Source organism: Pan troglodytes, chromosome 19, assembly GCF_028858775.2.
Source record: "Pan troglodytes isolate AG18354 chromosome 19, NHGRI_mPanTro3-v2.0_pri, whole genome shotgun sequence".
In the NCBI taxonomy this organism is placed as follows: domain Eukaryota; kingdom Metazoa; phylum Chordata; class Mammalia; order Primates; family Hominidae; genus Pan; species Pan troglodytes.
The window spans coordinates 15,691,048-16,267,763 of record NC_072417.2 but is presented as its reverse complement, the minus strand read 5'-3'; the positions used below and the strand labels follow the sequence as shown (position 1 = coordinate 16,267,763).

At 45.0% G+C, this 576,716-nt stretch overlaps 13 protein-coding genes, 1 long non-coding RNA gene, 1 other non-coding gene and 1 pseudogene across 80 annotated transcripts; 11 read left to right on the top strand and 5 right to left on the bottom strand.

Moving 5' to 3' along the window:
- Positions 1-22,274: 22,274 nt before the first annotated feature.
- Positions 22,275-23,235, bottom strand: LOC107969023 (protein NipSnap homolog 1-like; annotated as a pseudogene).
- A 110,686-nt stretch (positions 23,236-133,921) lies between these two features.
- NLRP1 (NLR family pyrin domain containing 1) lies at positions 133,922-252,076 on the top strand. Of its 35 annotated transcripts, none has more exons than XR_008540480.2 (18): positions 168,879-169,721; positions 170,556-170,732; positions 171,340-171,543; positions 193,092-194,796; positions 199,571-199,741; positions 211,143-211,313; positions 213,589-213,759; positions 216,112-216,156; positions 216,243-216,332; positions 219,204-219,289; positions 219,788-219,880; positions 220,188-220,350; positions 222,500-222,723; positions 231,413-231,675; positions 232,178-232,309; positions 235,298-235,439; positions 251,372-251,507; positions 251,941-252,076. XR_008540480.2 is itself a non-coding variant. In XM_016931345.4 (18 exons), exons 1-18 carry the CDS (start codon positions 169,451-169,453, stop codon positions 238,439-238,441), a joined length of 4,461 nt encoding a protein of 1,486 aa, XP_016786834.1. In that variant the 5' UTR covers positions 168,879-169,450; the 3' UTR covers positions 238,442-239,117. The 35 variants fall into 35 exon arrangements, 24 of the variants coding, with proteins under 24 accessions (XP_054527075.1, XP_063654313.1, XP_016786837.1 ...); XR_008540481.2 differs by having other exon boundaries at positions 251,873-251,941; XR_010152780.1 differs by lacking the exons at positions 251,372-251,507; positions 251,941-252,076 and adding exons at positions 237,677-237,721; positions 238,122-238,939 and having other exon boundaries at positions 219,788-219,868; positions 231,413-231,707.
- On the bottom strand, positions 193,824-235,381 carry LOC104002770 (uncharacterized). Its single transcript, XR_010152787.1, has 9 exons — positions 235,100-235,381; positions 216,135-217,429; positions 215,375-215,626; positions 214,998-215,130; positions 212,986-213,040; positions 209,077-209,113; positions 206,164-206,207; positions 198,981-199,101; positions 193,824-193,908 (listed from the first exon to the last, which is right to left on the bottom strand). It is a non-coding gene; the product is annotated as an uncharacterized LOC104002770 (long non-coding RNA).
- LOC112206134 (U7 small nuclear RNA) lies at positions 238,918-238,979 on the top strand. Its single transcript, XR_002940337.1, has one exon. It is a non-coding gene; the product is annotated as a U7 small nuclear RNA (small nuclear RNA).
- On the top strand, positions 240,490-241,268 carry LOC129137705 (zinc finger CCHC domain-containing protein 9). Its single transcript, XM_063798257.1, has one exon. It carries the CDS (start codon positions 240,580-240,582, stop codon positions 241,165-241,167), a length of 588 nt encoding a protein of 195 aa, XP_063654327.1. The 5' UTR covers positions 240,490-240,579; the 3' UTR covers positions 241,168-241,268.
- LOC129137706 (uncharacterized) lies at positions 252,055-252,833 on the top strand. The gene has a single exon (XM_054671105.2). The coding sequence runs from the start codon at positions 252,288-252,290 to the stop codon at positions 252,645-252,647; it is 360 nt and encodes a 119-aa protein (XP_054527080.1). The 5' UTR covers positions 252,055-252,287; the 3' UTR covers positions 252,648-252,833.
- Positions 252,774-253,816, top strand: LOC455250 (uncharacterized). The gene is made up of 2 exons (XM_054671104.2): positions 252,774-253,213; positions 253,294-253,816. The coding sequence occupies exons 1-2, from the start codon at positions 252,921-252,923 to the stop codon at positions 253,445-253,447; spliced, it is 447 nt and encodes a 148-aa protein (XP_054527079.1). The 5' UTR covers positions 252,774-252,920; the 3' UTR covers positions 253,448-253,816.
- An 8,656-nt stretch (positions 253,817-262,472) lies between these two features.
- Positions 262,473-266,888, bottom strand: MIS12 (MIS12 kinetochore complex component). Of its 4 annotated transcripts, XM_009431689.5 has the most exons (4): positions 266,590-266,728; positions 266,243-266,273; positions 264,682-265,075; positions 262,473-264,448 (listed from the first exon to the last, which is right to left on the bottom strand). In XM_009431689.5, the coding sequence occupies exon 4, from the start codon at positions 264,406-264,408 to the stop codon at positions 263,791-263,793; it is 618 nt and encodes a 205-aa protein (XP_009429964.1). In that variant the 5' UTR covers positions 264,409-264,448; positions 264,682-265,075; positions 266,243-266,273; positions 266,590-266,728; the 3' UTR covers positions 262,473-263,790. The 4 variants fall into 4 exon arrangements, with proteins under 4 accessions (XP_009429964.1, XP_003952999.1, XP_001166929.1 ...); XM_003952950.5 differs by lacking the exon at positions 266,243-266,273 and having other exon boundaries at positions 266,590-266,883; XM_001166929.6 differs by lacking the exons at positions 264,682-265,075; positions 266,243-266,273 and having other exon boundaries at positions 266,590-266,888.
- DERL2 (derlin 2) lies at positions 266,457-278,989 on the top strand. Of its 7 annotated transcripts, none has more exons than XR_010152783.1 (8): positions 266,783-266,890; positions 268,063-268,128; positions 270,396-270,469; positions 271,892-271,985; positions 272,701-272,896; positions 273,139-273,229; positions 275,280-275,431; positions 278,490-278,989. XR_010152783.1 is itself a non-coding variant. In XM_009431690.4 (7 exons), the coding sequence occupies exons 1-7, from the start codon at positions 266,783-266,785 to the stop codon at positions 278,593-278,595; spliced, it is 735 nt and encodes a 244-aa protein (XP_009429965.1). In that variant the 5' UTR covers positions 266,457-266,782; the 3' UTR covers positions 278,596-278,989. The 7 variants fall into 7 exon arrangements, 4 of the variants coding, with proteins under 4 accessions (XP_009429965.1, XP_016786829.1, XP_511992.3 ...); XR_008540478.2 differs by lacking the exon at positions 266,783-266,890 and adding an exon at positions 267,050-267,207 and having other exon boundaries at positions 268,066-268,128; XR_010152784.1 differs by lacking the exon at positions 266,783-266,890 and adding an exon at positions 267,315-267,413.
- Positions 278,990-284,245: 5,256 nt separating this feature from the next.
- DHX33 (DEAH-box helicase 33) lies at positions 284,246-310,971 on the top strand. Of its 2 annotated transcripts, XM_523842.9 has the most exons (12): positions 284,267-284,723; positions 289,586-289,746; positions 290,726-290,953; positions 291,744-291,914; positions 296,677-296,862; positions 297,588-297,699; positions 298,866-299,025; positions 299,178-299,266; positions 301,909-302,036; positions 302,437-302,640; positions 303,959-304,045; positions 308,340-310,971. In XM_523842.9, exons 1-12 carry the CDS (start codon positions 284,435-284,437, stop codon positions 308,646-308,648), a joined length of 2,124 nt encoding a protein of 707 aa, XP_523842.4. In that variant the 5' UTR covers positions 284,267-284,434; the 3' UTR covers positions 308,649-310,971. The 2 variants fall into 2 exon arrangements, with proteins under 2 accessions (XP_003953004.3, XP_523842.4); XM_003952955.6 differs by lacking the exon at positions 289,586-289,746 and having other exon boundaries at positions 284,246-284,723.
- Positions 310,972-311,795: 824 nt separating this feature from the next.
- On the top strand, positions 311,796-320,123 carry C1QBP (complement C1q binding protein). The gene is made up of 6 exons (XM_511993.9): positions 311,796-314,075; positions 314,644-314,794; positions 317,934-318,027; positions 319,132-319,230; positions 319,483-319,605; positions 319,737-320,123. Exons 1-6 carry the CDS (start codon positions 313,844-313,846, stop codon positions 319,884-319,886), a joined length of 849 nt encoding a protein of 282 aa, XP_511993.3. The 5' UTR covers positions 311,796-313,843; the 3' UTR covers positions 319,887-320,123.
- On the bottom strand, positions 320,012-332,784 carry RPAIN (RPA interacting protein). 7 transcript variants are annotated; one of them, XM_001166282.7, is made up of 7 exons: positions 332,633-332,784; positions 331,457-331,627; positions 330,094-330,154; positions 326,839-326,950; positions 326,626-326,689; positions 324,703-324,843; positions 320,012-320,357 (listed from the first exon to the last, which is right to left on the bottom strand). In XM_001166282.7, exons 1-7 carry the CDS (start codon positions 332,711-332,713, stop codon positions 320,328-320,330), a joined length of 660 nt encoding a protein of 219 aa, XP_001166282.1. In that variant the 5' UTR covers positions 332,714-332,784; the 3' UTR covers positions 320,012-320,327. The 7 variants fall into 7 exon arrangements, 4 of the variants coding, with proteins under 4 accessions (XP_001166282.1, XP_001166250.1, XP_001166121.1 ...); XR_010152785.1 differs by lacking the exon at positions 326,839-326,950; XM_001166250.7 differs by lacking the exon at positions 324,703-324,843.
- Positions 332,785-333,247: 463 nt separating this feature from the next.
- Positions 333,248-365,961, top strand: NUP88 (nucleoporin 88). 3 transcript variants are annotated; one of them, XM_016930697.4, is made up of 18 exons: positions 333,248-333,570; positions 334,789-334,912; positions 336,259-336,428; positions 338,782-338,907; positions 342,122-342,208; positions 343,994-344,170; positions 347,659-347,845; positions 348,655-348,802; positions 352,387-352,485; positions 357,071-357,161; positions 360,396-360,497; positions 363,098-363,256; positions 364,152-364,277; positions 364,386-364,451; positions 364,592-364,672; positions 364,948-365,074; positions 365,232-365,350; positions 365,793-365,961. In XM_016930697.4, exons 3-18 carry the CDS (start codon positions 336,355-336,357, stop codon positions 365,854-365,856), a joined length of 1,833 nt encoding a protein of 610 aa, XP_016786186.2. In that variant the 5' UTR covers positions 333,248-333,570; positions 334,789-334,912; positions 336,259-336,354; the 3' UTR covers positions 365,857-365,961.
- Positions 365,962-366,247: 286 nt separating this feature from the next.
- RABEP1 (rabaptin, RAB GTPase binding effector protein 1) lies at positions 366,248-469,704 on the bottom strand. 6 transcript variants are annotated; one of them, XM_001165310.6, is made up of 18 exons: positions 469,441-469,704; positions 443,149-443,277; positions 419,918-420,121; positions 416,731-416,891; positions 413,942-414,061; positions 405,152-405,287; positions 401,460-401,638; positions 397,603-397,734; positions 390,408-390,875; positions 389,063-389,167; positions 386,867-386,983; positions 383,629-383,727; positions 378,596-378,736; positions 374,762-374,951; positions 373,834-373,889; positions 371,601-371,699; positions 370,562-370,678; positions 366,248-368,946 (listed from the first exon to the last, which is right to left on the bottom strand). In XM_001165310.6, exons 1-18 carry the CDS (start codon positions 469,472-469,474, stop codon positions 368,845-368,847), a joined length of 2,589 nt encoding a protein of 862 aa, XP_001165310.1. In that variant the 5' UTR covers positions 469,475-469,704; the 3' UTR covers positions 366,248-368,844. The 6 variants fall into 6 exon arrangements, with proteins under 6 accessions (XP_001165310.1, XP_016786826.1, XP_001165242.1 ...); XM_016931337.4 differs by lacking the exon at positions 469,441-469,704 and adding an exon at positions 454,465-454,634; XM_001165242.6 differs by lacking the exon at positions 371,601-371,699 and having other exon boundaries at positions 469,441-469,702.
- Positions 469,705-516,082: 46,378 nt separating this feature from the next.
- SCIMP (SLP adaptor and CSK interacting membrane protein) lies at positions 516,083-543,054 on the top strand. 9 transcript variants are annotated; one of them, XM_016931334.3, is made up of 5 exons: positions 516,083-516,415; positions 528,491-528,593; positions 530,613-530,676; positions 536,960-537,033; positions 537,120-541,558. In XM_016931334.3, the coding sequence occupies exons 1-5, from the start codon at positions 516,167-516,169 to the stop codon at positions 537,227-537,229; spliced, it is 600 nt and encodes a 199-aa protein (XP_016786823.1). In that variant the 5' UTR covers positions 516,083-516,166; the 3' UTR covers positions 537,230-541,558. The 9 variants fall into 9 exon arrangements, with proteins under 9 accessions (XP_016786823.1, XP_063654308.1, XP_054527068.1 ...); XM_054671093.2 differs by having other exon boundaries at positions 516,086-516,415; positions 528,491-528,614; XM_009431688.4 differs by having other exon boundaries at positions 516,110-516,415; positions 541,014-543,054.
- A 17,036-nt stretch (positions 543,055-560,090) lies between these two features.
- Positions 560,091-570,250, top strand: ZNF594 (zinc finger protein 594). Its single transcript, XM_016946790.4, is given in 3 exon segments — positions 560,091-560,197; positions 567,673-570,083; positions 570,086-570,250. Coding segments are annotated over 2 exon segments (2,424 nt in total). The 5' UTR covers positions 560,091-560,197; positions 567,673-567,692; the 3' UTR covers positions 570,119-570,250.
- The last annotated feature ends 6,466 nt before the right edge of the window (positions 570,251-576,716 follow it).

The window sequence follows — 576,716 nt, the reverse complement described above, 5'->3', positions numbered from 1 at the left end:
GCAGACATCGAGGAAAAGACAAAAACTCTGAGAATGAAATAAAATGATGGGGGCCGGGGGATATTTTTTGAAAGAAGGGTGAAGTTGGACCAGGCAATCTGTAAATCTCTGTGTCCAAGCCAGTCTTTCTAGGACTTAAAAGGAGGGGAAAGAGGAGAAGACAAAAGAAAGTGTTAGAGAAAAGAGGAAAGAGGAAGGCAAGGGCTGAAGAGAATTAAGGAGGAAGAGAGGGAGGAGATGTCAAGAGAAGGAAGAGGCAAGAAGAGAGAGGAGAGGCCGGGCGCGGTGGCTCACTCCTGTAATCCCAACACTTTGAGAGGCCGAGGCGGGCGGATCACCTGAGGTCAGGAGTTCAAGACCAGCCTGGCCAACATGGCGAAACCCCCGTCTCTACTAAAAATACAAAAATAAAAAAAAATTAGCTGGGCGTGGTGGCAGGCGCCTGTAATCCCAGCTACTCGGGAGGCTGAGACAGGAGAATCGCTCGAACCCAGGAGGCAGAGGTTGCAGTGAGCCAAGATTGCACCACTGCACTCCAACCTGGGTAACAGAGTGAGACTCCATCTCAAAAAAAAAAAAAAAAAGCAAGGAGAATGTCAGTCCCACAGAGAGAAAGGGAGTGAGAGAGTGCAAGGTAGGGAGGTAATGATGTCCAATAGATGCCTTCAGGATCCCAGGCACTGGGATCTGCAATAAGCATTTCTCAGCAGCCACAGGCACTGCCTCCAAGGAGTTTGAGTCCCAGGTCCCCACATCACAGGTGGAATGATGGGGTTTGTGGGCCCCTGCAGATGGATCTAGGGATCTGGCCGCTACGGAGGGGACCCCCGCCGGCTCTTCCAGGGACAGCAGAACGTGGTGGCTGGCTTCCTTTTCTGACTTCCTTCTGCAGCTTTTCCCCCACACAGTTCTGTCTAGCACTTATTATTTTTAAATGAAAATGTATCAAAATTAATTTTATTTTGAGAATTATCTGAGAATTTCACAGCCCCTCTTGGGAACATCGGTGGTATCCTAGGGGAGCTGCAAACAGAACTGGGAATCCTTCTGAGGCAGACATGTGCCATCTGCCAGCTCCAGAACTGCTGCCACTGCCAAGAGTCCATAGTGTGGGCCCCTGGGAGGGTAGGGGGCTCTGAGTGATGCAAGCTTCCACCCAGAGATAACACTCGAAATGTGACTGGCCCAGATTGGCACTCAGCCTATGGCTGTAGCAGCTTCATCTGCTGCTTCATCTGTGGCCAGGGTCATAGTTCAGGCAGAGCCCACTCTCTGAGGTCAAATCATAGTGTCACAAAAATTCTGGAAAAGTCTCTTCCTGGCCCAGCCTTCATTGCCTCCCCATCATCCCACATAGCTCAGGGCCCATCAAGACTGGTGGCCAAATCTGTCCCTGATCAGGTTCACACCACCAACCCCTGCTTGCTCCCCCGAACCTCCCAGACAACTCCTCCTCCTGGTCCGTGCCTCTCCCACTGCCACCACCTCCTAGAAATTCTGTAGTTTTACAAAATCAGATTTTCCCATGTGGAGAGACAACTACAGACACTGTCACCTACAGACGTTCAAAGAGGACTGTTGGCTGGGTGTGGTGGCTCACGACTGTAATCCCAGCACTTTGGGAGGCCAAGGCGGGTGGATTACCTGAGGTCAGGAGTTCGAGACCAGCCTGACCAACATGGTGAAACCCCGTCTCTACTAAAAATACAAAAATTAGCCAGGCGTGGTGGTGCATGCCTGTAATCCCAGCTACTCGGGAGGCTGAGGCAGGAGAATCGCTTGAACCTGGGAGGCGGAGGTTGCCGTGAGCCGAGATCGAGCCATTGCACTCCAGCCTGGGCAACAGAGGGAGATTCCACCTCAAAAAATACAAAAACACAAAAATACAAAAAAATTAGCCAGGCATAGTGGCACATGCCTGTAGTCCCAGCTACTTGGGAGGCTGAGGCAGGAGAATTGCTTGAACCAGGAGGCGGAGGTTGCAGTGGGCCGAGATCGTGCCATTGCACTCCAGCCTGGGCAACAAGAGTGAAACTCCATCTCAGGAAAAAAAAAAAAAAAAAAAAAAAAAAAGACTCTTGTCTTGGACTGCCCAGGGTGCTATGCATGAACAGTAGCTGAAAACAAGCAGGTTCAAGGGCAGAGCAGCTCACCATGTGCAGGCTGCATCCTTCCACCCCTGACAGGACACTAACAGTGGACAGCTATCAAGTGCCAAGTTAGTGCCAGGTGCTGTGCAGAGCCCTTTGTATTTACCACCTCATCTGATCCTTGCAACAACTCTGGGAGGTAGATGCTATTCTACCATCTCCCTTTTACAGCATAGGAAGCTGCAGCTCAAGAAGATGCATAAACTATCCAGGTGGCAAAATAAGCCATACCACTGCTGACACTGGAGGGGTGCAAGCAGGGAATGGCAGTCACTTTTCAGAGACCAAAGAAGGAATCCAAGCATCAAATGGGGAGTTTAATTTGATAGATTCTGAGGTCTCACTCAGCCCAACCTTCTGTGAATCTATGACCGAACATATCCCAGGCAAAGGGAGAAAAGACGTGCAGAGCTGATCATTAGTTCTCACAAGGAGGAGAGTCTTTGTACAGAAACTAACCTTTGTATGTGTTTGGTTTTGAAAAGAAAACCCTCTGTGTGTAACCTGGAAGACCTGGACTCAGATAAAGCTATGTATGGCTGATCTGCTCTGTGTGAAATATCCGAGAAAATAGAGAGGGTTGGAGGCACAGAGGCAGAGAGGAAGAAGAAGTCAATGGAGCCAGGAGCCCAACAAAGCGAAAATACCAGTGGAAGTTACTTACGTCCGGGAACAACCAAGAGGTATTCGTGAGCAACAATTTCTAATACCTATATTATGTTATTTACCATGCTACTCTCCAAGAAACTTCTTCCATTGCCCCAACCTTTAGTAAATCAGGCTTCACACACAGCCTTGACCCGCTGGTAGTCTGGGGAGTAAAGAAGTTGGGAAATGCCCAGTGAGGTAATGTGCTATGCAGAGAGGCAATGCAGAATAGATAAGGAACAGAACATTCAGAAAAGCCATAGGATTGGTCAAGAACTCAGCAGACAGGAGGCCAAGGTGGGAGAATCACTTGAAGCTGGGAGTTCAAGACCAGCCTGGGCAACATAGCGGTATCTGTCTCTACAGAGCAATTTTTTTTTAATTTAACTGGTCAAGATGGTGCATACATGTAGTCCCAGCTACTCGGGAGGCTGAGGCAGGTAGATTGTTTGAGCCCAGGAGTTTGAGACTGCCGTGACCTTTGATCACTGTGCTCTAGCCTTGGTAGCAGAGAGAGACCCTGTCACCCCACAAAAAAAAAAAAAAAAAAAAAAAGGAACTCAACAGTGGCAGGGCTTAGAAAGTGCATGGAAGAATCCTTGCAGTATTGAGAGAGATACCGAGTTTTCCATTGCACACGGGATGAATTTCTGGCCTCAAGATGCTAGACCACGCTGCAGATGACCTACCAATAGAAATCAATAATTTCTATTGATAATTAGTTCCCTAAATGAGTTCTTTTCATTTTCAGGAAATTCTTGACATAATGTTAGCATCTTCAGGTAGCCTCAAATGCGAAATGAAATTCTGGAAGTGAGCAGACCACAGCAGGGGAGATAATGGATCACATTTTCTAGATATCAGTTTCTATTAGTTGCAAGCAGAGGTTTATATTGCAAATGGGATTTGTCCATGAGGAGACAACATGCGGTGCAGTGAAATTGGGTTTTCTTTTTTTTTTTTTTTTTTTTTTTTGATATAGAGTCTCACTCTGTTGCCCAGGCTGGAGTGCAGTGGCATGATCTTGGCTCACTGCAACCTCTGCCTCCCAGGCTCAAGCAATTCTCCTGCCTCAGCCTCCCAAGTAGCTGGGATTACAGGCACCCACCACTGCCCCTGACTCATTTTTTGTTTTGTTTTGTTTTGTATTTTTAGTAGAGACAGAGTTTCCCCATGTTGGCCAGGCTGGTCTTGAACTCCTGACCTCAAGTGACCACCCACCTAGGTCTCCCAAAGTGCTGGGATTACAGGCGTGAGTCACCATGCCCAGCCCCCACTGCAGTTAAGCTGAAGCGTAGTATTGACAGAGGCTTACAGAAAATAATCAGGCACTATTAGAGCAAAGACATTCAATTCATGCCGTTAGGTCCACTTTCCTCTGCCAGCATGCGAGAGCAGAAGTGAAAACCTCCCCGGACTTTGCTGTCCTGCTCATTAGCACTATTCTACCTTAATGGCTTCCAACTCACAGGCCGTGGCACCATTGCAAAGGATCCTTGAATCCATATGTGTGCCAAGCTTTGTCTGCAACCTGCACAAATTGCATGCTTACAGATCAATGCACAACTGTGTTTCTAGTGGGTACAGATGCTTAAGAATTACTGAATTCAGCCAGGCATGGTGGCTCACACCTGTAATCCCAGCACTTTGGGAGGCCGAGGCAGGGGGATCACTTGAGGTCAGGAGTTCAAGACCAGCCTGGCCAACATGGTGAAACCCTGTCTCTACCAAAAATATAAAAAATCAGCCAGTTGTGGTGGTGCATGCCTGTAATCTCAGCTACTACTAGGGAGGCTGAGGCTGGAGAACCACTTGAACTCAGGAGGTGGAGGTTGCAGTGAGCCAAGATCAGGCCACTGCACTCCAGCCTGGGCGACAGAGCTACCGAATTCATGGTAGCTTTTTCGACATTGAGTATTTGCTCAGCCAATAAGTACTATGAACATTGCTGCTAACATGTGGAAATCCATAACATTTTTTAACATAACAAAGATTTTCTCATATTCTAAAAGATGACATCCAGCGCTCCATCCAGAGATCCCTTTATTGCCAAAGGGAAATTTGATTTGGAAGAAACAAGACGAATGGAGTCTGCACAATTAGATGTGGTAGGCCATGAATAAACAGAACAGGTATGTCTGAATGGAAAAAACTCAAAATGTTTTTCCTCTTCTCTCACAACACAACAATCAACCCAGAAAACTTCTGTGACCAAAGGAGTAGGGGATTTTCCCCACACACCAAGCAAGCCATTGCTTCTGTAGTGGACACCAGCTGGGTGTCCTCCAGTTCAATTCTGACACCATCTACCTGGAAGCACCATCAGATCCCACAGGTTTAGGGCTCAGTCCCCAAGACTACCCCCCAATTCTGATGCCAATTGCCAGCCCTGGGTTGTTTTACCTATGCTTCTGACCAACTGGGATCCCACAGCCTCCTCCTTGGGTTTGATTAATTTGCTACAGCAGCTCATAGAACTCCAGGAACACTGAATTCTGCATACTTGTTTATTGTACAAAGGATACAGATGAAGAGCTGCAACCATATGGGGGAAGGGGTGTGGAGCTTCCATGACCTCCCTGGCTGGTGAAAGGAGGACGGGGGAAGGTCAGAGAGAGAGATTCTGTTTCTGAGGCCTAAAATGCCCCACCATATAGCTAAAGACTGTAGTAAGGGCTATGGGAGTTATAAGCCAGGACCGGTAGGCAAAAACCAATCTATCTATCTATCTATCTATCTATCATCTACAGCTATAGATATAATATCATGGCATAGGCGGAACAGTGGATGGGAGGTTAGCTTGGGGCATCAGTTGGGTTTTGCACAGACGGTTGGGTCTGAGTGAGCAAGAGAAGTTAAGGGTGAGGACCGATGGCTGTGGGTGAGACTGTGCATTGGTGGACATGAATGGGTATCCATAAGTGTGAATGGGTGTGATTGGTGTGAATGTATGTGAGTGGGTGTGAATGGGCTTGCATGGGTATGGGGCAGAGAGCGCTGCTCCCTCAGTTTTCCATCCATTCCTCCACACCTCCCAGCCACTCCTTGAAGTTAGACAGGAACTATAAGACTAGTTTGAGGTAATCGGCTATGGGCAAAAATGACTTGCGTCCCTTCTGGGCTAAAGCATAGAAAAGCTGGTGTGTGGCCCTCTGGCTGTCTGTCCTGGTCCTGCAGTGACCAGCAACATTCTAGATGCAGAATATTATCACTTTAGGCCCCCGAGTGACTGTCAGTTTGACCCCCACTGCTAGCTGAGTTTGGACACATAGCCATGAATGAAAAGTAAACCTTAGCTGTATGAAACCCCTGAGGTTTCGGAGCTAACTTTTCTGCAGCATGACCTAACCCATTCCAGCTAATGCAATGGTGTCAGGAAGGATGACTGTCCAAGTCGTGAGGATACGCAGTGATACACGGGTATGGTCAGCCACTCATTAATTCATACAATTTATTCAACAGATATTTATGTAGGAGGTACTGAGGAATTCATTAGTGAACAAAACAATCAAGAAGCTGGCCCTGCGGAGCTTGGATTCTAGTAGCGGACAGACAGACCATAAATAAAATTAATTGGATAGGCCAGGCATGGTAGCTCACGCCTGTAATCCCAGCACTTTGGGAGGCCGAGGTGGGCAGATTACTTCAGGTCAGAAGTTCAAGACCCAGCCTGGCCAACATGGTGAAACCCCATCTCTTCTAAAAAATAGAAAATTAGCCAGGCATGGTGGCACCTGCCTGTAATCCCAGCTACTTGGGAGGCTGAGGCAGAAGAATTGCTTGAACCTGGGAGGCAGAGGTTGCAGTGAGCTGAGATTGCACCACTGCACCCCAGCCTGGGCAACAGAGTGGGACTTCGTCTCAAAAATAAATAAATAAATAAATAAATAAATAAATAAATAAATAAATAAATATTGGATAAATAGTATATTGGTGGATGATAAGTGTTATGGGAGAAAAAGGTGAAATATCTTCAATGTAACCCTGGCTAATAGCAGTTGTATACTTAGGCCCCAATAGAGGTGGGCAAAAAGGACCCAAAACCTAACTCTGAGCTAAAGTCGTGGCTTCTCCCCTGGCCTACCCAGGAGAACCTCTGTACCTGTGTGAAACCCTGAGAGGAAAAAAGAAGGAGCTTTCAGGGGTCCTCAGTGCATTTTGCAGTCTGGCCTCTGAAGATGAGTCAGTTCCGTTGAGTCATGAGGGGGCATCTGGGCCATATAAAATGTGGGCTGAGTAGAGGAAGGGCTGCTTTCTATCCAGAATGAATCTGCCATGGGTAACACGAATCTGCCTGGCACTTGGGACAGAGCAGTAAGCAATGAAATGAAAGTGTGCTGACTTTGGACCAGGTGCAGTGGCTCACGCCTATAATTCCAGCTACAGGAGGGAGGTGGGCACATCACAAAATCAGGAGTTTGAGACCAGCCTAGCCAACATGGCAAAACGCTGTCTCTACTAAAAACACAAAAATTAGCAAGGCATGGTGGCACGTGCCTGTAATCCCAGCTACTTGGGAGGCTGAGGCAGGAGAATTGCTTAAAACTGGGAGGCGGAGGTTGCAGTGAGTGGGGATCATGCCACTACACTCCAGCCTGGGCGACAAGAGCAAGACTCTGTCTCAAAAAAAAAAAAAAAGAAAGAAAGAAAGAAAAGAAAAAAAAAAGTGTGCTGACTTTGAACTGTGCCATTTTTTTCTTCCTAACTTTCTTCCCATTCCTAGACTTGGATGTCCATGTTTAGGGACTTAAATTCCTGGAGAGGGTATGATTCTGTTGTTTCTTCCCCTCTCTGCAGCCTGAGAGCACAGACTAGATGTCACCGTTTCCAGACTTTTATTTCATCTCTTCTAGGTAAAGATCTGCCAGTGTGGTAACTAATGGCAGCATCTTCCTCCCCTTTCCAGCTCACCTTCTAGAACCTTATGCAGTAAATAAAAAGAATATTACTCAGCCTGGCTTAGCAGGAAAGCAGAAGGATGGGAGTAGGGGGGGTTTCAGGATGACATTTGAAACCATGTGTCTCCTGCAGCACCAGACAGACTGTCTCAGACCCCTGGGAGGAAGATATAACACAGACAGTCACTTGACCGTGCAAAAATTAAGTACAGTTCATTAAAACACAATATTTAGGTGTAGTAATTCTTCAGAAGCAGCTTTGAATAATTGAAGACGCATTTAATTTACTGTATGGCTCTGGTGTGAATACTAAGAGTGAGACAATAGCAATTTTTAAAGTTGAGTAAATATGGATTAATAAATTTTCAACACAGAAGTTCCTTGTTACCAGACACATGGTTTAATTCTCTGTGCACAGGCCTTAGCTCATGCATGCTGACATTTGGCAAGTAAGTCTATTTTAAGCTCTGCCAGGCTCCCTGCCCTTATACTCACCACGTGCACCAGTTTCCAGCCTACCCACCAACCACAGACTTTGATCCCTACCTTTCTTTCATGATAGACCCTAAAAGCTCATAGAATCCATATTATTTCCAGATAATTTCTTAAATATCAACTTCATAGTAATAATATTAATGCAAAGAATGTATCAAACTTTTTAACGTAAAAGTTTACATTTTTCCCATATGCTGGGACAACTCCATAAAATAACTACTCTACCCTTCTTACTAGAGACACCTGGGTTGGTCCTAGGTCCAATCTCACTAATCAATAGCTTTGTGTCACACTAAATAAATGACCATGTACTGGCAATCTGGGAAATTCCAGTGTTTAAATAATGGCATCAGTGATAAGGAAAAATAGAAGCTAAAGAAATAACTCAGTGCACATGCATGAATAATAATTAGAATGAAAAAGCAATGGGACTATGTAAAACTTTTAGGAGGGCCCATGGAAAGAGTCCAGGACTTAGAATTTGGGGACCTGTGTTTGAAACTCAACTTTGTTACTTTGAGGGCAAAGGATATGAACAGACACTTCTCAAAAGAAGACATTTACGCAGCCAACAAACACATGGAAAAAAGCTCAACATCACTGATCATCAGAAAAATGCAAATCAAAACCATAATGAGATACCATCTCACGCCAGTCAGAATGGCGATTATTAAAGTCAGGAAACAATAGATGCTGGAGAGGCTATGGAGAAATAGGAATGCTTTTACACTGTTGGTGGGAATGTAAATTAGTTCAACTATTGTGGAAAGCAGTATGGCGATTCCTCAAGGATCTAGAATCAGAAATACCATTTGACCCAGCAATCCCATTATTGGATATATACCCAAAGGAATATAAATCATTCTGCTATAAAGACACATACACACATATGTGCATTGCAGCACTATTTACAATAGCAAAGACATGGAACCAACCCAAAAGCCCATCAATGATACACTGGATAAAGAAAATATGGTACATATACACCACGGAATACTATGCAGCCATAAAAAAGAATGAGATCACGTCCTTACAGGGACATGGATGAAGCTGGAAGCCATTATCCTCAGCAAACTAACACAGGAACAGGAAACCAAACACCATATGTTCTCACTCATAAGTGGGAGTTGAACATTGAGAACACATGGACACAGGGAGGGGAACATCACACACCACAGCCTGTTGGGGGGTGGGGAGTGAGGGGAGGGAACTTAGAGGACGGATCAATAGGTGTACCAGGGCACACGTATACCTATGTAACAAACCTGCACGTTCTGCACCTGTATCCCTTTTTTTTCTTTTAGGAAAAAAAAAAAAGAAATTCAAGTTTGTCACTTTGAGAGTAGACTTTTAATTACCAAGCACTTACTTGGCACTCTCACATGAATTAAGTTGGTTAATGTTTCTTTATCTTCTACCCTAGATGGGGCACTTCTGCTTTCATGCCTACATTTGATACTCAATATTCCAAAATGCTACACATTACCATATAATTATGTAGTGGCACATTCCAATATGACTATATAATAAATTATACAACATAATAGGAATAGACATCATAAATTATATATCATAATTTGTATGCTCCAACAGGATTTACAAAGCATTTGTCCATAAATTGTCTTACGTTTACATTGTGGATCTTCTCAACAACTCTTCAGTGGGTATCATCACCCACCTCTTTTTTTGTCAATGTGAAAGGAGAGTCTCAGAGAGCAGGTGCGGCTGCTCATTGGTGGCCGGAAGACCAGGTCTACTGACCCTGACTCCAGAGGCCATGTGACCATAATGTCATTCATTGGTCTGTAGCCTCAGCACCAAGACCTTGGTTAACCTCTTACATTCTTTTTATGTCTTCCTAATACAAGTAAACAAGAATAATTGTCAGTGTACAAATACAAATTTTGAGCATCACAGATAAAGTAAAGCAAACTTCCCTTGACCATCACTTTTTATTTCAAGTTCTTTCCCCAGATATATCACTGACCTCAGTTTGGTAACTATGCTTCCAGAATTGTATGTATGTATGTATGTATGTATGTATGTATGTATGTATATACAAATTTTTTAGTGTATAATACAATATTTGGAACACCCTATACTAAAGCAGTTATTTGTTACTTATCTGAAATTCGCATTTAACTAGGTGACCGTATTTTTATTTGCCTAATCTGGCAACCCTTTCCTAAAGTATAGAGCCAGGCACTGCCAGGCTGGGTAACCAAAAAATTTACCTCACTCTCAAAATAGGGAATCTTTACCATTTCTGCCCAGAGACGTCATAATTACTATATAATAGTAACTTCTATGTGATTCCCTTTCTCCCCTTTTGTGGTACAATATTTTGTGTATATCTATGTTTTTTCTTCTCTACCACAGTTCACTGGGTATTCGTGGGGAAGAGCAATTGACTTGAAATTGACAGGTCACTCGTTCATGAGGAGCAGCAGGCGACCTGAGGAAGAACCTGCTGCACATCACACAGACTGGACAGTCTGCTAGTTGCCTGACCAAAATCCATTTGCCTTTTTTCTTTCCTGGTAGAATATCTTTAGTATTTGGGGTAGCAATGTACCCAGCTAAAAAAAAATTTTTTTTGCTTCCAATGCAGATAGGGGTAGCCAATATCACATAAGCACAAGTCATTAAGTAGAACTCCCAGAAAGGCTAAGAAGGCAAAGAATCATGCGCTTTTGCTTTTCTCTGCTTTATTTCTTCTTCCTGAATGGAATGTAGATGTGATGGCCAGAGCTCCAAAAGCATCTTCAATCATAAGCAACCTTGAAAATGAAATCACTGCACTAAGGATGATGGGGCAGACAATAGATGGAACTTGGGTTCCTAGTGGTCATGGAGCTGCCATACTTGTTAAGGACTGGTGACCTCCAGCTCTCCTCTATGCGAAGGATCAATAATAAGCCTTCCTCTTATTTAAGCCATTGGTCTGAGTTTTCTGTCATGTTCAGCTACCGCTAGTCTAAATGGACATATCCATCCTACCCCTGCTAATTTCAAATGCCTCCTTTATCATATATTGAATTCCCATGTATGATCTTTTGCTGGTTTCCCTGTTCTGGTTCATTTATCTATTTTTTTTTCCTGCACCAATACCACACTGTTTGATTATTAATGCCATATATTTTGGTGTTTAAAGCAGGGGTCTCTGACCCCCAGTCTGCAAACCAGTACCTGTCCATGGCCTGTTAGAAACCAGTCCACACAGCTGGAGGTGAGCAGCAGACTAGTGCACATTGCCACCTGAGCTCCACCTCCTGTCAGATCAGCTGGGCATTACATTCTCACAGGCGCCCAAACCCTATTGTGAACTGCGTATGGGAAGGATCTAAGTTGTGAGCTCCTTATGAGAATCTCGCTAATGCCTGATGATCGGAGGTGGAACGCTTTCATCCGAAAACCATCTCCCCCACCCCCGTCCGTGGAAAAATTGTCTTCCACGAAACTGGTCCCTGGTGCCAAAAAGGTTGGGGATCGCTGGTCTAAAGGAGAAGATACTAGACATCACTGATGTCCTTTTTCAAATTTATCTTGGTTGTTCTTACGCATCTGTTCCTTCGTATAAATTCTGGAATTTGCCTATGAAGTTCCATGAGGAATTTTGGTGACATTTTTATTGGGGTTATAGATAATTTAGAGTAAATTGGCTTATTTACAGTTGAGTGTTCCTATCTATGTAGATGGTATAATCTCTCCATTTATTTAGGTTGTTTTTGACATCTTTTGTTAAACATAATTACCTTGATAAAGATCTTTTGTGTTTCTTTTAGTTTTTTTCTATTTTATATTTTGTGGTTGCGATTTCCATTATAATTTGGAATTTTTATTACCTTTTCTAATTTATTACTGATAACCTATAGGAAATCTATTGATTTTTTATATTGAGTTTGTATTCTATCATCTTCTGAACTCTCATTGATTTTTCCAATTTTCCAGTTGATTCTCTCCCATATTCTAGGTAAATAACCATATAGTTTTTTCTCTTTCTTTCTGGTATCTATGACTTTCACTTATTTTCTTTGTCTCATTTCATAGGCTAGAGGATTGTTTTAAACCTATCACCCAGAGAGCTTTGTAACATACCGGTGCCTGAGCCCCACCCCCAGGAATTCTGACTCAGGTGCACTGAGATGGGATGCAGGCATATTGGTATTATTTTAGGACTCCCACATGATCCCAATAGACAAGCTGCTTTGAGGACCCCTGGACCAGGAGCTCAACCCCAGCATTGAGTAGGAGAGGCAATAGGCAGTATCTGCATCCTGTTCCATATGTGCTAAGCACCTCAAAAACATTCAGTGTGACGTTTCCTAGGTCTCATGTAAATACCCATTACCAAATGCAGCACATTTTCTACTCTATCTAGTTCGAAGAGACTTTTTAAATAGGGAATGGAGTTTTCTTTTGTGCTTGTGTCTGACTTCTTGGCTGAAAGACACTTGATTTTAAGCTCTCTTTTATTTTTATAAAAGCATTTATGGTTATAGATTTTCCTCCGAATACCATTTTATCTATAACACAGAGTTTGCTCCCTAATTTTTTTTAATCAATATATAAAGAGATTTTAATTTTAATACATTTTGATTTCTTCTTTAACCCAAGAGTGGTTAGAAACACACATGTGATTTTCTAAACCTTTCAAGTAATAAGGTTTTTCAGTTATCTTTTTGTTATGAATATCTAATTCTATTGCATTTTGCGTATGAAAATAGCCTGTTTGAATTCACCATATGAAAGTGGCTTGTTTCTGCCTTTTAGAACGTACTGTCGTTTCCTTTGTGGCCCAACTTGAGCTGATTTTTAATCTAAAACATAATTACAAGTAATGTAGTTGAAAGCTATATTCTCTCTTAGGCACAAAACTACAAAATCAAACATTTTTATTCAAATTATCTTTTTTCTTAATTATTTTCATCTATTTAATGAGCCAATTTATGAGTGAAGAATAAGGCTTTGTCTATTTTTCCTTTCATTTCTGTTTTAACTTTATGTGTGGTTGCAGCTTTGGGCATTTCTCCTTGTATTTCTATCTGGTTTTGCTTTAATATTTCCATATCTATGCTGTTGGCATACAATGGTTCACAACTGTGATCATTACTTGATGGATTATTTCTTTTTACCTATAAACAGTGTTTCAGTTTGCCCTTTATAATGCTTTTCACCCTAAATTCCATTCTGCTTGGTGTTAATATTGCTATTCTAGATTTATTTGTTAATATTTGTTTATATTTTTCACCCCTTTGTTTTCTTTTTTTTTTTTTTTAAGACAAAAAAAAGAAAACTTTTTTCTTTGTTGCCCAGGCTGAAGTGCAATGGTGTGGTCTCTGCTCACTGCAACCTCAGCCTCCTGGGTTCAAGAGATTCTCATGCCTCAACCTCCCGAGTAGCTGGGATTATAGGCGCACACCACCGTACATGGCTAATTTTTTGTATTTTTAGTAGAGACAGGGTTTCACCATGTTGGCCAGGCTGGTCTCGAACTCCTGACCTCGTGATCCACTTGCCTCAGCCTCCCAAAGTGCTGAGATTACAGGCATGAGCCACCGTGCTCAGCCTCACCCCTTTATTTTCAACATTCCTCTGTCATTTTGTTTTAAGAGTTTCTTGTGCAAATCACATATATCCAGATATTGGGTTTTTTACTCAGCTTAGAGTCTCTGTCTTTTAATAAGTAAATTTAACACATTATTATTGTTACTTGGACTTACACCAGCCAAGTGATTTTGTGTTTTTCATACTTTCTCACTGTTCTTGTTTTTCCCTTTCTGGCTTTGTTTGATTTGCTCAAACTTGCTTTCATTTTTCTTCTAAGTTTGAAATTTACATATTGTATTCATTCGCCCAATGTTTAGTCTTAGCTTTTTAACACTTCTACTTAGACTTGTTTTTTTTTTTTTTTTTAATTTCTTCTTCTTTTTACAGCTCACTGGAGCCTCAAACTCCTGGGCTCAAGCAATCCTCCTACCTCAGCCTCCAGAATAGCTGAGACTACAGGAGTGTGCCACCATGCTAATTACTTTTTTAATTTTTTGTGGAGATAAGGGTCTCACTATGTTCGCCCAGGCCAATGTTATGTTTTGCTAACAGTATCCAAACTCAAGTCAGTATCTATAATCTTTGCCCAAACAAGACCAAAACCAACTCCCATTTATTTCCCTTTGCCTTCTTGTGTCACATTCATCACCACCACCTCCTTAGAATTTTTTTTCTCTTTTTTCTGAGACAGACTCTTGCTCTGTCAGCCAGGCTGGAGTGCAGTGGCATGATCTTGGCTCACTGCAACCTCCATGTTCCAGGCTCAAGCAATTCTCCTGCCTCAGCCTCCTGAGTAGCTGGGATTACAGGCGTGTGCCACCACTTCCGGCTAATTTTTGTATTTTTAGTAGAGACGGGGTTTCACCATGTTGGCTGGGCTTGTCTCAAACTCCTGACCTCAGGTGATCCACCCGCCTCAGCCTCCCAAAATGCTGGGATTACAGGTGTGAGCCACCGCGCCCAGCCCCACCTCCTTCGATTAAGCAATGTATTTAACTGGGTGTTGTCTGTGCTCATCGTTCCTTCTCACAGTTCAATGACTTTCGCTTGGATTCTTTCTGCAAGTTCTGGGAGATGATTGAGGAATCCTGATTTTTAAAAACCCAGAGGACTTGTGAGCATTGTGACAATTTCCCTGGGAAAAGACATAATTAATAAATTATACCTATTGTTACTTAAAGCATTGCAAGGTTCTGAAAATTCCATCAAGAAAAAAAAGCAAGAAGCCAAAAAGCAAAAAAGAAGAGGAAAATAAAAGCAAGAAGAGAAGGAAACATAGTATCTATAAAATTCTTATAAGGAATCTGTGCCTGGGCCCAGAGAGTATGCTTGTTGGCTGTTCAGTGACTCTGTTAGTGAATACACAGAACTGGCCCCTCCATGCTCAGGTGAGAAAAGGAACAACTGTGATAAGATCATCACTTCCATCGTGTGTCCCCCAGGGAGCATAAAAGGAGGATGAGATCTACTCCCCATTATGAACCCACGCTGAGTCTTGCCCAGCAAACTTGGCTATGAGCTGTCTTCATCTTGGGACCCTCTCGGATATTTGTTTGGGGACAAAAGAAATCTCACCATCGAAGGTGATAAACAATGTGGCGATAGCTGATTATTACTTAATATTAGAGAAAGGATCATTTTTCCTGCAAATGGTGCTGGAGCAATTGGATATCCATATGCAAAAATACCAAACTTCAATTCATACCTTGCACCATGTATGCAAATTTACTCAAAATGGAGCATAGACATAAATATGAAACCTGAAACTGTGAAACTTACAGAGGAATTAGGAGAAAATCTTTGAGTTAGGCAAAGATTTCTTAGCTACAACCCAAAAGTACAACCTATACAAGAAAAAATTGTTAAATTGGATTTAATGGCTGGGTGCGGTGGCTCACGCCTGTAATCCCAGGACTTTGGGAGGCTGAGGCGGGTGGATCACGAGGTCAGGAGATGGAGACCATCCTGGCTAACACGGTGAAACCCCGTCTCCACTAAAAATACAAAAAAAAAAAAAAATTCTCCGGGCGTGGTGGCGGGTGCCTGTAGTCCCAGCTACCCCGGAGGCTGAGGCAAGAGAATGGCGTGAGCCCGGGAGGCGGAGCTTGCAGTGAGTGGAGATTGCGCCACTGCACTCCAGCCTGGGCGACAGAGCGAGACTGCGTCTCAAAAAAAAAAAGAAAAAGAAAAAAAAAAATTGGATTTAATGAAACCTAAAAATGTCTACTCTTTGAAAGACACTGAAAAAGCATGTAAAGACAAGCCACAGACTGAAAGAAAATATATGTAAATCATGTGTCCAGTGAAGGATATTTATCAAGAATATGTAATGAACTCTCATTAAGAAGAAAAAAAAAAGAAACCTAAATAAAAGAAAAAGAAAAAGAAACTTCAATAAAAGGAAAATCAACAACTCAAATGATTGATTTCTATCTCTTGGTTTTCCAAAGCTTTCATCTATTTTTGTTGTTTAAGAATCAAAACAAGCTTATCTCAGAGACGGAAGTCACCCTCAGTTTTGACAGTCCTAAAACCTGGATGACATACACCGGTAAATCTTTCAGGGATACAGTTCCTTGTATATTTTTTAATATTTTTTCACCTTTACTCTTGAATAGAAGGATACTAGGTTCTTAAATACAGAATCTAAGTTCAAATGATTTATTCATTCTTAGCTTTGAAGAAACTGCTTCTCTGCCTTGCAACCTTTGTTGCTAATAAAAAGATAGACATCTTCTCAGTCTGATTCTCTTTTCTCTTTTTTTTTTTTTTTGAGACGGAGTCTCGCTCTGTCACCCAGGCTAGAGTGCAGTGGCACAATCTCGGCTCACTGCAACCTCCACCTCCTGGATTCAAGCAATTTTCCTGCCTCAGCCTCCCAAGTAGCTGGGATTACAGGCATGTACCACCATGCCCAGTTAATTTTTGTATTTTTAGTAGAGACGGGGTTTCACCATGTTGGCCAGGCTGGTCTCGAACTTCTGACCTCAAGTGATCTGCCTGCCTTGGCCTCCCAAAGTGCTGGGATTACAGGCATGAGCCACCGCGCCCGGCTGATTCTCTTTTCTTTATAGAGAATTGGTGGTGGTTTTTTACTCTTTGGAAGCCTTTAGGATTTTTCTTGATCCTTGGTATTGTGAAATTTCACTACAATGTGTCCAATGGTCTTGCTTTCATCCCATTTTGGTACTCAGTGGAGCTTTTCAGTCTGAGAACTCATATTTTTCTCCTATTCTGGGAATTTTTTACTTCTATCCTTATTTTGAATTTGTCCCCACTCTTCATTCTCTGTATTTGGGGTGCGGGGAGTGGATAGCTACTACCACTGGCTTCCCCAATAGCTATTCTCTCCTTTCTTCTTAGAAACAGGATACTGATTTTAGCAGGACACATTGCCATGAAGAATGTCTACTTCGAAGCTAACTGTGGCCATGTGTTTAAATTCTAGACAATGAGATCTAAGCAAAAGTGTTTTGCAGAATTCTGGGAAGCCTGCTTAAAGGGATTTGAGTTGACTGGGCAGGTATGGCTTTTCTCTTTTTCCCTGCCTGCAACGCAAATGCAGTGGCTGGAGCTCCCGCAGCCATTTTTAGCCATTAGGTGAGCTTCAAGAGCCCATGTGCTGGGCTGGCAAAGCAGGAAGACAGGAATCAGGGTCCTCGATGATACTTGTAGAGCCATACACCAGCTCTCCTTTCCTCTGTACTTTTCTTTGGTTGATAAGTAATCTGTATCTTGTTAAGCCACGATTTTTTGCATCCTATTATTCCTAAGTAATACTAATAATCCTTTAGAATCCTTCTGACGTTTTTATTATAGGAATGTTAGAAATTCTAAATTTATGCTACGTGCATCAGTCTTTTTTCCTATGTTTCTCTTGGTTGGTTCAGTGTTGCGTTCTAAAGTTCTCAGTTCAGTCTTCTAGGTTACTAATTTACCCTTCAGCTGAGGCCAATCTGCTCAACTTTCTATTTTGTCAGTTTCTATCGTGATTTTTTATTTCCAAGATATCAAGTTGATTTTTTTAATTATGATAAAACACACATAACACAAAATCACCACCTTAATTATTTTAAGAGTACAGTTCAGTAGCATTGAGTATGTTCACATGGTTGCAACCATCATCACCATCCATCTCCAGAACTTTTTCATCCTTTCAAACTGAAACTGTTTTCATTAAACACCAACTCTCCATTTTCCCCTCCTCCTGGGCTCTAGAAATCACCTTTCAACTTTCTGTCTATCAATTTGACCACTCTAGGTCACTTACATGAACAGAATCATAGAGTATGTGTCCTTTTGTGACTGACGTATTTCACATAGCATAATGTCTTCTTCAGGTTCCTCCATGTGATAGGATTTTCTTCCTTTTTAAGGCTGAACATTCTCTGGTAACATTCTCCTGGATGAAGATGGCATTTTGGTTTATCCACTCATCCATCAATGGACACTTGGGCTGCTTCTGCCTTTTTGCTATTGAGGATAATGCTGATATGAACGTGGGAGTAGCAGACTGATTCTTAGGGCAATCTCTTCTCATCTCCTTCTTTTTTTTTTTTTCCTTTTACTTTAAGTTCTGGGATACTTGGGCAGAACGTGCAGGTTTGTTACATAGGTATACATGTGCTATGGTGGTTTGCCGCACCTAACAACCCGTCACCTAGGTTTTAAGCCCTGCACGCATTAGGTATTTGACCTAATGCTCTCCCTCCCCTTGCCCCCCACCCACCAACAGGCCCTGGTGTGTGATATTTCCCTCCCTGTGTCCAATGTGTTCTCGTTGTTCAACTCCCACTTATGAGTGAGAACATGCAGTGTTTGGTTTTCTGTTCCTCTGTTAGTTTGCTGAGAATGATGGGTTCCAGCTTTATCCATGTCCCTGCAAAGAACATGAACTCATTCTTTTTATAACTACATAGTATTCCCTTCTCATCTCTTTCTAGGGATAATAACTAAATGTACTCAAGGCCCTGCTCCACTTGCGTTTTTAATTTTGTTCTCAGATATAAGTTCATGTGTTGACTTTGATGTCCCTTTCATGGTGCTGGCTTCCCTCAAGTGTTGTTGGCTTCTGGGTGTATGCTCATCGTTGTTTGTAAGCTCATCTTTGTTTGTAAAAGTCTCTGTGCACCAGGCTGGAGAAGTTACACTGATGTACACTAGCCTGAATATAGGAAGGGGTTGAATGTGCTACCCAGGCAGATACCTCAGCCTCTCTCTTGATTATGGCAGAGATGTGAGACATGTAGGAGAGAGGGGCATTAACTAACCTTCTGGGCACATGGGCTGTCTGGTTTTGCTGGGAGTTGTCAGCCACCCCAGATCCTAGTCTGCCTCTCTGACCCAAAAAACCACACTTATTGCTCCCTCTTTTTTTTTTTTTTTTTTTGAGACAGAGCCTTGCTCTGTCACCCAGGCTGGAGTGCAGTGGTGCGATCTCAGCTCACTGCAACCTCCACCTCCCAGGTTCAAGTGATTCACCTGCCTCAGCCTCCTGAGTAGCTGGGACTGCAGGCCCCTGCCACCATGCCTGGCTAACTTTTTTGGATTTCTACTAGAGACAGGGTTTCGCCGTGTTAGCCAGGATGGTCTCGATCTCCTGACCTCGTGATCTGCCCACCTCGGCCTCCCAAAGTGCTAGGATTACAGGCGTGAGCCACCGTGCCCGACCTTGCTACTTCTTAAAACAAGACATTTCGTTGTTTGATACCTGATAAAGGGGCGGCATCTCCCATCTGTGGCTCCATCAGGAGCATCAGGGTCCCATCTCATCCTGGCATCACAATCTCCAGGCCTGCCATGCCCTTGCCCCCTTGACCATCTTTTGCATCCTTCCTCTCCTACAGATGATTTTTGACTGCAGTTTCCTTGCTTCATCTAAGGAGCTTCTTATAATTACTGTCCATCAACTGCCTCTCTCCTTCCTTCCCAGCATGGTAATGAGAACTTGTTACAATAATTATTTCTGTCACTTCTCAGAAGTTAGGGCAGGAGGGGGAGGCTGCTGAATATACATTATCTGCTCTGTTGAACTGGTTGTCTAGTTGTTTTTAAAGTTTCTTATTCTCAAATCACCAGCGCAAATCCAACAGAGACTGTTATTTTGGGGAGGATCATAAAACACAGAACAGATAGTGCTGTGGCATTCACGCATCTGTCTCTGCGAAGCAAGCAGGAATTTTTTGGTTGCCAAATATTTTGACAAAAGCTTTGCAATTTCCTTCTTGTGCTCTCCCTAAGGAATAGTTAAGCCCAGAGATTCTGTGGATAGTGGTTGGCCTAAAAATGCAAATATTTCTTTGAGTAATGTGGGTTTATCCTGACCCCATCCATGTAATACCTGCGCAGCTAGAAGGAAAATTTTTCTTCTCTCATAATTACCGGTAGGCTTAGGAAACACGCCTTTCTGGGGGCGATTCCTAGATAATCTTACCTGGGTTAGAAGCTGAGACTTTAGAGGAGGAGGCAGAAGATAAATAATGTAGGGGAGGTAAACTTTTTCTCTATCTTTTTAGGTTTGGTGATTGGAGTTCTGTAAATTAAACTGACAAAAGACACATTCGCAAGAGAAGAGTTTATTTACGCAAGCCTGAGTGTTCAGTGATGAGTAACTCAAAGTCGTGATTAGAATTTGGGGCTTAAATACCTAAGCTAGTAGGGGAAAGGGAGGAGGGAGAAAAGGCTCCTGTAGGAAATACAGATGGGCTTCTTTAGGAAATACATTTTTTTCAGGATAACGGGACATTTTTTAAAGAGTGTGGTGATGTTTTTCCATACAAATAAAGGTGGTCTTTCCGTCTTCTTCAGGGACTTGAAACTCCCCCGGAGAAGGGATCTATGGTAGCTTCATTTACCAGAAGTTGCTGCTTTTAGTCAGATAAGGGAAGCTCTGAGGAGGCTTTTCTCTGCATCTGTTGAACCTCAAATGTCTTCAGTTTAAAATAATCTTTATTCCAACTCTGGGCTTCCGAGTGGGTCCACACAGTAAGCTCATATGAGCTTTAGATGGTGGGAAGAGGGCTGTTGACCCTGAAAAAGAGAGAGGAACAGTGAAATGGATGAAGATTCTGGGGAGCCTGGCGAGACCCCTCAAATCTTGAGCAAGTCCCCCACACCCATGAATCATCTGTTGGGAGCACCCTTAGTGAAACCACTGCAGACTGGGTTTTTTATCCAAGATGGCAGGAGGCTGCACCCTCTAATGCTGACAAGAACAGACTGAAGAATTAGGCCATGAGGAATTGTCCAGGATCATGAGGAAGACCCTGAGCTTTCACAGGCTGTAACTTGGGAGGGTTGAACCAAGCTTACCTAAATTTCCAGGAGGCACAGAAGCCCCGTTTGAGAAGGGTAACATGTAAATGTCAAGCAGAGTCCCTCAGGGGTGTGAGCTTTGAGCTGAGTGCCCAGTAGACAGGACTCCAAGTCCCTTCTTTTCTGTGTCCCAGTCTCCCTGGGAACCTACTCCACCAGGAGAAACAGCCCTGATTCCAAATACCTTTAAAATGTCCTGGAAATGTTTTTTTTTTTTTTTTTTTTTTTTTTTTTTTTAGCGTCTAAATGATATGCCCCAGACTTCTTCTATTCCAACTGTCTCTTTTTTTTTTTTTTTTTTTTTTTTTGTTGAGACCGAGTCTCGCTCTGTCACCTGAGCTGGAGTCCAGTGCCGTGATCTCGGCTCACCGCAAGATCTCGGCTCACCACAACCTCCGCCTCCCGGGTTCAAGCAATTCTCCTGGCTCAGCCTCCTGAGTAGCTGGGACTACAGGCACATGCCACCATGCCAGGCTAATTTTTGTATTTTTAGTAAAGCCAGTGTTTCACTATGTTGGCCAGGCTTGTCTTGAACTTCTGACCTCATGATCTGCCCACCTCAGCCTCCCAAAGTGCTGAGATTACAGGCATGAGCCACCGCGCCCAGCCTGTCACCTCTGTTCTATCTTCCAATTCTGTATTCCAAATTCCAAATTCTGCCGTTCAAACTCAAGTTCTGAATTCTAAGTTGTACCTTCTGGATTCTGTTACATGTCTATCTCCTGCCCCTAAATCCTTCCTGGGTCCCATCCTTTTTCCCTGTCTTTTTGGATGGAATGTCTGAACATCCTCCCGACCTTGCTTATTTGAGGGGTTTTTTTAGCAGTTCCAGGATTTTCCCCATCAGGAGGGACTTGGTTTAGACTAAACAGCAAGTGGGTGGCAGTGGCTCAGTGGAGATCAGGGAATTCCTGAGGACCTGGCTTGGCCTGACCTGACCTCCTTCCCTCCCATCCCACCTCTAACCACTGGACATACTTCCTTTTGTGCAATTAAGCTAAACCGAGGATTTCTGTGGTGATAGCTGGGGACTGAGAAATCTTAGGAAAAGATGTAAGCAGACCTAGAAGATGGTTATGTTTCATTCAGAGAAATTAGGAACTACTTCCAGCAGGGGGAAGGAGGGAGGAGGGGAAGGCAGGAAGGAGCTGAGCTGAGCTCTAAGTCCTCAGAATTTGTCATCCTTCAGTTCCCCATTGTCTGAGCTAAGCATGGACCCTCAGAGTCCTCCCAGAGCCAAGAGAAAACCATGACAGTAGGACTGGGGTGCTCCTCTGTCCGGGGTTGCCCTGAGGGAGAAAGGGAAGAAGGTAGAAGTGTTGGGAGCATGACTGGAGAGGTGAGGTCCTCTTGAAGACCTCAAGAGGATCCAAGACTCCCCGTGTTGCCCGAGGAGAACTGTATAATAGACATTGCATCCCAAGCCGCCTTCCCGCAGGCAGCACTTCGGGTCTCCTCCCAAGACTGTGGGTCTTTATAGGACCAGAGATGATGCACAAGGTGGAGCTCTCCTATTTGGGAGAAGCCACCATCGCCTCCTGGTTCTCCTGCTGGGACTTGCTGCTGGTACCTGCTGGCAGGACCCCAATTGTTCCCCTACTCCATCATGGTTCCTGGCTTAAGCTTGCATGTCCTCAGCTCATAAGATGTTGGGGTCCACGCTGGGCTATGGCTCATTCCAGAAGCTGAACTCAAGGAGCAATTGGTGTCTCCTGGACAACAGCATCCAGCTGCACTCCTTCCGGACCTCCAGGTACTCCTTGTCATGCAGTCCGTGAGGGCTGAGTAGCCACCTGAGAACCTCCACAGGTGCAGTGCCTGGTCCTGCTCCCTACAGCAGGTGTTCCAGTTGCCCATGAGGGAGCAGGGTAGTCCTCATCCTAGTGCAGTATGGACAGTGCTGCCACCATCAGTGCCTACTATAGGCATCCGGGCACTCAGGCTTCTCACTGTGAAACTGGATCTTGTAGAGGTTGCTGGTCTCCTTCTTGGACAGCAGGGCAGAGTGGGCATCCTTCCAGGGATCCACTTTGTGAACAAAGAGGGAGCAGAACCAGTAGCCTTCATTGTCCTTGGGATAGAAATGCAGCACAGCCGCAGCTGCAACATCCCCAGCACAGGCCTGGGCCTTCCAGTAGCCACTGTGACACTGCAGAGATGCTGCACAGCCATGAAGCCATGTTGGATCAGGGAAGGTTGCAGGAAGACCTCATGGTGTGTTTGAAGAGAATGTATATTCTGCTCTCACTGGGTGGAGTTGCACTAGGTTGGTGCAAAAGTAATTGTGGTTTTGGCCCATGAATTTTAAATCATTATAACTAGGTTCAAACATGTTTTTTTTACTTTTAATTTTTTATTTCAATAGGTTTTGAGGGGGGGAACCGGTGGTGTTTGGTTACATTAATAAGCTCTTTAGTGGTGATTTCTGAGATTTTGGTGCATCCATCACCCAAGCAGTGTACACTGTACCCAATGTGTAGTCTTTTATCCCTCACCACCCCCGACCCTTTCCCCTGAGTCCCCAAAGTCCAATGTATCATTCTTATGCCTTTGTGTCCTCATAGCTTAGCTCCCACATATAAGTGAGAACATACAATGTTTGGTTTTCCATTCCTGAATTACTTCACTTAAAATAATAGTCTCCAGTTCCATCCAGGTTGCTGTGAATGCCATTAATTCATTCCTTTTTATGGCTAAGTAGTATTCCATTGTATATATATACCACAGTTTCTTTATCCACTTGTTGACTGATGGGCATTTGGGTTGGTTCCACATTTTTGCAATTGCGAATTTTGCTGCTATAAACATGTGTGTACAAGTTTCTTTTTGGTATAATGACTTCTTTCCCTCTGGGTAGATACCCAGTAGTGGGATGGCTGGATCAAATGGTGGACCTACTTTTAGTTCTTTAAGGAATCTCCAAACAGTTTTTCATAGTGGTTGTACTAGTTTACATTCCCATCAACAGTGTAAAAGTGTTCCCTTTTCACTGCATCCATGCCAACATCCATTACTTTGATTTTTTTTATTATGGCCATTCTTGCAGGGGTAAGGTGATATCACATTGTGGTTTTGATTTGCATTTCCATTATAATTAGTGATGTTGAGCATTTTTCCATATGCTTGTTGGGGCCATTTGTTTATCTTCTTTTGAGAATTGTCTATTCATGTCCTTAGCCCACTTTTTGATGCAATTGTTTGTTTGTTTTTTTTTTCTTGCTGATTTGTTTGAGTTCATTGTAGATTCTGAATATTAGTCCTTTGCCTGATGTATAGATTGTGGAGATTTTCTCCCACTCTGTGGGTTGTCTGTTTACTCTGCTGATTATTCCTTTTGCTGTGAAGAAGCTTTTTAATTTAATTAAGCCCCATCTATTTATCTTTGTTTTTGTCACATTTGCTTTTGGGTTATTGGTCATGAAGTCTTTGCTTAAGCCAATGTCTAGAAGAGTTTTCCTGATATTATCTTCTAAAATCTTTATGGTTTCAGGTCTTAGATTTAAGCCCTTAATCCATCTCGAGTTGATTTTTGTATAAGATGAGAGATGAGGATCCAATTTCATTCTTCTACATGTGGCTTGCCAATTATCCCAGCACCATTTGTTGCATAAGGTGTCCTTTCCCCACTTTATGTTTTTGTTTGCTTTGTCAAAGATCATTTGGCTTTTTTTCTGGGTTCTGTATTCTGTTCCATTAGTCTATGTGCCTATTTTTATAATAGTACCATGCTGTTTTGGTGACTATGGCCTTATAGTATAGTTTGAAGTCGGGTAATGTGACGCCTCCAGATTTGTTCTTTTTGCTTAGTCTTGCTTTGGTTATGTGGGCTCTTTTTTGGTTCCATATGAATATTAGGATTGTTTTTTTCTAATTCTGTGAAGAATGATGATGGTATTTTGATGGGAACTGCATGGAATTTGTAGATTGCTTTTGGCAGTACGGTCATTTTCACAATGTTGATTCTACCCATCCATGAGCATGAGATGTGTTTCCATTTGTTTGTGTCATCTATGATTTCTTTCAGCAATGTTTTGTGGTTTGTCTTGTAGAAGTCTTTCATGTCCTTGGTTAAGTATATTCCTAAGTATTATTTTTTGTAACTATTGTGAGTTCTTGATTTGATTCTCGGCTTGGTCACAGTTGGAATATAGCAGAGTTACTGATTTGTGTACATTAATTTTGTAACCTGAAACTTTGCTGAATTCATTTACTAGTTCTAGGAGTTTTTTGATGAGTCTTTAGAGTTTTTCTAGGTATACGATCATATCATCAGCAAACAGCAACAGTTTGACTTCCTCTTTATCAGTTTGGATGTCTTTTATTTTTCTCTCCTCTCTGATTGCTGTGGCTAGGACTTCCATTACTATGTTGAATGGAAGTGGTAAAAGTGAACATCCTTGTCTTCTTCCAGTTCTCGGGGGAATGCTTTCAACTTTTCCTCATTTAGTATAATGTTCCTCATTTAGCCGTGAGTTTGTCATAGATGGCTCTTATTACCTTAAGGTATGTCTCTTCTGTGCTGATTTTGCCAAGGGTTTCAATCATAAAGTGGTGCTAGATTTTGTCAAATGTTTTTTCTGCATCTATTGAGATGATCATGTGATTTTTTTGTTTTTAATTCTGTTTATGTGGTGTATCACATTTATTGACTTGTGGGTGTTGTATCAGTCGGGGTTCTCTAGAGGAGCAGAAAAGTAGGATGGATGTATATATAAAGGGGAGTTTATTAAGGAGTATTGATTGGCTCACACAATCACAAGGTAAGGTCCCACAATAGGCCGTCTGCAAGGTGAGGAGCAAGGAAGCTAGTTCGAGTCCCAAAACCTCAAAAGTAGGGAAACGGACAGTGTAGCCTTCAGTCTGTGATTGAAGGTCCAAGAGTCCCAAAGCTGAAGAACTTGGAGTCTGATATTAGTGGGCAGGAAGCATCCGGCATGGGAGAAAGATGTAGGCCAGAAGACTCAGCCAGTCTAGTCCTTCCATATTCCTCTGTCTGTTTTTATCCTAGCTGCACTGGCATCTGATTAGATGATGCTCACCCAAATTGAGGGTAAGTCTGCCTCTCCCAGTCCACTGACTCAGATGTTAATCTCCTTTGGCAACACCCTCAAGGCACACCCAGGAACAATACTTTGCATCCTTCAATCCAATCAAGTTGACACTCAATATTAACCATCACAGATGTTAAACCATCCCTGCATCCCTGGTATGAAAGCCACATGAAACATATCTTTGTTAGTCAAAATAGGAACCATTACAAGCAACACATTTTTGTCAATGAGAAATAAGTTTGTTTATTCCTGTAGCATAAAAAATCCTTGCTTCAGGATTGAAACGAACTCATGGAAAGCATTTTCTGCATCCTGCTGGTTGTGGAAGCCTTTTCCCTGCAAAAAGTTGTCGAGATGCTTGAAAAAGTGGTAATCAATTGGCAAGAGGTCAGGTGAATATGGCAGGTGAGGCAAAACTCTGTAGCCCAATTTGTTCAACTTTTTGAAGTGTTGTTTGTTAGTGGTCGGATCCACTAACATCCACTTGTTAGTGGTCGGATGTTGTCATGGAGAAGAGTTGGGCCCTTTCTGCTGACAAATGTTGGCTGTAGGTATTGCAGTTTTCAGTGCATCTCACCAATTCGCTGAGCATTCTTCTCAGATGTAATGGTTTTGCTGGGATTCGGAAAGCTGTTGTGGATCAGACTGGCAGCAGACCACCAAACAGTGACCATGACTTTTTTGGTGCAAGTTTGGCTTTTGGAAGTGCTTTGGAGCTTCTTCTCAGTCCAACCACTGAGCTGGTTATTGCCGGTAGTCATGTAAAATCCACTTTTAATCACACATCACAATCCGATCGAGAAATGGTTCATTATTATTGCATAGAATAAGAGAAGATGACAGTTGAAAATGATTTTTTTTTAATTTTTGCTCAGTTCATGAGCTTATCGAGCTTTTTCACCTTTCCAATTTGCTTCAAATGCCAAACGACCATAGAATGGTCAACATTGAGTTCTTTGGCAACTTCTTGTGTAGTTGTAAGAGGATCAGCTTTGATGATTGCTCTCAATTGGTCATTGTCGACTTCCAATGGCAAGCCACTACACTCCTCATCTTCAAGGCTCTTGTCTCCTTTGCAAAACTTCTTGATCCACCACTGCACTGCACGTTTGTTAGCAGTTCCTGGGCCAAATGTATTATTGATGTTGCGAGTTGTCTGCCCTGCTTTACGACCCATTTTGAACTCAAATAAGAAAATCGCTTGAATTTGCTTTTTGTCTAACATCATTTCCATAGTCTAAAATAAACATAAAATAAACAGAATAAAGAGCAAGTAATAAGTCATTAGAAAAAAAAATGAGAAATGCCCATTAAAGTGATGTATAACATAACACATTTATTTAAGAATGTATTCCAATATCAAAGAGCAAATTCCAACAATGCAAAAACCACAATTACTTTTGCACTCACAAAAGTAATTCACTAAATGTGAATTTAGTGAAATTGGCTCATGGTGTTCAAAACTTCTATATCTTTATTGATTTTCTTAATTTTTCTATCAGTTATTGAGAAGTGAGAATTGAAACATCTAAGATTGTGGATTTGTCTTTTTTTTTCCATGAAATTACCTCAGTTTTTGCTTCAAGTATTTTAAGACTCTTATTACATTCATAAAATTTTAGGATTATTATGTTCTCTTGATGAATTGATCCTTTTCCCATTACAAAATCATCTTCTTTACCCCTCATAATTTTTTTGGCTCTGAAATTTAATATAGACACATAAGTTTTCATTTAATTAATGTTAGCATGCTATATGTTTTTCCACCCTTTTATTTTTAATCTACTTGTGTATTTTATTTTTAAGGTGTGTTTTTTGTGGACAGTGTGTAATTAGGCCATGTTTTTTATTCAGTCTGAAATGTTTTAAATTGGGGTGTTTAGACCATTTACATTTAATGTGATTATTACTATGGCCAAGTTTAAATCTGTCATCTTACTATTTGTTTTCCATTTGTCCCATTTTTTTATTTTTTGCTCTTTTTCTGCCTTCATTTGGAGTAAGCAAGTATGTTTTATGATTTTATCTCCTTTGTTGGTTTATAAACCATCACTTTTTGTTTTGTTAATCATTTCATTAGAGTTTATTTTATATATATATAAATAACAGTTTAAAATAAACTGTTATAGTCCACTTACAAGTGATATGATGCCATTTTAAGTATGGTATGGGAAACACAATAGCGTACTTCCATTTATCCCCACCCAACTTTTGTGTTCATGTTATTATACATTTTCCTTTTGTATATGTTACAAACCCTGCAGTACATTGTTATTATTTTTAATTACACAAACATTATCTTTAAGGTTTAAGTGATAAGAAAATGTCATATATTTACATATGTAGTTACTATTTCTAGTGCTCTTTATTCTTTCGTGTAGATACTGATTTTCACTTGATATCATTTTCCTTCTGTCCAGAAGACTTCTTCTAACATTTCTTAGCATATGGGTCTGTTGGCAATGAATTTTTTTAGCCTTTGATTTTGAAAGACATGTCTGTTAAGTATAGATTTCTAGTAGACAGTATTCATCTTTCAGTATTTTAATGATGTTTCTCTATTGTCCCCTTGTTTGCATTGTTTCTGGCAAGTCTACTGCCATCCTTAACTTTGTTCTCTGTATAGTAACATCTTTCTCTGTAGTTGCTTTTAAGATTCTCTCTTTATCATTGATTTTTAGCAATTCGATTATCATGTACCTTGGTGTGGTGTTCTTTATGTTTCTTGTTCTTGGGATTTATTGAGGTTCTTGGATGTGAGTTTATAGTCTTAATCAAATTTGGACATTTTGTGACCATTATTCCTTAAAATATTTTTCTGCCCCACCCACTACTCTGCCTGTCTTTTTTCTTCTGGTGACTCCAATTACATGTATATAAAGCCACCTGAAATTGTCCCATAGTTCACTAATGCTATATTCATTTCTTTCTATTTTTTCTTCTGTGTGTTCATTTTTATAGTTTCTATTACTATGTCTTCAAGTTCAATAATTTTTTATTCTACAATGTTTAATCTGCCATTAATCCCATCCAATGTATTTTTCACTTCAACCATTATAGTTTTAATCTCTAAAAGTTTGACTTTGGCCTTTTTAAGTATCTCCCATATCTCTACTTATTATCATATGGAATACAGTTAAAATAACAAGTTAAATGTCTTAATCTGCCCATTCTAATATTTGTTGCTGTTCTGGATTGATGTCAAATGATTAATTTTTCTCCTCATTGTGGATAACATATTTCTGATTCTTGGCATGCCTGAATAACTTCTTATTGGATGCCAGATTTTATAGATCTACCTTTTGGGGTGCTGGATATTTTTGTATTCCTATACATATTCTTAAACTATGTTTCTGGAATGCAGTTAAGTTACTTGGAAACAGAGAGCCTTTCTGCTTTTGCTTTTAAAATCCTTTCTGCTTTTGCTTTTAAAGTTTGTTAGGCAGGTTCCATGCTCATTATTTCCACTAGTGAGGCAAGACCTATCTTAGTTCCATACTCCATGCCTTAAGAACCATGAGGTTTCAAATCTTTCTGGTAGAAACAGCTAGAGTGTGTTCTCAGCCCTGTGTGAGCACTAGGCACTGTTACCTCTAACCTTTTTGAATGGACTTTCCCTGGCCCCAAGTAATTTTCTCACATGCAGGCCCTGATGAGTTCTGCACTGAGTTCTTGAGTGGGGCCCTCTGAAGTTCTCCAGAGTTCTCTCTGTGCAGCTGTCTCCTCTCCAGTATTCTATCTGCCCTGCTCTCCCAGACTCAGTCCATCTCCTCAGTTCAAGAAATCTCCTGGGCTTAGCCTTGGTGCTATGAATGGAATGTTTGTATTCCCCAAAATTCATATGTTGAAACCAATGTGATGATATTTGGGGATGGGTCCTTTGGGAGGTGTTTAGGTGTTGAGGGTAGAGCCCCCATGATGGGATTAGTGCCCACATAAGGAGAGATGTAAGAGGGCTTGCTTCCTCTCTGTGCTCTCTATCTACCATGTGAGGACACCATGAGAACTCAGCCACGTGTAAACCAGGAAGAGGGCCCTCATCAGAACCCAACCATGCTGGCACCCTGGTCTCAGCCTTACAGACTTCAAACCTATAAGAAATAAATTCCTATTGTTCAAGCCACCCAGTCTATAGTATTCTGTTATAGCAGATTGAACTAAGACATTGGATCCCCGCTCCTTGTGCTGCATCCTGGAAACCCAAGTTTCTATCCATATGGATGGAAATAAAAGTAGGGAAATGCCGCAATTTATAGATATTTCAAAACATCATGTCATACACCATAAATACACACAAAAATAAAGTAGAAAAAACATTGGGGTAAGACAAGAGGTAGAGATGGGGTAAGGGATAAGCTCCAGGATATCAGGATATGATGCTAGAGAGATGGTCCGAGCCAAATTCAAAGGCCTATAAGGAGCTTGGATTCAATTCCAGAGGCAATGGGGAGCCGCCAGAAGACTTTGAGCAGAATAGGCATCATCTGGTCTGGTCTGGTTGCATTGGCTAATAGTTATTGAGTGTCTATTATGAACCAAATCCATTTCCACATGCTTTATCCATATCACATCATATAATTCACACAAACCCTACCAGGAAGGTTCTGTTATCTTCATTTCACTTACAGGGAGGAGGAGACACAGAAAGGTTAAGGGACTTGCCATGGGTGACAGCACATCACAGATTCAGAGCCTGTGTCCTCTGCAACCACCACTCCAGCTACAGTATGGAGCTGGGCAGAGCAACACTAAAGGCAGGTAACCATCTGGGAGGAGGCACGAGGCCTGAACCAAGGCAGTGGTGTGGGGGTGGAGCAAGGGAACCATCAGAAGGAAAGACAGGATGCAGTCACCAAGTTGTTATTTATACGCTTGAGAGAGGAAAGGATTTGAAAAGAAAGGCTTTCAGAGGGTGCCGTTCACTGAAATGGGGACCATTAGGAAGGGCAGGCAGGAGAAGGTGATGATTTCATCTGGCTGTGCTGGGTTCACATTCCCAGGGTCATCTGGAAAGAGCTGTTCGGAAGGTGAACAGGTAAAGGTCTGCAGCTGAGGGGAAGGGCCCGGGTAGGATTAGCATGTCATCTACAACCAGGTGTTAGGAATTGCCATAGGATAGATTAGGCCTCTTAAGAAGTGGTGGATGAGATGATTGGCTCTGGCTAAGGATCCAGCTGGGGACAGGAGCCAGAATTAGAGCTTGAGACTCAGGACAAGTCATCCCTTCTTCCTGATGCCTAATCTCAGAAACTCCTAGGAAGAACCTACAATGTGCACCGTGTAACAGTCCACCATGCCCCAAGCCTGGGAATACACCACACCACAGAAGAAGCAACAAAGTAAGATGAAAAGTGTCAGGGCCAAGCGCAGTGGCTCACACCTGTAATCCCAGCACTTTGGGAAGACAAGGCAGGTGGATCACCTGAGGTCAGGAGTTCGAGACCAGCCTGGCCAACATGGTGAAACCCCATCTCTACTAAAAATACAAAAATTAGCCAGGCATGGTGGCATATGCCTGTAACCCCAGCTACTTGGGAGGCTGAGGCAGGAGAATTGCTTGAACCAGGGAGGCAGAGGTTGCAGTGAGCCAAGACCACACCATTGCATTCCAGCCTGGGCAACAAGAGCAAAACTCCATCTCAAAAAAAAAAAAAAAAAGAAAACAAAAGAAAAGAAGAAAAGAAAAAGAATAGGTAAAGAAAAGAAAAGAAAAGGAGTCAGACTTCAGAGTCAGACAGACCTGAGCATGAATCACAGCTCCATCATTTACCAGTTGTGTGACTGTGAACAGATAATTTAGCTTCTCTAAGTCTTCATTTCCTTAACAACAACAAAAATGATGCAGCTAATAATGCCTACCCTGAAGAGTGTATGTGAGAATGAAATGAGAAAAATGTATGGAAAGCACTACGTAGACACATAGTAGATATTCGGTAAGTGACCATGTAGCCATCTCTCCTGCAGTCCCAGCCGCTTACTTCTTCAGAGCACATTTGATGTCATTCTGGCCTTGGCAGAGCTCCCCTCTAGGGCTTCTCCAACTCCTTCATTTGTGCTGATGGGAAGCAGGAAGGCTACAAACCACTTGGCAAAGAAGTCATCCTTAGAGAATTTAGCATGTTTACTGGGAAATGTTTTAATCAGACAGTTGTGAGTTCCAAAACAGACTCCAACACTTGCTGGGTACGTGATCTTAAGCGAGTCATCCAACCTGTCTGAGCCTCAGTTTCCTGATCTGTAAATGGGGGTGATAACACCATCTCATAGGACTGGCCTAAGGATTGAATGAGATCCCAGATGCAAAACACCTGCCACACAGTCTGACATATTGCAGGTGCCCAATCAATGTTAGTTACTACAACTTTCAGCTTTCTTTTTTTTTTTCCTCTGTCTCTCTCTGTCGTCAGGCTGGAGTGCAGTGATGCGATCTCAGCTCACTGCAGTCTCTGCCTCCCAGGTTCAAACAATTCTCCTGCCTCAGCCTCCCGAGTAGCTGGGACTACAGGCACGTGCCACCATGCCCAGCTAATTTTTGTGTTTTTAGTAGAGACCAGGTTTCACCCTGTTGGCCAGGATGGTCTCGATCTCTTGACCTCATGATCCACCTGCCTCGGCCTCCCAAAGTGCTGGGATTACAGGCGTGAGCCACTGCACCTGGCTACTTTCAGCTTTCTTTCTATTCTTTCTTCACTGAGACAAAGTCAGGAGTTACCTCCCCCTCCTCCTAAATCTGGAAGTCCAAATCACTATAAATCTCCTTCTAATGGAATGATCATAGTCTGCCTCCTGTGACCTTTATTTCTGAGAAAATCTTGCCTTCCTTCTAGACAGGGAGCTGCCTGGGAAGCAGAGACCCACCTCTGCCCTCCCCACAGTGCCAGGTTCAACATGAGGTACGTAGTAAATGTGCACTGAATCAAAGGATGAATGAATGACTAAATGGATGACATTGCAGTTACATCAGAAGCCGTGAGTGAGAGAAAATTAATTTGCAGATGGAATTATTACATTGTGTACCCAATCTTGCAAAACAATGAGGCACTGCTTGTAGGAGTTTCAAACACTTTTTCAGAAATTTAATTGCTAGTTAATTTTCCTGCAAAACACAATAACCTCTACGCGCTAAAGGAAATAAGACACAGCTCTGAAAACCTCATTAGGCTGTGCCTGAAACCACAGCGGCTTTTTCCAAGTTAAGAACCTGAGAATGCAAGCTGCCATAATTGGCACTGTCTTTGTTCAGATGCAGGATGCCTTTACTCTGATTCCCCCACTCCTCATATCCCACTGAGAGGGCACGGCTCCCGCCTGCGACTGCAGAAGTGAGGGTGGCCTGAACTGAGCCATCCTCAATCTCTTTCTCACTGTGTTCTCTTATGATCAGAGCTTAGTCTGTAGAGCTCAGTCCATGACCAGAATCAAGGCTCTCTCTGTGACCAGGAGGAAGGCTCAGTCCGTGACCATGATCAGAGCTCAGCCTGTGACCAAAATGAGGGCTCAGTCTGTGACTATGACTACAGCATGGTCTGAGGGCAGGATCCAGGCTCAGCCTCCATGCATAGCCACAGCTACAGTCACACATGCACACAGCTTCAACTGAAATTAGAAGTGGGCCAAAAGGACAGACATAACGTAAACAGCAGAGGCTTCCGCTACACCACTCAACAAATTATTGAACTGAATTCAATAAATGTTAGATGAATCCTCAGAGTTCCAAGATGTGGTAGGACGTGGGTAGAAGGGGAAGAATGGGAAGGAGATGTCATCAGCCCTGGTGAATAAGGGCCCAGAACTCAGATGTGCCAGAGTTAAATCCTGCCCTGACCCATTTAAGCAACTCTTGGCCAGGAAGCTGGAAGTCTCACTTTCAGCTTCACAGTAACCCACATAGAACTCAGAGAGCTCCAGACAGCCTGCCTGGAGATGTGTGCCCTCCGGCCAGATGCTGTCAGCTCCAGTAGCTGTCACCTGCTAGGATATCACTGCTAAGTGGGTTAGCATTTGCCAGCCATTCTGCTGATTAATGGTGTGTAAAGTGGCTGTCTCATGGTGGCTGGGTCACCGTGACTCAAGCTTGGGAAACGCTGCAGTAACAGCAGAGAGCTCACCTCATGGGCAGAGGTGGGACTCTGAGAGGGTTAAATCTCAGCTGCTACTGTTTGGGGCATCCATGAACTCTTCGCAGCAGGATGTCCATTGCCCAGTCTCCCCTCTCTGCTTCCTCCAGTGTCCCCTATGAAGGACACCTTTGAAATGAGGGATGAGATGTAATGAAGCTAGATACAAAATTAATCAAATATGACACGAGAATTGATGTGGAATGCAATCCCATCAGCAGATGATTCACCTCCTTGGAGTGGAGTTGCTTGTTTACTGTTTGCAGCGTTTCTGAAGGACTCAGGCAAAGAGCAACACCAGGGATTATTTTTCAGAAGGAGGACTACAGACACAGAACACAGTCACCAAGGGCCAGGTGCGGTGGCTCACACCTGTAATCCCAGCACTTTGGGAGGCCGAGGTGGGTGGATCACATGAAGTTAGGAGTTCGAGACCAGCCTGGCCAACATTTTGTACTTTACCAAAAGTACAAAATTAGCCGGGCATGGTGGCAGGCGCCTGTAATCACAGCTGCTCCAGAGGCTGAGGCAGGAGAATCGCTTGAACCCAGGAGGCAGAGGTTGCAGTGAGCTGAGATCAAACCATTGGACTCCAGCCTGCGCAACAAGAGCGAAACTCTTTCAAAAAGGAAGGAAGGAAGGAAGGAAGGAAGGAAGGAAGGAAGGAAGAAAGAAAGAAGGAAAGAAGGAAGAGAAAGAAAGAGAAAACAGTCACTGAGGAGGGTGGGTCTAGTATTTAAATGCACTGAGATTCTTATATGTTGATTTTTCTTGTTTTGATCTAATTATAAGAAATGTCTAGGCCAGGTGCGGTGGCTCACACCTGTAATCCCAGCACTTTGGGGGGCCAAGGCGGGTGGGTCACCTGAGGTTGGAAGTTCAAGACCAGCCTGACCAACATGGAGAAACCCCGTCTCTACTAAAAATACAAAAAAATTAGTCGGGCATGGTGGCACATGCCCATAATCTCAGCTACTCAGGAGGCTGAGGCAGGAGAATCACTTGAATCCGGGAGGCGGTGGTTGTGGTGAGCCGAGATCACACCACTGCACTGCAGCCTGGGCAACTCCATCTCAAAAAAAAAAAAAAAAAGAAAGAAATGTCTAAAGATGACTTCAAAGAACTTGATTGCTATGTATTAGAGCAGAAGCCATTCATTTATTTGTTCATGCATTCAGCACTAAAACTAAGCACCTACTGTGTGCCTGAGCCTGTACTACGCACAGAAGCAAGCCAACCAAAATAGTAATAGTCTGGGTTGGGCACAGTGGCTCATGCCCGTAATCCCATCCCTTTGGGAGGCCGAGACAGGTGGATCACCTGAAGTCAGGAGTTCGAGACTAGCCTGAGCAACATGGTGAAACTCCTTCTCCACTAAAAATACAAAATTAGCCAGGCATAGTGGCATGCACCTGTAGTCCCAGCTACTCAGGAGGCCGAGGCAGGAGAATTGCTTGAACCCAGGAGACGGAGGTTGCAGTGAGCCAAGATTATGCCACTGCACTCCAGCCTGGGCGACAGAGTGAGACACCATCTCAAAAATAATAATAATAATAATAATAGGAAAAATAGTCATTGCAGTAACAGTAGCAGTTGTTGTTATTGTTGCAGTTGTTAGCTAATATTAATTGAAGATTTACCATGTGCTAGATTTTGGGCTAACCACTTTGTAACCACCGTCTTATTTAAGTCTCACATAAACTATGAAGTAGCTGCTATGAGTGTCCCCATTTTACAGATGAGGAAACTGAGTCACAAAGCAGTGAAACAACCTTCCCAGAGTCAAGTAAGTAGTAAGTGGTAAAGTTCGAGGCACAGGGCCATTCAGATCTTCTCGCCTCGTGATTTAAATTTTGAACAGAATGACTAAAAGTTTCAAACATGGTTTGGAATTTATCCCCCAGGCATGACTGAACAAGACTTCTTCTTGCACTGCCCTGGTCGTTTTTCATGCCAAGCCTGGATCTTCAGCCTTCCCCTCCATCCTTCAACACCCCCAACCTTGTGTCAGTACATCCTGCGTTGCTTAAGTTAGCCAGAGTGGGCTTCTGTTGCTTACACTCAAAGAAAATTAACTGGAACAAGTAGTGAACTCCCCACGATAGGAGTATAGGAGAGCAGAAGCTGCAAGAGCATGCAGTGGGCTACAAGGAAGGGATTCACATGTGAAATGGTATATCAGTTACATTCTCCAAGGTGGCTGCAAAGAGGCTTGTCCCACGTCCTCTTCTAACCTTGCCACTTCCCCATTGAGTGGTGAGATCAGTATCCTCTTCCCTTAAACCTAGAAATACTTTGTGGCTGTCTCAGCCAAAACAGCATGGCAGAAGTAACATTATGTAACCTCCAATGCTATATCGCAATTTTTTTTGTTTTGTTTTGTTTTGTTTTTTGAGACGGAGTTTCACTCTTGTTGCCCAGGCTGGAGTACAACTGCGCCATCTCGGCTCACTGCAACCTCCACCTCCTGGGCTCAAGTGATTCTCCTGCCTCAGCCTCCCAAGTAGCTGGGATTACAGGCGAGTGCCATCACGCCCGGCTAAATTTTGTATTTTTAGTAGAGACGGAGTTTCACAGCGTTGGCCAAGCTGGTCTCCAGCTCCTGACCTCAGGTGATCCGCCCACCTCGGCCTCCCAAAGTGCTGGGATTCCAGGTGTGACCCACCGCCCCTGGCTGGGATGCTTCCTCTTAAAACCCCATGGCCATGCTGTATACCATCCCAAACTAGCGCACACAGAGCGATCACATGGGGAAGCCAAGTAGAGGCACTCCTCCCATCTGGCTCTGTCTGATGGTCAGCTTCAGATGTTATATATCATATCAACCTCCAGATATAAGTGAAGACATCTCCAGATGACTCCAGCCCAAAGCTATCAAGTGACTCCCCCCGCCGCCAACACCTGCCTTCAAATCTTTCCAGCAGAGGCCCCAGACACTATGGGGCAGAGACACACCATCCCCACTGGGTCCTGTCCAAATTCCTAACCTACAGAATCCGTAAACGTAATAAAAATGGCTGCATGACACCCCTCAGTTTTGCAGCAATAGCGACTAGAACTGATGGATGAAGAGACCGGCCCAACCTAGAAACTGTTATCCCAGGAACTTCCCACAGGAACTACTCCCCACACCCACAAATATGCCAAGGCAGGGGTTCTCATTGCTGACGACTTCTCCACTCTGGGCAGCCTAAGGCTTCAGAGGCCAGAGTCTGGGTGACACATCAAGCCCAGGATCTGAAAAACTAAGCCCGTGTGCTCAGCAGACAACCCATTTGCTGGGACAAAGTTTCAGGTGTTAACTGGGAAAAAGCACCTTCTGGGGAAGTATCTCATTTAGAAACTAGAGGAACAAGAGGTGAATCATAAATCCCTCTGAAGGGTGCATCCTATTTGTTACTCAGGAAAGGATCATTTGTATCTAAGGAACATCAAACAAACCAACAGAGCCTCCCTTTTGGGCCAGGGAGAGACGGAGTAGGTGAAATAAACAGGGTATGCAAAAGTGATAGCATCAGGAAGTTATCTAGAGAGAAACAAAATGTCCTGAGCCAGCTGAGAATTTCATTAAAGTAAGTCTTCAGTAACGGTAATGCTCTGTTCTTGTCACCACTGCAATCTGGCCATCTCTCTCCTGAAAGTGGAATGGTGTTCGTGCTGAGGACAAGGACAATCCAGATACTCTCTGTCTCTGTCGTGTGTGTGTGTTTGTGTGTATGTGTGTCCATCCCCAGACCTCTGTCACTGTGCCCTTGTCTGTGAGTTGTGGCTAAAAGGACAGACTCCTGAGTCAGGATGCCTCGGTCTAAATCCTATGTGGCCTTGGGAAAGTTACTCGTCCCCTCTTGAACTCAGTTTTCCCATCGGTTAAAGAGAGAGAGAGAGAAGCAAGCCCTGGCAACATAGAGAGACCTCATCTCTACAAAAATAAAATTTTTAAAATAGCCAGGCATGGTGGCATGCATCAATAGTCCCAGCTACTTAGGAGGTGGAGGTGGGAGGATCACTTGAGCCCAGGAGATCAAGGCTGCAGTGAGCTGTGATTGCACCACTGCACTACAGCCTGAGCAACAGAGCAAGGTCCTGTCTCAAAAATTAAAAAGAGAGAGAGAGAATGATAATAGTATCTACTTCTTAGGGTTGTTGTGGGATTTAATTAACTATTAGCACAGACCATGACATTCAAGGAATTTCAGTTTTATTGTTTTATCATTATTACTGAGTGATTTTCTGGGCCTGTATGGGTATCTTGCTTGAGGGGCCCCATGTATCCGTGTGTAGATATATCTCTGTTTCTGTATGACTGCCTTTCCTTCCTTCTCCACACTGAACAATTCCTCTTCTCTGGATGAACAGAGAGTTAGAAACCACCAAAATGCCATGAAAGAACTAAGAAAAATATGAGCCCAATTGGTTTGTGGTAGGCCTGGTAAGAAATGCCAGTTTCTATAATTACCAACCTCAAAATTTCAGTGATTTAACACAGGGTGGTTTCTTGTTCCTATCACAACTTGAAACAAGATAAGACATTGTCCTGGGGTGGCTCCTCCAAGTAGGGATTCAGGGATTCAAGCTCCAGCTGTCTTAGAAAACCACCATTCAGGAAGCCTGGAGGGTTGAGTGGAATGTTTTTAGCTCAATCCTGGAAAAGACTTACATCAGTTCTGCCCGTATTCCTCTGGTTAGAACTCAATGTGTGATGAACAATAACATTGACTTTGCCACAGAGAAATGTCACTTTCTGTTGGTAAAGAAAGGTAGCACCTATTAGGACTCAGACCCATTGTATTTAACATGCTGTTACTCCTGGGGTGGGAAGTGTTACTAAAAACCCTACTCTCCACCCACTTCTTCCTCTCTATCCTGCCCTAGACCAGGACACTCTCCCCTCTTTCTAGAACTGCACAACATCTGCCCATTGTTCTCCCTGCCCCGTCTCCAGCCTTCTCTTTTCTAAAGCAGCTGATATCATTGGAATGTTGTGTCCTCTCCACATCTCATGTTGAAATGTGACCTCCAGTGTTGGAGGTGGGCATAGTGGGTGTTCGGATCATGGGGGCAGATCCCTCATGAATGGTTTTGTGCTGTTCTTGCAGTTGTGAGTGACTTCTCTCTCTATGAATTCACATTAGATCTGGTTGTTGAAAAGAGCCCAACACCTCCTCCCTCTCTCTTGCTCCCTCTCTCACCATGTAACACACTGGCTCCCCTTCGCCTTCCACCATGACTGTAAACTTCCTGAGGCCCTCACCAGGAGCATTTCCCAGCACTATGAGTGTACAACCTGCAGACCTGTGAGCCGAATAAACCTCTTCTCTTTATAATTTTCTTTAAGACGGAGTTTTGCTCTTGTCGCCCAGGCTGAAGTGCAATGGCATGATCTCAGCTCACAGCAACCTTTGCCTCCTGGGTTCAAGCGATTCTCCTGCCTCAGCCTCCCGAGTAGCTGGGATTACAGGTGCCCACCACCCCATCTGGCTAATTTTTTGTATTTTTAGTGGGATTTCACCATTTCTTTATAAATTACCCATTCTCAGGTATTCCTTTATAGCAATGCAAAGGGACTATAACAAAGCAGCCAAGTCAACTAAAATGGAGATGTGAGCCCTCCCTCTCATATACAATAGTTGGCTCTTAGAAGTAGAGTCAAACCCTTGAGCTTACAAGGCCTTCCCTGCCAACCCTCCTCCTGCTCATCTGTCTCCACTCTTCTCTTTGAACTCTGGGTTCCAATTCGACTTCAACAGTTCCTCAACTTCACTGTGCTATTCTCATCTCTGTGCCACATTTGGCGCCTCTGCCTGAAACACACCTTCCCTTCCCACCCACCTCTGGCTTCTCTAGCTGCATAATTCCTGCCCATTGTTCAAGCCTCACCTTGAAATTGGCTCCACAACCCCAAACTGGATTAGGTCTCCTCTTCTTCCCTCCCATAGCACTTTATCCTAAATTTCATCCCTCTTCATAGTTAAGCTACCTGGGATTCCCACTAAATTCCAAGCTCCAAGAGGACAAGCAATGTGTCTATAGCCCATTCACTGCTGTCTCCCCAGCAGCAATAACAGTGCCTAAGATATAGTGTCTCCCATGTATTTTTGGTACCCAAACCAGGACTTTGCACACAGAAGAGGAAAAAGGAGGAATTGACTCATATTGACAAGTAACATAAAAAAATTATTTCTCACCTTCATCCATCAGCTTCGACAGTACATGAAACCAGTCAGTATGTGAGTCAGAAATTAGGCAGAGGTGACGTTGGGATCCAGATTCAGTTGTGAGTTGTGTGGTGGGATCCGTTTCAGGCCCTGGGATTATCAAAGCCATCCCTGCGGAGCCATCCGCTCATTAAACAGACCCTAGGGAGAGTCAGGCATTTTCTTCAGAAATCCCACCCTCTGTGGTAGTTAATTAGTCTTAGCTTAAGGTAATTGGCTTTTCTCCTCAGGGCAATATTATCTGAGACCTAAACCAGCACCAGCTGCCCAGGAGCCAGCAGCCGCTCCAAGACTCCAGTGTCTTTCCAGAGGTAGGTGGGGAAGAAGCCAAAAGAGAGTGTTTCTTCAGATCACAGAGGGAAGAGAGATTGGGGTTTCACAGAACATTTTCCTGAACATGAAGGGAAAGAAAGTCAAACAAAGCAATAGCTTGGCAACAGATGGCGAGCAATATCAGTTGGGAAAATCTCTTTTGGGGTTGAAAGGAAAAACTGCAGAGATGCCTCTATCAAGGGTGTCACTGACTCCCACCTGCCTGGGACGTCTTTATTTTCTAGCCTAAAATGTTTCATCTGAGGGAAGATCAAATCCAAAGAGCTGTCTCGCACCTTTCATCTGAACCAGCATGAACATGTCTCAGAAGGCACAGAAATGAAAGCTCAATAGAGTCTTAGCTCAGTCACCATTCAGGACCAACCTTAGGAAGCAGGGTGCTGGGGATGGGGGTGCTGGTTTCCATCATAGACACTTCAGAGCTGCACCATGAGTTTTGACATGGGCAGAGGGTGGTCGGCCTCCTCATGGCAGGCCAGGATCGGGAGGACTATTGCCCAGACACAGATCCACATCACAAAAGTTACCAGAGGACAACCACAAACTGTCTCCACCTATGCAAGGTTTTCCCAAACCTCTGCCAAGTGTGGGTCACCTAAGCGATATGACATCATGTACCTCTTCGTAAGATGCATTGAGAATGGCAAAACATCACTTCTGTGGTATGCATGAGAAAATACCAGACAAACCCAAGTTAAGTGATGATCTACAAAATAACTGGCCAGTTCTCTTCAAACTTATCAAGATCATGAAAGATAAAGAGTTAAGAATTGTCACAATGTGGGGGAAATTAAATAGCTGGGACTACTGTATTAGTCCACTCTCACACTGTTACAAAGAAATACCTGAGACTGGGTGATTTATAAAGAAAAGAGGTTAATTGGCTCATGGTTCTGCAGGCTGTACAGGAAGCATGGCTGGGGGGTCTCAAGAAACTTACAATACAGTAGAAGGTGAAGGGGAAACAGGCACATCTTCACATGGCCAGAGGAGGAGGAACAGAGAGGAGGGGGAGGTGCTGCACAGTTTTAAACAACCAGATCTCATGAGAACTCTATCACAAGAACAGCATCAAAGGGGGAAATCCACCCCGTGATCCAATTACCTCCCCCTAGGCCCACCTCAAACACTGGGGATTGCAATTCGACATGAGATTTGAGTGTAGACATACCCATCAAACCATATCAACTAGTAAAGGCAATGTGGGATCTTGGATTAGATCTGGACAAGAAAAAGGACACTAGTGGGAAAACTGGCAAAATTCAAATAAGGTCTGTAGATTAGTCAAGAGTATCAAATCGATGTTAATTTTCTGGTTTCCATAATTGTCCTGTGGTTATGTAAGATGTTAGCACTGGTGGAAGCAGAGTGAAGGGAATATAGGAAGCCCTGTACCATTTTTGCCACTCTTCTGTATGTCTAACATTACTTCCAAAAAAAAAAAAAGTAAATAAATCTGAGCACAAACTTTTTGTAATGAAATAAATTTATTTTCAAAGGAAATTTGCAATCATTCTCCAACAAAGAAAAATCAGGAACATTAGCCAGTAAATAAAATTAACTGGTAAAAAATGAATACAGTGATTACCAGGAAATGAGGATTGGTCAAAGGATACAACATGTTAGTTAAATACGAGGAAGGAGTTCAAGCGGTCTATTGTACAACATAGTGACCATAAGTATGTATTGTATTCTTGAAAATTATGCTAAGACAGTAGATTTTAAGTGTTCTTACCATAAAAAAAATGGTAAGGATGTGAAGTAATGCGTACGTTAAATAACTCAATTTAGTCATTCCACCACATATACATTTCAAAACATCACATTGTACATGATAAATATATTTAGTTTTTATTTGTCCATTAAAAACAAATTAATTTTTTTAATGAATCCAATGAAAGCTAAGTACTACTGCCCACCGAAGGCTCTGAGCTCAAAGGAAAATTAGCAACTGCTAGAGAAGTGTTAAAATACATCAGCATCCAGCTGGGACTTTCTCCCTGATGGAATCAGAGGAGCAGTAGAGATTTGGAAAGTGAATCATTTTATCACTATGTGATTCATTGTTCATTAGTATCTTTTCTGTGTACCTTTTAAAAATCATCTCTGGTACCACCTAAAATCACATACCACTCTGGGAAAACACTGCTTTTTGAAACCTGATGGTGAGGTTTGAAGACTGTGGGGCTGTAGAACAAGAATCAGAACTTCTGCTGCAGTAAAGAGGCATCCTCAAAGTAATATCCCCATTGTGGGGAAACAGCAGTTGTCATATACAGATGGTGAGAGTGTAAATTGGTTCAACATTTTTGAACATACTCTTTGACCTGGTAATTTCTCCTTCCAGGTACTTGTCCTACAATATAATTATGAGTCATTACAATATTGTTGTACAAGTTGAGCATCCCAAATCCAAAATCATCATTTAATGCTTCAAAATTCAAAACTTTTTGAGTACCAACATGACACTCAAAGGTAAATGCTCATTGAAATATTTCAGATTTCAGATTTCTGGATTAGGGATGCTCAACTAGTAAGTACATAATGCAAATATTCCAAAATCCAAAAAAATCTGAACTCCAAAACATTTCTGGTCCTAAGCATCAGATAAGGGATATTCAACCTATAATAGGAAAAGACAGAAGCAACCTAACCATCCATCAATAAGGAACATACTATAAGATGGAATATTATACAGCCATTAAAATTGAGAGACATGTACATGTACCAATACAGAGCAATTTCCAATATACATTATGTGAAGAAAGCAAGGTGCACAATATTGTACATATGTTCCCATACAGTTTAGAAAAAAAGTAAACATATATATTGTATCAGTTAGCAATTGCTACATGACAAACATCCCCAAAACTCAATGACATACAACAATAAGCATTATTTTCAGGCTCAAAGGTGTGTAGTCAGTTGGGACAGTTTTCTTTTTCTTCTACACTCCCACAGATAGGCTGGAGCGGCTCCAATCCACAGCTCTCATTCTTCTGGGATCAGCCAGCTAGCTAGGGCTTGTTCCTCTCATGGTCATGGCAGAAGCACTAGAGGAGATTTCTACCAACTATATTTCAAATCTTTGTTCATGTCACACTGGTTCATATCCCATTAGCCAGAGTAAGTCATGGCCAAGTCCAATACCAATGGGGCCAGGGAGCATTTTCCTGGGAGGAAGAGAAGGAAAGTGGATATTTGCTGAATGGATATTTCTAAAAGTCCTAAAAATCATCTAAGTGAGATAGATAGATGGATGTATAAATACTTGAGATGTCACTCTTTGCACATATATATTGGACATATGGAAAGTCTCTAAGGAAGCGCACACAAGGAGTAATAATAGGTTGTATCTAGAGAGAAGCAGTGGGAGACAGGTAGGAAGGGCAGCTTATCTTTCATCATCTTTTTGCGAGATTTGATTTCTGGTATAATTTGCATATATCATGTTTTGCAAAAGAAAATCAAACACCACCTTTTCATCCACAAGGCATTTCCATATTGATTCTCTTCTTTGACACTCACACTGGAGTGAGGCATAAGGCAGGCAGAAGAGGGAGCTGACCCCACTTTGTGGATGAGAAGAAAACCAAGATCCAGCCAGGGAAGCCAACTTGCCATAGACCGGACAGCTAAAACAGGGCCAGGCCAGGGCTTGGACCCAGATCTGTCTTACACTGCAGACCCAAAGCGTCGCACAGCACCGTGCGTCTTGCTGCATGGGCCACTGACCAGGGCAGGGTCTCCCCTGTGGACCGCCATAGGGGTAAAACCCCTCAGGCCCAATGCACACCACAAGGGAGAGACTAAACGTGGACAGCCCTCAGAGATTGCTTTGCCCAACCAGGTCCTTTTTTTTTTTTTTTTTTTTTTTTTTTTTTGAGACAGGGTCTCACTCTGTTGCCCAGGCTGGAGTACAGTAGCATGATCTCAGCTCACTGCAACCTCTGCCTCCTGGATTGAAGCAATCCTCCTGCCTCAGCTTCCCTAGTAGCTGGAACCACAGGTGCCCACCACCAAGCCTTGCTAATTTTTGTATTTTTTAGTAGAGACAAGGTTTCACCATGTTGGCCAGGCTGGTCTCAAACTCCTGATCTCAGGCGATCTGCCCATCTCGGCCTCCCAAAGTGCTGGCATTACAGGCAACCAGATCATTTTACAGATGGGCAAAGAAAGGCCAGAATCACAAAGCATGGCCCTTCCTCTCCCTGAATGTCCATCTCCCCATTGGCTCAGATAAGACCTTAACATCCACCTGAGAGGGGTGATGGAAGGAAAGCATTTTGCAGCCCAGGGAGTGTGAAGCATGATTTCAGGAACTGGCTTGCCCCACATTCATTCCCCACAGGACAGCCAGGAGGCAGCACCTTCTCCCTTTCTCTGGCTCAGGAATATGTCAACTGACCAACGCTAGAGCAGCTGGGTTCTCAGAGAGCCAAAGCACTGCTTTCAAGAAAAGCCAAAGGGCTTTGAGCCACTCATGCCTCAGAGAGCAGGTTGCTCTGCAATCGTGCATGTTAGTTTTGTAGAGCAAATATGTCAGAGAATTGTTCTGCAGCGGATTTCATGCCTGAACTGGGATTGGGTTTATGTGAGCTCCTTTGCAGCTCAACACATAAATCGCTCCCTTACGAAAGCTCTGTCCCTGAGGGAAGGGCCTAGGTGGCTGCAGCACTAAAAACCTCCTCCTCCCTCTCCCGCCCCAGATGGGTTTTCCTTGTGAGTCTCCTTCCCCACGGTGTCCCAGGAGGACAGCATCCCCTCTCGTCTGAGTGCCCTCCTCTCCCTTTGTCATCATCAGGCCCCACACTTGCTCAGAAGGCAGCAAAGAAGCAGGTAGGAGGAAACAAACCAAGGCACCAGATGCTGGTAAAGTAAGTGGGGCCCGTGGAGTCCCACTTAAGCCATTTTCAACTTTGCATCAAATGGAAATTTCTGCAAGCCGCACTGAAAGCTCCTACAATGACTAATGTCGCCAAGCAAGCTCTAGGAACGAATAGATGCTAATTATTTTGTGGAAGCCGAGACAAGTAGAGAATTTAAACAGAGGGTCTGACTAAGCAGATGGTGGGAAGTCTGAAGGCCCAGAAAGGCAGGCCTGCCCTGAGCACCACCCCCCAATTGCTTAGCTCAGGGACCAGCTTGAAGTCCCTAGGTCGGCCAGGGTACCCCTCTGTCCAGCTCCCCATCTGGCCTCCCAGCACTGGGCCCCCACTGGCTTTGCAGCTGGCCAAAGCTGGGCTTCTGGAGCTTCCTTCATAATGCAGGAAGGCCGGGAGGCTGGCATGAAGGTGAGCAACACCCAGGAGTTCGTCAGGGAACCCCATCATTGACATCCCAGGGCTTTGGGAATAAGGTGTTTAATGCCACTTTTAAGCCTACCCCCTGCCCCCAGGAAGAAGAGGCACAGAAGAAGAGGTGTGTTTTCTTTTCCAAGATACACTGAAAAGGGCTTAAAACCAGAGAAGCAATGGGTTCAGCATCCCACCTTCCTCAGCCCAACCTGACCACAGGAATCCTGGCCGGGGCCTAGGTTCTCCCTCCCAGAAGTGACCCTCCCAGGCTAGGAGGTTGGAATCTGGCCATTTTCCACCCCAGCCCACTGAACAACTGAACATGGCTAGCTTGTTCCTCTGTGGCCTCAGCCCAGGCCATTGTCTTCCTGGAATGCTCACCCTTAACCCTCTAATCACCTCCTACTAGACCTTCAGGATTCCCGGGTCACCTCCTCCCGACCCTCTCCTTGAGCGCCTACCCTCCTGGCTGGGATCACCCAGTCCCCTGTGCTTGGCCTGCACTGCACTCGCTGCCCTGAAGTGTAAAGTGACTTTGAGTCCCTGGAGGACAGGGCCTGGCCTGGGGTCAGCATTCGGGAAACTACCTCCCTGGAGGTGAGCTGGCACCTGGAGAGCAAGGTCAGAGCCAGCCTCCCTCCAGATGGGAGCTAGCACGACCCCACACCCCACACAGATAGTGGCAGCTCATTAAGAAGACGCAGGACGTGGCAGGGAGCGGGGATGCTCTCAACTTCCCACTCCCTTTCATCTACTCAAGAGGCTTCGTCCCACAGCAGTTGCAGAAGCCACAGAGAAGAGTGCTGCAGGGGCAAAGGAATTGCAAAAATCCCCAAGAACATGGAACCCACCCATCCTGCCCCCTGCAGGAGAGTTGGGGAAGGACAGCCAAAGGCAGAGCCAGACCAGGGCCACGTCCCCTGATTTCTAGTGCCAGGCCCTCTTGCCCACTCACAGACAAACTGACAATATTAATGGCAGAGGCACTCACATTAGGGCTCACTGTGTGCTTTACACGGGTTAACTCATTTAATCCTCTCATGTATATGGGAGTATATATATGCAGAATGTCATGACTGTTACAAAGACAGGTTGAGGCCAGATGGACCACCCCCCTGCCATCCCATATCCATATTTGTAACCCAAATGATCCATATGAGGTCACAGCATCAATCCTCTCAATGCCTCAAGAGGCTAGAAACTATCACCATGAGTTCGTTATAAATAAGGAAACTGAGGCCCAGAAGGGTTAGCTCATTTATCCAGGGTCACACAGCTCATAAGTAGCAGAGCTGGGATTTGAACTGTGGCTGCAGAGCCCACATGACTAAACAGGCATTCTTCCATCCACACCCTGACATGGAACAATGCCAGTGTACTCAACTGATGCTTTGGGAGTCCTTACCCAACAGGACCTTCCTCGATCCAGAAGAGGATGCCCAAGAGTGGAGGTCAACTTTCTGGGGAAAGGACTAACTCCGATGTGTTTTCTGAATAGCACCCACTCGGTCATCTCTGTGGAGTATATATACTGACATATATCTCATATATATGTTAGATAGACAGACAGATAGATCAGCCATATCCATTATTTCTCATCACTAATCTATTGCCTGGTTCATTTCAAATGATTAAAGCATCCTGGGTTTTCCCTGCAAGTTGTGATACCTGGTGCAGAGAAAGCCCAGTGGACACTTCAAGGAAGAAGACCTGAATTCTGGTACTAACTCTGCTTATCTCATTAGCTGTGTGACCCTGGACAACATGGTGAACCTCTCTGAGCCAGTGCCTGATTACTCAGCAGTGTACGGAGATGTAATACCTTCCCTCCTATAGCACCATGCTAGGCACCAAAAACTGGGAGATGAGCAGAGCGTAGGCCCCATGCTGCTCCAAGGCTAGCAGCCAAGGGAGACAAGGACAAAAGCCATCACAGTGTCTGGCCAAAGTGAGGACACAAAGACAGGAGTGCTCAGACTGCATCAGAGGGGACAAGGAAAAGACATCATGAAGCTGGAGAACCCTGAGTGGAGACTTGGAAGACAAGTTGGAGGTCTCCAGAGTGGAAGGGCTTGCAGGCAGGTAGGGCAGCCTAAGCAAGGCAGGCATGAGGCAGATGTGCATGGAGAAGGGGGAGTGGTTCTTAGGGGAGCTCTGGATATGAGGGGGTGGGATGAAGGATGGCAAGTGAGACAAGGGCTGCAAAGCCACTTTGTAACATGAGAGCTGGAAAGGCCCTTGGAGGACATCCACCCACAGGCTGCAAACTCACATACCTCCAGGGCTTAGGCAAGTGATAGCAATAAGTGAACTGGGCCAGGTGTGAGACAGTAGGAAGGGGTGGAGTGCATTGCAATTAGAAGGTAGGACCTGCCTAAAGGTACCCAATTTTTGACCTTCGTGAAACATGTCTGCGAGATGAATTTGAGCTTATAAACTCCTGCTCCATTCTGATCTTTTCACTATGCAGAATGCCATGACTGTTACAAAGACAGGTTGAGGCAGCTGAACCATCCCCCTACTATCCCATATTCATATTTGTAACCCAAATGACACATATGAAGTCACAGCATCAAGCCCCAAGACTGTTTCCCCTAGTTCCCTCCCTCTGTCTTCCTCTCTCAGTCTCAATTTCCACTGGGATCCTGGTCTCCAGCACAACACCCTGTTCTTCCCACACTTTCTGCTGTTGCCACTGAGCCAAGTCTGCTGCCCACTTCTCCACTGCCGCAGGCGCAGATCCCCCGGGATGCTCCCCTGTTCTTGCTCCATTATCGCCACTGCAGAGTGGCTGCAGACACGCTCCCTCACCACTAACTTCATACACCTAGATGGGCTCCCCAAGGGTTGCTTGGGCCCTTGGGAGTTATAGCTCTATTTTTGACAATAGCAACTCTTCCCAGAGTAAACACAAGTTGCCATGGCGATTGGGTCAACAGGTAGCAAGGGAGGACTTTCAAGCAGCAGCCATTATGTTGTTTCTCAGAACAAGCCCTCCTCTGACTCCCAGGCCCCCTTTCTGAGCATTGTTGGCTCTGCTCCCTTTGTCCTGGGCCCCTTGCCATTTACATGGATAGAAGGAGCTGGGGCCCCAACCCAGGCTTGCTAAGCACATCCATAAATGCCTGTGTTCCCGTTGTCTTAGTCTGTTTTCTGTTGCTATTGCTATAACAGAATACCACACACTGGGTGATTTATTTTTCTAAAAAAGAAGTTCATTTAGCTCATGGTTCTGGAGGCTGGGAAGTCCAAGTACACGGCACCAGCATCTTGTAGGGACCTTCATGCTTTGTCATAACAAGGCTGAAGTTATCACATGGCAAGAGGGCAAAAGCGTGCCAGCTTAGGTCTCCATTCCTTTTCTTATAAAGCCTCCAGTCCCATCCCAGCGGCTTCACTCTGATGCCCTTATCCTAATTACCTCCCAAAGCTCCCACTCCTAATCAACATATGAATTTGGGGATTAAGTTTTCAACACATGAAATCTGGGGCACACATTCAAATCATAGCACCAGTCAAGGACAGTCTGCCGGCCCCTAGAGATCAATGGAGGTAAACATATCTGAGAGAGAGAGGTTGTCACCTCCACCCATCAGAGATACCCAAATCTCAGCTCCAGCCCAGATAAAACCTCTGCTATGTGTGTGCAATCCTAAACACACACACTCACAGTATGAAAAATTGAGGAAGGTGTTTAAAAATCACCCAAATCACCTCCTTTGAGAGGGAAAACACTATATACACTTCCCATGGTTTTTTTCTTACCCTTCTTTCTAAGATTATGTGGAGAAAGAGAAACAAACATATAGATTTAATGGTTGAAACATATGTACATGCAGTTGTATACCCTACTTTTTTGTTTGACATTATATCATAAGCATTTTCTTATTTCATTAGAATTCTTTACATCATTTTTTAATGATTCATAATAATTTACCAAATGGATATACTACACTCTACCACTGTCTTAATGGTGGGATATTAAGATTAGATCTAATTTAATGCAGCAACAAACATTATTGTCTCTATCTCTGATTATTTTCCTAGGCTGTATTTCTAGAAATGGAATTCCTAAGACAAAGAGTATAAATATTTTAAAGTTTTGATAATGCTTGCCAAATGCTCCCTAAAAAATTATTTTTCTATCATCTACATTTGAAAACTCCTGTCTTAGAACATCCTGTATACTATGCTGTTTAAAAAATTAAATATAGGTATATGTATACACATGTGAAATTGCAAGACTTCGATTTGCAATTAACATAAATTGAGAAGCACTGATTTTAAGTGCAATTTATATTAAAAGGATGTTCTTCACCTGGCCCTGGTCTTTAGGCCAACAGGCCTCACGTGTGAAGTGCTGGTCAGCCCTGGATGGCAGTCCCTGCCAGTAATGAGCTAGAAGAACCCGTAGCCTTTACACCCCCCTGTTCTCTCTGACTTCTCCACTGCGGGCCGAGTCACTGACTGGGAGGTGGATAAATGGCTCTGTTGGCTGCCCTTGTTCCCAGAACCCACTTCCTAGCAATACAAGGGGCCCATTTGTCATTCTGCCACAGAGCTCAGCTCTGCCAGACATCTCATTCTGCCTCCCCTGCCAAGGACATGGTTCAGAAGGGCCGACTCAGATCTCAGGCTTTATGGAGCACTGGACAGAGCACCTGAGTGAGTACCGGGAGGTCCAATGTCTAACTGGCTGTGTGACCTTGGGCCAGCTATTGAGTCTCTCTGGGCCTGAGGGTCTTCAGCTGGACTCTACCATCTCCAAGGCACCCCACCCCCATCTCTCTGGCTCCCAGATGAGAAAATGGCCACTTTGGTCCTACTGATGGCCAGAGCCTGGCCACCTCCCTAAAGTCATCAATGAACAGAGCTGAAATAATATTCCAGGTCATGTAGAGGTAGGCAGTACCATGTGGAGTTGGAGCAGAGACTGGAGACATTGGAAAGAATCAGGGAAGCTCCAAGACCATTCTCTATGTCCTGGCAGGATAAAGCCAAGTCTGGGGGAAAGTCAGCATGTGGAAAAGTGCAGCAAAAAAGGAAAGAGCTAGAAGACAGAGGCAGCTCCCAGCGCTGCCATGACCTGCTGGGCTCTGAGCGCCAGCCTGCTGTGGCTAACAGTGGCTCCCTACTGCCATGTGAAAGGCACATCTCCATCAGCTGTGGGTGACAACAAAGCCCAGCCTGCTGTCTTTTCCATGGAAACCTGTGTTGCCAGATGTTCAATTCCTGTGGAATATATCCTGAGAAAAAGTAGGGAAAAGGTTCAGAGGATGGGAGGGGAGGTCCACAGATTTAAGAAATAGGAACAGTTGGTTTCAGACTCCAGCAAGGAGAAAAGGGGCTTTTGCTTTCTGTCTTTTCCCCTGTGTCCCTGAGTTTAAATGAAAGCAGCTGATTGATCAGCCGCCTCTCTTTAAAAGGAAGCAAACAAGGTGCTTTCAAGTTGTATGTGGGTGTGTCTCCACCGTCTTGACGCCAAGTGAAAAATGCAATTCTATTTATTTCATTGCTTTTAAATCTGACTAGGGATTTTATTTTGTTCTAGTAAATTGCCACTTGCAAGAGCCTCGGGTGCCAATGCAGTTCCTGGAAATGAGGGATAAGATTGAGCACAGAAGACTCAAAAATAACCGGGCGCTCCTCAGAGGGATCTGTGTCTTGGCAAGGAGGAAAATCACCCCAATGCTGCCTGTGATTCCAGACCCAGGGCTAGTCAGTGGGACCCAAGACTGTGAACTCTGCTCACACTGCAGAAGATGCGGAGCAAGGGGCCTGGGTTTCTAGTCACCATGCTATCCAAGAGCTGCTCTGTAGACGTTTCAGGCCATTAGTACAAAAATAAATAAATAATGCAGGAGTCCCCAGTAGCTGGACGTTGGTGGAATGTTAAATACATTTGTGCTAGCCTCAGGAGTTTAGCTGTGCCCAAGCTGTGACCCTCACGCAGCTCCCAAGCAGAGAACATCGTGCCTCGCTGCCCAAAGAGGATGCACCCAGGACCTCTCAGCCAGGAAACCCCACCCCCTCTTCTGACACTGCCTCAGTCTCTTGCCTTGCCTTGCATCCCGATGAATATTTTACCATATGGGTTGGGCGATTGCTCTGAGGCTTTGTGAGTGCAGAGGGCAGGGGCAGCTGGAGAGGAGGAGAGGGAAGGGGTTCCTATTGGTGTAGACTCAGGGATGTTGACCTGCACAGCGGCTAAATCCGGCCTTTGTGCTAGTCCTCCAGGGCCCCCCCTCCTTCTTTTCTTGCAGCTATTCCTTTCCCCCATCCCACTTGGGGGTGTCCACCCCCTTCCCTTTTCCCCCAGGAGGTGATACCCCTCCCTGAAGGAATAATCTAATCTCAGCCCCCATCAGTCTCAGCTGGTGTCTTGCAAATTTTGCAGCCTCAGAGCTTGAAGGTTAGTGGCAATGAATTCTCCCTGGAGGAAGCAGAGAGGCCTCATTCACCTGAGTGCTTCTTCAGCTCACCATGTCCCCGGCTTTGATTGTACATCTCCGGGGATGTGCATCTCATGGCCCCTAAAGGCAGCCCTGCCCAGCAAAGCTGGTGAGAAAACGTATTCATTAAACCCCCAAATGTTTCCTGCTGCCTATCAGTGCCAGGCACTGTGCTGGGATCTGAGAGTATAGCAGTGAGTAAGGCAAGGGTTGTTTCTGGTACCATTAGAAGTAGACATTAAATAATTATATGAAAAAATTATGACTGTGGTAACTGCTACAGAGAATAGGATACTATGAGGATATATAAGAAGGAGGACTGGCCTCACTTAGAAGATCTGGAAAAGTCTCTCTAAGGAAATGATACTTAAGTTGAAAATTGAAGGGTTGGCAGAGATTGGCCAGGAGGAAGATAGAAGATTGTTGTGGGCAGAAGAAACTGCATGTGCAAAGGCCCTGAGGCTGGAGGCAGGGGGCATTGTGCATACAAGAAATTCCAAAGGATGACAGATGGAGTACAGTGAGCAAGGGACCAAGGAGTGCAAGATAAGCCTGTTGTAACCACCCAAGGGGTTCACCTTGCCCACTGCCTGGACAGATCCAATTCATCAAGACAGAGGAATTGCAATAGAGAAAGAGTAAATTCACGCAGAGCTGGCTGTGCAGGAGACCAGAGTTCTATTATTACTCAAATCAGTCTTCCGAGCATTCGGGGAGCAGAGTTTTTAAGGATAAGTTGGTGGGCAGGGAGAAGGAAGTGAGCCAGGAGGGTTGATTGGTCAGAGGTGAAATCATAGGGAGTTGGAGCTGTCTTCTTGTGCTCAGTCAGTTCCCGGGTGGGGCCACAAGATCAGATGAGCCAGTTTATTGATCTGGGTGGTACCAGCTGATCCATCAAGTGCAGGGTCTGCAAAGTGTCTCAAGCACTGATCTTAGGCGCAGTTTAGGGAGGGTCAGAATCTTGTAGCCTCCAGCTGCATGACTCCAAAACCATAATCTCTAATCTTTGCTTATGTTTCTAATCTTGGCACATTTCTAATGTGGCACTTGTTAGTCCTACAAAGGCAGTCTAGTCCCCAGACAAGAAGGAGATCTGTTTTGGGAAAGGCTGTTACTGTCTTTGTTTAAACTGTAAACTATAAAGTTTCTCCCAAAGTTAGTTCAGCCTACGCCCAGGAATGAACAAGGACAGCTTGGAGGTTAGAAGCAAAACAGAGTCAGTCAAGAGAGATTTCTTTCACTGTCTCAGTCATCATTTTGCATAGGCAGTTTCACTGTTACAAGTCAAGGGCCACATGAGCAGGACCGTGGAGGTCACGTTAAAGATTTCTGCCTTTCTCCTAAGGGTAATGAAGTGGAATTGAAAAGTGTTCAGCAGGGGAGTGAGGCAAAAAGTTCTCCCCTACACAAATAAAAACCCCACTTTCTGTAAGTTACAGCATTCAGCTCCATTTTACCTTTAGGGGTCACAGGATGATAACGACAACAATGGAAATTTGTCATAGTACGTGTTGGGTGCTGGCTACCACTGTGAGTGCTTTCTAGCGATAATCCTGTGAGATGGGTGCTGTTCTTGTCTCCATTTTACAGGACAGGTGCTGAGAGAGGGTGTAGCTTGCCCAAGATCTCACAACTAGCATGTAGTGGAACCAGGAAAGGAAACAAGGCAGTCAGTTTCCAGGGGCTGAGCTGGTAGCCACCAGGGTATTGACACAGGCAGCACCTGCTTTATTAAGATGGAGCTTCACACATTGGGAGACAGCAATCCTGCCTCTTCTTTGCCTGAAGGAAGAAAGGAAGGGGAAGGAGCATTAAATGAGCATCTGCTTTCCTTAAGTAATTTGCCCAAGGTTCTGCAGCTGTTCTGATTCCACAGCCTATGCCCTCTCCAATACATCAAATATTCTCAATTATTTTCTACTCAGTTCTCCCAACTAGTGGATTAGCTGTCCTTTCCAGCACTGTGTCATCAAGAAGTCTGACAAACACTGCCGTGTCTCATGGAAGTCGTCCCAGACAAAAGGGCTGTGGCAGGTGTGCACCAGAGAGCTCTTCATTCAGCCATCAAACAGGCTTATAGCCATCAAATGGGCCTCCATGTTCAACCCACCATGCTTATTCATCACATCGGGGATGCTTCTCCCTCTGGTCCTCAAGGAGATCATGCCCATTGTCAAATGTTTTACAAAAATCAAAATACAGCATGCAGAGTTATAGAAAGGGTCCCAAAGCAGAGATAGAAGAGATCAATTTGAGTCTACATTGCATAACTTAGCTGCGTGCTCCTGGGTAAATCCCATTTTCTCTCTGTTTCCTTTTCTGTAAAATGGGCATGTTCTACCTCCCTGCCTATTTCCCAAGGCTGTTATGAAAGAGGGGGGAAAATAATAGTAAAGGAAAATGCCTTGAAAACCAGGAAGTATTTTCTAGCTATGAGATTGTTTTAGAGTGTTTTCATGCTAGAATGGGCTAATAATTCTCTCAGGGAAATCCTTGGGTATGACTTTTTCTCAGGGAACCCACATTGGCTCCCTGGCTTCACTATTTTCTTTTTCCTTGCTCACAACTCAGCTGTTGAGCTGGAGGTTGTCATCTAACTCACTAGCTGTAGTCTTTCATCTACAATCTCCCTTTAGATTTCCATTCTAAATTATGGAATCTCACGGTGAGAAGAGACTCTACAGGTGAAATCATCTGGATTTCACCATGGGCCTCTATAATACACCTCCCTCACTGGCCACACAGAATTCCTGCTGCCCCATCGTGGTGGACGTGATTGTCCTGGTGAAGTTTGGCCTAGTGCCAGTGCAGCCTCATGGCCACACCTATGGAAAATGAAGAAAGCCCGTGCTTACAATTCCAACTAAGCTCAAAGAGGTCAGGAATTCACACTAAGGATGATAGAGCAGGACTGTCCATTGCCCCCTCAAGACAAGGGGACTCCAGGGCACTGGGTTCATGCTGAGCCTCAATATTCCAGAAGCCTGGGCAGGTGCATGGGGGCGGGGGTAGGCCAGAAGGGAGACATTGGGGCCCCCTTTGGACCAATATCAGAAAGGCATGAAAGAGACAGCTGGTCTATAGAGTGAGTTACTAAGTCCAGCAGTGTCTGGATGTCTGCAAGGACCAGAAACAGATATTGGCAAGGAGATTCTCAGAATCTCTCAAGGAGGACCCAAATGCTGAAATTCAGGCTGGGATGCTACATTCACCAGCTGGAATATCACCAGGTATCCAGGATCAGAAGCACTTCCTGGGCACACACAGTCATCTTAGAGATGTACCTCAGCCCAGTGTCTGTGTTCAGGCCACCTTGCCTCCTCTTTACTGAGCCAAGCTTCCCCGAAGTTCTCCAGGAGAAAGTCTCTCCCTTGCAGATCTCCAGACCCAGGCGTCCTTCACAGGGCTGCCTTCCCTGAGTGACAGGGGCCTGCCTCAGCTGCCACCACTTAAACAGCTCCAGCGGAAGCCTCTCATAAGACTTGACCAAATGTGCTTTAAGGTGGAGATTACAAAAACAACCCACAACATACCAGCCCGGCAAACAGACATCCTGGGAATAACCAAATTGGTGGCTCCCAGCAGCTCTGCCCTCTCATTGCAGCCTGGGTCCCTGAATCCTCCCAGAACGAGGGTGTATTCATCTGTTTTTATACTCCTATAAAGAACTGCCTGAGACCGGGTAATTGATAAAGGAAAGAGGTTTGATTGACTCACAGCTCATCATGTCTGGGGAGGCCTCAGGAAACTTACAATCATAGCTGGGGAGGCCTCAGGAAACTTACAATTATGGCAGAAGGTGAAGGGGAAGCAAGGTACTTTCTTCATAAGACAGCAGGGAGGAGAAATGCCGAGCAAAGGGGGAAGAGCCCCTTATAAAACCATCCGCTCTCTTGAGAATTCACTATCGTGAGAACGGCACAGGGGAAACCACTCCCATGATCCAATTACCTCCACCTGGTCTCTCCCTTGACACATGGGGATTATGGGAATTGTGGGGATTGTAGTTCAAGATGAGATTTGGGTGGGGACACAAAGCCTGATCATATCATAGGGTAAATGGTAAAACTAGCCTTCTTGTTGCAGCCATATAGCATAAAGTTTATGAGCCCTGTTGCTGGGTCAGACTGCCTGGGTCCACAGGCCAATTCCCCCAGTCACTGGTTGTATGAAAGTGGGAAAGTTAATATCTCTGTGCCTCTGTTTCCTCATCTATAATATGGAGAACATAACAGTACTAGGGTTATTGTGAAGATTAAATGGAGTTGATAAATGCAATGTGCTTAGGACAGCAGTTGGCCTAAGGTAGGCTCATGGAAGCGTTGGCTGTTCTTATTATACAAGAGTCTTGGGGAATGCCTTGGAGTGCAGTTTGGTTCTCCTGTTTTTATTGGGCCAAGCTTGACTATGTCTAGACCACACTTTGCTGGCGTTACATTCCAAGTGTGCCTACTTACAGGATCGCATGGGATGCAGCTACAGAAACTGTGCTTGGCACAGCCATGATTCCTGCTCCCGGGGAGGTCCCAGCCCAAAGAAAGACAAAACTGCCTCCTCTCATATTTATCTGAAGAACCAGAGTAAGCATGTATCATTATTTGTTTTACAGTTGAGTTGAGTCAGACAAGAGAATACACATATATTTATTCTGAAAAAGGAACAGACTTCCTTGAAGGGTCCACCAGAGCCAGTAAAAAAGACTGATGTGTTAGGTATTTGGAAGAAGAAAGGAAGCTGGAGATTAAGTGCAGCAAGAGGCATTTTAATGTTCCTAGTAACTGATTTATAAATTCCTTGTTAAGGCTCTGCTCGTTTGATTCTTTGCCGTGAATATAGCATCACCATTTTTCCATTTTACAGTCTTGGCGGGAAATGGCCTTTTTCGGAGCTGCCACTTAAAGCACTTAACTGTGCCCCGGGGCATCTTGGGAAAAGGCTGATGATAAGAGCCTGTCGTTGCCCCAGGGGAAGAGCTGTCCCCAGTGCAGTATGGGCTTAGACAGGCCCCTCCCTCTCTCGGTGGGCTCCAGCCCCTCCTCCTCCCCTGCTCTTCCCTTCCTCCCTTCCACCTCTTCAGAGCTTACCTGCACTCCTGGGAGTCTGGAAACTGCTCCTGCAAACCCCCAGCCCTTGGCTTCTTCCTTGAATAACCAGAATTTCATTCCCATCTTTGGGAAATACCATTTCAGGCTGCTTAAGTTATGATTTAAAGCAGGATAAACCCAAGCCAATGACAACTTTTGGAGGGTTTTTCATTGATCATTTCTTCTGTTGCTCTTTTGGCCTGAGTGATGACAAATGAATAGTTCTCCAGGATCCTTTTCTACAAGCAGCGCCTCCCTAAGCACGCTTCTTCTCAGAGTGGAGAGTGGAAGTTCAACTTCGAGGTCAGACAGACCTGGCTCCAACACTTACTCACAGATGGGAGCTTCTCCAAGACTCAGCGTCCTCACCAGTAAAATGGGGACATGATTAACACCTGCCTCAAAAAGCTCTCATGTTATTCAATAACTTCTTGCAAGGAAGGCGAGGCCGGCAAGCCAGCTGTTACCATCATGGCTCACCTGGCTGAGTCCAAACAGGGCGTGTTAGCCCGAGCCCTTGGCGGAGACCCAGGCATCAGATCTGTAGCTCAGCGTGGCTCATGGTGAGGGTAGCAAGGGCCCCTGGGGGAGCCACCCACCTCATGCTGGGCACTGAGTCAGTGACTGAACCCAGGCTGGGCACACAGAGGGCCTGCTTCTCCCACCTGAAGGCCAGCTGGTAAAGCAGAAGCACATGGATATTTGAGTCAAAAAGACCCAGGTTCTTATTAAAAACAAAAATAAATATAATAAAATCAAAATAAGAGAGTTGTCAGGGTGTGGTGGCCTGTAATCTCAGCATTTTTAGAGGCTGAGGCAAGACAATTGCTCGAGTCCAGGAGTTCAAGACTACCCTGGCCAACATAGCAAGACCCCATCTCTACTGTTGAGAAAATGAAAAATAAAAATAAAAGCCAGTCTCAACATTTCAGCATTACTTTTACCCCTCCCTTCCCCTCTCCTTTCCTCTCTTCTCCCTCCTCCCTTCCCCTCCTACCTCTCTCCCCCACTCTCACTCCCCTCAGTGCCCCAGCAAATAGAAGGGTCATAATATTATTGGGGTCATCAAATAAGATAATGGATATAAAGGGACTCTGTCAACTCTAAAGCACTTTACGAATATTCACTTTGATGGAAGAGTCCTCTGGGGATTTCTATGGTTGGGGGGAGCCTGGTTGGCACTAAACAAGAAGAGCAAAACTCTCTCTTCCTGCTCTCGAGATGACAGCATTGGGGCCTCATGATATTAGAAAACAAAACCCAGGCTGGGAGGTGAGAACCAAATCCCTGTCACCACAGCAATTGGGCTGGTCAGCTGAGGTCACCCTGTCCTTTCACATTGGAATAAGATTGGCCCAAGCACTGAATCCTAAGATGTCTCTGAGTTCTCAGGGGCTCAAAGTCTGGGGATTACTTTCAACTCTGCATTGTAGCTTCAAATTCCGGCTGGCGTTCATCTCAAAAGTAACAGCTAACATTTATTAAGCTGTTCAGAGTGCTTTGTGCGTATTAGGCCATCCACTCCTCACAACCCCCTGTGAGGTAGAAATTATTAACCCCATTTAACAGATGATGGGAATGGGGCACAGAGAGGTGAAGTAACTTGCCCGAGGTCACAGAGCTAGGACACTAACTATGGCAGCCAGGCACCAGCGCCCAAGCTCCTAACCTCCAGTGCCTCTATCTCATCACAATTTTTTTTTTTTTTTGAGACACAATTTCACTCGTGTGACTCAGGCTGGAGTGCAGTGGAGTGATCTCAGCTCACTGCAACCTCCACCTCCCAGGTTCAAGCGATTCTCCTGCCTCAGCCTCCAGAGTAGCTGGAATTACAGGCATGTGCCACCACACCCGGCTAACTTTGTATTTTTAGTAGAGACGGGGTTTCACCGTGTTGGCCAGGCTGGTCTTGAACTCCTAACCTCAGGTGATCCGCCCGCCTCAGCCTCCCAGGGTGCTGGGATTACAGGTGTGAGGCACCACGCCTGACTTCATCACATTTTAACTCCCATGCGCTACTCCACTCCAGCCTGGGCAACAGAGCGAGACTCGGTCTCAAAAAAAAAAAAAAAAAAAGAAGCAACTCAAGTGTCCATCTTTATCCAATGAATGGATAAAGAAAATGTGGTTAATACATATGATGGGGTATTATTGGATGTAATTAATTAATTACTTAATACTAATGGAATATTATTCACCCTCCATTCAGTGCACCTCCTCTCACTCTATTATGCCAAGCATTCAGTCCTAGCCCCGTCAGGATCCAGCGCTTGCCCTTTCAGGCCAAAGAGGCAAAAAAATGGCATGACTGTGGGCTCTGCAGGAGTCCTCCATCAACATAGAGCCTGGTCTTGAAATTTCATTCTTCCGCTTCTCCCTCCCTGACCTTGTAAGTGGAAGACCAGGATTTATGTTCCCACTGAGATAGACTTTGCCCACCCCATCAGAGGTTCCTACAGTGGGATTTGGTGTGAAATGACACATTTTTTCACCCTTTTTCACAAGATACCATGTCTGTCTACAAAACTGTCTCTGGACGGGGCAAAATGGATTAAATCAATGGGGTGTGAGCAAACCAGTAAATAGTGTGGGAGGAAAATATTAGAACATTTATATTTTTATATAAAAATAAGACATTAAACTATGTGTTAAATATTAACATAGTTTAGGAATGTACTAATATCCTGCAGATTGGTAATAGTACGATTTATAAATAAATGTGCCTGTTTTAAGACAGGGTGCTCAAAAATTATGAGCATTCTCTCATACAAAGATGGGGGAGCAACTAAAACGCTTGGTGACCGTGGAACCAGGTGACAGTCCGGTTAGGTGACCATCAAGCTGGCAAACAGGTAATCGCAGAGACAACTGACCAATCAGAAACCCGGTCTCTAGTGATCTGCCACAGAGCTCTACCTGCTGCCCTGAGCTGTTTGCAAAAGCTAATATTTTGGAGAATAGAAAAGTAAAATGGGTATTGCATTATTCTAAATTTTCTTTTTTCTTTTTGTATTTTTTTGAGACAGGGTCTTGCTCTGTCACCCAGGCTGGAATGCAATGGTGTAATCTCAGCTCCCTGAAACTGTCACCCCCTGAGCTCAAAAGATCCTCCCATCTCAGCTTTCTGAGTAGCCGGAACTACAGGCACCTACCACGATGCCCAGCTAGGTGTTTTATTTTTTGTAGTGACAGGGTCTCCTCGTGTTGCCCAGGCCGATCTCGAACTCCTGGGCTCAAGTGCTGGAATTACAGGCATGAGTCACCACCGTGCATGGCCTAGCCAAAGATTTCTTGTCACATAATAACACTATATAATTGTCTATATCTTCCAAAACCTCTAAGTTCTTTATTTTCTGCTGCACACAACTGAAACACCCTCTCCTTTTGAAAAAGAGTAAACAGAAAACATTCCAAAATACTAAGTGCTTATATTTAAATGGTAAGTATGTGAGAAATTTCTCTTCTTTTCTCTATTTTTCGTATTTTCCGTATGTGGATATATTTCAAAGAGCAAACGCAGGTATTTCTTTTGTTTTTCAGAATTTTTCCCGCCCTAAGCAAGTTGTGTTTTCATATACTCTGCCAAGAACCACACAGGAAACTGAGGCCCACAGGCCTTTATTTTTAAGGATATCAGCAAAAGAGGGCCCGGTGTGGTGGCTCATGCCTGTAATCCCAACACTTTGGGGGGCTGAGGTGGGAGGATTGCTTAAGCCCAGGAGTTCAAGACCAACCTGGGCAACATAGTGAGACTCCATCTCTACAAAAATCCAAACATTAGCCAGGCGTGGTGGCACATGCCTGTGATCCCAGCTACTCTGGAGGCTGAGGTAGGAAGATGTCTTGCACCCAGGAGGTAGAGGCTGCAGTGACTACACCACTGCACTCCAGCCTGGGTAACAGAGCAAGACCTTGTCTCAAAAAACAAGGAGGAGGAGAGGAAGAGGGAGAGGGAGAAGGAGAAGGGAATCTTGGCAGAAGTGGATAGCATGCCACTGGTTTGAGATGTTTCCTTCACATTCCAAAGAAAATGTCGGTGACAACATTTCACATTTGACTTGCACTCTGCTATCTGCACACACCTTCCCCCACGGTAAGCCCGGCTTGGGACTGAGCTTATCCGGCCCTGCCTGTCTGGGACATGGTGAGAGTGGTTAGGATTGTGGCTGTGCAGGCCACGCCATGAGGTTCAAATCCTGAGACCTGGCCAAGCCACCTAACTCCGTGCCTCCGTTTTGCCACCTGTAATGGGGTGTAATGATAATGGTGCTTGGCTCTCATGGTGTTCAAGGGTGCAATGAATTAATCCAGGCAAAGGTTTCAGACCACTTCCTGTACTTAGTACATCTACCGAGGGATCTGCTGTAATGTTTATTTCCCATGAATCCCACACAGCTCACTCCCCCTTGTCATTTGTTCAAAGGTGCCCTCCTCTGAGAAGCCTTCCCTGACCATCCCATCCAACCCCCAACCCCACTGTACCCTGCCACCCTCTGGCCCCTACCCTGCTTGATTTTTCTTCATTGCACTTATGAGGTGTTCCCTGCTAAAGTGTAAGCCCCATGAGGGCAGAGACTTGATCTTCCCCATATTCTGAATAATCCCCAGTGCTTAGAATAGCACCTGGCCTATAGCAGCCACTCAGTAAATATCTGCTTGAATGAATGAGTACATTTCGTCTCTGTCCTCACATGAAACCTAATTTATAGGGATGGAAACAGATGCAGAGAGGTAAAGCAAAGTGTCTGGGGCACACAGCCAAGAAGTGACCCAGTGCAGCCTTGAAGCCAGGTCTTCTGACTCCAGGAGGACTCACCTTTCCCAATTAGCCTTCTCTGAAGGCCACTTGAGTCTCTCTGCTGGACTCACTCACTCTTCCCTGTCTCAGAACACTCATCTCTGCACTCCTTGCTCTGGTGACACTGAACACCCTGCAGTGTCTCAATCCTGTGACACCTCACTCACCTCACTCACCTCCAGGCCTTACCCATGCCATCTCCTCACCTGGAGCCCTCTCCCTGCTCCTCTTCACGTGGATACCAACTTCTAGTCATCCTGTGAATCTCAGCCTCTCAGAAGGCCCGTTCTTCCAGGAAGTCTGCCTGATTGACTGCCAGTCAGCCACCCCCTCTCTGTGTTCCCACAGACCACGTGTCAATCCGTATTTAATCCTCTTTACCTGCACCGCACCCCCATGTTCTAAGCTCCATAAGGACAAAGAGAGACATTTAACTCACAAAACACCCCTGAACGATGGGTGTCATCACCCCCATTATGGGGGCTCAGCTTATCGGGCTCAGCCTGGGCTTTGGGTTCAAGCTAGCCTTACTCTAGAGCCAGAGGGGCCTCCTCACTCATGCCATGCAGAGGCCCAGTGCCCACTTCTCCTCTGCACTCTTCACCCTCCACTGGGCACCCAGCAGGGGGGTTCTGGTGTGGGTCCTTCAGAACCACCCATCCTCTTGTCTAAGGGTCTCTCTTGTGCAGACCCCATGACTTGGGCCACACCTCCTCTGACTGACCCCATGGGACCTCCCCCTCAGCCCCTCCTCTGACTGACCCTGTGGGACCTCCCCCCTGAGCCCCCAGGCTTCCAGTGTGTAACTCTACCCTTAGTGTAGAGTCTCTCTCAGGACCACCCAGTTGGGCTTCCTCCCCAGGGTCAGACCAGGCCCCCGAAATCCACACATCCTTTGCATCCCTGAACACTGCAAGTACGAGTCAGAGCATCAGCCCCTCACCCTGACATTCAGGTCCTTGCCCACCTTTTCCTTCTTCCTCTTCTTTTCTACTCAAGCCTCAGCAAAATGAGAACAGGTCACAGCTACTAAGCAATTTTTGGCACACCAGGCACTGCTCTGGCCTCCTTATGCATTTCAACCCATCGACTCTTCACAATACCCAGTGAGGGAGTTACAGCTTCTCTCCCCATTTTATAGATGGTCGCATAGCAAGGAAGGGGCAAGGCTGGGATTTGAACCCAGAGCCCAGAGGCTTATCTTCTCTCCTACATGACCTACCTGGTGAAGCCCAACTACACTGCACCCTCGCCCACCTCCCCTCATCTGACGATGCCGTTCCTTCCATCAGAATCTTCCCTCTTTGTCCTCCTTGGCTGGCTGGTTCCTCCTTGTCCTTCCAGGTTAAGTTCCTCCATGCTACTTGACAAAGCTCCCCGGTCCTGCTCAGTACCCTACACCCTTTGTACAGGTCTCTGGCATTTATTTCCCCTGTAGATTGCAAACTCCCTGAGGGCAGGGATGGTGCCCTCTGACATGGGCTCTGCGTCCCCAGCTCCTGAAGCCAGGCCTGGAAGGCAAGAGATGCTCAGTAAATGTTTAGTGAATGAGCCGCTGAGTGAATGAGCAAAGGGGCCCAACTCCCAATTTTCCAATTTGGAAAGCTTGCTGCTCTCCAGGACAAAGACTTCACATCACTCATGGATATAAATCGACAGTTTCAAAAGCTTAATCCTTCCACACTTACTGCAAACCCATACACACGTGAAAATAAATAAGTTTCTTTTCTAGGAGGAAAAAGAAAGCTTTTTCATGGCAACATAAAAACAACGGTTTATTTTTCATCTCCCAGAGTCTGTCTGGGTTTAGTTATGCTCTGGAGCCCGCGAAAGACTCCAAGCTAACACTTACTTGAAAAATCACTGTCTCCACGGCTGCCCAAGGCGCGTGGAAGGAGTAGAAATTTCTCTGTGTGTCCATCTGTGTGTGCCCAAGTGTTATCAATTAACCTCAGAATGGGGCCTGTGTGGGTGGGGTGGCTCTGTCATCCACAGTAAATGGCAAACAGATTTGGTGAAAGAGAGGACATGTAGGCAGGGGAGCTGGAAACGATGGAGAGGAAAAGAACACGCATACATTTTCAAGATGCTTAAACCTATTATTAGGACCCAAGGAGTTCCAATGCCCTTAAAGTGAGCAGTTGCAAGTCTATGCTGTCTTTTCCTGGGCCCGTCAATAACACTAAACTCAGATGGAGATTCTAAGTGCATTCATTCATGCATGCATGCATGCATTCTGAGATGGGCATTAATGCTGCCCCTGTAATACTTGCCCCCTCTGCCTGCTGGGCACACCAGGGTGAATATTCTAGCCCCCTGTGCATTCAGCTGGGGAGCTAGAATAACTAGACTAACTCTGGCCAATAACTAACTCCGGTCAGTGAATTTGAGTGGAAATGATGAACGTCACTTCTGGGTTGGGGCATTGAATTGCCAGTGTGAGACCCTTGGGAGATCCATCCATATTGGAGTTGGTGGCCACTCTGCTGGCCTGGACTCGGAGTGAAGAGATAAGGGGCAGCAGCACCAGCCACTAGGATGGATGTGGCATGAGTGAGAAAAAGTTGTGTCACTGTAAGACAACAAAAGATCTGGGTTTTGTTGTTGCTTGTTACTGCAGCATAATCTAGCCTACCCAGACTAATACCAAGTAATCAACTGGCCCCAAATCCAGAGGCCTTCAGCTTCAGTCCTGGGTCCTATGACATATTAGTAAAGCATTGTTGAGTAAGTCTCTGAGCTTGAGTCCCCCCAGCTGTAAAATGGGGATAACAGCAAAACCTTCCTCTCTGAGTATCTGCACCAAATGAAAAGTACTTCTGCTGTCCCTTTCCTGTACCTGGGTCCCTACCCCATCCTCTCCTTTCTACCCTGGAGTCTCCACAACAGGAGCAGTTCACAGTCCTGGCATGAGACAAACAAGAAAAAGAAACACTGGCTTCCTTCACCAAACACCAGCCCCAGAGCAGACACATGGCTACTGCATGTTTTCCACTGGAGGAACCGGTCACCCAGCCCAGCCCCAGAACTGACACCTACCGAACAGTTAGCCCTTTAGGAATGTGAATTTTTTTGAGTGTATAGGCCATGTATGTCTATGAAGCTTTGCAAAGAGAAAGAGGGGCAGCACGCTGTCTTCGTCAGCTCAAGCTGCCATAGCAAAATACCAAAGGCTAGGTGGCTTCAACAACAGACATTTATTTTGCACAATTGTAGAGGCTGGAAAATCCAAGATTAAGGTGCCAGCCAATTGCGTCCCAGTGAGGGCTCTCTTCCTGGCCTACAGACATTCCGTCCTCTCGTTGTATCCCCCCAAGGCAAGAGAGAGCCAGCTGTCTGGTGTCTCTTGTTATAAGAACATTAATCCTAAGACAGCAGATCTCATGACCTCATCTAACCCTAATTATCTCCCAAAGGTCCCATCTCCAAATACCATCACATTAGGGGCTAGATTGCTGACAAACGAACTGGGGGCAGGAGGACACAATTCAGCCCATGCTAAATGCATAGCATGACTCATGAAATCTCTGAAACGATTACCATCTGCCCAGCACTTTACAGTTTACAATGCACCTCCCATACATCAACACATTGGATATCCGGAATCAGCCTGTGAGGAAGGCCTTGTAGGTGAGGAGATAGAGACATACAAAATCTAAGCAGTGGGGCCCACATTTACTCAGCAGGAGGTCAAGAACCCAGGATTCAAGCCCAGATCTTTTGCCTCCCAAGCACACTCTCCCTTCTTTACACTAAACTGCAAAACCGAATACGGCCATTATTCAAATAACCAGGGGCTGGGAGTGGGCCATGAACGACCTAGCAGATGAGTGAGGTGGGCATGAGGGTTCAGTTCAAGGGCTCTGGACAGGCAGCCCTGAGTTCCAGTCCTGGCTCAGGCTGCTGCCTGTGTTCTGACCCTGGGCAAGTCATTTACCTCCAAGCTCAGTCCTCCACCTGTAACACGGAGGTCACCATTGTTCCTACCCTACAGGGTTGATATGGGGATTCAGTGAGATAAAGCATGAGCTAAGCACAGAGCCCAGCACAAAGAAAGTCCTTGTATTAGTCTGCTAGGGCTGCGTTGACAAAATACCACAGGCAGGGTGGCTGAAGCAACAGAAGTTTATTTTTCACAGTTCTGGAGGCTGGAAGTCCAAGGTGGAGGTGTCAGCAGGGTTGTTTCTTCTGAAGGTCTCTCCCCTTGGCTTACAGATGACTGCCCTCCACCCTCCTCTTCACCATGTCCTCACAGGTCTTTCCCCTATGTGAGCTCACGCCTGCTGTCTCTCCTCCTCTTTTTTTTTTTTTTTTTTGAGATAGAGTCTCGCTCTGTTGCCGAGACTGGAGGGCAGTGGTGCAATCTCGGCTCATGGCAACCTCCACCTCCCAGGTTCAAGTGATTCTCCTACCTCAGCCTCCCGAGTAGCTGGGATTACAGGCTTGCACCACCACACCCAGCTAATTTTTGTATTTTTAGTAGAGACAGGGTTTTGCCGTGTTGGCCAGGCTGGTCTCGAACTCCTGACCTCAGGTGATCTACTCACCTCAGCCTCTCAAAGTGCCAGAATAACAGGAATCTCCTCTTCTTATAAGGACACCAGTTGGATTGGATTAGGGACCACCCTCAAGGCCTCATTTTAACTTACTTAACTCTTAGAAAGCCCTATCTCCAAATGCAGTCACCTTCTGAGGTACTGGCAGTGAGGGCTTCAATGTATGAGTATTTGGGGGAGACGCAATTCATCTCATAAAGTATTCAGTGCCTATTCGCTCTTAGAGGGAGGACTAGAGCATAACTCTCTCTTTCTGTATCTCCCATCACACTGCCAATGGCATTGCAAATTTGTCTACCCGCTTTGGGTGGACTGCGCTGCTATGCAGTATCTACTCAAGGTGAACATGCACATACCTTATGACCGGGCAACTCCACCCCCACCAGAAATGCATCCATGTGTTCACCCAAAGACAGCCACCTGAATGAATGTTCATTGCAGCCCTATCCATAATAGCCCCAAACTGGAAGACACCCAGACACTTCGAAACTGTTAAATGGATAAATAATGTGTGGTGTCATCACACAGTGGAATACTCCACCCTGCCGTGAGAATGAAGAAACCACAGCAACCTGGGTGAACCTCACAGGTAGAAGGTTGAGCAAAAGAAGCTGCACGCTGGCCGGGCGTGGTGGCTCACACCTGTAACCCCAGTGCTTTGGGAGGCCAAGGAGGGTGGATCACCTGAGGTTGGGAGTTCAAGACTAGCCTGACCAACATGGAGAAACCCCGTCTCTACTAAAAATACAAAATTAGCCGGGTGTGGTGGTACATGCCTGTAATCCCAGCTACTCGGGAGGCTGAGGCAGGAGAATCGCTTGAACCCAGGAGGTGGAAGTTGCAGTGAGCCAAGATTGCAGAGCGCCATTGCACTCCAGCCTGAGCAACAACAGAGAAACTCTGTTAAAAAAAAAAAAAAAAAGAAGCTGCACACAGAAGAGCAAATGCTTCTGATTCCATCTATATAAAGTTAAACAGGCAAAACTAAGGAGTGCATGGTGTTGAAATCAAGACAGTGTTTACCCTTGTGGGGTGGGGAGTGGATAGGGGTACAAGAGGCCTTCTGTGGTGCTGGAAATGCCCCATCTCTTTTTTTTTTTTTTTTTCCGAGCTGGAGTCTTGCTGTGTTGCCCAGGCTGGAGTGCAATGGCACAATCTTGGCTCACTGCAAACTCCACCTCCCGGGTTCAAGCGATTCTCCTACCTCAGCCTCCCAAGTAGCTGGGATTACAGGCACGTGTCACCATGCCCGGCTAATTTTTGTATTTTTGGTAGAGATGGGGTTTCACCATGTTGCCCAGGCTGGTCTCGAACTCCTGATCTCAGATGATCTGCCTGCCTCGGCCTCCCAAAGTGCTGGGATTACAGACGTGAGCCACCGCGCCTGGCCGGTGCACCATCTCTTGATCTAGAACCTGGTTAAACTTGCGTAAACTCTGTGAAAATGCATGGCACTATACACCAAGGATTTGTGCAGAACTTTCTGCAAGTTATACTGGAATTAAAAGTGTTTCAGGGAGTGGGGGGTGGGAAGAGAGTAATACCTTCTTGGGGGGGAAAGGTCTTGCTCTGAGAGACTCCTCAGTCCACCCAGGTAAAATCCATGGCTCTCCCCACTTCTGCCTTCTGACAGCTCCACCCAGGCTTCTGCTCTGTCTAGCCCCAGTCCTCAGGCAGCCCAGCCCTGATCTTTGCTTGGTTTCCTGCAGCCGCCCACCCCCTGCCCTCCACGGCCCCAGAATGCAAATCTCCCACTTCCAAGAGCACAGCCCTTTCGCCTGTTTTCAATCAGTTCTCACCTGCCTGACCTGCTCGCCCTGGACAGAGTGGTTTGCTAGACCAGGTTTGTGAATGGGAGCACCTTCTCAGTCCCAAGCCAGGAGGCAGATGGTGTGTCTCTGCCCCTCCCTGACCTCCTTTCTAATTTGTCGGATTGACACCTGTTCCTTGACCCCACTCCTCAGGAAAAAAAACAAAGCATTTTCTGCTGACCCAGATTCTACACCTTTGACGGTGAATAAGAAGTTGGACTTTTGCCTCCAGAGAATGAAGCTTTGCAAAATGCTAGCTCAAATCAGGTTAGAAAAAGAAAACAGGTCAGCTCAGGGTCGGGGGCTTCTCTTTGTGGAAAGAGCGCTGGCCAGAGGGACAGGAGGGAGAGGGGCTGGTTCCTGGGCAACCTCAATAGGTAAGAACAGGAAAGACCCTTCAGCTCTTCTTGACCAGAGGTATCAAGGTGTTTTTCTATTTTGTTTTAAAAGCTTTATGGAGATATAATTTAACCACCATAAAATTCACCTTTCTTTTTTTTTTTTTTTTTTTTTTTTGCGATGGAGTTTCACTCTTGTTGCCCAGGCTGGAGTGCAATGGCGTGATCTAGGCTCACTGCAACCATCACTTCCTGGGTTCAAGCGATTCTCCTGCCTCAGCCTCCCGAGTAGCTGGGATTACAGGCATGCACCACCACACCTGGCTAATTTTTTCATATTTTTAATACAGACAGGGTTTCTCCAAGTTGGTCGGGCTGGTCTCGAACTCCTGACCTCAGGTGATCTGCCTGCCTCAGCCTCCCAAAGCACTGGGATTACAGGCATGAGCCACCGCGCCCAGCCTAAAATTCACCTTTCTAAGGGTTCAATTCAGTGATCATTGGTTTATTTACAGAGTTACACAGCCATCACACAACCTCATGTCGGAACCCCTCCATCACTCCCAACCATCACACAGTCTCATGTCAGAACCCCGCCATCACTCCCAACCGTCACACAATCTCATGTCAGAACCCCGCCATCACTTCCAACCATCACACAGTCTCATGTCGGAACCCTGCCATCACTCCCAACCATCACACAGTCTCATGTCGGAACCCCTCCATCACTCCCAACCATCACACAACCTCATGTCGGAACCCCTCCATCACTCCCAACCATCACACAGTCTCATGTCGGAACCCCGCCATCACTCCCAACCGTCACACAACCTCATGTCAGAACCCCTCCATCACTCCCAACCATCACACAGTCTCACGTCAGAACCCCTCCATCACTCCCAACCGTCACACAGTCTCATGTCAGAACCCCTCCCTCACTCCCAACCATCACACAGTCTCACGTCAGAACCCCTCCATCACTCCCAACCATCACACAGTCTCATGTCAGAACCCCTCCATCACTCCCAACCATCACACAGTCTCATGACAGTACCCCTCCATCACTCCCAACCATCACACAGTCTCACGTCAGTACCCCTCCATCACTCCCAACCATCACACAGTCTCATGTCGGAACCCCTCCATCACTCCCAACCATCACACAGTCTCATGTCAGAACCCCTCCATCACTCCCAACCATCACACAGTCTCACGTCAGTACCCCTCCATCACTCCCAACCATCACACAGTCTCATGTCAGAACCCCTCCATCACTCCCAACCATCACACAGTCTCATGACAGTACCCCTCCATCACTCCCAACCATCACACAGTCTCACGTCAGTACCCCTCCATCACTCCCAACCATCACACAGTCTCATGTTGGAACCCCTCCATCACTCCCAACCATCACACAGTCTCACGTCAGAACCCCTCCATCACTCCCAACCATCACACAGTCTCATGTCGGAACCCCTCCATCACTCCCAACCATCACACAGTCTCATGTCAGAACCCCTCCATCACTCCCAACCATCACACAGTCTCACGTCAGAACCCCGCCATCACTCCCAACCATCACACAGTCTCATGTCACAACCCCTCCATCACTCCCAACCGTCACACAGTCTCATGTCAGAACCCCGCCATCACTCCCAACCATCACACAACCTCATGTTGGAACCCTTCTATCACTCCCAACTGTCACAGAGTCTCATGTCAGAACCCCGCCATCACTCCCAACCATCACACAATCTCATGTCAGAACCCCGCCATCACTCCCAAAAGCAGCTCTGCCTACTCAATGGGCTGCTTTGGGAAAAACCACTGCACACGAACACTTTGCATGTGTTCAGTACTTTACAGTTGGCAAAGTGCTTTCCCATGGACTGTCTTAGTTAAGCCCCATTTCTAATATGATTACCCCCATTTTATAGATGAGGAAACCGAGGCTCTGAGAGGTTCAGTGACTTGCCCAAGGTAACAGAGCTAATAGGTAACAGAGCTTGGATTCAACTCAGGTCTGTCTGAAATCAAAGCCGTTGTTCTTAACTATTCTGCTTTTATTTCCACAGCCTGATAGCTACAGCATAAGTGCTCTCACACTGTCTCATTCAGAATGAGATTTAGAGAACAACGGAGGTTTGTAAGGCACTATTCTAAATGCTTTACAGAGAGTAACTCATGTAATCCCCATAACTAACAATGTGTGGGGTTCTATTCTTGCCCTATTTTCTCAAGCTCAGAGAGGTCCGATATCTTGTTCAAGGTCACTCAGCAGAGCCCATAATCAAACCAGGGAGTCTGGTTCCAGAACCCGAGATCTTATCCCTCCCACTGTCGGTTTTATAATGCAAACAGTTCCAGAGCAGAAACTTACTTTATCTTCGTTAAATTAAATAGAGTTGTGTTCCCTGTTCTCTATCTCCCACACCCCAGTTCTGAATTCATATTTCACCCCCTTCCTATGAGAACAACAAGCTCTTCCTTACAATCAGAACAAACTCTAATTACAAGGAAATATGGCCTGGATGGAGCCTCCCTCGCTCCAGGTGGCCTAAGTCCTAAGACCCTGGGTCCTGTCTTCAGTGCTGCTTTGCATCACCAGGGAACTGGGTAGAAATGCATCATCTTGGCTTCACTCCACGCCTGCTAGGTTGGAATCTGTAGTTTGACAAGATCCCCAGATGATCTATGTGCTCATTAAAGTTGGAGAAACACAGCCCCAAGAGTTTATGCCCACAACACCGTCTCCAGCCCTCTCCTCGTACCCTCACTACCACTTGGGCACACCTTCCTGGGGAGGCTCACCTGCTGAGCAACCACACCCCACCTGCAGGTGAGCACCTCCCAGGTCCTTCCTCGTGTGTCCCTTGTCCAGGCTTATCCCAGGCTTCCTCTCTTTTGCTTCTGGGAAAGTGCCATTTCCAGAGGCCTCAGCAGCCATGAGTCAAATTTTTTAATTTGCATTCAGATGCCCAATTCAAACAGGAAGACATAGACCAAAATTTCCCCTAGTCCTCACGCCTCCCTATTGCTGACTCCGTTTGCTTTCATCAGCAGCACTACCTGCCTGGCTCCTGAGGGCATTTGACATTGTAAGTCCTGGTTTAACATTCCCTTTTACATTCACCAAATAATTTACATTCCACAAAAAAAAAAAAAAAAAAAAAAAAAAAGATTCCCACAAGATGCTTTGGGGTAAAGATATTCCAAGGTTAAGTGCATTTTGGGAAATAGTATTGATAGTATTATTTCCTCTCTGGTAGATTACAAAGCATTTTAAAGGCCCTGAGAAGCCCTCAGTAAGAAAAAAAAAATCCTAATTTACCCAGCGTTCCCTAAATTTATTGGTTTACAAAATCCCTATTCTCAAGTAATCTCTATAAATATTCAATGAATATAGTGTTGCTAGGAACTCATCTTAGGAAAAACTGCTGTGCTGCTGTGGGTAGAGTCATATTATCACTATATAAGGCTAGTGGGCCCCAGGAAATCTGCACTTTATCACATTATCTACCTTTACCAGGTAATTTTGATGTAGAGGCACAGTGCATCAGAGCATGTATGACTCATGAAGTCACTGATGATTACCATTTGCCCAGTACTTTACCATTTACAAGACACATTCCCATATATCGTCACATTTAAAATGTTATCTTATTCAATTTGGGCTGCCATAATGAAATACCATGGCTTAAACTACAGACATTTAGTTCCACAGTTCTGAAGACTGGGAAGTCCAAGTTCAAGGTGCTGGCAGCTACACTGTCTGAGAAGGACCCACTTCCTAGCTTGCAGATGGCCATCTTTTCACTGTGTCCTCAAATGGCAGAGAAAGAGATAGTTCTGATGCTGCTTTCTCTTTCTAAAAGGGCACTAATCCCATCATGGGGGCTCCACCTTGATTACCTCATCTAAACCTAATTACCTCCCTAAGACTCCCACCACCAAATATCACATTAGAGTTAGGTTTTCAATATATGGATTTGGTGGGGACACAAGTCAGCCCATAATAGATGTGCAATTAACACCATAGAGAGTCTTTGTAGATGTATACCCTTCCTTGAACCAAAGGAACAGGCCAGGCATTACATGTTTCTCTGCTGTCTTTTCATCATGGCTAAGCCAAGGCTTCTTCCTCTTTGCTCCATCCTCAACCAATATGGCAGCAGACCCCATAGGGATGTAAGGCCCCCAACTGGCACCAAGCTGATAGGCTCCATGAGAGGGGTGCAAAGCCAGGCTTGAGAGTCTCGATGGCCTGTTCTTCTTGGAATAAGAACCCCTCAAGAGAAAAATGGAATATGCCCCATTATACTGATCACCAAAAATAGGTCAAGTCTCCCTACAGTTGAACATAGTGGCTAGGAGAAGTAACCTTGGGCTGATTGCGTAACTCTCCAAGGCTTCATTTTCTCATCTATATAAATAATAGAGAGCTATGGTGAGGGCTAAATAAACTGACTTGATTAACAGCACTTATCATAGATCTTGGCACATAATGAATGCTTAATAAATGTTAAATAAAGATTACATTTTCCCATCTTGGCTGTCTTAGTCCATTTGAACTGCTGTAACAAACTACCATGGACTGGGTGGCTTATAAAAACAGATATTTATTTCTCACAGTTTGGAGGCTAGAAAGTTCAAGATCAAGGTGTCAGCAAATTCGGTGTCTGGTGAGGGCCCATTTCTTGGTTCGTAGATGGCCATCTTTTATCTATGTCTTCACATGGTGGAAGGGGTTAACAAGCTTTCTTGGGTTTTCTTTACAAGAGCGCCAATCCCATTCATGAGGGTTCTGTCCTAATCACCTCCCAAAGTCACCACTTCCTAATACCATCACCTTCGGGGGTTATAATTTCAACATATTAATTTTGAGGGGATAAAAACATTCAAACCATTTGATTATGCCTCTGGACCCCCAAAATTCATGTCCTTCTTACATGCAAAATATATTCATTCCATCCCAATAACCCTAAAAGTTTTAACTCATACCAACATCAACTCAAAACCTAAAGTCCAAAGTCTCATTCGAATATCATCTAAATTAGATATGGGTGAAACTCAAGGTCCAATTCATCCTGAGGCAAATTCCCCTCCTTCTCTGAGTCTGTGAAATCAAAGTTAAATGCTTACAAAATACAGTGGTGGTTTGGGCACAAGACAGACATTCCCATTCCAAAAGGGAGAAATAGTGAAGAAGGAAAGAGTGACAGGTCCCAAGCAAGTCCAAAACCTTAGGCTTGAGAAAAATCTTCTTTGGCTCAATGCTCTGCCCTCCGGGCCCACTGGTGTGGAAGTCTCATCCCTAAAGGCTTGCAGGGTAGAAGTTGGGCACCCAAGGCTCCAGGGGGCCCTGCCCTCACAGCTTTGCTGGATAAAACCCCTGCCACAGCTCTCACAGGTTGGAGTTGTGTGCCTGTGGCTTTCCAGTGCTGGAATCACACACTGATGCCTCTACTGTTCTGGGGTCTCATGGTGACCTTTCCACCTTGGTACTACTAGGCACTGCCCTACCAGCGGCCCTCTATAGTTTTCTGCCTGGGTGGCACACCCATGACTTCAGGTGGCTCCATTCTTAGAAATCTAGGTGAAGGTAGGCTTGCCCCCACAGCTCATGCACTCTGAGCACCACGCAGACACAGCCAAAGTCTGCTGCCTGTGCTTTCTGGATGGGCAGCCAAGCAGCAAAACCCTGGAATGCAGTGGAGTGGAGCCTGTGATATGAGGGATGCTACACAAAGCCTGCAGGGGTCCAGCAGGCACCTGCAGCCCGTCCTATGAAGTTGTTCTGATGATCTCTGGAGCACCTTGCTATGGAAGGGGTTCATTCTTCCATTGTCTTGAACAATAGCCCCTGGCTTCTCTTCAGATGGCTGACAAAACTCCATGTAAGATGTGGCCATTGGGCCACACCCTTAAAGTTCTTTAGGAACAGACCTTTTCATTCTTTACAATATGGAAAGGCTGAGAAGTTTCCAAATCTTTAAGTTTGGCTTTCTTTCCGATTAAGAATTCCATCTTTAAGTCATTTCTCTCTTTTTTCATTTTACTATAAGAAGTCAAGAGAAGCCAAGCTGCTCTTTCAACACTTTACTTAGATATTTCCTCAGCCAAATATCCAATTTCATTACTCACAAGTTCTACCTTCCACAAACTACTAAGACACAAACACAATTCAACTAACTTCCTTGCCACTTTGTAAAAAGGATGACCTTTCCTCCATTGTTCAATAACATCTTCCTCATTTCCATCTGATGCCTCATCAGAATGGCCTTTACCATCTGCTATGGTTTGAAAGTGTTCCCCAAAGTTCGTGTGTTGAAAATTGTATCTTCAATGCAGTAGTGCTGGGAAGTGGAGGCTAATGGGAGGTGTTTGGGCTATGGGACCACTGCCCTCATGAATGGATTAGAGGACTTTTATTATCCTGGAAGTGAGTTCCTCATAAAAGGATTAATTTGGCCCTTTCTTCTCTCTCTCTCTGTCTCTCTCTCTCTCTGTCATCTTTCACCATGGGACGACAATGCAAGAAGGCCCTTGCCAGATGTCAGCACCTTGATATTGAACTTCCCAGCTTCCGGAACTGTGAGAAATTCTCTTTTCTTCATAAGTTACTCTGGCATTTTATTGTAGCCGCACAAAATGGGCTTAGACACCATCCATATTTCTACCAGCATTCTTGATTACTTAGGTATTCTCTAAGAAGACTGAGACTTTCCCTACAGCTCCCCTCTTTTCTTTCTAAGCTCTTACAAGAATCACTCTTAATAGTCTCTTCACAGCAATGTAGGCTTTCTCTAGCATGCACCTTAAAACTCTTCTAGCCTTTCCACATTACCCTGTTCCAAAGCTGCTTCCACAGTTTTAGGTATTTGATACAGCAGCACCCCCACTTCTCTGTACCAATTTCCTGTCTCAGTCTGTATGGGCTTCTATAATATGAACTAAAAACTCCATTAAAGCAAAGTCTGTGGGTATTTTGCTGACCCCAGTGTCCTAGAACCCAGCAAAGCCTTTCACATAGTAGACACTCAAATAAATACCTGTGAGTGAATGAACAAAGGTGTTCTCACAGCTCTCTGCCTTTGCCCACTCATACAATGGCTCACCCAGTACTGAAATGTACTGTTGAGCTCTCAGCCCCAGGAAGCCCGAGACTGTGTCTTCAATGTTCAGAAAATGTCTGAGGGACACAGCTCATGGCTAAAGAACAGAAAGGCCCTCATCATATTGACTGACTGAATGAACGAAGAGGGAATATAATTCTGCATACAGGCTTCAGAGTTAGATATGGGTGTTCTGGGAGTGACCTCGAGCAAGTTACTTAATCTCCCTATGCCCCAGTTTCTCATCTGCAAAATGGGAATGATAAGACAGCTTTTACCCGTAGAGTTATTTTACGGATTATATTAACTAGCAGTTGTGAAACCCTTAACACAATGCCTGGCACAAAGTCATCACGTAACTGGTGCCTAATAGTAACAGTTGTTGTTATTATTAGGCTCATTATACTCGTCAAGAACAGGTGCTCAGAACAGGCTAGCATCCCTTTAGGCAATGAAGAGCATCAACTTCTGTTGAAGCTCTTGTTGAAGCATGAAATTTCCTTCCTTCCCTTTATGCAAAAAGACAAAAGCATGTTCGATTTAGGCTCGAGCAAAGAGCTCTATATGAGACTACAGGAAGGTGAAAATGACTTCATTGTCATTCATCTTCCCTGGGCTTTTTCCTCTGAACTGGCAGCAGAGCTTTAAGCATTTGATATTGGCTTGTCCTGATTCATTACCCTGGCCATTTCCTGCACACCCTCCTCTGCCAGCTAAGTAAAGCACGGCTCCAGATGGTCCCCATCAGAACTTGAGGGCTCACCACACAAATGGAAAGCACTTGGGTTGCCTCTCTACTACTTCTTGCCTTGGAAAGCTATTTCCTTCCCTGATATGCTTTTTTGTCTGCCATCCCCAAAAACACTACCAGCCCTCCATTGTCATGTGGAAATGACCTCCAGGTAATGGCTTTTAAAACACCAAATTGCATCAAGTACAAGGGCTGCTGAGAGTCCCATCTTCAGCAAGGAATTTTCCCCTGTTTGGTTTGGCCATCCAGTGGAGCATTAGACAGCAGTTTAATCATTATTACCGGTGCTGCACTGCGACTCTCTGGAGAAGCACTAAACTGGAATGAAAAGGAACTGACATAATTAGTCTGACACAGTTCAATAGGGAACTATTACACCAAAGGTAATGAGCTCCAATGATATGTTAATGTTATTGTAAGAAATTATGCTGGTGCAACAAAGTGGCTTTGAGTTGGGGGCGGGGAGGAGGAGACAAGCTATTCCCAGGCAATACACCAATGCAAAACAAAAATTGAGAAGGCTTATAAAATGCCCTTTCCTTTGACCCTGAGGAGCTGTGGTCTCCTAGAGCTGAGAATCTGTTATCAAGACTACAGGATGCTGCAGAGGCCACATAGGCGACACTGCTAGTGTCCATATGCATAAGTAGCTGGGTATTTCTGCAACTAGGGAAATTTAAAACTCAAGAAAATTGCTCTGAGCACTAATAACAAATCCCTTACAGTTGTTCAACCCTGCACAGCTCACAAAGTGTTTTCATGTCCCTTATTAGAAGCAAAGGGGTACAGTCAAAGGGCAAGAACCTTGCCACTTAAGAAATTGTGACCCTAGTCAAGTAATTTAACATCTATGGGCCTCAATTTTCTCATCTCTATAGTGGAAACAATAGTACCTACCTTGCAAGTTGAAATCATGCCCATAAAGCTTCCATTCTACAGCATGTGTGCAATAAGACATAGTTGGATTATGCTTATTAATTGTCTTTATATCGGGGCGATACTGACAAGGACCAACTCTGTGGGACATCAACATTCACTAGAACCTCGTGATTAACTTTCAGCCTCAGAAGAAGGAACGTGGGCAACACTGTGATGGTCCCAAGCCAGCAAATGTCAACATTTCCAAAATACGATTGACCATTTCCCAAACCCAAATAATCAACTAACCCCCATCTTTCATGTTAGTGGGTGTCATGGCTAAAGTTGATATGACAGCTGAAGTGTGGACTTTTGTGTCATGTCATTTTTTTTTAATTTTATTATTATTATACTTTAAGTTTTAGGGTACACGTGCACAACGTGCAGGTTTGTTACATTTGTATACATGTGCCATGTTGGTGTGCTGCACCCATTAACTCGTCATTTAGCATTAGGTATATCTCCTAATGCTATCCCTCCCCCCTCCCCCCACCCCACAACAGGCCCCGGTGTGTGATGTTCCCCTTCCTGTGTCCATGTGTTCTCATTGTTCAATTCCCACCTATGAGTGAGAACATGCGGTGTTTGGTTTTTTGTCCTTGCGATAGTTTGCTGAGAATGATGGTTTCCGGTTTCATCCATGTCCCTACAAAGGACATGAACTCATCATTTTTTATGGCTGCATAGTATTCCATGGTGTATATGTGCCATATTTGCTTAATCCAGTCTATCGTTGTTGGACATTTAGGTTGGTTCCAAGTCTTTGCTATTGTGAATAGTGCCGCTATAAACATACGTGTGCATGTCTCATGTAATTTTTAATCTGAGTTTTCTGAACATAAGGAGAAAAAAAGAGGAAATGAATGCCTGGGTGTCAATGGAAAGTAGTTGCTCTCTTCATGACTGTTCCATTTCTCCTTTCTCCTTTGATTCCCTTGCAAACTTAAAACAGTGTTAGAATTCACACAGGTACACAATTTATAGCTCACATATCAATTTCACATCCACTGCCTCATCCTCCCAAAACAATCCCAGTGAGCAGTAGGACAGACATTTTCATTGTTCCCATTTTACAGATGAGAAAATCAGGGCTCACTAAGTTAAGTTCCCCCAGGATCACACAGCAGAGGAAGGTGAGGTGGGACGTGAGCTTGAGCTTTGATGTCAATGCAAGGAACAAGAAGGTTCTGTCATGGGGCTGCTCTCCTTTCCAATCCACTTCCACTTCTGCAAACCTCAACCCCCCAACACAAGGCACTCTTGAGTAACTATCGTAGCAGGGGCCCTTCTTTCCATCCTAGAAAGGGGCGTCCTTTGTCACTTGGGGGAGTGGGTAAATCAGAGGAATTGGCCGGATGGCCTCAGGCTGGAGAGTGGCCTCTAGTCTCTTATCCCCGGGGAAGGAAAAATCAGTGCCCAGCCCCATTATCTGGGGGAGTCCGCTCCACCCCGTCCCCTGCCAGTACTCTTCATCTTCTCAGACCAAACACACACTGAACCTGAGGGAGGTGTAGGCAGCTCCCTGGTGAGGAATTCGAGTAAGCACCAAAAAATTGTACAATAGAAGCCGGCCACATCTAGACCAGTGGCTCTCAAAGTGTGGTCCTCTAACTGGCACGGTCAGTGATACCAGGAGCCTCTTAGAAATGCCAGTTATCAGGTCCAATCCCGGACCTACGGAATTAGAAGCTCTGGGGTGGGGCCCAGCAGTCCATGTTTTTGCAAACCCTGCCAGTGATTCTGATGTGTGCTGATGTGTGAGGACCACTGCTCTGGCATCTCATCCTCACGTCACAGGGTGGAGAAACAGGAACTAGGTCTCACTAGGGACCCCCCCTTCCTTCCCACTCTCCAGCTCACAGCCCCACTGCCTCTTCCACCTGCAGCCCCCTGGCCCCTACCTGGGTACCCCCACCCTTCCCTGGAGACTTTTCACCTTTCTAAACAATACTGGAATCTCGCCTCTTGCCCTGCACTCTGCCCCCTCCATCTTCAGCCTGATATCATGGGACTTCCCCTGCTCTGTCCCAGAATGACTGGGACCTGTGGGCCGGGGTGGACCAGGCTTCAATTCCACGTCAGGCTCTCCCTACCAACCACAGCCATAACCAGTGTTTTCTCCTGATGACTTAAGGACAAACTCACCTTTCAACCAAAGAATCAAGTTTCCCTGGAGACATCATATTTTAGTTTATAAGAGAAGTGTGACTTCTTCCTGGTCATGTGACTGATCCTACACTTTGTGAAATAATGGCCTGCTCTTATCACATCAGAGCAGCATCTGCTGACTCCCTGTTCCTATTTTCACACCAAGGGGCCAGTACTTAACTGAACGTGTCTCTGAGTCACCCAGGATGACCCTGACTCCCCATTTCTCCCCTGGTAGAGGAGGGGCACAATGCATCCCATCAATGGGTCACTCTCAGGATAAGGAGCAGGCCCAGGAAGAGCCAGCAACAGGGATGCTAGCACCACTCGACCTCACTGCCTCAGGGGGTGGAGGCCAAGCTGCATTCCTGCCCCCATCAGCACCCACTGGGGCTGGACCTTGTTGGACTGCCCCTGTCACCAGGAAGAGCTTGGTAAGCAGAAACAAGGACCCTAGGAGGGTGCTGGGTTCTACTTCCCTGAGTTTTCCTTAGGTAATCCACAGCACAAGGAATGCCTGGATTCATGGCCCCTAATTTCTGCTCATCATTCCCACACCATGATAGCATAGCTCGAGCTCCAGTGCCTCTGGGAGTAGGAGGCCTCCAGCCAGGATACAGCCCCTCTGGCAGACACAGCTCATGGAATTCCTGCCCAGAACTTCTCCCTCGCACAGTTGCCAACTGTACACACTGCAGGGCCTCCCCCAACCCCAGGCAGCCACCCACAAGCCCCAGGTGGAGCTGGTCCCTCATCAGTGGAGGTGGGGAAGCCCTGGCCATGTGCCGATGCCACCTGTGTGGGCAGCAGCATCACTCGTGTGAGGAGCATTGAGGTCAGGCCCTCCTTCCCACCTGCGAGCTGCTTGTCTGGGCCCTGCTCAACAGTCAGGTAATCCCATGAGCTCTCAAGGGACCCAGCAGAGGTTTTGTTCCCAACAGGCTCCCCAGTGGCCACCAGCAGGGGCACCTCCCAGGAAGCCCAGAGCTTGGACACAGGCAGATTAAGCGGGGCCCCCAGATACCACCTTGTCAGATGGCAGCTCTGACATTTCCCCATAGGCCGCCCCACCATGAGGCTCCTGATACTATCTCTTTCAAGCAGCAAATAACACAACAGTTAGGAGCCAAGGTGTCAGACTCATTTGACCCATGATCAAATCCCAGTCCCACCATTCCTATTTGAGCCTCTGGGAGGCTACTTTAGCTCTCTGGATCTCCATTTCCTCATTTGTTTGATAGGAATAACAGTAATACCTACTTCAGGGTGAATAGCTCACAGTACCTACTCACTTCAAACATTGAAATAAGGTTTTTATTTTTATTTTACTGTTGGCAGCAGCCATAGGATGGGAGGGTACCCAAGTGGAAGTTACAAGAAGGGAACCTCACCCTTGAAACAGCCTGACCTGCATCCTGAGCTGTGTCCAGCAATGGAGAGGGGATAAGCTGAACAACCACACTCTCGAAAGCACACTAATGGCCAAGGGAGTTTTTTCATGGCAGAGTCTGAGGCCTAAGCCATGGCAGGGTTTGATTTCTGCACCAATGATTCTTCTGCAGCTACCAGAGCAGGGCCACCTCAGGTAGGGGGCACTGGGACCTTGTATTTTCATCAAAGGGCAAAAAGGCCTCCTTGTGCCCAGTGCATGACCAGGAGCCCTCATGCACAGAGACCCCCACGCTGAATTTCAGGCTGCATCTACACAGCCAAAGCTAGACCAGTCCACAGCAGCCCCTTGCCCTGGGCTTTGCACAGCCTTAGAGCAGCCCCTTACCCTGCCCTAACCTCTCCAGGCTCTTGCCTTTAACCTCATGCCCTGTTTGACTTAAGACTGTTTAGGGGCAAGTGATCAAGCTGGCTTAAGTAAAAGAAGGAGTTCAGAAAGAGCTAGCTCCAGGCATGGCCGTATCCAGGGTCTCAAATATGTATTATTCAACAAATATTTATCAGTACTTCTATGTTCCAGGCACTGTACTTGGCATACAAACCAAACACCTGCCCTCATGAAGACTAAGACTGCATAAGAATGTGCATTCTCACCTATGTCTTCCAGTGGGCACAGCCAGATGGCCCCTCATGGCCACAAGTGGCTGTAGCAGCAGCTCTTGAGATACTATCCTTCCAGGTTCAAATCCACCACAGAAGAGTGAGTCCCAACAAAAGTCCTTAAAACACTAATTAGACATCTAAGGGTCAAGCTCCCACTGCTGAAGCAATCACTGTGGCCAGGGAAATGGGATGCGGTGATTGGCTGGGGCCCTGGTCTCATGATTCATTCAGACCATTGAAATGAGGCTGGAGGACAATGTGGCCAAGGAAGGGAGTGAGTGCTGGGGAGCAACAGCAGATGTCTTCTCCATTCCCCCTGCCCAGGGTCTCCTTGCCTGAGGCTCATTCTCCTCTCCAAACGAGCTCCTCTGAGAAGCTGAGCAGGCTGCATTGTGCTCTCCTTTCCTCTCTGGTTTCCTCCCAAAAATAATAATAATAAAAATGTATACGGGTGTGCAAGCTACAGTTTACACATTAATTTCACATCCATTGTTTCACCCTCTCCAAATGATCCCTGTGAAATTGTAGGTGCTATAAACTGAAGGCTTGTGTCCCCCTAAAACTCATATGTTGGAGCCCTAACCCCCAATGGGATGGTATTTGGTGGTGGGGCCTTTGGAAAGTGATTAGGGTTAAATGAGGTGATGAAGATGGCACCCTCATGATGGGATTGGTGTCCTTTTAAGAAGAGAGAGCTTCCTCACTCTCGCCTTCACCCTGCATGCACACAAAGAAAAGGCCAGGTGAGGATGCAGAAGGCAGCCATCTGCAAGCCTAGAAGAGAGCCCTCACCAGAACCCAGCCATGATGGCACCTTGATCTCAGCCTTCCAGCCTCCAGAGATGTGAGAAAATAAGTGTTTATTGTTGAAGCCACACGATCTGTGATATTTTGTTGGGGCAGCCTGAGCTGACTAAGACAATAAGGTAGGCTCTAACCTCTTCCTGTCCCAAGCCCCTCCAGGACTGTCTAGAAAGGCAACAGGGTTTTGAGAAAAGGCTTCTGTGCTATGTAACCTGGAGTAGGATGACATAAAGGGAATTCCGGCTGATGGAAGGGAGGCAGGTGAGGGATACGCCCATGTCTCACTCTGCACCCTACTGCCTTGGACTCTGATGCAGGGACAGGAAGGACTCCCCATCCCCTCCCTTTTTTTTTTTTTTTTTTTTTTTTTTGAGATGGAGTCTCACTCTGTGGCCAAGGCTGGAGTACAGTGGTACAATCTCAGCTCATTGCAACCTCCACCTCCTGAGTTCAAGCGGTTCCCCTGCCTCAGCCTCCCAAGTAGCTGGGATTATAGGCGTGAGCCACCATGCCCAGCTAATTTTTGTGTTTTTAGTAGAGACCAGGTTTCACCATGTTGGCCAGGCTGGTCTCAAACTCCTGACCTCAGGTGATCTGCCTGCCTCGGCCTCCCACAGTGCTGGGATGACAGGTGTGAGCCACCGCGCCCAGCCGCCATCCTCTTCTCAGGCTCAGCACAGGAGTGAGGGTCAGGACTGGCCACTGACTTGGACATCAGGACACCTGATCCCTAGTCTCTGCTTTGTCCCTGACTTGCTGGGTGACCCTGCAGGTGTCTTCCCCTCCCTGAGCCTGTCTCCACTTCTGTAAAATGATGAGTTGGGATGTTGTACACACAAGGTCCCTTCCAGCTTGGAGTGCTGGTCTGTGCTCTGGAGCCTCTGAGGAACTGGGACAGCAGAGAGCCATGCAGAGCAGATGGGTGCCCAGGTACCTGACCCTGGCATGCTCCTCCTTCCCTTCACTCAGGGCTCAGGGGAAGGTGCAGCCCAACAGCACCAGCGAGCTCAGCATCCATTTGTCCCCCACAGGTTCACCCAGCCTGACCTGGGTCGAGCCGCTCGTAGAATTTCCGATGCTTAGTCATACTTTTTTGAGTAAATATCATGGTAAAAAGACATGACATTTCCGGGGCCAGTCTTCAGCATTAATAAAAGATTCCAAGAACAGGGTGACCTTTTCACAAAGGATTTGTAAATGCCAAAAACTATATAAAACCTCTCTTTCTGAGGCAGGCAGGATTGTCACAGCTCAGCATTTATTCCCCCACATGCGAGGCTGGCTCTGGTTTCTCCCAGTTCTACGTGCTGGCAGGTGAGAAGCTGTGAGCACTGTCTGAGGGAGGAGGAGGGAGGAGGAGCAGGAGGGAGGAGAGGAAGGAGAAAGAGCGGAGGTGAAGGAGAGGAAAGATGGAGAAGAGAGAAGAGGAAGAAGAGAAAGAGAAGAGGAGGGAGAAGGAAGGAGGAGGAGGAGAGGAGAAGGAGGAGGACAGAGGAAAAAAGGAAAGGAAGAGGAGAGGAAGAAGAGGGTGAAGGAGAAGGAAGAAAAAGGAAGAAGAGGGCAAGGAAAGGGGAGGAGTAGGAGGAAGAAGAGAAGAAAGAGGAGGAAGGGAGGAGGAGGAGTAAGAGGAGGAGGGGAAGGAAGACGAGGGAGAAGACCAGGAGGAAAAAAGAAGGAATAGCAAAGTGTAGGGCAGGGCCAGCCCTGGAAGCAGCATGGGTGGGTGAGGACCTCTCAGTTGCTTAGGAGGCCACTGAGAATGAAGCGTCTAAAGTGCCATCCTTCAACCTCCACCACAGGACTGTCTGTCACATCTGAGCTGGTCAAGCAAAAGGTGGCTCCTGACAGCAACCAACCAACGCAGTGAGAAATAAAAAACGTGTCTTCCCATGGAAGTCCCAGGCTATGCTCCTCCCGATGTGCATAGGATCCCAAATACTCACTCTGTTGCTAGCCTTCCCCCATCCATGGTCCACAGAACCTCAGGGGAAGGCAGGCAGCACAATGTCTGCAAAGAACACAGGCTTTGGGGTCACACTCACCTCGTTCTGGGCTGGACTCTTTCCAAGCTTCAGTTCCTCATCTAGAAAAAAGACCTCCCTCTTAGTAGTAGATGGATGGTGCCAAAACATTACCAGGTGCAAACTGAACACTAGGAGGAGCCGTCCCTACTAGGGTGCCCAGCTCCAGCCTTCCTTGTGGTCCTTCTCATTGGTACAAATCTCCAGTGCGTGGGCAGGCATGGAAGCCTGAGTACCTTCAGAAGCAGATTTTGCTTCTCAGGACAGAAAATTACATCAAACTCTCCCCACTCCCCTCTCTGGGGCAGGGACCTGGGAGGAGAAGGAGACTTCCCAGGCAGGGAACCCTCCATGTGGAGTATTGCCTCGGCAATGAGCAGCTCTAGACAACTGCTCCCCATACCACTTGCGGCCTCTGCTTGGCTGGAAGCTTGGCTGCCCCTTTGCTGGGTTCGTTGTGTAATGGTGCTTGACAGATCCTAATTTTCTTTTAAAAAGACATGCATTATAGCAGAGGACATAATAACACCCATCAGTGACATGAGGCAATTGTCCAGTTAGTGAGGATGGAGTGGGTTTCCCCGCCCGGCTCAAGTGCTTGACTGATGAAGAATTTTAGAAAGGGGTCTGCAAAGAGCTTTTCAATTTAATGATCATATTTTCAGGGCTATTGATGGGCCAGGCCCTGTGCTGAGCAATGGGGAAGTCCACAGAGAGAAGCCTGGTCCCTGCCCTTTATAAGCCCTGAAGTAATGAAAGATGAGTCCTTACCACAGCCCTGTGGATTAGGTCCCATGAAATGAAAGCCCAGAGAAGGTTAGAGATTTGCCCCAATTCACACAGCTCCATAAGGCAGAACGAGGACTAGAGTTCAGATCTTTGCCTGTTGGGCCACCACTCTTTAGCCCGTCCTGTGGGAAGTGAGCTCCAGACTGATTCCCAGTTGTCTTTCAGGTAGGATGGCACAGTGGTTAAGAAAGCTGATCTCTGGAATCAGACAAACTCAGTGTTTCCTGACAATTGTTATACCAAATCAAGCTCATTTCCTGTTCTGGCGGAAGGAATGTCACTTGATTCAGTGAGGCAGTTGGCAACATCTCCCACGTCATCTTTATGGACAAGGTGGAGACATGGGGACTAGGTGTTGCTAGAGTTGGGAAGATTCCTACAGTCGATTCCTTGCTCACCCAGCTAATTCAACTTCCATGGGGTGTGGCTAGAGAGAGGCAATTAAAGATGACTCTGGGCCAGACGCGGTGGCTCACGTCTGTAATCCCAGCACTTTGGGATGCTGAGGCGGGTGGATTACCTGAGGTCAGGAGTTCGAGACCAGCCTGGGCAACATGGTGAAACCCCATCTCTACTAAAAATACAAAAATTAGCTGGGCGTGGTGGCAGGCGCCTGTAATCCCAGCTACTTGGGAGGTTGAGGCAGGAGAATTGCTTGAACCCAGGAGGCAGAGGTTTCAGTGAGCCAACATTGCACCATTGCACTCCAGCCTGGACGACAAGAGAGAAATTCCATCTCAAAAAAAAAAAAAAAAAGATGATTCTGGATGAACCTGGAGAAAAGTCTCTGCCTGCGTGGGCTTTCTTTGCTCTTGGCTTCATCATCACTATCATTCATTCATTCGATATACATTCATCAAGCACTTGCTACTCCCAGCCTTACACCAGGCGGTGGGGGTATAATGGGGTGCAAAACAGACGGAGTTCCCGCCTTGAAGGAGTTTATAGTCTGGTGGGAAAGACAGATAACTCAGTAAGCAGTAATCACTGAGGGAGGCCAGTTACCCAGTGCCATGACTGGAGGTGGGTCTCATAAGAGCAAGAGATGAAAGCCTATCCTGGCGGTGGTGGGGTGGCAGGGAAGCCATAATCATATGTGAAAGGTGAGTTAGCCAGAGTAAGGGGGTGGGGTAAGAGCGGGTTCCTGCCAAAAAGAATAATGTGTGCAAAAGTCCAAGTTTCAGAGGAAGCAAGCGTGCTGCAAATGGACCAGTATGGCCAGAACATGGACCGGGGGATGGAAGTGGGGAGCCATGAGGCTGGAGGAGAGAACCGGGGCCAAGTCTGGAAGTGCCTGGAACTCAGGCTTCATCTTGAAATCCGGAACGATGCATTGAAGGATTCTGGACAGAGTTGCCATGGTCAGGTTTGTCATCTGAAGAGAGCTCTCCGGCTGCTGTTGGAAAGTGGGCTGGAGGCGAAAAGCCTGGAGGCAGGGAGTACAGGTCAGAGGCTCTGGGAGCAGCCAGGTGAGGGATTGGGCTGGACACGCATGGCACTGGGGGTGAAAGAAATGGACAACTTCGAAGATATCAAAGAGTAAAAAAGACAGACTTTGGTGACTGAGGGGGGCGCTGCTGGGGCTGGGGAGGGGTTCTGGCCGTCACAGTCCCCACATAGCACGAAAAAGGGAGAAGCTGTTGGGCCTGGCAAAGGTGCATAAGTCCAGAGGTCAGAAGCAAAATCATGTCCATTGGAGTGAGCCTGAGGAGGGAGCACCAGGAAGACACATCCAAAACAGAGCATTGGGGGGGGCCTGCGTGTGCTGAGGGAGGAAGCCAAAAAGGGTCAGAACACCAGGGAAGGGGATGTTAGCAGGGAAGGCCAAATTGGGGAGCAGGGAGCATTGCTCTGAGCCCCCTAGCCAAGATCCCGCTGCCCTTTTGTGTAGGGGTTAGGAAAATGCCAAGGGGCCAGTGCAGGGGACAGCTGAGGATGCCACTCACAGGAAAGGCTGGCAGCTAAAGTGACAGCCCACACTGACAGAGCCAGAGCGTGAAGCCTGCGCTGAGGCTGGACACCCAGGCGCGGAAGTCTTAGCTCGCAGCTGCTCCCACGGGGCGGTCCTGGTGTCTCCATCTGACTGCAAGGTCTGTGCGAGCCGCCAGCCGCATGTGGCTGCCAAGAAAGCAATTGCTTTCTCTGACTACATTAATAGGAGTTTAGTGTCCGGATCAATGTGGCTAAGAGTCCCGCTGCACTCAGCACTTGTCAAGTTAAATCTGAGCTCAAGACTGTAAGGAACCTGCGTGGTTCAGACACTTCCCTTGGGGGTTCCCCAGGCCCCGGTCTAAAAAGCCGATGCTCCTCCTTTTGGGTGACAGTGACCCCACTCCCACGTCTGCAGGGCCTACCTCACCTGGGAACGTTCCACCTCCAGCTGGAATTGCCTAGGAGGCTCTGAAACAGGCAGGAGTATAGGTCCAATTGTTGCCAGATCACCCTATATTTTAAGATAAAATTCAGAACATCGGATTTATATGTGAAATCTAATGATTTTAAAATACTGGTCCAAATGTCTTTTGTTGTTGTTTTTGTTTTGTTTTGTTTTTGAGCCAGAGGCTCACTCTGTTGCCCAGGCTGGAGTGCAGTGGCGTGATCTCGGCTCACTGCAAGCTCCGCCTCCCGGGTTCAAGTGATTCCCATGCCTCAGCCTCCCGAGTAGCTGGATCTACAGGTGTGCACCACCACTCCTGGCTAATTTTTGCATTTTTCATAGAGATGGGGTTTCACCATGTTGGTCAGGCAGGTCTCGAACTCCTGACCTCAGGTGATCCACCCACCTCGGCCTCCCAAAGTGCTGGGATTACAGGCATGAGCCACCTTGCCCGGCCTTGTTTTTGTTTTTGATAGAGAAAGGGGCTTGCTATGTTGACCAGGCTAGTCTGGAACCCCTGGCCTCAAGTCATCTTCCCACCTCAACCTCCCAAAGTGCTGGGACTACAGGCGGGAGCCACCATGGCTTACCCATCCAAATGTTTTTAAAAACCCAGTATAGGCCAAACACGTCTGTGAGCTGTATCAAGCCTATAGCCTCCAGTCTGTGACCTCTGAGCTAGCCAAGACCTCCATTTTGCAGGTAAGGAGAGCAAATCTCAGAGCACACAGCTCAGCACCAAGCTGAGCTTATCAGAAGTAGGCCCTTCCTTTGTTTTTCTCCACAGCCGCACCCTGTACCCCATCCTCAAGTCTTAGTCCCTCATACCTGAGCCCCTATCTTTGTGTCTAGGATCTTAGCACCTCTGAAACCTTGTTGAGCTCCATCCTCCAGAGACCTCTAGCATTGTTCTGATCCCAGCCTACTTCTGAGGCCCTTTCCAGCTCCCAGATCTGTCTCCACATTCTGCCTACGGTGTGAGTCTCTCAGTGTGCCTGAAGAGCCCAGGGACCCACCCACCCCATGCCTGAGCTCTCTTGATTTCTCATGTTAGTTCCTTATTGCTGCTATAACTTAGTGGTTTAAAATAACACAGACAGATTATAGTTCTGGAGGTCAGAAATCCAAAGCAGATCTTACGGGCTAAAATAAGTGTCAGCAGAGCTGCACTCCTTCTGATAGTTGTAGGGGAGAATTCGTTTCCCTGTTTCTTCAGCCTTATAGATACTGCCTGAATTCCTTGGCTCGAGGCCCCTGCCTCCGCCTTCAAAGCTCATCACTGGAGCCTCTGCCTCCATCATCGCATCTCCTCTCTGATCCTGAACCTTTGCCTCCCTCTTACAGGGACCTTTATAATTACATTAGGACCACCGGGATAAGCCAGGACCCTCTCATCCTGAGGTCCTTAACTTAATCATATCCAGAAAGTCTCTTTTGCCATCCTCACGGGTTCCGAGGGTGAGGATGTGGACGTCTTTGGGGGCCATTATTCTGTCTACCATACTCCTCGTCCTTCAATCTGAATGCTTGCCCTTCCCAAAATATCTATGACTCATCTGCTATGGTGGATGGGTCTACTCTCTAGATCCTGGTGAGCTGTGGTTCTAACAGGCAGAAAGACACGTGGACAGACATTTCAGCAGAGGAAGTATTTGTTAGTGTGGAGACAACACTGACCCTTGTTCCTGTCATCGTAACGAATAAGCAAACACATGTGCGTCCACGAGTAAGGAAAAAATAAATAAATAAATAGAATAAGTGAACACCACATTTCCCAACTAGGAAAAAATATACCAAAACTAACAGGATCACCCTATCTAGTTCTGCCCCCAACCCCACCTCAAACAAATGAAATATTGAGCCTTCCCAGTCATTGACTGACTTTGTAACAAAACAAACTTTGTCTCTGACTTTGGCAATGCTGATAACTAAGAGCCAGAAAGGAAAGACAGCATCCACATACATGCAAGTGTGAGTGTTTGTGCATGGGTGCATGTGTGTGAGTGCATGTCACATGGGAAGGGGACAGGAAACCCTGACCCACAGGTAGGTTCTCCAGCCCCTTCTCCTGCTCACAGTCCCGCTGCGTGTCACTGCCTACACCCCTTGCTCTGAGTCCATTCTCTGAAGTGTTGGGTCAGCATTTTTCCCCACCCCCCAAATCATTTACCAAATTAGATTAGCTGTGGACAGAACCCATTAAACAAATGCACCTCCCAGCCTTGATTTACTGGAAGAAAACAAGAGATGTTTTTCTTTCTGGGAAGGTATCATTCTTATGTGCGCTCACATGCAAAGACTCCACTCCTGCAGGCCTTTTGAGTCATCTCTCTCAGTTAGGTGGCGGGGAGCTGCTCCTTAGAACCAGAGCAGCAGAGCTGAGAAGAGACTGAGAATTCATTCAGCCCAGTGAGGGGCAAGGATTTGAACAGGCAGCACCACTTGTGAGAAGAATGGGCACAGACAGCCTGGCTCCTAACTCCAGGGAACCAAGAGCCAGGGGACACTTGGAAGTTGAGACTGTCGGAAAGTGACATCAACAGGTGACAGGTCCTTAGGTGCCTTCCCGCCCCACCCCACCCCCAACTAGTTGCTCAAAGTGGGACTATACTGGCCAGGGAGGAACAGCACTGCAGCCCAATTGTATGAACTGAGCTCACTGAGTCAGGCTGCACGCATGTGGCTGGGAGAACAAACTTGGGATTCAGACAAAACCGAGCTCAGCTCCTGCCTCCGTAAACACTCGCTAGTTCTAGAACTTCAGGCAAGTCACTTAGCTGCTCTGTTCCTCAGTGTACCCGTCCACAAATTGGACATAAAACCACCTGCTCATAGTTGTTAGAGAAATAGATGTTACATTATGTACAAAGTCATTAGCACGATGCTTGCACTGATCATTGCTATTGGTAGTGGTATTTGTCATATCAGGCTAAGAGGGCAGGGCCAGACTAGCAACCTGGAAAACTTGCCATGGAGTCCTCTGAGCCACGTAGAAAGTGACTCTACCCCTCCTGCCTGGGTGTGGGAAGGCCCTAGCATCTGAGCTGGGACTGAACCTGAACCTGAAGTGGGGTTCAAAAGGCTCTGCCTGTGGGGAGCTAAGCCAAGCTGCGCATTCAGCGTTATCACTCCCATGGCAGAATGAACATGATGGTCACCCAGGACAGGAGACCAAGAACACCCGCAGAGCCTCTCTCTCTCTCCGTCTCAGGGGCTAGAACACTGGAGTTCCGTCCCAGGCCTTCTGGTCAGGCCTGAGTGACACAGAGGACACTTGGACCAAGAGAAGCAGGGAAATCCCAGGAGCCCTTGGGTAAGCAACATTCTCCCCTCTGGGCCGCTGCTCCCTCGTCTGTAAAACATAGGAGTTGCACTCAGTGACCCTTGGGGCTCTTTCAGTCAGTTGCAAGCAATAGAATCTGCCATCTGGATTTTATCAGGAGAGGAGGTGTTTATCAGTGTGGAGACAACACTGACCCTTGTTTCTGTTGCCATTAAGAATAAGTGGGGGCCAGGCGTGGTGGCTCAAGTCTGTAATCCTAGCACTTTGGGAGGCCGAGGCGGGCGGATCAACTGAGGTCAGGAGTTCAACATGGCCAACATGGTGAAACCCCAGTTTCTACTAAAAATACAAAATTAGCCAGGTGTGGTAGCACGTGCCTGTAGTCCCAGCTACTTGGGAGGCTGAGGCAGGAGAATTGCTTGAACCTGGGAGGCGAAGGTTGCAGTGAGCCAAGACCACCCCATTGCACTCCAGCCTGGGCAACAGAGTGAGACTCTGTCTCAAAAAAATTAAAAAATTAAAAAATAAGTGGGGGCCAGGCACAGTGGCTCATGCCTATAATCCCAGCACTTTGGAAGGCTGAGGCAGACAGATAACCTTGAGGTCAGGAGTTCGAAACCAGCCTGCCCAACATGGCGAAACCCCATCTCTACTAAAAATGCAAAAATTAGCCGGGTGTGGTGGCGCATGCTTGTAATCCCAGCTACTCAGGAGGATGAGGCAGGAGAATGACTTGAACCTGGGAGGCAGAAGTTGCAGTGAGCCAAGATGGTACCACTACACTCAAGCCTGGGCAACAGAGCAAGACTCTGTCTCAAAAAAAAAAAAAAAGCCTAGGATCAGGCATGGCATCTCATACCTGTAATCCCAACACTTTAGGAGGCCAAGGCAAGAGGATCACTGAGCCCAGGAATTTGAGACCAGCTTGGGCAACATAGCAAGACCCCATCTCAAAACAATTTAAAAAATAAAGAATAAGTGAACACACCATGTCTCCCAACCAGGAAAAAAGAAACCAAGAATAAGAAGATCATCCTATCTAGTTCTGGCCCCCCAAAACAAATGAAATCTTGAGCCTTTCCCTTAGTTGGCTAACTTCATAACAAAACAATTTTTATCTCTGACTTGGGCAATGCTGATATCTAAAAATTTGTCACGACTTTTATGGGTGTGATAATATGTGAGAAAATTGCTATTTTCCGCCATGAATGGACTCAAAACAAACTCAGTGACCTTGGAAGGTTTGTCGTGCTTTTTTCCTTAAATTCCTGTTGCGTTTTATTTGATAAACCAGAGTCTTTATGAATTCTGACTCTCTTGAGCTTCTTTACAAGTAAGCTCTTTCTTTTTTTCTAAATGCTATTGTCTCTGAGCCTTACTTTCACATTAAGTAATACACAGAACTATTGAGCGGGACAGAGAAACAGAGTCAAGGTTAAGTTTCCATAAGGAACATCTAAAACTTTGTCAAAGAACCAGTCTGAAGTGGAGTCATGTGGCTGGCCCTGGCGTTCACTGAATGTCTGGCTCTCAGCAAGACAGCACAAACAGGAGGTTCCCAGGACGGGGAATACATCCCCCTGGAAACCAGACCCCTGCAGGCGTCAGGCAGGTGGGTGACTGCACCAAGACCCAGCACAGCCTTTGAATCCCTGTGGATGTGGATTGGAATCTTGTCTCTACCATTCATGTTACCTTAGGTAAGTCTCTTAGCCTTTCTGAGCCTCAGTTTCCTCCTCTGTACAATGGGAATAATTAGAATCCACTTCTTTGATCTACTCTTAGGTTTAAAGGGCCAGAAGCAAAAAAAGGCCCTCAACACACAGAACTTTGCTTCCTATCCTGAGCTTAGAGGAACCAATGTTGGGCTGGGGTCCAGGGATGGGCCACTACCCCTAAGAAGGGGCAGTTAGAAAGGATGAGGAGGGAAACAGGGCCTCATAGCGACTGAAAGAAGTAGAGCTGGGAATGGACCCAGCTGTTAGAAGTGGGAACCCCGGCCAGGCGCGGTGGCTCACGCCTGTGATCCCAGCACTTTGGGAGGCTGAGGCGGGTGGATCACCTGAGGTCAGGAGTTCAAGACCAGCCTGGCCAACATGGTGAAACCCTGTCTCTACTAAAAATACAAAAATTAGCTGGATGTGCTGACAGCCACCTGTAATCCCAGCTGCTCCGGAGGCTGAGGCAGGAGAATCGCTTGAACCCAGGAGGTGGAGGTTGCAGTGAGCCGAGATCGTGCCACTGCACTCCAGCCTGGGCGACAAGAGGGAAACACTGTCTCAAAAAAAAAAAAAAAGAAAAGAAAAGAAGAGAAAAGAAAAGGGAATCCCGGCAGTTGGAGGAAGGAGAGGAGAGGCTGGGGCTCTAGACGGAGGCCGAGGCCTGGTTAGCATAACTCAACCCTAGCATCAGGGGCTGACGGGCTGACAGCAGGACTTGATGCTGAGCCCAGAAGGGGAGGCTAGAACTCTTCAACATCTCCAACCTCAAGTGAGGCTTGATCCTGCACCTGGGCTCTGGCCAAGCCAACTTCCGGGCCTGATGGCCCCTGCTGTGAAAAGAGGAGGGTCTCACAGCGTTGCTGCCGAGGAAGAAAGGGCTGCCTAGGGGTGAGGGGTGAAGCCTCCCTGGGCTACATCCCTGACTCCCACTTCTGTCCATGATGAATGGGGATGTGGCTGTTTCCAAACTCAGCTACATTTATTATCTCTGAGCCCTGCTCCCTGAGCAGCTATTACGTAAAGCACGACCTGACTCTGCAAATGGACAACCTTGGCCACAGCCGGTGGAAGAAGTCAAGTTGCCTTTTAGTTCCAGTCTTCACATGCACTGCCACTCCCTCTCTTCATAGCCATACTCTAGTGTGTCCTCTTTGCACCCAATGGCCCGTCTTCCTGCCATTCAGCAGATGTGAGGGGCAAAAGAGGGCAGGTGTGGCAAGGCATCGCCAAGCACAAGCATGGGCCAGCGTGTATCCTCTTCCCTAATCCCTGGCTGGCCCCCTAGACCAGAGGCCTCCTTAAGGGAAAAATCACCAACATGGCCCCTGAATGGCTGCAAACTCTGAGCCAGCTCCACCCTCCCCAGCCCCAAACCCATGGCTTCAGAAGTCAGCCTTGCCTTCTGGGCCTCAAGAATATCAAAGCCACATAGCTCTTGTATGGAGGCTTGGCTTGACCTTATGGGCTTACAAAAAGCTTCCATGTTTCCAATCTTATTAAATCCTCACAGCAACCCTGATAAGTAGGCCAAGCAATAATTAACCACTGCATTGCTCAGCCAGGGAGCTAAAGCTCAGAGAGGGCAGGTGGCTTGTGCATTGCTCAGCCAGGGAGCTAAAGCTCAGAGAGGGCAGGTGACTTGCACAAGGTCACAAAGCTAGTAAGTACCAGAAGTGAAATAAACATCCAAGTCTCTGGCCTCAAGGATCACACTTTCTGTTCTCTGCTTCAGCCATGCCTTTCTAGGGGTAAGCTTCCCATCAGTCAGATGGGCAAGCTGAAAGTGTGGAGGGTCTTTCTCGGGAACTGGCACCTAGAGGGTTGCCCAAAGCCCAAGGTCAGGTCATGTGCAGATTTGTCGTCAGTGCTTTGGGCAACATGAACCACAGACCTAAAAACAGTAGCCAAAATCCTTCCCCATCACAAGAAGGAGACACAAAACATCAGGCAAAGGCTTCTTTCAGTTCTCCCTCCACTTAAGCGGCGAAAAGGACACCGTGCTCCCCACCAGGCCCTCAGGTAGAGTCCAGGTTCTGCCACGTAAGTCATGTGGCTTTGGGTAAAGCAGCTCAACTCCCTGAACTCAATGTCTTCATCTTTAAAGTGGGAATGATACCTCCATCCACAATCTCGACATAGCCCAGCTCCCTGCTTCAGACCTGGGGACTGTGGATTCTCACCGTTCCCTCTCAGGCTCCCCTGAGAAAGAGAAGGCCCACATGGCATCCCCTCCCTCCCTTCCTGATCCCCAACCTCCACCTCCCAGCCCCAGATCAAACCCAGTTTACCAGGAGCCAAAACAAGGAGCTCAGTGCAATGGAAAAATCAGCCCAAGCAATTGTCTGACCAAATTGACTTGTCAGTCACCCTGCCCAGACAGGGCCTGGGAGAATCACCTGATCTGCACACAGGAAAGAATGATTTGTAAGCGTTGAGGCCAGGAGGAAAAACACCCAGGAAAGCCCCGACACAGAGACAACAACTCAGTCTGGGTTTCCATAGCAATCCCAGGAGGAACAGGAGGAGCTCGTGCCAGGATCATTCAAGAGATGGCAGCCAGCAATCACCTTGCTCCGCCATCCACCGCTGAGCCATCTGCCGCACGTCACTGAAGCAACAGGTTCCCTCTGCAAAGCCACCAACCCACGTGCCCAATCATCCAGCCCCAGACAAATTTGAGATCTCCCCACCCTCTCTCCAGAGTCTGCTATGGTTTGGGAGAGGAACCCTAAAGCCATGTCCATACAATAATACATGGAAAATATGTGCAATCTTTTGTTGTTGTTGTTGTTGAGACGGAGTGTTGCTCTGTCGCCCAGGCTGGAGTGCAGTGGCACGATCTTGGCTCACTGCAAGCTCCACCTCCTGGGTTCACACCATTCTCCTGCCTCAGCCTCCCGAGTAGCTGGGACTACAGGTGCCCACCACCACGCCCGGCTAATTTTTTTGTATTTTTAGTAGAAACGGGGTTTCACCATGTTAGCCAGGATGGCCTCGATCTCCTGACCTCATGATCCGTCCGCCTTGGCCTCCCAAAGTGCTGGGATTACAGGCATGAGCCACCACGCCTGGTCAATATGTGTAATCTTAAGTAAAAACATTACATCTACATATTTGTCCTAAGAGTCTAAGAAGAAAGAGCTCAAGACAGCAGAGCTTGCCCCTCTAAAGACTAGCATGTTTTTATGGCCGATCCACACCTCAAAATCAGGACCGTGAAAAGTGAGTTACAAATAACTCAGTTTTCTTCCTCTGAGAAGTATTAACTACCTCTGAGATTTCAGCATTTAAAACAGTTCTTTTCCTTATGCACTTTGACTTGATCTGTCTGTAGCATTTCTTATTTGGCAATAGGTATTTCCTACACCACCTGCTCTGGAAATAATAAGAAATATACTCCAGGTGTGGCAAAGTCCCTCTGTTCTGTTCCAAGTGTGTTTTTGATTGCTCGTGGTACAGGCTGAGGGAGGGAAGTTTGCTAAAAATTTGGGAAATTCAGTAACTGTCGCTGCCTCCTGCACCCGCGGTTGGGGTCTTCTCTACCCCTTCTCCTCCACCCTTGCTTCTTTCCAGCTTCTATCCCTTCCTTTGGTGACCCATTGGGTCCTTCTGTTTTGTTAAGATGCTCCCGCTGGGTGCCAGCACAGGCTCTCCCCAACTCCTTCCTTGCTGAGTCACAAAGTAGAAGGTGTGTATGGGAGAAACTGGGTGTGGGGTATACGGGAACTCTCTGTAATATTCTTGCAACTTTCCTATACATCTAAAACTATTCTAAACTGAAACATTTATTTTAAAATAAAATAACCAACCAAAGAGGAGGGTGCGGACTCTGCTCCCAGGAGCGAGGAGAAAGCGTGACCTGGAATCTTCATTCAGAGTTTACATAAGGCCCAAAGACACCACATCAGAGCAAGTCATAATGTTTCCCACATGAGAAAAGGTTATTCCTCCTGTTAAGACAACATCGACCTTGTCCTTGAAGAGAAACGATTCCAGCACATTGTTGTGCTAAGAAACATTTGACTCTGCATTCCCACTGTGAAGGACACCCTCTCTGAGGGCATGGCACCAACTCTGACTGGCGTGTTTGTTTCAAATCTCTCTCTCTCTTTCTCTCTCTCTCTCTCACACACACACACACAAACACACACCCCTACTCATTATAATGGAGGGGGCAATGCATCTTGCCACATCATAAAAATTGAACTTGCATGGGGTTAATAATTATTTGAATAGTGTTACATCATAGTGTGTTATTATAATTGTTTGAATGTCTTGGATATAACAGAAGTGGAGGACCTATCACCTCGCTGAACCTGCACAACCTCTCCCTGAGGCAGGCATTGTGACCTCCATTTCACAGCTTGGGAAGCTCATTCAAAGAGGAAGGCCGTTTGCCCAAGCTGACTGTGAGGTTAGTCCATGGTGGAGCTGAGATCCAGCCCCAGGCCTCTCTGCCTCCAGGGCCAAGACGGTTCTCCCTTATTCCACAGCTACTCCAGGCACGGTTTTCTCTTTCGACCAAACAAGACCCAAATTTCAGCATAGACTCCTGAGACGTGCTGAGGATGGGGGAGATTCCCTGTGTCCATCATCCCAGAGCCAACGCTCTTCATTGAACAACTGTTAGAAGGAATCCCATGTGCTCAGATACATTTCACCTGAAATTCTAACACAAGACAGCGGGGGCATCTTGCAGATATTGCTGAATCGGGCAGGAGAAAGCTCCTACCTGAAGTAATGTAACCAAAAGCCTTGCCTGGTTGGTAGGAAACACATCCGGGTTCAAGGAAATGCACCTGCCTTTTCTGACCACCAAGTTCTGTGTGGCCCAAGCTTCTCATCATTTAAGCATGAGCTTAAATGTCACCTCTCAGAGAGGCCTGCCCTGAGTCCCTGATCTCATGCATGTCCTCCTGTGAATCTGAATAGCTTCTAGAGCTTTTTCATAATAACAGCTACCATCATTTGTGAATTTATACTTATTGGTGAGCTCATAAGATTTTTTTTTCTTTTGAGATGGAGTCTCGCTCTGTCGCCCAGGCTGGAGTGCAATGGCCTGGTCTCTGCTCACTGCAACCTGTGCTTCCCGAGTTCAAGCGATTCTCCTCCCTCAGCCTCCCGAGAAGCTGGGATTACAGGCATGCACCACCACACCCGGCTAATTTTTGTATTTTTAGTAGAGAGGAGGTTTCACCATGTTGGCCAGTCTAATCTCGAACTCCTGACCTCAGGTGATCCACCCACCTCAGCCTCCCAAAGTGCTGGGATTACAGGCATGAGCTACCATGCCCAGCAATATGCTCATAAGATTTAATGTCCTGTCCCCCCATTAGGAAAATGGACTCAGAACCTGTCTTGTTCATCCCTGTATTCGCAGGCATCATTCTTTGCCAAAGTAAGCGCTCAATAAATATTTCAAGAAAGGCAGTTTAGAAAGCTGCCTTTCTAACACACAGAGGGTGTTCCTAATGCTTTTAACACAATGGAAGAGCAACGTACTTGAGCATGAGAGAGTCTGGAGATGGACAAAGGACAGAGAATGGAACACTGCTGCCCAGTGAGGTGGAAGCTACCCTGCAGTGCTCTGGACACTGACGTGGAGGGGAGCTGTCACGGTGACGAGGACCTTCACCTCGGGGGGAACTCACCCTCCAGGATGCCAAATCTGATAAGTCCTTTAGAGGCCTCCAATCAGATTCTGACCACACGCCACCCCTTCCAGTAACCTTGCAGACTCCAGGGACAATCATCTGCTCCTAGGGTCACTCTGTTCATTTTCCATAGCTGCTGCAACAAGTTATCACAGATTAAGTGGCTTAAAACTACACAAACTTATTAGCTTATGGTTCTGTAGGTCAGAAATTTGACATAAGTCTCCCTGGGCTAAAATCAAGGACAGGACTATGGACAGGACTATGTTCCTTCTGGAGGCTGCAGGGGAGAATCCATGTCTTTGCCTCTTCTAGCTTCTAAAGGGTACCTGCATTCCCTGGCTCACGGCCCCTTCCACTACCTACAAAGCCAGCAGAGGCTGGTAGAGTCTTTCTCACAGCCCATCGCTCTAACCTTCTCTTCTACCTCCCCTTTCTGTTTTTAAGGGCCCTTGGGATTACATTGGTTTCACCAAGAACAATCCAGAATAATTTCTTCTTCTTAAGTCATCTGATTAGCAACCTTAATTCCACTTGCAACCATAATTCCCCTTTGCTGTGTAAGCTAACAGATTCAGAGGTTCTGGGGATTAGGTTGTGGACATCTTGGGAGGGACATTATTCTCCCTGCCATAGTCAAAAATTTTGATGGCCACCACTGTCTCTAAAACCCAATGGGCTCCTGTGTACTGTGCTAACATGATGGAGAGGCCGTTTCCCTACTCACTGGCCTGACTAGAGCCCTGGCTTTCTTGGAAGCTGCCAGGGTGGCTCCCTGTGCTTTTCTAGAAACCTCCCAGGGTCCTGAGCAACCCCCTGTGTTTACTGCAACGCTGTGGTCAGCCCAGTAGCACACATCCTTGTATTTGCTTTGACTCCTTTTCTGCTTCACTTTCCCTTTTTCTCAGACATGATTCCTGGGACTTGCACACATCTTCCCCTAAATAAACCATCAGCAAGGAAACTTTTGTCTCAGGTTCTGTTCTCTAGGAAATGCAGACAACCACTGTCAAGTGTGACCCTAGAAAGCTGGAGCTCAAGAAGGGACTGTGGAGTTGGGGTGACCACATGACTTGAGTAGTAGGCACCGGTGGCTGGGGTAAAAGGGCAGTGGTAACCTTTGGCACATAATGACATCAATGCATTCACCTGTGTTTACGAGGATGAGTTTGGTGAGGAAGGTGACGTAGTAGAAGATCCACTCAGTCCTACCTATCCAACCTGGGTCTCTGCTATGTGCCTCATGTCCTAGCCAGGGCAGACCCAGTGACATCTCATCCTATTCCTATGGAAAGTCCCAATGGCTGCTGCTGCCACTACCAACCAAGCTCCCACTCACAGCACCAGTGAATGAAGAGAGCTGGCCACATCAGCACAAGAGCCAGTCTGGACCTTGGAGGCTCCAGCTTCCCAGAGGCTGCCTAGAGTTGCCCCCTCATGGTGTTTGGGGATTAATACCCATGGTTTTGATCCACGGTGAGACAGAGATCCATGGTTGATCCATCAGTGAGAAAGAGATTATGGGAAAGGTACAGTAAACACCTACCTTGCCCTTCCTCCCTCCCCATATACTGTTCTGAAGAGCAGGAGTCTCATACAGCCTTTCTGGAAGCGTTTCACAAGCTCAACACATCCTCTTGTATGTGCTCTCTCTCCTTTCTCCTTCCCTTGCTTTTATGTTGCCTCATTCTTCATTCCCTGGAATTACACCATTCAACAAAGCATTGGATGTAAGTTTTTGCCTCTAGGATCTTGCTCTCTAGGGAAACTGAACTAAGTAAGATACACTTCTATTTCTCTTCCCAAGAAACAGAGAAAACAGTCAGAGCAGCACCTTCCCCTTGCCTATATGTGACCCAAAAGGAAATGATGGCTGATGGAATGGAAGTGGCAAAAAGGTGAGAGGAAAGGTCTGTGTCTTCTTGAAATCCAAAATTCATAGCAGAAGAGACGTGGCCTTACAAGATGTTAAAAAGGGAGACCACAGGCAATATAGCAAAAATAGAAGGGTAATTTCAAGACCAGAAACTCTAAAAGGGAATTTATCTTAGAATGATAAGAAGTAAAGAGCAAGGTAGAAGGTAAGGAACAGAAGGAGATGAGTTTAGAGGTTTAGAGCCAAATCTCATTTGCATTATTCAGTAAATAAATTGCTTCATCAGGTTACTATACTTTTCTAAGACTTCAGCCTCTAAAACAAGAATAAAAAAATGGTTCTGTATAGAAAACCATTGTTATGAGGGTTAAATAATAAAATACAATGTTTAATAAATATTAACAATTATTTTCCCTCAAAATACACAGAATTTCACAGTTTGCAAAGAGCTTCACATCACTGAATTCTCACAACAACCCTGTAAAGTGGACAAAACCATCACCACCTCCGTTTGGCTGATGGAGAAAATGGGGCTGAGAGCTTAGAGATTTTCCCAAGGTCCTGCAGCTAACAGCATGGGTGGGGCTTAAATCAATAGCTTAGGTCTTTTTGTTAAGTGGTCTTTCCAGACTATCATTTAGAAGTTGGGGGGTTGGAATCATTCTGAAGAAGCAAACATGGAAATGCATGTTAAGAAGAAAAGACAGAGAGTGAAACCAGTGTGTTTGACGTAGGAGGAGGCATATGCCCAAAGACAGAGGCAGCCCAGTTAAAATTTCCACATTATGGTTCTGCTGGGCTGAACCCAGAGAAAGCAGAAGTGTTACAGCTTTTGGTTGTGCAGGAACAGACCAATATGCTGAGACAGCACGGTTTGCAGCAGAGAAAGAGTTTAATGATCACAGGGCAGCCAAGCAAGGAGATGGGAAGAGACCCTCAATCCATCTCCCCAAAGAGTTCTGGGCTGGGGCTTTTAAGGGGATCATGGAGGGCAAGGGGCTGGGAATTGGGGTCATTGATTGGTTAGGGTAAGGGCGATGAAATCTTCAGGATGTGGAAACTGCATTCTCTGGGGAGTCAGCTCCTCGTGGGGTCCTTCAGGCCAGCTGACATTGATAGTTTCACTGGTATGCAGGGTCTGAAAGACTGTCTCAATGGGAAAACTTAATATTCTGTAATGTTCAAGTTGTTACCTATGGAGCAGTTAAGGGAAACTGTAATCTAGGGTCAATGTGATTCTAAGACAATAGGCACCAAACAACTATGAAGAAGTGGGTCAGAGAGCAGCTGATCTCGTGTTAATGCCAAATGTGCTGCAAGCTGTGTTTATTTTCATTTCTTTCTCTCTCTTCTTCCCTGATGAACTTTACAAAGTTTATAGGGACAGTTTCAGAAACACATGGGGAAACAGTAGACAACAAAAGCAATTAAAGTAATAGCTGCCTTTTATTGAGCCTTTCTCAATGTCAGACACCATTCAGAGTGCTCACATTGGAAAATCCCACTTTGTCCTCAGAACAATCTTATGAGATAAGTACTTCTGTCAGTTATGATGTTTTAGGTTGTAAGTAACAATTTTTTTTTTTTTTTGAGACAGAGTCTCGTTCTGTCACCCAGGCTGGAGTGCAGTGGTGCAATCTCAGCTCGCTGCAACCTCCGCCTCCCAGGTTCAAGCGATTCTCCTGCCTCAGCCTCCCAAGTAGCTGGGACAAGCACGTGCGACCAGTCCCAGCTACTTTTTGTATTTTTAGTAGAGACGAGGTTTTGCCATGTTGGCCAGGCTGGTCTCAAACTCCTGAGCTCAGGTGATCCACCTGCCTCGGCCACCCAAAGTGCTGGGATTACAGGTGTGAGCCACCACACCCGGCCACAACAATATTATTTTTAACTAAAAATGGTTTAAACACTAATGGAGTCTCCCAGCCAAGATGATACTGTAAGTTCATACTTCAAGCTCTTGCTCTGATCCCAACACGTAGCACTCATAGATAAAATATTAACAACAAGAGCTAAGAAGACATAGCCACCTTCAAAAGTAAGATAAGTATCTTTCTGGACTAGAAATGGTAGAAAAGAACAAAGAAAAAAGCTGACTGAATTGCAGGTCTGCTGGACTGGGGCCAAGATGCAGGAAGAGGTGGCTGGAGCTCTATCTTGTGGGGTGGCTGGAGCTCTATCTTGTGGGGTACAAGGAACTAAAAATGTAGGGATATTGATCCAGACTTACTGGGCCTGGGATAGGATTTCCCTGGTCAGGGAAGGAGTTTGAAACCAACTGCAATGTATCTGGCCCAGGGTTGTGGTTTATATGTAGCTCAGTGATGACGAAGGTAGGAGTGGGGATGTGCAGCCTTCCAGCCAGGACCTATAGGCAAACCAGCCAAGTTCTTGGATCTGCATCTTCCTCTGTCTCCTTAAAGAACCAGAGCCCCAACCACCAACATGAGACCAGTCCTTGGACAAAAGCCTCATGACTGGGTTGGAGATGACCACAAAAGTTGAATTGGGGGTTGAGGGAGTTGAGTGGATTCCCACAGTAATCATACATAATTATCCTACAAAGCTAAGTTCTGAAGCACATGAGGAAATCTAATGCTAAGAAAAATAGCCGACAAAACCATACTCAGAAGGTTGATGCAGCCGGGAAAGTAAAATAATAAAGCAATCAGAAAATATTTTTTATTATTTAGGATCCACAATGGATAAAGGAAGAAATAGCATGACTAATAACAATGAGAAATTGTGAAACAAAAGCAAGCAAAAATATAACAAGGTACGGTGGACATTTAAAAAAAGAAACAGATGTAAAATGCTGAACACAAAATAGGCATTTCATTTACAATACTTTTCAATAGAAGGAATCAATGCTAGAGAATAAAAGAAGGAATCAATGCTAGAGAATAAAGTCAAAGAGAGAATAAGTACATTGGATGATGGTGCTAATTTAATCACTAAGAACACAGCCTAAAGAAATAAAGAAAAATAGAAAAGAGCTATTAAACAAAAAAAAAAAAACTCTGGCTCAAATATGTGTTGAAATAATAGCTCCAGAAGATAATAGAGGGGGGCTATGAGGAAGGAATTTCCAAAGAGGTAAGGGCTGAGGATTTTCCAGAATTGAAGAAAAATGTGCATCCTCAAAGACGTATACTAAATAGAATAAATGTCTTAAAACTACACCTATTTATATACCACAGTGAATCTATAGAATATCAGGGTAAAGAAAAAGTTATTTTAAAAAACTATCAGATAAAGAAAAAGCAGACAGATTAGCTGCAAAACAAAACAATCTAATGACTGTAAGTTTCTCAGACTACAATAGAGGATAGAAGGCAATGAAGTCATATCTTCAAAAGGCTGAGCAAAAATAACTGGAAGCCGGCGGGGCTCAGCGGCTCATGCCCATAATCCCAGCACTTTAGGAGGCCGAGGCAGGTGGATTTCCTGAGCTCAGGAGTTCAAGACCAGCCTGGGCAACACAGTGAAACCCCATCTCTACCAAAAATACAAAACCGGCTGGGAGTGGTGGCACATGCCTGCAGTCCCGGCTACTTGGAGGCTGAGGCAGGAGAACTGCTGGAACCCAGGAGGTCGAGGATGCAGTGAACCATGTTTGTGACACTCCACTCCAGCCCAGGTAAAAGAACCAGACCCTATCTCTAAAAAAATAATAATTAATTAATTAATTAATTCAAGTAACTGGAAGCCTAGAATAATATCCTCAACTAAACTGTCATTCAAGACTGAAAGTGAAAATAAGACATTTTCAGACATAAAACTGTTTGCCATCCAGGGAAACTAACTGAAAGAATTGGCAAAGAATGTACTTTAGCAAAAAGAAAAGTGAATCCAGAGGAAAAGTGTCATGCAAGAAACAAAGGTAAACTCAGAAACTGGTAAAATGTTAATAAATTTAATAAATTACTAAGTAGTGCTTTTTTATTACTATATAATTACCAAACAATAATAATGTCTAGAACAAAAGTCTGGACAGCAATAATGAGAAAGATTCAAGGTTTTATTGTACATGAAAGATTCAAAGGTTCTATGGGTAAAGTATGCTAAAGTCTTACCTGAAGGAGAATATAAATAATGAATAACCTTTGACTTTATTTAAAAAACGTAATAGTTTTCTTATAAATAGAAATAAAAATAGAATTTCTTAAAAATAGAAATGCTAAAAATACACATCTCATTGCTAAAAGAAGACTAATATAATGTATAGTCTCTGAGTCAGCAGGAGAAATGGAAAAAATAAAACTTTATCAATCTAACAGCAGCTAAAAAATGAAGCAGAAAAAATAAAGAAAAACACAAAATGGGCTGGGCGCGGTGGCTCACGCCTGTAATCCCAGCACTTTGGGAGGCTGAGATGGGTGGATCATGAGGTCAGGGGTTCGAGACCAGCCTGACCAACATGGGGAAACCCCATCTCTACTAAAAATACAAAAATTAGCTGAGCGTGGTGGCGGGTGCCTGTAATCCCAACTACTCAGGAGGCTGAGGCAGGAGAATTGCTTGAACCTGGGAGGCGGAGGTTGCATTGAGCCGAGATCACGCCACTGCACTCCAGCCTGGGCGACAGAGTGAGATTCCATCTCCAAAAAAAAAAAAAAACGAAAAAGAAAATGGTAGGCCTAATACACTAATAAGAACCAAAAAATGTAAATAGACCAAAAAAATCTGGTAAAGAATAGATGATGCGATTGAATTTTTTAAAAAACTATATGTTACTTACATGTGACAGAGAAACTTTGAAATAAAGGGACAAAAAAGAACCCATCCTTAGTGAATATTTAAGCAATGCTAATGTAGCCAGAATTGGAGGCAAAAAGCTATAAGAGAAATAATGAGGCATTATTATTAAACATAATGATAAAAAGGAACACAGTCCACCAAAGAGACAGAACAATCATAAACTCCTGTGAGTCTAAATATCCTGTCTTAAATATATAAAGCAAAAACTGGTAGAGTTCCAAGGAAATATTGACAAATACCCAATCACAGACGAAGAGTTTAGTGTACCTCCCCAGAGACAAATAAATCAAGCAGTAAGGGTATTGATTATTCGAACCACATAATTAAAAGTCTTGATGTAATAGATAAATCTGGAATCTTGCTCCCAATAAGCATGGAATATTAATTCGTTTCAGACACGCAAAGCATGTTATAAACATCGACAATGCACTGGGTCACGAAGACAGTACCAACAAATTTGAAAGAATCCGTGTCACACAGACTATGTTCTCCAACCAATTCATTTGTATTACAATTCAACAATGAAAGTAGTTTAAAATGCATTTGGAAAAGAAAAATATGCTCCCAAATAACATGGGTTAAAAAAGAAATTCACAGTGAAAACTTACGAAATATTTAGCGCTAAATGACAATCACTATGCTTGATGCAAAATCTGCAGGACATGATTAAAGCTCTGCCTAGAGGAAAAATTTAGCCTTCAATGTGTTTATTAAAAATGAAGAAAGATTAAACATAAATGAGTTCCTTGTTCAACTGAAGAAGCTAGGAAAAGAAAATCAGGGTAGAATAAAAGAAATAATAAAAATGAGAGCAGAAATTAATGAAAGGGAGAAAATCTTACAGAGGATTAACCAAAAACAGACTCTTTAAAAGATCAACAATATAGACAAACCTCAAACAAGGAAAAAGGATACAATAAATACTTGAAACCACACAAGAAAAATATGAACTTCAAGTCAATGAGACATGAACAATTTTCTGTAACAACATAAATCCTAAAAACTAACTGGAAGATACATAAAAAACTTAAATAAACCAATAACGTTAAGAAAATATAATGGGGCCAGGCACAGCGGCTCACGCCTGTAATCCCAGCCGTTGGGGAGGCTGAGGCGGGCAGATCACTTGAGATTGGGAGTTTGAGACCAGTCTGGCAAACATGATGAAACCCCATCTCTACTAAAAATACAAAAATTAGCCAGGCATGGTGGCGCGTGCCTGTAATTCCAGCTACTCAGGAGGCTGAGGCAGGAGAATCGCTTGAACCCAGGAAGCGGAGGTTGCAGTGAGCCAAGATTGCACCACTGCACTCCAGCCTTGGCAACAGAGTGAGACTCTGTCTCAAAAAAAAAAAAAAGAAAGAAAGAAAGAAAGAAAAAGAAAAAAGAAAATATCTCCGTTTCCAAAGACACCAAGCCCAGACAGTTACAGAAGCAAGTTTTACCAAACCCTCAAAAACAAGTAATTCTTATTTTACAAAAGCTTATTCAGAGAATTGGGGGGTGAAGGGTGGATAACGCTTCTCATTTTATAAGGCTAGTATGTTCTTGCTACCAAACTGGACAAGGACAGTATAAAACAGTAAAATCAGACTTTTAAGTTTATTAACAGAGATACAAAAACCTTAAAGAAAATAGTGGCAAATCCTCTCCAGCAGTATACAAAATATAATTATGTCCAAAAAATATAATTATGTCCAAATACCTTCCAGAAATGCGAAGGTAGCTCAAAATTAGGAAATATTTTGACCTAATTCTAGATATTAACAGATTATAGAGAAAAATTATATGATCATTTCAAAAGATACACCAAAAGCACTCAATAACATTTACCACATTCATGATTTTTTAAAAGAGGGAAGAAAACTCGGCCGGGCGCAGTGGCTCACGCCTGTAATCCCAGCACTTTGGGAGGCCGAGGCAGGCGGATCACAAGGTCAGGAGATCGAGACCATCCTGGCTAACACGGTGAAACCCCGTCTCTACTAAAAATACAAAAATATTAGCCGGGCGTGGTGGCGGGCGCCTGTAGTCCCAGCTACTCAGAAGGCTGAGGCAAGAGAATGGCGTGAACCCGGGAGGCGGAGCTTGCAGTGAGCCAAGATCGCGCCACTGCACTCCAGCCTGGGCGACAGAGCGAGACTCCGTCTCAAAAAAAAAAAAGAGGGAAGGAAACTCTTAGCAAAATACAAATAGAATGTCATTTCCACACCAAATAAAGCATAGGTATCAAAAATGTCCAGTAAACATTATAGTTAATAATAAAAATTTAGGCTGCTTCCCAATTAAATCAGGAAAAAGACAAGGATGTCTGCTATTGACAGCACTATTAAAGATTGTACTGGAAGTCTAGCTAGTGTGCTAGAGAGTAAGGACTGGAAAGATTGCACAGGATCTGGATTTTATAAAAATTAATCAATTAATTAAAATTTAAACTGTAAAAAGAACTGGAAAGAAAGCTATTAAATACAAATTTGTCATTCTTTTCAAATGATAGGCTTATCTGCATTAAAAATGCTTAGTAGGGCCGGGCACGGTGGCTCACACCTGTAATCCCAGCACTTTGGGAAGCTGAGGCAGGCGGATCACAAGGTCAGGAGTTCGAGACCAGCCTGGCCAAGATGGTGAAACCCCATCTCTACTAAAAATATAAAAATTAGCCGGGCACAATGGCCGGCTCCTGTAATCCCAGCTACTCAGGAGGCTGAGGCAGGAGAATCGCTTGAACCCAGGAGGTGGAGGTTGTAGTGAGCTGAGATCGCGCCACTGCACTCCAGCCTGGGCGACAGTGCGAGGCTCCGTTTCAAAAAAATAATAATAATAAAACTTAATAGGCACTCAGGGACTGAGTGAGTGACTGACTAAATAAATAAATAAATAAATGAAATGCAGTTTGGCTCCATGGGGTCAAGGACAAACGCAGCAGAATATCACAGTTCCCTGGAGGCTCAGAGCTTTGGGAGGCCAGCTCACCTGTTCATTAGACCACATAGCTGTGCCTCAGAATTCATAAAAGCCTTCTGTCCTATTGATCCTGCCTTGATTTAAAATGTTGCTATTATTTCATCATGAGTATTTTGTATTAATTGGGGTTTTCAGATATCATTAAAATACTGCTTATCTTCATTACCGAGTTGTTTGGTGCCCCCTTAAATCTTGTGGGTGCCTCACTTGCACTTGCCTCGCCCCAGTCCCGGCCCTGCAGAGGCTGATGAAGTTTTATGCACTGACGCTGTCTGCCCAAAAAGTGGAGATTGAGCCTCAGGGCTGAGAGGCATCCGATCTATTAAGGGATGCCCTGCTTTCCTGACTCCTACACATTGCTGTCATTCAGTCAGACGAGACAAGCAAAGCTGACAGCCTTCCAGTCTGAGGCTGAGGGGGTGGGAGTTGTGCCCAGGAGCCGTTTTCACTCCCAATGCCAGGCCTGCTTTCTTTCCATAGCTGGGGAAGGCCCTGTTTACTGTTCAGCTGAGCAGCCTTCTGGTTTATTGTGCCCCAGCAGGACCCAGCCCTCTCTGAGGACCCTGCAGTCCAGAGAGCTACCATCCTACCACCCCCTGAAAAACAGCCACCTGCACACAGCCCCACAGGATCCCCAACTTGCCCACTGTCAGGTCTTAGTCCAGGGAACCTGCATTTATGCTCCCCGCCTTATGCCAAATAGGCAGGCCATAGATCTTAGAGGTTAAGAGCGGCCCTCGCTGAAATTCAAATCTTACTCATATGTGAGAGATTAAAAAAAAAAATTGATCCCCTGGAGGTAGAGAGTAGAATAATAGTTACCAGAAGCTCGGAAAAGGAGTGGGGATGGTGGATAAAGAGGGATTGGTAATGGGAAAACACTGCTGGATAGAAGGACAATATCTAGTGTTCAACACTACAGCAGCATCACTATAGTTAACAATAACTTACTGTATATTTCAAAACAGCTAGAGGAGTGGATTTGGAATGTTCCCAACACAAAGAAATAATAAATGTTTAAGGTGATGCAGAGCCCAAATACCCTGATTTGATCATTACAAATGGTATGCATGAATCAAAATATCACATGTACCCCATAAATATGTACAATTATTATGTACCCATTAAAATTTTTTTTAATTCCAGCTCTGCCACTTACTACCTGTGTGCCACTGGTAACATTATGGTGAACCTTTCCAAGCTTCCATTTCCCATCTATAAAAAGGTCATGGAAACACCTGCTCCCAGGGCTTGTGAAAGGATGGAATGGAGGTGATGCCATAAAGTGCTTGGCACAGTGCCTGATACATGCTTTGTCCTCTGCACACATCCATCAACAGACATGTCATTGACAGTATTAAAGAAAGTTTTAACAGGCTGGGCGCGGTGGCTCACGCCTATAATCCCAGCACTTTGGGAGGCCGAGATGGGTAGATCACCTGAGGTCAGGAGTTCAAGACCAGCCTGGCCAACATGGAGATACCCCATCTCTACAAAAATACAAAAATTAGCCGGTCATGGTGGCGCCCGACTGTAATCCCAGCTACTCAGGAGGCTGAAGTGGGAGAATAACTTGAACCCAGGAGGCGGAGGTTGTAGTGAGCCAAGATCATGCCATTGCACTCCAGCCTGGGCGACAGAGCAAGACTCCATCTCAGAAAAGATAAGAAAAGAAAAGAAAAGAAAAAAAGAGAAGAGAAGAGGGGAAGGGAAGGGAAAAAGGAAAGGGAAAGGGAAAGAAAAAAGAAAAGAAAAGAAAACTACAAGCCATAGGATGTGGGAGTGAACCATGAAGAGGGTGAGTGCTTTGCCATGAACTTGGGGGTCTCATGTCAGAGGCCACACTGGAAGAATGAGAGGACTTCAGTAGGGAGAAGAGCTGAGGTGACGTGCTAGGCTGCGGGGACACATCAGCATGTCAGGCCTTAGAGGACAGAGCAAAACAGGGGAGCACAGGACAGGTGGAGGGACACCTGTGAGTAGTTAGGAGGCCAGGAGCCGACGTGAGAAACTTAATGCTCTGTGCAAATGAGCTGGGCGTGTTGTGGGAGCCACTGCTGTTTCTGGAGCAGTATGGTGGGGTAACATCACCTGTCTGGATGGAGGAGCCTGGAGGCCACTATCTCCTCCTACTTCCCAGCCTGTCCTCTCTTCCTCTATAGGTTGTGAGTTCCTTGAAGGCAGGGACTGGTAAGATTCATCTCATGGTCCCAGTGCCTGGCAGGTGGCCTGGCTCAGTACTCAGTGAATGAATGGAGTCTGACTTGCAGAAGACCTGAAGCTCCTCTTTCTTCATCCTTCTCTCCCCACAAGGATGAATGGGAATCAAGGGTGAAGAAGAAGGATGTTCATTCTGTAAGGAGGAAGAGGCACGGCCTGGTTAGTTGGATTTCAGGACACTGATTGGACTGATGTTTGTAGGGGCAGAATTTTCAGTGGATGGAAAAGCTTCTCTTTCATGGTGGCCAGCTTGCTTCTGCTCTTTAACCCCTCTCTCCTACACTGTAACGTGACAGCTAATTTTATGGGTCAATTTGACTGGGCCATGCTAGGCCACGGTGTGCCCAGATATTTGATCAAACACTATTCTGGGTGTTTCTGTTAATGACATTAACATTTACATCTATACACTGAGTAATGCAGATTTCCCTCTCTACAGTGGGTGGGGCTCATCCAACCAGGTGGGCCTGAATAAAACAAAAGGGTGACCCTCCTCCAATTAAGAGAGGATTCCTCCTACCAGACTGCCTTCCAACTGGAGCTTTCTCTATCTTTGGACACAAACTCAAGCATCAGCTCCTCCTGGGCCTTGAGCTTTCCAGCCTTCAGACTGGAGCTACACCATTGGCTCTCCCGGTTCTCTCCTGGTTCTCAGGTCTTCGAACTTGAACTGGAGCCACTTCTTCAGCTCTCCCAGGTTTCCAGCTTGCCAACTCACCCTGAAGACCTTGGGACTTGTCAGCATCCATAATCACCAAAGCCAATTCCTTATCATAAATCTTGACTTTTGTCCTCTGGAGAACCCCAAGAATTACAAGTAGCCAGTCCCAGGGACACTGTCTAGGTCTGGAAGGGCAGGGGGAGGATAGCTAGGGACAATTATGCCCTAGGCCTTAGGGAAAATGCTTTTTCTCCCCCCCCAAGACGGAGTCTTACTCTGTCATCCAGGTCAGAGTGCAGTGGCGCAATCTCAGCTCACTGCAACCTCCACCTCCCAGGTTGAAGCAATTCTGTCTCAGCCTCCCAGGTAACTGGGATTAAAGGCACCTGCCACTGCACCCAGCTAATTTTTGTATTTTTAGTAGAGACGGGGTTTTGCCATGTTGGCCAGGCTGGTCTTGAACTCCCGACCTCAGGTGATCTGCCTGCCTCGGCCTCCTAAAGTCCTGGCATTACAGATGTGAGCCACTGCACCCAGCCTGAGAAAATGCTCTTTCTCTTCCTCCCTAGATCCATTCCCCCTCGTGTTGGCTTTTCCTTGCATTGCAACAATAAGATTTAAGATTTGGGTTTGAGCAGTAAGAGGTGAAACAGAAAAGTGTGAACCTCCTGGCCTTGGTCCTAAAGCTGTTTAGGCTTAAGAAGTGTAGAAGAAAGAAGCTGTTCACAGGGTGCAACCAGTCCACTTGAATTCCACATCAAGATTTGAGCATCAAAACCTCAGCTATTTTTGAAAAGATTCCTTTGCCTCTGTGGCAGATGGTATTTTCCTATATGATGCAGCAATATCTCTCATGTTACATGCCTCTCATGCAATGTGACTTCAACATTCCTCCCACTGAGAAGTGGGATCTTTGCTCCCTCTCCACGAAACTGGTCAGGCTTGGGATCGCCCCAACCAATAGAGCTCAGCAGAAGTGATGCTATGCACCTTCCAAGGCTAGGTCATAGAAAACACGGCACTTCCACCTGGGTCACACTGTTTTAGGGAGTCTTGCTCTGCAGAAGCCAATCATTATGCTATGAGGAAGCTCAAACTAGCCCACACAGAGAGAGCACACGGAGAGAAAGTGAGCACCCCAACCAACATCCAGCAGCAACCACAGACATATGAGCGAATGAGCCTTCAGATGGCCTTGGGAACTTTAAGGACAGAATGAAGCTCCTGGGTCCTCTGACTGTAATATCATCTCATAGCATGCCAATCTCACCATGACTCATTCACAGAGAAAAGGAGAGATGATGACAGGAGGAGAGAAGGAGTGAAGGAAGGAAATTGCAGGCAGTATTGCAGCCCGAAGCAGCTGTACATTTAAAAAAAATGTTCTTTGCCTTCTTAAAGGGTATTCACCCCCTAATTGCCTCCACCATTGTGTGAGGAATTAGCCCCTGCTGGCCCTAGTGAGAAGGTCAACTTGGTCAGACAGAAGCACCAGGGTTTGTAGGAAAGGCCTTTGTATTCTAATGGCCGTCCTCCAGTGCCAAAGCCAAGCAAGACAGGGAGTGCCGGCAGCCTGGCCCAGAGTGCTCCACTGAAGGTTTGTGCACTGAGAAAGCCCTAGACAACGAGCCCAGAGCCCAGCAGGGACAAAAAATTGTTATTGGAACCTGAGAGCAAGGGTCATCACAGGAGGACTGCAGCAGATGATTGAAACCCAAGTCATCCAGAGACACAGGTCATGAAGCAGGTGGCAGGTGCCAGAGTGTGTGGTCTGAGAGAAGCAGCTCTGCCCACATCTCCAGCAGCCCTGCTTTGACCAATTTATGCAGCCATGCTGGTGAAGAAGTACCTGCCATGCGGCAAGTGGCATGGGCATGCGTAACCCTTGTCATCGCTTGATGTGTGACACGAGGAGGAATGACCCAGCAATGGGAGGCGTTTCTAGTTACATCAATGAGGAAGAGAGTGAGACACACCTGAGATATGGTCATGTTGGTTGGCTGACCCTTCCTGCCTCCTTTTCAGCCCTTTCCAGGGCCCCTTCCTCAGGAACTATCTCACCCACCCTTGCCTGCCTGGCTCAGACACCGGTAAGGAGACCAGCTGGGCAAGGTCATGCTTAACTGAAGCCACTCAGCTCAGCCCCCAGCTCAGACACTGGAGCAGATATTGGTCCATCTGACTGAGCTCACAGCCAAACAAATGAAGACCTTGTCCTTGACTGCCCTGAATCAGACAACCTCCAGTTTGGCAAAGGTGGCAGGACCCACAGAAACCTTGGCAGGTGCTGGCAAACAACCCGAGAGCCAGCCCATCGGGAGGAGTCAGAGCGCCTGCTCACATCCAGCTGTTGAGGGGAGGCCAAGGTGCTCACAGCCAATTGGTGCTCATATCCAATTGATGGGGGGGATGGGTGACTGTACCTCCATGAACCCCACACCCACTTCTGCCTTTACCAGTGGTACTCAGCTGGCCCATCAAGGAAGCCTGCACTTGCTGATTCTGGATCTCTCCATGAAGGAAGTTCTTCCTGGATTTTCCTTCCCCTTCACCGCTTCAGCTCAGACACTTTGTCATGCCTATGGGGTGTCCCAAAAAAGACTAATTTAGGTACCCCTTAGTATGAGATATCATCCCACTTCTTCCTGCAGAAGCCCAGTGCCAGAAAGCCCATCTCCAGGTTCTGGATTGATGGTAAAGGCAAAGTATTGGCATAGGAGGCCCATCCCTAAGCCCTGGCTGACTGATGTATGCATACACCCATCTGAACACCCACCTACAGAGAGACAGCAGCTAGCACTGGAACCCACCAGGCCTAGAGACAGCTGCATGACCCAGTGAAGTCCACATCCAGTCTCACATCACGTCTTGGAGGCAGGAAAGGTGAAGTGCTATGTCAACTTAGCTCAGCTAGAGCTATGGTTCTCAGAACTCCCTTTCAGCTGCATGACCCAGTGAAGTCCACACCCATGACCCAGTGAAGTCCACACCCAGCCTCACATCATGTCCTGGAGGCAGGAAAGGTGAAGGGCTATGTCAACTTAGTTCAGCTAGAGCTACAGTTCTCAGAACTCCCTTTCTGTCATGCTTCTGGTTTCAGGGTGGCCCCGAGAGAAATTTGCACAGGATTTGGGAAGCAGAAATGAAGCACCAGCCATTACTCTCAGAAGGTCAGTGAAAAGCACCAGGCAATGTCACAGTTTACACACAATGTCTCTCAACTGCTAGCTCACCTTTCTGGTGGGGAGCTGGTATGGGAAACACCTGAGCTGTAGCTCCTCCAGTTCCTTCTGGGTCTTCTCCTTCAATTTTTCCAGGTCTTGGGCCAGGTATATGGTCAGCTCTGCAATAAAGGATGCCAGCTTCTCCTTCAAGTCACCTGTGTCAACAAGATCGGAGGCAGTGAGGAACAGACATAGGTTCTGATTGTCCTTATGGGATCCAGTCAATAATGTTCTGGTAACTGTTTAGCAACCAGCTCACCAGGTATAGTTTCAACAAGAACGTCAGTTGGTATTTTTGTTTATGTGAATAAGCAAGACAAAAGTGAAACAATGAAGATGTATGTTAGCACTTCACTTGTTCATCAATGTTGTAAGCTACTTCTTTGCTAAATTGAAAAATAGTTCTGAATGCCAAAAGACTATTTCCTATATTCACAATGTAACTGCTACAAATAGGTCAAATTTTTAAGTTTAATTTGCTTTATTAACATTTTCTTCATTGCCTTCTTAAGTCTATATAATCAGCAAAATCATAAATCAAGCTCTGATCTATAGTGTTTGCCAATCTCTATGGTGTAAATAACTCTCTCCGGGGCTACGTTAAAGCTGTCAACATGATATCATTGAACATTGTATGGCATTTCCAACATACAGATGTAATAGACATGAATAACCTCAAGGGCATAGGTAATAACAAGACATTGTGAAATGATTAGGAAGGAATGAGTCTTGACTATTACATTTGTTTTAATGTAATTTATTTAATTGGATCTTTATATAGTTTAATTTTTTTTTTTTTTTTTTTTTTTTTTTTTTTGAGACGGAGTCTCGCTCTGTCGCCCAGGCTGGAGTGCAGTGGCGCGATCTCGGCTAACTGCAACCTCCACCTTGAACCACAGGTTCAAGTGATTCTCATGCCTCAGCCTCCCAAGTACCAGGGATGACAGGTGGCTGCCACCACGCCTGGCTAATTTTTGCATTTTTAGTAGAGATAGGGTTCCACCATGTTGGCCAGGCTAGTCTCAAACTCCTGACCTCAAGTGATCCACCCACCTCAGCCTCCCAGAGTACTGGAAGCCACCACACCCAGCTTTTTAATTTTTTAATAATGGCTGTGCTTAACAGCTTGATCACAAAATTCCTAAAAATTTAATAATCAGCTCTTGCAAGTTGGTACCAGCCAGCTCTGGTTGAAGTGTCTTCATGGTTTCCAGCTTGTGTTTGCTCTCCCCAAGTTCACATCCAGCCTTCCTTTCTAGCAGCCAGCTTTGCTGAACTATAGCGACATCAGGCACAACATCAGACACAGAAGCAGCAACCTTACACAGAGGTACGAACCTGCTCCTACAATTATATCACTTGTAGTTCCTATAAAACATCCCTTATTCTGTGAAACTCAATATGTTTCTGCTTCTATGTTCAAACCCTGACTGATACAGAAATAAAGGGATTTCTTGAGTCCAGAAAGGATGCTGGCCACCCCTGTAGTAGGCTCCAGAGGTTTGTTTCCATTTCTCAATAATGCAAGCACACAGCCGTCTTCCAAGCTGCTCCTAAATTACACACATCAACATAAATGTGCACATGCTTCCTGTGGACACGGAACGGCAGCATGCAGAACCAGGGCTTGGACCACTATTCCCAGCCTGGTGTGACAGCCAGAGTGATAGAGTCAGGATTCATCTAAGAAGGGCACTGAGGGGCTGTCCCAGCAGCAGGGTTGAGAAGGTGTCAGGTGAGTAAACTTGCAGGAACCACTAGAGTATCTCAGCATGTATGGGACATAGCCACGAATCCTAGTAGCAACCAGTCAGAGTGGAAGGCCTGTCCTTTGTGAGCACTTGCTCACTCATTCATTCATTCACACATTGCCTATTCTATGCCAAGTCTTACACTGAACTCTGGAGCACAGTGATGAAAGCAGAGGCTTCCTACATAGAATGTTTATTTGCTTAAACAAAAATATCAACTGACATTCATGTTGAAACTATACCTGGTGAGCTGGTTGCTAAACAGTTACCAGAATATTAGTGACTGGATCCCATAAGGACAATCAGAACCTATGTCTGTTCCTCACTGCCTCCAATCTTGTTGACACAGGTGATTGAAGGAGAAGCTGGCATCCTTTATTGCAGAGATGACCACATACCTGGCCCAAGACCTGGAAAAATTGAAGGAGGAGACCCAGAAGGAACTGGAGGAGCTATAGCTCAGGTGTTTCCCATACCAGCTCCCCACCAGAAAGGTGAGCTAGCAGTTGAGAGACATTGTGCGTAAACTGTGACACTGCCTGGTGCCTTTCACTGACTTTCCGAGAGTAACAGCTGGTGCTTCGTTTCTGTTTCCCAAATCCTGTGCAAATTTCTCTTGGGGCCACCCTGAAACTGGAAGCATGACAGAAAGGGAGTTCTGAGAGCTGTAGCTCTAGCTGAGCTAAGTTGACATAGGCCTTCACCTTTCCTGCTTCCAAAAAATGATGTGAGACTAGGTGTGGACTTCACTGGGTCATGCAGCTGTCCCTAGGCCAGGTGGGTTCCAGTGCTGGCTACACATAATGTGGTACCTACAATAGACTCTCAAACAGAAAGGGGGCATGAGTAGAAAGACTGGTGAAATCTGAAGAAAGTCTCTAGTTTAGTTAGTAGTGTTGTACCAAAGTTAATTTCTTAGTTTTGACATAAGTACTATGGTTATATAACATGTTAACATCAGAGGAAGCTGGATGAAGAAAATACAGAAACTATCTTTGTGACTTTATGCAAATCCAGAATTATTTTTTAAAAAAATGTTATTTTAGAATGTTAAAAAGTGGGGAGAGAATCTCCAGTTCCCCATCAAGGCCAGGGCCAATCACATGGGAAACAGGCAAAATCTAAGCAAGGCATTCCTTCCAGGAATGAGGTGTGAGGACTGAGCTATTCACCAGAACTTGAGGAGAAACCAAGCCCAAAGCTTGAAGAAAGACTTAGAAACAAAGACTTGAGGCCAGGCGCGGTGGCTCACACCTGTAATCCCAGCACTTTGGGAGGCCGAGGCGGGCGGATCACCTGAGATCAGGAGTTCGAGACCAGCCTGACCAACATGATGAAACCCTGTCTCTACTAAAAGGCTGAGGCAGGAGAATCGCTTGAACCTGGGAGGCAGAGGTTGCCATGAGCCAAGATCACACCATTGCACTCAAGCCTGGGCAACAAGAGCAAACTCCATCTCAAAAAAAAAAAAAAGAAAAGAAAAAAGAAAGAAACAAAGACTTGGGTCCCCAGTTCTGAACTTGTCAGAGCAAGAAGATGAAGTTCCAAAGCCTCTTCTTTGCATCTTATAAATACAAAGAGATACCTGGTTAGGCAGAATTTAAACCTTTATAGGGAATTTATAAGCTGCCATTTAAATGTTGCAGCTAGTTTATTCCATAGATGAATTGTTCTAGAAAACCTCATCTGGTCCTTACGTAAAATGACAAATAGCCCCCTAGTGCCTCGCAAGGGAGGGCTGCAACTGGACATTTTCCTAGCCAACCTATTGGTTGCTCCTGCTGATACTCCTTGGAACGCAGAAGTGGTACTAGAAGGAGGAGATTGAGTCCTCCAGCAGCTTCTCAGCAAATATGCCAATGTTGCCCTCTGCCATTGTTAAGTTCAAACCTATTGGAATTGCTGGGGCACTGTGAGGATCCCGATTGAGAACTATCAGCAGGAAAAGATCCCTCTGGGAGGCTGAGACTCACCCTAAAGGGAGGGGAAATCTGGAGAAGGGACCCAAGCTAATCTCAAAGAGAGTTGGTCTTGAGGCCATGCATGCTGAGGCCGGCAGAACCCCCGTGGCTGCTCCATCACATGACGGGGCATGGCTGGGAATATACTCATCAACAAGGAAGCTATTGGTTTAGGAATCCCAGTGTGCAGCACCCTGTGCCAAGCGTAACACTGAGGAAAGAGAATCCCTGTCCTCCAGTGGCAGCTTGGGTCTGGAGCAGTGGCTCATGCTTGTAATCCCAGCACTGTGGGAGGCCGAGGCAGGTGGATCACCTGAGGTCAGGAGTTCAAGACCAGCCTGGCCAACACGGTGAAACCCCGTCTCTACTAAAAATACAAAAATTAGCCAGGCATGGTCGTGGGCGCCTGTGATCCCAGCTATTCAGGAGTCTGAGGCAGGAGAATCACTTGAACCTGGGAGGAAGAGGTTGCAGTGAGCCAAGATCGCACCACTGCACTCCAGCCTGGACAACAGAGCAAGACTCCATCTCAAAAAATAAATAAATAATAAATTTTTAAAAATAGCAACATGGTCAGTGCAAGGATGTGAGCCAGCAAGCACATCCTCACAGCCAGGGATAAGAGGGGACCACGTTGTGCTGGATCAGTTTTCAACAACCATCCCATGTGGTGGCAGCAGCGTTGATGGCAGCTGAAGCCAGCCTGCCTACTGGTGGACTAGACATATTTCCCAGTTTTACCAGCATGAGCATATGGAAACCGGACTGACCACTTAGGACTGAGTGCACACTAAGGGGTTTTTTAAAATAATCTAAAAGCCCCAAGAAATTTCCTGAGATTTTTTAAAATATGGCAAGTGAGGGGCTTAGCCTATTTTTATTCAAAAATACAAAAGGTAACCAAATTCACTCTTAATGAAGCTGGAGAGTCTAGTTGTAGAAACTCAGTTCACTTCAGAATTGTTCCCTGATTAGTCTCTCTTAAATCCAACTTATTTATGCCTCCCAGAAGGGCTGTGCTTAGAGTTCTGAACCCAGGATTTTAAAAGCAATTTTCGTTTCGTCAAAACAGAAACAAGGGCCATCAATTGATGAATGTGGCTTGGAGCTAAAAGTTGAGGCGCAGATACAAGAAGACAGAGAGAGAGAGCTCCAGCTATTTGCAAAATCCTCAGGCTGGGCTCTTGTTGCCAATGAGATGGGCCTCCTGGACCCTGAGAAGCCCAGTTCTGCTCTCACTGGATGAATAAAGCAGCAGACACTTGGTCTCCTGAACCTCTGCTGCCCAAAAGTCACAGATTCTGGAGGTCATTAATCTTAAAGAGCAGAAAGCAGATAGTCCCTTCTGTAAGATAAAAATCTCAAAAATATCCTGTTTCCCCAAGTGTCTGCGGGTGTGTTCAAGGTGAGCCTCTTGGACAACTCAGGATGTGTCTGACAACTCGAGCCCTGCCATCTGCCTGTGTCTCCGTCAGTCCGTCAGGACCACTGGGCTGCAGGGACATCAGCCACAGCTTGTCCTGCAAGACAGAGATGGGGGTGGGGCACAAAGGAAGAGAGAAGAACTTCGGAGTCAAAGAGACCAGAGTTAATTTCCAAGCACTCTCTCTCTCTCTCTCTCACACACACACACACACACACACACATGCACACACACAGAGTAGATAAAGACACATCACTCCTCTGAGGCCTAAATTTTCCTGTCCCTTAAGTGAGACAATAATAGTGTTATCTACCTTATGAGGATTAAGGATTCCATGAGATGATGCACACAGAATACCTCGCACAGAGCCTGGCCTTAAAAAGCACTCAAAAAACGTGAGCTGTTGGAATGTGCACTACACCTAGTTTCCAGATTCTGTCATCCCATTTGCTGTTTGATCCTCAGAACAACTCTATGAGGAAGCTGGAGCAGATATGTTTGCCCCCGGCTTTGGGTGAGGAAACTGATCAATCCTTTGCCCAAGATGACACAGAGTTAGTGATGGGGTCAGGTCTGAAACGTGGGCCTGGCTGCTTTAAGTTCTGTGACATTTCACCTCCTCAGAGCACCTTCCCCATTTCCCCAAGCCCTGAGCCCTCCCTGCTGCCGTCCTTCACCTGCTGAAAGGGATCAGGAGAGATGAAATCTCAAGGCCCTCATCATTTAATTCACTTTAAGTGATATTAAAGAAAGCTTCTTTGAGGGGTAAAGTGGCACCGCATTTTGCTACCATTCTCCTTGACAAGGGTTTCCATGGAGAAAGTGCCTGTGTCTCCAGAGGGGCCATCCCCCAGCTCCCTCACTGGGGAGCTGCTATATGCCACTAGAGCAGGAGAAATAAATCCCCTTCCAATCTGCTTTGCTACAGTCCAGAGACCAGCAAGAGCCTGCTTCTCCAGCCCCCGTGGAGGCCATATGGGCATGTACAAGGCAAGATTAAGTGTGTTTGTGGGAAGGGGGCAGAAAGACAGCTGCTCTCATGACCAAGAAGGTTCTACATGCTCTAGGGAAGCTGGTCCCATTAAGAGAAGTTGCTCTACCTGCACTAGCAGATGGAGAGTCCCTGCTGACTGGCTGCTGGAGGAAAATCACTGCCATCCATTTCTGTTCCCTAATGAGAGATGGAAGTCTGGGACCTACACACCTCGTCAGCACCGTGGAGAGTTGCCTGCTCTTGGGCCTATAGAAGACAGTGGGGCTCTCAGTCTGGTAGGAAGAAAGGAAGCAGAGAGAGAGAACAGAGAAAGGAAGAACAGACAGAGTGAAAGCCAGAGAGGGAGAGAGAGAGAGAGGAGTGAAGAACAGAGACAGACAGATAAGCAGAGATGGAGTACAGGAGTCATAGAGATAGACACAAAGAAAGACACACAAGCAGACATACAGAGACTCAAACTAAGAGAGAAAGAAACAGCAACATTGCATAGAGCAAGGACTTTGATAGAATTTAAACCCTAGATTCAAGCCCCAGCTCTTTAGCTCTCTTGAGTTATACAGCACAAATAAAAGCTAACATGTATCAAGCACTTATTATGAGCCAGGCTCTAAGTTAAGTACCTCCACACATCACAGCCTTTGATCCTCACAACAGCCCTACAGAGTGGGTACTAAAATCATCTTGATTTTTCAAATGAGGAAACAAATAATGTCAGCTGGGTTTCCACTGCCAAGGAAGCACTCTGCAACAGAACTGGGGTCTTCTCTCCTGAGAACCACGCGTGGTTTTTGGCTACTAACATTGAAAATGCCTTTTACATCCCCTAATGCAGCTGCCTCTTTACTAAGGCAGGTTCTCCCTAAAAACTGAGGTTCATCTTCCCATACTCTACTTAGTTAAAAGAAGCATGAAAACACCAAGACTGTCCTTACCTCAAGTCTTTCACACTTGCTGTTCCTCTTGCCTGGAACCCTATTCCCCAGATCTTCAGACATCACTACTTCATATCATTCAAATCTGCTGCAGTGTCACTCCCCAAGGAGGCCTTCCCTGAATTCCCAATACAAACATCACATACACACATGATCACTCCACCTCTCCTTACCAGGATTATTTTTTTGTGTATTGTTTTCTAGCTCTCCCACGAGAATATAAGTCCCAGCAGGCATAGGACTTTATCTTCTTCATAGTTGTATTTCTAACTCCTAAAAGAAGGCACTCAATTAATATTACTGAATGAAATTTGAATGAATGAACTCTTCTTCCTGGAACCGAGGAGTATTGGTCGGATGCTGCCCAGGAGCCAAGAGCTTTAAGCTAGAAACTAAGGGAGACATGCCTCTGACTCCATCCAGGATCCACACTGGAGGCCCCATGGGGAAACAGTCAATAAACTGAGTCTTATCTGGACTTTATGGTATTTCGTTAGAGAATGTGAACACTGGATCATGAGAAGTCACACAAGGGGCAGGTTGTCACAGCATCTCCATTAAGCAGCCATCTCTAATGGATGCTGTGGGATGCTGCCCAGATCCTCCTTTAGGACAAAGGCACTCATTCCTCCAGCTCCTGGAAATGTTGGTGGCTGATGACTCCCAGCTGAGTTGCTCTCCTGGAATTGCCCTCTACTGAAGAGCAGCCTCATCCACAATCCCTCCTCCTACTTCCCTGGGGCACAGCTGCATCCGATGATTGGTCAATGAAAGGTTCCAAAGGGCTGAATCTCCAGCCTCAATTCAGGACCATGCCAAAGGGCCGCCTCCACTCCAGGGCTCCCCAGGGGAGTAGCTGAAGCTCTTTTGCAGTTTTGTCATAGCTCAACTCCTTCCTCTGCCTAGTCATGCTTCCTTTACCAGATATTGATCATGGAGGCACTTCCCGATAAACTTTGTGCATTTGGAGATTCATCTCAGAGCTATGTGCCAGGGAACCTAACCCAAGGCACCATAAGTACTCATGCCTTCTATCCTTTATCTGGACAGCAACAATGAGGAGAAAGCTCTTCCTTACACTCGCCCGAAATATGCCTCCCTAATGGTGTCCTCTCATTCATAGTCATCAGTTCTTTCCCTCAGGGACACACAAAACAAGTCAAATCCCTTCACCCCCAATAGACTCTCAGATATTTAAAACTGGTCATCGTGTCTCCTGAGAGCCATCTGCTGCCCTCTCCAATCTAATCAACTTCACTTTCTTCAACCTTCTAATGTGGAACATCCACATTTTCCTGCTTGCTTTTACGAAATTCCCATTCCCCTATTGAAGTGCATCAATTACAAAAACAGAACACGTGCCCCATGTTTATGTAATACCCCTTTATGTAACCACCACAAGCACCGGTCGGGGCCACCTTGATGCTAGAGGCAAGGACCCCTTGGGTTTGGACACACTTGGAATTATTCTTCTATTTTGGTCACTTCTCCTGAAACTTGAGTTCTTTCCTTTGGAAAAGAGCACGTGTAGGCAGACCATTCCCCCAACTTGGGCACAATCACCGATCATTCTTTTCATCAGAGACTTTGCTCTTTTGTTCTAAACTACAATTTTTGACCAAAATGAATCTAGCTCTTCTGTCACCCCACAGGGGTAATAGCTAAGAATCTCGCTGGTAGCAGAGACAATCTTTCCTTTTTATAACTGGCTTCGGTCAAGTTGCAAATCGAATGAATACTGCTCGTTGGGGGGCTAAGAACACACTGTAAAACAGGCTGTTGTCTTTAAGAAGGAGAAAAAATCTCATATTAATGGGCAAGACACGTGTTACTATGACTACGGTTTTTAAAAGATTATGAGCAAGCCAAATGTCTTCTATTATTCATAAAGAAAAAATAATGTTTTGCCATCACCCAATGATGTGCCCTGCATCAAGATACACTGCCTTTTATCTGAATGTGTGGAAGAGAACAGCAGTTCGATGTATTTTGTCAGCGTCGTTAGCTTCTCTGGAGAGAATATTGGAACACTGTTGATGACGGAGCATCCATTACGCTGCAGACAACTTCTTCTGGAGCACTAATTTTCTCAGTATTGTGCAATCTAACTTGTGGATCTGCACTGCACATCAGCTCCGCAGTAATGCAATAATCAGCTGTAAGCATCCTGCTTCAGCTAAAACAACAGGCTTGGAGAGGCACGCATCTCTGAGTAGATTTACACACTTGAATCAGAAGGGCTTTTGACTAGCTCAGGCTCCAAACAGGAGTGTAGTGGGGAGATGGGAAAGGGGAAGCTTTCAGAGTGTGGAGAGCTGATTCGGAGGCACGTAGCCTGGAGAAGATGAGAGGGGCAACCTCGTGAGGAAGGAGGCAGGGCTCAGAGCCAGTTCGGGCTGACACTGTGGGGAAAACGTGGAGGGCAGCATCTAAACCCTCATGTCAGAGACCAGGGCTGCGGAGACCTTGGTACTGACTGAACAAACAGCCTCTTCAGCCTGTCATGTATCCAGTCCTATGCTAAGCCCTGAGGTTACAAAGGTGGTGAACACAGGGGCCAACCTTGCCCTTGGGGAGTTCACAGCTATGTGCCCAGTTTATAAAATCCTTTCTATAGAGTCTGGAAAGCTCTCTAGAAACACTGTGTGGGATGTGTCCAGGTGAGAGGTGCCTAACAGGGATTTAAGGCAGGGATGGCAAGCTGGTGGCCCCAGGCCAGAAGCAACCTGGCTTGACCGGCCTGCTTAAAGGTTTTAAAATCAGGAGACTTTATATAAAAACTCAGCCTTGTCTTGAAAAATCAGAAGATCTATCCACTTTGAGTCCACAGTCCAGGGAGGCAAGAATTATCTGGGGCCAGGTAACAACAGCTCCCATGGATGGACACAGGGTCTCCCACACCTACATCCAGCTCTGACTTCACTCCATAAGCATCTGAATCTGGAGCCTTCTGGAGTCTTTTTTACAGGGAAGAAACATTTAGGTTGGGCATTGAAGGGTGAGTAGGAGTTCTCCAGGTTGAGAAGTTAAGAGGTGAGGAAAAAAGAAAATGTGGCCAGACGAGAAAAGCTACACCTGCAAAGGCACATGGACGTGAAACAGCCCCTAGTGTTTGAGTCTAACCTCAGGGTGGCTTGAGAATGGGTGCATGGTGTCTGGTCTGGCTCCTCTGATAGGCTGAAGTAAGGTAGTTGGGGTGAGAGGAGTGGGTCAGTATAAGAATACACAGTTAGGGGTGGGGCGCTGTGGCTTATGCCTGTAATTCCAGCACTTTAGGAGGCTGAGGCAGGTGAATTACTTGAGGTCAGGAGTTTGAGACCTGCCTGGCCAACATGGTGAAACCCCGTTTCTACTAAAATACAAAAATTAGCCGGGCATGGTGGCACAGGCCTGTAATCCCAGCTACTCGGGAGGCTGAGGCAGAGAATCACTTGAACCTGGGAGGTAGAGGCTGCAGTGAGCTGAGATCGCACCACTGCACTCCAGCCTGGGCAACAGAGTGAGACCTTGTCTCAAAAAAAAAAAAAAAAAAAAAAAAAGAATACACTGTTAGGAAGAAGATTGTGTCTAAAGTAAACTCAAGAAAAGGAGCTGTAGAGGAGGGGGCAGGCCTCCCTGAGTCTGAAACTGGAGGGTAGACACAGGCCGAAGGAAGGCCTAGTACGCCAGCTACTACTGCTGCATAACAACCCCTGAAACTTTGTGTCAATCATTTTATTCTGCTCATGGACTCTACGAGTCAAAAATTCAGACAGGGCACAGCAGGGACAATCTGACGCTTCTCTCAATGTCTGGGGCTTCAGCTGGGAAGATGTGTCAGTTGAGGGTAACTCAATAGCTAGAGGCTAGGATCATCTGGAGGTGTCTTTATTCCCATGTCCAGTGGCTGAAGCTGGCTATCAACTGGAACTCGGCTGGGCTGCTGGCCAGAATACTCACAAGTGGCCTCTCCATATGGTATCTTCACGTGGCCTCATTTGGGCTTCCTCATAGCATGGTGGCTAGCTTCCAAGAGTGAGCATCTCAAGACAGCGGGACAGAACTGCATGGCATATTGATGATCGAGCCTTGGAAATGACATAGCATCACTTCAGCCATACTCTATCCGTCACAACAGTCACAGAGGTCTTCCCATCTTCAACGGGAAAGAACATAGATCCCACAGGGGAGGAATGTCAAGGATACACTGTAAGAAAATCATGAAAGGCTGGGCCTGGTAGCTCACTCCTGTAATCCCAGCACTTTGGGAGGCCAAGGCAGGAGGACTGCTTGAACACAGGAGTTCTAGACCAGCCTGGGCAACATGACCTGATCTCTACCAAAAAAAAAAAAATCAAGAAAATTAGCCTGATGTAGTGGTGCACTCCTATAGTTGCAGCTACTTTGGAAGCTGAGGTGGGAAAATTGCTTGAGGCTGGGAGTTTGAGGCTGCAGGGAACTGAGATTGCACCACTGCACTCCAGCCTGAGCAACAGAATGATACCCTGTCAAAAAAGAAGAAAGGAAAGAAGAAAGAAAGAAAGAAAGAAAGAAGAAGAAAGAAAGAGAAAGAGAGAGAGAAAGAAAGAAAATGAAAGAAGGAAAGAAGGAGAGACTGGATTCATTCAACTTTTTTCCCCAAGAAAACTGGATATATAAGCCTAGGATTAGGGAAGATGTCTGAGTTAGAAGCAGAAATCTGGAAGTCCTCAACAAGTACATGTTGTTTTAGGACACCAGGAAGGATGAGATCATCAAGAGTGTGAGCATAGGCAGGGAAATAAAGAGGAGGGACAGGGACTGATCCCTGGGGCACCCCAACATTTCAAAGTCTGGGAGATGAAGAGGAGCCAACAAAGGAGATTAAGATGGATCCGTTGGTGAGATAAGAGGATATATAGATGAGCGTGTATCCTGAATACAAAGAGGGAAAAGTGTCTCAAGGAGGGAAGAATAATCAACCCATGATCCTTGCGGCCGCTGGAGCCTTTGCATTTGCTAGTGATAGGGTCTGAGCTATGTTTTAGGAAAAAAAAAAATCTGGAAGTAGTATGTAGGACAATTTGGAGACAAAGCAAAGATGGAAGCAAATCGATGATGGCCAAATATAAACCCTATATCTCGGTCCTTAGGGAGTTGAAGGAAGACTGCACAGGGTTGCCCCCAAAGCCTTCCTAAGACAGTTGAATCCAGAGTCAGGAATGAGAGGAAGTGATGAGCACAGCCTTGGAGAGCAGCCGGGGAGCCTCCGTTGCAGGTGAAACAGCTTGGCAAAGGCTTGCAGGCTGCAATGATGTGGGGCCACTGAGCCAAGGGGCAAGTCTGACCCCGTGTGAGTACCCAAGGGCTTCTTCGCTGTTCCTTGGCCCTGGATTAACCTATAAACCCACTGAAGGTTTATTGAAGGCAAGAATTATCAGAAAAGAAACAGTAAGGATTGAGTAAGCCACTCACCACTGCTGAAGAAATAACTACCTTCATATACAAAGTGCACGTCATTGTTACAACCCTAGGAGGATCCTTGAGAAATAAAACTCTGAAAACTAATATATAAAAACAGTTTTTTGGCCAGGCGTGGTGGCTCACACCTGTAATCCCAGCACTTTGGGAGGCCGAGGTGGGCGGATCACGAGGTCAGGAGATCGAGACCATCCTGGCTAACATGGTGAAACCCCATATCTACTAAAAATACAAAAAATTAACCAGGCGTGGTGGCAGGTGCCTGTAGTCCCACCTACTCGGGAAGCTGAGGCAGGAGAATGGCGTGAACCCAGGAGGTGGGGCTTGCAGTGAGCAGAGATTGCGCCCCTGCACTCCAGCCTGGGCGACAGAGCGAGACTCCGTCTAAAAAAAAAAAAAAAGAACAGTTTTTTAAAAGGACCATGGCAACTTCCTTAAGGCCTCTGTTTGGCCCTAACTCATTCTTGATAAGCATTCTTTCTTCTGCCCTGTACATTTGTCAAAAAGCCTTCCGTGCTGAGTTCCCTGAAGGAAGGGTTAAATAAGCCTCACTTCCTTGGCTTCTGCCACCTGGTTTTTGTACCACGTACATGGCAAGGACCCTATTCCTCCTTTGATGCCTCCTCTTTCTTCTTGTAATTGATTTGGTTCTTACATTGTTTGCTCTGTGAGCTGTGAGGAAGATATAGTCTCCTGGACAATCAAGCCTGGGATTTCACTGCTGCAGGTCCCCCTGGAAATGCAGTTTTATGTCATTGTTAAAGTAAGAGTAGTGTGACATCTGTGTGTCCAGGGATGTCACACTGGCTGCTGGTGATGTTGGCTGATGTTTCAACCCTTGTCTGGGTATTTGGCATCATAGACATCATCAAAGTGATTTGGATATTGAAGATTTGACATTTCCATACTGAGTAGCAAGACCTGGTTTAATAATATTCTTTGTGGCTTATTAATATATATGTTCAGTATATTAAGCATATGCATATATATATAAATGCATATATATAACTAATAAAAATATTACTATTTCTCTGGGAAGGTTTTCTCTCTTGGTGTGCACCACAGAATGGTCGTAGGTTCTGGAGGGAGTGAGATCAAAGGTTCAAGCCTTAGCTCTGCCATTTACTAGCCTCAATTTGCTCAACTGCAAAATGAGAACAATATGACTTCTTTGTAGGATTAATGAGAATGTATGCAAGGCATCTGCACATATCAGAGGTCTAATAATTGAAAGTTGTTATTATTGTAATCATTACTTCTTCCCCCAAAACTTACTCCCTCATCTTCCTCCCTCTCCTTAACATGTTCATTTATACTTTTCTTCCTTAGAAATGGAGCAGTATCTTCTTTTAACTGCGAATGGCATCCCCCATCATTTGTGTTTAAAGGAGTTTCTCAAGGCAGCTGGTATGTAGGTGGGGAATTTCCCAGAAACTGTGAGGTCCCGGGACAGGGAAGCCACATTCACAACTCAGTCTTGCATTAATCAGAATCCAACCAGGAAAGAGAAACCACCAGATTGTTCAAGGCAAAGGGACTTGAATGCAAGGAACTGGTTACATGATTGATGAAAAAGCTCAGAAGCCCAGTAGGACAGTGAGGCAACCAGATGTTAGCAACAGCAGGAAGCCACTACCATCTCCAGGCCACAGGACAGAGAAAGAAGCCCAGGAGGGGCCCAGGGTTACCCTGAAGAAGCTGCAACTATAAAGGAGGTATAGCAGCTACTGGAGACTCCACCCAAAGCAGACAAAGAGGGAGAAATATCCTGGTTTCTCCCTTCTTCCCACTACCTCCCTCTTCCATCAGAGCCTCCCACTGGCTGCTATTGACAAAAGGCTGGGAATGCTGCCTGCAGAAGTCAGCCCCCTTCCATACACAGCAGGGCACAGAAAGCTAGGGGATAGATCTGAGAGCAAACAGACCCGGAACCCATACAGACTTCTAAATCTTTCATTAATTTCTTGGTTAGCCACAGTCATCAGGTGTCTATACCAGCCCTGGGATGAGACAGGAGAATGAATCCCTGCCTCAAAGAGCAAATGAAAAACCAGACATAGCATGCCCTGCAGAACTTCTCCCCAGGGAAAATGCCCTCATTCAACACCTCTGTTTTTAGTACTCAAACTTCACAGAACATCAAGTATCTCTCAGTACAATATTTGTGGTTGATATTTGCATAAGAAAAAATATTTGTCCCAAAAATTCAATACCAAATTTGTAACAAAACACTCTACAGGACAGCTAACTATACCAGCCTCCTATATTGTCTTCCCACCTCGCCGTTCTCCTCCTCCCTAATCAATCTTTTCAAAACTCAGATTTGATCATTTACTTCCTCCCTAAAATGATTTGATTGTTTTGAGGAAAAATAGTAAAGTTACCCAACACAGCCCTGGACAGATGGCCATTACCATACCTCCCATCTCCCCCTGGGCTGCACTCCCCTGGAAAGCATTCCAGTCACACCAGCTGCCTCTCATTCTGTGAACTTATTGTTTCTCTCGCTCTCTCTCTTTGCTCTCACCAAGTCCACTCCTCTTCTCCTAGATCTCAGCTGAGAAGTCTTCCTTGCCTCCCTGACTAGGTTCCATCTCCCATTACAGGTTTTCATGGCACTGTGTACCTCTCCTTTACAGCAATTTTCTCCATTGCAATTTGGTATTTGCCTGTGTTAATGTCTACCTCCTAGATAGTAAGCTCCCTCAGGGAAGGAACTGTTTCTGTTTTTCTTGTCATTGCACTTTCAGCACCAAGTATGGTGGCTGCATCACGATAGGCGTTTAGTAAACATCTGTTGTATGAATGAATAGATGGGTAGATGGACAGATAGGAGGGCAGATGGATAAATAGGTAGGTGAGTAGATGAATAGATAGATGAGTGGCAGGTGTGTAGATGCATCAGTAGGTGGGTGCATGGATATACAGAGGTGGAAGATAGATGGGTAAAGGGCAGATACATGGGTATGTGGGTGTATGGACAGGTGGATGTGTGGAAGTATGGATAATACAAGGGTGGATAGGTGGGTGAAGAGTGGATATTTGGGTAGGTGAGTGGATGGATAGGTAGGCGAGTAAATAGGTAAGCAGAGAGTGATGAATAGATGGGTAGGTGGGTGGATGGATGGATGGATATGTGAGTGGATGAATGGGTAGGTGGGTGGATGAAGGGGTAGGTGGATAGATGGAATAGGAAGGTGAGTGGAGGATGGATAGATGGGTAAGTGGGTAGATGGACAGATATATGAGTAGACGGATGGATATGTGGGTGGATGGATGGGTAGGTGGGAGGATGGATAGATATGTGAGTAGATGGATGGATATGTGGGTAGATGTATAGGTGGGTGGATGGATGGACAGATAAGTAAGTAGAGAGTGATGGATAGATGGGTGGATGGATGGATATGTGGGTGGATGGATGGGTAGGTGGGTAGATGGGATAGGTAGGTGAGTGGAGGATGTATAGATGGGTAAGTGGGCAGATGGACAGATATGTGAATAGATGGATGACTATGTGGATAGATGGATGGGTGGGTGGGTGGATGGATAGATACGTAAGTAGAGAGTGATGGATAGATGGGTAGGTGGGTGGATGGATAGATACGTGAATAGATGAATGGATATGTGAGTGGATGGATGGGTGCGTGGGTGGATGGTTGGGTAGGTGGGTGGATGGTTGAGTGGAGAGAAGAAAGTGGATGAAGGTGACATGATAGCTCCCACATGTGAGTGTTAGAAGGATGTCTCACTCACTGGACAAGCTCTGGGGAGGAGGTTTCTTTAGAATCTGTTCTCTGTCAGTGCTTGGTGCCCAGGAAATGGATGCTTTCTCTCATTTTTGCCCCACCTAACCTTTTCCCACCACCTGAAGGAGACACTTGTTCTTGTGGAGACTGAGGATGCTGACACTGGTTTAGCAGGAGTGTGGTCTCTGCTCAAGCTATTGAGGGGAGTCTGTAGTCACCTCCTCCAACAGTAAGCCATTTTGATCAGAGATATGGGTTCCAACCCAGGGGAGTCCCTTTTTCCTCTTGCTTCTTGCTTTACATACGCACAAAGAGACTAAGTTGGTTTCTTCTTCCTCCATAGATCCAAGAAGTGAATTTGGGGAATGTGACGGTCAGTTTCATGTGCCAATTTGGCTAGGGCACAGCCCCCAGTTATTCCATCAACACTAATCTAGATGTTGCTATGAGGGTATTTTGTAGATATAATTAACGTTTATAATCAGTTGACTTTAAGTAAAGTACAGTATCCTGGATACTCTGGGAGGAACTGATTCAATCAGGCAAAAGCCGTAAGAGCAGAACTGATGCTTCCCTGAAGAAGAAGAAATTCTACCTGTGGACAGAAGCTTCTGTTCTGCCTGAGAGTTCCAGCTACCCTTCCTGATGGCCAGCCTAGCCCCCATCCCCCAAAATGCATAAACCAATTCCATAGAAGCACACATATACACATACATATACATATGACATATGTATCTACATATACATATACACATGCACATCTGTATGCCTGTGAATCCTGATGTTTTCTGTCTCTCTGTTGGAATCTGACTGATACAGGGGAGGAAGAGGAGAGGCAGCCGCTGGGTCCTAGAATAGATGCTAGAAGCAGAACCAGTTGTGTGGTAGCTTCCTCAGATGAGGTTGTGGGAAACCTTGACATAGAAGCAGTGAACACCCTCTTCTTTTATGATATGAGAATACCCATAATGTGGGTGACTAGCCCCATCCCATCAGTCCCCACATATGGCCTGAGGTGTTGTGCAGATGCCAGGGATCACTCTCAGAGGCTCAGGACTCCTTAGCATGACTTGTTCTACAGAGTCAAAAAACACCAATGGCCTTTGCACCATGGCAGGGCTGGACCTTCCCTCTAGAACACTCCGAGCCTTCCTGACCCTTAGTTTCTCCTCTCCCAGCCAGCGGGGGACTGAAGTTCAAACTCACTTGTAATTTTGGGTCACCAGTCTTCATGACAGTCAACTCTTCCCCCAGACTGTGCCCTTTCTGGCAGAAACCTTATCTTCTCTATTCTCAGCAGAGCAAGACCAGAGCTGAGCACCAAGCATGGTCTGGAAACCCCGGCTGGCGTAGCAAGTTCAGCCCTGGTTTTGCAGAAGATGTCCTGTGGTTATTGCCTTGGGGCTGCTCGCAATCAGTGGATGAGACAGATGATAAACACAGGAGGACTATGCCATGTGGTCAGGGAGATGCCAGGGGAAGCTCCAGGGTCGAGGGAGCCCAGGAAAAGGGGAAATGCTGACTTCCTAGAATAGTTAGAGGCAGCTCCTCAGGCTTAAGCTGGGTCTTGAAGGATGAGTAAGACTGTATCTAGGGATTTTTTGTATTGTTTTGAGAACTTATTCTGGACCTCACATTTGTCTAAGTTCTTTACAAGAACTATCTCATTTGCTCTTCACGACCACCCTAATAGGGAGCTTCTGTTATATCTTGTCCACCAGTGAAGAAACTGAGATGCAGAGGGAGAAGTTAAATAATTTGCCCTGAATCACATAGCGGCTGAATAATGGTACCAGGATTAGAACCGAGGTAGCCCGGTTTTGTTTGTCATTTGTCGTTTGTGTGTATGTTTTGAGACAGGGTCTTGCTCTGTCACCCAGGCTGGATGCAGTTGTATGATCATGGCTCACTGCAGCCTCCACCTTCCAGACTCAGATGATTCTCCCACCTCAGCCTCCTGAGTAGCTGGAGGTACAGGTGCACACCACCACACCCAGCTAATTTTTGTATTTTTTGTAGAGACAGTGTTTTACTACATTGCCCAGTCTGGTCTCAAACTCCTGGCCTCAAATGATCTGCCCACCTCAACCCCCCAAGTGTTGGGGTTATAGGTGTGAGCCACCGTGCCCTGCCTGGTCCAGTTTTAAGATCTTGTTCTTCACCAGCACACTACACCACCTAGACAGGAGAAGTGGTACCCCATGTAAAGAGGACACGATTGCGTCAGCACCATGTGAACCCATAGTGAAGCCAGACTCAAAGTCTGCCCTTTCCCAAAACTAGATTTTGAAAATATGACTGATGCACTTGCTTCTACTAAAGCCAGGAACATGAAATTATAATAAATTCTGGTCTGGGTAAAAATAAAATATTTAAACTTAAAATAACGTTGTGAGTGGTGATACGTCTACTTTTCTGTTTTGCAATACTTAAATTAACCCTTTAAAAATACATAAAAACACATTTGTTAGGATGCACCTTTTCCCCTTGCCTCAGGCTCCAAATAACACTCTGCACAGCACTGTCAGAGCCTGTCTTTACATGAAATTCTGATATTACGTTAGTTGTGGGTTTTTGGCACTCACTTTGATTTTTTTAAATATTGATTTAAAATTTTGGTTATAAGTTTTTGACACCTGTAGTAACGGCCTCCTTTGTTTGCCCCAGACCTGAGGCAAAGAGCTATGACAGCCCCCTGCACTAGCTGGAGCCAGGGGTGGACGTGAGAAAATCACATGAAAGGGCCCTGATGAGGAGACTGTGGGCCAGGGCACAGGAGACTTTCTAGGCCATGATGAGGAGCTTAGATTTATCCTGTGGGCAATGGGGAGCCACTGAAGTATTTTAATGAAGAAAGGGGCAGGGTCAGACTTGTGTCTTAGAAAGATCACCGTACCCTGCCTGCTGGACCATCAAGAAGGCTGATGCACGGGTCGGATGAGAAAGGACAAGGCCTAATCTAGGGCAGGGGCCGTGCAGATGAAGTTCGGGGTCATGGGGTGGGTGGCATCGTCAGAGCCCCCAGGCTGAGCAGCAGGAAGTTGAGTCTGGGAAGACTCTGGAAACCACCCTGAAAATGTTCGGTTCTGTGTCCCCACTTAAATTTCACCTTGAATTGTAATAATACCCACGTGTCAAGGGCAGGACCAGGTGGAGATAATTGAGTCACGGGGGTTGGTTTTCCCCATACCGTCACATGTCTCGCGATAGTGAGTGAGTTTCCACGAGATCTGATGGTTTTATAAGGGGCTTCCCCGTTACTCAGCACTTCTCTCTCCTGCCGCCATTTGAAGGACGTGTCTGCTTCCACTCCTGCCGTGATTGTCAGCTTCCTGAGGTCTCCTCAGCCATGCTGAACTGTGAGTCAATTAAACCTCCTTCCTTTATAAATTACCCAGTATCGGGCAGTTCTTTATAGCAGTATGAGAACAGACTAATAAGTACCTGGAGTCTGGGAGCGTGCGCTGCGGCTGCCATCATGGCGAGCGTCATCGGGGAGAGGGGCCAGGAAGGCAGGTGACTTCACCCACACAGAAAAAAAAAAAAAAAATGCTGCTTCTGCAGCCCTTCTTCCCTGTTACCTAGAGTGGGTTTCAGCGAGAAGACTCTGACAGACAACACCTGAAATCAAACGTGTAGTCTTCTAAATTGTGTGGGACCCTCAAAGGAGGGCTGGTCACGAACCAGAGGGCATAAGAGACAAGTAAACAATAGACTCTTCATTTTTGATTTCCCGTCCCTGGCGTCCAGCGACACACTTTTAATTCCCAAGGACTTCCAGGGACCCAAAGTCCTCCCCTGGCTTGCTTTTGTGAAGCCCATGATCTTGCATGGAAACCTAAAAAAAAAAAACTTAAAAACAAATGTTCATAGCATCTTTATTTATTATAGGCAAAAACTGGAGACAACCCAAATGTCCATCAACAGGTGAATGGATAAACAAATTGTGGTATATTTATACAATGGAACATGACTCAGCAACAAAATAGTGCAAACACCACATGCACAGTGTATGCACACCATGAATGAATCTCAAAAGCATTATGCTGAGGGAAAGAACTAGATGCAAAAGATATATACTGTATGACCTCATTTATGAATTCAAGGACAGACAAAACTAATCTATGGTGATAGATTTCAGAGCATGGTTACCCCGGGGATGATGGGAGAGGGTGAGACAAAATACTGGCTGAAAGGAGTACGAGGGAGTATCCTGAAGTGATGGAAATATTCCATATATTAATTTGACTGGTAGTCACGCTGGTATATACATATTAAAAATTCATCAACCTGTACACTTAAGATTTGTGCATTTTACTATATATAAATTATGCTTCAATTTAAAAATATATAAAAACAAATAATTTGTAGAAGAGGAAGTGATTGACGTGCGTATGTGTGTATAAATCTATGTAATGATGATAAAATGCAAGTTTCGGCTGTAACCTATTGCCATAGATCAACACTGTCCAATAGAATTTTCTTTAGTGATGTAAACTTCTGTATCTGCACTGTCCAATATAGTAGAAACTAGCCACATGCAGCTATTGAATACTTGAAATAGCATGTGAGTGGCTAATGCAACTGAGGAACTAAATTTGTTGCTTCATTTTAATTAATTTAAATTTACATTTAAATAGGCACAAGTGGCTAATGGCTACCATTTGGGACATTACAGCATAGATTTAGTAAGATGCCAAACCAAGATGTTTAAATTTTCCACTTTGAGCCAAGCGTGAGGACCTTCAGCAGGACCACTCAGGAAGTCTGATATGTTCAGGGACAGGGTGAATGCTTTGGAGACAGGAGTTTTTTTTAGAAGTTCTGTTCCCTATCATCCTGTTTCTTCTGCAACCAATGTCCCATTTACCTTACTTTGTCTCTTGATTAATTCAGATTCTCCTCAAATGTTCGGGGATCCTTGGCCATTCATTCATGTTTATAAATGAACTGTTCTGACCAGGAGCTCTCTATCCAAGGGCGGGACTGGCCACTGGTGGCTTCATGCCACATGAATGATCAGAAAGACAAAATCACACAAAACCTTCCCCCCTCAAATGCCAGAAGGCAGAGGACGTTACTCTCAGACCCCAACTCACACTCACTGCCCAAATTCTTCCCGGACATTTATGGAATTTCTTAAGAAATAATCATTCTGTTTTGTCCTAGGGGTAAATTCTGGACTGTCATCTAGTCTGCATTTTGGGAAAGAGAGTGAAGGTTGTGACGGTCAACTGTTTTTGTACACATCTTCGATTATTCCTCCTGTTTTCAGCCTCACTCTCTCGTTCTAGGCCATCCTAAAGTACCTGTCATCTCTACATCTGCGGCCTTCTCTGGGCTCCACTAAGCATGTCCCCTTTGCATGTATTCCAAGCTGGGAGTTTCTCCACTCTGCTTTCCAACCAGCAGAGTTCATATACTTCCTCCCTTCTGGAAATCTGTTAAAATGCCTCATTCACTGCCCCTCCCCATTGTCTACCTTGTTAGAGGACTATACTATTGTATCCTTTACTGTCATTTAGTGGAAGGAGGGAATATAATGTGCTCAGTGCAGCATCTTGAATAGGAAGTCCTTCAGGAATATCTTTAAACTCTCATGGACATAGACAGGTCTCCAATCTCTGCTACCTCTTGAAGAAAATTCCCAAGGTCTCCTCATTATCATATGACCTTGAATTGCATTCCTCCTCTGGGGTGGGGTGAGGGGAATAGGATCTGTAAGACCAGGGTGGAGCAGAAGGGATGAGCAGCACAGCTCAGTATTAGAAAGGATGGGAACTTCCACTTCCACCCAAGATGAACTAGTAAAAGGATGCCTAAGGACCCACGCCCCAAAACCACTTTAGGGAATAGGCAGTGGTAAGGGGGCCTGAACTCACCCTTGGTTAGATCCCTGAGCAACCTTCCCAAAGGGCTTAGGGAGGGAATCATGTCCTGAGCTCCCAGGAAGCTAGGCACCATGACAGTGAGGTGAAGAATTACAACCGCAAGTAGTGGGAGCCGTCCCATGCCCCTGGTAGGCTGAGCACCTCCAGGTTAACTGCTAAGGGAGGGAGCAGACTGGCAAAGGCCCAGGAGCTGGCACTTGCCCGTGCTGAGTGGGAATCTATTTCAGAAGGCGGAACACTGCTTGAAGAACACAACAGCATCTAATGGTGGCTATGTTTGAAAGTAAAGAGCTTGTCATTTTTGACACAGAGAAAAAGGTGGCTGTGCAGCTGGAATATGATTAATTTCCCTTCAAGGTATGTCTGTACTGATCAAAAGACAACCAGACAGAGAATTGAAGAAAACAACAAAAAGAGTTTGAGGATGGTCCACTTAGAGGAAAGGCCTCTGTTGTCCTTTAATATGCACACTCACTGACCTCCTCTTTCAATATTACAGAGTTGCACATGTGTAGAATTAATCATTTATTGTTTGAATATACAGGTTGAACTCCAGTGCATTCCACAGTCCTTGGGTGGACCTGGAGATGAAGTAGTCCATCATCAAGCAAGGAGGTTGTCAGGTTTTAAAAGCCTTGTACTACGCAGGGGTCATATTCAGAATAGTTAACTAGTGTAGGCATAGGCACTGACCAGTCAGAATCAACATTGAACTTAATAACCCATCCAGTCAAACCAATACTGACAGTCAGCCTGCATACATGCACACACAGCCTCTGCAAAGTGGAATGAGCTCTGCTGAGCTGCACTACCTGGCTGCTTGGCCGAGCCTGGAACCTTCAGCCTGTGTTGTACCTTCAGCTCGTGTTGTTTGCTACTTTACTCTGGATATCTGTATTGGAGGAGCCTCTGGGAAAATTCCCTTTGGAGCCTGGGCTCCCCTTACATCTGCCACTTTCTCCCTTAGTCACATAACTATCCTCAAATTAGCAAGATGCCTGTATGCCTTAAATTAAGAGCAGACTGGTGCAGCATCAGGATGCATCAGTCTAAATTTAGACCCAGTGTTCTGTGGAAATGAAAGAGCATGTTTGGGTTTTAATAATAGAATTTTAAAAGACTGGTAGATCACTTGTGCGTGGGTCACCCAGCTCCTGAACACCTGGGTATTCTCAGTAACAGCTATAACTATACAGTCTGATACATCAGGAGTTGCATTAAGAAACTCGTAACAGAAAATGGCAATAATTTTTTTCTCTCTTATATACAAGAAGCCCTGGGATAAACAGAAGAAAATATTCTGTAGTAAATAGAAGCCAGGATCTTCCATCTTTATGTTCTATCACCCTTAGAACACGGCTTTCATCCTCAAGGTCACTTCCTGATGACTTTTGGGGCTCCAGTCATTATGTCTGAGTTCTAGGCAGAAAGCTAACAGGAGAGAAAAGGCCGGGCGCGGTGGCTCACACCTATAATCCCAACACTTTGGGAGGCCGAGGTGGGCGGATCACAAGGTCAGGAGGTTGAGACCATCCTGGCTAACATGGTGAAACCCCATCTCTACTAAAAATACAAAAAATTAGACGGGCATGGCGGCGGGTGCCTGTAGTCCCAGCTACTTGGGAGGCTGAGGCAGGAGAATCGCTTCAACCCGGGAGGCAGAGCTTGCAGTGAGCAGAGATCATGCTACTGCAATCCAGCCTGGGTGACAGAGTGAGACTCTGTCTCAAAAAATAGAATAAAATAATTAAAATCAAAATTAAAAAAAAAAAAACAGGAGAGAAAAGAAGGGGCAGAAGTCACATACCATTGCCTGCCCTTTGTTAAAGCACTTTCTCAGAAGCTCTACCCAACCACTTCTGCTCCCAACCTGTTGGTCACCTCTAGCTGAAGAGAGGCTGGAACACTTGGTCCTTTAGTTAGACCCATTGCCACACGAAATAGAACTGGGGCTCTGTTATGAAGAACAAAGAAGAGAATGGATATTAGGGAGGCAACTAGCATTCCTGGCTTCAGCCTGTATAAGAAAGTCCCATGAGTCTCTGTCTCTCTCTCTCTGGGGCCATATGAAGAGATAGGAGATGCTCCCCAAAACCTGCCACTGCTGTTGCACCAGCTGAGGCCTCCTGCAAGAATCAGGAGCAACCCTCCCCTGAGCAGACAAAGTTGACCCAGTTGCTCAGGGGCTCACAGGCAGCCAGACTAGAGCCTACCCTGCAGGGGCAGTGGGAAGCTGTAAGCCTTTCAGCCCGGACCTTCCCTTCTCCTCCTCACTGGGTTGCCGGATGTGGCACGAAAGTTTGGGAACCTGAACTGTCCATGAAGGGGTCACCCATACAAGAAAAGAAACTACTGTTCTCAGCACCACTTTCAAAAAAGGAAAATTAGCCTAGAGTCACACTGAGAAGACCTTAGAGAGACCACGTCAACCCAAGGGTGGGCGTGGAGGGTCAGTACTAGAAGTCCAGAAAAACAGAGAGCAGGGCTGGGAGTGGTGGTCACCACTTTCCATCCCAGCTTCTTCTCTCTGGATTTCACAAGTCCAGGGAATGAGGGTGATCCAACTGTATGGGTGGCAGCACTGGAAACTCCCCTGGGGAAGCTGGAGAGACGGTGAGGAAGGGGTGGCTTCTGACCTCAAAGAAATTACATCCCAAGGAACTCACGTTGAAACCCAAATCAGAACATAAGGAACGAGGTTCAGATGCTGACCCTGGGGGAGATGGACTGAGGAGGGAGGTGTCCTTCCAGTATGGGGACTCAGAGAAGCCTGAGGGGGGCTAAGCTATTTTTCAAGCATAAGGATGATTGGTTATGGATGATTGGGCAGCATCCTTTGAAAAGTCAGTGTGACATGAGCAAAACTAGGAGAGGGGACCTTGACAGCTGGGGGCTTTGACTCTGTCCCTCCCTCTTCCTCCTGCTTTTCCTTGAGCCCGTGAATTTCCTTACTGCTTCCTAAGGTGGATGGAAGGAAGCACTTCCGTCTGAGGCTAGCACTTCAGGCCCGACTGATTGCTTCAGCAAGCAAGGACCCACTAGTGCTCCTCTACCCCAGCCCACACCCACTGCCTAGATTCTGTCCGCACAGCACTGGCGCTCAGTGCAATCTTTTGGACAAATTAATGTGTGAACAAATACAATTGCAAGGGGGCCACCAGAGCAGCTGAACCTGCTCTTTGAGGGATGTTCTCCATGCAGAGAAACACCAGTCTACAAAATGGACTTGTTTCAGGTCCACCCAGGACTATGTCTCAAAGGGAAAAGTGACCCGTAAAATATGTTTGTGCAGTAAAACGAATGATCGTAGTGTCAATTATTTAGAAACAAGCCCCTAATGTGAACAATCAGAAGTGAGGAAAAATCGATACACTTCTTCTCATTGTGTAGAAATGGAAAACAAGCTTCATTTTACTCCAGCCCCAGGGAGAAAAGAGCAAATTAATGATTCCTGTCAAGGGCTCCTGTGCTACGTCTCTACCCAGGGCCTGGCTCAGGAAGGTGCCAGATAAATGGGTTAGGAGGGTTCTGATCTCAGGCCCAAAATGCCCAAGTGAATCCAGGGTGCACGCATGTGCACACAACACACATAACACACAGAGGTGTACATATGTGTTCTCAAGTGCCTTATGCATGCGCACCCATGTACACACATGCCTGCACATAGTCATACACATACATAGACACATCTGTCTACACACGCACGAGCAAAGATGACATGTTCACTCACACAGGTGCATGTATGAATATTCACACACGTGTGTGAGTACCTGAACACGGATGGCTATACCACTCACTCACATAGATACTTACCTGTGGGTCTCAGGCATATCATGCTTGCTGAGTTCAATTACAGTGCTGTATGTGTTGTGGCCAACTAATAAAGGAATAGCTGAAGCTTGCAGCCGTCCCAGGAATCTGCTGGCTTCTTCACCCCTATTTCGCCACCAAAAGGGCTCCCCTTACCCAAGACATGTAGACTTTTATGGAGAGATATACACTTAGAAAGTCATGTTGGGCCGGCACAGTGGCTCACGCCTGTAATCCCAGCCCTTTGGAAGGCCAAGGCAGGCTGATCACCTGAGGTCAGGAGTTCGAGACCAGCCTGACCAGTGTGGTGAAACCCCCGTCTCTACTAAAAATACAAAAGTTAGCCAGGCTTAGTGGCACGTGCCTGTGATCCCAGCTACTCCAGAGGCTGAGGCAGGAGAATCACTTGAACCCGGGAGGCGGAAGCTGTAGTGAGCTGAGATCGCGCCACTGCACTCCAGCCTGGGCGACAGAGTGAGACTCTGTCTCAAAACAAAAGGACATGTTGTGCATACACATAAAGCACACATTTAGGAATACTCGTATTGGTTTCCTGTTGCTATTTATAACCAACTACCACAAACTTCGTGACTCAAATTTGTCATCTTAGAGTTCTGGAGGTCAGAACTCCAAAATGAGACTACGAGGCTAAAATCACAGTGTCAGCAAGCCTGCGTTCCTTCTGAAAGCTCTAGGGGAGAATTCGTGTCCTTGCCTTTTCCAGTTTCTGAAGGCTGTGTGCATTCTTTGGCTCATGGCCCCTTCCTCTGTCTTCAAGGCCAGCAGCATTTTGATCAGCAGTTCAAAGGTCTCTCTGATCCTCTCTCTTCTATTTATAATGACCCTTGTGATTACATTGGGCCCACCCAGATCATCCAGGATAATCTCCCTTTCTGAAGGTCAGGTGATTAGCAACCTTAATTCCATCTGCAACCTTAATTCCTCTTTGTCATTTCCAGGGACTGGGATGGGGACATATTTGGAGGTCCATTATTCTGCCTACCACACTCACACACATTCAGAGTAAAGAGAACGGCAGCGTTTGCAGGATGAGAGGCAGAAAAGCTTGCTGGTAAGAGTATGGGTTTTAGGGTCAGATCCACCACTGAGGTTTTTTTGTTGTTGTTTGTTTGTTTTTTGTTTTTTGTTTTGAGATGGAGTCTCCCCCTGTCGCTTAGGCTGGAGTGCAATGGTGCCATCTCAGCTCACTGCAACCTCCCCTTCCCAGGTTCAAGCGATTCTCCTGCCTCAGCCTCCTGAGTAGCTGGGATCAGAGGCGCCACCACACCCAGCTAATTTTTGTATTTTTAGTAGAGACAGCATTTCACCATGTTGGCCAGGCTGGTCTCAAACTCCTGACCTCAGGCGATCTGCCCGCCTCAGCCTCCCGCAGTGCTGGGATTGCAGGCGTGAGCCACCGAGCCCAGCCTCCACCACTGAGTTCTAACTCTGGCTCTGCCTCACATAGTTGTGTGACCTTGGGCCTGTTTCAGAACCTTTCTACACCTCAGTTTCAGCATCTGTGAAATGGAAATCATCACATCTACATTCTGGGATTATTATAAGGGTTAAATGAGATAATGCATGCAAAGTGACTGGTAGAGTACCCATCAGTCAGCTTTGGCTGCAAAACAAACAACAAAAATCTTACAGAGGAAACCCCTAAATTTTATCTCCCAAGGCTATATCGTAGTGGCCACACTTCCGGTTTGGTAAGACATTGTTTTGTTTTCCCACCATGCAATTTCTGGCCTCTTTATAGTTCCTTAAAATTCTGCTTGCAAGCCGGCCACTTCCTCCTTGAGCTTAATGCAATTAACAGTAGTCAGCACATACTTTCAACATCCTGCCCCAGATTTTTTTCATCCAATGTGACAAATGCTTCAGGCACATTCTTTACCTTCCAGACTATTCCAAGTGACAGCTTTGCCAAACGTTTTGCCATTACATAACATGAGTGCCATTTTACTAGCCTCCTACAACACTTCCCTCACCACCTGCCACCCGGTCTCAAAACCAGTGCCACGTATTTCAGGTTTTTGTTATGAAAGCATTCCACTTCAGATACCAATTACTGTATCGGTCAGCTATTGCTGCATGACAACCACAAAAGCTCAGTGTCATACAACAACAAGCACTTACTTTCTCACTCATTTGCCTGTGGATTGGAGATTCAGGGGGAAGGAATGAGTGATGAACAATAATTTCGTCTACCACACATAGCGAGGATATAGTGATTTTTCAATAAATGTCGGTCATTGTTAGCTATTCTGCCAACTCCTCATACAGTGACATTCCGTAGTAAATATGCAGAATTGGCTTCTAATCCCAACTCCACCATTACCTCACCGTGAGGCTTAACGGAAGTCACTTAACCTCTCTAGGGCTTGGTTTCCTCATGTAAAAAGTGAGGACGCTGAGTGCAGTGGCTCACACCTGTAATTCCAGCATTTTGGGAGGCCGAGGGCGCTGGATTTCTTGAGCCCAGGAGTTCAAGACTAGCCTGGGAAACATAGTGAGACCTTGTCTCTATGAAAAATACAAAAATTAGCCAGGCGTGGTGGTGTGCACCTGTAGTCCCAGCTACTAGGGAGGCTGAGGCAGGAGGATTGCTTGAGCCCGGTTGCAGTAAGCTGAGATTGTGCCACTGCACTCCAGCCTTGGCGACAGAGCCAGACCCTGTCTCAAAAAATAAATAAATAAAACAGTGAGGACAGTGGAACTAGAATGTCAGATGTCTGCTGTAACTTTCACTTTTCCCCCTCCAAAGTCTGTGGTAGACTCACAAATAGATCAAGCCACCTTTTCCTCTGAGCCTGAACTTGAATTCTGAATTAATCTCCAGAAGGTACACCTTGTGGCCACCACTAAAATGATCTGAAGTTGGTTCATTAGATGAAATGATTGTTGTATCCTGAACTAGAATTGCCTCACTTAGAGCAAGATGTAACATTGGCTATCATCCAGCTCACCCTCCTTCTGAAGATGCAGGAATTTAGGTCCAGAGAAAGAAACAGCATGGCTGAGAGCACACAGCTAGTTAATGGAAGGCCATGCCCAGAATCTGGGCTGGTATTCCTTTCACACCACACAGCTGGAAAGAGAGGGCGCTGGTCCTCAAATGCAGGTCTTCCAGTTCCAGGGATGTCCTCTCCCTCTGCTCTCTCATAGACACAGAACTGGGGGAAATGATTCCACTGGGTGGAGGGAGAGGGGGCTCTTCTCATTGCTTGGTAGGAGTAGAAAGCCCTATGAAAGGCGCAGCCCTCTGTCAGCCCTCTCTACAAAACTCACCGTCTTCATTCACACTGCTTCACTTGACATCTTTTCTGTATAGTTTTTGAAACGATTATGTCAACATAGGAAAGGAAAGAGGTTAACACACTACAAAAAGGCCAGAGAGAAGAGCAGATGAGAGCTCATACTGGATGGAGATCACCTGGGTTTGCATCTTGACTCCAACACTTACCAGCTCTGTGATGTTGGGCAAGTCACAAGTCACTTATCTCTCCATGCCTCAGTTTCCTCACCTGTAAAGTGGAAATACTAATAGTAATTACCTCAGAATGGTTATGAGGAAGCTGTTTAATACATATATGTTAAATGTATGTAAAATATACATATAGGACTTAGAAGAGTCTCTGACACTTAGTAGAATTATATAAACATCAATTGTTACCTATTCCAGTTTTCTTACCTTAGAGTTGTAGAAAATGCAGCAATTTGGAAAGCTCTGCTCTCTGCAGCCTTGCTCTCACCTGGCAGCATTCTGTCACCAACCAAATGAACCTGAAAGCCCCTCAGCCACCTCCAAGAGATCACGACTTCACATACGTCATATGGACATAGGTGGTGAGAGACGCCCCTAAGGAAAAGTTCTTTTTCCATTTGATGAGAAACTAGAACTCAATTTTCAAGAAAGTCCGCATGCTTTTAGAGCTGCTTTTAGCAGAAAGGAGCCACTGAGTTGAAAGTTTCAGGGCCTTTTCTATTGGTGTGTGTGACTCATTTAGAGCAGTGGTGATAAATGAGAGAAGGTCATGGGAGCTGGGGCAAGGCGGCAGGATTTGGTGGGGAGAATCAGAACTCCATTGTTCGCAATGGATTGCTGGAGGAAATGCTGTTTGCTTGGGAGTCATTTGCAATTAACTCCACCTAGGATGAAAAATGGTGTGGGTATGAAAATGTTATACTACCCGTGTAATAATAAATCGTTAGCAGATGCTGTGGGCATGAAGATTGTTGTTAGTGACTTTGGGGAGAAAAAGGTTTGTGGGAAATGTTTGATTCGAAGGGAGGACATGGTTCTTGCTGCAGCCCTGCCTGTTTGGTTGGCCACAGCACTGGGAGTTTATAGAATGGCTTGAAAAGGAGAAAGGTGTCATGTGCAGAGGGACCTGATCTGGCTCGTCCAAGCTGATGAGAGCTCTCCGTCCAGATGTGGAGGCCTGGAGCTCACCGTGCCCCTCCCGTAGGGAGACTGTATCTGGGCTTCTCGCTCTACTTTAGGTCCTGAGTCCTTGGAGGTCTGGGGCATTGCTGCTCTTGTGCATACCTGAGGGCCTCTGGCTGGAAGTGTCACACTCCAGGAAGAGCCACAATTTGGTTCAGCACAGCCATCACTTTTGGGGTGCTCTCTCTGTGCCAAATTCTCAACTCAACTCTCACCAGAGTGTTCCAAAAATTCAATCGTAAGAAGCAACAAAAATGTCTGACCCTCCCTCTCCCAAGAGTCTTCTAGGTAATCAAAGCTTGCAGCACATCCCACAAATATCTGCCTTTGCAGCCTTGTCTTGCACCCAGCATGGGCCCGGATAGTGCAAGGCTGAAGCACTCAGTGTTGGACAGCAAAGTGCTGGGTGGTGCAGTGGTTAAGCGTGGGCTTTGAGGTTAGCCCTGACCAGATTTGCCTGCAGCTTTGCCTCTTCTTAGTAGTAGTGTGGTTTTTGGCAAGTGAGCTCACCTCACTGATCCTCAGTTTTCTCACCTCTCAAATGGGCAAACAAGTAATATGTATCCTCAAGTACTTTTTTTTTTTTTTTCTTGAAACGGTCTCGTTCTTTCACCCAGACTGTAGTGCAGTGGCATGATCATACTTCACTGCAGCCTCAAACTCCTAGGCTTAAGCAATATTCCAACCTCAGCCTTCTGAGTAGCCAGGACCACAGACACATGCCACCATACCTGGCTAATTTTCTCTACCTTTTATAGAAACAGGGGGTCTCCCCATGTTTCCCAGGCTGGTCTCTAACTCCTGGCCTCAAGTGATCTTCCCGTGTTGGCCTCCCAAAGTGCTAGGATTTCAGGGCTGAGCCACAGTGCCCAGCCCCCACGTAATTTTTGAGGATTAAATAAGATATAGAAAACACTTAGTCCAGGCCAGGTGCGGTGGCTCACGCCTGTAATCCCAACACTTCGGGAGGCTGAGGCAGGCAGATCACCTGAAGTCAGGAGTTCGAGACCAGCCTGACCAACATGGTGAAACCCCATCTTCACTAAAAATACAAAATTAGCCGGGCATGGTGGCGCATGCCTGTAATCCCAGCTACTGAGGAGGCTGAGGCAGGAGAATCACTTGAACCCAGGAGGCGGAGGTTGCGGTGAGCTGAGATCGCACCATTACACTCCAGTCTGGGCAACAAGAGCAAAACTCCGTCTCAAAAAAAAAAGAAAAGAAAACACTTAGTCCAATCCTGGAGAGTAGTAATAAGTCCTCACATGTTTTCAATGGTGACGTGTCAAACCCCTCACCGTGAGGGTTTCCATATCCAGGCTCTCCCCCTCCTGCCACCCTTCCCTTTGGTGCACTGCTTCCTCCCTGAGGCAGCCTAGCCAGCACTTCAGAGCATGAACTTTGGGCTCCACGGCCCCATCTTTAAGCCCTGGCTTCTCTACTCACTAAGTCTGCAAACACAAAGACGTGTCTTAGTTCTCCAGGACGTGGTTGTCTCGTGTGTAGAATGGGGATAATAGTGGCATATGCCACATCTGTGCTGTTAGGAGGGCTAAGTGAGACAGCAGCGGTAAACCACCGGGCACATGGGATGTGCCCCTCAGTGCTGAGTCTCAGAACTCTGCTAGATGCTGTGGGCAGGAGGACTAGAGCAGGAATGAGGTCCATGCCCCAGGAGCTTGCAGTCCAGAACTCCATGCTGGCAAAGAGGCGTCTTGGTCCAGGCTCACTCTGCTCAACATTGGGGTGAGCTGGGGCCACAGATCTCTGCACTTCAGCACTCCTTTACCCCATTCCCCTCCCCCTCCTTCACTGCCATCGTCAGCCAAATCCTGTTTCCTTCACACCTGAGATCCACAGACAATTGGGCTTAAATCCGCACTTTCTCACTGTGTGACCTTGACCTTGGGCATGTTGCTTAACGTCTCTGAGCCCATTTTCTCACCTGCAGCTGTAGGGACCAAATAAGATGGAGCAGGCAGCATGCCTAGTCCAAAGCCTGGCACTGTTTCCAGGTTGAACTGTTCCCTCCATCCTTACTTTCGGTCCTAAGTGCAAACTTCTCTCTCTGCCATCTCCTCTCCAGATATATATTGTGCCCAAACACTTCTTCCAACACAGTGTGCCCTGTGGCTCCTGTTGTATTGGAATCAGAGTCTTCTGCATTCCACATCTTCTCTAGAACCACTCTTTCCATTTGCATCTTAGGGTAGAAACAGTGGCTCTCTCCCAATGTTAGCTCTCCTCACTTCGGTAGATTATTGTGTTTATGGCTCCAACTTTGTTCACTCTTTCTTTTTTTTTTTTTTTTTTTTTTTTTTTGAGACAGGGTCTCACTCTGTCACGCATACTGGAATACACAGGTACAATCACAGCTCACTGCAGCCTCGACCTCCCAGGCTCAGGTGATCCTCCCACCTCAGCCTCCTTGGTAGCTAGGACTACAGGTGCCTGCCACCACACCCAGCTAGTTTTTGTATTTTTTTTTTTTTTTAGAGATGGGATTTTGCTGTATTGCCCAGTCTGGTCTCAAACTCCTGGCCTCAAGTGATCTGCCCACCTCGGCCCCCCAAGTGCTGGGATTACAGGTGTGAGCCACCATGCCCAGCCCTTTCTCCATCCCCTTATCTTCCCCTTACCTGATTCAGTACTTGCTGTGTGACTTGCTTCAGCCAATGGGACAATAGCAATGTGTGGCAAGAAGATATTTGGAAAGTGTTTGTGCCCTGGGGCTTGTTCTCTCTTGTGGCTCTTGGAACCCTCAGACAATCAGAGGAAGACAGGCTCCAGTCATCCCAGCCATCTCAGCAAAGATGTCATAAACCCCACAACCTGAGCTGACCAAAAATGCAGGAGAGATTTAGGCCCAACAGAAGAACCATCCTGCTAAACACAGCCCAAATTGTTCACCTACAAAATCTGAATGTAATAAACAAATGATAGTTTAAGCAACTAAAATTTAGGTGGTTTGTTACACAACAAAAGCTAACTGAGGCCGGGCACAGTGGCTCATGCCTTAATCCTAGCACTTTGGGAGGCCAAGGTGGGTGGATCACCTGGGGTTAGAAGTTCAAGACCAGCCTGGCCAACATGGTGAAACCCTGTCTCTACTAAAATTAGAAAAATCAGCCAGACGTAGTGGCAGGAACCTATAATCCTAGCTATTTGGGAGGCTGAGGCAGGAGAATCGCTTGAACCCAAGAGGCGGGGGTTGCAGTAAGCCAAGATCATGCCACTGCACTCCAGCCTGGGTAACAGAGCAAGACTCCATCTCAAAAAACAAAAAGAAGCGAAAAAAAGCTAACTGATACACCCATGCCTACCGTGCAGCACTCAGGTGTTTTGGATGGCCTCTAATTAGTCTAATCCAATCTGGATAATCCCAGTCTCCTTGCCACGGGCTCTGGGATGAATAGAATTGAGCCAGTCAGCACACGAAATCCACCAGCCACCAACTTGTTCAGGAAAGGGCATGGGATCCAATTCAAGCCAATGAAACCACAGAGAGGTTTGCTGGAAGATTCTGAGAATAAAGCTTCCTTTATTATGAAAAATCTTTCAGACAATTTCTCTTCCTCTGGATTTTATGTGTGGATGTGGAGCCAGAAACTGCTACCTCTTTTTTGCCTCCAAAAAGGAAGCAGTCTGAAGACAAAGACTAAGCAAAAAGAGAGTACAGATGAGGGAATTGCAGAAAAAAGGACACTGGAGCCTTTGGATTAAGCTAATCTAAGACCATTGTACACATGGGCTTCACATTATATGAGCCAATAAATTTCCTTATTATTTAAACCAGTGTGAGTAAGGTTTTCTCCTATTAGCAGCCAAAGTCATCCCAATTGCTGTATCTCCTATCATAAAATGAAGAATGTCTCTTAAATGAATACACTTCCCACAATAACTTTACTCTGCAAGTGCTTCCCCCAACCTACCTGGTGACAAATCGAGGGCCCTAGTCAAGGAATGAGCACCTCACTCCCTCTGAGATAATGGATCTCTTCCCTGGGAATTTTTAAAATGTGTGTCCCAGAAGATCAGTCTCTTTGGTGATTAAAGCTATAAGAAGTAAACCTCAGAACTGCATTGTGTCCTGCCACGTGAAGAAAGTGATTCATTATGGAAACGGCAAATGAAACAAACATGTCCAAGAAGCAAGATATGGACAGAGAAAAGGACAGAGACACACACACAGAGAAAGACCTGTTGGCATTAAAATCCCTGGTTCCAATAGTTCTTGAGACCCAGTTGCTTCCCTGACTGTCCCATAGCTTGACTAATCTACCCTTCCTAGGATACTCGAAGCCAACAAATTATCCTTCTCTTGCTTAAGTGTTTTTGAGGTTGGACCATTCTGTAACTTTCAGTCTGAAGTGATCTTTAAAATGTGCTCTACACTCTATCCCTTGATATCATCCTTGATGAACTCAGCATCCAAGATGGTATCACTCTTGACATCCTGGTCTTACAGTTCTCCAGCCTCCTTAACTCCAGCAACATTCTCCTCTATATCACTGCCCCCAGGCCAGGGACCCTGCCATAACTCTGAACTCTTCCACCTCCAATGTCTCAGACAGAGCTGTGATGTCATACTCAATGCACAGATCTAGAGTCAGAAGCTCTTAAAGCTCTTGAAGGATGATTGAAGCTTAGAAATCAAACCTGCCTATTTTCGGCCAGGCATGGTGGCTCACGCCTATAATCCCAGCACTTCGGGAGGCCAAGGCGGGTGGATCACCTGAGGTCAGGAATTTGAGACCAACCTGGCCAACATAGTGAAACCCCATCTCTACTAAAAATACAAAAATTAGCCAGGCATGGTGGCGTGCACCTGTAGTCCCAGCTACTCTGGAGGCTGAGGCGGGAGAATCACTTGAACCTGGGAGGAGGAGGTTGCAGTGAGCTGAGATCGCACAACTGTACTCCAGCGTGGGCGATAGAGTGAGACTCATCTCCCTACAAATTCTGGACCAAGTGCTGCTCTTAGTGACACCCTGAGATCCCTTGAACCCATGCCCTACAGTCTTGTCCTCTATAGACAAAGACCTTGTCCTTTGACCTGTCTCTAATTCTCAGACCACTGAGCTTTGAGGGAAATTATGTGCCAGAGCTTCTCAGTCATTCAGTCCACAAACATTGATTGAACACCAATGATATGGAGTTCACTGGTTGATTAGAGATCAAACCCAGCCCCTGCTTTTGCCAAGCTCTCAGTTTTATGGGGGATCCATACTATATATCACACATATTATACTGTGTGAATGCTATAAACAAATAGCATTCACACAGTGTATTAAGTCCTATGTTTTAAACGAGAGTATTATAATAGCCCAGTGGGGAAGTAGCCACTAGAGAAAGTGCCCTAAAGTTGGTTAACTTCTGAGTTCAATTTTGAAGAACTAGTAAGAATTTGGGCTGGACACAGTGGCTCACGCCTATAATTCCAGCACTTCTGGGAGGCCAAGGCAGGCAGATCACCGGAGGTAAGGAGTTCAAGACCAGCCTGGCCAGTATGGTGAAACCCCGTCTCTACTAAAAAATACAAAAATTAGCCAGGTGTGGTGGCGGGTGCCAGTAATCCCAGTCAGGAGGCTGAGGCAGGAGAATCACTTGAACCCAGGAGGTGGAGGTTGCAGTGAGCTGAGATCGTGCCACTGCACTGCAGCCTGGGCAACAGAGGGTCTCAAAAAAAATATTTGGAGGCATAGGATACTGCAAGCAGAAAGTAAATGCAAAGTGACTAGAGTATTCATTCATAATTCAACAAATATTTATTGTGAACCTACTAAGTGGCAGGCATTATTACAAACACAGAGGATTCAGTGACTCAAACTCTGCCTAGTCCTGCTTTTTCCCAGACAAAACCCTAAGCTTCCCCTCACCAATGGGTATGAAAGACCGTGGCATATGTGGAGGACTATTTAATACCCTGGTCACCTGTGAATCTTCTCCCTCACACCAGCCACCAACTGCCATTGATTCATAGACCTTTATATTGGTAACACCTCCACTGTATCCATATTCAGTGGCATCTTGTTAATTTCAGTCAAGTCTGCCAAACTATCCACATTTTTTAAAATACCGAATAGCCATTCAGTGTGTTTATTATCACTTCCAGGTTTGCATTACCTGCAAAGTCAGTAAAGCATCTTCCTTAGCATCTTGATCATAAGATCAAGTATTATTCTGTGATGATAATACTCACAGAAGTATTAGACACATTGTGCTTGAAATTAAATTATCATCGCATGCCAGACACGTGGTGCTGACTAAGAAGGGTTGTCTCCTCACTGACATCAAATGATCCCCTCATTCGACAACCCAAATTTTGACTATGTGCTTGACACTGTTCTAGTGACAGATAGGTAGACATAACTAACTATGCTCTTGAAGTATTTTGTATCTAGACAGACTTAACAAAGAAGGCAGCTAGTAACCCTGACAAGAGAAGGCAGGAAATATTTCCGGGAAAAAAAAAAAAAAAAGAGGTGGGGACATTTAGGCTAGCTCTTGGCAGATGCATAGGAGTTTGCAGGGTGGCTAAGAAGAGAGGAACATCCGAGAGAAAACAGTGTGTGCAAACGTGATGTTTCAGGAATCTGAGTGCCTGGGTGAGGCTGCAGCTTGGGGGATATGGGGATTGGAAATGTGGGCAGGTACCAGACGCTAAGAAGCCCCATGTCTAATTAATTCTTTAAATCCATGTCATCCTCCATCAAGTCCACAAAGACATCTTGAGAAGCCACTCGGTTTTGTTGTGGAGCTGAGTGTGCCTGAAGTTCCAAGTAGCACCACTTCTTGATAAATAATTCAAAGCCCTGTCTTCATGAATCCACATACATCTTCTCATTCAAGGAGTCTGATTTATAGACACTTAGCTTTTGAACACAAAAGGCACTGATTCTATTTTGTTGGGTTTTTGTTTTTGTTTTTGTTTTTTTTTAAGCAGAAGTGTTCAGGATTTACTACACTGATAGGCATGTATGGAAAATGAGCACAAGAGGAGCTGGGGGCTGTTTGTATAAATATATGGGAATGCTAATGCAGTCCAGCTGCAGATGAACCATCCTGCTGCCTGCCTCCCAGTCTCTCCATCCCAATGGGCAGAGAGGGACAAGACGCTCTCTGTCCACCCCAGTGATTCCCTATTACAGCTCAGCCCCTCTGCGTCACAGATGGGAAAATCATCTAAAGCCATGCAGAATGCATGGAACCACTCGGAGCTCTGCACCTCGAGCTAATGAAGTTTCCGCTTCCTTGAAGCCTCTTTAGTTTCTTCCAGTCCAAAGCACTTGTGGACCTCTACAGGGAGGTAGTGTGGCTGACCGGAGAGCAGGTCCTGACATGAGGGAGGTTCTGCCATGCACCAGCTGCATGATCTTAAGCAAACTACTTAATCTCTCTATGCCTCAGTTTTCTCACCTCTGAAATGGGGGTAACAATGAGTAGATGTTGTAAGGATTAAATAATGTTGGGAGTGCTCCCTAAACACGCTCATCTGTAGTTCAAAATTGTGCTGAAGGGACTTTATGTCTTTTGCCATATTTTTTTTGCGGGGTTGGAGGGTTCATTTTTTGGTTTTTGTTTTTGTTTTGAGACGGAGTCTTGCTCTGTCACCCAGGCTGGAGTGCAGTGGCGCGATCTCGGCTCACTGCAACCTCTACCTCTGGGTTCAAGCAATTCTCCTGTCCCAGCCTCCTGAGTAGCTGGGATTACAGGCACACGCCACCATGCCTGACTAATTTTTTTGTATTTTTAGTAGAGACGGGGTTTCACCATGCTGGCCAGGCTGGTCTCGAACTCCTGACCTCGTGAGCCGCCCACCTCAGCCTCCCAAAGTGCTGGGATTACAGGCTTGAGCCACTGCACACAGCCTTTTGTTTTCTTTTATATCATGTCTGCACATCTGTGGTGTAAAGTAAGAACTTTACTTCCATCTGTATAAATATCTTCATCTTGTGTGAAGTTATTTGGATATTTCTTTAACCCAACAGCTGTAAAGTGAGTAAATCCAGTGTTCTTGAAGGTTGAGGAAACAGGTTTTCTTTTTATGCTGTTGAATGGTAAAATATGTAATCAAATTTAAAATACAAATACCCTAAAATCTTATGATCTTGCTCCAGAACTCTATCTTACAGAAATACTAGTAAGACCATGTGAGGCACAAAGTGTAACATTGGTTGTAATGGTAAAAAAAACAAAGTGGAAATAATTTAAATGTGCATTCATATCTGAATGAATAAATTATAGTATATCCCTACAAATAAAATTCTACACAACCAGTTAAAAGGTGCCATATGTACAGACTTGGAAAGAAGTCTATAACATATTGTAAAGTGAAAAAGGAAGTTGCCACACAATCTGTAGAGTGTTAATACTCATTTTGGATTTTAAAAGCCATGTTTAATAAAAATCAGTAATAATTTATTAAATGCTTATCTTTGCCAATTATTTAAATATTTTACCCTTACAGCAACCCCTTGAGATAAGTACTATTATCCCATTTTGTAGATGAAGAAACTGAGGCACTGAGAAGTTAAGTAATTTTCCCAGGGTTGTGGAGTTAGCAAGTAGTGGAGCCCAGAATCGAACCGGCCCATCTGGCCGCTGAGCCCACCCCTTCAGCTCCATGTGTCAGAAGCAAAGAAAAAGGTCTCAAACTGGAATGGGGAGGACAGTCCTTCTCCACCTCCTTTATCCACTTTTATGTTGTTTGGATTTGTTGCAATGAGCATGTAATTGAAAAATAAAAATTTTATAAAAGCACCCAACCATGTGGAATCCTTGCCTGGGATAGGAGCCAAGAGTGGGTGGAGGGACCACAGACACTTTTCCCAGCCAGACTAAGCTCAAACCTGACGTCCACAGATCCCCAATATACACCTTACCCGTCGGCAAGGAGAGGTGTGTGGGGAAAGGCACCAGTTTGGGCCTAAGACAATCTGAATGCAATCCCACCTTCACCACCTTCCAGCTGGGTGGGCTTTCACAAATGTCTTAACCTCTCTGAGCCCCCACTTCTCAGCTGCAAAAGACTAATGCCACCATTACAGGCTTGCTATGAGGATTAGAGAGAATGACTTATGCACAGCAGGTGATCAGGAAGAGGAGCTTGTTGTGGCTACTGGGTCCCATCTCTGCAGCCATGGCTCCTGGGAACTTAGTATCATGTGAATAAAGACAAAGTCCGCTGGCTGACATCATCTGGGAAAATTTTCTTGTCACACAGCGTTCATAACCAACTCTCAAGTCCAAACTCAATTCAGAGAAAGAGGATTTCACAATTATAAATTCAAAAGCCCAATAACTTCCCAAGTCTCCCCCTAGCTTCAAGGCTCCTCCCATTCCAACGAACAAAAGGGATGGAAAAAGAGATTTCTGTTCCCACTTTACCCAGTGATCTACTCTCAGCCTCTGGTGTTCCAAATCTGGTCGGGCGTTTGGAAGAAACAGTTTGCCTCGAGTCTGCCTGTCAGTGGGTCTGGGAACCACCTGGACAATTGGATGCAAGGCTGCAATACAGAAAGAACAAAGCCTTTAGACTTGGGTCCTGCCTTTAGAAACCTCAATTTGAGGGTGCTCAGCCCACGGGAGACAGAGAAGGGCTAGAAGGTGTTGTGACCCCTTTAAAGTTTATATTTCAACTTTAAAATGACTTTAATATTCTAATATTCTCCCTCCCAATATTATGCAGCATTACCTGCATTGATTGGATTATCCAGATAATGACTGGAGTCTCTACTACCCCTACTCCCAGCCCCTAACTGGGTACTGACCTCAGAGTGAAAGCACTCCCCCTTCTGAAAGCCCTTGTGAAGCCTGTGTGATGCTGTGTAATCTCCCAGGCAGCTTCGTTTATCACTATTCTACGTTCCTACAGATTCTTAGTTTAATGACACCCTTTCTGAAGCAGCAGCGATGGTGCCAAATGGCACTTGCATTTCCAGGAAAGCAGCCAAACTCATTAAGTTAATAAAGGAATTTAGCTGTATAGAGATGCCTCCTTCACATGCATTCCCGAAAAACCCTCACTCTCACAACTCAGCAGCAGCAGCCGTTAAATCTCTGCCTCCACCTGCAAAGCACTGGCCCCACTGAGTCAAACCGCATCGGCCCTGCGGTCAGCTGCAGAAGACAGGGCACATCTCAGAGCCTGGCCAGCTGACTTCTCTGCCACTTCTGCTCCCAAAGCAGCTCCCCAAGGTCCCTCTCTCCGTGCCAGAGTGAGCCCCATTAGGGCCCACAGATCCTGGTCAGGGATGGGACAGGCTCCCTCTGTCTGCCTGGTTGTTATAGCTGGACTGTCTGGAGTCACAGCATAGCCTGGGCTGGTAGGAAGCAGTTGTCACATGAACCATCACAAGTGCCACCTGTGTGGTCTTCTTGCCTCGGTCTTACCCTCTCTGATCACACTTCCCCGTTGCAGCCAGGGGAATCTTTCTAAACTATAAATCTCACTGTATCACTCCTCCAGCATATTGTTTCAACAGCTCCACATGACTCGCAGGAGGCCAGTCCAAACTCCTAGTAGCATCAGGCCTCCCAGGGTACCTCCACCACCACTTGCCTCTCCAGCCTCTGCTCACATCATCACCCATCCAGCTCCCAAAACACACCCAGCTCTCCCTCACTCCAGGCCTTTGGGTACCACTCTCCAGATGCTGTGATGCCTTCACCAGCCCCTCTGCTTCCTCTTCCTGCATAACTACAGTTTTTCCTTCAAGACTCCATGCAGAAATCTCTTCCTCCTGGAAGCTTTACCTGGCATCCCAAGTTTGCTTAACTCAGGTGCTCCTCTTTTAAACCCCACAGCAACTGGTGTGCCCACACACCTGAGCCCATACCACACTGAATTGTGGTCATCTCCTTTATTCTCAGTCTCCACAGTTGTGGAGCACACAAAGAGCGGGCACTGTCTTTTTCACCTCTGCATTCCCACGTACCTGGCACACACAGGCACTAAATAAATGAAGCCACAGGCTCCTGTCTTGTGGAATGGGCCTCAGTGTCCTGCATGTTGAATTCCTGTCTCCTGCCATCCTATCTCCTCAATGACCTTTATAGAAATGTCCACCCTTGGCCGGGCACGGTGGCTCACACCTGTAATCCTAGCACTTTGGGAGGTCGAGGCAGGCAGATCACAAGGTCAGGAGTTTGAGACCAGCCTGGCCAACATGGTGAAACCCCGTCTCTACTAAAAATACAAAAATTAGCTGGGCATGGTGGCACACACCTGTAATCCCAGCTACTCGGGAGGCTGAGGCAGGAGAATCACTTGAACCTGGGAGGCGGAGGTTGCAGTGAGCCAAGGTCACGCCACTGCACTCCAGCCTGGGTGACAAAGTGAGACTCCACCTCAAAAAAAAAAGACAAAAAAGGAAAAGAAATGTCCACCCTTTTTCTAGTGCCCAGATCTCTCTTCCTTGCCCTCTCTTAGCTTTTTCTCTTCTCTATCATACATACTTGTCAAACTGAAGCTTTAAGTATTTTCATTTCTCCACTCTTGGGAAAGGTTTCACCTGGTCCCATCTGCTGCCTTGGAGTGACCCATCCATCTCTCCAGCCCTGGTTCCCTCACCTCAGTTCCTACACCTTTAACTCCACCAAGGGTTGGGGAGTCCCTTTACCCTCCTGCCATCCTGCAAAGGGATGTGAGAGCCACCAGGGGGTCAGCCTCTGGTCCACTCAGCCCCGGTTCTGGCTCCAGCCAGGTCCCCTAAGACACATTATCACTGCTCCATAGTGGGGGGTGGCTGCATGACAGACTCATTTCCCTTAATCATCCTACACTGATCAATTGTTGAGTTCAGCCAAGCCTCTCAGGAAGGGTTTATATTTCCTATTGGCACCAGCTCTTGGCATAATGAATTGCTGGAGTTTACTAGCATCTGAATGTGTTTCAAACACTCTTCTTCCAAGTGTCAAGGCACAGAAGGTAATTAGCATCCTGGAAGTAGTGGCCACATGTGGGTTGTGGTCTTGCACCAAGCCTCCTACCCCACTCCGCCAGGATTCAGAATCCTCCTCCATAAGAACCAACAGAAGCATTGATTCAGCCAAGGATCCAGATCACCGAAATCTCTGAAAGGGAATCATAAGGCAAATAGCTGCAGGAGGCAACACTGGTGCTTATAAGGGCCACCAATGGCTGGCTTGCAGGAACACTGTGGCCAAGACAAGAGACCCCTATGGGTAGAACCCAGGGCAGAGGCTGGTCTAGGAACCCCAGGACTGAACCTTCAGCTGACTGATGAAAGAAGACTGTGATGATCAGGATCTAGTCGGGAAAACCGAAACCACTCTAGTATTTCCATCACAGGGAATTTGATAGGAAGGACGGGCCACAGTGAGGATAAAAAAGATGAAGCCATGCAGAGATGGTAAAGCCACCCAAATATGAGCAACGGCAGGGGCTAGTTTCCCCTCCAACAGCTGCAGGACACAGGGGGGTGACAATATTACCAAAACCCAGAAGCCAGGGCCACCCAGCCCGAGCTAGAACCATAGCAGAGATTGCCAGGAAAAGCTGAGACCGTGGTGTGAGGGGCCGTCCAGCTGGGACCTGAAACAGCTGTCCAGATGCAGCCATGGCCAGAAAATGCCCTCCCCCACCCAGAGCAGAGAGAAAAGGAGAAATGGCCTGACCTCTCCCTTCCTCTCATGCTCCAATCTCCTGCCAAACCTAGACAAACACCCATGGCAAGGGAACCTGGGAAACACAGCTTGCAGGAGAAAGATGGGGGATGGATCTAAAAGCCAGGGGCAATGACCAACCGAGGGACCACTGGAAAAACAGACACCCGTAGTTCATGTGCCCCTCTCTGTTCTCCTTAGCGTTTTATAGCGTTCGGTTGTGTCCTTTCTCAGCTTCCATCCTTCTAGACTGAAGAGTTTGTCCCCACGAGGCAGTCTTCTGTGTCCATCCTATGGGCTCAATTAATTTTACAATTCTCCAAATACTTACTATGCATCAAATATGTGCCAGGCGCTCTGCTGGGCAATGGGAGGAAGGGGATGCTGATAGAAATAAGCTATCACTCTTGCTCTCAAAGTACTCGTGGTCCAGGGGACAGGGGTAACAGATAGTGCACAGCTCGCTATAACAAGAAGTAAATAATTTATGTGTGGCCAGTGAAGGAACTGTGCCTGGGGACATGGGAGAAGGCTTCCTGCAAGAGATGACATCTAAACTGGAATAGAGGAGGAGGAGTTTATCAAGTCGGAGAAAGCCTCCCAGATAGAGGGAGCAGTCTCCCAAAGGCACCCAGTGGGTGGCAGAACGCGATGGTTCTGGAGACGCCGAGAAGGCAAGGCTGACACGGAGACCATGTCGGGAGAAAGATACAGACAAGGCCTGAAGCTTGTACCAGGGCTAAAGGACCTGGAGCACCACACAGCAGTGGGGAGTCATAGAAGGGGTTTATTGAAGGGTGTGATACGATGAGGTACGAGTTTCAGAAAGGTCTCTCTGACTACCTACATGAAGGATGTGTTGGAAGGGGTGTGATCAGAGGCAGGGAGAAAGTTTGAGAGGCAATTACAGGGTAATGCATGGTAGAAATGAGGATGAGCAGAGAGGATGGAGAGGAGGACCAGGGACAGGAAATGAGCTGTCTTAGGGACAGAGCACTGTGAGGGAGGATGAGGGTTGCAGGCCCCTGATACGTGGCCTGGCATTGAGCTTTGCAGTCTCTGTGCATTTCCAAGGTGGTGCTGAGGTCAAAGCTGAGCCCAGAGCCCTGAGGATGTGCAAAGAGAGAGGCTGAGCCCAGAGCCCTGAGGATGTGCCTGGTGGTGCCAGGCCTTGGGGACTGTTTTTGCTGCAGTTGTACATTGGGCACTGACATCAGAGTTCCCTGAATCATACCAGAGCAAGGTTTGAGTCATTTTCCCAAATGGCTCCCTGTATCCACTTCTTGGTTCATCTATTTTAATGGCTCTGAAATTTTATCTCTTTACCCACTGGTTTCTGAGCTGGGGAGCAGAAACTTCTGTTCCCCAGAGCCTGTTTGAGAGACTGAAATCTTGGTCTTAGATTGACTCCCCTAGTTTCTCCTTTTTTTCCCCCAGTTCTTCCCTCCCTCCTCCCTATCTTAGCCTTGTATTATATGATAGTCTGAGATACTAAGAAGCAACATAGAAGAATCAAGAACTGGGTTTTTTTTAGCCAATCCAGATGTGAGTAAACAAATACAAAGAAGAAATAAATGTAAACAGCAATCCTTCGTCTTCTACTCCTCAGAAAATATCAACTGAGACATTTCAGGGGGGTGAGTTTAGAGCCAGGTCCACATGTGCCATATCCTTGCACAGTCCTGCACGATGAGAAATTATGCGCCTTTTATTGAGAGCTGACTTTGTGCCTGGAATTGTGCAGGACACTGAGCACCCAGAGATGGGCAAGGCACACTCCCTGCCCCATGAATTCATGCCCTAAGCCCCTGCAGTCTGGCCCCAGCTCACCCCTCCAGCAACCTCTTGTGCCACTTCCTACCACACATCCTTCAACCGTAGTGACATGGAAGGGACTGGGATTCAGAACTAAAAACTCCATAGACACAGATGAAGAATGAGGCATTTAACCCAAGTGGTTCTGTGCAGAGAGAACCACTCTTTTGGACCTAGCTCAGCAGGCTGTTTGGGGGCCACCACGGACACAGTAAGACTGTCAAGGAAGTACATAATTCAGTGAATACATACTAGGAACAGGTTTTGTGTAGTGTTGCGGCAAAGCCCTGGGAGGAAGGCAAGAAAGCAAAAGACCAATCCGTCGAAGGAAGTCAGGGACTGGTAAGAACCCTGGACAGCTCCATGAAGGCCAGCTCTTGTCCTAACCTTCATTCATTCCTTTGTTCAACACGTAGTGAACTTCTACTTACATATAACTAATCCACTGCATTAGGTGCCGGTTGTATGGTGGTGTGCAAAATGGACATAATCCCTGCCCTCAAAAAAGTTATAGTGTAAGAAATAGGCAAGAACACATCAAGAATCAGTGGCCTCTCCCCTGCAGCCGGAGAGCTCCCTAGTTTGGGGGAAACTGCAGATGGGCCTTGGTCTGATTGTTCCAGGCCACAACTCCTTGAAAAGGGGGACTTGGGGCCGGGCGCGGTGGCTCACGCCTGTAATCCCAGCACTTTGGGAGGCCAAGGCGGGTGGATCCTGGGGTCAAGATATCGAGACCATCCTAGCCAACATGGTGAAACCCTGTTTCTACTAAAAGTACAAAAATTAGCTGGGCGTGGTGGCAGGCACCTGTAGTCCCAGCTCCTCAGGAGGCTGAGGCAGGAGAATCCCTTGAACCCAGGAGGCAGAGGTTGCAGTGAGCAGAGATCACGCCACTGCACTCCAGCCTGGCAACAGAGCGAGACTCCTTCTCCAAAAAAAAAAAAAAATCTGCCCAAGATCCATTGGGCAGCAGAGCCTTGTCCTCCAGTCTAAGGAAAAATGATCATAGGCTGGGCATAGTGGCTCACACCTGTAATCCGAACACTTTGGGAAACTAAGGTGGGAGGATTTCTTGAGCCTAGGAGTTCAAGACCAGCCTGGGCAACATAATGGGATCCTGTCTCTACAAAAAAGTTAAAAAAAAAAAAAAAAAAAAAAAAGACAGGTGCGGTGGCTCGAATCTGTAGTCCCAGCTACTTGGGGGGCTGAGGTGGGAGGATCTCTTGAGTCTGGGAGGTCAAGGCTGCAGTAAGCCGTTATCACACCACTGCCACTCCAGCCTGGGTGACCGAGTAAGACCATGGCTCAAAAAAAAAAGTGATCACGGTGGGAGCCTAGGAGATCCTTAAGAGTCAGGAGAGGCATCCCATTAGTGGATCTGCTAATTGCACCTCAGTCAGCACTGGATTCACGGAAAGGTTCCTCCTCTTGCTCCCAGAAGCAACCTTCCAGATTGCTTTTAATGCATTCTCTCATGATTAGAAGAAGCCCTGTTTAATCAGCTGTTTAATTATCGCCACCTACTGGCCTAAATTAAATTTTGTCAAGAAAAGAGAGCCTGGAGTAATGGAGTTTAACGACCAGTTGACATCATGGATTTGCAGTTTTCTAGGGAGGCTTAGCAGGGCTGTCACAAGGGGCCTCATTAATTCTCGGCAGTAAGCCCCAGACAGTTGCAAATTTAGCTTATTCTTAAAGGCTTCTGGAAGGGAATTCCACGCTAACCTCCCCTATCTCATTCCTACAACTTAGCATCCCTCACTGGGCAGAAGTCCTACCCCAGGGCTAATCCTAGTTCCTCCTGCTGCACTTAAAGCCCCCTTGCTTTGATTGTCATCCACGGAGCTGGATGTTCTCAGCGGCCATCATCTGACCTCTGTATTTTCTAGCTCAGAAGCCTCCATAGGGAGGGGTAGGCAACAATCCACTTGAGGTACAGATACGTTCTGAGAGGCTCGGGCTTCCCCCAAGCCTTGCTTCCGCCAAGGCAAGCGCGGAGCAAGCCGAAAGCAGCCTCGGGAGTGAGAGGAGGACAAGCCTATTGGAGAGGGATCTGCTGGCTGGTCACTCGGCGAGCACACCACTCAGCACATCAGTGCCATTGCGATGCATGGGAAGGAGGAGGCTTTGGAGTCTTATAGATCTGGTTCGCATCTGCAAAATAGGGACAATAATTTTAATCTTAAAAAAATAGTTGGGAAAATGAAATGAGCTAACTCTACAAAGTGCCTGGTATGAAACAGGTCCCATTCAACAGACGTGTCATCTGCTTGTCTCCCAACTCCCAGGACTGTCATTAAGAAAACTCCATTCAGGCCAGGTGCAGTGGCTCATGCCTATAAACCCAGCACTTTGGGAGGCCGAGGTGGGCGGATCATCTGAGGTCAGGAGTTCAAGACCAGCCTGGCCAACATGGTGAAACGCTGTCTCTACTAAAAATTTAAAAAATAAAAAATCAGCTGGATGTGGTGGTGCATGCCTGTAATCCCAGCTACTTGGGAGGCTGAGGCACAAGAATCGCTTGAACCGGGGAGGTGGAGGTTGCAGTGAGCCGAGATCGTGCCGCTGCACTCCAGCCTGGGGGACAGGGTGAGAGGAAAAAAAAAAAAAAAGAAGGAAAGGAAAGGAGAGGAGGGGAAGGGAGGGGAGGAAAGAAAGAAAACTGGGTTCAACCATTTTGTGTACTCACAGCACATATTGTTCTGGAGCGACTCAGTGAACAAATTTACATACATATAAAGATACGTGATAAAATGTTATTACCTTAGTATGTACAGCAAGCAAAATTAAAACAAGAGTAGGGAGAAAATAAGATGAAACCAGGAGTTAACATTGTAGACATATCATGTGCTTTAAGATTGAACTTGGCATGTACATTTTTAAGAGATGGGCCAAACCTCTGACTTGAAAACCTCCCAGAAGACAAATAAAAGATGCATGAGTCTAGTTGTTGATGCCGTGGTTGAAAGACAAAAATAATGAACTCTCAAGAGAAGCATATTTCTTTCTTTTTTTTTTTTTTTTTTTTTGAGACGGAGTCTCACTCTGTCGCCCAGGCTGGAGTGTAGTGGCGCAATCTCGGCTCACTGTAACCTCCGCCTCCCGGGTTCACGCCATTCTCCTGCCTCAACCTCCCGAGTAGCTGGGACTACAGGCACCTGCCACCATGCCTGGGTAATTTCTTTTTGTATTTTTAGTAGAGATGGGGTTTCATCATGTTAGCCAGGATGGTCTCGATCTCCTGACCTCGTGATCCGCCCACCTTGGCTTCCCAAAGTGCTGGGATTACAGGCATGAAGCACATTTCTGAACCCAAATTTTTATATGTGTGATCTCTTCAACCCAGAAATTCCTTTTCTGGGACTCTGTCCCTTGGAGGTACTCACATGTGTGTGATAAGATACACTTGTGTACGAAGTTGGTTATCACCATGTGGCTGGTAACAGGGAAATGCAAATGAAAGCCAGCTAGATTTCCATCAAATTTGACTAATCAAATAAATTATAGTAGATCCAAACTATGAAAAACTCAACAATTACAAAAAGAGAAGAAAGAACGACTTAGATCCGTATGTACTAACATGGAGGGATCTGCAAAATATTTTAAGAGGAAAAAAATTCACTCCTAAAAAACTTAGATCCTATATATTTGGCACATAGAAAAGTAACTGTGTTCATGTAAAACTGTGTTTTTTTCTTCGTGGAACACTGAAACATTCATGTAACATTGGTTATTCCTGGGAAGTAGATCTGATGGTGCAGAAAGTCAAAAGAACATTTTTATTTTTCCCCCTACATATTTCTGTATTATATTTTTATAATCCTAATAAATCTAAACAAGATGAAAATGTCATTTTAAAAGTTACGTGTAATTGGATAGTAGTATTGCATCAATGTTTTAAGCTTCCTGAATTTTATCATTGTACAGTGGCATATAAGAAAACATCCTGATTCTTAGTAGATACTGCCAAAGTTCTTAGAAGTAAATGTTATGGGCCAGTTGTGATGGCTCATGCCTGTAATGCCAGCACTTCGGGATGCCAAGGGGGGGGGGTGGCAGATCACCTGAGGTCAGGAGTTCGAGACCAGCCTGGCCAACATGGCAAAACCCCATCTCTACAAAAATACAAAAATTAGCCAGGCATGGTGGCAGGCACCTGTAATCCCGGCTACTAGGGAGGCTGAGGCAGGAGAAACACTTGAACCCAGGAGGCAGAGGTTGTAGTGAGCTGACAATCGTGCCACTGCACTCCAGCCTGGGCAACAGAGCAAGACTCCATCTCAGGGAAAAAAAAAAAAAAAAAAAAAAAGAAGTAAATGTTATCATATCTGCAACTTACTCCCAATAATCAGCAAACACAATTAAAAGATAAAACAATAGTAAATGTTAATAATTGGTGAATGTGGGTTAAGGTTATATGGGAGTTCACTGTACAACTCTTGACATTTTCCTGTAAGTTTGAAATGTTTTCAAAGTAAAAAGGGTCTCTGAAAAGTTATGCATGACTTCCTCCGTTTAGCATAGAGACCTGGGTGTGCCTTGCCTGGTTTCTAAGAGGACCTTATTGATGGGTGTTTTAGGCCTATAAAGCAGGAACAAGTCATTGTTCTTTACTGAGATTTAAATGCAGTTAAGAAGATCAAATGAGAATACTCAGAGGGAGAGATGCGTTCTGTTGTAACTGATGTAAATTGACTGTGACCTTTGGCTATCGTGTGTTCTTGGAAGATGGTGATGCGGGTATGTGTATTCTTGTCCAAGTTCACAGGACATTAAAGCAGACCATGGTAGGGGCAACACCAAGTCCTAATATTTCCTTCACTTCACACTGGAGGAAAGACTAGAAGGAGGAAGAGGAGTAACAGGGAGAGGAGGAGGGCTGGATGAACTAGACTACGTTTTTTAACAAAAGATTTCACCTGTTGACGTTCAAAGCACTGTTTTATCTAAGCCTGAAACACACCAACTTGGGGGAAATGAATTGTCAAACTATTGAGATGATCTTGTTGGGTCCATAACACTGTTGGATACAGTGAGTTCCTTCTCAAAGGTTCCGCTTGTTCAATTCTCTCATTCTTTGTCCTCTATTTTCAAAGCCTAACTGTTCTGCCTCCTTGCCCCTAGTTACAGTAAACAACCTTCCAGCCGTTCCCAATCTGTAACTCACATCCATTCCCAATCTGTAACCCACATCCATTCGCAATCTGAAACAACCCACATCTGTACCTTATTTGGCCAAAACTGCTCTTCCCGCTGCTGTAGCCCCCACCCCTGCTCCATTTGAAGTAGCCAATCAGGATCAGCTTAGACTGTGCAGTCCAACTCCAGCCAATGGGGACCGGACACCGTATCAGGGACTGACTGTGTTAGGGATAAAAACCCCTTCCCTCCTTTGTTCAGTGTGCTCTTGCAGTGGCCAGAAGGGCAAGCAACACCCTTCTCCAGAAGTAAATTTGCCTTGCTGAAAAAATCCTTTATTTGAGTGCTCATTTTCTCTGTGACTCCAAGCTTTTATTTCCAACAATACCAAGCACACACCTGAAGGGACTAGATATTTCCATGTCGATCATCCTGGAAGGAGGATAATCCTGGGGCCTGTGCTAGGAGTGATGTGAATGTAGGACAGCTTGTTCTCTTTCTAAGTATTAGAGCCAGAGGGTCCTGGCCTCCAAAGGGCAGAGGAGGCTGGAGAATCTTGAGGCTGGGCAATGACCTGCCTGTGTGTAATGGAAAGCACCAGAGCTGCAGAGGGCTCCAGCTGGAAAAGGGATAGCAGGGATGATCCTGGACCAGAGAGGGCTCTGAGGACAGTGTGAGCCACAGCTACAGAGAGTGACGCCCTGACGTATTTACCATCCTTCATCCCTGAACCTTGGGGAAGTTCTTGCTCAAAATCATATCCTCATGTCACAGTCTCAGCTGTGCCGTGAATTGGGAAAATCTTGTCCCACATTTCAGGAATGGGCCAGAAAAGAGCCGTGCCCTAAAATGGTGGTGACAGAGAGGACACCTGGGCCCAGCAACTTCAGGAGGATAGAAATGGGGTCTGAGACCAAAGGGACGACAGCAAGGTAGTCAAGACCAGTCGATCAGAGGGGAACCGAGAACTGACTTCAGAACCCCATGAGGCAATGCCTGGGACACGCTTAGAAATAGGTGGGAGGAGAGGAATTTCAAGGAGGCTGATTTCAAGTTATCCAGATCTTCATTCAAGTCATAGTAATTTGAACCTAAAGAGAAAGCCTCACTGTACTCTGCTGGAGTATTGGCCATACAGATATTCCTCATGAGTTAAGTTTTAATTGAAAATAGCATGACTTAAATAAAAGTGAGTTTTAATGTGTTCCTAAAATGCCTCAAGGAAAGGAAACAAAGGCCCAAAGCACCAGAAACAGGGATAACTTTAAAAATTCAGGCTCAGAGAGCGCCAGTGGGTCCTCTCCACCAAACCCATGAGGCTGCTTCAATTCTCAGAAAGTACTTGAGTGCCATCTAGTGGCCAGAGTGAGTAGCTGTTTGGAAGGATAAAAAGGAAAGCATTAAAGGAAAGCGTTCAGAAGACATTCAATGTCCGTGGTATTGATTGTGCTGACATTGTGGGCCAGGCACTGATTTAGGCATAGCGGATACAACAGCGAACAAAACAAGCCAAGTCCTGTCTCCAGGGACCTAACATCCTATTGGCAGGAGGGGGTGACAGAAGGTAAACAAATAAACAAGTCTGTAACATCAGGCAGTAATAAGTGTCATGCGGAAAAATGAAGCACGGAATGGAGGAATTCTACTTTACAGAAGGTTGGATAGCACACCTCTGAATATCTGGGGAAACCATTCCAAGACAATGGAAAGACTAGTGCAAAGGCCCTGGAGTGAGAGTATTCTTGGTGTATTCAAGGAACAGGGAAAAGACTAAGAGGATCCAGTGAGGGAGGGGGATAGGGTAGGATATAATGCCGGAGAGATATCAGGGGCTAGATCATGCAGCCCCCGGGAACCATTGGGAGGACCCTGGGAGATTTGGGGAGTTGTTGTTGTTGTTTGGTTTGGTTTGGTTTGGTTTGGTTTGAGACTGTGTTTCACTCTTGTCACCCAGGCTGGAGTGCAATGGTGCAATCTCGGCTCACTGCAATCTCTGCCTCCCAGGTTCAAGCAATTCTCCTGCCTCAGCCTCCTGAAGGAATACGGCGTGCGCCACCACACCCGGATAATTTTTTTTGTATTATAATTATTAGAGATGGGATTTCACCATGTTAGCCAGGCTGGTCTTGAACTCCTGGCCTCAGGTGATTTGCCCGCCTCAGCCTCCCAAAGTGCTGAGATTACAGGCATGAGCCACTGTACCTGGCCGGATTTGGGAAGTTTTTTAATATTATGTCATAGGGACAGGGTCTTGCCATGTTTCCCAGACTGGTCTTGAACTCCTGGCCTCAAGCGATCCTCCCACCTCAGCCTCCCAAAGTGCTGGGATTACAGGCACGAGTCACCACACCTTTGGTTGGACTTTGGTTTTTACTCAGAGTGAGATGGAGTATGGGAAAGTTTTGAGCTGAGAAGTGACCTGACCTAATTTATGCTTTAAGTGGATAATTCTGGCTTCTAGACTGAGAGTAGACAGTAAAGGGGCAGCATCAGCATGGGTGGAGAACATGTGGAAGGCTAGCACAGTGATCCCAGTAAGAGACGACTGAAGGCTGGACCAGCGGCCCCAGTGGGCGTGGTGGGAAGGGTCAGGTTTCTGATCTATTTAACAGGTTGAGTGGATCTCCAGCGGCCAGTGATTTAATGAATTATGCCTATGAAGTGAAACCTCCAAGAAAACCCCACAGTCTTGTTTGTTTGGGGTTTGGAGAGCTTCCAGGTTAGTGAAGCAGGGAGGGGCAGGGAGAGTAGGGTGCCCGGGAGGGCAAGGAAGCGCTGTGCCCCTCCCCCACCCACACCTGGACCTCGGCATCTCTTCCGTTGGGCTATTCCTGAGTCGTATCCTCCATCATGAACCGATAATAATAAATAAAGTGCTTTTCTCAGTCCTGTGAGTCATTTCAGCAAATTATTGAACCTGCCGGGGACTGTGGGAACCCTTGAATTTGTCACCAAGTCAGACAGAGATGCCAGTGGTCTGGGCGCCCCATTTGCAACTGGCATCTGATATGAGGCCAGCTCTTCACTGAAACCCTAAACCTGTGGGGTTTGATGCCGACTCCAGGCAGTCAGTGTCAGAATTGCACTGTAGGACACCAGTTGGTGTCTAGAGAGTTGGTGCCAGAACTGGCTGGTGTGAGGAGGAAAAAAAGCCCACACAGCCCTCCTCCAGGCCATTCCTCCCGCTACATGGAGTCTCACGGTCCTTCATGGAGTGCTCAGAGCCTCCCGATCATCCCACTTTTAGCACAGCACTTTTCCACTTCTGATCAATCTGATATTAGAATGTCCTACAATGTGCTTATTAGCCATTTTTTAAAACTAACATTTATAAAATTTATTTAGGCCAGGCACGGAGGCTCACACCTATAATCCCAACATTTCGGGAGGCCGAAGTGGGCAGATCACCTCGGATCAGCCTGGCTAACATGGTGAAACCCCATCTCTACTAAAAATACAAAAAAATTAGCCAGGCGTGGTGGTGAGTGACTGTAATCCCAACTGCCCAGGAAGCTGGGCTGAGGCAGGAGAATCGCTGGAACCCAGGAGGTGGAGGGAGCTTGCAGTGAGCCGAGATCTTGCCACTGCACTCCAGCCTGGGCAAGAGAGAGAGACTCTAAGACCTTTTGCTGAATTGAAGCCTCTTGGTAAACCTATGATGTCCCATTTAATAGATGGGCAAACTGAGGCTCAAAGAAATAAATCAGGCACATAAGGAGTCCTTGTCCAAGCAAGCCGTGGGTTGAAGCCTGGGCTCTGCCAGTCCAAGTGAAACCAAAGCATCTCCAGAAATTCCCGGTGGTGTGTTACATCAGCAAATGAGTAGGTAATGTCATTCCTCAACCTGAAGTCATTGGCATCTTGCAGATTCCACGAAAGAGGAAGTCTGCACCTGGCTCCCCGAGGCCTGCTTGCAGGAATGAGGAAGGGGCTGTTCTGCTTTCAGGTGGAAATGTTCACCAGCTAAGTGCTGGGCTGCCCAGAAGGCAAACAGCCCCCTGGGCCTGGGACACATGCTTTAGTGCCCCTGGTAGCATGGCAGGACATGCAGTGCAACTCAAGAAGCTCCCAAAACCATGAGAGGCTGGGAAAAATGCTCCCTGGCCCAGTTCTGATGTTTCCCAATAAGGAGCTGCCCGGGCAGACACAGGGGGCCCCACCCATCCTGAGAGGCTGGGCCTGGGCTGCAGACACAACTGCTTGGAGAGTCTGCATCCTGGCTCTGCAGACAGGCTCTAGATGATGGTCTGGCGGAGTGCCCATGTGGAGGTGCACACACCGTGTTCAGTATGGGCCTGTACCTGCTGCAGCATCAGCTGGTCTGGGCCTGTGCTCTTGGTCCGCCTATAGATGCCATGTGGCCCATCTGAATCTGTGACTCTCAGTCTGGCCTACCCAGGCCTGGTTTGATCCTACCCCCTGGCCACGCCCCTTGTGGGTTTCCTCTGGGTGACGTTTCCTTCCTGCTCTTGTTGACTAGGCGCTGTTCTTGCTGGCTGGTGCCCCAGGGCCTGGAGAGGTCTGAAGAAACCTGGGAGCCAGCAGCCCTGGGCTCCGCTCTGGGTTCTGAAAGCCCATTCCATGCTCTGCGGCTCCTCCCACCCCACCTCTTCTCAGCCTTGCAGCTCAAGGGTTGATCTCAGGAGTCCAGGACCCAGGAGAGGGAAGAATCTGAGGAACACAGAACAGTGAGCGTTGCCCACACCCCATCTCCCGTCACCACATCTCCCCTCACCCTCACCCTCCCTGCCTGGCCCTGGACCCCATCCCAGGACCTCCCTATCAGCTGACTTCTTCCAGTGTCTCGCAGGCCCCTCTGGGCTCCTCCCTCCCCTGGCTTTTCCTACCACTCCCCCTCTATCGGCGTCTATCTGTAGGTGCCCTGGGATTTATAAAACTGGGTTCTGAATGCTGAATAAGAGACGGTAAGAGCCAAGGCAAAGGACAGCACTGTTCTCTGCCTGCCTGATACCCTCACCACCTGGGAACATCCCCCAGACACCCCCTTAACTCCGGGACAGAGATGGCTGGCGGAGCCTGGGGCCGCCTGGCCTGTTACTTGGAGTTCCTGAAGAAGGAGGAGCTGAAGGAGTTCCAGCTTCTGCTCGCCAATAAAGCGCACTCCAGGAGCTCTTCGGGTGAGACACCCGCTCAGCCAGAGAAGACGAGTGGCATGGAGGTGGCCTCGTACCTGGTGGCTCAGTATGGGGAGCAGCGGGCCTGGGACCTAGCCCTCCATACCTGGGAGCAGATGGGGCTGAGGTCACTGTGCACCCAAGCCCAGGAAGGGGCAGGTGAGTGGACAGAGGACCCCACTGCCCGCGGGACATCCCCTGGCCCTCACGCCTGCCCTGCCCTCTTGGGACCCCACCACTGAGCCCTCCCTGCCAGGCCTTCCTCTGAGCAGTGACACGGAACTGCCCTCTCAAAGGGGGATCCAGGCCCCAGACTACGCTGGAGCCAGGAGGCTTGCTGGGGGGCCCCTGCTGCACCTCAGAGCCCCACACCCTCTTCTATTCAAGTGCATTCCCGGTACTCGCCTGGCATTGTAGTTATGAGCACGGACTTGGGAGTCAGGCACTATCACCAGTCCTGGCACTATCACCCTGGGCCAATCACTTCACTGCTCTCTGCCTATTTCTCTGTCTGCAAAATGGGAGAGTGAGAGCCCGCCTCCCTGGGCTGTGTGAGGGTTAAAAGAGATCATCCAGGTTAAACATTTAGCACAGAGTCTGATATACAGTAAGTGCTCAATAAATAAGATCTCCCATTGCTGTTGTTGCTGCTGCTGCTGCTGCTGTTATTATTACTATTAGCCACCCTGGGTTGCAGATGCCGTTGGCCCAATAAAGCACAGCTGAGGCTCAGTAGGAGTAGTGATTTACACAGGGAGATAGGACCAAGACAGATATGCAAATTTCCTGATCCTAGATCAGGATTTTTTGCCTAGCAGTATCTATAAGAACATCATTCTTCAGACAAGCCTCTAGAGGAAGTTGTAGAGGGCTGCAGCGGGTTCACTGGTGTATCCTGACCTCTCTTGGTTGAGAGAGGAGACCAGCTCAGTTCCCTGGCACCTGCCCCTGCCCCTCTGATGTGTCTCCAACCTCTTTGTCTCTTTCCTGTAGGCCACTCTCCCTCATTCCCCTACAGCCCAAGTGAACCCCACCTGGGGTCTCCCAGCCAACCCACCTCCACCGCAGTGCTAATGCCCTGGATCCATGAATTGCCGGCGGGGTGCACCCAGGGCTCAGAGAGAAGGGTTTTGAGACAGCTGCCTGACACATCTGGACGCCGCTGGAGAGGTGAGGTGTGCTGAGTCAGGCTGACAGCCCTGGGTGGAGCTGTGAATCAGCTGGTGGGCCCCACCCAGAGGATCATGTCTGTGCATGGGGACCTGACATGGGGGACAGCAGAGGAAGGATAGGGGAGCCAGGATGGGCTGTGAGAGGTAGGCCTGAAATTGATCTTTCAGGGACCTTCCGGTGCTGAGATTGCATCCCTCCCCGTGTGGCAGATGGGGAAGCTGAGACCCATGTGGGTCAGGCAATGAGTCTTCCCCAACTGGGTGCCCAACTCGTGACATGGTCCTTGCCCGAGAACTCAGCTCATAATATTGATGGGCTCTGAAGATCCTTAGGGTCAGGGTGGTCCAGAAGTTCCAAGGAGGACTCTGTTTTCCAGACAGACCCCAAGAAGAGGCTAGGCTTAGTCCTCAGCCCAGGCCAGCTCCCTCACATGACTTCTCTCTTCACTACTAAGAGAATAAAATTGTCCCTCTACTTCAACATGGTTTTCAAAATAATATTATTAAGACCCATCTCTCAGGACTGTTGTGAGAGTTTAAAATATATGCACCTAAAAGAAAATAAATGTTCAGTAAATGGTTATTTTTCTTTTCATTCCCCCCAGAAATCTCTGCCTCACTCCTCTACCAAGCTCTTCCAAGCTCCCCAGACCATGAGTCTCCAAGCCAGGAGTCACCCAATGCCCCCACATCCACAGCAGTGCTGGGGAGCTGGGGATCCCCACCTCAGCCCAGCCTAGCACCCAGAGAGCAGGAGGCTCCTGGGACCCAATGGCCTCTGGATGAAACGTCAGGAATTTACTACACAGGTGAGACCCTACTGAGCTCCTGGCGGGGTGGTGAGGTGGGAGAGGCAAATGTATGGACAAAGAGTCCCCTGGGGACCAGGTTGGCAGGCTAAGCAGAGGTTCTGGAAAACATCTGAAATTTCCCTCAGGAAATCCCACCCTTGGAGCCTCTCCACTGGTCCAAGGCACTGTTCCCGGGAGGCACCTGGACATTAAAATACAGATGTGTTACCCAGCACATCTGGGGGACAACAGGGCAAGGAGAGGGGAGCCTGGATGGGGTTACACATCACCTGGTTTACTGGACAGGGCACTGGCCTGGGGTCAGGAGAGCTGGGTTCAATTTCCACTGAGCTCCTCACCCCACAAGTGGCCTACAGCTAGTCCCATGCCCATCAGTGCTCACTGGACACTCTCTGGGTTAGACCATGTCCAGGGCTTTACGTGTACATTGGACTTAAATTCTACAACCACTCCGTGAGATAAATATTGCTATTATCATACCCTGGAGATGAGAAAACCAAGGATTAAAAAGATAGTCTCACAGTTAGTACTAGCAAAGATGGAATTCAGCCTTCACTCTCTCTCACGCAGCAATCCACACTTTTAACTCTTACACAGGGAGTGCCCTCATCTGGGCAATGAGGACAGTCATACTAAAGCCACAGGTACAGAGGCTCCTGATGCCACAGGTTCCTTAACCACTGAACCATGCTGCCTCTCAATGCCGGAGGATGCCTCCTTTGAAATCTGAGAGGTTTTAAGTTAAAAGGATTTCTTCTGCACCCAGCAAGGAGTGAACTTGTAGATTTTGTGGTCGTATATGGCCTAGGCTCAAAGTATATCAGTTTACTTAATTACTCACACCACTTGCCATTCAAAAAAAGAAGCCATGTAACAAACCTGCACATATACCGCGCGAGTCTAAAATAAAAAATAAATAAACTCATATTTTAAAAATCTTGATAGGGTATATAAGGAAAGATCAACATTCGAGTTAAACTAAGGAAAACAGAAAGTCAAGAAAGGAAGATTCTAATACTTTAAGTTGTTTCTTTCTATATTTGAGAATCACAAAGATAACTTTTTCTCAGAATTATTTTGTGAATTAAAAAATCCAAACAATAAAGACAATTAAAACTGAAAAACAGAAAAGAAGGAAGATAGGAAGAATATAAAGACATATCAGAGCCATCTATAGAAGCATAAAAATGCAGTAACTTTAAAAGTGAAAAAAACAAGTATGAAAACCACAAAGACTAACTCATTGCTATAAATAAAGTTTCCATCAATTGTGGGCATTCTAGCCACACTGGCAAAAGGGGAAATATAATGGGTTACACAATACCTGTTACTCAATAGAAAAGACCAATGCAAGGGAAATAACATTTTTCCCTGATTTTAATTCTAAGGGAATTCTTCAAATAGGGAACTTAAAAAAAAAAACAACAACAAACTTTTATTTTAGTTTCAGAAACACATGTGCAGGTTTGTTATATAGGTAAGTTATGTGTCACAAGTGTTTGGTGTACAGATTATCTTGTCACCCAGGTAATAAGCATGGTACCTGTTAGGTTGGGTTTTTTGTTTGTTTTTGTTTTTGTTTTTTGTTTGTTGTTTTTTGTTTTGTTTTGTTTTGAGACAGAGTCTTGCTCGGTCACCCAGGCTGGAGTGCAGTGGCGTGATCTCCACTCACTGCAAGCTCTGCCTCCCAGGTTCACGCCATTCTCCTGCCTCAGCCTCCCGAGTCGCTGGGACTACAGGTGCCCGCCACGAAGCCCTGCTAATTTTTTGTATTTTTAGTAGAGATGGGGTTTCACTATGTTAGTCAGGCTGGTCTCGAACTCCTGATCCGAGGTGATCCACCCACCTCAGCCACCCAAAGTGCTAGGATTACAGGTGTGAGCCACCGCGCCCGGCCCGGTAGTTTTTTAATCCTTACCCTTCTCCCACTCTTCACTCTCAAAAGGTCCCAGTGTCTATTGTTCCTTTTATGTGTCCATGTGTACGCAATGTTTACCTCTAACTTATGAATGAGAACATGCGGTATTTCATTGTCTGTTCCTGTGTTAGTTCACTTATAATGCTCTCCAACTCCATCCAAGTTGCTGCAAAGGCATGACCTCATTCATTTTTATGGCTGTGTAGTATTCCATGTGTAAATGTCCCACATTTTCTTTAGCAGTATGGTTGATTCCATACTGGTGCTATTGTGACTAGTGCTGCAATAAACATACATGTACATGCATCTTTATGGTAGAATGATCTACATTCCTTTGGGTATATACCCAATAATGGGATTGCTAGATTGAATGATAGTTCAGAGTTCTTTGGCAAATCGCGAAATTGCTTTCCACAGTGGCTGAACTAATTTACATTCTTACCAGCAGTGTATAAGTGTTCCTGTTTCTCTGCAATCTCACCAATATCTGTTATTTTTTGACTTTTAAATTATAGCCATTCTGACTGGTGTAGAATAGTACCTCATTATGGGTTTGATTTACATTTTTCTTTCTTTTTTTTTTTTTTTTTTTTCCAGAGAAGGTCTCTTTTTTTATTCTATTCTGGCCTTCAACTGATGGAATGAGAGCCACCCACATCAGGGAGGGTGATCTTATTTTTTTTTTTTTAATACTTTAAGTTCTAGGGTACATGTGCACAACATGCAGGTTTGTTACATGTGTATGCATGTGCCATGCTGGTGTGCTGCACCCATTAACTCATCATTTACATTAGGTATATCTCCTAATGCTATCTCTCCCCCCTCCCCCAACCCCACGACAGGCCCCGGTGTGTGATGTTCCCCTTCCTGTGTCCAAGTGTTCTCATTGTTCATTTCCCACCTATGAGTGAGAACATGCGGTGTTTGGTTGTTTGTCCCTGCGATAGTTTGCTGAGAATGATGGTTTCCAGCTTCATCCATTTCCCTACAAAGGACATGAACTCATCCTTTTTTATGGCTGCATAGTATTCCATGGTGTATATGTGCCACTTTTTCTTAATCCAGTCTATCATTGATGGACATTTGGGTTGGTTCCAAGTCTTTGCTATTGTAAATAGTGCCACAATAAACATACGTGTGCATGTGTCTTTATAGCAGCATGATTTATAATCCTTTGGGTATATACCCAGTAATGGGATGGCTGGGTCAAATGGTATTTCTAGTTCTAGATCCTTGAGGAATTGCCACACTGTCTTCCACAATGGTTGAACCAGTTTACAGTCCCACCAACAGTGTAAAAGTGTTCCTATTTCTCCACATCCTCTCCAGCACCTGTTGTTTCCTGACTTTTTAATATTCACCATTCTAACTTGTATGAGATGGTATCCCATTGTGGTTTTGATTTGCATTTCTCTAATGGCCAGTGATGATGAGCATTTTTTCATATGTCTGTTGGCTGCATAAATGTCTTCTTTTGAAAAGTGTCTGTTCATATCCTTCACCCACTTTTTAATGGAGTTGTTTGTTTTTTTCTTGTAAATTTGTTGAGTTCTTTGTAGATTCTGGATATTAGCCCTTTGTTAGATGAGTAGATTGCAAAAATTTTGTCCCATTCTGTAGGTTGCCTGTTCACTCTGATGGTAGTTTCTTTTGCTGTGCAGAAGCTCTTTAGTTTAATTAGATCTCATATGTCAATTTTGGCTTTTGTTGCCATTGCTTTGAATGTTTTAGACATGAAGTCCTTGCCCATGCCTATGTCCTGAATGGTATTGCCTAGGTTTTCTTCTAGGGTTTTTATGGTTTTAGGTCTGACATTTAAGTCTTTAATCCATCTTGAATTAATTTTTGTATAAGGTGTAAGGAAGGGATCCAGTTTCAGCTTTCTACATATGGCTAACCAGTTTTCCCAGCACCATTTATTAAATAGGGAATCCTTTACCCATTTCTTGTTTTTGTCAGGTTTGTCAAAGATCAGATGGTTGTAGATGTGTGGTATTATTTCTGAGGGCTCTGTTCTGTTCCATTGGTCTATATCTCTGTTTTGGTACCAGTACCATGCTGTTTTGGTTACTGTAGCCTTGTAGTATAGTTTGAAGTCAGATAGCGTGATGCCTCCAGCTTTGTTCTTTTGGCTTAGGATTGTCTTGGCAGTGTGGGCTCTTTTTTGGTTCCATATGAACTTTTAAGTAGTTTTTTCCAATTCTGTGAAGAAAGTCATTGGTAGCTTGATGGGGATGGCATTAAATCTATAAATTACCTTGGGCAGTATGGCCATTTTCATGATATTGATTCTTCCTATCCATGAGCATGGAATGTTCTTCCATTTGTTTGTGTCCTCTTTTATTTCATTGAGCAGTGGTTTGTAGTTCTCCTTGAAGAGGTCCTTCACATCCTTTGTAAGTTGGATTGCTAGGTATTTTATTCTCTTTGAAGCAATTGTGAATGCGAGTTCACTCAAGATTTGGCTCTCTGTTTGTCTGTTATTGGTGTGTAAGAATGCTTGTGACTTTTGCACATTGATTTTGTATCCTGAGACTTCGCTGAAGTTGCTTATCAGCTTAAGGAGATTTTGGGCTGAGACGATGGGGTTTTCTAAATATTCAATCATGTCATCTGCAAACAGGGACAATTTGACTTCCTCTTTTCCTAATTGAATATGCTTTATTTCTTTCTCCTGCCTGATTGCCCTGGCCAGAACTTCCAACACTATGTTGAATAGGAGTGGTGAGAGAGGGCATCCCCATCTTGTGCCAGTTTTCAAAGGGAATGCTTCCAGTTTTTGCCCATTCAGTATGATATTGGCTGTCAGTTTGCCATAAATAGCTCTTATTATTTTGAGATACATCCCATCAATACCTAATTTATTGAGGGTTTTTAGCATGTAGGGCTGTTGAATTTTGTCAAAGGCCTTTTCTGCATCTATTGAGATAATCATGTGGTTTTTGCCTTTGGTTATGTTTATATGCTGGATTGCATTTATTGATTTGCGTATGTTGAACCAGCCTTAGCATCCCAGGGATGAAGCCCACTTGATCATGCTGGATAAGCTTTTTGATGTGCTGCTGGATTCGGTTTGCCAGTATTTTATTGAGGATTTTTGCATCAATGTTCATCAGGGATATTGGTCTAAAATTCCTTTTTTTTTTTTTTGTTGTGTCTCTGCCAGGCTTTGGTATCAGGATGATGCTTGCCTCGTAAAATGAGTTAGGGAGGATTCCTTCTTTTCCTATTGATTGGAATACTTTCAGAAGGAATGGTACCAGCTCCTCCTTGTACGTCTGGTAGAATTTGGCTGTGAATCCGTCTGGATTGGTAGGCTATTAATTATTGCCTCAATTTCAGAGCCTGTTATTGGTCTATTCAGGGATTCAACTTCTTCCTGGTTTAGTCTTGGAAGGGTGTATGTGTCCAGGAATGTATCCATTTCTTCTAGATTTTCTAGTTTATTTGTGTAGAGGTGTTTATAGTATTCTCTGATGGTAGTTTGTATTTCTGTAGGATCGGTGGTGATATCCCCTTTATCATTTCTTATTGCATCTATTTGATTCTTCTCTCTTTTCTTCTTTATTCATCTTGCTAGCAGTCTATCAATTTTGTTGATCTTTTCAAAAAACCAGCTCCTGGATTCATTGATTTTTTGAAAGGTTTTTTGTGTCTCTGTCTCCTTCAGTTCTGCTCTGATCTTAGTTATTTCTTGCCTTCTGCTAGCTTTTGAATGTGTTTGCTCTTGCTTCTCTAGTTCTTTCTATTGTGATGTTAGGGTGTCAATTTTAGATCTTTCCTGCTCTCTCTTGTGGGCATTTAGTGCTATAAATTTCCCTCTACACACAGCTTTAAATGTGTCCCAGAGATTCTGGTATGTTGTGTCTTTGTTCTCATTGGTTTCAAAGAACATCTTTATTTCTGCCTTCATTTCGTTATGTACCCAGTAGTCATTCAGGAGCAGGTTGTTCAGTTTCCATGTAGTTGAGCGGTTTTGAGTGAGTTTCTTAATCCTGAGTTCTAGTTTGATTGCACTGAATGGTCTGAGAGACAGTTTGTTATAATTTCTGTCCTTTTACATTTGCTGAGGAGTGCTTTACTTCCAACTATGTGGTCAATTTTGGAATAAGCGCAATGTGTGCTGAGAAGAATATATATTCTGCTGATTTGGGGTGGAGAGTTCTGTAGATGTCTATTAGGTCCCTTGGTGCAGAGCTGAGTTCAATTCCTGGATATCCTTTTTAACTTTCTGTCTCGTTGATCTGTCTAATGTTGACAGGGGGGTGTTAAAGTCTCCCATTATTATTGTGTGGGAGTCTTAAGTCTCTTTGTAGGTCTCTAAGGTCTTGCTTTATGAATCTGGGTGATCCTGTATTGGGTGCATATATATTTAGGATAGTTAGCTCTTCTTGTTGAATTGATCCCTTTACCATTATGTAATGGCCTTCTTTGTCTCTTTTAGTCTTTGTTGGTTTAAAGTCTGTTTTATCTGAGACTAGGATTGCAACCCCTGCCTTTTTTTGTTTCCCATTTGCTTGGTAGATCTTCCTGCATCCCTTTACTTTGAGCCTATGTGTGTCTCTGCACGTGAGATGGGTTTCCTGAATACAGCACACTGATGGATCTTGACTCTTTATCCCATTTCCCTGTCTGTGTCTTTTAATTGGAGCATGTAGCCCATTTACATTTAAGGTTAATATTGTTATGTGTGAATTTGATCCTGTCATTATGATGTTAGCTGGTTATTTTGCTCATGAGTTGATGCAGTTTCTTCCTAGCATTGGTGGTCTTTACAGTTTGGCATGTTTTTGCAGTGGCTGATACCGGTTGTTCCTTTCCATGTTTAGTGCTTCCTTCAGGAGCTCTTTTAGGGCAGGCCTGGTGGTGACAAAATCTCTCAGCATTTGCTTGTCTGTAAAGGATTTTATTTCTCCTTCACTTATGAAGCTTAGTTTGGCTGGATATGAAATTCTGGGTTGAAAATTCTTTTCTTTAAGAAAGTTGAATATTGCCAGGCGTGGTGGCTCACGCCTGTAATCCCAGCATTTTGGGAGGCCGAGATGGGCAGACCATGAGGTCAGGAGATCGAGACCATCCTGGCTAACATGGTGAAACCCCATCTCTACTAGAAAATACAAAAAAAATTAGCCGGGCGTGGTGGCGGGCACCTATAGTCCCAGCTGCTCAGGAGGCTAAGGCAGGAGAATGGCATGAACCTGGGAGGCGGAGCTTGCAGTGAGCCGAGGTTATGCCACTGCACTCCAGCCTGGGTGACAGAGCGAGACTCCATCTCAAAAAAAAAAGAATGTTGAATATTGGCCCCCACTCTCTTCTGGCTTGTAGAGTTTCTGCCGAGAGATCCACTGTTAGTCTGATGGGCTTCCCTTTGTGGGTAACCCGACCTTTCTCTCTGGCTGCCCTTAACATTTTTTCCTTCATTTCAGCTTTGGTGAATCTGACAATTATGTGTCTTGGAGTTGCTCTTCTTAAGGAGTATCTTTGTGGTGTTCTCTGTAGCTCCTGAATTTGAATGTTGGACTGCCTTGCTAGGTTGGGGAAGTTCTCCTGGATAATATCCTGCAGAGTGTTTTCCAACTTGGTTCCATTCTCCCCGTCACTTTCAGATACACCAATCAGATGTAGATTTGGTCGTTTCACATAGTCCCATATTTCTTGGAGGCTTTGTTCGTTTCTTTTTACTCTTCTTTCTCTAAACTTCTCTTCTTCCTTCATTTCATTCATTTGGTCTTCAATCACTGATACCCTTTCTTCCAGTTGATCGAATTGGCTACTGAAGCTTGTGCATTCTTCACATAGTTCTCGTGCCATGGTTTTCAGCTCCATCAGGTCATTTAAGGACTTCTCTACACTGGTTATTTTAGTTAGCCATTTGTCTAATCTTTTTTCAAGGTTTTTAGCTTCTTTGTGATGGATTCAAACTTCCTCCTTTAGCTCGGAGAAGTTTGATCTTCTGAAGCCTTCTTCTCTCAACTCATCAAAGTCATTCTCCGTCCAGCTTTGTTCCATTGCTGGTGAGGAGCTATGTTCCTTTGGAGGGGGAGAGGCGCTCTGATTTTTAGAATTTTCAGCTTTTCTGGTCAGTTTTTTCCCCATCTTTGTGGTTTTATCTACCTTTGGTCTTTGACATAAAGATGGGGTTTTGGTGTGGATGTCCTTTCTGTTTGTTAGTTTTCCTTCTAACAGTCAGGACCCTCAGCTGCAGGTCTGTTGGAGTTTGCTGGAGGTCCACTCCAGACCTTGTTTGCCTGGGTATCAGCAGCAGAGGATGCAGAACAGCGAATATTGCTAAACAGCAAATGTTGCTGCCTGATCCTTCCTCTGGAAGCTTCGTCTCAGAGAGGTAGACGGCTGTGTGAGGTGTCAGTCTGCCCCTACTTGGGGGTGCTTCCCAGTTAGGCTACTCGGGGGTCAGGGACCCACCTGAGGAGGCAGTCTGTCTGTTCTCAGATCTCAAACTCCATGCTGGGAGAACCACTGCTCTCTTCAAAGCTGTCAAACAGGGACATTTAAGTCTGCAGAGGTTTCTGCTGCCTTTTGTTTGGCTATGCCCTGCCCCCAGAGGTGGAGTCTACAGAGGCAGGCAGGCCTCCTTGAGCTGCGGTGGGCTCCACCCAGTTCAAGCTTCCCAGCTGCTTTGTTTACCTACTCAAGCCTCAGCAATGGTGGGCACCCCTCCCCCCGCCTCACTGCCGCCTTGCTGTTCAATCTCAGACTGCTGGCTAGCAATAAGTGAGGCTCCATGGGTATGGGACCCTCTGAGCCAGGCACGGGATATAATCTCCTGGTGTGCCGTTTGCAAAGACCGTTGGAAAAGCACAGTATTAGGGTAGGAGTGACCCAATTTTCCAGGTGCCATCTGACACAGCTTCCCTTGGCTAGGAAAGGGAATTCCCTGACCCCTTGCACTTCCCAGGTGAGGCAATGCCTCGCCCTGCTTTGGCTTATGCTCGGTGGGCTGCACCCACTGTCCTGCACCCACTGTCTGACAAGCCCCAGTGAGATGAACCCGGTACCTCAGTTGGAAATACAGAAATCACCTGTCTTCTGCGTTGCTCACCCTGGGAGTTGTAGACCGGAGCTGTTCCTATTCGGCCATCTTGGAACCACCCCAATTTGCATTTTTCTAATAATAAGTGATGTTGAGCATTTTTTCATATGCTGTTGGCCATGTGTATGTCTTCTTTTGAAGAGTCTATTGGTGTCCTTTGTCCACTTTTTTTTTTTTTTGAGACAAAGTATCACACTGTCATCCAAGCTGGAATGCAGTGGTGAGATCTCTGCTCATTGCAACCTCCACCTCACGGGCTCAAGGGATTCTCCTGCCTCACCCTCCCAAGTAGCTGGGATTACAGGTGTGCACCACTACGCCCAGCTAATTTTTGTATTTTTTAGTAGAGATGGTCTGTTGGCCAGGCTGGTCTCAAATTCCTCACCTCAAGTGATCTGCCCACCTCAGTCCCCAAAGTGGTAGGATTACAGGCATGAGCCACCATGCCTGGCCATTTGTCCACTTTTTAATGGGATTGTTTTTGGCTTATTAATGTGTTTAAGTTCCTTATAGATTCTGGATATTCCAACTTTGTCAGATGGGTAGTTTGCAAATATTTTCTCCCATTCTGTGGGTTGTCTGTTTACTTTGTGGGTAGTTTCTTTTGCTGTGCAGAAGTTCTTTAGTTTAATTAGGTCCCATTTGTCAATTTTTGTTTTCATTGCAATTGTTTTTGGCATCTTCCTCATGAAATTTTTGCCAGGACCTATGTTCAGAATAGTATTTCCTAAGTTTTCTTCAAGGGTTTTTAAAGTTCTAGGTTTTACGTTTAAGACTTTCATCCATCTTCCATTGATCTTTGTATATAGTATCAGGAAGGGGTCCAGTTTCAGTCTTCTGCATATGGCTAGCCAGTTATCTCAGCATCACTTATTGAATAGGGAATGCTTTCCCCATTGCTTGTTTTTGTCAACATTATCAAAGATCAGATGGTTGTAGATATACAGCTTTATTTCTGGGCATTTTATTCTGTTCCATTGGTCTATGTGTCTGTTTTTGTACCCATAGCATGCCGTTTTGGTTACTGTTGCCTTGTAGTATAGTTTAAAAATAGGTAATGTGATGCCTCCAGATTTGTTATTTTTTACTTAGAATTGCTTTGGCTATTTGGGCTGTTTTTTGGTTCCATATTAATTTTAGAATTTCTTTCTCATTATGTGAAGAATGTCATTGGTTGTTTGCTAGGAATAGCATTGAATCTGTAAATTGCTTGGAGTAGTATGGCCATTTTAACAATATTGATTATTCCTATTCATGAGCATGGAATGTTTTCCATTTGTGTGTGTATCATCTCTGATTTCTTTCAGCAGTGTTTTGTAGTTCTTGCTATAGAGATCTTTCACAATCCTGGTTAGATGTATTCCTAGGTACTTTTTTGTGGCTATTGTGAATGGGATTGCATTCTTGATTTGGTGCTTATTGCACAGTGTTACATAATACTTACTACCCAATAGAAGAAATTGATTTTGTATCCTGAAACTTTGCTGAAGTTGTTTATTAGATCTAGCAGATTTGGGACAGAGACTAGGAGGTTTTCTAGGTATAAAATCATAACATCTGCAAACAGAGATACTTTGACTTCCTCTCCTCCTATTTGGATGTCTTTTACTTCTTTCTCTTACCTGATTGCTCTGGGTAGGACTTCTAGTACTATGTTGAATAGATGGTGAGAATGAGCATCCTTGTCTTGTTCTGGTTCTCAAGGAGAATACTTCCAGCTTTTGCCCATTCAGTGTGATGTTGGCTGTGGTTTTGTCATAAATGGCTCTTATTATTTTGAGGTATGCCCCTTCAATGTCTAGTTTGTTGAGAGTTTTAACATTGAAGGATGTTGAATTTTATCAAATGCTTTTTCTGCATCTATTGAGATGATCATGTGGGGGCTTTTTTACTTCTATTTACGTGATAGATCACATTTATTGATTTGCATATGTTGAATCAAACATGCATCCCAGAGATAAAACCTATCTGGTTGTGGTGAATTCGGTTTTTGACATGCTGCTGGATTCAGTTTGCTAGTATTTTGCTGAAGATTTTTGCACCTATGTTCATCACAGATATTGTCCTTAAGTTTTCTTCTTTTGTTGTGTCTCTGCCAGGTTTCAGTATCAGAATGATACCAAACTCATAGAATGATACCTAACTCATAGAATGAGTTAGAGAGGAGTCCCCTCCTCCTCAATTTTTTGGAATAGTTTCAGTAGAAATTGTACGAGCTCTTCTTTATGTGTCTGGTAGAATTCAGCTGTGAATCTCTCTGGTCCTGGCCTTTTTCTGGTTGTTAGAATTTTTATTACTGATTCAATTTTAGAACTCGTTATTGCTCTGTTCAGAGTTTTAATTTCTTCCTGGTTCAGTCCTAGGAATTTATTTCTTGTAGGTTTTTCTAGTTTCTGTATATAGAGGTGTTCATAATAGTCTCTGAGGGTTTTTTATATTTCCACGGGGTCAATGGTAATGTCCTCTTTGTCATTTCTGGTTGTGTTTATTTGGATCTTCTGTCTTTTTTTTTCTTTATTAGTCTAGCTAGTGGTCTATCGATCTTATTTATTCTTCCAAAGAATGAACTTTTGGTTTTGTTGATCTTTTGTATGGTTTTTTCCATCTCAATTTTATTCAGTTCAGCTCTGATTTTGGTTATTTCTTGTCTTCTGCTAGCTTTGGGATTGATCTTGCTCTTGTTTTTCTAATTCTTCTATTTGTGATGTTAGGTTGCTAATTTGAGATTTTTCTAACTTTTTGATATGGGCATTTACTGCTATAAACTTTCCACTGCTTTATCTGTGTCCCAGAGAATTGGCATATTGTATCTTTGTTCTAATTGGTTTCAAAGAATTTCTTTATTTCTGCCTTAATTTCATTGTTTACGCAAAAGCCACTCAGGAGCAGGTTGTTTAATTTCCATGAATTGTATGGTTCTGAGCTATCTTCTTAGTATTGATTTTTTTTAATTGTGCAGTGGTCCAAGAGTGTGGCTGGTATGATTTGGGTTTTTTAAAATTTGCTGAGAACTTTTTATGGCAGATTGTGTGGTTGATTTTACAGTATATGCCATGTGCAAATGAGAAGGATATATATTCTGTTGTTTGGGGTGGAGAGTTCTGTAGATGTCTCTTAGGCCCATTTGGTCAAGTGTCGAATTTAGGTCCCAAATATCTTTGTTAGTATTCTGCCTTGATGATCTGTTCAATACTGTCAGTGGGTAAAGTCTCCCATTATTACTATATGGTTATCTAAGTCTCTTCATCAGTCTCTAGGAACTCGTCTTATGAATCTGGGTGCTCCTGTATTGGGTGCATATATATTCCTGATAGTTAAGTCTTCTTGTTGAATTGAACCCTTTATTATTATGTGATGCCTTTCTTTGTCTTTTTTGATTGATGTTGATTTGAAGTCTGTTTTGTGTGAAATTAGAATGGCAATCCGTGCCTTTGTTTGTTTTCCATTTGCTTGGTAGATTTTTCCCCATCCCTTTACTTTGAGCCTATGAATGTCATTGCATGTGAGATGGATCTCTTGAAGACAGTATCCAGTTGGGCCATGCTTCTTTATTGAACTTGCCACTCTGTGCCTTTTAATGGGAGCATTTAGCCCATTTACATTCAGATTAATATCGATATGTGTGAGTTTAATCCTGTCATCATGTTGTTAGCTGATTATTTTGCAGACTTGATTTTGTAGTTGCTTGATAGTATCAGTGGACTGTGTACTTTAGTGTGTTTTATGGTGGCCAGTGATGGTCTTTTGTTTCCATATTTAGCACTCCCTTAAGAACCTCTTGTAAGGCAGGTCTGGTGGTAATAAATTCCCTTAGCATTTGCTTGTCTGAAAAGGATCTTATTTCTCCTTCGCTTATAAGGCTTAGTTTGGCTGTATATGAAATTCTTGGTTGGAGCACAGTCATAGTGGTGGTGGCCACAGGGGTGCTTGTGTCACTTTTTAATGAGGTTAAAGGTGGCTTTAGGTGGCTTAGAAGAGACAGAGACTGTATGTTTGGCAGAAAGTAAGGAAAGAGAACAAGAGTCTCTGCCTGGTAACCTAGATAATTCAACCAGATTTTGTCTAAGACTATTAAGGTGGTACCTCTATGACTGTGCAAGAACCACAGCATTACTGGGCTTAGGGTGCCCTCTAAAGCAGAAATGCCTTAGATCACAAAACTCAAGTCCTTTCAAATCTGGAAAGCCTTTCCAAAAAGGCTGCCTATAAATAAGCCTGGACAGTGAAGACTACAATAAATGCTCAACTCTTCAATGCCCAAACACTGAAGAACATCTACTAGCATTAACACCATCCAGGAAAACATGACCTCACCATAAGGCATCAGGGACCAATTCTGGAGAAAGAGAGATATGTGACCTTTCAGACAGAATTCAAAATAGCTGTGTTGAGGAAATTCAAAGAAACTCAAGATAACACAGAGAAGGAATTCAGAATTCTAGCAGATAAATGTAATAAAGAGATTGAAATAATTAAAAAGAATCAAACAGAAATTCTGGAGCTGAAAAAATTCAATTTGCATACTGAAGAATGCATCAGAGTCCTTTCATAGCAGAATGGATCCATCAGAAGAAAGAATTAGTGAGCTTGAAGACAGGCTATAATTGAAAATACACAGAAGGGACAAAAGAAAAAAGAATTAAAAAAACAATGAAACACACCTGCAGGATCTAGAAAATAGCCTCAAAATGGCAAATCTAAGAGTTATTGGCCTTAAGGAGGAGGTAGTGAAAGAAATAGGAGTAGAAGTTTTATTCAAAGGGATAAGAGAAAATTTCCCAAACCTAGAGAAAGATATCCAAGTACAAGAAAGTTTTAGAACACCGAGTAGATTTAACCCAAAGTAGACTACCTCAAGGCATTTAATAATCAAACTCCCAAAGGTCAAGGCTAAAGAAAGGATTTTAAAAGCAGCAAGAGAAAAGAAACAAGTAACATACTATGGAGTTCCAATACATCTGGCTGCAGACTTTTCATGGAAACCTTACAGGCCAGGAGAGAGTGGCATGACATATTTAAAGTTCTGAAGGAAAGAAAACTTTTACCCTAAATAGTATATCTGGTGAAAATATCTTTCAAACATGAAGGAGAAATAAAGATTTTTCCAAACAAAAGCTGAAGGATTTCATCAATACCAAACCCATCCTACAAGAAATGCTAAAAGGAGTACTTCAATCAGAAAGAGAAGAACATTAATGAGCAATCATCACCTGAAGGTAAGAAACTTACTCATAATAGTAAGTACACCGAAAAACACAGAATATTTTTACACTGTAACTGTGGTGTATAACCTCTCTTACCCTAAGTAAACAGACTAGATGATGAACCAAACAAAAATAATAACTACAACAACTTTTCAAGACACAGTCAGTAAAATAATATATAAATAGAAACAACAAAAAGTTTAAAAAGCTGGGAAATGAAGTTAAGTTTTTATTAGTTTTCTTTCTGCCTGTTTGTTTATTTGTTTATCCAAATAGTGTTGTTATCAGATTAAAATAATAGATTATAAGATGGTATTTGCAAGCCTCATGGTAACCTCAAACCAAAAAACATAAAATGGATACACAAAAAATAAAAATCAAGAAACCAAATTATATCACCAGAGAAAATCATCTTCACTAGAGGAAGACAGGAATAAAAGAAAGAAGAGAAGATCACAAAACAAGCAGAAAACAAATAATAAAATGGCAAGAGTAAGTCCTTACTTATCAATAATAAGTAATGTAAATGGATTAAACTATCCAATCAAAAGACATAGACTGGCTGAATGAATGAAAAAACAAGAACCAATGATCTGTTCCCTACAAGAAACACATTTCACCTATAAAGACACACGTAAACAGAAAATGAAGTGATGGAAAAATATATTCCATGCCAGTGGAAAACAAAAAAGAGCAGAAGTCACTATACTTGTATCAGACAAAATAGATTTCAAAACAAAAACTATACAAAGAGAGACAAAGAAGGTCACTATATAATGATAATGGAGTCAATTCAGCAAGAGGATATAACAATTTTAAATATATATGCACCCAACACAGGAACACCCAGATATGTAAAGGAAATATTATTAGAGCTAAAGAGAGAGATAGGCCTCAATACAATAATAGCTGGAGACTTTAACACCCCACTTTTAGCATTGGACGTATCTTCCAGACAGAAAATCAGCAAAGAAACATCAAACTTAATCTGCATTACAGACCAAATGGATCTAATAGATATTTACAGAACATTCCATCCAAGAGCTGCAGAATACACATTCTTTTCCTCAGCACATGGATCATTCTCAAGGATACACCATATATTAGCTCACAAAACAAGTCTTAAAACATTCAAAAAATTGAAATAATATCAAGCATCTTCTCTGACCACAATGCAATAAAATTAGAAATTAATAATAAGAGGAATTTAGAAAACTACATAAATACATGAAAATTAAACAATATGCTCCTGAGTGACCAGTGGGTCAATGAAGAAATTAAGAACAAAATAAAGAAAGAAAAATTTCTTGAAACAAATGACCATGGAAACACAATATACCAAAACCTATGGGATATATTAAGAGAGAAGTTTATAGCTATAAGTGCCTATATCAAAAAAGAGGAAAAACTTCAAATAAACAATCTGAGAGAAGTTTATAGCTATAAGTGCCTATATCAAAAGAGAGGAAAAACTTCAAATAAACAATCTAATGATGCATCTTAAAGAGAGAAAAGCAGGAACAAACCAAACCCACTATTAGTAGATGAAAAGAAATAACAAAGATCAGAGCAGAAATAAATGAAATTAAAAAGAAAAAATACAAAAGATCAATGAAACAAAAAGTTGATTTTTTGAAAAGTTAAACAAAATCGACAAACCTTTAGCCAAGCTAAGAAAAAAAGAGAGAAGATCTAAATAAATAAAATCAGAAATGAAAAAGGAAACATTTCAGCTGATACTGCAGAAATTCAAGGGATCATTAGTGGCTGCTATGAGCAATTATATGCCAATAAATTGGAAAATCTAGAAGAAATGGACAAATCTCTAGATACATACAGCCTACCAAGACTGAACTAGGAAGAAATCCAAAACCTAAACAGACCAATAACATGTAACAAGATGGAAGCCGTAATAAAAAGCCTTACAGTGAAGAAAAGCCAAGGACCGGATGGCTTCACTGCTGAAATTCTACCCAACATTTAAGAAGAACTAGTATCAGTCCTACTGAAACTACTCCGAAAAAATAGAGGAGGAAGGACTATTACCAGACTCATTCTCTGAGGCCAGTATTACCTTAATACCAAAACCAGACAAAAACACATCAAAAAATTGACTAAAAACTTAAATCTAAGATCTCAAACTATGAAGCTACTACAAGAAAACATTGGGGAAAATCTCCAGGACATTGGTCTGCAAAGATTTCTTGAGCAATAACACACAAGCATAGGCAACCAAAGCAAACATGGACAAACAAGATCATGTCAAGTTAAAAAGCTTCTGCACAGTGAGGGATACAATAAACAAAGTGAAGAGACAACCCACAGAATGGGAGAAAGTATTTGCAAACTACCCTTCAGACAAGGGATTAATAACCAGAATATATGAGGAGCTCAAATGACTCTATAGGAAAAAATCTAAAATTCGATCAAAAAATAGTTAAAAGATTTGAATAGACGTTTCTCAGAAGAAGATATACAAATGGCAAACAGGCATATGAAAAGGCATTCAACATCACTGATAGTCAGAGAAATGCAAATGAAAACTGCAATATCACCTCACCCCAGCTAAAATGGCTTTTATCCAAAAGACAGGCAAGAACAAATTCTTGTGAGGGTGTGGAGAAAAGGAAACTCTCATACACTGTTGGTGGAAATGTAAATTAGTACAACCACTATGGAGAACAGTTTGGAGTTTCCTCAAAAAAATTAAAAATTGGCTGGGCGCAGTGGCTCATGCCTGTAATCCCAGCACTTTGGGAGGCCGAGGTGGGCAGATCACAAGGTCAGGAGATTGAGACCATCCTGGCTAACACAGTGAAACCCCATCTCTACTAAAAACACAAAAAATTAGCCAGGTGCGGTGGGTGGCGGGCACCTGTAGTCCCAGCTACTCGGGAGGCTAAGGCAGCAGAATGGTGTGAACCCAGGAGGCGGAGCTTGCAGTGAGCCAAGATTGCGCCACTGCACTCCAGCCTGGGCAACAGAGCAAGACTCTGTCTAAAAAAAAAAAAAAAAATTGAGCAATCTCACTGCAGGGTATACATCCAAAAGAAAGGAAATCAGAATATCAAAGAGATACATGCACTTCTATGTTTGTGGCAGCACTGTTTATAATAGCCAAGATTGGAAGCAACCCAAGTGTCCATCAGCAGATGAACAGATATAGAAAACGTGGTGCATATACGTACTATTCAGCCATCAAAGAGAATGAGTCCCAGTCATTTGCAACAAACATGGATGAAACTGGAGATTACGTTATGTGAAATAAGCCAGGCACAGGAAGACAAACATCACATGTTCTCACTTATTTGTGGGATCTAAAACTCAAATCAATTGAACTCATGGACATAGAGAGCAGAAGGATGGTTACCAGAAGCTGAGAAAAGTAGTGGGGGGCAAGAGGGAAAGGTGGGGATAGTTAGTGGGTACAAAAAAATAGAAAGAATGAATAAGACCCACTGTTTGATAGCACAATAGGGTGACTATAGTCAATAATAAATTAATTGTATATTTTTTAATAACAAAGAATATAGTTGGATTGTTTGTAACTCAAAGGGTAAATGTTTGAGGAGCTGCATACCCCATTCTCCATGATGTGCTTATTTTACAGTGCTTACTTGTATCAAACCATCTCATGTATCCCCATAAATACATACACCTACTACATACCCACAAAATTTTTAAAAAATAATTTTAAAATTTTAAAAAAGAAAAGAAATTATTGGCTGGAATTTCTTTTCTTTAAGGATGCTGAATATAGGCCCCCAATCTCTTCTGCCTTGCAGGGCTTCTGCTGAAAAGTTCACTGTTAGCCTGATGAGGTTCCCTTTTTAGGTGACCTGCCCCTTCTGTCTCTAGCTGCCTTTATTGTTTTTTCTTTCATGTTGGCCTTGGAGAATCTGAGGACTTGGGGAATCTGAGAACTATGTGTTTTAGGGATGATTGTCTTGTATAGTATCTCACAAGGATTCTTTGCATTTCCTGAATTTAAATGTTGGCTTCTCTAGGGAGGTTGGGGAAACTTTTGTGGACAATATCTTCAAATACGTTTTCCAAGTTGCTGGCTTTCTCATGCTCTTTCAGGGATGCCAGTGAGTCATAGATTTGGTCTCTTTCCAAAATCCCATATTCCTCAGAGGTGTTGTTCATTTGTTTTCATTCTTTTTTATTTTTGTCTGACTGAGTTAATTTGGAGAACCAGTCTTCAGGCTCTGAGATTCTTTCCTCAGCTTGGTCTATCCTGTTGTTAATACTTGCTATTGTATTATGAAATTCTTGTAGTGAGATTTCCAGCTCTATCAGATCAGTTTGGTTCTTTCCTAAAATGACCATTTCGTCTTTCAGCTCCTGTATCATTTTATCGTATTCCTTAGATTGCTTGGACTGGATTTTGACTTTCTCCTGAATCTCAATGATCTTCATTCCTACTCATATTCTGAATTCTATGTCTGTCATTTCAGCCATTTCAGCCTGTTAAAATACCATTGCTGAGGCACTAGTGCACACGTCTGGAGATAGGAAGACACTGTGGCTTTTTGAGTTACCAGAGCTCTTGAGCTGGTTCTTTCTCGTGTGTGTGGGCTGATGTTCCTTTAATCTTTGAAGTTGTCTTCCTTTGGATGGGGTTTTTTTTGTTTTGTTTTTATCTTGTTTGAAGCCCTTGGGGGTTTGATTGTCGTATAAGGTGGGTTCAGTCAACTGGCTTCGATTCTGGAAGATTTCAGGTGGCCAAGGCTCAGCTCAGCACTCCTGAGCTGCCTGCTCTAACTCTAGAAGGCTGGTACTGGGTCCCCAGCCTTTTCCTCTGGCCCCCTGGGGTTCAGAACCTGCTGCATTAGAGGGGCCAAGGTGTTCCCAGTCCGCTGGCCTCAACAGTCCGGTGGGGGTGCAGGCCAAAGTGCTTCCTTGTGGCAGTGCCAGCAGGATCTGTGCTCACTCACACATGGCACCAGCCACAGTGGCATGGCAGGGTGCATGTGTGTTGGCTGGGGCAGGGCGCTGGTGGGAGCCTTTGCCTTAGTTTTCATGGCACTGAATACTGCAAAACATTTTGGTGTTGTATTTTGGGGCCGCCATCCAGTAGGCAGTGCTTAAGAGTGATCACCAGGAGATACACTCTTACTCTGCTGCGTGGTTCTTCATGTTTCGGTACAGTTGGCAGTAGTGTTCCGTGTGTGTTGGGGACAGGGGGGTGACCTTCTCACTTAGTCCACTCCTGGGCCTTAGACAAGACCCTTCTGATTACTGGCTCCACACCTGCATTTCTTTTGTTGGGTGTTCTGGTAAACGGGGTTCCTTCAGGCAGGGGCCGTGGTTGGCAGACAGGCCGTATCCTTGCTGGGTCCGCCCTGCAGAGAGAGGCATACCTCCTCCACCTCACTCCTCCACCAGCCTACACTCGGACATCTCACCTCTGTCAGTGATAAGAGAATGAGGGCTCTTCCCTGCTTGGGCATTGTCCAAACCAGCAAGTCCTGCTCAGCTAGGATCTGCAGAAGTGGGTGGGGTCACATAATCAGCTGTCTGGGTGCTTCCCAGAGGAACAGGGGACGGCACCCACCCACAGAGTAGCGGGACTGCTGGGCTGGAAGCTCTAGCAGGTGTGGCCCATCTGGCTACCACAGGCAGAGGTGGTTGGAGTCACCCACCCTGCCATCTGGGTGTTTCCCTGGGCAGTAACAGGAGGCTGCACCCCTCAGCCGGATTCAGACAGAATTAGGACCACTGCACTGGAAGCTCTAGCAGACATGGCCTGCATGGCTAGGAGAGGCGGTGGTGGGTGGAGTCACCTGCCCTGCCTTCAGAGTGTTTCTCGGGGAACCGGGAGTTTGCCTCTGCTGGCTGAGTTCAGACAGAAGCAGACCGCTAGCAGACATTGCCCGCCTGGCTACCAGTGGCAGGGATGGGCAGAGTCACCCCCTCTGCTGTCCAAGTGGGGAACCTGAACAAAATAATATCCCAAAGAACAGTTTCATGGCAAGTATAAAAACCACATGGCATGCTTTTTGATCTATCAAGAGCAAAGGTAGGAAAACTTGTTTGAGTAAAAGACAAGATAGTAGGCTGGGTGCGGTGGCCCATGCCTGTAATCCCAGCACTTTGGGAGGCCGAGGCGGGCAGATCACGTGAGGTCAGGAGTTTGAGACCAGCATGGCCAACATGGTGAAACCCCATCTCTACAAAAATACAAAAATTAGCTGGTGTGATGGCGGGTACTTATAATCCCAGCTACTCGGGGGGCTGAGGCAGGAGAATCGCTTGACCCTGGGAGGCGGAGGTTGCGGTGAGCCGAGATTGTGCCACTGCACTCCAGCCTGGGTGACAAGAGAGAAACTCTGCCTCAAAAAAATAAATAAAATAAAATGAAATTCACCTAAGGAGAGAAGGGAGAGGCACTGAACATATTGTGAAGAAAAGAACAGAAGGGGTTGTAACTGTTGTTCTATTTGGAATCTGACTAAGATAGGAGCCTGAGGTCCCTCCCTGGGAAACAATGGTGTATATGACCTCAGCTTCTCACAGGTCATGAGGTATCTTCCATCAGTCTCAGGTCGGGCTCGCCCGGAAGCCTGAGACCGGATTTGGTTGCAGGTGGCTTACTGGGGAGGTGATTTCTTGGACTCATCAACAAGAGAGAATGGTGAGGCGGGGAAACCCAGGAAAGGTAGATTATGGAACAGGTTACCTTGTGAGCAACTGAGGCTCCATGCTGCTGCCGTTGTCTGGGAGACGGTGAGAACATGCCTGAGTGTTATCTGTCCTGGGGGCAAGGGACCCCATCTGTCATCCACTAAGGGCACCTCCTGGACTGGAGAACTATCCTCCAGTATTTCTGGCCCACCCGGCTTACAGGCAGAGAAAGAGCCCTCAGACAGATGACCACAGCTGTTGCCGAGGGACACCATTGGCAGGTACTGCAATAGCAGGTGCTTGGGATGCTGTCAGCATCTGCTACACACTCCAGTGTCTCCTCCAGTCCTCCATGACCTACAACCCCCAGCTTACAGATGAGAAAACTGAGGCTCATAGGGGCTAATGGCCAGCATCATGAGCTTAGTGAGGACTGAGAGTTGTGTCTGTTTTGTTCACTCTTTATCCCCAACCCCTATAGCAGCACCTGGCACAGAGTAAGCCCTTGATAAATATTCAGTGAAGGAAAGTCATTCAGGGAGTGTGACTTAGTTGAGTCAAGACTTGAACTGGGATCTTCTACCCCAAAGCACATGTCCTTCCGCCGCATGGCAAGAACATACCAGTGTCTGCAGCCAGCGCAGTGTGTGGCTTGGAGTAGGTGCCTAAAACAGTTGTTTAATTAATTAATTAATTCTTCTATTCTCTACCTTTACGTTCCTTCTTTCCCTCCCTTACTTAGAAATCAGAGAAAGAGAGAGAGAGAAATCAGAGAAAGGCAGGCCCCCATGGGCAGCGGTGGTAGGAACGCCCCCACAGGCGCACGCCAGCCTACAGCCCCACCACCACCCATGGGAGCCTTCTGTGAGAGAGAGCCTCTGTTCCACATGGCCCTGGAAAAATGAGGATTTGAACCAAAAATTCACACAGCTGCTACTTCTACAAAGACCTCACCCCAGAAGCCAAGATCCCCTGGTCAAGAGAAGCTGGCCTGATTATGTGGAGGAGAATCGAGGACATTTAATTGAGATCAGAGACTTATTTGGCCCAGGCCTGGATACCCAAGAACCTCGCGTAGTCATACTGCAGGGGGCTGCTGGAATTGGGAAGTCAACACTGGCCAGGCAGGTGAAGGAAGCCTGGGGGAGAGGCCAGCTGTATGGGGACCGCTTCCAGCATGTCTTCTACTTCAGCTGCAGAGAGCTGGCCCAGTCCAAGGTGGTGAGTCTCGCTGAGCTCATCGGAAAAGATGGGACAGCCACTCCGGCTCCCATTAGACAGATCCTGTCTAGGCCAGAGCGGCTGCTCTTCATCCTCGATGGTGTAGATGAGCCAGGATGGGTCTTGCAGGAGCCGAGTTCTGAGCTCTGTCTGCACTGGAGCCAGCCACAGCCGGCGGATGCACTGCTGGGCAGTTTGCTGGGGAAAACCATACTTCCCGAGGCATCCTTCCTGATCACGGCTCGGACCACAGCTCTGCAGAACCTCATTCCTTCTTTGGAGCAGGCACGTTGGGTAGAGGTCCTGGGGTTCTCTGAGTCCAGCAGGAAGGAATATTTCTACAAATATTTCACAGATGAAAGGCAAGCAATTAGAGCCTTTAGGTTGGTCAAATCAAACAAAGAGCTCTGGGCCCTGTGTCTTGTGCCCTGGGTGTCCTGGCTGGCCTGCACTTGCCTGATGCAGCAGATGAAGCAGAAGGAAAAACTCACACTGACTTCCAAGACCACCACAACCCTCTGTCTACATTACCTTGCCCAGGCTCTCCAAGCTCAGCCATTGGGACCCCAGCTCAGAGACCTCTGCTCTCTGGCTGCTGAGGGCATCTGGCAAAAAAAGACCCTTTTCAGTCCAGATGACCTCAGGAAGCATGGGTTAGATGGGGCCATCATCTCCACCCTCTTGAAGATGGGTATTCTTCAAGAGCACCCCATCCCTCTGAGCTACAGCTTCATTCACCTCTGTTTCCAGGAGTTCTTTGCAGCAATGTCCTATGTCTTGGAGGATAAGAAGGGGAGAGGTAAACATTCTAATTGCATCATAGATTTGGAAAAGATGCTAGAAGCATATGGAATACATGGCCTGTTTGGGGCATCAACCACACGTTTCCTATTGGGCCTGTTAAGTGATGAGGGGGAGAGAGAGATGGAGAACATCTTTCACTGCCGGCTGTCTCAGGGGAGGAACCTGATGCAGTGGGTCCCGTCCCTGCAGCTGCTGCTGCAGCCACACTCTCTGGAGTCCCTCCACTGCTTGTACGAGACTCGGAACAAAACGTTCCTGACACAAGTGATGGCCCATTTCGAAGAAATGGGCATGTGTGTAGAAACAGACATGGAGCTCTTAGTGTGCACTTTCTGCATTAAATTCAGCCACCACGTGAAGAAGCTTCAACTGATTGAGGGCAGGCAGCACAGATCAACATGGAGCCCCACCATGGTAGTCCTGTGAGTATACCCAAACCACCCATGTCTGCAGCTCCTCTGTCAGTCCATAAGCCCGAGTGACCTGCGCACCGGAGGCATGCTCACTGAGCCTGGCCGGGGGCGGGGGTGGCTAAAGGATCAGGGTCTCCAGTGACTTCTAACTGCCCAATCTGACCACCATGCTCTGTCTACCTAAGCTCCTCTGCAGTGCCCGGCTGTGGGGCAGGCCCTGCTTGCTTCTGGAGAGGCCACTGGGCCCTGCCGTGTCTGCCACCTCTCCTCCTACCCTTAGAATGACCGTCCATCTTCTCTCCTGGACGTGCTCCCACCTTCCTGCTGACCTTAGCTACCCCCACACTCCCCAAGGATCAGGCAGCCCCCCTACCCCTGCTCCTCTCTCTGGGCATTCATTCTCTCAGAGAAATTGCTCCTCCAGCTGCTTCAGGAACCCTTTCAATGACAACGACATTGGCCCTGAGATCTTCCCCATCAGCTCTCAAAAACAGTTTCCTATTTTTCCCTGCAAAACTGACTTCATAATTATTTGTGACCATGGTGCCACCATTGCCCCACGCACTCAACCTGAAACCCACTCTCTGGCTGTGCAAGAATAGCTTCCTCTAACCATTCTCCAGCCCGGCAGTACTGAGAACTTCCCCATCCCGGTTCCCCGACCTCTGTCGTGGTATCGATCACATGCTATTGGTATGTGTCTATGTCCTGCTTTAGATGATTCATTCCATAAGTATTTATTAAGCACTGATTCTATGCCAGGCCCTACAGATCACAGATTAAAAAGCACAATACGTGCCTTAAGGAGCTCAAAAAATAGGGGAGAAGACAAACATTCATTTAATGACAACAGAGTGTGATGTCTACAACAGTAGAGGTATGGACAAGGTACTGTGGTGGCCCAAGGAAGGGAGTGATCACACGAGTGGGTAATAAAGATTCTCAGAGGAAGAAATGTTTGATGTGGGCCTTCATATTTATATTTTTAAAACTTTTTCTCACAATAAAATTCATGTTCATTATAGGAAAAAAAAAAAGATATGTAGGCTGGGTGAAGTAGCTCACACCTGTAATTCCAGTACTTTGGGAGGCTGAAGCAGGAGGATCACTTGAGGCCAGGAGTTCGAGACCAGCCTGGCCAACATGGCAAAACCCCATCTCTACCAAAAAATACAAAAATTATCTGGGCATGGTGGCACACGCCTGTAATCCCAGCTATTAGGGAGACTGAGGCATGAGAATCACTTGAATCTGGGAGACGGAGTTTGCAATGAGCTGAGATCATGATACTGAACTCCAACCTGGGCAACAGAGCCAGACTCCGTCTCAAAAAACAAACAAAAAAAAGATAACGTAGATAAGCAAAAAGATGAAAAGTAGTATCAATAAGAATTCCATCATTCTGTAATAACCATCATTAAAAATTGGCTGGGTGTGGTGGCTCACACCTGTAATCCCAGCACTTTGGGAGGCGGAGGCAGGTGGATCACCTGAGGTCAGGAGTTCGAGACCAGCCTGGTCAACATGGTGAAACCCCATCTCTACTAAAAATACATAAATTAGCCGAGAATGGTGTCAGGCGCCTGTAATCCCAGCTACTCAGGAGGCTGAGGCAGGAGAATCACTTGACAGGTCAGGGGCAGAGGTTGCAGTGAGCTGAGATTGTGCCACTTCACTCCAGCCTGGGAAAAAGAGCAAAACTCAGTCTCAAAAAAAAAAAAAAAATTAATGGTCAATTGTAAGAACCCCAGTCTTTTTTCTGTGCACATGTCTATGGCGAAATCGAACCATATTGTACATTTTATTTTATAGTCAGTTTTATTTTCTTTATATATCAAGGCTATCTTCTTGTGAGTGGGTGTGGGGTATTTTTTTTTTTTTTTTGGTTTGTTGTTGTCTGAGACAGAGTCTCGCTCTGTCCCCTAGGCTGGAGTGCAGTGGTGCAATCACAGCTCACTGCAGCCTGGACCACCCGAGTTTAAGGGATCCTCTTACCTCAGCCCCCCTAGGAGCTGAGACTATAGGAGCATGCCAACATGCAGCGATAATTTTTGTATATTTTTTGTATAGAGATGAGATTTCACTGTGTTGACCAAGCTGGTCTCAAACTCCTGGGCTCAAGCAAGCTGCTCACCTTGACCTCCCAAAGTGCTGGGATCACAGATGTGAGCCACCATGCCCAGCCCTTCATATGTGTGTGTGTGTGTGTGTGTGTGTGTGTAGAGAGAGAGAGACAGAGACAGAGACAGAGTCTTGCTCTGTCACCAGGCTGGCATGCGGTGGCACGATCTCTGCTCACTGCAACCTCTGCCTCCCAGGTTCAAGCAATTCTCATGCCTCAGCCTCCAGAGTAGCTGGGATTACAGGCACGCACCACCACACCCAGCTAATTTTTTGTCTTTTTAGTAGAAACGGGGTTTCACCATGTTGGCCAGGTTGGTCTTGAACTCCTGACCTCAAATGATCCTTCTGCCTCGGCCTCCCAAAGTGCTGGGATCACAGGCGTGAGCCACCATGCCAGCCCTTTATATATTTTTAAGTAGTCTGATACAACACCATTTTGAATGACCACATGCTATTCCATAGGGAAAGTGCCATGGCTGATTTGACCATTCTCCTGTTCTTGGCCATTTTAAGCTGCTTCTAGTTGTTCATAGTTATAAATGTGAGGTAGGCTTTAAAGGACCTGGATACAGGTACTGCAAGTAGCAGTGGACAGGTGGGAAATCTTCAAAGAGTTCCAAGCAGCTAGAGGCAGAGACCAGATGGTGGCTGGCCGGGGGATGGGGGCTGGGATAGGCATAGGGAACCAAGAACACCAGGCCAGAGAAGAGAGTTTGGGATGGGCGGGAGCAAGTGGAGCCTTAAGAGAATGCCATGGGAAAGTCAGAGGCTTCAGCCACAAGTGGGAGGAGAAATTTTCAAGGAACTGAATCAGCTAGGCAAGGCAGAGAGAAGAATAAGGAGGCTACTATAAAAAAAACAAGAAAGTTCAGGAAGAAAGGGTGGAGGTTGGCCAAGGGCTGTGTGAAGGAAGAGGAGAACCAACCAGAGATATTAAAGAAATGAAGATGACAGGATGGGAGCTTCCAGGTGTTTGGCATGTGATTAAGCATTGTGCATTTTCAAGTATAAATTTTTAATTTTTTTTCAGTCACCTTGATTAAGGATGGCAAATGCCAACGGAAATAAAAAATTTAAAATGTATTTTTCAAGTTTCACAAAACTAAGTAAATGTAAAAGAAATTCAAGTAAGCTTTCATTTATGGCTTTTTTTCGTGTGTGTGTGTGTGTGTGTGTGTGTGTGTGTGTGTGTGTGATGGGATCTCACTGTGTCTCCCAGGAATAGTGCAGTGGCATGACCATACCTCACTGCAACCTTGGCCTCCCAGGTTCAAGCCATTCTCCTGCCTCAGCCTCCTGAGTAGCTGGGACTACAGGTGCACACCACCACATTGCCTAATTTTTTTTATTTTTTGTAGAATCAGGATCTTACTATGTTGCCCAGGCTGGTCTTAAACTCCTGGGCTCAATCGATCCTCCTGCCTCTACCTCCTCAAGTACTGGGATTACAGGCTAGAGCCACTGCACTCAGCTGGCTTTTTTTATATGTTTGTAGTACTTGTACTTTCACAGTTATTAAAACTTAAAACTGCTCTAGGACTTTTGGGATACTCTGTAGTAGCTTTTAATTCTCACATGCCCCTCTGCAGCAGGTGCTATTGCTGTCCTCTTTTTGCAGCGGAGGAGACGGAGTGAGGGATAGAGAAGCAGAGCCCACATGCAGGCAGCTCCTTGCCTCTGCTTCTTGCCCCCACGTGGCTCTGCAGACTTAGGGGGAAAAGATGAATTCAGGTTGGGGACTTGTTGGGACAAATTAGATCCAAGAATTACTGGGATGTCAAGGTGGGGATATCCAACCAGAAAATAGAAAACTCAGTCTGAAACTTGGAATAGAGATTTGAGTAGTTGAAGCCTTGGAGGTAGATGGGGTCACTAAAGTAGTGTGTGAACACAGATAAATGGGTGGAAATTCCATGAGTCGGAGTCTACTCTAACACCCTCAGACAAAGCCCATCATCTCCTCCCCTCAGGCTGCAAATATTCTCTCCTAGGGCACTCCCCACAGCCATCCCTCTCCTGCAGACCCTCTTGTTATCCTGGGAAGGGGATAGGGTCCCATGTGAGCCAACCTGGACAGCAGTGCATGTGATCATATACAGTCTTCCATCACAACATCATCCTCAGGCCATCTCTCCCAGGCTCTGCTCCTGCCTCCCGTCTTCTTTCCTGGGCACTGGGACTCCAGAATGTCTGTGCCAAAGGAACACAGGTGTGTTTGCATCAAAGGGAGGAAGGCTGTCAAATTTTTTTTTAATTAAAATTGTCAATTTTTTTAAAAAAATTTTTTTCTTATCTGCAGTGCTCAGCACAGAGGCCAGGCCCTATGCTGAGCAGTGCAGATTAAAAAAAAAAAAAAAAGACAAATGTCTGTCCCTGCCCTCAAGGAACTCCCGGACTGAGGCAGAAACAGACGCACGAGATGAACACTTCAGTGTGCTATGGTAAGGGCTGTAGAATGAGGAGCCACATGGAGGAGAGGGACCTAGCCCTGGGTGACAGGGGCAGACAGGCAGGGAGGGCTGGTCAGTACTGGAGATGGCACTACCCACTGTGGCCTGGTGCTCAGGGGGACAAAGCCCAACTGTGTTGTGCAGGGCTGGGCACCTCAAACCCCTGCCAGACACATCACATCTCTCCTGTCCTTCTCTCTCCCCCTCAGGTTCAGGTGGGTCCCAGTCACAGATGCCTATTGGCAGATTCTCTTCTCCGTCCTCAAGGTCACCAGAAACCTGAAGGAGCTGGACCTAAGTGGAAACTTGCTGAGCCACTCTGCAGTGAAGAGTCTTTGTAAGACCCTGAGACGCCCTCGCTGCCTCCTGGAGACCCTGCGGTGAGTCTGGCCTGGGTTCTGTTCTGAAGCAGGGATGGGGAAGAGATCCAAGGCAGAAGCTGAGTCTGGGCTGAGGGATTTGTCTTTGTATTTATCAAATATTCGTTGAGGTCTTCTCTGGCCGGGGTGACTTTAGTAAACAAACACAGATAGGATTTTTTGCTCATAAAAAAAAAAATTCCTTCATGAAGGGAGGTTTGAGGGAGGTCTGAAGAATACAGAGGATTTAACTAAGCGAAGCAGGAAGGAAAAAGTTCCAGGAAAAGAGAATAGCATGTACAAAGGCTCTGTGGAGAAGGCAGGAGGAGGCAGTCAAGAAACTGAAAGCAGGCCAGTGTGGCTGGAGGGCAGATAGCAAAGGGTTGAGATAAGGCTACAGATACCAACAGGAAGTAGACTATCCCAGGCTTGTGCGCCATGTTGGATTTGGGTCTTTTCCTGATGGTGTGGAATTTTAAGCAGAAGGTTGACAAGATCAGTACATTTTCAAACTAGAAACTGGCTGCAACATGAAAAATGGATTGGAAGAGTGCAAAAGTAGAGGCTGGGAAACCAATTAGTAAGAAAATTGCAGTAGTCCCTGCAAAGATGGTAATAGTTTGGACTAAGGAAAATTATAGTACTTTTAAATGTAAGAGACAGTCATAGCTTGGACTATGGTATTGGCAATGGATATGGAACAAAGTGGCTAGATGTAAGAGAGCTATAAAAGTAAAATCAACTGGGCTCAGTAATGGATTGAATTTAGGAAAAAAAGGAAGAGGAAGATATCAAGGATGATTTTAGGTTTCTGACCAAAGCAACTCATGGGATAGTGGCATCTTCATTAAGATGGGGAATACTAAAAGAAAAGTGATTGGGGGGTGGAATGTCATGAGTGTGATCTCGTGCTTGCTGGTTTCAAGATCCTTTCAAGGTATCCAACTGGACCTGCCAAATAGGTATCAAATAAAGCTCTGTCCAAAGATAAGATTGCCCCATAAAACAAATCTCAACAAATCTGCAAGGACTGAAATCATACAAAGTATATTCTCTGACCATGATAAAATGAAATTAGAAATCAACAATAGAAGGAAAGTTGAGGAGTTCATAAATACACTGAAATTTAAAAACACACTCCTAAATAACCAAGGGTCAAAGAAGAAATCACAAAGGAAATTAGAAAACACTTTGAGAGGGATGAAAACAAAATCACAACATGCCAAAATGTATTGGATGCAGCTAATGCAGTGCTTAAAGGGAAGTTTATAGTTATAAATACATCTATTTAAAACAAAAAAAAAAAGGAAAGATAGAGCCAGACATGATGGCCCATGCCTGTAATCCCAAATCTTTGGAAGGCCAAGGCAGGACGATTGCCTTAGGCCAGGAGTTTGAGACCAGCCTGGGCAACATAGAGAGACTCTGTCTCTACAAAAACATAAAATAAAAAATTAGTTGAGAATGATGATGTGTGCCTGTTGTCATAACTACTTAGGAGGCTGAGACAGGAGGCTCACTTGAGCCCAGGAGTTCAACACTGCAGTGAGCTGTGATTATGCCATTGCACTTCAAGCTGGGCAACAGAGACAGACCTTATCTCTAAAAAAATTACTCAAAATTTTTTTAATTAATGAAAAAAAGAAAAGATACCACTACACACTTATCAGAATGGCCAAAATCCAAAACACTGACAACACCAAATGCTGACGAGGATGTGGAAAAACAGGAACTCTCATTCATTGTTGGTGGGAATGCAAAATGAGACAGCCCCTTTGGAATACAGTCTAGCAGTTTTCTACAAAACAAAATATACTTTTACCATAGGATCCAGCAATCGCATTCCTTGATATTTACCAAAATGAGTTGAATACCTCTGTCCACACAAAAACCTGCACATGAATGTTTATGGCAGCTTTGTTCATCATTGCCAAAACTTGGAAGCAAGCTGCCCTTCAGAAAGTGAATGGACTCATAAATTGTGGTACAAACAGACAATGGACTATTATTCAATGCTAAAAAGAAATAAGCTATCAAGCTACACAAAGATATGGAGAAACTTTAAATGCATGTTACTAAAAGAAGCCAATCTAAAAAGGCTACGTGCTGTATGCTTCCAACTATATGACATTCTGGAAGAGGCAAAAACAAGGAGATAGTAAAAAGATTAGTGGTTTCCAGGGCTTCGGGGAAGGGAGGAATTAATAGAGCACAGAAGAGTTTTAGGGCAGTGAAACTATTCTATATACTATAATCGTTCATACATATTATTTTACAGCAATCAAAATCCATAGAATGTACACCACCAAGAGTGACCCCTAATGTAAACTATGGACTTTGGGTGATGATGTGTCCATGTCAGTTTATCAATTGTAACAAATGTCACCACAATATACTAGTGTGGTACAGCATGTCAGCAGTGGGAAAGATTGTATGAGGGATGTGGGGACAGGGAGTATATGGGAACTCGCTGTACTTTTTGCTCAATTTTACTGTGAACCTAAAACTACTCTAAAAAATAAAGTCTATTGAAGAAGAAGAAAAAGAAGAAGCAGAGAAATCTCAAATCAGTAACCTAAACTTACACCTTAAGAATTTGTTTTCCTTAGGTCTTTCATGTTAGTAAAGAATTTTTTTTAAAAAGCAAACAAAACCAAAAGCAAGCAGGGGGAAAGAAATAATAAAGACTAGAGTAGAGATAAATGAAACAGAGAATAGAAAACAATACAGAAAACCAATGAAACTAAAAGTTAGTTCTTTAAAAATACCAACAAAATTTGACACCTTTTAGCTAGACTAACTAAAATGTAAGAAGATTCAGATTACTAAAATCAGAAATAAAAATGGGGTATCACAATTGAACTTACAGAAATAAAAGGATTATAAGTGAATATTATGAAATATTGTAAGCCAACAAATTAGATAACCCAGATGAAATGGGCCAACTTCCAGAAAGACACGAATACCTAAACTGACTTAATAAGAAATATAAAATCTTAGTAGACTTATAACAAATACAGATATTGAATTAGTAAGTTAAAAACTTTCTATGAAACAAAGCCCAGGCCCAGATGGCTTTACTAGTGAATTCTACCAAATATTTAAAGAAGAATTAACACTTATATTTTCAAACTCTTCCAAAAATAGCAGAAAAGAGAACACGTGCCAATTTGTTCTATGAGACCAATATTACCCTGATACCAAAATTAGACTAAGATAACCAAAAGCATCACAAGAGAAAAAAAAAATCTGCAGGCCAACATCCTTTATGAATATATATGCAAAATTACATAACAAAATACTGGCAACATATAAAAAGGATTGTAGACCATGACCAAATGGGATTTATCCCAAGAATGCAAATTGGGTTTAACCTAGGATAATTGATCAATGTCATGCAAGATGTTAATAGAATAAAGAACACAAACCAGTGATTATCTCAAAGACACAAAAAAAGCATTTGACAAACCCTCAACACCTTTTCACATTGAAAACACTCAGCAAACTAGAAATAAAAGGGAACTTTATCAACCTGATAAAGTTGTTACCAGTAAAAAACCCACAGCTAACATTATACTTAATGGTGGATGACTGAGTGCTTTCCCCCTAAGATTAGGAATAAGACAAAGTTGTCTGTTCTTGCCATTTCTATTCAACACTGTACTCAAGGTTCCATCCAGAGCAATTAAGCAAGAAAATGAAATTAACAGCTTCCAGATTGAAAAGAAAGTAATTAAACTATTATTTGCAGGTGACATGACATTGTATGTAGAAAATCCTAAGGAATCTACAAATATTAAAATTAGGGCCAGGTGTGGTGGCTCATGCCCTGTAATCCCAGCACTTTGGGAGGCTGAGGTGGGTGGATCGCTTGAGTTCCAGAGTTCAAGACCAGCCTGGGCAACATGGCAAAACCCTGTCTCTACCAAAACTACAAAATATTAGCCGGGCGTGGTGGCACACGCCCACAGTCCCAGCTACTCAGGAGGCTGAGGTGGGAGAATCGCTTCAGCCTGGTAGGCAGAGGTAGCAGTGAGCTGAGATTGTGCCACTGCACTCCAACCTGGGTGACAAAGGGAGACCCTGTTGAAAAAGAAAAATAATAATAATAATGATTTCAGCAAGGTTTCAGGAGACAAGATCAATATACAAAAATTAGTTGTACTGCTATACACTAGCAATGAACAATCCAAAAATTAAATTAGGAAAACAATAAATTTAACAAAAGAAAACTTGTATACAGAGAACTACAAAAAATGGTTGAAAGAAATTATGTAAGACCTAAACAAATGAAAAGATGTCCCATGTTCATAGATTGGAATACTTGATATTATTAAAATGACAATACCCCCCAAACTGATCTATAGATTCAACACAATCCCTAGCAGAATCCCAGCTGCCATTTTTGCAGAAATGGACAAGCTGATTCTAAAATTCACGGGCAAAAATAAGATTGCATGTCAAGCCTGGGGAACACCCCCACCCCAGTATTTAATGGCCAAAGAAGAGCCAACCAATAAGCCTGAGAAGGAGGGGCCACATAGATGAAAGGGACACCAGGAGAGAGAGGTGTCATGGAACCCAACAGAGCAGAGGGCCTCAAGGAGGTCAGCAGGGACTACTGCTGCTGGGAGGTCAAGTAAGATAAGGACTGAAATTTGTCCATTGGATTAGTGATAGGAAAGTCATGAATAACCTCAGCAGAAGTAGCTTATGTGGCATGAAGAGGCTAGAATGCAGACTGGAGTGCATTGAAGAGGGAGAAGGAGGTAAAAAATGAGACCACAAATATACTTTCTTCAAAGACTTTGATAGTGAAAAGGAGGAAAGCACTAAAGCAGAGGGGATGGTGGGCTGAGTAAATGTGTGTGTCTGTCCATCTGCTTACTTGCATTTAAGAAGGAAAAGATCTCAGTTTGAGAATCAGTGAGGAGGAGTGATAAAAGACACAAGAAGGAGAAGGAGTCATTGATGGCTCTCTATCCTCAGAGGGAGGAGGGAGGAAAAAGACTGGCCTTGGAAGAGGGAGGAAATGTCTCCTTTACTGTAACAGGAGGGGAGATGAGGACAGGGAAGAGAGAGGTAGAAACATAGGTTTCACTCTGAGAAGCTGAGAGGTTCCCATCTGATGGCTTCATTTTTCTCTGAGAAATAGGAATTGAGTTGTCTGCTAGGAGTGAGTGTGAGGGTTGAGGTGTTGGATGTTCGGAAAAGGCAAGAGCTTCAAATGGCCATAGTAGAGTGTGAGATCTCTGCCAGTCAGGCATTGCTGTGGCCCATGTGAGGGTCGTGGTCATGATTCAAGATGGCAGCCACCTACTCTGTTGCACAGGTGGGAGTTTGGGTGGAGAGTGGAAAGATAGCAGAATTCAGGGTTAGCCAGAGGAATGTGATGGAAGGTCAGAGGGTAAGAAATTCAGGATACTGCCAATGAAGGATCATGGAATCTAACCTACATTCCAAGGAAATTGAAGAAAAGAGAGTGATAAGAGATTGAAAGAAAGGAGATTGTAAGAAAGGAAAGCAATCAAGAGATTATTCATTGAAAAGGAGTTACAGTGGGAGAAGTTGAGCAGGCAGAGTAAGGAGGCAAGCTCAGCCTCGTGCTGTGACTTTCTGTATCCTTATGAGGCTGCTCTACCCACTCCTAAGACCTATCCAAGGAGAACCACCAGAGTCCAGTAAAAATGTTTTTGAGCAGGACTAAGGAATCCTGGTTCTACCTCAAACTTCACACCCCAGTAGGAAGACACCAATCTTCAATGTACTCTTTTTACGTTGGCATAAAATTTCACTATCTCAAACCCAAACACCTCCATATCTGTTAATTCCTTGGGCCTTCCAAAAAACACCCTGCAAAAATGGCAGAGCAGGGACAACTATTTCCATTTTCCATATATAAAGAAATGGGCTGGGGAAGGACATTCCCTGGAGCCAGACACACACACGTTCAAATCTTGCCTCTAACGGTTACAGATTGAAAACTATGGGTAGGTTTCTTTAGCAAGTTTCAGTTTACTCATTAATAACATGGATTCACCATGTCTGTTGCACAAGGTGGCTGCAAAGTCAAAGGAGATCATGTATGCTATGTACTTAGGACATGTATGCTATGTACTTAGGGTCATGTATGCTATGTACTTAGGGTCATGTATGCTATGTACTTAGGGTCATGTATGCTATGTACTTAGGACATGTATGCTATGTACTTAGGGTCATGTATGCTATGTATTTAGGGTCATGTATGCTATGTACTTAGGATCATGTATGCTATGTACTGAGGGTCATGTATGCTATGTATTTAGGGTCATGTATGCTATGTATTTAGTGCCTAAGTTGTCCTAAGAGGCTCAGAGAAATTAATGACTTGCCAAATTCACATAGTTAGCAGTGGGAGAGCTGGACACAACTCAGTGAGGACATGACCCAGCACCAACACCTACCTCCTCTGTATCAGGTAAGCCGGGGCCTGATTAATTCTGGCTCACTGGGGGTAGCACCATAAAAAGAAAGAAAATCTGGATCAGGCAAATGTGAATATTTCCCACAATAAAAACATCTCCATATGGAAGAGCGCACAGCCTTACACACGCTTGGATGCCAGACTACCCAAGACCCGCAAGCAAAGTCCTAACTATTGTATTTCTCTTTTTTTATTTACCTACATCTCCTCATTTCCTCCCCCTCCTCGCCCCTGATAACCACCATTTATTCTTTCTTTGTATGTATTTTGCTTTTTTAATATTTCACCCACAAGTGAGACCATGTAGTGTTTTTCTTTCTATGTCTGGCTTATTTCACTTTTGGATTTATCTTGAAATGCATTGAATAAGCTGGTGTCAGGAATTCTGGGGTTTTGTCACTAATGGCCTGTAAAATTGAGCACATTACGCAGACAAAGGAGAAATTGGTGGGAGTGGGGTTGGAGAGCTCAAAAAAGGAATGCCGGAAAGAGCAAGGTCAGGGGAGAGACCAGACAGAGGGTGTGGAATCGAAGACACATGAGGGTGGACCCTTGGCCTCCTCTGGAACAGAAGAGAAAGGACTATGTGATGACACAGGCAGCTGAGGACAGAGAGGTGGAGGGACATTGAGGGTTTTGGTTACCACAGCAGCAGCATCCTTTAAGCACTAACCTTCTGCCAGGGGCTTCCCTAAGAACATGGCATACATGATCTCCTTGGATCTTTGCAGCCAGCTGGTACAATAGACATGGCAGATCCATGATACTGATGAGTGAACTGAAACTTGGTAAAGACATCTGCCATAGTCTTCAACTTGTAACTGACAGAGGCAAGATTTGAATCCATCTCTGTCTAGCCCCAAAGCCTGTGCCCTTCACCTGCCCACTGGGGTCACTGCTGCCCAGGGTCAGATGGCCTGAGCCTCCTCACAGAGGTCCAATACCAAGTGTCTTCACTGGGGCTTGGGAGTGGGTAGGATTGGAGGAGGGAGGTCCACACAGCACAGCTTGTAATGGTAAGTTGTTTAAAAATAAATAAAGCCCCAAGAGAGGCACATTTGTTTATACTGAGATGAGTCCTGGGGGCAGGAACATGCCTAGTGAAAATGAGCTTGTCAACAAGCAGGAAATCAGATAAGCCAGGTGGGTAGAACCGACCACCCAGGGAGAGAGTGGGCTGGCAGGAGACAGCCATCTGGGAAGTAGGCCCTCAGCTGTGAGATGCCAGCCACAGGCAGTGAGCACAGAGCCATATCTGCCAGCTGCGTCTGGACTTCCTTGGGCCACACTCTGCAGCTCAGGGTTGGAAGCAGAGAAGGAAGACAGTGATTGTCCAGGGAGATGTTACCGAGGGCCTGGTGCACTCTAAAATCCAAGTGCTCTACAATGCCACATACTGAGTCATGTGTGTGTGTGTCTGTGTGTATGTCTGTGTCTGTGTGTCTGTGTGTGTGTCTGTGTGTCTGTGTCTGTGTGTGTATGTGTGTCTGTGTGTGTCTGTGTCTGTGTGTGTGTGTCTGTATGTGTGTCTGTGTGTCAAAGTGTGTGTGTCTCTGTGTGTGTGTCTGTGTATCTGTGTGTGTGTGTATCCGTGTGTGTCTGTGTGTGTGGGTGTCTGTGTCTGTGTGTGTGTCTGTGTGTGTGTGTGTGTGTCTGTGTGTAAGAGAGACAGGGGGAATTGGGGTTTCGTTCTGTCACCTAAGCTGGAGTGCAGTGGTGTGATCATGACTCAATGCAGCCTCAAACTCCTGGATACGAGCCATCCTCCCACCTCGGCCTCCAAAAGTGTGGGGATTACAGGCAGGAGTCACCACACCTTGCCAGGATGTGTGTTTAATGCAGCTGACCTTAAATTCCTGGCTGGATAGGAAAGTCCAGAAGGAAGCCAGAGAAAAACAAAGGGGAAAAGTAGGTCTTATGAGAGCAAGGAAAGACAGAGATTTTTGGAGGGGATGGAGAGTGGTATTTGAGTCCAACCAGAAGGATAACCAGGCCCCACCTTCAGCCTCCTTCCTCCTCACGCACAGCCGCTCCCATAATCATATCAGATGGCCGCTCCCACAGTGTCTGCCAACCCTGCATCTGCAGCTCCAGACCCAAACCCAACACCCTCCTCTGAGGTGTCCCAGAGGCTCCTGAAATTCAGCATATTCTTACCTAGACTCTCCTCCCTAACTAAAAACAAACGGTTCCTCCTCTCAGAACCAACTGCATCATTTTCAGGACCCAATACAAAATGAAAATGCAGTGTCCTAGCTCAAAAGTCAGGATGAAAGTGCTGTTAAAGGTACTACGATACAGAGCTTTTTCTTTCTTCCATAGTTTCTCTCTCAACCTATCACAGTGTATTTTATTTGCTATTTAACAATGCATTCCCTTGGGCACTGGGACACTAGCAGTGTTTGTCCAGACCCTCAAAGGTGCTCGGAGGCCTCTCCACAGCTCAGCATGTGCACATGGTGCACCAGATGCAGGGTGCCTCTCCCACAAGTCACCAGATCCAGGCACCATGCCCCAGAGTGGGTAAAATGTCAAGCCAGACATGTCTCCTTCCCATGGGCTACCACCCCAGCCTAAAGCAGATGGGAGACCCTCCAGGGTATTGCCAGGATGCATTAGGTATCTAGATCAGTGGTGGGGGAGATTTGCCCCCACCAAATCACCAAATGTGCCATGATGCTGCCCCCCCAAATCGAGAAAGGCTGCCACCTGCCCTGCCCCAAGATGCCCCACCCCAACCTACCCATGCCTGATCCAGGCCCCCACCAGAGATAAAGGGTGGCAATAATCACTGGGCTGAGGTTGATTGGGGGCCCCACAACACTCAAATGCAGGATGACCAAGAACTATTTCCCCTAGAGGGAGGGAGGGAGGTGGCAGGAGATGGCATCACCTATGAGCTGAGGCTCCATGGTCCCATCAGACTTCACCTACAAAACACAAATTTAAAGACAAAATTATTAAGAAATTCAAGATGGCCACCACAGAGCATTAACCCCCCCAATCTAGAAGGGTCCTTCTCACACCCCTGCCAGTTCCGGGTCCTTCTGAGCACGGGGCCCTGTGCAACCACCCTGGTTGTACACCAATGAAACTGACACTCTTCTAACATCTACTTTCTCAGTAAGTGACAGCAGCTTCTACTCTGAATCCAACCTAGAGGCCTCCCTGGACTCCACTGAGTGCCACAGGGTCTGCTCCAAACATCTCCCGAAGTTGCTGCTCTGACAGTTGCTCATCCTCCCCCACAGACCCCTTGCCTCCTGCCTTTCCCCATCCAGCCACCTCCACTTCCTCAGGGACCTTGCATTTTTTTTTTTTTTATTTGAGATGGAGTCCTGCTCTGTCACCCAGGCTGGAGTGCAGTGGCATGATCTCAGCTCACTACAACTTCCCTCAGGGATCTTTCTAAAGCAATGCAGAGACCACATCACTGCTGTCCTCAGGAACTTTCATGGGCTCATCACTGCCACAGGGAAATAGGTCTAAACATCTTATAATGACATCCAAGACCTACTACTATCTTGCTATTTTCTAGCTTTACCCTCAGACTTTCTCTCTACCTGGGTAGCCTTTACGCTAACGTCACTATACTAACCGCGTGCTGTGATTTCACATCCGCCCTACCAGCCACGTGTGCCCCTGCCTCCGCCCTCACCTCAGTGAATCACTCATTTAAGTTTCACCGTTTCCTCCCTGCCTTGGCAATCACTCATTCCTCTGCCTTCAGCTGCACCTGACTTGCCCCTCTTTTGAGACTATTTCATTCATTTATTTACTACATACTTACTAAGCACCTACTGTATGCTAGACCCTGCTCTGGGCACTGGGATATGACTAGTAATGAAAATGGGGCTGGGCACGGTGGCTCACGCCTGTAATCCTAACACTTTGGGAGGCTGAGGTGGGTGGATCACCTGAGGTCAGGGGTTGAAGACCAGCCTGGCCAACATGGCGAAACCCCGTCTCTACTAAAAATACAAAAAGTAGCCGGGCATGGTGGCAGGCGCCTGTAATCCCAGCTACTCAGGAGGCTGAGGCAGGAGAATCACTTGAACCCAGGGCGCGGAGGTTGCAGTGAGCCGAGATCACGCCACTGCACTCCAGCCTGGGTGAAAGAGCGAGACTCCATCTCACAGAAAGAAGGAAGGGAGGGAGGGAAGGAGGGAGGGAGGAAGGAGAGAGAAAGGAGGGAGGGAGGGAGGAAGGAAGGAGAAAGAGCGAAGGAAGGAAGGAAGGAAGGAGAGGGAGGGAGGGAGGGAGGGAGGGAGGGAAATGGGCAAAATTCCTTCCTCAAGGAGCTTACATTCTAGTTGGGAGGGAGGACAAGAAGCCAAATAAGTAAGTAAAATATATTGTGAGTGACGTGAGCTATAGAGAAAAGTAAAGCAGAAAGAAGCAGGGAGTCTGGGGATGGGTGTGCAATTTTAAGCGGAGAGACGAGGCAAGATGTCACCAAAGCGACTTCCTTCTGAGCAAAGACCTGACGCAAGTGGAGGAGCACCCCATGAGGTGTCAGCACCAGAAGATTGTTCCAGGCAGAAGAAGCAGCAGAAGCAGCAGGTGCAGAGACCTTAGGTGGAACTGTGCCTGGGGTGTGGAAGGAAGAGAGAGAAGGGCAGTGACTATGGACCTAAAAGAGATTAGAGATGAGGACAGAGATGATGAGGATCCAAGTCCCCAGGGCCCTGTAGACCAGGAAAAGGACCGTGAATTGTATTCTGAGTAATGTGGGAAAACATTGGAGGGTTTTAATCAAAAAGAATCAAAAAACTAACTATTATGTGTTTCTATGTCTATCCCCAAGTACCATGTGCATTTCTGGGGCCTGGGAGGGTTTTCTAGACCTCTGCCTGGCCCACAGGCCTGGTGCATAGTAGGTGATTAATGGTTGCTTATGGGTGTTTGTTGAATCAACAGGTGAGTAATCTCAAGACCATGGGTGTGTGTCTTCCACAGGTTGGCTGGCTGTGGCCTCAGAGCTGAGGACTGCAAGGACCTTGCCTTTGGGCTGAGAGCCAACCAGGCCCTGACCGAGCTGGACCTGAGCTTCAATGTGCTCACGGATGCTGGAGCCAAACACCTTTGCCAGAGACTGAGACAGCCGAGCTGCAAGCTACAGCGACTGCAGTAATTGTTCTTGGTGGGCAGGGGGATGTGGAGGGAACTGCCTGCCACCATGAGGCAGGCAGAGGGTAAGAGCAGAGAGAAGGTGAGACCTGCTTTGTGGGAGTGGGAGGAGCCTACAGGATCTCAGCCAGGCAGTAGAGGCTCAGGAGGAAGCTCATCCACCCTTGAACAGAGGGAGGGGGCCTCCAGGCTCCAAATACAGCAAGAGAAGCCAAGTCGAGTCAAGGGACGTGAATGCAAGGTGGGGACAGGGGGCAGAATTTGTGGCCATTTTCACAGACTACCACAGAGGATGATGATAATCGTGCCCACTTCATAGAGCTATGAGGATTGCAGCAGTGTTTTTCTATTCTTCTCCTGTTCCCACGAGCTGTGATCTGCCTAGTAACAGGTCCTCTTACTTGGCATGGGGTTCTGCCATGGAGAGCTGAAATCACTGGTGTCCACTTAGTTCGATTTTCTATCTCATCCGACGGGACAGAGCCATCCCCCACCCCCACCACCATGTAGAAACAAGTGAGGCGCCCTGGCTCATGCCTGTCATCCCAGCACTTTGGGAGGTCGAGGCAGGCAGATCACTTGAGGTCAGGAGTTCCAGACCAGCCTAGCCAACATGGTGAAACCTTGTCTCTACTAAAACTACACAAAGTAGCCAGGCGTGATGGTGGGCACCTGTAATCCCAGCTACTCAGGGAAGCTGAGGCAGGAGAATTGCTTGAACACAGAAGGTAGGCATTGCAGTGAGCTGAAATCACCTCATTACACTCCAGCCTGGGCAACAGAGCGAGACTCCTTCTTAAAAAAGAAAAGAAAAGAAACAAGAGTGCATAGTTCCCTCTCCCTGGTCCTGCTGGGCCTCCTCCCTTGATGCACAAAGTTATACACACCCCTCTGTGCACCCGCTCAGGGGGCTGCCTTCAGGGTCTTCTTTTGTTTCTGCCCAAGCCCTGAAATATCCTTGTTTACACCTTGCGAGATCTTTGTTCACACATCACACGTCCCTTCCTTCTTCCCAAGGCCAAACCTCTCCCCTTCCCAAGGCTATTGCCTGCTTCCCCATTCAGTAATCCTGATCAAGAGTTGATGGGAAGGGGGCATGGGAAGGGGAGACAACGAGGATCCTCTCCTAGTATCAGGGGTCGGCGATCCCTGGTCGGCTAGGAAGTCGGTAACACTTGTCAGATTTAATCCTCGCTACATCTACAGAAGACAAGATTGGATCTCGGAGAGATTCATTATTTTCCCAAGGCCACATAGCCAGGAAGTAGCTGCACCAGGATTTGAAGCCAGGTCCGACCTCAAAGCCTGGTTTTCCATTTTCCCTGTTCCCTCTCTTAGCGAAGGCCCTGGAATGCTTTGTGACATTTACAAGCTTGGACTGCAGCTGGGTCTGAGCAGACCCAGCTGGGAGAGCCAATAGTTCTAGAAGCAGGGCTGAGACCCCAAGAGCAGAGGATCCCCAGACAGGAGATCCCCCAGAGAGAGCCTACATATATACAACATACAGCAGGTACATAGCCCTTTTCTGGCATAAATGGTAGCACAGCACAAACTCTGCCCTGCACTTTGCTTTATCAGTTAAAATATATCTTGGAGATGGTCCCACATCAGTACGTACAAAGTCACATCATTCTTTTTAATCACAGCATGGAATTTCACTACATGGACTTACCATCATGTTTTTATCCATCGCCTATTATGAGCAGCCAGATTGTCTCCAGTGTTTGCTGTAAACAGGGCAGCAGTTAACATCCCCCAATGCGTCCTGAGACCCAGCATATTATCTGTAGCTTAACTTCCGAAAAATGGAACTGCTGGGAAAAGGGTATGTTGCTAATTTTGCCCTCTAAAAAGGCCCTACTGGCCGGGCACGGTGGCTCACCCCTGTAATCCCAGTACTTTGGGAGGCCTGGGACACAGAGCGAGAACTCGTCTCAAAAGAAAAAAGAAAAAGAGAAAACAGATAGACCCAGGTGTACAAGTGGGACATTGAGTAAGTTACTCATCCATGTGGACAGAGTGAGGGGACTGGATCAGTGTGAATCACACAGGATTGAGAAAGGGTAGGTGCCGGCATCCTGAGGGGTTCCGTGGCTGCAAGAGGAAAGTGAAAATCTCTCAGGTTACCGCAAGCCAGGAAAGTTTGTGTCTTCTCTGCATGTCATCCCAGACCCTCAAAAGGCCACAGATGCTAGGAAGGAAGATCAGACCCTAGTTACCCTGAAGAGCGAGCCCTCAGGACAATGACCTGGGCTGGCTTGTATCTTTCCTGCAGGCTGGTCAGCTGTGGCCTCACGTCTGACTGCTGCCAGGACCTGGCCTCTGTGCTTAGTGCCAGCCCCAGCCTGAAGGAGCTAGACCTGCAGCAGAACAACCTGGACGACGTTGGCGTGCGACTGCTCTGTGAGGGGCTCAGGCATCCTGCCTGCAAACTCATACACCTGGGGTAAGGCCCTGTGGGTCCCTTCTGGGCAGAGGGAAGAGGGTTGGGGGGGTGTCGGACAGGGGATGGAAAAAGGACTGATAAATGCATAGCCAACCCAAGTTTCTTACCAGCTCTACCACTTACACTGTGTTACTTGGACAAGTCGCCGAATTCTCTGGGACTCTGTTTCCTCATCTGTGGAATGGGAGTATCATACCCACTTCATGGATTGTAATGAAATAAAATGTATATAAAAACAAGGACAGGCGGGGCGTGGTGGCTCACGCCTGTAATCCCAGCACTTTGGGAGGCCGAGGCGGGTGGATCACTTGAGGTCAGGAGTTAGAGACCAGCCTGGCCAACATGCTGAAACCCCATCTCTACTAAAAATATAAAAATTAGCTGGGCATGGTGGTGTGCACCGGTAATCCCAGCTACTTGGGGGGAGAATCACTTGAACCTGGGAGGCGGAGGTTGCAGTGAGCTTAGATCACAGCACTGCACTCCATCCTGGGCAACAGAGTGAGACTCAGTCTCAAAAATTAATTAATTAATTAAACAAATAAAATAAAAACAAGGACAGTGCTAGGAAGAGAGTCGGGCATGATCAAATGATAACTATTACTGAGGCTGCATGCTCTAGGGGACGCTCAGGTTCCCCTCACTCCAGGGCAGCGCTTCATTCATTCATTTACTCATTCATTCATTCACTGAGTGCCTCCCGTGTGTAAGCACCAGACCAGGCCTTGGGGTACAATAGTGACCAGACAGACATGGGCCCTGCCCTACTGAAGCTTCTACTCTAGTGGGGAAGAGATGGACATTGGTCACCTGTAAATGCACAAGTCTATATTTATGAGCTCTGTGGAGTGAAAGGAAAGTACAGGGTATTATGAGAATGTAATATTGAGGGAGGATGGGATTTGATCGAAGGGCCAGGGAAGACTTCCCTGAGACAGTGACGTCAGGCTGAGGTCTGAAGGAGGAATAGGTACCCAGGCCAAGTTGGGGAGAGTATTCCAGGCCTAGGGATGGTGTGGGGAAAGGCCTAGAACAAAGAGGCACTTGAGCCCCGGAGAACTGAAGGACCCTGAGTGGCTGGAGTGGAGTGAGCCCCCAGCCCTCATTTCCCATCCCGTAGGCCCCAGAGATCCTTGCCCTTCCCCGAGGAGCCACCCCCACACTATCTCTGGGCCACTTCTGCTCCCCTCCACCTCCCTGGGAGCAAGCCCATGAGTGGCTTCTGTCTTGACACTTACCCACGGCTCCTGCCAGGGGCCCTGCCACATCTCAGGGAGCAGACAGGGGCTCCAAACCCCCACATCCAGAGCCTTCTCAGAGGGGGTCCGGGAAGCCTGGGCCTCGGGCTTTCCTCAGCCAGGCCTCCCAAACCTAAAGAAGTGGTCAAGGCAGAATAACAGAAATAAATAGTCTACATTTGGGTTCTCCTGTAGCTGACACTGGCTATCTACAACCATGGGAACTCCATCCCAAGGGGGCAGCACCTTTGCACCCCAGCCTGCTGCTCCCCACTGAGTATTTTTGGCTATCACTACCTCCCTTATGCTGAAGAGCCTTTCCCCAGAGCTTGGCCATGGCAGGCAGATATGGCTTCAGGCCCCAGCTCAACACTTACCTGTCAAACCTGGGCTGCTTCCGAGGGGGTTTGCTCTCTAGAGTCCCAAGTAGGTTTCCACCTCCTTCCCTCCTGGAGCCAGGACTTAGTTGAGAAGAATAACCTTCTACTTCAAGGTCTGCGCTCCTCCCCAGGGGAAGAACAGCTCTAACAGCAGTAGGGGAATGAATGCAGAGCCCTTCGCAGAAGACAGGGTCTTTTCACCGCCTCCTTGTCTGGGCCTCAGAACAGGCAGGGCAGGATTGATTCATCCTACGTGGTAGATGGAGGACACAGAGACCCAGAGAAGACAATCAGCATCTCACATCTGGCAGAAACCCCAGACCACAAGGCCTGGGAGGATGGAACCAGGACTCTCTCTTCCCAGCAAAACTTCCGACCACTGGGAAGAAAATCCCAGGACCCAGGCCTGAGGTGGTCATTTTGAGGCCATGGGGAAATCCCTGGCAGCCGTCTGTAGAGACAGCCTCTGCCAGTGAGAGCCGCCTCACCCAAGGCCACATCTCCTTCCTGGGGAGGCCCACATCCGATGACTGGCCAATGTTGGGGTAGAAAGGCCCAGCCCCTCAACCCAACTCCTTTAAACAGCTCTAAAGGATCATCTCCCAGAGTTGGCTGAGGCCTCCATTGGAGACTGCCTCACAGCCCACGTCTCCCCGATTCCCTCCCTTCCCTTGCCCTGGCATTGACCCAAGAACACACCCTAATGAATCTCCTCACTGTACCCTCCTCCTCAGAGCCTGGCTTCCAGGAAACCCACCCTGCGGCCGCTGCCTCAGAAGGTGACAGGTCCCGGGATTCTGGGCCCTGGGGACCTGGGGACCACATGGGGGATCCCAGGAGGACCCGGCTCCCTTTGTGCTTTCAGGCTGGACCAGATGACTCTGAGTGATGAGATGAGGCAGGAGCTGAGGGCCCTGGAGCAGGAGAAGCCTCAGCTGCTCATCTTCAGCAGACGGTAAGGGGGGACCCAGAACTCCCTCTGGCTGACCCAGGCCCAGGGCTGAGCAGGAGACAGGGAAAGAGCCATGGGGTGAGAGACGAATACAGCCAGGGAGAAACCCAGACACCGCAGCAGCCAGAGTGAGGTGCGCTTGTCAGTGCAAGTAGAATCAAATCCCCCCTTGCTTCAACTCTTAACGTTAGACAAACAAGGAAAGGAAAACATGAAAAAGTAAGTGGGCTAAAAAATTAGCCAGGCGTGGTGGCAGGTGCCTGTGGTCCCAGCTACTCAAGAGGCTGAGGCATGAGAATAACTTGAACCCAGGAGGTGGAGGCTGCAGCGAGCCAAGATCGCGCTACTGCACTCCAGTCTGGGTGGCAGAGCAAGACTGCATCTCAAAAAAAAAAAAAAAAAAAAGCCAGGCATGGTGGCTCACGCCTGTAATCCCAGCACTTTGGGAAGCTGAGGCAGGTGGATCATGAGGTCAGGAGTTCAAGACCAGCCTGACCAACATGGTGAAACCCTGTCTCTACTAAAAATACAAAAATTAGCTGGGTGTGGTGACGCACGCCTGTAACCCCAGCTACTTGGGAGGCTGAGGCAGGAGAATCACTTGAACCCAGGAGATGGAGGTTGCAGTGAGCCAGGATCGCGCCATTGCACTCCAGCCTGGGTGACAGAGCAAGACAACATCTCAAAAATTAAAAAAAAGAAGAACAAGAAAAAGTCAGTGGGTGGGTGAGCCAGCGAATCCCCTGGACCCAGCACAGCATGATACCAAATGGCCTCTAGTCCAGGAATCCTTCCATGAAGAACAGAGAAGGTTTGGAACAATGAAAGCGATGATCACAAGAGGGAGATAAAGACAGAGAGAGAGAGCGCCTGTGCCCTGGGAAAAAGACCATCCTCGCCATCACCGTCACCCACCACCCTCACCACCACCACCACCACCACACACACCCCTGACTTGAGGGGCAAGCCCCGGGGGCCAGGAAAGTCCATCTTCCCTTCCCCGAGGAATCTGCTGCAGCTCCCGCATTCTCCCAGTTGGGTGCATTTCCACCTGACCATGAAGCTCATCTGTCCCCAGGTTCCTGGCTGCTGTGGCTCACCTGAAATGGAAGGAAAACAGCTCCTAGGCTTAAGAGGAGCCATTTATTCATTGAACAAACATTCCCTGCAGACCCACTATGTGTCAGGCACTGTTTTGGGATCTGAGGACACAGCAGTGAACAAGAAAGACACAACCCAACCTCCAGGAGCTTAGTCCAGCAGGGAGACAGGCACGGGTTATCCCATGAGTGTCTGCGCAAATGCACCTGGGGTCAGTGTGAGTGCACCTATGGGCCTATTTGACCTGGTCAAGAGGATCTGGGCTGAGGTCTGAAAGACAGGACAGGTTGGCTGGGCCCAAGAAGGGGTGGAGTCCAGGCAGAAGTAGAGGCTCTGAGAGAGAAAAGAGTTTAGCCCCCTGGAGGAATGGGAGGCCAGGCGTCAGGAGCAGCTACTCAAACTGTGATCCGTGGACCAGCAGCATGAGCATCACCCTCACTGGGAGCTTGATAGAACTGCACATTCTCAGGCCCCACTCCAGACCCACTGAATCAGAATCTCTGGGGTGGGGCCCAGGAATCTGTGTCTTTTTTTTTTTTTTTGAGACAGAGTCTCGCTCTGTCACCCAGGCTGGAGTGCAATGGCATGATCTCGGCTCACTGCAACCTCTGCCTCCCAGGTTCAAACCATTCTTATGCCTCAGCCTCCAGAGTAGCTGGGACTACAGGCGCATGCCACCACACCCGGCTAATTTTTGTATTTTTAGTAGAGACGGGGTTTTACCATGTTGGCCAGGCTGGTCTCGAACTCCTGACCTTGTGATCTGCCCACCTCAGCCTCCCAGAGTGCTGGGATTCCAGGCATGAGCCACCGCGCCCGGCCGAATCTGTGTCTTAACAAGCCTTCCAGATGATTGTTGAGCACACAGTTTGAGAACCGATGGACTAGAGGTCAGTGAGCCAGGAAAAAGTGGCCCAGGTGACATTGGAGGGTGACAGAGGCCCTGGCAAGCCCTTTTGGACTATGTTAAAAACTTTCCATTTTCCCCCAGAAGCAATGAAGAGACATTACAGGGTTGCAGCAGCCAAGTGATGGGTCAGGTTCCTATTTCAAGATTGGCTGCTGTGTAGAAAATGGGCGGCAGAGGGACCCGAGCAGAAGCAGGGAGACCTTTCAGAGGATGCTGCAGTGGTGCGGGCCACAGAGGCCAGGGCCTGGGACTCAGGTGGAGGTCATGGAGGTGGAGCGAAGACAATAGAAAGAAGAGCTATTTGAGAGGTGTTGTCAAGGTGATCAGCTCTTAGGGTGGGCGAGGAAGGAGTTGGGATGACACCCCAGCTCTAGCCTGGATGCATGGGTGGATGGAGGCTGCTCACAGAGACAGGGACCACAGAAGAACCACAGGATTGAGTTCAAATTCGGATGGAGTTTTTTTGTTTGTTTTGTTTTGTTTGAGACAGGGTCTGGCTCTGTCACCCAGACTGGAGTGCAGTGGCATAATCTCAGCTCACTGCAACCTCTGCCTCCTGGGTTCAAGTGATCCTCCCACTTCAGCCTTCCAAGTAGCTGGGATACAGGTGCATGCCACCATGCCCAGCTAATTTTTGTATTTTTGGCAGAGATGAGGTGGAGAGGTCTCACTATGTTACCCAAGCTGGTCTCGAACTCCTGAGCTCAAGCTATCCACCCATCCCGGCCTCCCAAAGTGCGAGGATTACAGACATGAGCCACTGCACCCGACCCGAGGAGGAGTTGAATTTTTAGTGGGAATGTCATGTGGACAGCCCTCGCTTCCTCCAAGATCTTAGGCAGAATGAACAATTCTTTGTCCAGGAAACCAAGTGTGATGACCCCTATTGAGGGCCTGGATACAGGAGAGATGAGCACATCCTCACTCAAGCGGCAGAGACTCGGATCAGGTAGTTTGAAGGGGCAAAGCTGGGAGCATCATGACAGGGGTTGGGGGAGGTCAGCTGTGGGAGGTCATTCCCTCCATCCCTCTGCCCCTGATGTGGGACGGGGCAGGTTTCCTACCCAAGAGGGTGCTACCCCCACGAGAGAGCTCCCACTCCTAGGAACTGGCTGGATTTCCGTTTCCCTCTCTCCGAGACCCACCGGCTGGTGCTTCCCCTCTCCAGAATGTCTATGGCATGTATCAAACCCTGAACCGGGGTCCGGCCTCTTCCATTCTTGGCTGCTAAGGCCTGGGAATCACATCTCCATCTTTGCCCTGCCATCTAAAAAAAAAAACAGAGTCTCACTCTAGTGCTCAGGCTGGAGTGCAGTGGCATGTTCATGGCTCACTGCAGCCTCAACCTTCTGAGCTCAAACAATCCTCCCACCTCCGCCTCCTGAGTAGAACTGGGACTGCAGACGCTCACCACCATGCCTGGCTGATATTTTTCTTTTTTCTGTAGAGAGGGCGGCTTCCCATGTTGCTCAGGCTAATCTCAAACTCCTGGACGTGAGCAAGATCTTCCCAATTGCTGAGATTGCAGGCAAGAGCCACAGTGCCTGGCCCCTTTCATCTTTTGAACCATGTTCTCTCTCAACCTGCCCACCTGGGCATGCTGGGGAGAGTGGCACTTCTATTCCAGTGGGGAAGGGGAGATGGGCGGAGGCTGGGCTGGAGGCACTGGAGTGGGGCTCCCCAGACAGCAGGCAGGCAGCCATGGAGCAGGAGCAGAAGCTGCAGACACACTCCCTGCCATGGTCCAGGCAGGCCAGCCTTGGGAAGGGCCCCTTACAGTGCAGCCATAGGGGCTAGGGGAGGCCAGGCGGGAGAATCTGGAGCTGACCGCTGCCTTGCTGTTTCAGAGGAAAGCTCCCCAGAGGTAGTACCGGTGGAACTCTTGTGCGTGCCTTCTCCTGCCTCTCAGGGGGATCTGCATATGAAGCCTTTGGGGACTGACGATGACTTCTGGGGCCCCACGGGGCCTGTGGCTACTGAGGTAGTTGACAAAGAAAAGAACTTGTACCGGTGAGTGAGGGGGCTCTGCTGGTCCCAGGCTGGCCTCCCGCACCCCACTGCCCATCCTGGGTCCCCACAGACAGTCAGCGCCACCCCCTACCCCCAACTCACACTCACCACTGGGTCCCCTCCTCTTGCCAAGACAACAGGCAGAGACAGGGCTGAGACACTGGGTGTCTGCTTTTCATATGGAAAAAGATGTTTTCTTATGAAACTTAAAATTTTCAAACATATACAAAAATAGTACAAGGAGCTTCCATGTACCCATCACCCAGCTTCAGCCACTGTTTTGCCAAATTCGTTTCAGCTGTTCACTTTCCCCCTCTTTGTTATTGTGACAGTATTTTAAATCCAAGACATCGGGTGATTTTACCCTTAAATATTTCATTACGCATCTCAAAAAACAAAAATAAAAACCTTTTCTTCCATAACATAACTACAATGCCAATATCACATCTGACAAAGCTGGCAGTAAGTCTTTCATTTCATCTACTCCCCAATCCATATTCAAATTGCTCAATTGTCTAAAACATGTTCTTATAGTTGGTGTTGTGGTTTGGTTGGGTTTGGTTTGGTTTGGTTTTGAGACAGAGTCTTGCTCTGTCACTCAGGCTGGAGTGCAATGGCACAATCTTGGCTTACCTCAACCTCCACCTCCCAGGTTCAAGCGATTCTCCAGCCTCAGCCTCTCTAGTAGCTGGGACTACAGTCACACGCCACCACGTGTGAAAAATGAAAATTGTATTTTTAGTAGAGATGGGGGTTTCACCATATTGGACAGGCTGGTCTCGAACTCCTGACCTCAGACGATCCACCCTCCTCAGCCTCCCAAAGTGCTGGGATTACAGGCGTGAGCCACCGCGCCTGGCCAGTTGGTGTGTTCTTATCAGGATCCAAACAAGGTCCACTCATTTTATTTTCTTTGTTATGTTTCTTAAATCTCACTTAACTCTCTTAATCTGTATGCTCCTGTTTTATTAACAGCCACTAATGAGCTAAGGACTGTACTAGTAGCTGGGGACCCTAAGATGAATATGGCAGCCCTGCCCTCCCAGGGCTTACAGTCGCACTAGTAGTAATTCTCTATAGTCATACTCATGATCTCTTATATAACATGTTACCACTCACCAAACACTGCCACAGACATCATCTCAACCAGGAGACAGCGTCACTCCCAGCTCACACCTACAGAAGCTGGGGCATCCCGGGACCCACTATTAACCCACCTGAGGAGCCTTGGGAAAATCACTTCTGATCTCTATAAAAGTGTTGTTTCCAGTTCTAAGGGTTTAGCATTAATATTAGCACATACGGCCAGGCATAGTGGCTCATGCCTATAATCCCAGCACTTTAAGAGACCGAGGCAGGAGGATCACTTGAGTCCAGGAGTTCAAGGCCAGCCTGGACAACATGGCAAAACCTTGTGTCTACAAAAATTACCAAAAAAATTAGCTGGGCGTGGTGACATGTACCTGTAGTCCTAGCTACTCAGGGAGCTGAGGTGGAAGAATCGCCTAAGCCAGGGGTTTCGAGGCTGCAGTGAACCAAGATCGGGCCACTGCGCTCCAGCCTGGGCAACAGAGTGAGACCATATTTCCATAGATTAGATAGATAGATAGATAGATAGATAGATAGATAGATAGATAGATAAGATAGATAGATAGATTAGATAGATAGGTAGATAGATAGATAGATGATAGATAGATGATAGATGATAGATAGACAAGACAGACAGATAATCTTAGCACATATATTGTTATTAATTATTGGTAAATAGGCCCCTTACATATACGAACACTTGTTATTTCATCATTACCATCATTGCCATCATCAACATAGTAGAAACAGTTCACTGCTCCCAGGCGTGTACTAAGCTGTGAGCATGCATTAAGTCACTTATTCTCGTAACTAGGAGATGGGAGCTATAATTACTCCTACTTACAGATGAGGAAACCAAAAACAGGAAGGTTAAATGACTTGCTCAGGGATCCACAGTCAAGAGCAGAAGAGCCAGGACTAAAATGCAAGTCCATCTGATTCCGAAGTCTGGGCTCGAAGCCACTGTACCGTATCCACAAGCCCCTGCATGGGGTCTGGCATCCAGCAGGTGCTCAGTGAGTTCGTGCAATAAGGGTCTGCCTCTCCCTCTTCTTCCCAGAGTTCACTTCCCTGTAGCTGGCTCCTACCGCTGGCCCAATACGGGTCTCTGCTTTGTGGTGAGAGAAGCAGTGACCGTTGAGATTGAATTCTGTGTGTGGGACCAGTTCCTGGGTGAGATCAACCCACAGCACAGCTGGATGGTGGCAGGGCCTCTGCTGGACATCAAGGCTGAGCCTGGAGCCGTGGAAGCTGTGCACCTCCCTCACTTTGTGGCTCTCCAAGGTAAACAACAGGGAAGGATAGGGAGGAAGGTGGTGATAATTATGGGCCTGAAAGGGAGTGTAGAATGATGATCTCCTGGGAGAGGGTGTTGTGGCTTCCTTAGAGGGGCCGGGGGGGTGGTTATGGAGATGGGGACTAAGATTTTCCTGCATTCCACTCTTCTCTGGACTTATCTTTTTGAAACACATCTCCCAGCCTCATAATTATATCTGCCTAAACTTACTTGAAAGTTTTTATTAAGTGTCATTTATATAGACTGTATCACTCAAGGTCCCAGCAGGAAAGAGATGATATGCTCAGTTGAGATTTTTGAAGAAGCTTTTCAAAGACAGGACCATTTACAGAGTAAGGCTAAGTGAACTAACGAAGAATGTTGGGGCAACAGGGACTAGCAACAATAGGAAGCCATCACTACTCCTACAGGCAGGGAGAAGAAACAGTGTCATCAGACGCCATCTGAGAGCTGGAGCCATGAAACAGGGGCTTCCCATAGAAGATAGTAATCATAAAGTATGATTTTATGTCACCTCCAAAGACTTCCCACAGAGTTCCAAGAAATATCAGCTAACAGTCAAAAATCTCACAAAGGGCAAACAAGGCACCAGAAGTAAGAGCCAGCAGAAATGACAGATACCAGAATCAGTCCCTTAAATCCTTCAGATGCTGAAATTATCAGAAAAAGAACATAAAATAAGTGTGTATAATATGACCAAAAAAAAAAGTAACCTTAAAACTATCAGCAAAAAGCAATGAACCATTAAAAATGACAAATCAAAGTTGGAAACTAAATTGACTAAAAAAAATGAAAAAACAAGGCCGGGCGCAGTGGCTCACGCCTGTGATCCCAGGACTTTGGGAGGCCGAGGAGGGCGGATCACGAGGTCAGGAGATCGCGACCATCCTGGCTAACAAGGTGAAACCCCGTCTCTACTAAAAATACAAAAATTAGCCGGGCGTGGTGGCAGGCGCCTGTAGTCCCAGCTACTCGGAAGGCTGAGGCAGGAGAATGGCGTGAACCCAGGAGGTGGAGCTTGCAGTGAGCCAAGATCGCACCACTGCACTCCAGCCTGGGCCACAGAGTGAGACTCTGTCTCAAAAAAAAAAAAAGAAGAAACAATCAAGTAACTTGTAGGATACCATGATAAGTCCTAATATATATCTAAATGGAATTCCAGAAAGATAAGATAGAGAGAAGGGAAAAAAATGGAATATTCAACAAGACAATTGCAAACAAATTTCTGGAAGTATTGAGACATATGAGACTTCTCAGAATGAGAATCCCCAAAACTGCAATGCAGGAAAGAGAGAGAGAAGGGAGAGAAAAAATCAAGATTAGTCTCATTAATGTGAAACTACAGAATAAGAAAGTATGAGGGAAAGCCTTGACATCAGCCAGAAAGAAAGGGTTATAGGTGTGAGCCACTGTGCCCAGCCAATGTCTATCAATTTAGTGAGCAAGTTAGAAGAATCTGATGTGTCCCCATGTCAAATCATGACTCCAATAGAAGCTTCATTTAATTGCTGATAAAATGATTTGATAAACAATTTATGTTATAGCTTACATCAGTTATAAGCACTTTTATGATTTGTACAGTTTAGCTAGATATTAAATGGGTTTTTAATATTTTTTCTTTTCTTAATTTCTTTATTTCCCAGGAATAGAGGTAAATGAGAATTTATTTTTAATTTCTCATTTGTTAGTTGATATGTTGTAGTATCATCCCAGTAGTTCAATGTATTTTTAGTATCACCTCAAAATAAAGGTATTAACTTTACAGTATGCATATATTAAGGTAATCAAGGCATATATATAAGAAAAATTATTTAGAAGCTAGTAGAAAGAGAAAAATCAAATGAGAAAAATAAAAAGCAAGGAACTGCTCAGTACCCAGAACCAGGAAAGTCTTGTTTGTTGAGGCCACAAAAGTTCAGTAAACAATTCAAGCTGCACACCAGGAGGAGAGCATGGGGCAGGGAAAGAGAGTCCCGGGGGCCTCAGGATCCCTGGGGCACCTGGTTGAACAGTCAGGGTCATATGGGCATTCCCTAGGGAAGGTCCCAGACTAAAACAGAATAGAGGGATGAGGTGCAAGACAGCTCTGGAATTGTAGAGGTCCATTTAGAAAGGAAGAGATTGAGGAGAGGAAACTGATGGCTGAAACAAGAAGCTGGGACAAGTTACTTGTTCCCACCGGGCAATCTATAGAGTAATGAACACAGCCACGACCACAACCAGCCTGCCTCTTCCACAAGTGAGACCATGGCCAGGGGTCCCCAGGTACTCTATCAAGAAGAGAGGGGCCTGGCTAATAGAGTCAGTGGGCTCAGCTCTGTCGTAGCTCTGCCCATGACCAGCAGCAAAAGAACTTGGCTTGCCCCAACCTGGGATGCTCAGGGCTGCACCACCACTCCCTGCTCTAACCAGGGTATTCCAGGAGAAACCTCATGCAGCTAAGGTCTGGAGCCAGAATGTACCACCAGGGCCCGAGGGGACAAAGTCTGCCTTCAGGTCCTGCTCCAGCGCCCCCTCATTCCCCACTCTCAGAGGTGGATGAGCTGGCCCTCCCCATTGTGAGGACTCCCAGGCCATGCCCTGCTCAGTCTCCTGCGTGCATCAAGTGGGCCTGGGAGACGGGATTTGTCCAAGGAATTGGGTGACCCTCCGAGTGCACAGGCATCTAGCTGAAGCCTGCCAGGCTGACAGCCAAATCAGAATAGGAATGAATTCACTGTGCTTGTGGCACTGTCCTTTGTGGCACTGGAACTTGGCCAATAAGAACTGTGAACAATAACTGAGCATCCTGTGCCTGGAACCATGCAAGGTAGTTCCGTATATATTAATATCATCTCTTTTTTCATAATGAACTGGGAAATTAGGCACTACAGTTTTCCCTTGGTGTACCAGTGAGGAAACTGAAGCCGAGAGAGGTGAAGACCCTCTTCCAGAGTTGGGATTCTATCCCAAGTCCTGTTTATCCCAGGCTAAGAGCTACACCCCTACCCCTCCCCAGTCCTGCCCAAGCCCATGTCCCACTAGCCTTCTCTAGACCAAATTCGGAGCCTCACCTTGTGGCCAGATAGGATTTACTCCCTTTGGACTCCGTACACAAGCTTGTACAACCTGCGGCCTGTGGGCCACATGCGGCCCAGGATGGCTTTCGATGAAGCCCAACGTGAATTCGTAAACTTTCTTAAAACATTATGAGACTTTCTTGCGAATTTTTTAAAGCTCACCAGCTATCATTAGTGTTAGTATATTTTACATGTGTGGCCCAAGACAATTCTTCTTCTTCCAATGTGACCCAGGGAAGCCAAAAGATTGGACACCCCTGCCACAGAACAAGAGGCAAAATGCACAGAGGCCGCTTTTAGCTAGCCATGACCAGCCAGGAAACCAATCCCTGGGGCCGGGCAGGGCCCCTTCCAGAAATGCTTGCTGCCTGCTGTCTGGGCTGCAGCTGTTCATTGCCCTGGAAACGATGACCTCACTGCCTGACACAGGGTCTGATTTAGGACTTGGGCACTGGTGCTTCATCACTGTCGTCGCTGAACGGGTGATGAGTCATTAACTTTCCATGGTGAGTTTTCTCCCACTATAGCTAGAGCTTGAGGCTTTCAGCCTCTCAGCTTCATCACCGTGGCAATGGGCATTCTCACCCTCCTGCAGGACCAGCTCTAGCAGTCATAGGGCCCAGCACAAAATGAAAGCGCGGAGCTCTTCATTCAAAAATGATTAAGAATGTCAAGACCACCAAACATGAAACCAAGCACCAAGCCCTGCTGAGCTCAGGACCCTGTGTGACTGCACAGGCCACACATCCATGAAGCTGGCCTTGTCCTTCGGGTCCTTCGTTCCCCCACCCACCCATCTCCTTCAGCACACACAGACCTCTGCTCTCCACACAACCCTCCCTCCAAGAGGAAGTGAGTTCCCTCATTTTTGTCACACTTGCTCCTCTCTGTGCTGCCTGTGGGAACAAGAACACTTCACACAGACACCTGAGTGGGGTCTCGCCCCATTCCCACTCCCTCCCCCTGCCCACCTACTCAGGAGTTCAACCAGATGAGATGGCTGGAAACCACAGTGATATCCCTCAGGCCTCAAAACTGTTGTCTTCCTGGAACCAACACTTACTGAATCGTATAACAATATAGAGTCCCAAAACTCAGATTAAGCAAAATGGATATTCAAAATACCTTAGTGGCTGGGTGCAGTGGCTCACACCTGTAATTTCAACACTTTGGGAGGCAGAAACGGGAGGATGACTTGAGCCCAGGAGTCTGAGACAAGCCTGGGCAACATAGTGAGACCCCATCTCTACAAAAAAATATTGAAGAATTAGCCAGGCATGGTGGTGCGCACCTGTAGTTCCAACTACTCAGGAGGCTGAGGTGAGAGGAGCACTTGAGCCTGGAAGGTCAAGGCTACAGTGAGTCATGATCGTGCACTGCACTCCAGCCTGGGTGACAGAGCAAGACTCTGTCTCAAAAAAAAAAAAAAAAAAATTTAGTAGCTTTTTCTTCCCAGACCCCAAGAGTTACCAAGAGGACTGGGCCAAGTTGTTTGAGGAAGAAACAGAAAGAACCACCACAGCCAGGTGGATAGATTGGTCAAGCTGCATTTTATCTGTAATACGAGCAAGTGGCCCTTATTATCCCCAGGGCTTTATAGACACAAACCCAGTCAATCTGCACAGTGACACCGGGAGGGGGATGCTGTTATCAGCCCCACTTTACAGATGATGCACAGAGAGGGCAAGTAATCTGCTCAGAGTCCCACAGTTGGCAAGAACCCTTGCTGGGAGTCAAAGCCAGGCAGTCCATATCATTTAGCTGCTCTGCTAGACAACCCTCTAGTGCCCTACCTTCATGTGATGTGGGTCCCACTGTCCCTGCTTGAGCAGGAGAGCCACTGTGCCCCTCAACAGCTCACCTGAGCCTGGAAGGTGCTGAGCACACACACTCAGCAGGAAGGGAACGGCCAGGCATCAGGCCACAGGCCCAAGGGCAGCATCTAAAGGAGGGAGAGTCCCCAGGCTCCCGGACAGCAGGAGCAGCAATGTCCCAAGGCAAACACCGGGCATGCGGCTGGGAAAGGAGGAAGGAGCTGACAGGCTTCCGTTGGCGGAGCACTTGTGATGCTTTGAGCCATTGTTCTATTTGCTGTCTGTATTCCCCATTGGGCCACAAGCTCTGGAATTGCAGTGCCCATGTCTTTCCTGTTCACAGCTACATCCACAGGGGCTGGCACATTGTCCGTACTCAATAAGCTTTTGTATAATAAGCAGATGCAAAGCCCTGGACCCCGGACCCACAGAAACATGCCTACCTCATGATAGCTTTTTCTAAATTTTTCTAGTGCAACCAGCCAAAGGCAGCGTAGGTCTTTCTGCCAGTGAGACTTCCTCCAGTCAACACTCAACCTTCTTCTCCTTCAGACTACAGTCTTCCCCATTGCTTCCCTTCTCTCTCCAATCTATCAGCACAAATATACTGTCAGGTTTGGATGAGGTGACTCTACCACAATCTACGGAAAGGGCAGTATGTGCAAGAAGGGGGGTGACCAGCTCATCTTAACACTGACAGTCCTGCACCCCCAGGAGCCCTCTCGGTCCTGGGCAAGCATGGACAGTTGGTCACCCTAGCAAGAAGGTAAGTTGGAGACACCCAGCACCTTCTGGAATTCAGCAGAAATTCAAGTGGCACCGAGCATCTGTTAGTGCTCCAGACTGTGGTCAGAATCCTGGGATCTGGTCCTAGGACCATGGCTGGTTGTGTGGCCTTGGAAAAAGCACTTTCCTCCCAGGATTTCAGCTCCCTCAACTGACATGTGAAGACATTCCAGTGCTTTGGAGGTCAGGATGAGACCATCCATTTAGTGCCAGTGATGGCAACGCAAACCAGCATCGCCTCTTGGAGAAGCAACTGGGGGGTGAAGGAGGTCATACCATCTCACAAGCTTTCCTCATCCCTTGGTACTGATTGATTTCAAGGCAATAACACAAGGGAAACAGAAGCTTTCTGCAGAATATGTGCATTGCAGGTGCTATTTATCATGGTGAAAAGTTGGAAGCAAACTCAACACTGAAATGAGAAACAGGCTGAATCACAGGGTGGTGCATCCACTAGCAGGGATCATATACGCGGTAATTAAATGGTCTGACATCCTTGCAGCAAGTTAAACTATCACAGGAAACAAGAGACAAAGTGTCATGGACTACAATAAAAATAGGAAAAGGTGTTGCTGCAGAGAAAGACTGTAATGCAGGCGTCCCATGCTAAGAATAGTTATACTGTGGCCAGGCGCGGTCTGGGAGGCCGAGGCAGAGGGATCACCTAAGGTCAGGAGTTCAAGACCAGCCTGGCCAACATGGTGAAACCCCGTCTCTACTAAAAAGCCAGGCGCAGTGGTGCATGCCTGTAGTCCCAGCTACTCGGGAGGCTGAGGCATGAGAATCACTTCAACCCAGGAGGCGGAGGCTGTGGTGAGCCAAGATCACACCACTGCACTTCAGCCTTGGTGACAGAGCTAGACTCTGTGTCAAAAAAAAAAAAAAAGAATAGTTGTATTGTTGATTGGTAAGATTCATAGGTGAATTCGTCCTCATTTTTTCAGATGATAGATACCACTGTGACTTTATTTTCATCCCAAAAACGCAGTTAAATGACAAAACTTAAGTAATGGTCTTCATGGACCCTTCTGGGATTGACATCTGACTAAGGGCTTTGTCCAGCTTGCTGGATGCCTTGTTGCCCAGAAACCACTTGCATTGCAGCAGTTACCAGGCAATGCAGGGATGGAGCTGGGACCTCTGATCCCTAGGCCAGTGTCTCTCCCATTACCAGTATTCATCCCTCAAGCTCTCTTGTAACTTCAATGTCCTTGCCTGGCGCTGGTCAGAGACTGCAATCAAAGGTACCAATTCTGGCTGATTTAAGCAGAAAAGGGATACATTGAAAGGTTATTGACTAACTCATAGACTTAGCAAAAGGTTATGCAACAAATCTAAGCGGGGGCGGGGGAAGATAGTGACCCAATGACTCAGAGAAACCAAGGGCAGAGCCAAGGTCACATCAGGAAAATATGGAGACAGGCCGCAGAAAATATGGAGACAGCTACTGTAGGACCCTCCTGCCCAGGAGCCACTGGGCTCTTTTTCTTTCTTTCTGGTTTTTTGTTTTTTGTTTTTGAGACAGGGTCTCACTCTGTCACCCAGGCTAGAATGCAGCAGCACAATCATAGCTCATTGCAACCTTGAACTTCTGGGTTCAAGTGATCCGCCCACCTCAGCCTCCTAAGTAGCTGGAATTATGAGTGTGCACCACCACACCTGCCTCTCACTGGACTCTTCACCCAACTGCTACTGCCAGAATTCTCTCTCTCTGCATCTGTTTCACCCCTCTAGACTTGAGGTCCCAGTTAGAGACAACCACTTAGTCAAGTCTTGGTCACACACCTGTGTCCTTGCTGTCAGGGAGTAGTAGCATCCTGAGTGGGGGGCTTGGCTTGCCTCCTGCCAAGACCCACACAGTGCTGGAGGAGGAGGCTCTTCCTAAAAAGAAGAGTTTGAATAGTGAGTGGCCAAACACCTTGGTCACTCTATGTTCCTACTGCCCCTTCCTCCTCCTTGTTCTCTACCTGCCTAGTCAAACCTTCCAGCATCACTCAATGGTCTCTCATAGAGAATCCACACCAGCACAGGCAACTAAAGGTTCTATATCTTTCCCAGCTCCAGGGCGAGGGGCTGGGTTTGCGTATAAGTTTGGCTCAAGGGTGATCCTTGAGCTCCACTTAGGAGTTCAGCACTGCTAAGTGCTCCCACCTGGTGGCACAATTTCCCACAGCCTCCAAAGGCCCCAGGCCTAGAAATGCCCTCTTCCCCATGCTGGGTGTCTTAGCCTGTTCAGGCTGCTATAACAAAATACCATAAACTAGGTAGCTTGTAAATAACAGAAATTTGTTTCTCACAGTTCTGGAGCCTCGTAAGTCCAAGATCAAGGCACCAGCAGATTTGGTGTGTTGGTGAGGCCCATTCCTCATACATGGAGCCTTCTAGCTGTGTCCTCACAGGGTGGAAGGGGCAAGCAAGCTCCCTTGAGTCTCTTTTGTAAGGGCACTAATCCCATTCATGAGAATTCCACCCCCATGACCTATTCACCTCCCATAAAAGCTTCACCTCTTAATACCATCACCTTGGGGGTTAGAATTTCAACATATGAATTGTAGGAGGACACAGACATTCAAGACCATAGCACTGGGCTCCCCCAAGAAGGTACCTGAGCCTAAGCCCTGGGATCCTACAGTGCCAGCAAATCCTGACTCAGTAACAACACTAAATCTAGGCCTCTTGGGCTGGACGCAGTGGCTCACGCCTGTAATCCCAGCACTTTGGGAGGCCGAGGCAGGCAGATCACCTGAGGTCAGGAGTTCAAGACCAACCTGGCCAACATAGTTAAACCCCATCTCTACTAAAAATACAAAAATTAGCTGGGCATGGTGGCAGGCGCCTGTAATCCCAGCTACTCGGGAGGCTGAGGCAGGAGAATCGCTTGAACCCAGGAGGCGGAGGTTGCAGTGAGCTGAGATTGTACCATTGCACTCCAGCCTGGGCGACAAGAGCGAAACTCTGTCTCAACAAAATAAATAAATAAAAATAAACCTGTGCCTCTTCAATCCATTCTTTTACAGGGGGCCATGTGGACACATCCCTGTTCCAAGTGGCCCACTTTAAAGAGGAGGGGATGCTCCTGGAGAAGCCAGCCAGGGTGGAGCTGCATCACATAGTTCTGGAAAACCCCAGCTTCTCCCCCTTGGGAGTCCTCCTGAAAATGATCCATAATGCCCTGCGCTTCATTCCCGTCACCTCCGTGGTGTTGCTTTACCACCGCCTCCATCCTGAGGAAGTCACCTTCCACCTCTACCTGATCCCAAGTGACTGCTCCATTCGGAAGGTGACACTAAGAGCCAGAAAGGCTGGGCCACGGTGGGTTGATGGTAAACACAAAATGCAGCCAGAGAGCCCCCTAGAGGGTCTTCAACTGGGACCAAGGGTGGGCCTCTTGTACAGGAGAACCTTGAAGTGGGCATACAATTCGTCCCTTCTCAGTCTTGGACTGGTGTCCTGCCTCTCCAAGGTATCCCCCTGCTAGGTTCATTGATCAATCACTGATCTTTGGACAGTTTCTTGCGGCCCCTGTCCAGGAATCAAAGGATTGGAGGCCTCCATGCCTAAAACTGTAGCCTTTCCTCATTCTAACTTCCCTAACAATAACCCTATTCCTATCCTGAAGACATCAAAGACCAAGTGCGGGCTGTCTCTGTAGCGGGGAGGGAGGCAGGGGTGATATAGCCCCACTCTGTCCACACAAACACACAGATGCACCATCCCCCCTATTCAAACCACATTCCACGGGGCAGAAGCCTCCCTTAATCATTGTTCCCTATGTTCTGTAGGCCATAGATGATCTAGAAATGAAATTCCAGTTTGTGCGAATCCACAAGCCACCCCCGCTGACCCCACTTTATATGGGCTGTCGTTACACTGTGTCTGGGTCTGGTTCAGGGATGCTGGAAATACTCCCCAAGGTGAGCAGCCCAGTGTCTGCCTCTTCACTGCGAACAGAAGTCCTACCTGGGAATGAATGCCTGTGGGGCAGGTCTCAGGGCTTTCTCAGGGACAGGATAAATCGAGGTTGAACAGAAAGTGAGTGGGATTTAGAGAAAGTGGGAATGCTTCCAGGACTGGGAGAAAGAAAGCTCGGAGGAGGGAGGATCACATGCAGGATGAGAAGGATGATGGGGTTTGACCTGGGGGCACCGGGAAGTGTTTGGGCTATAGGTCGTCAATGTCCTTCAGTCCAGAGCACCAGGAACAAACCTGTAGTTGAGCATACTGGGTTTATTAATCATTGCAGTGGCAGAACACATATTATGGGGAACCATGGGGTGTCTCAGTAAAGGGTGTTAGAATCTGCTATAGGATTTGGGCCTTGGTTGCATACATCTGAGGAAGATCTAAGGAAACGAAGATTTTCTTTAGATTGGGTGTTGGTTCAGGCCACACGGAGATTTGTGGAAGAACATTTCAGGCAGAAGGAATGTGTGCAGAGGCATAGAGGTGGGAGCAAGCTTGACGCCTCCAGATGACAAAAAAGAGGTCAGTATAGCAAAAGATGAGTCAGATTAGAGGCAGGGTCTTACCAGGCCTCATCTGCCCTGTGGCCCTGGTATGCACTTTGCACTTTGTTCTAAGTGCAATGGCAAGCTTTTGAGGATCATAAACATGCTAATACAAGACCTGATTTACAGCCAGGCGCAGTGGATCACGCCTGTAATCCCAGCACTTTGGGTACCGAGGCGGGCAGATCACTTGAGGTCAGGAGTTCGAGACCAGCTGGCCAACATGGTGAAACCCTGTCTCTACTAAAAATACAAAAATTAGCTGGGTGTGGTGGTGTATGCCTGTAATGCCAGCTACTCAGGGGGCTGAGGCAGGAGAATCACTTGAACCCGGGAGGCAGAGGTTGCAGTGAGCCGAGAGTGCACCACTACACTCCAGCCTAGGTGACAGAGCAAGACTCTGTCTCAAAAAAAAAAAAAAAAAAAGACCTGATTTACTTTCATAAAGATGCCTCTGGCTGCTGGGTGAGAACGAATGATAAGCAGGCAAGAGTGAAAGCAGAGAGACAAGTCAAAAGGCCATTATGGGCCAGGCGCGGTGGGTCATGCCTACAATCCCAGCACTTTGGGAGGCCAAGGTGGGTGGATCACCTGAGATCAGGAGTTTCAGACCATCCCGACCAACATAGTGAAAACCTGTCTCTACTAAAAATACAAAAAATTAGTGGGGCATGGTGAGAGGCACCTGTAATGCCAGCTACTCGGGAGGCTGAGGCAGGAGAATTGCTTGAACCCGGGAGGTAGAGGTTGCAGTGAGCCAAGATCACTCCCCTGCACTCCAGTGTGGGCTACAGAGCAAAACTCTGTCTAAAAAAAAAAAAAAGCCAGGTGTGGTGGCTCACTCCTGTAATCCCAGCACTATGGGAGTTCAAGGCAGGCAGATCACCTAAGATCAGGAGTTCCAGACCAGCCTGGCCAAGATTGCAAAACCCAGTCTCTACTAGAAATACAAAAATTAGCCGGGAGGACCAGGCGTGGTGGCTCAAACCTGTAATCCCAGCACTTTGGGAGGCTGAGGCGGGCGGATCACAAGGTCAGGAGATCGAGACCATCCTGGCTAACACAGTGAAACCCCATCTCTACCAAAAATACAAAAATTTAGCCAAGCGTGGTGGTGGGTGCCTGTAGTCCCAGCTACTTGGGAGGCTGAGGTAGAAGAATGGCGTGAACCTGGGAGGCGGAGGTTGCAGTGAGCCAAAATTGTGCCACTGCACTCCAGCCTGGGCGACAGAGCGAGACTCCGTCTCAAAAAAAAAAAAAAAAAATTAGCCGGGAGTGGTGGTGGGCACCTGTAAACCCTGATACTTGGGAGGCTGAGGCAGGAGAATTGCTTGAACCTGGGAGGTGGAGTTTGCAGTGAGCCAACATCGTGCCACTGCACTCCAACCTGGTCAACAGAGCAAGACCCTGTCTCAAAAAAAAAAAAAAAAATGCTGTTGTGGTTGGGTACAGTGACTTATGCCTGTAATTCCATCACTTTGGGAGGCCATAGTGGGAGAATCACTTGAGGCCAGTAGCTCAAGACCAACCTGGGCCATGTAGGGAGACCTCATCTCTATGAAAAATGAAAAATTAAGATGAGTATGGTGACGCACGCCTGTAGTCCCAGCTACTCAGGAGGCTGAGGCACTTGAGCCCAGGAGTTCAAGTCCAGTCTGGGCAACATGGAAAAACCCCATCTCTCTTAAAAAAAAAAAAAAGAAAGAAACAAACAAAAAAGAAAAAAAGAAAAAGAAAAAAATAAAAGACTGTTGCAATACTGCAAGCTACAGTTGAAGGTCACTTGACTAGGAAGGTAGCGAGGGAGATGGAGAAAAGTGTATGAATTCAGGGTTGATTTTGAAGGCAGAGCCTACAGGACCTGCTGGATTGCCTGTGTAGGGAAGGACTTAAGCATGATTCCGAGTTGGGAGGCTGCATGCTCAGTGGATGGTCCTATCCTTTACTGAGTTTGGGGAAACTGGAAAGGGAGCATGTTTGGAAGACAGTGGGGAATCAAGAGTTCTGTCTTAGCTGGGATTTAGGAAAGGGGATGGATATAAATTTTTGTCAATCGACGGTGGAGTTTAGGGTCCATTGGGAAGACAGGCTTTGGGCTGGAGAAATGAGGGTTTGGATTCAAGATGGGGGAGGTGAAGGAAGAAGGATCTGGCTTAGGATTATGAGCACTACGTTTAAGGACAAGCCCTGACTTACCCGTGAGGTACTCAGTTGTGTCCTCATCCTTCTGTGGAAAATTGGGAAAAGAGCAGTGTCTGAAGGTGATGGTTGATTTCAGTACAGGGATCATCGGAGTGTCCTTATGGAGCCAAGCAGGGCCAAGAAGGCGTCAGGTGGGGAAAGACCTTCCATGCAAGATGAACAGGGTGGCAACTCAACTCTTTGCCTCTTCAGGAACTGGAGCTCTGCTATCGAAGCCCTGGAGAAGACCAGCTGTTCTCGGAGTTCTACGTTGGCCACTTGGGATCAGGGATCAGGCTGCAAGTGAAAGACAAGAAAGATGAGACTCTGGTGTGGGAGGCCTTGGTGAAACCAGGTAAATCCAGGATAATTCCAGAGAGCTCAGAGGTGGGAGGAGAAAGAAAATCAATGAAGGAGCTGGGCACAGTGGCTCACGCCTGTAATCCCAGAACTTTGGGAGGCCGAGGCAGGCAGATCACAAGGTCAGGAGTTCAAGACCAGCCTGGCCAATATGGTGAAACCCCATCTCTACCAAAAGTACAAAAATTAGCCAGGCGTGGTAGTGCGTGCCTGTAGTCCCAGCTACTCAGGAGGCTGAGGCAGAAGAATCGCTTGAACCCAGGAGGCGGAGGTTGCAGTGAGCTGAGATCGCACCACTGCACTCCAGCCTGGACAAAAGAGCAAGACTGCAATCCAAAAAAAAAGAAAAAGAAAGTCAATGGAAGAAAGTCTGTGTATGTGTGTGGGGAGGGGGGGGTGCAGAGTGCACTATCACAGTTTATTGATGAGAAGAAATAGCCCACAGGAGGTAGGAGGTAGGTGGCTTTCTCAAGTTACATAGCAGTTGTTATGACTAGAATTTAAACTTGACTCAATCTGACCCTCTAAAATTTATGCTCTCTCCCATGCACAATGGTGTCTGTACAGTGCCCTTGAATTAACAGATGTCGTCATACACAAAGCTTTTAGCTAAGTTTCTCATGATAGTTTGGGTGTGAGGTGGAAGAATAAGACCTAGATAGTCATATGGTTGTATGGGTTAAACCGATTTGGCAATTTCAGATACTCTCCCCTGTATCGCTCAGTATTTTTGAGGTAGACAAGAGGAAATCAAATAATACATTTTCTGGGATAGAGAAAATTTATGGACTCTTAGTCTAGTACCAACAATCTAAGAACCCAAACCCTCCAAACAGTCCTTCTAGGACAACCATCCCTAGTCAGCTCTCAAAAAATGGTGAATCTACCTCTGAGCTGCAACAAGCTGGCTTTACAGTGTAGTGGAAAGAGGATGGGCTTTACTGAATCCTGGCTTGGGTGCAACAACAGATGGAGAACTAACCAGCCCCAGCTTCAGACCTGGATTCAAATCCCACTCTGGCACTTACTTGCTGAGTGACCTTGGGAAAATTACTTAATTCATTTGAGTCCGTTGTCTGTAAAAAGAGGATCATAATGACTAATTTGTAGGAATGCTGGAAAGATTAAACAAAGCGATGTCTATACATGCCTCATGCAGTAATCCTTAACAAATCATAGCAATATTATCTTTTTCCTCATGTTAAGCCAATCTCTGCCTCTTATCAGTCTTAATTCTGTCCCTTGGAACTCATAGAAAAAGTCTATCTCCTTCCCCTTAAATCTAAAAAGCCATTTAGATTCTCGAAGACTGTGGTCATAGCATTCCTGATGACTCTTGTTATGCAAGTTAGACATCTCAGCTCCTTCCATCATTCCTCTTCTATTTTGGTTTGTAAATTCTTTGCCATCCAGTCACCTCCCTCAGTAGATGCTCCAGTGTGGGAATGAGTCAGAATTGACCCCTGGACTGTCCAGTCAGCAGAGAGCATGTAAACACCCTCCTTTCTCCACCCACATGGACCTGGTGCTCCTGGTACCACAACCTGAACTCCCTCCCCTGTGCCCACCTCCCTGAACTGTGAGATCACACTGAACTTGGAGCCTGCTCAGACTCTCAGGCTTTGTACATGCGAGCTGCTGTGAACTTCCCCTTTCTCTCCTTTGCAAAGCAATTTTTAAGTCCCTTCATTTTTGTTGTTGTCTGTTTTTTCTGTTAAAATTAATTTGTTATTCCCATGTCCTAAGATTGCTTGATCTTGATTCTAGATTGTGACATCCAAATCCAGAACATACACCTTTGGTTGGTGCCGGTCTAGAAGGCTAAACAAGAACAAGGAAGTAGATTTCTGCTCAGAACAAGGAGGTGCTAAATAGTTCAAGCTATCTAGCAAGGGGTTTGGTTAGTTCACCAGGGATACAATTCAGGCCAACACGGGATTAAAACCAAGTCTGGGATGTTATAGGAGAAATTGCTATCGCTCATTTGGATGTCTTCTATTACTGTATGACCACAGCTTCTGGGCCTCAGTTTCCCCATATGCATAAGGAAGGGATTCACCTAAATAACCTCTAAGGACCCTTCCAGTTCTTACTCCAGATTCTACCAGAATTTGTCTGTGGCTTTTTTCTAAATCAAAGAATCTCAGAAGTGAGTGGGAGCTTGGAGGTGTATCGTGTGTGTTAATAACTTAGCACTGTTTCAGATGCATCTTCATCTCTGTTTTCCTCCAGGAGATCTCATGCCTGCAACTACTCTGGTCCCTCCAGCCCGCTTAGGTCAGTAACAGCTCTCAGAGACCACAGGAGGCGGTGGCAGTTCTGGGGTACTGTCTGGTTCTGGGGGGAAGGGAAGAGAGAAAGGAAGGGACTCATCATTGCAAACCTCACAAAGGGTCAGGCCCTGGAGAGCCGTGCATGGTCACTCCCCATACCCCCTTGTCCTATCCACAGAGACCCTAGAATTCCTTATCTGACAGCCTCCAATGCGCCCAGCAGGAACCCCACTCCTGATCCCCACTCTGGCAGAATGCCAAGCTAGATGCTGGCATGAGGGAGGACACAGGTGCATTTCTGGAGGCAGAAGGAAGCGAGGGATGCAGAGATGAGAGAGGAAAGCACTGAAGGTGGGGACTGGAGGTGGAGGCTGTGGTTGGAGCCCTTCTTTGTTTGTTGCCAGCCGTACCTTCACCTCTGGATGCCCCGCAGTTGCTGCACTTCGTGGACCAGTATCGAGAGCAGCTGATAGCCCGAGTGACATCGGTGGAGGTTGTCTTGGACAAACTGCATGGACAGGTGCTGAGCCAGGAGCAGTACGAGAGGGTGCTGGCTGAGAACACCAGGCCCAGCCAGATGCGGAAGCTGTTCAGCTTGAGCCAGTCCTGGGACCGGAAGTGCAAAGATCGACTCTACCAAGCCCTGAAGGAGACCCATCCTCACCTCATTATGGAACTCTGGGAGAAGGGCAGCAAAAAGGGACTCCTGCCACTCAGCAGCTGAAGTATGAACACCAGCCCTTGAGTCCTGGCTTTGGCTGACCCTTCTTTGGGTCTCAGTTTCTTTCTCTGCAAACAAGTTGCCATCTGGTTTGCCTTCCAGCACTAAAGTAATGGAACTTTGATGATGCCTTTGCTGGGCGTTATGTGTCCATGCCAGGGATGCCACAGGGGGCCCCAGTCCAGGTGGTCTAACAGCATCTCAGGGAATGTCCATCTGGAGCTGGCAAGACCCCTGCAGACCTCATAGAGCCTCATCTGGTGGCCACAGCAGCCAAGCCTAGAGCCCTCCAGATCCCATCGAGGCACAAAGAGGAATAGGAGGGACATGGAACCATTTGCCTCTGGCTGTGTCACAGGGTGAGCCCCAAAATTGGGGTTCAGCATGGGAGGCCACGTGGATTCTTGGCTTTGTACAGGAAGATCTACAAGAGCAAGCCAACAGAGTAAAGTGGAAGGAAGTTTATTCAGAAAATAAAGGAGTATCACAGCTCTTTTAGAATTTGTCTAGCAGGCTTTCCAGTTTTTACCAGAAAACCCCTATAAATTAAAAATTTTTTACTTATATTTTTAAATTTAAGAATTAAAAAATATATAAAAAAGAAAAAATGAAAATAAAGGAATAAAAAGTTGCCTACTCCATAGGCACAGCAGTCCCGACTGGCTGCTGGTTGGCTATTTTTATGGTTATTTCTTGATCGTGTGCTAAACAAGGAGTGGATTATTCATGAGTTTTCCAGAGAAAGGGGTGGGAATTCCTGGAACTGAAGGTTCTTCCCCCTTTCAGACTACTTAGGGAAACTTCCAGATGCTGCCATGGCGTTCGTAAACTGTCATGGCGCTGGTGGGAATGTCTTTTAGTATGCTAATGTATTAAAATTAGCATATAATGAGCAGCGAGGACAACCAGAGGTCCCTTTCATCACCATCTTGGTTTGACAGGTTTTGGCTTCTTTACCACATCCTGTTTTATACGAGGAGTCTTTGTGAAACCAGTCCTGCCAACCTCCTATCTTATCCCCACCTCAGACATTACATACTCGTCCTTAATCTTAAGAGATTGTAGAAGGACAGAGATCTATCTTCTGTCACTGCTTCATGCTGAACAGGGGCCACCATCCCTACCTGCTCTGGAGGCATAGAAATCTCTTCGTACCTGATCGAATGACTTATAGGGACTCCATCTTTTCTGCAGTGGCACAGGCTGGAACATTGGACTAATTATTGTTCTCTGAAACTGTTGTAGCCTGGAAGACATAAACTTGAACCGTCCGAACACCTGATGAATATAACAAATATTTTTAAAATCAAATAGCTCCTATTGATAATTCATAAAATACTTAAGCCCAGTTTTAAAGAAGAGATCAAAGCCAAGCATGGTGGCTCATGCATGTAATCTTAACACTTTGGGAGGCCAAGGCAGGAGGATCACTTGAGCTCAGGCTTTTGAGACTAACCCGGGCAACATAGTGAGAGCTTGTCTCTTTAAAAAAATAAGAAAGAAAAAAATAAGAGATCAGATGCCATTTGGAATCTAAGTGAACAGGCTGAAAAACTAGTCTTCTGTTGTCTGAAATACAAAGCCAAACAGATTTTTAATAAGAGATATTTTTATGAGAACAGAAGAAAAAAAGGTTAATGCTGGACACAGTCTATCCAGGTATTAGACTCAAAAGCATCTTTAGTTATAAAGCAGGAAAGTGGTGGCAATCTGACACGCCTGTATCACAAGGTATAAGCTTTAGCTTGCAGGGCCTCAGGAGAAAGGTAGTAGTAATTTTATTGTATGCAGATCTCTAAGCTGGGGGTGACACAGGAGGTCGGCAGGACTGGCTTCACAAGATGCAGGTCACAAAGACTCCACTGATAAAGCAAGATGCGGTAAAGAAGCTGGCCAAAGCCCACCAAAGCCAAGATGGCAATGAAAGGGACTCCTGGTTGTCCTCACTGCTCATTATATGCTAATTTTCACCCTCCTGTAGGACCAGCTCCAGCAGTTGTGGGACCCAGTGCAAAATGAAAACACAGGGCCCCTCGTTCAAAAATGATTAAGAATGTCAAGACGGTGACAACAGAACATTAAATCAAGCGCCAGGCCCTGCTGAGCTCAGGGCTCTGTGTGACCGCACAGGTCACACACCCATGAGCCTGGCCTTGTCTTTCGGGTCCTTCGTGCCCCACCCACCCGTGTCCTTTAGCACATGCAGACTTCCACTCTCCACCCAGCCCTTCCTCCAAGAGGACAGTCCACGGGAAGTAAGAAGATTTAAAAGACAAGGGGCAAAGAAAAATGCAATGGTGTGTTTCCATTGTAGAAAACCTGGTCGTGGAATTGCGGATTGCCCTGCCGCCCTTGAAAATCAAGATATGGGCACTAGAAGATGTTACAAGTGTGGGTCCACAGAGCACGAAATAACCAAGTGTAAGGCTAAAGTAGACCCGCCTCTTGGCGAATGTCCTTTTGCAAAATGTTTTGTCTGTGGAGAAATGGGGCACCTGTCTAGATCTTGTCCTGATAATCCCAAAGGACTCTATGCTGATGGTAGTGGTTGCCAACTTCATGGCTCTGTGGAACATTTAAAGAAAGATTGCCCTGAAAGTGAGAATTCAGATCGAATGGCCACAGTTGGTCTGTGGGCAAAGGGAATAAGTGCAGACTATGAAGACATTGTGGATGCACCAAAACCACAAAAACCCAAAACAAAAATATCTAAAGGTGTTAATTTTTGATAACAACTAGTACTGTCATTAGTTACCACCTCATTGTTACTTTCTAAACCAGGCCCACTTCACAAGTTACAGTTGGGCTCCCTTGTAGCCAGGACTATACTGTAGATATCAGTATGATCTGGGTGTGGTCAAAAACAATTTTCAACAGAGAGAGAGAAAGAAGAAAGAAAGAAGAAAGAGAGAGAAAGAAAAAGAAAGGAAGGAAGAGAAAGAGGAAGGAAGGAAGAAAAAGGAAGGAAGGAAGGAAAGAGAGAAAGGAAAGAGAAAGAAAGAAGAAAGAAAGAAAAAGAAAAGAAAGAGAAAGGGAGGGAGGGAGGGAAAGAAGGAAGGACCCACGCGAGGAGGGGCTCCGCCAACCCGCTAAGCCCCGCAACCCCCGCATGCCCCGCCCCCTTCTGCAGACCTCCCCCTCCCTCATCCCAGCAAGTCCTCACGTTAGTTGCCGGAAGCCTAGGAAATATATTCCTAAATCCGGAGTCGTCTCCATGGCAGCGAGCCCCGAAGTGGAGCCAGTCTTGGAGTAGGAGAAAGGCCAGACACAAACAAGTGTGTGGGGGTGGGGGAGACACACATGCATGTCCGCTTTGGATCCAGATTCTCTCTTTTTTTTTTTTTTAGACGGAGGCTCGCTCTGTCGCCCAGGCTGGAGTGCAGTGGCGCAATCTCAGCTCACTGCACTCACTGCAACCTCCGCCTCCCGGGTTCAAACGATTCTCCTGCCTCAGCCTCCCGAGTAGCTGCGATTACAGGCGCCCACCGCCACACCCGGATAAATTTTTGTATTTTTAGTAGAGACGGGGTTTCACCATGTTGGCCAGGCTGGTCTCGAACTCCTGGCGTCAAGTGATCTGCCCGCCTCAGCCTCCTAAAGTGCTGGGATTACAAGTGTGAGCCACCGTGCCCAGCCTGGATCCGGATTCTAATAGCAACAGCTAGAATTCTGAGGGACAGGCAGTGAGCTGGGAATCAAATTCTTGGCTCTACCACCCATTAGATGTGTGATCTTGAAACAGGTTTTCAGATGTGTAAGAAGGGAATAGCAAAGCTTGCGTCAAACGGTTGTTTGATTAGGTGAGCTCCTGAGTGGGAAGTTGTTCTGGGCGAGCTGGTACACAACACTAGGCAGGCAGTAAATCTTAGCTTCTTTGAGCCTGAGGCTGTTGTAGGTGCCAGTGATAACAGAGGCCAGAGTATCTATTCTCAAGCAATTTATATTCTAGTGGCAAGGAGATACGAAATATGCACCCATGTCTGTAATCCCAGCACTTTGAGAGGCGAAGGCCTGAAGATCTATTGAGACCAGGAGTTTGAGACCAGGAGTTCAAGACCAGCCTGGGCAACATAGCAAGACCCCGTCTCTTAAAAAAAAAATTTCATTTTTTTGGCCAGATGCAGTGGCTCATGCCTGTAATCCCAGCACTTTGGGATGTCAAGGCGGACGGATCACCTGAGGTTAAGAGTTTAAGAGTTCAAGACCAGCCTGGCCAACATGGTGAAACTCCGTCTCTGCAAAAATACAAAAATTAGCTGGGCATGATGGCAGGTGTCTGTAACCCCAGCTACTCGGGAGGCTGAGGCAGCAGAATTGCTTGTACGTGGGAGGCACAGGTTGCAGTGAGCCGAGATCACGCCATTGCCCTCCAGCCTGGGCAACAGAGCGAGCCTCTATCTCAAAAAAAAAAAAACCAGTTTTTTAAATTAGCCGGGCATCGTGGTACATGCCTGTATTCCCAGATACTCTGGAGGCTGAGGCAGGAGGGTCCCTTGAGCCTAGGCTCCAGTGAGCCATAATCATGCCACTGCATTCCAGCCCTGGAGACAGAACAAGATCCTGTCTCTAAATAAAAATAATTGGCTTGGTGCTTACCTATAATCCTAGCACTTTGGGAGGCTGAGGCCAATGAATTGCTTGAGTCCAGGAGTTTGAGACCAGCCTGGGCAACATAGTGAGACACTGTCTCTATTTAAAAAAAAAAAAAAGAAGAATAGAAGAAAGATCTTTTTGAATAGAGATAGATGGCAACTTCCTCAGAATGGACGTGACGGTTGAACAGCACGTGGAGATGATGGGAATGAGAAGTGCAGGGCAGCAGGGATCATTCTCAACAATGGTGGAAAATTGGAGTCTTCCAGGATCACTGTGTTCAGACTAATCCACCCTACATGAAGTTTTCTTTCTCTTTAAAGTGGGCCACTTGGAACAGGGACCCCTGTCAAAGAATGCATTCAAGAATCATGGATTTGGCTGGGCGAGGTGACTCACGCCTGTAATCTCAACACTTTGGGAGGCTGAGACGGATGAATCACCTCAAGTCAGGAGTTTGAGACCGGCCTGGCCAACATGGCAAAACCCCATCTCTACTAAAAATACAAACAAAATGAGCTGGGCGTGCTGGCTCATGCAGTGAGCCGAGATCACGCCATTGTACTCCAGTGTAGGCAACAAGAGTGAGACTCCATCTCAGAAAAACAGAAGAATCATGGAATGCTTCCACCAGGCACTCTGATGGATGGTGGGAGCCCTGGGCTGAGCTTAATGCCTTTCCTGAAGGAGTCACTCTCCCAAGGAGTAGGATTTGCCAGGTGCTAGAATCCGATAGAGGCCGTGAGCAATACTTGTCTCAATGGTGGGATAACTACAGATTTAAACTTTGAGCCATGCACACACTCTGGTCCAGGCCCCAGTCCTGGAGCAAGAAGGAAGCAGGGGAAGGAAGAAGGTCCTCTGGAACCTGTGATTACCTGTGTTGTGTCAGGTTGTATGATTGTGGGGACCCCATTGAGTGCTACTCACAGGTTAGCCCCAGGCAGGTAGGAATGAGAAGGAGGAGAATAGGAGAAGAAGAGGAAAGGCTAGACAGGAGCATGACTGTTGGAGAGAACTTGAAGGGAAGGCTAGCAGTAGTATGGACACTGTGCTATTGGTCAGGAGTCCTGCTGTGTTCTTGGTTTCCTAGCAACTGCTGTTAAGCAGGTAGTTGCTAGGCAATGCGGGGCCATCTAGGTGGTTAGGTAAGGACCTTTGTCTGCGTGGGCATGAATCAGACCATCACAGAGTATTGTTAATCCTGAAAATGGCCACTGGGTCCATTACTTAGATTTTTTTGGCCTTGTTGCACAGAAACTAATATAACCATGGTGCACAAGTTCTGGTCAAATGAGAAAGAAGTCACCCCATGATCTCATTATCCAAACAATACAAAAATTCTGTCTTTCCTCTTTCCATTCCAGTCTTTCTCTGCAGGAACACATTTTCATCTTGTTATCATCCTAGTACATGGGGTTTTAAACCTTGTTTTTTTGACTTTGATTTAGATCATCACAAGCATCCCTCAAGCTACTTAAGAGTTTTCAGGATAATCTTCCCCTGCATGACTCCTTGCAGTAGATATATCATTTACTTAACTATTCTCCTCTTGTTCTGACATTGAGTTTGCTTCCAATTTTTTGCCACAATAAGCAGTACTGCAATACACGTCTTTCTGCAGAGAGCTTTTCTTTATCCTTTAGATCACTGTCTTGAAGTCAATACTAAGGGATAGGATGATTGTATCAAAGGACATAAATCGTCTCATGACTTTCTATATTTTGCAATAGCTTCCCTCATGCTGGGTGCAGTGGCTCAAGCCTGTAATTCTCACACTTTAAGAAGCCAAGAAGGAGGATCACTTGAGGCCAGGAGTTCAAGGCCAGCCTAGGCAACATAGCAAGACTCTGTCTCTACAAAACAAATTTATTTTATTTTTTATTTTTCTTTTGAGACAGGGTCTCGTTCGGTCACCCAGGCTGGAGTGCAGTGGCGCAATCTCAGCTCACTGCAACCTCTGCCTCCTAGGTTCAAGTGATTCTCCTGCCTCAGCCATCTCAGTAGCTGGGATTACAGGTGCACACCACCATACCCAGCTAATTTTTTTTTTTTTCTGAGACCGAGTCTCGCTCTGTCCCCCAGGCTGGAGTGCAATGACACGATGTCAGCTCACCGCAACCTCCGCCTCCATGGTTCAAGCAATTCTCCTGCCTCAGCCTCCTGAGTAGCTAGGATTACAGGCGTGCGCCACCACGCCTGGCTAATTTTTGTATTTTTAGTAGAGATGGGGTTTCACCATGTTGGCCAGGCTGGTCTCGAACTCCTGACCTTGTGATCCGCCCACCTAAGCCTCCTGAAGTGCTGGGATTACAGGTGTGAGCCACTGCGCCTGGCCGCTGGCTAATTTTTTTCTTTTTTGAGACGGAGTCTCGCTTTGTTGCCCAGGTTGGGGTGCAGTGGCGCAATCTCGGCTCACTACAACCCCCGCCTCCCGAGTTCAAGCGATTCTCCTGCCTCAGCCTCCTGAGTTTCCAGTAACTGGGACTACAGGCACGTGCCACCATGCCTGGATAATTTTTTGTATCTTTAATAGAGACGGGGTTTCACTGTGTTAGCCAGGATGGACTCGATCTCCTGACCTCGTGATCTACCCGCCTCGGCCTCCCAGTGGGATTACAGGCATGAGCCACAACACCCAGCCAATTTTTGTAGTTTTAGTAGAGGCAGGGTTTTACCACGTTGCCCAGGCTCGTCTGGAACTCCTGGACTCAAGCAATCTGCCCACCTCGGCCTCCCAAAGTGTTGGAGTTACAGGCTTGAGCCACCATGCCCGGCTGAATTTCTTGATTCTTTAATGGCTGGTTTTTGTTTTCTTTTGATTTTAGAAGGCCTTAATTTGAAGACCTTTAATTTAATTTAATTTAATTAATTTATTTGAAGACAGTTTGAGGGAGAACAAAATGTCCTCACAGTTATTTTTTCATTATTTTAGTTGAATATATCTATAATATAGTTTATGATTACAACCATTTTTAAGTGTAAGCACATTCACCTCGACGTGCAACGATCACCACTGTCCATCTCCAGAATTTTTTCATCTTCCTTAATTGAAATTATGTACCCATTAAATAATAATTCCCCATTCCTGCCTCCTTTCAGCCCCTGGGAACCACTATTCTACTTTCTGTCTCTTTAAATTTGACCACTCTAGAAACCTTATATAAGTGGAATCATACAATCATTGTCCTTTTGTGCTTGCTTCTTTCACTTATCACAAAGTGTTCAAGGTTTATCCATGGTATTGCATGTGTCAGAATTTTTTTTTTTTTTTTTTTTTTTTTGAGATGGAGTTTCGCTCTTGTTGCCCAGGCTGGAGTGCAGTGGTGCAGTCTCAGCTTACTGCAACCTCCACCACCCGGGTTCAAGCCATTCTCCTGCCTCAGCCTCCCAAGTAGCTGGGATTACAGGTGTCAACCATCTTGCCCAGCTAATTTTTTTTTTTTTTTTTTTTTTTGTATTTTTAGTAGAGCCGGGGTTTCACCATGTTGGCCAGGCTGGTCTCAAACTCCTGACCTCAGGTGATCCTCCCGCCTCGGCTTCCCAAAGTGCTGGGATTACAGGCGGGAGCCACCGCACCCAGCCAGAATTTCCTTCCTTTTAATGTTGGAAAACATCCCATTGTATGTCTATGCCACATTTTGGTTATCTGTTCATCTGTTGATGGACACGTGTGTTGCTTCCACCTTTCGGCTATTGTGAGTAATGCTGCCATGAACATAGGTGTACAGATATCTCTTTGAAACCTTGTTTTCAACTCTTTTGGGTATATACCCAGCAGGGGAATTGCTGGATTATCCTCACAGTTCTTAACCATTTAGTGTGGGTCAGCTTCTGGGTGGATAGAGTAATGGAAGGAGAAGAATGATGTTGCTGAATTGGCTGTTTGATGATTTTTTTTTTTTTTTTTTTTGCTTTTTGAGACAGACTTTTGTTCTTGTTGCCCAGACTGGAGTGCAATGGTGCCATCTCGGCTCACTGCAACCTCCACCTCTTAAGTTCCAGCGATTCTCCTGCCTCAGCCTCTCGGGTAGCCGTGATTACAGGCGCCCACCCCCATGCCCAGCTAATTTTGTATTTTGAATAGAGACGGGGTTTCACCATGTTGGTCAGGCTGGTCTCGAACTCCTGACCTCAGGCGATCCACCCTCATCCGCCTCCCAAAGTGCTGGGATTACAGACATGAGCCACCACACCTGGCCCTTTTTGATGATTTTTGTTCTATAGGAGCGGCACAAAGAGAAGAGGACAGAACAAAAGTAACCAAATCTATTCTCTCTGAGGAAGACCATATGTAGAGAGCAGAGGTCTGTGTGTGTGAAAGAAAACAGGGAAGAGGATGAAAATGTCCAGAGTGGTGAGCTCTGCTAGGCCCTGGAATGAAGCTGAGATGCTGGAAGCGCTAAGTTCTCTCTAGTGGGAGAAAAACCACTGTGGAAAGCTAATCATTTGATGTAGAACCTCACCAATGACCAGGAAGAAGCAATCAGTGCCCAGCTAGGCTAAACTGGGCCTGCGATAGGGTGTGAGTAGGGCCAGCTTCCTGGAAGTGCAACCTGTGCAATGGCAGTAGGCCCCCATGCTTGGGGTTTAATGCGTGGCAGTCACTGCCTTGAAACTCTTAATAATTGTATCTTTGAATTTGTGCTTTGTAAGTGAAGTTTGATGGGACCTGGAGCATGCATAGGGGCAGGAAGGGAGGGTAGGGGGGCTTGGAGCCACAGCTCATGTGGAATCCCACCTGCCAGGTGCCACCTCACAGCCCCCAGACAGGTTCTTAGCTTCCCACTGTCTGCCCCGTGGAGCCCCAGGCTTTACTCAGCCTCCCCTTCTCTGCCTTGCTCAGCAACCACTGCTACCCCTAACCCCAGCAGGGGACTGAGTGGAGCACAGGGATGATGAGCATTGGATGTGAGCTCCCAGAAGCCTCTCAGGGTGGGGCAGGCAGCTGACCCTGCACTGGGCTAGAAGTGCCACAGCACCTTCAGCAGGTGACTAGGCTTATCCAGGCACATCCTAGTGTAGAGGTTGCAATACACTTGCAGGTTTCCCATCAACTGTGGGTCTGGGTAGAGGACCTGTGGAAAGGGGAGATTCCTGGCTTGACTTCCCTTCTCCCAGCCAGGGCATGCACAGAAATTAGAAGTTGGCAGGAGAGGAATTCGGCAGCCATGGTTTCCAGGATAACAAACAGCTGTAGCCCAGGCAGCAGAGATTCCCGGAAGGTCCTTCTCTCCCACCCACCCACTGACACATACACACCACCACCACCACCACCACCACCACCACCACCACCAAAGCCTGTTTCCTCAGCTGGGCATGAACACTTCGAGCTAAAAGTGGCCTTTGTGAATTTTGCCTCTTGCTCTGTGTACACATTCTAAAGGGAACAAGTCTGTTTTGCTGCAGGGTGAGGCCCAGAATGCGGCCTGGGAAAGGCTAACAGGGCACAGTCTTTGATGGTGAGCAAGCCTGGGGTGGGTAGCTGAGGGGATTGGGAGGTATACCTCTTACCCTTGGGTCAGAGAGATGTGGGTTAGAACCCCAGCAGTCAGTGTTTTATTCTATTCTATTCTATTCTAATTTTTTTGAGACAGAGTCTCAGTCCATCACCCAGGCTGGTGTGCAGTGGTGTGATCTCAGCTCACTGCAACCTCCGCCTCCTGGGTTCAAGCGATTCTCGTGCCTCAGCCTCCCAAGTAGCTGGGATTACAGGCATGTGCCACTATGCCTGGCTAATTTTTGTATTCTTAGTAGAGAGGGGGTTTTGCCATGTTGGCCAGACTGGTCTCGAACTCCTGACCTCAGGTGATCCACCTACCTCAGCCTCCCAAAGTGCTGGGATTACAGATGTGAGCCACCACACCCGGCCCCCAGCAGTCAGTATTAGTGGCAGATTTTAGATTCCTTCACCTCTCAGCCTCAGTTTCCTCATTGGAACATTGGAGAAAATACTGGTGCCTAATTTAGGGGGTCATGAAAATTAAGTGAGACCATCTCTGCAGAAGTGTTGAGCACAGTTCCCAGCACACAGTCGGTGGCCAGTGATTGGCTGCTGCTGCTGCTGCTGCTGCTGCTATCATCCATGTGTGTCCTAGGATTCCTCATAGAGGGGGTCACCAACATGATCAACTGGCCATTGTCCGGATCCAGGCTTTGGCCTGGCAGACTCAAATCTCTGATTCCTATTGACTCAGACAGTGTATCTTTCTTCCAGAGGCAAATACCCCTAAATGGATGAAGGAAACCTATCAAAGTATAGCACCTGAGAAAAGATCCCCCTAGAAGAGGCCTCTCTCACCTCTGAGAGGGGTATGTACTCTGGGCAGGTCCCAGAAGCAGGAGCTAAAGGTAGCCTTTGTCCATTCAGGGTTTTTTTTGGTTTATTCTGGCTCCAGGCCCTGGACTCATGAGGTTTTTCCTGGAACACTCTGGTGTCGAGCAGAGTGTGAAGTTGTAGCTTGGGATCTTCCAGTATCTGTCCTGTCAGGGATGTCTAGTGGTCCTGAAGTCCCTGGCCTGGGACGAAGTTAGCTCTTGTTGCTGGGCATAGGCATAGCTTGCACCAGGATGAGGCCATGGAGTCAGCCAAGCTCTCTCAATTCCTGACAGACAGAACCCCCAGGGGTCACCTGGGCTGGGACCAGCACTGTTTTGTGATATATTCATTTCTGTACAGGTAGACCAGGTAAAAAATAATAAGGTGTCCTAGAGACACCTGGGCCTCTGCTGTCTGAGCTCCGGATTTAGCCTCACATCTTCTCAATATGCAAAGGACCCTGCAGTTACTAAAGCATTTTTAACACCTGCACTCCTCACTGACACCCAGCTCCTCCCCAATAAGCCTTTGCATGGTTCTGCCCGAGACCCTCTTGGTTACTGAGACTTCCCCACTACCTACTCCCACTTAAACTGCATAGGTAGGTTTGGGTGACTTTCTCAATGCCACAGCCTTACGTAAAGCTCTTCCATCCCACTCTACACACCCTTCCATTCCACCTTGAAAACCCTCTCATTGCACCCTACACACCCTTTCATTCTAGCCTTACACCCTTCCAATCATCCATCACACAATTCCATTTCACCCTTCACACCCTTCTATTCCACCTTGAAAACCCTCCCATTGTACCCTACGCACCCTTTCATTCTAGCCTCACACCCTTCCAATCATCCATCACACAATTCCATTTCACCCTTCACACCCTTCCAGTCCATTATTCATTCACACCATTTCATTCCATTCTTCACGCCATTCCATTACAACCTTCATATTCTTCCACTCCACCTTACACACCTTATATTCCACCCTTGACACTCTTCCAGTCCACTACATGTCCTTCCGTTTCTCTCTTCACATCTTCCATTTCACCCTAAGCAACCTCCCATTTCACCCTTCACACCCTTCAATTCCACCCTTCACACCCCTCCATGACATCCTTCAAGCTCTTCCATGCCACCCTTAACATCCTCTCATTCCACTTTTCACTCTCTGGTCCTTCCATGTCCTTCCATTCTGCCTTCTGCAACCTTCCATTCCATTCTTCACATTCTTTCACTCCACCTAAACCATACTTCCATTCCACCCTCCACACCTTTCAATTTCACCCTTCATATACTTCCACCCGGCTTGGCGCAGTGGCTCATGCCAGTAATCCCAGCAGTTTGGGAGGCCGAGGCAGGTGGATCACTTGAGGTCAGGAAGTTCAAGACCAGCCTGGCCAATGTGGTGAAACCCTGTCTCTACTGCAAATACAAAAAATTAGCTGGGCATGATGGTGTGGGCCTGTAATCCCAGGTACTCAGAGGCTGAGGCAGGAGAATCGCTTGAACCTGGGAGGCAGAGGTTGCAGTGAGCCAAGACCGCTCCACTGCACTCCAGCCTGGACAACAGAGCAAGACCCCATCTCAAAAAAAAAAAAAAAGGAACTGCACCATTTTACATTCTCAACATCACGGATGAGGGTTCCATCTTCTCCTCATCCAGCCAACTGGAAGCCCTTTTAGCTGAGGTGGTTAAGCTGTGAGAACCAGAGTTTGCTGCTGCCGTTATTCACTGCATCATTCATTCAGCAAAAACCTGAGTACCTACCACTACCTAGTAGGCTCTGGCCATGCAAGAAGTCCCTGGCAACGCTGTAGGATAGAGAGGAACAGCACCCTGGTTACAGCGTTTCAGCACCCTGGCCTTGGTTCACCCCGGGCCTTTCACTTGCAGGAGGCAGGGAGTTCTCTGATGGCAGTTTGAGTTGGATTTGCTGCAACTAACAAAGCTGGCCAGTGGACCTCTCCAATCTACTGGGACTCAAATAAATCCAAGTGATTGTTCTCCCTCCATTCCAGGAAGGAACACCAGCCAGCCGTGGAACCTCAGGTGCAACAGAGACGCCAGGAGATGCTAGTGCCCAGCAGCCTGCGGCAGTACCAATGAAGCCAGAGAGGGCTTGGTGGATGACAAGGAGGCCTGAGTAGACCGCAGGTGGGTCTGAGAAATGGGCTTAGGTGAGGCAGGTCTTTGAAGGATTTGTTCTTAATCATATGCGAGATGCTCAAAAGGCTGGATTCCTGCTTTTGTGGGTGAAGAGCAAGAAGAGAAAACAGGTTGTACACATACAGATGCAGATGGAGAGACAGAGAAAAAAAAGGAAGAAGGCAGAGAAATGCACCAATTCTTGAGCTGTATTATCTCTGGACCTTGGGATTGTGGGAGGCTTTATTTTACTACTGATTTTGCCTACACTGTTTTCTCAATTTCTAGTTTTCTACAAAGATGATGTGTTAGCTTTTTCACGCATTAAGATTAAAATTTAAAACAGACCACACAATAAATATTTCTTTTAAAAGGAGAAATATGCCCTGGGGAAGCTCCCCACGCAGCTGAGAGCCTGGCTGGTTGCATTTCGGCTTCTTAGGTGCCAAGCCTACTAGTGCCCCGGGGTCCCAGCCAGCGGCTCGCGTTTCCTCCCCCTTGCGCCGCCAGTCTGGTTGCCATGGAGACAAACCTTGCTGCGCAGAGACTGCCGAGCCGCAGGCAGCGGCGCTGGAACCCGGCGAGCCAGCCTCTGCAACAGGCTGGGGGCGGAAGGAGGAGCCAGGCGAAGCGGCGCCTCCGCTGAGAGGCCCGGCGGACCCTGCAGAGGCCCCCTGCCCCTCTGGCTCCGCCCCCACCCGGGTCGCTAGAAATACAGCCGCAGCCCCGCCCACCGCCCACTGCGCTCTGACCCAGACCCGGCTGACCCACCTACCCGCGATCCTGCCCATGGCTGACGGACTCTTTCGGCGCAGACCCTGGGGTCTCGAGCAGATTCGCCCGGACCCCGAGTCCGAAGGCCTGTTTGACAAGCCTCCCCCGGAAGACCCTCCCGCTGCCCGCGGGCCCAGGTCGGCGTCGGCCGCGGGCAAGAAGGCTGGTCGGCGCGCGGGCGGGAGGGCGCAGGGGGGCCGCGCCGGGCAGCCCCCGAAGGCCGCATCGCGCCCCCCGCCCAAGAAGGAGGCGCCGCCACTGGACGAGGGCTGCTATCTCGACCATTTTCCGCACCTCTCCATCTTCATCTACGCAGCCATCGCCTTCTCCATCACCTCCTGCATCTTTACCTATATCCATTTACAGCTTGCCTGAGTGGCCAGCGCGGGACGGGGTGGGCGCAGGACCGAGCGGGGAGGGAAAGGGAAAACAGGGCTCGGCATTTTGTGTTTTAGAACAGCGCTGCACCCCCTTCATGTAGCTTTCGATGCTTGTTTCTTTCCGTCTTTGTTGTCACTATCTTTGTCTATCAGTACGAAAGTACAAAGTAGCTGCCGGCAATGAAATAAGGGTGCTGTTTGCACCTGCAGGTTAGGGGTGGAGGCGTTTAGAATTCTGGGGTGTGATTGAGCCCCGTTTATAATTAGAATGTCCCTGGACCCCTACCACTCTGTGACGTGGGGGCACGCGCAGGGATCCCATCATTTTGTGTTTGGGGAGCTCAGAGTGCGCCCAATCTTGGAATCTTTAAGGGATGAGCCAGACCCAGACCCGCGGCCTTCTAGAGAGGGTCCGGCAGGGAGGGTCGGCGCCCTGGCCCGGGGTGGGCCGGAGCCCTGTGATGCTGCATCGCCCCCAGGAGGAGCCAGCTGTGCCCCAGAGTTGGCGCGGCCGAGAGAGGACAAGAGCGCGCAACAGGCGAAGCTGGAGGGCGGGACTCGGTAAGTGGCGTTCGTCGGGGTGTCGTGCTGCGCCCCCAGGGGCTCTGGCTGACCACGAGTGTGCTTTTTTCCTGCCTTAGACTTTGTTGTCGCTGCCCGGAGGAGTCGAGACTGGTACCCGGAGGAGGTGTCTCACCAGGAGACCACGCCCTGGAAGTGTCCGGGACTCGCGGGACCTGTGGCTGCAGACCCCGCGGGCACGCAGGCCCGGAGCTGGCGCACTCCTCAGGATGAGACTCTGGGGGCCCTAGCCGGGGTCCACGGGAGGGCTGTCCTTGGGGACTCTAGGATGGCTTCGTTCTGGCCCGGCGCACTTTTGGAGCTGTGAGACCCAAGACAAAAGGGGCTGAGGGATTTCTCATTGACAAGAGTTCGTGCGGGAAAACCACCTGACCCCTAGGGATTTGTCATCTTAGACTCAAAAGGCTTAATACCAGAAACCACCTTGGCAAGATATTTACCCACCGGCCATCTCTGTTTACTCATGAATGTTAAATGTCAAAACGCAGCGCTCTAACCCTGCATATTATTTACTTGCAAATGTCTGTAATCTGTAATTGTAATGCCTCTGATGGAATAAATTATCTTTTTCAGTCTCCTCTATATTCAATTCTCCATTAATTTCCAACTCTTCTAACTTCTTCTGCCAAACTTCCTAGTCTGCTCCACAGCATCCCCACCGTCCCTCCAAAACAGACTTAATCCTGTGACCCAGCATTCCAAAATATAGCCTCTCCCTCCACTAAATAGCTACAAGGCCTTTCAATGGCATCTTTCTCCACATCAGGTCCTCACAACATGCCAGTATCCGAGTCTACCATCCCTTATGGCAGATCAGCCACTATCCCATTGTGGCATTGCCTACTGCCCCTCAGTATTTCGTTTCCACTTGCCTCCATTATGAAGACCGAGTACGGCCCCCCAGCTAAGCTCTGGAATTTTCCCCCTGGGTCTTTACAAACGCCCTGTTTTCCAATATCAGGGCCTTGCCATTTCTCAGTTCTGACTTCCCATAATCCCGTATCACTCTGTGCCTTGATATCTTGCCCCCGGACACTTGTTTCAGTGCCACAAGTATGACATCCACTGTTCCCCAATGTCAGCCTGTGCTTTACAATCACACTTTACTACAGCAATTCCCCCACAGCAATCGGTGGCACTATTTCCCAAAATTAGGTCTCCAGGCCGGGCTCGTTGGCTCACGCCTGTAATCCCAGCACTTTGGGAGACCGAGGCGGATGGATCACGAGGTCAGGAGATTGAGACCATCCTGGCTAACATGATGAAACCCCGTCTCTACTAAAAATACAAAAAAAAAAATTAGCCGGGCATGGTGGTGGGCGCCTGTAGTCCCAGCTACTCGGGAGGCTGAGGCAGGAGAATGGCATGAACCCGGGAGGCGGAGCTTGGAGTGAGCCGAGATCGCGCCACTGCACCCCAGCCTGGGCGACAAAGCGAGACTCTGTATCAAAAAAAAAAAAAAAAAAAAAAATGTCTCCAAAGGACCACAATATTTATCCCTCACTGGTTTCCACCTTTCAATCGTGGATATTCGATCTTCTGCTATTGCTTAGTATTGAGTACTCACGGGCTCCCAATATATAGCCTAGCGCTCTCCAAACATTTGATCTCATTGTTTCCCTTTCATACATGCCCTGTTCTCTCTCATACAGTCCCTTAGTGACTACTCGGTATGTGATCCCCCAGCTTCTTTTCCTCCGTCAATCTCCTGATAGTAGACTCCTCCTCCTGTTCCAAAAACCAAAGGTCCCTGTTCCTCAACATTCGGTCACTGTTCCACAATATCATGGCCCTTTTTGTGCCACAAAATCTGGGCCTCCATTTTCTCTTTTTTTTTTTTTTTCTTTTTTTTTTTCGTGCAGTGGCATGATCTCAGCTCACCTCAACCTCCGCCTCCCAGGTTCGAACAATTCTCGTGCCTCAGCCTCCCAACTAGCTGGGACTCCAGGTGCGTGCCACCATGCCCAGATTTTTTTTTTTTTTTAGACTGAGACTCACTCTGTGCCCCAGGCTGGAATGCAGTGGCCTGATCTTGGCTCACTGCAACCTTTGCCTACTGGGTTCAAACAACTCTCCTGCCTCAGCCTCCCGAGTAGCTGGGATTACAGGCGTGTGCCACCACACCCGGATAATTTTTTTGTACTTTTAGTAGAGACGGGGTTTCACCATGTTGGCCAGGCTGGTCTTGAACTCCTGACCTCAAGTGATCCACCCGCTTCAGCCTCCTAAAGAGCTGGGATTACGGGTGTCAGCCACTGTGCCTGGTCTGGGCCTCCATTTTCTACCCCAAATTCCAACACCTGGTTCCCATGACTATACTGTTATTAGATCTTATTGCCTCTACAATATTAATATTGGCTTCAATATTCTCCTAAATATCCAGCCCCATTTGATCCCCTTATTTCAGTATTTATTGCGTTGTTCCCCAAATACTTGATTATTGTCTCAATATTGTACTCCAGTCTTCCTTGACACTCACCCCATCACTGCTGTCTCCAATATTAAACTCACTCCAGCCCCCAAATTCATTTTCTTCCCATAGCCCCATATTCTCTCCTATCAGCCCATCTCTCTTCCCCATACTTCTCCCAATTTCACTCTCCTTCAAATTCCTGGTTCCGTAGAGCTCCAGTACCTGGCCTGTATTTTCTAATCAATAATAAATTTCCATTACTCTTACGTCATCTACACAATGAGATACCACTTAATCCTCACTAAGTATTAAGTGTACACTTAATCCTAAGTATTAAGTGTACACTTAATCCTAAGTATTAAGTGTACACTTAATCCTAAGTATTAAGTGTACACTTAATCTGTACACTTCAATGTGTACACACAATAAGCGTGTACTTTTAGTATCATCATGCGTCTAAGGTGGCCAATTTTCCTCTTATATAGTTTGAGTTATAGTTTAGGTATCCCAGGAATATGTGATGACATATCTCCCTACTGCCCACCTAATTTCGCAGTTACTGCTTACCTATATTGAGCTTGCAACTGTCCTCCAATTTCTGGGAGTCCAGTAAGACTTTCCTTTGTCCAAAACATCAAGCCTTTCCCTGTCTGCTTAGTATACACGGACAGCCTTTTAGGCCATAAAAACAAATGGGCCCCCAAGCCAGGTGCAGTGATGCACACCTGTAGTCCCAGCTACTTGAGAGACTGATGCAGGAGGATCCCTCGAGGCCAGACATTTGAAACCAGCTAGGCAACATGGCAGAGACCCCATCTCCAAATAAAACAAAAGGAAAAAACAAACAAACAAGGACCCATTTTTGGGGTCCTGGTGCCGTGCTGCTCAAGAATCAAATTCTACAGTCTTATTAGCCTGGCTGAGGTCACATGCCCATCTTTGGCTAAAAGGCAGAAGAGTTATCTTAATAGGCAATCCTGTGAAAATAGCATGCAATAGGAAAGGAATAGTTCCCAGAGGAAAACTGAAGAGCCATGGATGCTAGGCAGGTGAAAAGATCAGATATCCAGTAAACTGACTTTCGGTAAGTCACAAAGGATGAAGGTAAAGCCAACTGTTTCGGGTAATTTGGGTTGTCAGTGGTAGGTAAATAGATGGAGACAGTGAAGTAAGCAGTGGTTCTGAATATCATGGAACAGTAGTAAGTTTAAGTTGTTGAGAAACAGTTGAAATTTAGCTATTTGAAACAGTAGAAACTGATACTGGGAAAATTGATTAATTTTTTTTTTTTTTTTGAGACAGTCTCGCTCTGTTGCCCAGGCTGGAGTGCAAAGGTACAATCTTGGCTCACCACAACCTCCACCTCTGCCTCCCAGGTTCAAGCAATTCTCCTGCCTCAGCCTCCGGAGTAGCTGGGATTACAGGTATGCACCACCATGCCCAGCTAATATTGTATTTTTTTAGTAGAGATGGGGTTTCTCCATGTTGGTCAGGCTGGTCTCGAACTCCTGACCTCAGGTGATCCGCCTTCCTCGGCCTCCTAAAGTGCTGGGATTACAGGCATTAGCCACCGTGGCTGGCCAGATTAATTTTTTAACTATGTCATTGCTTGTTAGAGTCCAAGCACCGGAGATAATTATCAGCAAAACAGAGACAACCCTTGCCTTCACGGAGCTCACTTTGTTAATGATAGAATTTAAACATGTGGCGGCTTAGTGTTTTATTTAGTGTGAGTTCATTGAATTCTCACAACCCTGTGAGGTAGGTTCTATTATTCTTCCCATTTGGCAGATGAGGAAACAGGCATAGGTGAAATGATTTGCCCAAGGTCACAGCAATGGAGCAAGATTTTGAACCCAGGCATTGTTTCTGGAGTGTGTATTCTTATTTTTACCAGCTATATTAAGACATAATTCATATAACTCATAACTCACTCATTTAAAGGGTACAATTCAATGGCTTTTAGTATACTCAGAGTTGTGCAACCATTACAATTGATATTGGGACATTTTTTGTTTCTTTTGTTTGTTTTTTTTGAGACTGGGTCTGGCTCTGTCACTCAGGCTGGAGTGCAGTGACACAATCTTGGTTCACTGCCACCTTCACCTCCTGGGCTCACACGATTCTCCCACCTCAGCCTCCTAAGTAGCTGGAACTACAGGTGAACGCCACAATGCCCAGCTGATTTTTGTATTTTTTGTAGAGATGGTTTGTTTGTTTGTTTGTTTTTTGAGACAGAGTCTCGCTCTATTGCCCAGGCTGGAGTGCAGTGGCACCATAAACTGCAACCTCCGCCTCCTGGGTTCAAGCAATTCTCCTGCTTCAGCCTCCCCAGTAGCTGGGATGACAGGTGTACGCTGCCATGCCTGACTAATATCTTGTATTTTAGTAGAAACGGAGTTTCACCGTGTTGCCCAGGCTGGTCTCGAACTCCTGAGCTCAGGCAATCCGCCCACCTCGGTCTCCCAAAGTGCTGGGATTACAGGCGTGAGCCACCGCGCCTGGCCTCTAAGGGTTCTTTATATATTTTAGATACAAGTCCATTATTAAATGATTTACAATTTATTGTCCCATTCTGTGAGTTGTCTTTTCACATTTGTGATGGTGTCTTTGAAACACAAAAGTTTTAAATTTTGATGATATCCAGTTCATCTATTTTTCCTTTGTTGCTTATGTGTTTGGTGACGTAGCTAAGAAACTACTGACCCACAAAGATTATGAAGATTTAAACCTAATACATGTTTTCTTCTAAGAGTTTTATAGTTTTAGCTCTTAAATGTAGGTCTTTGATCCATTTTAAGTTCATATTTGTACATGGTGTGCAGTAGGATCCAACTTCATTCTTTTGTATGAGGGCGTCCAGTTATCCCAACACTGTCTGTTGAGAGACTCTTCTTCCCCCATTGAATTATCCCAGCACCCTTATCCAAATCATTTGACTGTAAATGTGAGGGTTAATTTCTGGTTTTTGTTGTTTTTTAAAAGTATCTGTGTGTGTGTGAGGGTTAATTTTTGGATTCTCTTTTTTTTTTTTTTTTTTTTTTGAAATGGAGTCTCACTCTGTCCCCCAGGCTGGAGTGCAGTGGCATGATCTCGGCCCACTGCAACCTCCACCTCCCAGCTTCAAGTGATTCTCCTGCCTCAGCTTCCCAAGTAGCTGCGATTAAAGGTTTGCGCCACCATGTCTGGCTAATTTTTGTTTGTTTTTTTTTTTTTTATTAGAGATGGGGTTTCACTATGTTGGCCAGGCTGGTCTTGAACTCCCGACCTCAAGTGATCCACCTGCCTTGAACTCTCAAAGTGCCAGGATTACAGGCGTGAGCTACCTCACCTGGCCTGGATTCTTACCTCTATTTATCTATATGTCTATCTTTATTCCATTAACACACAGTCCTGATAACTGTAGCTTTGCAGTAAATTTTGAAATTGGAAAGTATGAGTTCTCCAACTTTGTTATTCTTTGTCAAAATTGCTTTTGCTAGTCTAGGTCTTTTGAATTTCTATATACACTTCAGGATCAGCTTGCCAATTTCTACAAACAAGTCAATTAGAATTTTGATAGGGATCGTGTCTTTATTAGCATCATGAAAACGGACTAATACAATGAGTTTTCTACATTTTCTGTTAAATTTCTTCAAAGGATTTTATTTTTGGTGTCTTCAAAATGGAATTGATTTCTCAATTTCATTTCCTGTTTGCTCATTGCTAGTGCATAGAAAAATAATTGAGGCTTGGTACAGTGGCTCATGCCTGTAATCCCAGCACTTTGGGAGACTGAGGCAGGAGGATCACTTGAGCCTGTGAGTTTGAGACCAGCCTGGGCAACATAGCAAGACCTCATCTCTACTAATAATTTAAAAAATTAGTCGGGCATGATGGCAAGCTCTTTGTGGTCTCAGCTACTCTGGAGGCTGAAGTGGGAGGATCACTTGAGCCCGGGTGGTTGAGGCTGCAGTGAGCTGAGATCTTGCCACTGCACTCCAGCCAGGGCAACAGGGCGGGACCTTATCTCAAAAAAAGAAAAATAATAGCTTTTCTTACATTGATATTATATTCTGAATCCTTGCTGAAACTCATTTATTTGTTCTAATAATCATAACTATTAGTTCTAATAGTTTAAGATGACAACAGAATGGTCTTCTACAAGATCATATCATCTGCAGATACGATCTGTCTTTCCAATCTGGATTCCTTTTATTTCTCTTTCTTGGGAAACTTTCCTGGGTAGGATCTTCAGCAAATGCTGAATAGGATGCTGAGAGTGGACCTCCTTTGCTTTCTTTCCTGATATTCAGTATTTCACCATTAAGTGTGATGTGAGCTGTGAGTTTTTCATAGATGCCCTTTATCAGGTTAAGGAAATTCCCTTCTGTTCTTAGTTTGTTGAGTGTTTTTGGCATGGAGGGGTGTTGAATTTTTTCAAATGTTTTTATGTGTCCGTTGAGGTGATCATAGGGTTTTTGTTCTTTATTCTATTGAGGTGGTGTATTTCATTAATTCATTTTCAGCAGTTAAACCAACCTTACATTCCTGGGATAAATCCCACTTGGTCATCGTGTATAATCCTTTTTATATACTACTGGATTTGATTTACTTATATTTTGTTGAGGATTTTTTTTTTTTTTTGAGACAGGGTCTCACTCCGTTACCCAGGCTGGAGTGCAGTGTTCATAACCATGGCTCACTGCAGCCTCAACTTCCCTGGCTTGAGCTATCCTCCCACCTCAGCCTCCCAGGTCTCTGGGACTACAGGCATGTACCACCATGCCTGGCTGATTTTTTCTAGTGTTTGTAGAGATGGGGTCTCACTATGTTGCCTAGGCTGGTCTTGAACTCCTGTGCTCAAACAATCCTCCCACATCAAGTCTCCCAAAGTGCTGGGATTACAGGCGTGAGCCACCATGCCTGGCTTTTTTTGTTTGTTTGTTTGTTTTTACAGAGTCTCAGTCTGTTGTCCAGGTTAGAGTGCGGCGGCAGGACCTCGTCTCATATTGCAACCTCTGCCTCCCGGGTTCAAGTGATTCTCGTGCCTTAGCCTCCTGAGTAGCTGGGATTGCAGGTGCACGCCAGCACGCCTGGCTAATTTTTGTTTGTTTTTTGCTTTTTGAGACAGTCTCACTCTTATCACCCACGATGGAGTGCAGTGGTGCAATCTCGGCTCACTGTAACCTCCACCTCCCGGGTTCAAGCAATACTCGTTCCTCAGCCTCCCAAGTAGCTGGGATTACAGGAGCGCGCCACCACACCTGGTTAATGTTTGTATTTTAGTAGAGATAGGGTTTCATCATGTTGCCCAGGCTAGTCTTGAACCCCTGAGCTCAGGCGATCTGCCTGCCTCAGCCTCCCAAAGTGCTGGCATTACAGGCATGAGCCACTGCACCCAGCTATGTTAAGAATTTTTTTTTTTTTTTTGCATTTACATCCATTATGTAGTGGTGAATAGGCATGACAGTAGAGAATAAATAAAACCAGGGAAGGTTTGGTATTACAGAACAACGGGATCTCGTATTGGGGTGGGGGGGGGAAGTGAGAAATTGGGTGAGATTGATGCTGGATGGGAGATGGGACAATTTTATCCTTTATTCTCTTGTGGTTCTATTTATTCTGTTCTATTGATGCATTTTCACACGTTAAAACAACCTTGCATTCCAGGGAAGCAGAGAATGGGTAAACAACTGTATATAATTCTGATTTAGTCATAAATTTCTGAAGGGAGAATTTACTTATTAGAGGATGATAGGGTCAACTATATTATTTCTGCAGAGACACCACCATAACAAACAGCAACAGTAATGTCCAGCAATTATTAAGCATGTACTCAACACAAAATGGACCCGAGTTCAAACACTGGATTTCACCCTTCTATCCAGGTCATGACCATACTTAACTGTATTAAGATGAACCATATTACTGCATATAATAATGACAAGGCCTCAGCAGTAGTTTCCTTAATAGATAGCTTATATCCTCATGAACATCTCAATATTCTGATTTCACTAACATGCCTACTAATAGGTATATTGTTTCCTGTGACTGCTGTAACAAACTGATGACTTAAAACATATTCTCTCACAGTTCCGGAAGCCAGAAATGCAATCCACCTGTTGGCTCTAAGGCAGAATCTCTTCTTTGCCTCTTCCAGCTTGTGGGGGCTGCATTACTCCAAACTTTTTTTTTTTTTTTTTCTGAGATGGAGTCTTGCTCTGTCACCAGGCTGGAGTGCAGTAGCACGATCTCCGCTCACTGCAACCTCCGCCTCCCGGGTTCAAGCGATTCTCCTGCCTCAGCCTCCCGAGTAGCTAGGATTACATGCATGCACCACCACACCTGGCTAATTTTTTGTATTTTTGGTAGAGACAGGTTTTCACCATGCTGGCCAGGCTGGTCTTGAACTCCTGACCTCAAGTGATCTGCCCACCTAGGCCTCCCAAAGTGCTGGGATTACAGGTGTGAGCCACCATGCCCGGCCCCAACCTGCCTTTAGGTCATAATACCTCCTGCTTTTCTGTCTGAAATCTCCCTCTGCCTTTCTAAGGAGACTTTTCACTGGATTTAGGGTCCATCCAAATAATGCAGGATGATCTCCTTATCTCCATATCCTTAATTATACCTGTAAAGACCCCTTTTCTGAATAAGGCAACATTCACAGGTTCCAGGAATTAGGACATGGACCTATCTTCGGAGGGATCACTGTTCGACCCACTACAGTAGATTCTGAATAAGCTATAAATGTGAAAAAGATAGTGTTTTCAATTGAGTAAAAAGTCATACTGGAAAGAAATATACCATGGCATTATAGACAGCAGAAAATAAAAAACCAAACCCTTTAAAACACATATATTTAATGTACAGAATTGGAAAAAGGACTTCTTGATAATAAACATATTTCATGTAAACACAAGCTTTCAATATCTATGAATATTTCATTGCAAATACACCCTAAGTTACTTCTTCTCTACATAAAGGAGAAACTCCAAGTTCTGCTCTTTAGGAAGACATGGAGGGCAAGCAATACCTTAGGAACAACCATTGCTATTTCTCCCCTTTCCTTGGGTGACCTAACATTTTACAGGGACTAACGACATAAAGAAATATTAGATTCCATTGAGTTTAAACACAAATTTCCCACTGAGGGCATTAAATATTTGATGCTTATGAGTGTGAATAAATAATTAAATATTAGGTATAAGGCAGATTCCAAAACCAACTGAAGTATGAAAACAAATTGGCATAGATACCTAACAGTCAGTAAAATTAAATTTCACTACTGAGTATATGCTACATGCTTCCTTTTCTACTCCAGTGGGTTCTGCTTTTTTTGTCTAAGGTCTTCTGCTGGACTCTAAGACAGTCAATTGCTTAACATCACCAGGTTTTTTGTCAGGGGATTTATTTTGGAAATAAACCAACTTCTTTTTTATTAAAGGTCAAGGTTGTCTTTTTTGCTACATGCTTCTTTCCACTACATATTGACTCCCTCATGAAAGAAAATTCACAGGGCGAGAGCAAGTACTCTATGTTGGCTGTTCCGCAGTGTAATGACTGGTTAATAAAAGAGCCACTCAGCCTGGACAATATAGTGAGGCCTCGTTTCTGCAAAAAAATTAGCCAAGCATGGTGACATGCACCTGTGGTCCTAGCTACTTGGGAGGCTGAGGCAGGAGGATCACTTGAGCCCAGGACACAGAGGTTGCAGTGAGCCAAGATTGTGCCACTGAAATCTACTCTAACCTGGGTGACAGAAGGGGACCTTGTCTCAAAAACAATAATAATAACATTAAAGGAGCCACCCGTTTAATCCTTTTCTTGTCTGGTCTCATCCAAAGAGTAAGCCAAAATAATCAAGGTCACAAAGGACTTATGACCAAGGTATAACTCTGCAAATATCTTTAACTGGTCATGGCTTCTTTGTTTGATCCCTTCCCACTTACTAGAAGACTCTAAGGAACAGATGCTTCAGCCTAGTTCAAAGTAGTACACTTCATACCTCAGCAAAGTGGACCAAAAAAGAGGAAAACACAGAATACAAGAAAGAGTTGACAAAGCAAATCTAATAAAAAGTATGGTTGGTTTGAACAGTCACTGGTATAAATTCCTTATGATTCTACTTTTTGACAGGCTCCTCCTTTTGACTACTGAGCAATTAAGATATTTTCAGTCGTTTCGATTCCTTTTCCACATTGTCTCTAATGTTCTGTAGTTTTCTGGAGTTCTGAACCAGGGATACTAAACTCTCCCTAAAATCACTAGTCCCATGATCTCTGCCAACATTATGAAGCTCATCAAAGAAAGTCAACGTCTGTTTGAGTTTGGCCTGAACAATTTTTTGCTCTTCTAATTCTGCAAGAAGGGCCTGCTTAGTACATAATTCAGTCTTGTACTTCTCCTGTAACTGTTCAATTTCTTTCTGGAGATGCTGAAAATCTTCCTCACTATAAGGTGTCTCCTTACATTTATCTTCAGGAAGCAAGATGTTTGAGGGAATACGTAAAATCAGCTGTAAAAACAGTTGCTCCATTTTGCTAAAAAGGTTATCAAAATGTCCTTTCATGAAGCAAAGAAACTTCTCTGTGCATTTGCGAATCTGCACTGGGCTAATGTCACAGTCTGGGATGCCATCCAGCTTCTTCAGAATAACCTGTTCAACGGCCTGCATCACTTCAAATAGGTAGTCTTGAAATGCAATGTAGATCCGAAGCATGCACGTTTGTGGCGTGAAGCCAAAGAACTGGGCCTCGTAGGTCATTGGATCCACAGACATCTTGGCTTATTTTGCTATGTTATTTTCAGTCGTGAAAAACCTGCAAATGTAAAAATGAAATAATTCATTTGGAAAAAAAAAAATCTTCTGCAGGAAGTAACCAATCACATTACATATAGCAAACAAAGAAGCAAATCAATAAAAAATAAGGAGTTTGTGTTCCTTTATACCTGATGCCACTCCCACAACAGGATATAAACTCTTGCCTCTCTGAGGCTCCTTCCATCAGCCTATACCCTCCCTTTTCCCCTCCTCGTTGTTCACTTCCCTTACCTGTGACTTTGGCACAGATCAGTCTTCTGAATTATCATCCTAGACAACTTTGAAGTCTAGACAGATGACTTAACCAATGCCCTAGAGACTCAGTTTCTTGAGCTTCAATGACCTATAGCTCCACCTTTTAGCCACCTGGCTCTTGATATTTGTAACTACTCTTCCAAACTGCTTCTACTTTTTGACTACTGCCTCCTATACAATTCTTCCAAATCTTACTCATATACTCATATTATACCCTAATCTTCAAGATTTACAGCCCCTCCACCCTCTCTTTCTGTTCTCAGCCTCTGCCACTTCTCTTCTTTCCTTATTCATTTTAGGCCTCATGATCTATCATTTTGATCACTCCGTTGCCAATGTCCTCAATTTGCTTGTCCTCCAGCCAAGCCATCTGAAAAAAACCCAATTAGAAGATGAGTAAGTCCCTTGTCAGCTTTATAACCCTGACATGTTTTTTCAAGGGTCTGCGAGTAATTCCTCTCAAATATAAACATCTAGGAAAATAAAACCCCTATCTCCTTATCATTGTGGGAATTCAACCTAGGCATCTTTTTCTGAGATGAAATGATATGCTTGTCATAGAAATAAGAGAAATTTTATTATTCCTTCAGATACAGGCAATTAGCTAAAACAAACTGCTACTTCAATTATCAGGTGAATTTAGGATGCACTTTATGAAATAATTTGCAATAAGCAGTACAGTCAAATCTTCTTATGGGAAGATAAGATGCAGCCAATCTTAAGAATTTATGTTTGTAGGCTGAGCACCATAGCTCAAGCCTGTAATCTCAGCACTTTAGGAGGCCGGATGGACGGATCACCTGAGGTCAGGAGTTCGAGACCAGCCTGGCCAACATGGCAAAACCCTATCTCTACTAGAAATACAAAAATTACCCAGGCGTGATGGTGGGCACTTGCAATCCCAGCTACTCGGGAGGCTGAGGCAGGAGAATCACTGGAACCCGAGAGGCGAAGGTTGCAGTGAGCCGAGATTGTGCCACTGCACCCCAGCCTGGGCAACAGAGCGAGACTCTGTCTCAAAAAATAAAATAAAATAAAATAAAAATTTACGTTTGTAATGGCTAAATATGGAGTGGTTATAACTGTTTGACTGTATATGTAAGGTAGGATTTCTTTCTGTTTTTCTTTTTTTCTTTGAGACATGTTCTCGCTCTGTCGCCCAGGCTGGAGTGCAGTGGCACGATCACGGATCACTGCAGCCTCAACCTCCCGGGCCCAAGCAATCCTCCCACCTCAGTCTCCCAAGTAGCCAGGACAACAGGTGCAGGCCACCATGCCTGGCTAATTTTCTTGTTGTTGTTGTTTGAGACAAAGTCTCACTCTTTCGCCCAGGCTGGAGTACAGTGGTATGATCTCGGCTCGCTACAACCTCTGCCTCCTAAGTTCAAGTGATCCTCTTAGCTCAGCCTCCCAAGTAGCTGGGATTACAGGTGGGCGCCATCTCAAACAACAACAAAAAAATACACTTCCTTGATTAACTCCTTTCTTCGAATTCCCATTAGGACTTCTCTTCGGGCACTGACTGATGAACATCTACCGCCTCATCTTCTCTGCTAGACTTAGAGTTCCTGAGAGCAGAATAAATGCGGCTTGATCAGTATTTGCCGATTCAACGCAGAGGTGCCCAGGTCATCTCGGCGAGTTGAGCTGTCTAAGACCCCGCGATCGCGCAGGACAGGACCCAGAAGCCAGAGCGCAGGAACTGCTTCCGGCCGGCTCCCGGCTTCCGTCGGGCCCCGCGCCCGCGCTGCATGCTGGGACCTTCAGGTCGGAGCCCGGGGTGAGGCCGACACACAGGCCGCCGCGCTCCCTCGCGAAGACGCTTAAGCCAGTCTCGCCCGTCCCCGCTCCTCCTCAGAGAAAATGCTGCCCCGCAGCACTTACCGGAGCGACCATGAGGGTGACGAATTCGAGCACACACAGGCTTCCCGCCACCTCCTTGAAACCGCAGCTGGCTTGCCAGGGACCGACGGCGCGGTTGGCTCCCCAAAATTCCGACTGATACGCGCCTCGGCGAGCGAAAGCAAACGCGGGATACTCTCGCGTTCCTGATTGGCTGGTTGTGGACACCTCAATTATGACAGAAAGGGGCCGGGCGGGAAAGTTAGCTGTGGCCGGCGGGGATTGGCAGAACGAACCTGGACTTACTCGTTTTTCCCGGACGTTGGCTGGTGGAGAAGAGAGGGTGGGGAGATGGGGCGCTGGGGGGCGGTGGCGACGCAACTCGTGATTGGCGGATGTGCGTTCCTTAGGTCTCTACGGATTGGCGGCTGGCCGGTTGCTTGGCGTTGATTGGGCAGTCGCGGGAAAACTAAAGTGGGCGGGGAGCCTTTGGGCCCGCCCCGCCGCCGGGGCCTGCTGGCGGAAGGGGAAATGGGGCGGGGGGTGGGGCAGGCGACGGTGGGGAAGATGGCGTACCAGAGCTTGCGGCTGGAGTACCTGCAGATCCCACCGGTCAGCCGCGCCTACACCACTGCCTGCGTCCTCACCACCGCCGCCGTGGTGAGCAGCTGCAGTGCCACCTTCTCATTATCTGGGCTGGATATGACTGGGTCTTCAGGAAACTGGGGTTTGGGCCTCGGGGAGGCCCAGAGGGGCTGGTCCCGGGGATGGGTGGAGGCGTACAGGGATTACTCTGGGGTTCGAGTTGGCGCCAAGAATGCTTATCCAGTGACGTGAGAAGGGAGTGCTGCTTCATGGGGGGTCAGGTCAGTTTCTAAGAGATGAGCGCCCGACCTATAGCGGGTTAGGGTTGCGGGAGCCTCCCACCCAAGAAATGTGTCCGAGAGCTCTGCCAATGGCCAGGTGGTACCATGGTGACTAGTGAGAGGAAGGTCCGTTTAGTGAAGAAACAGGAATGGGGAAAGCAAGCTGGAAACTGTCGAGAGGGGAATGGCTTATAATAAAAAGGGTCTCTGAATCTAAATAAGGGGCTAGCTGGAGGTACCCAGCCCTAACGGTGGCAGGGTCTCCAGTCTCCGTTATTTCAAGTGAGTTTTGTTGTTTCATACAGCTGTTTCAGGTGGTGCCCATGTGGTGGGTAGATTCATAGCAGCTGTTTTTATTTGTCCTGTGTCTAAAATATCACCACCTGTCTGCCTCATTTCTTCATGTCAGCCTCAACTATTGCAACATAAAACAGACTTTTTTGTGTTAGGTATTGAGGATACAAAGAATTCTACCAATCCTAGAGAATTCTTTACCAACCTCTTCCTCTGGCCTAAGAAGAAAGGCTTAAAGGAAATCAGTCTAAGTGACCGAGAGTTGGAAATTGCTAGACCTACTAATTCTTTGTTGTAAATGATGAAATTTTGTTTCTTGGTTGATTTGCTTTAAGAAGCTCTTTTTCTATTTCAGCAGTTGGAATTGATCACACCTTTTCAGTTGTACTTCAATCCTGAATTAATCTTTAAACACTTTCAAGTAAGTGGTTCATCACAATAGTGATTAATGCTTCAGTTTCTTCTTTTTCTTACTGTTTAGTAGCAAATCCTGTTATACACTATCCTAAAAAAGAACCCAGTGGGGACCTTTGATTATAAGTTGCCTTGTCAGGATATAAAGCAGTGATTCTGCAGCCTGGTTGGACTTGAGAATCCCTTAGGGAACTTTGAAGAGATTCTCAAGCTCCTCAACAAGTACCAAATCAGAATTTGCAAGGGTAGGAATTAAAATCTGTGTTTTATTTTTAAAGTTCCCTGCATCGTTTTGATGTGTCCAGTTCCTGTATTTGGAAATCACTGGTTTAGACTTAATGTTGTCGTATGAGAGGAGGCTGACTAGCTAGCTGCTTAGGGGTTGTCTCACAGGGATGGCCTTATTTTGTCCATTCAGCACCTAGGCACACCCGCCACCTTGGTGTTATCACCATGGTCCAGAAACTCAATTCTGTTAGTGCTTTTAAATTGTGATCTGTCTTCCAGGGATCAGATCATACTAACCAAATTCCAAACATCTAAAGCTATATGGTGGTTTATTAGATTGCAATGGGAGATGGTCCTTTCCAGTGATTAAAATGCCAAAAGAGGCTGGGCGCAGTGGCTCACGCCTGTAATCCCAGCACTTTGGGAGGCTGAGGCAGGCAGATCACCTGAGGTCAGGAGTTCGAGACCAGCCTGGCCAACATGGTAAAGCCCTGTCTCTTACTAAAAATACAAAAATTAGCCAGGCGTGATGGCACATGCCTGTAATCCTAGCTACTGGGGAGGCTGAAGCAGGAGAATCACTTGAACCCGGGAGGCGGAGATTGCAGTGAGCCGAGATTGTGCCATTGCACTCCAGCCTGGGAGACAAGAGCGAAACCCTGTCTCAAAATAAAATGCTAAAAGAGAGATGGATTTTTCTGTTCCCAGATGATCTTACCATAGTTGGAGTAGGGGAGAGACCCAAAAGCCAATAATTGTGCCTCTACACATGCTGTTCGGTCTGTCTCAAATGTGTTTCATTCACTTTATATCCATTGAACTCTAGCTTGCCTTTCAAAACGCAGCTTTTGTGTAACCTTTATGTACTCATCCTCCTTTGTTTTAGAACATCTCTCACTTTTACTTTGCAGTTATGCATATGCTTGTCTCCTCACTAGGATGAGGACTCTAAAATCTGGATAATTAATATGTAGAACTGAATTGTTTCAACTTTAATAGTTAACAATTCTCAAGAATTTAGTGGTCTGTAAAGCAGTCCTGTCATCTCTTGTCACTGTGTTCCCACAATACTCACATGGAGCTGTAGTTCCATCCAAGTAAGTCTTGCTTCCTACTTGGCTTTACTCTGCCTGGGGTTAAACTCTTGATGACACTGTGCATTTGGAGTTAGGAGTTCTAGATTTGCCATGAGAGTTTCCATCTACTCCTGCGGGTCCTTGGTCAGGACATTTAAAAGTTCAACTTTTAGCTGAATAACTAATATTTAGCTAGTTAGTCAACTTTTCATCTCCTATCTGTGAATTGGGGGTAGCCTGCTTGTCTCAGGATCACAAGAGATAGTAGACATTTTAAAACGTTAAGCACTCTACCAATTGCGAGTGGTTACTGTGGGTGTGGAGATGTTGGGTAGGGAAGGGTCTATCAGGGTTTCCAACAAGAAAATAAGTGTTTGGCAGGGTGCAGTGGCTCACGCCTGTAATCCCAGCACTTTGGGAGGCTGAGGTGGATGATCCCTTGAGGCCAGGGGTTTGAGTCAGCCTGGGCAACATAGTGAGAACCTATCTCTTTTTTTTTTTTTTAATTTCAGTTTAAGAAAAAAGAATTTTCCTTTCTTTTAGATGTTTCTGACTGCCTAATGTAAACATTTCTCAGCAATTTATATTAGACCCCGAAGTTTTTCTCTGATATGTCAGTTCTATTTATTATATGATGATACTACATATGAAAGCACTGTTTTCTGTTCTGCCGGTTAACCTAGTTTTTCCAGCAAACTTTCTCCATAAGACGATCACAATTTAAAATTTTCTGTCCTATTATTACAAATGTCACAGTCCCAATGATGTCTTTCAGACGTTGAACTAAAAGCAGCAAAAAAAATCTAACATCAGATTATATGCCCCCGTTTTTGTTTCAGAACAGAGTATCACTCTGTCCAAGGCTTCTCAACCATCGCAGTCATAGGATGTTTCTTTTGTATTAATATGGAACTGTTTCCTGGTAATTTATTTTACTTAATACATCTTTCTCTTGATTTTTTTTTAACAGATATGGAGATTAATCACCAACTTCTTATTTTTTGGGCCAGTCGGATTCAATTTTTTATTTAACATGATTTTTCTGTATCCTTTATTAAATGGGGTCAGCATCAAAACTTTTTCTTAGGAAGTAAAAAATTAAGTTGAAACTTTTAATCCTGTTACTTGTTTTTGGTACCATCTTAGCTATGATTTCTGGGTCAGTGGTACATAAAGTAGTTGGTTAGGTAGTAATGTTTTGAAAATGTTTGTAGGTCACTTTGTTCAAATGGGAGGTTTTAACCATAAAAAGATAGCACTTCTGCTCTTTTGTTACTTACAAATCTGATCAAGGGAGGGGAGAATTGATTTAATTGAGGCATACCTCCACAGTAACACCAACAGGTTCAAAGCGGTAAAACAACCTGAATACAATGATAATTTAGCAGAATTTGGGCATAAGTTTTGGAATGGGTTCATGAGGAGTAGGAACTTGAGATCTCCTTGGGTCCTGGTTGCTGGAACTACTGGCTGAAAGACAGTGGTTGTGTCTGCTGGGCTTGTCAAGTTCCGGTTTGTTGAAAGGAAAACCCCAGCTCTGATCCAATGGTAATTGGGGCCACAGAGCAGGGCATTCCTCTTCCACCCCTGCCCTCTGTGTATTAAGAGGGAGTTACAGTTCAACTCATCTGCAGCTGCATTCCTTCCTGAGGATGGCAGGAATCCATTTTAAATCCTATGTAGGATATCATTCTGATAAGTTTCCATTAAAGTTTTTTCTCATCGTAATTCATCTTTATTGACTGAGGTGCTCAACCTGCCAGGCTGGAAAAGTAGTTTAGCACACAAGGCTTCTTGCTGCGGATTTCTTCCAAGTTAGGATGTGGGAAAGCAAAGATGGTGCATATTAAGGTGTGGCTGAGCACAGGAAAGACAATACAAATTTTTAAAGGTTTAATAGGGGACTGGAGGGCCGGGTGTGGTGGCTCACACCTGTAATCCCAGCACTTGGGGAGGCCAAGGCAGTGGATCACGAGGTCAGGAGTTTGAGACCAGCCTGGCCAACATGGTGAAACCTGCTCTCTACTAAAAATACAAAAAATAGCCTGGCATGGTGGCACACAACTGTAATCCCAGCTACTCAGGAGAATGAGGCAGGAGAATCGCTTGAATCTGAGAGGCAGAGCTTGCAGTGAGCCGATATGGCACCATTGCACTCCAGCCTAGGTGACAGAGCGAGACTCTGTCTCAAAAGAAAAAAAAAAAGAATAGGGGACTGAAAGCATGTCTGTGTGTCATCTGGATTAGTTCCCAGCCAGGGACAGTTTGTAAAAAATGATGCTGGTCTTGACCTTTTCTAAAATGCTTGGTAAAAAAGTAATCACATTACCACTCAAACATTCTTATACAAATGAAGACTTGACTAATTACAAATAATATGGAATCCAGGTGTACTTACAAGATAACATTAAATTTTTACTTTGTTCATATTCGTGTGCTTAATATTTTCTTAACTTGGAACTTAAGATATCGTTACTGTCGAATGCTAGAAGAAGGCTCTTTCCGAGGTCGGACAGCAGACTTTGTATTTATGTTCCTTTTTGGTGGATTCTTAATGACTGTATCCTTCAACAAACAGAACACGGGAAAATGTTGAAGAACACCCTGGCTCTTCCTAAAGCTTGTCATCTGTCTCCCACAGTTCTCTAGATCTTAGCTTCAGGGCACTATCATTTATTTTACAGCACATTTTCTGTGACAAGTTTCCAAGCCTAGCAGTCGGACAGGATGAGCAAGTCAAAGGAACTTTTAACCCAGGTGGGTTACTGTTAAGCAACTCAGTTATATCATTACTGCTTGGCGTACTTCACTTTTAAACTAAGTTGGTAAGACATTTACTTGGTGGCTATCAAAACCAATAAATTATTTTTTCAGAAAAAGAATTTTCACCTATACAATAGACTTAGATATGGTACGGTCTGACAAGATGGTTTTGTTCCAGCTAGCTTTATTCATCTCTGTAAAGGTGCTAATCGTGAGCAAGCTTTAATATAATTATTGACCGAAGAATTAACACATTTTCCAAAGAGGCAAGAACTTCACGAAAGCAGAGTATTTGTTTGAAGTAGCTGTAAATCTCAATAATTTAGCCTAAGCAGATTTTTGCCTGATTGCTCTGGGTAATTATTTTCTGGGTGTTTTTCCTTCTATTCTAAAGATGTAACAACTTGACTTTTCCAATTCAAACTTTTGTTAGAACACAATCTTTAGTTCTCCTGCTCAGTCTTCCCTATTAAACTTTTAATGTTGATATTTTCCTTAATGCCATCTGCTAGCTTTTCGGTCTGTTTGTGAGCTTAGTTTTCTTGGGCCAGGCCTTTACAATAATGCTCGTCTATGTGTGGAGCCGAAGGAACCCCTATGTCCGCATGAACTTCTTCGGCCTTCTCAACTTCCAGGCTCCCTTTCTGCCCTGGGTGCTCATGGGATTTTCCTTGTTGTTGGGGAACTCAATCATTGTGGACCTTTTGGGTAAGGCTCTTCTCACTGTTTTTTAAATTATTTTACCTGTAAAAGTATTTTGTTACTATTTTTCATGTTTATTCTGTTTGGCCTTCATGTATTACCTATTGTAAAATACTACAATATTAGTTCCTTAATTTTTAATAATTATGTTGACATTCATCCTAAATATAGGCAATTTATGTTGGTAGGTCTACCTGCAATCTAAATTTTAATTCTCTCCCTCATCCTTTATTTCTGCTTGACTCTAGGTATTGCAGTTGGACACATATATTTTTTCTTGGAAGATGTATTTCCCAATCAACCTGGTGGAATAAGAATTCTGAAAACACCATCTATTTTGTGAGTATTTAACACCAGGTTACATACTCTTACAGGCAAACCAGGACAGGGGCATGATCTGTGTTTTCTTTGGCTCCCCTAGCTCCTAGTACACATAGTTCAGGTCAGTAACTATTTGCAGATTGAGCATTCTGGCTACAGTTGAAGAGCACTTGGACTGGGTAGGAGCAGACAGTGCCAGGGTTGTGGCAAGACCAACGGCAACAGGCTCAAGATATCTTGGGAGTAACCTGTTAATTGTTAGAGATGACCACTAGAACTTCTATTCTGGTAGGAGCCTGCTGGTTTTATGAAAGCTGCTGTCCACGTTTAGTGAAGTAAGGTAGCAAAATGGGCAAAACTGATGAAAGTTTCTGATGGTGGACTTTGTGGCCTGCCAAGCAGGTGGTTGAGATAAGCAGTCAAGCAGAGTGGAAATAGCTTTGGACTGGAAACCAGGTGTAGCTGTCCCACTGACCAGCCATAGAGCAAGTCCTTTCTTTTTTGCACTTCAGTTTCCTGAGATAGAACTTTGATTTCTTTTTTTTTTTTTTTTTTTTTTTTTTTTTACATGGAGTCTCACTCTGTCACCTAGGCTGGAGTGCAGTAGAACTTTGATTTATTAGACCTCTTTCTACTCTGGAATTTGGTATCCTTGGGAGATGCCATATTAAAAAGGGCTCAATTGAGAAGTAAAATGTGAGTTTTTGTTATAAAATGTTTGTTGTAGAATAGTAAGCAAAAAAGAAGAAAGTGAAATTGTCCACTATCCCGACACTTGGGTATAGCAGTGGCCACCATTGTTAACTTTTCAATGTGTATTCTTCAGTCTTTGTGTACTTTTTTTAAAAATGCTGAGCCAGGCAAGGCTGCAGTACACTATGATTGCGCCTGTGAATAGCCACTGCTATTCTTGGGCTAGGCCTTTAACATAGCCACTGCATTCCAGCCTGGACAACATAACACATTCCTGTAATCCCAGCACTTTGAGAGGTGAAGGCAGACGGATCACTTGAGCTCAGGAGTTTGACACCAGCCTGGGCAACATGGCAAAACCCCATCTCTACAAAAAAATCCAAAAATCAGCTGCATATGGTGGCATGTGCTTGTAATCCCAGCTACTCGAGAGGTTGAGGTGGAAGGATTGCTTGAGCCCAGAGGGTTGAGACTGCAGTGAGCCGAGATCGCACCACTGCACTTCGGGCTGGGGGACAGAGTGGCACCCTGTCTCAAAAAACAATTTTTGTAACCTTGTAAACTTAGTATGTCATAATTGTTTTTTCTACCCTGAAGTGTTATAAAATTATAACAGGTGATATTCCATGGTATGGATATGGTGTAATTATACTAATCCCTTATTGATGGACATTGACATTAGTGCTTGGTTTTCTCTTCTGTAATTGGAGTGGTGAATGTCCTTGTAGCTAAATCTCTGCACACATCCATGATTATTTTCAAAAGATAATTCCTAGAAGTAGAATTCCTATTTTGTTGCCAAACGCCTTCCAGAATGGATGTTCAAGTTTACATTTCAACTAGCATTTATAACTGTTCATTTCCCCACATCCTCATCAAACAAGGGAGGCATTTTATTTACCCTTTCCTAGTTGAATAGTTGTAGGATGATGTCTCATTGTTTATGATTTTTAAAAAATGTTTTGAAACAATTTCAGTCCTACAAGAAATTACATATGCAGTACAGGTCTCACTCCATTGCCCAGGCTGGAGTGCAGTGGTATTGATCATAGCACACTGTTAACTCAAGCCCCTGGGCTCAAGTGATCCTCCCACCTCAGCCTCCTGAGTAGCTGGGACTACAGGTGCACACCACCAAGCTCTGCTTATTTTCTTTCTTAAATATTTTTTTTTTGTGGAGACAAGGTCTCTCTATGTTGCCCAGGCTAGTCTCGAACTCCAGTCCTCAGGTGATCCTCTTGTCTCTTGGCCTCCCAAAGCACTGAGATTACAGGTGTGAGCCACTACACCCCACTTTTTATTTTTTTATTTTTTTGCAATTGTTTTCTGGCACAACAAGATATACCAGGCTCATCTTGTGCTCTCCTTGATCCAGTCCTAGAATCAGCTGTTTCTTCAAGGAGCCCTGGTTCCTTTAAAGTGGAGAATGGTATTTAGAAGCCAAGATCTGGGTGCTAGATGTGCTCATTGCTATTGGAGTGTTGCTATTCCCAGATCCTCTCAGTGAACAGAGCAATGGAATTATATGTATGTATGTATGATAATGTATACACGTGTATATTTTTAGATCTATGTATTTTTAAAAACATGGGTTTATACTATACTCCCATTTCTAGTACTACCTCATGGTTCATTCTAGCTTTTTTCGTATTTGTTTCCTCCAGTATTTTATTATGAAAATTTACAAACTTATAGGAAATCAGAAAAAAATTGGAGTGAGCTTCATGTAGCCACCACATAGATTCTGTAATTAATAGTTTCCTATTCTTATTGCACACCTATCCCTACATCTAGCTTTCCAATCCAAAATGTATGTGCCATTATATGTATACTTAATTCCTTGTATACTTGAGTGTGCATATCAGTAACTAGAGTTTAGTATTTATGTGCAACAAAATACACAAATCTTGAGTGTGTCAACTGAGTTTTTATAAATGCACACATCTGTGTATCTATCAAGACAGAAAATTACCATCAACCAGAAAGTTCCCTGATGTCCTTCCCTGTCAATCATTGTACCTGTCCCCCAAGAAACAATTGCTATTCTGATTTTGTTCCTCTGTAGATTAGTTTTTCATGTTCTACAACTTCATGAGTAGAATTGTATAGTATGCATGTACTCTTTGGTATAAGGCTTCTTTCATTCAACATAATGTTTTTGAGACTCATCTGTGTTCTTGTATTTATTGGTAATTTGTTCCTTTTTATTGCTGAGTATTATTTGGTTGTATGAATGTACCACTCCTTTCCATCTGCCCTTTCCATCTGTCCTAACCTGATTCTTATTATGATTGTTTTACCTACCTAATTACCCCTCATATGTAACCAGTCTTTCGGGATAGTCTCCACCTCTCCCATATGGATGCCTTGCTTATCTCACTCACCCTCAGATTCCCCAGACCAGGCTGCCCTCTTACAGGGATGCCTCCCCATCCTACTCGGGCTAACATCTCGTCAGGCCACCTCCATGTGTGCATGGTCTGATGGGGCTCTTGACTCCCTATTCCAGGCTGTGCCCCCACCCCCATCCTGCTAATGTTTGGGCAGTAGAAGGGATCTCAGTTTTGTTTTTGTTGTCGTTGCTGTTTTTTGAAACGGATTCTTGCTCTGTCACCCAGGCTTGAGTGCAGTGGCTCAATCTCGGCTCACTGCAACCTCCGCCTCGTGGGTTCAAGCGATTCTCCTGCGTCAGCCTCCCTAGTAGCTGGGATCATAGGCATGCGCCACCACACCCGGCTAATTTTGTATTTTTAGTAGAGATAGGGTTTTGCCATGTTGGTCAGGCTGGTCTTGAACTCCTGACCTCAGGTGATCCACCCTCCTCGGCCTCCCAAAGTGCTGGGATTACAGGCATGAGCCACCACGCCTGCCGGGATCTCAGTTTTCTAATATGCTTTTCTTTGATTATTGTGAGAGCAAACATTCTCACGTTTATTGACCACATGGATTTCCTTTTTGAATTGCATATTCAGCCCTTTGCCCATTTTTTCTGTTGGTATGTTTGTTTTTATTGTTAATTTGTAAGGATTTTAAAAACTCATTTTGAATTATACTATTTTCTGACTCCAGTATAAATTAGAAGTTTTCAGATACATTTCTAATCTTATCAACTGTGGAGGATTACAAGTAGAAATATAAGTGCAAATTGAGGATGCTGCTTTAATGGTTCCTTCTTTAGTGAGGTTTTGAATTACTACATCATAGTACTTAGGGAGTCTTTTGGACATTTACTATCCCCTCCTATGTTCTGCAGTAATTTTTCTTGGGATACCTTGTTAATTTTTTAAAAATTTTGTGGTAAAATAATACCTAACATAAAATTCACCATCTTAACTCATTTTAAATGTTCAGTGGCATTAAGTATATTCATACTGTTTTGCTGCCATCACCACCATCCATAGAACTCTCTTCATCCTACAGAACTACAACTCTGTACTCATTAAACAACTCCCCACCCCAGCCATCACCATTCTATTTTCCTTCTCTGAATTTGACTACTCTGTACCTAAGTGGAATCATACGATATTTGTCCTTTTTTGTCTGGCTTATTTCTTATTTCATTTAGCGTAAAGTCCTCAAGGTTCATCCATGTTGTACCATGTGCCTGAATTTCCTTCCTTTTTTTTGAGACAGTCTTGCTCTGTCGCCCAGGCTGGAGTGCAGTGGAGCAGTCTCAGCTAACTGTAACCTGTGCCTCCCAGGTGCAAGTGATTCTTCTGCCTCAGCCGCCTGAGTAGTAGCTGGGATTACAGGCATGCGCCACCACGCCAGGCTAATTTTTGTATTTTTGGTGGAGACAGGGTTTCACCATGTTGACTAGGTGCAGTGGCTCATGCCTGTAATCCCAGCATTTTGGGAAGCCGAGGCGGGCAGATCACCTGAGTTCAGGAGTTCGAGACCAGTCGGGCCAACATGATGAAAACCCGTCCCTCCTAAAAATACAAAAATTAGCCGGGCGTGGTGGCGGGCGCCTGTAATCCCAGCTACTCGGGAGGCTGAGGCAGGAGAATTGCTTGAACCCGGGAGGCGGAGGTTGCAGTGAGCCGAGATCGCACCATGGCACTCCAGCCTGGGCGACAGAGTGAGACTCCCGTCTCAAAAAAAAAAAAAAAAATTCTGTTATATGTGTGTACCGTATTTTGTTCATTCACCTGTTGATGCACACTTGGGTGATACCTTGGTTAAGGGGAAACATTAATGATAAATATGTGAAAGTCAGGTTACAAAACAGATGTAGTGTGATCTAACTTTTGTAAAATGACATAATGTAAAAGTTCCCAAAGAATAACTAAAACATTGACAATAGTTACCTCTGGAAATTTAGGATATTTTGCTCATCTCTATTTCCTCCTTGTCTGTAATTATTATGATTTGGATTGCTTTTGTAGTTAAAATCAGTAAAAGATAAAAGCTAATGTAAATGTTAATAATTATAGATGCTCTTACAATATGTTAACTGTTTAATTGGCAGGCAGGTGTAATGCTTACCTATTGGTGGAAACCCTATGGGGCCTGAACTGACCTTGTAGTACTTTGGACCTGAGATGACTCTGGGACCAAATTATATCTGTTGCTTGTCTTTTAGGAAAGCTATTTTTGATACACCAGATGAGGATCCAAATTACAATCCACTACCTGAAGAACGGCCAGGAGGCTTCGCCTGGGGTGAGGGCCAGCGGCTCGGAGGTTAAAGCAGCAGTGCCAATAATGAGACCCAGCTGGGAAGGACTCGGTGATACCCACTGGGATCTTTTATCCTTTGTTGCAAAAGTGTGGACACTTTTGACAGCTTGGCAGATTTTAACTCCAGAAGCACTTTATGAAATGGTACACTGACTAATCCAGAAGACATTTCCAACAGTTTGCCAGTGGTTCCTCACTACACTGGTACTGAAAGTGTAATTTCTTAGAGCCAAAAAACTGGAGAAACAAATATCCTGCCACCTCTAACAAGTACATGAGTACTTGATTTTTATGGTATAAGGCAGAGCCTTTTCTTCCTCTTCTTGATAGATGAGGCCATGGTGTAAATGGAAGTTTCAGAGAGGACAAAATAAAACGGAATTCCATTTTTCTCTCACTGTATTAAAGCTTTTGTGTGTGATCTTTTAAATTCTGATAATGTATTGTAGCCCTCCTGCGTAGGTCTGAGCTCAGAACAGTTTACACAGCTGTTCTTCCTGTGTCTTCACAACTTTTAACTGGATTTCATTTCAGGATTGGAAATACGTGGCTGTCATGCTGTGGTTGTGTACATCTTACTAACCCAGAATGCAAGCTTCAGCAGGAAGATGATTTATTTCTGTCATCTGGATAGGTTGTTTTCCATCTGGGTTTTGCCAAACTTTGTCAGACAACATGAAAAAAAAGGAGGGAGGATGGTTCTTGTAGCAGTAGGAATTCAGCTACAGGAAAGTCAGCTGTAAGCTAATGTGGCATCTTATTTGCTTTACTTACATTTCTCCATTAAGAAGTATCCAGGGAAAGATTGGTAAGGGCCACATTTTTGGAAAACTAGGAAGATTTTCATTAGACTTTTTATTTTATTTTATTTTTTAAAAAGTTTTAATTAATTTTTTTTTTTTAAATAGAGATGGGGTCTCACTGTGTTGCCCAGGCTGGTCTTGAACTCCTGGACTCAAGCAATCCTCCCACCTCAGCCTCCCAAAGTGCTAGGATGACAGGCATGAGCCACCATGCCCAGCCATTTTTTTTTTTTTTTTGCCTTTTTTGTTTTGTTTTGTTTTTTGTTTTTTTAATTAAAAAAAAAAAATAGAGACAGGGTCTCAGATTTTCATTAGATTTGGAAACCAAGTTAGAATGTTGACTTTGGAGCCAGATGAACAGATACCAGTTAGCTAGGCATATGTTCTTCCAGGGTCTTTGGCTAGTTAACATTAGTCATTTGCTTCGTGAAAATTCAAGAACCTTTTCAGAGCCAAGTACCTGAATTACCTTCCCAATCAGGTAGAAATTAGACAGGGTCCACAGAAGTAGGCACTTAATGCTGTGGTTCAATAAATACTTCCCCTAAATATTAAGTCTTCCCTGAGTCTCAGCAGGTTTGCATTCACACTGCTTAAGTAACTTCCAGAACCTGGAAGAGTCGAAAGAGCACCCCTAGGAAAGAGATGATTCCAAACAGCTTTCATTAACGGCATGTAGGCACAGGTCCCTTTCCCAAAAGTGGATTGTTAGTAGTAGTTCATTCAACCTTTGTTAAGGGGTAGCTTTCCAGACATTGTCCTCAGAAAGATAGACATAGGCTTAAACATAATGGACATCCTAAATAGGAATTTTCAGATTGTTTCTGAAGTGAAAAGTGTTTTAATGTCTTTAAATGGAATTGCATAACTAATGGTATTTAAGTATTTTACATGTTGCTAATAACTTTGAATATGATTGTTGCAATTTTATGGAACCTGGGTCTATGGGACTGCTTTTTCTTTAAGCAGTTTAAAAAAGGTTTTCAAAGTTTAAAAGCCAATCTTAGCATGTATAATCCTTATGGGATTCTTAAGTTTTATCCTATCTTGTTTTTGCTCAAGAACGCTTTATCAGTGACGTTTGTTAGAGTTTTGTTTTTTTGTTTTTTGTTTTTAAATTGTTTTTGGGCTAGAAATGAGTTTCTCTAGTTTTATTTGTTCTCCCTGAGTTGGAGTTATGCAATGAATGGCATTTTTGTGGTAAAATACTAATCCTAAAGTCTGTTAACTCACTGTTCATTTAAGTAGGGAATATCTGTATACATTAATGACTAGGTAAAACAGGAAATACATTTTGAATGTACAGCCTAAAGGCAGGCAGTTACAGGGTTTTTGATTTCTCCGATTTTTTGGGTGCAAGTTCCCAGTGGCAGGATGCCCTGCTGTGTGACTGACTACACTGTGTCCTGAGCAGTGGTAATTTCAGTCACCTCTCATCAGTTTGGCCAGCCCTACAACCACCATTCCTAGCCCTGTGTTGCTTGACAGGATACCTGTGCTTGAATGGACATAAGGAAAAGTCCTTACTTTCTCCCCAATTTACCTCTCAATCTTAGTTCTTCCAGAACACACTTCCCTTTCACAATGCAAATAAACTGAAAGTGAGATTTTGATACATGGAATTTTGAGACCAACCAACTAACCTTACACATAATTTGAGGGATTCCTGGATTCTTCTAGTGATACTGAAAAGCACACTTGACTGAAGCATAGTGTTTTTTGTTTGTTATGGAAATACGGTATACGTTCATTTAAAAATAAATGGACATACAAATTGCATCTCCTTAGGAGATACATTTTATATACATTTCGGTGCGTTTTTTTCCAGTATGGATTTCTATTTGTTTCTCTCTTCCACTTGTTTTTTCTGTGTCACTCTTGTATGTCCTCATATCTTTCATACCTCTTGTGTAGTCTCTAGAAGCAGAACACCTAAGTCCTGGGTCTGGATAATGAAACCCTCAGTCTCTGGGGCCTCTGAAAATAAGGAAGCATTGGAGCTATTGCCATGTTGAGTAATGGGCTTCCTAGAACTATTGTCATCTATCCTGCCAGTGTTTTATGTTGTAGCTGTTTTTCTTTGACAGGTGAGTTCCAGCTATGTTGTTAGTCATGATCCTGCCATTATTTTCTGTGTTCTGTAGGATGTCTCCAGGCTACTTAAACATATTTTATGAGTTTGCAATAAAATTGTTGAATCTTGTATGATCAAGTCACTCCTCTGCTCAGAAATCCACAGTGACTTCTTAGTAAGCCCCTACATTATATGCATACTTGTTTTTTTCTTAACTTTACTCCCACTTCTACCTAACAGGGACCTCAACTTAAGTCTCTTCAGTTCTTCAAGGCCTGGCCTTGTTCCTGATTCCTCAAAAAATCTTGACTCTAAGGCCTATTTTATTGTCTGTCTCTGAATCCCTATAAAGCTTCAAGTCTGTATGACATATTCTTAACGCCAAATTATATATTGTCTTGTACTGTTCCTAGCTGGTACATGTATATTAGTCTTGTCTCCCTCATGAGAATGTAAGCTCCTTAAGGGCAGGGACCATGTCTTAATTTTTGTATCCACCACAGTGCCTAGCGCAGTGCTTGGCACATGGGTGCTGAATAAATACCTTTGTTTATTGATCAGCAAAGTATTATCTGGTATTTTTAATTATAGAGGGATTAAAGTGTATGCATGCAAGCTTGAGCCTAGTTGCTGAAGCTTGTGGTTGTCTCTGAAAGTGGGATAGAGGGAAACTGAACATGATCAAGGGCAGTAATTTGGTGGTCGGAAAAGCAGAGGTGACCACCAGCTGTTATGGTCGTGATCAGACCAGTTAAGTCCACAGACCAACCCAGACAAGTTAAAAATGAAATGTGTCTGACACTTCGTCTTTTGAAGGAAGAACCAGGATATTCTCTGAATAGTTATTAGCTTGTCAGTATCTACATATGAAAGCTGGTGAACCCCAAGAGACTTCTTCAGGAGAAACAGCAGATTTCAGTCTACCAATGGGAGAAATGTGGGCAGCATGGCTTGATGCATCTATAGGACTTAATTTTTCCACTCTTTGGTCCTCTTAGCTTTGAGGCTATAGAATAGCTGGATCATTAGGCCAGAGATTATGGATGAGTTACCTACAGATTGGTTACCTACCTATGTGCTTTGTTTTGACAGTACTTTTTTTTTTTTTTTAAGTTTAAGCCTGTATTTAACATTGACAGATAAAAATCTTCACTTTTGGCTTTTCTTGAGAAAATTGGAAGATCTGGCAATAATAGGTCTACGTGACAGCCCTTGCCTAGAAATGATTAGGGGCTGCATCTAGAGGTGGAATGTGCTCAATCAAGAAATAAGTCCACCCATTTACATTACCTAAATTATTGTAATCATTTGGAACATAGGACTCCTACCTTAAGTTACTCTGGAAAGCACACTGGGAAAAAGGACTGGGATGTCTTTACTCAAAGTCCATAATTTGAGAGTTAACATTTATTATCCCTTGTAGTTTTGGGTTGCCTTTCTAAATATTTCAGGGTAGGAAGTGAAAATTTGTCAGTTTATTCTTAAACACAAATCTGCTGCTGGTTCAACGTGCACATTTTCAGTAATGCCTGGTCACCAAACTGTCAGCAACTAGAGGAAAATTATCTCCGACCTGGAGCAAAGGGGAGATTTTTTGTTTTTAGACTGGCTCTCTCACGAATCACGGGAAGGGAGATATTTAACAGGGCGAGTTTCATGGAAACGAGCTTCAGAAGATACCCTTCACATGAGCTGAAGCTTACGGTGTATTCTCTGGAAATCACATTTCCTGTAAGAGCAAACAGCTACTTGGCATTCTCCGTGGTAAATTAGCAAATCATCTAAGAACTTTTAGGAGGGTAAGGAAGAACTAGTTATAATCCTACTTTTTTCTGCTGCAGTTCTGAATCTTCACTGAAGTGTCTGTGATGGGGTTGCACAGCCACGTAGAGAACTTGAGAGTCTGGCTGGAATGGTTGGGGGAAAGGAAAGATAAAAGACAATTTTAGTTTCATTGAACTCCCTCCTTTCTCTGCTTGTATTACTGGAGGCGACCACATCCGTTGGAGGAGTCATTTTCTGAGTTAAATTCATGTATATCAGAATTGGTTTTCCTTTCTGTAACACAAGATGATCACAAAATTATGATTTGGGGACATCTGAATGACTAAGATGACTCAATTTCTTAATCTGTAAATTTGAGATAATCTAATAACCAGTATATACCACATAACTTATAAGTTGTTTAGAGGATTAGACAATGCACGTTTGCGCTTCTCATTGATTTTACAGAATTAAGTACTTTCCTTGAAGAGTGACTGTTATTTGGACAGAGAAGGGGAAAACGCGGGTTTACTGAAAAGAAGTAATGCTACTAGAACAAAACAATGGGCCGGGCGCGGTGGCTCTCGCCTATAATCCCAGCACTTTGGGAGGCCGAGGCAGGCGGATCACCTGAGGTCGGGAGTTCAAGACCAGCCTGACCAACATGGATAAACCCTGTCTCTACTAAAAATACAAAATTAGACGGGGCGGTGGCGCACGCCTGTAACCCCAGCTACTTTGGAGGCTGAGGCAGGAGAATCGCTTGAACCCAGGAGGCGGAGGTTGCTGTGTGAGCCGAGATCGCGCCATTGCACTCCAGCCTGGGCAACAAGAGCAAAACTCCATCTCAAAAAAAAAAAAAAAAAAAAAAAAAAAAACAATGAGAAAAACCTCGTTAACCAAGACTACAGTCCCACGGAACCGTACATCCTGTGTTTCCCGGTTGTAGCTCCGGGCCTTTTCCTGGTTGTACCTCAGGCCCTGCTTTTCCCACCCCTAGGAAGTGAAAGCCTTCCCAAGCCCCCAAGGCATGCTGGGAGATGCAGTCCCTTTTCTAAAGACTGGAGCGGCCGTGAGGTCATCGGTGGTCGCCGGGAGCCGCCACCACGTGGCGGCGAGGAAGGGGCGGTGCGCGCCTGTTGTCTGCACCTGAGAGGGGGTAGGAGCTGCCGGCGCTTGCGCCTCCCGCCGCGGTGCCCTCCCGACATGCCGGAGGAGGCGGGCTTCCCGCCGGCCAAGAGATTCCGGCCAGGCTCTGGACCTCCGAGCCGCGCTGGGTCCTTCCCTCCCGGGAGGCAAGTGGTGATGCTGCTGACTGCGGGCAGCGGCGGCAGAGGTGGAGGAGGAGGCCGGAGGCAGCAGCCGCCCCTGGCCCAGCCCTCGGCCAGTCCCTACCCTGAAGCTGTGGAGCTGCAGCGCCGGAGTCTGCCCATCTTCCAAGCGCGGGGGCAACTGTTGGCCCAGCTCCGAAACCTGGACAACGCGGTCCTCATCGGTGAGTGGCCGCGCCGGCGGGCTCTTCCTTGCACTTCGTCCGTGGCTTAGCTAGAGCAGTTTTTCTTACCTGTCTCTCAATCCCTTTCGTTCGTGGCTTCAACAAACCTGAATACCTTTTCTGGGCCAGACCTGGAGAGGGGCCTCGAAGAAGAGTCCGGCAGCCCTGCCCTGGAGGCGCTGGACAGCCCGGTGAGAGTGACCGACGTGTGTAGGCAAAGACTCACCTTCCGTGTAAAAGGGTAGAGAAACGTACCGGGAGCTTGCGGAGCTTCGAAGAGTGGATCTGACCCGGTTTGTGAGGAGGCGGCTGGGGAGGTCGTGTGGGAGGGAGGGCATTCTAGGCAGGGGGGAAAGCCCGTTTGAGGGATGGGAACCTGAACACATTCCGGTCGAAAGGGAAGGTGTAGTTTCTGGTGCATGAGAAGAGGCAGAGTTGTGGGGCAGGGACTGATTTCATGGGGCTTATGATCCCCAGCGTGTTAGAGGAGATACTGAAGGACGGAAAGGATGAGCAGCCAAAGAGAGGAAGGAGACCCATGAGTGCTGCTAGTCAAAGGAATAGAGAGCGAGCAGATGCAGCAGTCAAGTCCAGTTATACTGGGCTTGGATGTGATGCCCACTGGATTTGGATGTGAGCTATTTGTAAGAGTTAAAGAAAAAGGAAAGAAACACGAAACGCGGCTGGCAGTTCAAGACAGCTTTTCTTTAGTTAAAACCTGAGAGGCGCTCCTGGCCGATTTCGGTCAGGAGCCCTTTCTCTTACAGACTAAGAGTATATATTGGTGTTAGGGTGAGGGGGCTTATCACAAGCTTGGAATGTTTATATGTGTGGAGAAGTTTTTGGCAGGGTGGGACTCTTTGGGAGCAGGGGAGGTTATCTTGGGGCAGACATTTTTCTGGCCCGAGGGGGTTTATCTCCCGGCTGGCATATTCCCGGCCAGAGTGGGGTTATCCCTTAACATGTCTCTGGTCGGGGAGGAGTTTGGAATGTTTCTGGCTGGAGATGTTATTTGTGGTTTATGGTCGTGCTGACCTTAGCCATTAGGCTGATGCCTTTTGGATTTAGGCGGTTTTTTATTAAGGTGAACTTTTGAATGAGGGGCTTGTCCAAGATGGTGATGTTCCTGCTTTGTCAATCCAGACCCTATAATTATAAAAAGGAGGAGGGACGGCATGTTCTTTCTGGCTACTTCCTGCAACGAGGGGATGGAGAGTTTCCTGCTCTCGGGTTGACTAGGAGCAATGCCGTCTGTAGATGTTTTGGGGTAGTTGTTTGTGAAATGGCCATGATCCTGTCAGTTAAAAATCTTTGAAAAAGATTAATTAGGCAGGGTAAGAACATTAGTTCCAGGCATATTATTAGGAGAGGGCCCAGGAATGGGATGACCCATGCTATGATTTTGTTTTCAAACCAAGAGTCCATTTGGTGGCTTTGGTACTCCCTTAGCTTTTTAGCCTTTTCTTTACGTTTTTTAGCAGTGCTTTTTACTAGGCCCGATTGGTTGATATAGAAAGAGGCGTGAGCCACCGCACCTCGCCCCCTCAAAACAATTATTTAACCTTTTAACGTAGGTAAAAATGTGCATTCTTATCCCTCCTTATAATCTTTTTACGGAAAGTGTACTTTACTTTCCTTACACACCTTGCACATAAAGTGTCTCTTCAATAGTTTTAAATACATGTTACACTGTTAACTTTTAGCAACCTTTACCTTTGTTGAAAACCTTGGTGAGTTCGGGATTTTAATTATGCGCTAGGTGTACAGCCTAGGACTTAGACAGAAGTGCAGATAAGGTCTGGCTTATTTCAGCATTTAGCTCCATGTGTCCTAGGTTTTACCTAGCTGCAAAGCAGGCAAGTTGTACAGCTAAGAGTTATGGTGACATTTTATAAAGCGTTCAGGAGGCCTAATCACTTTTAAATTGTAAAACATTTCTTGCATAAATTTCCTCTCATAAAATTTTTCATGACTTTCACAGACAATCTCTGACACTATTGATCGTGGATCCCATCGAGAGCTATTTCAACAAAGCTGTGTGGGTAACAGCTGATTTGTCATTGAGCTGAGGGCTGAAAGCAGGGGGAGCAGGCTTCTGTTTTGAGGAAAAAGGAGGGAAGCTGAGAGAAACTTTACGGATGCTGCTCGATTTAGGATGGGGTTATGTGTGGATGAATCCACCCATCCTCATAAGTTGAAAATATCCTAAGTTGGAAAGGCATTTAATATGCCCAGCCTACCTTCAGTGTGCTCGGAACATGTACATTCGCCTATGGTTGGGTGATATTATCTAACGTGAAACCTATTTTATAATAAAGTCTTGAATGTTTCATGTAATTTATTGAATACCATACTGAAAGTGACAAACAGTTGTGTGGGTACTCAAAAGTACAGTTTCTACTGTACGATTTTGACTTTTGCTCCATCCTGAAGTCAAACAGTTCTAAGACAGGGACCATCTGTATTCAGAGGTTGAGGGGAAGAACTCAGTAGGGAGGGAGGCAGAAGATAGAATCGAGCTAACAGAGCAAAGATCAGGAGGCATGGGGAAGGGGGGAACTTGGCCACAAGGGCTAGATGCAGGGCTGGTCTGGAAGAGGAGGAAGGCTAAGAGGCTGCAGGGCTGGAGAACGGATGTAAGGGTGGTGCATTGCAGAAGGGCTTCTAGGGGCAGTTAGGGAGAGACCACATTTTAGAACCCCACTTCTGTGAGACAGGTTCAGGAGCCCTGCTCAGAGTGGGAGTCACTGGGCTTCAAGTGGGCCCTTGGGGAGGATGGAGACAAGACAGGCTGCAAAAACAAGAAAAAAGATCGATGGTAGAAGTGGTGCCTAGGTGCATTTCGGCTACACTATAAACTCAGGTTTGCTTCTGCACAGCCAGATTATAGGTGGAACATCCCAAATTTGAAAATCCGAAATCAAGAATGGGCTCCAAGGAGCATTTCCTTTGAGCGTCATATCAGATGCTCAAAAAGCTTTGGATTTGGGAGCATTTAGGACTTCAGATTTTCACATTTAAAATGCTCAGCCAGTAAGTATAATGCAAATATTACAAAACTTGAAAGAATCCAAAGTTCAAAACACTTCTGGTTCCAAGCATTTTGTATTTTACTTTAGCAACGCTCAGTTGCCCTGGTATAGGAGCATGAAAGATAGAGACATTGATCAAAGTTTGGGGTTTTGCCTAGTGGATTCAGCAGGAAGATTGCAGAATAATCAAATCCTTTGTCTGATTCTTGTCTGGGTCAGGAAGGATGAGCAGTCAGAGGGGGCTGACAGACTGACAGGGAAAAAAACCCACAAATCATGGGACTGGAGGACTTTTTGAGGTCAGAGAGGCCTGGTGGTAGCTAGAGGGAAGGGAAGGAAGCGCAAGTTTACTGAGTTCTTTGCTCTAATCAGGCACTGTTAAAGGAATTCACACAGGGTAGGAAGTAACATTTACTGCGTGCTTATTGTATGCAAAATGCTCAAGTACACGAGAGGGACATTCAGAGCACTGCCCTCTGGGAGCTTCGCTTCTGGTGTTGGAGAACGGACACATTTAAACGCTTCTGTACAACACAGGATGGTCAGTGCTGGAAGAGAGATGAACAAGGCACTACGGAGCCCAGAGGAGGGCCACGGTGCAGCCAGGGGAGCGTGTTTGAGGCCTAACTCATCTTAGAGTTTGCGAGGCAGGCAGTGTGAGGGCAGGTGTTCTGCCCATAGTGTGGGCAGAGGCAGAGGGTTTGAAGGGAGGCAGCAGGCTGGGGAGTGGCCAGGAGTTGAAGGCAGCAGTGCATGAATGGATGTCTCTTCATGTCAGTCAGTATGCAGAAATCTATGTAACGGTTGTATTTTATTTTATATTTTAACTATGTAAATTACCTTTTGAACATTTACATTGTTTCCAATTTTTTTCTGTCAGGAGCAAAATTGAATAAAATCTCTTTGAAGCTGTATCTTTATACACATGTTTACTTATTTTGTTAGAATCAATTTCTGCAAGTAGAATTGTGGGTCAAAGGATATAAACATTTTAAAGATTTAAAAAACATAATTTGACCTCCTGAGAAACAATACCAATTAACCAGCTAATTTCACCAGTAGTATACATACCTGAATGCCCATTCTCCTGAGGCTTTACCAACACAGGGTATTTTATCTTTTACTTCTGACTTTGAGCTGTTTGGTGAAATTTATGTCAATTTGCATTTTGTTGTTGTTGTTTTTCTAAGACAGGGTGTCATTCCGTTGCCCATGCTGGAGTGTAGTGGTGTGATCATGGCTCACTGCAGCCTCAACCTCTCAGGCTCAAGCAATATGCCCACCTCAGCCTTCAGAGTAGCTGGGACCACAGGCGTGCACCACCACGTCCAACTAATGTTTGTATTTTTTGTAGAGACAGCATCTCCCTATGTTGCCCAGGAGCAACTCCTGGGCTCAAGTGATCCTCCTCCCTTGGCCTCCCCACGTGCTAGGATTACAGGCATGAGCCACTGTGCCCAGCCAATTTGCATTTCTTTTTTTATTTTTATTATTTTTTTTGAGACAGTGTCTCACACTATCTCCCAGGCTGGCATGCAGTGGCACAATCATGGCTTACTGTAACCTTGAACTCCTGGGCCTCATGATCCTTCTGTCTCAGCCTCCCTAGTAGCTGGGACTAACAGGCACATGCAACCACACCAGGCTAATTGTTGTTGTTGTTGAGACGGGGTCTTGCTACGTTGCCCAGGCTGATTTTGAACTCCTGGGCTCAAGAGAGCCTCCTACCTCGGCCTCCCAAAGTGCTGAGATTATAGGTGCCAGCCCTGGTGCCCAGCCCCAATTTGCATTTCAGTGAGCCTTTTTTTTTTTTTTCCCCCTCTCTCCTAGGGGAAACTGGCTCTGGGAAGACAACTCAGATCCCTCAGTACCTGTATGAAGGAGGGATCAGCCGCCAGGGCATCATTGCTGTGACCCAGCCTCGTCGAGTAGCTGCCATCTCTCTTGCTACTAGAGTCTCAGATGAGAAGAGAACTGAACTTGGGAAGCTGGTACCTGGTTCCTTCTTTACTATTAGTACTTCTTGACTCAACAGCTCTCTCCCCATGCCCACTGCCTTTTATTTTTCTAAACAAGACTCCTTTTACATAGTGAGCTGCTTTCTTGCCTATTCTTCCGAGAGTTCTTTACCAGCTCCTGAGAGATCAGGGGCTCTATTGGTCCCATGTGCTTTGCTTTCAAAATCTGTCCTCAGGTTGGATAAATTAGTTGCTTTCATTGAACATCTTAAGCCTTCAGTAACCTCTCTTAACTCTCTTATCTATATATCGTTCTAGAAAAATTGTAAGCATTATGCCAGTGTATATGTGAGTATTGAGAATGAGTCTCAGAACTGTATATAAGACAGATTTATTTGTGTGTGTGTGTACTCATTTCACTTAAAAATACCTTAGACGTCTTTTCATATCTGTACATAGCTTCACATGAAACTTTTTTTTTGGAGATAGTCTCGCTCTGTCACCCAGGCTGAAGTGCAGTGGCGCAATCTTGGCTGACTGCAACCTCCGCCTCCAACCAAGCGATTCTCCTGCCTCAGCCTCCCGAGTAGCTGGGATTACAGACGCGTGCCACCACACCCAGTGGCTAATTTTTGTATTTTTTAGTAGAGATGGGATTTCGGCATGTTGGTCAGGCTGGTCTCAAACTCCTGACCTCGTGATCTGCCTGCCCCAGCCTCCCAAAGTGCTGGGATTACAGGTGTGAGCCACCACACCCGGCCCACATGAAACTATTAAATAGCTTGAGGTAGAAGGTTAATTTTAAATATTCCTTGTAATAGTTACATTAATTGCGGTTAAAGTAAACTTGACCATTGTCTCTCTCAGCGGCTAGACTGCATGCTTCCCAAGGGAGTGGGAAGCATTGGTGTCGGTCTTGTTCACTGTGGTAGTGCAAGTGCCCAACTTAGTGCCGGACACAGTGGGCGCTCAAGAAATGTTTGATGACTGAATAAATTGTTTCCCTGCACAGGTTGGCTATACAGTGCGCTTTGATGACGTCACCTCAGAAGACACCAGGATCAAGTTTCTGACAGATGGCATGCTTCTGCGTGAAGCAATTTCAGACTCTTTGCTTCGGAAGTACAGCTGTGTCATTTTGGATGAAGCTCACGAACGGACTATCCACACAGATGTGCTCTTTGGAGTGGTGAAAGCTGCACAGAAGAGGAGAAAGGAACTCGGGAAACTTCCCCTGAAAGTATGAGGGAAACTTCCCCTGAAAGTATGCGTAACACATGGAAGGAAACAGGCCTGGCCGGGCGCGGTGGCTCACGCCTGTAATCCCAGCACTTTGGGAGGCCGTGGCCGGTGGATCACCTGAGGTCAGGAGTTCGAGACCAGCCTGGCCAACGTGGTGAAACCCCGTCTCTACTAAAAATACAAAAAATGATCCAGGCATGGTGGCACATGCCTGTCATTCCAGCTACTAGGGAGGCTGAGGCAGGAGAGTCACTTGAACAAGACTGAAATTCCGTCTTGATTTTTTTTTTTTGCACTCTGTTACCCAGGCTGCAGTGAGGTGACGCGATCTCAGCTCACTGCAAGCTCCGCCTCCCAGGTTCACGCCATTCTCTTACCTCAGCCTCCCAAGTAGCTGGGACTACAGGCGCCCGCCACCACACCTGGCTAATTTTTTGTATTTTTAGTAGAGACGGGGTTTCACCATGTTAGCCAGGATGGTCTCGATCTCCTGACCTCGTGATCCGCCTGCCTCGGCCTCCCAAAGTGCTGGGGCTGGGATTACAGGCGTGAGCCACCGCACCCGGTGAAACTCCATCTCAAAAAAAAAAAGAAGGAAAGGAAAGGAAACAGACCTGTGTGCTCTAGCAGGGTGTTTTCCTCTGCCTGTTCTGCTCAGAGCCTTGGAAGAAAGTAAACTATGATGGGGGTGGCACAGGCCTCAATCATCTCCTTTTGGGGCTTGAGAGGGACACGGAAAGGCCTTCCCACTATTTGTTTCTGGTCCTCCTCTTCGTTCTCTTATGCAGGTGATTGTGATGTCAGCTACGATGGATGTGGACCTGTTCTCTCAGTATTTCAATGGCGCCCCCGTCCTCTACCTAGAGGGTCGGCAGCATCCGATCCAGGTGTTTTACACCAAACAGCCTCAGAATGATTACCTGCACGCCGCGCTTGTCTCCGTCTTCCAGATCCACCAGGTATGGTGCTGGGGGCAAATTCCTGAAAAGTTCTCTTTTATCTTGCAGTTGGTAGTGAGAACATTGAGCCTTGAAAAGAAAAGCTACTGAATAAAACTACTTTGTGAGTTGTGTCATCAAGATGAATAAGGAGGCCAGGTGCGGTGGCTCACGCCTGTAATCCCTGCACTTTGGGAGGCCGAGGCAGGTGGATCACCTGAGGTCAGGAGTTCAAGACCAGCCTGGCCAACATGGTGAAACCCCGTCTCTACTAAAAATACAAAAATTAGCCAGGCATGATGGCGGGTGCCTGTAATCCCAGCTACTCGGGATGCTGAGGTGGGAGAATCGCCTGAATCCAGGAGGCGGAGGTTGCAATGAGGCGAGATTGCACCACTGCACTCCAGCCTAGGTGACAGAGGGAGACTCTGTCTGGAAAAAAAAAAAAAAAACCCACAGTGAATAAGGAGTTCATTTGCTGTGTCTGGATTTTTATCCTTTATTTATGATATCTCTAATTTTCATTGAAAAGAAAAATAATTCAGCTCTGACCAGCAGCTTTCTTACACTGAGCCAGAAAATTTTCATGTTAAAGCACTAGCTTACCAACTTTTCTTGATTATAACCGCCATTAAGAAGTACTTTTGGCCGGGCACGGTGGCTCATGCCTGTAATCCCAGCACTTTGGGAGGCCAAGGCGGGTCGATCATGAAGTCAGGAGATCGAGACCCTCCTGACTAACATGGTGAAACCTCGTCTGTACTAAAAATACAAAAAGTTAGCCGGGGGTGGTGGCGGGTGCCTGTAGTCCCAGCTACTCGGGAGACTGAGGCAGGAGAATGGTGTGAACCCAGGAGGCGGAGCTTGCAGTGAGCCGAGATCGCGCCACTGCACTCCAGCCTGGGTGACAGAGCGAGGGTCTGTCTCAAAAAAAAAAAAAAAAAAAGGTACTTTTTCTTTTGCAACCCAGTACGCTATACATATAACTGAAATAGGTCTATGAAACACTGCTTCTGGCCAGGCATGGTGGCTCACACCTGTAATCCCAACGCTTTGGGAGGCTAAGGCAGGAGGATCAGTTGAGTCCAGGAGTTCAAGACCAGTCTGACAACATAGCAAAACCCTGTCTCTATAAAAAAAATATAAAAATTATTTTTTAAAGAAGAAGTACTGTGTCTTTTACTACATGTAGGGTACTCTGATATTTTGTACCTCATTTAAAGAAAATGTTGGCTGGGCACAGTAGCTCACACCTGTAATCCTAGCACTTTGGGAAGCAGAGGTGGGTAGGATTGCTTGAGCTCAGGAGTTTGAGACCAGCCTGGGCAACATAGCAAGACCTTGTCTCTACTAAAAATCAAACAATCAGCCAGGTGTGGTGGTGCATGCCTATAGTCCCAGCTACTTGGGATGCTGAGGTAGGAGGATCACTTAAGCCTGGAAGATTAAGGCTGCAGTGAACTATGATCACCGCACTCCAGCCTGGGAGACAGAGCAAGATCCTATCTCAAAAAAAGAAAAAGTTGACATTAGCCCAATAATGGGTTGCAACTTAGAGTTTCTTTTTTTTTAAACTATATTAGGAGAATATTTTAAAATATTTTCTCATTTTATTAAACATTTACTTCAAAAATTTGAATCATTAAGTCACTTTTGTTTAATTTGTATAAAACTTAATGTTTTTACCTTCCTATTAGCTTTCTGAGAAAATCCAGAGGCAAACTTTTAAAATTACTTTTTATTTAATTAATTTACTTATTTAGAGACGGGGTCTCATTCTGTCACCCGGGCTGGAGCGCAGTGGCGTAATCACAGCTACTACAGCCTCGATCTCCTGGGCTCAAGCCATCCTCCTACCTTTGCCTCCTGAGTAGCTGGAACTATAGGCACACACCACTACACCTGGCTAATTTTTTTTTATGTTTTGTAGAGACAGGGTCTTGCTACGTTGCCCGGACTGGTCTCAAACTCCTGGCCTCAAGTGATTTTCCCGACTCAGCCTCCCGAAGCACTGGGATTGCAGATGTGAGAAACCGTGCCCAGTCAATTTTTATTTTAAAATAAGTGATGCATATGGGATTTAAAGTTTTAAAAAGTCAAGTAGTTTATAGTAAAAGGTTTATAATAAAAGAATAGCAGTTGTTTTTACTTCAACATCCCAGATTTCTGCTGTTTAGGGCACCTACTTTCAATCTCTACATATTGCTTTCATGTTTCTAAACTACCTTGCTTTGACCACTATTTTTTGAGTTATGGGTATCAGGCATCATATGCTAATTTCTTACCATGGTGACAAAAGTTTAGAATGCCCCTCCCCAACCCCCTTTATCTCCAACCTCTTGACAGTTCTATCATGTTTTTGTTTAGGTTTTTGTTTTTGAGGCAGGATCTTGCTGTGTTGCCCAGGCTGGTCGTGAACTCCTGGGCTCAAGCAGTCCTCCCACCTCAGCATTGGGAGTAGCTAGGACTACATGCTTGCACACCTGTGTCTGGCCTATTATGATGTTTTCTGAGTCCAGTATCAATACTAACAATCTTATGACCACACATTGCTAGTAGCACACCATCATCCCTGTACCTTGTTTCTTGAACAACACAGTTGTGCAAGCTTTCTGGGTAGCTCTGGCTCATTTTCTCCCAAATATTCCAACATCTCATATGCCAATCGTGTATAGTTCTGTGTTCAAGCACAGTCTGTCTTTTCAGAGTCCTTTATGCTGCTGTTCCAGTTGGGGCAGGTGGCTCTCCTGGGCCTTTGTGCCGTTGTCATCTTGACTCTTCCCTTTGTCACCATTTTCCCGTGGTGAAGCCCATGGCTTCCCAGTCTCCTGGCCGTCCTGGGTAGGAGAGGGAACTGAAGGGTTTAACCACTCTATACTCAGACTTTGAACCAATCCCTGAGTTTTCACTCTCCCACAACGTAATTTGTAGTTTCCTCCCTCTAGCCAAGTCATCCAGCCCCTTTCCCCTCTCTTCCAAAATGAGTTGAGCCTCTTCATCTCTCACTGCCTTTTCTTTCTAAGACAGTGGCCTTTACTGTCGTTTTCATAGTGTTTGGGGAAGAAGTCTGCCTTGTTCAACTGCAGAAAGCAAACGAGAATTTTTCATGAATGATGGCTGCTGGTGCATTAGGTTACCACTGGCTTTGATGAATTCTCCCACTGATGAGGTTTTGACTGTTTTAGATTTTATCCTGTCTGTGTATACCTCTGGACATTTGTTCTGTTAATACTGGGCTGAAAAAAAATACATATTAAAAAATACGTATTTTTACATATATATATAAACATACATATAATTATTAACATTTTTTTCTATTTGTTTTGCCATTAGGCACTTTTTTTTTTTTTTTTTTTTTTTGAGATGGAGTCTCACTGTGTCGCCCAGGCTGGAGTGCAGTGACACGAGCTCAGCTCACTGCAACCTCCACCTCCCAGGTCCAAGTGATTCTTGTGCCTCAGCCTCCTGAGTATCTGGGATCACACCTAGCTAACTTTTGTATTTTTAATAGAGATGGGATTTCACTGTGTTGGACAGGCTGGTCTCAAACTGCTGACCTCAACCCATTTGCCTGCCTCAGCCTCCCAAAGTGCTGGGGTTACAGGCATGAGCCACTGCGCCCAGTCCATCAAGCACTTCATTTTATTTTTTTTTTTTTGAGATGGAGTCTTGCTCTGTCGCCCAGGTTGGAGCGCAGTGATGCAATCTCGGCTCACTGCAACCTCCGCCTCCCATGTTCAAGTGATTCTCCTGCCTCAGCCTCCTGAGTAGCTGGAATTACAGGCGTGCGCCACCACGCCTGGCTAATTTTTTGTATTTTTAGTAGAGACAGGGTTTCACCATTTTGGTCAAGCTGGTCTCGAACTCCTGACCTCAGGTGATCTGGCCGCCTCGGCCTCCCAAAGTGTTAAGCACTTTACATCAAACAAATTAATGTATCTGATCAGAAATCAAAGAAAAATCAGGGCATTAGGTATGTCATTCACACTTGGGTGTTGTTCCATTTGAAAGTGAGGAACCCCATTAACCTCAGTATCTCAAGCAGTTGTCCGAGTATAGTGTGTGTTTTGGGGCGTGTGAAAGCGCTTTCGACGGCGTCATTCATTAAAGGCTCCTTCTCCAGCATGGCTGCGCCTGTTCATTTCCATGGATTAGGATTTCCCCAAGTTGCCTTCTGTTTTGTCAACTTCATTTTTCAAGATGCTTATAAAAGAAAGGAAGCTTCATGCAGATTTTATTTGCTTGCCTGATTATGCTTTTCATGGTATTGTTCTTGTTAGAAAAATCAATCTGATGATTTCCCTTCAAAATTTCATCACTTGGCCTATAAACATAGCTGGCTAACTCCTATATATTACAGTTTTGTTTTTTGTGTTTTTGAGTCAGGTTCTAGTTCTGTCGCCCAGGCTGGAGTGCAGTGGCAAGCAGCTGGAACTATAGGCATGTGCCACCACCCCTGACCAATTTTAAAAAAAGTGTTTTGTAGAGATGGGATCTTGCTGCACTGCCCAGGCTGGTCACAAACTCCTGGCTGCAAACGATCCTCCCGCCTTAGCCTCCCAAAGTGCTGGGTTTACAGGTGTGAGCCATCACACCCAGCCTGTTACCATTTACACACTGCTGGTAAGGGTTCTCTCCAAGCTAGACATCAACCTTTAGGCTCATTTACATTTCCATAGTTAAGAGAAATAACTCTGGGAAACATCATCAATCACCATTGTCTTTTTCTGTGCAAGCTGCAATTCTATCAATGCCTAGTAAACCCACTCTACCTTTTTTACAGGAAGCCCCTTCTTCACAGGACATCCTGGTGTTCCTCACTGGGCAGGAGGAGATCGAAGCCATGAGCAAGACGTGCCGAGACATTGCAAAGCACCTCCCAGACGGCTGCCCTGCGATGCTGGTCCTTCCTCTATATGCCTCCCTGCCCTATGCACAGCAGCTCCGAGTCTTCCAAGGGGCCCCAAAGGTGAGTGCACCACCTCTTCTGTCCAGCCCTATTCTGGGCACCCAGACGGATCCACCAGCGACGTCTGTACCTATTACCAGGCTCCAGATAAGGTGTATGGGATGGGATACCCAGGTGCCAGATCAGCGCACTGAGGAGGCGCAGGAATAAAATGCGCGGTGACACACGCAGCGCTCCTGTGACAGGAGCAGGGAGACAGTTGTTGGGATGAGGGAGAGTATAAACCAAAGCTGCAAGGTAAACGAGTGACTTCTAAGGACCAGCATAAATTGCATTTGTCCATAGTGCCATTTCTTGTGTGCCTTTGCCGTGCCAGGCGCTGTGCTAGCATTTATATCCACTGTCTCTCGTCCTCGTGGGAACCGGCAAGGCAGGTTATGATCCCATGGGGATCCTGAGGCCCCAAGAGGGGAAGTAACAGTTGCTCAAGGGGGCGCATAGTAAGTCACTGGCAGGGCCACGATTCCAACCCACGTCTACTTGCTTCTGATTCCTGTGCTTGTTCCACTACATCTCATTGTCTCAAATTGACCTTTAAGACTGCAGCGTCCCCTTCCCCTGCCCGGTTTAATGACCAACCATTAATATTAATGACTGCCATTAATAATGGAGTCATCTTCTGTTGGTCAAGCGTGAATTGTGGAAATTAATGGTGAGAATATGTTTGAAGACTTCTGAATCATCCATGTGTCAATGCGGCTTTTTGGTTTTCTTCCTCCTTTTAGGGCTATCGCAAAGTGATCATTTCAACCAACATCGCTGAAACCTCCATAACCATTACAGGAATAAAATATGTAGTTGACACGGGCATGGTTAAAGCAAAGAAGTATAACCCTGGTGAGAATTTGTAGTTCATGAATGTCTCTCCTGTGTCTAGTGAGCAGCCACTGAAACTGTAGTCCCACAGTTTTCCCCTGAGTGTTTCATGTTTGTAACTAACAAATTCAGGTGGCAGGCACCATGAGTGAGATCACCTACACTCCAGGTCCGCGAAGGAGTCCTGAGGCGGGTATGTGAGACAGGAAGTAGAGGCAGGAAAGAAGAGCCCAGGTTGAGCAAACTTGGGCACACAGGGTCAGGGACCTGGGCAGAGGGTCTGGTACCCCATCAGAAGTCGGCTCTAAGGCCAGGGACAGCTGGGTGTCAATCAAAGGCTGTCATCAGAAACTATATATATATGGCTGGTTTGAGCTCCCAGGTTTCTCAGGAAGGAACCAGATCTCCTGGCTGAGGTGAGGCATGGAAGGAGCACTGGCTTCTCCTAAGAAGGTGCAGTGAGAAGCTAACTTAAGGTCATCTTGACTCATGTCTGTTTTATACTTTGCTTTATTCCACAGAGGATTTGAGGCCACTGAAATTATTGCTCCCAATTATTGAACTGAAATGCTCTAGTAAACATTTGAGGGTCCTGGCTTCCACAGGTGTATCTTTTTGTGATGACGTAGGTAAAAGAGCTTGGGTCTCCAGTGCCTGGCTAATGATACACCTTCATCAAGAAAATGAACCTCATTTACTGCTAGATAACAGACATCACATTATTTCTGTCTTACAACAGAACTGGGAGGGAGGATAAAGCACACAAGTGATTTGAGGCATTTAATTTCGTAGTCATTGATTGATAGTATGACCCCCATCCTAGTTTGCTGAAACTCCCAGTTTTAGCACCCAAAATCCGACATCCCAGGAAACCCTCTGTCCCAAGCAAACTGGAGGGGTTGGCCATCCTACCATCTAAGGCAAGACCTCGGAAACTACTCTTCTCGCCCCTTGCTGCATCTGATGTTTTTGTAACAGATTTCACAGTGGGCTTATTGCAAAGCCTTGTTTCACTAGGGCCAAACCACTGCGGAGCAGTCTGGTTTTGTGCTGTCCATTGTGCTAGCCTTGAGGCTTTCTGGACCCCCGTGTTGCTGAAAGAACCACTGGTGTGCTTCTTTTTATCGACACTGTAGAAAGAGTTTGTTCATGTGATGAAGCACTAATGGGGCTCACTCTCCATCCAGACAGTGGTCTTGAGGTGTTAGCAGTGCAGCGGGTATCGAAGACGCAGGCTTGGCAGCGCACAGGGAGGGCTGGCAGAGAGGACAGTGGCATCTGCTACCGGCTCTACACGGAGGACGAGTTTGAGAAGTTTGATAAGATGACCGTGCCAGAGATCCAGAGGTAGGCACCAGTTGCTCCTGCACTGCTGCTGTTTGTCACCATGTCTCTCCTGCTTGCCCAGAGCTGCAGTTTTTACTCACACTCCTCCATGAGGGGTTCTGACTCAATGGCAGAGGGATCAGGTCATGACCCTGGTCTCATGCTCTTCACAGGTGTAACCTGGCCAGTGTGATGCTTCAGCTTCTAGCAATGAAAGTCCCAAATGTGCTCACCTTTGACTTCATGTCCAAGCCATCTCCAGGTAAGTGAAATCCACAGTTTTGCAGAAGGTGGGTGAGGAGACAAACAACAACAAATGGACACTTCCAAAAAAATAAAGTATTTTGGTCATCTCCTTTTGTTTATTTAATTTTGTGGATGACAACATTAGTTATTAGAGAAGCATCTGAAAATCATGAAATGATAGATAGATACATTGATTGACTTTTAAAGAGACAGGGTCTCACTGTGTGGCCCAGGTGGAGGTGCAGTGACTATTCACAGGCTCCATCACAGCCTCCAACTCCTGGGCTCCAGCGATCCCCCCGCCTCAGCCTCCCAAGTAGCTGGGACCACAGGCATGCGCCAATGTCCCTAGCTATGAAACGATAGATTCTGTACTATCAGCACCATCAATAAAGTTCCTTGACCTCTGGAACCAGTGAAGGTCATCATGCGAGTCCTTGGGATACTACAGAAATGTAATGAAATTGTACTTTTATCAGCACAGGGACTGCAAAGATCACATTTCTTTGCCTTTAACTGGAATTTGATCCATCTCTCCTGTTCATTAGTAATTTCTCTACAGAAGAAGAAAATAATTGGAAATCTTTATGATATTGGCTTTGGCACCTGGCCTCTCATCAACGCACCATTTTCCTTTTCTTTTTTTTGCCCCCCCTTTTCTTAAGAAATGCAATTGGTTTTAAAAAGAAGGAAAGAAAACACAAAGTCACCAGTTGATGGGTATACAAGGGTCCTGCCCTGATCCTCAGGTTCACAGTTTTCTTCCCCTAGAACAACCACTGGAACCATTTTCTAGTAGACTTCTAGAGCAAATGTATGCATATATGAGTATATGTAGTGTGTTTAACAATTTTATTTATGTATTTATTTATTTATTTTTGAGACAGGGTCTCACTCTGGTTGTCCAGGCTGGAGTGCAGTGGCACATTCTCAGCACACTGCAGCCTCAACCTCCCGGGCTCAGGTGATTCTCCCACATCAGCTTCCCAAGTAGCTGGGACTACAGGTGTGAGCCACCAAGCCCCTGCTGTAGTATGTTTTTGTTTTTGTTTTTGTTTTGAGACAGGGTCTCACTCTGTTGCCCAGGCTGGAGTGCAGTGGTGCGATCCCAGCTCACAGCAACCTCTGCCTGCCGGGTTCAGGTGATTCTCCTGCCTCAGCCTCCCGAGTAGCTAGGACTACAGGTGTGCACCACCATGCCCGGCTAATTTTTGTATTTTTTAGTATAGATGGAGTTTCACTATGTTGACCAGGCTGGTCTTGAACTCCTGACCTCAGGTGGTCTGCCCGCCTCAGTCTCCCAAAGTGCTGGGATTACAGGCATGAGCCACCACGCCCAGCCTGTAGTATGTTTTAAAACACAAATAGCAACACACATTGAGTATTGTTCTGTGCTCGATTTTTTTTCTTTCATTGCTAAATTCTTACAGATAAATGAAGAAGATACATAAGGTGTAAGGAATGGTTAAAATCTAACACCTGTGTACCCAATTGAAGCCCCCAGGAGTCCCCCCCACCCACTTGCCCTCGCCTCCTTCCACTCTTTTGGGGTACCCACTCTTCCACATTTTGTTTGTAATTGCCTTGCTTTTCTTCACTGTTTTACTATATGCGTATGTATCCCTAAACGACCTGTTGTTTGTAAGTTTATGTTAGTTATTCTTGAGTAAGCGGTTTTCATTCAGCTTGTTCCGTATAGTTTATTTGTGTTGATGCTTTTTCACACTAAGTGCTATTCCATTCTGTGAATAAACCAAAATGCATTTATCCATCCTTCAGTTGATAAATATTGCTTTAAAAAAGCAATGAGAAACACACTGCTTTTTTTCATTTAATACATTTTACAGATCACTCCTTATTGGGATGTATATATTTACTACATCCTTAGAAATGCTTTTTTATTCTTTAATAGGTAATATATTTACATGGTTCAAAGTTTAAAATATATAAAATAGTAAATAGTAATAATGTCCTTCTCATCCCCTTGTCTCCCAGCCTCCCCAGCTGGCCCCTGAGACAACTGCTATTTCCACTGTTATGTGTTTGGTTCTGGAGATATGGTCTCTGTGCGATGTGTATCTGCAGGTGAAATTCGTAAGTGTAACATTGCTGGGTCAGACGTTACACTTTTAATGTGTATATTTACATACATATTGCCAAATTACAGGTCATTTAAAAAGAGAATTGAGGCTGGGCATGGTGGCTCACACCTGTAATCCTAGCACTTTGGGAGGCCAAGGTGGGCAGATAACCTGAGGTCAAGAGTTTGAGACCAGCCTGGCTAACATGGTGAAACCCCGTCTCACTAAAAATACAGAAATTAGCTGGGCACGGTGGTGGGCACCTGTGGTCCCAGCTATAGGGGAGGCTGAGGCAGGAGAATCGCTGGAACCCAGGAGGCAGAGGCTGCAATGAGCCGAGATCACGCCATTGCACTTCAGCATGGGCAACAGAGCAAGACTCTGTCTCAAAAAAGAAAAGGGAATTGAACTGAAGACAGTGATGTCATTCTTTGACAAGTGTGTCAAGGGGGCAGTGGCGGTTATGATTTTTGCTGTTGTTTGATGTAGAATTATCAAAAGCTCCCAGAAATACTGAACTAGCTGCAACTTCATTTTTTTGGACTTTTGGCTCCTTTTTATGTCTCTGTTTCTTTAGATCACATTCAGGCGGCCATTGCCCAACTGGACCTGTTAGGTGCTCTTGAACATAAGGATGACCAGCTTACCCTGACTCCAATGGGAAGAAAGATGGCAGCATTTCCTTTAGAACCCAAATTTGCCAAAGTAAATGATACCCTCTCCTCAGTCCCCTTTCTGTACATTACAGTTAACCGTCCCAAAGTAGAACCATCTACCCAGTGCTTCTAGATTAATCTCACTTTTTCTCTTACATAATTACCAACCCCTAGTTTGCAAATAGCCCTGATTCATGTTCAGTGTGGGATTCAAAGAGATGAAGTTAAGAGCCCCTACCCACAAGAAATTTGGAACTCTGTAGGGAAGGCAGTCACCTGTTTTATTGAATATTAAAGAGTGAAATAACACTAATGTACATCGCCATGGTTTTAGAAATACCTGCCCTTTAACTCCTTAGAAGGGAAACTGCAAAAGCAATGTACAGAAATAGTGCATTCTAAAGCTAGGAGAAAGCTGGGTTTACACAATTTTAAATTTTGCTTTGCAGACCATCCTCATGTCCCCCAAATTCCACTGTACAGAGGAGATCCTGACCATTGTCTCCCTGCTGTCTGTGGACAGCGTCCTCCACAACCCTCCTTCCCGGCGAGAGGAAGTGCAAGGGGTCCGCAAGAAGTTCATATCCAGCGAGGGGGATCACATGACCCTGCTCAATATCTATCGGACCTTCAAAAACCTAGGCGGAAATAAGGTGAGCCTTGTCTTGCACCTGTTCTCCAGCGATAGCTGCTTGTCTCTGCTATGTGCTTCCCTTTTTCTACTGAAGCCGTGCAAAAAGTACGCTTTCCCTTTTTGGCTAAATTATCTAAAGAATCACAAAAAGAAAGCCAGACAGCATTTCAGAAATGCTTCAGTACTGGGAGGTTACCAAAGAAGTGTCATTCTGGTCTCTGTTCCGAATGTGTTTAAGTCAACAAGACTTAAGTGACTCCCAACCCATCAAAACTTAATTGGCACTTAATCAAGTAATATGTCTAATAATGACAGTGCGTACCAATGAATGAGTACTTACTCTGTGCCAAGCCCCATGCTAAGCACTTTTTAATGTAAGATCTCATTTATTCAGTAAAGTAATCCTAAGAAATGAGCACTATTATTATTATTTTTTATATTCATGAAACATGTAGTCATGGAAACGAAGCTTCGTGCAGTTGAAAAACTTGCCCAGGGTCAGGCACAGTGTCTCAAGCTTGTAATCCCAGCACTTTGGGAAGCCAGGGCAGGTGGATCACTTGAGCCCAGAACTTCCAGACCAGCCTGGCCAACATGGCAAAACCCCGTCTCTACTAAAAATACAAGAATTAGCCGGGCGTGGTTGTGCATACCTGTAATCCCAGCTACTCGGGAGGCTGAGGCATGAGAATCATTTGAACCTGGGAGGCAGAGGTTGCAGTGAGCCGAGATCGTGCCACTGCACTCCAGCCTAGGTGACAGAGCGAGACTCTATCTCCAAAAAAAGAAAAAAGAAAGAAGAAGTCTTACATAAATTGACTGGGCATTTCTGTTTTGTTTTCTGTGTCTGTTCATATCCTTTGTCCATTTTTCTACTGGGTCGTTGGTCTTTTTCTTAATGACTTGTAGAACTTTTAAAATCAATTCTAGAGATTCTAATCATTTATTGGGTATGATGAGACAAATATCCCAATCTGGGAAACTTCATGTTTTTCTTTAGTTTAAATTATTAACACTTTCCTTATAGTTCATGTTTTTTGATATAAAGATATTTTCCTACGTTTCTTTTTGGCACCTGAAGTTTTTTTCTCTGAATTCAACTGTGTTCTAAAAATGTTGTTATATTTTCTCTATAGAGATGAGAGGATTGTTAGCTGGGCATGGTGGCATGTGCAGGTAGTTGAAGCTATCTGGGAGGCTGAGGTGGGAGGATTGGTTTGCAGTGAGCTATGATTGTATCACTGCACTCCAGCCTAGGGAACAGAGCAAGACCCCGTCTCTGTGAACATATAAATAGTGAATGAGTGGATTGTGATATCGCTCTTTCTCCTATTCAGGATTGGTGCAAAGAGAATTTTGTCAACAGCAAGAATATGATGCTGGTAGCAGAAGTCAGAGCACAGCTGAGGGACATCTGCTTAAAGGTATCGTGTGGTCCTAGTGTTCTGTGGGTGACAAAGCTGTCACTTTGTTCAAGGTAGAAATTTTGAAGTTGCTTATTGCTAGTGATTATAAAAGGATTTCTCATTGTAGAAAATTTCACAAGAAAAAAGGAAGTTACCCACAATTCCACAATTCAGTAGTTTAGCCTATTTCCTAATAGCCTAGTTTTTATTGTATTTTTTTACATAGTAAATTATATGTATAATTTATATTTGGTTTTATAATCTTTATAAGCATTTTCCAGTGTTAGAATTCTTCATAAGATTTTTTTAAGTATGAATATCTGCATTATTTCCTTTTAGATTACCAAAGTCGTGTATAGTATTTGACACAATGCAGAAAATAGTGATTTATAATGTAGAAAGTTTAAAAGTCTCCCATAATCCTGCCCCTCCAGAGATAACTACTGTTAGCAGTTTGGGGTAGCTCCTTCTAGAATTTGTTTCTGTGTATGTATGTTTTTGTGCATGTCTCTGTGCCTGTGTGTGAGCACACACATAACGGATACGTGCATATGAGGTACCTGTTCCACAACTTCCTTTCTTCCACATGGCATATTTCTTTCTTTCTTTCTTTCTTTCTTGTTTATTATTTGAGACAGAGTCTTGCTCTGTCACCCAGGCTGGAGTGCAGTGGTACCATCTTGGCTCACCACAGCCTCCGCTCACTGCAACCTCCGCCTCCCGAGTTCAGGTGATTGTCCTGCCTCAGCCTCCCGAGTAGCAGGGATTACAGGCGTGCGTCACCACGCCTGGCTAATTTTTGTATTTTTAGTAGAGACGAGGTTTCACCACGTTGGCCAGACTGGTCTCGAACTCCTGACCTCAGGTGATTTGCCCGCCTCGGCCTCCCGAAGTGCTGGGATTCCAGGTGTGAGCCACTGCGCCTGGCCTCACATGCGTATTTCTCAAATCCTTCCTGTGGCTGGGCTTTCAGTGCTGCGTGTGTCTACCTCATTCATTTTAGTGATTTCATAGCATTTCATTGTATTCAGTGCAGTTTATTTAAGCCTCTAATAATGGTCATTTAGATTCTGTTGTAGTGACCATCCTCCGTATGTGCTGTGGTGCACACAGAATGAATTTCTAGATGGGGGAATTTGGATTTTGTTAGATATTGCCAAAGTGTCCACCACAAAGTGTTTTTTTTCCTTTCTTTTTTTTTTGAGACGGAGTTTTGCTCTTGTTGCCCAGGCTGGAGTGCAGTGGCGTGATCTTGGCTCACCGCAACCTCCGCCTCCCGTATTCAAGCAATTCTCCTGCCTCAGCCTCCCGAGTAGCTGGGACTACAGGCATGACCCACCACGCCCGGCTAATATTTTGTATTTTTAGTAGAGACGAGGTTTCACCATGTTAGCCAGGATGGTTTTGGCCTCCCAAAGTGCTGGGATTACAGGCGTGAGCCACCACGCCCGGCCTAATTTTTTGTATTTTTAGTAGAGACGGGGTTTCACTATGTTGGCCAGGCTGGTCTCGAACTCCTGACCTCAGGCGATCCACCCACCTTGGCCTCCCAAAGTGCTGGGATTACAGGCGTGAGCCACTGTGCCCGGCCCACAAAGTTTTATATTAGCTTTTTATTCCCTCTTAGAGTACATGGTGTTTTAAAGAGCTGTCATGGTATATTTAATGCTCGCATGACACTCCACATTTTATGTCAGAGATAGAGGGTAGTGGAAGTGTTCTTTTGCTGTTGATCACTGAGACAGTGTCCGTGTGTTTGCTGTCGTCATGAGTACTCTGTGGTGAATGTCTTGTGCCCCCTCAGTGCGGACACTGCTGGGAGACAGTCACAGCCTGTACCCAGGCCTGTGTCTGATGCCAACGGCCTATGGTTGGCACTAGAGCTGTTTCTTCTCATAGTAGCCTATTGTATTCTGTCTTTCACACATTTTTTAAAACTGCTTTTGTATTTGAACAGTTTCCTGCCAGTCTGTCTCTTGGCTTCATAAGTTTTCTCAATTTAATATTGACAGTAGAAACGGTGCTTCTCTATTAGTTGTGAATTTAGGACCCTGTAGTGGCCAGGGATACCTCTCATTATATGTCAGGCACTGGTAAGGTCCTGAGACTTTACAGACATGCCTACTCAGTAACTAAGTAATAATCTAGATGGTGACCTGACGTACATACACTCATGCCAGGAGGCCATCAAATTAAAATAATCACTATCATTTATGAAGTGTTTGTTCAGCACTGTTCTGAGTACTTTTTATGTGACTGCCTTATTTAAACTTCTCATTTCTTTTTTTTTCTTTTTTAACTCAGACCTTAACTCAAAGGATAAAATCCTCATTTCAACCTATAAGATTGATTCTTCTGTTATTCCCATTTTACAAATGATGAAACTAAGCCTAATCAGGTTAAATAATTTGCCCCAAATCACTCAGCCAGTGAGTGGTAAAGCTGATAGTCTGGAAGGAGAGACCACCAGTTAGCCTCTGGGGCTCCTTGGAGGTGGTGACAACTGAGCTAGATCTTGACAGATAAGGAGATAAAAGAGTATCTTCCAGGCCAGGTGTGGTGGCTGGCTTATGCCTCTAGTCCCAGCACTTTGGGAGGCCCAAGCAGGTGGATTGCTTGAGGCCAAGAGTTCGAAATCAGCCTGACCAACATGGTGAAACCCCATCTCTGCTAAAAATACAAAAATAAGCTGAGCATGGTGGTGCATGCCTATCACCCCAGCTACTCAGGAGGCTGAGGCGCAAAAATCGCTTGAACCCAGGAGGCAGAGGTTGCCAGCGAGCTGGGATTGTGCCACTGCACTCCAGCCTGGGCAACAGAGTAAGACCCTGTCTCTTAAAAAAAAGTATCTTCATCAGGCATAGATCAGCTGATTGTCAACAACAGAAACCCTAGAGCCATCATAAAGGACAAAAGAAAGATTTTTCCAACGATGGAAAGGTATCTCTGAGAACCGAAAGGCAGGAAATAGAGTCACAGGAACCAGAAAAAGCCTGCAGGAGCCAGGGCCGCCGCTTTCTCTGGACCTGCTGCTTCTCTTGCTTTGAGTGCCCTCTGCGTGCCTCCTTCCCTTTTCTCACCTTTACCTCCGCATGGAAGTGATTTCTCTGCATGGCCCCTCCACTCAAGAGCCCAGCAGAGATTGACAAGTTTTCCAGTTTCAAACCTAAAAGATGCCTGGAAGAGAAAAGCTGGCCAGCTTAGGTCCAGCGTGGGTGTACCACTGGTTTGTTCATCTGTGCCCAGGGGCGTAGGTTACATGCCCCACTCATCAAGAGCAGTAGAACAAGGACATTGAGTGGTGACTGACATTTCCTCTGATGAGACAAAGGCAGCATTTCTACTAAGAGTAGCAAATGTGAAGGCAGAGATAGGAATCGTGAAACGGGGCGAGGAAAGTGAAGGCAGCCAGCTATGGGGGACCATGGAGTGTCTAAAGAAGAGTGGAGAGGCCGGGCGCGGCGGCTCACGCCTGTGATCCCAGCACTTTGGGAGGCCAAGGCGGGCGGATCACTTGAGGTCAGGAGTTCAAGACCAGCCTGACCAAAATGGTGAAACCCCGTTTCTACTAAAAATACAAAAATTAGCCAGGCGTGGTGGCAGGCGTCTGTAATCCCAGCTACTTGGGAGGCTAGGGCAGGAGAATAGCTTGAACCTGGGAGGTGGAGGTTGCAGTGAGCTGAGATCGCGCCATTGCACTCCAGCCTGGGTGACAGAGAGAGACTCAGCCTCAAAAAAGAAAGAAAGAAAGAAAAAGAGTGGTGAGAGGAAAGACAGGCGAGCAGCTCAGGGTGGCTCCTTCGTGGCTTCACCACGGGAAGTTTGCATTGTTTTGCAAGGAGCAGTAGAGACGTTGTTGAAGGTATTTGAGTGGATGAAGAGTGATTCGAGTTGTGCTTTAGGTAGATTAGCTTGGCAGCAGCAGGTGGGTGAATCGGAGTGAGGAGATGGTGAGATGGTCAAAGCGAGAGGGAAGGGCCTTTCCTTTCCGGGCCGTCCTGATGGAATTTAGGTGAGGGGTGGGTCACCCAACCTGCCTGTGGTCTGGTGGCTAATGTGAGCACCTCCCTCCCAGCCCTACCTTCACAGGCGGTAGTTTCCCTGTTTCTGGTCCGTGCTCCTCCAGCTGGGCCTTCTTCCCCTGACCTTGCTGATCCTTGGTGACCACCTCCGAATGTCAGAATCCACTTCGTTAGGCTCACAATGTGGGCTGCATTTGCCCCAGTGGGTCCAGTTGCCCCAACACGCTGTGTAGTGCTGACCAGTGTTTACGTGTGGGGTCGGCTCCATTCCTCGCTTTCTCCCGAAGCAGATGTCAATGCCAATCGCATCATCCCGAGGAGACGTGGAGAGTGTCCGCCGCTGCCTGGCTCACAGCCTCTTCATGAGCACCGCCGAGCTTCAGCCAGACGGCACCTATGCCACCACGGACACCCACCAGCCAGTGGCCATCCACCCGTCGTCTGTCCTCTTCCACTGCAAGCCGGCCTGCGTCGTGTACACTGAGCTGCTCTACACCAACAAGTGCTACATGCGGGACCTCTGCGTCATAGATGCAGAGTGGCTGTACGAGGCTGCCCCTGAGCACTTTAGGAGGAAGCTGAGAACCGCCAGAAACTGAGCCGCCCCAGGATGCCGCCAGAATCACTGGTCCCTGGGAGCTTGGACTACAGTTGTCCTCACAGCAGGCTTCCAGGTTGGCGCTTAGAGAAGCCTTGGAATCAGCTGAAGGTGCCTGACTTCCAGGAGCGTGAAAGCATCTTTGCTCAACTCCTGGGACTGAACCATGTAGACATGAACATATCATTTGTACCTGGAAACCTCAAAATTATGCTTTTGGTTCTTACTGGGTGACTTTGACTTAATTAACACCTGAGCCTCAGTTTTCTCATCTGCCAAATGGGAGTAATAATAATAATCCTTATAAAATTGGGTGCATAAAGTTTAGAGAAAAGGAATGGAAAGTACCCAGAACTATGCCTGGAGCACGACACACGTACAGTGAGTTGGGAGCCGTTAGGCTGAATGTTACTGCTTTCGATATGATGTGAAGTACAGCAATATCCCAAGTTCTTGTGACTGAGGGAGATTTTCTGGAAGGGCCACAGGAGGTTGCGGAGCTTGGATGTTGCCCTTAGTTCTTGTTTAATGTCTCTCTGAATGCAGTTTTAAAATAGAAAACAAAACTGACTTCTGTAGAAGTTTCCAGAGGGAGGTGCTGTTATCTCGTACCTCCTGGGATGGCGATCCCTACTGAACGCTTGTGTCTCAGGGTGGACCGCTCTGTGTCTGTCTCCAAGCAGAGACCAGTAAAGGAGCCTCCTGGTCCTCGGTGCGTGACCCTGTCAGTGCTTTCAGGAGACATGTAAGCTTCCTGGGTGAAGGTTGATTTGTACCTTCTGAATCCTGTCACGTGTAGACATGGGAAACTGACCTATCAGTGTTTTGTGTGTGTAGGTGACTCCCACATACACAGTTGCCATTTTTCTCTCTAACTGGGCACCAGTGAACATGTGGGCATGAGGAGTGACTCTGTGTACCATTTCAGCTGTTTCTTTTTGGGCAGACCCCTGGTCAGAGGTGGTGGGTGTGGGGGAGGGGAGAGGGGTACCTAGAACCCAGAGAACATTGGCTTATGCCAGATACCACACCACATCTGGGCTTACATTCTTGTATCTTTTTTGGTGTGTGGGCGGGGGGGGGGTGGTGGGGGGCAGTTCAGTGAAGTCTAGAAGACCTGCTGGACAGATTCTACAACAGCTAGAGCTGTAACACTTACTCTTGCATCTTATTACTTTTCTATGGTATTTTTCCTTCTTCGTAGGGACTTGGGACAATCTGGCTTTGCTGCTTTCTAACTGCTAGGCACCTCTCTCTAACCCTCATTGTCAGAGGGAATTGGAGGATCTCCACAGTCTCTTCCTGTTCTGATATTCTGAGCAGAGAAAAGGCACTAACGGTTCCTCTTAGCTATTTAATTATCAGAAGCAAGTAATCTTTCCCCAGATAATATTTTGCCCTAGGAGAAGCCGTGATTTAGCTCTTTTATTGTGCTTACTTGGTCCAAATACATCTGTGGGGTGTTTTGTCATTTCTTAATGAATGAATCATAGTTATAACCAGGGGCCAAACTGCCCAAGAGGCTCTTCAGAGATCATGGATGCTCTCTTTCTGGAAGCTGTGGCCTGATGGAGCAGCCCCATTCCAGGGTCCCATCTGTCCGGAGTTGTGTATGTGAAGTCCGGCTCAGTCTTTATTTCCAACACTAGCCGTGGTCCTGTGCAGTCAAGCTCTCAGCTAGTGTTTAGGGCTGTCTGTCAGAAATGGTTATACGTGGGCAAAATAAGATCTGACAGCTCCTATATACCTTATCTTACTGAATTCTTAAACTTTGAACCAGTTCTTCCACTTCTCACTGACTTGTTACCACTGCTGACTTTCTGAAAAGTTTTCCACAGTTTTTTTTTTGTTTTTTGTTTTTTGTTTTCCAGTAGGGGATTAGGATGTTTAGTCCTACTTAGAAAGAAAAAGTATTGTATTTTTAATCATTCATAGTGCTGGTAAAAAAAAAAAAAAAAAATTGGGGGGTGGCCGGGCGCAGTGGCTCACACCTGTAATCCCAGCACTTTGGGAGGCCAAGGCGGGCGGATCACCTCATGCCTGTAATCCCAGCATTGGGATGGGAGGCTGAGGTGGGTGGATTGCCTGAGAAGTTGAAGACCAGCCTGGCCAACATGGCAAAACCCCGTCTCTACTAAAAATACAAAACTTAGCTGGGCATGGTGGCACACGCCTGTAATCCCAGCTACCTGGGAGGCTGAGGCACAAGAATTGCTTGAACTTGGGAGGCAGAGTTTGCAGTGAGCCAAGATCACGCCACTGCATTCCAGCCTGGCCGACAGTGTGAGACTGTCTCAGAAAAAAAAAGAAAGAAAGGAAGGAAGGAGGGAGGGAGGGAGGGAAGGAAGGAAGGAAGGAAGGAAAGAAAGAAAGAAAAAGAAAAAACTTGGGGTAATTTATGTCCAGCTTAGGTACCTGAACAGTTTCCGGAAATGTATATTTTTTTTCTGAGAGGCAAAGGATGTAAACAGCTTCTAAGTAGCTTTAATGTTTCTGTACAGAAATAAGTTTATCCCTGTAACATTGTGGTAGAGTTTTAATACAGTATTTAGTTTTTTATTGGGCTTTTTTAAAAAGTTAACTTTTAACATAGCTGCTCAGGGATTAAATCAGATTGGAAAACCCATTCTGACTCCACATACTGCTACAAAGAAATACATCGTTGTTTATATTGAGCTGCAGGAGATAGTACACTTTAAACTTAAGAAAGTTAAATGTTTCACAATAACATTGCAATATAATCTTCAGCTACTCTCTTTCCATTGGTAAAATCTCTGATGGTGTGATAACTCTTTGCCAACCTACGAAACCCATATCAGGAAGAATCACCAGCTCCCGTGAGCAGCTTCATGTAAATAGATGCACTCCAAGCAGATTGCATGCCTCAGGTGTTTGTCTTCTAGTAATCATGGAGTGTGCAACACCCAGAGTAACACTACAAGGGGCAGGACTGCAAACAGCAGGTCCTGGCTAAAAACCCTTAATGCTGCCTTGCTGCCAGTTGTAAAGAAATGCCTGAATGGAGGCAGGTTCTGCCCTGTGGGTGAAACTGATGATGTACTGTACTGTCATATATAAATCCACTAAATCCAGCTACCAGGAACTGCCTGCAACTGTGGCCATGCATTTTTTTTTTTTCTTTAAAGACCAGTGTGATAGTAGGCCATGCATCTGAGATACGATATTCCTTGGTAACTAGAGGGAGAAAAAAAAATCAAGTAGGTTCAGGCTTATGTTGTATTTTGAGAGTCTGGTTTTATTTGAACAGAAATAACTCTACAGAAAGCTCTTGTAAATAATGCTCAAATTTGCACCCGACGATCAAATCCATTAAAAATGAATCTTGTATATGATGTGTGTGACTTGTTTCTTGCATCTCTTTTCCATTATTCATAGAAAATTATTTAGAAAATATTAAGTGTTAGTCTTACCATGAGTTAGTAAGACATAGCTTCTTAGTAGCTTATATGTCCTGTATATCCTGGGAAGGTAGGATTGTTGATTTTTAATAAATCTGAACCCTGTCTTTGGGTTATATTAATTTACTGGAGCAACTCACAGAACTCAGGGAAACACATTTACCGGTTTCATACAAAAGATATGACCAAGGATACAGGTAAGGAGATGAGCAGGGTGGGGAATGGGGAAGAAGCTCCGAGCCTCCATGCCCTCCCTGGGCCACCACCCTCCAGGAACCTCCATGTATTTAGCTATCAGAGGCTCTCCAAACCCTGTCCTCGGGTTTTTATGGAAGCCTCTGGACTTATCTAAATGATATAAGCTGGCTTCTTGTCCCCAGAAAAATGATGTTCCATTAGAACTTGGATGCAAGGTTGGAGGTGCAGAGAGGGAAGGTCACAAAAATTAATCATGGATCCTGCCCTTGAGGATGTCACAGTCTGGTTGGGTTTAACCTGGTTAAAGCAGCAACGCTAGGAGGTTCCTGTTGAAAAGAGAATGAAGCATATGGGCTGGGTGCGCACGAGCATGAGTTCCGAGCCGGTGGAAAAAAGGTTCTAGGAAGGCCTCTTTCAGGAAAACCCTCAGACTTTCCTTTGCTCTCACAACACAACAATCAACACAGAAGACTTCTGTGGCCAAAGGTTTGGGTTTTTTCCCTCCACACTAAGCAGCAGACACCAGCTGGGTGTCCTCCAATTCAATCCCAACAGTATCTACCTGGAGATAGTGTCAGATCCCATAGGTTGAGGGCTCAGTCCCCAAGACCGCCGCCACCTTCAGACAGCAATGGCAAGTCTGGGCCTCTGAAACTTCCGACCAACCCGCTTCAAGTTGGGGTTCCCACGACCCCCCTCTTTGGATTATGTTAACTCACTGGAGCAGTTCACAGAACTCAGGGAAACACATTCACCGGTTTCATATAAAGGATATGACCAAGGATACAGATGAGATGAGCAGGGTGGGGAATGGGGAAGAAGCTCCGAGGTTCATTGCCTACCCTGGGCCACCACCCTCCAGGAACCTCTACGTATTCAGCTATCAGAGGCTCTGCAAACCCTCTCCTCTTGGGTTTTTATGGAAGCTTCTGGACATCAGCATCCCTTCCCCCAGGGTATATGGTGGGACCTTCTCTGGGAAGGGACTTAAGACCCATAATCAGAAATGTGGAAGGAGATTAGAGTCCTGCTTTGGGGCAGGTAAAAGGAGGGCAGGAGAAGGGGAGACAGAGTCTGTTTCCTGAGGCCTAACACACCCAACATTATCACAGAACATTGTAACAAGGGCTATAGGAGTTACGACCCAGGAACTGTGGATGAAAACCAATAAATATATATATCATAACACCACAGCCTCCTAGAGGAAAGTGACCGTGGAAGGGTCTGGTGAGAGCTGGCGGGAGACAAGAGTGCATTCCACGCAGCCCAAAAGCCTTGCGTGCTTTGAGAACAGCAGGTGGAAAGTGGGTAAGCGGCCACTAGAGGGAATTAAACAGCTTCGGACAGCGGACTCGGCAGCGCAGCAAGAAAGCTCCGGAATCCGGATTCGAGGCTTCCCGGGCTGCACCGGAGGTCTCCAGCAGAGGGCGCGATTCCGCCCGCCGGCCTTAGGTCTTCAGAGCGCCGGCGCGGGAAGCGCTTCCGGGCAGGGGCGGGGCTTCCGGCGGCGCGTCAGGTCGCGGGGCGCCTAGGCCTGGGTTGTCCTTTGCATCTGCACGTGTTCGCAGTCGTTTCCGCGATGCTGCCTCTGCTGCGCTGCGTGCCCCGTGTGCTGGGCTCCTCCGTCGCCGGCCTCCGCGCTGCCGCGCCCGCCTCGCCTTTCCGGCAGCTCCTGCAGCCGGCACCCCGGCTGTGCACCCGGCCCTTCGGGCTGCTCAGCGTGCGCGCAGGTTCCGAGCGGCGGCCGGGCCTCCTGCGGCCTCGCGGACCCTGCGCCTGTGGCTGTGGCTGCGGCTCGCTGCACACCGACGGTGAGGGTTAGCGGGCCGGGGGTGTGGTTTGCGTTCAACAGAGGGAAAACGTAGACCAGGAATGGGGCCTGCAACCGACCTCTGAGGTCTGGGACATTTTTCCATTGATTGGCAACCAGCGGGCTAAACCCACGTATGATCATATTTCCCCCACCTCCCCTATCCAGCAGTTTCGTTTTCTTTTGGTAGGGGGTGAATAAAATTAAACACTAGGGTACCTTTTTCCTTAGTCTTATTCTATCGAAAGTGGACCTTTGGGAAGGCCCATGGTCGTGGTTGAAAATAGCATAGTTATATCGTTTGGCAAGTGGAAGAGGATTGGAAATTCTCCTGGTTTATAGCGGAAAGTGGTAATGCGTTCATTGTTGGAAATCACTTTTCCAGAATCAGGCTCAGCTTCCTACTAATATTATGGTATTTTTACCGATAAGGAAACAGGCTTCTAGAGTAACCGTAATAGCAGAGAGATTAGAAACAGTCCAGGTTTCTGGCTGCAATAACCTGGGTAATAGTTTTATGTTTTAGACTAACTGGCTTTCCTTTTTATGTATCTGGGTTTCTTTTCTAGGAGACAAAGCTTTTGTTGATTTCCTGAGTGATGAAATTAAGGAGGAAAGAAAAATTCAGAAGCATAAAACCCTCCCTAAGATGTCTGGAGGTTGGGAGCTGGAACTGAATGGGACAGAAGCGAAATTAGTGCGGAAAGTTGCCGGGGAAAAGTAAGTACTGGTCTGGGAATCCCAGGGCAGCAACTCCCTTAACCTTGCAGGACCCATCCTGGGTCATCCCCAGAAGAGCCTTGAGTACAGGTGTGGATACTTTGATAAATGGGTTTCAAGAGAGTGAAGGATTCATTTGGACAACTTCGTAAGCCCCAGGCAGTCCATTCACTGAACACAAATTTGCTGTGGGCTGGTTACTAAGGAGACAAAAATGTAGTGCAAAAAAGTACTGGCAGAATCAGTTTGATCTCTGATTTACAGCCGTGATAAAATAGGACACTGCTCTCTAATGTTTAGCATGGGTGAAAATGAAAAATATGTAACTTCTATGTAACAGGATGGGGTTACACTGTAGTAAGGGCTGCCATCAGAGGTGGGGAGTTTGTGACCTAAGTCAGCTCCCCCACCATCTCCTAAACTGTTAAAGTGTTTACACTTTTCTGCATTATAGTCATCCATAATCTCATTACACAGATAAACATTTGGCATCTTCCAGGTTTTTAAACTGAGGCTGGGCGCGGTGGCTCACACCCATAATCCCAGCACTTTGGGACGGGCAGATCATGAGGTCAGGAGAAAATCCTGGCTAACACTAAAACCCTGGCTCTACTAAAAATTAACCGGGTATGGTGGCACGTGCCTGTAGTCCCAGCTACTCGGGAGGCTGAGGCAGGGGAATCGCTTGAACCTGGGAGGTGGAGGCTGCAGTGAGTCGAGATCTCGCCACCGCGCTCCAGCCTGGGCAACAGAGCAAGACGCCATCTCAATAATAAATAAATAAATTGAATTTCCTTCATAATTGACCTTATGATGTGTATGTAATTCTTTTTTTAAATCACAGCTTTTATGAGATTTCATTGAGATGGCATACGATTTACCCATTTATTGAAGTTTATTAAATTAAGTGGTTCTTAGTCCTCGCAGAATTATGCATCAGTTATCACTACCTCATTCTAGAACACTGTTGTCATCCCCAAACAATACCTATTAGCAGTCACTCATTATTCCTCCCTGTAGCCACCCCAGGTAATCACTAAGCTACTTTCTCTATGGATTGCCTCTTTTGGACATTTCATATAAATGGAGTCATACAATTTGTAGCTTCCCCCGCCCCCACCCCACGGAGTCTTGCTCTGTCACCCAGGATGGAGTGCGGTGGTGCGATCTTGGCTCACTGCAACCTCTGCCTCCCAGGTTCTGACAATTCTCCTGCCTCAGCCTCCTGAGTAGCTGGGATTACAGGCGTGCGTCTGGTTAATTTTTGTATTTTTAGTAGAGACGGTGTTTCACCGTGTTGGCCAGGCTGGTCTCAAACTCCTGACCTCGTGATCCGCCCGCCTTGGCCTCCCAAAGTGCTGGGATTTCAGGTGTGAGCCACCCTGCCCGCCCTATTTACCTTTTTAATTGTTGGGTTGTAAAAGTTTAAGTTTTTCTGGGTACAATTATCTTATCAAATTAATGATTTGTAAGTACTGTTTCCCATCTTGTGGGTTTCCTTTTCACTTTCTTGGTAATGTCCTCTGACACAAAAGTTTTTAATTTTGAGCAAGTTCAGTTTACCTATTTTTTTGGTCGCTTGTGCTTTTTTATTTATTTTTTACTTTGCTTCTAATTCACCAAGTGCAACTTGTGCTTTTTTAGTGTCACGTCTAAGAAACCACTGCCTAACCCAAGGTTGTGAAGATGTATGCCTTAATTTTTTCAAAGTTTTCTAGTTTTAGTTCTTAGTTTAGGTCTGTGATTCATTTTGAATATGGTGTGAAGTAGGGTCCTGATTCTCTTGCCTGTTGCATAGTGTGTTTTTGTCCTACACAGGTCAATTGTGTCTTCTGTAATCTCACCTAAAAACCATTTGCGCAAGGTTTTCATAGCTATTTGGGGGCCATTAAAAATAATGCTCTGATGAACGTCATTCAATTTCTGTGCCCAGGAGCTCAGCTTAGTCAGCACAGTTGGAATTAGACAGATTTTGTCAACCTCAGACTGCCTCTGTTGCCATGGAAAGGTGGCTTCCTGGCAGAGCAGCTAGTTAGCACAAGTGGAGGGCGGCACTTCATGTACTCTTTTTTTTTTTTCTGAGACAGAGTCTTGCTGTGTCTCCAGACTGGAGTGCAGTGGCGTGATCTCGGCTCACTGCAACCTCCACCTCCCAGGTTCAAGCAATTCTCCTGCCTCAGCCTCCTGAGTAGCTGGGATTACAGGCGCGTACCACCACGCCCAGCTAATTTTTTTTTTTTTTTTGTATTTTTTAGTAGAGATGGAGTTTCATCCTGTTGGCCAGGATGGTCTCGATCTCTTGACCTCGTGATCTGCCCACCTCGGCCTCCCAAAGTGCTGGGATTACAGGCGTGAGCCACTGCGCCCGGCCTTCATGTACTCTTGTGTGGAATGGTGCCTGCCAGAGTTGCATAGCCCAGCAGTTTTGGTTCTAAACGTTATGTCCCAGGAATTTTGACTCAAACTTTGGAACATGATTTGTCAGGTGTGGATTCTTGCACCTTAAAATTGTCACTAGTTGGTGTGTCTGGCCTGCTTTGTGATTATGAAACTTCCCACAAGTACTCTAAGGGATGAGTCTCTACTACAGCCCTTGTTCTTTGTGAGGCCTCCCCTTCCCGGGTCCAGGGCTGCTCTCGGTGTTGAGCAGAGGCAACCCTCCACTGCTTCTTCCTTTCCTTGCAGGGCAAATCTTCTGATGGGGAAAGTCTCTTAAAGGGGCTTCTGTTCCATCTCACCAGCCTCTCAGGTCCTTACTTTGACCAAGGGTTCCCTGGAAAGACCAGGGTGGGCAGTGTCAGCTGGCTGTGGCCATGAGATGCCCAGTCAGCACATGGCAGTGAGCCCTGGGGTACTGGCCCTGTTGGGAGTAACCCATGCATGACTTGTTTGGCTGAGATAAACTGAGGCCAGCTTTGGCTTCCAGCAGCTGGTACATGGTAGGCACACTTCAGACCTGCTGAGTCACTCAGGATTGGATGTAGGCACCCAGCCTAGTTTGAAGTTCTGCATATAATTCAGCCAGCTAGGACAGAGACATTGTTTCAATACGCCTTTTTAACTGTAGCAGATTTCCATGTTTATGTGTTAACCTGCTCAGTTAAAACCATGCCTTGTCTGTTTTCCCTTGCCGTTTTAGAATCACGGTCACTTTCAACATTAACAACAGCATCCCACCAACATTTGATGGTGAGGAGGAACCCTCGCAAGGGCAGAAGGTTGAAGAACAGGAGGTAAGCTAATACTATAATCAGCTTTTACCTCAGTTCTGACAGGCTGTGCCTGGGGCTTAGAGGAGGAGCGTTTTTCTTTGCTCTTTCAAAAAAAAAAATTCCTCTAAGTCCAGTCGCATGGCTCACGCCTATAATCCCAGCACTTTGGGAGGCCGAGACGGGCAGATCACGAGGTCAAGAGATCGAGACCATCCTGGCCAACATGGTGAAACCCCGTCTCTACTAAAAATACAAAAATTAGCTGGGCATGGTGGCAGGTGCCTGTAATCCCAGCTACTTGGGAAGCTGAGGCAGGAGAATCGCTTGAACCCGGGAGGCAGAGGTTGCGGTGAGCCAAGATCACACCACTGCACTGCAGCCTGGCGACAGAGCAAGACTCTCTCAAAAAAAAAAAAAAAAAAAAAAAAAAGAGAGAGAATGGCAGGGGCATAAGAGACTTTAACTGGATCATGCCTACTCTTCAAACATTTCAGGAAGTGCTGTGCCCAGCCTAGTAACCAGCCAGTATGAGGGCCACAGAGTCCCTAGACATTCTGCCCAAGAGCCATCAGTACAGTGTTGGGTCATGACCTGGTGTGGACGGCGCAGCTCTCTGGTGTGCTGCTTTCCCAGCCACCCCAACTAGCATCTCCCTGACGTTGGACCCAGTCTGCTCCCAGAGCTCCGCATCAGAGGAAAAGCTGCTGCTGTTATTCAGCCATAAGGATGGCCAGGTTCCCCAGCCTTTGACCCTGGTCCCTTATGAAGACTCCTGGAACAGTCAAGCTGGAAAGAGATCTTGAAACTTTAGGAAAGCTTTGCAGTGTACGGGTGGAGGAAAAGGCTTGGAATGTTAAGAGACTGATATAAACTCAGTTAATTGGCACATAGCTGAGGCTGGTATCCACATTTCTTAATTGAAAACCCAGTGTGTTATGTAACCAAGCAGGGTGCCAACAGAAGTGAGATCAAGCTCTTCATTTGGGAATAGTATGGCATAAGACTATTCAAATGGCTACATAATATCCTAATAGTGGTGGCCATCAGACACTCTGAACAGAGATCCTTGATCCAGGCATCCATCTCCTTCCAGCAGCAGCATGTATTGACTTCTTGTTTCCCCAGCCTGAACTGACATCAACTCCCAATTTCGTGGTTGAAGTTATAAAGAATGATGATGGCAAGAAGGCCCTCGTGTTGGACTGTCATTATCCAGAGGATGAGGTATGCAGGATGGAGTGCTAGCCTCTTGGCACCCCTGGGGAACAGTGTGTCCCTTGGGAACTTCCTGTCCCTATTTTAGCAGAAATTTAAAACTTTTCTAGCTTAGACCAGGCCAGCAGGGGGAGAGAGGTGGGGAGTGAGGGAAGAGGGTTAAAACCTGATGAGTTTCATGCTGTCAGTGGCCCCCTTTCTTCCCATGAGTCTAGCTTGTCCTGGAGAACCCTTCAGTTTCCCAATATTGTTTCTTCTCAGGTTGGACAAGAAGACGAGGCTGAGAGTGACATCTTCTCTATCAGGGAAGTTAGCTTTCAGTCCACTGGCGAGTCTGAATGGAAGGATACTAATTATACACTCAACACAGATTCCTTGGACTGGGTGAGTGCTTGATAAGGTGGGGGAACCTTTTGGGCCTTGGAAGGAAGGGTCCTAGTTCAAGGGGAGAAAAAAGCATTTTAATGTTCATTACAGATTTTTTTTTTTTAACTAGTAAATATTGTTCTTTGCAGGCCTTATATGACCACCTAATGGATTTCCTTGCTGACCGAGGGGTGGACAACACTTTTGCAGATGAGTTGGTGGAGCTCAGCACAGCCCTGGAGCACCAGGAGTACATTACTTTTCTTGAAGACCTCAAGAGTTTTGTCAAGAGCCAGTAGAGCAGACAGATGCTGAAAGCCGTAGTTTCATGGCAGGCTTTGGCCAGTGAACAAATCCTACTCTGAAGCTAGACATGTGCTTTGAAATGATTATCATCCTAATATCATGGGGGAAAAATACCAAATTTAAATTATATGTTTTGTGCTCTCATTTATTATCATTTTTTTCTGTACAAATCTATTATTTCTAGATTTTTGTATAACATGATAGACATAAAATTGGTTTATCTCCTCCAAGGCAGTTTGTCTTTTTCTATTCCTCCCCCTTCAACCTGCGTCACAAAAACCAAGAACAGATGTCGGAAAAGTTTTTTTTTCTTCAGTATTGTTTAAAAGTTTCAATACAAAATAAGTTATAAATAAAAGGCTTGTATGTACAAGGCTCCTCAGAGGGAATGAGTTGTCTTCAACCCCATAGAATGATGTGAGTCCAAGCTGCCTCTAGAGGATCACAGCCCAAGTATCACAGGCCTAGGTTTAAACAGGAAAATAATTAGCTTAAATTGTATTCTAGTCATGAAAGATATCTGATATAGTTAAAAGTTGTAATCAGTGAGAATTCTACACATTAGGTGAGGTCTCCTGAGTCCAGTTTCAATTAGTTCAGTAGTGTAGTTTGTCATGATGACCGCCCCTCTTTGGCATTGCTGGACCTCTATCCTGCAGCCTTCAAACAACTGCCCTGGGAACCATCAGCATCGATAGTCTTCAAGCTAAGATCAAATCCTGTAGATGAACTAATCAAACATCCTCACCATCAGGAAACCACTGACCAGAAAGATTGTATTCAAACTCTTGATAGCTTGGAGCTTTTAGAGCCCAGCAGGAAGATGAGACTCCAAATCTACACAAGATTGAAGCAGGTATGTATCATAGGGGAGGTGCAAACCATGCATGATCAGTACGGGCAGAAAACATGTAAAGACATGATCAGTAAGCACCTGAGTGTAAAACTGCCTCCCGATTCCCGGGTGGCTCAGCCTCTCCACTATGCTAAGGAATCCAGTCTGTCCTTAACCCATTTATGCCACAGGTTGCGAATTTTTTTGTGTGAAACATCAGACCTTGGCGATGACCTTGAGCAATAGGGGATCAATAACTCCCACAGGCTTAGCGTTCCAATAATTAAACAGTAGGCATAAGTGGGTTACTCTTGTTTCTTACCACTTCCACAGGTAATATATTTGGCTTTCTCTAAAAGACACTATAACTCTGCTAATAGGCGGTTTAGCATATTCCATCCCATGACCACCACTTGAGCACCGTCACATCCGAAACATTCCTAGTCCTGTAATAGAGTGCAATCTTCTGTAACCCACCCCTACCTTCCAACACATCCTCAGCCATCTGTCCTGAGCTTCCCTACATCCTGACCTCACTGGATTCTAACACAATGGTCCTTGATTCCCCCTTAAGTGAAAACCAAAGGTCTAGTGGAACTAGAGCATTCCAAATGTCTACCTTTCCAAATGTTGAACTCAAGACCTACAGAATACAATTTTGTCTTTCCCCTTCCTCTTTTTATTTTATTTTTATTTTTTTGAGGCACAATCTGGCTGTCACCCAGCCTGGAGCGCAATGGCGCCCTCTCAGCTCACTGCAACCTCTGCCTCCTGAGCTCAAGCCATCCTCCCGCTTCAGCCTTCCGAGTAGCTGGGAGTACAGGTGCGAGCCACCACACCCAGCTAATTTCTGTACTTTTAGTAGAGACAAGGTTTCACCATGTTGCCCAGGCTGGTCTTGAATTCCTGGCCTCAAGTGATCATCCCACCTCAGCCTTCCTAAATGCTGGGATTACAGGTGTGAACCACAGTGCCTGGCTGTGTTTCTCATATTTGCTGTGACCCCCGCCTCCCCTCACTTACCCAACAATGGTCTTCCTGCCCACCCCAGAGCCGGCACTGTCAACTATGATCTCCAAGACTGCTGCACAGCACTCACCTTCCAAACCTCACCTCCTACTTAGCTTCACTGCTGCTCTGAGCCACAGGGCACTGACAGTTAGGTGAGTGGATAACTGGGGTCCATAACAATTATATGCTGAGCTGAAGCTGTACACTTGGCAATTAGGCCATCTTCCACTTAACCTTTTAATTCCCCTTCTCATCCCCCCACCAGCATTTTGTCTTTCACACTCAAGGGGACTTTCATACTCAAGGAGCTGTAGACTCCAGCTCTGCTACCATTATAATCTGTGTGGATGACTCACTGTTCACCTTACTAAGAAGACAGAAGCCAAAGCCAGCTGACCTGTGCCTCAACTCTCCTCCCTCCACCTTAACTCATTTGTACAAACATCTTAAGCACCTATTTATTAATATATGCTAAGCACTGGAAATAAAAATAAATATGGGCCTTGCCCTCAAGGAAAAAGACATAAGCAGGTAACTACAACACTGTTACAGGTGACATGGCATGAGGTACGGTGAAAGCCCAAGGAGAGACTGGCCAGTTCCCCTCTGCCAGCCCTCATTAGGTTTATTGAGAATGGTAACACAGACTCCAAAGGAATGGACTTCTCAGGCTGGCCAATTCTTTTTTTGTTTGTTTTGCTTTTTTTGAGATGGAGTTTCACTCTTGTTGCCCAGGCTGGAGAGCAGTGGCGTAATCTCTGCTCACCGCAACCTCCGCCTCCTGGGTTCAAGTGATTCTCCTGCCTCAGCCTCGCGAGTAGCTGGGATTACAGGTGTGTGCCACCATGCCTGACTAATTTTTTTGTATTTTTAGTAGAGACAGGGTTTCATCATATTGGCCAGGCTGGTCTTGAACTCCTGACCTCAGATGATCCGACCGCCTCAGCCTCCCAAAGTGTGGGGATTACAGGCGTGAGCCACTGCACTCGGCCACCAATTCTGTTTTTGAGACAGAATCTCACCCTGTTGCCCAGGCTGGAATCCAGCAGCACGATCTCAGCTCACTGCAACCTCCGCCTCCCAGGTTCAAGCGATTCTCCTGCCCCAGCCTCCCGAGTAGCTGGGATTACAGGCACCCACCACCATGTCCAGCTAAGTTTTCTATTTTTAGTAAAGATGGGGTTTCATCATGTTGGCCAGGCTGGTCTTGAACTCCTGACCTCAGGTGATCTGCCCACCTCGGCCTCCCAAAGTGCTGGGATTACAGGCGTGAGCCACCGTGGCCAGCTGAGACTGGCCAATTCCTTGTGAGGAATCAGGCTGAATGAAGTACATGGCATATTGTAGTGCTCGATAAATATTTGTGCAAATGATCCTTAAATGTAGTGGGAGGAGTCAAAGTCATTCAGACAGAACAGCCTAAACAACAGCACAGAGGCCTGAAAGCACTGCATATTTGAGCATCTGCTACCAGTGCTGGATAGCTGGAACAGAAGGGAACATATGCCTGTAGTCAACAGGAAGTAGTGAGGGGTTTTATTTAAACTTTCACCTGCTATGTCTCTTTCCATACAAGCTGATGGAAAATGGCATCCTTCCACCAAGGCCTGAGCCTGGAGCAGGAAACAGCAGGGGCATGGAACCACAAAGACCTGGGATCTAACACCAGCTCTATCGCTTATTAGTAGTAAAATTTTGGCCAGATTACATCACTTCTCTGAATCTGTTTCCTATTCCTAACAGGAACTATCCTCTCCCTCATGAACCTAATGCTCCAGCTAAGTAGAACAAGATGCTCTTTGTATATACTCCAGTTTCCTGCTTCTCTGCCTTGTTCTTCTATGTGGGGATCTTCCACTTAAGCTCTACCCCCACAACTCACCAGATCTCCATGTCTGTCCAGATCGATTCCATGCTTCAAGGCCAAGTTAAATGCCTCCTCCAGGAAGGTGTCACCATAAAGGAGATCACCCTCCTCTGAACTCCCATAAGCCCTCCTTGTACAGCTCTCCAGGGTACTGCCTGTTTATTCTGTTCTCTTATTACCAACCCAAGGCTTGAGCTCTGTGAGAGATGTGTATTTCTCAATGTTAATGAGTCCTCAATTCATTTTTTTTTTAATGAATGAGTAGAATACCTATGGAAGAAACTTGATAAAGGTGAAATGGCTGTTACCAGGCAATGCTGCTTATAATAAAAATGACCTCTGTAGGTTAACTGCATTTGGAATGACAGGGCCATGAAGGAATTCTAAATTCCCAGTAGAAAGCCATGGCTATGAACTTCCTGAAGTACAGTGTGCTCCTAATCCCAAGGCTCCCCCTGCCTGGGATCTAAAAGCAATAATAATATGTATCATATTGGTTTTATGTGTGTTTGTGTGATATATATACACATGTACATACATACATACACATATATGGAAAGGACATGGATTATAAGAGATATTGGTTCCTATAGCACGCTTCTAAGACAGGTGGTTCCCTTACCCACTTGTGTTCCTGGCCCTCACACCTCAGTTGTCACTCAGGTTAGCGAATAGCCCTTGGACCTCTGTGAAAACTCCACTGACAGACAAACCTAATGCTGCCCTGCTATGCTTCTGCCCTGTTTCCTTCTGCAAAAGTGGTGCCAGCATGGCCTATCTGGGTCTTATGACTATGAAATGACCAGCTGAATCCAAAACCACTACTAGTGTTCTAAGAAGAGCAGGTGTGGAGCCAGGCGTCCTAACTCCCAGACCAATCCTCTTGCCGTGATCCTATGCTGCCTCTTCCCTTCTTTCTGACTGGCCTTTGAGTCTAAATGACTTGTTACCTTCACTTTTCTATGCAGATAAATTCCTCAGATAATAAACCGCATTAAACATTTACCTGTTTCTAGGTCATTATTTCTATCAAGGTGGGAATAAAACCAACCACAGTTCCCTCTTTACCACAGAGTGGGTCCCAGGAGAGGCTTACCAGACAGCTCATGAGAAGACTGGACTTTTCTTCTGTTCCTCCAGTGACTGAAAATTCAGGTGTGTGGGGACAATGTGCACTGTGCTCATTTATACTACCCTCTAAACAGGCACGAAGCTTCTGCTCTGTCAACTCAGAAGACTACAAAATAAAAAAGTTCAACCTCCTCTCAGTGACTTGATAGCCAACAGATGGAAAATCCTCATTCCTCATGCCAACCAATATAACCGTGGCTCACTGTGATGGCTTGACTCCTTGGAGCCTTAAAGACACTCTTGGGCCCATGACTGTACCAAGATCTCTTAACCCATCTCCATTTAACTGCCTCTCCAGATTAACCAACGCCCTCTACTCCTGCTGTCAAACACACTGATGGCCACTCATGGCAGGAAGAACGCTCAGAGATTGTAGGCTACTTTCCAGCCTCCCTCTGCCTCTGCCCCCACCAGCTGAGTGCATCCTTACCAACAACTAGCAGTATATGCTCCCGGGTCTGCTTGGGTTACTTGAACTTCCTACTGTAACTCAGTAACGCTAATTACTTATTATGTAAATAATAAGTTTTATTTTTATAGTGATAAGTAGAATGTTTAGGAAACAAACAGATGAGCTGCTTAAAAAAAAAAAAAGAAAGAAAGAAAGAAAAAGAGCTATAGAATTAGGTAAAAGATGGGGAGGAAAAATTCCTGAGTTGTATACTCAGTTTCTTGATCCACTTTATGGAATTAAAACCGGAAACTCTGGACTATGTATTATAGAAGTTATTTATGTAAAAAAGGTGACTCAGCGAGGCACAGTGGCTCACGCTTGTAATCCCAACACTTTGGGAGGCCGAGGTGGGCGGATCACCTGAAGTCAGGAGTTCGAGACCAGCGTGACCAACATAGTGAAACCCCGTCTCTACTAAAAATACAAAAATTAGCCAGGCATGGTGGCACGTGCCTGTAATCCCAGCTACTCAGGAGGCTGAGGCAGGAGATTCACTTGAACTCTGGAGGTGGAGGTTGCAGTGAGCAGAGATCACACCACTGCACTCCAGCCTGGGTGACAGAGTGAGACTCTGTCTCAAATAAAATAAAAAATAAAACAGGTGACTCAGCTCTCCAATCAGCAGGGCCCCACTCAAAGGCTGGCAAATAAATTTATGTATTTGAAACTTACCATAAAACATTTTATTTTTATAATTTGCCTCTTTAACCAATCGCTCAATTAACTGGCAAACTTGCAGTCCCCATCATGCCAGATAAAAGGGCTTTTTCTGTATTTTAAGATTACTGAAGGCCGAGCGCAGTGGCTCACACCTGTAATCCCAGCACTTTGGAAGGCTGAAGTGGGTGGATCACGAAGTCAGGAGTTCGAGACCAGCCTGGCCAAGATGGTGAAAACCCATCTCTACTAAAAATTAAAAAAAAATTAGCTGGGCGTGGTGGCAGGCACCTGTAATCCCAGCTACTTGGGAGGCTGAGGCAGGAGAATGACTTGAACCCGCAAGGCAGAGGTTGCAGTGAGCCTAAATCACGCCACTGTACTCCAGCCTGGGCAACAGAGTGAGACTATGTCTCAAAAAAAAAAAAAAAAAAAAATTACTGAAGCTTAAATTCTGAATTAGGTATGTCTTCATATATAGAAAATTTTTATGAAACATCAGATACAGGCGTTTCCAATCCCAAGCTGAGGTCTCCATAAAAACGTTAAGCGGTGATGGCTCTCCAGGGCCCTAAAGGCTCTGATGTGTACTGTTTGCCAATTTTCATGCCATAGATATTCTCATCATGGCTGATTTGAAGCTACCAATGTGACACCACTGAACATAAAACTGGGAAGAAATATGCACAATGGGCTCCAAGTCAGCACTGGAGGATCTTCAAGAAAGTAGATCCATGTGGGAAGAAGTATCATGAAATCCGTGTGTGGAACACTCACATGAGATGGGATGGACAGGCCACACTGACACACCACCACACCGCTTGTGATTCTCAGGTTGTACCTAGAAGCAGAATTAGGATCCCAGAGCATCATGGCCACCAGACCTGGATCTCCAAACCTTTTCAGGTAACAAATCTTGGGGGAGATTCCACTCACCTTGGAGTGGGGAATGGGAACGAATAATGCTGAAAAGGTTTTAAAAACTCTTACTTTGTACATACAGGACAGATGAGTGGGTTTGCCTCCCACTCAGCCAGCATGATGCTGAGACACTTTTCATCAAACTGCAAGCTCTTCTCATACTCGCTGATGATGGACTGCTCTGCAAGGCAAAGGCAGTTGGAGGGCTTCACCATGCTTCAGCTGGCCCTGTATTTAATTCTAAACTTCACTGTCAAAGGCTTCCTTCACAAAAGGGAAAGATTTGGGCAAGACCACAATACCAATCACTAGTTTTTATGCTCTCTCAGGCTGGCTTCATCTTGCTGGATTCCTCTCCCTCCTCTCTGTCCCCTTTTTGTGAGCACAAGAGGTGAAGTAGGCTAAGGGCCGAGGAGACAATTTTCACACACATCTCCAGAGGCCATAGGAGCACAGATACAGAATGTCAGGGTCCCACAGGCAACTAAAGAAAGTTGACAAAGAGAACTGATTGCTGGCCAGGCACGGTGACTCACACCTATAATCCCAACACTTTGGGAGGCTGAGGCAGGCAGATCACTCGAGGTCAGGAGTTCGAAACCAGCCTGGCCAACATGGTGAAACCCGTCTCTACTAAAAAAACACAAAAAATTAGCCAGGCATGTGGCGCACGTCTATAATCCCAGCTACTCGGGAGGCTGAGGCAGAAGAATCACTTGAACCCGGGAGGCGGAGGTTGCAGTGATCCGAGATTGCGCCACTGCACTCCAGCCTGAGTGACAGAGCGAGACTCTGTGTCAAAAAAAAAAAAAAAGAGAGAACTGATTTCTGATGCCAGGACGACCCTGCTGATTCCACATACTTGGCATCTGTGTTGTTCAGAATCTGTGTGCTCATTCATTCAGCAAACATACAACAGTACCTAGTATCTGCTAGTCACAGGGGCACAAAGATGAAAAAGACTGTCATTGTTGAGCTCACAGTCTAGACATTAGGGAAGGGGTCAAAAAACTACAGTCACGCTTATTTGTTTATGTAGTGTCTATAACTGCTTTTCCACTAGAACTGCAGAGCTAAGAAATTGTGCCAGAGACCACATGGTCTGTGAAGTCTAAAGTATTTGCTATCTGGCTCTTCACAAAAAGTCTGCCAACTTCTGCTTTAGAATGTTCCTTATGGCTGAGTACAGCACAACACAGTAAATCCTTGTCACTTCAGACTTATTAGTTAAGTATGCCCCAAAATAAAACATTTGGTCAGGCTTATGTTTCACCACTAAGATAGGTTTTGTAGGTGGGAGAAGGGAAAATCAATAAAAAAAGATGATAACTTAAGGAATTTACAGTCTAACCAGAGTCGACAGCAACAGTCATTAACAACTAACACTTGCATGGCACTTATGTGTCAAATGCTATTTTAAATTCCTTACATATATTAACTTCTTCACTATTATTATCCTTATTTCAAAGGTGAAGAAACTGAGGCACGGGGAAATTAAGTGCTTTGGTCGGTGCCACACAAATTAAAGTAGTAAAGCCAAGTGAATCTTAGAGGTATGACTCAAGAGCTTGTGCTCTTGCCTCACCATAATAATAGCTGTTGATTATTGAAAGCTCTCTATATGCCAGACAATGCACTAAGTCTTCTACACACGTTATTTAAGCCTTACAACAAATTTATAGGGTATTCTCTCCATTTTATAGGTCATAAAAATGAAGCCTAAGGCTGGGGGCCATGCCTCATGTCTGTAATCCCAACACTTTGGGAGGCTGAAGTAGGAGGATGGTTTGAGTCCAGCTGTTTGAGACCAGCCTAGGCAACATAGTGAGACCCTGCCTCTACAAAAAAATTTAAAAAATTAGGCTAGGCATTTTGGCTCATGCCTGTAATCTCAAAACTTTGGGAGGCTGAGGTGGGGGGATCACTTGAGACCAGGGAGGAGTTCGAGACCAGCCTGGGCAACACAGTGAGACCCTGTCTCTATAAAAAAATCAAAAAATTAGCTCGGTATGGTGGTGCACACTTGCGGTCCCAGCTACTCGGGAGGCTGAGATGAGAGGATTGGTTGAACCTAGGAGGATGAAGCCACAGTGAGCCATGATTACATCACTGCACTCCAGCCTGGGCAACAGAGCAAGAACCTATCTCAAAAAAAAAAATACATAAATAAAATAATTTTTTGTCTTGTTTTTATCATCTTTAGCTAAAAAAAAAAATTAATAAAAAAAAATTAGCCAGGGGTGGTGGCACACGCCTATGATCCCAGCTATTCAGAAGGCTGAGGAGGGAAGATCGCTTAAGCCCAGGAGGTCAAGGCTGCAGTGGGCCGTGATCACGCCACTGCATTCCAGCCTGGGCAGAGACCCTGTCTCAAAAAAAACAAAAACAAAAACCAAACAAGGCCTAATCAAATCAGGGCTACATGGAATAAATGACTTAACTATATAAGGTACAAAATTATGCTCTCTACACCATGCTATGGACACCTCCCTCAAGGAGTGGATGCTCACAGGCCCTGGGGAGTTAATAGAGAATGTGGCACTTAAAATGAATAGGGCAAGGGATCAGACCATGCACTATCACTGTATCCTGTAAAATGGCAGGTTTACTTTATTTTATTTTATTTTTTAAAGTGACAGGGTCTCCCTCTGTCAGCCAGGCTGGAGTGAGGTGGTAAAATTATAGCTCACTGTAATCTTAAACTCTTGGGTTCAAGTGATCCTCCTGCCTAAGCCTTCTGGCTGAGGGAGGCTACAAGTATTTGCTACCACACCCAGATAATTTTTTTTTTTTTTTTTTTTTTTACTCCTGTAGAGACAGGATCTTGTTATGTTGCCCATGCTGGTCTTGAACTGGCCTCAAGCAATACTCCTGCCTCAGCCTCTCAAAATGCTGGGATTACAGGCATAAGCCACCACCCTCAGTGAACTATTAACCCATTAATAGAGAGGCAGGATGGTAGAAGAAACATGGGAACTGGATTCATACAACTGATTTTGCTTCCCATCTCCTCCACTTACTAGGTGTATGACCTGCATGAGAACACCAACCACCTTCTGTTCTAATACTACTATCTTACAGGGCAGTCACATGGAGAAAACAGCATCATTAAATGAGAAGTTCTTAGCACAAAGCCTAGCACCCTGGAGACCCTTATTATTGAGAAGCTAGACAGCCAAGATGTCAGAGTACAAAAGGAGTCTTTTGGACACTTGACTGATGGAGGTAGACAAAGGGGACTTATAAACTAATCCTGATTGGAGGAAAGGTCACAGTATTCCAGTAGCTAAATACAGGTAAGGAAGGACTACTACTAGGGGTTACCTTGGTTGATCAGCTCCTGTTGAATTTCCTCCAGCACAGCCATGTCTATCAGCTCCTCCAACTGGAAGAGAAAGGAGCGGCATCAGAAGTTTGAAGTATTAATCACCAACCAAGCCCCACAGTGATTCATACTTGGAGGCTGGCTTGAAGAACCCAGATTTATTGGACAAAATCAGTCCAGTCCTCCTGCAGAATATGCTGACAGTGGGGTAATGCTGTCATGCTGACAAGCCATCAACAAATGATCCAACTATCCAGTGACAAAATAATGGTACCCAATTTTGGAGAGACGATATAGGGTAGCAGTTAGGTACATATTCTTCCAAGGCTACGTAACCACAGGAAAAGTTCCTAATCTCTGCAAATCTCAGTTTTGGCCTCTGTAAAGTGGGAATAAAATCTATCTAAGAGGGTTACTGTGAGTACTAGTTGTGGTGATATAAGGCAAACATTGGTGTACTGCAGGACACACAAAAGCCACTGAATAATGCATCATTATTACACAGTGTGTTGATGGTTTCAAACAGTTGCCCACATTTTCTTACACAGTCCTTACAATGCTGAAAACATTATCTTCTCATTTTATAAATGTGAAAACTAAACCTCAAAGAGGCAAACTGAAGTTAACAGTCAATAGCCAAACCAGGATTTGAATTCTGGAACTCCTGACTTCGAATCCAGTGTTCTTCCTGATACACTATAAATGGTTTTCCCTTCCACACATGGCTGCCAACGTTGGCTGAGATTAGAATCGGAAAGTTTCTGGAGACCTTTTTAGAAAGAGATTCCTGACGTGGGCAGATCACTAGAGGTCAGGCGTTCAAGACCAGCCTGGCCAACATGGTGAAACCCCATCCCTGCTAAAACAGAAACAAAATTAGCCAGGCATGGTGGCACACATCTGTAATCCCAGCTACTTGGGAGGCTGAGACAGGAGAATCGTTTGAACCCAGGAGGTGGAGGTTGCAGTGAGCCGAGATCTTGCCACTGCACTCCAGCCTGGGCGACAGAGCAAGACAGAAAAAAAAAAAGAGCGAGAGAGAGGGAGAGAAAGAGATTCCTAGCCTATGCCTATTGAATCATAATTTCCAAGGGTGGAGGCAAGAAATGAAATTTCTTTCTTTTTAGTTTCATAAATGATGATGTTGCAGTGATGAGCAGGTCTACGGTCTGGTATTTCAGAACATTTCATCTAGACAAGTCTAACATTAAGTGTAGAAAAGCCTGGGTTAAAGGCTATTGAATTCTAAATGGGGGTAGGGGAATGGTGGGTTTAGAGGACTCAAGTAAACAAATAAAAGAGGACACGAGCCGTTCTTGGTGGTGCAGTCCCCCTCCCTGAAAACACATAGCCCAGCCTGACCTGAGCCAAGTCTTCTGGACAATTCTCCACTGACTGCAAAGCATTCCACTCTTCTTCCATCACCTCTTGAACTAGAAAGCTGTTCTGAGAATTCCCTGGCCCACTGCTTCCAGCCTGGCGGTACCTGTTTAGGAGCCTGTCCCGGCTGTTTCTCATTCTCTCCAGGCATCTCTGGGAAAAAAGAGCAAGATTGGGGGGGGAAAAAAAAAGCATTTCTATTTTTAAAAAACACTCTTACATTAGTTGAGAAAACATTAAAGAAAGTTTATAGACACAAAATTTCAATGATAATACTAACTAGTGTTACTTTTGCATATTCCTCTGTAGAGATACATAAAATTACAATGCTTTGTACATGTATTTACAAAGAACCATATTTTTTATTCTAGCTTGCCAGTTTCCTTAATGGTTGTGTGCATAATATCTCAGCATCCAATGTCCTATTACAGAACATTTATATTCCTTCCAAATTCTTGCTACTCTAGATATGGCTGGGTAACGGCCTTCCTGCACAGCAGCGTTTCTGAACTCAGGGAGGTTTTGTCCCCCAAGGAACATTTGGCAATGCTTGGAGACATTTTTGGTTGTCACAATTCTAGTTATAGGACTACTAGCATCTAGTGGGTGGAGGCCCGAGACGTGGCTTAAACAGCCCTCCACAACATATAAATATCTCCCTCAAAATGTCCATTGTCAAGGCTGAGAAACTCTGCTGTATCTGCTATCTTTCTTGCGTCGGGTTACTTTCTTGGACATTACTTACTAATAACCACACTGTGTTCAGAAGAGGCCAGAACTGAGGTGGAGCCCTCTTCTAAGCCTCATTTTACTACTCTCTAGAATAGAAATCATCTCTATCTCACAAGACGAACGTAGACAAAGTGCCTCTCTCGGTGGCCACCTCCGCAGCAACAGTAGGTAGTGTTATTGCAGAGGTGCAAACGGTGATGTCCTGACCACAATTTAAATTCAAAACAAAATCGAATCCAAAAACAAGGCTTTCTAGGACTTGACCGACCCGGGCTAATCCCACACTCTACAGTCAGGAGGCCTGGGTTTGACCAGACCAGGCGCGCTGCGGCACCTGCTCCACGGAGCAGGGCTAAGGCGAAGGCAGGGAAGACGGCGGCCACCGGGACGATCTAGGGTAGACCACGGCACAAACCCCATACCCACCTGCCGGAAAGCCTCTTTCCAAGGCGGCGAGCCCACCAGTTTGTACAGGGAGCGGCGCGGAGACCTCAACGACTCCGCCATCTCCTCTTCGCGGGAGACAAAGCCACAAGACCCGTTCCCTGGCGGCGCGCACAGACCCCTGGGAGGTGTACTTTCCGGGTGCAGACCGCGAATGGATCGCAGCGTATTCTGGGAAGTGTTGTTTTATCGACCGGCCCCACGTGGAGACAGATTTAGGCATCCAAGCGAAATGCGTGAGGCCAGCCCGACCTGCACTGAGGGAGATAAGTCTTGAGGGAAAGTTCTGGATGCCTGGGTTTACCCAGATGGAGGTGTCCAATAGGCAATTAGATAAAAATGTCTCAGGCTCTCCCCAGGTGCTAGATTTCCAGCAGCACCACCATTCCGTTGACTTCTCGTCCCGCCCCCTTGGGCTTCAGAAATAATGGTGATTGGCTTTCCCTTGGTGACGCCCCTGCTTGGTGGGCTGGCCTCGCCTTCGCCCCCCGACCTGGCACGAGCCTCTCGAGCTTCCGGGCCGTCTGCTCGGTGATTGGCCGAAACAGTGAGTGGACGGCCGCGGATTGGCTGTGCTCAGCGGCGGGCTGAGCAACTGGAGTGAGGGGAGCAGTTGGGCCAAGATGGCGGCCGCCGAGGGAGCGGTGGGCGACGGCGAGCTGTGGCAGACCTGGCTTCCTAACCACGTCGTGTTCTTGCGGCTCCGGGAGGGACTGAAAAACCAGAGTCCAACCGAAGCTGAGAAACCAGCTTCTTCGTCGTTGCCTTCGTCGCCGCCGCCGCAGTTGCTGACGAGAAACGTGGTCTTTGGCCTCGGCGGAGAGCTTTTCCTGTGGGACGGAGAAGACAGCTCCTTCTTAGTCGTTCGCCTTCGGGGCCCCGGCGGCGGCGGCGAAGAGCCCGCCCTGTCCCAGTACCAGGTAGTGCCAGGCCGATCTTGGAAGTGACCCTCACCGGGATCTGAACCAGTCTTTTTGTTCCTTGCCCCTCTTGGCTGTTTTTCATCTTGTGGCGGGCGTTCCAGCGGATTGACTCCGACGCTGCCATACGCGGTCGCGGGGACTCGGGCTCTCTCGATGCTTACGGCCTGGAGGCCTGGGAGGAAGGAAAGGGTCATTGAATATTCAGTAAAAATACTAGTGACGGATGAGTGCTCTGGAGAAAAACAAAGCGGGCTAAAGGGGTTGAGAACGAGTGGGCGGAGTTGCTATTTTTAGTTTCGTCGAGAGAAACCTGTTTCCTGATGTGACGCTTATGATAGGTATAGATCGTAACTTTCTCTTGCGTTGTGCACAGCAAGTCAGGTAGCAGGTTTCAAAGCACCACGTTTCATGCTTGACATGGAGGGGGAAGTCTCTGTTAATTCTTACCCCCGTAACGCCCGCTTTAGAAAATAAAGCCATGCCCAAAATGGGGATTTTTGTTTTTGATTAGCCGACAGCATGTGAAAATGGGTGTGATCCAGAAAGTATTACACACTTGCCGTGATCAAATATTGGTTTATGGAAATGTTTATTTGTAATACACAGATTCTCTTAAAGATGAAAAAGAGCTTGGTACTCATTCTAAGGTATGACATCTGTTGTGTGCCCGGTCCAATTCTTGTTACCGAGAAGTGATTTAATTTTAATAAGACGCTAGCAATGCTTCTGCAGTTTTGAAAATAGGGCAGGAGTCTACAGTCTACTTATTTACCCAATTTCAGTTAAAAAGAATTATGAAGGCCGGGCGCGGTGGCTCACGCCTGCAATCCCAACACTGGGAGGCAGAGGCAGGTGGATCACCTGAAGTCAGGAATTCGAGACCAGCCTGGCCAACAAGGTGAAACCCCGTCTCTACTAAAAATACAAAAATTAGCCAGGTGTAGTGGCGCGCCCTTGTAATCCCAGCTACTCAGGTGCCTGAGGCAGGAGAATCGCTTGAACCTGGGAGGAGGAGGTTGCAGTGAGCTGAGATCACGCCACTGCACTACAGCCTGGGCAACAGAGCAAGACTGTGTCTCAAAAAATAATAATAATAATTACCAAATGTGCAGCACGCAGTATTCTAATAACATTCTATACTGCTATGTAGCATTTGACATAATCATAACTTAATTATTTATAATTATTTTGTGTCTTTTTTTTTTTTTTTTTGAGATGGAGTTTCGCTCTTGTTGCCCAGGCTGGAGTGCAATGGCGCCATCTCGGCTCACCGCAACCTCCACCTTCCAGTTTCAAGCGATTCTTCTGCCTCAGCCCCCCCGAGTAGCTGGGATTACAGGTATCTGCCACCACGCCCGACTTAATTTTTGTGTTTTTAGTAGAGACGGGGTTTCGCCATGTTGGCCAGGCTGGTCTTGAACTCCTGACCTCATGATCTGCTCGCTTCGGCCTCCCAAAGTGTTGGGATTACAGGCGTGAGCCACTGCGCCCGGCTGTTTTTGTTTTGTTTTGTTTTGTTTTGAGGCAGGATCTCGCTCTGTTGCCCAGGCTGGAGTGCAGTGGTGCAATCTCAGCTAACTGCAACCTCCACCTCATGGATTCAAGCGATTCTCCTGCCTCAGCCTCTTGAGTAGTTGGGATTACAGGCCCACTCCACCGTTCCCGGCTACTTTTTGTATTTTTAGTGGAGACGGGGTTTCACCATGTTAACCAGGCTGATCTGGAACTCCTGGCCTCAGGTGATCCACCCGTCTTGGCCTCCCAAAGTGCTGGCATTTCAGCCGTGAGCCATGGCACTCTGCCTCTGTCTTCTTTTCTAGACTGTAAGCTCCAAGGCAGGGGCTGGGTCTGCCGTTGTCATTTTTTAAAAATGTATTTTATTTTTTATTTTTGAAATGGGGTCTTTCTCTGTTGCCCAGGCTGGAGTGCAGTGGTGTGATCACGGCTCATTGGAGCCTCTACTGTCAGGGGTCGAGTGATCCTCCCACCTCAGCCCCTGGAAGTAGCTGGGACTACAGGCATGTGCCACCACGCCTGGCTATTTACTTATTTTTGTATGTCCAGCATACAAAAATGCTGGAGTGCCCAGAATTTATAAGCTTTCAGTAAATATTGGTGACTATCTCAATAACCTTCACTCCTCCAAAATCTCAAAACCTTAGAGATGGGGAAGAAAGCAGCTTATCATGAGTTGTAACTTTGGATGTTAAAAGCAAGCATGAGTAAGCTGGGTGTGGTAGCTGTAGCCTATAATCAGCACTTTAGGAGGCCAAGGTGGAGGCAGGTGGATCTTGTGAGCACAGGAACAGGTGTTCAGACCAGCCTGGGCAACATGACGAAACCCCCATCTCTACAAAAAAACCTTTTTAATTAGCTGGGAGTGATGGTGCACACCTGTAGTCCCAGCTCCTCTGGAAGCTGAGGTGGGGAGGACACTTGAACCCCCATAGTAAAGTCTGCAGTGGGCTGCCACTGCACTCCAGCCTGGGTGACAGCAAGACTCTGTCTCAAAAAAAAAAAAAAAAAAAAAAAAATTTGTGAGTTAATGGTACAAGTGTGAGTACTTATCCAGAGTTTTATTATCCTATAATTGTAGTAAACTAAAGTATTACTGTGATTTCAAGTAACTGCCACCTATATTTATATTAAAATTAACTATGTTGACTGGTTTGCTCTAATTTTCAGAGATTGCTTTGCATAAATCCACCCCTGTTTGAAATCTATCAAGTCTTGTTAAGCCCAACACAACATCATGTAGCACTTATAGGAATAAAAGGACTTATGGTATTAGAATTACCTAAAAGATGGGGGAAGAATTCTGAATTTGAAGGTGGAAAATCAACAGTGAATTGTAGGTAAGTTGTATACTATTTATCTGTATAATTTATTATATATACAGAAAATTGTTCAAGACTAGTGGTTCTTAAGCATGTTTAGTATACTACTCTTAAAACATTAAAACACTCCTCGTGGTCTGCAGACTGGCTTCTGTGTTATCAATGTTTATAGTATATGTGTAATTGATTGTACTTTATTCTGCCTGAAGTACCACATTGCTGACTCATTTGAGGCTAGGCCATTCTTTCGATTAGGTAGAAGTAAGATTTTGTAAAACCAGTTATCTGTCAGCCAGAAGTTTGCCAGAAGTGTAAGTATTTTATATGTGTGTGTGTGTGTGTATATATATATATATTTTTTTTTTTTGAGATGGAGTCTTGCTCTGTCACCCAGGCTGGAGTGCAGTGGCACAATCTCGACTCACTGCAAGCTCCACCTCCTGGATTCAAGCGATTCTTCTGCCTCAGCCTCCCGAGTAACTGGGATTACAGGCAAGCGCTACCATGCCCAGCTAATTTTTGTATTTTTAGTAGAGACGGGGTTTCACCATGTTGACCAAGCTGGTCTTGAACTCCTGACCTCAAGTGATCCACCCACCTTAGCCTCCCAAAGTGCCGGGGTTATAGGTGTGAGCCACCGCACCTGGCCTATTTTTATATAATTTCTTTTTCAACAAATCCAGAAAAGTGAATCTGAAAGATCTACTGAAAAGAGTACAGATGCTTTTCAACTTACGATTGGGTTATGTCCCGATAAACCCAGTGTAAGTTGAAAATGCATTTATTGCTGACAACACAGCAGAGGATCCCCAATTTAGGATGGTTCAACGTAGGATTTTTCAACATTATGATGGGTAACCCCATCATAAGTCGTAAGGAGCTCCTCAATTTATGTTGGCTTATGTACTGGTAAACCCATTGTAAAGTTGGGGATCATCTGTATAAGGTAGAAACTGCTTTTAGCTCCACAACTTATAAGTTGAGTCCCCTTAAACTGTTTACCTTCTAAATCTGTTTCCTCATTTTAAAAATAGGATTGATAATATCTGCCCTTGTAATTTCCTTACAGGGTTAGTAAAAAGATCAAATGAGATACTATATCTGAAAACACTTGTACTGTATAAATATGTATCAATCCTAAGTCAAACCATCCTAAAATGTATATATACGTATGAAATATGCTATAATTTGGAGCCAGGCATGATGGCTCACGCCTGTAATCCCAGCACTTTGGGAGGCCGAGGCAGGTGGATCACCTGAGCTCAGGAGCTTGAGACCACCCTGGGCAACATGGTGAAACCTCATTTCTACTAAAATACAAAAACTAAGCGGGGTGCGGTGGCACACGCCTGTAGTCCCAGCTACTCAGGAGGTTAAGGCCCAAGTATTGATTAAATCCAGGAGGCGGAGGTTGCAGTGAGCAAAGATCACGCCACTGCACTCCAGCTTGGGCCACAGAGTGAGACTTCATCTCAAATAAATAAATAAAATTTAAATAAATAAATTATTAAAATAAATAAATTATTTATTTATTTTGAGACAGAGTCTGGCTCTGTAGCCCAAGCTGGAGTGCAGTGGCGTGATCTCAGCTCACTGCAACCTCCTCAGCCCGGGCTGGAGTGCAGTGGCACGAGCTCAGCTCACTGCAGCCTCCGCCTCCTGGGTTCCAGCGATTCTTCTGCCTCAGCCTCACGGGTAACTGGGGTTACGGGCACGTGCCACCACGCTTGCCTAATTCTTGTATTTTTAGTGGAGACGGGGTTTTACCATGTTGGCCAGGCTGGTCTCAAACTCCTGACCTCAGGTGATCCACCTGCCTTGGCCTCCCAAAGTGCTAAGATAGGCGTGAGCCATTGCGCCCAGCCAATGTGCTATAATTTAGAAGATATTTTTATTTCAATTCTTTGATATTGATTGAATAGATGCCTTGAATGCCCTCTCAGCATGATTTCAGGGAAATAAATCTGAAGGAAAGAGAATCAAAGAGTGTTAAAATAGAAATTTCTTCAGGGCCTGGCGTGGTTGCTCATGCCTGTAATCCCAGCACTTTGCGAGGCCGAGGTGGGCAGATCACCTGAGGTCGGGAGTTTGAGACCAGCCTGACCAACATGGAGAAACCCCCTCTCTACTGAAAATACAAAGTTAGCTGGGCGAGATGGCAGGTGCCTGTAATCCCAGCTACTTGAAAGACTGAGGCAGGAGAATCACTTGAACCTGGGAGGCAGAGGTTGCAGTGAGCCGAGATTGTGCCGTTACACTCCAGCCTGGGCAACAAGAGAGAAACTCCATCTGCAAAAAAAAAGAAGTTCCTTTAGAAGATTTTCATCCAAGTTGTACAAAATGTTTTGGAAAATTATTATCTTTATTTTAGTACCACTCCAGTTGCTGAGAGATTTTTCACCAGTTCCACCTCTCTGACTCTAAAGCATGCTGCATGGTATCCAAGTGAAATCCTGGATCCCCACGTAGTGCTGTTAACATCAGACAACGTAATCAGGTAAATTTTATTTCTCTCTCTTGAAGCCTTGCGAGTGGGAAAGCTCTGTTTCTGTTTGCCAATTAACAGCTCAACATAGAACGAAGTGAGTCATTGAATGAGTCAGTGCTTTTATTGGATGGCTGTTGTAACCCATTCTCAATCATAAGAATTGCCTAACTGCTCTAACTTACCACTATTCCTTCTCAACTAGTCTTCCTGCCTCCAGGTATCTCCTCTCCTAATCTGACACCTTAGAATAATCTTTCCAAAACTCTTTCATCATTGTCACCCTTTTGGTAATAATGTAGCATAAAGGAAAGAGAATGTAAGTGTAAATTGAGAGATTTGAATTATTGTCCCACCTCCTTTTCTGTTATCTTTGAGATCTTGAGCTTTTTAGGGGTTGGGGGGCTCAGTTTCCAATCTTTTAAATTGAGCAGGTTTGATTCAATAGTTTCTAAAGCCCCTTCCAAGCTTTGCACTCTATGATTAAATGCCCTAATGCTACGTAGATTTCTACTCTATTATCAGCTAACTTTCTGGATCGGCCTTATGTAAAAAGTTATTGGGGGGACTCGGCAGAGGTACAGATACCTTCAGTTTTATTTTTCGTAATCACTGCTTTTAACTGTGCTCTACTAAATCTTCCTTCACAGCTGAATGACTCACCCCTTAATGATGTCTTATACAGATCCCCATAGCTTTCTCGTTACTTCTAGTTATGAAAACAGTGTGTCCAGTTTAAAACTCATCTTGGCCGGTTGCAGTGGCTCACACCTGTAATCCCAGCACTTTGGGAGGCCGAGGTGGGAGGATCATTTGAGCCCCTGAGTTCGAGACCAATGTGGGCAATACAGTGAGATCCTGTCTCTGCAAAAAAATTAGCTGGGCATAATGGCATGTGCCGGTAGTCCCAGCTACTCAGGAGACTGAGGTAGGAAGATTGCAGCCTGGGTGACAGAGTAAAACCCTGTCTAAAGAAAATAAGAATGTCAAAAGCTATTTGATCTCAAATCTTTCACAACTATGTCCTGGCCCTTTTGTAGGTCAGACCTGTGTTTTGTGGAATCAGAAGTGATTGGAGAGTGTGCGGTCTGCTCTTTCACTCTTCCTGTTATCCCAGCACTTTGGAGCATAGGGTGAAGTGTAAGGAATGGGCTGCCCCCTCCTTCCTCCAAATCTAACTCCTTCAGTGTGGGGTAGGGGAGTGGGACAGGTGAGGTAGAGATCTTACCGAACTGGTAGCCTGTGAGTGATGGGGAAGTATGCCTGATCTTGTTTGAATCTCGTTCCATCTGTCACTAGTGAACTCTGTTGATGTGGTAGTCTCTGCATAGATGGTGTGTTTGTGTGTGTGTATGTTGGGGCGGGGGGTGGTGGTGGAGGGCAGTGTTGAACTTCCAGCTCCCCCCATCACTGAGGAGCTCTGGCTCCCATTGGCTCCTGTCAGTTCTCTATGCCCTGAATCTTCTCTCAAGATGGGGTACAGTATACCTTATCTGCAGGGTGTGTGTTCCAAGACCCCCCAGTGAATGCCTGAAACTGTAGATAGTACTGAATGTGATACGTGTGTATTGCTATGTTTTTTCGATCTTATAACTGAGACAGCTACTAAGTGACTAAGGGGCATTCAGCTAGGAAATGCACCAGTCTCTCTTATTACAGGTACCTCCACATCTGGCTGTTTCCTAGAGCCTTCCCTGCCCACCCATTTGGCTTTAGAGTTCAGGGCAGAGAAAGAGGAGAGGGAAAATCTTCCCATTACAAACATTATACTGTACTCCTAAGGAATCTTTGACATCCTCTCTTCTTAGTCTTCCTTTTATATGCTATGATGGAAAAGGAGATGGTGGGAAGATAGCATAGGTACAGTTCTTAAGCCCCAAAGGAAGTATCTGGCCCCAAATATTGAAGGTTCTTTTTTAAAATATGTGGTATTTAACACTTCTGTTTTCCTAAGCTTTGGAGATTTTGGGCAGTTTCAGAGCAAAAGGAAATTTTCACCGAATGCCCTGTTGCACCTTCTTTTTCTTTCACTGTTCCCCAATACAACATTATTGTCTAGTATTTATGTGTATTTTGAAGTTAGTAACGCTTGTAGGAACCTAGGAAGACCGTAATAAATGTGTATTCAAATGGATCAAGTTATCATTAAAAATTTATTAAATACTTAATGTGGCATTTTATTGATATTGGAAGAAACCAAGTTAAAAAATTCTTAGTGGCGTCAGACAAAATAAGTGATTATAAGGGACATTGGATTTCTAAAATGACATTACTGGCCTTTTGAAAATTCCCTTTTTCACAATAGCCTTATATGCTGTGAAATGTAGGTTACTTTAAATTAAAATAATTTTGGTTAAAAAATTCAATATTATACTTTCCCTTGAAAATAGAGATGATACGATATTGGGTTTGTTTGTTTGGTTTTTTTTTTTTTTTTTTTGAAATGGAGTCTCACTCTGTCGCCCAGGCTGGAGTGCAGTGGCGTGATCTTGGCTCACTCCAGCCTCCAGCTCACTGCAACCTCCACCTCCCAGGTTCAAGCGATTCTCCTGCCTCCCGAGTAGCTGGGATTACAGGTGTGTGCCACCACACCCAAATAATTTTTGTATTTTTAGTAGAAACGGGGTTTCATCATGTTGGCCAGGCTGGTCACGAACTCCTGACCTCAAGTGATCTGCTCACCTCGGCCTCCCAAAGTGCTAGGATTACAGGTGTGAGCCACCGTGCTTGGCCAATATTGGGTTTTTATATAACAAACACATAAGTAGATTTGCAGGCTAAATATCACTCACTCTGTCAGCCAGTTGGCATATAAAGAATAAGATACAGTTCTTTCTCTGGTGGGATTTGGTGTCCAATAGGCAGAGATAGATGTGTGTAGTTGAAGGAAAACTGGCAAGCTTAGGGGCAATAGTGAGATGACTGGACAAGGCGAGTATAGCTAAGGGCTCAGGACGGAAGTGACAGAGGTGCGATGGTATGGAATAGGCTGTTAAAGGGTATTGGTAAGGATAGAGAACATTTCTTCAGGTCCCAATGAAACTCCCTTATGTAGTTAAAGAATAAATGAAGTAGACTACTTTGCAACAGCAAGATTTTTGCAAAGAAATAGTTGTGATAAGTGTTAGAAAATTCTCAAGAACTGACTAGATGGAGAGGAAAAGTGCAGTTTTGGGAAATAAAAACAGAATTTTAAGTGCTGGTTTTCTTCTCTTTTGGTTGCTAGAATTTACTCACTACGTGAGCCGCAGACACCCACTAACGTGATTATACTTTCAGAAGCCGAAGAGGAAAGTCTAGTACTCAATAAAGGGTAAGTTTTTATTTGAGTCTTGAAATGGTTTTTTAATTAGCTTATTGGGATTATAAATGCAATTTTAACAGGTTGCAAGGTTTTTCAGAGGTGACTAGCATGCTTTTGGTAATGTGAGAAGTAAGTGTATTTTTAGTAGAACAGGGATTCGTCGTGTTGGCCAGGCTGGTCTGGAACTCCTAGGCTCAAGTGATCCTGCTCGTCTCAGCCTCCCAAGGTGCTGGAATTACAGGCCTGAGCCACCATTCATTTCTTTATCACCTTTCTATGTGATGAAGAAACTAAGATAATATCTTGCATTGATGTTTGCTCTCTCAACTATATGAAATTGTGATTTCATTTTAACCATATTTGTTAACTTTGTATTGAACTAGAATCTTCCTGAATAACTACAGTAAATTTTAAATATAAAAACAGCATGGTTTTATGATTTGCCTTCTTGATATACATGTAATGTATATTTGCTGTAGAAAATTGAGAAAAATAGATCAAAGTATTAAGAAAATGAAAATCTTTTGTAATCTCCTATAGCTATAGCCTGTTTCAATACAGCACCCAAAGTTTAATCACATCATTCTACTTTAATCTAAGTTTAATCAGATCAGTTTAATCAGATCATTCTACTTCCCTGCTCTCCATACCCCGTTGATTTCCCAGAGTCTTTACCTATAAAGGGTCCACAGGTATGCCACCTGATTGCCTTTCCAGCTTCATTCCTCCCTCTGTGCCCTGGCTCTCTGGGCTCCAGGCACCTTGGCCTCCTTGCCATTCCACTGACATTAAGCACTTCTACCTTAGAGCATTTGCTCTCCACCTCAACTGCTCCTTCCCTAGTTAACCACAGACTTGCTCTCTTACTTCCTTCAGATCTTTGCTCAAATATCTTATCAGAGTCTTTCCTATACCAAGTAGTCTAAAGTAGCACCTCCATCAATACCCTCTTACCCTACTTTATTTTTCATGATATTTTCTGAGTTTATGTTCCATCTTTATTTCTTCTCTTTTTGTGGTATTTCTCTCTCTAGAGGGCAGGGCATTTGTTTAATTCACTGACATATTCCCAGACCCTAGAAAAGTACCTGGCACAGAGTAGGTGCTTTGCGAGTATTTGCAGAACTTACGGATCCCGCTGCTCAGAGACAACTGTTGATGTTTTCATGTTTTCTTTTTGCATTTATGTGTGTGTATATAATAAATTTTTGCTATTTGTATATCTGTGTATTTAAACTATTTAAGATGAGAGTAGAACCAAATAATTTTATGGCCAGCTTTTTTCACTTAATTTCATGAGAATTTTTTTTTTTTTTTTTTTTTTTTTTTGAGACGGAGTTTCGCTCTTGTCGCCCAGGCTGGAGTGCAATGGCACAGTCTCGGCTCACTGCAACCTCCGCCTCCCAGGTTCAAGCAATTCTCCTGCCTTAGCCTCCCAAGTAGCTGGGATTACAGGCACCTGCCACCATGCCCAACTAATTTTTGTATTTTTAGTAGAGATGGGGTTTCACCATGTTGGCCAGGCTGGTCTCGAACTCCTGACCTCAGGTGATCCACGCACCTCGGCCTCCCAAATTGCTGGGATTACAGGCATGAGCCACTGCACCCAGCTGAGAATTTTTAAATGTTAACATTCTTCATAATCATTTTTTGTCTTTTCAGTCCATTGCCTACAAATTCCATACATACCCACCTCCTGTTATTAGACATTTTGTGTTTTTGTTTTGTTTTGTTTTTCTTTTTACTTTTTGTTGTTTTTGTTTTTAACAAGTTGGTTTTTACATCTCTTTCCAGAAGGGCGTATACCGCATCTCTAGGAGAGACAGCAGTTGCATTTGACTTTGGGCCATTGGCAGCAGTCCCAAAGACTCTATTTGGACAAAACGGCAAAGATGAAGTAGTGGCATACCCACTGTACATCTTATATGAAAATGGAGAGACTTTCCTGACATACATCAGTCTGTTACACAGGTAAGTTGAGGTGGTCACCCACCTGAAATGAAAACTCAGTTTGGGCTCCAGTAGAGATCATTGAGGCTGGACTTGGGAGCCATGTTTTTGAGTCTGTGGAAATGTTGCAGCCTTCACATGCTTGGCTTGCATATTTTTGAGAAAGAGTTAGTACAGGTCATTTGGCCTTTCATTTCTTCATATTATTTGGGTAAGTTCTATAGAATTCTTGGATAATCACTTATGATAGGCCTGGATTTGTGTTCACAAATTCTAGTTATCCGAACAAGTGCTTATTGTTTATCTTTTATGAACAAGACACCACGTAGGCGTGGTAATCTGGTATCTTATGTCCCAGTTGTGGGGAGAAAGATACATACATATGAAAAAATACTATCCATACCACAGTATTGGTACACAGACAGTAAGAACCCTGAGGAAGGAGAGATCATTCTGACTGGGAGGTTAAGGAAATTTTCGTAGAGAAGGAGTGGTGTCATGTGTGACTTAAAGGTCTCATTCAGGATTAAATGAAGTATCAAGGAAGAGTGAGACCATTTCTGTCAAGGGCAGCATAAAGTAGCGTCTGAAAATAAGCAAGTGCAAGTGTCATTCAAGCTTAATTTATTAGACATTCTGGGCTAGAGCTGAGGATTCATGTAGGGAGCATTAAGTGATAAAGCTGGAGTATCTGTCCCGAGAAAATTTGCTGGAATTAAAAATACCTCGTTAAAGAGTGAGTGTGGGTTTTTTTTCTGTAGGAATAGGGTAGTAGGAAGCCAGTGATGGTTTCTGAACAGAAGGACAAAACAATTGGTTAGGGAGGGGACTGGGACAGAGACTTTTAAAGAAGCTTTTGCAAAATTGAGCTTGTCATTTATGAGAGTTTGAACTTGGGTGGTAATAGAACAGAGGGAAAAATGAAACACAGTAGATAACAACAAAGGAAGGATAAATAAGACTTAGTTACTGTTTGGATAAGGGAGTATGCCATGAACAGAAACAGGTCAGTAAAGGCTGCTAATTGGGGGAGAAGATTTATTTCTAAGTAAATCAGTGTAAGATAGCATTGGACCAATAAAATGGAAATATTCCATGGACAGTTGGAAATACAGGATGATGAGAGACAAGAAGAATTAAAATAGAGGTATGAGAATCATCTGTCATGGTGAGAGAGTCTATACAGGATAAGAATTTGAGGGAAAACTGCAGAGGCATAAGGCTAAGGGCTGAGCATTAGAGTTTATTCGCTTGTAAATCGACTTAACAGATACTTATTCAGGACCCACTCTGGCAGAAGATGGAAATACAAGATTGAAGGCAAGGTTCCTGCCATGTGGTTCCTTAACTACCAGAAGGGCATACAACTAAACCAGTAACTATAGTACAGTGTCATATGCTCAGGGCATCACCGGGTTCTTCAGGAGTGTGATGGAGTAAATGAGTAGGCCTGCTCATCTTGGAAGACTTTAAGGAAATGCTATTACAAAAGCTTGAACTTGAAGGATTCACTAGACAGAATCAGAAGTGGGTACAGGAGAGAGAAGAGAGTACGCAAAACCATAAAGATTAGAAAGATGAAAGAGCTCGGTAGGTTACAGAATGGTGAGGATTCACTATTGAGTGCATTCTCCTTGGCAGAAATGTTCTCTGCCTTTCACTCATGATCTCAGGAGGATTTTGTGGTAACTTTAGTACCTTCCCTTACCCTTTCTCCTCTTGCTGCTGAGCCCTCATTTGTCCAAACCATGATCTGCCTAGTAACGTTAGCCCAAAACCCAAAAGTTTTCTTCATCCTTACATTTCATCAGTCCCAAATTTCTATTGATTTTGTGATTTAAATTTTTCGGAAGTATACACCAAGCTTGTCCAACCCACGGGCTGTGCACAGCCCAGGACAGCCTTGAATGCAGCCCAACACAAATTTGTAAACTTTCTTAGAACATTATGAGATTTGTTTGCGATTTTCTTTTCTTTTCTTTTTTTTTTAAAGCTCATCACGTATTGTTAGTGTATTTTCTGTGTGGCCCAAAACAATTCTTCCAGTGTGGCCCAGGGAAGCCAAAAGATTGGACACCCCTGATTATACACCCTTCTCTGCATTCCTCTGTCCCTGCTTCAGAACTGCATCATCTGCCTACTTCACCATCTGCCTGGCTTATTTTCTTAAATAGTTTCCCCAAATCCCATTTTGGACCCTTCCATGTCTTCCTCCCTAGTACCAGACTGATTTGTAAAGTGAGGCTCCATCGCTTGATTTAAACCTCTAGTGATATACTGTTACCCGGCAGATAGATTTCGAATAGTTTAACATAGCACACAAGACTGTGTACTTCATAAGCCAGTCCTGGATGTCTGTCTAGCTATTTTGCCGTTGCCTTCAACCTTGTACTTTGCCTCCCATCATACTAAATAAGTTTTCTTGTTCTTAGTTCTTTGTCTTTCATGTTTCCAGGACTTTGCATAAACTGATCTCTAGCTTGGAATGCTCAACAATCCCCTTCCCAGAAATCATTCTTTCTCATTTTTCTCATTTATTTTTTATAGCTTTCTTCATTATCTTTGTATCTTTTTGTCATTCCTTTGTACACCATAAATCCTTCTGTTGTTGCACTTACCACATGGTATAGTAATTCTGGTTAAATGTCTGCCTCATCAACTAAACCATCATTCACTGGGAGTATCATCTAGCACTCAATAATAAGTATTTGTCAAATCAAATTTAATATGGGGATCCAAAGCCTTGAAGAGAAGCTACATTTTAGAAGAAAGGATTTGGTAGTCTTTGAATATAGATGGTAGTTAAAACGAGGCATAGTTTAATAGGCTCTCATTTAAGTGTGTATTTTGAAAAAAGTCAAAGCATACAACAGAATCCTGGAGAACACCAATATTTAAGAGACAGAAATTAGAAAAGGACGTTAGAAAATTGTGTTTAAAGAGGTAGGAAGAGAGAACTACAAGAAAGAATTGTTACAGCTGTTGAGTAGCAGTAGTCGTTAACCAGTGATAAATGCAGCAGAAGGTTAAGTGCATTTTGGATTTAGCAAATCTCACAGGTGACCTTTGCCACAGTAGCTTCAGTGGAGTGGTGAAAGCATAAACCATAGTAAATTTAGGGCAAGGGTTTTCAACCTTTGTACTATTGACATTTTGGTCTGAATTATTGTTTGTTTTAGAGGTGCTGTGCTGTGGGGGAATGTTTAGCGGCCTCTGTCTAGCCTCTAACCACTAGATGCTAATACCTCCCCCCACATTGTGACAACCAGTTGTGACAAGCCAAAATGTCTTCAGACATTGCCACTGTCCGCTAGGGCAAAATTATCTCTGGTTGAGAAACACAGAGTGGTGGGATCTGAGTGGGAAAGCGAGAAGATGGAGTATTGGGAATACACTACATTTATAATGAAGGTATGATAGCTGGAGGAAAACAAAGTCAAAGAATGGTTTTATGGGATGAGCATGCATATTGTCAACATTTCCCAAATATGTTTTTACTCCTTCTTTAGCCCTGGAAATATTGGAAAGCTGTTGGGTCCATTGCCCATGCATCCTGCGGCTGAAGATAACTATGGTTATGATGCGTGTGCTATACTCTGCTTACCCTGTGTCCCCAATATCTTAGTGATCGCTACTGAATCAGGAATGCTGTATCACTGTGTCGTGCTAGAAGGGGAAGAAGAAGATGACCACACGGTAAGTGCAGGCTGCTGTGGTTGTTTGTATCTTCAACACCTGGCATAGTTCCTGACCCAATATGAATGCTTAATATATGAGAAGGAATTTTAACTTATTTATGGAACTTCTGATATTTTGGAAATTAAACAGTTAAAAAAGTAGCTGAAGCACACTTAGCAATCTAAGTGGAAAGAAGTTAGAAGGTTGCCCAACTTACTTGGTCCACCAGTCTGCATGTTACTTTCTGGTCTCTATATTGCAATCTTCAGGGACAGATACAAAGAGCCTTGGAATCACTGAATTGGCTTTTTTCACAAACATCTTCCTAAAGGAAGAGAGACGTTTTGTCTTCAGAATAACAGTGCACTGTTAGGATAGAGGTGGAATTAAGAATTTGAAAGTACTGTTTGACCCAGCTTTTTTTTCAATTTTTTAATTTTTTTTTATTATTATTTTTTTGAGACAGAGTTTCGCTCTTGGTGCCCAGGCTGCAGTGCAATGGCGTGATCTCGGCTCACTGCAACCTCTGCCTCCTGAGTTCAAGCGATTCTCTTGCGTCAGCCTCCCCAGTAGCTGGGATTACAGGCACCCACCACCACGCCCGGCTGATTTTTTGTACTTTTAGTAGAGACAGGGTTTCAGTATGTTGGCCAGGCTGGTCTTGAACTCCTGACCTCAGATGATCCACCTGCCTCGGCCTCCCAAAGTGCTGGGATTACAGGCAAGAACAGCCGCACCCGGCCCTGACCCAGCTTTTTGCCTGTTTTTAATTGTGTACATTTTCAAATTAACATGCAAGATCAAAATTACAACACTTTTTTTTACAGTCAGAAAAGTCCTGGGATTCCAGGATTGACCTCATTCCTTCTCTGTATGTGTTTGAATGTGTTGAGTTGGAGCTTGCTTTGAAACTGGCATCTGGAGAGGATGACCCTTTTGATTCTGACTTTTCTTGTCCAGTCAAACTTCATAGAGGTAAGCTCTTCAATAAATGTAGTGCTTTTTTCCCATGATTTTTATACTAAGACTGTCATAGACTGTTCCTATGTAATGTATTTGTTCTGTGGTTCCAGCCTTTAAAAAGTTGACTGGGTTTTTTTTAGCTTTTTAGTCACTATAGTACACTTTTTGTCTAAGACAGACTGAGCAAATTTCCCAAGTTTTAAAATAGTGGTCTTTGGTCCAGATCATCAGATTCCTAATAGTGAATTTTTCCTAGTCCTTTCAAAAGTAGAACTACCATGTTATTCAGTAGTTCCACTACTGGGTATGTCAAAAGGAAAGGAAATAATAGGTTGAAGGGATACCTGCACTCCCATGCCCATTGCAGTGTTATTCACAGCAGCTAAGATGCTGAATCAACCTGTGTCCATCGACAGACCAAATGGATTTTGTTGTTGTTGTTGTTGTTGTTGTTGTTGAGATGGTGTCTGGCTCTGTCACCCAGGCTGGAGTCTAATGGTGCAATCTCGACTCACTGCAACCTCCACCTCCCAGGTTCAAGCGATTATTTTGCCTCAGCCTCCCAAGTAGCTGGATTGCAGGTACCCACCACCATGCCTGGCTAATTTTTATATTTTTATTTCATTTATTCATTTATTTTGAGATGGAGTCTCGCTCTGTTGCCCAGGCTGAAGTGCAGTGGCACCATCTCAGCTCACTGCAACCTCCGCCTCCTGGGTTCAAGCAATTCTTCTGCCTCAGCCTCCCTAGTAGCTGGGACTACAGGCATGTGCCACCACGCCCTGCTAATTTTTGTATTTTTAGTAGAGACGGGGGTCTCACCATATTGGCCAGGCTGGTATCGAACTCCTGACCTTGTGATCTGCCCACCTCGACCTCACAAAGTGCTGGGATTCCAGGCGTGAGCCACTACGCCTGGCAATTTTTGTATTTTTAGTAGAGGTGGGATTTCACCATGTTGGCCAGGCTGGTCTCAAACTCCTGGCCTCAAGCAGTCCACCTGCCTCGGCCTTCCAGAAGTACTGGGATAACAGATGTGAGCCACCGCGCACCTGGCCCCAAATGGATTTTTAAAATGTGGCATTGTATACACAGTGGAATACCATTTGGCTTTTGTGTGTGTGTGTGTGATATGATCTCACTGTGTCATCTAGGCTGGAATACAGTGGCGTGATCTTGGCTCACTGCTTCGCCTCCCAGGCTCAAGCAATCCTCTCACCTCAGCCTCTGGAGTAGCTGGGACTACAGGTGTGCACCACCACGCCTAATTTTTGTATTTTTGGTAGATACGGGATTTTGCCATGTCGTCCAAGCTGAAACTCCTGAGCTCCAGTGATCCTTCTGCCTCAGCCTCTCAAAGTGCTGGTCCACAGGTGTGAACCACCATGCCCAGCCCTATTTGGCTTTAAAAAAGAATGAAATTGTGTCATTCACTGCAACATAGGAGGATTTCAATCTTGTAGCAGTTTGACCTACTCTCCTTACAGTTCTTGTTAGCCAGTTTGCCTAGTTTTGGTAATAACGGCCTCAACTCTGTACTAAAGTATAGCCAAAACATTTAAGGGGGCAGAATTCCTTACATAACAACCCAGCAAAGAGTGTACATTGGGTTTGTCTAATTAAGGTATTTTGAGATTTATGTTGTCTAAGAATTTTATAGATGAGGAAACAGACCAAATGAAGTAAAGTGACATAAACTAATTGGTTTCCTCATATAGATACGTATATCCTTGGGAAATCTTAAGTGTAGACGTGGACGTTTTGTTCTTGGGTTTTGTTTTTTGTATTTTGTTTTTTGTTTTTTTTTTGAGATGGAGTTTTGCTCCTGTTGCCCAAGCTGGAGTGCAATGGCACGATCTTGGCTCACTTCAACCTCCGCCCCCTGGGTTCAAGTGATTCTCCTGCCTCAGCCTCCCAAATAGCTGGGATTATAGTCATGCGCCACCAGGCCTGGCTAATTTTTGTATTTTTAGTACAGATGGGGTTTCACCATGTTGGTCAGGCTGGTCTCGAACTCCTTATCTGTCCGCCTTGGCCTCCCACAGTGCTGGGATTTTAGGCATAAGCCACCATGCCCAGCCTTTTCTTGGTTCTTCTAATGAGAGTAACATTTTCATATGTGAAACTAAGAAATTTTTGACTTGTTCCTAATTGTGCTGAACAAGGCATATTATAATCACTGAGGCACACCAGATTTCTTAGTGACAAAGTGAAATGGCTACAGTATAGCATAGGGTGGTATCTAACAAATTTCCTGTTAAGTAAATGTTGGCTCTTTTTAGTAATCAATTTGTTTTACACCCCAGTGTTAAGACTTTTCTGTTGATGTTAGCACTACAGGTTTTGAAAAGCCATTTTAACAATGTTAGATTTAATGAGATGATTTGAGCCTTAAGTCTTAAAACATAGGCAAATGAAAAGAAAATTTTCAATATTTTAATTATGCAAACAGATGATTCCCATAGATGAGGGTTTTTTAAACTTTTTATAGCAGAATGCTGTTTTCTAAGCTGTTTTATGGAACCTCAATATATAAGACAGAAAAATAATATATCAGCTTTAGAATATTAATTTATGATAAAGTCACTAACCACAAAGTGAGACTGTTAGATTAAAGGAAAATTTAATTTAGGGGTTTTATGGGTTATTGTTGCCATTTTATCAGCTTTAATATATACCTTATCTCTGTATTTTGTTTTAGTTTAATAACATTATTATTTTGTTTTTTTTTTTTGAGACGGAGTTTCGCTCTTGTTGCCCAGGCTGGAGTGCAGTGGTACAACTTGGCTCACCGCAACCTCCACCTCCCAGGTTCGAGCGATTCTTCTGCCTCAGCCTCCCGAGTAGCTGGGATCACAGGTGCATGCCACCACGCCCGGCTAATTTTTGTATTTTAGTAGAGACGGGTTTTCACCATGTTGATCAGGCTGGTCTCGAACTCCTGACCTTGTGATCCTCCCACCTCGGCCTCCCAAAGTGCTGGGATTACAGACGTGAGCCACCGCGCCCAGCCATTTTTTATACTTTTTAAAACATAGGCATACCTCCTCGTTTTATTGTGGTTCACAGATAGTGCCTTTTTTTTTTTTTTTTTTTTTTTAACAAATGAAAGATGTGGCAACCCTGCATCAAGCAAGTCTATCGGCACCATTTTTCAAACAGCACGTGCTCACTGTGTCTCTGTGTCAGCATTTTTTAGCAATAAAAAAGGGTTAAGGTATGTACATATTTTTTGACGTAACACTATTGCGTACCTACTAGTATAAACATAACTTTCTGCATAGTGTAAACATAACTTTCTTATGTACTGGGAGACCAAAAGATTTGTGTGACTCACTTTATTTCTGTATTCGCTTTATTGCAATGGTCTGGAACCAAACCCACAGTATCTCTGAGGTATATCTGTACTTAAAATATATTTGAAATTTGAATTCAAATTTTAAAATTTCAAAACCCCTAACAATATGAAAGTCTTTTATAAAACCTTCCATCAACAAATGCGTTTGTAGGCTAATGTGGAGTAGCCAACAAATTTGAGGTAAATTTTTTTAGTTATCCACTGGCTACCTTTGTATCATTAATCATTCTATTTGCAGATCCCAAGTGTCCTTCAAGATATCACTGTACTCATGAAGCTGGTGTACATAGTGTTGGGCTAACTTGGATTCATAAACTTCACAAATTTCTTGGATCAGGTGAGTTTACTAACTCTCTGCACTTTTAATAGATTTCAGAGGAAAAATAGATTTAATAGATTTCAGAAAAGTAGTTTGGAATAGAAAAATGATAGAGAAAATCAGTGAAACCGAAAGGTTCTTTGAAAAGATCAACCACATTTCACTAGCCTTTAGCTAGACTAACTATAATCAAGAATAAAAGCAGGGATATTACTATTGACCTTACAGAAATAAAAGATTATAAGGGAATATTATGAACAAATGTATGCCATTTACATAATCTAGATGGAATGGACAAATTCCAAGAAAAAAAAAAAAGCTACCAAAACTGACTCAATCAGGGTCTGGGATAATTTGCTTTAAAAAAAAAAAAAAAAAAAAAAAAAGGCCGGGTGCGGTGGCTCACGCCTGTAGTCGCAGCACTTTGGGAGGCCGAGGTGGGCGGATCACAAAATCAGGAGATTGAGACCATCCTGGCTAACATGGTGAAACCCCATCTCTACTAAAAATACAAAAATAAATTCGCCAGGCGTGGTGGCGGGCGCCTGTAGTCCCAGCTACTCGGGAGACTGAGGCAGGAGAATGGTGTGAACCTGGGAGGCGGAGCTTGCAGTGAGCCAAGATCACGCCACTGCACTCCAGCCTGGGCAACAGAGCGAGACTCCATCTCAAAAAAAAAAAAAAAAAAAAAAAGGCTGGGCGCGGTGGCTCATGCCTTTAATCCCAGCACTTTGGGAGGCCAAGGCGGGCGGATCATGAGGTCAAGAGATTGAGACCATCCTGGCCAACCAACATGGTGAAACCCTGTCTCTACTTAAAATACAAAAATTAGCTGGGTGTGGTGGCACACGCCTGTAGTCCCAGCTACTCGGAAGGCTGAGGTAGGAGAGTCGCTTGAACCAGGGATGGAGGTTGCAGTGAGCCGAGGTCATGCCACTGCACTCCAGCCCAGGCGACAGAGCGAGACTCTGTCTCAAAAAAAAAAAAGTTAGGCCAGGCACAGTGGCTCACGCCTGTAATCCCAGCACTTTGGGAGGCCAAGGCATGTGGATCACCCGAGGTCAGGGGAGTTTGCAAACAGTCTAGTCAACATGGCGAAACCCCGTCTCTACTAAAAATACAAAAATTAGCCAGGCATGGTGGTGTGCGCCTATAATCCCTGCTACTCTGGAGGCTGAGGCAGGAGAATCGCTTGAACCCAGGAGGCGGAGTTGCAGTGAGCCGATATCGTGCCACAGCACTCCAGCCTGGGTGACAGAGCAAGACTCCGTCTCAAAACAAACAAATAAAAACTGACACAAAGAGATTGATTAGTAATCAAAACTATCCAAAAAGAAAAGCTGAGGACCACATGGATTCACATTTAAAGAATTAATACCGGTCAGGTGCAGTGGCCTACGCCTATAATCCCAGCACTTTGGAGGCCGAGGCACTTGAGGTTAGGAGTTCAAGACCAACCTGGTCAAAATGGTGAAACCCTGTCTCTACCAAAAAAAAAAAATACAAAAATTAGCCAGGCATAGTGGCGGATGCCTGTAATCCCAGCTACTCGGGAGGCTGAGACAGGAGAATCGCTTGAACCTGGGAGGTAGAGACTGCTGTATCGAGTCAAGATCACACCACTGCACTCCAGCCTGGGTGACAGAGCAAGACTCCATCTCAAAAATGAAAATAAAAAATAAATTAAAAAAAAGAATTAATACCAATTATTCACAGAGTGAGAGCAGTTAAAAAAAAAATCTAGCAGCCTTTCATGTTAAAAATACTCAACAAACTTAATAGAAAGGAACTTCCTCAAACTAGTGAGGAAACTTTTCATCTACGAAAAACTTGCAACCAACACAATGCTTAATGGTAAAAAGACTGAATCCGTTATTGGCTTTCTACTGCTACTGTTGTAAATCATCACAGACTTAATGGCTTAAAACATGACAAATTTGTTATCTTATAGTTTTGTAGGTTAGAAGTCCTGCATGGTTCTCACTGGGCTTAAGTTGGCACAGCAGTTTTCCTTTCTGAAAGCTCTAGGGTAGAATGCATTTCCTACCCTTTTTCAGCTCCTGCCACATTCCTTGGCTTGTAGTCTCTTCCTCTATCTTCAAAGGCAGCCAGCAGCAGTGGGCTGGGTTGAGTCCTCATGTTGTATCACTCTGTTTCACTTTTAAAGAAACTTGTGGTAACATTAAGTCTGCCCGGATAATCCAAGGTAATGTCCCTATTTTAAAAAAAAAATTCTTTTAAGAGACAGAGGGTCTCACTCTGTTGTCTGGGTGGGAGTGCAGTGGTGCAGTCATTGGTTGCTGCAGTCTCGAACTCCTGGGCTCAAGCAGTGCTCCTGCCTCAGCCCCCAAAGTATCTGGGACTACAGGAGTGAGCCACCATGCCCAGCTAATTTGTGTGTTTTTTGTAGAGATGGGGTTTTACCGTGTTGCCCAGGCTGGTCTCAAACTCGTGGGCTCAAATGATCCACCCACCTCAGCCTCCCAAAGTGCTAGGATTACAGGTGTGATCCACCGCACCTGGCCATCAAAATTTAAATCTTTTTTCTTCAAGAATACTATTACAAAAGGGAAAACAGCCCACAAAATGAAAGAAAATATTTGTGTGATAATGGACTTGTATGGAGAACAATATAAAGAACCCTTAGCATTTGATACAGTTGGGCAAATAGCATATATATAAAAAGATGTACGACATCATTAGTCATTATGGAAATAAGATACCACAAAACCACAATGAGGTATCACGTCATATCCACTAGTATAGCTAAAATGAAAAAGATGGACATTAACAAGTGTTGAGGATGTGGGAAAAAATGGGGACTTTTATACAGTGCTTATAGAAATGTAAAATGGTACAGTCTTTGGAAAACAATCTGGCAGTTCCTCAAATGATTATTCATAGAGTTACCATGTACCTGATAGTCCAGTCCTGAGTATATTTCCAAGAGAAATGAAGACCTGTATCCACACAAATACTGGTACATGAGTGTTCACAGCAGTATTATTCATCATAGCCCAGAAGCCACATACCCAAGTGTCCATAAGCTGATGAATGGATAGATAAAATGTGGTGTGTCTATACAACAGAGTATTATTCAACAATGAAAAGGAATGAAGTACTGATACATGCTCCAATATGGATGAACGGTGAACAGATGCTAAGTGAAAGAAGCCAGTTACAAACAACTGTATGGCTGTTTATATGAGATGTCCAGAATAGACAAATCTACAGAGACAGAAAGTAGATTAGTTGCCTAGGTCTGGAAAGTTTGGTAGAAACTGAGGAGTGATTGCTAATGGTTATGTGGGTTTCTTTTGGGGAAATGAAAATATTCCAAATTGTTAATGATAGGTATACAATTTTTTTTTTAGACGGAGTTTCACTCTTGTTGCCCAGGCTGGGGTGCAATGGCATGATCTCGGCTCACCACAACCTCCACCTCCTGGGTTCAAGCGATTCTCCTGCCTCAGCCTCTCGAGTAGCTGGGATTACAGGTGCCCACCACCACGTCCAGCTAATTTTTGTGTTTTTAGTAGAGACAGCGTCTCGCTATGTTGGCCAGGCTGGTCTTGAACTCCTGACCTCGGGTGATCCACCCACCTTGGCCTCCGAAAGTGCTGGGGATTACAGGCATGAGCCACCGCACCCTGCCAGGTATACAATTCTTACACTAAAAACTTACTGAATTGTATACTTTAATGGGTATACTTTAAATGGATGACTTGTATGGTACTGTGAATTACGTTTCAAAAAGCTGTTACAGGCCAGGCGTAGTGGTTCACACCTGTAATCCCAGCACTTTGGGAGGCTGAGGCAGGTAGATCACCTGAGTTCAGGAGTTCGAGACCAGTCTGGCCAATATCGTGAAACCCTGTCTACTACTAAAACCTGGGCGTGGTGGCGTCCACCTGTAGTCCCAGCTACTCAGGAGGCTGAGGCAGGAGAATCACTTGAACCCAGAAGCCGGAGGTTGCATTGAGCAGAGATTGGGCCATTGCGCTCCAGCCTGGGCAACAGAGGGAGACTCCATCCAAAAAAAAAAAAAAAAGCTGTTATAAATTGAGTATCCCTACTCTGAAAAATTTGAAATCCAAAACTTTTCTTTTTTCCATCCTTGAACCTGAGTGAGCTACAAAAGTTTTTGAGTGCTGTCATGACAACAGAAATGCTCATTGGAGCATTTAGGATTTTAGATTTTCAGATTAGAGATGTTCAACTACTAAGTATAATGCACATATTCCAAAATCCAAAAAAAAATGTGAAATCCAAAACACTTCTGATCCCAAGCATTTTGGATAAAGGATACTCAACCTTTATGAAAATAAAATCAGTGTGGGTAAGCAGCACCCTAGAAGAGAATGATTTCACTGTTCTTAGTGAAACATTTTTGCATTCAGAGACATTACGAAGGAAAATCCTACTTCTTGGGGCGGAAATCTAGACCCCCTGGGAAAGCGTATGCCTATGTCAGAAAAGCATAGTACTTGAGAAGCAATGTTTTCAGACAAGAACCTCACTGCATTTAACCCAATATCATTAGCATTTTAATTTGGAGACTTGTCTAAGCATCATTTCATTTATATAATGTCTTCCATGGTAGATGAAGAAGATAAGGATAGTTTACAGGAACTCTCTACAGAACAGAAATGCTTTGTTGAACACATCCTTTGTACGAAGCCATTGCCCTGCAGGTAAGGACTCTCCCTCCCTTGTATATCAGAAAACAATTGTTCATTTCAGCAGTTCAGATACGTTTGTATCCGTTACACTCACATCCACAGTATTCACTGCTGAGTCATTTGAAAGTTGCAGACGTGATACTTCTCCCCTAAGAGTGTCCTGCTCATCAGAAGCTTTCTCCTGCTCCAGGGCCACTCGACATACTGTTTCCTGACTGGAAGGTCCTTCTCCAGCCCCAGCCCCAGCCCCAGCCCCAGCTTCAGCTTGCTGTCTTCTCTTGGCTAACTCCTACCCTTCTTTCTGATCTTAATGTCACTTCTTCACAGAGAACACCCTTGACTCCCCAGTCTAACTTGGGGCTCTCCTATTCTCTTATCCCTTGTAGCACATATTACACTATTTATATTTGCATTTTTTTAATGTCTGTCGCCACTACCGGAATGTATATGTTTCATGAGAGCAGAGACTGTGTCTGCCCTTCACTGCATTGCTGTGTTTATTTGATGTGGTTGCCCATGTCTCCTCTTTGAAACACATTCTCCTTGGCATCCTTGACGTCTGTCCCTCCAGGTTCTCCTTCAGTCCCGCCAGCAGCCCTTTTCTCAAGTTTCCTTCTTGGGCGGGTTCCTCTGCCTCTCCTCACTGCTTATAAGTGATGCTCACAACTCTTTCCTTGGGTCTTCTCTATTCTTTCTAGGTCCTTTCCTGAGTAACTTCTGCCGTAATCATGGCTTCAGTGCTGACAGTTCCCGCATCCATATCGCCCTAGCCCAGACCACTCTGAACTCCAGACTCACATACCCAGCTGCCTACTGGGCTCCTCCACTTGGATATCCTATAGGAACATAAAACTCCAGATGTCCCCTTAACTCATCTTCCGTCTTCCCAAATCTGCTATCTCTCCTGTGTCCCATTTTTCTGAAGGGTGCCATATCACCCCAGTTATCCCCAGTAGAAACCTGGAAGGTATTCTAGATACCTCCCTTTATTCTGTTCATCAATTACTGGATATCTCATAAGCACTGTTAGACATGGAGTATACCCAGACATGAGACAAATAGCATACACTAAGAAATAGACATAGTCTAGGTTTGGCAATACAGAGGACCACAGGGAAAACGCTTGGTGGGGAATGAGAAGGATAGCAAACTGTACCAGCTTGAAAAGTGAACAGTGAAACCAGGCACTGTGGCTTACGCCTATAATCCCAACATTTTGGGAGACCGAGGTGGGTGGATCACACGGTCAGGAGTGCAAGACCAGCCTGGCCAAGATGGTGAAACCCCATCTCTACTAAAAACTACAAAAATTAGCCAGGCATGGTGGCAGACGCCTGCAATCCCAGCTACTCGGGAGGCTGAGGCAGGAGAATTGCTTGAACCCGGGCAGCAGAGGTTGCAGTGAGCTGAGATCATGCCACTGCACTCCAGTCTGGGCGACAGAGTGAGACTCCATCTCAAAAAAAAAAAAAAAAAAAAAAGAGAAAAGAAAAGTGAACAAGGAAAATACATAATAAAATCCCATGTAGGCTGGGCATGGTGGCTTACACCTATAATCCCAGCACTTTGTCAGGTGAGGCAGGAGGATCACTTGAGGCCAGGAGTTTGAGACCAGCCTGGGCAACATAGTGAGACCCTTTACAAAAAAAATTAAAAATTAGCTAGGTGAGGCCAGGCGTGGTGGCTCACGTCTGTAATCCCAGCACTTTGGGAGGCTGAGGCAGGCGAATTACTAGGTCAGGAGTTCGAGACCAGCCTGGCCAACGTGGTGAAACCCCGTCTCTACTAAAATACAAAAAAAAATTAGCTGGGTGTAGTGGCGGGCACCTGTAATCCCAGCTACTCAGGAGGCTGAGGCAGGAGAATCGTATGACCCTGGGAGGTGGAGGCTGCAGTGAGCCAAGATCATGTCACTGCACTCCAGCCTGGGCAACAGAGTGAGACTCCGTCTCAAACAAAAAAAAAAATTAGCCACTGTGGTAGGATGTACGTGTGGTCCCAGCTACTCAGGAGGCTGAGAAGGAAGGATTGTTTGAGCCCACGAGGTCAAGGCTGCAGTGAGTCGTGATCGCGCTATTGCACTCCAGCCTCGGCAACAGAGTGAGACCCTATCTCAAAAAAACCCCAAAATCCCATTTATATCAATTTCAGAAACAGGTAAAATTAAACAGTCTTGCCTAGGAATGAATACATAGATAGGAAAACTATAAAGCAAAGCAAAGACATATTATGAATGTCAGAGTAGCGGCTACTTCTCTGGGGAGTGAAAGGCTATGACCAGGGAAGGTCGCATGGGAACCCTGAGGCCCCCTGCAGTGTCCTGATTCTTGACCTGGATACTGGTTACATAGTGTATAGCCCAGTAGTGTGTAGATTTCACACTGATAATAAAAAGTTAAAGTTTACAACCTTCCAGATATTGTCTCCATGTCTCGTCCAAAAAGGTAAATGGGAGCTATGGAAGGGGAACTAGCGTTTGCAACTGCTGTTTAAAGACTGCTGGTTCTAAAGGGATGGCGAGAAAGAATAGCTTAAGGGGAACTGGACATTATATTGAAATGGGAGTATTTTAAATGGAAGAGACATGAGTTTGCAAGCTGAGGGGAAGTAGATAATAGGGAGATTTTGAAACGACACAGTTGATGGTACAATTTTCAGAAGGTGTGAGAGGAGGCGGCATCCACATTCGGGGGCAGATGTGTGTTGTAGGCATGCAGGTGGGATGGGCATGGGAGCCGCTAGGAGAGCATGTTGGCAGAATGACAGTTCCCATCTGAGGTCTCAGTTTCCAGTGTCTTCACGGAAGTGGGAAGGAAGACTGAGAGAGCCAAGTGATTTCCTGTGACATTGACGTTGGGCCTCATTGAGAGAGACTCGGTAGTTCTGTTCATTCAACAGTTTCTAAGCACTTAATTTGTTAGACACTGGGCTAGGCAAACAAAGATAGCTGGGGCTTATGTGCAAGTTGGAGAGACAGATCTTCAGTGTAATGTGTAACTTTTGAGATTACAGTCAGCAGCACGCTACAGTTAGGGATTCCTGAGTGACTTAGTCACATGGGCTCTAGGCTTTAGTGTGGAGCTGCATTAAAGGTTTCCAAGCCACCACTTTTGAGGTTATGGTACTGATAGGGTGTCCTAAGCAACTTCAGCCCAGGCCTGAGAAGGCCGTGGACCTGTCATGTCTTTGCTCTTGGTTCCATTGCATTTGCTGCTTTGTAATTTAACTATGACTGTGTTTTTCCAGGCAGCCAGCTCCGATTCGAGGATTTTGGATTGTACCTGACATTCTGGGACCCACGATGATCTGCATCACCAGTACCTATGAATGCCTCATATGGCCGTTATTGTACGTCCCATTTTATATTCTCCACACAGCTCTTGTTAATTCTGCAGTATCTAAGTTGGGAAAATGCACTCAGTAACCAACTTGAAGCTATACATGTGTGGTTTATACTTTGGCTTCTGACTTGAGGGTTGGAAGGGTGGATATTTCTGTTCCTGCCATCATCTCTATAAGGTTTCATTGTAGGTATAGTTTCTGGCATCCCTTGCACCTAGCTGAGAGTCAGGAGCTTTTCTTCAGAGTGTGGAGAAAAAATACTAAAATTGAATACCAAATTCCATTATCGATATGAGTAATAATTATCAAGCTGTGACCATATGCCAAGCTCAGAAGTAAGCCACGTACCCGCACTGCCTCCTGGAATCATCAGGGCAGCCCTGTAAGGAAGGCACTGTCATTTCCATTTTATAAAAGTGGAAACGGGGATCGAGAGGTTAGTAAATGCTGAAGTCACAGGTAACAAATAGAGCTGGGATACAGATGCAGGTCTCATTGACTCAGAAGTCCATACTCATACTCTTTAATTTCTCCATCTCTGCCAGCCTGAGGGACACTGTAGACTATGTAAACTGGAATAAAGCTGAACTCAGGCTGGGTGCAGTGGTGGTTCATGCCTGTAATCCCAATGCTTTGGGAGGCCCAGAGTTCGAGATCAGCCTGGGCAAAATAATGAGACCCCCATCTCTACAAAAAAACAAAAAAATTAGCCAGGCATGGTGGTACACATCTGTAGTCCTAGCTGCTCAGGTGAGAGGATTGCTTAAGCCCAGGAGTTTTAGGCTGCAGTGAACCATGATCATGCCACTGCACTCCAGCCTGGGTAACAGAGCAAGACCCTGTGTCTTTTAAAAAAAAAAACAAAAAAGCTGAACTCTTAGTCTTTGCTCCTTTAAGGAACTCAGATAATTAAGCTGTAATCACTATCTTCCTTTTCCAACAGCCCTGGAAGATCATTCTGAGTTACATAAATGTAGGAATATGAGTACCAAAAACAAAAGTCACTGGAGCTTCAAACACTAGACAACACCCCCACCCCTTGTCCGTTCAAAGCTTGCACCTCTGGATGCTGACAGAAATTCCTAATACTGGCAGTAGTTTACTGTCCTTAGAGGATCTTCCATAGTCTTTGAAGCTTGATTAAGTTGTACTATCTGGATGTAAAAATAAATATAAATTTTGTGTTATTTACACTGAAGGCACTAAAAGCTAGCAAGACCAAACAAAAATAATAAAATCACTGGAGAAAAAATTACCTGTCAGTTACCTCAGCATACTTTTTAAACACCCACAGTACATTTAGTAAAATAAAACCTAGTCACACTAGCTTACTTCAGAATAAATACGAATCCCAAAGGGGAAAAATAAACATTAATTGTCTGGATAATTTTTTTTTTTTTTTTGAGACGGAGTCTGCTGTGTTGCCCAAGCTGGAGGGCAGTGGCATGATCTCAGCTCACTGCAACCTCTGCCTCCCGGGTTCAAGTGATTCTCCTGCCTCAGCCTCCCTAGTAGCTGGGATTACAGGCACACACCACATGCCCAGCTAATTTTTATATTTTTAGTAGAGATGAGGTTTTGCCGTGTTGGCCAGGCTGGTCCTGAACTCCTGACCTCAGGTGATCCACCCACCTCGGCCTCCCAAAGTGCTGGGATTACAGGCATGAGCCACCGTGCCAGGCCAATTATCTGGATACTTTCAGATCATATTTCTGCCAACTCGCTGAAATACAAGTTGTCTATAAAGTTATGCTATTTCATGAACTTTCACTTTTTTTTTTTTTTTTTTTTGAGACAGAGTCTCGCTCTGTCACCCAGGCTGGAGTGCAGTGGTGTGATCTCAGCTCACTGCAACCTCCGCCTCCTGGGTTCAGGCGATTCTCATGCCTCAGCCACCCAAGTAGCTGGGATTACAGATGTGTGCCACGACACCCAGCTAATTTTTATATTTTTAGTAGAGACAGTTTTACCATGTTGGCCAGGCTTGTCTTGAACGCCTGACCTCAAGTGATCCACCTGCCTCGGCCTCCCAAAGTGCTGGGATTACAGGCGTGAGCCACCACGCCCAACCAAACATTCACGTTAGAATTGTTGCCTTCAGAGTAAGTCACTTGCCATGCTGCCAAAGTCTGTGAGATCTTTTAAGCTCTTTTTGAAGTTTGAGTATTTGCACTTGACTGAATAGTTTTTAGAAATGAAATTATATAGAACCAATATGGTATATACAGCAGTTTCTTGGCTTAATATTGGTTTTGATCAACTCCAAACCTAACAATTAAGTAATTTATGTTTGTGGCTCCGGCTTATAAACTGGCTTTCAAGTCCTTTGCCGAGAATCCATGCTAGGTGTTTGTGCTGCCTTGATCTTTTAGAAAAGAACTGGAAATGGCAGTCAGAAATGCTTTCACAAATCAAGGGCATTGGAATAATAAGGGTGTAGCTTCCCAAAGTGACCTTTTCAAGGTGGAAAACATGCATTCTTGCACTTTTACAAAAGTTACACTTTATTTTATATTCTGAAAGTTCTGGATTAATGTGGTTTCTGCTTTCCTGTAATACAGTAAATCACTCCATGGTAGAATTCAATTTACTTACTTATTTTGCAGAAGTACAGTCCATCCAGCGTCTCCTCCCCTGCTTTGTACTCGAGAAGATGTTGAAGTGGCAGAGTCTCCCCTCCGTGTTCTGGCTGAAACCCCAGATTCCTTTGAAAAGCATATTAGAAGCATTTTGCAACGTAGTGTTGCCAATCCAGCATTTTTGAAGTATGCAACCTTGGGCATAGCGGTTTTATGAATGGGTTCTCTTCTGTCTTCAGAATTACTGTGCATCCTTTCTGTCCTCATCTGTTTCATATACTTTTTACTGTGATAAATTTGGAAGAAACTGGATATATTTGATCAGCTAGTGAATGGGGAGCAGGAGGGAAGTGGCACCTGAGAATGATAAACAGGAAGTGTTTAAAAAGAAGTTAGGCTAGGCCGGGCGTGGTGGCTCACACCTGTAATCTCAGCACTTTGGGAGGCCAAGACGGGTGAATCGCGAGGTCAGGAGATCGAGACCATCCTGGCTAACACAGCAAAACCCCATCTCTACTAAAAATACAAAAAAAAATTAGCTGGGTGTGGTGGCAGATGCCTGTAATCCCAGCTACTTGGGAGGCTGAGGCAGGAGAATCGCTTGAACCTGGGAGGCAGAGGTTGCAGTGAGCTGAGATCCCACCACTGCACTCCAGCCTGGGCGACAGAGTGAGACTCGTCTCAAGTTAGGCTGGGCACGGTGGCTTACAGCTGTAATCCCAGCACTTTGGGAGGCCCAGGCAGGCGGATCACCTGAGGTCAGGAGTTCAAAACCAGCCTGGCCAACATGGTGAAACCCTGTCTCTACTAAAAATGCAATAATTAGCCAAGCGTGGTGGTGGGCACCTGTAATCCCAGCTACTCGAGAGGCTGAGGCAGAAGAATTGCTCGAACCTGGGAGGTGGAGGTTGCAGTGAGCCGAGATAGCACCATTGCACTCCAGCCTGGGTGACAGAGCGAGACTGCATCTCAAATAAATAAATTAAAAATATAAAAAGTTTAAAAAGCACCTGTGACTTGAGTCTATTTTCAGTTGTTTTACTCAGCTAAGGAAAATAAAGGTAGAAACTTTGTTTTTAAGAGCTTCTGAAAAGGACATAGCCCCTCCTCCTGAAGAATGCCTTCAACTCCTCAGCAGAGCCACCCAGGTGTTCAGAGAGCAGTACATTCTCAAACAGGACTTGGCAAAGGAGGAGATTCAGCGGAGGTATGATGTCCTGTGTCCACAAACCATCGATCCCTGGCTGGTAGCTGATGCTGTATGGTAGCCTAGACCTGGCTTCTGAATAAACTCTATTTCTTTTTGTTTTTAAAGGGTCAAATTATTATGTGACCAAAAAAAGAAACAACTAGAAGATCTCAGTTATTGTCGAGAAGAGAGGTAAGTGTCAAAAATAAGAAGAATACAATAGGTCAGTAAGACTGGAACCATATTCTCACCCTAAGATGCTGAGCCACATTAGCTGGTTTCAGCATCAAGGTGTGGACCTCAAGAGTCTCTTGTGTCTCACACATCATTAGGAAAAGTCTGCGGGAAATGGCTGAGCGTTTAGCTGACAAATATGAGGAAGCTAAAGAAAAACAAGAGGATATCATGAACAGGTCAGTGGGCTGTATAACATTTAGTTACCTAGTCAGGTACTAACAACGATATTTAAGAAAATGGGCATTGGCAGGTGCTTACATACCTACGGAACTGAACTGATCCCCCTGCCTCTCCTCTGAAGTATATGTTGGGGAAAACATGAGGCTCTCCCCTAACCCTTCCTATGGGGCCTACTTCAGAAACACCAGATTCATGAATTATGAGCTTGTGATTATGTTTCTCCTAATTAGTAGAGACCTTAAATTGAGATGTTTGCTTGCCTTTTCTAAAGGATGAAAAAACTACTTCACAGTTTTCACTCTGAGCTCCCAGTTCTCTCTGATAGTGAGCGAGACATGAAGAAAGAATTACAGCTGATACCTGATCAACTTCGACATTTGGGCAATGCCATCAAACAGGTAGGAATAGATCCAAACTAGCTAAATTTGGTAATTTTTCTTAAAGCACTTATTCTACAGAAAATTTTACAAAAATGTAAAAAGAACAGATTCAAATAGATACTGTGAAAATGTGTGGCAAACCACTGCCAAAATATCTATTATTTTAATACTTAAGGTTACTATGAAAAAGGACTATCAACAGCAAAAGATGGAGAAGGTGTTGAGTCTTCAAAAACCCACCATTATTCTCAGTGCCTACCAGCGAAAGTGCATTCAGTCCATCCTGAAGGAGGAGTAAGTAAATATTTCCAATCAGCTATTATCGTGAGATAGTTTTTCCTTTACAGTATGCCAGAATCAACCTGTCTTACTTAATAGAAACCTGAATCTTGGTATTTGCATGTCAAGTAATTACTGGGATGAGAGCCACATGATACATAGGGACTTAAGAAATGACTATGGTGGGAGGATTGAAAGGGATGACCTTCTAGTAACATGATTTTGTTGTGTGGCCAAAGGTATTTTACAGTAATTATGTTCAAAAATATTTCCAGTACTTGCACCGTTTGCCACCTTAAATGAATAGTGAACACTATTGCTATCCACCTGAAACCTTCAGCTGTTAATTTTAGCAAAGCAGTTCTTAGATATTTCAACATTACCAGTTTAAATTCTTAAGAATCCATATAAATGGTTTATTATAATTCCAAAAGTGAGTGACTTTACAATTTTACAGGGGTGAACACATAAGGGAAATGGTGAAGCAAATCAATGATATCCGCAATCATGTAAACTTCTGACACCACCAGGAGCTGACTCACACCTGAACTGAACACCATTGAAGGCTTAAACCCATATTGTAAAACAGGTAGAATTATCTAATTTATAAAAAGGTGTTTTGATGACCTTTGGTGTGGTTCATCTTTTTAAATATGTTGTTTTATAATAATTGAGCAAATGCTTTTATTTAAAATTTGGAATGTGCTTTATAACTCAAGCCTACAGTTGTGTTCAGCAAGGACTCAGGATTATTTCACACTGCACACTGCCAGAACCTCCCTGAACCCTATTGAGTTTTCTCCATATTTGAGCAAGTTATTCTTGTGAGCTGTGTTTTAAAGTAGCAGCACCAGAAACATGACTCTGAAGAGGGATAGAACCCTAGGATTCAAAGGAGAAGACCACACAGTGTACTTGGCAGCAGCTTTTTTAATTTGAACACTTTCTTCTTGAGGACACACCTTCAGTACAGTTAACAAATGGTTACACCTGAAATCTGCTGAGAGCAGAGCTCAAGATCCACAATTGCAAAGGCCACTGCTGGCTCACTTCCTCACAGGCTGTATTACCTTTCAGAGCTGAGTGAGGCTGTGCTCTACGTCCCAATACTTGTTACTGAGTGGACATGAGGTGCAAGTTTAGCACCTTAAAGGGAGAAAAAAATAGGTTAGTATGCAGAATGTGATTTTGTCCTCACTTCACCTTAAGTCATCTTTTTACACTTGCCAATGTGAGTTCTGAAAGGTAGTACTATATCTGCTTAGAAATGGCTGAGTGACTGCCAATTAAAAGCCACATGATAAGGTAGGTTACAGGTAAGAGGTAAATCAGGTTAGACATGCATGAGAACATGTAGGCACAGACTGAATATAAGCACAGGAACACTTCGTGAAACCCAACTGAGCTTTTCTTTTGCCTAGAAGGGCTAAATCCTGCCTTCTACATCAGTTCCCATTTATGCTGAAAACCCAGTTGAAAGAATTGTTTCCTACCTGGACAGTGACACAGTAGTTTGTTTCATACCAGAAACACATTGCTAAACAAAACTTAAGAGTCTCAGTTTGGGTTTTTCTACAATAAAGTGAATTCCAACAGTTGGCATTTGCCACAGTAGAGACCACTAACCATTCCCTAATTGTGATGATTTTATTACCCAGCACCATCTTCTGGAGAAAAATATCTGTAAGGTGCTCAGTCTCAGCAGAACACTTCACTGCAAGCTCTAGTTCAGTCAGTTCAGAAAGGCTGTGAATTGCCCACCCTGATTTACAGCACTAATTTTAATAATCTCAAGACAAATTCGCTTGGGGCTTATCCAAGGGACTAGTCTTAAACCTACGTAATTTAAATTGATTGCATTTTATAATTAATAAAATCCCCTGTAACTCAATAGTTATATGTTTCCTTTATCTAAACCATGTAGCACTCTTTATAAAGGGACTTTAAACCAATTAAAATAATGTTTCATGCGCGGCAAGCCTTTAGTACTATTTCCATAATTGGTATTTATTTTTAAATTCATAATCATGAATGCAAGACTACAATAATAACCCAAGAGATGAGGTATGTAGTACTTATCATTTGTCCTATGGAAGACAGAAGTACAGAAGATCTTTAGGGTAAGTCCATAGTGACCTCATTTATAACAAAGACAATTCACTTTAAGTTGATGGTGGCGTTATGTGAACAAAACAATCTACCTAGTTCACTAACTCCCAGAAGGCTCTTTCAGGTACCCTGCTGTTATGCAACCAATCTCAAAAATGATTTGAAAACCATCTTACTTTTGAACCTCCTGGATGATGAATCCATCCACTGGATATTCCTGGGACAGTACTCTCAGCAGGTATTGATGAACATGAATCAATTCTTTGTGCTTTCTGTAGCACTTCATAAAGTTATGGCAAAGACCTGTTTCACTGAGGCTTTCTTCACACAGGAAAGGAATCTAATGCTTGTAAAATGACAAGACAGATTTCCAATTCTAACTAACTGGCTTTCCATAAGCATTGTCACTTACATTCCAGGTCTGAATTCAAAAGAAAAATACAAAGTATCTGTCAACCTAGTTACCATTTTTGTATTTGACACATTTGAAACAAGTAGTACGTAAGCCTAATGATCCAAGTTGAAAAATTAGCCGATTTAAAAACGTATACTAATGTTTTTCACTGATCCAATAACTAGACTAAAACACTTCAAAAGAGTAGATGGTACCAGTTCGGCTTTATCCTGGTACCTGTGGGCCCATGAAGATCATCTAAGTATGCAGAAAAAGTGCTTCCAAAGTTTCTTGTGCTTTTCCTTTAACCTTCAACTTCCAGTATATATAGCCCCAGCCAAGTTTTCAGATCCTCATCATTAATTCACTTCATGAATTGGTTTTGTTTGCCACAGTCCTATGGTTCTCAGGTAAGTTTCAGTAGCATTTAAGGTCCTCCAAAGCAAGATAAAATGGTAAAAGGAAAACAAAAATGTACTGAGCAAGGGAAATACAGTCAGTAGCCAACGGCCTGCTCTCAAACCTTCATATTTTAATATAAAATATTCATACAGCATACTACACTTCTGTCTGCTAACTGAATACTGTTACTGATGAGCTCTAGACAACAGATAAAGCAAATTCTCTCTTCCAATATCTATGAACAGAAAATTCCAAACACTACTGGGATGTCGCTTTAGGGTAGGGAAATGTGTTCCGAAAATCTATGTTGGAGAAAGCAGGCAAGGAAACAGCGCTTTTTCCATCACCAAATCTGATCCCACGCCTGTTGGAATCAAGCCTGGAGTTTATAGTGTTCGCATTTGAAGGTCTCTGGGCTGCAGATCACCCCGCTGTTTGCTGTTTCCTGTGCCACACAGTCTTCTCCCTCTAGAAGTAAGCATTTCTCCAGTCTTCCTTTTGTTGTGACTTCTCTTTCTTCAGTTAAGAGTTAAATAATAATTACTGTTGCTCTAAAGATGAGTTAAAAACCCAAAGTGCAGGCTAGAATCCTGCCATCAGGGTGTCATGTCTCAGGAAGCTGGTTAATGTCTGTCAGTTTAGTATCATTCAGAATTGCCCGGATTCTCTCCAAGGAGTCAGCTTGCCGGATCCGCTCTAACTGCACCTGGAGAAACAATGGTGAGATAACTACAGGTGGCTCCTGCCTAGATTTTCTGACTGGTTTAGCTGAGATGTAGCAGATTAACTCACCAGAGTAGTAGTCACTTCAAAGGGAGACAGCAAGAACAATTAAAAATTTTAAAAATAATTCCCCAAAGCTACCGTGTAACGGACTGGGATTTTTTTTTTTTTTTTTTTTCCGGAGAGTTTTGCTCATCACCCAGGCCAGCCCAGGCCAGAGTGCAATGGTGTGATCTCGGCTCACTGTAGTCTCCACCTCCCGGGTTCAAGTGATTCTCCTGTCTCAGCCTCCCGAGTAGCTGAGATTACAGGTGCCTGCCATCACACCTGGCTTGCTTGCTTTTTCTTTTCCTCCAGATGGAGTATTGCTCCGTCACCCAGGCTGGAGTGCAGTGGCACGATCTTGGCTCACTGCAACCTCCACTTCCCGGGTTCAAGCAATTCTCCTGTCTCAGCCTCCCAAGTAGCTGGGATTATAGGCACACGCCACCACGCCCGGCTAATTTTTGTATTTTAAGTAGAGACGGGGTTTCACCATATTGTTGGTCAATCTGGTCTCAAACTCCTGACCTCAGGTAATCCATCCATGTCAGCCTCCCGTACTGCTGGGATTATAGGCGTGAGCCACCATGCCTGGCGCAGACTAGGATTTTAAAGTGTAATGTGTTGGGATTATGGAGACAAATGAGACCTGACTCCCAATCCTGAAGAATCCACAGTTCCAGTCTGGGCATGGTGGCTCACGCCTATAATCCCAGCAATTTGGGAGGCTGAGGCAGGTGGATCACCTGAGGTCAGGAGTTTGAGACCAGCCTGACCAACATGGTGAAACCCTGTCTCTACTAAAAATACAAAAATTAGCTGGGCTTGGTGGTGTGTACTTGTAATCCCAGCTACCCAGGAGGATGAGGCAGGAGAATCGCTAGAATCCAGGAGGCACAGGCTGCAGTGAGCCGAGATCACACCACTGCACTCTAGCCTGGGCAACAGAGCATGACTCCGTCTCCAAAAAAAAAAAAAAATCCGAAGTTCCACTGGGAAAAAAACTTAGTTTTAGCACAATATTCTAAATGTCATTGTGTCATTACAGGCATTCATAGAGTGCCCGAGGGAGCATGGCAGAGGGAGGGGCACTTTAGCCCAGCTCAGGAACCTAGAAGAGCTCCACAGAGGGGACAAACCTACGCTGAGCCTTGAAAGAAAGGAGTCAGGAGGGGATGAGATGAGGGTGCTCACCAGACAGAACACCACGTTGTGGGCGAGGAACCACAAGCAGTTAAACGTAAAACAAGGCAGAGAGATGAGCAAAATACAGGGGTGGGCCTGGTTGGGAAGAGTCTTACATGGTATGCTAAGGAGTCAGTACTTTACTCATAAGGAGGCAAAATTGGCAAGGCATACAGAAAAAGAAAAATGGGCCAAGTGTGAAGAACACACCAGGTTTTTGGCTTGAATGATGAGTCAGACATTTGGGGTGGAGGTAGGAGCAGCCAGTCTCTAAACCTCTAGCTACTGCCATTGGTCAAGTCAGGGATCGGCAAGGTTCTGTCCCCCAAAACTGCCTTCGTGCTCTGTATGTGGTTCCCCAAATGCCTCACCTGAAGGGTCTGTGAAAGCTTTACAAAATCTCTCTGGACTTGCTCACTGACATCTAATTCTGTCTGCAATCTCTGAGCTTTGTTCTTCTCTTCAAACATTAGTTGTTCAACGGTAGCCTAAAAAATACAAGTTTTGAATGAAGATTAATGCCAAAGGGCCGAATTAGGAAATCCAGTAACTTGTAGTTACCTACTACTAGGGCAGAAAGGTGGGTGGATATCCGTCACACTCCTATACACGACCAATCTCTTTATCTATAGGGCAAGCGTGCAGGCCATCTAGACTACTTGCTCTAAGTCCTGAGATGAACTGGGTATGAAAAGCCAAAGGAAGAAATGGATTAAAGTGCTGCCCTCCCCCACCCCCAGCAGCTGGTGACAGTGACGATAATCACCAAAACAGCTGCTAAGATCGGTGTCTGTCACACCAACAGGGATACATACAGGACTTCCTCTGACAACCTCCACAGTCAAGCATCCACCAGGAAACTTAGTGAATACGCCCCAGCTATCCCCAGTCTCTCTTACAGAAAACCAGCAGGATGTGTGGGAGCCTTTCCAAAAACAAGCAGTTCAGCAACACTGTCTGCACTTTCAGGTCTGACCACTCAGCTCACTAAGACCATTTCTAGGAAACTACCCCCACAACATGCACGTTTATTCTAACGGAACTCATCAAAATTTAGGCAGCAAACCTGGTTTGATGCAATCTCTCTTAGGATTTGATACATCAGTCAAATGGAATGACATTTTCAAAGCACTGCTTCTAACTGGGCAATGCCCAGGCTTGGTCAATGGCCCTGACTGCCTACTATCTGAAGCTAGCCTATGACACAGGCCTCCAGACCTGGCAGAAAAGATTTAACCCAGCTGGAATAGATCAATTCGTTTTAAGTTTTTTCTTTTCACAAGCTGTCAGTTTTGCCAACTTTTTAAAAGGTGACACTTCAAAGCACCAATATTTTTTTTCAACAAGCAAGATGTGATCCTACATTCTTAGCCCTGCTTTTTAAAATTAAATGACTAATGAAAACACTACCTTAGCAGCAGTCTCTTTCTTTAACTGCTCTTCCAAACTGATCTTTATTTCCTGAAGACTCTCAAGCTGTTGAGACTTCTCTCTTAATGTGGACTCCAACTGTGAAAAAGGAAAAAGCTGAAACTCACAGAAACTCCCTCGGCCCCAGTGCACTACCTATAAGAGCCTAGAGCCTGGAGAATTACACCAAGACACTTGGGCTACACTGGGAATACTCCTCTCACCCTTTCAGCTCTGTGGATCCCCTCTGTATTCTTCCTGAACTATTCTTTCATTAACCATTATTAGGTGCCCACTATATTCTAAGGCCTCAAAATGGAGAAATCAGGGTAAACAGACATGTAAAGGATGAAGAAAGAAGCATTTAATTCTGCCAGAAAAGTTACAAAGGACTTCCTAGAGGAGATGACATTTGACTCCTACATTTTTACAGGGCAAAGACAAGGGTGACAAAGGGAGAAGATGGAGAGATACTCCAATAAGAGGGAATGGATGGCACACATTAAAAACACATGCAGCAACAGTGGCATGTTCGGCTGGCCTACAGCACAGCACGTTGGGAGCCACAGGCACTGAGGCAGAGAGGTGGTGTGAGGCAGGAGAGCTCTGGCTGGGCTAAGGATATGGACTTGATCCTGTAAAATAAAGGGAACTACGGGAGGGCTTTCCACTAGACTGGGACGCGAACAAGTTTCTAATGTTTAAATATCACCTTGATTTCAATATGGAGATGATTTAGGGACAAATTTTGGAGGCAGGGAAAGTTAGGCTGTGACAATAAGCCAGGTGAGAGTGAAGTCTGAACTCAAAGAGTGGCAGCTAGAATGGAAAGGATGAGATGTTATTTCGAGCGCTGGTAATTTCTGCTGGCGCAATCTCAGTAGCAAAGTGGAGGCAGGAGGCAGACTGCAGCAGGTGGAGGGATGCCTGGGAAGTCAGGCAGTGGAGATGATCAAGACTGTGGCAACAGAGGGAGGAAGAAAGAGTGGTAGCTCGGGAGAGGAGTGCAATCCAAAGACAGACTTTTTCCTTCTGAATATGAGACACCTGAGCCTGTTCATGCATAATGGAAAAGATCAGTCAAGAGGCAGAAGTTCAAGGCCCGGCACTGCGCGGGGACATCTGGAAAAGTCGGAGATACTCAGTCAAAGCACCTAGGCAATGACACTGTGGTCAGAAGCAGGTCATGATATTCTCTGAAGAAAAAGAGAAGACTGGGAATAAAAGGAAAACCTGTAATTGAGGAGCCCAGTAGCTGAAGGTGGCCCTGCCTGATGCCTGAGGAGTGAGGCCAGCATCTGCTGAGAGTGAGGGGGCTGAGGTGAGGTGACTCTGAAACTGCCACTGAGGAATGGAAGAGACGCAACTTAGGACACATGAAAGGCTGCATGAGGAACACTGGAGGCCCATCTGGCAGCTTGAGCATGCAGTGTCACCAAGTCTCGTGGCATCAGCAGCTGGGGACAGCAAGACTAGTCCAAGGTTGGGCAGTGGTCAGGTGAGGGCAGCAGCGGGACAAGGAGTCAAAGACCATAGGGACAGGTGTGGTGGGAGATGAAGGGAAGAGGCAGGCCAGTAAGATGCAACCTAGGGGAAAGAAAGCAAGCCTTTGAAGCTGCTGAAACCAGGATGAAAGGGGAAGTTCAGAGAACTGGAGGTCTGAATGAGGTACTCCGATGGAAGAGCTGGAAGGATGGCAGATTGTGGTCAAGGAACTTAAGGCTGCAGTGAGATGTCACAGTTGGGCAAAATGCAGCCCAGTGTGTGGGAAGGGAGAGCAGGGTGGAGGTGAAAATCTCTAAATCAAGGAACAGTGAGGTCAGGAAGTTGAATGGGGTTACTATGAAAGGAACTCATGATGTCTAAGAGGACTAAGCCAGCTAGAAAATGTCATCTCTTGTTTGTAATGTTTTTTATTATACATATTTCTACTGTACCTCTAAGCATATAACATGTTATGACCATGCCTTGCCTATCTTCTCACTACACTGGAAACTCCAGGCCACAGTCACATCTTAGCCTTACCTCCTCCAGTTTAACCTAGCCTGACACACAGGGCACTGTCAATAAATCACCAGCACACCCTTACCCCGTGGTTTTCTTCCCACAAGACAAAAGTTCCTTAAGGCAGGGCCCATGCCTTAACTATTTTTTATTCGTTGGGTGCAGCATAGTAGGAGTCAATAAATAACCACTGGTTGCTGATAGAATTAATTTGAAACTCACGACTTACCTGTCCTTTTTCCACTTTGATTCTTTCTAATTCAGCTTTTAGGCTAGAAATAGAAGCTAGAAGGAAAAAAATGAGATGTATTAGCATTCATCTATTATTGTGCATGAAAATTTTTTTCTTTAAAATTTTAGAGCACCCCCCAAAGGATTCAAATGTATGCTGAACATGGGTTCCGGGGGGCTGTCTCAAAATTACCACCAAGCAATCAGCATATTTAAGCTCAGGGAAAAGCAGGATCTATGCAAATGGACACTGTGTCATAAACTACCTCTAGATCATGTATCACATCTCTGCAGGGAAATGCCACCCATTGAATCACGTTCCCCTGGTTCTGGGTTCAAGTACTGAGAATCCTAGCTATGAATAATTGCCAAAGAGGCCACAGAACTCCTAAAAAGACGAGTTTTCGGCCAGGCGCGTTGGCTTACAACTGTAATCCCAGCATTTGCAAGGCCGAGGCAGGCGGATCACCTGAGGTCAGGAGTTCGAGACCAGCTTGACCAACATGGAGAAACCCGTCTCTACTAAAAATACAAAATTAGCTGGGTATGCTGGCACACATGCCTGTAATCCCAGCTACTCGGGAGGCTGAGGCAGCAGAATTGCTTGAACCTGGGAGACAGAGGTTGTGGTGAGCCAAGATCGCGCCATTGCACTCCAGCCTGGGCAACAAGAATGAAACTCCGTCTCAAAAAAAAAAAAAAAAAAAAAAAAATTTTAAATAACCAGAATTTCTGATTATTTGACTATATCAGAATATATATTCAGAATCTGAATATATCAGAATATCTACAAAAAATGGACTGAGTCCTTACTAAATTCTTTCCTAAGCTTTTCTGTGTTCCAGACTCCATGGCCATGTATTGCTTCTTTTACTAAAGTTTTATTTAGTGACTCTAATTCTAAACTACATCACTTTTATCTTCACCTATTTCCTCCTTGCAGTTTTCTATTTCTAGTTGCAGAGTTTCTTCAAGATTTTCTTTTAAACACTGTTCTGCTTGGATCTGCTCTTTTAGGAAAAGTATCTCAGCCTTCAGCTTTTCTTCTACGTGGTCTGCTGCTGTCCGCACATTAATGATGTCCTCACGGTATTTTAATACCAACTCCCGCAGTGCCTGGATTCAAGAAACAAATGATTATTGGGTTTGTGAGAGTGAAAGGAAATAAAGAAGCTAAAGATTTTCTGTAACCAGAATCTCAGATGTTGTTTTAATGGTTCAAAAATTAAGACTTTGACCATTAAGCCACTTAGAGCTTCAGGGCAGGTGCCATGTCAGGTTAACATTCAGTATGTTATAGAAAAGACATTTCTGGCCAAGTCGTATCTTGTAAGCCACATACTCTTCCCTCAAAACTGTTTCATAAGCAGAAAAATAAAAAGATTAAGTGACTTACAATATGCCATTCAATAGAAATAATACCTTAGAATCCTCTACTATTACTTGCAGAAATTTGGGAGGAGTTAGGAAATGAAGACAAAACTGAGTAGCAAGTTCACACTCAGTAGCAAGTGTGAACTAAGAGGATAACATTTATTTACTTACTCACTTATTCATTCATTCAAACATTTACTAAACATCTACCAGAGGCAAAGTACTACCTTAGGCCAGAGGTAAATAATGGCAAAGGTGGCTTTCTAAGGTGGTAAGCTGTTTTTCTGTAATAAATTCAGTATAGAATTTATTTTTCTTCCTAACTTTTAGTTCTGTCTTCTTTTAGAAATCCTTCCAATTATATCCTAAAGCAACTCTAAAGTAAAAACGAGATTCTCAAATAACAATATATATAAAACAACAGTTTTTAAAATTTCCTAAGATTTATTGCTGAAGCAGGTCCAAGAATCAAGGATTACACACTGACTACATTCTTCAAGGATTCTTGGAACTTTTTTTTCTTTTTCTTGAGACAGGATCTTCCTCTGTCACCCAGACTGGAGTATGGAGTGCAATGGCATAATCATATCTCACCACAGACTCAAACTCCTGGGCTCAAGCAAAACTCCCACTTCAACCTCCCAATGTGCTGGGATTACAGGCAAGTGCCACTGTGCCCGGCCTGGATTCTTGGAACATTTTAAGATCTAGGACTAGGCAGGCACGGTGGCTAAAGCCTGTAATCCCAGCACTTTTGGGAAGCCGAGGAAGGCGGGTTCCTTGAGGTCGAGAATTCGAGACCAGCCTGGCCAACATGGTAGCCAGACATGGTGGCACACACCTGTAGTCCCAGCTACTCAGGAGGCAGAGGCAGTAGAATCGCTTGAACCCAGCAGGCGGAGGTTGCAATAAGCTGAGGTTACACCACTGCACTCCAGCCTGGGTGACAGAGCAAGACTCTGTCTCAAAATAAATAAATAAAATGAAATAAAATCTAGGAATAAAGTCTCTAAAGAACATGGAAGACAGGATTCTTTCCTGACAAAAGAGAAAAATCTAACAGGTGGAAGGTGGTAGAACGGTGATTTTAAGCTGATAGCAAAAGTAGACAGGTTCCCAAAACCTTTTTTTTTTTTAATTGAGACAGGGTCCTCACTCTGTCTCCCAGGCTGGAGGGCAGTGGCGCGATCTCAGCTCACTGCAGCTTTGACCTCCCGGGCTCAAGCAACCCCTCCCACCTCAGCCTCCCAAGTAGTTGCAGCTGGGACTACTACAAGTGTGTGCCACCATCCTTGGCTAATTTTTTTTGTTTGTTTCAGTAGCGTCGGGGTTTTGCCATGTTGTCCAGGCTGGTGTTGAACTCCTGACCTCAAGCAATCTGCCTGCCTTGGCCTCCCAAAGTGCTAGGATTGCAGGCCTGAGCCACCATACCCTGCCCCCGATACCTTCTTTTGATGACAGCAGTCACCAATTCAGAAAGGAAAGAAGGCTCTGCCAAGAGTGCCTGTAACATGAGCTGAGACGATAAGAAGTTGGGGAAAGGTGGGAGACAGCAAAGAGCTAATGGCAAGATAGGCAACTGGTTTTTTGTAAATGATGAAATAAACATAAAAAATAACAGTCATGTTAATACATATATAGGAAAAAAGAATGAGGTCCAAATTGTAGAGATTGAATCTGTAGGGTATAATTAGGGGAAACTTCTACTTACTAAGATTTCCTTAAAAAGGAAAAAAAAAAGAAAAGAAACAGGTATAAAGATTGGATAGGACAGGCACGGTGTCTCATGCCTGCAATCCCAGCACTTTGGGAGGCCGAAGCAGGCTAATCACTTGAGATCAGGAGTTCAAGACCAGCCTGGCCAACATGGCGAAACTGCATCTCTACTAAAAATACAAAAAAAGGCCAGGTGCAGTGGCTCATGCCTGTAATCCCCGCACTTTGGGAGGCCAAGGCGGGCGGATCACGAGGTCAGGAGTTGGAGACCAGCCTAGCCAATGTGGTGAAACCCCATCTCTACTAAAAAATATTTTAAAAAATTTGCCAGGCACAGTGGCACGTGCCTGTTGTCCCAGTACTCAGGAAGCTGAGGCAGGAGAATCACTTGAACCCGGGAGACAGAGGTTGCAGTAAGCCTAGGTTGCGCCACTGCACTCCAGCCTGGGTGACAGAGCAAGACTCCATCTCAAAAAATAAAAATAAAATAAAAAATAATTAAAAAAATAAAAATACAGAAACAAATTAGCCCAGCGTGCTGGCGCACGCCTGTAATCCCAGCTACTCGGGAGGCTGAGGCAGGAGAATCACTTGAACCCAGGAGGCGGAGGTTGCAGTGAGCCAAGATCACACCACTGCACTCCAGCCTAGGGGACAGAATGAAACTGTGTCTCAAAAAATAAAAATTAAAAATAAAGCTTGGATAAAGTTAAGGAGAGAATTATGAATGTCTCTGGGAAACCAGTTTTGTAGCCCAGGTTTACCCAACCACAGAAGAATGTAAGTGACCAAAAGTGCCATCTTTGGCTGGGCATGGTGGCTCACTTGAGGTCAGGAGCTCAAGACCAGCCTGGCAAACATGGTGAAACCCCATCTATACTATAAATGCAAAAAATTAGCTGGGCATGGTGGCAGGCACTTGTAATCCCAGCTACTGGGGAGGCTGAGGCAGGAGAATCGTTTAAACCCGTGAGGCGGAGGTTGCAGTGAGCAGAGATCATGCCATTGCACTCCAGCCTGGGTGACAGATACTTTCTGTCTCAAAAAGAAACAAAAGTGTCATCTTTATGGACAGCATGATGGTGAGTGTGTTATAACTTTTCAAGTACTAGATACAAAAACAAACGTCATAAGCAGCCAGCATGGTAACCCCTTCAAACTTTTAATTTCTGGCACACTGTCAATCTGGGCCGACAAAAATAACATAGATCTTGAAAACATTAAGGCTACGTGAAAGAAGATGGACACAAAAGACCACATATTGTATGATTCTATTCATAGGAAAGTCCAGAATAGGGAAATCTACAGAGGCAGAAAGGTTAGTAGTTGCTTAAGGCTAGGGGAGGAGGGGGAATAAGGATGGTAGCTAAAGGGTGAAGTGTTACTTCTTCTTTTGTGTGTGTGTGTGTGTGTGTGTGTGTGTGTGTGTGTGTTTAGCTGGTGTAGTCGGGTCACAAGGAGTTACTACTTGAGGTGATGAAAATGTTCTAAAATTGATTGTGATGATGGTTGCACACATCTGTGAGTACAGCAAAAACCACTGAATGGTACTTTAAATGGCTGAATTGGCACATGAATTATATCTGAATAAAACTGTTTACATAAAGAACATACGGCCATTTCAGAGAATGTACTTGTTGACATTTTTGATCATGTGGAAAGTAAGTTACCTCTGCAGTGTCTGGGAGGATGAAGTCTTCTGCTTGCTGTAATGACACATGCAGGCTGTGCTTTCCCTGGAGACTGTCATTATCTTTCTGTAACCTCACCAGCTCTTCTGAAACCTGTTCCCGTGACTGCATCAGCACCGCCTAAAACAGAAGTAGATACTAATCACAGCCAGAAAGGTAGATCCAGTCTGGTGATAGCTACACCAGAGAAAAACAAGACCAAACTAAAGGAGTGCTGAGGATGGACGGGGTATGGTGAAGTTCTGCTAGACTTAGAAAAAGCTGCGCAGAGATTTTCTGATTTACAGCATATATTCAACAAGGGACAGGCAATGAAGCAAGTATCTGAGGCTCATTCTCCACTGTTTCTACAAACCGCTTAAAAATTCTATCTTTTGGTTGGGTGTGGTGGCTCATGCCTGTAATCCCAACACTTTGGGAGGCTGAGGTGGGTGGATTGCCTGAGCTCAGGAGTTTGAGACCAGCCTGGGCAAAACAGTGAAACCCTGTCTCTACTAAAATGCAAAAAGTTAGCTGGGTACAGCGGGGTGCCTGTAATCCCAGCAACTAGGGAGGGAGGCTGAGGCCGGAGAATCGCTTGAACCCAGGAGGCGGAGGTCGCAGTGAGCCAAGATTGCACCATTGCGCTCCATCCTGGGCCACAGAGCAAGACTCCATCTCAAAAAAAAAAAAAATTAATAATATTTTCCCTCCATATCCCTGTACTACAGAAGGACCAGGATCTCTAGTTCAATGGAAGTGGCTGACACCATCAAGACCTATATCAGACAGAGCATGTACTCTAAGACAACTCCCATTTCCCCATGGCGTGCATTCGACAGAAAGGAGGGAGAAACAGAGTAGTGTCTTCATTTCCCATTATGTATACCTCTGTTCAGGCTCGGAATCACTGTGAATGGCCCAGCAGGCCCAGATACTGGAAGTCATCAAGAGGATCTAAGCTCAGGAATCACAGAGCACTTGAGAAGCTTATTCTTTTTTTTCTTTTGAGACAGTCTCGCTCTGTAGCCCAGGCTGGAATGCAGTGGTGTGATCTCGGCTCACTGCAACCTCCACCTCCCGAGTCCCGGTTCAAGTGATTCTCCTGCCTCAGCCTCCCAAGTAGCTGGGACTACAGGCACGCACCACCACGCCCAGCTCATTTTTTTGTATTTTTAGTAGAGACAGGGTTTCACTATGTTGGCCAGGCTGGTCTCAATCTCATGACCTCGTGATCCGCCCACCTCAGCCTCCCAAAGTGCTGGGATTACAGGCGTGAGCCACCGCACCCAGCCAGAGAAGCTTATTCTTAAAATGGGACACACTCCCACTTCTGCTTGTTGATGTGTAAAACAATTTTAGGTATTTCATATTATTTGTATCAATATAAAAGTTATCCACCGAATCCGAGTATCAGATAAAGCTCTACGAAAGCACGTGACTCCTGCTAATCTGTAGTACTAAAGTCACTTACCTTAAGGGCACACATACATGTAGATGGTGCTCTCATACGATGTTTATTGTGCAGCTACTACTCTATGCCACGTGTTTTGCTGCCCACAGGAAATACAGAGATAAAAGACGAAGACTTTGCCCTGGAGAAGCTCATGGTCCAATAGAGGAGAAAGACAAGTAAACCAAAAACTACTCTACAATACCATAAACTGCTATGACAGAGATTGGGTACTGCAGTGATAAAAGGACAAAGGGGTACCTAATTTGGGGCAGGAAATTGGGAAGAGGGTTAAAGAACACTTCCCAGAGGAGGCGATGACTGAGCTGCATTCTGAAGGGACAAACAGGCCAGAGACAGGCAGTCACGGCCATGCATATGCTCTGGCTAAAGCCCACTGGCTCTTATTGTCTTCAGACTAGAATCCGCTGTGCTTTATGATCACTGTCACCCATTTACAACAAAATCTTAGTATCCCACCACCTTCTGGATATGAAAGAAGGGAAACAAGAATATGTATATATTTGCTTGTTTTTGTAAAGAGAAAAACAGAAGGATAAGCCAAAAATAAATTAAAATAATTACGTATAAGAGTGAGTGGAAATGGGGTGAAAAGGACAGGGAATGGAAATGGAGCTGAGTATTTATTTTTATACTTTTGATTATGAACCATGTTACATATTCAAAATATAAATCAAGAAAGAAAAATCAAATCTGAAAATGTAATATAAAGAGAAACAGCCCAGGCGCAGTGGCTCACGCCTGTAACCCCAGCACTTTGGGAGGCCGAGGCGGGTGGATCACGAGGTCAGGAGATCGAGACCATCCTGGCTAACACGGTGAAACCCCGTCTCCACTGAAAAAACAAAAAATTTTCCGGGCGTGGTGGTGGTCGCCTGTAGTCCCAGCTACTCCAGAGGCTGAGGCAGGAGAATGGCGTGAGCCCGGGAGGCGGAGCTTGCAGTGAGCCGAGATCGCACCGCTGCACTCCAGCCTGGGCGACAGAGCAAGACTCCGTCTCAAAAACAAAAAAAAAAAAAAGAGAGAGAAACAAATGGAGCTAACTATATATCAAATTCCTAATACAACCACAGAGAGAAAAACTAACATTTGAACACAGTACTTAAACTGTAAACCCTTATCTGAGATAGTCTAAGGGCAGAACTACAAAGAAATGTTGGCCTTTACTTAGTAGGTTTGCTGTTGGTAGTAATATTGATATAGTCATTCTGAAACTATTTTGTCCCCACCTTAACCAAGTGATCAAATTTAACATCCCCAGTAATGGAAGCACCCATCATTAACGTGCCTCATTATGTTATGAACCTCCCATTGAACCATTTCATCTGTGCAGTATTCTTGCCAAGATGTCTAACCTGAATCAAATCACAAGGAGATAATCAGACAAATGAATTCTACAAGACAGATGGCCTGAAACAAAGCAATTGGCCGGATTCTTAAAAATAAAAAGAGAGTGGGAGACTGTTGTAGATGAAAAGTGACTAAAGCGACATGGCAACAAGATGAAATATGTGATCACTGATTGGTTCCTGGATCAAAATATAGAAAATATAAAAAGGAAAACCACCACTAAAAAGTAATCAAGGACTTACTGGGACAACTGGTTAAATTTTAAGGATGTAATAACAGTACTGTAGTGATGCAGAACAACTCTTTGTTTTAGGAAATACATACTAAAATACTTACGACTGTCATGTCTACAATAACTCCAAACAGTCCAGCAAAAAACACAAACCAAGACATACATACACACACGCATCATATACCTACAAACATACACAGGAAGACTAAGAACAAGGGCAAGCATGCACTAACGTGGTGAGTTTCTCTTCTTTATGGTAATTTCAACAAAATGGTCATGTACTGGAGTTCATAGGACCTCAACCTTAATTTCAACAGTTCTCCAGTGTCACTGACACACATTCATTTTAAGTGAAACCAGCCTGAAAAGTGTCTGCAAGGGCTGATGGTTTTAAGAGACAAGAAGGAGGCTGGGCACGGTGGCTCATGCCTGTAATCCCAGCACTTTGGGAGGCCAAAGTGGGTGGATCACCTGAGGTAGGAGTTCGAGACCAGCCCGACCAACATGGAGAAACCCCGTCTCTACTAAAAATACAAAATTAGCCGGGTGTGGTGGTGCATGCCTGTAATCTCAGCTACTCAGGAGGCTGAGGCAGGAGAATCACTTGAACCCAGGAGGAGGAGGTTGCAGTGAGCCGAGATTGCGCCATTACACTCCAGCCTAGGCAACAAAAGCAGAACTCTGTCTCAAAAAAGAAAAAAAAAAAAGGACAAGAAGGAAAAAGATGCAAGGGGTCGAAGGAGTGTAGGAGGCTCACCGCTATGAAACTGTCAGTATTGAGCAGTGATTTTTACGCCAGTGTTGTTATATTGTATTTTCTAATTAGAGAAAACACATGAAACTATGGGTCAATGATTAGGATGAGATGCTTCCCTACAGACCAGGTTTAAGATTTAGGGATCAGCTCATAGGCCATTCAGATACTGACCTAATAATGCCAATTAAAAACATTCAATGACCATTCCACCCAAGGCTTTTATTTTTAAACTGTCATCCCCGGGTAAGCATCAGCCTTGTAGAATCACCCCAGCAGAGCCACCTCTACTTTAATTTAGTTGGAGGCATCAGATGTAGGCTCCAACTTTGAGAAAGGAAAAACAAAGCAAATGCAGCCAGACTAGTGAGGAGGGAGCCCAAGCCTGGGGACTATCTGCAAAGGCTCTAGCTGGCACTTGCTCATAACACTCTGCCCCCATCCCTCTCAGCATAGATGGCCTTCTGGAAGGTCCCCAGCACCACAACAGTTACATGTTTTTTTTCATAACCCCTGTGAAACTAATAAGGTTATTTTTTTTTTCTTTTGAGAGAGAGTCTTGCTGTGTCACCCAGGCTGGAGTGCAGTGGCGCGATCTCGGCTCACTGCAACTTCAGCCTCCCAGGTTCAAGCGCTTCTCCTGCCTCAGCCTCCCGAGTAGCTGGGATTTGCAGGTGCCCACCACCACGCCGAGCTGATTTTTTGTATTTTTAGTACAGATGGGGTTTCACCATGTTAGACAGGATGGTCTCAATCTCCTGACCTCGTGATCCACCCGCCTCAGCCTCCCAAAGTGCTGGGATTACTGGCATAAGCCACTGCGCCCAGCCCTAATAAGGTTATTCTAAATAAATTAGCCATCCAGGAAAATCACAAAATGGTCAAAAGCTGTACCAGCTAGGGCTCTCAGACATTCAATTTTTTAGCTTTTATTTGGAATTAAAAATTAAATTAGGTCCATAGTTTATTCTGTTTAGGTTTCCCAAATCAGAAAAATAAGTTAAACGATGAGAAAAAATTTTTGTTTGGCCAGAAAGTAGGTTTAAAAAAGGAATAATGTCTTTACAATATTTTGTCCATTATTAATGTTCTACAGTCCCGGGAGAAGACAACAGTAACTACTTTGGACAGGATGATAAATTCCTATCAAAGATGATGTCAAGATAGAACAAAAAAGGAATATATAGTAACATAGTTGTCATTTACTTAAAATGTAAACTTACCATCTGTTCCTGAACATCCCTCTTTGCCTGGGAAAGCCCCTGCTGTAACTCTTCAAGTAAGATCTCGGAGGCCTGGGCTCTTAGGACGAGTGCAGAGATCTTTAAAAAAACACATGTATAGAAACATAGTTAGGAAATCGGTTATTCTGAAACTAACTCTTCCATCTTCTAACTATTTAGTGTCTGGAATTGACATTTTATTTGTTCATGGGAACCACTGACCATCATCCAACAGCTGCATGCACATCTGCTATGTGCAAAAGCCTTGGCCTTTCGGATAACACAAGGCAGTGCCAAAACCCGAGTCACATGCAGCCATACATTAACAAAGAGCATTCTATGGGTTTCTAGGCAGACAGTAACTCACGTGACCTAGTTGTAGCTATGTTTAAAGATGTTTAAAAAAAAAATCAGGCTGGGTGCAGTGGCTTATGCCTGTAATCCCAGCACTTTGGGAGGCTGAGGCGGGCAGATCACCTGAGGTCAGGAGTTCGAGACCAGCCTGGCCTGCATGGTAAAACCCCATCTCTACTAAAAGTAAAAAAAAATTAGCTGGGTGTGGTGGCGGGCACCTGTATTCCAGCTACTCGGGAGGCTGAAGCAGGAGAATTGCTTGAAAACCGGGAGGCAGAGGTTGCAGTGAGCCCAGAACGCACCCTGCACTCTAGCCTGGGCAACAAGAGCAAAACTCCATCTCGGGTTTTAAAAAAAAAGAGATAAAATTTTATTTCACATAAATCACAGTGCAGAATTTAGCACAAAAAAAAGGCAAACAGACCAACTGAACAGAAGATAGTTCTGAAACTAATCTACACAGAGCAATGGGGAAAGGTGGATCTTTTCACCAAGTCATACAGAAATTGGCTATCCATACTTTTTTTAAAAAAAAGTTTTACCCTTGGCTGGGCACGGTGACTCACGTCTGTAATCCTAGCACTTTGGGAGGCCGAGGCGGATGGATCACAAGGTCAGGAGTTCGAGACCAGCCTGGCCAAGATGGTGAAACCCCGTCTCTACTAAAAATAAAAAATTAGCCGGGCGTGGTGGCAGGTGCCTGAGTAGTCCCAGCTACTCAGGAGGCTGAGGCAGGAGAATCGCTTGAACCTGGGAGGCAGACGTTGCAGTGAGCCGAGATCGTGCCACTGCACTCTAGCCTGGGCGACACAGCGAGACAAAAAAGTTTTACCCTTATCTACACTGTGTGTGTGTGTGTGTGTGTGTGTGTGTATCTAAGTCACTTCTAAATTTTAGATATAAATGTGAATAAAACCTCTATAATATAGGGTATCTTCATAACTCCATAGGAAAAGATTCCTTTTTAAAAAGGAGGAAAATCACAAACCATAAAGAAATGATTAATAAATTTGATTTTTTTTTTTCTTTCAGACGGAGTTTCACTCTTGTTGCCCAGGCGGGAGTGCAATGGCATGATCTTGGCTCACTGCAACCTCCGCCTCCCGGGTTCAAGCGATTCTCCTGCCTCAGCCTCCCAAGTGGCTGGGATTACAGGAATGCGCCGAAACACTCGGCTAATTTTGTATTTTTAGTAGAGACAGGGTTTCTCCATGTTGGTCAGGCTGGTCTCAAACTCCTGACCTCAGGTAATCTGCCCGCCTCGGCCTCCCAAAGTGCTGGGATTACAGGTGTGAGCCACCGTGCCCGGCCAAATTTGACTACATTATTAAGGACTTCTGTTCATTAAAAGACACCATTAATGAAGACATAAGCTACTGATGGGCCAGGTGCATGGCTCACACCTAGCACTTTGGGAGGCTGAGGCAAGTGGATCACCTGAGGTCAGGAGTTCAGGACCAGCCTGGCCAACAACGTGAAACCCCGTCTCTACTAAAACTACAAAAATTAGCCAGGTGTGGTGGTAAGTGCCTGTAATCCCAGCTACTCAGGAGGCTGAGGCAGGAAAACTGCTTGAACCCGGGAAACAGAGGTTGCAGAGAGCCGAAGTTGCACCACTGCACTCCAGACTGGGTGACAGAGCAAGATTCCATCTCAAAAACAAAACAAAAAATATAAGCTACTGAGTAAAAGACACCTGCAACACTTATCACCAAAAGATTCTAACATTATATAAAGGACACCTAACAAATCAGTTTTTAAAGACCAAAAAAAGTAAAATAAACAGACCACCCAATAAAAAGATGAGGATAAGACTTGAGCAGGAATCTCTCACACACAGAAAATCCCAATGGCCAAGAAACATGAAAAATGCTAAGTAACTTCAGTGGTCATTAGAGAAATGCAAACTAAGCCACAGTGAAATACCATTATACATCCACCGAAATGGCTATAATTAAAATAACAAAATGACATTTTTCCACACCTTGGAACCACAGGAACTCTCATACATTGCTGGTGGAGGTATAAACTGGTATAACCACTCTGGAAAATTATTTGGCATTTTGAACATTTGTACCCAAGCATTCCACCCCTAGTTACATATCCTGCAGAAACATGTCCACCACGCCCTATACAAAAATTTCAAAGGAACATTATTCATAATATCCCAGAACTGGAAACAACTGAAATATCCATCAACATTAGTCTAGATAAATTGCGGTATATCCGTATAATGATATGACTATTCAACAATGAAAATGAACAAACACTCCGTGCATCACGAGTAGGAATAGTACACTGTTGAACGGAGGAACACAGATGCAAAAGAACACAGACCGTATGGCTTCATTTTCTAAAGTTAAAGCACAGGCTGATCTAATGGTGTTACAAGTTAGGACAGTGGCTGCCTGTCGGGAGGGAGTTGTAAGTGCGGGGAAAGTGAGGGCTTCTGGGGTACCAGCTAATATTCTATTGCTTGATCTCAATGGTGGTTACACAGATGTTGGTTCTGGTATGTTTGGTGTATCTGTATATGTTTTTTTTTTTTTTTTCTTTCATGTTGCTATACTTTTAAAAAGTTTAAAAGAAAATAATTAGTATCTTTGTCAGCAAGTTTCCAGTGCAGCAGGAAAACCTAACTAATACAAATAAAGGAAAGGAGAATCAGAACCTCCTGGCATTTACTGACCAATTATTTCGAAAGTTATTCTTTAAAAATCTGTAAAACAGATATCACAGAATGATCAGTAAGAAATCTTTTTACCTGAGGGAAAATAAAACTGCCAAATCTTCAAGGCAAAAAAAAATGACTATATTTTTTGAATCTTTCATTTAAATAACCCAGTCATCCCTCGTGGGCCACAGTCTATAATCCCTCCCTTACCTGGTGACTCGAATCTTCGCTGCTTTGCTTTATGAAGTCTTCCAGCTCCTGCTTATCTTTCATTGTCTTCTCTAACTGGTCATTAGCTTGCCTTAGCATCAGCTGTAGTTTTTTCACCTATATCATTTTAAAAGTCAATTAGAAAAACCAGAATCCTTTTATAAATTTTTTTTTTTAATCTAACTCCAGAATTTTAAAAAAAAATCTCTTATGTCTTTTTCTGGGAAACACCACAGATTTTCTAATTCAGACAGAAATTAGATAAATGACCTCAAGAGACAACTGTACTGTGGTTTACAGTTAACAAATCATTTTTCACACACATCTCATCTGAAAACATCTGCTTCTCCCTCAGATCCTCTAGACCATGACACTGTTCTCCCTAACTAGAGTGTATCCTCTGTCTCCAGTCTACAATCCACACTAACACCAGAAATTTTATAAAAGTGAAATAATATAATTTCCCTACTTAAAACTCTAAATGCCTCTCAAAGTCTTCAGGGTAAATTTTTTTTTTTTTTTTTGAGACAGAGTCTCTCGCTCTGCAATCTCGGCTCACTGCAACCTCCACCTCCTGGGGTTCAAGGGATTCTCCTGCCTCAGCCTCCCGAGTAGCTGGGATTACAGGCATGCACCACCACACCTGGCTAATTTTGCATTTTTAGTAGAGATGGGGTTTCTCCATGTTAGTCAGGCTGGTCTATGAACTCCTAACCTCAGGTGATCGGCCCGCCTCGGCCTCCCAAAGTGCTGGGATTATAGGCGTGAGCCACCATGCCCGGCTTCAGGGTAAAATTTAAATCTCTTCAATCATCACCCCTCCCTAAGTGATGTCTTCATGGCTTTTCGTAACAGTCACCCCCTGTGCCCAGCCACATAACTACTCATACTTCCTACAATACATCATTTTCTTTCCTAACTCTGTTCTTTGTATATCTTTTCTCTCCATGAACACCCTTTTCCCACCTCTTTTTCTGACTAATTTTTAGCCAGGCTTTAAAACAGTCTACTGAAATGTTTATGAAAACCATTCCTACACCACACTATCAGGGGCCAACTACATTAGTTTTGCAAATACATTTAGAAATTTACCTTCGAAACATCTATGCGTAAAGCACACAGTATATGAAGGAACTCAATAGCAATGACATTTGAAAATATTAAACCATCATTCTAATTGGCTTGAAGTTATTTTGAAGGCTAAGGGAACAATCTTCATAACAGCCAAAGAACAATTTGGAAATATGAGGGAAAAGTATCTTTCTTACGTAGACTTTGACAAGCCCACTCTCATGAATTTCTACATTATTTCCTAACTGCTATCAAGGTGCCCATTATTAAACACTGCACTTGAAAAAGTACTGAAGATTTATCAATCTCAGCATACCAAATCTACCAAAGCTTAATTTCTGGGAACGTATTAACTTTAATTCAACAAATTTATGACAAGAAATGAGTAATATGCACTGAAGGACACAAATTCTGATTAATATAACATTCAATTAAGCCTTTATTCTACTGGAGGCAACAATCAACCTTTTATCTCCCTGAGATCTCCATATCATAAAGTACTTGCCATGTACTTAAAATCACTTTTAGGCCTTAGGCGGAAGGGGCAGGGTGGAAGAGATTAGGTAGTGTCCCTTTAAGAGTTGGGCTGACCTGTGCAGATATACAAAAACAGAGTCCTGGCTGAGCGCGGTGGCTCACACCTGTAATCCCAACACTTTGGGAGGCTGAGGCAGGTGGATCATGAAGTCAGGAGTTTGAGACCATCCTAGGCAACATGGTGAAACCCTGTCTCTACTAAAAATACAAAAAATAGCTGGGGGTGGTGGCGTGTCCCTGTAATCCCAGCTACTCGGCAGGCTGAGGGAGAAGAATCACTTGAACCAGGGGGTCGGAAGTTGCAGTGAGCTGAGATCCCCCCTGCACTCCAGCCTGGCAATAGAGCGAGACCCCCTCTCAAAAAAACAAACAAACAAAAACAAAAACAAAAAAAAAACAAAAGCAGAGTCCTAGTGAGCTCCCACTGGAAATGTAACTGCCATTGCATGTACCAGGTTATTTCATAACTTAATAAGATGGATATGCTTCATAATGTAAATGGGGCTGGGGCCGGAGAGGGGGGCAATCAATTCTGCACCTCCAATGAAAACGACGATATCCAATTTGGCGCATCCAGAAGAAACTCACCTGGTCTCTCGTTTCAGCCTCCTGAATCTGAATTCCTTGTAACTGTTTTTCGTAATTGGAACACATATCACAACGTCTACCAAGTTTATTTCCAGCATTATGTACCTGAAGGGCACCAAAATTACCTCTTATCAGGCAAAACAAAATAATTCTACATCACACACTTGAGGTACACGTGCATAGTCTTACCAATGGTAGTCAGTAGAACATGAAGTAAACACTTTCTTCAGGGCCTTATGGCAAAAAGTTACAATATAGGGTCAGATTATAAAAAATCAAACTCTCCAGTACAAGTATGATAGGACACATGGGACACAATTTATCGCCAAGAGGCACAAAACATCACGTGAGGAAAATGCAAAGCAAGCAAAAGGTACTATCCCATGGCACTCATGGTATAATACTAAATAACCAAAGGGAAGGAAAGACAAATAAAAACAGTGCCAAGTCACCGTTTCACCAGCTCCAATTATAAAATAGGTACCAAACTAGTAAATAGCACCTTCTCACGTATGTGTTACATAAGACCAATGAGAATAGTTTCTTTCAGGCCTCAGTAAGCTGTTCCACTTACTGACCAGTGGCTTCCTTAAAGGGAAAGCAGCCCTCAGTCAAGGAAAGCACCAGGAGTCAGGTTTTGCGATTAAGTCAAAGGGAACACTTGAGCAACTCACTTTATCTTTCCCAGCCAGTTTTCTCACCTGTAAATGGGGGATAACCATGCCCCACTTGCCTCATTATAATGATAAAGCTTAAAGAGATCAGGTATGTGAAAGGTCTTTGTAATCTATAAAGCATTAGGCAAATATCGAAGTGTTTATCTCCTAATCTTATCTGTGAATTTACAAATTCTCTAAGGAGGAAAATCAACTTCATTAAAGATTGGTTTCTTTTCTCTCCCATATTCCCAACCCCTCTTTAAACCCACTCTCAGCATCAACAGCAGACCGGCAATTGCGCTTTTGATCTAAAGGAAAGATGAAAGCCTGGATCCTGCAATACACTGAGATTATAGAAAACTGCAAAGCAAACCAAATTCAGGTTGCTCTAACTTAAATTCCGCAATGCTAGTCAGGCAGATTGCTCCAACCTGAGAGCTGTGAGTTCAGGTGGGGAAGTTCACATTCACTGTGATTAACTAGCTAGCTCCTTTCTCTGTCACAATTACCTGGAATAGCCAAAGCAGACTATGACAAGGGTCAGGTGACACACGTTAATATCCACTTGCTGGCAACATGTGCCTGCACTGACTCCAGGAACCGTCTGTTGAAGGAATGCTAAATCCCAGAGCTTCCCAGTGTGCCTCAGCGTGAGCAAGAGGAAAAACGTGAGAAAGGTAACTCACCTCTTTCTGCAAGAGATTCCATTCTGTTTCACTAACTAAACGATAACCACTAGGGGACACATAGGCACTCTCCATGCCCTGGGTAACGCTGGAGAGGAGGGACGCTGTCTCTTCTTGTTCTGGTGTCATCGCCTTGATTGCTCTTTCCTGATCTTTGGTTAACATAAACCCACTTGGCATCTGGAGTGACCCAAGGGATGCAGTATCAAAGTTCTCAGACACTGAATCTGCTCCTACCAGTGGTCCAAAATCTGACTCATCCAGGTTTCCAGCAGATTTTGCTTTGTAGTTATAGCCTAAAGCTTTGGATTGCAATGAGCCCGAGGTTCCCAAGCTGTCTGTAGACTGTGCTCTCCTGAGTCCATCTTTAAACATGTCATTGTCCGATTTACTGAAAGGATCTCCAGATGGCAACAATAAGTCTGCATCTAAGGAATGAACTGAACCATGGGTGCTGTCTAAATGCTCCTGAAATGTGAAAATATATATGGCCAAGTTAGACAATTCTCTGCATTTTTAAAGACAAAAACTATAATAAATGTATTCCGCCACTCATTACACATGATAATCATTAATGTGCTACCTTCACAGACTCACTGAAAAAACACTTACTAAGTGTCATTTCTACATGCTGGACACAAAACCAGGCCCTCAGGATACAACTGTGAGCAAGATATAATCCCTGACCTCGAGATACACACGGCTTCAAAAAAAAAAAAAAGATAAGTAAGCAGACTGTTATAATACTGTGATAAAAGGATGGGCTGGAGCTATGTGCTGAATGCTCTGGTAGCTCAAAGAGCTCCCAAATACGAAGAGTTGAGGAACGTCACCTGCAATTCAGTGTGGCGTGTGTCAAGCGCGAGGTGCCTATCATGAATCCAAGCAGAGATATTCCCTTGACAGAGGGACACAGAAGTCTTTCGATAGAGACTTGAGAGTAACTATCGTATAATGATAATTAAAGTCACAGTAGCAAATCAGAACACGTAGGATGAGTGTGTAGGAAAAGAGGGCCAAGGGCAGAACCCTGAGAAAGACTAACATTTTGGGGATGAGCAAAGGAGAAGCCAGAGTAGTAGAAAGGAAATGACGAGAATGTAGTATTTTCTTTTTTTCTGAGACAGAGTCTTGCTCTGTCGCCCAGGCTGGAGTGCAGTGGCGCAATCTCCGCTCACTGCAAGCTCCGCCTCCCGGGTTCATGCCATTCTCCTGCCTCAGCCTCCCAAGTAGCTGGGACTACAGGTGCCCGCCACCTCGCCCAGCTAATGTTTTGTATTTTTAGTAGAGATGGGGTTTCACCATGTTGGCCAGGATGGTCTCGCTCTCCTGACCTCGTGATCCCCCCACCTCAGCCTCCCAAAGTGCTGCGATTACAGGCGTGAGCCACCGCACCCGGCCCAAGAATGTGGTATTTTCCAGCAAGGTGTAATCAACATGTTCAATGTTGTATACTATGCGAAAGCAGATGCAAAAAGTCACATATTATGTAATTCCATCTATTTAAAATGTCCAGAACAAGTAAATCCATAGAGCCATAAAGCAGGTTAGTGGTTACTAGAGGCTAGGGCAAAGGGAAAATGGCGAGTGACTCTAACGGGTATGAGGTCTCCTTTGGGAGTGATAAAAATGTTTTCAAACTAAAAACATTTGTGTATATATGCAATGTCACTGAATTGTACACTTTAAATTTTATGTTACATCAATTTTATCTCAATTTTTAAACAACGTGGTACAGCACATTCCCGAAGGCAAAAAGCAAACCAGTGCCATTACATGAAGCAGTTGCATAGTTAGTGGGAAATAAGAAGAATGATTTAAAGAAAAATGTAACAAGTTTTCCTTCCAACTAAATTTATTCCATTTAAATGACAATGTTTTAAGATAATATCCTTTCTACGTTTTGTTGTTAAATGCCCTGTTTTAAATGAACCAGAGGAGACTGTGGAATACAGTTGTTTTACTGGCAAGCTCATGTAACCTATTTTTTAAAATGTTTTAAAAATATTCTTGGTGTAATAAAAAGGTGACAAATTTTGAGTTAATGCCTCCATTTCTTTCCTTTTAAAGATTGTTACTCATCTGAAACTGCAATGGCTAAGAACACAAATCTCGTATATATTAAGCTTACTATGGCAAAGATCCCAAGTAAGTATCCTAATAAAAACTGGGATAAGCCATTCTGTTAGTTTACAAATAACCCTAACACCCACTGCTATGTATCACATACAGTGCTGCTGTGATACTGAAGAGGGAAGGGGCTAGGGATAGAACAGTTGTGAGGGCCATTTGAAAAACATCAGACTGGCTGGGCGCAGTGGCTCACACCCGTAATCCCAGCACTTTGGGAGGCCGAGGCGGGCAGATCACAAGGTCAGGAGATCAAGACCATTCTGGCTAACACGGTGAAACCCCGTCTCTATTAAAAATTACAAAAAATTAGCCGGGCGTGGTGGCAGGTGCCTGTAGTCCCAGCTACTTGGGAGGCTGAGGAAGGAGAATGGCGTGAACCCGGGAGGCGGAGCTTGCAGTGAGCCAAGATCGCACCACTGCACTCCAGCCTGGGCAACAGAGTGAGACTCCGTCTCAAAAAAAAAAAAAAAAAGAAAACATCAGACTACAGGCCTGGTGCAGTAGCTCACGCCTGTAAATCCAACACTTTGGGAGGCTGAGGTGGGAGGATAGGTTGAGCCCAGGAGTACAAGACCAGCCTGGGCAACATAGGGAGACCTCGTTTCTACAAAAAAATTTAAAAATTAGCCAGGCATGGTACCACACGCCTGTAGTCTCAGCTACTCAGGAGGCTGAGGCAGGAGGATTGCTTGAGCCCAGGAGATCGGGGCTGTAGTGAGCTGTGATGGTGCCACTGTACTCTAGCCAGCCTGGGTGGCAAGAACGAGACCCTGTCTCAAAAAATACAAAAAACCCCACATCAGACTACTACATTGGCAATAATATCTTAAAAATGTTTACATCCTTGAATTCAGCAGTTCTCTTTTTTTTTTTTTCCTGGAGACAGTCTCGCTCTGTCACTCAGGCTGGAGTGCAGTGGCGCATTCTCGGCCCACTGCAGCCTCCGTCTCCTGGGCTCAAGGGAGTCTCATGCCTCAGCCACAGTGAGTAGCTGGGACGACAGGCGCCAGACACCATGCACGACTAATTTTTGTATTTTTAGTAGGGATGAGTTCCGCCATGTTGGCCAGGCTGGTCTCAAACTCCTGGCCTCGAATGATCCGCCTGTTTCAGCCTCCAAAAGTGCTGCGATTACACTTGTGAGCCACCATGCCCGGCCAGGCAGTTCTTTTCCTAAGAACTCACACTAAAAAATAAAATAAAATAAAATCAGATGCATCCATAATGATTTTTGTACAAGGAAAAATTATATATAACATTATGACATTACTTATAATAACGAAAAATTGTATAGTAGTAAAAAATGGAACCAACTTGACTATCAGTGTGTTAATCACGCTTTTCATTTTCTGTATTTCATAATGTTTTGATTTACTAGAGGCCTTGCTGGCTGTGAAGAAACTGCTTCCCAGGACTAGCTAATTTCTAGAGATAATAAACAACTCACCTAACTGTAAACATGCCTTTCACACACAAACCATTCAATCCCAAACCCATATCCCAACCACCTCCCTTACCTAAGTCACACACCGAGCCAGTATTTCCCCTGCCCTAAATGAACCCAGGGCCAGTTCCAAACAGCTAAGAACAGACCCTATACCCCAAAGGCTGCTGGAATTAATTACTAGCCAGTCCTAAACCCTCTGCTCTGCTCCACTTTGCTTTTCCCAAAGAAACCACAATAATAGCTATGGCCCATGCTTTTCTCTCGCTCCTGCTCCTGCCTCCTGACCACCTCTGGTGCTTCCCTGCTGTGGCCATGCAAGGTGTGCTGTACCTCTGCTTCCAAGAGAACTGTGAGTAACACAAAACTTTTTTCAGGGGCATTGAACTCCCTATGTCATCACTCCGTCACCATTATGAATTAAAAACCAGGCAGAAGCTGGAAACGGTGGCTCACACCTGTAATCCCAGCACTTTGGGAGGCCGAGGTGGGCAAATCACTTGAGGCCAGGAGTTCGAGACCAGCCTAGCCAACATAGTGAAGACTTGTCTGTACTAAAAATACAAAAATAGCTGGGCGTGGTGGTGTGCACCTGTAGTCCCAGCTACTTGGGAGGCTGAGGCACGAGAATCGCTTGAACCCAAGAGGTGGAGGCTGCAGTGAGCCAAGATCACGCCATAGCACTCCAGCAAGGGTGAGACAGCAAGACTGTCTCAAAAAAACAAAAAAAGTCACAAATCAATTAGTAGGGAATTGGTTAAAAGAATTATGGTACATTGACACGCTGAAATTCTGTCAGCCACTAAATATCATTTCAGGGAAAAACATTTAATGATGTGCCAAAACCTTAGAGTAGATTTAAGTTGGGGAAAAAATTTACACAAAACACTATGTAGTTATAATCTAGATTATGTTTTAAAAGTGCAAATAGAGCCAGGCATGGTGGCTCAAGCCTGCAATCCCAGCACTTTGGGAGGCTGAGGTGGGTGGATCACGAGATCAGGAGTTCAAGACCAGCCTGGCCAACATGGTGAAACCCCATCTCTACTAAAAATACAAAAATTAGCCTGGCGTGGTGGCTCATGCCTGTAATCCCAGCTACTCAGGAGGCTGAGGCAGGAGAATCGCTTGAACCTGGGAGGCAGAGGTTGCAATGAGCTGAGATCACGCCACTGCACTCCAGCCTGGGTGAAAGTGAGACCCTGTCTCAAATTTAAAAAAAAAGTGCAAATAGAAACACATGTGTTCCAGCCGGGGCAACATGTTGAAACACCGTCTCTACAAAAAATTAGCTGGGCATGATGGCGGACGCCTGTAGTCTCAGCTACTCAGGAGGATGAGGCAGAAGGACCGCTTGAGCCCGGGAGGTCAAGGCTGCAGTGAGCCAAGATTGCACCACTGCACTCCAGCCTGGGTGAGAGTGAGACCCTGTCTCAAATTAAAAAAAAAAAAAAAGAAATATGTTAACATATGTTAACATATATATTATCTCTGGAAAAGAAAATAAGGAAAGGAAGAAAGAGATACATACCAAAATATTAGTTGTTACCTCTGGGTAGGATGATCTATCAGTTATTTTTATTTTGAATGGTGTTTTCTATACTTCCCAAATTTTCCATAATGAACATTTTGTAGACAGAAAAGCATATTATAAGCATCAGGTTAAAGAAAATGTGAGGTCTACAAATTTCAAATATCTTTAGCCATAAATCCAACTCTCCAAAGCATCTCAGATTAACTTTTTTGTGTGTGAGACAGGATCTCACTGTCATCCAGGCTGGAGTGCAGTAGCAAAATCTCAGCTCATTGCAACCTCCACCTCCCGGGTTCAAACAATTCTCATGCCTCAGTCACCTGAGTAGCTGGGATTACAGGGATCCACCACCTCGCCCAGCTAATTTGTATATTTTTAGTAGAGATAGGGTTTCACACCATGTTAGCTAGGCTTCAGATTAACTCTAAACCAAGAGTTGTGTCATTATTCTCAATACAAAACAATTATATTCAACATTCAAACTGCAAAACACCAGCTCTGAAAGTCTACGGATCTGTTAAGAGAGAATCAAAAATAAAAATACTTCTCTGTAAATCACAACAAATGTCCCTTTCCTGTTTTCCCACTTTTCAAACATTCCTGAATAGATTACTGCATGATGAAAACACTATGTAATCGTTGGCTGTACCCAAAACTTGAGACATTCTCTTGGGAGTCTAAATATTTTTAAAATGCACAGCAGAATTAGACCAAGTGGTTCCCAGTCTATGTCCCAGAACAAAGAATGAACAAAACAACTTCAATATACAGCACTTTTTAGTGTCTACTAAAATTTTTTTTAAGTTTTTCTTAAACATCAAACAATCTGTAAGCATGGGCATATATATAACCACCAGGATGTAGATTATGTATGGCTCAAAGTAAATCTGCAAAGTAAATAGAAACATGATACCCCTGAAAGTAAAGACAAGACCTGTATCCAATTTAAGTGCAATTCATTCACCAGGCCAGGAAAGGAGGTGCTGCAGGGAAGTGAGTGTGATTCTAAGCCGCAGGGACAGGCCACATGAGCATGAACAGTAAGTGCACAGGTCTGGCTACAGAGAGGTGGAGAGCAGTAAGTGAGGCTGGAAGGGCCATTCAACTGTGAATGCCCTTGTATGCCATGCTAGGGATCTTGGGGGATCTTAGTTTTTATTCTAAAGGCAGTAAGAGAAGCAGTTCCTTCACTGATAACAAGATGAGCTTTGAAAGATGAGTAGAAGGATTTCAATACTCAGAAAGGCAATGGGAGGAAAGTACTCCAAATGAAGGAACCAACAGACCAAGTGGGAGTACAGCCCAAGATGATGACCAACATGGCTAAAATGTAATCCAGATGATGAAGGGCCTTAATTGTCAGAGTGAGGAATGTGTGCTTAATTATATAGGTAATGGGAGTCAATGGTAGTTTTTGAGTAGGGGAGTGGCCTGACTGCAGCTGCACTTAAGAAAATGAATTTGACAGTAATGCTGAGGACGCAGTGGAATGGGACAGGTTGAGGCAGGAAACCCAGTGAGGAGGCCCTTGCCACACTGTAGGTGAGAGGTGACAAGGCCACAGAACACCTAACACTTCCAGGTCTCTCTACTCTACCCATTCCTAGTACCTGAAACATTTTACCCTGTGGTGTTATCTGCCAAACCTCGCCCATGGCCGTCAGGGATGAAAACCTAATACTGGTTAACACTCATATACATGCTACAGGGAGTTACGCATTTCAGCGCTTTAGATAATCTCTTTTTAAACAAAAAAGACAAGTATTAGCAACATGTACTATTCACATCAAAAAAGATTTTGCAGACATTATTTAAAGGTTTATTCTAATGTATTAAATTTTGGAAATACTGGAAAAAAGAACATCTATTTCAGACAGCGAATGAAGCTGCAACATGTTTTAAATAGTGCTACCTATAATGCCATAAAAACAACTGAAAATAAATACTGTCATTTTTATCTAACTTTCACCTCATAGCTATGCACTTCTCACTTCTCATATGAACAATGTAATTAACTGATGTATGAGTAAGCTAAAATTGTTGACATTCTGTATATAATGACTTTAATTATAGACTCACTATACCTCTTCATTTGATAACTGGGCTGAAGATTCTTCTTGAGTTAAAGCACACACTACTGGTATTTTTATTTCTTCCTCAACATCTGCTTTTTTGTGATCCTTTCTCTTATTGAGTCTTTGTTGTTCATCATCCTCCTAAAAGGAAGAAAAAAACATATATATCACCCAAGTAACCTACTTAATAAGTGACACAGTTCTTTAACCATTCAGAACAAATAAAGAACAGAGCGTTATGATAAGAGAAAACCGGATACTTACGCTTCTTTGTTTTGTAATCCCATCTAAGGGCCTCTGGCCATTACAAAATATTTTAATACTATAAGCACAAACTAAGAACACTGGTATAAAGAAGAAATCAGGAAGCAGCTTCCAAGAAAAGTATACTGTATAAAGTAAGGCAAAATAAAAGAAAGCAAAACCGCCTCTTCAAATGATCCTTGAAAAAAAAAATTTACACAGAACATTCCTTGTGATTACTGTAGAAAATAAATATGAAAAAGTTTGTTTTTGAGACAAGGTCTTGCTCTGACACTCAGGCTGGAATGCAGTGGTGCAAATATGGTTCACTGCAGCCTCAACCTCCTGGGTTCAAGCAATTCTCCCACCTCATCCTCTCATATAGCTGGGATCATAGGCATGTGCCACCACGCCCGCCTAATTTTTTTATTTTTTGTAGAGACGGGGTTTCACATTGTTGCCCAGGCTGGTCTTGAACTCCTGGGCTCAAGCAATCCTCCTGCATCAGCCTCTCGTGTAGCCGGGATCACAGGCATGCACCACCATGCCTGGCTAATTTTTTGGTTTTTTTGCATAGATGGGGTCTCACGCTGTTGTCCTGGCTGGTCTCAAACTCCCAGGCTCAAGCGATCCTCCCACCTTGGCCTCCCAAAGCGTTGGGACTACAGGCATGAGACACCACACCCCACCCAAAAAAGTTTTTATAATGTTACACATCCATTAGAAACATTAACAAATGTATATGAATACAAAAGGAATGATTAAAGTTGATAGAATAATTCACTCAACAAAGATGAGTAAGATACCTTATACCTTCAATGTCACGTAAAACAGCCTAGGGAGGAGAGACAAACAATTACAATACAAGTATGTACAAGGTTCTAAAGAAGGAGAAAAACAATGACTGATTTCATCTGAAGGAACCAGCAAAGGAGGCCCAAAGGAGGTAACACTTCAGCTGAATCTTGAAAGATCAGTAAGGTAAGTTTGCCAGTTGCATGAGAAGAGACAATTAAGGGTTCCAGGGAGAAAGGAGGCACATACAAAAGACAGAAACATGGAAAAGCAGGCCTGTGGAGGAATTCTGTGTAATGTTATATGGATGAAAAATGGGCAGGCACATGAGAAGTAAAGGACATGGAGAAAGAGGTAGTGAGTAAGCACTTAGACTCTGGAATCAGAGATTGTTCAAGCCTCAGATGGGCCATACATGACCTCTCAGCCTGTTTACTATTCTAGAACACAGGAACCATATAATTGTAGTCCCTACCGCTTATGGAGAGTTTTTGATAACCACTTGAGATAAAGATTTATACATAAAGCCTTAGCACAATGCTAGCACATAGTAAGAGCTCAATAAATGTTGAAAAGTTTTAAATGATCATCTTAGTAAAGTTTAGACTCTTTGTTTTTGTTTTTTGAGAGGGAGTCTCACTTTGTCACCCAGGCTGGAGTGCAGTGATGTGATCTCGGCTCACTGCAACCTCCGCCTCCTGGGTTCAAGTGATTCTCCTGCCTCAGCTTCCCAAGTAGCTGGTACTACAGGCACATGCCACCACACCTGGCTAATTTTTGTATTTTTAGTAGAGATGGGGTTTCGCCAAGTTGACCAGGCTGGTCTCAAACTCCTGACCTGAGGTGATCCACCCACCTCGGCCTCCCAAAGTGCTGGGATTACAGGTGTGACCATCCGCGCCCGGCCAAGTTTAGACTCTTTTAATGGGCAGCAGGGAAGGCAGGATAAGATCTGTACTTTAGAGCAGGGCATGGTGGCTCATGCCTGTAATCCCAGCACTTTGGGAGGCCGAGACGGGCAGATAACTTGAGGTCAAGAGTTTGAGACCAGCCTGGGCAACGTAGTGAAACCCTGTCTCTACTAAAAATACAAAAGTTAGCCAGGCATGGTGGCACACGCCTGTAGTCCCAGCTACTTGGGCGGCTGAGACAGAAGAATCACTTGAGCCTGGGAGGCGGAGGTTGCAGTGAGCCAAGATTGTGCCACTGTGCTCCAGCCTGGGTGACTGGAGTGAAATCCTGTCTCAAAAAAAAGAAAAAAAAAAAATCCTTATGTTGGCTTTGACTACACACAAGACGAATGAGTCCAAATTAAGAGACAAAAAGGAAATTTAAAAAAGAAGAAACTTTGCAAAACAAAATCTAACCTAAGTCACATAAAGCAATTTGAAACGTTTGACAAGATACTTAGAAAGGCAGTGAACACTTTTACATAGCTATCCTAGGGAAGTATCTGCACATATACACAATACGGTCAAGGATTTAGCTGCAAGATTATTTGAGATGACAAGAAAAGGGGGACCACCTAGATACACGCTACAAGGAGAAAGGGTAAATCAATATGGTGCATCCATCTACAGTCAAGAACAAAATACAACGTCGATATGAAAATACATCCAGGATAATGCTTATGGGAAATATATATACTTTCTTTTGAGATAGGATCTTGCTTTGTCGCCCACAGCTGAAGTGCAGTGGTGTGATCACAGCTCACTGCAGCCTCCGCCTCCCGGATCAAGTGATCCTCCCACCTCAGCCTCCCAAGTAGCTGGAACTACAGGCACGTGCCACCATGCCCAGCTAATTATTCTTCTTATTATTATTGTAGAAACAGAGTCTCACTATATGGCCCAGGCTGGTCTTGGCCTTTTGGGCTCAAGCGATCCTCCTGCCTCAGCCTCCCAAAGTGTTGGGATTACAGACATAAGCTACCATGCCCTGCCTAGAATACATACTTATAGTATAACTATAGTTGTGTAAGAGGAAAACTACACCCTAAATGTATATCATAAACACACAGAACTGGTTTAGAAGGCTCTCTACCAAATGGTAAAACAATCTTCTGACAAGGGGAGGTGTGGGAGATGTTAAGGAAGATTTTTCACTTGATCACTTTATATTTATTTTTTCACTGTATTTAAAACAAAAAATTTATGATAATGTGTATAAATATATATATATTATTCATGCAATTTCAATAACTAAAAGATAAGGAGAAAACAGGAACCTGAATATGCAGTGCTCTGAACACCTGCCACCTCCTATTACTCAGCCTCTCCATTCATATCATGTCACCTAGTAGAGCTCTTAGAGCAGGTGTCCAATCTTTTGGCTTCCCTGGGCCACACTGAAGAAGAACTGTCTTGGCTACACACAAAATACATTGACGCTAACGATAGCTGATGAGCTAAAACAAACAAAAAAAGATTGCAAAAAAATCTCATAATGTTTTAAGAAAGTTTACAAATTTGTGTTGGACCGCATTCAAAGCCAAGAGCTGCAGGTTGGACAAGCTTGACCTCAAGACTTGGCCTGGGAGAACTGGTCAGCACAGGAGAGAAAGATTTTCTCCGAAATATGCACTGCTGCATCCTGCAGTCACTGAAGATCATTTCCAAATCAGTTTCCCCACCCCCCAGAGGAGGCCATTTCTAAAGATGAAAAACAAAAGCCCTCAAATGTAGCTGTTATGTTTTTAAAAGTGGCACATATCACCTTATCACCTTGTTGCAGCTTAAGTCAGTCTCTAATACACATAAGGTAATGCAATCACATGTGGTGGGGGACATTACTGACAAAGCAAATCAGTCCTAAAAACTTCTATTCACCTGATCTTTCTTCTTCAGTTCTTCAACTTGTCGGAGCTGTTCTGAAGTTAGCACAATCTCCATTCGCTGCATGTCTCTCATCAGTAAACGCTGAGATTCCAGAAACTGGTCATTGGCCTTCTGCCACGTATGTTTTAACTGGTTGTGTTGTTGTCGCTCTTGCTCCAAGAGATGGCAAACTGTTTAGGAACCCCCCCACCACAAATCAAAAACACTGAATTTTAATGGTAGGCAATTTCTTTTTTTTTTTGAGATGGAGTCTCACTCTGTCGCCCAGGCTGGAGTGCAGTGGTGCGATCTTGGCTCACTGCAAGCTCTGCCTCCCGGGTTCACGCCATTCTCCTGCCTCAGCCTCCGGAGTAGCTGGGACTACAGACGCCCGCCACCACGCCCAGCTAATTTTTTGTATTTTTAGTAGAGACGGGGTTTCACCATGTTAGCCAGGATGGTCTCGATCTCCTGACCTCATGATCCGCCCGTCTTGGCCTCCCAAAGTGCTGGGATTACAGGCGTGAGCCGCCGCGCCCGGCCGATGGTAGGCAAGTTCTTTAGCACAGGGCTCCTAGCCCAGGTCTGACCAATGGTCCACATCTCTAGGATTCTGTCCTTGGCTGGACCAAGGGGCAACCTATCCCCATACCATCTCTTTAAAGCAGAGTCTCCCAAAGTGCACTCCTAGGAATACAGCAAAGAAAGATTTCTGTTCTTAGTAAGTCTTAGAAACTTCAAGTTAAAGGGAGAAATTTATTATTATTGTTATTTTGCAAAGGCTCCTCCATAATTAAATAAATTTTTAAAGATTTCTTTACTGCAGGACTTTGAACTCGGGGTCTTAATTATGTCTACGTTTTCTTGGAAGGTGATATATAATATAGCCTTTCCCAAATTTATTTGACAAAAGAAAAAAAAAACTTTTCACAGTACAACTCAAATTACAAGTACTCTAGGGAATATACTTTGGGAAACATTGCTCCAAAGGCCAAAGGTGGCATAAACACTCCTAATTGTGTTTAATACATTCTGATAAATCTGTTATCCAGAAATCCTCGTTGGGTCCGGTTAATATAGACTTCTTATGACAAGTCAAGGAATCTTTGTAAAATGTATGTGTTGTTGATACTCATCAGCTCAGCCATCTTCTGCTAGAAAGAGAATAGGTAGCATGATCTATCCACCCATCTACCAAGCCACCCAAGCCAACTCATACTTCTGATTTTTCCTCACCCCAACATATTCAACTATGACAGAGACCTGCTAACTCGGCCTTCTCTGCAATATGATATATCTATCTTCTGGCTTCTGCCTTAGACCAGCACTTATGACTTAAACAACTACAACAGAGGCCCCTTTTTTATTCTTCTGCCCTCAGTCTTGCCCTCCCTATCCTATTCACCACAGTGCTATGAGACTGAACTTTCTAAAACGCAAAACTAATATTACCGCTCTCCAGTCTAAAACCCTTCATTGAAGCCAGACACAAAAAGGCACCTATTATAAAATCCCATTCACATCAAAGTCCAGAATAGGCAAGTCCACAGAGATAGAAAGTAGATTAGTGGTTGCCAAGGGCTGGAGGTAGAGACATAGGAAATGACAGTAAATGGGTACAGGATTTCTTTTTGAGGTAATGAAAATGTTTTGGAATTAGACAGTGGTGATGGGGCACAATTTTGTGAATATATTAAAAACTACTGAATTGTATACTTTAACGAGTGAACTTTATGGCATGCAAATTTTATCTTAATAAAACTATTGTTTAAGAGAAAATAGGCCGGGCGCAGTGGCTCATGCCTGTAATCCCACCATTCTGGGAGGCCGAGGTGGGCGGATCATGAGGTCAGGGGATCGAGACCATCCTGGCTAACACAGTGAAATCCCATCTCTACTAAAAATACAAAAAAATTAGCCGGGCGTGGTGGTGGGCATCCGTAGTCCCAGCTACTTGGGAGGCTGAGACAGGAGAATGGCGTGAACCCAGGAGGCAGAGCTTGCAGTGAGCCGAGATCGCGCCACTGCACTCCAGCCTGGGCGACAAGGGCAAGACTATCTCAAAACAAAAAAAAAGAGAAAATAAAAAACCTTCAGAGGATCCGAACTGCCCAGATGATCAAGTCCAATATTCTGAGCATAAGACCTCTATGTCCTGGCCTGTTTCGACTGCTCCAACCTCACATTTTGCCCATTGCCTCTTGTATTCTAATTGTGCTGAACTGCTTTTCTTAGACTTCCTTACCTAGCTGCATCACATGCAAATGGCCTTGAATGCCATGCTTCTCTCTGACTACCTGACAATCCCCTACCCACCTTCCAAAACTCCATTTAAGAACAACTTCTTTTAAGAAGCCTATCTGGGCTGGGCGTGGTGGCTCACGCCTGTAATCCCAGCACTTTGGGAGGCTGAGGCGGATGGATCATCTGAGGTCAGGAGTTCAAGACCAGCCTGACCAACACGGAGAAACACCCCATCTCTACTAAAAATACAAAATTAGCCAGGCATGGTGGCGCATGCCTGTAATCCCAGCTACTTAGGAGGCTGAAGCAGGAGAATCACTTGAACCCAGGAGGTGGAGGTTGCGGTGAGCCGAGATCACACCACTGCACTCCAGCCTGGGCAACAAGAATGAACCTCTGTCTCAAAAAAAAGACTCTATTTTTTATTGTGAGTGTTTCAGTATGGAAATTACTCCATGTCCTTCCTCATTTTAATTAACCTTCTCGGATACTTTTCAAGGTTTATTAGGAAGGTTGGTAGTCTCAATAATTTACATTATTTCTGGAAGTGTTAGAGGGACATAGTTTAAACTGAACTAGTTCTTTTGGACACCTTTAAGAATATGAGTGTCTTTTTATTGCAATAGCACACTTGGAAATTGTTTCCTGAAGGCCAAAACTTCACTCAAAGTTTGGGTTATTTTCATAATATTTTAGTGGGGAAAGAATGCACCCCTGGAAAATAGAGTCAATTTCTGTATCACTGTGCTACCAGACTAGTGAAATCAAAATTGTCCCCTTAAAAACAGAGTGTTACTTAGGGCCTCCAGAATACACTCTCTGCCCTCTTCCATTTTCACTTTTGCTAATACACCTCCATCAAAATGAGTGTGGGGGGAAAAGTAGTTGAAGCAGAAATTCCCAGGTTTATTATCTCTCTGCCCAGAGCTCACGCCTGATGATGTTTTTTTTGTTTGTTTGTTTGTTTGTTTGTTTTGAGATGAAGTCTCGCTCTGTCGCCCAGGCCAGAGTGCAGTGGTGTGAGCTTGGCTCACCGCAACCTCTGCCTCCTGGGTTCAAGTGATTCTCGTGCCTCAACCTCCTAAGTAGCTGGGATAACAGGTGCGCATCACCACACCTGGATAATTTTTGTTTTTGCAGTAGAGACGGGTTTTCGCCATGTTGGCCAGGCTGGTCTCAAACTCCTGACCTTAGGTGATCTGCCCACCTTGGCCTCCCAAAGTGCTGGGATTATAGGAGTGAGCCACTGTACCCAGCCACCTTGTGAAGTTATTACTGAGCTCACGAAGGAAAAACCATAATTTCAGCTTTGCATGAGTACATTTAAACCAACTACAAGGCTTAAATTGAATCACTAACATGTTGCATTGTTATTTTAAGATTTGTCACTGTTATTAGTCAACATCAATTTAACTTATATGGTTCTTAGAGACAAAGATAAAAATATACAGTATATTTACCTTCATGCAATTCTTTCCGCAGTTTCTCAGCATCTTCCTGTAGAACAGATTTCTGAGTATTCAAAACAGCTACATACATCTCTAGATCAGTCCTACAAGATTTCTCAGCTTCCAGATAATGATTCAGTTCTTTAACCTGAAAGAAGATGCAATTCCATTAAACTGAAATTTACAACAGTTTCTATCTTAGATACAAAATGATGGTAAGTTCTGGCTATGCCTTAAAAAAATTTACACTTACTTTTACATCTACATAAATTAACATTTATAATTTTTAATTATAAAATATGTACTACAGAAAACTGGGAAAATAACTTAATAGATGTTATCCATAATCACACCACCAGAATAAAATATACAATTGAGATTTCACATAACAGTTTTGTCCCTTGCTTTTCAAAAAGGTAGCTCCAATTTGTATTCACACATCAACATATGCATGTATCTGTTTCAGCCATAACAGTAACACCAGGTATGTTTTGCTTTTTTAAATCGGTAGTTAATTTCTAAGGACAAAAACGATACCATACACTTTTAAGTTTGCTTTCCTTTTACTTCTGGTGAGGGAATTCCAAATGCTTTAAATGTATAAAAAGAAGACATTTTCACAGATACATATACTCATGGAAGTAAAAAAGAGGAAATTATAATGGAACAAATAACTAGTCTCACACTGTAATGACTTAAAGGCAAATGCAGAAAACTTTTTAAAATCACATCTTGCCCAGGTGTGGTGGCTCACGCCTGTAATCCTAGCACTTTGGGAGGCAAAGGTGGGCAGAATGCTTGAGCTCAGGAGTTTGAGACCAGCCTGGGAAACACGGAGAAACCCTGTTTCCAAAAAATAACAATAAAATAAAACCACATCTTTAAAAAAAATACTTTTTTTCTGTTGATCAATTAAGTGTAATACTCAAAATAGTAACCATATAGTCTAATATAGGAAAGTTATAACCAAAAAAAATACAATTCTTCCCCAGAAAATCAAGGATTATGTCACTTTAGACTGTCACATAAATTGTCCATTCTAAATTCTAACCCTTTAGTTAACTTTCAACTTTTTCAAATGGTTATATCTAATATCACATTCAAGGTCCTTTTCATACCTTTTATCTTCCTATTTCTTCAAACTTAAAGTGGCTTATCTGTTTTCAGTTATCTTTACTCCTAGGCCATCATGCAATAATAGTCAAAGACTTAAATGACCATTTAAGCAATCATTTGATGCTTCACTGAAGGTTGACAGTCCAGCACATGATATGAACAAAGAATGGTAAAGTTGCAACTATCGTGAAATACTTTCTCTAACACCTGAGGACGGTGGTAATTCAGCTGATGGTAAAAGAGTCCGTATGGCAGATTTAAAATGGTGGTATATAACCCACTAATTCTACCAGTTATTACTTTTTGGAATAAACATTTGGTTTAATTAATAATGAATTTCTAATATTTGAAAACTACTGAGCAGGACCCTGGGAAGATGATGGCAGTAGTGACATACTATTTGAATTACTTTGAGTTCCATACCCTGGAATGACCAAAACCAACAACAAATGGACATCTACAAAAAGCCAGGTGACAAGGAGAGGGTACAAACCAACCACTGAAAGCCACCTATTCAGAAAAATGTATGTGGTATCAGGATCTATGCAGGAGAAAGTACAGAGAAGCAATGAGGGTCATGAGAAACCAAAAACAGTCAACTGGGAGGACAATTTGACAACAGTGCCTTAAACGGAAGAGTTTCACATACACCAGTCGTCGGTGAATGCAACCAATTTCTCTGTAACCCTTACAACCTGGTTAGGGTAAAATGATGTCCCACTTTCATTTACATTTCCCCAATTTCTAGTGTGGTTGAATGTTGACTATCTTTTCACACTCCTTGACTATTCTGGTTTCCTCTTTTGTTAACCGACTGCTCATACACTTTACCTGTTTATTTTTTTTTCTTTTTTTTTCTGAGACGGAGTCTCGATCTGTCGCCCAGGCTGGAGGGTGGTGCCGCGATCTCAGCTTACTGCAACGTCAACCTCTGGCTCCTGGGTTCAAGCAATTCTTATGCCTCAGCCTCCCAAGTAGCTGGAATTACAGGCATGCGCCACCTAGCTATACTTTACCTGTTTTTCCTTTTTTTTTTTTTTTTTTTTTTTTGAGACAGTGTCTTGCTCTGTCACCCAGGCTGGAGTGCAGAGGCACGATCTCGGCACACTGCAAGCTCCGCCTCCCGGGTTCACGCCATTCTCCTGACTCAGCCTCCCAAGCAGCTGGGACTACAGGTGCCCGCCACCACGCCCGGCTAATTTTTCATATTTTTAGTAGAGACCGGGTTTCACCGTGTTATCCAGGATGGTCTCCATCTCCTGACCTCGTGATCCGCCTGCCTCGGCCTCCCAAAGTGCTGGGATTACAGGCACGAGCCACTGCGCTCGGCCACTTTACCTGTTTTTCTTCAGAATTATCTGTCACTTGTGGACTTGGCAATTTTGAGAGAGAGTCTCACTCTGTTGCTCTGGCTGGAGTGCAGTGGCACAACCTACGCTCACTGCAGCCTCCATCTCCCGGGTTCAAGTAATTCTTGTGCCTCAGCCTCCCAAGTAGCTGGGATTATAGGCGTGCACCACCATGCCCGGCTAATTTTTGTATTTTTAGTAGAGACAGGGTTTCTCCATGTTGCCCAGGCTGGTCTCAAACTCCTGGTCTCAAGCAATCTAAATACTGGGATTACAGGTGTGAGCTACCACGTCCAGCCAACTTAGCAATTTTATTACTTTGGATATTAATATTTTGTCAGTTATGAGGTATTGATATCTTCTTATAGTCTGTAGCTTCTCTTTTCAACTTTTTGTATTAATAGTATCTTTTAACAAAGAACTTTATATTATAATGTAGCTAAACTTGCCAGTTTTCCTTTCACAGTCAATATTTTTGTCTTATTTAGGAAACCTTGGGCCAGGCACAGTGACTCATGCCTGTAATCCCAGCACTTTGGGAGGCCAAGGTGAGTGGATCACATGAGGTCAGGGGTTCGAGACCAGCCCGGCCAACATGACAACACCCCGTCTCTACTAAAAATACAAAAATTAGCCAGGTGCAGTGGTGCACGCCTGTAATCCCAGCTACTTGAGAGGCTGAAGCAGGAGAATCGCTTGAACCTGGGAGGTGGAGGGTGCAGTGAGCCAAGATCATGCCACTACACTCCAGCCTAGGCAACACAGCAAGACCCTGACTCAAAAAAAAAAAGAGAAAAGAAAGAAAGAAATCTTTTTGAAGACAACAAGGTGGAGAGAGTGGGCCTACCTATCAGATAGTACGACTTGAAGTAAAGCTACTATAATTAAGATAGTTTGTTACCGGTTCAAGAATAAACCTGTCTCCCGGGCTGGAGTGCAGTGGCCCAATCTCAGCTCACTGCAACTTCCACCTCCTGGGTTCAAGTGATTCTCATGATTCTCATGCCTCGTCCCGAGTAGCTGGGACTACAGGTATGCACCACCACATCTGGCTAATTTTTGTATTTTTTGTAAAGAAAGAGTTTCACTATGTTGTGCTGGCTGGTCTTGAACTCCTAAGCTCAAGCAATCTGCCCACCTCAGCCTCCCAAAGTGCTGGAATTACAGGCATGAGCCACCGCACATGGCCAGATAATAATTTATTTATTTTGAGACGGAGTTTCACTCGTCGCCTAGGCTGGAGTGCAATGGTGCGATCTTGGCTCCCCGCAACCTCCGCCTCCCAGGTTCAAGCGATTCTCCTGCCTCAGCCCCCCAAGTAGCTGGGATTACAGGCGGATGCCCAGCTAATTTTTGTATTTTTAGTAGAGGCAGGGTTTCACCATGTTGGCCAGGCTGGTCCCGAACTCCTGACCTCAGGTGACCCACCTGCCTTGGCCTCCCAAAGTGCTGAGATGGCAGGCGCGAGCCACCACACTCAGCCAAAAAGGGTATTTTTTAACAATCCATTCTTCACCCACTGATTTGTAATGCCACCTGTCATATATCAAATTTACACATATATAGGTCTGTTTCTGGGCTTTCTGTTTTATTGATCCATTTGTTTATCCCTAAACCAGTAACAAACTACCTTAATTATAGTAGCTTTACTGTGGTCCTGCTATCTGGTAGGTAGGCCAAGTCTCCTCATCTTGTCTTCAAAATTTTGCTAAGTATATTCCTGTTCCTTCACTTCTCTATATGAAGTCTACTTCTAGAACTGAATTATCAAGTTCCTAATTAAACCCTATTGAAATTTAAGTAAAATTTTAAAATTTGGGGATACAATGTCTACTTTATAATGCTGTGTGTGTGTGTGAGACAGAGTCTCGCTCTACTGCCCAGTCTGGAGTGCAGTGGCACGACCTCAGCTCACTGCAACCTCTGCCTCCTGAGAGATTGGCACTACAGGCTTCCGCAACCATGCTCGACTAATTTTTGTACTTTTAGTAGAGACTGGGTTTCACCATGCTGGCCAGGCTGGTCTCAAACTCCTAACCTCAGGTGATGCCCCTACCTTGGCCTCCTAAAGTGCTGGGATTACAGACGTGAGCCACTGCACCCGGCCCAATGCTCTATCTTTTCATTCAGGAAAATACAGATTCAGGTCCTCATTTATTATGTAGTCTATAAGGACCCTGCCCATCTTTATTTAGCTATATTGGTAGCTAACTAGTTTTTCTTTTTCTTTTTTTTCTTTTTTTTTACTCTTGTGAATAGGATCAATCTTTTTTCCACCACTGCATTCTTCAACTGGTTATCACTGGGGCATAGAAAAACAATTATCTTAGTATGTTGATTTTGTTGGAACAACTTTCAAATTGTTGAACTCTTATTAGGTCTAACAATCTGTTGTACATTCTCTGGTTTCTTTATACAGACAATTAAATCAGTCTCGTTGCTTTCTTTCCAGTTCTTATGCCTCATTTCTGAATTACTGAGCATGGGTCTGCCCCAGAATGTTCCCACCATTAATGGTAAGGCTGCTAAATATTCACCCTTAACTATGTTTGCCAAAGGTTTGATAAATAGCCCTTTACTAAGTTATTGAGTGGTCAAATTTCTCAAATACCTCTCTGAATCCAAAATGAATATAATGCTGTTCTTCTACAATCATTTTACGTGTACACTGCAATGATAGATTTTCTGATAAATTTCTGGGAATACACCCTACTTGGTCATGATGTATTTCTCCCCCTTTATTTTACCTACGATGTTGAAAATTTTAGCTTCTGTATTCCTGAGACAGATCTATAATTTCTTCTCATACTACCTTTCTATGTGTTTGCTCACTTGTAGTGAAGATCTACTAGTCTCATAAAAAGAGTTGGAGAGCTTTCTCTCTTTTTGTATTCCCTGAGAGTTTGTAAAATATAAGAATTTGCTCTTTCTAGAAAGTCTGGAAAAACTTACCTGTAAAATCAACAGTTTAATATCTTTTGGTGAGAGGAGGCAAGAGACAATAAGATTTTTTACTCTAGATCCACTTTCTTTAATAATTACTGACTACCTTTCCTGTTTTGGAATAATTTGGGCTAATTATCTTTTATTAGAAATTTTTTTCATCTGTTTTCAAATTTATTTGTGTGACAGTTTATAGTATTTGTTATTTTTAAATTTCTACTGATTTGTAGTTATGTCCTTTTTTTTTTTTTTTTTTTTTTAAGACAGGCTCCCTTGCCCAGGCTGGCGTGCAGTGGAGCCACCATGGCTCACCACAGCCTCAACTCCTTGGGCTCAAGTGATCCTTCTGCCTCAGCCTCACAAAGTGCTAGGATTACAGGCATGAGCCTCTACACTCGGACTCACTTCTGATTTCTCATTTTTGTTTTCATTTTTCCTGATCAGTCTTACTAGAGATTTGTCTATAGTTTTTCCATTTTTTCATTATATTGATAGTCTCTATTGTTCTTTTGCTTTTCTATTTCACAAATTCCTATGTTTATATTATTCATTTCCATTTATTTTGTTTGTACTTTTTTTTTTTTTTTTTGAGACGGAGTTTTGCTCTTGTTGCCCAGGCTGGAGTGCAATGGCAAGATCTCAGCTCACTGCAACCTCTGCCTCCTGGGTTCAAGCAATTCTCCTGCCTCAGCCTCCCCAGTAGCTGGGAAGGCGCCCGCCACCACGCCCAGCTAATTTTTTGCATTTTTAGTAGAGATGGGGTTTCACTATGTTGGCCAGGCTGGTCTCGAACTCCTGACCTCAGGCGATCCACCCACCTCAGCCTCCCAAAGTGCTGGGATTACAGGCGTGAGCCACTGCGCCCGGCTCAGTTTGTACTTTTTTTTTTTTTTTTAAAGATCTGGCATTATTCACATCATTCTAAATATTTTGTAATTACTTTTTCCATGAGTATTTTTTCATGTCCAAGCATTTTAACTATCATTTTAATGTAAATACCTGAATAACCCATAGTTACAGAATTGGGTCTGCGTAACCTCAATTCTAAGATAATGTATCTAAAAATAACTATACCTTGTCCCAGGTACTATCCTAAATGTTTATACGTATTAATTTATATGTTCCTCATAATAGCCATACAGTGGCTACTATAGGGATTAATTTATATGTTCCTCATAATAGCCATATGGTGACTATTAAGGTGGGCTTATTATCCCCATTTCACAGTTGAGAAAATCAAAGCACAGTATGATTAAGTAATTTGCCCAAGGTAACCCAGGCTACTAAATGCTGAGCTCTTAACTATTATGTTCTAGCACTGTATGCGATACCATCTCGCTCTTGGATACCGAGTTCTGTGTGTCAACTACAACTAAATAACTAACCTGATCGTTCAAAATGTCTATAGCTCTACTAATAATTTTTTCTGATTGTATTCTGTAAAGGTCAATTTTAATCTGCTACTATATTTGTGAAAGTCAGTTTCTCCTTGTAATTGTCATTATTAGTTCATGCATTTCATGACTATGTAAGGTGCATTCAAGTTCATGACTATTATATCTTATTGATGAACTGTTTATTAGATAGGATCCCTCTTTATCTCTATTAGTGGTTTCTCCCCCTTATCCTATCTTTGTGATACTACATTTGGTATATCAGCTTTCTTTTGGTTCGAATTTACATGGTATATTTTTATCCCTTTATTTTCAATATTTTTTTCTTTCTTTTTTTGAGATGGAGTCTCACTCTGTCGCCCAGGCTGGAGTGCAGTGGTACAGTCTCAGGTAACTGCAACAATCTCCACCTCCCGGGTTTGAGCAATTCTCCTGCCTCAGCCTACCAAGTAGAAGGGACTACAGGCGTGTGGCCACCACGCCTGGCTAATTTTTGTATTTTTAGTAGAGACAGGGTTTCACCATGTTGGCCAGGCTGGTCTCGAACTCCTGACCTCAGGTGATCCACCCACCTCAGCCTCCCAAAGTGCTGGGATTATAGGCATGAGCCACTGCGCCCAGGCTTCTTTTAAGACAGAGTCTCACTCTATCACCTAGACTGGAGTGCAGTGGCATGATCATGGCTCACTGCAACTTCAACCTTTTGGGTTGAAGTAATTCTCCCATCTCAGCCTCTCAAGTAGCCAGGACCACAGGCACACACCACTATAACTGGCTAATATTTTCAGTCTTACCTTGTGGTTTGATTTTAGGCATAGCTCTTACAAGTAACATAAAGTTAGATTTTTACAATCCAATGTGATAATCTCTTTTAAACATAGGTATCAGTTTACATTTACCAAGACTATTGATAAATTCCCATTTATTTTCATATTGTTTTTATTTTCTTATGCTTCTTTTGTTCCTACTTTCTTCCTTTTTTTCTTTGGGTGTGGGGGACAGGGTCTCACTCTGTCACCCAGTCTGGAGTGCCAGTTCACTGTAGTCTCAAACTCCCGGGCTCAAGTAATCCTCCCATCTCAGTCTCCCAAGTAGGTGGGACAACAGGCATGCACCACCATGTCTGGCTTTTTAAAAAATTTTTGTAGAGACAGGGGTCTCACTATGTTGCCCAGGCTGGTCTCAAATTCCTGGGCGCAAGCAATTCTCCCGCCTCAGCTTCCTGAAGTATTGAGATTACAGGTGTGAGCCACAACACCTGGCCTGTTCCTACTTTAATTATTTTGCTGTGTCTTTATGGCCAACAAATTCAGCAATACTATAGCTACATTATCTCTAAAAGATCAATGCTGGAGCTGGCATCAGAAAACAAGGTCAACTTCGAACGGTTTATTTTCCTTAATAGGAAAATGAATGAGACGGGGTCTCATTTTCTTAAGAAAATGAACATTAACTTTGTGACAAAGCAGCCCCTTGTGATAAAACACCATTATTGTGATTATTTTAAATGTCCATAAGAGCAAAACCATCTCAAAGCAGTTTTTTGCATTTAAATTTATTTTTTATTATTGAGACAGAATTTCGCTCCTGTTGCCCAGGCCGGAGTGCAAAGGCACAATCTCAGCTCACTGCAACCTCCGCTACCGGGCTTCAAGCGATTCTCCTGCCTCAGCCTCCCGAGGCTGGGAGCAGCCGGGATTACAGGCATGCGCCACCATGCCTGGTTAATTTGTATTTTTAGTAGAGATGGGGTTTCTCCATGTTGGTCAGACTGGTCTCCAACTCCCAACCTCAGGTGATCCGCCCGCCTCAGCCTCCCAAAGTGCTGGGATTACAGGCGTGAGCCACCTCGCCCGGCAGTTTTTTGCATTTTAAAGAAAGGTTCTTAAGATGCATAGTCTAAATTACAGGTTTTTTTCCCTATTACTGATTCTAATTTTGTTCATGGCATTGGGGCAGAAACTTGGGTTTCAAGCAAATGGATTACAATGTTTCATAACCTTTGAGGCCTCCAGCTCTTTAATTTTGTCTTCAGCCTCTGTCAGTTTATCCTTCAAAGCTGCAATTTCCTTTTCCATTGGCATCACAACGGACCGAAGTTTCTCAGCATCCTCTTGGGCCTATGGTTAAAAAGAATTAAATGCTACGACTTATTCATTTACTGCTTTTCTAAGAAACTCTAACCCTTCCATTTGCTAAAAATTATTATAACAAGTAACTTGACCAGACACTATATTAATATTCACAAAACTGAACTAATGTCTAACTTTCAAATAGTGCATTACTTTGAATGTCAAGGTATAACTGAGTTTTCCCAAATATTCCATTTAGAATTCGGGAGTAAATGGGAAAATTGATTCACTAAAACAAATTTGACTTCTTAATCAATTAAGAAAATATCCCATATATAAAAGGAAATACACATAATAAATAAATTTTTTTTTTTGAGACGGAGTCTCGCTCTGTCACCCAGGCTGGAGTGCAGTGCCACGATCTCCGCTCACTGCAAGCTCCACCTCCCAGGTTCACACCATTCTCCTGCCTCAGCCTCCCGAGTAACTGGGACTATAGGCGCCCGCCACCACACCCAGCTATTTTTTTTTTATTATTATTTTAGTAGAGACAGGGTTTCATCGTGTTAGCCAGGATGGTCTCGATCTCCTGACCTCATGATCCGCCCGCCTCGGCCTCCCAAAGTGCTGGGATTACAGGCGTGAGCCACCGCGCCCAGCCCATAATAAATAATTTTTAAAATTCCTGGGTTAGTAAGTTCATGAGACAATAATTTCTTATGAATAATGAAAGGGCTGATTACATTTTAAACACCCAAAATAGAATAACGTGTTTTCTAAAATGTTAGAAAATTATGTTGCTATAAAAAGGCTTCCATCCAATTAAACAGAGTACTTTAAATACTATTTTACTTTTATCATCTAAATGAAACAAACACAAAGACTGACCCCTTAAAACTATCATTGCTTTCCCAAGTCCATTCTCAAAAACATGGATTAAAAGGAACCAACTTACATAAACTAGTAAACTGGTGAGAAACTGAATTTTCATTTCTTATATTCACATACACTTACACGCAGAGAAACAAAGGCAGGCTCAAAAAGTTGGCTTTTTTCCTTCTAGAGAAACTGAAAACCTAATTCACTGAATTTAAATGAGTGCAAAGTTATACTAAGTTGTGCACGATAGGGAAAAATATCATAAATGCCCAAACGTGAGGGGGATTTTCCCCAAATAACATACCCCTCAAAAAACAGGTTCAGATTCACTTTGTTTTCAGGTCCTTACAAAGCCATCATTTATTTTATTTTGAATTAAATACTATTTGGAAAAGACAAGTTAAAATATCTCAGTCAAGGCTAGTTTAGGATGCTTATAAAGGTCATCTGATAAAAAACAACAGGAAAAAAAAGGAGGGAGGAAGCAAAGAACTGATCACAAATCAAGTTATTTATTAATATAAATATGACTTCACAATTCCAAGTGCTGAATGTCATCATAAACAAAACCTTTAAAAAGCACTTTAAAAAATGACAGAAAGGTCATTAAAAACAAGAAAAATCTGAGAAACTGTCACAGCCAAGAGGCACCTAAGGAGACACAACTAAATGCAATATGGTATCCTGGATGGGATCCTAGAACAGAAAAAAAAGGACATTAGGTAAAAACTAATGCAATCTGAATACAAAAATGGACTTTAGTTAATAAGAATAAATTGATAGAGGCTTATTAGCTGTGACAAATGTACCGTGCTAATGTAAAACATTAACAACAGGAGAAACTAGGCATGGAGTATATAGGAACTCTGTACTATCTTCCCAATTTTTCAGATAATCAAAAACAGTTCTAAAATTGAAAGACTGTGGAAATCATGAATATACATGCATTTGAAGAATGAACTAAGAATTAGGAACCAAAAAGGCATGATCAATTCAATTGAAAAGAAAAATCAATTACTAATTATACAATGTGATTTTAAATGTGTATGCATATAAAATAATGTAAAAGTTTATTTAATTAAACTAGCTAAAAAGCTTTTAATATTTTCTCAATGATAAAATGTCTCAATTTACATTTAGTTGCCCTATGTTCAAGTATTATATGGTATTATGTTCGAGCATATGTGGTACATAATGTGTGGTACACAGAAACCAAAGGATACCGAGAAAGAAGGAAAACTAACATCTATTCTAAGACTTTGCTTTAGACACAATCATCAAGCAGCAACACCCACTCGACTGGTATTTAGGAGTTCAAGCACCCATCTCCTAGACACTATGCTAGGCATTTAGGATATACAAATAAAAAACAAGCACATGTACCCCTGAAGCTATTAAAAAAAGAGAGAGAAAGAGAAACTCCTGCCTTCACAGAGCTTATATTTTAGCAAGGAAAGAAAGACGGTAAACAATAAACACAATAGGTGAACTCTGTGTAGTATAAGGAAATATGTGCTATGGAAAGAGAAAAACTAGAGAAGGATAAGGGAGAGGAGAGTAGTGACAGGCGGCAGAGGGAAGTTGGCAGGTTGCTATGTTAAATGGCGGGTGGTCGGGAAAAACCCCATGAAGTAGTGACATTTGATCAAAAATGTGAAGAAGGTGAGAGAGTTAGCCATAGATATAACATTATTTAGTACTATGTTTAGGTCTGTGTCCAAATAATTACTCTCACAGGAAATATCAAAGAACTTCTATTACTTTCTATTACACAACAATATTAAAGCATTTTGCATTTGAATTCAAATATTTCTACAAATGAACACATTCCTTCATACCTTTTTCATTTCATTTTCTAAATTTTCCTCCTCTTGACCTTCAGACAGCCTTCTTCTTAAATCAGCTATTTCCCTCTCTGCGGATTCTCTATACTGTGCCCACTGTGTTCGCTCCTGCTCCAGCCTAAGGTGGAACTGGTGCTCATAGTCACGAACTGTTTCTACAAAACATCACCACATATTTCACATCTAAGCATTATGAAAAAAAAAATAACCTGGCACACTAAATTTTTTAAAGTTATATAAAAAGCTTACGTCTAATTTCTGGAAAATGTTTAATTCACTAAAAAACAAGACAAACTAGTTGTAGTTCTTATTATATACAGAAATAAGGGCTTTAAATCATCACTTCTAATCTTCACAATAAACCTGTGTCATATATTATTTTACGAAGGAGAAAACCTTAGGAAAGATTAAATAGTCTGGCCAATGTTTCATGCCCAGAATGAAGCAAAGCTAGAATTCGAACTTAAGGCCAACTCCAAAATCTATGTTCTTAGACACTATACTATGGCTCCCAAGGCAAATATAACATGTCACTCCAATCCCACTACCTGAAAGTATAAGAAAAGGGATATATTTCTGGAATAGTTTACCAGAACCCAAGATTGTAAGTTGAGGCAAACTCTATAAGGTCTTTAAAAAAATGGCTTTCTCTTTAATATAATCTTAAAACGTGGCCGGGCATAGTGGCTCACACACACCTGTAATCCTAGCACTGTGGGAGGCAGACAGGCAGATCACTTGAAGCCAGGATTTCAAGACAAGCCTGGCCGACATGGCAAAACCCCGTCTCTACCAAAGATAGAAAAATTGCCGGGTGTGGTGGCTCATGCCTGTAATCCCACCACTTTGGGAGGCCGAGGCGGGTGGATCACCTGAGGTCAGGAGTTCGAGACCAGCCTGACCAACAAGGTGAAACCCCATCTCTACTAAAAATACAAAAATTAGCTGGGCGTGGTGACAGGCACCTGTAGTCCCAGCTACTCGGGAGGCTGAGGCAGGAGAATCACGTGAACCCGGGAGGCAGAGGTTGCAGTGAGCCGAGATCGTGCCACCGCACTCCAGCCTGGGTGACAGAGTGAGACTCTGTCTCAAAAAAAAAGAGAAGGAAAGGGGAAGGGAAAGGGAAAAAAAAGAAAAGATTATTTGGGTGTGATGTCGCCATGTCTGTGGTCCCAGCTACTTGGAAGGCAGAGGCACGAAAACTGCCTGAACCCAGGAGGCGGAGGTTGCAGTGAGCCAACATCACACCACTGCACTCAAGCCTACGTATCTCAAAAAAAAAAAAAAAAACCACTAGGTGACAGACCCTGTTGATTGCCCATTAATTTCCACTACTTCCTCCTTACCAGTAAGACTCCAATTTTGTTTAGGAAATCAATGTGCGCAATTTTAAAACTACATTGTCCAGTTTCCCTTGTAGTTATGAGTGACCACACACTTGGTCAACAAAGTGAGAGGGATATGCTGGGTAGTTCTAGAAAATTTTTGCTTTTCTGATGCAGACTGAAGGAGAAGCAGCTATTTTTCAGCTGAGGCAAAGATTAAGTTGAAAACCATATGCTAAGGATGAAAGAACAGAAGGGCTGAAGGAGTTTGAGGCATTGTTGACATCATGGAACCAATGCAACCAGGCCTAGATTATCTACCTTTGGATTTCGTGTTCTGGGAGAAAAAGGAACTCCTAATTCGGTAAGCCACTGTAGTTGGGTTTGTTATATGAAGCCTAGAGTAATCTCTAGGCCATAGCTATACACTCAGAAATAGGGCTAGCCTCACCTGCCTTTTTATAAAGAGCACTAAGGCAAAAAGTGATACACAATTGCAAACACGGTGGAAAAAGTCATCACTATTTCACATTTAGAATATTAACTAATCTGGGCCCAGCATGGTGGCTCACACCTGTAATCCCAGCACTTTGGGAGGCCGAGGCGGGCAGATCACGAGGTCAGGAGATCGAGACCATCCTGGCTAACATGGTGAAACCCAGTCTCTACTAAAAATACAAAAAATTAGCCGGGCGTGGTGGCATGCGCCTGTAGTCCCAGCTACTTGAGAGACTGAGGCAGGAGAATCGCTTGAACCTGGAAGGCAGAGGTTGCACTGAACCGAGATGGTGCCGCTGCACTCCAGCCTGGGCAACAGAGTGAGACTCCATCTCAAAAAGTAAAAAATAAAATAGAATATTAACTAATTCCAGGAACCCAAAGATTCAGTGACAACTTACTTTGTTTCATCATCATCTTCTCAGAAATTTGGGAAGTAATTCAGCACTAGTGCCAAAAGGAGTCTGAGAATAAACTACGTCTCTTCTTTTAGACGAAAGGTCATAAGCTGGCAGCCCATGAAGCCTACCTTAGCCCATAGGCCATTCTACCCAACAGAGTGCAGTGAAGATTTCACATACAAAGTTTCTTAAAAAATCTAAACCAGGCCAGGCGCTGTGGCTCACACCTGTAATCCCAGGACTTTGGGAGGCTGAGGCAGGTGGATCACCTGAGGTCTCAGGAGTTCAAGACCAGCCTGACCAACATGGCGAAATCCCGTCTCTACTAAAAATACAAAATTAGCTGGGCGTGGTGGCACATGCTTGTAATCCCAGCTACTCGGGAGGCTGAGGCAGGAGAATCGCTTGAGCCCGGGAGGCAGAGGTTGCAGCAAGTACAGTGAGCTGAGACTGCGCCACTGCACTCCAAGCTGGGCAACAGAGCGAGATTCCATCTCAAAAAAAAAAAAAAAATTCTAAAACATATGGCCAAACTACACTGGAAGGGCAATAATTAGCTGAAGCTCATCAATGTAAACAGTTACTTTACCCTTTGCATGGCAGCTCTCTCTACTCCAGCACATTCCCTGTGCCCATACAGCTTAATTATTTGAGATTACTAGCCTGCCTCCTAGAAGAAATCGACTTTTAAGCCTTACAATGAACTATAGTCCTCATTTAATGCATTATCTCTATAACATTCCTATTATAACTCTCCATTATTAAGTTAGATACGATTGATATATCCATTTATGTTATTAGTGACTTCTCTTTTATCTGAAAGTATATCTTGATGATGACAGTACATAAAACCACAAATGAAACTCTGTATATATTTTAAGATTCTCTGAAAATATTCTCAATCATCAGAATCGGATATCTTAGAAAATCACAAAATTGATCTTTCTCTGTCTTTACCTTTCATAACAGCCTGAAGTGAAGCAACTTCTTCTCTCCACTGTCTTTTCACTTCATCTATAGCTTCTTGCTTGGTGTTCTCAGAGACTGTGGCAATCGCCTTAATATTCTCCATCTCTGCTTGAGCTTCCCACAGCTGGGTTCGAAGGTGTCCCAAATCATCTTGTGCAGCTTGTAATACTGCATTTTGCCTCTTCAGATCCTCTGGAGAGAAAAGTAAAAGATAGTCCATTAATGTTCACTTTGATCAGACTGGCATTCCAATAAAGAAATAAGGTATTAAATTTTAAAATATAAACATACAAAATGACACCCTTTTAATAGAGGTGAGATTTAAGGTAAGCTGGGTATCACAAATCAATTGTTACTATCTATCTAATGATCCAGTAGTTACAGTCATGGTTTTAGAGCTCAATTTACGCATTCCCGTCTGCTGACTAAATGAACTTGGTCATGTTATTTAATCTCTCTGGCCTAAGTATCCACATCTGCAAAACGGAAGTTAAAAACAGCCACCTCACAAGGTTGTTGTAATGATAATTTATTGGAAACGCTAATTAGTACATTACCTTCCACAAACATTCAAAAAATGTTTAATAAAAGAGAAAAGAAAGCCAGAGCACATGGCAGTGACTAGACGTATGTTCTTTAAAGTTAGCATTAATTTCTCGGCTCCCTCTTACCATCTTTTAAATACTAAGTTGATGTAATGTGCCTACTACATGGTTTAAGCCCAGGCAGAACATATGTTTGGCCAAACTAACTTCAAAAAAAAGATGAACTTATCAACAGTATACAGGGATGTGTGATTGTTTTCCCATACCCTTAACAACAGTCACTATTTTCCATCTTTTAAAAATTCTTGTAAATATCATGGGTAGCAAATGGTCACTTTAATCTACATTTTCCCTGTTAATAAGGAGTTTGAACATCTTTTCATATATGTACTAGTGACTCATTTCCTCTTTGGTGACATTCTTTACATTTGCTTCTAATGAATGATTTTCCTTCTGATCTGTAAGAGCATTTTATATATTCTGGATATTAAGTCTGTCTTCTCTTACAAAACTTTTCCCAGTCAGCCGCTGTGTTTCTTAAAAAAAAAAAAAAAAAAGTTAAGAGATAGGGTCTCAATTGTCACACAGGCTGGAGTGCAGTGACGCAATCATAGACCACTATAACCTCAAATTCCTGGGCTCAAGCGATCCCCCCACCTCAGCCTCCTGAGTAGCTAGGACTGCAGGCATGCACCATCACGCCCGGCTAATTTTTGAAATTTCTTGTAGAGACAAAGTTTCACTACGCTGCCCAGGCTGGTCTTGGCCTCCTGGGCTGAAATGATCCTCCCGCCTCAGCCTCCCAAAGCGCTGGGATTACAGGTGTGAGCCACCGCGCCCGGCCTTAACTTACGCCTTTTAGCATCTAAAGTTGTAAGGTATTTATGAAAAAAAAAATTGTTCATCTTTGTAAAAGTATCAATTTCCTCTCCAAAGCACAATAACTGAGCCAAACTGACCATGAAAATAAACTGATTTAAGGTCTAATTCTACCGCTAACCAGCTGTATGACTTTAAGGAAATCACAAGATTCTCAAGCCTCAGTTTCCTCATGAAGACAGTGGCAATACTTTCTTGCATAAATTTCTAACTACTTATAAAAATCCAATAGTAAAATAAGAGAACTTTTAAACGTTGTGAAATGTTCATTGTTATCACAGGAGTTAATGATTTGGTAGTCAAAGTCACAGAGGGAAATACCTAGTCATGCTAAGTTGTTTTGAAATCTTTACTCTCTCAACATCAGTTTCCATCACTCTTAAAATATTTTGAATCTCTAGCCAAAGACAGTTTTAAGAACATTAATTACAAAAAGTAATTGTGTGAAGTCGCTTAAAGACGGACACCTGGGAAGTTGTGGTAGGCATGCAAATAGACAGACCCAGAAAGATGTAAACACGTGAAACCACAAAGGAAAAGTTTGTGTGTGTCAACTCTGTATTCTGAGTGTTAAACTGTTTCATAAAATGTGAAAAAAGAAAAAGCATTATTTCTGGGATACTTTATTCATTTTTGGGTACTACAATTTTATCAAGGCTCAAGTTTATACACTTAACAGGTCCTCATGCTAATTACCTCTGGTACTTTTGATTTGCTGGAGATTACCCAGAGCTATTCACTACCATGTTGTCATTATGAACAGAAAAACTGTAAACAAATACCAAGCCTAAATATCCATTTTTGGCACTTAAAAGTGAAATAGAGAGCCTGGAGGAAGACTTGGTCAACAGTAACTTTAGTTATATATATATATGAACATATATATGAATGTTATATTTATATATATAAATACAAAAAAAAAGACAGAAGTTTAAAATAAAGTTAGAAAATCTTAATTTTTTGTAGTAAAGCATTTCAAACATTATGTTTGCCAACAGTAGGAGTTCTAACATTCGTTTATTGCTGTTACTGCTGTATATGTAATTATTAAGATTTTCGAACATATTCAAAAGCTGAGGGTATACTACAACAATCCTTCATATAGCTTTCACCAAGACTCAAAAGGTATTAAGATTTGCCATGCTTATTTATTTTTTTGAGACGGAGTCTCGCTCTTGTTGCCCAGGCTAGAGTGCAGTGGCACGATCTTGGCTCACTGCAACCTCTGCCTCCCAGGTTCAACAGATTGTCCTGCTTCAGCCTCCCGAGTAGCTGGGATTACAGGCGCGTGCCACCACGCCCAGCTAATTTTTGTATTTTTTAGTAGAGACGGGGTTTCGCCTTGTTGGCCAGGCTTGTCTTGAACTCCTGACCTCAGGTGATCGCCCGCCTCAGCCTCCCAAAGTGCTAGGATTACAGGCGTGAGCCACCACACCCAGCCTGCCATGCTTATTTAAACTATCCTTTTTCTTTCCTGTAGTATTTTAAAGCAAGCCCCAGAAATACTACATTATCTAACGTACTGTACAGATGCATCTCTAAAAATATGGACAGTTTCTTATATAAACAAAGTGCCACTGTCACACAAAACAAAATTAACAACTGCCTGATAACTAATACCAAATCTCTGGTAAAACTTCTCCAATTGACAAAAAAAAAAAGAAAAGTCTTTCTGAATACTTGTTTAAATTAAGATCAAAACAAGATTCAAGTACTTCATTTGGTTATACTAATAATTTTTTTTTTTTTTTGAGACAGTCTCACTCTGTCGCCCAGGCTGGAGTGCAGTGGCGCAACCTGTGGCGCAACCTCTGCCGCCCAGGTTCAAGTGATTCTCCTGCCTCAGCCTCCCGAGTAGCTGAGATTACAGGCGCCTGCCACTGCACCTGGCGAATTTTTGTAGTTTTAGTAGAGACAGGGTTTCACCATCTTGGCCTGGCTGGTCTTGAACTCCTGACCTCGTGATCCACCTGCCTCGGCCTCCCAAAGTGCTGGGATTACAGGCGTGAGCCACTGCGCCCGGCTTTTTTTTTTTTTTTTTTTTTTTTAACACGGCGTCTCACTCTATCGCCCAGGCTGGAGTGCAGTGGTGCGACCTCAGCTCACTGCAATCTCTGCCTCCCAGGCTGAAGTGATCCTCTCACCTCAGCTTCCCACGTAGCTGGGACTATAGGCACATGCCAATACACCCAGCTAATTTTTATATCTTTTTGTAGAGAGGGAGTTTTGTCATGCTGCCCAGGCTAGTCTCCAACTCCTAGGCTCAAGTGATCTGCCCACCTCAGCCTCCCAAAGTGCTGGGATTACAGGCATGAGCTACTACGCCTGGCCTATACTAATGCTATAAAGCATTATAAACTACTTCAAGCATAGAAACAATATAAAAAATCCTATAATGGGCACCTATTACCTATCACCTAGATCCATCATTTTTAATATTTTGCTACATCTCCTTCCATTTCTTTTTAACTTCAGGAAACAAAACATCACAAATACACTACCTTCCTCTGAGGTAACAACTGTCAGGAATTTGGGTTTATCATTACAGTGCGTATATGTTACATCTTTACTTACGTTGCAGGTTTTGAAACCTTAATGTTCTTTTGCAGTTACTTCTTAGCCCTCAACATTGTTGACTGTTGATAACTACTTCACTCATTAATTAGAATATCACAGTCTCAATATATCATATATTATGTTCACAGGTATCAGGTGTGAAACTGAAACCTGCTTTATCTGTATAGACGTTCTCATTGTCCTATGCCCATTGTCCCAGTCTTTTCCCATTTTGACAATGTCATCTTTGTCATATTTCAAATTTTCACATTTGTGAGGGTCCCATTTGGGGAACTCTGTTCTATAAAAATTATCTATTTTCATGCCAATACTTTATATACTGTCTAACATAGCTTTATACTGTTTTGCCTACTTTTGTCTATTTTTAAATGTTTACGTAAGAAAAAGTTTAACAAAAAGGTAATGATCATTTTGAGTAAGTCGGGAAATTTGCCCTACCAGATACCAAAAATTATTATAAAATTCATGTATGCACCAGCCAGCTCCAGTAACCACACACTCATGGCAAATCATCCCCAATCCATCCATATGCACTCCATATATATTGTGAGACAAATCTCAGACACATAGTCACATGCAAAATAATCACGTTTTAGTCAACAACAAAAAACATACACGACAGTGGCTACATGAGATTATAGGGGCTGAAAAATTCTTACTGCCTAGTGACATCTAGCCATGGTAACATCGTACTGCCAAACATCTTGTCTATGTTTAGCTATGTTGCTTTTTGGGTTTTGTTTGTTTTTTTGGGGTTTTTTTTTTTTTTTTTTGAGACAGAATCTCACTCTGTCGCCCAGGCTGGAGTGCAGTGGCATGATCTCGGCTCACTGCAACCTCCAACTCCCAAGTTCAAGCGATTCTCCTGCCTCAGTCTCCCAAGTAGCTAGGATTACAGGCATGTGCCACCACACCCGGCTAATTTTTGTATTTTGGGTAAAGACGGAGTGTCGCCATGTTGGCCAGGCTGATCTCGAACTCCTGACCTCAGGTGATCCGCCCACCTCGGCCTCCCAAAGTGCTGGGATTACAGGCGTGAGCCACCGTGCCCTGCCTGTTTAGCTATGTTTAATACAAAAATATCACTGTGTTGTAACTGCTTACAGCATTCAGTACAGTAACGTGCTGTACAGCTTTTCAGTTTAGTAGCAATAGGCTATACCATGTAGCCTACATGTGTAGTAGGCTATATACCATCTAGGTTTTTGTCAGTACATTCCGCGTTCGCACAAGGACAAAATCACCAAACGATGCATTTCTGAGAATGTATCGCCATCACGAAGCAATGCATAACTGTATTTTCTTATTTTTTTAAATAAACGTTTTAGCAGTTTCAGGTTCTCAGCAAAATTGAGCAGAAAATACAGAGGTTTCCCATATGCCCCACACCCCTGTACATCCACACTCCTCTACTACAGGCACCCTGTACCACAGTGGCACATTTGATACAACTGATAAACCCACACTGGCACACTATCATCACCCACTTCGTTTACACTAGGGTTCACTCTTAAATGTGCTACATTCTATGGGTTTTAACAAATGTGTAACGACATGTTCCCACCACCACAGTATCATATAAAATAGTTTCACTGCTCTAAAAATTCTCTGTACTCTACATATTCACCCCCTCTTCCTCCTACCCCTGGCAACCACTGATCTTTTTTTTGTTTCCACAGTTTTGCCTCTTCTAGACTGTCATATGCTTGGAATCATACAGTATATGGCCTTTTCAAATTGCCTTCTTTCACTTAGTAGTTTGCATTAACATTCCTCCATGTCTGTTCATGACTTAATAGCTCATTCCTTTTTAGCATGGAATAATATTCCACTGTCTCAATATACCAGTGTATTCATCCATTAACCTATTGAAGGACATCTTCCATGCTTCCAAGTTGTGACAATTATGAATAAAGCTGTTATAAATATATTTGTGCAAGTTTTGGGACAAAGCTTCTCAAGTCATTTAATTGCATACCAAGGAGCATGACTGCTGAATCAAAAGGCAAGAGTATGCCTAGTTTTGTAAGAAAGCACTAAACTTACATCCCAAAGTGGCTACATCATTTTGCATTCCCACCAGCAATGAATGCTGCTGTTGCTCCACATCCTCACCAGCATTTTTTGGTATCGGCAGTATTTTGGATTTAGGCCATTCTCACAGTCTAATCATCTTTTCATATACTTACTTGCCGTCTGCATAGACTCTTTAGTGAGGTGTTTGGGTCTTCTGCCCATGTGGTAATGGGGCTGTTCATTTTGTTACTGTTGCATTTTATTTTTATTGATGCACATGTACATAGTTAAAGTACATGTGATACTACATTAATGTAACTTGTAAAAATCAAACTGGGTGTAGTTCGGGTATCTATCACCCTAAATATTTGTTGTTGTTTTTTTTTCTTTCATCCCATGGACACCAAGGGTTGTCTTTTCTTTATGCTAGAACCATTCGAATTCTTCTATTTTGAAATCTAGAATAGATTACTGTAAACAAGAGTCACCCTATTGATCTGTTTAACACTAGGTCTTATTTCTTCTATCAAACCACATACTCATACCCATTAATCAACTTCTCTTCATCTTCCCCGACCCCCGCTTTCCCTGACCTTCGTACCACCAATCTAGTCTATCTTCTCATGAGATCCACTTTTTTAGCCTCCACAAGTGAGACCATGTGATACTTGTCTTTCAGTGCTTGGCTTATTTCATTTAACATAATGACTTCCAGTTCCATCCATGTTGCTGCAAATGACAGGATTTCATTCTTTCCTTTTTTTTTTTTTTTTTTTTTTTGGACGGAGTTTTGCTCTTGTTGACCAGGTTGGAGTGCAGTGGCACGATCTTGGCTCACTGCAACCTCCACCTCCCGGGTTCAAGCGATTCTCCTGCCTCAGCTTCCAAAGTAGCTGGGATTACAGGCAGGCACCACTACGCCTAGATAATTTTTGGGGTTTTTTTTGGTTTGTTTTTGCTTTTTCAGTAGAGACGGGGTTTCACCATGTTGCCCAGGCTGGTCTTGAACTCCTGAGCTCAGGCAATCCACCTGCCTCGGCCTCCCAAAGTGCTAGCACTTTGGGCATGAGCCACCATGCCCAGCGATTTCATTTCTTTCGGATATATACCCAATAGTGGAATTGCTGGATCATATGGCAACTCTTATTTTAGTCTTTTGAGGAACCTCCATACTATTCTCCACAGTGGCTGTACTAACTTACATTCCCACCATCAGTGGATGAATGCCTGTCTTTTTGATAAAAGCAATTTTGACTGCGGTGACAGGATATCCCATTGTAGTTTTGCTTTGCATTTCTCTAATGATTAGTGATGTTGAGCATCTTTTCACATACCTCTTGGCCATTTACGTCTTTTGAAAAATGCCTATTTGAATCTTTTGTGTTTAAATAAGATTTGCTTCTTTAACAAATCTTCTTTATACATTGTAGTTATTAATCCCTTATGAGATGGGTAGTTTGCAAATATTTTCTCCCATTCTGTAGCTTGTCTCTTCACTTTGTTTCCCTTATTGTGCAGAGGCTTCTTAGCCTGATGCAATCCCATTTGTCTATTTTTGCCTATGCTTTTGAGGTCTTACACACACACAAATCTTTGCTCAGACCAATGTCTGTTTCCCCAGTGTTTTCCTCTAGTGGCTTCATAGTTTCAGGTCTTAGATTTAAGTCTTTAATCTACTTTGATTGTTGTGTATATGGAGAGAGATGGGGCCTAATTTCATTCTTCTGCAAATGGTTACCCAGTCATCCTACCACCATTTATTGAAGAGACTTTCCTTTTCTCATTGAATATTCTTGGTGCCTTTGTTGCAGATGAGTTGACTGCAAAATGCATGGATTTGTTTCTGGGTACTCTATTCTGTTCCATTAGTCTACGTGTCAGTTTTTATGCCAGTGCCATGCTGATTGGGTTACTATAGCTTTGTAGTAAATTTTAATGTTATATAGTGTGATTCCTCCAGCTTTGTTACCTTTGCTAAGTATAGCTTTGGCTATAGAGGGTCTTTCACAGTTCCATATAAATTTTAAGATTTTTCTGTTTCTGTGAAAAATGTCATTGGTATTTTGATAGGACTTGTATTGAATCTGTAAATTGCTTTGGATAGTATTGTCATTTCAACAATATTAATTCTCCTAAATCCATGACCACAGACCATCTTTCCATTTGTATGTGTGTCCTCTTCAATTTCTTTCATTGGTGTTTTACAGATCTTTCGCTTCTTTGGTTAAATTGATTCCTAGATATATATATATAGATAGATAGATAGATAGATAGATAGATAGATAGATTCCTAGAGATATATATATATATATATCACCAATGAAAGAAATTGAAGAGGACACACACACAAATGGAAAGATGGTCTGTGGTGTGTGTGTGTGTGTGTGTGTGTGTGTTTTGTAGCCACTGTAAATGGGATTGCTTTGATTTCTTTTTCAGGCTGTTCACTGTTGGTATATATTAATGCTAATGATTTTTGTGTACTGATTTTGTGTCCTGTGATTTTACTAAAGTTATCAGTCAACAGTTTTTTGGTGGTGTCTTTAAGTTTTTCTAAATATAAGACTGTGTCATCTGTGAACAAGACAAACTTAACTTCATGCTTTCCAATTTGGATGCCCTTTATTTCTCTTGCCTAAGTGTTCTGGCTGCAATTTCCAATACTATATTAAATAAAACTGGCTGAAGTGGGCGTCCTTGTTCCAGATCTCAGAGGAAAGGCCTTCAACTCTTCCCCATCCAGTATGATGCTAGTTGTGGGTTTGTCATGTATGGATGGCCTTCATTATTTTGAGGTATGTTCCTTCGACACACAATTTGATGAGGGTTTGTATCATAAAGAGGTGCTGAATTTTACTGAATGCTTGTGCAGCATCTATTGATATAACCATACAGTTTTTGTTGTTGTTGTTTGTTTTTTTTGAGACAGTCTCTCACTCCATCACCCAGGCTGGAGTGCAGTGGCATAATCTCAACTCACTGCAACATCATCTCCCGGGTTCAAGCAATTCTCATGCCTCAGCCTCCAGAGTAGCTGGGATTGCAGGTGTGCACCACCATACCCGGCTAATTTTTTGAATTTTTTGTAAAGACGGAGTTTCACCATGTTGGCCAGGCTGGTCTCAAACTCCTGGCCTCAAGTGATCCACCCGCCTCGGCCTCCCAAAGTGTTGGGATTACAGGCATGAGCCACTGCACCTGGCCAACCATATGGCTTTTGTTCTTGGTTATGTTAATGTGATGTATCACATTTCTTTATTTGTGTATATCGAACCATCCTTGCATCCTCAGGAGTAATCTACTTGATCGTGGTGGCTGATCTTTTTAATATGTTGTTGAATTCAGCTTGCTAGTATTTTTTTCAAGGATTTCCGTATCTACTGTGTAGTTTAATTCTGATGTCTCTTTGTTGATTTGCTGCCTGGATAATCTGTCCATTACTAAGAGTGGAGTGACAAAGTCCTCTATTATCGTATTGCAGTCTCTCTCACCCATCAGATTGGCTAATTGTTTTATATGTACTTGGAAGTACCAGTGTTAGGTGCATAGATATTTATAATTGTCCTCTTGCTGAATTGACCCCTTTATTATTATATGACCCTTTTTTCCTTTTTACGGTCTTTTCTTTTTTTTCTTTTGAGACAGTTTCACTGTCACCCAGACTTGGCATGCAGAGTGGCACAATCATAGCTCACTGCAACCTCAAACTCCTGGGCTCAAGGGATTCTCCCACCTCAGCCTCCCAAGTAGCTGGGACTACAAGCATGTACCACCATGCCTGGCTAATTTTTTTTGAGATGGCGTTTCACTTCTGTTGCCCAGGCTGGAGTGCAATGGCGCAATCTCAGCTCACTGCAACCTCCGCCCTCTGGGTTCAAGCGATTCTCCTGCCTCAGCCTCCCAAGTAGCTGCAATTACAGGCGCCCACCTCCATGCCAGGCTAGTTTTTTGTATTTCTAGTAGAGATGGGGTTTCACCATGTTGGCCAGGCTGGTCTTGAATGCCTGACCTCAGGTGATCCACCCGCCCTGGCCTCCCAAAGTGCTGGGATTAGAGGCGTGAGCCACCGCACCCGGCTTCCTGGCTAATTTTTAAATTTTAAATTTTGTTTTAGAGACAGGGTTGCCCAGGCTAATCACAAACTCCTGGCTTCAAGTGATCTCACCTAGGCCTCCCAAAGCAATGAGATTACAGGTATAAGCCACTGCACCTAGCTGTTCTTAAGTCTTAGATTTGTAGTCTATTTTAATCTGACGTAGGTATACTTACTTACTCCTGCTCTTTTTTGGTTTCCAGTTGCATGAAATATCCTTTACTAGCTCTTCACTTTCATTTTATGTGTATCTTTACAGGTAAAGTGGGTTTCTTTCTTGGGTTATTTTTTTGAGACACGGTCATGCTCTGCTACCCAGGCTGGAGTGCAGAGGCACAAATACGGCTCACTGCAGCCTCAACCTCTCAGGCTCAAGCAACTCAGTCCTGCCTCAGCCTACTGTGTATCTGGGACCACAGGCACATGCCAGCATGCCCAGCTAATTTTTGCTTTGTTCGTTTGAGATAGGGTCTTGCTCTGTCACCCAGGCTGGAGTGCTGTGGCACAATCACAGCTCACTGCAGCCTTGACTTCCTGGGCTTAAACGATCCTCTCACCTCAGGCTTCCAAGTAGCTGGGACTACAGGCACATGCCACCACATCTGGCTAATTTTTGTATTTTTTAGTAGAGATGGTGTCTCAGTTTGTTGCCCAGGCTGGTCTCCATCTCCTGGGCTCAAGCAATCCTCCCACCCTGGCCTCCCAAAGTGCTGGGATTACAGGTGTGAGCCACTGCACTCAGCCAGTTTTATTTTTTGTAGAGCCAGGGTCTCACTTTGCTGCCCAGGCTGGCCTCAAACTCCTGGGCTCAAGTGATCCTCCCACCTCAACCTCCCAAAATATTGGGATTACAGGCATGAGCCACTGCACCCAGCCAAAGTGGGTTTCTTGTAGGCAGTATATAGTTGGGGCTTGTTTCTTTAACCATTCAGCCACTCAGGCTTTAAATTGGAGAACTGAGTCCATATACATTCAGTGTTGTTATTATCTATAAGAAAGGACTTACTACTGCCATTTTATTGCTTGTTTTCTGGTTGTTTTGTAACTCCTCTCTTCTTTCTGTCTTTGGGGCTAAGTGATTTTTTCTGGTAGTATGTCTTAATTCATTGCTTTTTATTTTTAGTCAGTCTATTATAGGTTTTTGTTTTGTGTTTATCACAAGGCTTACAAAAAACATCTTGTAGATAACAAGTTACTTTAAAGACAACTTATTTTAAAAAATAGAAACAAAGAAATAAGTGGGAAAAAAACTTCTACAACTTAGCTCCACTTTCCCCACATTTTGAATTTTAGTTGTCTCAACTTACATGTATCTACATTACCTATCTCTGAATAGGCTGCCATAGCTATTACTATTCTTGGTAGATTTGTCTTTTGGGATTTATACTAGAGTTATCAACTGCAGTATTAAGAGTCTAACTCTGTCCATGTCTGAGACTGTCCATGTACTTAATTTTACCAGTGTGTTTCTTTTTTTTTTTTTTTTTTTTTTTTTTTTTTGGTGTGTTAGCATTTTTTAAATTTCAAATGGAAGAACTCCCTTTAGCATTTCTTGTGGGATGGGTCTGGTAGTGGTCAATTCTCTCAAACTTCTGTCTGGGAAAGAATGTATCTCTCCTTCGTATTTGAAGGATAACTTTGTTGGATATACAATTCTTAGATGTTAAAATTTTTTTTTTCTTTCAGCACATTGAAGGTGTCATTCCACTCCTTCCTTACCTTTATGGTTTGTACTGAGAAGTCTGTTGACAAACTGACTGAAGCTCCATTAGGGTTATTTGCTACTTTTCTCTTGCTACTTTTAGAATCCTCTCTTTGTCCTTGACCATTGAGAGTTGGTTATTATATACCTTGGGGTGGTTTTATTTGGGACAAATCTCTTTGGTGTCCTCTGGCCTTCCTGCATGTGGATATTTATATCCTTCTCAAGTTTTGGAGAGTTTTCTGCTATTTCTTTGAATAAGCTTTCTACCCTTGCTCTTGCTCAACTCCCTCTTGAAGACCAACAATTCTTAGATTTGGTCTTTTGAAATAATTTTCTACATCCTGTAGGTCATCTTCACTGCTTTTCATTCTTTTTTGTCCTCTTTGTATTTTCAAACAGCCTGTCTTCAAGGTCACTGCTTCTTTCCTCTGCTTGATCCATTTTGCTACTGAGAGCCTCTGATGAATTTTCCAGTTGAGAAAATCTATTTATCAGTTCTAAGACTTCTGTTTAATTTTTTAATTATTTCAATATCCTTGTTAAATTTCTCTGGTAGGCTGGGTGTGGTAGCTCACGCCTGTAATCCCAACACTTTGGGAGGCCAAGGCAGGCAGATTGAGGTCAGGAGTTCGAGACCAGCCTAGCCAACATGGTGAAACCCCATCTCTACTAAAAATACAAAAATCAGCCAGGTGTGGTGGCGGGCGCCTGTAATCCTAGCTACTTGGGAGACTGAGGCAGGAAAATCACTTGAACCTGGGAGGCAGAGGTTGCAGTGAGCCGAGATTGCGGCACTGCACTCCAGCCTGGGTGATGAAGTGAGACTCCACCTCAAAAAGGAAAAAAATATACATAAGTTTGCTTTTTTTGTTTTTCTGTTTTTTTTTTTTTTTTTTTTTTTTTTGAGACAGAATCTCATTCTGTCACCAGGCTGGAGTGCAGTGGCATGATCTCAGCTCACTGCAATCTCTGCCTCTGGGCTCGAGCAATTCCCCTGCCTCAGCCTCCCTAGTAGCTGGGATTACAGGTGTGCACCACCACACCCGGTTAATTTTTTGTATTTTAGCAGAGACGGGGTTTCACCATGTTGGCCAGGATGGTCTGGAACCCCCGACCTCGTGATCCACCCACCTCGGCCTCCCAAAGTGCTGGGATTACAGGCATGAGCCACCACGCCCGGCCTAAACTTTTTAATTGAAAAATAGTAATTGTATATATGTATTGGGTACAAAGTGGTATTCTGATACATCTATACATTGTGAAATGATCAAATCAGTGCAATTAACATATCCATCACCTCAAATATGGTAAGTTACACATTGATTTTTGAATGTTGAACCAGTCTTGTGTACCTACACAAATGCCACGTGGCTGCAGTGTATAACTTTTATACATTGTTGGATTGGATTTGCTAAGATACTGTCAAGGAATCTTGCATCTATGTGCATGACAGATGTAAGTCTGTAGTTTTCATTAAATGTCTTTGTATGGTTTTGAGATTAGGATTATGCAGACCTCATAGAATGAGTTAGGAAGTATTCCCTCTGTTTCTATCTTCTGAAAGATTATAGAGACTCAAGAGAGATTCGTATAACTCATGGTATAGTTTCTTCCTTAAATGGCAGATAGAACTCACCAGTGAACACAACTGGGCATAGTGCTTTCTTTTTTGGAAGGTTATTAATCATGAAGTTGTTCCATAATTTTCTTATATTATCCTTTTACTATATATGGGACCTAGAGTACAGTCTCCTCTTTCATTTCTGATACCAGTAATTTCTCGTTAGTAATCTTTTTTTACTTACATTGGCTTACTGTACTTTTTTGTAACAACTTCATTGAGATATAATTCACATACTACTTTTCGCCCACCAGTAACCAATCAGTAATTCTGATAGCATACTCCCATTGGGTGTCCTCTAATTTAATTCTGACACTATCTACCTGGAAATAACTCAGATCATACAAGCTGAAAATTCAGTCTAACAAGACTGAAGTCCACTTCTGATATCAATTGTAAGCTTCAAAATTATTTTACCTGTGTTTCTGACTGACCAGCTATAAATCGAGGTTCCTACAACCATCTCCTTAGGTTTGATTAATTTGTTAATGGGCTCACAGAACTCAGGGAAACATTTATTTGCATTTACCAGTTTATTATAAAGACTATTACAAAGGATATAGAGAAAAAGGTGCACAGGACAAGGCATGTGGGAAGGAGCATGGAGCTTCTACGCCCTCTCTGGGGCACCACCCACCAGGAACCTTCACATCTTCAGTTATCTGGAAGCTCTCCAAACCCTATCCTTTTTAGTTATTAGAGGCTTTATTACATGGACATGATTAAATGGCCACTAATGATCAACTTAACCTTTAGCTCCTCTCCTCTCCCTGGAGGTTGGGAGGTAGGGTTGGAAGTTCCAACCTCTAATCCTGTGTTGGTCTTTCTGGTGACCATCCCCTATCCTGAAATTACCTAGGGGCTGCCAGCCATCAGTCAGCTCATTAACAAAGACACCTATCACTTTAAAATTGTTAAGGCTTTTAAAAGTTATATGCCAGCAAACAGAAAACTACATATATATATATATATATATATATATATATATATATATATCTCCTTTTCAATATGGATTCCTTTCCTTTCCTTTTTCTTTCTTTCTTTGGGTAAGTGCCCTACATAGATCCTCACTTCTAGATGTTGAACAGAAGTGGTCAGAGTGTACATAATTGTCCTGTTTCTGATTTTAGGGGAAAGGCATTTGGTCTTTAAACATTAAGTGTGATGTTAGCTGTAAGTTTTTTGTAGAAGCCCATTTTCAGGTTGACAAAGTTCCCTTCTATTCCTATTTTAGTGTTTTTATCATGAAACAGTGTTAGGTTTTGTCAAATACTTTTTCTGTGTCTAGTAAGATGATCATGTGTCTCTGTTTTTTATCCTACTGATTTTCAGGTGTTGCACCAACCTTGCATTCCTGAGATGAATCCCACTTTTCATGCTGTGTGATTCTTTTTACCTGTAGCTTAATTTGATTTGCTAGTTCTTTTGTGAGAATTTTTGCATCTATATTCCCAAGTAATACTGGGCTAAGTTTCTTGTGATGTCTTCCTTGGTTTTGAGGTCAGGATAACACTAGCCTCAAAGAATAAGTGGGGATGTGTCTCCTCCAAAAATTAGCCAGGCATGGTAGCAGGTGCCCGTAATTCCAGCAACTCAGGAGGCTAGGGCAGGAGAATCGACTGAACCTGGGAAGCAGAGGTTGCAGTCAGCCAACATAGTGCCACAGCACGCCAGCCTGGGTGACAGAGCAAGACTTCATCTCAAAAGATAAACATTAAAAAAATTTTTTTTAATTTATCAATTTCTGTATTTTGTATTGTTTCTTATATTCTTTTTTTTTTTTTTTTTTTTTTGAGACAGAGTCTTGCTCTGTCACCGACGCTGGAGTGCAGTAGCGCGATCTCAGTTCACTGCAAACTCTGTCTCTTGGGTTCAGGCAATTCTCCTACCTCAGCCTCCCGAGTAGGTGGGATTACAAGCGCCTGCCACCACGCCCAGCTAATTTTTGCATTTCTAGTAGATACGGGGTTTCACCACGATGGCCAGGCTGATCTTGAACTCCTGACCTCATGCAATCCGCCCACCTTGGCCTCCCAAAGTGCTGGGATTATAGGCATGAGTCACCGTGCCCAGCCTATCCTATTTCTTACATCCTCTACGTTTTCTTTTTGCGAATGTCTATCTCTCTACCAGCAGTTCTTTTTTTTTTTTTTTTTTTTTGAGACAGAGTCTCACTCTGTCGCCCACAGTGGAATGCAGTGGCAAGATCTCGGCTCACTGCAACCTCCACCTCCCGGGTTCAAGCCATTCTCCTGCCTCAACCTCCCAAGTAGCTGGGACTACGGCCCACACAGCCATGCCCAGCTAATTTTTTGTATTTTAGTAGACACACGGTTTCACCGTGTTTCCCAGGCTGTTCTCAAACTCCTGAACTCAGGCAATCCGCCTGCCTCGGCCTCCCAAAGTGATAGGATTACAGGCATGAGCCACTGCAGCCGACCTACTAGCAGTACTTTTAGTGATTATGTAGATGGCTAAGTGCTTAGTTTTTATATGCCTAAAATATTTATTTTGCCCTCACTCTTACATAATTTAGCAGCATATAAAATTTTAGGTTGACAATTATTTTTTCTCTGCACTTTGGAGATCTTATTTCATTGTCTTCTGGCATCTATGGTGTTTATGAAGTATCTCCTGTCATTGTAATTGTTTCTTTTCTCTGGTAGCTTTTCACATTTTCTTTTGATTCTTGATGTTCTATCTTACAAAAGATGTGTCAAGGTATGAATTTACTACTTTTTGTTTTGTTTTGTTTTTTGAGATGGAGTCTCACTCTGTGGCCCAGGCTGGAGTGCAGTGCTGCAATTTCAGCTCACTGCAACCTCCGCCTCCTAGGTTCAAGCAATTCTCCTGCCTCAGCCTCCCAAGTAGCAGGGATTACAGATGTGCACCACCATGCTCGGCTAGTTTTTTGTATTTTTAGTAGAGATGGGGTTTCATCATGTTGACCAGGCTGGTCTCAAACTCCTGCCCTCAAGTGATCCACCCGCCTCAGCCTCCCAAAATGTTGGGATTACAGGCGTGAGCCACCATGCCCGGCCTGAATTTACTATTATTTTTCCTGTTTGGTACTCAGTATTTATGTTAAGGACTCACATTTTTTATTAGTAAAAATCTAAGTTATTATCTCTTCAAATATTCTTTACTATTCCTTCCATTCTCTTCCCCTGGAACTCTTTTCAGATGTGTGTTGAAGGCTCTTAATTCATCCTCTATGTCTTTATATTCTTTCATATTTCCCTCTTTGTCTCGCTAGGAGGAAGAACTCAGTACTGGTTTCTAATTTACTAAAACCTCTGTATCGTCTCTACTGGTTAAATCTATTAGCAAACACTATTTTAATTTCTAATCGTTTGTTTACAGTATTACTAATGGGTTTTAATTGTTAATTTTATATACTCTGTTTTCATTTCCCTATCTAAGTGCAAGTTTATAGTACTGGAACCACAGATAGCTTCCTAAATCTAGCTTTTCATTATTGAAATTCTGATTAGTTAGCGTAACAGCTTTATATAAATTACAACCATGTATAAAGACCTTCTGAACACCAGTAGAAAATTTCAGTGTTCTCTGGTGATTAGCTATAAGCTCTATTCCTACTATTTTTCGTCAAATTGAAAACTATATGGCCTTTTGTTCTGTGTTTCACGTAACCGTCTCTTACTCATTGCCAACACTACAAATTTCCAAAGCACAAAACATAAACACTGCTGTAATGCCAAGCTCTGAAGTTAGTTTAGGAAAAGCTGAATCAGAAAATACTTCAACAGAAAAGCAATAAAACTTTCAGAAATATAGCCGGGCATGGTGGCTCACACCTGTAATCCCAGCACTTTGGGAAGCTGAAGTGGGCGGATCACAAGGTCAGGAGATGGAGACCATCCTGGCTAACACGGTGAAACCCCGTCTCTACTAAAAATACAAAAAATTAGCCGGGCGTGGTGGCGGGCGCCTGTAGTCCCAGCTACTTGGGAGGCTGAGGCAGGAGAATGGCGTGAAGCCGGGAGGCGGAGCTTGCAGTGAGCCGAGATCGTGCCACTGCACTCCAGCCTGGGTGACAGAGCAAGACTCCATCTCAAAAAAAAAAAAAAAAAACTTTCAGAAATATTTATAACATTCCCAGTTGAAGTCGGCTTGGAAAAGAAGGGGTACTAAGACCAGCCTGGAAAACGTGGTGAAAGCCCAACTCTACTAAAAATACAAAAACTAGCTGGGCGTGGTGGCACCCGCCTGTAGTCCCAGCTACTCAGGAGGCTGAGGCAGGAGAATCACTTGAACCTGGGAGGCAGAGGCTGCAGTGAGCCAAGATCGTGCCACTGCACTCCAGCCTGGGCGACAGAGCAAAACTCCATCTCAAAAAAAAAAAAAAAAAAGAATAGGTACTAAGAAAAGAACAGGCAGTAAGAGAAGTAAAAAGGTGCATTTCTCATTACCATTTGCACTTATATTTCAGATATTCTCCAAACAAGTGCAAACACAGCTATGACAACACTAAAGCAAAAGCTGGACCTATTGGGGAAAAACCAATGTTTGGACTTTCAGGGTTACCTTGACCTGGTTTTCCTGAAAGAGAAAACAGAGACTGCTGTCCACATCAAAATCCTGGTTTATACTGTAAACACCTGTGGCAATCATTAAAGACTAGATTTAGACTTCACAGTAGATACAATAAAAGCTGCTGTCTCAGGGGAAATCTTCACATTTGATTTTTATTATGATATAGGCTAACGGCCAAGACAAAAACTAATAATCAGCATTGACCTTTTATATACTATGCATTTTCTTTAGGAACGCCACCAAAAACTCAAAAAGGATCACAGTATTTTTTTTGAAATTTTGTAAAAAGCTACCCCAACTGTTCGCTGTGGCCAGCTGAGTTTACTGAGCGCTCTGGACAGTAAAGATACAACAGTACACAAAAAGCCTATTTACCGGGTCTAGATGCATCAATGCAACCTTAACAAACCAAGCATGTTTTCTGAACCAACCCATGTTACAAGCTCTTTAATTCACAGATCTAAAACTGCAGTTGATAATGCATTTCAGAAATGGGAGGTTCTTAGTCATTTTCATTTCTTCAGAGTTTTGGGGAAAATTCTATTTTATAATTTCAAAGAAAATAAGAAAACAAAGGAACCCTAACAGTTTTATTGGGGACAGAGAAAAAGAAAGCAAAACAAACAAGGTTTAGACAAGACTGACTTCAATTAGCTGTAGACAGGATGAACAAGCTACAGAGGTTTTGGTATAAGAGGTAAAGGAGAAAATGGATATCATTAGCCAGCATCATACTGCTGGGTTTCAACTTATCACCAGAGAAAATACTACCACAACCTTTTATATATACATCAAATGTATTACAGGTCATCTTGACAAGAATATAGCATTTCAGAGTTGACAGTGGTGCTTGATTAATTCAAAAACATAAATTTTAAAAGGGAGACGATAAATTCATGTAAAGATACTGAATAACCAGATAGAACTTATTTCTCTTGAGACAGAGTCTCGCTCTGTCGACCAGGCTGGAGTGCAGTGGCGCGATCTTGGCTCACTGCAACTTCTGCCTCCTGGGTTCAAGCAATTCTCCTAACTGAGCTCCCCAAGTAGCTGGGACTACAGGCACACACCACCACCAGGCCCAGCTAATTTTTGTATTTTTAATACAGACAGGGTTTCACCATGTTGGCCAGGCCGGACTCTAACTCCTGACCTCAGGTGATCCACCCGCCTCAGCCTCTCAAACTGCTAGGATTACAGGCATGTGCGACCGTGCCTAGTCCAGACAGAACTATTTCTTGTGACACACAATACATCTTGAAATGATGATACTGTGCAAAATGTATTATCTACCACAGTAGACTATTCTTTCTTGGGAATAGAAACCATATATCTCATTCATCCCAGCCTCCACAGTGTCTTGCAGAGTGCCACCATGCCTAGACATGAACATCAGCTTTCCCACCTACTTACCAGCCTATAAAAGAAAATAAAAAACAGCCCTCCTGAAAGCCATGAAAAAATGGAACTCCATTCCATACCACAGTCAGTAATCCTTTCCAAGCCAGGGCTAAATTCTACAAGGCCTAAGAACCTTCCATCATATAGTATTTTACTATGGTGCATTGTCCTGTTGTATTAAAAACTCCTCTATGAGGCCAGGCACGGTGGCTCATGCCTGTAATCCCAGCAGTTTGGGAGGCTGAGGCGGGCAGATCATTTGAGGTTAGGAGTTCAAGATCAGCCTGGCCAACAGGGTGAAACCCTGTCTCTACTAAAAATACAAAAAAAATTAGCCAGGTGTGGTGGCACACACCTGTAATCCCTGCTACTCGGGAGGCTAAGGCAGGAGAATCACTTGAACCGTGGGGCAGAGGTTGCAGTGAGCCAAGATTGTTGTGCCACTGCACTCCAGCCTGGGTGAAAAAGTGAGACTCTGCCTCACAGAGGGATAACTAAAATTAGTGTCAATAATTAAAAAGTGAATGACTAATAACAGTGTAACAAATCTTTTGGCAAGTCAGGTGGACCCAAGTCCTCTTTCAACAAAATTGAAGACAGACCTAATTCAGTTGTTAGCTGATAGGATAAAAACATTTTGATGCTAAAAAACTATGTAATTTAACATATAATTCAGAAACAGCTAAGAGAATTGAATAATAATTGCTGTAATAAAACTCTGTTTCTATTTACTCACTCATGAGACCAAGGGTTCTTGGCATTTATATGTTTAAAAAAATAAAACTACAATAGAATTGATGCTGACAAGCTATCTTTTTCTAGCAGTAAATAATATGCATCCAGAGATTAACGATTTAATGAGAACCAATATATCTCAAAAGAGCTGCATTTCCAATGATTTTTATATTTTCCTATTTTTTAGTCTGGTTTTTTTTTTTTTTTGAGATGAAGTCGCTCTGTCACCCAGGCTGGATGGAGTGCAGTGGCACAATCTCAGCTTGCTGCAACCTCCGCCTCCCAGGTTCAAGCGATTCTCCTGCCTCAGCCTTCTGAGTAGCTGGGATTACAGACCCATGCCAACATGCCTTCTAATTTTTGTATTTTTTTTGTAGAGACAGAGTTTCACCATGTTGGCCCAGCTGGTCTCGAACTCATGACCTTGTGATCCGCCTGCCTCGGCCTCCCAAAATGCTGGGATTACAGGTGTCAGCGCCTGGCCTTATTTTCATAGTATTTAAATATGTAAAATATCCATAATGTGATCAACTGTGTATTTATAATAAATTTTAATAATATCTCCATAAAGAAAACATTTATATGCATATTTTAAGAGTTTCAAGCACAAGATATTACTTTAGGCCAATAGTTTTTAAAGTATGGTCTCTGAACAGTAACATCTCCATCAACTGGTAACTTGCTAAAAACACAAATTCTGGATCCCAGTGACCTAGTGAATCAGCATCTCTGAGGGTGGAAGCCAGTAATCCTTGTTTTAACGAACCCTATTAGGTAATTCAAATGCACACTCAAGCCCATTGTGGTGGCTCACGCCTGTAATCCCAGCACTTTGGGAGGCCGAGGCAGGCGGATCATCTGAGGTCAGGAGTTCAAGACCAGCCTGGCCAACGTGGTGAGACCCTGTCTCTACTAGAAATACAAAAATTAGCAGGGCGTGGTGGCACACACCTGTAGCCCCAGCTACTAGGGAGGCTAAGGCACAAGAGTCGCTTGAACCCAGGAGGCGGAGGTTGCAGTGAGCCAAGATCACACCACTGCACTTCAGCCTGGGCAACACAGCGAGACTCGGTCTCAAAAAAAAAAAAAAATGAATGAAACAAATGCGCACTCAAGTTTCAAAACCATTTTTAAGAAAAAAATTCTAAAGGAGATGTAAAGAAGAAAACCCAATGCAAGGAGGAAAACCACTGTAAAATTTCTGCTATAAAGCTATTCATGTGTTTGTTAAACAGATAACAATGGATAAATCACTGATATTTTCATTCCACTGGATATGTTTAAAAGCAGGAAGTTGGCCAGGCGTGGTGGCTCACCCAGCACTTTGGGAGGCCGAAGCGGGCGGATCACAAGGTCAGGAGTTTGAGACCAGCCTGACCAACATGGTGAAACCCTGTCTCTACTAAAAATACAAAAATTAGCCGGGCATGGTGGCACACACCTGTAATCCCAGCTACTCGGGAGGCTGGGGCAGGGCAGGAGAATCACTTGAATATGGGAGGCGGAGGTTGTAGTGAGCTGAGATAGTGCCACTGAACTCCAGCCTGCGTGACAGGGGAAGATGTCGGGGGAGACTCCCATCTCAAAAAAAAAAAAAAAAAAGCACGAAGCTTTCATTTAAATTGTAAATATCAACAATATAAAATTTTATCCTTCACATCTTTTCAAGCAAAAAATTTTAAACATCAACTTTAACATGTATGAAGGTTGTATATAAGTATATATTTTACAGAGTTCATAAGTTAAAAAAGTTGCATGATCACTAGTCCAGAACAGGATTTCTCAAACTGTAGTACTTGAACTAGCAGTAACTGGAATCATCTATGAGCTTATTAGAAATGCAAATTTCTGGGCTCCACCCAAACATACTGTGGTTTAACAAGCTCTCCAGGTGATTTTTATCCACATTTGAATTTGAGAGCCACTATTCTATTATAGACTAGAGCAGTTTTCAAAATTTAGTGTGCAGCTGGACCCAAATCCCACAGTTTCTAACTCAGTAAATCTGGGTGGGACCCAAACATTTGCATTTCTAGCAACTTTCCCAGGTGATGATGATGATAATGATGCTGTTCCACAATCACACTTTGAGAATCACTGGTCTAGAGAGCTGTGGAAACTATATTCACATTATTCTAGGTCGATACTCAGAAGGTAAGCCCCTTCCCTGATCCTTCAAATTAGGTCCCCCATCATGTTCTCTCATGTATTTTCCTTATACAGTTTCTTTTTCTTTTTTTTTTTTTTTTTTTTTTTTAGATGAGAGTTTCACTCTTGTCGCCCACGCTGGAGTGCAATGGCGCAATCTCAGCTCACCTCAACGTCTGCCTCCTGGGTTCAAGCAATTCTTCTGCCTCAGCCTCCCGAGCAGCTGGGATTACAGGCATGCGCCACCATGCCCAGCTAATTTTGTATTTTTAGTACAGACAGGGTTTCTCCATGTTGGCCAGGCTGGTCTTGAACTCCCGACCTCAGGTGATCCGCCCCCGCCCGTTGGCCTCCCAAAGTGCTGGGATTACAGGTGTGAGCCACCGTGCCCAGCCTGCAATTTCCTGTTTTAACGACTCATCACACAATTACTTAACATCTGTTTTGCTCATTGAGTTCAACCAAGTTAAAGAACCACATGAATTTTCCTCTTTCTGTATACCCAACACATAAGTATAATGTCTGCCTCATAGTAGATATTAAATAAATATTTATTGATAAATAACTGAATATTTGTTGGGTAAAACTGATGTTTCATGGAATTAAAGATAACATAGCTAAAGCTGTTATTAGAATGCCAACAATCCTAGTTTGCCCACAACTGTATCCCAAATGTTAAGAGCAATAACATTCTCTTATCTCAAGGCTATGCAACCTAAATATGAACAGTAAGATCAAAAAACAAGGCAAAATCTGAAGAAGGCATTTTTCAACTTGTTTTTCAATCCCATTCTTAACCTAGCCTTTAAACAGTATTCTTTTATTATGCAAGTAGAAATAAAATCATGGTTTATTTAATGATAAAATTAACACTACTACCAAGAAACTCAACACTTCAAGGCAGTTTTCGCATTGAAGTTGGTGCGAGACTTATGAACTTACCCTCTTTAGCCAAATATAACTCCTTAAATTTTGCTCTCTTTTGATTAAATTCTTGTTCAAGCTGCTGTTGTGCACGTAAAAATTCTGCATTAATTTTTTCCAATTCTGCTACCCGTTGCTGAAGAGAAACTGGGGGAAAAAAACACTAGTTAACAAGTAATAACTTTTATTCATAAATTTATAAAACAGTAAATTAGTATTCTAGCTGTACATTGCTATACGTGAAACAAGTAGTCAAGCTTCTTCCAAAAATCCACCATATGCTAGGATATTCTAATGTTTAAAAAAAGTAAGACAGACCAGGCATGGTGGCTCACGCCTGTAATCCCAGCACTTTGGGAGGCCGAGGCGGGCGGATCACCCGAGGTCAGGAGTTCAAGACCAGCCTGGCCGACATAGAGAAATCCCATCTCTATTAAAAATACAAAAATTAGCCAGGTGTAGTGGCAGGTGCCTGTAATCCCAGCTACTCAGGAGGCTGAGGCGGGAGAATCGCTTGAACCCGGGAGGCGGAGGTTGCAGTGGGCCGAGATCGCACCACTGCACTCTAGCCTGGGTGACAGAGTGAGACTCTGTCTCAAAAAAAAAAAAAAAAAAAAAAAGATCCTTGTATTAGACTTAATACACAACTGTAAATGAGTCATGTAAAGTGAAACCACAAATATACAGAGAATCACATAAGGCCAACTTCCCCACCAAAAAAAGAGCTTCTAAAGTGCCTTTGTGCAACTGAATAGCAATTTAATTTTAGAACTGTTAAATATTGGATTATTTGAACTACTTATCCCACAAATGAACCTACTGCCAATCTTGCTATTTCCCATTTCTCTCAAGTGTCACAAGCGAAATCTAATAGGTTCCCTAACTAGTGTAGCCATACCAGACTGAACTATTCTTCCAACTTCAAAATGATCCATTACCATTATACTGAGATCATAATCAAAAACCCATTCATAGAGAGGATACAGAACTGCACATTCTATATAAACTCTCAATTACTGGGAGATAATCTGGTTTTCTTCCATGTTTTCAATATTGATCATGGTGTGCGGAGATTAGCAGACATTTTTTTTACTTTACGGACTCTATAATTTGGACACAGCTGGTTAAATGATTGCCTTCCCTGACCAAACCCAGGGGTTCTTTTGATTGAAGCATAAGATAGGAGGTCCAGCTGTGCAAACCCCTGATCTCCCCTTTTGCCCCAACAGCATCCCAGCCTTAAAACTATGACCATAATCCCTTGAGGGGATATCGGTTAGTACTAATCAACCACTAACTACTTAGGCCAGCAGAAGGCCAAGTATCCTACTACAAGTCACTCCAGATAATGATGATTTGCCTAGAATTTTAATCAAGATCTGAGATTATCTTTGAAGGCTATCCCCTCTCCCAATCACTCAATTTAATTGAGCGCTGATTTTAAAATGTATAGAAAAAAAGACGGGAAAAAATGTACCAATGATTTATCTATGAGTAACAGAATTATGGCTCATTAATTTCTTCCATATGCTTTTGAGATGGAGTCTCCCTCTGTTGCCCAGGCTACAGTGCAGTGGTGCGATCTCGGCTCACTGCAAATTCTGCCTCCCAGGTTCAAGCAATTCTCCTGCCTCAGCCTCCCAGTTAGCTGGGACTACAGGCATGTGCCACCACGCCTGGCTAATTTTTGTATTTTTAGTAGAGACGGGGTTTCACATGTTGGTCAGGCTGGTCTCTAACTCTTGACCTCAAATGATCCACCCACCTCGGCCTCCCAAATTGCTGGGATTACAGGCATAAGCCACCGCATCTGGCCTTCCATAAGCTTCTCAAAGTTCTCTTCTATGCAGATATGTATTCCTTTGACAATGAACTAAAACCAACACAGATGGTTCAAACTGATGGTTTCACTTACAATTTTTCCACTTTATTATGGTACTCATACAACCATTCTTTTTACTTTCAACTTTCACTAGAGGATTCAATAAATTACATGAGATATACAACATTTTACTATAACTTGGTAAATGTTAGCTGTTAGCTGTCATTATTAAATTGGTGGTATTTATTTAATGAGTAACAAAAAAAAGTAGCAATCAAATGACCTTGTATATAGCCAGAAAAGACCAGAAGTCACTTCCAACCTCATGATTCTGACTCAGTTCCATGCTTAGACTTCCAGCTTATACCCTCCTCTATTATCATGTATCTTTTTTTTTTTTCAGACAGAGTCTCACTCTGTCACCCAGGCTGGAGTGCAGTGGTGCAATCTTGGCTCATTGCAACCTCCGCCTCCCGGACTCAAGCGATTCTTCTGCCTCAGCCTCCCGAGTAGCTGGGAGTACAGGCACATGCCACCACGCCCAGCTAATATTTGTATTTTTAGTAGAGACAGGGTTTCACCATGTTGCCCAGGCTGGTCTTGACCTCCTGACCTCAGGTGATCCACCCACCTCGGCCTCCCAAAGTGCTGCGATCACAGGAGTGAGCCACCGTGCCCGGCCTACCATGTATCTTTATAGCATTGTGAACAAACTAATTACCGTAATGCCAGCCTTCAACAATATTAAACCTTCTGAAATTTACAAGGCTGAGAATGTAAGTATGCCAGCCTTTGTCAACAATAGGCTTTCTGTTAGACGATTTTGCCCAGCTGCAGGCTAATATAAGCATTCTGGGTACATTTAAGGTAGCTAGGCTAAGCTATGATGTTCCGTAACTTAGGTATATTAAATGCATTTTATGTTATTTCCAATTTATAATGGGATATAGCCCCATGGTAAGTCGAGAAGCATCGCTATGTGTTCATTCCCATGAGACCTTGAAACTAGCCTCACTATAGATTTAATAGTGTAAGTGCAATCATTGCCGAAAGAGGATGACTGCTGCTTTGAGTTCCATGTCACTAATGGTAATTTTTGAGGAACGAACATGTAGGGTCTCTAAGTCAAAGCAATGACTTCTGGTCAACTGAAGGTTTGATAACTTTGAGAAAAAGAGGGATGAGAAATCCACTGGAAGGAAAATGTGCAATTATCTCATATTACCCTTTGAAATCATGAAAGAAATCTGTTCTCTGTGCTAATTCTGCTGGTATTTTTATTGTTAAATCCACATTGTTTAATAAGTTAAACAACTTTTCCACTTAACACTTTAGTATTACTGGTAGCTACTGATTAGTACAGAGGTAACAAAGGGCTCTGGGGAATCAAGGAAAGAGAAAAACCAAAATCCCTCTGTTCTTATTTTTCTCTAATAAGATGTATCCCCTCCTATCCCTACCTTCTACCAAAATGCACACATAACCGAAACACCCATACCCCTCAACATTAATATATTTATAATTAGGAAATGAGGCAAATGAATCAACAAAACAAAAATGCAGCTGTTAAAGATGCAGCCAAGATTAAGTATGTTTCCATTACTCCCAACCCCTTCATGGCTCTGACCCACAGTTTAGACTCACTCTATACCCACAAAGCCTGGCTCTCTCCAGGCTTCAGGACAGTGTTCAGTTCTAGAAATCATGACCTTTTGAGAGTATATCGAGTAATTGTCTTATTTTATTTTTAAGAAGTGATCATCCACCTCAAGTACTTCTAACATACTGCAATTCTACAATATAGAAAGACAAAAAAAACTGCTTTTTACAAGAATGCCTTTACTACAACATCTAGACAAATCGATTCACTCTCAATATGAGAAAGTTTACAAATAAGCATATCCTAATGCATTAGCAACCAACCACAAATCAAGGAGAAAATAGCTCTCATCACACAAAATGCTGTATTATTTTTTATAACATGGTAACTAATAGGTCACTATCATTAGCTAATAGTTCATGTAAAAAGTACTTAGTGTGGCATATAGAACAAACTTGATAAGTGTTAGCTGTCATTATTAAATTGGTAGTATTTATTTAATGAATAAAGAAAAAAAGTAGTGATCAAATGACTTTGTATGTAGCCAGAAAAGACCAGAAGTCACTTCCAACCTCAAGATTCTGACTCAGTTCCATGCTGAGACTTCCAGCTCATATCCTTCCCTATTACCATGTATCTTTATAGCATCATGAACAAACTAATACTAATTACTATAATGCCAGCCTTCAACAAAATTAAACCTTCTGAAATTTAGAAGGCTGAGAATATCAGTATGCCAGCCTTTGTCAACAGTTCCACACATCCCGTATTTGTTGCCTTCATTTGAGCAATAAGAAAAAGGGAGAAATTATCTAATCCATTGCCTACTTTTTTTTTTTTTCCTTGAGACAGAGTTGTTGCTTTGTTGCCCAGGCTGGAGTGCAGTGGCGCAATCTTGGCTCACTGCAACCTCCATCTCCTGGGTTCAAGCGATCCTCCTGCCTCAGCCTCCCAAGTAGCTGGGATTACAGGAGCCTACCACCATACCCAGCTAACTTTTTTGTATTTTTAGTAGAGACAGGGCTTTACCACATTAGCCAGGCTAGTCTCGAACTCTTGATCTCAGATGATTCACCCGCCTCAGCCGTCCAAAGTGCTAGGATTACCGGTGTGAGCCACCACGTCCAGCCATGCAATGGCTACTTATAATGCTTGACATCCAAAGGGAAAAATGACTATGTCACTCAATTCAGAATGTCTCAAATAGCAACAGCAATACAAAACGAAAAAAGAATACAATAAATAAATGGAGTAAAGACCTAATAATAATTTTGATATAAACAAGAGAACACGCAATAACTTAAAATATTTCTAAGACTCAAACTGTGTCCTATTACTACGTTCCTCTTACAAGTAAAACAATATAATAAATTTTTATTTTATTTTTTTTTTTGAGATGGAATTTCGCTCTTGTCGCCCAGGCTAGAGTGCAATGGTGCAATCTCGGCTCACAGCAACCTCTGCCTCCTGGGGTTCAAGTGATTCTCCTGCCTCAGCCTCCCAAGTCGCTGAGATTACAGGTGCCCACCACCACTCACAGCTAATTTTTGTACTTTTAGTAGAGATGGGGTTTCACCATGTTGGCCAGGCTGGTCTCAAACTCCTGACCTCAAGTGATCTGCCCGCCTTGGCCTCCCAAAGTGCTGGGATTATAGGTGTGAGCCACCACACCTGGCATCTTTACACTAAATTTGATAAAGACATAAGCAATGTGAAATTTACTACGACCAAAACCTTTTTGTTTAATGATGTTCAAAATCCAAGAAAACACCTATTTCAACCAATTTACAACAAAAAATAACTCCAGTGGGATCAAAGAATCTGAACAGTTCCTAAAACTCATATGTCTTATCTTGTTTCTCACTGGATTTTAAAATAAAACTATTGGACAGGCACAGTGGCTCATGCCTGTAATCCTAGCACTTTCAGTGGCCAAGGCAAGTGGATCTCTTCAGGACAGGAGTTCAAGACCAACCTGGTCAATGTGGCGAAACCCTGTCTCTACCAAAAATACAAAAATTAGACGGACGTGGTAGTGCGTGCCTGTAATCTCAGCTACTTGGGGGTCTGAGGCACAAGACTTGCTCGAACCTGGGAGGCAGAGGTTGCAGTGAGCCAAGATCGCACCACTGCATTCCAGCCTGGGTGACAGAATGAGACCCTATCTCAAAAAAAATAAAATAAAATAAAATAAAACTATTAAGTATGGTAGGTATATCCTACCCATCCTACATATTCATTCAGTGAAGTAATACCAAGCCAGAAAAAGTTATATTAAGTAAATACATTATACATAGCACAGTATGAGCTACACAAAAATTATATAGAAAAAAAGACTGTAATGAATATCCAAAATGGCATTCAGAGTAGTAAAAGAATTATGCTGATGAGATTTAAATCAAAAGGCAATGAGATGCTTTATCTTTCTTGTTTTAAGAATTATTTTATTGCTCTACCTCAATCTATTTGCTCATAAAAAAGTATTCATAATTTAATGGTCTTAAAATATTTCAACACAAAAAAAATCATTTTTTAAATTTTGCTCTTAAGAAACTCACAGTCTATAAAATCATTTTTTAAACTACACTTAAGATTTTCCTAGCCAGGCCCAGTGGCTCACATCTATAATCCCATTACTTTGGGAGGCCAAGGTGGGAGGACTGCTTGAGGCCAGGAGTTTGAGACCAGCCTGGGCAACAGAGTGAGATCCCATCTCTACTAAAAATACAAAAATTAGCCAGGTGTGGTTGTGCGTGCCTGTCGCTTGCGCCTGGGAGGTTGAGGCTGCAGTAAGCCAAGATGGCACCACTACACTCCAAAAAAAAAAAAAAAAAGTCTAAAAAATTAAAAAGCTTATAAGGTAACTTTATAGACTAAGGTAAGCTGGCCGGGTGTGGTGGCTCATGACTGTAATCCCAGCATCTTGGGAGGCCGAGGGGGATGGATCGCCTGAGGTCAGGAGTTCGAGACCAGCCTGGCTAATATGGCAAAACCCTATCTATACCAAAAAAACAAAAATTAGTTGGGCATGGTGGTGGACGCCTGTAGTCCCAGCTACTCGGGAGGCTGAGGCTTGAGAATTGCTTGAACTGAGGAGGACGAGGCTGCAGTGAGCTGAGATCGCACAACTGCCCTCCAGCCTGGGCAACAGAGCAAGACTCCGTCTCAAAAAAAAAAAAAAATGTTTTCAGTAACATTCCCCTAAATCTGCTCCCTTAGAGATTTTGGTTCTGCTCTCCAGAATTAGAGAGCAGATTTTCTAGTATCTGAAATTTCACACCCACCGTTTTCTTCTCCAGATTTCTCCTAATCATGATTTCTAAATGCTTCATTATCCAAGTTGCTCACCCTTCAAACTAAACTTAGTCAAAGTTCCACATAAACTATGACAGTCTGATCTAAACACAAAACCAGCATAGAGTCTAATAGAAATATCTCCTTTCTTCAGAGGCCCATACCCTTAACAATGTACGGTAAATCTACTCTAGCTTTTTTGCCACAACCCCATACTGTTATTGTTATCCCATAAGATTAATGTAATCCAACACTGTCCTTAAACCCTTTCCACTTGAACTGCTATTAAACCAAGGCTCCTCTTACAACCTGAAGCTAGTGCAGTTTTAACCATGGCACAGGTGGTTGATTTTTTTTTTTTTTAAACAAAGTTATTGGTTAGGCCTAAGAGACCCTTGGTATATCACCTGAAATCTTGGTGGAGGTTGATATTGATTTATTACTCTAAGTTTGGTATGCAGACTGTTACTGGTCTAAGAATGAGATAAGGAGTTTGTGCCACAACGTAAAATAAACTAAGACACTAAGCACATTGCTTAGTTCTACTGACATTTTTCAATGAAGAAAGCAGTACATGGATTTATATTCTGGTTCAGGTTCCTTGTGCCCTAGAAGACCATTAAAAACAGTTTGTGGACAGGTTACTTTCAGTAGTACTGCTATAGTTGACAACTGCCATATCCATGGCTGTCTATCAATCTTTTGCATAGTCTTCTTACATTTAAAGAAATTTCCATTTTATGAGTTTCAGCTTCCCAAAATAGAAGTCAAATACAAATCCCCAATCTCCCTTAAAACCAGAATGCAGGCACGTGACCCAGCCTCCTCCAATCAAACACACTCAAATGCAACTTCAATTCAGAATAGAGCAGTGTAAAGAAACGAGGTTCCATTCTCATCGCTGTAAGACTTTTAGTCGTGTCCCAGTGGTATAGGTCTAGCTCCTGAATCAGAAATGGTATCAGTCCAAGCAGCAGAGACAATAGCATTAAAGTGAATTTCTATAGGCCAGCAGCACCAGAGGCAAGTTTCCTGTAAGGTCAGTTCTAGAGCAGCTTTTGGGTATTCCTTAAAGTTTAGCATAAAGGAGTGATTCTCCAAGTGTAGCTCTGGGACCACAACATCACCATCACCTGGAAACTTGTGAGAAGTTTTCAGGCCCCATCCCAGGCTTCCCGGAATCAGAAATTCTGGAGATGGGGCCCAGTAACATGCTTTAAGAAGCCCTTTTAGATGCAGGCTAAAGTTTGAGAATCATCTAGAATCTCTCTCCCTTGCCCTCCCAATGACTCTGTAAGCAACTTCATATCTTCTCAAAAATACCTTTTCTGCTTAGACCAGACAGGACAAATTGTTTTGTTTGCAACCAAGAAGCTTGGGCAAAACATACTGTCACTCCCACTACCATACTCTTAAAGACTGCTCATAGGGTGCTAAGCAATGATTAAACAATAATAACAAACATCTACAAGGAATTAACAAGAGTTAGAGGGTAGGAAACAGTTGAAAAATCTGCTTACGATCAACCTGGCTGATTTCATAACATCATATGGGGATGGGGGAGCACATACTGACTTCCTTCTCAAGAGTACAGTATAGAAAGGTCCCCCCGCTTGCACCCCAAGAAAGAGAGAGAAACTTGATCAATACTACCTCAGTAGGGGTGGTCAAGGCTACACATCACTGATAAGCCATGTATGTAACCTTGATGTGACACAAAGAAAACGATACTTTACCCATGTGCTCTTCTTCCCAAGACGCTATGTCAGTCTAATCATGAGAAAAACATCACGCAGATCCCAATTTAGGGACATTCTACAAAATACCTGACCAGTACTTCTTAAAACTGGCAAGATCATCAAACCAAAGTCACAGAAACTGTCACAGTCTAGAGAAGCCTAAGGAGGCCTGGCAACAAAATGTAATGTAACAGCCTTCAAGCTTAACAGAAATGAAAAACTCATGCACTTGAATGCTTAGCTGGGTAGATTTTCCTTGCCATCTAACTGCATATTATACTCTATAAGACCCAGTCATATCTCCTAATATAACCCTCAGTTTTGCCTGGAGTCCAATCAGAGAGAAAAAGCAGTTTAGAAATGAGTGTAGGCCAGGCACGGTGGCTGATGCCTGTAATCACAGCACTTTGGGAGGCCAAGGTGGGCAGATCATGAGGTCAAGAGATCAAGAGCATCCTGGCACACATGGTGAAACCCCATCTCTACTAAAAATACAAAAATTAGCCGGGCATGGTGGCGGGAGCCTGTAGTCCCAGCTACTCAGGAGGCTGAGGCAGGAGAATCGCTTGAACCCAGGAGGCAGAGGTTGCAGTGAGCCGAGATCACGCCACTGCACTCCAGCCTGGCGACAAGGAGAGACTCTGCCTCAAAAAAAAAAAGAAAAAAAAGAAAAGAAAAAAAGAAAAAGAAATGAGTGCAGAGAGCAGCTTGAATAGCCCTGTAAATGAGAAACAAACCCCAATGACAGCAGAGAGGACTGGGTCACAAGGCAAAAATAACACCGTGACTAAAAATGAATTGGAATTCAGAACCACTTAATATAAGGGCAAACAAAACTAACTGAAAACAAACTTCAGTGGCCCTAGGGACTCATTAGCTTACCGCTCAGTACCAAAACTAACTTCCATAATACTAAGTCCTCAATAAAAGATTAAATGATGCCCAGTGTTCTCTGTTTAAGGATAATAGTGATAATAGTGATTTAAGTAAAACTGCTAAAAAAAAAAAAAAAAAAAACCTGCTACACACCTAGTACCCAGACTGTGTTCTCTAAATGACATTCCCCACTAAAAGGAACTAGGGATCCTTAGGAAAAAGGACCGATTCCAAGTCCAGGGCAGGAAGTGTACAAGATAAGCCTGGAACATCTTGTCTGTTAAGGTTATATAAAAAGATTTAGGAGTCAATGTAAAGAGGCCACGCTGGCCAAAAATGAGACAGTTTGGGTATCAGTGTGGTAGGCTGAAACTTCCTCCCACCACACCCCCTCCACACACACACAAGTGCGCACGACAACTGGGGAATATGTGAACACAGAATGGATATTTGGTGTTACTGTTAACTGGTTTTAGGTGTTGTAATACCATTGTGGTACGTTTACACATACACTGAAATATTTCCAAATAAAATCACAGATTCCTAGTTTAAAATCCTGGAGGAGGCCGGGCACAGTGGCTCACGCCTGTAATCCCAGCACTTTGAGAGGCTGAGGCGGGCGGATCACGAGGTCAGGAGATCGAGACCATCCTGGCTAACACGGTGAAACCCCATCCCTACTAAAAATACAAAAAATTAGCTGGGCGTGGTGGCGGACGCCTGTAGTCCCAGCTACTCAGGAGGCTGAGGCAGGAGAAAGGCATGAACCCGGGAGGCGGAGGTTACAGTGAGCTGAGATTGCGCCACTGCACTCCAGCCTGGGCGACAGAGCGAGACTCCGTCTCAAAAAAAAAAAAAAAAAAAATCCTGGAGGAGGTGGGAGTTATACGTGAGACTGGCCATACATTAAGAATCATGACACATGGAAGGTGGTGACTCTACATACTAATCTTTTTAAGTGTTTAAGAAGCTCCATATGAAGATATAACGAGGCATTATGCACATACACACACAATTCACAGTGGAGAACTATTCATAAAGAACATCATAATCTCTGGTTATTACCAGTTCCTCTAATATAAACAGTAATTGGTTTAGAATAGTCTTAAGATTTTTATCATTTACAAGAAAAAAGCCTAATGCAACAAAAAACACCTCTTAGAACCATATTTAATTATACCGTAAAACGAATCAAATTCCCTATATATACTCTTCCCTTGATTGTAACATAGAAAATTTTAAAATGTAGATGTAATTCCTTATCTCCCTACACTTGGGTTATAAAAAGGCTACACATTAGCTATAAACTCTACAGTGGGGGTTACTTATCAGAAGAAAAGTTCTTCTAAATAAATAATAAAAACACAGGGTTATATTTTATTTACAAGGAAAGTTGGCTGCATTATTTATGGGCTTTTCCGAAATAGCAAGGTCATACACAGAGAAGGAACAGAATTTTTAATAAATAGCTATCTGCCTACATGTGGATGAAGGAGATTAACTGTATGTCTCAGGAAGGGAAGACAAGAACCAAGAGGAAAGAGAAGTCTTAAGGAAAGAACGCTGATGTTAATACTTGGGAGGAAACTCTTGATTAAAGCTACAGAAAATGAAATGTGTAATTGAGCTAACAATCAAGTATCCATTGCCTATTTATCAACTATTATATGAGAAGCCATAGAGCATAACAGCTGAGAGCACAGGCTCTGGAATTAAACTAGGGTTTGAATCCCAGCCCTCCCACTAAGCTGGTTCCTTCTCTCCATCTGTAACAACGGGGACTAATAATAGGACTATCTTCTAGCTTTGTAGTAAGGATTAATTCACAAATAGCTCTTCATGGAGTATCAGGCAAGTTATTTTATACACTGGCTCATTAAATTTTCAAACCAAACCATAAAATAGGCATTATCACCCCAGTTACAGATGCAGAAACATTCTAAGATTAAGCTAACCTATTGATATACAGCTAGTAAGTAGCAGAGCTGGATTCAAACACTGACCTGCCTGGTTCCAAGGCCTAGCTGGATTTCCCCATGATTACAGGTGTTTAATAGAGGAGATTCATGAGTCACATGAGCAGAAGTTGTAAACGGTGTAATACCACCTCCTAGGGATGTTCTTCTTTTATGCAGTCACACTGTTCATTTATACGTTGAAATCTGTAAGCAATCTGTATTAATTACAAATTATTTTCCTTTACAATAAAGGCATTATGCTGTTAGGTTTTGGGGTTTTTAAAAAAGTCTTGTGTACAATTTTATATCAGAATGGTAAAGGGGGTATCCTAAAGCATTTTGTCATAAACCAGTGGTTCTCAACTAAAGGTCATTATACAATTTCACCACCAAGAATTTATCCTAAGGAAATAATCATAGATATGTGTAAAGACATAATTGCAAGAATATTGACTGCAGTATCAGTTAAAATTCCAAAACATTCGGAAAAAGTCAATATCTAACAATAGAAAACTAACAAAAAGCTGGGCACAGTGGCTCATGCCTGTAATCCCAGCACTCATGGAAGCTGAGGCAGGCAGATCATTTGAGCCAAGAGTTCGAGACCAGTCTGAGCAACATGGTGAAACCTCTTCTCTACAAAAAAAAAAAAATTAGCCAGATGTGGTGGTGCACACCTGTAGTCCCAGCTGCTCAGAAGGTTGAGGATCAACTGACCCCACGGGGTCAAGGCTACCGTGAGCCATGACTGTACCACTACACTCCAGCTGGAGCTACAGAGTGAGACTTTGCCCACCCCAACCAAAAACAAAAAGAAAATAAAATTGACAAAATAAATTATGCAATAGCTATACAAGTTAAGATGAATCTTGAAAGAGAACATAAATTCTATCAAATGTTCAGAGAATATTTTCTATACTACTTAAACTGTCCTCAACATAGAAAAAAATGAAATGTTTCCCGTTTTACCAAGCTAGTATAATCAAGATACCAAAACCAGGCTGGGCACGGTGGCTCACACCTGTAATCCCAGCACTTTGGGAGGCCAAGGCGGGTGGATTACCTGAGGTTGGGAGTTTGAGACCAGCCTCATCAACATGTAGAAACCCAGTGTACTAAAAATACAAAATTAGCCGGGTGTGGTGGCACATGCTTGTAATCCCAGCTACTTGGGAGGCTGAGGCAGGAGAATCACTTGAACTTTGGAGGCGGAGGTTGTGGTGAGCTGAGATAGCGCCATTGCACTCCAGCCTGGGCAACAAGAATGAAACTCTGCCTCAAACAAACAAAAAAAAGACACCAAAACCCAATGCAGTACCAAAATGGAAAACTACAAGCCAATCTCACTTATGAATATCATCGCAAAAATTCTCGAACCTTAGCAAATCAGACCTAGCTACATACTACAATAACAATCCATCACAACCAGGTTGAGTTCATCTGAAGTGCGCAAAAACTAACATCCAGAAATCCATTAATGCAATCCGTTTTGTTAAACACATCAAAAAGACCTGAGATAATCTCAGTGAATTTTAAAGAAAAGTAAAGCAATTAGAGAGTAAACAGCTATGAGAAACAGACTATCCAATATAAGGATTATCCATGTGCCTGAAGTAGAGAACCCAACAAATGTAACTAAGAAAACAGTAGAAGATTTAAAGGAATAAATAGTCCCAAAAATAAATCAGAACTAAATCTACAAAAAATAAATGATGTGGCAAACAGGCCCACAGAGGAAGAAAGCAGAAAACTGAAGAAACTCAGATCTTTGACATCCTTGAGCAGCTGAACCAAATTTAGAATGCTCTACTTGTGAACGTGTAACACACAGAAAAACTGAATCCTTCACTTTTGAAGCTACTAGGGGTTGGCTTTCCAGTTGGTCTCAGACAGTTATTCCTAATGACACAAAAGAACATATAAAAACTTAAATGTATCAAAAGTATCAAATTTTAAATGTATGTAAACTTTGACAGAACAGGGATTTAGCAGAGGGAAGTATTTGGCTAAATATTTAGAGACACATGTATCAGGATGTTTGCCGCAGTGTCCTTTGAAATAGAAAAAAATAAAAACAATACTTACTAAGAGGGTTAATTAAACCTATTATGGAATCCATACATTAGAATACTATTGTTACATACCATTAAAAATAACTTTTTTTTTTTTTTTTTTTTTGAGACGGAATCTTCCTCTGTTGCCCAGGCTGGAGTACAGTGGCATGATCTCAGCTCACGGCAACCTCCACCTCCTGGGTTCAAGGGATTGTCCTGCCTAAGCCTCTCTCAAATAGCTGGGATTACAGGTGTGCACCACCATGCCTGGCTAATTTTTGTTATTTTTTTTTTTAGTAGAGACGGGGTTTCATCATGTTGGTCAGGCTGGTCTCGAACCCCTGACTTCAGGTGATTTGCCCGCCTCGGTCTCCCAAAGTGCTGGGATTACAGGTGTAAGCCACCGCATCTGTCCTCAAAAATAACATTATTTAATAATACATCATGAACATCTCTTCATTTAAGTGGGAAAAAACATGCTATAAAAGTACTGTAATTTTCTATCAAATTTTTAATTTTTTTTTAACATATTTTATACATATGAAACTCTAAAAAGACAATACCGTTGGCCAGGCACGGTGGCTCACGCCTGTAATCCCAGCACTTTGGGAGGCCGAGGCCGGCAGATCACAAGGTCAGGAGATCGAGACCACCCTGGCTAACATGATGAAACCCTGTCTCTACTAAAAATACAAAAATTAGCCTGGCGTGGTGCCGGGCGCCTGTAGTCCCAGCTACTCGGGAGGCTGAGGCAGCAGAATGGCGCGAACCCAGGAGGCGGAGCTTGCAGTGAGCCGAGATCGCGCCACTGCACTCCAGCCTGGGTGACAGAGCGAGACTCCGTCTCAAAAAAAAAAAAAAAAAAAAGACAATACCGTTTTCCCTCGGTATCTGAGGGAAATTGGTTCCAGGACCTCTCAGATACCAAAATCTGATGATATTCAAGTCCCTTATATAAAACAGTGTAGTATTTGCATATAACTTATGCATATTCTCCCATGTACTTTAAATCACCTCTAAATTAACTTATAATACCTAATACAATGTAAATACTATGTAAATAGTTGTCATACTGCATTTTTTAATTTGTATTTTTATTGTTTTATTGGTTTATTTTCTTGAGTTGGAGTCTCACTGTCACCCAGGCTGGAGTGCAGTGGCGCCACCTCAGCTCACTGCAACCTCTGCCTCCCGGGTTCAAGCAGTTCTCCTGCCTCAGCCTCCTGAGTAGCTGGGATTACAAACGCGTGCCACCACGCCCAGCTGACTTTTGTATTTTTAGTAGACAGGGTTTGTCAGACTGGTCTCGAACTCCTGGCCTCATGATTCCCCTGCCTCAGCCTCCCAAAGGGTTTATTTTCAATCCCCAGATGGTTGAATTCATGAAAGTGGACCCCGCAGATACAGAGGGCTAACTGTATACCAAAGTGTTAATAAACTGTCTTTGCTGACTGTTCACTTTACACTTTTTTTGCATTTTCTTAGTTGTCTGCAATGGGCAATATAAATTTTATCTGTAATTATAAAATAATTATAGAAAGAAAATTAATGACAAATGCAAGATGTGGAAGATCCAACTTGACAAACAGCTCACATAGAAACAACTTAATAATTGAAATGATGTAGAAAAAAATTGGCCACTGTTTAAAAATAAATTTAAACACTAACAACATAAGTTATGAGCGGCTATCTAATTGATTTTGAGACAGAGAACATCTTTGAAAATGTCAAAATATTACCAATAAGTTTGTCCAAGTGAAATTTTAGATTTCTTTATAACAAAAATTATCCCAATGGCCAGATGCAGTGGCTCACACCTGTAATCAAAGAATGTTGGGAAACTGAGGCAGGTGGATCCCTTGAGCCCAGGAGTTTGAGACCAGCCAGGGCAACAAAGGGAGATTCTGTCTGTACAAAAAAATACAAAAATTACCTAGGCATGGTGGCATGTGCCTATAGGGCCCTCAGGAGGCTGAGGTGAGAGGTCAAGGTTACATTGAGCCGTGATCACACCACTGCACTCCAGCCTGGGTGATGGAGAGAGACCCTGTCTCAAAAAAATAAATTACCCCAAAAGCCAAAATAAGACAAACGTGGAAAATACCTGTAAATATCTGTAACAAATAAAAAACAAAGGCCAATGTCTATGAAGATATTATATAGAAAGAGATATATATAGAGAGAAAGATATACAGATTTTTTTTTTTTTTTGAGGGGGGAGACAGAGTTTCCCTCTTATTGTCCAGGCTGGAGTGCAATGGTTCAATCTCGGCTCACTGCAACCTCTACCTCCCAGATTCAAGCGATTCTCGTGCCTCACCCTCCCAAGTAGCTGGGATTACAGGCACGCACCACCACACCCAGCTAATTTTTGTATGTTTAGTAGAGACGGGGTTTCATGTTAGTCAGGCTGGTCTCGAACTCCTGACCTCAAGGGATCCACCTGCCTCAGTCTTCCAAACTGCTGAGATTATAGGCATGAGCCACCACACCTGGCCAATATTTATAAATTAATAAGAAAATGAACAAGGCTCAGCAGCTCATGCCTGTAATGCAAGCACTTTGAGATGCCAAGGCAGGCAGATGGCTTGAGCCCAGAAGTTCAAGACCAGCCTGGGCAACATGGAAAAACCTTATCTCTACTAAAAATACAAAAACTAGCGAGGCATGGTGGTGCATGCCTGTAGTCTCAGCTACTCCAGAGGCTGAGGTGAGAGGATCACCTGAGCCCGGAAAGCAGAGATTGCAATCGGCCAAGATCGCACCATGCCACCAGACTCCAGCCACAGAGCAAGACCCTGTCTCAAAAGCAAATAAATAAAGGCCAGGTGCAGTGGTTCACACCTGTAATCCCAGCACTTTGGGAGGCCAAGGTGGGTGGATCACATGAGGTCAGGAGTTCCAGACCAGCCTGATCAACATGGTGAAACCCTATCTCTACTAAAAATACAAAGTTAGCCAGACACAGTGGCACACGCCTGTAATCCCAGCCACTCGGGAGGCCGAGGCAGAACTGCTTGAACCCAGGAGGTGGAGGTAGCAGTGAGCCAAGATCGCGCCACTGCACTACAGCTTGGTAACGAAGCGAAACTCCATCTCAAAAAAAAAAGTAAATAAACTAAAAATTTAATAAGAAAGGGGTAAAGGACATCATGAGGCAATGCACACAAAAAAATGGCCAATATATATATTTTTTAAAAAAATCAAAAACAAAAAAAGGAAAAAAAATGAACAAAAGCCAATCATACTAAAACTGCAACAAATATCAGTCAGATACCATTTTTAGGCCTTGCCTATTGGCAAGAACACTTTAAGTCTATACTTCACGTTGACAAGGATGAAGTGAGACTAACAGACATCGTCAGCACTAAGAAGAAATGTAAACTAGAACTGGCTTTCTAGAAAGCAATTTGGCAATATATACCAAAATGTCATACTTCAGATCCAGAACACTCTAGGAAATAAAGATGAGATCAAAGATTAATGTACGAGAATGTTGTTTCCTATGTAATTATTAATAGCGAGAATTTATAAATGATCAAACTGGCAGTAATAGGAAAATGATACATTTATATGATGAATCAGACTTATCACCACTTTTGAGACAGAGTATCGCTCTTTCCCCCAGGCTGGAGTGCAGTGGCTCAATCTCAGATCACTGCAAACTCCACCTCCCAGGTTCAGATGACTCTCTCCTGTCTCAGCCTCTGGAGTAGCTGGGATTACAGGCGCACACCATCAGGCCTAATTTTTGTATTTTTAGTAGAAACGGAATTTCGCCATGTTGGCCAGGCTGGCCTCAAACTCCTGACCCAAGTGATCCACCCACCTCAGACTCCCAAAGAGCTGAGATTACAGGCGTGAGCCACCGCAACTGGCCAAAACCACTAATAAAACAACACAAAACAAAAAAACTTACAACACAGGGAAACTGTTCACATCACAACCAAATGAAAATGGCAGAATGCAAAACCACATGTGCAATATGATCAATTGTTTTAAAATATTTTTATTTGTAGATATAAAAATTAATTAAAAATGTAGAATAAAAAAATAAAGGACAGAATTATGTGTAAGTCTAGTTTTCTTTTTTTTTAAACGGAGTCTCGCACTGTCGCCCGGGCTGGAGTGCAGTGGCGCGATCTTGGCTCACTACAACCTCTTAGCCTCCCAGGCTCAAGCAATTCTCCTGCCTCAGCCTCCCAAGTAGCTGGGGTTACACGCGCCCACCACCACGCCCAGTTAATTTTTTGTATTTTTAGTAGAGACGAGGTTTCACTCTGTTGGCCAGGCTGGTCTCAAAGTCCTGACCGCGTGGTCCACCCACTTCAGGCTCCCAAAGTGCTAGGATTACAGGCATGAGCCACCACGCTCAGCAAGTCTAGTTTTCTTTTACACTTTGTACTTTATGATCAGAAAATTGGAGCCTTAATTTTGCCTTTTTAAAAATGATCAAAGTTTACTAAGCTAAAACTGGCCTGAGGGATAGCTAGAATGAAAATAGTCACGGCAACCTGGATTCTAGGCAAGTTACTAATTTGTATAGCCTCAATTGTGAAAGTGTTAATACTACCTTTAAAGAATCAGAAGGATTAAAAAATATAATTAATGCATCCAAGTCTGGTGGCACACACCTGTAATCCCAGCACTTTGTAGGCCGAGGTGGGCAGATCATTTGAGGCCAGGAGTTCAGCACCAGCCTGGGCAACATGTTGAAACCCACTCTCTACTAAAACTAGAAAAAAATTAGTCAGGCTGGGTCATGAGCACGGAGTAATTCCAGCTACTCCAAAGGCTGAGATAAAAGGATCACTTGAACCCGGGAGGCCAAGGTTGCAGTCAGCTAAGATAGCGGCACTGCATTTTAGCATGGGCAACAGAGAAAGCCTCTATCTCAAAAAATAATAATAAATATTATTATTTAAATTAATATGCACTTAATGCATTAATTTAATTGTAAAGATGTTCATAATATATGCTCTCTTGAGCTTATAAACGCAACAGATATTTTTTAAGTCCTTTTTTTAAACAAGAGAGGGAAGCACAGTGGGTGCACTTAACGTACTCATTCCAAATTTTTTCTGAATGAATAAATACTTAAGAATAATCAAGGAGGCCGGGCGCGGTGGCTCACGCCTGTAATCCCAGCATTTTGGGAGGCCAAGGCGAGTGGATCACGAGGTCAGGAGAGCGAGACCATCCTGGCTAACACGGTGAAACCCCGTCTCTACTAAAAATACAAAAAAATTAGCCGGGTGTGGTGGCGGGCGCCTGTAGTCCCAGCTACTTGGGAGGCTGAGGCAGGAGAATGGCGTGAACCCAGGAGGCGGAGCTTGCAGTGAGCTGTGATCGTGCCACTGCACTCTAGCCTGGGCGACAGAGCGAGACTCCGTCTCAAAAAATAAATAAATACTTCTATAAAGACAATATTCAAATTAATGACTACATAAGAAGAGAACATCAAACTTCAGTGGATAAAAACCTAGCATATGATAAATGGAGATATTTTAGAAATTAGAGCCCTTAAGATTCAAAAGCAATTCTCTCCACAGAAAGCCAGGTAAGACATGAAAATTAAAGGCCATTACCTAATTCCAGGCTACTGTGTGTTTTGATATCAGAGTGACAAAGACAGTGGATAAGTGCAGGGCTTTTGTTTTTCAGATTAAGTATCTCTGCTAGTTCAAAGGTTGGGAGATTTACCAAGTTATAATTTACAAACAAAAACATGAACTATTGAATAAACGTTAAGACAACTATCTATCTATTCAGAAAAAAAAATAAAGGGTGCTCTGACAGCCCTGGAAGCGAGACTGTTCCTTATGTCTACTAGTCTTGTATTCTTTAGGGTTTTCTTTTGTCTTAGTGGGTGATCTCCAGTTTAGTTAATAATTCTTTATATTAAACTTCTCTAATTTAAAAATAAATAAATTGCAAATGGATTGGACTACAAAATATAAAAAACAACCACAAGTGTTGAAAATGATAAGGTTTTTTCTCTTTAAATACACATGAGAGTTGGGGAGGTCTTCCTCAGCGAAATAAGAAACCCAGAAACCATGAATTTTTTTTTAAAAAAAGGTCAGATCTACATAAAAATTAAAGCTTTCTGCATAACAAAAAATTTTTAAAACGAGGTAAATGACAAACTGTGACACCAAAATTTGCAATACATACCAAAGGGCTAATATAATTTACAAAGAGCTCCTCCAAATTACTGAGAAAAGGACAACCCAATGGAAAAATGGGAAACAGATACAAACAGACAAGCCACAAAAGAAAGAAAGATGTGAAACAGCAACTCAAAGTAGAAGAGAAAAGGAAGAAGAGGAAGAAGAAGAAGAAAGGGAGGGAGGAAGGGAGGGCAAGCAAAAAAAGAAAAAAATGAAAGAAAGAAAAAAAGGGATGGAAGGAAGGAAGCAAGCCAGCCAGCCAATAAACAAAGAGGCCATAATTAATAGAATTCCTATCCTGGAAGTGCAAATTAAAAAGCCACACTCAACCAGGCACAGTGGCTCACTCCTATAATCCCAGCACTGGGGGAGGCCAAGGAGGGTGGATAAATTGAGAACAGGAGATCAAGACCAGCCCGGCCAACATGGTGAAACCCTGTCTCTACTAAATATACAAAAAAATGAGCCAGGTGTAGTGGTGCACGCCTGTAATCCCAGCTACTTGAGGGGCTGAGGCACGAGAATCGCCTGAACCTGGGAGGCAGAGGTTACAGTGAGCAGAGATCACACCACCGCACTCCAGCCTGGGCAACACAGCAAGACTTGGTCTCAAAAAAATAAAGAAAAGAAATAAAATAGGCCAGGCGCAGTGGCTCACACCTGTAATCCCAGCACTTTGGGAGGCCAAGGCGGATGCATCACCTGAGGTCAGGAGTTAGAGGCCAGCCTGACGAACATGGCGAAACCTCATCTCTACTAAAAATATAAAATTAGCCGAGCATGGCAGCACATGCCTGTAATCCCAGCTACTTGGGAGGCTGAGGCAGGAGAATCACTTGAACCTGGGAGGTAGAGGTTCCAGTGAGCCGAGATAGTGCCACTGCACTCTAGCCTGGGCGACAGAGCGAGATCCCATCTCAAAAATAATAATAAATAAAATAAAATAAAAGGCCACACATCATCTACCTGCTTAAAACCCTTCAGTGGGTTCCCGTACACCTCTAAGGAAAAAGACCCCTCAGGCCAGCCCATACCTACTCCTCTACCCAGGCACAGTGACCTTTCTTCAGTTATGTTACTCGTTCTGCATCCTCCAAAAACCGGAGTCCTGCTCATCCATCAGATCTCGGCTCCAGGACTACTTCATCAAAAGCCTTTACTGACCTCTGTATATTGGTCAAATAAGTCAGTTATAGGCATTCATAGCATTGTGTTCATCTAGTTGCTCAGGCCAAACACCTTTGAGTAATCCTTGACTACTCAGTTTCTTTTGCATCCCATATTCAATCCGTCAGCAAATCCTGTTGGCCATACTTTCAAAATATAACCTCCATCCTGGTCCAAGCTTCAACATCTTTTTTCTGGATTCATACCTCCCTATTACTCCACTGCCAATCCAGCAGCCAGAGTGATTTTTTTTTTTTTGAGACAGGGTCTTACTCTGTCACCTAAGTGGGAGTGAAGTAGCAAGATCACAGCTCACTGCAGCCTCGACCTCCCAGGCTTAGGTGATCCTCCCACCTCAGCCTCCTGAGTAGCTGGGACTAGAGGCACAGGCCATCACACCCGGCTAATTTTTTGTAGAGATGCGGTTTTGCCATATTGCCCAGGCTGGTCTCAAACTCCTGGGCTCAAGCAATCCACCCACCTAGGCCTCCCAAAGTGTTGAGATTACAGGTATGAGACAACACCACGCCCGCTCAGTGTTTTGGGTTTTTTTTTTTTTGCGACAGAGTCTCACTCTGTTGCCCAGGCTGGAGCACGGTGGCATGATCTTCGCCCACTGCAACCTCCACCTCCCAGGTTCAAGCAATTCTCCTGCCTCAGCCTCCCAAGTAGCTGGGATTACAGGCGCGTGCCACCATGTCTGACTAATTTTTGTATTTTTAGTAGAGATTGGGTTTCACCACGTTGGCCAGGCTGGTCTGGAACTCCTGACCTCAGGTGATCCACCTGCCTCAGACTCCCAAAGTGCTGGGATTACAGGCGTGGGCCTGTATACTGTTTGTCAGGCACAATTCTAGGCATGAGCCACCTCGCCTGTAATCCCAGCACTTTGGCCCAGAGTGATTTTTTTAAAACATAAGTGAGATCACATCATTCCTCTGTTCAAAGCTTTTCAATGGTTCCCCATAGTGAAAACCAATCTTTGCAATACTTCTAGGGCCCAAGAAGATCTGCCTCCACCTCGTTACCTCTCTGACCTCATATCCTACTACACTCTTGCCCCAGGCCCCGTAACATCATTCCAGCCACACTGACCTCCATGCCGTTCCTCAAACATGCCAGACATGCTTCCGCCCTCAAGGCATATGCAAAAACTGATCCCTGCCTAGAACACCCTTCCACCAGATATCCTCAAGGCTAACTCCTCTATCTACTTCAAGTCTTTGCACAAATGTCATCTTCTCAATAAAGCTGCCTGACCAGCCTATTTAAAACCAGCCCCACCCCCTTCCCTTTATCCTGCTCTGTTTTCTTTTTTCCATTGCACTTATCATCTAACAACCCATATCATTTGCTTACGTTTGTTGTTTAATATCCGTTTCTCCCACACTAGGGCAGGGTTATTTATTATCTATATTGCGCACTGATGTATTCCAAATGCCTAGAATTGTGCCTGACAAACAGTATGCATTCATATTAGATGAATAAGTAGTTTTGTGTGTGTCTATAGGATTATCTAATTAATGGCTGAATGATTCACTACCTGGGAAAGGGACTGGGTCTGGTTTTGTTCATCACTGTATTTCCTAGATCCTAGCATAGGATTCGGCATAGAATAGGCACACAAATACTTGTTAATTGAACAATACAACTCTTTTTTTTTTTGAGACAGAGTCTCACTCTGTCCCCCAGGCTGGAGTGCAGTGGCACGATCTCGGCTCACTGCTCACTCCACCTCCCGGGTTCAAGCGGTTCTTCTGCCTCAGCCTCCTGAGTAGCTGGGACTACAGGTGCGCACCACCACACCCGGCTAACTTTTGTATTTTTAGTAGAGATGGGGTTTCACCATATTGGCCAGGCTGGTCTTGAACTCCTGACCTTGTGATCCATCTGCCTTGGCCTCCCAAAGTGCTGGGATTACAGGCATGAGCCACCATGCCCGGCCAAACAATATCACTTTTTTTAATCAAAAGACACAAATTTAAAACAAATGACATCATCCAGAGCTTGTAGGATTACAGGGGAAATCCACCTGCCATATATCGTTGGCAAGTATGTAAATTGATGCCTTTGAGAGTAAGCTAGCAACAGGTATTAAAATTTAAACCACTCGGAACTCATGCCCTTTATTTAATTCACTAGTCTTACAGAAGTAAAAGAGTACCTTAAAAAATATGCACAAGGACATCCATTACAACACTGCTTATAAAATAATTAAAATTTGAAAACAATCTACTTGCCCCACAATAGGGAAATAGGCCACAAATCATGCCTGGTACATGCATATGACAAGATCGTCTTTAAGAAGAATGAAGAAGGCCTACAACACTGACCTGGAAGTAGTCCATGATCTAGTACATAAGCCAGATGGCATGGATTTGAATCCTGCTCCCCCACTTAATAGCTGTATAACACAGGCACGTTTCTTTAACTTCTCTGTGCTTCAGTTTCCTCATCAAGAAAATAGAAGCAGTAATATTCAATAGTACCATTGCTATGAAGATTTCCTAAGATAATGCCTATAGTGTTTGCAGAACATTACATGGCCATATAACTATGAGTATATAATATGATAGCTAACATTTATTAAGTGAGATAGGGAAGTTGCAGACTTATGTATGTAAAGCATGTCCTTCAGGGGTAAAAGGTAGCATGTCTGTGTAACTAACAGGAAACAATCAGGAATCCAGCCTGGCCAACATGGCAAGAATAAAAAATAATGAAGTAGGCTGGGTGCAGTTGCTCATGCCTGTAATCCCAACACTGAGAGGCCAAGATGGGAGAATCACTTGAGCCCAGGGGTTCAAGACCAGACTGGGCAACACAGTGAGACCCTCTCTACAAAAGAAAAAAAAAAAAAGAAAAAAAGTGAAGTAAAACCAGAGCAAATGCTTCAAAGATATAGTTGAACTTAGATTAAAAGAAATACTAAAATTAGAAAATTTTCATTTTTGAATTCTCAAGGGAAAACAGATCAACTGAAATTTCTTTAACTATTAAAATTACCTGTATTCCAAATAAGTAAACTAAGATGCAGTATCAAAAACCCCAAACTTTTTTTAACTTACAAAATAATTACAATGAATAAAATGATTACATTTCATCCCTTCAATTTACACACAAATCGATTTTCCTAATCTACCATATGGCCATGAAAAACAGACTATATATATATATATTTTTTAAAAGTCATCAAAGACAATCGCTTCTGAAACAGGATAAAACAAGATAAAGTCAAAGACTAAGCAGTTAGTTATCTTTCACCACCAGTTTGACACAAAAGAATTCTGGCGATTTTTTTTTTTTTAATCAGCAGGACTAGGAAATTCAAACGTGCCTAAAGCTAAAATGGTCTACATGAGTTCAGCTAAAGATACAAATTAAATCCCCAAAAGCCGGACTCACGGGCTCACACCTACAATCCTAGCACTTCAGGAAGTGTAGGCAGGTGGATCCCTTGAGTTCAGGAGTTTGAGACCAGCCTAGGCAACATGGCAAAACGCCGTATCTACAAAAATACAAAAATTAGCTGGGAATAGTGGCATGCACCTGTAGTCACAGCTACTTGGGAGGCTGAGGTGGCAGGATTGCTTTGACCCCAGGAGGTCGAGGCTGCAGTGAGCCAAGATCGCGCCACTGCTCTCCAGCCTGGGCAACAGAGTGAGATACTGTCTCAAAGAAAAAAAAAAAAATTAAAATCCCCAAGATGAACTTCTAAGGCACTGACACAAGGCACTCAAACGTACCAAATTATCTCTCTCCTACTGTAAAAAGTAGCCATGGCTACCTACATTAATTTAAAATAAAAATTGCAATCTATGCAAACTAAATCTCATCCTAGAGTCACAAGATTTGAGAAATAGGAAAGAAACCTGAACTAAAATACCAAGAATACAAGATTTCCTAAAGCTAGTTTTCCCTAGCCTTTTTCAAGTGCTTAGTCACTTCTGCCTATTTACAAGGAAGACCATTTCATATCTTGAAAGAGGCAGGGAATTTTGATTCCAGACGGTCATGTCACCTGAGCTGCCCTAGACGTTTCTTTCCATGCAACTCAAGAGAAGGCAGCAGCCAGCTATGCATACCTACCACTCCTGTTCAGAACCACAAGCTCTCTGTATCTTGCCTCTGTGTGCAGTAACAAAGTGGGATTGTGGAAGAACAAAGTTTTCTTGCCTGACACCAAATGCAAAAGGTGATCATTAAAATGCAGCCTGAAGACATCCCAGTTTCCTCTCTCTGACAGCCCACCAAAAATGCTTCCCTTCCCTTCTCCTGGAACAGAAACAGCAAAGCAGGTTCTTATAAAAGTCTAAATGCTTACTGGACATCTCCCCTTAGGCAAGCAACAACACCCAAAACTACAGGCTAACAGGCTCTGAAGCACATTTCCCAGAGAGCAGCCAGAACCTTAAAATCTGATAACATGGTTTCAAGTTCCCCAAAGGCAAGAATAAAAAGTAAGGGTTTCACGAAAGGTTATTTTGAGACAACCCCAAGGAAAGCCAAGTTTTAAAGTACCTACTCCGTACCAAGCCCCTTTTCCCAACATTCTACTCTACTCACACTTAAAGATGCTAAGCACACACGCTGATTATAGAAATACACCAGAAAGAACTTTCACAACTGGATACAGTGGGACCTTGGAAAAGCCCAAGCACACTATTTCCAAACATCAATTCTAGGTGGTAAAACCTGGAACCATGTAGTCAATCTGTGAAGCACAGCTTAGTCCAATTTCCCAGAAGGTCACGAAGGGCTCTGACAACCAACTTTGATTATTTAGGATGGGGCCCTTTTTTCAAGAATATAAATGACACATTTCTTCGACTTCACTTTTTTTTTTTAGTTCCACAAGCAAATATCTTCAAGTAGTGCAAGTAGGCCTCAGCATTCTCAAACACTATTCTCATTATTCCTAATACCTCCATAATAGTATTATTGTATATACACATTCGTGTTGCTATTTTTATAGATAAAATATAAAGGCATGAATTAACCTCTTGGTTAATTCGTGGGTGAGAATACTGAGGCTCAACGAGGCTAAGAAATGAGCCCAGAGCTTGCTGGTTAAGAATACAGGTCCTCTAGACTCCCAGGCCCCAACACTTAACCATTAAGCCACACTGCCATTCAGGGAATGCTACTAAATCCAGTTACTGCACACAACTACTTTCAGCTCACATAACTGGGTGCAAAGAGTTCTATAGCAAGGATTGGGGCGGCAGGGAGGGTACACTATCTAAGATTTTTTTTCTTTAACGAATATAGCACATGTTCCCGATTTCCATCCTCCCCCACGGGCAGAACCCACGTGCCGGTCCCCCGCTACCCAGAACCGCTCCCTCCCCACACTACCCCACGCTACCCAGCAGCCTCCCCACACCCTTCCCTCTGCCCTCCCGCAAGCGCTGCACCCGCGCCTCCCGCCCCCTCCCCAGCGACGGCAGCCGGGGCGCCCGCGCCGCCCTCGCGCGCCGCAGCCCGCGCGCCCCCGCCTCCGCCCGGCGGGGTCACCCCCGGGGCCTGCGCGCGCCCTTGCCGCCGCCTGCCCGCCCCGAAATCCTCCCGCGACGCCGACGCCGGGCAGGCCGCGCCCGCCGCGCCTGCCATGGTGGGCGCCTCACCGTCAGGCTGGGAAGCCGGGCCCGGCTGCGCCATGACCAGGCGGCCGGCCTCGGGGAGCGGGGATGGGCGGGGAAGCGGCGTCCCGGGCTCCGGCGGGCTCAGCTGGCGGAGGAGGCGTCAACCGAGCCGCCGCCGCCGCCGCCCAGAGAGGAACCGCTAAGGCTGGATCCGCCGGCGCCGCCACAGCCGCGGGCAGAGACGGACCCGACCGCCGACCTCCGCCTCCTCATCCTGACAGCGGGAAATAAGCAGTGCGCAGGCGCAGGGGGATGGGGCGGCACGTGACGTTGGCCCGAGGGGAGGGGCGGGGCCTCGGGAGCGCGGAGGGAGCGCCGGGGAGGGGAGGGTTTCGGCCAGCTGGGCGCCTGACCCAGCGGCACGGGGAGGCCGAGTGCCGAGCGGAGCTGGAGAAGAGGGGCTGCAGTAGAGGCCTGGCCTCTCGAAGGTGCCGGTCCCGGTTCTCCACCCCAGCACAGTGAGGGGGAAAAAAAAAAATGAATAAGAGAGGAGGACCGATGGCGGGGTGCAGTTCCAGCCTCTACCTCTTCTAGCTTTGCGACCTTGGGAGAGTCACTTCACCTCTTGGAATTTTTATCAATATAATGGCTAAGAAAAGTTTAAACGAGGTAATAAAGTATGAAGAACTGTTTCCGACAGTACTGGGCCTGGACCCCAGGTCTTCTGATGCAGAGGCCAGTATACTATCCATTCAGCAAATACGTTTGGGTTTTCAGTCGTGATAGATGCTGGAGATACAGCCAGGTACAGACCCTGCACTCATGGCAGGAAAGGAGAAATCATATACACAAAGTGTGGCCCTTATACTTGGGCCCCTGGGCCCTATACTTTAGGAACTCCCCTCTAATCACCACTCCCCGTCTGATTTCGACACCTGGAGAGCCCCATGCCAAGGAGGTAGTTTAAAAAGCTTTTTTTTTTTTTTTTTTTTGGAGATAGAGTCTCACTCTGACACCCAGGCTGGAGTGCCATGGTGCGATCTCGGCTCACTGCAACCTCTGCCTCCCGGGTTCAAGCAATTCTCCTGCCTCAGCCTCCCGACTAGCTGGGACAACAGGCGCACGCCACCACACCCGGCTAATTTTTGTATTTTTAGTAGAGACGGGGTTTCACTATGTTGGTCAGGCTGGTCTCAAACCCTTGACCTCGTGATCCGCCTGCCTCAGCCTCCCAAAGTGCTGGGATTACAGGCGTGAGCCACCGCGCCCGGCCTAAAAAGCTATTTTGAAATCAGAGAGGAGCATCAGGAATTATGTACATTTTAAGACCCAGCAATCCCACCCCAGGATGAGGGAGTCCACAGGGTTTGGCACTTCAGGACCAAGTTCTGAATACTTGTGGCCCCAGAATTCCCTTTCCAGATGGCTGAAGCTGTGGTCTCTTTCCCAGATCCATTCTCTCTATGGCAGAGTCTAGACATCCCTAAAAGAAGCTAAAGTGAAAGCATAAAGAATGAGTTCATGTCCTTTGCAGGGACATGCATGAAGCTGGAAACCATCATTCTCAGCAAACTAACAGAGGAAAAGAAAACCAAACACCGCATGTTCTCACTCATAAGTGGGAATTGAATAATGAGAACACATGGACACAGGGAGGGGAACATCACACACCGGGGCCTGTGGGGGGTGGGGGGAAGGGGAGGGAGAGCATTAGGACAAATACCTAATGCATGCGGGGCTTAAAACCTAGATGACGGGTTGATAGATGCAGCAAACCACCATGGCACATGTATACCTATGTAACAAACCTGCACGTTTAACACATGTATCCAAGAATTTAAAGTATAATACAAAAATAATAATAGGCCGGGCACAGTGGCTCACGCCTGTAATCCCAGCACTTTGGGGGACTGAGGCAGGTGGATCACGAGATCAGGAGTTCAAGATCAGCCTCTCCAAGATGGTGAAACCCCATCTCTACTAAAAATACAAAAAATTAGTCGGGTGTGGTGGCAGGCGCCTGTACTCCCAGCTACTCGGGAGGCTGAGGCAGAGAACTGCTTGAACCCAGAAGGCGGAGGTTGTAGTGAGCCAAGATCGCACCACTGCCAGCCTGGGCGACAGATCGAGACTCCATCTCCAATAATAATAATAATAATCAGAAAATCCACTAATTAGAATCAGTTTCTACTTTCTTTAAATCATTTGTTTTAAATAAGGTATACTTTTATTAAAATGATTATTTCTCATTGAAAAAAAGGGGGGCTAAAGGGCAGCTTTGTTTTATTTTAAGGGGGTGACACGACACTTGGGTGTTTGAGCTCCTATGTCCACAGATCCCTCATGGTGCAGGACAGAGGTGAGAAAAGAAGGCAAGTGAACCAAGAGACAATAGTTGGGCCAGGGCCTGTGCTGCTTTCGCCACCTCATTCATGGGCATAACTCCCAGGAGCCCAGGAATTCTAAATTTAAACCTGGTCTTCCAGGTCTTAAACAGGTAGATTTGTCCAAGTAGAAGAATAGACTGTATTAAGGTTAGCGGTTAATTGGAGTAGTTTGTAATTTTATTTTATTTTATTATTTATTTAATTTTTGGAGACGGAGTCTCTCACTCTATTGCCCAGGCTGGAGGGCAGTGGCACCATCTCAGCTCACTGCAACCTCCACCTCCCGGATTCCAGTGATTCTCCTGCCTCAGCCTCCTGAGTAGCTAGGATTATAAGCGTGTGTCACCACGCCCAGTTAACTCTTGTAATTTTAGTAGAGACAGGGTTTCACCGTGTTAGCCCGGCTGGTCTTGAACTCCTGACCTCAAGTGATCTACCCACCTCGGCCTCCCAAAGTGCTGGGATTACAGGTGTGAGCCACCACGTCCAAACTGGTTTGTAATTTTAAATAATTTAGGTATCTATTTGTACTTTTGCCCCAGGTCCTGCCATCGTTAGGGGAGAGCCAAAATACAGACTCGAGTTTTTTGAGCAGTTAATGTCTCCCAAATGGCTGGTGTGCATTTGAGAGAGCAAGCAGGGTCTCCCCAACACCCTGCCCAACCCCCCATAAATGATTTTCCTGGATGAGCAAATCCATGCTTACCAGGAAGACCTTTGGCCAGGATAGGGCAGCCCAGTGCATCCTCTGTATTGTTGTGATGACTAACACGAGGCATAAGCCATAAAGATAGCAGATGCGGCCAGGTGTGGTGGCTCACGCCTGTAATCCCAGCACTTTGGGAGGCCGAGGCGGGCAGATCATTTAAGGTCAGAAGTTCAAGACCAGCCTGACCAACATGGTGAAACCCTGTCTCTACTAAAATACAAAAATTAGCCAGGCGTGGTGTTGGGCACTTACAATCGGGAGGCTGAGGCAGGAGAATTGCTTGAACCCAGGAGGTCCAGAGGTTGCAGTGAGCCAAAATTGCGCCACTGCACTTCAGCCTGGGCAACAGAGCAAGACTCCCTCTCAAAAAAAAGAAATAAATAAAAATAAAATAGAAGGGGCTCCTTCCAGTGAGAGAGTGGCAAATTTATTGCCATTGATAATGAGGCTTGAATCCAGGCCCTCAAGTCAAGGTCCCTCAGAAATGGTCAGGCATATGATTGGGACACCTAGGGCTCTCCATGTGAAGGAAGTAGTTAAAAAGCCATTTTGAAATCAGATAGGAGCATCAAGAATATTGAACATTTTAGTATTTTTAGGTAAACCCTAAGACCCAGCAATTCCACCCCTAGGAATATATTTTAGGAAAACAAATGTATGCTCAAAGTCTTTATTAAGTATAAAAGATGTGATTCTTATGTTCTGAAGGAAATTGGGAATAAGACATAAACACATGAAATAATTAGTTACCAATGACATTGCCCATGTGCCCCAGGAGACACACGAATATTCACAGTGGCATAGTTCATAATACCATAAATAAAGGACTCATATGTTCATCAACAGTGGACTAGATTTTTAAAAAGTTTTAACATACAGGGCATCATGGCGGGTGCCTGTAGTCCCAGCTACTGGAGAGGCTGAGGCAGGAGAATGGCGTGAACCCAGGAGGCGGAGCTTGCAGTAAGCCAAGATCACACCATTGCACTCCAGCCTGGGCGACAGAGCGAGACTCTGCCTCAAAAAAAAAAAAAAGTTTTAACATACAATGGAATATTCTACAGCAATGAAAATGAACAAACTGGCCAGGTGCGGTGGCTCACGCCTGTAATCCCAGCACTTTGGGAGGCCCAGGCGGGTGGATCACAAGGTCAAGAGATTGAGACCATCCTGGCCAACATGGTTGGCTCTACTAAAAATACAAAAATTAGCTGGGTGAGGTGGCATGCACCTGTAATCCCAGCTACTCGGGAGGCTGAGGCAGGAGAATCGCTTGAATCCAGGAGGCGGGGGTTGCAGTGAGCTGAGATCGAGATCATGCCATTGCACTTGAGCCTGGCGAGAGAGCAAGATTCCATCTCAAAAAAAAAAAAAAGAAAAAAGAAAAGAAAATGAACAAACTAAAGCCACATATTTAATGTAGATGCATCTCACAAACCTAATTTTGAGAAAAATAAGAAAATTATACAATACTTAGAACCTGATTTCACTTGCATAAAGTTCCAAAACAGACAAAACTAAACATTATGCATACATAGTTGGTAAACGATAAAGATAGGAAGAAAACCAGTATCGCAGAAATCATGACAGTAGTTCCTGGACCAGGGAGGGACAGGTATGAAAACCATAGACTTGGCGTAGTTTAGGTGAGAAAGATTTGGGTGTGGCCAGGCGCAGCGGCTCACGCCTGTAATCCCAGCACTTTAGGAGGCCGAGGTGGGCGGATCACCTGAGGTCGGGAGTTCGAGACCAGCCTGACCAACATGGAGAAACCTCGTCTCTACTAAAAATACAAAATTAGCCAGGCGTGGTGGAGCATGCCTGTAATCCCAGCTACTCGGGAGGCTGAGGCAAGAGAATCGCTTGAACCTGGGAGGCGGAGGTTGTGGTGAGCTGAGACTGCGCCATTGCACTACAGCCTGGGCAACTAGAGCGAAACTCTGTCTCAAAAAAAAAAAAGAAAGAAAGATTTGGGTGTGTTTGCCCATTACAAACTTAAAATGTGCAAGTTCTGGCCCGGCGCGGTGGCTCACGCCTGTAATCCCAGCACTTTGGGAGACCGAGGCGGGCGGATCACGAGGTCAGGAGATGGAGACCATCCTGGCTAACACGGTGAAGCACCGTCTCTACTAAAAATACAGAAAATTAGCCAGGCATGGTGGCGAGTGCCTGTAGTCCCACCTACTTGGGAGGCTGAGGCAGGAGAACGGCGTGAACCCAGGAGGTGGAGCTTGCAGTAAGCGGAGATCGCGCCACTGCACTCCAGCCTGGGCAACAGAGCCAGACTCCGTCTGAAAAAAAAAAAAAAAAGAGCAAGTTCTGTGGAACTGATAGAAAGCATTCACTCTATGTTTCATTAATAGAGTCACACAGTGTAGATTATAGGAACGGACGCATCTCCTGCACATTATCCTGATTGGGTCACATCAGCAATGTTGGTTCTGTGCACCATTTTTTGCAGGGACACTGACCAGCTGCAGTGGATGGAGACCCAAGGAATGAAGTATCTATCCAAAAGTTTCTGTGCAAAATACATGGATATATCAAAGAAAGTTACACTAGGGGTAGGAGGGTGGATGACTTGGGCCATGAAGATTGTCCTCAAATCCCTGGAGTACAGTGCATACAGATGGGCAGGGATTGCAGCAAGAGAGTCTTCAGCTCTTCAACTAGATTTCTTCAACTAAAGAAGAACTTGCTCTCCCTCAGAGCTGACCAGAGCAAGAAGGAACTGCCTTTCGGGCAGTGAGCTTGTCACTGCAAGTGTACAAGCAGATCTGGCTAGCAAGTGGTCAGACATGCTAGAGAACAGACTGCTGCATTTTAACGTTGACTACATGTTTCCCATAAATATTATTTCCCCAACTGACAACCCAAAAGGTGGGCAATAGGCACAGAGTAGGCCGGGTGTGGTGGCTCATGCCTCTAATCCCAGCACTTTGGGAGGTAGAGGCATGCAGATCACTTGTGGTCAGGAGTTCCAGACTGCCCTGGCCAACATGGCAAAACCTCAACTCTACTAAAAATACAAAAATTAGCCAGGTGTGGTGGCACGCACCTGTAATCCCAGCTACTCGGGAGGCTGAGGCAGGAGAATTGCTTGAACCTGGAAGATGGAGGTTGCAGTGAGCCAAGATCTCGCCACTGCACTCCAGCCTGGACAACAGAGCAAGACTCCAAGTCAAAAAATAAAAATTTTTTAAAAAGTGGGCACAGAGTAGATAAATCAAAATATCCTCAATGAATTCTGTTTCAAGGATTCTGTCCTGTGGTTTCCAATAAATACAAATGGCTGTCAGACCAGGTGTATCAATTCAGGGTTCAGCTGATAGTACTCACTACTGTTGATAGTACTCACTACTGTTGGTTTTCCTCTCCCTCTGGAATCCAGATTCTCAAGAGCAGGAAGGGACCAGGGAGTGGGGCCAGGGCACCATACGTCCCTGGCCTTCAATAAGGGACAGGTTCAGTACCTGTTATAGGGGAAGGACCAGAAGCAAGGACTTCTGCTTCCCAGACACTTGTCACCTTCCAGGCAAGTGGAAACCCTTGGAAAGTCACAAACTGAGTACTAGCTTCCTCACTAAAGCTTCCCAGGAAGAGCTCACGAGGTACAGACACCCTTGTTGTCTTTAGCCAGGGTGATTCCCCAGCCTGATTTCTCGCTCTCCAAGTATCCCCTGGTTTATTTGGCCATGAGCAACTACTTTCCCCTCCTGGGACCTACAGAAGGAAAACTAGAATCATGATCATTGCTCCATTGCATCCTTGCTCCACCCCTCCATCCCTCTCCCAAGTAAGGCCTATGTGGGAGAGTACCGCAAACATAAGGCTGAGGCTGAGTTCTTTTTTTTTTTTTTTTTTTTTTTTGAGACAGGGTCTCACTCTGTCACCCAGGGTCGAGTGCAGTGGTGCAATCTCAGCTCACTGCAACCTCCACCTCCTGGGTTCAAGCAATTCTCTTGCCTCAGCCTCCCAAATACCTGGGACTACAGGCATGCACCACCATGCCCGGCTAATTAAGGCTGACTTCTCTATCACAGTCTCACAAGATGTAGATTGATATCTAGGGAAGAGCTCCAGGCTTTGAATCAGAAGACCTAGAAATTCTGGTACATGGTGGCTCGCACCTGTAATCCCAGCACTTTGGGAGGCCCAGGTGGGTGGATCTCCTGAGGTCAGGAGTTCGAGACCAGCCTGGCCAACATGGTGAAAGCCTGTCTCTACTAAAAACACAAAATTAGCCAGGCACGGTGGCTCATGCCTGTAATCCCAGCCCTTTGGGAGGCCGAGGCGGGCAGATCACGAGGTCAGGAGATCAAGACTATCCTGGCTAATATGGTGAAACCCTGTCTCTACTAAAAATACAAAAACAAAATTAGCCGGGCATGGTGATGGGCACCTGTAGTCCCAGCTATTCGGGAGACTGAGGCAGGAGAATGGCGTGAATCTCGGAGGCAGAGCTTGCAGTGAGCCGAGATTGCTCCACTGCACTCCAGCCTAGGCAACAGAGCGAGACTCCATCTCAAAAACAAACAAACAAACAAACAAAAAAACACAAAATTAGCCAGCAGTGGTGGCACATGCCTGTAATCCCAGCTACTCAGGAGGCTGAGGCAGGGGAATTGCTTGAACCTGGGAGGGGGAGGTTGCAGTGAGCCAAGATTGCACCATTGCTCTCCAGTCTGGGCAACAGAGTGAGACTCTGTCTCAAAAAAAAAAAAAAAAGAAATTCTGGTACAAATTACCTTTTGACCCAAAACACATTGTTTAACCTCTCTGAGTTCTTGTTTATCTAAGTTCCTTATCTCTAAAATGGGAATAATAAATCAGCCTTTCAGTACATCAGGAGGCTAAAGAGATCAAATACCTAACCTCTAACACATGGTAGTTGGTCTATAAATATCAGCGTGCCCCTCTACTCATTTCTTTCTTTCTGTCCTTTTTTCCTAGATAGGTAGTTTCCATCCTGGGAAGAAGGGTCCTGGACCATAGAAGTCAGTCTGTGAAGGTATCACTAGGGATCCAGGGCAGAAATCACCAATATTTGCAAAAGCCTAACGGAACCGTCACATTTATTCTAGATAAGGTTGCAAGGCTAAAATGTCAAGTTTCTTTGCTTTGGACAGAAATTATATCATATTGCTTATCACATGCTGATTAAAAGTTCTTTTTTTTTTTTTTTTGAGACAGAGTCTCTGTCACCCAGGCTGTAGTGCAATGGCACGATCTCAGCTTACTGCAACCTCTGCCTCCTGGGTTCAAGTGATTCTCCTGTCTCAGCCTCCTGAGTAGCTGGGATTACAGGCACCTGCCATTATGCCTGGCTAATTTTTGTATTTTTGCAGAGACAGGGTTTCACCATGTTGGCCAGGCTGGTCTTGAATTCCTGACCTCAGGTGATCCGCCTGCCTTGACCTCCCAAAGTGTTGGGATTACAGGCATGAGCCACCGTGCCCAGCCCTTATTAAAAGTTGTTATTCCAGTTATTTTATTTTATTTTATTTTTATTGAGATGGAGTCTCCCTCTGTCACCCAGGCCGGAGTGCAGTGGTCCGATCTCGGCTCACTGCAACCTCCGCTGCCCGGGTTCAAGCGATTCTCCTGCCTCAGCCTCCCGAGTCGCTGGGAATACAGGCACACGCCACCACACCCGGCTACTTTTTTTTCTTTTTTTAGTGGAGACGGAGTTTCACAATGTTGGCCAGGCTGGTCTCAAACTCCTGACCTCAGGTGATCTGCCTGCCTCAGCCTCCCAAAGTGCTGGGATTATAGACATGAGCCACCGCGCCTGGCCTGTTCTTATTCCAGTTCTAATTGGAATTAATTGTTGATTAATAATACAAAGAGGGATCCATTTTTACTTTTTGTTTTGTTTTGTTTTTTGAGACAAAGTCTAACTCTGTCACCAGGCTGGAGTGCAGAGGTGTGATCTCAGCTCACTGCAGCCTCTGTCTCCTGGGTTCAAGTGATTCTCCTTCCTCAGCCTCCCAAGTTGCTGGGACTACAGGTGCACCCCCATGCCTGGCTAATTTTTTTTTTTTTTTTTTTTTTTTGGTAGAGAGAGGGTTTCACCAGGTTGACCAGGCTGGTCTCAAACTCCTGCTCAAGTGATTCGCCCACATTAGCCTCCCAAAGTGCTGAGATTACAGGTGTAAGCCACAATGCCTGACCCATTATTACTTGATAAATGTAGTTTGCTAGATATAGTTTCTTCAGAGCTGGTGGATGCACCATTCTCACAGAATTCCTCTTCTGTAACATCAACCACGCCGTGGCATAATTGGCTGGAAATAAAAATAGCTCATATTTACTAGTGTAGACCATGTGCTAAGCAGTGGCCTAAGTGCCTTACCCTTGTGTTGACTGATGTAATCCATTAAGAACAATATGATGGAGATATTGGTTGAGGGAACCTGTCGTCTATTCATAGAGGCAGAGTGGTTTATTTCTTCTTTCTTTTTTTTTTTTTTTTTTTTTTTGAGATGGAGTCTTGTGCTGTTGACCAGGCTGGAGTACAGTGGCATGATCTCAGCTCACTGCAAACTCCCCCTCCCAGACTGAAGCTGTTCGCCTGCCTCAGCCTCCCAAGTAGCTGAGATTACAGGTGCACACCACCACACCCAGCTAATTTTTGTATTTTTAGTAGAGATGGGATTTTGCCACGTTGGCCAACGCTGGTCTTGAGCTCCTAACCATCTCGGCCTCCCAAAGTGCTGGGATTACAGGTGTGAGCCACCACGCCCAGCCAAAGCTGGCATTTTTTTTTTTTTTTTTTTTTTTTGAGACAGAGTCTCCCTCCATCACCCAGGCTGGAGCGCAGTGGCTGGATCTCAGCCCACTGCAACCTCCACCTCCAGGTTCAAGCAATTCTTGTGCCTCAGCCTCCCAAGTAGCTGGGACTACAGGAGATCACCACCACACCTGGCTAATTTTTTGTGTTTTTAGTAGAGACAGGGTTTCACCATGTTGGCCAGGCTGGTCTTGAACTCCTGACCTCAAGTGATCCACCACCTTGGCCTCCCAAAGTGCTAGGATTACAGGCATGAGCCACCATGCCCAGCCTGCAGACCATAAAATTAACTGTTAGTAATACGTACCACTTACTGAGCACCTACTATTCACTAAAGATTTTTTATGGGGCGGGCTCGGTGGCTCACGCCTGTAATCCCAACACTTTGGGAGGCCGAGGCGGGTGGATCATGAAGTCAGGAGATCGAGACCATCCTGGCCAACACGATGAAACCCCGTCTCTACTAAAAATACAAAAAAATTAGCCAGGCGTGCTGGCAGGCGCCTGTAGTCCCAGCTACTCCGGAGGCTGAGGCAGGAGAATGGCGTGAACCCGAGAGGCGGAGCTTGCAGTGAGCCGAGGTCCAGCCACTGCACTCCAGCCTGGGCGACAGAGCGAGACTCTGTCTCAAAATAATAATTAATAATAATAATAAAATAAAGATTTTTTATCTCCTCAATCCTTTTAACAGTCCTTTGAAGTAGGTTCCATTATTATCCCAGAGCTCAGAGAGATTAAATGACTTGCCCAATTCACACAGTCAACGGGAAGAACCAGAATTTAAATCCATCTCTGCCTGACTTCAGAGTGTATGCTTATTTGCTGTTGGTGCTGGCTAGCCATATGTGTCAGATACCAGCGAATGTAACCGCCCAAGGGGTTCCTTCACCTTGCCCGCTGCCTAGACAGAGCCGATTCATTAAGATAGGGAAATTGCAATAAAGAGTAATTTATGCAGAGCCAGCTGTGCGGGAGACTGGAGTTTTATTATTACTCAAATAAGTCTCCCTGAGCATTGGGGGAGCAGTATTTTTAAGGATAACTTGGTGGGTGGGGGGAAGCCAGGCCAGTGAGTCAGGATTGCTGATTGGTCAGGGATGAAATCACAGGGAGGTCGAAGCTGTCTTCATGCACTGACTCAGTTCCTGGGTGGGGGCCACAAGATTAGACAAGCCAGTTTATTGATCTGGATGATGCCAGCTGATCTATCAAATGCAGGGTCTGCACAGTATCTCAAGCACTGATCTTAGGAGCAGTTTAGGGAAGGTCAGAATCTTGTATCCTTCAGCTGCATGACTCCAAAACCATAATTTCTAATCTTGTGGCTAATGTTAGTCCTACAAAGACAATCTAGTCCCCAGGCAAGAAGTAGGTTTGTTTTGGGAAAGAGCTGTTATTGTCTTTGTTTTAAACTATAAACTAAGTTTTCCCCAAAGTTAGTGCAGCCTACGCCCAGGAATGAACAATGACAGCTTGGAGGTTAGAGGCAAGATGGAGTCGGTTAAGTTAGATCTCTTTCACTGTCTCAGTCATAATTTTGCAAAGGCAGTTTCATGAATATCCCCAAACTTCCATGCTGTAATATTATCAAATGAATTGATTTTTGTAGTTTTCATAGGTATCTCTAAAAGTTACCCTCCCTTATATTTCTTCTTTGTTTTAAAAACTAAGGCCGGGCATGGTGGCTCACACCAGTGATTCCAGGACTTTGTGAGGTCAAGGCTGGCGGATCACCCAAGGTCAGGATTTCGAGACTAGCCTGGCCAACATGGTGAAACCCCGTCTCTACTGAAAATACAAAATTAGCCAGGCATGGTGGGATGCGCCTGTAATCCCAGCTACTTGGGAGGCTGAGGCAGGAGAATCGCTTGAACCCGAGAGGTAGAGGTTGTAGTGAGCCGAGATCTAGCCATTCCACTCCATCCTGGGCAACAAGAGTGGGACTCTGTCTCAAAAAAAAAAAAAAAGCTCTTTAAACATGTCAAAAGATGCTTAACTTCACTCAAAAGAGAATTCAAACTGAAACTCCACTGAGATACTGTTTCTTTTTGTTTTTGTTTTTTGAGACGGAGTTTCGCTCTCGTTGCCCAGGCTGGAGTGCAATGGCACAATCTCAGCTAAATGTAACGTCCGCCTCCCGGGTTCAAGCAATTCTCCTGCCTCAGCCTCCTGAGTAGCTGGGATTACAGGCATGCGCCACCACGCCCAGCTAATTTTGTATTTTTAGTAGAGACGGGGTTTCTCCATGTTGGTCAGGCTGGTCTCAAACTCCCGATCTCAGGTGATTCGTTTGCCTCGGCCTCCCAAAGTGCTGGGATTACAGGTGTGAGCCACCACACCCAGCCTGAGATAGTTTCTTACTCACTGACTGACAAAAATTCAAAAGGTGGCAACCTACTATATTAATGAAGCTGGAAGGAAAATAATAACTCTTATTACATTGCTGTTGGAAGTACAAACTGGAACAAATACTAGAGAGAGAAAATTTGGCAATGTTTAACAATCATACATTCACATGTATCTATCCTTTGACACAATAATCTCTTTTATAGGAAGTTACCTTGAAGATACATCTGTAAAAAATGAAAGAACAAGTGCACAAGGTTATTAATTGTGACATTTTAGCAAAATGTTATGAACAGCCCATATGCCACGTACACAGGAATCTCATTGAATTATACATGGTAGAGCTACACAATAGAGTACTATGTGGCATAAACGAGAATGAACAGAAGTTCCATGTATTATTATGAAGTGAATGTCATGATATACATTTTTTTTTTTTGAGATAGAGTTTTGCTCTTGTCACCCAGGCTGGAGTGCAATGGTATAATCTCGGCTCACTGCAACCTCCATCTCCCAGGTTCAAGCGATTCTCCTGCCTCTGCCTCTCTTTTTTTTTTTTTTTTCCTGAGACAGAGTCTCGCTCTGTTGCCCAGGCTGGAGTGCAGTGGCACCATCTCGGCTCACTGCAACCTCCGCCTTGCAGGTTCAGGCAATTCTTCCTGCCTCAACTTCTTAAGTATCTGGGACTACAGGCGCCCAAAGTGCTAAGATTACAGGTGTGAGCCAGCACACCCGGCCATCATGATATATTTTTAAGTGAAAAAAAAAAATCATAGTTCAAAAATGTATATAGAGTATGCCACATTTTGTTAAGAAAAGTGGGAAAGGCCAGGCGCGGTGGCTCATGCCTGTAATCCCAACACTTTGGGAAGCCAAAGGGGGTGGATCACTGGAGATCAGGAGTTCAAGACCAGCCTGGCCGACATGGTGAAACCCCATCTCTAGTTAAAGTACAAAAATTAGCCAGGCGTGGTGGTGCTCACCTATAATACCAGCTACTCAGGAGGCTGAGGCAAGAGAATCGCTTGAACCCGGGAGGCGGAGGTTGCGGTGAGCCCAGGTCACGCCATTGCACTCCAGCCTGGGTGACAAGAGCAAAACTCCATCTCAAAAAAAAAAAAAAAAAAAGAGAGAGAGAGAGAGAAAGAGGAGGAAATAAGACTATATATTCTGTATTTCCTAAATTTTTAATAATAGCTTTATTGAGATATAACTCAAATTTTAAAATCTACCCCTTGAAAGCACGCACTTAAGTAGTATATTCACAAACATATGCAATCATCACCACAATTTTAGAACAGTTTAAACATCACCAAAGAAACCCTGTACCAATTAAAGTCACTGCCTAGTCTCCTTTTCTGACAGACACTGGCAACGAGCTACTAATCTGTTTTCCACGTAGATGGATTTTCCTATTCTGGACATTTTATATGAATGGAATCACACAATATGCTGGCATTTGCATCTGGCTTCTTTCACCAAGCACGTTTTCAAGGTTCATTGTCTCATAGCACCTATCAGTAATTTGTTTCCCTTTGTGACCAAATAATGTTTTATTGTGTGGCTATCCCACATTTGGTTATTCATTCATCGGTTGAGGAACATTTGAGTTATTTTCATATAACACTGCTGTGAACATTTGTGTGCAATTTTTATGTGGACATATGTTTTCATTTTGCTCAGCTATATAACCAGGAGTAGAATTGCTGGGTCATATGGTGACTCTATGTTTAGCATTTTGGAGAACTGCTAAACTGTTTTTCAAAGTAGCTGCACCATTTGATGATTCTACCAGCAATGTTTGAGGGCTCCAAATTCTCTACATCTTTGCCAACACTTATTTATTGTCTACTTTTTTTTTTTGTATGGAGTTTTGCTCTTGTCACCCAGGCTGGAGTGCAATGGCACAACCTTGGCCCACTGCACAACTTCTGCCTCCCGAATTCAAGCAATTCTCCTTCCTCAGCCTCCTGAGTAGCTGGAATTACAGGCACCTGACACCATGCCTGGCTAATTTTTGTATTTTTAGTACAGACGTGGTTTGGCCATGTTGGCCAGGCTGGTCTCGAACTCCTGACCACAGGTGATCCACCTGCCTCGGCCTCCCAAAGTGCAGGGATTACAGGCGTGAGCCACCGCACCTGGCCTATTGTCTACTTTTTTAATTTTAGCTATCCTAGTGAATGTCAAGTGGTAACTTGTGGTTTTGAGTTGCATTTGCCTGATGGCCAATGATGTAGACTATCTCTTCATGTGCTTATTGTTCATATATATATATCTTTTCTGGATAAATGTCTATTCAAATCCTTTGCCCATGTTTAAATTGGGTTGTTTTTCTTTTCATTGTTGAGTTGTAGGAGTTCTTTTTGTATTTCGGATTCAAGTCCCTTATCAGATATATGACTTGTAGATATTTTCTGCCATTCTGTAGATTGTCACTTCAGTATCTTGATGTGCTTTGAAGAAAAACAGCTTTTATTTTTATTTTATTATTATTATTTTTTGAGATGGACTTTCGCTCTGTTGGCCAGGCTGGAGTGCAATGGCATGATCTCGGCTCACTGCAGTCTCTGCCTCCCAGGTTCAAGCTATTCTCCTGCCTCAGCCTCCCGAGGAGCTGGGATTACAGGCATGTGCCACCACACCCGGCTAATTTTGTATTTTTAGTAGGGATGGGGTTTCTCCATGTTGGTCAGGCTGGTCTCGAACTCCCAACCTCAGGTGATCCACCCACCTTGGCCTCCTAAAGTGCTGGGATTATAGGTGTGAGCCACCACGCCCGGCCAAAGCTTTTGATTTTGACAAACTCCAATTTATCTATTTTCCCTTCATTGCTTACAGTTTTGATGTCATATCTAAGAAAACATCAACCGATCCAAGATTATGCCTATGTTTTCTTTTAAGAGTTTAATACTTTTAGCTTTTACATTTGGGCATTTGATTCCTTTTGAGTTAATTTTTGTCTTTTATCGTGAAGGAGTGCAACTTCACTCCTTTGCATATAGGTATCTATTTGGCCCAGCACCATTTGTTGAAGAAGCTATTCTTTCCTGCAATGAATTGTATTGACACCCTTGTTGAAAACCAATTGACAATATGTATAGGTTTATTTCTGGACCTCGATTCTATTCCATTGATCTTTATGTCTGTCTTGTGTGAGTACCACGCTGTTTTGATAACAGTAGCTTTGTAGTAAATTTTAAAATCAAGAAGAGTTAATCCTTCAACTTTATTCTTCTTTGTTAAGATTGTTGGCCGAGGCCAGGTGCCGTGGCTCATGCCTATAATCCTAGCACTTTGGGAGGCCACAGCAGACAGATCACTTGATGTCAGGAGTTCTAGACCAGCCAGGACAACATGGTGAAGCCCCATCTCTACTAAAAATACAAAAATTTGCTGGGCATGGTGGTGGGCACCTGTAATCTCAGCTACTTGGGAGGCTGAGGCAGGAGAATGACTTCAACCTGGGAGGTGGAGGTTGCAGTGAGCTGAGATCATGCCACTGCCCTCCAGCCTGGGTGACAGAGGGAGTCTTTTTTTTCTTTTTGAGACGGAGTCACCCAGGCTGGAGTGCAGTGGCGCGATCTCGGCTCACTGCAAGCTCCGCCTCCCAGGTTCACGCCATTCTCCTACCTCAGCCTCCCAAGTAGCTGGGACTACAGGAGCCCGCCACCACGCCTGGCTAATTTTTTTTGTACTTTTAGTAGAGACGGGGTTTCACCGTGTTAGCCAGGATGGTCTCGATCTCCTGACCTCGTGATCTGCCCGCCTCAGCCTCCCAAAGTGCTGGGATTACAGGCGTCAGCCACCGTACCTGGCCGACAGAGGGAGTCTTAAAAAAAAAAAAAAGAAAGATTGTTTTGGCTCTTCTGGGTTCACTGAATTTACATATGAATCTTAAGATCAGGCTGCCTTTGGGAAGTGGAGATGGGCGGATCACCTGAGGTTGGGAGTTCAAGACCAGCCTGACCAACATGAAGAAACCCCGTCTCTACTAAAAATACAAAAATTAGCTGGGCTTGCTGGCGCATGCCTATAATCCCAACTACTCAGGAGGCTGTGGCAGGAGAGTCGCTTGAACCCAGGAGGCAGAGGTTGCGGCGAGCCACGATTGCGCCATTGCACTCCAGCCTGGGCAACAGGAGGGAAACTGTCTCAAAAAAAAAAAAAAGATCAACTTGTCAATGAAGTCAGCTAGGACTTTGAAAAACATTGGGGTTGAATCTGTCATTCTGAAGAGTGTTGTTCATTAAACAATATTGTCTTCTAATTTATGAATATGGCGTGTCTTTGCATTTTTTTGGTCTTAAATTTCTTTGAACAATATTTTATACGTTTTCTCTTTTTTCGTTTGTTTTTTTGAGATGGAGTCTCACTCTGTCGCCAGGCTGGAGTGCAGTGGCGTGATCTTGGCTCACTGCAACCTCCGCCTCCCAAGTTCAGGTGATTTTCCTGCCTCAGCCTCCCGAGTAGCTGGGATTACAGGCACGCGCCACCACGCCGGGCTAATTTTTGTATTTTTAGTAGAGATGGGGTTTCGCCATGTTGGCCAGGATGGTCTTGATCTCCTGACCTCCTGATCCGCCCACTTCAGCCTCCCAAAGTGCTGGGATTACAGGCATGAGCTACCGTGCCCGGCAGTTTTTTTGTTTGGTTTTTTTTTTTTGAGACAGAGTTTCGCTCTTGTTGCCAAAGCTGGAGTGCAATGGCGCAATCTCAGTTCACTGCAACCTCTGCCTCCCGGGTTCAAGCGATTCTCCTGCCTCAGCCTCCTGAGTAGCTGGGATTACAGGTGCCTGCCACCATGCCCAGCTAATTTTTGTATTTTTAGTAGAAACAGGGTTTCACCATGTTAGCCAGGCTGGTCTCGAACTCCTGACCTCAGGTGATCTGCCCGCCTTGGCCTCCCAAAGTGCTGGGATTACAGGCGTGAGCCACTACACCTGGCCAATATTTTATTGTTTCTAGAGTATAGATTTGGTACTTCTTTTGTTAAATTTATCCCTAAGTATTTCATTGTTTTCAGCCCTTTTAAACAAAATTGATTTCTGAATTATATTTTTAGATTTTTTTTTTTTTTTTTTGAGATGGAGTCTCGCTCTGCTGCCCAGGCTGGAGTGCAGTGGCGCAATCTCGGCCCACTGCAAGCTCCACCTCCCAGGTTCACGCCATTCTCCTGCCTCAGCCTCCCGAGTAGCTGGGACTACAGGTGCCCACCACCGTGCCTGGCAATTTTTTTGTATTTTTAGTAGAGATGGGGTTTCACCATGTTAGCCAGGATGGTCTCGATCTCCTGACCTTGTGATCTGCCCACCTCGGCCTCCCAAAGTGCTGGGATTACAGGCATGAGCCACTGCGCCCGGCTGAAACAAAATTCTTTAAAGACAGAGTCTCACTCTGTTGCCCAGGCTGGAGTGCAGCAGTGTGACCTCGGCTTACTGCAGCCTTGACCTCTTAGGCTCAAGCAACCCTCCTATCTCAGCCATCTGTGTAGCTGGGACTATAGGCATGTGCCACCACATCAGGCTACTTTTTGTATTTTTTGTAGAGATGGGGTTTCACCATGCTGCCCAGGCTAGAAAATACAATGGATTTTTGTTTTTTGTTATTTTTTTAGACAGAGTCTCGCTCTGTCGCCCAGGCTGGTGTGCAGTGGCGCGATCTTGGCTCACTGCAACCTCCGCCTCCCAGGTTCAAGCTATTCTCCTGCCGCAGCCTCCCGAGTAGCTGAGATTACAGGCATGCGCCACCATCCCCGGCTAATCTTTTTGTGTTTTTTGTACAGACAGGGTTTCTCCATGTTGGTCAGGCCGGTCTCGAACTCCTGACCTTAGGCGATCCGCCCTCCTCAGCCTCCCAAAGTGCTGGGATTACTGGCATGAGCTACTTCGCCCGGCCAGATATTCTTAATTGCCTTGAACCAATAAGCTTCACAGCTTTTGCCAAGGGGCTCAGTGTGTATGTTGGATCACACCTGCAATGCTCCAGGAGACAGTTTATGACTCTCCTATCCCTCACTTCCTGTTTGTGCATAGCCTCAAGGCCAATCAGAGATGAGATTTTGGGGCCTTCTCAGGGCTTTCTTGGGCATGTGCACAGCCCTGTGTGTACATGTGTCCTTCTAGAGTCCTAAGAATAAGTCAGAGATTATCAAAGCCCTCTATGGACATCTCATTCCCCAGCTTTTCCTTTTAAACTCTTTGATCATCTTCTTGTTAGCCCCAGCTGGCATTACCACCTTGGGTAGCTGCAATGTTAAGCAATTGCAGCTGTTTTTCTTTTTTTCAACAAATGCCATAGGATAGGACCGTTTGCATGGAGCCTGTTCTGAGTCTGTTCAAATAAAGACAAGCCCTAGGAGTAGAGATTTTCAGGGAGCTGCCAGATAGATCAAATAGTGACAATTCTCTGCATTAGGAGTTTGATGATCTCTGACTTATTCTTGGGACTCTGGAAGGATACATGCATGGGCAGGGCTGTGCACATGCCCAGGAAAGACCCGAGAAGGCACCAATCTCTCACCTCTCACTGTCCCCTCCAGTGGCTGCTAGGCTGTTGCTTTTTTTTTTTTCTTTTTTTTTTTTTTTTTGAGACGGAGTCTCACTCTGTCACCCAGGCTGGAATGCAGTGGTGAGATCTCGGCTTACTGACATGGCCGCCTCCCGGGTTCAAGTGATTCTCCTGCCTCAGCCTTCCGAGTAGCTGGGATTTTTTTTTTTTTTTTTTTTTTTTGAGACGGAGTTTCGCTCTTGTTGCCCAGGCTGGAGTGCAGTGGCACTCCACTATAAACGCGATAGAATCTCGTTCTGTCACCCAGACTGGAGTGCAGTGGTGCAATCTCAGCTTACCGTAACCTCCTGCCTCAGGCTTCTGAGTAGCTGGAAGTGATTCTCCTGCCTCAGCCTCCCGAGTAGCTGGGATTACAGACCTGCGCCACCACCACGCCCGGCTAATTGTGTATTTTTAGTAGAGACGGGGTTTCTCCATGTTGGTCAGGCTGGTCTCGAACTCTCGACCTCAGGTGATCCACACACCTAGGCCTCCCGAAGTGCTGGGATTACAGGTGTGAGCCACCTCGCCTGGCCTCGGCTGTTGCTTTTTTTTTTTTTTTTTTTAAAGACAGTATCTCTCTCTGTCACCCATGCTGGAGTGCAGTGGCACAATCTCGGCTCACTGCAACCTCCACCTCCAGGGTTCAAATGATTCTCGTGCCTCAACCTCCTGAGTAACTGGAATGACATACACGTGCCACCACGCCCGGCTAATTTTTGTATTTTTAGTAGAGACAGTGTTTCACCATGTTCGCCAGGCTGGTCTCAAACTCCTGAGCTCAAGTGATCCACCCACCTGGGCCTTTCAGAGTGCTGGGATTACAGGCCGTAATATCATTCGGGTAGTTTTCTCAACCAAAAACGTTGAACCTGAACCTAATCATGAACAAACAATCAAATAAATCTGGACTAGGTTTTCCCAACCTCAGCACTACTGACATTTTGGGCTGAGTCATTCTTTGTTTTGGGAACTGTCCTGTGCTTTGTAAGATGTTTAGCAGTATACCTGGCTCCTGCCCACTGGATGCCAGTAACACCTTTCCAGCTGTGACAACTAAGTATCTTCAGGCCGGACATGGTGGCTCGCACCTGTAATCCCAGCACTTTGGGAGGCTGAAGTGGGTGAGACTCTGTCTCAAAAAAAAAAAAAAAAAAAAAAACTGGCCGGGGGAGGTGGCTCATGCCTGTAATCCCAGCACTTTGGGAGGCCGAGGTGGGCAGATCACGAGGTCAGGAGATCGGGACCATCCTGGCTAATGCAGTGAAACCCCATCTCTACTAAAAATACCAAAAATATGAGCCGGGCGTGGTGGCGGGTGCCTGTAGTCCCAGCTACTCGGGAGGCTGAGGCAGGAGAATGGTGTGAACCCAGGAGGCGGAGCTTGCAGTGAGCCGAGATCGCACCACTGCACTCCAGCCTGGGTGACAGAGTGAGACTCCATCTCAAAAAAAAAAAAAAAAAAAAAAACTAACTTGATTTCAAACGTTCCAGTAAAAAGTAAACTCTGTGGGACAATGGGGAGAGGTGAGGAAAAAAGGAAGAAAGAGGATGTGCACAAATGTTGGCAAATTAGCAATTTATGAATTTTATGGAAGAGTATATGGGTGTTCATAGTTATTATTTTTCCTACTTTTTGGTAAGTTTGAGATTTTTCAAAATAAGAGAAATATGATAAAGGTGAAATGTGATAAAATTCATGGAAAAAGTAAATTAAGCAAAGGGGCTGGAAATCACTTAGGGAGTGAATGTAGATAGAGGAGAGAAGGCTGCTAAGGACAGAGTCCTGGGAAGCCAAGTAGATTGACAAGGAGAAAAACCAGGGAGGCTTGAAGCCATGGAAGCTCAAAAAGAATGTATTTCATGAAGGACAAAGTTTTCAACTGCTTCGAATGCTGCTAAGAAGTTCAATAAGATGCCAACAGAAAAATTAAACAAGCAAACATTGGTTTTGGCAAGATGTACAGGTCATTAAAGACCTTGATTAAATAATGAGAACAAAAGCCCAATTGAAGTGGCTTGAGAAAAAGTTGCAGATGAGGAAGAATGAGAACAGAATAGACCACTGTAATGACAAGGTTGATTTGGAAAGAGAACAGAGTCGAGAGTTGAAAGAGGACATGGGCTTGAAGCAGGTTTTTGTTTTGTTTTGTTTATGTCTTTGGAGATGAGTGATATTAAAACATCTTTTTGTTGTTGTTTGTTTTTTTGTTTTTTGAGACAGGCTCTCACTCTGTTGCCCAGAGTGCAGTGGCACTCCTGGACTCAAATGATCCTCCCACCTCAGCCCCCCAAGTAGCTGGGACTATAGACACACACCACTACACTGGCTAATATTTGTAGTTTTTGTAGAGACAGGGTTTCACCACATTGGCCAGGCTGGTCTCGAACTCCTGGGCTTAAGCGATCCTCCTGACTAGGCCTCTCAAAGTACTGAGATTACAAGCATGAGCTACTGCACACAGCTAAGATATGTTTCTATACCAATGGGAAAGATCCACTGGAGTATGAAAGAGGGAAGATTGGCCGGACGCAGTGGCTCACGCCTGTAATCCCAGCACTTTGGGAAGCGGAGATGGGCAGATCACGAGGTCAGGAGTTCGAGACCAGCCTGGCCAACATAGCGAAATCCTGTCTCTACTAAAAATACAAAAATTAGCCGGGCATGGTGGCACACACCTGTAATCCCAGGTACTCAGGAGGCTGAGGTGCGAGAATCGCTTGAACCCAGGAGACAGAGGTTGCAGTAAGCCGAGATTGTGCCATTGCAATCCAGCCTGGGTGACAGAGTGAGACTCTATCAAAAATAAAAAGAGGGAAGATTACAGGAGCAAATTCTGAGTCAGTGAGAGGGGATTGGATTCAGAGCACTAGTGGAAAGGTTGCATTTGTGGAAAGAGAAGATCAATAGACCTCCTCTGATTGCATCTGTTTTCTCTAGGGATCACTAACAAAAACACCATTGAATTGAGGAGGAAATGTTGGAGATTTGTGGGGGGAGTAATATGAAATAGTGCCTCAGAAAGTAGAAAAATTAGTTTATTAGAAAGTGGATAGAAATAGAATAGTCTGGCTGTGTTGCAGTTCATTTGAGACTTGAGGTCATAAATTTAAAATGATTTAATCTGCATGGAGAAGTGATTTTGCTTACGACATTCACTTGTTTGGGCACAGGTGCAGAGTAAGGACAGTTGGGCTTAACCAGATATATTAGACTCGTATTACTCTTGTATTACTCTTACTGGCTGCTCACACTCAGAACCCCTGTCTTTTTCTTTTCTTTTCTTTTCTTTTTTTTTTTTTGAGACAGAGTCTCACTCTGTCACCCAGGCTGGGGTGCAGTGGCATGATCTCGGCTCACTGCGACGTCCGCCTCCCGGGTTCGAGCAATTCTCCTGCCTCAGCCTCTTGAGTAGCTGGGATTACAGGTGCGTACCACCATGCCTGGCTAATTTTTGTATTTTTAGTAGAGATGGGGTTTCACCATGTTGGTCAGGCTGGTCTGGAACTCCTGACCTCGTGATCTGCCCATTGGAACCCCTTTCCCCATCCTAACAGGCCTGGTGAATGGCATAACTGTCCTCCCAACATCAATGCTGAAACTGCCAGATACCTACTTTCCCAACCTTCTTTGCAGCTAGGACTGAGCACATGACCTAGGTGTATGTAATCAGATGCACTATCTTAAATTTTGCATTTGGAGCTCAGGAATAAACAGGAGCAGTGGAACACCTCCACTGGCAGTGGTAGATATGGTGGCAGTAGTGGCAACAGTGCCAGTGGTGGCCTGCAGTTCCCAGTGCCATCAGCAGCATCATTCCAGCACCTACCCCTCTGGAATGCAGCAGAGATGTCCTCACCAGACCAGTTCTACATCATAATTTTGGTTGTGGTTTTTACTACATAACCTCAAACCTGGTTCTCCAGCTATCCCAGCCATTCACTGAGCCCGTCAATGTCTATGCAATGTAAATACCTCCTTATAAAATGACACATGAATTATCATAAAACCACTGAATTCATTTACAAGTTGAGTGGGCAAGTTCAATTTTTTACAAGCATATTTTGGGGCCTAAATGAGCAAATACAATTTGCCATAATAAATATATTTTACAAGTTTTTTTTTTGGTTTTATTTTTTTTTTGAGACGGAGTCTCACTCTGTCACCCAGGCTGGAGTGCAGTGGCGCGATCTCGGCTCATTGCAAGCTCTGCCTCCTGCGTTCATGCCATTCTCTCGCCTCAGCCTCCAGAGTAGCTGGGACTACAGGTGCCCGCCTCCGCGCCTGGCTAATTTTTTGTATTTTTAGTAGAGACGGGGTTTCGCCGTGTTAGCCAGGATGGTCTCGATCTCCTGACCTTGTGATCCACCCACCTCAGCCTCCCAAAGTGCTGGGATTACAGACGTGAGCCACCGCGCCCGGCCACAGGTTTTATGATTCCCAAACTCGTGGTTAAAGCTTGCATTCCTGTGAGATTAAACAAAAACAAAAAACCTCCTGGACTCTAACAGATTAATATCTCTTGGAGCCTCTTTACTTCCTTCTCCCTGAAGACGAGTAAACATGCTGAGAGGAACTGTCATCGCAGTGACAAAGAAGCAAGCAAGTATAGTTTAATTATAAATTAGATCTTTGGTGACACCTGGCTAATCCCCAACAGTGCTAACCTTTTCTTTTTCTTTCTTTTTTTAGACAGGGTCTTGTTCTGTCACTCAGGCTAGAGTACAGTGGCACAATTATGGCTTACTGCAGCCTTCAGGCTCAATCTATCCTTCCACCTCAGCCTACTGAATAACAGGTGCATGCCACCATGTCCAGCTTACTTTTTAAATTTTACATAGAGGCAGCATTTCACCATGTTGCCCAGGCTGGTCTTGAACTCCTGGGCTCAAGTGATCCGTCCACCGCAGCCTCCCAAAGTGCTGAAATTATAGGCGTGAGCCACTGTGCCTGGCCTAACATTTTCTTCCTTCTCTTGCCAACATGATAACAACCAGAACAACACTTGCATTCTCAAATAATTTTGGCAAAAATAGGTTTCCTCTCCAGGCTTCTTATCAAATATTATTGTGACCAATAGTTGCTGTTGTTGTTTTAAACCAGGGTTGGATTAAAGTTTTGAGTCTTACAATTTTGAGTCTACATTTCTAGCAAATGGACCTCTTGTTTATTTTTCTTGTGTCATTGCATATGATAGCACCTTAAGATCATTATTGAATTGGAGAGGTGAGATGATTGTGGTCATCCTTTCCGTCATGCAACTACGCTTTTCCTTCAGTGACCAGTGTCAATTCATTCTCCAGCATATAGTTGTGGACTACGGAAGAGAGTAAAGCGGGTGGAATCTGAGGTGTATACATTAGCCTAACCTCTCATTTTATTTACCTTGGCTCATTATTCTTCCCTTCACTCTCAGCAATCCCACCTTTGTTTTTCAGACCTCATGCATTAGTGGTTTTTTGTTTGTTGTTTGTTTTGTTTTGTTTTGTTTTCTAGTCTCCATTTTGCAAATGAAGAAAGCAGCCTCCAAAAGCTGAAGGCTGGATGCAGAGAATGAGTGACTGCCAAGTCTATAATCAGAATTTTGTGGCAGTAAGTCCAACCCTTTTTCAGAATACTATTATTCTGCTGCTGCTGCCGCTGCTGCATTCTGTGAGTTTGGTTTTTCTTCTAATTTAAGTTCCTACAAGGCAGTAATGAAATTTTTCTATGTTTACATAATGCAAATCACTTAGCCAATGAGGACGGACCTTCATTAAATTCAGTAATAAATTAGTTAAGAAAAAGTTGTTAATTGAGCTTTGAAAAAAACAGAAGCTTTTTTTTTTTTTTTTTTTTTGAAATGGAGTCTCGCTCTGTTGCCCAGGCTGGAGTGCAGTGGCTCAAACTCGGCTCACTGCAACCTCTGCCTGCCAGGTTCAAGCGATTCTCCTGCCTCAGCCTTTCAAGTAGCTGGGATTACAGGCCCGTACCACCATGCCTGGCTAATTTTTGTATTTTTAGTAGAGACAGGGTTTCACTATGTTAGCCGGGCTGGTCTTGATCTCAGGTCATCCACCTGCCTCGGCCTCCCAAAGTGCTGGGATTACAGGCGTGAGCCACCGTGCCTGGCCTGGATGTGGATTTTTTTCTGATGCAATGAGAGGCCATTGGAGGCCATTAGGCAGGAAAATCAAGGATCTCATGTTCAATACCTGCTATAGGCTACATCAGAGCTTTTTCCACCTCTGACATAAGAGATAGCAGCTGCCAAGGGCCTGGGTTCTATTTCCAGAAATCCACGAAATGACCCACTAGCATGTGATTTTGTATTAAATGTAGCAAGACTGACATACATCAAATCGGGCTGATATATATATTTTGCAGTTTGGCACTGACATCCTGGTGTGTAGCTCAGATCACCTCGGGTAGGGCCAGGTGCACAGTGTCTGATGGAAGAGGGGAAGCCTGCCTGCAGGTAGGGGACACAACAGCAAGTGGGGTCATTGCCTTTACCATACTGTGATGCATTGCAGCTTAAATGGATGCAGCTAAACAGCTTTTTTTCTTCTTTGAGACAGAGTCTCGCTCTGTCGCCCAGGCTGGAGTGCAGTGGCGCGATCTCGGCTCACTGCAAGCTCCGCCTCCCAGGTTCACGTCATTCTCCTGCCTCAGCCTCCCAAGTAGCTGGGACTACAGGCGCCCGCTACCACGCCCGGCTAAATTTCTGTATTTTTAGTGGAGACGGGGTTTCACTGTGTTAGCCAGGATGGTCTCGATCTCCCGACATTGTGATCCGCCTGCCTCGGCCTCCCAAAGTGCTGGGATTACAGGCACGAGCCACTGCACCCGGCCTTTTTTTTTTTCTTGTTTTGTTTTGTTTTGAGACAGAATCTCGCTTTGTCACCCAGGCTGGAGTGCAGTGGCACGATCTTGGCTCACTGCAACCTCTGCCTCCTGGGTTCAAGCGATTCTCCTGCCTCAGCCTCCGAGTAGCTGGGACTACAGGCTCATGCCACCATGCCCGGCTAATTTTTTTGTATTTTTAGTAGAGATGGAATTTCACCGTGTTAGCCAGGCTGCTCTTGATCTCCTGACCTCATGATCTGCCTGCCTCAGCCTCCCAAAGTGCTGGGATTACAGGTGTGAGCCACTGCGCCCGGCTGAGCTTTTCTGATTATATTATCGTTACCACTAACCCAACCCTCAAAAACTGGACATGGGGCTTGCAAAGATAGACAGATTGAATATAAACTAATAAAGCCAGCACAAGCCACAAAAAAGGAAATGGCAGACCTGATGCTTCTTCTCTTCATAAGAGAAGTCCTTTATTAGCCACATTATAGGTAAAAACATGATCTCATCAGATCTGCCAAAAATCTGGCAAATGAGCAAGAGGGAGTGAGAGAAATTATCAAAAAGAGTGTTTGCAATACATTTGTACATCCCTTATCACTAACAATGCCTTTCACCTTCAGTATATAGTCTGTCCTGAGAAAAATAATAATAGTGGTATGAGTAATTATAAACAAATAATTGGAATAGTTGGCAGCGTGTGCTCAAAAATGTTTTGTTGTTAGTGGTAAAATCACCTAACTCAGGAGATCATTCCAATGCCTGCAAATTTCTTAATGAATCCAGAACTATTTTTTAAGACATTTTTTATTTTTTGAGATAGGGTCTCACTCTGTTGCCCAGGCTGGAGTGCAGCAACTTGATCATAGTTCACTGCAGCCTCCAACTCCTGGGCTCAAGTGATCCTCCCACCTTAGCCTCCTGAGCAGCTGGGACTACAGGTGCATGCCACCACACTCAGCTAATTAAAAAAAAAATAGAGACAAGGTCTCAAAATCCTAGGCTCAAGCAATCCTCCTGCCTTGGCCTCCCAAAGTGCCAAAACTATTCTTGATCCCCTAGCACAATGTGTGACCCAGAGTAGGTCCTTAATAAATATTTGTTCAGGCCGGGAGCGGTGGCTCACACCTGTAATCCCAGCACTTTGGGAGGCCAAGGTGGGCAGATCACGTGAGGTCAAGAGTTCGAGACCAACCTGGTCAACATGGTGAAACCCCATCTCTACTAAAAATGCAAAAATTAGCTAGGCGTGGTGGCGGGCACCTGTAATCCCAGCTACTCAGAAGGCTGAGGCAGGAGAATCATTTGATCCCAGGAGGCGGGGGCTGCAGTGAGCTGAGATCACGCCATTGCACTCCAGCCTGGGTAACAGGGCGAGACTTTGTCTCAATCAATCAATCAATCAATCCATCAATATTTGTTCGGTGAGTTAGTGAGTGAATGAAGGCATTCAAGATTAGGAACTTGCCAGTATGCCCAGCCTTGCCTCACCTCATCCCAGCCCCCAATGCCATTTCACCCTAAGTGCCCAATATCCAGACTGCTTACTGCTCCCTCAGGGTCTTCCCAGCCCATCTGTCCGACCCTGGCACACCTCTCTCAGCTTATTCCTACAAACCCTTTGGGACTTGAGTGTGAATGGAATCTTTTCTAACAAGCCTTCCCTGACCCACCCTCTGCCAGATCTGGGCTGAAGACCCCTTTGGAGCCCTTTTCATATTGTGCGTAATTTTTAGTTTTATTTTTTGGGGCCCACTCCTTGAAGGCAGGATGTAGGTCTGCCGCTAGAGTTTCTTTTTGTTTTTTTGAGACAGAGTCTGGCTCTGTCCCCCAGGCTGGGGTGCAGTGGCACGATCTCGGCTCACTGCAACCTCCACCTCCCCGGTTCAAGCGATTCTCCTGCTTCAGCCTCCTGAGTAGCTGGGACTACAGGCATGCGCCACCACACCTGGCTAATTTTTGAATTTTCAGTAGAGACGGGGTTTCACCATGTTGGTCAGTCTGGAGCCACCAGGGTTTCAATGAATATTTGCTGGATGAATAAATAAATGAAAGAAAGAATGAAACAGTTGGCTTGGGCATGGTATTCAGGCACAAGTTTACTATTATGATGTCAATCAAAGGCTCGCAGATTCCTCATTAGGTAGAATAAAGTTTACAGGAACCCATCCCTTACTGATGTTAGTCATTTTTCAAGGCTCTAAACTTTGCCTCTGGCCTTGGTTTTGGCACCCATCTTTCTCTGGACCAAGCTGTCTCCTACCACACACCCCTCTCCTCCCTTCCCCTTCTCTCTGTCATCAGATTGCAAGCTTGTACCCTGAGGGCTGTCTCAGGCAGCAAGGATCTGGAACTACAGGCTTGGTGAAGGCACAATTCCTAGTCTCTTGCCTTGAGCACACACAGGAAGTCAGTCACCCAGCCACAGTTATATTTAGATTCCTGTCACCTGATGGGGTCATCTGTTAATCAGGGCATAGTGGTAGGTGCAGCATTTTGGGAGTAAACTGAGGTAGGACCAAGGTAGAGAGGAAGTGAGCAGAAAAGTCAGGTACTGACTCCAGGCTCTTTGGCAGGTTGAATATTCATGGCTTACATTACACCTAGAGAGATAGAAGGCAGACCAAAGGAGGAACTTGACTTGAGAGAGAAAACAGTTCTTGGCTTGGGCAGGGTAACGGTGGTGCCCCTGAGAGCAGCAGGAAGAGCTGGCCCCTTGGGGCCTCTTGCAGTCCTGAAGGCCAGTTGGGTGCAGGAGCAGGAGCACGGGCCCCTTTGCTGAGTGAGCGGGGCCGAGTGAGTGGTTTTTTTCCATAGGCAGGAATACCCAGCTGCGGTCAGCAGAAAGAGCTGTGGTCACAGGACCCCGTACACAGGGGAGAAACCAGAAAGAAGCAGACATAGCAGGAATTTTTTTTCAAGCTTCCAAGAGCCTTCTCTGCCCTCGATTTGGTTTATCAAATGACTGCTTTGGGAGCTGGGGGACGGGCCCTAAATTGTCATGGATCCAGTTGCTTCTCCCTCCTTTTCTTTTTCTAACCTCGCCTTCATTTCCGAATGACCCCCTTTTATTTCTAGAAGCCACCCCCACCACTATAGTAGGTTCCTTGCAAGGAGCTCCTGCCCACACTCCTTTCTTTGGCATCCAATCCATTCCAGATCCTGCTGACAGTGTTGGCTTCCCACAACCCACTCCTTTCTGAAATGCTCGGGTGCTGGCCCATCACCGGGGGATCGTCTACACCCCTCCGTCTGGCTTCTGAGTTCTCCATGTTCTGACTGACACTCACCCTTCCCAACCCCAGACTCACCTTTCTTTCTTTTTTTTTTTTGACAGCTTTATTGAGTTATGATTGACATGAAATAAACCGCACCCATGGCCAGGCGAGGTGGCTCGTGCCTGTAATCCCAGCACTTTGGGAGGCTGAGGCGAGTGGATCACAAGGTCAGGAGATCGAGACCATCCTGGCTAACATGGTGAAACCCCGTCTCTACTAAAAATGCAAAAAATTAGCCGGGCGTGGTGGCACGCATCTGTAATCCTAGCTACTCAGGAGGCTGAGGCAGGAGAATTGCTTGAACCCAGGGGGCAGAGGTTGCAGTGAGCCGAGATCGCACCATTGCACTCCAGCCTGGGTGACAGAGCGAGACTCCATCTCAAAAAAAAAAAAAAATCAACTGACTATATATGTGCAGGTCTATTGCTTGACTTTCTTTTCTTTTTCACTGATCTATTTATGTATTACCTGCAACAATAACACATTGTTTTTATTACTGTAGCTTTATGAGAATTCTTGAATCAAGTAGTAAGTCCTCCAACTTATTCTGCTTCAAAGTTATTTTGGCTATTCTAGGTACTTTCTAAATAAATTTTAGAATCAGCTCATTCTACCAAACAAAGCCCACCAAGGTTTTGATTGGAACTGTGTTGATTTTGTAGATCAATCTGTGGAGAATTGAAATCTTACCAATATTGAGTCTTACGATCCATGAATATGATATAACTTTCATTTATTTTGATTTTCTTTATTTCTTTCTTAATTTTTTTTTTTGACAGAGTCTCGCTCTGTCACCCAGGCTGGAGTGCAGTGGCATGATCTCAGCTCACTGCAACCTCCGCCTCCCAGGTTCAAGCAATTCTCCTGCCTCAGCCTCCCCAGTAGCTGGGATTTCAGGCAGGTGCCACCATACCCAGCTAATTTTTGTATTTTTAGTAGAGACGGATTTCACCATGTTGGCCAGGCTGGTCTCGAACTCTGACCTCAAATGGTCCACCGGACTTGGCCTCCCAAAGTGCTGGAATTACAGGTGTGAATCACAGCATCCGGCCCTTTTAGTACTTTTTAAATGTTGCTTTAGCATCTTCTGCATCACATTAACTCCCAACAAGAAGATTGCTGTCATTTTTATATTTGTTTTTTTCTCTGGCTGCTTTTATATCTTCTCTTCATTGCTGTTTGTAAGTAGCCTCATTAAGATGCACCTTGGGCGGGCCATGGTGACTCACGCCTGTAATCCCAGCACTTTGGGAGGCCGAGGCGGGCGGATCATGAGGTCAGGAGAGCGAGACCATCCTGGTTAACACGGTGAAACCCCGTCTCTACTAAAAAAATACAAAAAAATTAGCCGGGCATTGTAGTGGGCACCTGTAGTCCCAGCTACTCGGGAGGCTGAGGCAGGAGAATGGCGTGAACCCGGGAGGCGGAGCTTGCAGTGAGCCGAGATCGCACCACTGCACTCCAGCCTGCGTGACAGAGTGAGACTCCGTCTCAAAAAAAAAAAAAAAAAAAAAAGATGCACTTTAATTAGTGTTCTTCATGATTCTTGTGCTTTGGGTTCATTGAGCTTGCTGGGTGGGTGTATTATCTACGGGTGTATCATTCTCATCAAGTTAGGAAAAATTTTTCCCTTATTTCTTTGAATATATTTTTCTGTACCTCCTCCTTTTGGAAATGGAGTCTCGGTTATTGGAAACTCCAGTTACATGTACATTAGGCTTCTTGAAGTTATCCCACAACTCATTGTTCATTTATTCTCAGCCGTTGTTTTTCTCTGTATTTCACTTCAGATTACTTTCTTTTCTTTTTCTTTTTCTTTTTTCTTTCTCTTTTTTTTTTTTTGAGAAGGAATTTCACTCTTGTTGCCCAGGCTGGAGTGCAGTGGCGTGATCTCGGCTCACCGCAACCTCCGCCTCCCAGGTTCAAGCGATTCTCCTGCCTCAGCCTCCTGAGTAGCTGGGATTACAGGCATGCACCACCACGCCCGGCTAATTTTGTATTTTTAGTAAAGACTGGGTTTCTCTATGTTGGCCAGGCTGGTCTCGAACTCCTGACCTCAGGTGATCCGCCTTCCTCGGCCTCCCAAAGTGCTGGGATTACAGGTGTGAGCCACCACGGCCCGCCCAGATAATTTCTATTACTGTGTCAAATTCATTAATCTGTGGTCTGCAGTGTGTAATCTGCTGCAAATTCCATTCAGTGTACTTTTCATCTCTAGAAGAGATAGATGATAGATACACTCATATATACATACATAGTCTATCAGTATCTATATATCTTCTATGTCTCTACATAACATGCTCTTGTCCACTAATCTCATCATCTCTGCTATTCCTGGGTCTGTTGCAATTGATTTTTCTCTTCATCGTGAAAGTATTTTTCAGATTTATTGAATACTTGGTAATTTTTCACTGAGGGATGTTATTTTAGATAAAATCAAAGCCTCTCTGAGGAGGGCAACATTAGGTTGGAAAATAAGAATAGTTGACCCTTGAACAACACAGGGGTTAGGGGTGCCAGCCCCGGGCGCTGTTGACATCCCACGTGTTATTGGTAAGGCTTCTGGTCAATAGTAGGCTTAACTGCTAATAGCCTGCTGTTGACCAGAAGCCTTACCAATAACATTAACAATCGATTCACACATTTTGTATGTTATATGTATTATATACTGTATTCTTACAGTAAAGTAAGATAGAGAAAAGAAAATGTTATTAAGAAAATCATAGGCCAGGTGCAGTGGCTCACACCTCTAATCCCAGCACTTTGGGAGGCTGAGGCAGGCAGATTACTTGAGGCCAGGAATTCGAGACCACCTGACCAACATGGCAAAACTCCATCTCTACCAAAAATACAAAAATTAGTCGAACATGGTGGTGGGCTCCTGTAACCCAAGCTATTTGGGAGGCAGAGGCAGGAGAATTGCTTGAACCTGGGAGGCAGAGGTTGCAGTGGGCAGAGATTGCACCACTGTACTCCAGCCTGAGCGACACAGCAAGATTCCGTCTCAAAAAAAAAAAAAAAAAAAGGCCAGGTGCAATGGCTCATCATGCCTGTAATCCCAGCACTTAGCACTTTGGGAGGCCGAGGTGGGTGGATCACCTGAGGTCGGGAGTTCGAGACCAGCCTGACCAACATGGAGAAACCCCATCTCTACTAAAAATACAAAATTAGCCGGGTGCGGTGGCGCATGCCTGTAATCCCAGCTACTCAGGAGGCTGAGGCAGGAGAATCACTTGAACCCGGGAGGCAGAGGTTGCAGTCAGCTGAGATCACACCATTGCACTCCAGCCTGAGGCAACAAGAGCGAAACTCTCTCAAAAAAAAAAAAAAAAAAAGAAAGAAAGAAAGAAAGAAAAAGGAAAAAGAAAATCATAAAGAAGACAAATTATATTTACTATTCATGACATGAATATTTAAGAATATTTGTTTTATTTTTTTACATTTAAATTTTAACTAAAATCTGGAATTAGTTTTGATGTGTGAAATATGATTCCAATTTTACCAACAAATTTTTTTCCCCTTCCGCCAGCACCTGGCAACCATCATTCTACTTTCTCTTTGTATGAATTTGCCAATTTTAGGTACCTCAATATAAGTGGAATCATACAATTTTTTTTTTTTTTAAGACAGAATCTCGCTCTGTCACCCAGGCTGGAGCATAGTGGCACGATCTCAGCTCACTGCAACTTCTGCCTCCCGGGTTCAAGTGATTCTCCTGCCTCAGAATCCTGAGTAACTGGGATTACAGGCATGCACCACCATGCCCAGCTAATTTTTGTATTTTTAGTAGAGACGGGGTTTCACCATGTTGACCAGGCTGGTCTCAAACTCCTGACCTCAAGTGATCTGCCTGCTTCGGCCTCCCAAAGTGCTGGGATTACAGGCGTGAGCCACCATGCTCAGGCACAATGTTTATTTTTTATGTCTGGCTTGCTTCACTTTAGCATCGCATCCTCCAGATTCATTCCTGGTGTAGCATGTACCAGAATTTCCTCTCTTATTAAGGCTGAATAATATTCCACTGTATTTTTTTCTTTTAATTGAGATGGAATCTCACTCTGTCACCCAGGCTGGAGTGCAGTGGCGCGATCTCGGCTCACCGCAAGCTCTGCCTCCTGGGTTCAAGCCATTCTCCTGCCTCGGCCTCCCAAGTAGCTGGAATTACAGGCGCCCACCACCAAGCCAGGCTAATTTTTGTATTTTTAGTAGAGACGAGGTTTCACCATGTTGACCAGGCTGGTCTGGAACTCCTGACCTCAGGTGATCCACCTGCCTCGGCTTCCCAAAGTGCTGGGATTACAGGTGTGAGCCACCGCGCCGGGCCTCCATTGTATTTCTATAACCACATTTTGTGTCTCCATTCATTCATTGGTGGATACTTGGGTTGCTTCCACATTTTGGCTATTGTGAATAACACTGCTATGAACATGGATGTACAAATATCTCTTTGAGCTCCTGCTTTCAATTCTTTGGAGTACGGACCCAGAAGTGGAATTGCTGCTGGATCACATGGAATCTTAATTTTTGAGGAACTTCCAAACTGTTTTCCATAGCAGTTGTGCCATCTTACATGCCCACCAAGAGTGCACAGGCAGATTCTTTGTCTCTGTCTCTCTCTCTGTCTCTCTCTCTCTTCTCTCTCTCTCTCTCTCTCTCTCTGTGTGTGTGTGTGTATGTCTAGTAGCCATCCTAATGGGTGTGAGATGCGGGTATAAGGGCTTCTTGTCTGGTTTAACAATTAGCCGATGAAGGGATGATGGTCGCCATCTGGTGGTAGAAGTGAGAATGTTTCCAACCTTTTGGCAATTTATAATTTCTACTGAGCATCCCAGGACGAGTCTGGATGAAGGTAGAGGCAGGGTTTGGCAGCACCAGCCAGGCTGTAACTTTCTGAAACTCTCTTCAGTTCAGTGGGTACTGAAGTGTGTACTTTTTTTTTTTTTTTTTTTTTGAGACGGAGTCTCGCTCTGTCCCCCGGGCTGGAGTGCAGTGGTGCGATTTCGGCTCACTGCAAACTCCGCCTCCCGGATTCAAGCGATTCTCTTGCCTCAGCCTCCCGAGTAGTTGGGATTACAGATGCGCGCCTCCACGCCCAGCTAATTTTTGTATTTTTTTTAGTAGAGACAGGGTTTCACCATATTGGCCAGGCTGGTCTTGAACTCCTGACCTCGTGATCCACCCGCCTCGGCCTCCCGAAGTGCTGGGATTACAGGCGTGAGCCACCGCGCCCGATTGAAGTGGGTTCTTCTCCCCACTCAGCTTTGGGAGTGACAGGGCAGAGACCGTGGGCAGAGCTCCCCACACCTTTGTTCGTGAGGGCTCCAGGATGCCCCCACGCAGCTGGAATTCCCTCACAGACTCCCCAGAGTCCTTCTTTAGGGAATCCCTGGGACTCCTTTGAGGTAACCTTGTCTTTTCCGGTTCAGTTCTGGAATGCAAAGGCCTCCCTGGCCTGGAGAATATCAAAGGCTGCTCCCGCTCTACGGGGGCCCTGCCTTGTGGCTTTGAGAGGCTTCCTGCCCACAGAATCTCTGGGATCCAGCCTTGCTTTCTGCCTCCTCCCTTCCTGGCTGTCCCTGACGCAAGCCCTGAGATCTCTCACATCAAAGAGGTTCATTGCCAAATTCAGCAGGAAACCCAGGTTATAGGTAACAATCTAGCAGCGGAAGCTCTAGTATCTCTCAGAAATATGAGGGCTCTTGTTCTTGGTCTACAAACTGCTCCTGAAGCCCCTTTTCTCTCAGAAGTTCTACTGACCTGGCCAGGCAGGGTGGCTTATGGCTATAGTCCCAGCTATTGGGAGGCTATGGTGGGAGGCTCATTTGAGGCCAGGAGTTTGAGGCTGTAGTGAACCATGATCATGCCACTCCACAGCCTGGGCAACAGAGTGAGACCATCACAAAAAAAAAAAAAAAAAAAGGGTGTGAGCAGTGCCTCACACCTGTAATCCCAGCACTTTGGGAGGCAGGCAGATCACAAGGTCAGGAGATCGAGACCATCCTGGCCAATATGGTGAAACCCTGTCTCTACTAAAAATACAAAAATATTAGCCAGGCGTGGTGGCACACACCTGTAGTCCCAGCTACTTGGGAGGCTGAGGCTGGAGAATCGCTTGAACACAGGAGGCGGAGGTTGCAGTGAGCTGAGATCTCACCACTGCACTCTAGCCTGGGCGACAGGGTGAAACTCTGTCTGAAAAAAAAAAAAAAGTTCTACTGACCTGCTTTTCTTTCGAATTTCTCAGCCTCAGCCATCTCTCATAGAGAGGAAAGTCTGTGTTTCGTCAGAAAGCTGTGCAGTATATAAACTCTAGGGCAGCATCGGGGACTGGTTTTGTGGCACCAGGGACTGATTTCATGGAAGACAATTTTTCCATGGAGCAGCAGAGTATGGTTTCAGGATCATTCAAGCTCATTATATTTATTGTGCCCTTTATTTCTATTATCATTACATTGTAATTATAATGAAATAATTATACAACTCACCGTAACGTAGCATCAGTGGGAGCCCTGAACTTGTTTTTCTTCAACTAGACAGTCCCATCTGGGGGTGATGGGAGACAGTGACAGATCATCAGGCATCAGATTCTCATAAGGAGTGCGGAACCTAGATCCCTGGCATGCTCAGTCCACAATGGTGTTCTCACTCCTATCATAATCCAATGCCCCTGCTGATCTGACAGGAGGCGGATTTCAGGCAGTCATGCAAGAAGCTGTAAATACAAATGAGGCTTCGCTCACTCACCCAATACTCACCTCCTGCTATGCAGCCCAGTTCCTAACAGGCCCCGGACCCCTGTTCTAGAGGATCTATTTCTGGGTTATCTGATCTCAATTCTCTGTAAAGTATGGATGACTGATAGCAATGCAAAAATAATTCTTGTTTATAGAGGTGGATATTCTGTCCAGTCCTATAGAAGTTGCATTGATTTTCTTCCCCACCCCCTTTGTTAAAAAACAATTTGCTTACATTTGCTCGTCCTGTTACCCAAATGAACTTGGGTCTGCCTGCCTGACCCAGCAAAACTAAAACACTGGCATGAGGATTGCAGCCAGAGAAAGTGGGGCATTTATTGCAGGGTGCCAAGCGAGGAGAATCTGGCAGATCCTGCTTAAGACCTGAACTTTCTGATGGCTTACAGACAAAGGTGTTTATTTTTTATATTTATTTATTTTTGAGGCAGGGTCTTGCTCTGTCACCCAGGCTGGAGTGCAGTGGCGTGATCTCGGCTCACTGCAACCTCCGCCTCCCGGGTTCAAGCGATTCTCCTGCCTCAACCTCCCAAGTAGCTGGGATTATAGGCATGCACCACCACACCTGGCTAATTTTTGTATTTTTAGTAGAGATGGTTTCATCATGTTGGCCAGGCTGGTCTTGAACTCCTGATCTCAGGTGATCCGCCCGCCTCAGCCTCCCAAAGTGCTGGGATTACAGGCGTGAGCCACCATGCCCGGCCAGGCAAGGGTTTTTAAAGGCAGAGAGGCAGAGGTTACAGGCAAAGTTGTAAATCAATACATACAGGCTATATATTGATTTTACCTAAAAAGGAGGGACATCTCAAGGGGAGGGAGACCACAGGTCATAGGTAGGTTCAAAGATTTTCTGATTTGCAATTGGTTCAGGAGGCGAAGCTTTGTCTAAAAATTTGGGGTCAGCAGAAAAGAATGTTAGCTCTGGCTCCTGGGCATGACTTCCTCTAGGCCCCTCAGGAAGAAATTTGGAACAAAGACCAGAAGTCAGAGTTCAGTTCTCAGCTGCCCTTATCTGAAGTCTACGGGCCAGCAGATCCATTTGGTGGGTGTCCGGATTTCTGAAAAACAACTCAGGGACATGGGTAACAAAACATCTCCTCACTCTAACTTCCTTGGCTATTTTTTGTTAGTGTTTTGTTTTTTGTTTTGTTTTGTTTTTTTGTTTTTGAGACAGAGTCTCGCCCTGTCATCCAGGCTGGACTGCAATGGTGCAATCTTGGCTCACTTCAACCTCCGCCTCCCAGGTTCAAGCAATTCTCCTGCCTCAGCCTCCCAAGTAGCTGGGATCACAGGCACCCACCACCACACCCAGCTAACTTTTTTTGTATTTTTAGTAGAGACATGGTTTCCCTGTGTTGGCCAGGCTGGTCTTGAACTCCTGAACTCAGGTGATCCTCCTTCTTTGGCCTTCCAAAATGCTAGGATTACAGGTGTGAGCCACCGCGCCTGGCCTTGGCTATTGTTTTAAGCTACTATTACCTTCTTGCTTATCAAGTTACTCATTTACTTCTCAGGGCTAGCTAGGTGCCTGGAATTTTCTTTGAAGGAACTCAAGATTTTCCTTTATTTCCATGCTTAAAAGGGCTCTCAGGCCCCTAAAACGGGTCCCTGCTCTATCTCAATTTGTTTCAATAACCTTGATTTATAAATGTTATCTGGTCTTTGGATTTTCTTTTAAACCTCTTATAACATTGGCCTTCTTTTTTTTTTTTTTTTTTCGGACAGGATCTCCCTCTGTTGCCCAGGCTGCAGTGGCTTTCTTCCCTCGTTGATTAATAAGTGGAATAAAAATTTTTTTTTTGAGACAAAGTCTTGCTCTGTTGCCCAGGCTAGAGCACAGTGGCTCGGTCTCGGCTCACTGCAACCTCTGCCTCCCAGGTTCAAGTGATCCTCCTGCCTCAGCCTCCTGAGCAGCTGGGATTACAGGTGCCCACCACCACGTCTAGCTAATTTTTGTATTTTTAGTAGAGACAAGGTTTCACCATCTTGGCCAGGCTGGTGTTCATTTTTATATCTTCATGAGATTCATAGTTTTATCTTTTATTTAAAATTATCTTTTTTTGTTGTTGTTTTTGTTTCTGAGACAGAGTTTCGCCCTTGTTGCCAAGGCTAGAATGCAGTGGTGCAATCTCAGCTCACTGCAACCTCCACCTCCCAGGTTCAAGCAATTCTCCTGCCTCAACCTCTCGAGTAGCTGGGATTACACGTGCCCACCACCACGCCTGGCTCACTTTTGTATTTTTAGTAGAGACAGAGTTTTACCATGTTGTCCAGGCTGGTCTCGAACTCCTGATCTCAGGTGATCCACCCGCCTCAGCCTCCCTAAGTGCTGAGATTACAGGCGTGAGCCACCATGCCTGGCCTACTTTGGCTTTTTTCTTTTTTTTCTTTAGACGGAGTTTTCGCTCTTGTTGCCCAGGGTGGAGTACAATGGCGCGATCTCGGCTCACCGCAACCTCCGCTTCCCAGGTTCAAACGATTCTCCTGCCTCAGCCTTCCCGAGTAGCTGGGATTACAGGCATGCGCCACCCTGCCTGGCTAATTTTGTATTTTTAGTAGAGACGGGGTTTCTCTATGTTGGTCAGGCTGGTCTTGAACTCCCGACCTCAGGTGATCCACCCGCCTCCGCCTCCCAAAATGCTGGGATTACAGGCATGAGCCACCGCGCCTGGCCTACTTTAGCCTTTTTCAAGAAAGAATTGCTACCAGGGGCAGGAGAGAGTGGACAATGGTTATAGTGTTTCACTTTAGGAAGATGAAAAAGTTCTGGGCTGGGCGCGGTGGCTCATGCCTGTAATCCCAGGACTTTGGGAGGCCAAGGCAGGTGGATCAGGAGGTCAGGAGTTGGAGACCAGCCTGGCCAACACAGTGAAACCCCATCTCTACTAAAAATACAAATGGCTGGGCATGGCGGTGGGGACCTTTAGTCCCAGCTACTCGGAAGGCCGAGGCAGGAGAATCGCTTGAATCCGGGAGGCAGAGGTTGCGGTGAGCCGAGATCGCACCATTGAACTCCAGCCTGGGCAACAAGAGCGAAACTCCGTCTCAAAAAAAAAATTAAAAAAAAAAAAAAGATTAAAATAAGCCTTATGGTACATACATTTTACCATGTTTTTTTTTTTTTTAAAGAAAACGATTTGCTAATTTTGTCATGAGCGGTACAAGGTTACAGATAACCAGGTCCATGTGTGTTTGTGTCCTTCCACAGTGTCACGCTTTTATTCATGCTACTTAAATCACAAAAGCCACAGGCCACGTGGAGTTCCCAAGGAGGCAATTCTCCTTAGTACTTCCCATCACTCAGTAGTCAGCTGCGGGCACACAGGCTCCAGCCAGTCCACAATAATTAAGTCAATGCTGCAAACCGTACAGAATAACATACTTAATTGATATATAAGTGTTACGTAGTAAACATCCCACAACAAACAAAGTAACATTTAACATCAAGAGGAAAAAGAGGAGAAAGGGTTAAGGAACCAGTCCAGGGGGAGCAGGAAGACCAAAGGAGTCCTGGTCTGGTGGTCTGGTGGTCTCTGGGCCCCGTTAGATCTTGCAAGGAGGAGTCTTTAATGTGGCCGAGCTTTTGGGGGTCAAATGCTGAGTTGTTTTGGTTTGTTTGTTTTTTGAGACGGAGTTTCACTCTTGTTGCCCAGGCTGGAGTGCAATGGCGTGATCTTGGCTCACCGCAACCTCCGCCTCCCAAGTTCAAGTGATTCTTCTGCCTCAGCCTCCCGAGTAGCTGGGATTGCAGGCACACACCACCACACCCAGCTAATTTTTGTATTTTTAGTAGAGACGGGGTTTCACCGTGTTGGCCAGGCTGGTTTCAAACTCCCAGCCTCAGGTGATCCGCCCGCCTCGGCCTCCCAAAATGCTGGGATTACAGGCATGAGCCACCACGCCCAGCCAAATGCTGAGTTCTTATCATGAGTGATGATGATGAGTTATGGCTATTTCAAGCTGCTAGAGGCCTGCCTTTTTTTCTTTTTCTTTTTCTTTTTTTTGAGATGGAGTCTTGCTCTGTCACCCAGGCTGGAGTGCAGTGGCATGATCTTGGCTCACCACAACCTCCGCTTCCCGGGTTCAGGCAATTCTCCTGCCCCAGCCTCCCAAGTAGCTGGAACTACAGGCGAACGCCACCATGCCCGGCTAATTTTTGTATTTTTAGTAGAGATGGGGTTTCACTATGTTGGTCAGGCTGGTCTCCAACTCCTGACCTTGTGATCCACCTGCCTCGGCCTCCCAGAGTGCTAGGATTACAGGCATGAGCCATTGCACCCAGCCAGCCAAGGCCTGATGTTTTATAGTTACAGAGTCCTCTGATGAGAACTGATGGTGGAAGAGTGTGCTTGTTTGTATCTTTATCTGGTTGGATGCAGTCTTTTTTTTTTTTTAATTTGTTTCTTAAGCAAAACATCTTATCCTAATTGGCAAAGTGCTCTATGAAATATAAAATGGTATTTTTCTAAGATGGAGTTAGTTACGTCAAGGGTGTTCTATACAAGTTTGAATACTTTTCTGGTGGGTTCCCATGGGGAAAGCCAAAATTAGTCAAGATTTCACAGGTTCTCAGAGCCTGAACCTTTTTTAGTGTGTGTGATTTTTAAAAATAGACCTTCTTCCTCCTACCCCACCCCCTCAGTTCTCAACCGAACAACAAACAATGACTGTGACCTCACCATTGATAAGGTTTCAAGGACCAGAATAGAGGAGATGGAGGGAGACTTGCTATTGTTGTGTAAGGATTGTTTTGGTAGCAAATGGTGGCAGCCTTCCTGGAACTGGCTTAGACATAAACAAAAAAGTACTGAGGCCGGGCGTGGTGGCTCACACCTGTAATCCCAGCACTTTGAGAGGCCGAGGCAAGCGGATCACCTGAGGTCAGGAGTTCGAGACCAGCCTGGCCAACATGGTGATATCCTGTCTCTACTAAAAACTACAAAAATTAGCCAGGCGTGGTGGCTCACACCTGTAGTCCCAGATACTTGGGAGGCTGAGGCAGGAGAATCGCTTGAACCCGGGATGGGGAGGTTGCAGTGAGCCAAGATTGCACCACTGCACTCCAGCCTGGGCAACAGAGTGAGCCTCTGTCTCAAAAAAAAAAAAAAAAAAAAAAAAAGTACTGGGAGGATCCTGCAGGTGTTGAAGGGTGTATTCACTTCCTGTTTCTGCTGTAGCAAAATATCACACGTTTGATATTCTCTTACAGATCTGGAGGTGCTAAAGTTCAGCAGTCTGAAATGTATTGGCAGGCAGGTTCTTTCTGCAGGCTCTGGGGAAGAACCTATTTCCCTGCCTTCTTCACCTCCTAGAGGCCACCTGCATTCCCATGTGGCAGTGGGGAATGAAAACAGGAAAGTGGCAGCTCTGACCGAAAGCAATGTGATTGATAAAGAGGGTGGGCAGTGGGGGGACATTTCCTCAAAAGAAAGGATTGCTATTCACTGAAGAGGGAGTGAAGTCCTGGGAAGGCAAGATAACAGGTGTGCACTCAGCTGTGATAGAGAGGCCGACCAGGTACGCTGTTTGCAGCAAAATGGGCGTTATGCTTTGCCCCTGGAGGCGTGGAACTGGGGCAAGAGGGTAGAGAAAAAGTTGTTCCAGCCACTACGGATGTGTAACAAGTTACTGCAAATCTTGTTGACTTAAAATAGCCACTTGGTTTGCTCATGATTTTGTGGGCCAGGAATTTAGACAGGACTGAGCCTGGCAGGTCTCACTCAGTGTTTCCCTAGCAGCTGCTCAGATGTCATCTGAAGGCCCCACAGGGCTGGACGTCCAAGATGGCTCACTCACATGGCTGGCACGGGTTGTGTCCTGGTAGCTCAGCTGGGGCTGCCAACCCAGGGCTCTGCATGGCTTCTCCAGCATGGTGGGGTCTCAGAGTAGCTGGACTTCTTATGTGGTGGCTGGCTTCCCCCTCCCACTGAGTGGGAATCTTAAGAGGACGAACTGGAAACTTCATAATTTTTTTTTTTTCTTTGAGATGGAGTCTCACTCTGTTGCCCAGGCTGGAGTGCAGTGGCCTGATCTCGGCTCACTGAAACCTCCACCCCCTGGCTTCAAGCGATTCCCCTGCCTCAGCCTCCCGAGTAGCTGGGATTACAGGTGCCCGCCACAGTGCCCGGCTAATTTTTGTATTTTTAGTAGAGACAGTGTTTCACCATCTTGGCTGTTACACGCCTCCGTATAAGAGACCACCTGAGCAGGCTTAGTGGAGCAACAAGGCTGTTTATTCACTTGGGTGCAAGTGGGCCGAGTCAGAGAAAGGAGTCAGCGAAGGGTGGTGGGAGTGGAACTGGTTCTATAGGTTTGGGGTAGGTAGTGGAAAGTTACAGTTAGGGGCAGTTTTTTTGGGCAGGGGAAGAATGTTACAAGGTGCATAGTCACAAGGTGGGGGAAGTCACAAGGCACGATATCACAAGGTGGATGGATTAGTTGGGGAAGGGCAGGAACATATCACAAAGTGGATGGATTAGTTAGGGTAGGGCAGGAACATGTCACAGTGGTGGATGGATTAGTTAGGGTAGGGCAGGAACATATCACAAGGTGGATGGATTAGTTAGGGTAGGGCAGGAACATATCACAAGGTGGACTGTTGCGAGGTCGGTTAATCATTAAGGCAGGAACTAGCTGTTCCGTCTTCTTTAGTGGTTCTCCTGTTGCTCCAGGCTTTGTGACTCCAGGAGGCCTGTAACATGTGGGTCACAGGGGTCACAATGGCTCGACCATGGTGTAGCCCATTCAGAGGACCTTCCATTGGCCAGGTTGGTCTTGAACTCGTGACCTCATGATCCACCCGCCTCGGCCTCCCAAAGTGCTGGAATTACAGGCGTGAGCCACCACGCCCCGCCCAAAGCTGCATAATTTTTTATCCTCAAAAGTTAAGCAGCTTTCCTTCCCCTACAGTCTGTGTTATAAGTGAGTCACTAACGTCAGCCCACTTTTGAGTAGAGGGGACATAGATTCCCACGGCTCAATGGGAGGAGCGTCAAAAAAATGTATGAGCATATTTTAAAACCATTGCAAAGTATGTCATGGGGAGAGTGTCCAGAGGAGAGATGACTGAGTTGGGTTAAATTGCCAGGCCAGGCACAGTGGCTCATGTCTGTAATCCCAGCATTTCGGGAGGCCGAGGCGGTAAAATCTCTTGAGGCCAGGAGTTTGAGACCAGCTTGGGAAACATAGCGAGACCCCCATCTCTACAAAAAATTAAAAAATTAGCCAGGTGTGGTGGTGCATGCCTATGGTCCCAGCTACTTGGGAAGCTTAGGTGAGAGGATCGCTTGAGCCCAGGAGTTCGAGGCTGCGTTGGGCCACGACTGCACCACTGCACTCCAGCCTGAGTGACAGGGTGAGACCGTCTCAAAAATAAATGAATAAATAAATAAATTGCCAGGCCACAGAAAATGCTTAAGTATTACAACTGGTAAATCATAAGAGTTATGGTTGATGTGGCTCCCAGTCAGTTGAGTGGTAATGGGGCTGGTGGACTCATGTTTGGGAACGAAGAAGAGAGAAGGTTCAAGAGTGAGAACTGAAATCACTGCTGTCTCTCCATCCCTGTCCCAGGGGAAAATACATTGCCCAGCCATTACCAGCTCCTTGAGACTGCCTGCATTTCTTGGCTCGAGACCCCTTCTTCGGATCTCCCCAGTCTCTTGCCTCTGCCAGCACATCCCCTGCCACTGACCCTGACTCTCCTGTATCCCTTTCAGAAGGATCTTGTGATTACATGGGGTCCATGTCGATAATCCTGCATGACTTCCCCACTTCAAAATCCTTAGTCATATCTGCAAAATCCCTTTCACCATCTAAAATAACATACTCATGGGTTCTGGGGTTTAGGGGCCCAATGCTCCTAGTACCTTTCATGGGAATCTTTTACCTCCAGAAACGGGGAGAAGTGGGCAGGGACTCCCTTCATACACAAGACACGGCTGCCTCCTGCCACACCCCCAAATACTTATACACTTGCCTTTTTACATCTGAGCTGGAACGACCCCACCTCAATGTCACGGGGCCAGGGTGGGAGACAGAGGAGCTACAACATCTGCTTGGCTATTGTTAGGGACGAACAAAGCAGCCACGGTCGCTTAGTGATGACTTCTGGTTCCACCTGAGTGCTTTGGCCACCCATATGCTCTCAGAGCTCTTTAAAGATGAGTTCTTGTGCCCGGAGTGGTGGCTGACGCCTGTAATCCCAGGACTTTGGGAGGCTGAGGTGGACAGATCACCTGATGTTGGGAGTTCAAGACCAGCCGCCTAACCAACATGGAGAAACCCCATCTCTACTAAAAGAACGAAATTAGCAGGGCATGGTGGTGCATGCCTGTAATCCCAGCTACTCTGGAGGCTGAGGCAGGAGAATTGCTTGAACCCAGGAGGCGGAGGTTGCAGTGAGCCAAGATTGCGCCATTGCACTCCAGTCTGGGCAATAAGGGCGAAACTCTGTCTCAAAAACAAAAAAAAAAAACAAACAAAAAAACCCCACCTTTTTAAAAACTGCAATAAAATCTATTAATGTTCTAATTATATGTTGTATCTTATGATTTCTTTCTTCAGTTTTTTTCTCATGATGGGGATTAATTGACACTTGTGAGTGGCACAAAGAATAACACCTCATTTTACACATGACTTAGATGACTGAGCGAGAAGAAACAAAACGGCAGAAGCTGGGTGCCACCCGGATGTTGACAAAAAGGTTGAGTCATGAGATGAGGGGTGGACTGGAATCCCTTCTGAGTGTCCTCTAGCCTGATGGTCTCTGTAGCTTTAAGAGGTGAACATCTTGTGTGTCCAGCCATCCCTATAGGGAGGTCAGAGGGACCAGAATCCTGAGGAGAAAGCACCACAGGTGACCACTAGAGGGTGCCCTTCATTCTCCTTGACGCCCTCTGGTCCAGCCGCTAATCTAGGGCCCTCAGGGACCTCTTTAGTTGCCCAGACCAGCAGGTGGCATTTCAGATGTGCAGAAAGAACACAACCACCCCAACTTCCTGCCCTCCTCTTGTGGTGGAAAGACAAATGGTGGAGTCGGGGAAGAATGTAGATAGCAAGGAAGTGGGTAGATCCAGATGCCGTGGTGTGTGTCCCTAAACTTTTGCTCTCAAGCCTCTGACTGCCCAACACATTCACTCTTGATCAGCCATGCAACCATCTCTTTCTCTCCAAATACTATGGCTGCTTTGTGTCTATCCACATTCTGTCCATTTGGTGAGCTCCTACACATCCTTCAAGGCCCAGTTCAAATGCTACCACTCAGACCCTTTCTTCTCTCCCACTTTTGTGCTTCCACAGCACTAGCATTCATCACTTTGCATAGTAATAACTTATGTGCCTTCTGTCCTGTAGAACATGTGCTCTACCCATGAATGACTTGCCCAGTTCTGAGTCTCTACTTGTTGAGCACAGGGTCTGGCACAAATTGAAGGTCATTGTATTTAGCCTGCATCATATTATGGCTTCAACTTCCTCCTACACTTTGCGGGACTTTCTTGAGGGCAGATGGCAAAATCCCTGGAGCACTTTCATATTTGTCAATTGAATTCTTTCATTTTACAACAAGGAAACTGAGGCTCAGAGAAGGGAAGCATTCACAAAGAAAGTTGTTGTCAAACCGGGCCTGGAATTCTGATCACCTGACACCTCAGGCTTGAACTTGCTGTGCAAAAGGCATTGTTAGAAATAGTAGGGCTACAGAGTTTACTATATCACAGCTGAACTGGGGTCCTTAAAGGTTAGCAAAATAATTTATTGAGTAATTTATTGAATGAATGAATGAAACACAAACCAAGAAGTCACAGCTTTGTTAGCCTAGGATGAGCTCTATCCACAGAAGCATTTATTCACCCCTCAGAAGAGAATTTTTTTTTTTCTTTTTGAGACGGAGTGTTGCTCTGTCGCCCCGGCTGGAGTGCAGTGGCTCGATCTTGGCTCACTGCAACCTCCGCCTCCCAGGTTCAAGCGATTCTTCTGCCTCAGCCTCCCAAGTAGCTGGGACTACAGGCGCCTGCCACCACACCTGGCTAATTTTTGTATTTTTAGTAGAGACAGGATTTCACCATGTTGGCCAGGCTGGTCTCAAACTCCTGACCTCATGATCCGCCTGCCTTGGACTCCCAAAGTGCTGGGATTTCAGGCGTGAGCCACTGTGCCCGGCCTAGAAGAAAATTTTAAATTGGCTTTTAGGAAGGTTTTTTAGCAGCTAAACTTTGGATGAGCCTAATAAGAAAGAGTTCAGGCCTTGGCCAGGTGCAGTGGCTCAACTCTGTAATCCCAGCACTTTGGGAGGCCGAGGCAGGTGGATCACTTGAGGTCAGGAGTTCGAGACCAGCCTGGACAACATGGTGAAACCCTGTCTCTACTAAAAATACAAAGATTAGCCGGATGCGGTGGCACACACCTGTAGTCCCACCTACTTGGGAGCTACTTGGGAGGCTGAGGCAGGAGAATTGCTTGAACCTGGGAGTCGGAGGTTGCAGTGTGCTGAGATTGAGCCACTGTACTCCAGCCTGGCGACAGAGTGAGACTGCATCTCAAAAAAAAAAAAAAAAAAAGAAAGAAAGAAAGAAAAAGAAAAAAGAAATTAGTAAACACTGCAAATCAGGAATCTCCTGAGCCAGATGTTTTGTTTTGTTTTGTTTGAGATGGAGTCTTGCTCTGTTGCCCAGGCTGGAGCGCAATGGTGTGATCTTGGCTCACTGCAACCTCCACCTCGCGGGTCCAAGAAATTCTCCCGCCTCAGCCTCCTGAGTAGCTGGGACTACCAGCTCACACCAAAATGCCCAGCTAATTTTTCTATTTTTAGTAGAGATGGGGTTTCACCATGTTGGCCAGGCTGGTCTCGAACTACTGACTTCAGGTGATCCACCCGCCTTGGCCTCCCAAAGTGCTGGGATTACAGGTGTGAGCCACCGCACCCAGCCAGAGCCCGGTGTTTGTTAAATTTACCAGACATATATCAGACATTATCAGATATTTATCAGACATATCTGGTTATCATTATTACTGAAATGGATAACAACTCATTCGCTCTGGGCAGATACAATGCACATCCGTTTGCCTATTTTTACTAATGTGACTGCTCATTTGAGTCAGAACCAGCCAATTCAACAAAATGGTTAATTGGTTTCCCCACCCCAACCCCCATGGTCAGAGGCCATGGGCCTCGCTGGGAGTTCTGTCTCACAGTATTGCACGAGGGGACCCAACTCAGTCAAAATGCTCCACTGGCCACATTTCTCAAGGTCGCCACTCACACGCCTTTAGAAACAGGAAGCCTGTCCCTTGCCTCCTCCAAGCAGAAGATGTCTCAGCAGTTCCAAGGTGCTCAGGAGCTTTCAAGAGTCACCTTCATGGTGAGATGGTGAGTTTGTCACACATGAGCTGGTTTCTTACCGGATCTGTCTCTGCATGGGAGCTGGCGTCCTGTCGCTCTTCTTGAGACTGAGGTTGCCACATCCAGGAATGCTCAGGGCAAACTCGTCTGTGGGGACACCAAACCCACCCCCACTGCCAAGTCTCCACCCTGGCCCCTGGCCCCTGCCAGGACCCCCTACCACACCATGAGGGTCCTCTGGTAGGCCTTGCGGGAGCGACACGGGGCAGTGAGAAGATTCTGGCTTCTGGACAGCCGTGGGTCATGAGCTTCCCTGGAAAAGGGATGGGTGCCTAGAGATGACGCCAGGGTCTCTGCCCCATGGGCTGACTAGAAAGGGGAAGTGGTCAGGATGGGGCTCACTGTCTCTAGCAGTGGGTGAAGGCCTGTGAGTGAGGAATGCCTCTCACCAGCTGTGCCTGAGCTACAGCACTCCAGCCACTGCTGTCTCCTTAGCTGCTCACATATGGATACTTTCACAGTTCAGGTAAGCATCTCAGCTTTCCAAGGGACAGTTTCCTGCTGTCTTCACAGCAGACATCTGCCAGCGCTGGCATCAGGGCGTGTCCCTGGGAGCCACCGATCAGCACTGGGCCAGGGGATTGCAGCCTGGGGCCCTGGTACGACTGCTGTGTAGGGTTGGAGAAAAACTTGCATTGAAGGATCTGCTCTACTGGTAACTGGCTGAGTGACCTGAGGCATCACTTCACCTCTCTGGGCCTTTTCCTCATGTGTATGTCAGGGGCGATGAAGAAGTCTACCTCTTGGATTGAAATGAGATAATGACCGGGAGTGAGAGGTCTCAACTGTAACGAGTTACTCTCACTTTCTGGATGCCGATGGTGTGTTTTGGGACTTGTTATGTGAGAAGACTGTCATGGTGCTATGCTGGAGGTGGGGGTGGGAGCAAGGCACTGACTGTGTCCATTTATTTATTTTTATTTTATTTTGAGATGGAGTTTCGCTCTTGTCGCCCAGGCTGGAGTGCAGTGACGCGATCTCGGCTCACTGCAACCACCGCCTCCCGGGTTCAAGCGATTCTCCTGCCTCAGCCTCCTGAGTAGCTGGGATTACAGGCACCCACCACCACACCTGGCTAATTTCTGTATTTTTAGTAGAGACGGAGTTTCACCATGTTGGCCAGGCTGCTCTCGAACTCCTGACCTCAGCCTCAGGTGATCTGCCCGCCTCGGCCTCCCAAAGTGCTGGGATTACCGTGGCGTGAATTTAGGCTACGTCTTGGGGCTCTTGGATGAAAGACCTGGATCACCTCCAGTCTTGGTACCTTTGTCATTGCATCTCTGGCTTTCAGCAGTTCATTAGGCACCTTCCCTTCCAGAGGCCTCGAGATCAAAGTGTGCTGGGCTGGCGTGAGTTCTCGGTGGAGCCATCTGCTTTTGCCCTCTGGAAAATTATTTTGAGAAGAGATCTGGGTTTGGCTTTGCCATATCCACTCCCACTGCCCGGTGTATCCACTTGTCCCTGAGGTCTTGGCCATGAAGCAATGTGGAGCACAGGCTTCACTCTGCTTCAGTGGTAAATAACTACTGAGAGGCAGGCGGGGCGTGGTGGCTCACGCCTCTAATCCCAGCACTTTGGGAGGCCAAGGTGGGCAGATCACAAGGTCAAGAGATCGAGACCAGCCTGGCCAACATGGTGAAACCCTATCTCTACTACAAATACAAAAATTAGCTGGGCATGGTGGTGGGCGCCTATAGTCCCAGCTACTCGGGAAGCTGAGGCAGGAGAATCGTTTGAGCCCGGGAGGTGGAGGTTGCAGTGAGCCAAGATTATGTCACTGCACTCCAGCCTGGTGACAGAGCAAGACTCCATCTCAAAAAAAAAAAACAAAAAAAACAAAAAAAAACTACTGAGAGGCTTAAAGCAAGGAAGGGACAGGGTCACACTGGTATTTGGCAGCCAGTGGGGAGCCAGGTGGGGGCTAGGGGCCAGCGAAAATGCAATGGTCCAGGTACAGAGATGAGGACTTGGACTACATTTGGAGGCTGATGGGCTGAAGCGGGGTGGGGATGGGGCCATGGGAGAAAGAGGAATGAGGCGAGGTTTCCGGTCTTTTCCAGAAGTGAAAGTATAGAGAAGGGAAGAAGAGAGGCTGGACTCCTTTTAATGACCCTGCCGTGCACTTCCCCATGCACACTTGGGTTTTAAGTTGCCAGTGACTATCCACATGGCCATTTCTGGTGCTGACATCAGTGAGAAGGACAAGTGGAGCGAGGCTCAGTGGCTCACGCCTGTAATCCCAGCACTTTGGGAGGCCGAGGCAGGTGGATCACTTGAGGTCAGGAGTTTGAGACCAGCCAGGCCAACATGGCAAAACCCCATCTCTACTAAAAATACACAAAAATTAGCCGGGTATGTTGGTGCGTGTCGGTAATCCCAGCTACTCAGGAGGCTGACGCAGGAGAATAGCTTGAACCGGGAAGTAAAGGTTGCAGTGAGCTGAGATTGCACCAGTGGAGTCTAGCCTGGGTGACAGAGCAAGACGCCATCTCAAAAAAAAAAAGAAGAAGAACGAGTGGGAACAAGGCCTCACTTAGCATGAACAGCAACAGTCGGGGAATTAGAGGTGAACTGGGGCAAGAACTGCTCATGCCAACCGGCCTAAATGTTCTCTACAGCCTCTCAGACCCTCGAGATCTAGACTGAGATTAGTTCGAACCCTCATTCCAGGCCTGCCGAAGTCCAAAGCCCTCCCCAGGACTTCTGTGGACTCCCGAGGAGCCCACCTCTTTTTCCACAGTCAGCAATGGGCCTGCAGCCTCTGTGGGTAAAACTGTTTACACTGCGCTGTTTATACTGCACTGTTTACGCTGCACTGTTTACACTGCGCTGTTTACACTGCACTGTTTGCACTGTTTATACTGTTTATACTGCACTGTTTACACTGCACTGTTTATACCGCACTGTTTACACTGCACTGTTTATACCGCACTGTTTACACTGCACTGTTTATACCGCACTGTTTACACTGCGCTGTTTATACTGCACTGTTTACACTGCGCTGTTTATACTGCACTGTTTACACTGCGCTGTTTATACTGCACTGTTTACACTGCGCTGTTTATACTGCAGTTTACACTGCGCTGTTTATACTGCACTGTTTACACTGCGCTGTTTATATTCCACCCATTTCTTAGTCCCCCACACCCCTAGAACAAATCTGCTCACAAAAGCATTGGCAGATGCAGCAGACTTTACCAAAGACTCAGCGGGGGGCCACCAGAGGGGCTTGTAACGCATCAGTGCAAACAACTGCACACAGAACATAACACGGCGCTGCTCTGAAAATGTCTTTGCCAGCCCATCCCTGAGCATTTTCTATCAGCTCCTCCTCTTGATACCAAATGAGGCCCATTCTGCTCATCGCACAGTAAGCCAATCACTGAGGTGACCAGTTTTTTTTTGTTTGTTTTTGAGACGGAGTCTCGCTCTGTCACCCAGGCTGGAGTGCAGTGGCGCAATCTCGGCTCACTGCAAGCTCCGCCTCCCGGGTTCACGCCATTCTCCTGCCTCAGTCTCCCGAGTAGCTGGGACTACAGGCGCCCGCCACCATGCCTGGCTAATTTTTTGTATTTTTTAAGTGGAGACAGGGTTTCACTGTGTTAGCCAGGATGGTCTTGATCTCCTGACCTCGTGATCCGCCCACCTCAGCCTCCCAAAGTGCTGGGATTACAGGTGTGAGCCACCGCGCCCCGCCAAGATGACCAGTTTTGCAGCACAGAATGCATTTATTCATGAGGCAGCCAAGTGAGGAGATGGGAAAACAGGTCTCAAACCCACTTCCTCGAAGATGGGGTTTAGAGACGTTTATGGGACAAAGAAGCAGGTGGCCTAAGGTGTGGGGAAGGTGATTGGAGGGAAAAGTAGGACATTGGCGATCTGTGCAAGCCTAGTCAAGCTTCATCGTTCTCCATAGGATGCAGGTTCACAAAATGGTGGCATTAGCATGATGGAGGATGGAGTTTTTGGCGCTCTGACATCAAACGTCACCTACTGGACACTCACACAGACCAAGTTGAAGGATTGATGGTCATAAGTGGCTTGAACTGGATAAGAGCTGACCCCAAGTTCCTGAAAAACAACTTTTTTTCTTTTCTTTTTTTTTTTTTTTGAGATGGAGTTTCACTCTCCTCACTCAGGCTGGACTGCAATGGCGTGATCTTGGAGGCTCACTGCAACCTCTACCTCCTGGGTTCAAATGATTCTCCTCCCTCAGCCTTCCGAGTGGCTGGGATTACAGGCGCCTGCCACCACACCAGGCTAATTTCTGTATTTTTAGTAGAGACGGGGTTTCACCATCTTGGCCAGGCTGGTCTCGAACTCCTGACTTCAGGTGATCTGCCTACCTTGGCCTCCCAAAGTGCTGGGATTACAGGTGTGAGCCACCGTGCCCAGCCCTTGAAAAACAACTTAAACAACCATTACTATGATGACCTATATGTCAGAGATGTTATCCAGCAGGAAGCTAGTGGAAGTCCAGTTAAATATTGCTTAGCTACATGACTTTTAGCTCTATAGGCTTTTTTCTTTTTTAAAGACAGGGTCTCACTGTATAACCCAGGCTAGAGTGCACTGATGGTAATCACAGCTCACTGCAGCCTCAATCTCCCAGAGTCAAGCCATCCTCCCACCTCAGCCTCCTGAGTATCTGGGACTACAGGCACATGCCGCCACATCTGGTTTTTTTTGTTTGTTTTTGTTTTGTTTTGTTTTGTTTTTGTTTTTATTTTCAGTAGAGAGAAAGTCTCGCTGTGTTGCCTAGGCTGGTCTTGAACTCCTGGGCTCAAGTGATCCTCCAGCCTCGGCCTCCCAAAGTGCTGGGATTACAAGTGTGAGCTACTGCCCCCAGCAGCTATATAGGTTTTAAGATCAACTAGAAGCAAGTGACTAAAATCAAGTAAGGTAGGTTAAGTTCTGCAGGCCTAATCTAGCCCTCGGGTTCACTCCCACCTTTGCACCATCCTGCTGGCTTCCCTTCTCATCTTTCCATCCCTTCTTCTCATCACCTTCCCTCCCAGAACTCCAAATTCTCCCCTTCTATAACCCAGAGGAATTCAACATTCCCCAGTTCCTACCAGCAAACTTCATTCCTAACCCAGCCAGCTTTGCAGATCTGCAGATCCTCTGCAGGGAGAATAGGGGACTCTCCTGGTCGGTAGCTGCCCTTCTTAGAAGACACTTGCTATTGTAAATAGAACTTGGTTGGTTTGCCCTTAATAATGCCTCATGCTTGGTGATCTTCTGCACACAGAGCTCTTTTGCATGCAACATCTCTTGGAAGCTTTTCAGAAGCCTGCAAGGAGACGTTAAGCATCTTATTCCAAGTGCAACAGCTAAGTGGGAACAGGAAACCTATTCCCTCTGGCCAGGTGCAGTGGCTCATGCCTGTAATCCTGGTACTTTGGGAGGCTGGGGCGGAGGATCACTTGGGGCCCAGAGTTTGAGACCAGCCTAGGCAACATTTTTTGTGTGTCTACAACATTTTTTTGTCTCTACAAAAAGGAAAGGAAGGGAAAGGAGAGGAGAGGAGAGGAGAAAGGAGAGGAGAAAAAGGAGAGGAGAGAAGAAAGGAGAGAAGAGGAGAGGAGAAAGGAGAGAGGAGAGGACCGGAGAGGAGAGGAGTGGAGAGGAGAGGAGCAGAGAGGAGAAAGGAGAAGAGGGGAGAAAGGAGATGGGGGGAGGGGAGGGGAGGGGAACTTGTTCCCTTGATGGCCAGCCTAGGGCCCTTCAGCGCTTCATTTATGTGAATACATGAATAACTATCGCAACGTAAACTATATTTCTTACTGAAGATCTTCTTTTAAAAATGCTAAATACGCCGGACGCAGTGGCTCATGCCTGTAATCCCAGCACTTTGGGAGGCCAAGGCGGGTGGATCACCTGAAGTCAGGAGTTCAAGACCAGCCTGACCAATATGGTGTGAAACCCCATCTCTACTAAAAATATAAAAATTAGCCAGGCATGGTGGCGTGCGACTGTAGTCCCAGCTACTTGGGAGGCTAAGACAGGAGAATTGCTTGAACCGGGGAGATGGAGGTTGCAGTGAGCCAAGGTCGCGCCACTGCACTCCAGCCTGGGCAACAGAGCAAGACTCTGTCTCAAAAAAAAAAAAAAAAAAAAAAAAAAAGCTAAATAAACCCACAGTCTCAGAAATTCCTGGTGAAGGAAAATGTGATTTCTGTCCCTGACACCCTGGAAATGCCCTTTGGAGAAATGAAAGTGAAGCTGACGTGTTGACTGCCTTCGGTTGCTCTCCCACTCACACGCCCTCTTCACTGTGGAAGGTCTTGCCAAATCCTTTCCACTGAAACCACCCAGAACTGCAACAGGCTCACTCATGTTCCTTGAAAATGTCATGGACAACTAGAGGAATGGGGAGAAACAAAGGGGAAGCTGGAACTCCACCTCCCCAGCATTGCATTGCCACTGCTTGCCAGCCAGCCTCTTGGCCCCAGTAGCCAATGGCCAGCGCAGGACGGGGAGCCTGCCCAGGGTCGCGTGTCCAGATGAGGCTTTGGAATTAGACTGCACAGCACAGGAATTTCAGTTACTGGACCCAAAGTGACTTCTGCCTGCATTCTTGGGTGGGAGGTCCATCTATAGCAGGGGAAAGAGACTGGGGCATCATCCATTCTTTCGTATATTCACAGATATGTATGGTTATGTCCTGCCCCAGGTGATGTTCTAGGCGCTAGAAACACAGTGGTAATTACAGGCAAAGCCTCTGCTCTTACGCTGCTTGCCCATCAGTGTGGGAGACAGACAAGGAACAAACAAATAAAAAGAGAACAAATACACCAAGAGACAACTGTCGCTGTCACAGGCTCAGTTGGAAGAAAAATGCATTTCACTGTTTTTTCTTTTTTTTTTGAGACAGGGTCTTGCTCTGTCACTCAGGCTGGAGTGCAGTGGCACATTCATGGCCCAATGTAGCCTCGAATCCTTGGGCTCAAGCAATCCTCTCACCTAAGCTTCTTGAGTAGCTGGGACTATAGGCATGCACCACCTCGCCTGGCAAATTTTTAATTTTTTTTGTAGAGACAAGGTCTTGCTGTGTTGCCCAGGCTGGTTGCTAACTCCTGGCCTTCAGTGATCCTCCTGCCTCAGCCTCCAAAACTGTTGAGATTACAGGTGTGAGCCACTGTGCTCAATGCATTTTTTTTTTTTTTTTTGAGACAAGATTTGGCTCTGTCACCCAGGCTGCAGTGCAGTGGCGTGACTGCAGCTCACTACAGCCTCAACTTCCTGGGCTCCAACAATCCTCCCACTTCAACCTCCCATGTAGCTGGGGCCACAGGCTCGTGCCACCATGCCCAACTTATTTTTCATTTTTAAAATTTTTTTTGGAGAAGGAGTCTAGCTCTGTTGCCCAGGCTGGAGTGCAGTGGCGTGATCTCGGCTCACCACAACCTCCGCCTCCCAGTGTCAAGCAATTCTCCTGCCTCAGCCTCCCAAGTAGCTGAGATTACAGGTGCACACCACCATGCCTGGCTAATTTTTGCATTTTAGTAGAGACGGGGTTTCACCATGTTGGCCAGGCTGGTCTTGAACTCCTGACCTCATGATCTGCCTGCCTCGGCCTCCCAAAGTGCTGGGATTACAGGCGTGAGCCACCGCGCCCAACATATTTCACATATACATATTGCAGGGGTAGTGACATCCCTTCACGTAGCTGAGTTCTCCTTGGGATGTGGTAGGCAAGGAGAAAGGATGGCCTCACGAGAGAGGCTCCACCAACTAAAATTGTGAAGAAAGCGCCATGGGAATGGGGGATGGGGACTGGGCTGGAAGGTGGAGGAGTTGGTGCGTGCTATTGCACTGCTCTGCTCAAGCCGGACCCCTCCCACCTCAACCCCCACGCTGTTGACTTTGCCTCCCACCTCAGAGGAAATGGAAACTTAGGTGTGAGCTCTCAACTTCCTGCCCCCAAGCCCCTTCTCTCTGGTTCTATTCGGTGTCACTCCCTTCTCTAATCCTTGTTCCCTTTTGAAAGTTCATTCTGGGTGGGCAGGGTGGTTCACGCCTGTAATCCCAGCACTTTGGGAGGCCGAGGCATGCGGATCACTTGAGATTAGGAGTTCAAGACCACCCTGGCCAACATGGTGAAACCCCCTGAGTAGCTGAGGAGGAGCTTAACCTCCTGAGTAGCTGTGACTATAGGCGCATGCCGCCACGCCTGGCTAAGTGTAAGAGTGTGTGTGTGTGTGTGTGTATGTGTTGTGTGTGTGTGTGTGTGTGTATATAGAGACAGGGTCTTGCTATGTTGCCCAAGCTGATCATGAACTCCTGGACTCAAGTGATCCGCCTGCCTTGGCCTCCTGAAGTGCTAGGATTACAAGCATGAGCTACTGCACTCGGCCAGTGCGAACACTTCTTTGCGATCCTTCAGTAGCCCTCAGTAATCCTGTACTCACAATCTTATCGGCCCTCTGTGGCCACAACTCCAGGTCTGCCAGCACAGGTAGGATCCAGCTTCCATACCTTCCCAGGGCCTGAACTCGGTCATGCAGCCATTGTGTACTCCCTGTTTTCCGTACTCTCTGTCATCCTTCCCCAGGGCTTCCTCTCTCTGGAAGCACCTTGGCCATTAAACCAGCCTGGTGGCCTAGAGGACACCCTACTGGAACTAGGATGTGATTCTCTTAGGCCCCCTCTCTCAGCTGCCCTCTCTCAAAAAGCAAGCTCTCCTTGGTTCTATTAAAAATGTGTCGGCCGGGCGTGGTGGCTCATGCCTGTAATCCCAGCAGTTTGGGAGGCTGAGGCAGTCGGATCACATGAGGTCAGGAGTTCGAGACCAGCCTGGCCAACATGGTGAAACCCCATCTCTACTAAAAATACAAAAAAAAATTAGCCGGGCATAGTGGTACACACCTGTAATCGCAGCTACTCGAGAGGCTGAGGCAGAAGAATCGCTTGAACTGGAGAGGTGGAGGGTGCAGTGAGCCGAGATCACGCCATCGCACTCCAGCCTGGGGTACAAGAGCGAGACTTCATCTCAAAAAAAAAAAAAAAAGAAAAAAGAAAAGAAAAAGTGCCTCTCTGCGGTCCATTTCACTTGTAAGAACAAAACTGACAAAAAATATTTATTACTCTGAGTAGTTTTGAAAATGACCCATGGTTTCACTTTCTGACAACATCATTCCACTTCCTCTTTCCCAAGAAACTGATGAGAATGAAATTTCCTTGACCTTGAAACCCAAGCAATAGTTTTTTTTTGGAAGCTACACTACATGGCCAATTTATTCTTTCCAGTGTTATCAAAGTAAATGTACATAGTGCAAAAATCAAGTAATGCAGAGTTTATAACGAAAAGCAACAGCCCCTGTCTTCCCGCCTCGACCTTCCACGCAGTCACAATCCAGATACAACAGCTTTGAATGCGCAGGTCGTGGTATTTATTTCTATCGCTCTAAAGAGTATTGTTTCAGGAAAAACTCTGCAAGCGGTGTTTTTCCTCTGTTCTCACACCACCACAACAATCATCAACACAGAAAAGGGCTTCTGTGACCAAATGTGTGAGGGTTTTTCCGCCACACACCAAGCAGTGAACACCAGCTGGGTGTTCTCCAATTCAATGCCAGCACTATAGACCCAGAGATAGTATCAGATCTCACAGCTCAGTTCCCAAGACTGCTGCCCCCAACTCCCCAAACGTCAGTCGCAAGTCCGGGCCTCTGGAACTTGAGAGCAACCAGCTTCAAGTTGGGGTTCTCACAACTCCCTCTTTGAGATCAGTGTTTTTTTTTTTTTTTTGAGATGGAATCTCGCTCTTGTTGCCCAGGCTGGAGTGCAATGGCACAACCTCGGCTCACCACAACCTCTGCCTCCCGGGTTCAAGCAATTCTCTTGCCTCAGTCTCTCAAGTAGCTGGGATTACAGGCGTGCACCACCATGCCCAGCTAATTTTTTGTATTTTTAGTAGAGAAGGGGTTTCACCATGATGGCCAAGCTGGTTTCGAACTCCTGACCTCATGTGATCCGCCTGCCTCAGCCACCCAAAGTGATGAGATTACAGGCGTGAGCCACTGCACCCAGCCTTTGTTTTTGTTTTGAGATGGAGTCTTGCTCTATTGTCCAGGCTGGAATGTAGTGGCGTGATCTCGGCTTACTGCCACCTCTGCTTCCTGGCTTTAAGCAATTCTCCCGCCTCAGCCTCCTGAGTAGCTGGGACTACAGGCATGTGCCACCACACCCAGCTAATTTTTGTATTTTTAGTAGAGACAGGGTTTCACCATGTTGGCCAGGCTGGTCTTGAACTCCTGACCTGAAGTGATCTGCCCTCCTCAGCCTCCCAAAGTGCTGGGATTACAGGCGTGAGCCACCGCACCCGGCCGTGTTATGCAGTTTTATTGGAGGTTTGATGGTAACAAAAGGTGACACCACAGCATAACCTAGGTAGCAATTTAAGGCTGGACATGAGGCATTACTGTCCTAGAAATGCCTTGGTCATTTGCCACTATGGGAGCTTCCTAACCAGGCTCTGACTTGTGCTCTCTTCTTGACCTCTCACTCTGCTGCTAACCTTTTCCGAGACTTTCCCCCTCTCTGGTTTGTCAGCTTCCAGCCCCCAAATGCCTGTTAACTCTCTCATGCAGATCAACTCAGTTTGCCCTATATCTTCAGCTTCACCCTTCTGACCATAACTCACTCAAAGAGACCCATCCAGCTATTTTTCTAACCCTCAACTCAAACAAAAGCTCTCAAAATTTCTCTCCCCTGCTATGCATTAAGTCTGACTTGTCCTTGTGATTAAAAACAACTGGCTGGGCATGGTGGCTTGCACCTATAATCCTAGCACTTTGGGAGGCCGAGGCAGGTAGATCACAAGGTCAGGAGTTCGAGACTAGCTTGGCCAACATGGTGAAACCCCGTCTCTACTAAAAATACAAAAATTAGCCAGGCGTGGTGGCACACACCTTTAATCCCAGCTACTCAGGAGGCTGAGGCAGGAGAATTGCTTGGGAGGCAGAGGTTGCAGTGAGCCAAGATCGCGCCACTGCACTCCAGCCTGGGCGACAGAGTGAGCCTCTGTCTCAAAAAACAAACAAACAAACAAACAAACAAAAAAACTGGCCTGGTGCAGTGGCTCACGCCTGTAATCCCAGCACTTTGGGAGGCCGAGGCGGGCAGATCACGAGGTCAGGAGATCGAGACTATCCTGGCTAACATGGTGAAACCCCGTCTCTACTAAAAAAATACAAAAAAATCAGCCGGGCGTGGTGGCGGGCGCCTGTAGTCCCAGCTACTCGGGAGGCTGAGGCAGGAGAATGATGTGAACCCGGGAAGCAGAGTTTGCAGAGAGCCCAGATCACGCCACTGCACTCCAGCCTGGGTCACAGAGCGAGACTCCGTCTCAAGAAAAAAAACAACAACCCTGCAGTCAATTATTGCTTTAAATGGCATCTTCCCCCTCCTGCTGCATGTCTGAAAGAGCAGTGATGATGTCTACCATTTCTAGAGGGCCCAGTAGGTACATGCTTGATCTCCAGTCCTCACAAACCTCAGTGAAGTAGGAGATATCATTCCCATATTATAGATGAGGCTCACAGAAGGTCGAGTGACATGCAGGTGTTAATCAGTAGGGTATGGCTGTGAACCAGTGCCTGATTCCTAAGCAGATGTCTGCATCTCTACACAACACAGTAGATTAGCTGGGCACGGTGGCTCATGTCTGTAATCCCAGTACTTTGGGAGGCCAAGACAGGTGAATCACCTGAGGTCAGGAGTTCCAGACCAGCCTGGCCAACGTGGCGAAACCCCATCTCTACTAAAAATACAAAAATTAGCCAGGCGTGGTGGCAGGTGCCTGTAGTCCCCGTTACTCTGGAGGCTGAGGCAGGAGAATCACCTGAACCCGGGAGGTGGAGGTTGCAGTGAGCTGAGAGCTGAGATCATGTCATTGCACTCCAGCCTGGGCGACAGAGTGAGACTCCGACTCAGAAAAGAAAAAAAAAACAACCCACAGTAGATAACTGCCCCACTCCACCCAACCCCAGGATATCTTTCATTCATACCTCATTCTTCTCTCTCCATTCTTCTCAGGATTCCACTGCAATGAGCTGGTGGAGGAATAATTTCTGGATCATCTTAGCTGTGGCCATCATCGTTGTCTCTGTGGGCCTGGGCCTCATCCTGTACTGTGTCTGTAAGTGGCAGCTTAGACGAGGTAATGGCCATTTTACCTAGGCAGGTGGAGGGAGGAGCCAGGTGGTTATCGGTGCAGTAGAGCTCCTTTAGGGCAAGCAAATCAATCCTGGGCCTGAATGAGCTGAATTTTGGATTAAGCATCTTGCATTCTGGGTTTGAGTCCTAACCCTGCCACTACGTTATGTCTCTAGGCCTCAGTTTCCTCATCCACACAGTGAAAGGAGGGACATCAACTAATCTCCAAGAGCACTTCCAGCCCTAATCATCTGGGTGAAAGCAGAATCTGTTTGAAGGCACAGTATGCTCAAGTGCTTTTTCTTCCCTATGTGGCTACTGAGCACAGCATCTTGCGAGAACACAAGTATATGGAATATTAAGAACTGTCTCGGCTGGGCGCGGTGGCTCATGCCTGTAATCCCAGCACTTTGGGAAGCCCAGGCGGTGGGATCATCTGAGGTCAGGAGTTCGAGACTAGCCTGGCCAAAATGGCGAAACCCCGTCTCTACTAAAAATACAAAAATTAGCTGGGTGTGGTGACGGGTGCCTGTAATCCCAGCTACTCAGGAGGCTGAGGCAGGAGAATCACTTGAATCCAGGAGGCGGAGGTTGCAGTGAGCCGAGATCGTGCCACTGCACTCCAGCCTGGATGACAAGAGTGAGACTCCATCTCAAAAAAAAAAAAAAAAAAAAAAAAAAAAAAAGAACTGTCTTGAGGAATAAAATATGGACTCAATCCACAGCCAACATGTTTGGCCACCATGATTGCCTTCTCTGAGACCATACTCTGAATTTTCTGGTATTACCTAGACCAGAAACCTCTTGGCACCCTCAGACATAAATAAGTGGCCTAGGGATTAACACTAACTTTAGATTATCTGTAAGTGGGGTTTCCACTTTCCTGTTCATCTCCAGAAACACGAAAGCTTTAATTCAATGGCGTGTTATCTTGACCTCTCATTCCTTTAAATAACAACCTGGCCGGGCGCGGTGGCTCACGCCTGTAATCCCAGCACTTTGGGAGGCTGAGGTGGGCGGACCACGAGGTGAGGAGATCAAGACCATCCTGGCTAACACGGTGAAACCCCGTTTCTACTTAAAATACAAAAAAAATTAGCCGGGCGTGGTGGCAGGCGCCTGTAGTCCCAGCTACTAGGAAGGCTGAGGCAGGAGAATGGAGTGAACCTGGGAGGTGGAGCTTGCAGTGAGCCGAGATCGCATCACTGCCCTCCAGTCTGGGCGACAGTGTGAGACTCCATCTTAAAAAAAAAAAAAAAACAAGTTTTCATTCCTGCCAGGTGCAGTGGCCCATGCCTGTAATCTCAGCACAGCACTTTGGGAGGCTGAGGCGGGTGGATCACTTGAGGTCGGGAGCTCAAGACCAGCCTGGCCAACATGGCGAAACCCCCATCTCTACTAAAAATACAAAAATTAGCCAGGTGTGGTGGCAGGCACCTGTAATGTCAGCTACTCAGGAGGCTGAGGCAGGAGAATCGCTTGAACCCAGGGAGCAGAGGTTGCAGTGAGCCGAGATTGCGCCACTGCACTCCAGCCTGGGCAACAAGAGTGAGGCTCTGTCTGGGGGGAAAAAATAGTTTCCATTCTCAAATATGGACAAAGGAATGACCCTGAACTAAAACTTCACCTACTTTCTTTTTATCCTCAACCACTCATATTAACAAGCAGGCTATAATTTATAACAATGTGTATGTCCATCTACAGGATACAAACTGCTTTTCCGATTCTTTATCTGATTTCCTCCCAACCACACTTTTGATTATTCATTCAACCAACATTTCTAAGTGCCACCTAAGTGCCAGGCATAGAGGAAATAAACACCACCCATGCTGTGGCTGCCCTCACTGGGTTAGTGCAGAGGCTCTGTGGTTAGACTGTCTGGGTTCTAAGTCCGGCTCTATCATTTATTAACTGTGTCCCTAAGTGTGTTTTCTCTGGGTTAAATTAAAAAATCACAACTTTTGCTAATTCTTCTTCAATGAACATGCTTTTCCCCTCTTAGGCAAGAAATGGGCAATTGCCAAGCCCCTGAAACACAAGCAAGTAGATGAAGAAAAGATGTATGAGTAAGTAGGGGGGAATCTTTCCGCTTTTTACTGTTGAGAACTGCCTGTTCCCTTCCACCCTTGCCCCTCCACTACTGTACCAGTATGACTGAGACATCCGCATTTCCTGTAGAGCTGGCGAGACTTCACGCCTGCCAAATCTCTCCACATAAGGGCAGAGACTCAGGACATTGTCGATGCAGGGCAAGTCCTCCCTCCTCTCATCTCTCTCTCTCTTTTTTTTTTTTTTTGAGATGGAGTCTTGCTCTGTCGCCCAGGCTGGAGTGCATTGGCACGATCTCGGCTCACTGCAGCCTCCGCCTCCTGGGTTCAAGCAATTCTCCTGCCTCAGCCTCCCAAGTAGCTGGGATTACAGGCACCCACCATCATGCCTGCCTAATTTTTGTATTTTTAGTAGAAATGGGGTTTCGCCATGTTGGCCAGGTTGGTCTCAAACTCCTGACCTCAGGTGATCCACCCACCTTGGCTTCTCAAAGTGCTGGGACTATAGGCGTGAGCCACCAGGCCCTCCTGGTAGTTCTATTTTTTTTTATTTTTATTTTTTGAGATGGAGTCTCACTCTGTCACCCAGGCTGGAATGCAGTGGCGCAATCTCGGCTCACTGCAACCTCTGCCTCCCAGGTTCAAGCAATTCTCCTGCCTCAGCCTTCCAAGTAGCTGAGATTACAGGCGCACATCAGCATACCCAGCTACTTTTTGTATTTTGTATTTTTAGTAGAGACAGGGTTTCACCATGTTGGCCAGGCTGATCTCAAACTCCTGACCTTGTGATCCACCCGCCTTGGCCTCCCAAAGTGCTGTGATTATAGACGTGAGCCACTGCACCTGGCCTCTTTTTTTTTTTTTTTTTTTGGAGATGGGGTCTTGCTATGTTGCCCAGGCAGCTCTAAAACTCCTGTGGGTCTCAAACTTCTGGGCTCAAGCAATTCCCCCACCTTAACTTCCCAAGTAGCCGGGATTACAAGCACATGCCACCGTGCCCAGCCTACTCTCTCTATTCTGACAAAGGTCACAGGTTGGGCTCTGTGTTCTGGGCCCAACGCCTAGTCTATAATTCTTTTCTTTTGTTGGATTCCAAATATAGTCTTCCAAAAGCTACTGCGCTGAAGAAAAATATGCCATCCACTTTACTTTTGTGTTTTGTGATCTATTTGGGGCTTTATGACCAATATCTGCGTTGGGGATCTCCAAGGCCACTCTTAGGCTTGAGAATTCACTAGAAGAACACAGAAAAGCGATTTTGCTCAACAATTACAGTACATTATGGCGAAAGAATACAGATTAAAATCAGCAAATGAAAAAGTGACGGAGTGTGGGGTCCAGCGGAAAGCAGGCAAAGCTTGCAGTTGTCCTCTCCCAGTGAAGTCGCACAGAGAGCCCCAGTTCTCCCAGTAACAATATGTGGCAACAGACGCGAAGCACTGCTGACTGGAGAACCTCACCTGAGCCTTGGAGTATAGGGTTTTTCTTTTACTGGGGGTTAGTCATGTAGGCATGGAATACCTGCATTTAGCTTTATCAAATTGATAAAACATGGCCCAGGGCCCCAGGCAAACAAAAACAGGCATTCACCATAAACCACATTATTAACATAAACTATCTGGTGTGGCCCAAGGCTCCCAGATATACAAAGACACTCTTTATTTATTTATTTACGAGATGGAGTCCCACTCTGTCACCCAGGCTGGAGAGCAATTGCGTGATTTCGGCTCCCTGCAACCTCTGCCTCCCAGGTTCAAGTGCTTCTCCTGCCTCAGCTTCCTAAGCAGCTGGGATTACAGGCACGTGCCACTATGCCCAGCTAATTTTTGTATTTTTAGTAGAGACGGCGTTTCACCATGTTGGCCATGGCTGGTCTGGAACTCCTGACCTCAAGTGATCCACCCACCTTGGCCTCCCAAAGTGCTCGGATTACAAGTGTGAGCCACCATGCCCGGCCTCAAAGACACTTTTTTTTGTTGTTGAGACAGAGTCTCACTCTGTCACCCAGGCTGGAGTGCAATAGCGCGATCTCGGCTCACCACAACGTCTGCCTCCCAGGTTCAAGCGATTCTCCTGCCTCAGTCTCCTGAATAGCTGGGATTACAGGCGCGCACCACCACACCTGGCTAATTTTTTGTATTTTTAGTAGAGACGGGGTTTCGCTACGTTGGCCAGGCTAGTCTCGAACTCCTAACCTCGTGATCTGCCCATCTCGGCCTCCCAAAGTGCTGGGATTACAGGCGTGAGCCACCACGCCCGGCCGGAGACACTCTTATTAGGAAGAATATTCCAAGGGTTTAGAGATTATTTCCCAGGAGCCAGTCAAGAGCCAGTCCTTTCTTTGGAGTATACACACTATCTGAAACAAAACTTACACTTGGGGCGAGGTGCGGTGGCTCATGCCTGTAATCTCAGCACTTTGCCAAGGTGGGAGTATCACTTGAGGCCAGGAGTTCAAGACCAGCCTGGACAACATAGTGAGACCCTGTATACAAAACATTTTTAAATCTATGCTTTTCTAAAATGGCTTTTGTTGTAGCTTCAGGGATCCAGCAAATAAGACTCCCCCTGCCTCCATCAATTCTGATCCCTTTCAAGAATAAGACAAATGTGTTAGGCAGTCAGGTGACTAAATATTGCCTTTTTTAAGAATAAAACTGGGGCCAGGTGCAGCGGCTCACACCTGTAATCCCAGACTTTGGGAGGCCGATGCAGGCGGATCACCTGAGGTCAGGAGTTCGAGACCAGTCTGGCCAACATGGTGAAACTCTGTCTCTACTAAAAATACAGAAATTAGCCAGGCATGGTGGTGTGTGCCTGTAATCCCAGCTACTTGGGAGGCTGAGGCAGGAGAATTGCTTGAACCCAGGAGGTGGAGGTTGCAGTGATCCAAGATCGTGCCACTGCACTCCAGCCTGGGTGACGAGTGAAACTCAGTCTCAAAAAAAAAAAAGCAAAAAACTAAAACTGGTATTGGCCAGGGGCAGTGGTTCATGCCTATAATCCCAGCACTTTGGGAGGCCCAAGTGGGAGGATGGCTTGAGGCCAGGAGTTTGAAACCAGCCTGGGCAACATAGTGGGGCCCCATATCTGAGAAAAATACCAAAATTAGCCAGGTGTAGTGGTGTCTGCTTGTAGTCCCAGCTACTTGGGAGGCTGAGGTGGGAGGATTGCTTGAACCCCTGAGGTCAGGGCAGCAGTGAGCTGTGATCGTGCCACTGAACTCCAGCCTGGGTGTCAAAGTGAGACCCTGTCTCAAAAAAAAAAAAAGTTGGTGGGACTGTAAACTAGTTCAACCATTGTGGAAGTCAGTGTGGCGATTCCTCAGGGATCTAGAACTAGAAATACCATTTGACCCAGCCATCCCATTACTGGGTATATACCCAAAGGACTATAAATCATGCTGCTATAAAGACACAGGCACACGTATGTTTATAGCAGCACTATTCACAATAGCAAAGACTTGGAACCAACCTAAATGTCCAACAACGATAGAAGGGATTAAGAAAATGTGGCACATATACACCATGGAATACTATGCAGCCATAAAAAATGATGAGTTCATGTCCTTTGTAGGGACATGGATGAAACTGGAAACCATCATTCTCAGCAAACTATCGCAGGGACAAAAAAACAAACACCGCATGTTCTCACTCATAGGTGGGAATTGAACAATGAGAACACATGGACACAGGAAGGGGAACATCACACACCGGGGACTGTTGTGGGGTGGGGGGAGGGGGGAGGGATAGCATTAGGAGATATACCTAATGCTAAATGACGAGTTAATGGGTGCAGCACACCAACATGGCACATGTATACACATGTAACAAACCTGCACGTTGTGCACATGTACCCTAAAACTTAAAGTATAATAATAATAAAATTAAAAACACACACACACACACACACACAAGCAAACAAAAAAGAATAAAACTGGGATTGCAGAATGTGGCTCTTTTCTGTGAGCTAGTGAGTTTCCTAATTTGGAACCGGGTGACTTTCCTAACCAGTTCACAGGCAGCTCCGGAAAACCTCAGGTCTCCCCCACCGAGTAGACCCCTTTTTCTGAATGGCAAAGACCAGAGCAGGATTTGTGAATTCTGCAGTCAGGCCAGCTCTGGAGGAGAAAGTGAGAGGAGCTAGACTTTTCCCAAATTTAGCAGTCAGATGAGTTGCTTTCTTCTCTTAGGAAGAGCTACAGAGGGATGGTGAGAGCCGCCGGTGCAGCTCTACCCCCATGTCCCTGTCTGCACTCAACCTAACAACCTAAAAATGTTTATTCATTCTCAGGGGGACTTTATAGCATATAGGAGTCAAATCAGTGTACCTAGGGGGATGGAGGCCCAAGTAAGGAAGTTTTCTTAGAGTTTATCTTTTAGTTAAAACTTTGTACCAAAGTATAATATAAATACAGGAAAATGGAAATACTAAGTGTACAACCTGATGAATTTCCACGAACTGAACAGACCCAGGTAACTGGCACCCAGATCAAGAAATAGGACATTACCAGCACTTCAGAGGCTCACTTTATGCAGCCTTTCAACCATTACATCCCAAAGGTAATCACTGTCTGTGATAGTATAAATTAGCTTTTTGGGGTTTTTTTGTTTTTTGTTTTTTTGTTTTTGAGATGGAGTCTCGCTCTGTTGCCCAGGCTGGAGTGCAGTGGCGTGATCTTGGCTCTCTGTAACCTCCGCCTCCCAGATTCAAGCGATTCTTCTGCCTCAGCCTCCTGAGTAGCTGGGACTATAGGTGCACGCCACCACACCTGGCTAATTTTTGTATTTTTAGTAGAGACTGGGTTTCATCATGTTGGCCAGGCTAGTCTCGATCTCCTGACCTCATGATCTGCCTGCCTTGGCCTCCCAAAGTGCTGGAATTACAGGCATGAGCCACCGTGCCCAGCAGCTTTTTGGTTTTTATGCAATCTATTAATGGCATCATATAGTATATATTATTTGGTGTTTGGCTTTTTTGCTCAACATCATCTTTATGAGATTCATTGTGTGTAGTTGTAGATTGTTCATTCTTGTTGCTATAGAACATTCCACCGTGGGAGTACACCAGTATTTATTTATTTATTTATTTATTTATTTTGAGACAGGGTCTCACTCTCAACCAGGTTGGAGTACAGTGGTGCAATCATAGCTCACTGTCACCTCAAATTTTGGGCTCAAGTGATCCTCTTGCTTCAGTCTCCTGAGTAGCTGGGACTACAGGTGTATGCCACCACAACCAGCTAATTATGTTGATTTTTTTGTAGAGACTGGGTCTCCCTGTGTTGCCCAGGGTCTCCCTATATTACCCTTAAACCCCTGGGCTCAAGCCATCCTCCCTCTTTCGCCTCCCAAAGTGCTGGGATTACCGATGTCAGCCACCTTGCCCAGTCACTTTACCATAATTAATCTATCCATTCTACTGCTGATGGGCATTTGAGTTGTGTGATGGCAAATTTTATGTGTCTGTGCTTCTCTGGACAACCCAGACTAATACAGGTCGTGTCCAATTCGGAGCTGTTATGAATACTGTTGCTCTGAACATTCTAATGCATGTTTTGGTGAACAGATGCGAGCATTTCGATAGTCTGTAGACCCAGTAGTGGAAATGCTGACTCAAGGTGTGTGTACATTCTGCTTTAGGAGTTCATCTGCTTTTGTTTTTTGTTTTTTTATTTGTTTGTTTTGAGACAGAGTCTCACTCTGTTGCCTAGGCTGGAGTGCAGTAGCATGATCTCGGCTCACTGCAACCTCCGCCTCCCAAGTTCAAGTGATTCCCCTGCCTCAGCCTCCCGAATAGGTGGGATTACAGGTGAGCATCATCATGCCCAGCTGATTTTTGTATTTTTAAGTAGAGACAGGGTTTCACCATATTGGCCAGGCTGGTCTTGAACTCCTGACCTCAGGTGATCCGCCTGCCTCGGCCTCCCAAAGTGCTGGGATTACAGGCATGCGCCACCATGCCCGGCTCATCTGTTTTGCAAATAGAAATACATCTGGTGCCTACCTCTCCGAATCCAACTCAGGTGAACCAGGAAGGTGTGCTCCATGCTCTGAATTATAGCACTTTATTTCCCTCCCCTCATTTTCAGCCATTTCCAGGGCTACAGAAAACGGTTTCATTAGGGTGCCAATTACAAATGGGAACCAGGACCTACAAAGGAAAGGAAATGCTTCCAATTAGTAGAGACCAAGATTTGAATGTTCAACCCATTCACTTTCCTTGATGTTTTCTCTTAAATCGGCTGGGAGCAGGCATGGCCCAAACCAAACACTGATTCTCTCTCTTTCTCTCTCTCTAGGAATGTTCTTAATGAGTCGCCAGTTCAATTACCGCCTCTGCCACCGAGGAATTGGCCTTCTCTAGAAGACTCTTGTAAGTATATTTTACTGGTAGCAGTTTCATTTAGGGTAAGATAACGAGTTTATCAAGGTGTCTTTTTTTTTTTTTTTTTTTTTTAGATGGAGTCTTGCTCTGTCACCCAGGCTGGAGTGCAATGGCACGATCTCGGCTCACTGCAAGCTCCGCCTCCCGGGTTCATGCCATTCTCCTGCCTCAGCCTCCGGAGTAGCTGGGACTACAGGCGCCCACCACCACACCCAGCTAATTTTTTGTATTTTTAGTAGAGACGGAGTTTCACCGCATTAGCCAGGATGGTCTCGATCTCCTGACCTCGTGATCCACCAGCCTCGGCCTCCCAAAGTGCTGGGATTACAAGCGTGAGCCACTTTTTTTTTTTTTTTTTTTTTGAGATGGAGTCTCGCTCTGTCCCCCAGGCTGGAATGCAGTGGCGCGATCTCCACTCACGGCAAGCTCCGCCTCCCAGGTTCACACCATTCTCCCACCTCAGCCTCCTGAGTAGCTGGGACTACAGGCGCCCACCACCAGGCCTGGCTAATTTTTTGTATTTTTAATAGAGACGGGGTTTCACCATGTTAGCCAGGATGGTCTAAATTTCCTGACCTCATGATCTGAACACCTCGGCCTCCCGAAGTGCTGGGATTACAGGTGTGAGACACCACGCCTGTCCCCTATCAAGGTGTCTTAGATAGCTCAGGCTGCTGTAACAAAAATACCATAGACTGGGATGCTTACACCACAGAAATTTGTTTTCTCGTTGTTCTGAAGCTGGAAGCCCGAGATGAGGGTGCTGGCCGATTTCTGTGAGGTTTCTGGTGAGGGTTCTCCTCCTGGCTTGCAGACAGCTGCCTTCTCGCTATGTCCCCACAAATGGCCTTTCCTTGGTGCATTCAAGCTGGGGAAGAGCATCAGGGAGTCAGATTTCTCGTGTTTCTTCTTACAAGGACACTGATCCTGTTGGATCAAGGCCTCATCACTATGGCCACATATAGCCTCATTGGGGGTTAAGGCTTGAACACCTGAATTTTGGGGGGACACAAACATTCAGTCTGTAACACTAGGATTTATAGATGCAGCATCCTGATTATTTTATTTTTGAGGCAGAGTCTTGGTTTCTCGCCCAGGCTGGAGTGCAGTGGCATGATTTCAGCTCACTGCAATCTCCACTTCCTAGGTTCAAGCTATTTTCCTGCCTCAGCCTCCTGAGTAACTGGGATTATAGGCGTGCACCACCACACCCAGCTAATTTTTTGTATGTTTAGTAGAGACGGGGTTTCACCATATTGACCAGGCTCGTCTTGAACTCCTGACCTCAAGTGATCCACCCGCCTCGACCTCCCAAGGTGCTGGGATTACAGGCATGAGCCACCACACACAGCCAGCATCCTGTTTAAAAGAGACAGCCAGAGGCCAGGCACAGCGGCGTATGCTTGTAATCCCAACACTTTGGAAGGCCAGGGCGGGCTGATCACTTGAGCTCAGGAGTCTGAGAACAGCCTGGGCAACATGGCAAAATCCTATCTTTACAAAAATTAGCCAGCGTGATGGTGCACACTTATAGTCCCAGCTACTTGGAAGGCTGAGGTGGGGGGATCGCTTGAGCCTGGGAGGTCTGCAGTGAGCCACGATAGCATCACTGCACCTGGATGACAGAGTGAGACCCTGTCTCAAAAAAAAAAAAAAAAAGGGGGATGGAAAAGCAAAAAGGGGGCAGCATAAGTACCGACGCACCCAATAGCCTGATATAAGGGTGTAAATTCATGTTCAAATCCCAGCTTGGAACATAAACAGAAAGAAACATGGGGTGTCACTAGGCCTTTCACTTCCTATCAGAAAAACTCTGCCTGGTTCCTTTGACTGGAATGTTCTTCCTTAAGCTCTTTGCCTCGCTGGATTTTTCTCATCCTTCAGATGTCAGCTCAAAAGTTACCACCTCAAAGAGGCCCTCTCTGTCCACTCAACCTAAAGTAGTTCTGCTAATTTCCTTTATGAAACTGACAGTTATCCAAAATTGTGTTATTTACTTATTGTTCATTTATGTATTTTTGATCTCCTCCACTGCAGTATAAACTTCAGGAACACAGGAACCTTTTTTGTCCACCACTATTAATATTTATCCACTACCTAGAACAGGGCGTGAGGCTCAGTCGATACTTAAGAAAAATATTTTGATTGGAGTGATAAATAATATTAGCTAACACTTATTGAGCGTGCGCTGTGTTTCAGGTCCCACACTAAGCACTTTACAGGTATTAGCTCATTCACTCCTCACAACTCTACAAGCCAGGTACATTTTTTTTTTTTTTTTTTTTTTGAGACGGAGTCTCGCTCTGTCGCCCAGGCTGGAGTGCAGTGGCGCAATCTCGGCTCACTGCAAGCTCCACCTCCCAAGTTCACGCCATTGTCCTGCCTCAGCCTCCTGGGTAGCTGGGACTACAGGTGCCCACCACCATGCCTGGCTAATTTTTTGTATTTTTAGTAGAGATGGGGTTTCACCGTGTTAGCAAGGATGATCTCGATCTCCTGACCTCGTGATCCGCCCACCTCAGCCTCCCAAAGTGCTGGGATTACAGGCGTGAGCCACCGCGCCCGGCCCAAGCCAGGTACATTTTTATTCCTCTTTGACAGATGAGGATGCTAAGGCACAGATAAGTGACTTACCTATAGTCACACAGCTAATGACTGCTGGAACCTGAACATGAACTCGGGTCTGTCAAACTGCAGAGTTCTGCAAATAGTGGCATTTCAGGTTTTCTTAGGAAAAGATGAGATTGTGGGAGAGGCAGTTCTAATCCCCATCAAAGATGGAGCTGAGCTGTTTCATCATCCTTCTATTACTTATGGACCTGTTCTTTTTGTTTGTTTTTTGTTTCTTTTTCTTTCTTTTCTTTTTTTTTTTTTTTTGAGACAGAGTCTTGCTCTGTTGCCCAGGCTAGAGTGCAATGGTGCAATCTTGGCTCACTGCAACCTCTGCCACCTGGGTTCAAGCAATTCTCCTGTCTCAACCTCCCGAGTTGCTGGGATTATAGGCACCCGCCATCACGCCCAGCTAATTTTTGTATTTTTGTAGAGAGAGAGTTTCATCAGGCTGGTCTTGAACTCCCGACCTCAGGTGATCTGCCCACTTCAGCCTCCCAAAGTGCTGGGATTACAGGCATGAGCCACCGTGCCCCAGCCTCCTATGAACCTGTTCTGTACTAATTCCACCTTTTGAAAACAATGCCATCCCCTCTCTTCTTAGAGAGATTTGTACATAAGCAATTACAGAGAGTCCTGGAAAACAGTGTAAGTCACTGGAAGGGATGTGCCAAAAAGGAAATATGATTTGTTTCACTTCCTTGTAAAAATTAGGATCTGTAACACAACAGCACTCATATGACTACTGGGCTCTGGTCTGTTTCTTTTCATCCATTCTTTTTTTTTTTTGGAGACAGGGTCTTACCATGTTGTCCAGGCTGAAGTGCAGTAGCGTGATCATGGCTCGTTGTAGCCTCAACCTCCTGGGCTCAGGAGATCCTCTTGCCTCAGCCTCCCAATTAGCTGGGACTATAGGCATGCACCACCACATCCGGCTAATTTTTAAATTTTTCTGTAGGGACGAGGGTCTCCCTGTGTTGCCCAAGCTGGTCTGGAACTCCTGGGCTCAAGTGATCCTCCCACCTGGGCCTCCCAGAGTACTGGGACTACAGGTGTGAGCTTCTGCACCTGACCTGGTCTGTTTCTTTTCTAAGCTTTTGCTTCATGGTTTCCATGCAGTGCAGGCTTAGGCAGAAAGATACGGGAGTCAAGATGTCTGACTAATATTTTCCATTTACTCACTTGGGTGATCCTGAGGCTCTGTCAGGTCTGCGTCTACATTTCCTCTGTAAAATGGGGATCTGGCCCACTAGAAGCGGGAAGATCACTGAAACGTGAAAATCACGCTGAGCCACTGCCTTCAAAAATATAAAAACACATGACAGCTTTGCATCTAAGGAGCTTTTTGTGTATTCTAGCCCCACAGGAAACCCCAAGTCAGCCGCCTGCTACATACTCATTGGTAAATAAAGTTAAAAATAAGAAGACTGTTTCCATCCCAAGCTACATTGAGCCTGAAGATGACTATGACGATGTTGAAATCCCTGCAAATACTGAAAAGCATCATTTTGAAACAGCCATTTCTTCTTTTTGGCAAAACTGAAGAGGGTTCACACGACTTATTTTAAAACAATCAAGAATGGTTGAACTTCAGTAGGTCTCTGGGCCCTGAAAGCCAGTGGTGATTTTATGAAGCTCTGTAAGATAAAGCACTTCCCAAACCTTCGATGAAGACACCCCTGCGATCGGATGACTGCAGCCCGAGGAGACACATGGGTGCTCGGCTCTGAGGACTTAGAGGGGTCAGCCTTGTGCTGTTGAGGAAACTTTCCATGGGAAGGACCATGGGGCTCCATGGCTCCCACCTGTGGGAAACTACTCATTTCTTGGCATTCTTTCCCCCTTCATTCCCTTTGGTTTGCATGGTTCTGAGTGATATTAAATCTCAGCATTTGGTTGTGCAGACCCTCCCAGGCTCCCATCACCAGCAAGGCCCTCACCAAGCATGCTGGTCTTTACCCTCTCACCCCACCCACCTCCTGCACTGTGAGGCTGTGGGTGAGTTACAGCTGAGTGCTCTCGTGCCCAGGTTCCCACACCACATCTCGCGAGTTTGCAAGGGCAGGGAGTACCTTTTGTTCTCGTGAACCCTCCCCACCTAGACACCCTGCAAACCCCAGTGCCTTTATATGATGTAGGCCAAATTGACCATAGAGATTTGAGTTTTCACCTAGGTTTTTTCCCCATGCTTGCAAGTTGTACTGTAACAATGGACAAAGGACAAAAGTTACCTTCTGATTTACACCTAGAAGCATCATTTTGCAATAGGTGTGTTGGGGGTGCTACAGGAAAAATAGATTTCCCCCAGGACAAATCATGGGGAACAGGAAAGAAAAGGGGCATGTAACAATGGCATATACAAGATGAGAGTTCAGGGGGCTTAACATCCCCTGTCCATCATTTTCATCAGTATTTACTCGAGTTCTAGGAAAACAGCCTCAAGCCCCTTCCTTCCAGATCACTGTCCCTGGGCATCTGGGAGGAGGCAGAAGGTCCACTGTGATGTGCTGCAGCCAATGAGATGGGCCAGGGACGTGGGCAGATGTCTTGTTAAACAAGTGTCCTAATGGGGTCAATAAGGCCCGAGTCAGCTTTATAGGCTCTTAGACCTCATCAATTCCTTCTAGCTGATCGCCAGAGCCCTAGGACTTGACTCATTCTAACTATACTCACAAGATGCTGGTTTCTAAGTAACCTCTGGGAAATCTGGCAAATGAACAGCCTTGCAGAGAGAGCACTGTGAACCTGGAAAGGCCTGAGAGTGACTCTCAGATTTCCCTCAAGAGATGGGAAAATGTGTTCCTCCCATTTTCAAGCTTTCTCCCTCAATCAACGCTGGAGCACTGGGGACCTGGGCTTCCTCCCTGGTTCTCTCTTTCCAGACTCTATGAAGGCTTCCACCTTGCTATTAATACCTCCTTGGGAGGCCAAGGTGGGCGGATCACCTGAGGTCGGGAGTTCGAGACCAGCCTGACCAACGTGGAGAAACCCCGTTTCTACTAAAAATACAAAATTAGTCAGGCATGGTGGCACATGCCTGTAATCCCAGCTACTTGGGAGGCTGAGGCAGGAGAATCGCTTGAAACTGGGAGGCGGAGGTTGCGGTGAGCCGAGAACATGCCATTGCACTCCAGCCTGGGCAACAAGAGTGAAACTCCATCTAAAAATAAATAAATAAATAAATAAATAAATAAACCCTCCTTATGTTAGGCCAGTAGTTATCTAACTATGGCCTTATGGGACTCTGGTATCCCACCAGCCAAAGAGAGGACTCTTCCCAAATTATAGAACAAAAATAAGCCAAAGGATTGGAGTGTTTCAAACACGTGCTTTCTTCTTATAAATGTTCTGTAAACCCTCCATGACTATGACAAAAGTTAAAAACAAATGCCAGACAAATGTTGATTCTTCCTTGGTTTCTGGGACGCCACCCTCTCCTGGTTCTCCTCCTGTCTCCATCTCATTTTGGGGCCACCCACTCTTTCTGAAGCATCTCTTCAATGCTGGTCTTCCTCAGGTTCTGTCCCCGTGTCTCTGCCCATCTGCCTCCAACACTCACGAGTGATCTCACCAATGTCCATGAGCTCAGTGGGCCCCTCCTTTTTTTTTTTTTTGAGACTGAGTCTCATTCTGTCACCCACGCTGGAGTGTAGTGGCACAATCTCAGCTCACTGCAACCTCCCCCTCCCAAGTTCAAGCGATTCTCCTGCCTCAGCCTCCTGAGTAGCTGGGATTACAGGTGTGTGCCAACACGCCTGCACCCGGCTAATTTTCTGTTTGTTTTTAGTAGAGACGGGGTTTCACCATGCTGGCCAGGCTGGTCTTGAACTCCTGACCTCAAGTGATCCGCTTGCCTCAGCCTCCCAAAGTGCTGGGATTACAAGTGTGAGCCACCACGCCCAGCTGCCCCCTCTATTCTGACTTCAGCTGAGCTCTTTCTCTCCAGCTGGGTTGCCTCTAAGACATCTCGTTGTGACTGCCCCACACACCCCCTCAAGTTCAGCATACACCAAAAGGAACTGATGACCTACCTCCAGTCCCAAATGTCTTGTGCTCTACTATCTTCTTAGTTGCTGAAGTCAGAAACTAGTATCCTTCTCCCCACACTGCTTTGTTTCCAGAGCTCCCCATGTTACTTGTGCCTCCCACGTGGTTCTCCAATGAGTCCACATCTCTCCGTCACTGTTCTGAGGTCAGACAATTGCCAGCGCTTGCCAGGAGAATATCAACAGCCCCCTGACTGCTCCCCTGCCTCTGGCACCTCACCTGCCGTCCACTTTCTACATGGCACCCAGTGAAGTGAACATCTGACCACTTCATTCCTTTGCTTAAATCTTCTCTTTGCCCGTTAACCCCAGAAAAAGACCAAACTCTTTAACATGGCTTACAAGATTTGTCAGGATCTGGTCACTGATTATCTTTTGCCAAACTCTTCTCCCCCAACCCCCTTGCAACCTCCACTCTGCCCGAGTTTTTTGCTCCAGCCACTTAAAATGACCTTTACAGGCCGGGCACAGTGGCTCACACCTGTAATCTCAGCACTTTGGGAGGCCGAGGTGGGTGAATCATGAGGTCAGGAGTTTGAGACCAGCCTAGCCAAGATGGTGAAACCCCGTCTCTACTAAAAATACAAAACGCAGCTGGGTGTGGTGGCACATGCCTGTAATCCCAGCTACTCGGGAGGCTGAGGCAGGAGAATCACCTGAACCTGGGAGGCAGAGGTTGCAGTAAGCCTAGGTTGCACCACTGCACTCTAGCCTGGGCGACAGAGCAAGACTCCATCTCAAAAATAATAATAATAATAATATAAAATGACCTTCACTATGGTCCCTCTTGCCCCTGTGCACAGCGCTATTCCTCTGTATGAAACATTCTTCCCCACCTTTGGATCCTTCCCATTTCATCTTGGCTACCCTTTCCTCATGACCCAACTTGGGTTGGTGCCTCCCGGATGCTCTCCTTTCATAGCATTAGCATGTTATAATTATTGCTTATCTGTCTCTCTCCTCCACTAGACCCAAAGCAACATGAGGGCAGGGAATGTGTCCTTCTTTCCTCTACTGTTTTCCCTGTTCCTAGCACAGTGCCCAGGTACATTGTAGATGCTCAATAAATATGTTGAATAATCAACTGGGTTGAATGAATGAATCCACGAACTCTGAGCTCTCACAGCTCCCATACTTGGCCCTATGGAAATACTTCTCCCTTTGTATTATAATTATTATATATTATAGTTATAATTGCCTGGTTACTTTCCATCCTCCTTTCTAATCTGGGGGCTCCTCTGGGATGGAAATTGTCTCAGTGCTGTATTCCCAATGTCCAGCACAAAACCTGGCACATGGTAGGCAATATTTATTGACTGTTGAACATTCATGGAAAATCTACCAATTGGTTTGACAAAACAATTTTTTTTCCTCTGGACATGTGTAATTTGGCTGAGATTTTATACTGGGAACGTATAATAAAGCCAAGTTTTCTACTAGGGAAATTGTTACCAGTTTGGATGATAGATTTAAATATACCAAGATTTCATAGGATCTTTTTGTATATTCCAGCACCACAGGAAACCCCAAGTTACCTATTGAATACATACTCATCAATAAATAAAGTTAGAAATAAGGGCTGGGCGCAGTGACTCACGCCTGGAATCCCAGCACTTTGGGAGGCCGAGGCAGGTGGATCACCTGGGGTCAGGAGTTCGAGACCAGCCTGGCCAACATGGTGAAACCCCGTGTCTACTAACAATACAAAAAATTAGCCCGGCACGGTGGCGGGCACCTGTAATTCCAGCTACTTGGGAAGCTGAGGCAGGAGAATTGCTTGAATCTGGGAGGCAGAGTTGCAGTGAGCCAAGATCATGACATTGCACTCCAGCCTGGGCAACAGTGAGACTCTGTCTCAAAAAAAAAAAAAAAAAAAGAAAGAAAGAAAGAAGGAGATAGTTTCCATCCTGAGCTATATTGAACCTGAAGATGACTATGATGATGTTGAAATACCCACAAATATTGAAAACCATCATTTTGAAAGAACTCCTGTTCTGCCACCTTAACTGTTTTAAGAACTGATGCTTGGCCAGGTGCGGTGGCTCATGCCTATAATCTCAGCACTTTAGGAGGCCGAGGCAGGTGGATCACTTGAGGTCAGGAGTTTGAGACTAGCCTGGCCAACATAGTGAAACCCCATCTCTACTAAAAATACTGAAATTAGCTGGGCATGGTGGCGGGCGCCTGTAATCCCAGCTACTCAGGAAGCTGAGACAGGAGAATCACTTGAAGCTGGAAGGTGGAGGTTGCAGTGAGCTGAAATCGCACCACTGCGCCCCAGCCTGGGCGATAGAGTGACTCTGTCTTGAAAAAAAAAAGAACTGATGCTTTACTCATACCACAAATCAGTGGATTATAGTTTTCCTTATAATAATTACTATCTGATCTTCTTTGCAATACAAACAAGATTGTTTTCAGGAAATGCACTGGTATTACCAACAACGAATTTTACAAATCATGTGTATTCGTTAGGATGCTTTAGGCTGCAAAGAACAGACTATCCAACTAAAGATAACTTACACAATGAGGAGTTTATAATTTCACAAAGCAAGAAGTCTAGAGGTAAACACTCCAGAATTCAGCAGCTCCATAATTTAGGGGTGTGGACTAATTTCAAATTGCTTAGCTTTATCCTCATGGTGGCAAAATAGCTGCTATAGCTCCAAGCATCTGTACATGATAACATTGAAAGTTAGAAAGAAAATGGGCATTACTAACATGTATCTTTTTTTTTTTTTGAGATGGAGTCTCATTCTGTCACCAGGCTGGAGTGCAGTGGTGCGACCTTGGCTCACTGCAACCTCTGCCTCCTGGGTTCAAGCGATTCTCCTGCCTAAGCCTCCTGAGTAGCTGGGACCACCACACCCAGCTAATTTTTGTATTTTTAGTAGAGACAGGGTTTCACCATGTTGGCCAGGATGATCTTGATCTCTTGACCTCATGATCCACCTGCCTCAGCCTCCCAACATGCTGGGATTACAGATGTGAGCCACCGCGCCTGGCTGTATCATTTTATTAGGGAGGTGAGCCCCCAGCAACTTTCCCTAATGTCTCATTGGCCTGGAGTGGTCCACATACCCAGGGTTTTAGTCCATTTGGTCTACTATAACAAAATTCCTTAGACTGGATAATTTGTTAAAAACAGAAATGTTGCTGAGAGTTCTGGAGGCTGGGGAGTCCAAGATCAAGGCGCCAGCAGATTTGGTGTTTGGTGAGGGCTCACTCTGTGCTTCACACCTTCTCACCATGTCTTCACATGATAGAAGGGGAAGACAGCTTTCTGGGGCCTCTTTTATATTATTTTATTTTTTGAGACAGAGTCTTACTTTGTCACCCAGGCTGGAGTGCAGCAGCACAATCATAGCTCACTGCAGCCTCAAACTCCTGGGTTCAGGTGATCCTCTCGCCTCAGCCTCCTGAGTAGCTGGAACTACAGGCACATGCCACTACACCTGGCTGTTTTTTTTTTTTTTTTTTTTGAGACGGAGTCTTGCTCTGTCGCCCAGGCTGGAGTGCAGTGGCATGATCTCAGCTCACTGCAAGCTCCACCTGCTGGGTTCACGCCATTCTCCTGCTTCAGCCACCCAAGTAGCTGGGACTACAGGCACCTGCCACCACAACTGGATAATTTTTTTTGCATTTTTTTAGTAGAGACAGGGTTTCACCATGTTAGCCAGGATGGTCTTGATCTCCTGACCTCATGATCCACCTGCCTTGGCCTCCCAAAATGCTGGGATTACAGGCATGAGTCACCGCGCCCGGCCTATTTTTTTTCTTTCTTTCTTCCTTTTTTTTGGTAAAGATGGAGTCTCACTATGTTGCCCAGGCTAGTCTTGAACTCCTGGACTCAAATAATCCTCTTGTCTCAGCCTCCCTAAATGCTGGGATTACAGGTATGAGCCACCGCACCCAGCCTGGGTCCTCTTTCATAAGGGCATTCATCCCATTCATGAGGGCAGGGCCCTCATGATCTAATCACCCCAAACGCCCTGCTTCTTAATACCATCATCTTGGGGGTTAGATTTCAACATACGAATTCTGTGGGGACACAAACATAGACCATAGCATTCTGCCCATGACCTCACAAAATCCATGTCCTTCTCAAATGCAAAATAGATTTATTCCATCCCAATAGCCCTAAAAGTCTTAACTCATTCCAATAACAGCTTTAAAGTCTAAGTCAACATCTCAACTAAATGTTGACTCATTCCAAGTATGGGCAAAAGTCAAGATATGATTCATCCTGAGGCAAATTGCTCTCCAATTATGAGCCTGTGAAATCAAACTACTTATACAATGTAAGTATGCTTCCAAAATACAATGGTGGGACTGACATAGGATAGAAATTTCCATTCCAAAAGGGAGAAACAGGAAAGAAGAAAGGGGTGATGGGGCCCAAGTAAGTCCGAAACTCAACACGGCAAACAACATTAAGTCTTAAGGTTTGAGAATAATGTCTGACTTGACGTCCTACCCCCCAGATATTGGGATGGGGGTTGGGCCTCCAAGGCTCGGGGTGGCCCCCCCATGGCTTTGCTGGGCACAGCCCACTCTGCAGCTTTCATGAGTTGGAGTCTCGGACCTGCAGCTTTCCCAGGCTGGAGTTGCACGCTGGTGGCCCTAACATTCTGGGGTCTTGGAGGCACCCCCGTCCCCATGGCTGTGCTGGGCATTGCCCTAGCGGGGACTCTCCGCAGTGGCCCTGCCCCTTTGGCGGTGCTCCGTCTGGGCCTCAAGCTTCCCCCAGGAATCCTTTGAAATCTAGGTAGAGGTAGCAATGCCCTCACAGCCCATGCACTTTGTGCAGCTGTGGAGATAAAACTGCTTGGACACCACCATGCTTTACTGTCTATGCCTCCCAGAGGGATGGCCTGAGTCACAGCTGGGCCCACTTGAGCCACAGCTAGGGTATGCCAGGAGCCCTGCACCAGAATGCAGGGAGCAGAGCCTTGAAATCGCTTTGAGTTCAAGGTCCTAGTTTTCTGGGCCTGTGATGGGCAGGGCAGCCTCTAAAGATCTTCGGAATGGTTTCAGGGTCCTTCTTCGCTGTGATGCTGAGCATCTGGCTTCCATCTCCCCACACTAACCTCCTTATCAAAAGTTTCCTTGGTCACATTCTTGGTGTTTTCTCTTCAACAAGCTTTTTCATTCTTTACAACATGGGCAGGTTGGTAAATTTCTAAATATTTAAATTCTGCTGCTTTTTAAATCATAAATAACATCTTTGGCCAGGGGCGGTGGCTCATGCCTGTCATCCCAGCATTTTGGGAGGCTGAGAAGGGCACATCGCCTGAGGATAGAAGTTCGAGACCAGCCTGGCTAACATGGTGAAACCCCGTCTCTACTAAAAATACAGAATTAGCCGGGCGTCGTGGCACAAACCTGTAATCCCAGCTACTCAGGAGGCTGAGGCAGGAGAATCACTTGAACCCAGGAGGTGGAGGTTGCAGTGAGCCAAGATCGCGCCACTGCACTCTAGCCTGGGCAAAAAGAGCAAAACTCTGTCTCAGAAAGAAAGAGAGAGAGAGAGAGAAAGAAAGAGAAAGAAAGACCATCTTTAATTGGTTTCTCTCTGCTAGCATTTTACTATAGGCATTCAAGAGAAGCTTTGCCGCACTCTCAACACTTTACTCAGATATTTTTTCCACCAAATATCCTATTTCATCACTCAGAATTTCTACCTTCCATAAAACACTAGGACATACAATTCAGCCACATTCTTTGCCAGATAATCAGGATCATTTTTCTGCCAGTTTCCAATAACATGTTCTTCATTTCCATCTGAGACCTCATCAGAATGGCCTTCAACATCCATACTTCTACTAGCCTTCTGGTACAACCTCTTAGGTAATCTCTAAGAAAACTGAGGCTTTCTCTGTAGCTCTCCTCTTCTTCTGAGCCCTCACCAGAATCACCCTTCACAATCTATTTACAACAATACAGGCTTATTTTGTGTGTGAGACAGAGTCTCATTCTGTCACCCAGGCTGAGAGTGTAGTGGCTAGATCTCAGCTCACTGCAATCTCCGCCTCCCAGATTCAAGCGATTATCTTGCCTCAGCCTCCCGAGTAGCTGGGATTACAGGTGCCCACCACCACACCTGGCTAATCGTTGTATTTTAGTAGAGATGGGGTTTCACTATGTTGGCCAGCCTGGTCTTGAGCTCCTGACCTCAAGCAATCCACCTGCCCTGGCCTCCCAAAGTGCTGAGATTACAGGCATGAGCCACCATGCCCAGCCAGTTTTGACTCTTTAAAGAGATTCAAATAATCTCTTAAGTCAGTAGTCCAAAAGGCTAAGACCAACAATTTTGGTTTATCTTCCCGTTGAAAGGATCCTCCATACAGAACTCCACATCCAAACCTATTCATGCTGTATCAACAACTTTAGAACCCAGTAACTCCAGGAGTCTGGTTATTATGACAAATGAATACAGTGGACCATCTCTTCTGCCGAGGCGACAGTTCCCTCATTTAACCCCACTAATAGCTAGATAATCCCCTAAAGACAGATTTAAAAAAAAATTTCTTGCCGGGCGCCATGGCTCACGCCTGTAATCCCAGTACTTTGGGAGGCTGAGGCGGATCATAAGGTCAGGAGATCGAGACTATCCTGGCCAAGATGATGAAACCCCGTCTCTACTAAAAATACAAAAATTAGCTGGCGTGGTTGTGTGCACCTGTAGTCCCAGCTACTCGGGAGGCTGAGGCAGGAGAATCGCTTGAACCTGGGAGGCGGAGGTTGCAGTGAGCTGAGATTGTGCCACTGCACTCTGGCCTGGCGAAAGAGCAAGACTCCATCTCAAAAACAAACAAACAAACACAATTCCCATTTGTTTTTGTGATGTATGTTGCATCATAGTACTATTTCTGCGTGGACATGTCTCCTGAATTGGAGTTTGCTTCTGTTTATAACCTATTCCATCTGCTTTCCCTGAGTGCACATGTGTGTGCTCTGCCATGGCTAAGCGGCAGAATGGAATCTCACTTAAATTAACAGTTGGTTGCCAAACACCCTCCAGCATAAATAGGTAACCGTTGACTGTGGTCGCATTTCATTTTACTAGAGCAGAGTGTACATACAACTATGTGCCAAACTACTGTCAGAAACAGCCAATTAATATCGCTGCACCTTGCCCCTTCAACTGTAAAACTCAACCTCTCATATTGATCAACATATTTCTTTTTTTCTAGCTGGTATTATAGGCACCCACCACCACGTCCGGCTAATTTTTGTATTTTTAGTAGAGATCGGGTTTCGCCATATTGGTCAGGCTGGTCTCGAACTCCTGACCTCAGGTGATCCACCTGTCTCGGCCTCACAAAGTGTTAGGATTACAGGAGTGAGCCACTGCACCCAGCCTGATCAACATATTCCATTGCCAAAATTTAATGCCATTAAAGTTTTAGATCAGCTACACCTGAACAATTAAATATTCTATGAATAATTTTAAAAAGCCCTAAATTGGTAAAAATAAACTCTCATTTACAAAGTGAACTATAAACTAACAGCCTTTAAGTTGTTTTAACACTAGATCCCTCTGTATTTTTTTTTTTTTTTTTTTACAAATTAGGTGTTAGTGGAACATGGTTTTAACAAAAATTGCAGAAGGTAGTATTTAAGAATAACGAAATTCCCCTGATGTTAAAAAAGGTTTATTTGCATAACTTGTACACTTTTATCCCCAATGAGCCCCCAAACAAAAATAAATTTTCCGATACATGTAATGTTGATACTGTACAAAGCCATTCTCAGTGACCAAGAAAAACTTCCTGAGAACATTTAAGATAAATATGACCCTGCTTTTCACAGTATTGTTTAGAAAAGAAAATGAACATTTCATACAGCAACTCACTGTTGTATTGTATCACTAGTCTACTTTTTTTTTTTTTTCTTTTACTAGTCTAATAATTTCACAATTCTTTACAATTTGAGATTTGGGAAAAACAACAACAAAACCATCAAGGATATGTACTTTTTTTTTTTTTTTTTTTTTTGAGACAGGGTCTTACTCTGTCACCCAGGCTGGAGTGCAGCGGCACAATCTCAGCTAACTGCAACCTCTGCCTCCCAGGCTGAAGCCATCCTCCCACCTCAGCTTCCCAAGTAACTGGGACCACAGGCATGCACCACCATGCCTGGCTAATTTTTTTTTTTCCCTAAGTTAGTAAAGGCTTCTAACTAACTTTTAAAATTATTTTCTGTAGAGATGGGGTTTTGCCACGTTGCCCAGGCTGGCCTCAAATTCCTGGGCTCAAGTGATTTGTCCTCCTCAGCCAGTTTTTTTGTTTGGTTGGTTGGTTGGTTTTTTTCTTTTTTTTTTTTTTTTGAGACAGAGTCTCGCTCTGTCACTCAGGCTGGAGTGCAGTGGCGCGATCTTGGCTCACTGCAACCTCTGCCTCCTGGGTTCAAGTGAGTCTCCTGCCTCAGCCTCCTGAGTAGCTGGGACTACAGGTGTGCACCACCATGCCCAGCTAATTTTTGTATTTTTAGTAGAGATGGGGTTTCACCATATTGGTTAGTCTGGTCTTGAACTCCTGACCTTGTGATCCACCCACTGAGGCCTCCCAAAGTGCTGGGATTACAGGCGTGAGCCACCGTACCCGGGCTGGTATTTTTGGGTTTTTGTTTGTTTGTTTGTTTTTTGTTTTTTAAGATTAGCTTTTGACCTGTCGAGGTGGTTCACGCCTGTAATCCCAGCACTTTGAGAGGCCGGATGGCTTGAGGTCAGGAGTTTGAGACCAGCCTGGCCAACATGATGAAACCCCATCTCTACTAAATATATAAAAAAAAGTAGTCAGGTGTGGTGGTGCGTGCCTATAATCCCAGCTACTCAGGAGGCTGAGACAGGAGAATTGCTTGAACCTGGCAGGTGGAAGTTGCAGTGAGCCAAGATTGCACCACTGCACTCCAGCCTGGGAGACGGACTGAGACTCCTTCTTAAGAAAAAAAAAAAAAAGGCCAGGAGCAGTGGCTCACACCTATAATCCCAGCACTTTGGGAGGTTGAGGTGGGTGGATCACGAGGTCAGGAGTTTGAAACCAGCCTGGCCAACATGGTGAAACCCTGTCTCTACTAAAATACAAAAAATTAGCTGGGCGTGGGAGTGCGCGCCTATAATCCCAGCTTCTCGGGAAGCTGAGGCAGGGGAATCACTTGAATCCAGGAGGCGGAGGTTGCAGTGAGCCAAGATCGCGACACTGCACTCCAGCCTGGCAACAGAGCAAGACACCATCTCAAAATAAATTTAAAAATAATAATAAATTAGCTTCAGCCACTTTGGAGAGCAATTTGGCAACACCTAGTAAAACTGAAATTGTGGACACTGTAAAACACAGCAACTCCACTTCGGGATAGATACCATAGAACAGCAGTCCCCAACCTTTTTGGCACTAGGGACGGGTTGGGAGGAAAGGGGGAAATGGTTTTGGTATGAAACTGCTCCACTTCAGATCATCAGCCATTACATTCTCGTAAAAGGCGTGCAACCCAGAGTCCTCATGTGTGCAGTTCACAATAAGGTTCGTGCTCCTATGAGAATGTAATACCGCCCCTGATCTAACAGGAGGCAGAGCTCAGGCAGTAATGCTCGCTTGCCCTCCACTTACTTCCTGCTGTGCAGCCTGGTTCCTAACAGGCCACAGACTGTACTGGTCCAGGCCCGGGCAATGGGGACCCTTGCCCTAGAACAGTGAGTCTCAAACCACTTGGTACCAGGTCTCCATTGCACTTAAAAATGATGGAGGGAGCCAGGCTCAGTGGTGAGAGCTTGTAGACCCACCTACTTAGGAGGTTGAGGTGGGTGGATTGCTTGAGCCCAGGAGTTAGAGGCCAGCCTGGGCAACATAGCAAGATTCAATCTCTACAAAAACTAAAAATAAAAACGTTAGCCAGGCATAGTGGTGAGCACCTGTAGTCCCAGCTACTTGGGAGGCAGAGGCGGGAGGATCACTTGAGCCCACGAGTTTGAGGCTGCAGTGAGCTATGGTGCCACTGCACTCCAGCCTGGGCAACAGAGTGAGACCCTCTCTCCAAAAAATAATAAAATAACTATATTTTCCCAAACAAAAAAATTAGTGAGAAAAGTGTCACTGTGTATGTTACATTTTTTTTTTCAAATCTCATATCTGGCTTAATAGAAAACATCTGAATTCTCCTATCTGCTTCTGCCGTCAATTTGTTGCAATGTCGTATGTCATGTAGCCTCATGGAAAGGTCCATTGAACATTCATGAGAAGAGTGAGCATGAAAAAGGCCAAATAACATCTTAATATTATTATGAAAATTGTTTTGGTCTCATGGCCCAGACCACTCTTTGAGAACCACTGCCCTAGAGAAACTCAAGTGTATGTATAAAACGTTCTTTGTAGTATTATTTGTTATAATGAGAAGGTGGAACCAACCTATCTGTCCATCAATGAGGGACTATAAGATCCACAGGGAATACACTGGTGTTGCTTTGCTCACCATTGCATTTCCAGTAACTTAGCATATATTAGCACACAATAGGTGCTCAGTCAACTTTTGTGGAAGTAGAGAAGGAAGGGAGAGAGGCAGAAAAGAAGAAAGTGAGGAGGTACAAATATTGTTCTGCAACCTGCTATTTTAATTCAACTCTACCTCATGGACATCTTTTCACAGATTTAGACTCTTAGTTCACAGGGTAGGAAAGCACAAAGGCCATAGGACTCTTGCATAATGGGAAGCTTATTTTTCTATTGTCTAAAAATAAAGGCGTACTTAAGATGTCTCTTTAGGCGGGGCGTGGTGGCTCACGCCTGTAATCTCAGCACTTTGGGAGGCCGAGGTGGGTGGATCACCTGAGGTTGGGAGTTCGAGACCAGCCTGACCAACATGGAGAAACCCCGTCTCTACTAAAAATACAAAAATTAGCCGGGCATCATGGCACATGCCTGTAATCCCAGCAATGTGGGATGCTGAGGCAGGAGAATTGCTTGAAGCTGGTAGGCGGAGGTTGTGGTGATCCAAGATCGGGCCATTGCACTCCATCCAACCTGGGCAACAAGAGCAAGACTTCGTCTCAAAAAAAAAAAAAAAAAAAAGTCTGTTTAATACAACCACGGGCTGCAAATCTCTGCCACCTAGTGGTGTATTAAGAAGTTCACACATGGGGCCCTGGCGCGGTGGCTCAGGCCTGTAATTCCAGCACTTTAGGAGGCCGACCTGGGCGGATCACCTGAGGTCAGGAGTTTGAGACCAGCCTGGCCAACATGGCGAAACCTCGTCTCTACTAAAAATACAAAAATTAATTGGGCATGTTGGCGCGCGCCTGTAGTTGCAGCTACTCTGGAGGCTGAAGCAGGCGAATCGCTTGAATCCAGGAAGCAGAGGTTGCAGTGAGCCGAGATTGTGCCACTGCACTCCAGCCTGGGCAACAGAGCAAGACTCCATCTCAAAGCAAAAACAAACAAATGGCCAGGCACAGTGGCTTATGCCTGTAATCCCAGCACTTCGGGAGGCTGAGGCAGGAGGATCACCTGAGGTTGGGAGTTTGAGACTAGCCTGACCAACAAGGAGAAACCCTGCCTCTACTTAAAATACAAAATTAGTCGGGTGTGGTGGCGCATGCCTGTAATTCCAGCTACTCTAGAAGGCTGAGGCAGGAGACTCGCTTGAACCCGGGAGGCGGAGGTTGCGGTGAGCCGAGATTGCGCCATTGTACTCTAGCCTGGGCAACAAGAGTGAAACTCCATCTCAAAAATACAAAAACAAACAAACAGACAAAAACTGTCTTTTGTATGCTGCTGAGATGGCTGGGAGCCCCTAGATAACTTCAGGATGGGGGCTAGTCGCCAAAAAGATCAAGGCAGGATCTCCAAGGGAGGGGAGGGAGAGGGGTTGAAGGTTGAGTTCATCACCAATGGCCAATGATTTAATCAATCATGCCTATGTAATGAAGCCTTCATAAAAACCCCAAAGGATAGAGTTCTAGGAGCTTCCAGATAGCTGATCACATGGAGGATGGTGGATGGTTCCTGGAGGATGGCACTCAGAGAGGGCATGGAAGTGCCACACCCCTTTCTGCATACCTTGCCCTATGTATCTCTTCCATCTGGTTATTAACCTGTATCCTTTGTAATATCCTTTATAATAAATGGGTAAATATAAGTAAGGTGTTTCCCTGAGTTCTGTGAGCTGTCCTAGCAAACCCTAGGAGGGATTTGTGGGAACCTCACTTTAGAGCCAGTTTGTCAGAAATACAGGTCACAGCCAAGGGTTTACAATTGGCATCTGAAGTGGGCAGTAGTCTTGTGGGACTGCGGGATCTAACACTATCTCCAGGTAGATAGTGTCAGATTGAATTGAATTAGAGGACAGCTATCTGGTGTCTGCTAGAGAATTGCTCGGTATGTGGAGAAAGCCCCCACCCATCTGGTGTCAGAAGTATTGTGTTGAGTGACCGCATAAGACAGTAAAGAGGGCCAGGCTCAGTGGCTCACGCCTGTAATCCCAGCACTTTGGGAGGCTGAGGCAGGCAGACCGTGAGGTCAAGAGATCGAGACCATCCTGGCCAACATGGCGAAACCCCGTCTCTACTAAAAATACAAAAATTAGCCAGGTGTGGTGGTACGCGCCTGTAGTCCCAGCTACTCAGGCGGCTGAGGCAGGAGAATCGCTTGAACCCAGGAGGCAGAGGTTGCAGTGAGCTGAGATCACACCACTGCACTCCAGCCTGGTGACAGAGCAAGACTCTGTCTCAAATAAAATAAAATAAAATAAAATAAGCTCCAAGACGGGGCACGGTGGCTCACGCCTGAAATCCCAGCAGTTTGGGTTTGGGAGGCTGAGATGGGGGGATTGCTTGAGCCCAGGAGTTCAAGACTAGCCTGGGCAACATAGTGAGACTCAGTTTCTCCAAAAGTACAAACATTTTCTGGGTGTTGTGGTGTGCACCTGTGGTCTCAGCTACTTGGGATGCTGAGGTGGGAGGATTGTTTCAGCCTGGGAGTTTGAAGCTGCACTGACCTGTGATTGCACCGCCATACTCCAGCGTGGGCCACAGAGTGGAGCCTCCCATCTCAGTTAAAAAGAAAAGAAAAGAAAAGAAATCTGGTAGGCCAGGAGTGGTGGCAGGTTTGGCTCATGCTTGTAATCCCAGCACTCTGGGAGTCTAAGGTGACAGGATTGCTTGAAGCCAGGAGTTCCAGAACAGCCTGGTCGATCTAGGCAGACCCCATATCTACAAAAAACTAAAAACAAAATTAGCCAGGCATGGTGGCAGTACCTGTAGTCCCAGCCACTCAGGAGGCTGGAGGATCACTTGAGCCCAGGAGGATGAGGCTGCAGTGAGCTATGATCATGCCACTGACAGAGTGAGACCTTGTCTCTAAAAAAAAAAAAAAAAAATCTGTCAGGGTTAGTTGTCATCAGAACCATTTTACATGTGTACGAATGTTTTCTTGTAATTCTTATACTACTTTTAAAATAACAAAATAAAGTTTAAAAAAATTTATTTTAAGAACTGAGATCTGCATAAGCCAGAAAAATGAAAATGGGAGGCAGTGCGTGTGGGGAAGACAGCAGCTGCATTTTTTTGTTGAGAAATACATAAGTCTTGCCAAAAGTGGTTATTTTGGCTTTTTAGTCTTAAAAAGAATAGCTCTTCTTTTTGATCTCCTTTAGAGTTCACATGCTACCCCTGACAGCAGCATGGATTCATTATGTAATTTATTCATTCTACAAATATGTATGGAGTGCTGGCTCTGTGCCGGGCACTGGTGATACAGTGAATGTTGAGGAAAACCCAAGGCACTCTCAGGGAACCTGAAGTCATGTGGAGCTCTTTTATGTCATGCATGTTATCCCTTTTCCTATCATGCATGTTACACATATTTTCCCTTTTAATACTTTCACGATCTACACCACTTCTTTTTTCTTTTCTTTTTTTTTGAGAGGAGTCTCGCTCTGTCACCCAGGGTGGAGTGCAGTGGCGCGATCTTGGCTCACTGCAACCTCCGCTTCTCCAATTCAAGCGATTCTCCTGCCTCAGACTCCCAGGTGGCTGAGACTACAAGCACGCGCCACGACATCCAGATAATTTTTTTTTTTTTTTTGAGACGGAGTCTTGCTCTATCGCCCAGGCTGGAGTGCAGTGGCAAAATCTCGGCTTACTTAAGCTCTGCCTCCTGGGTTCACGCCATTCTCCCGCCTCAGCCTCCCTAGTAGCTGGGACTACAGGCTCATGCTGCCATGCGCGGCTAATTTTTTTTTTTTTTTTTTTTTTTTTTTTTTTTTTTTTTTAGTACAGACGGAGTTTCACCATGTTGGCCAGGCTGGTCTTGAACTCCTAACCTCAAGTGATCCACTCGCCTCAGCCTCCCAAAGTGCTAGGATTACAGGCATGAACCACCTCGCTCAGCCTGTACGATTTTTTTTTAACCCATTTATTTTATTTTATTTGTTATACTTTAAGTTATAGGGTACATGTGCACAACGTGCAGGTTTGTTACATAGGTATACATGTGCCATGTTGGTTTGCTGCACCCATCAACTCGTCATTTACATTAGGTATTTCTCCTAATGCTATCCCTCCCCCAGCCCCCCACCCCCCACCAGCCCTGGTATGTGATGTTCCCCACCCTCTATCCATGTGTTCTTATTGTTCAACTCCCACTTATGAGTTCTAACTCATTTTTGCCTCCCAGAGGATCCCGGTGTCTTAGCTGTGGATCTCCCAATACTTGCAGGTCACAGGGCCACAGAGGCTGGGCCTCTAGGAGCAGAGGACACGGAACGTCTTTTTTTTTTTTTTTTTTTTTTTTTGAGACAGTGTCTTGCTCTGTTGCCCAGGCTGGAGTGAAGTGGTTCGATCTCGGCTCACTGCAACCTCCACCTCCCGGGTTCAAGCTATTTTCCTGCCTCAGCCTCCCGAGTAGTTGGAACTACAGGCGCCTGCCATCATGCCAGTTAATTGTTTTGCATTTTTAGTAGAGACGGGGGTTTCACCATGCTGGCCAGGCTGGTCTTGAACTCCTGAGCTCAAGTGATGCGGCCTCCTAGGCCTCCCAAAGTGCTGGGATTACAGGTGTGAGCCACCGTGCCCTGCCTTAAAAACCCATTTCTAAATTCCAAAGAGTAACTTCTATTAGTGCACTCTTATTAAGAGAGGTAAAGCAAAAGGAACTATAAAAGCAACTATAACTGAAGTCTATTTGAGACATGGCTCAGTATTTCAATGAAAATGTAACACAGTCAATGAAATACTATCTCAAATGTAGTTGTGCAAATTAAGGAATAGTGGGTAGCTGCATTTACAAATTCAAGAGTGAAACGTGCATAATTCGTGCAACCCAAAGTTTGGGACAGAGAGATATGAGAAGCCAAAGTGACTAGTGCACTGACACTTTTGCTTGGGAAAGGCTTGGGGTTGGACATCTTACATCTTTACATACATATATAACCCTTACCACGATCCTACGCTACGCGAACCAACATCATCTCCATAGTAATAACTAATATGTATCTGGCCTTCGCCACATGCAAACTTCACATACATATGTCAGTGAGGTCGGTCCTATTATTTACCTCACTTTACAAATGAAGCAACGGAGGCGCGAAGAAGCTATTAATAGGTAACTTGTTCAAAGTCACATAGCCCCTAAGTGGTGGGGCAAGGATTCTGAGTGTCTGACTTTCTCACTTCGGAACTTACACTTTTAAACATTAAGCTGTCCTTGTTGGGATCTGTATCGCCTAGCCTTTGACCGGGCATTGCAAATAGAAGTCATCAATGAATGAGACCACAAATGCATGCAGGGAACAACAACAAAAGATGAAAACAGAACAGGCAGAACAGGAGTTCGAGACTAGCCTGGCCAACATGGCGAAACCCCGTCTCTACTAAACATACAAAAATTAGCAGGGCGTAGTGGTGGGCGCCTGTAATCCCAACTACTGGGGAGGCCGAGGCAGGAGAATCGCTTGAACCTGGGAGATGGAGGCTGCAGTGAGCCGAGATCGCGCCATTGCACTCCGGCCTGGGCGAAAGAGCGAGACTCCATCTCAAAAACAAAACAAAAGGGCAGAACAAAAACGTAGTTACTTGGAGGGGTCACTCACCCCGGACCCGACCGTGCCACATCCCCGACGCCACGCATGTCTAGGACCAGCTGAGGACTAGGCGTCTCGGTGGTAACCTTGGTAACCAGCCAGCGCGCCGCTGGCCCTCCGGAAGTCAGACTCCGCCGGGCTGAGCCGAGCTACGCCAGCGCCGACTGGCGACGTGGAGGAGTCTGCGCAGAGGAGACACCTGATCCGGTGGGAGACGGCCAGGGGAGCGCGCGCGGATTGGCTGCAGCCGACGGGGGACGGCTGGGCGGGGCGCGGCCTGGGGGACCGCCGTCCCGGGGAGCGCACCGGAAGTTCTCGCCTGGCCCAGGCGCGGGGTCCAAGATGGTGGCGCTAGGAGCCGCGACCCAGTGATAGCGGCCGTGGAGGGGCCCCCGACCGAGCGGGAGGTTGGGGGTAGCCTGGAGGTGAGACCCCGCTGCGTTCACAGAGCTGGCGGCCGCGGCGCCTGCGTCCGCTGGCAAGCGAGGAGTGAAGCAGAGCTCATATGCCTATGGGGAGAGGCCTGGGGGACCGCAGGAGGATGTAGGCGCCGGGTGCGCATGACTGGGCCTTTTTGCTCTCGGTCGGCTTCTTGGTCTCGGCGTGCCCCATTCCCGGCCCTGTCCGGCTACTCTTGCCTGTTCCAGTTCCCTCCTGTGGGTACGGCTAACGGCATCTTCCCGAGGCCCAGAATCCACCGTCAGGCATAAATTGATTATTCCTCGCCCAAATCTGTGCCAGGTATATTTGTATATGTAACCAAATCTGGTTTCTGCATCCCACGAGTGACCCCGCTGGGGAGACTAGACTAAGCCACAGGAATGAACTGTATTGTTCATATATGTTCTACTACTCAGTCTAAAATATTAGGACTGTTAGAGTTCAAACAAGGGAGGGATTTAGGTGGGCTGGTCTCTTTGTAAGGGTCTACATTGCTTTTAGGAGCAGCTTCTATTGTGACCAAGCGAGTTACAGAGAAACGCCACACTTTGAGACAAATTAAAGAGTCCTTATTAGCCGGCAACCGAGAGGCAGCTAGCGCCCAAAATTTTCTCGGCCCTGAGGAAGGGGCTAGTTTTGTTTTTATACCGTGGTCTAAATAGGGGAGGGGGGATTTTAGCTGAAGCAATTTTTACAGAAGCAGAACTGGCAAAAAGTTAAAAAATTAATTGGTTACAAATGCAGTTACAAAATATAAACAGTTCCAATTGCACGGGCTTAAACATCACAAAGAGATAAATGCAGGGGTTTTGCTTGCCATCCACCGAGCGCGTCCCCAGGAGCTGCTGGTGCAGCTTGCCTCAATATCTTATCAGTAGGTGCATTCCTGGACGTGCTTTGAGTCAGTTTACACTAGCTGTGCCTTAAGGGAGGGAGGTGAAAGGGGGCTGCCAGTGGAGAAACTAAAATGGAGTCTGTCCGGCTCTCTCTCTGCTAGGAGAGAGTCACTCAGGTTAAAACAAAGTAGGGTATCACACTTCAAAAGTCATTTCTTTTGGGAAGCCTTCCCGGATTGCCACCGCAGCGCTTTTAGCATCTAATTCATAGGCTCTTACTACCTTGTTTCGTGTGTGAGTCTTCCTCTAGGCATAGACTCTTTGTTTAGCTTCACCTAATGCGTGCCCATGAATGTGAATTAAAAAGGATTGACATAGTTAAAAGATACTAAGAACTGGGCATGAAATAGTGGCATTTCTTACGTTAAAAAATAGTGGCCCCTAGGCCAGCTTTGAGTGTAGACACATTTTCTTGGCTCATGCTGTTTGTTTTTATTTGAATTAATGGCCAACTTCCTTTTTTTTCTTGAGACAGAGTCTCGCTCTGTCAACAGACTAGAGTGCAGTGGTGCGATCTCGGCTCACTGCAACCTCCGCCTCCCGGGTTCAAGCGATTCTCCTGCCTCAGCCTTCCGAGTAGCTGGGACTACAGGCATGTGCCACCACGCCCAGCTAATTTTGTATTTTTAGTAGACACAGGATTTCTCTCCATGTTGGTCAGGCTGGTCTCAAACTCCCAACCTCTGGTAATCTGCCTGCCTCAGCCTCCCAAAGTGCTGGAATTACAGGTGTGAGCCACTGCGCCCAGCCTATGTTTGCTCTTTTCTTTAGGAACACTAATTATATGTATTTGATTATCTTTCTTTAGTTACTGGTTTTCTCTGTAATCACATTTGTATTCATTTCATTTTTTATTATTTCTCCAGGCCTCATTGTGACCTTGTAGTGATTATTTTTGTTGTTCCTTATGTGAATTTCATCTACATAATGCTTTTTATTTGCCCTTCCATTTCTTTCCTCATCATTGTCAAATCACTTCTCACTTCTTTTTATTGTTTTCTAATCTAATTTGTTTTTGGCCAGGCATGGTGGCTCATGTCTGTAATCTCAGCACTTTGGGAGGCTGAAGAATCCCTTGAGGCCAGGAGTTTGAGACCTGCCTGGGCAACATAGAAAGACCTTTTCTCTACAAAAAAATTATTTAAACTAGCTGGGTATGGTGGTGTGCCTATGGTGTCAGGCTGAAGTGGGAGGATTGCTTGAGCCCAGGAGTTTGAGGTTGCAGTGAGCTATGATTGCACCACTGCACTCCAGCCTGGGTGACAGAATGAGAGCATGTATGAAAAAAACAAAACAAGCTGGGCACAGTGGCTCACGCCTGTAATCCTAGCACTTTGGGAGGCTGAGGCAGGAAGATCCCTTGAGGCCAGGAGTTCCAGAACACCCTGGACAACACGGCAAGCCCCATCTCTACAAAAACTTAGCCATGTGTGCTGCAGCATGCCTGTAATCCCAGCTACTTGGGAGGCTGAGGTGGGAGAATCATCTCAGCCTGGGAGGTCAAGGCTGCAGTGAACCATGATTACACCACTGCACTCCAGCCTGGGTGACAGAGACCCTGTCTCCAAAAAAAAAAAAGTGAAAAAAAAAAATGGCCTGGCACAGTGGCTCACACCTATAACCCCAGCACTTTGGGAGGCCAAGGTGGGAGGATCACTTGAAGCCAGGAGTTCAAGACCAGCCTGGGCAGTATACTGAGGCCCCATTGCTATTATTTTTTCCTTTTTCTTTTCTTTTTTTTTTTGGCTACGTGACTCAATATTTTTTTTTTAATTAAAAATGTCAAATTTTTGGCTGGGCGTGGTGGCTCACGCCTGTAATCCCAGCACTTTGGGAGGCCAAGGCGGGCGGATCACGAGGTCAGGAGATTGAGACCATCCTGGCTAATGTGGTGAAACCCCGTCTCTACTAAAAATACAAAAAATTAGCCTGGCGTACTGGTGGGCGCCTGTAGTCCCAGCTACTCGGGAGGCTGAGGCAGGAGAATGGCATGAACCCGGGAGGCGGAGCTTGCAGTGAGCCGAGATCGCGCCATTGCACTCCAACCTGGGTAACAGAGCAAGACTCCATCTCAAAAAAAAAAAAAAAAAGTCAAAATTTTAAATGTAAATGTGTAATCTGTTTTAAACCCTTATATCTCTTCTTTAGGCTTTTATTTAAAGAGTTATTTTGTCTGAAATTTCTTTGAGATAATGGAGAACTCTCTGCTGAATGTTTCCTATTAATTTCTTTGTATTCTTCATGGATGTATGTTTCTGTTACTGATGTTCCTTTCTTTCCTTTATTCTTCCTTGAAAATGTGTATTTTTTTATTTTAAGCATACATCCCACAAATTTATCTTAACAATTACTACTCAATAATGAATGAAGCAGGCTCTTTATTAAAAAGTACTATGGGAACAAGCAGAGGAAATTGAGCCCAGGCACTTGAAAGCCTTCATACAGATTTGCTGCCACAAACGCCTCATCAAATCTAGAGGCATACCTTCCTTCAGCTTCTGGCTTTCAAGACTTCAGTATGACACAATAAAAGCCCTTCAGATCACAAGTTTTTTGTGAAAAAAAAAAAAAGGGCAGCCTTTAATCTACTATCTTTTAAATAGTAATCTGCTCCTGAATTTTGAACTCTCTCTCTCTCTCTCTATATATATATGTATCAAACCAAAAAAAAAAAAAAAACACTAAACACTTCAAGGGAAAATTATGACAAAGCCAATTCTCTCCAATAATAAAGGTCAGGGATTTGATAATATGGACACCCAAAAGCAGTAAGGCCACTGTCTTTCAGTTGCAGGAGAGGGTATGGTATTTAAATGAAACCCAAGGCCAGGTGCAGTGCCTCACACCTGCAATCCCAGCACTTTGGGAGTCCAGGGCAGGATGGCCTGAGCCCAGGAGTGTGAGACCAGCCTGGGCAACATGGTGAGACCATATCTCTAAAAAAAAAAAAAAAAGGAAATCCAGCCTGGATATGGAGGTCTGTTGTATGGACACATTACTTAATATTAAAGGGTAAGTATTAATAGTAATAATAACAGCAGCTGACGCATAGTGCTTTCTGTATGCAAAGCACTGTTCTAAATGTTTTATGTGTATTTATATATATTTGATTCTCATAACAACTCTATGAGGTAAATACTATTATTATCTCCATTTTATAGATGAGGAAGCTAGGGCACTGAGAGCTCCAGTGATTTGCCTGAGGTTTCCCCATCATTAAGTGGTGGAGCCAGGTTTCAAACTCAGGCAGTTTGCCTTTCAGTCCATGCTGTTAATCACTGTGCCATGTTGCTGCTCGTTCACTCCAAGAAGATTAATGACTAGAGTCCCTATCAGCAGGACCAAAATAAAATGACTCTCCCAAGGAGCTCAGAAATGTGTTTTTGTGACTGACTGATATGGTTTGGCTCTGTGTCCCCACCCAAATCTCATCTTGAATTGTACTTCCATAATTCCCATATGTTGTGGGAGGGACCTGGTGGGAGATAATTTGAATCATGGGGGTGGTTCCCCCATACTGTTTTCATGGTAGTGAATAAGTCTCATGAGATCTGATGGTTTTATCATTGGTTTCCGCTTTTGCATCTTCCTCATTTTCTCTTGCCACCACAATGTAAGAAGTGCCTTTTGCCTCCTGCCATAATTCTGAGGCCTCTCAAACCATGTGGAACTGTAAGTCCAATTAAACCTCTTTTTCTTCCCAGTCTCGGGTATGTCTTCATCAGCAGCATGAAAACATACTAATACAGTAAATTGGTACCAGGGGTGCTGCTGAAAAGACATCCAAAATGTGGAAGCAATTCTGGAGCTGGAGAACAGGCAAAGGTCGGAACAGTCTGGGGGGCTCAGAAGAAGACAGGAAAATGTGGGAAAGTTTGGAACTTCTAGAGACTTGTTGAGTGGCTTTGACCAAAGGCCTGACAGCATTATGGACAATAAGGTCCAGGCTGAGGTGGTCTCAGATGGAGATGAGGAACTTGTCGGGAACTGGAGCAGAGGTGACTCTTGTTATGTTTTAGCAAAGACACTGGTGGCATTTTGCCACTGCCCTAGAGATTTGTGGAACTTTGAACTTGAGAGAGATGATTTAGGGTATCTGGTGGAAGAAATTTCTAAGCAGCAAAACATTCAAGGTGTGACTTGGGTCCTGTTAAATGGATTCAGTTTTATGAGGGAAGCAGAGCATAAAAGTTCAGAAAATTTGCAGCCTGAGAATGTGATAGAAAAGAAAAACCCATTTTCTGAGGAGAAATTCAATCAGGCTGCAGAAATTTGCATAAGTAACAAGAAGCTGAATGTTAATCCCCAAGACAATGGGGAAAATGTCTCCAGGGCATGTCAGAAGTCTTCACAGCAGCCCCTCCCATCACAGGCCTGGAGGCCTAGGAGAAAATGGTTTTGTGGGCCAGGCCCAGGGTCCCAATGCTGTGTCCAGCCTAGGGACTTGGTGCGCTGCATCCCAGCCGCTCTAGCCATGGCTGAAAGGGGCCAATGTAGATAGAGCTCAAGCTGTGGCTTCAGAGGGTGCCCTAAGCCTTGGCAGTTTCCACATGGTGTTGAGTCTTTAGGTACACAGAAGTCAAGAATTGAGGTTTGGGAACTTCCCCCTGGATTTCAGAAGATGTATGGAAACGCTTGGATGCCCAGCCAGAAGTTTGCTGCAGGGGCAGGGATCTCATGGAGAACCTCTGCTAGGGCACTGCAGAAGGGAAATGTGGGGTCGAAGCCACCATATAGAGTCCCTACTCGGGCACCTTCTAGTGGAGCTGTGAGAAGAGGGCCAATGACCTCCAGACCCCAGAATGGTAGATCCACCTACAGCTTGCACCGTATGCCTGGAAAAGCTGCAGACACTCAACACCAGCCCGTGAAAGCAGCCAGGAGGGAGGCTGTGCCCTACAAAGTCACAGGGGTGGAGTTGCCCAAGACCATGGGAACCCACCTCTTGCATCAGCATGACCTGGATGTGAGACCTGGAGTCAAAGGAGATCATTTTGGAGGTTTAAAATTTGATTGCCTTGCTGGATTTTGGACTTGCATGGGCCCTGTAACCCCTTTGTTTTGGCCAATTTCTCCCATTTGGAACAGCTGTATTTACCCAGCAATACCTGTACCCCCATTATATCTAGGAAGTAACTAGCTTGCTTTTGATTTTACAGGCTCATAGGAGGAAGGGACTTGCCTTGTTTCTGATGAGACTTTGAACTGTGGACTTTTGGGTTAATGCTGAAATGAGATGAGACTTAGGGGGACTGTTGGGAAGGCATGATTGGTTTTGAAATGTGAGGACATAAGATTTGGAGGGGCCAGGGGCAGAATGATATGGTTTGACTCTGTGTCCCCACTCAAGTCTCATCTTGAATTGTACTCCCATAAATCCCATGTTTTGTGGGAGAGATATGGTGGGAGATAATTTGAATCATGGGGGCAGTTTCCCCCCTACTATTCTCATGGTAGTGAATAAGTCTCATGAGATCTGATGATTTTATCAGGGGTTTCTGCTTTTGCATCTTCCTCATTTTCTCTTGCCACCACCATGTAAGATGTGCCTTTCACCTCCCACCATGATTCTGAGGCCTTCCCAGCCATGTGGAACTGTAAGTCCAACTAAACCTCTTTTTCTCTCCAGTCTCAGGTATGTCTTTATCAGCAGCATGAAAACGGACTAATCCACTGGGGAAGGTCAGGGATTTGATAACGTGGACCCTCAAAAGCAATAAGCTCATCTATCTTGTAATTTCAGAAGAAATCAAATTGCTACACAAAAGGAGGCAATTCCATCAGAATATCAGAAAGAAAAATGTGAGGTCTGAGAAGAAGAGAATTGATTTCTATTGAAATGACAGCCAAACGTTTTTATTCTGAGGCATAGTACAGATTTGCTTAACTATCATGATATATAGGGAGGAAAGAGCAGTATGCTGGTTATTAATTTATTGCCTCTCAACTCCAGATCCACCCATCTTTGTTTGCTTTTGTTACAAAGCTGGATTCTGTAAACATTTCTCCTTTGCCAGTTCGTACAAGATTTGACTTTGTCAACAGAGGATGCTGGAGGGACAATGCATGGCCATGGGAAGAGAAACTAACTTCTCTTCCTGGTACTGGTGTGCTGTTCTATTTTTATTTATTTATTTTAATTATTTACTTATGTGGCTGCTAGCAGATCAACTTGTGGGAGGCCTGGAGGCCTGGTGGGTTGCTTCCTGTGAACCAGTTCAGGCCCAGCCACACGATCCAGCAAGTTCCTCCCCCATCCAACAGGCCACTTCCTGTGGACCAACTCCAGATTGCCCTCCTCCCCCAGTGAATTAATTCACCACCCTTTAGGCCACTCCCACAGCCCAGCTCCAGCCTGCACCCTGGCGGGTTTTTTCACCAACAGGGTATGTGGTAGCACAGGTTCCTGTGATAGCCACAGTGTCGCTAGTGAAAGCCACATCTCAGCTTTGGCAGGGAAAGGTCCTCTGAGTTCTTTGTTCCTCCCTCTTAGACTGCCCAGTATAATGAAGAGATGATATTTGTATTTTAGGGATTACAGAATGATCTACTTATCATTTCAGATTCTGAAGACAGGAATAAGATGAAGGAATGGAAATCAAAGATGGAAATGTCTGAAGAAAAGAAGTCAGCAAGGGCTGCATCCGAAAAACTCCAAAGACAGATCACCCAGGAATGTGAGTTAGTTGAAACCAGTAATTCTAAGGACAGATTATTGAAGCACTGGGTAAGCCCTTTAAAGGATGCAATGAGACATCTCCCTTCCCAAGAGAGCAGTATCAGGGAAATGCATATTATCCCCCAGAAAGCCATTGTGGGAGAGATTGGCCATGGATGTAATGAAGGAGAAAAAATACTTTCTGCAGGAGAAAGCTCCCATAGATATGAGGTTAGTGGCCAAAACTTCAAACAGAAGTCAGGATTAACTGAACATCAGAAAATTCATAATATAAATAAGACCTATGAATGTAAGGAATGTGGAAAAACCTTCAACAGGAGTTCAAACCTGATCATACATCAGAGAATTCATACAGGAAATAAGCCATATGTGTGTAATGAATGTGGGAAAGACTCTAATCAAAGTTCAAATCTTATTATACATCAGAGAATTCATATAGGAAAGAAACCTTATATATGTCATGAATGTGGAAAAGACTTCAATCAGAGCTCCAATCTGGTGAGACATAAGCAAATTCACAGTGGTGGGAATCCCTATGAGTGCAAAGAGTGTGGGAAGGCTTTTAAGGGAAGCTCAAACCTTGTCCTGCACCAGAGAATCCACAGTAGGGGGAAGCCATATTTATGCAATAAATGTGGGAAGGCTTTCAGTCAAAGCACAGATCTTATTATACATCACAGAATTCACACTGGAGAGAAACCCTATGAATGTTATGACTGTGGACAGATGTTCAGTCAAAGTTCACACCTTGTCCCACATCAGAGAATTCACACTGGAGAGAAACCCCTCAAATGTAATGAATGTGAAAAAGCCTTCAGGCAGCATTCTCACCTTACTGAACACCAGAGACTCCACAGTGGAGAGAAACCCTATGAATGTCACAAATGTGGGAAGACCTTCAGTGGGCGCACAGCTTTTCTTAAACATCAGAGATTGCATGCTGGAGAGAAACTTGAAGAATGTGAGAAAACCTTCAGCAAGGATGAGGAGCTTAGGGAAGAGCAGAGAATTCACCAGGAAGAGAAAGCTTATTGGTGTAATCAGTGTGGTAGGAATTTCCAGGGCACCTCAGACCTCATCAGACATCAGGTAACTCATACAGGAGAGAAAACATATGAATGTAAAGAATGTGGGAAAACTTTCAATCAGAGCTCAGACCTTGTGAGACATCATAGAATTCACAGTGGAGAAAAACCTTGTGTATGTAGCAAATGTGGGAAATCTTTTAGGGGCAGCTCAGATCTTATTAGACACCATCGTGTTCATACTGGAGAGAAACCCTATGAATGTAGTGAATGTGGGAAAGCCTTTAGCCAGAGGTCACACCTTGTTACACACCAGAAAATCCATACTGGAGAGAAGCCCTATCAGTGCACTGAATGTGGGAAAGCCTTCAGGCGGCGTTCACTCCTTATTCAACATCGGAGAATTCATAGTGGTGAGAAACCCTATGAATGTAAGGAATGTGGGAAGCTCTTCATTTGGCGCACGGCTTTCCTCAAACATCAGAGCCTGCATACTGGAGAGAAACTTGAATGTGAGAAAACCTTCAGCCAGGATGAGGAGCTTAGGGGAGAGCAGAAAATTCACCAGGAAGAGAAAGCTTATTGGTGTAATCAGTGTGGTAGGGCTTTCCAGGGCAGCTCAGACCTCATCAGACATCAGGTAACTCATACAAGAGAGAAACCATATGAATGCAAAGAATGTGGGAAAACTTTCAATCAGAGCTCAGACCTTCTGAGACATCATAGAATTCACAGTGGAGAAAAACCTTATGTATGCAACAAATGTGGGAAATCTTTTAGGAGTAGCTCAGATCTTATTAAACACCATCGTATTCATACTGGAGAGAAACTCTATGAATGTAGTGAATGTGGGAAAGCCTTCAGCCAGAGGTCACACCTTGCTACACACCAGAAAATCCATACTGGAGAGGAACCCTATCAGTGCAGTGAATGTGGGAATGCCTTCAGGCGGCGTTCCCTCCTTATTCAACATCGGAGACTTCATAGTGGTGAGAAACCCTACGAATGTAAGGAATGTGGGAAACTCTTCATGTGGCGCACGGCTTTTCTCAAACATCAGAGACTGCATGCTGGAGAGAAACTTGAAGAATGTGAGAAAACCTTCAGCAAGGATGAGGAGCTTAGGAAAGAGCAGAGAACTCACCAGGAAAAGAAAGTTTATTGGTGTAATCAGTGTAGTAGGACCTTCCAGGGCAGCTCAGATCTCATCAGACATCAGGTAACTCATACAAGAGAGAAACCATATGAATGTAAAGAATGTGGGAAAACTTTCAATCAGAGCTCAGACCTTCTGAGACATCATAGAATTCACAGTGGAGAAAAACCTTACATATGCAACAAATGTGGGGAATCTTTTAGGAGCAGCTCAGATCTTATTAAACACCATCGTGTTCATACTGGAGAGAAACCTCATGAATGTAGTGAATGTGGGAAAGTCTTTAGCCAGAGGTCCCACCTTGTCACACACCAGAAAATCCATACTGGAGAGAAGCCCTATCAGTGCACTGAATGTGAAAAAGCCTTCAGGCGGCATTCACTCCTTATTCAACATCAGAGAATTCATAGTGGTGAGAAACCCTATGAATGTAAGGAATGTGGGAAGCTCTTCATGTGGCACACAGCTTTCCTCAAACATCAGAGACTGCATGCTGGAGAGAAACTTGAAGAATGTGAGAAAACCTTCAGCAAGGATGAGGAGCTTAGGGGAGAGCAGAGAACTCACCAAGAAGAGAAAGCTTATTGGTGTAATCAGTGTAGTAGGAATTTCCAGGGCAGCTCAGACTTCATCGGACATCAGGTAACTCATACAGGAGAGAAACCATATGAATGTAAAGAATGTGGGAAAACTTTCAATCAGAGCTCAGACCTTGTGAGACATCATAGAATTCACAGTGGAGAAAAACCTTATGTATGCAACAAATGTGGGAAATCTTTTAGGGGCAGCTCAGATCTTATTAGACACCATCGTGTTCATACTGGAGAGAAACCCTATGAATGCCCTGAATGTGGGAAGGCCTTCAGTCAGAACTCACACCTTGTCAGTCATCAAAGAATTCATACCAGAGAGAAACCCTTTGAATGTAGCAACTGTGGTAAGGCCTTCAGTGGGTGGACAGCTTTTCTTAAGCACCAGAAACTTCACATTGGAAAGGAATTTGAAGACTGTAAGAGTCTACAAACAGGACCTATTCTAATAGGTAGCAGAAACCTAATGAATGCAGTAAAACTAGGAAAAGTCTGATGGGAGACCACATCTTATTGCACTACACATGAGTTTTATTAGAAAAACCATGTGAAGGTGGGAAAGCAGAGAAAATACCTACTGGATTTTTCAAACGTAAGTATAATCAAGTGGAAAAGCTAAAAGCTCTTGGACATAATCACCTTTTTTTTTTTCTGTCTCAGAACTGACACTAGAATATGGTCCCAACAATACAATTTTTTAAATTATTTATTTTTTAACATACAAAGAGATGAGGTCTCACTATGTTGCCCAGGCTGGACTTGAACTCTTGGGCTCAAGCACTCCTCCCTCTTCAGCTTCCCAAAGGGTTGGGATTACCGGCATGAGCCACTGCACCAGCCCCAGGGGTCTAATTACTTGAGAATGTTTTAAGGGATGTCTATCATTATTAAAATCATTATAAATCACTTTGGCAACAACCCCAAAACTAAATTATTCATGGGAAGAGCCATTTCAATCTTGACTTCCTAGTCAAGTGACAAGTTTAAATGTGGGAAAAAACCCTGTGAAAGTAATGAGTGTAGGCCAGGTGCAGTGGCTCGTACCTGTAATCCAGCACTTTGGGAAGCCAAGGTGGGCAGATCACGAGGTCAGGAGTTGATCATGAGGAGTTACTATGCCCAGCCAACACACTAAAACCCCTTCTCTACTAAAAATACAAAAATTAGCCAGGCATGGTGGGGCACGCCTGTAGTCCCAGGTACTTGCGAGGCTAAGGCAGGAGAATCACTTGAACCTGGGAGGTGGAGGTTGCGGTGAGCCAAGATCATGCCACTGCACTCCAGCCTGGGCAACAAGTGCGAAACTCCATCTCAAAAAAAAAAAAAAAAAAAAAAAGTCTAACTCTTCTGCTTGTCTTTACAATGCTGTACAGTGAGAGCTAATGTTTATAAGGATAAACAGGATACTTACAGGGATTTGAAGGTAATTTAATTCAGTGGTTTCCAACTTTTTAATCACCAAGGCCTTCTTTTTACTCCCCTATGTCCTGTGTCTTAAAAGATTATGTTTACCAAACTGCATTTATTAAATAATTATATTTTGCTACATAAAGGCATGTACAACACAAATCATGCTTCTGACTGGCACCATGTAGGCAGACCTAGGTACTAAAATTCCAGCCCAAAGCAAATAATTTACCATTTTCATTAGTCTTTTTATTCCTTTTGTAGGCAAACATATCATCTATGTTAGGCTTTTTGAAATATTAACTATGACTTGTAAACTCCAGATTAAAAACTAACCAATTCATCTTTGATGGAGCTTGAATCAAACTAAGGGTATTGGACTTTTGAAAGGTTGAAATTTTTGTTACAGTATGGAATGTTTTTAACTGAATGTTGAAATAAATGTTATTTAAGAATTACTTAGTGACTGTTTAGTATGTGCCAGGGGCCGTAATTAGATGGGGCTGAAGAAAGATAGTCATTGTTGAATCTTCTTCAGGTAGACCAGGTCCTCCTTGAGGTTCTCAGGCTGCATCTCCAGGTTGGCTCCGGCCAGGGTCAGCTTGTCCAGCCCCTGGCGCAGCTCCAGAGACCCAGCCTCGCTTGGTGCAGAAGTCATTGGCAGCCAGGTGGGCATCATCCACCTGTAGCCAGCGCTTCTCCATTCTGCCAGCGTCTCTGGCCTGGTGAGTCTGGATGTGAGCGCATCCCAGGGGGCCCAAGGCACAGAGAGAGAGAGGAACGGGGTGGAGGGAGGGAAGCATGTGCAGGGGCCAGGAGCGCCAGGCTGCTCGGGCTTCCCGGCCCCTGCAGCCCGCCAGGAGCTGTGGCCAAGGCAGAGGCCCGCACTGCTGCTGCTGGCGCTGTCACCTCCCTGTGGTCCTGCCTTCTGGGTCCTTGAGGGCCTCCTGTCATCTGGAACTGGAAATAAGTTAGTGAAGCGACGTTTTGTGAATATTTATTGGCCTTTGCGTCTTTGTCTTCATTTTCAGTGCTGGCTTTTCTGTTGGGTCATTTGTGTTCTTACGTTGATTTGAAGAATTTAAAAAGGTATTCTATAAATTAATCCTTTATGGGGTCATTTCTAGTGCAGATAGTTGTTTCTTAGTCTGGTCATTGTACCGTAATTTTATTTCACATTTCTTTCTTGCTGGTAAATAAGAATCTAATTGATTTTATAGATTGATTTTGTATCTTGTTACCTGGTTTAATTCACATATTCATAGGCATCATTTTTGGATTGTGGTGGGTTTTTCATGTACTTATGTACATGTAGTTATGTACTTATGTACTTAAATACTTAACGTACTTACATACTTATGTAGTTAGTGTCAGCCACATATAATAACACCTATATTGCTTAAATGTTGGTACTTACACCTTTATTTTTCTTTATTTTCTTCTTTTATTGTCCTGATCACACCTCCTGAACACAGTGTGTCTGGTTCTGATTCCAGGGAACAGGTTTCAGTGATCCTGTATTCCTTATGTAGTTTATTATAATTTCATTTTAGACAAACTTAATGAGATTAAGGAAGCTGCCTTCTTTTACATATGCTAAGAGTTATTTATGACTAATTGTTGAATTTGAATAAATGCTTTTTTTTACATATACTGTAAATAATCATATGTTTTTCTCGTATTTTTCTGAAAATAGGATATTTTACATCAACTATTTTTGGATGTTAACCAATCCTGCATTTTTTAGTATATCCCACTTGGTATCCATGTGTTACATTTCCATATGTGGTTTAATTCATATGATATGGTTTTTTTTAGAATATTTGTATTTCTGTTAATGAAAGAGTGGGCCTATAATTTTTTTTTCTAAGGTCCTGTTCAGATTGTGGTGTCAAAGTAATGCTGGCTTCACACACACACAAAAAAAAACTGAAAAATATTTCCTATATTTCTTCTCTTTGGAAGAGTCTGAGAAATTTAGGTGTTTTCTTCCTTAAATATTTGGAATATTTCTTTAGGTATGGAATTTTCCTTGTGGAACAGTATTTTTGTTGGCTGGTTTGACTTCTAATAATTCAAATCCTTCGGTATATGTAGGAGTTTTCTTGTTTTATGTTATTTCTGTGTCTGTTTTAGTAAGTTTATTTTTATTTTGGGGGGAACAGAGTCTCACTCTGTCTCCCAGGCTAGAGTGCAGTGGCGCAATCTCGGCTCACTGCAACTTCCGCCTCCTGGATTCAAGCAATTCTCCAGCCTCAGCCTCCTGAGTAGCTGGAGTTACAGGTGCGTGCCACCACCCCGGCTAATTTTTGTGTTTCTAGTAGACACAGGGTTTCACTATGTTGGCCAGGCTGGTCTCGAACTCCTGACCTCGTGATCCACCTGCCTCAGCCTCCCAAAGTGCTAGTATTACAGGTGTGAGCCACAGTGCCCGGCTGTATTTTTTAGTAGAGACGGGTTTTCAGCATGTTGGCCAGGCTGGTCTCGAACTCCTGGCCTCAGGCGATCCACCTGCCTTGAACTCCCAAAGTGCTGGGATTACAGGCGTGAGCCACCATGTCCGGCCTAGTAAGTTTATTTTTCAATGTGATGTTATTTGAATCTCTGTTGTCAAACTTGTAGTCCTAAGTATTTCACCGAACCCTCCTAGTGTCTTAATACACTGCTCTATGGAGCAGGCTTTTGTTTTGGTTCCGGATATTGGTTTTCTGTGTCTTTCCTCTTTGCCTCAGTTGGTTTCACTAGTGGTTTCTTAAGTGTATTAATATTTTTAAACCAACTTTTTTTTTTTTTTTTTTAATGAGACAGAGACTCACTCTGTTGCCCATGCTGGAGTGCAGTGGTGCGATCTCGGCTAACTGCAAGCGCCGCCTCCCTGGTTCAGACCATTCTCCTGCCTCAGCCTGCCGAGTAGCTGGGACTACAGGCACCCGCCACCCCGCCTGGCTAATTTTTTGTATTTTTTAGTAGAGACGGGGTTTCACTGTGTTAGCCAGGATGGTCTTGATCTCCTGACCTCGTGATCCGCCTGCCTCGGCCTCTCAAAGTGCTGGGATTACAGGTGTGAGCCTCTGCGCCCAACCCTATAAACCAACTTTTATCCTTGATTTGTTTCTGTTGCTTTTTTTTTCCTATTTCATTGATGTCTGCTCTTTATTACTTTAATTCTCATTCTTTCATTTTGATTGTTTTTAATTCTTTTTTTTTTTTTTTTTTTTTTTTTTTTTGAGACGGAGTCTCGCTCTGTCGCCCAGGCTGGAGTGCAGTGGCGCGATCTCGGCTCACTGCAAGCTCCGCCTCCCGGGTTCACGCCATTCTCCTGCCTCAGCCTCCCGAGTAGCTGGGACTACAGGCGCCCGCTACCACACCCGGCTAATTTTTTGTATTTTTAGTAGAGACGGAGTTTCACCATATTAGCCAGGATGGTCTCGATCTCCTGACCTCGTGATCTGCCCGCCTCGGCCTCCCAAAGTGCTGGGATTACAGGCGTGAGCCACCGCGCCCGGCCCTATTTTTAATTCTTGAGAAGGGAGTTTATGTGATTGACTATCAATCTTTTTTTCTATTCTAACATACTCCTTTAAGGCTGTAAATTTCTCTCTAAGCAGGGATTTATCTGACAGCCCACATTTTCCATCAGGTGTTTCCAAACCCTGTGTCTGCAGCCGCGTTGACCTCCCAGTGTCTCCACCCTGTATCGCCTACAGCCATGCCAGGCTTGTGTGTCTCCATCCTTGCGCAACAGAGACCCTGTCTCTATTTAAAAAAAAAAAAAGAAGAAACCTAAAAACAGACTGGCACTTAAAAGAGTTGTGCTTCATTTTTTGACTTTCCGTATTAATTTTCTGTTTGTTCCTTAAACAAGCTGCCACTGCTGCTGATTCAACATGTTTCATTTTATTCTTTTTTTTTTTTTTTTTTTTTTTTTTTTTTTTTTGAGACAGAGATTTGCTCTTGTTGCCCAGGCTGGAGTGCAATGGCGTGATCTCGGCTCACTGCAACCTCTGTCCCCCGGGTTCAAGCAATTCTCCTGCTTCAGCCTCCCAAGTAGCTGGGATTACAGGCATGCACCACCATGCCTGGCTAATTTTGTATTTTTAGTAGAGATGGGGTTTCTCCACGTTGGTCAGGCTGGCCTGGAACTCTCAACCTTAGGTGATCCACCTGCCTTGGCCTTCCAAAGTGCTGGGATTACAGGTGTAAGCCACTGGGCCTAGCCCATTTTATACATTTTTAATGTGTATTCTTGTTTTTGGAAAATGTGAACAGAGGACTATTAAACTCTTTTAGCGTCAGTGTAGCAAGGAGGTAAAAAAACAAACAACAAAACAAACAAAAAATCCCTCTTTGTGAAATAGGATTGAATATCGTTGGATTGAGCATTTACCAAGCAACTGTGCCAGGGTTTGTGTCCTTCATTTAATTCTTACAAGCCTGAGCGTTCCGTATTTTAACTTTATAGGTGAACAAATAGAAGCTGAGGGTGAAGGACCTACAGCTGTCACCTTCATCTCTTCTCAACACTGCCAAATGTCTCCTTGGATCTCCCAGACAGACAACAAGGGGCATCTCTGGTTTCTCGGTGCCCGCTAGAAACCTAGGGTAATTTCAAGGCATTATGCAAATGAGAAGCTTTCCTTCTCTTCACCTCATCTCCTGATCTGCACAAAAACGACTGTAGGACCCACTGTAGGTACCAATGTAGGCACCAATCCTCAGTTTACCACCTGCTCTCTACTTGCTTCCCTGC

Excerpts from the sequence above, each read along its gene's own strand:
- NLRP1 (XM_016931345.4), top strand. The coding sequence starts at position 169,451 with ATGGCTGGCGGAGCCTGGGGCCGCCTGGCCTGTTACTTGGAGTTCCTG. Across the intron at positions 219,290-219,787 it reads GCGGCAGAGACTCGGATCAG|AGAGGGCGGCTTCCCATGTT; the intron begins GTAGTTTGAAGG and ends TTTTTTCTGTAG. Across the intron at positions 235,440-237,676 it reads GGAGGCCTTGGTGAAACCAG|GAGATCTCATGCCTGCAACT; the intron begins GTAAATCCAGGA and ends GTTTTCCTCCAG.
- LOC129137705 (XM_063798257.1), top strand. The coding sequence starts at position 240,580 with ATGAGCCTGGCCTTGTCTTTCGGGTCCTTCGTGCCCCACCCACCCGTG.
- LOC129137706 (XM_054671105.2), top strand. The coding sequence starts at position 252,288 with ATGGCTGACGGACTCTTTCGGCGCAGACCCTGGGGTCTCGAGCAGATT.
- LOC455250 (XM_054671104.2), top strand. The coding sequence starts at position 252,921 with ATGTCCCTGGACCCCTACCACTCTGTGACGTGGGGGCACGCGCAGGGA. Across the intron at positions 253,214-253,293 it reads AAGCTGGAGGGCGGGACTCG|ACTTTGTTGTCGCTGCCCGG; the intron begins GTAAGTGGCGTT and ends TTCCTGCCTTAG.
- MIS12 (XM_001166929.6), bottom strand. The coding sequence starts at position 264,408 with ATGTCTGTGGATCCAATGACCTACGAGGCCCAGTTCTTTGGCTTCACG.
- DERL2 (XM_511992.7), top strand. The coding sequence starts at position 267,079 with ATGGGGCGGGGGGTGGGGCAGGCGACGGTGGGGAAGATGGCGTACCAG. Across the intron at positions 270,470-271,891 it reads TTATTTAACATGATTTTTCT|ATATCGTTACTGTCGAATGC; the intron begins GTATCCTTTATT and ends TTGGAACTTAAG. Across the intron at positions 271,986-272,700 it reads TTGGTGGATTCTTAATGACT|CTTTTCGGTCTGTTTGTGAG; the intron begins GTATCCTTCAAC and ends GCCATCTGCTAG.
- DHX33 (XM_523842.9), top strand. The coding sequence starts at position 284,435 with ATGCCGGAGGAGGCGGGCTTCCCGCCGGCCAAGAGATTCCGGCCAGGC. Across the intron at positions 284,724-289,585 it reads GGACAACGCGGTCCTCATCG|GGGAAACTGGCTCTGGGAAG; the intron begins GTGAGTGGCCGC and ends CCTCTCTCCTAG. Across the intron at positions 296,863-297,587 it reads TCTTCCAAGGGGCCCCAAAG|GGCTATCGCAAAGTGATCAT; the intron begins GTGAGTGCACCA and ends TCCTCCTTTTAG.
- C1QBP (XM_511993.9), top strand. The coding sequence starts at position 313,844 with ATGCTGCCTCTGCTGCGCTGCGTGCCCCGTGTGCTGGGCTCCTCCGTC. Across the intron at positions 318,028-319,131 it reads AGAAGGTTGAAGAACAGGAG|CCTGAACTGACATCAACTCC; the intron begins GTAAGCTAATAC and ends TTGTTTCCCCAG. Across the intron at positions 319,231-319,482 it reads GTCATTATCCAGAGGATGAG|GTTGGACAAGAAGACGAGGC; the intron begins GTATGCAGGATG and ends GTTTCTTCTCAG.
- RPAIN (XM_001166282.7), bottom strand. The coding sequence starts at position 332,713 with ATGGCGGAGTCGTTGAGGTCTCCGCGCCGCTCCCTGTACAAACTGGTG. Across the intron at positions 326,951-330,093 it reads ACAGGAGCTGATCAACCAAG|AGCAGTCCATCATCAGCGAG; the intron begins GTAACCCCTAGT and ends TTTGCCTTGCAG. Across the intron at positions 326,690-326,838 it reads ATCTGTCCTGTATGTACAAA|GTACAACCTGAGAATCACAA; the intron begins GTAAGAGTTTTT and ends TTCTGCTTCTAG.
- NUP88 (XM_009431645.5), top strand. The coding sequence starts at position 333,274 with ATGGCGGCCGCCGAGGGAGCGGTGGGCGACGGCGAGCTGTGGCAGACC. Across the intron at positions 336,429-338,781 it reads AAATCAACAGTGAATTGTAG|TACCACTCCAGTTGCTGAGA; the intron begins GTAAGTTGTATA and ends TCTTTATTTTAG. Across the intron at positions 338,908-342,121 it reads ACATCAGACAACGTAATCAG|AATTTACTCACTACGTGAGC; the intron begins GTAAATTTTATT and ends TTTGGTTGCTAG.
- RABEP1 (XM_001165310.6), bottom strand. The coding sequence starts at position 469,474 with ATGGCGCAGCCGGGCCCGGCTTCCCAGCCTGACG. Across the intron at positions 378,737-383,628 it reads GGGATGTTCAGGAACAGATG|GCGGTGCTGATGCAGTCACG; the intron begins GTAAGTTTACAT and ends CTTCTGTTTTAG. Across the intron at positions 370,679-371,600 it reads AGAAAGAGACTGCTGCTAAG|GCTACCGTTGAACAACTAAT; the intron begins GTAGTGTTTTCA and ends TGTATTTTTTAG.
- SCIMP (XM_009431687.4), top strand. The coding sequence starts at position 516,167 with ATGGTTAATTGGTTTCCCCACCCCAACCCCCATGGTCAGAGGCCATGG. Across the intron at positions 516,416-528,490 it reads GTCACCTTCATGGTGAGATG|GATTCCACTGCAATGAGCTG; the intron begins GTGAGTTTGTCA and ends CATTCTTCTCAG. Across the intron at positions 528,615-530,612 it reads TAAGTGGCAGCTTAGACGAG|GCAAGAAATGGGCAATTGCC; the intron begins GTAATGGCCATT and ends TTCCCCTCTTAG.